Source organism: Mustela lutreola, chromosome 1, assembly GCF_030435805.1.
Source record: "Mustela lutreola isolate mMusLut2 chromosome 1, mMusLut2.pri, whole genome shotgun sequence".
NCBI classification, from domain to species: Eukaryota; Metazoa; Chordata; class Mammalia; order Carnivora; family Mustelidae; genus Mustela; species Mustela lutreola.
Window position 1 is genome coordinate 183880529 of NC_081290.1, and position 572966 is coordinate 184453494.

General features: G+C 42.6%; 15 protein-coding genes and 2 long non-coding RNA genes across 52 annotated transcripts; 9 read left to right on the plus strand and 8 right to left on the minus strand.

Moving 5' to 3' along the window:
- Positions 1-2612: 2612 nt before the first annotated feature.
- On the minus strand, positions 2613-6707 carry FDXACB1 (ferredoxin-fold anticodon binding domain containing 1). 2 transcript variants are annotated; one of them, XM_059180377.1, is made up of 5 exons: positions 6438-6707; positions 6069-6225; positions 4758-4961; positions 4412-4570; positions 2613-4048 (listed from the first exon to the last, which is right to left on the minus strand). In XM_059180377.1, the coding sequence occupies exons 1-5, from the start codon at positions 6607-6609 to the stop codon at positions 2866-2868; spliced, it is 1875 nt and encodes a 624-aa protein (XP_059036360.1). In that variant the 5' UTR covers positions 6610-6707; the 3' UTR covers positions 2613-2865. The 2 variants fall into 2 exon arrangements, with proteins under 2 accessions (XP_059036360.1, XP_059036369.1); XM_059180386.1 differs by lacking the exon at positions 4412-4570.
- Positions 6708-6719: 12 nt separating this feature from the next.
- Positions 6720-12600, plus strand: CFAP68 (cilia and flagella associated protein 68). Of its 3 annotated transcripts, none has more exons than XM_059180423.1 (4): positions 6730-7086; positions 9232-9462; positions 9905-9971; positions 10426-12600. In XM_059180423.1, the coding sequence occupies exons 1-4, from the start codon at positions 7045-7047 to the stop codon at positions 10599-10601; spliced, it is 516 nt and encodes a 171-aa protein (XP_059036406.1). In that variant the 5' UTR covers positions 6730-7044; the 3' UTR covers positions 10602-12600. The 3 variants fall into 3 exon arrangements, with proteins under 3 accessions (XP_059036415.1, XP_059036406.1, XP_059036396.1); XM_059180413.1 differs by lacking the exon at positions 6730-7086 and adding an exon at positions 7956-8471; XM_059180432.1 differs by lacking the exon at positions 9905-9971 and having other exon boundaries at positions 6720-7086; positions 10426-10515.
- A 10858-nt stretch (positions 12601-23458) lies between these two features.
- Positions 23459-27280, minus strand: CRYAB (crystallin alpha B). Its single transcript, XM_059180741.1, has 3 exons — positions 26797-27280; positions 25550-25672; positions 23459-23806 (listed from the first exon to the last, which is right to left on the minus strand). The coding sequence occupies exons 1-3, from the start codon at positions 26995-26997 to the stop codon at positions 23603-23605; spliced, it is 528 nt and encodes a 175-aa protein (XP_059036724.1). The 5' UTR covers positions 26998-27280; the 3' UTR covers positions 23459-23602.
- Positions 27281-27735: 455 nt separating this feature from the next.
- On the plus strand, positions 27736-29321 carry HSPB2 (heat shock protein family B (small) member 2). The gene is made up of 2 exons (XM_059180726.1): positions 27736-28176; positions 28669-29321. Exons 1-2 carry the CDS (start codon positions 28083-28085, stop codon positions 29121-29123), a joined length of 549 nt encoding a protein of 182 aa, XP_059036709.1. The 5' UTR covers positions 27736-28082; the 3' UTR covers positions 29124-29321.
- A 3394-nt stretch (positions 29322-32715) lies between these two features.
- On the plus strand, positions 32716-40180 carry C1H11orf52 (chromosome 1 C11orf52 homolog). Of its 6 annotated transcripts, none has more exons than XM_059180786.1 (5): positions 32716-33244; positions 37063-37163; positions 37947-37984; positions 39001-39074; positions 39298-40180. In XM_059180786.1, the coding sequence occupies exons 2-5, from the start codon at positions 37087-37089 to the stop codon at positions 39544-39546; spliced, it is 438 nt and encodes a 145-aa protein (XP_059036769.1). In that variant the 5' UTR covers positions 32716-33244; positions 37063-37086; the 3' UTR covers positions 39547-40180. The 6 variants fall into 6 exon arrangements, with proteins under 6 accessions (XP_059036769.1, XP_059036777.1, XP_059036786.1 ...); XM_059180794.1 differs by having other exon boundaries at positions 39001-39068; XM_059180803.1 differs by lacking the exon at positions 37063-37163 and having other exon boundaries at positions 32733-33244.
- Positions 40181-40581: 401 nt separating this feature from the next.
- On the plus strand, positions 40582-109771 carry DIXDC1 (DIX domain containing 1). 10 transcript variants are annotated; one of them, XM_059180468.1, is made up of 22 exons: positions 40592-40714; positions 41819-41910; positions 54802-54867; positions 74410-74539; positions 77914-78036; positions 80311-80569; positions 81182-81289; positions 86835-86947; positions 88388-88536; positions 91901-91990; positions 93114-93167; positions 94953-95003; positions 97067-97171; positions 97594-97647; positions 98115-98207; positions 98287-98358; positions 99139-99228; positions 99568-99729; positions 100204-100270; positions 107060-107165; positions 108115-108223; positions 109459-109771. In XM_059180468.1, exons 2-22 carry the CDS (start codon positions 41854-41856, stop codon positions 109537-109539), a joined length of 2139 nt encoding a protein of 712 aa, XP_059036451.1. In that variant the 5' UTR covers positions 40592-40714; positions 41819-41853; the 3' UTR covers positions 109540-109771. The 10 variants fall into 10 exon arrangements, with proteins under 10 accessions (XP_059036526.1, XP_059036451.1, XP_059036442.1 ...); XM_059180459.1 differs by having other exon boundaries at positions 40593-40714; positions 77911-78036; XM_059180477.1 differs by having other exon boundaries at positions 40593-40714; positions 77911-78036; positions 80338-80569.
- On the minus strand, positions 40863-51085 carry LOC131835954 (uncharacterized). 2 transcript variants are annotated; one of them, XR_009355427.1, is made up of 5 exons: positions 50974-51085; positions 48744-48820; positions 48021-48217; positions 43229-43354; positions 40863-41004 (listed from the first exon to the last, which is right to left on the minus strand). It is a non-coding gene; the product is annotated as an uncharacterized LOC131835954 (long non-coding RNA). The 2 variants fall into 2 exon arrangements; XR_009355426.1 differs by lacking the exon at positions 48021-48217.
- Positions 109169-115760, minus strand: LOC131835950 (uncharacterized). The gene is made up of 3 exons (XR_009355425.1): positions 115686-115760; positions 114153-114232; positions 109169-109508 (listed from the first exon to the last, which is right to left on the minus strand). It is a non-coding gene; the product is annotated as an uncharacterized LOC131835950 (long non-coding RNA).
- Positions 115761-115807: 47 nt separating this feature from the next.
- On the plus strand, positions 115808-148059 carry DLAT (dihydrolipoamide S-acetyltransferase). The gene is made up of 14 exons (XM_059180446.1): positions 115808-116169; positions 116657-116758; positions 117063-117187; positions 117347-117500; positions 120457-120583; positions 122308-122495; positions 124602-124755; positions 133963-134030; positions 135502-135594; positions 135967-136074; positions 139794-139909; positions 143972-144134; positions 145346-145482; positions 146062-148059. Exons 1-14 carry the CDS (start codon positions 115894-115896, stop codon positions 146189-146191), a joined length of 1941 nt encoding a protein of 646 aa, XP_059036429.1. The 5' UTR covers positions 115808-115893; the 3' UTR covers positions 146192-148059.
- Positions 148060-149542: 1483 nt separating this feature from the next.
- PIH1D2 (PIH1 domain containing 2) lies at positions 149543-155673 on the minus strand. 4 transcript variants are annotated; one of them, XM_059180666.1, is made up of 6 exons: positions 155430-155673; positions 154473-154691; positions 153759-153882; positions 153135-153380; positions 152307-152566; positions 149543-149888 (listed from the first exon to the last, which is right to left on the minus strand). In XM_059180666.1, exons 2-6 carry the CDS (start codon positions 154647-154649, stop codon positions 149883-149885), a joined length of 813 nt encoding a protein of 270 aa, XP_059036649.1. In that variant the 5' UTR covers positions 154650-154691; positions 155430-155673; the 3' UTR covers positions 149543-149882. The 4 variants fall into 4 exon arrangements, with proteins under 4 accessions (XP_059036649.1, XP_059036634.1, XP_059036627.1 ...); XM_059180651.1 differs by lacking the exon at positions 149543-149888 and adding an exon at positions 150008-150454 and having other exon boundaries at positions 154473-154675; XM_059180644.1 differs by lacking the exon at positions 149543-149888 and adding an exon at positions 150008-150454.
- NKAPD1 (NKAP domain containing 1) lies at positions 155674-164889 on the plus strand. Of its 5 annotated transcripts, none has more exons than XM_059180683.1 (7): positions 155679-155805; positions 156254-156382; positions 157005-157081; positions 158319-158419; positions 160355-160504; positions 161800-161853; positions 162494-164889. In XM_059180683.1, exons 3-7 carry the CDS (start codon positions 157013-157015, stop codon positions 162999-163001), a joined length of 882 nt encoding a protein of 293 aa, XP_059036666.1. In that variant the 5' UTR covers positions 155679-155805; positions 156254-156382; positions 157005-157012; the 3' UTR covers positions 163002-164889. The 5 variants fall into 5 exon arrangements, with proteins under 5 accessions (XP_059036675.1, XP_059036666.1, XP_059036685.1 ...); XM_059180702.1 differs by having other exon boundaries at positions 155716-155805; positions 156353-156382; XM_059180692.1 differs by lacking the exon at positions 156254-156382 and having other exon boundaries at positions 155674-155805.
- A 201-nt stretch (positions 164890-165090) lies between these two features.
- On the minus strand, positions 165091-167323 carry TIMM8B (translocase of inner mitochondrial membrane 8 homolog B). Its single transcript, XM_059180842.1, has 2 exons — positions 167167-167323; positions 165091-165483 (listed from the first exon to the last, which is right to left on the minus strand). The coding sequence occupies exons 1-2, from the start codon at positions 167311-167313 to the stop codon at positions 165316-165318; spliced, it is 315 nt and encodes a 104-aa protein (XP_059036825.1). The 5' UTR covers positions 167314-167323; the 3' UTR covers positions 165091-165315.
- Positions 167324-167350: 27 nt separating this feature from the next.
- SDHD (succinate dehydrogenase complex subunit D) lies at positions 167351-179024 on the plus strand. 2 transcript variants are annotated; one of them, XM_059180750.1, is made up of 4 exons: positions 167351-167507; positions 171122-171238; positions 172895-173039; positions 178033-179024. In XM_059180750.1, exons 1-4 carry the CDS (start codon positions 167456-167458, stop codon positions 178196-178198), a joined length of 480 nt encoding a protein of 159 aa, XP_059036733.1. In that variant the 5' UTR covers positions 167351-167455; the 3' UTR covers positions 178199-179024. The 2 variants fall into 2 exon arrangements, with proteins under 2 accessions (XP_059036733.1, XP_059036743.1); XM_059180760.1 differs by lacking the exon at positions 172895-173039.
- A 413-nt stretch (positions 179025-179437) lies between these two features.
- Positions 179438-288035, plus strand: LOC131835831 (carotenoid-cleaving dioxygenase, mitochondrial). 10 transcript variants are annotated; one of them, XM_059180573.1, is made up of 15 exons: positions 179438-179745; positions 241033-241231; positions 248589-248667; positions 249444-249555; positions 257583-257787; positions 269465-269676; positions 269878-269993; positions 271262-271364; positions 276480-276608; positions 277624-277784; positions 278749-278916; positions 283941-284078; positions 285582-285764; positions 286448-286558; positions 287606-288034. In XM_059180573.1, exons 3-15 carry the CDS (start codon positions 248605-248607, stop codon positions 287717-287719), a joined length of 1815 nt encoding a protein of 604 aa, XP_059036556.1. In that variant the 5' UTR covers positions 179438-179745; positions 241033-241231; positions 248589-248604; the 3' UTR covers positions 287720-288034. The 10 variants fall into 10 exon arrangements, with proteins under 10 accessions (XP_059036556.1, XP_059036592.1, XP_059036605.1 ...); XM_059180609.1 differs by lacking the exon at positions 241033-241231; XM_059180580.1 differs by lacking the exon at positions 179438-179745 and having other exon boundaries at positions 241022-241231.
- Positions 223074-243613, minus strand: IL18 (interleukin 18). The gene is made up of 6 exons (XM_059180857.1): positions 243407-243613; positions 233093-233179; positions 232266-232277; positions 227661-227795; positions 226753-226886; positions 223074-223404 (listed from the first exon to the last, which is right to left on the minus strand). The coding sequence occupies exons 1-6, from the start codon at positions 243582-243584 to the stop codon at positions 223162-223164; spliced, it is 789 nt and encodes a 262-aa protein (XP_059036840.1). The 5' UTR covers positions 243585-243613; the 3' UTR covers positions 223074-223161.
- Positions 288036-290822: 2787 nt separating the features above from the next.
- On the plus strand, positions 290823-298223 carry PTS (6-pyruvoyltetrahydropterin synthase). The gene is made up of 7 exons (XM_059180774.1): positions 290823-290982; positions 292715-292794; positions 294131-294153; positions 294534-294590; positions 297321-297391; positions 297574-297750; positions 297965-298223. Exons 1-6 carry the CDS (start codon positions 290894-290896, stop codon positions 297695-297697), a joined length of 444 nt encoding a protein of 147 aa, XP_059036757.1. The 5' UTR covers positions 290823-290893; the 3' UTR covers positions 297698-297750; positions 297965-298223.
- An 11006-nt stretch (positions 298224-309229) lies between these two features.
- Positions 309230-320336, minus strand: PLET1 (placenta expressed transcript 1). Its single transcript, XM_059169982.1, has 3 exons — positions 320135-320336; positions 314471-314672; positions 309230-309533 (listed from the first exon to the last, which is right to left on the minus strand). The coding sequence occupies exons 1-3, from the start codon at positions 320313-320315 to the stop codon at positions 309230-309232; spliced, it is 687 nt and encodes a 228-aa protein (XP_059025965.1). The 5' UTR covers positions 320316-320336.
- Positions 320337-572966: the final 252630 nt, after the last annotated feature.

Here is a 572966-nt window from a genome sequence, read left to right on the forward strand (position 1 = left end):
GAGTCCTGGAATCGAGCCCCGCATTGGGCTCTCTGCTCAGCAGGAGGCCTGCTTCTCCCTCTCCCACTCCCCCTGCTTGTGTTCCCTATATGGCTGTGTCTCTCTCTGTCAAATAATAAATAAAATCTTTTTTTAAAAATTCACAAATATTGAAAATTGCTCAGTTCCTATAGGCAATTATTAGGTACCAAGTTCAGACATCCCTACCTAGCCCTATCTCCTACAGACATCCCTTTTTCATTCCCCTTCTCATTTCACTCTCATGCAGGCCCCTCCCTGCCTCTACTTAGGAGTACTACAATAGCATCCTTACAGAGGTCCCTCATCTCAAATTCATCCTATGCAACACTGTTCAATTAATTTTCAAAAGCACTATTGTGGGGATGCCTGGGTGGCTCAGTTGGTTAAGCCTATGCCTTCGGCTCAGGTCATGATCCCAGTCTGGGCATCGAGTCCCACATCAGGCTCCTTGCTCAACAGGGAGCCTGCTTCTCTCTCCACCTCTGCCTGCCACTCTGCCTGCCTGTGCACTTGCACTCTCTCTCTCTCTCTCTCTCTCTGACAAATAAATAAATAAAATCTTTTAAGAAAAAATTTTAAAAAGCACTACTCTGTATTGCCTCCTTAATCAAAAATCACCAGTTCTCCCATTGCCTGCCAAATGAAGTACAAAACCTGTATTCTAGCACTGTCTTTCATCTGCTAAATCCAGGCCTAACCTACTTTTCTAATCTTCTCTCCACCACTTTCCTATACACATTTACATTCCAACCAAATAGCCTGAAAAGTGCCCCGGTGCTCCTTTATCTATACCTCTGCCTGGAATGGACGTCCTCCTCGCCTGACAATCCTCCCATCCTATCACTGTCCTTATTTTAAGTTCTAGCTCAAACACTACCTTGTCCATGTAGTAGGCAACACTAGGGATAGAAGAAAGCTATACATCAGGGATGCTTGGGTGGCTCTGCAGGTTAATGGCTGATAGGTGTTTTTGGCTCAGGTTCGTGAAATGGAGCTCCACACTGGGCTCAGACCTGGGCATGGAGCCTACCTAAGATTCTCTCTCTCCCTCTGCCTCTGCAACACCCCCAATGCCTGCCCAGTGTGTGTGTGTGTGTGTGTGTGTGTGTGCGCGTGCGTGCGCGCGTGCGTGCGCGCTCTAATAAAAATTAAAACAAGCCCCCATGTTGCATCACCACTTCTTCATATCAGGGGGCTTAAGTGGGTAGGAGAAGAATCAATGAAACAAGATGGGATTGGGAGCGAGACAAACCATAAGTGACTCTTAATCTCACAAAACAAACTGAGGGTTGCTGGGGGGAGGGGGTTTGGGGGAAGGGGATGGGATCATGGACATTGGGGAGGGTATGTGCTTTGGTGAGTGCTGTGAAGTGTGTAAACCTGATGATTCACAGACCTGTACCCCTGGGGATAAAAATATATGTTTATAAAAAATAAAAAATTAAAAAAAAAATTAAAACAAGATATAAATCACATTGCCTGCCCGCAATTAGCTTATAGTCTGGGTAGAAAGACAAGCAATAAATGTGTCCATAAGAGGTGCCTTGATTCTTCACCCCACTCCCCAAAATGTTATGCCAATTTTTCCATACTCATTAATGATACTTCTGTTCTTCCAGGTCAAAAAACACAAAGTCAGTCCTGCTTGATTCCGGTTTCACCCATACACATATATTTCATCAGCAAAACCTTTTAAGTATCACCCAGCCCAACAACATCTTACCATCCTGGTCCAGTCACCATTACCGCTCACTGGCATTACCTTAATTACCTCCGAGTTTGTATCTTCACTTCCATTCTTGCCTCTACATGCTCTTCTCCGAATACAAGAACAAATAAGACAGTTACTTCCTCCCAAGAGTTTACAATATAATTCCAATCTGCAGAGCCTAACCATTCATTAACAGAAACATACATTAATTAACATTAGAGGACTCCATTCTGTGGAGTCTTGGGCTGAGCCAATCTCCCAGTGTCTCTGAGAGATGCTTCCAACAGAAGGCTCCAGCATCTAGGAGACCAAAGTTTAATCACAGCAGAGAGGTTACTAGTGAAGACTGGAAGAAGTAACAATGGGAGAAGGAACATGGGCTTTAGAGTCAGACAAACCCAAGTGTGAACTCTAAATCTGATATTAATTAGTTCCATGACTTCAACAGTAGTCACCCATGGAATAAATGTTATCATGATGGTACCAATACCAATTATCGAGCACTTTCAACTTACCCAAGCTAATAAATATTGGTCTGACTCCAAAAACCACTCTCATAAGTTGACTTAGTGAGATAATACATATTGGGTTAAAGAAGAGGAATTGGCAGTAGGGAAAAAATATAAATATGACACTGAAGTTCTATTGCATCTTCATGAGTGAAGCATCTAAAGTACAAGATAATGTTTTGTTAGTGTTCCTAGTCATGACTCAGGAAAATTCGGTATAATATCAAAGGTTACCAATCACATTATAGTCTGTGAGTTTAAGTGATAGAGCCCCAAGTTCATTTAGCACCAACTAACATTGGCTAGAGTCACAAGGTAAAGATTTCACAAAAAAACACAGTCCAGAAAGGACTACAAGTTACAAATTGGTCTTTTCTTTTCTTTTTAAGATTTTATTTGAGAGAGAGAGAGAGAAAGTGCACACAAGCAGGGGGGAATGGGCAGAGGGAGAGAGAAGCAGACTCCCTGCTGAGCAGGGAGCCCGATGTGGGGCTCCATCCCAGGACCCTGAGACGATGACCTGAGCCGAAGGCAGAGGCTTAACCGACTGAGCCACCCAGGCGCCCCCAAATTGGTCTTTTTCATCTGCACCTGCACCCATACCCACAAGGTAAATTCACTAAACTACCGAGGTGTTACATGTAGTCTTTGCTGAATCTCCTTCCTAAACTGGGACTGCATTGATGCCACCTGCTGCTGAGTGAGGGCCTTGTCACATGTCTGGTAAGTCAATCTGTAGCAGAGACTGACCTGTTGAGTCTCTGGATGCTGAAAACTACTAAGGAATTGTATGGATATGACAGTGTCCTGGGACACTGCTCGGGCCACTGTGTGAAACTCTAGTTCATCAAATTCTTTCTTCTCATCTAACCAAAAACTAATATCATGCACATAGCATGGGGGATACAGGGAATAGCTTTTAAAGGATTCTATTTTCCCAGGAACAAAATGCTTCAGGAAACGGTGGTCAAAGGTCCACAACATCCTCCAGTCAGAGATACCCCAGACAAGCATGGCTAGTAGGTCCAAGTTCACAGACACAAACATAAAACACTGGTCCCTGTGCACAATGCTTGTAGCAGATGTAGTGACAGACCCAATAATGAGATCCTTGGCACAATCTGAGCCAAAATTATGAGACTTCACATTAATAATATAATCGTTTCCGTTTGGTTGAAAGACAAATTCCACTGAACTGCTCAGCTTAGAGTCCTCCAACCATGTCTGGTTCAGAAGGCTATCCAGAGTGTCCTTCAGGTGATCCAGTAGTGACTGAAGATAACTATCCTTCAGATTTTTATTAAACCCAAGGATAAATAAAGTCTCATGGAATGCTGGCATTGTGAAAGGCAAGATGCGGCACTTCCGAAAGACAGGTCCGCTGAGGACGTGCACAGAACCTGGGAGGAAGTCTGGTGCTTGGATGACAGCCTGAACATGAACTAGGAGAGAAGGTCTAAGGAAGAGCTTGGTTTGGCCACAGATTTCTTCATGAGTTTCTTGCTTGCTATCTCTTCCAGAATCCTTGAGAAGGCTAAATTCTGAAAATAACTCTAGGAAGTCTTCTATGTCTTGTGTTGTCCCACTAGTCAGGGACTCAGAATTTGAGTTATCTTCACAGAGACTAATCCAAAAGGCAGCTGACAAACAGTCACAGTTCCAGGAAGTGAGAACACTAGGGCTTCCCTCTGGCAGCAAAGGGAAGGAACACTTCAGCCTCTTCAAAGGGAAAGCTTTGCCCAATTCAGCAATGAGTTTCTCATTAATGGTTTTGACAGGATGACATGAAGGTGCTTCCAAGAAACCTCTGTTTAAACACACATAAAAATAACTTTTTAACTTCAAGTAATAAATGATTATAATGGATCTAGAATTAAAAGCACAAAGAATACAGAAAAGAATTATCCTTAAAGTGATCCTAAAAGCAAATTTAAAAAATTACCTACCAGAAACAGATATCATGTGTTTCAGAACTCTGACAGCCACCATTTGTATGATGTATCAGACAAATTTTAATTCTAAAAAGGCTTGTATAAGGCCAGACTGACAAGTATTCAGAGCACCAACATCGTTAACAATTTATATAGCATCCATTCAATACACGGTTGGCATCAAGCCAATCAGGATACAGCTAGAGACAGAAGTAATTTCTGGTAAAACAGCAGGTTACCTGTTCAACTTTCCTACAAGCGCTTCTGGTTCTGGAAAGGAAAACCACCGGTCACCCAGTTTGATCCTGAAGATTCTGGGTTGTGAACCTTCAAAGGGTAAGCTCCGAGTGAAGATATGGTTCAAAGCACCTTCTACATGAAAGGGCTTATCTTGACTCCTGGCAAAAGAGTCACCAAGTATGGAGTCTGTCATTTTCTTAATTAATTAATTTACTGTCATTATTTTTAAAAGCCAGTCTTTTTAGAGACTAAAGCAGGAAAGTGGTAGGGGAAAATTGGCCTCAGAGATTTTTTTCATTATTAGTGTAAGAGATGAAAAAGACTTAAATGTCTGTTATTACTCACCTATATCCAGTGCACTTGTACCCTGGCACAGCCTCACAGCCAAAGGGATGCACGTCACTTAAAATGAATCCCCCCAGAGCTGCCATGGCAACCACTTGCCAGCTGTTGTGCCATTCTCTCCTGGGCTTATCAGCAGGAGTCCCACCTTGTCCTCTGCACAACGCCACATGGACTTCTCCTTCATCTGCAAGAACATCCTTACAGCTGACATGGAGAGGAGCACATCAGCCATTTATCAGAAATAAGTTGAAGTTACCATAAGAAGAAATTTGTATATACCTACTTCGGGTGTGAAATAACTAAAATCCAATCGTATCTATTTATAAAGGTCTATAGATTTCAAACAGGCAGAGAAAGAAGTAAGAATGTAAATTCTGTGCTCAACTCATAACTGATACTACGGGCTGACCAGGGTATTATCTGGTTTTGTAACTGCATTGTTCATCTAATGTCATAGAAAGGTCAGTGCCTGCCAAGTTCCTATACATGATTCACTGACTGGGCTGTTCTTCCCAGTTTAGAAAGCTGTTCTTTTCACTCCCTTCCTATTAAAATTCTGTATTTCAAATACTAACTTAAAACCTTGGCTGTGTGAAAAGTTTCTTGACAACTATGGCCTCTAGAGACCTCCAAGAGTACCACGTGTTTTGGTATAATAGTGGAAAGCACTGGGTTTGTTTTTGTTTTTTTAAGATTTTATTTATTTATTTGACACAGAGAGACACAGCGAGAGAGGGAACACAAACAAGGGGAGTGGGAGAGGGAGAAGCAGGGTCTTCACTGAGCAGGGAGCCCCATGTGGGGCTGGATCCTGGCACCATAACCTGAGCAGAAGGCAGATGCCCAACAACTGGGCGACCCAGGTGCCCCTAAAGCACTCTTTTAAGTTCACATTAATTTGAGGTAGTTACTGTAAATATCCTCAGTTTATGGATAAAGAAGCAAAAGCAAGTAAGGACCAAATAAGCTTACCCCAAATCACACAACTATAAGTGGTAGGTAGGGATTTTGAATCCATGCTTTTAGCCATTAGATTATTCTGGCTACCATTATTCTGCATTATCCCAAATAGGTGAGTGAGCCTTCTTTGACACGCCCAAGAGCTTACACACTATTTGTACTTTATTTAACATTTAGGATTCTGCTTTCCCAACTAGACTGTGGGTTCCTCTGGAGCGTCATAGTCTCTCTCAACCTACCACAGTAACTTAAACACGTATGCCTTATTTCCCAAAACTAAAATGTGTGAGTGCAGAAACTATGTAATGTCGATCTTAAACATTTTACTTGTGAGTGGTCTCCTTTCCTCACCTCTGGAAAAACTTGGCAAGCAGTTCCCGGTTCTTAGCTACTCCAGCTTTTCGTCCACAGTGCGGAAAATTAAAATAAATTCGATCAAACTCTCTATGCTGCGGTTTGAAGGCGTCTGCCAGCTGGGTGCAGTCCACACCAAAACGCACCTCGGTACCTGGCACGAAATACAGACAGATGGGTGTCTCAAGACCTGAATCCCTCCCTGACTTGGACCGTGCAAGACAACCCCGGTCCAAGCCCACAGCCGGTTTTCGGGGAACCGGACGCTCCAAGGCAACCTACACTTCCCCTCCCTTTCCAGTTCGGGCCGCGCCAGTAGCGGGGCGGGGCGAGGGGGTTGCTGCGCGGAGGGGATGGCCTCGCTACCTCGCTCGAGCAGGCGCCGCAGATTCTCCCGGGCCACCGGATTCCCGGCCACGTCGGCCGAGCGCTGGAGGCAGGTGGCGGTTACACGGGTGCTCGCTTCCAGGGTCTCGCTCAGAGCGGCGGCGAAGGAGAAATTACCCTCCCCAACCAACAGGAGGCGCCGAGGGGCCATGGCCTCTACCAGCTCGTCTCTCGCGTCCTCGGAGGCGCCAGTTTCTTACGTCACTTCCTCCGTGGGGGACCCTGCGGACCTCTTCTTCCTGCGTCGCCGATTGATGATGCACCGACAGCGTCCAGTTGTCTTGAGCAACTGGTGCCGCGGCTTCAGAGGGGGAGATAGGCATGAGAGCGAACGCGAGACATCGATCACTCTTTCCCCTCACTCCTTCACACCTTCAGGAGTGTTAAAATAAACGCCTTTTTGCCCAACGGCGGCCGTGAGCGATTTCGTCACACCTGCATGAGGTCACAAGTAGTCACTACCGCACAGGGACAGACCCCGGGAGAGGCGAGTTCTGAGTGAAAGGAAAAGGGCGGGGCTGAAGTCGAGAGGTTGGGCTGTGTCCGGCTTGTTGCTGTCACAGAGGGTAGCCTCCTCTCGTCTGAAATGGCTACTGTCCATTGTCTCTGCTGCTCGGGATTTCTCCAGGTGCTTCTATCTCCTGCCCTTTATTCATTCAGGAAATACTGAGTGCCCGTTGTGTGGGAGGCCACTGTGAGGGAGGCCAAGTACATGGATGAATAAGATGTGGCCTGAACTTAAAGTGTGATGGAGACGGCACAGCAGAAGAGGCAATTCTGGTACAACGGGACGCGGTGCTATGAGGAGTCATTCAGGGTGCTGTAGGGCACAGAAGGATTTAGAACCTCACCAACTTCTGGGAGGAAGTGGAAAGATTCCCTAAATGAAGTGAACCTGAATTCTGGGGGACTCAGTCACTTACGAGTCTGCCTTCTGCTGAGGTCATGATCCCAGCTCTGCATCAGGCTCCTAGCTCAGCGAGGCGTCTGCTTCTCCCTTCCCTCTGCCTGCTGCTCCCCCTGCTTGTTCTCTCTCTCTCTCTCTCTCTCAAATAAATAAAATATTTTTAAAAAATAAGTCTAAGGGGGAAAGGGAGTGTACACCTGACCTGGGTAAAGATAAGTGAAGAGGCAGGAGGATCAGTATTTGCAAATACTTGGTGGAGAAACAGAAGAGTTGAGTTTGGCTGAAATGTAGTTGGAGGGAGAGTGGGTAACAGAGGAGAACAAAGACGTAAGCAGGAGCCAGGTCATATAGAACATCGTAAGCCATTTTAACAGCCTGAGTCTTATTGTAAAAGTGGCCAGCTTTTCAATAGGAAGATACCACAATTAGATTTTCATTTTCACATTATTCTTCTTTCCTATAGAAAAAGGATTGGAGAAGACCAAGGCTGATGGCACAGAGATCAGAGAGGCAACTGCACCAAGAATGTTGACAAAAGCTGGTAGTGATCTAAACGAAATTGGCAGTGGGGTTGGAGGGTAGTGGTCTAATTCAAAAATCAGTAAGACCTAGAGTTTGGATAGATATAAGGCACTGAAAGAGAATTCAGAGTTAAAGATAAGCTGCATGTTTTGGGCTTGGGCAACTTAGTGGATGGTGATGCCTGTCTTTACAGCCCCAAGGAAAGTGTCGCCTTGGTCTGCAGTGTGAGTACTAGGCTTGTCAGACTTTGCAGGAATTACTCTTTAGTCATCATGCTATTTGTTGACATCAGTGCACACATCTCTCTTCACAAAGGTACATGGTATGAGGGCTACAGTATTGACTTTAACCCTACCTGTGGAAAGGTGGCTAGGTGGGTGGTGACTTCCAAATCATGGCCTCCTGGCCATGGTGATCTGTGTGACCTACATTCCTCATTTGCTTGGAGAACGGGAAGGCCAAGATTGGTGATACCTCTTCCTTTAAAGAAAATGGAACAGCTGAATAATACTTTCTGTCACTTTCCCACAAATTCTTCAAACAACACAAGCCACTCAGCATCAAAATGCTCTTCTCCAGTGAAGGTATTGTCTTGCCCTCCAGCCAAGGGAGCACAGTCATTTTGGCCCAAAATAAAAATGGCTATGCATTTAATTCCTTACAAAAGATTGAAATTCAGACATTGGTCACCTGATATGTGCAAAGCACCATTTATTGGGAGAGCTGGCAGAAGGAGAAAGTATGGTAATAAGACACAGGGCCTGTCCTCAAGGGATGTCATACAGTTCAACATAGGAGATTCAACACGTACTTGAAGAATTCTAACATATGATAGAAAGCTAAAGGTATAAAGATTCCATGCTGTGTGAGACAAAGGAAAGAGAAGTTAACTTGGAAGATACCATGTAAGAAGTGGCATTTGAACTGAGTCCAGAAAGAAGGAAACTTATTTATTGACCCTTTGTTGTGTTATCTATTTATCCAACTTTCACTTTTCCCTATTCTCTTTGACTATAGCAATATCCTTAGTCCTTAAACTCCTACATCTCAAAATTTCCTGAACATATAACTAGCTTTCCATATAGTATTGGGGATATTAAAAGTTTTCCTGTCTTTTGGGGGGGGGCATTTACTGTACATAGCCATGTGCTACTTTTGATTGAGTAGATCAAAGGATTCATGGGCCAGGGGAGAAGAAACAGAACCACAGTTATATTGGGAAGAAAGCCTAGATCCTTAGTAAGATGGGCTAATGTGATACTTGGCCAAGGGTGAGAAAGGGACGAATGCCTTTTCTGTTCCCTAGTTTTTTCAACTAGATTTTCTGTTCTCACCTTTTGGCAGAGACAGCACCTTGCCTATTTCCTAGCAAACCCACACTATGGCAGCCTCATTAATGCAGATGGCCATGCCGAAGTATGGACAGATTGGAATGATACATCCAAGTTTTTCCAGTATGGATGGAGATGTACCACCAATGAGAATGCCTATTCAAACTGTACCCTGATGGGAAACTGGAACCAGGAAAGATATGACCTAAGGAATATTGTGAAGCCCAAACCCTTGCCTTCCCAGGTAATCTAACTTTCTCTTCTGGTTCCTTCCCTTAGCAAAAGAAATGCCACTGGCCATTTTAGAGGTAGGAATCTAATAACTTCCATGCTGAGACCTCTCGGGCTTCTCTGTTCAGTCTTTCACTGGACTGGCTGTCTTATTTTACTATCAAGTAGAATAGCAAAGTAGTAAAAGTATGAGCCGTACCCTTTTACATATATGTCTTCTGATTCAGGCTGCCTACCTAGACTTGTAATTTATCTGCATTTTTGCCCTTAAGTGTCTCCTAACAAACAAGTTAACAAAGGATATGAAAGTTAATAGAATGTAGACTAACAACATATAGACCTTTAGTTAATCCAAAATATGACAGAGTCTGTTAAAATTCATATCATTGTGTCCTTTATTTGCCAACATTAAGTGTAGACCCCTATATTTTTAACCGATTACTTTTTCTTTCCAGTTTGGACACTACTTTGAAACAACATATGATACGAGCTACAACAACAAAATGCCACTTTCAACTCATAGTAGGTGGACTGTTCTTTTCAATCTTTATATTCTCAGGTCGTAGCTCAGTGCCTGGAACATGGAAGGAGCTCAAATAGAAGAAAACTGAATGAGTGAATAAGTAAATGATTTTTCTCTATTTTTAAGATTTTATGTATTTATTTGACAGAGAGAGCATATGCACATGCAGGGGGTGCGGCAGGCAGGGGGAGAGGGAGAAGAAGCTTCCCCACAGAGCAGGGAGCCCAATGCAGGAGTTGATCCCAGGACCCAGGGATCATGACCTGAGCCAAAGGCAGACTCTTAACCAACTGAGCCATCCAGGTGCCCCTGATTTTTCTTTCTCAATTTTTACAGGACTCACTAGACTCGGAAATTTTACCTCAGAAGTAAGAGCAAGACCAGTCACTAAGGGTCCTTGTTCTTGACTGATTCCACTTGTCTTTCCTTCTCTTCTCTTCTCTCTTCCCTCAGGATTTAAGAGAGAGCCTCACTGGTTTCCAGGACATCAACCGGAACTGGATCCTCCTCGGTACAAATGCACAGAAAAGTCAACTTACATGACCAGCTACTCAGAGCCTCAAACTGGGCATCACTCCCCATATATGTGGAATCGTAGTAACTGCCAATTTCAGGGTCCACGGTTCTAAGAAAGAATAAGAACCTTCATTTTTCCAAAGTAAATTGTAGGACGGAGCATATTCTAAGCACAACTAAGAATCTAGCTGACTATAACAGTTTCACTCTCTGAATAAAGAAAGCACAGAAAAATATTCCCTACCCTCTTTTTTTGTTTTAATCAAAACTTAGATGTCAGATTTAAGTTAATATCTGCTCTTAGTTCTATATTACAAGGTTGTAGTAGGAGGAGATTAAAAGAATTAGTTCAAATCTGCTACTACTTTGCCCCTCCCTACCTTCCATCCAAGGTGGAACTCCAAAATCCAGCCTGAGTTCGGTTATCATTGGCTAGGTGCTTCCTGGATGTGAGCCTGGCAGTCACAGTCAGATATTGTAACTCTTTTGTGACCTTAATGAACATGCCCTCCTAGGACAAAAAAAAAGAGAAAAATAAGTTTTTATAATTATTATAGTGGATTTAAAACATAAAATTAGAGTAATATAATGAATTCCCATATACTACTACATACCTTCAACAATTTATGATTGATCTTAACTATCCCTACATAAGTTCTCTATTTCTTTAATTAATTTTGGAGCAGATCTCAGAAGTTAAACCCTTTCTTCTATAAAGATTTCAGTATATATCTTAAAAAGGGAAGGACTGTCAATTTTTTATTCACCCACAAAGACCATCAAGGAAACCTGTTTATCAAACAAAACTGAGTTATTAAACCTGTAGCAAGGAAGCACATCAACTTAATACAATCTTGGTGAGAATTCAGAAGGGGGATGTTGGGGCGCCTGGCTGACTCAGTTGGTTAAGCATCTGCCCTCAGCTCAGGTCATGATCCCAGGGTCCTGGGATGGAACCTCAGGTCATGATCTCAGGGGTCTGGGATTGAGCCCCCCCCCCCACCTCAGGCTCCCTGCTCCATGGGGAGTCTGCTTCTCCCTCTGCCCTTCCCCTGGCTTGTGCTTGCCCCCCCCCACCAATGAATAAATCTTTTGGGGGGAAAGGGGGAGATATGGGGCACCTGGGTCACTCAGTCAGTTGAGTGTCTGCCTTTCCTCTGCTCAGATCATCATCCCAGAGTTCTGGGATCAAGCCCCATATCGGACTCCCTGCTCATCAGGGAGCCTGCTGCTTCCTCTGCAGCTCCCCTGTGCTTGTGTTCCTTCTCTCACTCTCTCTCTGTCATAAATAAATACAATCTTTAAAAGGGGAGGGGGAACTAGGGTATTTTTAGAGATTTGGGGTAAGGGCTCTGTTGGTTTAAGTAGGGTCTTTCAAAGTGGGGAACTGGTAGGAATTGAGACAGGATTGGGAATAGTTGGGAATAGTTTGGGAGGAACAGTCTAAATTTTAACAGGTTTTTAAAATTTTTGTTTTAAGATTTTATTTATTTATTTGACAGAGAGAGTGAGAGAGGGAACACAAGCAGAGGGAGTGGAAGAAGGAGAAGCAGGCTTCCCACTGAGTAGAGAGCCCGATGCGGGGCTCCATCCCAGGACCCCCAGGATCATGACCTGAGCTAAAGGCAGATGCTTAACACCTGAGCCATCTAGGTGCCCCAACGGGTTTAAAGTTACCAATATTTTCCTTTTTTTATTTTCTCTCCTGTTTATTATGACAATATGATAGATGGGAGATGTTTCCCATGTATTTCCTCACAGACTTTCACTATTTTATGTTACAGACACAGATACGTGATTTATGTTGTGTATGATGTTAGGTAGTAACTGAGTTTCTTTTTTTTTTTTTTTTTTTCTGTATGACTATCCAGTTTTCCTAGCATTAATTATTGAAAACACTATTTTCTCCACTGCTCTTGAACACCATTTTTACTATAAATCAGCTGTCTGTGTACTTAGGCCTGTTTCCAGGCTCTCTAAAACATTCCATTGGTCTGTCATTACATATGTTATCTTAACACAATGCCTTAATTACCTCACTATTGTAATTATGATAATTTTGTAAATATTAATATCTAATAAATGAGATACTTTCACGTTGTTTTTCTTCAAGAGTGTCTTGAGCTATTTTTAACCAGTTGCCGTTTTATATAAATTTTGGGACCACCTTGTCCAGTTTCACAGAAAGATACCATTAGGGCATTGGTGGAAACAGCACTGCATTGTTAGATCAACTGCAGAGTTTGAGTGATTGGGACACCTGAATGACTCAGTCAGTTAAGCATCTAACTCTTGATTTCAGCTCAGGTCATGATCTCAGAGTCATGAGACTGAGCCCCACATCAGGCTCCGTGGTCAGCAGTGAGGCCCCCCTAGATGCTCTCTCCCTCTGCTCTGCCCACTCATGTGTACATGCGTGCTCTCTCTCAGGTAAATAAATAAATCTCTTTTAAAAAAGAATTTGAGTTAGGGGCGCCTGGGTGGCTCAGTGGGTTAAAGCCTCGCCTTCGGCTCAGGCCATGATCCCAGGGTTCTGGGATCAAGCCCCGCATCGGGCTCTCTGCTCTGCAGAGAGCCTGCTTCCTCCTCTCTCTCTCTCTGCCTGCCTCTCTGCCTACTTGTGATCTCTGTCTGTCAAATAAATAAATAAATAAAATCTTAAAAAAAAAAAAGAAATACAAACACTATTTTATTGGCACATATTTTAAGTTTACATGTTACATATCCTATTTTATTTCCTGTCTATCCAGGATATTTTTAAAATTGTAGTAAAACATATATAGCATAAACTTACCATTTTAATGATTTTTTTAAAAGATTTCTTTTTTAATTTTTAAGATTTTATTTGTTTATTTGGGAGGGGTTGAGGGAGAGGAGGGACAAGCAGATTCCACACTGAGCATAGAGCCCGAGGTGGGGCTCAATCCCACAACCCTGAAGTCACAACCTGAGCCAAAATCAAGAGTCAGTTGCCCAACTTGGGACTTGAGCTTACAACCCTGAGATCAAGAGTCACACGCTCTTACTCACCTGAGCCAGCCAGGCATCCCCCACCCCAGTTTAACTATTTTTAAGTGTACAATTCAGTGGGATTAAATATATTCACAGAGTTGTGCAACTATTAGCACTATTTCCAGAACTTTGTCATTATCCCAAACTGAAGCTCTGTACCATTTAAACAGACTTCTCATTCCCCCTTCTCCTAGTAACCATTATTCTACTAATAACCACTGTTCTACTTCCTGTTTCTACGAATTTGCCTATTCTAGGAAACACATAAAAGATGATTCATGTCATATTTGTCCTTTTGTGTCTGGTTTATTTTGTTAGCATGTTTTCAAGTTTCATCAATATTATAAGATATATTCCTTTTAAGACTGAATAATATTCCATTGTGTATTTACTGCATTTTGCTGCTCCATTCATCTGTTAATGGATCCTTGTGTTGTTTTCACCTTTTGTCTGTCGTGAGCAATGCTGTTATGAACATTGATGTACAAGTATCTGTTTGAGTCCCCACTTTCAGTTTTTTTGGGAATATACCCAGAAGTGGAACTGCCTGATCATGTGGTCATTTTGTGTTTAACAGTTTAGAGATGCTCATCTGTTTTCCACTTTTTTTTTTTTTTTTTTTTACATTGCCACCAGCAATGCACAAGGATTCTAAGTTTTCACATCCTTACTGACACTTACTTTGTTTTTTGTTTTTATAGTAACCATCCTAGCGGGTACAGAATGATACCATTGTGGTTTAGATTTACACCTCCCTACTGGCTAGTGATCTTGAGTATCTTCATGTGCTTTTTAGCTATTTGTATATCTTTGGAGAAACATTTATTCAAATACTTTGCCATTTTTGAATTGGTCATTTTCCCTTTTGTTGTAGGAGTACCTTATATATTCTGGATATTAATTCCTAGTCAGATACAGGATACAGGATTTGTAAATATTTTCTCCCATTCTGTGGATTCTACTTTCACTCTTTCAACAGTGCCCTTTGATGCTTGAAAGTTTTCAGTTTTGATGAAGGGTGGCTTATCTCTTTTAACTATTGTTGCCTAAACTTTTGGTGTCATATCCAAGCACTCCTTGCCAAAGTCAATATTATTAATTTTTCCCATGTGTTTTCTTCAAAGAGTCTACAATTATTGCCCTTGTAGTTAAGTCTTTGATCCTTTTGGAATTAACTTTTTATATGGTGTAAGGTAAGGGTCCAGCTTCATTTTTTGCATATTCAGCATCATTTGTTGAAAAGACTGCACATTCTCCCATTGAATGGACTTGGTATCTTTGCCAAACATCATTTAACCATTTACACAATGGTTTATTTCTGGCCTTTGTATTTTATTCCATTGGTCTATATATCTGTTTTTATACCAATACCCCACTGTTTTTTTTACTACTGTAGTTTGTAATAAGTTTTGAAATTAAGAAATATGAATCTCCCAACTTTGCTTTTCTTTTTAAAGATTATTTTGGCTATTCATGGGGTACCTGGGTGGCTCAGACTTTATTTATTTATTTGACAGATAGGGAGATAACAAGTAGGCAGAGAGGCAGGCAGAGAGAGGGGGAAGCAGGCTCCCCACGGAGCAGAGAGCCTGATGCAGGGCTCCATCCCAGGACCCTGGGATCATGACCTGAGCTGAAGGCAGAGACTTTACCCACTGAGCCACTCAGGTGCCCCTTGACTGCCAATTCTTGTCAGCCATTGAATGAGGCAGTTTTTAATGCATTATCTCCTCTAATTCTCCTACCCAATCATTAAATCTATATTATTAGCTGCATAAAGCAGAGGCTTAACCCACTGAGCCACCCAGGTGCCCCTGTAGATTGCTTTAGGTAGTACTGATATCATGACAATATTAAGTCTTCTAGTCCATGAACACGTAATGGATTTCCATTTATTTGTGTCTTTAAGTTCTTTCAGGCATGTTTTATTTTGCCTCTTTAGCTAAGTTTTTTCCACAGTATTTTTTGATGCTATTGTAGATTTGTTTTCTTAATTTCTTTTTGGGATTATTCCTTATTAGCATAGAGAAATGTAGCTGATTTTTGTGTGGTGGTCTTGAATCCTGCAACTTTGGTGTGTTTCTTTATTAGCCCTAGAGAGTTTTTTGTGTAATCTCTAGGGTTCTCCACATGTCATCTGTAAACAGAGATAATTTCATTACTTCCTTTCCAATTTGGACGCTTTTCTTTTTCTTGCCTAATTTCTCTGGCTAGAACTGCCAATAATATATTAAATAGAAGTGGTGAAAGTGAACATTCCTGTCTTGATCCTGATATTTAAGGAAAAGCTTTTTTATTTCCCGTTAAAAGACCCTATCTATTTATTTGTCAGAGAGAGACAGTGAAAGAGGGAACACAAGCAGTGGGAGTGGGAGAGGAGAGGCCAGCTTCCTACCCAACAGGGATCCCAGGACCCTGGGATCATGACTTGACCCTAAGGCAGACACTTGACCGACTGAGCCACCCATGCGCCCCTAAGGAGAAGCTTTCAATCTTCACCACCTACTATGATGTCATCTGTGAGTTTTTCATATATGGTCTTTATTTTGTTGAGGTAATTTACTTCTATTTCTAGTTCAGTGTTTTTGTCATGAGAAGTTGCTGAATTCTGTCAAATGTTTGTTCTGCATCATTTGAGATGATCATTTTCCCCCCTTTGTTCTGTTAATATGGTATGTTATATTGATTTTTTTATGTTGAATCAGCTTTGAATTCCAGCAATAAATATCATCTGGTTGTAATGTATCCTCTTAATATGCTGCTAAATTCAGTTTGCTAGCATGCTGTTGATTTTAGCATCAATATTCAGGAAGAGTATTAGTCTATATTTTTCCTTTCTTGTAATATCTTTCTTTGGCTTTGTATCAGAGCAGTACTAGCCTCATAGAATAGATGAAGAAATGTTTCTTCCTGGGACACCTGGCTGGCTCAGTCAGAAGAACATGTGACTTGATCTTGGGGCTATGAGTTTAAGCCCCACGTTAGGCAACTGACTCTTGATTTTGGCCTAGGTCATCGTCTCTGGGTTGTGAGATCAGGCCCCATGTGCTATGTGCTTATTGAGGAGTCTGCTTGAGAGTCTCCCTTTCCCTCTGCCCCTCCAGCTCATGCTCTCTCTCTCAAATAAACAAAACTTTAAAAAATAAAATAAAATGTATTAAGACTTGTTTGTGGTCTAATGTATGGTTTTCCTTGCAGAATGTATCATGTACACTGAGAAAAATGTCTATCCTTTCCTGGTAGGTGGAGTGTTCGGCATCACTTTGTAGTTCATCTCCCGACTCCCCACTGTCAAACAAAGCTGCAGAGAACATTCTCATATATGGCTTTTTGTAGAGACTGAATTGCTGGGTGATGAGGTAATGGTATATTTAAATTGGCTGTTCTAGAGAATGGCTGTGCTGCCCACACATCCACCAGCAATGCCTGAGGCTCCCATGTTGCCATATCTCTGCCAATACTTAGCATTAACCAACTTTCTATTTTTTGCCAAGCTGATAGGTATGCAAAGCAGTGAGCAATTTTGTCCTTCAGAAGATAATTGGCAATGTCTAGAGACATTTTTGATTGTTACAACTGGTATGTCTACTACTGGATAAAGGCCAGGGGTGCCGCTAAACATCCTGCAATGCACAGAAGAGCCCGCACAACGAAGAATTGTCTGGCCCAAACTCTCACTAATGTACCATCGAGAAAGCCTTTCATAAAATAATAGCATGTTGTTACTTTGATTTGCATTTCACTGACTAGCGATTATTTTCAGCATTTTTTTTTAAAGATTTTATTTATTTATTTGAGAGAGAGACAGTGAGAGAGAACATGAGCAATGAGAAGGTCAGAGGGAGAAGCAGACTCCCCGTGATGCTGGGAGCCCGACGCGGGACTCGATCCCAGGACTCCGGGATCATGACCTGAGCCGAAGGCAGTCGTCCAACCAACTGAGCCACCCAGGCGCCCCATATTTTCAGCATTTTTTTGTATGCATGTTGGCTCTCTAGTTTCCACTTCTATAAATTTCATACGCACAGTCATTGTCCACGTTTTTTTCTATTGGAGAAGCTGCCTTTTTTGTTGATTTGGAGGGGTTCTTTGTATAGTCCAGCTACTAAAGCTATTAATCCCTTATAAATTTTAGAGATTACCTGTATATTCTTCTCCCTTTCTGTCAATTTCTGTGGAGGATTAAAGAAGGCCACAAATTCGTTGAACCCCCTCTTACCAAAAGGTGGAAGTTTATGCCCCTTCCTTTTAAATGTAGACAGACTCTGCAATTTCTTTGATCCCCAAAATATGGCGAAAGTAACACTACTCAGGTTCCTAGGCCCAGGCTCTAAGAAACTGGCAGCTTTCACCTCCTGTGTTGTGGAATACTCCTTCCTGGAGTCTGTAAATCCAGCTGCCCAATGGAAACACCCTATAGAGAGGCCCTGGCACTACAGAGAGAGGGAGAGGGGCCCAGCTGGGCCCAGCCACCCAGATGCCCCTTCTTTGTTTCTTTTATGAGCTCATCTTTCTCTGCCAATCCCTTAAGTTTGCCTTCCTAATGATTCTGTTGTTAGCCATCCCCCAGTTTCTTTTGGCTAACCTGAAATGGTCTTATCACTCCCAGAACAGCAGCTCTCACTTAATGCACTTCCATATTCTAAATCTCTACTTGCATACTAGTTGTGTCTCCAGAGCTCTGAATGTATGTAACTAACTACGTATTGAGTATCTCCGTTTGAATTCCCAGAGGGCCACAAACTCAGTATACCTGTATTCATAATATACTTAATATACACAATATACAACTGTATTCATAATCTTCTGTCTCAAATTATTTTCTCTCCTAAGGTATTCCATATCTAGGTGAATTCCACAGATCTCTTTTATGTATATTAACCATTCTTTTTTATTTTTAATATTTATAAGTTTATACAGTTCTCGAGACCAGAAACCAGGGAATTATTTTGGCTCCCCCTCTCTCATTCCCCATTCAAGCATCCAGAGCCTTATAGATTCTACCTCCATGTTATGTCTTATGTCCCCCATTTTTACATCACTAGTGCCTTTTTTTTAAAAGATTTTATTTATTTATTTATTTATTTATTTGACAGACAGAGATCACAAGTAGGTAGAGAGGCAGGCAGAGAGAGAGAGAGAGAGAGAGAAGCAGGCCCCCTGCTGAGCAGAGAGCCCAATGCGGGGTTCAATCCCAGGACCCTGGGATCATGACCTGAGCCGAAGGCAGAGGCTTTAACACACCGAACCACCCAGGCGCCCCTCACTAGTGCCTTTTTAAAAAAGAGATTTTATTTATTTATTTGAGAGAAGAGAGGGAGAGAGAGAGAGCACGGGACTGTGGGGGAGGATCAGAGGAAGAGGGAGAAGCAGACTTCCTGCTGAGTAGGGAGCCTGACTCAAGGTTCAATCCCAGAACCCTGGGAGCATGACCTGGATCCAAGGCAGATGCTTAAGCAACTGAGCTACCCAGGCGCCCCATTGCCTTTTCCGTGTTACAGTTTTCCATTATTTCTCACCCAGTCTGCTGCAAGACCCTTATGTTTGATATCTCTATTTTCCATTGTAGTCCCCACATATCCATCACTATATTGCTCCCAGGGTAACCCTAAAAAGACAAGGTTGATCATGGCACTCACTTGGTTAAAATCCTTTATTGGCTTCTGTTCCCCTCAACATAAATTCCAAAGTCCTTACCAGAATCCCTTTCTAACTCCTTTGCCTTGTCTCTCAACACCCCCGCCCCGCCACCATACATCTAGGATCCCAACCAAACCCAAATAAGTCACCACTTTAATTTTCCCAACCCCATTTGTTGAAGAGACTTTTTTCCAGTGGACATTCTTTCCTGCTTTGTCGAAGATTAGTTGACCATAGAGTTGAAGATCCATTTCTGGGTTCTCTATTCTGTCCCACTGATCTGTGTGTCTTTTTTTGTGCCAGTACAATACTGTTTTGATGATTACAGCTTTGTAACATAGCTTGAAGTCTGGAATTGTGATGCCACCAGCTTTGGTTTTCTTTTTCAACTGTCTTTTGGCTATTCAGGGTCTTTTCTGATAACATACAGATTTTAGGATTGTTTGTTTCTGGTGCTTCATTTCTAGCATATAGAAACACAAGAGACTTTGGTGTGTTGATTTTATACCCTGCAACTTCACTCGATTCCTGTATCAGTTCTAGCAATATTTGATGGAGTCTTTGGGTCTTTTTTTTACCTAGACTATCATGTCATCTATGAGGAGTGAAAGTTTGACTTCTTTGTGAATTTGGATGACTTTTCTTTTTGTTGTCTGACTGCTGAGGCTGGGACTTTCAGTACTATGTTAAACAACAGTGGTGAGAGTGGACATCCCTGTGGTGTTCCTGACCCTAGGAAAAAAACTCAGTTTTTCCCTGTTGAAGATGATATTTCCTATGGGCCTTTCCTAGAATTATTCTATTTTAAAAATTGATAGTTACAAAAAACTTAAAGCACCTAGCACAGTGCCTACCACACAGTGCTCAATAAATGTTAGCTAATATTAAAAAATAATAATAATAAAAATAAATGATAGTTAGAATTGCCTGGCATAATTCAGATATAAGGGATGAAGTAGAATTATGGATGAGCTAGTTATAAAACAGAAAGAAAAATCTTTAAATATACTGTAGTAGAATAGAAAAGTCCTACGCTAATAACAGTGAGTAGCTATAGCAAAAGATGTGATCTGGGAATGACTCACAATAAAGAAGTAGTCTAACTTGAGTTCAGTAAAACTACACCAAAAAGTGACCCTGCACATTCTGAACAAAGTTGTCAAAAACATAAATATGAAGATCTAATAGTCAAAGTATTATTTATTTAAGATTTTATTTATTTATTTTACAGAGAGAGATCACAAGCAGGCAGAGAGGCAGGCAGAGAGAGAGGAGGAAGCAGGCTCCCTGCTGAGCAGAGAGCCCGATGCGGGGCTCCATCCCAGGACCCTGAGATCATGACCTGAACTGAAGGCAGCGGCTTAACCCACTGAGCCACCCAGGCGCCCCCAAAGTATTATTTATTTAAGACTAAGTCAATAAATGGTAATTCACTAAAATGAGCACACGCACTTTCTTTCTCAAATAAATAAACCCTAAAAAAATAAATAAAAATTAATAACTTTTTCTAGAAGCATCTTCAGCAAACTTCCCTCCTGTCTCAATAGCCACAATTGGGTCTTGGCCTTTTCAAAACTAATTATTACAGGGAAAAGAGAATTTCCAGGATTGGACTAATCAAGATAGATGGCCTGTGGCTGGAGCTTGGATTCACTTTCCTGAAGCACATGGTTGGGAAGAATATGGTGACACCTAAACCAGTCTGGGGAGCTGTTGGCAAGACTGAAGGTGGTAAATAGGTTGGTTAGGCTAAGACTATCTGCTACATAGCCACAAAAATTAGCCGTTAAGTTTAGAGAAATCTGGCTTCTGTCTAGTATACAGCATTTCTAGCTATTAAGAAGTTTTTTTTTTAATATTTTATTTATTTATTTGACAGAGATCACAAGTAGGCAGAAAGGCAGGCAGAGAGAGAAGTGGAAGCAGGCTCCCTGCTGAGCAGAGAGCCCAATGTGGGGCTCGATCCCAGGACCCTGGGATCATGACCTGAGCCGAAAGCAGAGGCTTTAACCCACTGAGCCACCCAGGTGCCCCTGGTTTTTTTTTTAAGGAGAAAACTTTTTGAACTTCTATAGATTTGCAATTCATATTGTCCTAGTTCCACACCCGTACATCATGAAAAAGTTTGGCAACTATTTAGTGTAGAATATTATAATTTTTTTTTAAGGAGGCTCCATGCCCAGTGTGGAACCCAACATGGGGCTCCAACTCACAAGATCCTGACCTGACCTAGAGTCACACACTTAACCGACTAAGCCACCAAGGTTCCCCTCATGTAGAATATTTTAAAAGTGTGGCCAATCCCCAATCTGTAGGCTTTGTGAAGGCAAGAATCTCACTTCAGCTCATGGTCCATCCTCATAAGAAATCAGAGATTAGGTGGAAACTTCTATAGAAAAATAGGAGTTATCTGTGAACGTTTATACTGGATAACCTACATCAGGGCTATTTTTCATTAATTGAGTCAGAAGTTTTGTCTGGCCCCACAAGGGGAATGTGGGTGTTTTTGTAGAATAATATGTCTTTGTGTTAGCTAAATAATAAAATCACTTATTGAGCAATTATTAATTATGATCTGAAACTTAATTTTTTAGGGGGAGGGTCATTAAATTGGATGTTTGTCATCTTAGTCCTTCTTTTCTTTCTCTTTTTTTTTTTTTTAAATCTTTTTTTTTTTTTTAAGATTTTATTTATTTATTTGACAGAGAGAAATCACAAGTAGATGGATAGGCAGGCAGAGAGAGAGAGAGAGAGAGGGAAGCAGGCTCCCTGCCCCGCTGAGCAGAGAGCCCGATGTGGGACTCGATCCCAGGACCCTGAGATCATGACCTGAGCCGAAGGCAGCGGCTTAACCCACTGAGCCACCCAGGCACCCCTTTTCTTTCTCTTTAATATTTTAGTTTACTTATTTTTTTTTTTTAAAGATTTTATTTATTTATCAGAGAGAGAGAGAGGGAGAGAGCGAGCACAGGCAGACAGAATGGCAGGCAGAGGCAGAGGGAGAAGCAGGCTCCCCGCTGAGCAAGGAGCCCGATGTGGGACTCGATCCCAGGACGCTGGGATCATGACCTGAGCCGAAGGCAGCTGCTTAACCAACTGAGCCACCCAGGCGTCCCAGTTTACTTATTTATTGAGCTCTACACCCTACATGGGCCTCAACCTTGGGACCCCAAGATCGAGAGTCCCATACTCCACCAAATAAGCCAGCCCAGGTGCCCCTTCCCAGTCTTAATTCTGAAAGGTATTTGCTAAGTAATTTAGATATTAGAATTAAAAGGTTTATTTGGAGATTATGCTGAGTGAAATAAGTCAAGCAGAGAGAGTCAATTATCATATGGTTTCACTTATTTGTGGAGCATAACAAATAGCATGGAGGACATGGGGAGTTAGAGAGGAGAAGGGAGTTGGGGGAAATTGGAAGAGGAGGTGAACCATGAGAGACTATGGACTCTGAAAAACAATCTAAGGGGTTTGAAGTGGCGGGGGGTGGTGGGAGGTTGGGGTACCAGGTGTTGGGTATTAGAGAGGGCACGGATTGCATGGAGCACTGGGTGTTGTGCAAAAATAATGAATACTATTATGCTGAAAATAAATTAAAAATAAATTTTAAAAAATTATTTGGTGATAATCACCCAAGTCCTGTTTTTTGCTCTTGTAAATCAGCTGAAGGCATTGCTTATCAGTAGGAAGACATCAACTCTGGGGGCACCACCTCCTAGCCTGGCAACGTAATTAATTACAGAAACACACTAAGGTCTTTTAGGCTTTGTTATCCAGAGTTCATTCAGATTTGTTGTTGGAACAAAGGCCAAAATCAAAGAAGGAGGAGAGGGAGGAACTGATATTCCTTGGGCTTTACCTATGTTTTCTCCTTAATTTATTCATCATAACAAGTGTACACATCAGTGCCACATGTTATAAATGTAATACCTAAGGACTGGAAAGGTTGAGTGACTTGTAAATTTATACTATTAGTAAGTAGTGGAGATAGCCATTCTGACTATAATATCCCCAAGGACCTCACAGTCATAATGCACTGATTTAATGGCTCTGCATTGTTTGGTACATTTATTTTAGAAAACACAGAACAGGGACGCCTGGGTGGCTCAGTGGGTTAAGCCTCTGCCTTCAGGTCATGATCTCGGGGTCCTGGGATCGAGCCCCGCATTGGGCTCTCTGCTCAGCAGGGAGCCTCCTTCTCCCTCTCTCTCTCTGCCTGCCTCTCTGTCTACATGTGCTCTCTCTCTGTGTCAGATAAATAAATAAAATCTATTAAAAAATTATTTTAAAAAACACAGAACATTCAAACACAAGACAGTTATCTGTTGCTGAATGGTATTTTATTAGCTTAATAATTTGGGCCTGCCCTTAGCATTAATAAGCTTCAGCACTAATCACAAGATTTTCATTCACCGGTGGGGAAATTTTTGTCTTTTAAAAAATGCAGTTGGAGAAAGGGCGTCTACTTCTTGGGGGCTGCAGTGACAGCAGGCTTCTCTTCACGGGTGATGGGAATGGTGCGCTCAGGGCCAGAGGCCTGCTTCCTTGGTCCATTCACAGTGAGGACCCCATCAGAGGACAGGGATGAAGTAATGGCAAGAGGGTCCACATCAGCTGGGATCCGGTATTTCCTGTGGAACTCCCGGGAGATGAAACCATGTTCATCCTAGTCCAAGAGAATGAGGAAAAAGAGAGATAAGAACAGGAAATAACACACCACTTCAGAACTCAGACATCCTCCTTCCCCTTAGGTGTGACCATACACCATTGCAACAAGAGAGAAAACCCAACAGCTGTTCTGTTTGGGGCTAAGATCAAATTGCCTAGGTGCGGGGCGCCTGGGTGGCTCAGTGGGTTAAGCCGCTGCCTTCGGCTTGGGTCGTGATCTCAGGGACCTGGGATTGAGTCCCGCATCGGGCTCTCTGCTCGGCAGGGAGCCTGCTTCCCTCTCTCTCTCTCTCTCTGCCTGCCTCTCCATCTACTTGTGATTTCTCTCTGTCAAATAAATAAATAAAATCTTAAAAAAAAAAAAAATTGCCTAGGTGGTCACTGACCAATGAGAGCCTGAGAAATCTGAAACAGTCAAAACTGCCAATCTCCCCAAACTGAGGCATGGCAATTTTTAGGGGTGTTTCCCAAAGGTTTAGATCAGTGTTGGGCCTACAGGATCTGGAATATTATTCAGCATTGAAGATCTGAGTCCCCAGGGAAGCCCAGAAACTGTCTTCACTCCTCAAGAATGTCCCAGAATGTCCCAGACCAAAAAGACTACTGCTAAAAACAACAACAACACTTCACCCAAGGGGACTATGACCCAAACTTAAATCACATAAGCAAAACTGAAACAGCCCTAGAACCTCAAATTATGCTGTTTGATACATGAGAATCTGAATTATCAATAATCAGTAAGCAGACTCATTTAAAAACGCACCCAGAAACTAAAGAAAAGCCATTCCTCGTTTTCTAGAATTCTGCTAAAAAACTACCTGCTTCTAGAATTCTCTAGAATTCATTGTGTAGAATTTTGTGAAAACTTTATACCCAACCTTTACACCAGCTGAATCTCAAGCATTTATGCAGATAGGCTCTCATTTAACTGATTTCCACATGGGCGCCAGGGTTTTAGCTCCTGAGTGCAGCTCTGAAACTTAGGCAAATCAAGTAGTTCAGCCTTTTAGATGAGCTAAAGATGAGAGGATTCTGGAACTTCTAAAAGCAAAGTCCTAAAGTCAAGAGCCTTCAGGGTATACGCAATTCATTTAATTAAGTAAAGTAACCGGGTGTTCAACAACCACGATTCCTGAATCCGCGGTCCTCAACTTTGAATAGACATTAGAATTACCCAGGGAGCTTTTGGAAATACTGATGCCTGAAGTCAACCCCTTAAAAAATTCTGATTTAGGGGCACCTGAGTGGCTCAGTGGGTTGAGCATCTACCTTCGGCTCAGGTCATGATCTCAGGGTCCTGGGATTGAGCCCCACATCGGGCTCTCTGCTCAGTGGGGAGCCTGCTTCCCTCTCTCTCTCTCTCTGCCTGCTTCTCTGCCTACTTGTGTCTGTCAAATAAATAAATAAATAAATCTTTTTTTTTTTAAAAAGTCTGATTTAATTGGTCTGGAATATGTCTAAGCACTGGAACTTTTTTTTTAATTCCCCTAGTGATTCTAAGGTAGCCAAAAACCACTGGATTAAATGGAAAATAAACCTCCCATGTATCCTATCTAAGGCAATCAAATCAAAACAAACAGCAAAACTCGACTTCTCTGGCCCAAACACAACAGCAGGTCGATCCCTGTCCCAGACCCTAATGGCTTACGACTAGAAAGTCACCAGGCTCAGGGGCTGATGGGAGTGTCCGCTGTATGATACGCACTGGATGAATGAGCAGAAGAGAAAACAAGCTACACACCTGACGCTCTTCATGTTTGCCGTGCACCTCAATCACGTCTCCCAACACCTTGACCTTGAGTTCCTCTGGGGAGAAGTGCTTCACATCCAGGTTGACAGAGAATCTGTCCTTCTCCAGGCGCATCTAGAAATAGCACGGTGGAGGGGGAAGGGGAAGGGGAAGGAGAAAAGATGGTATGAACGTGGATGACCTTAGTGCAGTCTCTTCATTCTGTAGATTTGCCTTCTGTCCAGGGGGTTTATCCTCCTGTTTTTGGCTAAAAGTCCCTTTATGAATAAACATGGCTCTCTGGTTCACGGGAGCCACCACAGTGGTACCCAAGCCATACTGCATGGTCATCAGACCCAAACTTTATTTACAGGGACAGGAGAGAAGACTGGCCACCCAGGGGAGCAATGACGAGGAGAGGTCATGGCTTCTGCTGCCTCTCTGACCCCAATGCCTGGCCTTGTCATTTGTCTGTGAGACAAAGGCCCCTTCTTCTTACTCAGGCCTCTGCCAAGTTTCCCACCCACCCAATCTGGAATGTTCTGCTGGCCCTGATTGTCCTTCCAAAGCCCTTGCTCACTCAGCTCCTGTTTACTCACACTTGAATATTTTTAAACCAGAGTGTGCTCTGTGACAGCTCGGTCAACCTTATCTGTTCATCCCACTCTCCCACCCTCTTAGGACAAGTGGGGGGTCCCAAGACTGGACCTACATTCTTTACTCATTAGGTCTGAACCCAGGTCAGTGCCCTATCACAGCTCTGAGAAACCTGCAAAATCATAGATGAAGGCATAGAAAGAAAGTAAATAGTGTTTGCTGTCTCCTGCTCCATGCAGTGGAGATAAAAAGCTCAGAACGAGGCAGGACCGTTTCCTGACTCTGAAACTTGAGATGCTAACATTTGTCAGGGGTATGAGATATTAGAAGAGGTGAGCAAAGGAGTCTGAAGGCAAGCAGCTCTTTCTTTGTAGATCTTTATGGATCGAACCAGAAAGGGGCACCCTACTTAGAAGCTAGGGGATAGAAGATGATCTTCACAGCATATGGGAAAAATGCAGTCAGTAGGATTCAGTGCAGCATCCAGTACCAACAGGTAACTGGGGGAAAGGACCAGTGGCCTAGTCTGTCTTCACTGGTGGACATGCAAGTGCCTAAGACCCTGAGACATAGCCAGATTTAAGCAGGGAGACAAAGGAGAGCAGATGGATATATTTCCAAGCGGTTCCAGGAAGAGCTCTTCTTTCCTGGCAGAGACTTACCTCTGAGAGCCCGGTGTCAATCCAGCTGGGTGCCCGCAGGAAGGAGGGCGGCCGAAGGTAGAAGGGGCTCAAGGAAGTAGAAGTTGGGAAGAGATCAGACTCCAACAGGTGCTCTCCGAAGAACTGGTCAAAGAGGCGGCTGGGTGAGTGGAAGGGAAAGAAGGGGCGGCGGATCCAGGGGTGGTGGATGGCGATGTCCATGGTGGCTAGGTGAGTGGAGGGGGTCAGCTGGCTGGTCAGCTCCTTCAGCTGCAGCTACAGCCAGCCCCTTATATACGCAGTCTTGTGAAGCTTCTGGAATGGTGATGTCAGGAGTTTTATTATCCCAGCTCACCGCCCGTTCATGGAGACTTGTGATCGGGGATTTGGCAGTGTGACACATACCCAGTACTCACTGAGCTAAGAAAAGAGAAATACAAACACGTCTGAGCTGGCTGGTGACTTGTCCTGGTCTTGTTTCACTAGCTTTCCATCCACACCCAGTGGCAGCCACCCCCCGCCCCCCAACCAGCCTCTGTTCTGGAGCTGGAACAGAGTCAGGAATCCCAAGCAGGCGGGTGGTGTGCCCCCCCTCCTCCTCTCCAGTCTACCATGCCAGGGGAATTGGGCCAGCAACTATCTTGGGCCTGGGCAGGAACTGGAATCTTCCTAGGCCAGGCCCCAGGGACATTAACCCTTTGTGGGTCCCTGAAGCAGAGCATTGAGCACCAACAAGTCAGCGCCACACATCTCTGTGATGCTCCAGGTTGGCCGGAGTCCAGGAGAGGACCCTAACATGAATCTGGGCAGAAGACTCTTCACCCCACCCCAAAGAGAGGGTGGGAAAGTTTCTTGCATCTTTTATCCTACACAGCGCACAGAACATTAAAACCAGGAACGCTTTATGAAGTAGGGTGCAGGGTGCCTGGGAGGAGAGAGGCTGGAGGAGGCGTAGAAAATGTGCAAACTGTAAAAGGCTCTCTTAGTCCTCTTCAGGGCCTCCGGCACCAGCCTCCCCTCCCCAGCTCGCTGCCCAGCCAGGACCCCCAGCTGTCCCCTTAGGCCGCCCACGACAGCTGAAGGGTGTGCAGGGGAGGGCACGGGGGTCCAGGCGGCGCTGGTCACACACTTGTCGCTGGCGCTCAGGGGCCCTGCTCTCCGCCCCTCCCCCGCAGGCTCCGCACTATTTTGGGTGGTGTAGACCCCGCCCCCACCTCCGACCGAGCCCTGGCTCTCCAGCCAGCTGGAGGGGTCGCTGCTCCGTTGGGGCTGCACCTCGGATCAGGGCCTCGGACGCCTCTGCAGCCATGTCGGGCCGCTCGGTGCCACATGCCCACCCGGCCACCACCGAGTACGAATTTGCCAACCCCAGCCGCCTGGGCGAGCAGCGCTTCGGAGAAGGTATGGCACAGACGCCACCCCCTTGCCTCCCACCCCCACCTCCTGACATTCCGGGCTGACCTCCCAACGGTACTGGCCTCCACCCCACTCTGGGCTTAACTGAACTCCTGGGGCGAGCCATCTCCCACCCCAGACTCCCCCTCCGCCCGCGCCAAGCAGGGCTCTGTCCCCTTCCTACCGACCTCGGTGCAGATGCCTTGCCCGCAAGGCTCAGATACCTGCCCCTGTCCCCCTTGGTGTGCCTTCTTGTTCCCCTTCTGCCCACCGGGTCCCTGTTTGGTTTGCCCTCCTCCACCCCCGTCTCATTCTCTAACTCGGTCCCCTCTTTCCAGCTGCCACCTTGTAGCCGCTGTGTGCCCCTGCCTCCTTTTCCTACTTCTCTGGCCTCCCTGGCTTCTCTCCCACACCCTTATCTCCTGATCTCCTCACTTCACCCTGTTCCCACCTCATCCTCCTGCAACCTGCCTCTTGTCTTCTCTCTCTGCCCCTCAGGCCTTCTGCCAGAAGAGATCCTGGCCCCCACCCTCTACCATGGCTACTATGTCCGGCCCCGAGCCACCGCAGCTGGGGAGGGCAGCAGGGCAGGGGCCTCTGAGCTTAGGCTCAGTGAGGGCAAGTTTCAGGCATTTCTGGATGTGAGCCACTTTACCCCAGATGAGGTGACCGTGAGGACTGTGGACAACCTGCTGGAAGTGTCTGCCCGGCACCCCCAGCGCCTGGACCGCCACGGCTTCGTGTCCCGAGAGTTCTGCCGCACCTATGTCTTGCCTGCTGATGTGGACCCTTGGCGGGTCCGCGCTGCCCTCTCCCATGATGGCATCCTTAATCTGGAGGCACCGCGGGGTGGCCGACACTTGGACACAGAGGTCAATGAGGTCTACATCTCCCTGCTCCCCGCACCTCCTGATCCTGAGGAAGAGGAGGAGGCAACTGGAGTTGAGCCCTGAGTGCCGTGGAGCTGGCTTGCGGCGAACCCTTTTCTACCTCCACCGTGATATGAACAGCTGCCCACCACCCCAGAGGTAGCAGTGTCCTTGGGGGAAGGGCAAAGTGCATGGCCCACAATGTATGGTTTGGTCCCTTGAGACGTGTCATAGCCTTTGGTTTAGTTCTGGGTGGAGGTGAATAAACCCAAATCTCAGGGCCGTGTTTGTGCTGCTCCCCATTCTGTGGCCTGGACGATGGGATGGGCAGGGAGGGAGGGGCTCATAGCCAGCTAGACAAAAAGCTCCTCAGTTAGATGTGCCCAACGTCACAGCACCCTGAGCTCACACTTGGATGCTGAGATCATACCCGGAAGCTGACACTGGCTCCAGATCAAATTCCTAGCCATAATTTTTTCACAATGCAACAAAAGAGAGAGTGATCCTGGGAGGGAAAAGGGATATGCCGTCCAAACAGCCCAGAGGGCACTGTCTGAGCTGGTGATTAGAGACACAAAAACAAGGGTCTCCAGCCTGTCTGGCCTGTTTTGGGTAGGGGTTGGGAAAACAGTTTTAGGCTGGAGAGAGTTGCCTAAAGCCCTGTTTTCCCAGAGTAAGGTCTGTCCACTGAAAATGGTCTCTAATTCTGAGCGATGGAGTATGCATACACAGGGCACAGACACGAAGCCTCTGCCATTGTCACCAAACCACACAGTGGCTCCAAACTGTGCATATGGGAGGCCTGTGACAGAAAGCATTTGTTTCTAATCTTGGAACATCCCAAAGAGAGGAATTCCTGAATCACCCACCCAATTAAAGACTAAATGCAGGGGGACCAGGGCTGTTTGTGTGGTGACGATGGCCAGGGAGCCCTCCTTTGGAAGCAGTCTTTTTTTTTTTTTTTTTTCTTTTAAATGTCAGAGAGAGATTGTGACTGACAAGCAAGGTGAGCAGCCCGCTGGAGGAAGAAGCAGGCTCCCCGCAGAGCAAGGAGCCCCATGCGGGACTTGGATCCAGGACCCTGAGATCATGACCTGAGCTGAAGGCAGATGCTTAACTGACAGAAACCCAGGCATCCCAACTGAAAGCAGAGTCTTAATACCAGGGACACGGTGTGTTCAGGAAAGCGTGGTTGTCTGACTCCTCGGTTACTGTGTCGTTCAGGCACGTGTCTGATTTGAGGAGTGTCAGAGGATCTCCTTGCCCCCAACTATGTGTTTTATAGTTGTGGTGGACATCTTCCATTAAAGTGGTTGATTCTGAACCTTAGGTTACAGACCCAGTTGAAAAACCTAGCAAAAGGAATAGGTCCTCTTATGGGACAAAATACACATGCTATCAAATTTGCCTTACCGTTTGAAGAGGTTCACACAGCTCTTGAGTTCCACTCATACACCCCTCCTTAGGGATTTGTGGATTCCCAAGATAAGAGCCCTCACTCAGTGAATTCACTTCTTGGTTAAAGCGTTACCATTTATTAAAAATGAAAGCATGCCTCAGAGAAATAACAATGGATATATTAATTTGTTCATCCATTCATTCAACAAATGTTTCTCAACCCCCAAGTAATACACTATGGTGGATATACATTATAAATATAGATTTTATTTATTTATTTATTTATTTTTAAAGATTTTATTTATTTTTTTGACAGACACAGATCACAAGTAGGCAGAGAGGCAGGCAGAGAGAGAGAGAGGAAGGGAAGCAGGCTCCCTGCTGAGCAGAGAGCCCGATTCAGGGCTCGATCCCAGGACCCTGGGATCATGACCTGAGCCAAAGGCAGAGGCTTTAACCCCCTGAGCCACCCAGGGACCCCTAAACACAGATTTTTTAAAAACATGATCTTTTATTGTCTACTCTCTAGAACCTTAATCTAACTGAGAAGAAAAAGAAACTAGAAAGGCTCCTCTTCGGACTTCAACCAGAACCACTTCCATTGATCTATTTTGGAATTGTTATTTTTATGCGAGCTTTATTTCAAAGAGAGGGCTCCTTAGCTAGGAAAAAAAAAATCTGAAACTTCTCATTTAGTCCATATCCCCATACCACTCAAATTCTTTTACAACTATTAGTCAACTTCCTCTTGGGACATTTTAAGTGACAGAGAACTTAGAACTTCCTAAGTTCTTGTTGGCAGTCCTTCATCGGAACTTTTTGGATGTATTTATTACAAATTCTTCCTTCTGTTAACTCCAAATCTTCACTTTAGTAACCTCTGCTCACTGGTCTAGTTATGTCCAAAAAAATCAATGCAATCCATCTTTCACTTGGGAGTCCCTTGAAGATTTTTTAAAATAACCATCCCATCCCCTTAAGGCTTCTCTTTCCCAAGTAAACATACCTAATTCTTTTAACCATATTCTATAGGACTTTTTTTTTTTTAGTTTGTTTATTTATTTATTTACGTAATCTCTACACCCAATGTGGGGCTCAAACTCATGACCCTGAGATCAAGAGTTGCATGCGCTATTCACTGAGCCAGCCAGGTGCCCCTAGGACTTTCCAAACCACTTATCGCTTAGACAACTTTCTCTTGAACACACTGCCTTTCGACAATGTAACTTGAAATTCAACATGTAGACGTAAAATTATTATTTCAATCACAGGCTGACTGGAACAGACTTTACTGGAATCATCAGTACCCTTGTTTATCACTCTAGAATTCCATTAATGCTGCTTAAGATGTATCAGGCTTTCTGGGTACCACAATACACTATTGATTGCTTTGGAGTTTCTTTCTTTCTTTCTTTTTTTTAAGATGTATTTATTTATTTATTTATTAGAGAGAGAGAGAGAAATCACAAGTAGGCAGAGAGGCAGGCAGAGAGAGAGGGGAAGCAGCCTCCCTGCTGAGCAGAGAGCCCGATGCGGGGCCCGATCCCAGGACCCTGAGATCATGACCTGAGCCAAAGGCAGAGGCTTCACCCCCTGAGACACCCAGGCACCCTGGAGTTTCTGTTCATAAAATCTCTTTGGTGTTTTCCTTTATATTAGAGGAATGTGGCTGAAAAGGAACCAGATTGTGGAGGGCTTTGAATGCCAGGCTAGGATGTTTGGGTTATCAGAATGAAAAGAATACAGTTAATGGTAGAATACAGAAGGAATTGCTGGGCAGAAGCATAACCAGGAAGCAAGAGGCTAGTGAGATGATCCAGCACAAAATAGTAAAGTAGATGCTTTGCCATCCAGCAAGTAGCTGAGAACAAGAAGCAGTAACAGTAGCTAGGACTTAGTGAAAGCTTCCCATGTGAGCCCGGCAGGTTTCACAGATTCTCCCAGAGCCCCTAGTTTCTACAGAGGGATTTTCTCATCTGCAGCTTACTCGTTGGAGAGAGTGGAATGAGTCTGACATTGGGTGGCTGGAAGGAGAAGCTGGATTGTGGGAGTGGAGCTTCCATAGTTCTGTACTGGGCATGAGGAAGTAAGTGGTCAGGAAGTGCTGAGGCCATTCCAATTGTAGAATCATATGATTTTTGACCAGAAAGGGGATTAGGCAATGAGTTGAGACCTCTCTTTCACCCTCGTAGATAAAAGTGATTTGCCCACATTAATTCCAAAAGCAAGGGAGAATATAAAAGGAATCCATGTCCCCAAATTTAAGTTTCCAAGAGACTCCAGTATTCAAACCCAGATTCTAGACAGGGATAATTAGAAACTGATACTGGTCATGTTGAAAGTGAAACTCCATTAAACCTGAGTAGTGCTGGGGAAACATAAGTAAGACTCTTCATTCCGTTATAGAAGATAATTTCAATGACTGTGAGGTAGTAGAAAAAACACTTCCTAAGGAAACCCAGAGCTCTTTTTTATCTCACGTTTCTTTTCACTGAAGCCTGAAGCTCAAAGTTCATGGCTTCATCAAAGCAGCTCCAAATCCCAAAGGTGAGATGGTTCTCACCTGGAGCCCATGTGTGTTCCTCTACCCTTTGGCTGGGAACAAGTCACCTGGGAATCACTCCAGCAGGTGGCTTCCAAAGTCCAACCTGCTAGGTTGAAATCTGACACTGACAGACTCTCTGGGAGCAGCTATTGAAAGCTGAACCAGGAACCAGGAAATACACCAGCCTCTACACATAGAAAACAGCTGGCCTCCCTCAGAGACAGAGCACCATGGGAAACCGGCTCTGCTGCGCGGGAAGCTGGTGAGTAGGGGCTGGGGGTGGAGGGGAAGGTCTCTGTCAGTGGAAGGTGGACGTGGAGGCCCAGGGATAAGAGAAAGCCTGCTGATAGTTCTCGACTGCCCTCCCACTGCCGCCTCCCTCTGTCTGGCACGTCTCCGGGTGCCCCACCGGAGCATTACCTCTTTCTGTCTTCCCTCCTTTCAGAAAGCTTCAGAAAACACAGCCAAGCCTGCTGACTGTGGAGGGGCCAGGGCAGGGCCGGAATGGTGAATTGGCTTGGGTTCTCTCGTCTTCCTCTCCTTTCCTTTCTTCCCCGGAGGATAATCATCTTTCTAGCAGAGCTTACTACCCTCCGGGCACTTTTCAAACAATCTCTTTCCAACGATGCTATGAGGGAGGTGGCCTTACGTGTCCTGTTTCAAACAGCTGAGAAGCTGAGGCTCAGGGAAGTTAACTTGTCCCAGGTCACATGGCCAGTGAGCAAACAAACGAACATTCCAACCCAGGCCCTTCGGACTTCAGAGCCTGTGCTTTCAACCACTACTTAATATTGCCTCCCAAATCAAGGAAATCGACTTTGGAGCAATGTCACTTAAAAGGGCAGAAATGGGGTGACAGAGAACGCCCAAGGACTATTTGAATACAGCTTCCACATTTACTACTGTGTGCCCTTAGGCAAGTCCTGTAACTTCTCTTTTTCTTCATGTATACAATATAGATAACATGACCTATGTTGTTCAGATCATAGAGTTGAAGAGCAGAGGATATGTGAAAGCCTCACAATAATTTATTTGTGGTGTTTTACCCGTTCTTTTCCAGAAGTGTAAATCACTCTAAACCCCCCACCTGGTTTTATCTTGTTTGCTGTTTTCTTATTTATACCTTTCATGCCTGGTTCAGTCTTGAGGATGTCTTGCTCATGAAAAAAAATCATCCTTATATTTAGAGAAATAGATAAGGTACATTGAAAAGCCCATGTGATTTGGAATCGGTACATTGGATTCCAGTCCTACTCATTCATTTATTAAACAAATATTTTATTTGTTTAATACTCATTCATTTATTAAACTACTCATTCATTCATTTATTAAACTCATTAATTTATTAAACTACTCATTCATTTATTAAACAAATATTTTATTGAATGCCTATATGTGCCAGGTATAATGACAGGTACAGAAGACATAGTGATAATGGGAAATTTGGCTCCTGCCTTCTTGAGTAAGAAACCAAAACTCTAGGTCCTCAGTTGGCCCATCTGTGAAATGGAAACAATAATGAGGTTCTCAGAATGTTATCAGGACAGGGTGAGAGGTACTTTTTTAAACTCTGAGATGTCCCATAGACATAGGACACTTAAGGATAGCTAAGAATTTTTTTTTTCAAAGATTTGAGAGAGAGAGAGAGAGGGAAAGTGTGATGAGGGGAAGGGTGGAGGGAAAGCAGACTGCACTGAATGAAGAGCCTGATGGAGGGCTTGACTCCATGACCCTGAGATCATCACCGGAGCCGAAATCAAGAGTTGGATACTCATCCAACTGAGCCAGCCAGGCACCTCGACATCCAAGAATTTCTGCAGAAAGGGTGTCACAGGTTCTTTCACTTCCTTTGTTCAAAGTTTTCATAGTCTTCATTTTTGGTAAGTTCTTCCTCTAGTGGTGTTGAATCATAGCAGTTAGCTTTTACTGATGCTCATCATATGTCAGGCACCTAAATGAGTATTTTACATTTTTTTAACATAATACCTCCAGTAGTTCATGGGGTTTAGGCTCTACTGTTATCCTCATTTTATTAATAAGAAAATGAAAGCCTGAGGAAGCTAAAAACTTGCTGGTCATACAGCTAGTCTATCTGACTCTAGAGCCTGGCTAGAAACACTACCCCCAATATTCCAACCAAAACAATTTTTTTCCTTCTTAAAATAAATAGTAGGACAAGGGGTGCCTGGGTGGCTCAGTTAGTTAAGTGTTCGACTCTTGGTTTCAGCTCAAGTCATGATCTCAGGGTCCTGGGATTGAGCCCCGCATTGGGCTCTCCACTCAGCAGGGAGCCTGCTTCCCCCTCTCTCTCTGCCTGCCTCTCTGCCTACTTGTGATCTGTGTCTGTCAAATAAATAAATAAAATCTTTTAAAAATATAAAAAAATATTCTAAATATATTTATAGCAACCATAAATGATGAAAACATTTTAGTCTATTTCCATGTAATCCCCCCTTTTTTTTTTTCTTTTGGTGTACCTCATAGTTACAGTTATCCATGCCACAAAGGAAACAACATGTCTACAAGTGTACAGAGTGTACAGCAATGCTCCGTGTTCCCCCCCTAACAGAGCTGGCTGAGAGTCACAGCCAGACTGACGTTCCACCTGATGCGGAGTCCCAGTAAAGCTGATCAGGGATGACCATGCACCGGTGCAGGACTCCAAGGTTTCAAAACTTTATCTTTTATTAGCAATCCTGATTTTATATACGGTGAAGCCCCTCACCCCCGTATAAACTGAGGCAGAGTGGGCCTTCATGGGAATCCAAACATTTTCAACAAAGCTTTGAGGCATCTCAGCATAGAACCCCCGGCTCAGGCCACCCTACCCCAAACAGCCAATGACTCGGAAAGGTCACCTCGTGTAATCCTTTTGAAATACCTAGGTGCATAGCTTTTATCCCAAAACTTGCCTTATTATCCTCTTATTAACTTAAAGAGTAAGATTTTCCATGCTATTAGATGTTCTTCCAACATGTTTCTTTTTTCTTTTTTTTTTTAAAGATTTATTTATATATTTGACAGAGAGAGATTACAAGTAGGCAGAGAGGTAGGCAGAGAGAGAGGAGGAAGCAGGCTCCCTGCTGAGCAGAGAGCCCGATGCGGGACTCGATCCCAGGACCCTGAGATCATGACCTGAGCCGAAGGCAGCGGCTTAACCCACTGAGCCACCCAGGCGCCCTCCAACATGTTTCTTAAATGGATGTACAATGGTCCCTTTAGTGGAGATGTCCTTTATTAGTCAGTTCCTGATACTGGATGTAAAGGATGTTTCCTGTTCTTTACAATTGTAAATAATCCTGCAACAAGCATCCATATTTGTGCCTGCTTACTTCTTAGGACATGGAATTGCTACATCAGAGGGTACACACTTTATGTTTAGGCTTCCTTATACTTCTTGTCAATTGTATTCCAGGAAAACTGAGCCAATTTTTATTCATACTACCAATATCGGAAAGTGCCCGTCTCGTTTTCTGAACTCTGAACTAAAAATCAAATCCTATCAGCTATGAGTCTACCAGAATACTCCATTTAGGTTGTGTCCAGGCATTGTATAGCATCTGACTTGGGAACAGGCTCCATTCACTAAAATAGGGCCGCCCTAATCTGTTGCGTTAGAATTTATGTTCTCTTCATCCATTTAAGTAGAAGTAAGTAGGAGAACAGTGGCGACAAGGGACAAGAAATTAGAGGCTAGGGTAAGGCTATGACTTGAGTGAGGTAAAGAAAAAAGAAAGCAAGGAAGGAAGAGAGAGAGAAAGAAAGAGAAAAGAAAAAAGGAAGGAAGGAAAGAAGAGAGAGGGAAGGAAGGAGGGAGAAAAAAAGATAGAAAAGGAAATGCGGAAGTAGAAGGAGTAGAAAGACCTAAAAGTGGTTTCACAGCTTTTCTTCTGAACCACCTGTAAACTTCAGATGGTAATTCTATCTGCTTTCAACTCAGCAAGCTGCATTAAAACCAAAAATCAAACCAAAACAGAAGCCTTTGTCAAATACAAAGTGGGAAAATCATGATTTTCCCACAGTAGTAAAATAGACATGATCTAGAAGTTTCCTTCCCTCTCTCTCTCTCTTTCTTTTCAGTTAGCAAAAGGAGGAAATTTCCTTATGGAGACAGAAGTCACGCAGACAGGGTTGGCTCCGGTGAGAGTTTGGAAATGTACTAGCAAGAAAAAGCATCTGGAGTAAGCCCCAAACTATTCAGCCTATTTCCTCAGACAAATGTTTTTCTCTGGTCATCACGCAGTTGACAATCACATAGACACACTGGCTCCACTGGGGACCCCAGAGGTTCCGAAATAAGTCTGTCCTACAGCTCAGAAATGAGGTCTGTCCTGCAGCGAGGACAAGGTAGCTGAGTCACTCACCAAATTCAGAGCTCCCTGTGCTGTGTGTGTTAAAGGTTAAATATCTCTCACTTTCTCTGTTAATTAAAAACAAGGACAGGGAAGCAGGGAGGGAGATCACCTGCTAGAAAAGGGCTTTGAGGGGTCCTAACTTGTTAGCCCTCATTGTGGCAGCTTCTGTGACTCCCAGAGTGAGAACCCCATTATGGCAGAGACCCTAAAAAAAAAAAAAAAAGCACAGAAGCGGCAGCAAGAGGGTCTCTGAATCCAGGAATATCCCATAATTTGGCAGGTTTCCCTCGCCCTCTGCTGGGATTAGCCTGTTAGACAATCCCAGAATAGCCCTCAACCCAGCTATATCCCTGGCATGTTGTGTCTGGTTGCCTGAGGCTGTATTTTGGGTTTGGTTATGTCAGTTGTACCACTCCACCTTCCAGAACCATCCTTTGTGGGAGAGATGTGGTACCCCTGATAAATGCTTTCAGGCTGACTTAGGGTGAATCTTTGAGGGAAGTGAGAGGGTCATCCTAGAATGTTAAGGAGACCACAGAACAAATGATGAAGGTGAGAAGATTGAGGCCAGGACTCTTACACGTGGATGATCTGTGTTTCTTTTTACAGGAGCTGCCCATCAACTTCCCAGAGGAAAAAGAAAACAGGTAACTGGGTGTTGGGGATGGGGGCTCGGAGTGGTTGAATTAGAGAAGAGAAGACGCAGAACCGGTGTCTTTGGAAAGGGCATAAGAATGAAAAAGAGAAGTAGCCTTGGAAGGGGTGAAGGGAGATAGTACACCAGAGAAAATCTTCAGGGTTTCCAGACCAGCTCTAAAACGCTGGGTCTCATCCTTTCCATTATCTTAGAGTGGCAAGGTTGGTTGTGCATCCTTTCATTCACCCAGCAAAAATTAACTGAGCACTTACAGTGTATGTGGGGCACTCTGCTGGGTCCCAAGGAGGCAAGAGAGGCACAAGGACACACAGTCTCAGTCCTCAAAGAGCTCAAAATCAAGTTTAAGAGACTTATTTACACATAAACAAATGCGATGCAATCTACCAGTGCTGTAAGATTCACACTCGTACGGTAGGAGAATGGGAAAAAACACCAATGTCGAGGGAACAGTAGCAAGTCCTCAAGCTGAAAGAGGAGCAGAGAAGAAAAAGGTGGGTAGTGCCATTACCTCATGTAGAAGAAAGAACAGAAAGAGAAAGAAAGAAAGAAAAAGGAAGGAAGGAAGGAAAGAAGGAGAGAAGAGAAAAGAGGGGGAAGAAAGGAAGAAAGAGAAAGAGGAAAGAAACAAGGGGCTGAGTTGACTGACTGTTTGGTGTGGCTGAGCACTGTAGGAATAGTCTGTATAGTAGACTGTAAGCTCCCTGAGGCAGAGGAAATCGCTTGCTCCTCCTTCTAGCCCCAGAACGTGCCACACCGCTTGGCATATAAAGGGCTCTCAACATGTACCTGCTGCACTGTGTTAGGCGCCGGTGAAAATGAGGATGGAAGATCTTATGCGCAGAGCATGACAGGAGTCTGGACGTGGGAAGGGCAGCAGTGAAAGAGGTGCGAGCCGGGGCAGGAGATTAGTTAGAAGCCCACCGTAATAGTTTGAGATTCGAAGAGGGCAATCTCAGTAGAGACAAGGAAGAGAGAATGAATTTAAGCTGGGTTTCTTCCTCTTAGGAAGCCAAGCAAGACGGGCCCCGAAGCAGCAGCAGCAGCAGCAGCAGCAGCAGCAGCAGCAGACTAGTGTAAAGGTAATGACCGGCCTCTGCCCCTTCCAGGGGGCTGCTCCCACCGGGGATCTGAGGACTCAGCTTTTACACCCTGCCACACATCTCAGTTATCTTCAACCAGAACTTGCTGGTTCTGCCCCTCCAAGGAGCCAAGTGAAGGGACATCAGAATCACTGGCTCTGCTTTGTGGGTGAGGGGCAAAAGCAAGCCAAGAATGTCCCTTAATGCTGTCTGTCTCTTGCAGGCCCATGACACAAGAGGACCTATTTATGAACAGGTGTTCGAGAAGCCGGCGACTCAGGAGCGGAGTCAAGGCCTCAGGTTGAAGGAGAGCAGCTTGCATTACGCAGACATTCAAGTGTGCAGCTCCACCCAGCCGCGCTCTGCTCGGGAGGTGAAACACCTGCAATCAGAAAATGCTACGCAGTATGCCACCCTCCGCTTCCCCCAGGCCACACCGCGCTATGACAGCAAGAACGGGACCCTAGTGTGAGCGCTGGGGAGGACGGACCTGTTTCCATCCCTTCACCCTTGGGGAGAATCTGCCCTGGGGAAGTGGCTGGCACCCCAGCAATGGCTGCCGCGTTTTCAAGAACTCCAGAGCCCTTTCGAGTGCTCCCAGTCTTGCCCCCTTCCCTAAGCCTATTGTCTTCTTTGCCACCATTAGCTTGGAGTTGTATTGGGGCTAGCCAGGGTGGACGGAGTTCCACAAAATGACGGGGGCTAGGAGGAGCTGCCGGAAGTCTGTTGGCCCCTACCTCGGCTCCTGCTTTCAAGAAAAGCACTGATTAGGACAGGTTGCCCCAGCACTTGACCTGGTTTTGTTGGGATTAATTTAAGGGCGTCTCTTCTACACACCTTAAACGCCCAAGCTGAAGAAGGAGAGGTGCTCTGGGAAAGCATCCCGACTCTTGCGCACAGCCCCCAGAGCTGGCTTGGGCAGTTCCCTCGGTGGCTGGGTCAAGGGTGCCAGAAGCCAGACAGACAAACGAGGCCAGGGGCTGAGGCTGACCGTGGGTTACCAGTACAAGTCCCTGACAGTACTGCACGGCCCGGAAACTCCCCTTCACTGGACTGTGGGCTCTCGCAGGTGCGGAGCCGCTGGGATCAATAAATCGCAGAAGGAACGTGGCTGGTGCGTTTTCCGGGGTGGGGGTCTGTCGGCTCTACGTCAGAGAAGCAGGTCTCGCTCAGCCTGAGGGCAACCAGTAGATCCCAACACTCCGCGGGGACCACACAGGCTTTGGCTGGGGCGGAGCCGGGTTGCAGTTTGGATGCCCAGGAGGCGGGTTCGTATCTGCAGGAGGCGGAGCTCCCTGGGCCAGTCCCGGCATTTGGGGGGCCGAGTTGGCCCGCAGGAAGCGGGTCAAGGAGGCAGGAGACGGGGTCAAGGCCTGCTGGGGAGGCGGTCTGGGCCTTTAGGAGGCGGAGCCAGCCTGGCAGGGGGCGGGGCCTAGGTTGTCCAGGGCTGGCTCGCGCCGGCAGGGAGGTGGGCGGAGCCGGGCGCGGAGGTGGGCGGGGCTGGGCGGGGCTGGGTGGGGGCCGGCCTCGCGTCACCATGGCATCGGGAACGCAGCGGCAACGCTGTATCAGGAGGAGGCCGAGCTCAGAAGGGCGAGGGGGGCAGAGATGCTGAACCAGAAGCACCGAGGATTTAAGAGGTAGGTGCTGAAATGTGTGTGTGTTGGGGGGGAGAGCAGAGGGGACGTGCCTGGAAAATATACTTACCACTGGCTGAGCGTCCAGATCAGAAAGGGGGACACACGGAGGGGTGGGGGTGGGGGCGTCGCTGGAAAGGAGGCGGCGGAAGTTTCAGGTTCTGAGCCTTACAGGTTCTTAGGGTGCAGTTCCTGATTCAGACTTTCAGAGCTTGGAGACGTGCCCTTTCAGTCTGTATGCCATCCTCCCCAAATACCGATGCTCCTTGATTTATCCCTTAGAGGGGCGATTCCTTAAGACAGACATAGTACTTCGTGAAAATGGAATCACAGCACAAAATAGTTGGTAATCATAGTATCGACTTCATAGAACGTTTGTGAGTATTTAAAACACTTGGAACTGTACATAGTGTGTAGTCAAATGTAAGCTGTCGTTATCATCATTATCATCATTTTCCCGGCCTGTTCTCTGGCACAGACCTAGTGCAAGTCGACTTGGAAGAAGTGGCTAGAAAACTTCTTCCAATACTAATTGGCGAAGTAACTCCCTAGCCTGTTTATTATTAGCTGGGACGGAATACCGTGAACTTTATTTCCAACGGTGGTTTACTATGATGGTCAAATTCAATGATGTAGGTGATAACACTTTGTAGACTTAAAGTGCTATGTAAAAATTTCTGCTTTAAAATATTAATACAGTCCTTCTAGGTTAAAAGGAATTCCTGAGGATGAATGGAAGTGCATGCTGTAAGAAGAACTCCCAGTATTTATCTGTCTTGTCTTCAGAATTCTTACTGTGGTCATTGACTGATTATCTTAGGGAGGAGGGAAAATGCATTCTTGCTTGACTGATAGGGAAGCATTGGTCTTTCCTTTATTACTGTTAAGTCTAAGTGGCTAGTTTTTAAAATACTCCTGGGATAGCCCTGTTGTGGTTATAATATCTTTGGCTGGATTTCCTTCTGACCAGGGTCCCATTTCTGAAACTTGTAGATGACATAAATTGATAGATTCGGGGCAGGGGCCTGACACTAGTAGATTGGTTTAGCTTTGGAATTTTTTTTCTTGTCCAGTATTTTTGTACATTGTCCCTCTTCCTATTTTAAGGTGGCCCTGATCCGGCTTTTCTAGGGACTCCGAAGATGGGGACTCAAGTGGTTAGGAGACTCTGTAACTCCCTGATGCCAGCAGAGCCCTCTGTAAGTTTCTGGTGTACTGTTGAAAGGAGTGTGATGACATTAATGGAATTTTGGTACAGTTCCACAACTAGGGGATTTCTCCATCAAGACTCAGATCCTGGAACAAAATTGTCATATATTTGCTTTCTTTTCTTGCTTCCCCTTCTTGTAGAAATTCTAGCTCCCTTGATTCGTTATAAATAAAATCAGGGAGAAGTTAAAAAATTATGGCAATTAATCAGAATGTATGCAGTTTGAAAGATTTAAATAATGTCTGTTATAGAAATAATGCATGCTAATTTTAGAGCATTTGGGAAATATTAAAAACCATGATTTTATTTATTTATTTATTTTTAAAGATTTTGTTGATTTGAGAGAGAGAGACAGAAAGAGGGAGACAGCTTGAGCAGCAGGGAGGGGCCAAGGGAGAGGGCGAAGCAGGGAGCCCCATGCTTAACCCGACTGAGCCACCCAGGCATCCCTAAAACAAATATTTTAACAATTTCATATTAACAAACTTAGTTTTAGGGACGCCTGGGTGGCTCAGTGGGTTAAAGCCTCTGCCTTCGGCTTGGGTCATGATCCCAGGGTCCTGGGATCAAGCCCTGAATCCGGCTCTCTGCTCAGCAGGGAGCCTGCTTCTTCTTCCTCTCTCTCTCTCTGCCTGCTTGTAATCTCTGCCTGTCAAATAAATAAATAAAATCTTTAAAAAAAAGGGACGCCTTGGTGGCTCAGTTGGTTAAGCAGCTGCCTTCGGCTCAGGTCATGATCCCAGCGTCCTGGGATCGAGTCCCACATCGGGCTCCTTGCTCCGCAGGGAGCCTGCTTCTCCCTCTGACTCTGCCTTCCACTCTGCCTGCCTGTGCTCGCTCTCTCTCTGACAAATAAATAAATAAAATCTTAAAAAAAAAAAAATCTTTAAAAAAAAAAACTTAGTTTTAAAAAAAGCAAGAGTCAAGGGGTGTCAGGGTAGCTCAGTCTGTTAAACATCCTACTCTTGATTTTGGTTCAGGTCATGGTCTCAGGGTCATGAGCTCTAGCCCTACGTTAGGCTCCACACTCAGTGGGGGGAGTCTGCTTCTATCCCTCTCCCTCCTTATGCTCACTCTCTCTCTCAAATAAATAATAAATAAATCTTTCAAAAATGTTTTATTATGGTTACTAATGTTTGGTAAGCACATTTTTCTTGACAATTTTTCTGTTTATTGGACTTTTAGTTTCCCCTCCCCCATTGTGAGTAACAAATTGATTTCCTCATTTAAGACTTTTTTCTTAGGGTTGGTTTCCAGAAGTGGAATCCATAGGTCAAAGGACGTGAGCATTTTAAGTAATAAGTTACCTTTTAAAAGAAGAATCCTGGTGTCAAATTACGTATACATCTTCCAGAAGGCAGAGGGTCATCAGCTGAGAGATAGAAGGGTTCTTGGTAGAAATCAGGCTGCCTCTTGCAATGAGACCTTAGGTCCTGCAGAAGGATTATTTCATGATAGTGTGGTTAGTAACCAGCTAGTTAGGAGCCGTAACATATGAATGGCAATCCAGAGGTGTGAGGACTTGTGTAGTGTTTACATAGTAAAGAAATTTAAGAGACACTTCCAAAATATCCACCAGATGTCGCTAGTCTTAATCTAATTTTTACCTTTAGGATAACCAGCAGATAACTTTTGTGATGTGATTTCAAGATGTGAATTTCAAAAATTCATGTAAAATGTATTTGCATATCTGCTTAAGTACAGTTTATATTAAGCACTAGCATCTGGTGATTACTTTGGCAACATCCCACTCTAGGCTCTTCCCATTCTGTCTCTTTTTCCCTTTTTCTTCCCACTCAGTCTGTCACACTCACCCTGTACACTCTGTCCCCACATACTAATATTGGATTCTCAGTTTTACTAGTCTTTCTTTTACTATTCTGTCTTTCAGTCTTGTTTCTTGCCTCTTTGTATATTTGTATATTTATGTATAACTGTGAGTTCCTTAAGTTTTTTTGCTAAAAGAATGGGAACTGGCATATAATGACATATAATAGGAACTCAAGATATTTAGCACACATTTAATGATAAAAGACATCGATGAATGGGATGAAAATATAGAAGGATACTAGAAATTATTTATATTTGTCTTGGAAATACACTGAAAGAGACTAAGATTTATACTTCTAAATTAACTATATTTATATGCTAAGTGATATACTATAGAACATGTTGTGACCTTTGAATTATAAAAAGAGGAATACTCATTCGTTCAGCCAGGATTTACTGAGCATCTACTATGTGCCAGGAAACTTTTTTTTTTTTTTCTGGAGATAAACCAGTAACAAAACATACAAATTCCCTGCTCTCATGGGCCTTACATTCTGGGCAGGGAGACACTGACTATAAGCAAACAAACAAGTAAATACAGACAATATAAGACAGTGATGAATGCTGGGAAGAAAAATAAAAATAAAGTAGGCAAAGAGGTTTGGGAGTCCCTAGGTGAAGGGGTGCTGTCATTTTATGTATTTACTTTTATTTATTTATTGATTTTTAAGTAGGCTCTACACCCAGTGTGAATCCCAGTGCAGGGCTTGAACTCAGGACCTGAAATCAAAAGCCAGATGCTTAACTGACTGAAACACCCAGGTTCCCTGGGTATTGTCATTTTAAATAGGGTGGTCAGGGAAGGCTGAACAGGTAAAAGTGATATTTGAGCAGAAACCTGAAAAAAGGACAGGAATGAACCATGGGTTATCTAGGATTTGAGTATTCGAAACAGATTAAGATCTGAGCTGCCTTGATTTTCAGAAAACCAAGAGTGGTCAGAGGAGTTTTGGGAGGAAGCAGAACTTGAACTAGATGTAGTAAAGATCTGAGTGGCAGAAGCGTGGGACCTTCTAGGCTGAAGGACAGTCGTGAAGGCATGGGGGTGAAAATGAGCCCTGGGAACATGTGAGACAGAGAGGGGCCTGCTAACCTGAGCATAGACAATTTGGGGGAGGGTCTTAAGAGTGGGGCACGAGGAATTTATATCTGACAGGAAAAAGGAGTGTTTGAAAACACTTGACCATTTGAGCAGGAAGATGAATGCATTGTCTAAGTAAGATTAAGGGGTGTAGGCTGGCAGAAAAGTCAAAAAACGAGCCAGGACAATGTGGCGGGGTGGGGTGGGGGGCTTTGCTGATAGATGCAAGCCTTTTGTGGGCATTTATGCTGATGTCTCTGAAGATAAATGCAGCAGAAATCGTAAACTTATGTTACTGCCAAGAAACTCGCCAGTGTGTGAAAACAGAAAAAGATTAAGAAATTATTTCAGTCATTTAAAATATTTCCATTGATAATTTTAATTATCTGTTTATTCAGACTGCCTTTCTGCTTCTTTGTAGTCATGAATGATTGCCCACAATAGATGTATTAAATTGACACAGGTGTGTATTTCACACATTTCGATACAGGGAGAAGTCACAGTCAATATTTTCACTGAACGACGGTTCTGTTTAAAGCTCGTAGTCTTACTTAGGCCATCATATTATTATCTGTATTAATAGGAGTGATGAATGAGTTTGCCAATTTCCTCCACTCGTTCATCATTCAAATGTTCAACAAAGAACATTTACTGAGTACCTTCTATGTCTCAAGCATTATATAAAAGTGTTGTGTAATGATTAAGAACTTGGACTTTAGGGCCCTGGGTGGCTTGTTTGTGGGATCAAGCCCTGCATGGGCTCCCTGCTCAGCAGGGAGCCTGCTTCTCTCTCTTCTACTCCCCCTACTTGTATTTCCTCTCTGTCAAATAAATAAAATCTTAAAAAACAAACAAAGCAAAACAAAAAACCCCTGGACTTCAGCTTCACCACTTAGCAGCGATAGGACCTGGAGCTAATTACTTATCTGCCAGATCTCTCTTTCTTCATCTGTAAAATGGGGATAATAAAAACCCCCGACATGTAAGGGCCTATTTAGCCAGAGCAGCTCCATCCTGACACTGCCCGCCCCCCCTCAGGGAACTTACTTAAAAACAAGTCCTGGAAACCAGTCCCAGGTAACAAAGCCCAAATACAAGGGTGGGTCAGGCCAGGTGGAGGTATTCAATCAGTGGGGGCGCATACTGTCTCCCTAGCTACTAAGGAATATGGGCCCTGCCCTTTGGGTGCCTTTTGGGCACCAATTCTGACCAAGGTGATAGGCTAGTTCAAGTATCTACTATAGGGTAAATTGTAATTCAATTGGTCACTTATGTGTGACCTAGCAGGACTGTGCAGCTTTCTCTGTGTTACAATCTCATTGGCCACCTGTGTGTGGCCAGGCCCAACCACATGGCCTTTGACCTTAAAAGTTAGTCTGTAAGGCAGAAAGAGGTCGCCTCTTTGCAAGAGATGGCCCTGGCCGGTCAGTTTGATTCTCGATGCTTGGCGCGAAATAAAGCTTTGCTTGACCTGCGCTTTGTATCCATTTCGCTCCTTTGACCATGGACCCAACACTTCTGTTTATGGTAATTGTGACTATCAAATGAGCTAATGTATGTAAGTGCTTAGTATAGGGCTTGGCACATAGTAGAAGTTCAATTTTCCTATTATTATGGTTCTCTATAGATATTTGGTAGCTTTTAGTTGGTGAGGGAAGTATCCATGCCATTATTGTTAAAATAATACAGGATGGAGGAGGTCTGGTCTGATTTCAGAAATCAGGTAGAGGGGCGCCTGGGTGGCTCAGTGGGTTAAGCTGCTGCCTTCGGCTCAGGTCATGATCTCAGGGTCCTGGGATCGAGTCCCGCATCGGGCTCTCTGCTCAGCGGGGAGCCCGCTTCCCTCTGTCTCTCTGCCTGCCTCTCCGTCTACTTGTGATTTCTGTCAAATAAATAAAATCTTTAAAAAAAAAAAAAAAGAAATCAGGTAGCATGGCAGAGATACACAGAGTGGCTAGTTTGGACCCTTTGCCTCTCCTCATAGGCTGAGTGAATGACAAGCCAGCAGTGTTGGGAGTGGTTCCAGCTACCTGGACTTGCTCGCAGTTTCCTCATGTCCTAGCCCTACAGGGTGCAGATCATTGTCCTAGTTATTCCTGATTCTTTTAAGCTAACCTACTTACCCTCCCAGCTCTTAGGCTGATATGACAGCAGAGCAAGATGGGGCAGATGGAGGGAACAGTAAATGTTAATGCTGCTTAGAACTAACACTTCGTTCTTCACCTGAGCTACTTGGTAAGGGAGGCCATGATAAATATGGTGAGTGCATCTTCTGAGCAAAAAAAAAAAAAAACCCTAGAGATTATATGCTCCAACAGGAATTTTGTTCCAAGTGGGAGAGGCAGACTATATGTGAAAATATTATAATTTTTGGAACATTTCAATAGTTGTGTGGGGAAAATGACACAGAATATTATAAAATGGTACTATCTCAATTTAAGTGAATTAAAATTAAATGCTATTTAAATTTTAGTCCTGCCTTTGCATCAGCCACATTATAAGTGCTTACTAATCACGTGTGGCTAGTGGCCAGTGGATTAGATGGCACAGATAGAATACTTTCTCCATCATAGAAAATCCTATGGCATAGCATTACTGTAGGATATGTGGTTGATATAATTAGACTTCTGGGGGATAGCGCAATTGTGGGCCATATGCCCTATAGCAAATTTTGTATCTGTTCGCCACCGTTCCCTCTAATTCCTCCAGCATGCTGTGAGATGCAGGGCAAACAGCATAGGGCTGAGCATCAGGGACTTGGTTCAGATCTTAGCTCTCATATTGATTTGCTGAGTGACTGTAAATAGTCTTCATTCCTCCATGTGTGTCAAATATCTTTTTTTTTTTTTTTTTTAGCTTTAAATCCAGTGATTTAATGACTCTTTTCCTAGGAATATTGAGCTCACAGGTCTTATGTTGATAAAGGATTTGTTCTTTGAGAAACAGTGACCTTTTGCCATGTAACTATCAGCAGGACCTCCCTCTGATGTTTCAGTATTTTCTGCTCTGTCCTAAGCACGTTGGGCCAGCAACCAACCAGAATCCTCTATCCAGGGACCCACCAACTGGGTGTTTTGGTTTTGCATCACTATGCGTGTAGATATGTTGCATGCAATTTTATTTTGTTAGACGTTTCATGCTTCTGTTTTAAAAGGGCCTTGTTGCATGAACATGGGTTGGTGACTCACCTGATCATATTACACCATGAGCTGCAGTCATGGCAAGGGGAATTCTTGGCAGCTAAATTCCCCAGTTAGTTATGAAGGACCGTGCTCTTCTTCTTCTTCTTCTTCTTTTTTTTTTTTTAATGGCAGAAGAGAAGCAGGCTTCTGGCTGCACAGGAAGCCCAATGCAGGGCTCAATTCCAGGACCCTGGGATCATGACCTGAGCCAAAGGTAGACAGCTCAATGACTGAGCCACCCAGGCACCCCAGGACTGTTCTCTTCTGACTCATGGGCTGATCAGGTTCAGTTTGATTTGGTGCCATGTCTTTTCCCCTGCCTTTGCCAGAATGGAATACACAGCATTCAATCAGCAGCAGCCACTTAACACCTCTGTGGGCCTTCTGCTTCCTGCTTGCTGTGGTAGGGGGTCGGGGGTAGGGTGGGAAGTGTGTCCTTCTCAGAAGTATCCTTGTGTTTAGCAGTTTTAGAACTTCAGGCAAGATGTTGCTAGTTCTGGATGCTCCCTAGGGATTTTCTTTTTGTCTAGTGAGCTGAGGAGCTGAGGAGGTCATGAGGTTGAAAAGAACCATTTCTGACTTTTCCTGCCAAGTTGCCAGGAAGTATATGTGGAAGGAATTTGGGCCTTCTGCAAAATCGTTACGTGTAGAGTCCTAGATCATCAAACTGCCTTTGTCACTGATCAGCTGTGTCCTTGGGCAAGGCCCTGACCTTCCCTTGAGCCTTACCATTCTGTCAAGCCTTCCCCTCCATCAGGAATCATGAGGTGTAATATAATACGGGTGTTCTTTCAGCTTCCAGTTTCCTATAGAAACAAGAATGTGCACCGAGAGTACAAATGACTAGTATTCCTAAAAATAAATAATCAAGGCTGTGACTTGAATAACTAGAAACAGAGGGGAATAGCTCTCTATTTCATCTGGGGAAGATTTTCCTAACTCTTTCAAAAGTTCCAGGATATTTTTACAGTATTTATTTTATTTTTCAAGTTTTTATTTAAATTTTAGTTAACATATAGTGTAATATTGGTTTCAGGAGAATTTAGTGATTCTTTACTTACATATAACACCCAGCATTCATCAAAACAAATGCCCTCCTTAATACCCACCACCCATTTAGCCCATCCCCTCCAACTGTAGTGTTTATTTGAATTAAAACCAATTTAATTCATTTAAAGCTGACTAAAAATATGGGCTTTACGTTGTAGCAGTTATTTTTTTGTTCATTCTATTATTTTAAAGATTTGTTTCTTTTATTTTTATATTTTTTAAAGGTTTTTTGGTTTTTGGACCAAGAGAAACACAGACAGAGAGAGAACAGAAGCTGGGGGAGTGGGAAGGGAGAAGCAGGCTTCCCGCTGAGCAGAGAGCCAGTTGTGGGGGCTCTATCCCAGGACCATGACCTAACCCTAACCCTAACCCTAACCTGAGCTTAAATCAAGAGTCAGTAGCTCAACCAACTAAGCCACCCAGGCACCCCTTCGCAGTTATATATATATATATTTTTAAAGATTTTATTTATTTATTTGTCAGAGAGAGAGCGAGCGAGAGCGAGCACAGGCAGACAGAGTGGAAGGCAGAGTCAGAGGGAGAAGTAGGCTCCCTGTGGAGGAAGGAGCCCGATGTGGGACTCGATCCCAGGACGCTGGGATCATGACCTGAGCCGAAAGGCAGCTGCTTAACCAACTGAACCACCCAGGCGTCCCCGCAGTTATATTTAAGAGAAATACATTTTTTTGTGTAAAGCCTTGGTGATCCTTGGTTTACCCTTGATGTTTATGTTGTGATCTCGTGGTATTTCCTTCCTATTATTTCTGTTAAATGTGTTCTAATACCATTAATAACTAAAGTTCCCTCTATCCTCCCTCCACCCCTCCCCACCCCCGCTTTAGTTCAATTTCACTGTCCAGACCTCTGTTTTCAGCTACTCTGGGGGAAAAAAAAAAATCCTGATTCAGTCCCATTCCCACCCATTTTGTGGTGGAGCGTTTGGCCTTAAATCCGCAGAACGTGTGTGTGTGTGTGTGTGTGTGTGTGTGTGTAGTGTGCGCTCACACCAGCACGCCTGCCTGCAGGCCTGGTTTGTGAACTCGTGTGTGATTGCAAGCGCAGGCACACGCCGGCACGCCCGCCGGTGTGTCAAGGAGTGTATGTGTGTGCGCTCACGTGTGTGGATGTTCGCAGCGCGCGCGCACAGACCCGCACGCCCGCCGGGGTCCAGGTGTGTATGTGTCTGCAGTGTAGGCACACACGCCCACCCCCCGCCTGGTGTATGTGTGTTGCACGGAGAGAGAGAGAGGGAAAGAGAGAGTGTGTGCGAGTGTGTGTGTGTGTGTGTGTGCTGCGCGCACACACCAGCCTGCCCGCGCACGCCCGCCGTGCTCCCCCTTACGCACGCCTGGCCGGGGGCTGCCAGCCAGCGCCCCTCCACCCTTTGCGCGCCCAGCTGTTTCTATAGGAACCGCAACAGCGCCGGGGCCCTCCGGCGGAGGCCGGGTGCGAGCATGCCCAGTGGAAGGCGCTAGTTTGGCTCGGGTCTAGGTTTCCAGTAAGTGGCCTCCGGGACTCCGGAGAGATCCCAATGAGCTGAGCGGAGAGTCTTTGTGTGCGGAGGGAGGAGGCGGTGGCCGCTGCCTGGCCTGGAGACCCCGCCCGGGGAGCCCCCCGCAGGAACAATGCTAGCCTGCCTGACCCGGGGGAACTTACTGGACGTCCTGCAGGAGGGCTTCAATGAGGTAACTGTCTGCTCCTCCCACTCCCAGCTCCCCTCCCCCAGCGCCTCCCGTCTAATCTCTGGAAGGGGTTCTCCGCCCCCATCCTCGGGGGACCCCAGATCACTTCGTCCACAGAGCCCTAAGGGGCCAGGGTGGTACCGTGCAGACGAGATGGCTAACCGGGAGAAAGCTGAAGGGCCGCCCGCCTGCGGCTAAGCTGAGCGATGCCCTTCCTGGGGGCTTACCTGAGCCCAGGAGATAGGACCACAGACTCAGAGGTCATCTCCTTCCAGAAGAGGTGGTCTCCACCCTTCCCCGGGATTGTCCCTGAGGAAATCCCCAGGGAAGCCCCTGCATGTTTGGCGGGAAGGCCCATTCTATTTCAGGAGCCAACTGGGTGGGCCAAGTTAGGGGTGGGGTGGAACTGCATTGGTGGAAAGTTTGAGACAGGGCAGGGTGAGTAGGTGGTCCACATGTAGTGCTCTCTTCTGCCATTTTCCGGGCAGTAGATTTCTTCACAACCAAGGGCATGGTTGGTAGACAAGACCTAAGAGGAGCGAGGTTGCTTGAGTTCCCCGGCCCTTCCTGGGAGTCAGCATTTGCTCCTTTCTGTGTGAGAGTGCGGAACTGGACCCTAAATCTGACAGGCGGTATGGGCTTGGACTCCCTGGGGGTCTTTTTTCTTTTCACTGTTTTCTCTCAGAATTCCGTTGTGTCTTCCATTCCCTTCTCCCTGTGATCCAGGAAATTCTGGTTTAGGACCCTACCCCCCAACCTTGTGATTTGCTCCATGTGCCTTCCATTGCTTCCAAGCCCCACCCCTCTGGGTGGCCTGATTCCAGCATCCAGGAAGACCTTTACAAGGAGACCTAGGCTATTGGTTGTGTCTTTCATCTTTTCTTCCTTTCTCTTTTTCTTTCCACCTCTCCCTCTGTTCCGTTGTTAAATATAAGACTTTTTGAAGATCAGTTTTTTGTTAAACAATGCAGAAATGCATTCTCTTAATATGACTATTACAAGCTAGACTGCGTGCCTTTGGCCACCCCTCCAGACCTGGCCTGTGTCCCAGAGGTAACCCTTCTCATGAATGTGTGTGTAAAATTTTCTTTCCCCCTGCATTGTATGCTTTTTCCTCAATTCCTGTTTCTAATTAAGAAGCTCAGCAGCCGACCTGTCTCAGGACCTTCCCAGCCCTGGCCCCTCTGCCCAGCCTGGTTCCTGACACAGGAAAACTGCAGAAATGCAGTTCCCACTTAATCGAGAGTCGGAATTTTCCTTTGGCTGAGGGGTGTCACAACCTTCACTGAAGGGCGGGGCTTGTATCCTGCCCGCACTGCAGGGCTAGTCATTTTGCGTCAGCCCTCCCTGAACACATGTAAGGGGATTGTTGCAGAAGAGCTGTAAATGAGAGATGAAACACCGTGGAGGCAAAGCCACCTCTTTGAGTGCTACCAGTATTCCTGCTTCCTCTTCTCTCAACTCGTGGCCTCCCCTGGTCTCAAGCTTCATACCGTCTGACTTATCCGCCAATTGTGGCAGAAGCTTCTTAGGTCCTTCTGTGGCCTCCCTGCTTTTTAACTCAGCTCCTGTGTGTCAGGTCCCACTGTCTTATTAAGCGGAGGAAATCAAGCCCAGCCAACCCTAGCCTTTGCCTTCTGCTCCTTTTGCACTTCCAGACCTTTCAACCAAAGAGCCAAAAGGCTTGGCTATCTTTTTCATGCTTTAGTGCTTCCATAAATATCCCCTGATCTCCCGTTCTAGGTAAGACATAAGGGGAAAAGATAGTGGGAGAATTTTCTGTTTGTAGCAGTAACAAAGTCTCTTCATCAAAACAACGCATACAACTTTATAATGAACTCATCTAGAATAATGCAGTAATGCCCCTTGTCCCTCTCTGATGTTTGATTTTCCTGCCCATCCTGTATGCTTCCCTCCACCCCCTTCTAGGCTTATGTACAATCCATCCCTTCTATGTGTAGATTGGAAATCTCATAACCAATAGGTTCTTCTGATTTCTCTGAGAAACCGACTTCATCTCATTACTACTAAAAGTAATATGTTAAATCCCAATGGCCCCTGGAGTTGAAATAATTCTTTCACATACAAAATAAATTATATTAAATAATTCTTTTCACTTAGAGTATCATATCTAGTGCTTATGAATACTGCTATGATTTGTTATTTCAGAGTTGATGGAGCCCTGATTGATTTATTCCAGCTTCTGGGGCTGCTTGATAGATCTAGTAATATCCTATCTCTTTGTTAGAGTCATGTGGTAAGGATGTAAATAGGGACTTAAAAGCTGGTGTCAGAATACACTTTGATTCCTCTGAGAAGCTCTGAGGCTAAGAATACCACACATGTGTCCAATCATCTCTGGGGAATGATCCAAGCATATCTGAAGCCATTCTTCATCTCCCAGATGCTTTATAGATCTGTGTGGTTAGGGCTGTGACCTCATTCTGTGTGGCAGAGAAAACTGCCTCAGGAAATGAAGCTATGGCTCTAATTGGTTAATTATAAGGGAACCCTGCAGCAGAGAAAAACCCTACCCTCTGAATCAAGGCTTCCCTCTACCCATTGTTGGCCCTGTTCTCAGGCCATTTGCCAGTATGCATGATGATTTTCTTCTACCGCATTCCCTGGCTAAAGCCTTGACTTGAGCACACCTGACAAATCACCCACAGAATCGATGTATACCAGTGTTGTCAATGCAGTTCCTTTCATTGACATGGTTGATCTGCATTGTGAGTTACCCACAAATGTTGGCTACCACCACATTCTGTAGCCTACCCTGGCTGCCATCCCCTGTCTCCTGTGCTCTGAGCCTGGCCAGGCTATTTACAGTTCACATTTTCCTCATTCTGCCTGCGCCTCAGAGCTATTTATTTGTTTTCTCTGCTACTTGATATTGATGTTGTCCTATGAACGTTGTCTTTGGTTGATGTGCCAACATAAATTTCTATAAGTGTTTTTCTGGGGCTGACATTCTTTAAAAAAGACTTTGGTGAATGTGTTGAAAGGTTTTGATAGCCACAAGACTCTAATATGGTTTGGCCAATAAACATTCATTCATTCAGTTATTTAGTTCATTTATTGAGTGAGGGGATGGATAAAATAATTGAAACACGCCTGGTTCCTGCTTCCAAGGAATTTATAGGGAGGGATTTGTAGGTATACTGAAAAAAAAAAAAAAAAAAAACTTGAAAACCATAAAGAGGTAGTGTTCATGGGAGATCACAGGACTATCTTCTGCTTAATGATATCCTGAAAAGTACCAAATATTTCCCAACCTGTCTGCTCACTGAGGCCAGACTTTTTCCTGCCAGTGTGGTAAACATGCATGGGAGCTCTCATTCTACAGGCATTTACTGAATTACTCTGTTTACCAGACACCAGGCCAGGCTCTGGAAATAGAAGTCAAATAACATAGAGTCTGTTCCCTAGTGAAGCTCACAGGTCAGTAAACTTAAAGTAAGTGTTCAGAGTATCGAACTTGGGGAAATTGTGACGATACAGAAATTTTGTTTGTCAGACAGAGTGAACCAGAGCTTGGCTGTGGTATAAATGACCCGAGGGACTGAAAGTTATGGGAATGATTTATTAAAAGGTTGGTCAACAGGAAGGGAGTTGTCTGAGCCTTAATTTTTTTGAAACATCTAACCTGGAGGCCTTTCCCTACCGTTTCCCTCCAAGGAGAACAGTAGAAAGTTAGACCCCACATGGAGATTCATCTGCCTGGCAGTCCCTGAGAAAGACAGGAAGAGCCTTTGTCTGGTGACATGAGTGGGACGTAGAATGAGTGACGAAGAGGATTGGCAGGTTGGAGCAGCTGCAGCAGACATCACTCCTCAGGGCCCCGTGCCTTCCGTGAAGTAGGATTTGCAACATGGGGCCAACCAGAGGCTTTCAGACGTTTCCACAATGAATTCCTCTGTGCTTTGCTGTAGAAATTAAAAGTCCTGTTAATTCTTTAATGTAACAAAGCACTATACTCCCTAACCTTTTTTTTTTTTTTTATCCTGACTGATTCCTCCTCTCCTCACCCAGGCCCATTGGCTTTGTTCCCACAGGAGTCAATGCCAGCTAAACAGATGCTCCCTGGCAGCAAGCTCTCAGGCAGCTTTATGTTCCTCATGGTGAGTGATGGGCTGGCCAGGCATGTGGAGCAGTGATGGGGCACTGTTGGCCAGGTGCCACACCCCCAGGCACTTCAGAGAAACTGGGAAGCACTGGAAATGCTTCATTGGCCATGACTGGCCTCGTGTAGGGTGCAGGAAGCAAAGTCTCCAAACGACACTTGACTAAATATATTTCCTTATGTCTTATCCCCAAACCAAATCCCACTGAAGTAGTCATGAACGTGACCTTCAATGCACAGGTATGGTAAAGGGATAGGGAACCAATCCCAAAGGCCTTAAAAGTGGGCTCCATGCTCTGTTCTAGCATAGGGGACACTCATCTGTAGTGAAGGCTCAGTTGTTCATTCTCATGCATTTATTGAGCACTTACCTAATAAGGTACTCCTGAAGGAACAGAGTGTTTGTGGAATGTGTAACTAGTAGGAATTTAATTAATTTATTTATTTTTAACGATTTTATTTATTTATTTGACAGAGAGAGATCACAAGTAGGCAGAGAGGCAGGCATAGAGGGGGGCAGGGAAACAGGCTCCCGGAGCCTGAGGCAGGACTCGATCCCAGGACCCTGAGATCATGACCTGAGCTGAAGGCAGATGCTTAACCCACTGAGCTATCCAGGCGCCCCTCTAGTGGTAATTTTAAAATAAGGCTAGAAGATGATATCTTTCAGAAAGTCTTCAGCTTTTCACTTTGTGGTATATCGTCCTTTGACCACTGGGCTCAACACTAGTTTGAAGAACACTGCTCCTACAGGAATAAGAAATGTAATGTTTTTACCTTTGTCATCCCCCCACGAGGGGATTTTTACCTAATTAGCCACCAGGTTCAATGAATAAGTCGCCTTTCCTGGCTCAGCAAAGGCCTGAAAGAGTTAATAGAAAGGCTAGACCATATTACATTCTCTTACTGGCAGAATTCAGGCCAGTAATAACAAGCTTTCCAAACCTCCTGCTTTCCCCTCAGGTTCTCAGCAGCGTCTCCCCACCCCCTCATCTTCTGCTGCTGGAGGGTCTCGGCCCGCACAGGAATTTGGTTTCACTGGGAAGCTGATTTCCTTCCAGAGCCAGTCAGGTCTCCTCCTGAACTCCAGCACACCCCCCAAGGCCCCACTGCTTTTCTTGTTTGTCTTTCCTGCCGGCCAGCAGGGAACCGCAGGGCTCAGTTTGGGATGCTTTCTGCCCTAGGAACAGGAGATCACAGACTTGCCTGATGAAGCCCAGTAAATGCCCTTTGTGACTCTGACTCTAAGGGAGCAAGTCCCTGGCAGGAAGTCTCTTTGACCTTGAGGCTTAGAGGAGATAGGGAGGAGAGGCCAGGTTTGCAAACTTGTTTGGAAGGAAGGGCAGGTTCCAAAGAGAAACAGAAAGAAAGTTACCTTTGGCGCAAGAGAGGTTTCAGGGTCAAGCTTCCTGCTGCAGTGAAGACAGTGGATGGAATTGTCAATGCTTGGAAGAGTTTTAACTTCTTTTGTGGGGTTATTGGGAGTGGCTTGGAAGAGGCTGATGGAGATTGCGGAGTTGATGAGGGCTCCCCACCCAGCTACTCCTTGGTGTTACCACCATTTGCACAGCTCTACAGCCATGCGCTCTCTTCAAGCCAAAACCCTGCTTAGCCAGCTTTCCCTGTGGCCGTATCCACTTTTCTTCCCTTCCCCCCCTCCCATGCCTGACTCAAAGGATGGTCACAAAAGCCCCGTCTCTCTAGACTGCTGGATGACACAGGGATCTCTCTAGCTTCCCCAGAACAAGTTAGAGATGTTAATTCTGGATCAAGATCAGTTCTGTGCTGTCACTGATGCTGTGTGTTTGATTGTCTTGCTAGTTCGGTGGCAAGTGCAGGGCCAGGAACCCAGCCTGAGCAAGCAGAAGTAGAAAGTGGAATGTACTGACTCGTGGAATCCAAGGAAAGGCTGAAAAATTAAACCATATGAAAGGCAAGAATGGAGCAGAGTCTCCGTGAGAATCAGGAGCTGCACGCTTGTAGCCTCCCTCCCTCTGCTCTTTGCCACTCATCACTGGTACTTTCTGGGGTGGCTATATTCCCTCTCACTCCGTGTGGCTCACAGGTGGGCAACATGGCCTATGGCATCATCTAGGTTTTATATCTTAAAACTTTGTCAAACAAAGATGGGTGGGAAGAAACAGATGGATTCTCTTCCTGAAGGCCAGATCCAAAATTCCAGAGCCTGGCTGGACTTGAACAATTAACTCCATCGGGCCAGTGATCTGGTTGATGCTATGATATCATAGCAGCCGAGTGCTAGGGCCCACACTGTGTGTGCAGACGCTACCCCAAGAACTCTCAGCTGTACCTAACCCCGTGGCCCTGACTTGAACCTGTTGTCCTGCTGTGATTCTCCAGCTGTTGTTGGAAACGGAACAAGAGCGCTAGGGGCGTATTCAAGAAGTATATCCTAATCCAGACATTTTCATTTTGCCAAACCTATTGCTTCTTGTCTTCACTGAATAATTGACTGCTAGAAGTAAACAGTTCGATGGGGTTTTTTCCCCACCTGCTGCAAGGAGCCCTTAAGAAGTTATTTCATGTCGCTGGGGTCAGGGTTTGGGGATAGGGAAAAAGAAGGTGGGTGAGCTAGGCTCTAAATCCCACGCTGGCCCTGACCAGGAAAGCTTGTCTCCAATTTATAGATCTGCCTTTCACAAGAGTTACAATTTGAGAAAGACACTGGGGCCAAAAAAAGAAGGAGGAGGAGGAGGAGAAGAAGAAGAAGAAGAAAACTACTACAGCCCCCAGAGAGTAAGGGAGGAGGAGGAGGAAGAGAGAGAAAAATAAAACTACTAGTCCAACCTCGAGAGAGTAACAGCCTCTTGCAAAAGCATATGGTCTTTCATCTGCTGCTGAAGTAGCTCTAGTAAATTTTAAAACCAAGCAGCAGAGCTACTGAGGGCCTCGGCTTGCACTACAGGCCTCTTTAAAGATAAACATCTTCGTGGGGGAAGTGGTGGTGTGGCTGGTCCCCGTGAATGTCTGCTTTGTACTTTAAATCCATTTCTTCTGAGCCAGTAGTAGACATTTACAGCAGCAACAGGGTCTGGCCATTCCCTTGGGTGTGAGGTACAGGTGCCTTCAGGTCAAAGAGGGGGTCTGGTTTAGTGCTGGGCTCCCAAGATCAGACTTCTTGGGTGGGTGGGGTCCTAAAGCCAGGGCACCCCAACCTGCAAATGAGAGTAGCCCCACTCTGTCCTGAGTCTCTGGTCCCTAGTGAGATGCCATTCAGGAGTCTCTGTCTCCTGCAGACAGAGCAGCAACATGACAAAGGCCCTTCTTCAATCAAAAATATTTTATCAGTGATTTCATCCATGATATCAACGATTGTGTGTTTATCGTTTTTGTTTTTTTTTTTTTAAGATTTTATTTATTTATTTGACAGACAGAGATCACAGGTAGGCAGAGAGGCAGGCAGAGAGATGCGGGGGGAAGCAGGCTCCCTGCTGAGCAGAGAGTTTGATCCCAGAACCCTGAGATCATGACCTGAGCCAAAGGCAGAGGCTTTAACCCACTGAGCCACCCAGGCACTCCTGTTTATCGGTTTTTTAAATGACATGAATCTGGGAAGAATAGGAACTGTCCTCAGCATTTTATTTTTTGTTTTGTTTTATTTTACTTTATTTTAAAGATTTTATTTATTTGACAGAGAGACATAATGAGAGTGGGAACACAAGCAGGGGGAGTGCAGGGCTCCTGCTGAGCAGGGAGCCTGATGCGTGGCTCAGTCCCAGGACCTTGAGATCATGACCTGAGCCAAAGGCAGACATTTAATGACTGAGCCATCCAGGCACCCCTGTCCTCACCATTTGAAAACTTACAGCTCTCCCAGACTGACTGCAGGATCCGTAAAGAAGGTGGTCTAGCCTCCCATCCTCTCTGTGGTGACTGTCCCCCCTGTGCCACTACAGCAAGGCCACATTCTGGAACTTATGCCACAGAGTCATCCAGCCCTTGACATCCTGAACTCAGACTCTGCTCTCTGCTCAAAACCCCCATGTCCTCACTCCTCCATTCCATCAAACTTACTTCCAGCCTCTTCAGGCTCTCCCCTCCTGTGTCTTCTCTGTGCTCTCAGTTTATCAGCGCTCCTTTGACTTCTTGTGCGGGTGCAGATTCCACCGTCAGTCACTTCAAATACACTCTCACCGCCTTCCCCGCCTCCTGCGCCCTGGGATCCCTGGCCCCCTCTGACCGCTGCCGGTCCTGCATGAGCCCTTCCCTGCTTCCCTGCCCCGCAGTTCCAGAGGAGACCTGCAACCTCGCTCGTGGATTCAGTGAAAAAATATGGTTTACAGCCCTGGCTGAGTCCTTGGTGTCGCCAGGGCCTATTTATTAGCATTACCTGTGCTTCCCGCTTCCCGCAGTGTCCTTTCCCAAAGCCCTCCATCATTCTGTCTGTCCCTCTCGTTGTCAACGGGCAAGCCGGACGACTTCAGTAGTGAAGAGGGGCGATTGGAGTGGGCTCCTTGCCACTGCCCTGGTTAGCAACTAGATCCCAGGACCTGACCTTTACTGTTTTGCTTATACTCACTGATCTTTGTGATCTGTGATCACAAAGCTTGTGATCAGCCCCCCCCCCCCCCCCCCCCCGAGCTCTTCTTTCCAGTGTATCTCTTAACTCAGACAAGACCCGGTGGGTATAAACCGAAACTCTACCCCTGGAGCAATAACTGCCCAGACTGCCCAGACCAGTTTGAGTTTAACCCCTGACTCCTGCCTGCACAGATGGACCATGGAGTGACCCATGGAACCACTGACAGTCACCTTCACCTCATTATAGCGCTAAAATCTCTGCCCAGGGAAGAGCACAACACACGTCTAGGCACATCACCTTAAGGTGCATGTGTGAACTTATGCCCCACCCCCCACACACGAACTTAAGCCCCACCCCCACATACCATAGCAGGGCTCCTCTTTCTTTCTTTTCTTTTCTTTTTTTTTTTTTTTTTTTAAGATTTTTATTTATTTGACAGGGAGAGAGGGAACACAAGCAGGGGGAGTGGGAGAGGGAGAAGTAGGTTTCCCATTGCGCAGGGAGCCTGATGCAGGGCTCCACCTGAGGACCCGGGATCATGACCTGAGTGCAAGGCAGACCCTTAACGACTGAGCCACCCAGGCGCCCCGGGCTCCTCTTTCTGAATACTCATCCTAACCCTAAGTAAAAAGAACACATCCTCCCTTGCTCACGGAGTTGCAGCTTTGGAAATTGCTCTCTGGGATCTCCTTGTCTGCTACAAATAAAGTTTTCTTTGTATGACAGTTCCACCTGGTGTAGTTTCTGTATGTGACTCACCGAGGAGCAGCTGACCTTAGTTCAACTTGCACCTTTTCCCCACCTCCAAACTTCTCCACAAAAGGACCTTCAGTGGCGCCTGGTTGGGCTCCCTGCTCAGCAGGAAGCCTGCTTTTCCCTCTCCCGCTTTGCCTGCTTGTGCTCCCTCTCTCGCCATCTCTCCGTCAAATAAATAAATCAAATCTTTAAAAAAAAAAAAAAAAAGTGCCTTCTGCCTCCTCATGAGCAGAGGAGGAAGTGGCCCTTGTTTTCTCCTCTGAAACTTGCCACATCATTCACACCCTCCCCTTGTGTCTGTTTCTCTCACCTACCCCTCATCTTGGCCTCCAGATGTCCTCTCTTCCTAGAAAACCCTGGCTCCCTGTTTCACCTCCCCTCCAGCTAATATCCATTCTCCTCTCACTGCCTCTGTTTACCTGCTTCCTGGTGTCTTCTGGGTTAGCTGCCCTCTGACTTTTAACCCATCACTCTACAGTATCTGTTCTCAAAAAGGTCATCAAAACATGTTAATTATTAAATGAAATGGGCTTCCTAGTGCTTAGCCTGACTTTTTGACAGTGTTTGACTTTACCGACCACTCGTCTTAAAATTCTGTCATCCTCGGATTCCCAAACTTTCTCCTTATTCTTTTTCTATCCATCCGATCGCCTATTCTAATTATTTTTAAATTATTTATTTATTTACTTTTTAAGGAATCTCTGTGCCCAATGTGGGGCTTAAGCTCACATCCCTAAGATCAAGAGCTGGCCAGGTGCCCCAATAATTTTAGTTTTTGCTGATCTCATTATATTTAGACTAAGATGGAGTGGTTTCAAATCCCCCCCCCCCTTTTTTTTTTTTACTATTTATCAATACTGTTGTCTTCAGCAAGTTTTTCCATAAGAAATGTGGCTAATAATACAGATTTAATGATTGGGTATGAGAATTAAAGGAGATAATGCATAAAAACCGCCTCATTCAATAGCTGACAAGAATTGGCAGTCAAGGGGCTCCTGGGTGGCTCAGTGGGTTAAAGCCTCTCCCTTCAGCTCAGGTCATGATCTCAGGGTCCTGGGATGGAGCCCGCATCTGGATCTCTGCTCAGTGGGGAGGCTGCTTCCCCCACTCTCTCTCTCTGCTTGCCTCTCTGCCTACTTGTGATTTCTCTTCAAATAAGTAAATACAATCTTTAAAAAAGAATTGGCAGGACATTTTCATTTTCTTCTTTTCCTTCAGTGACCTCTCTCCCAACTTCCTTTTCTGCCAAATTACTTTTTTAGTTCACCTTACTTTTTGGGGTGTTGTAAGATCCCAGGATTTGGGGCTCAACACTGAATTCAAATCCCTTTCCTACCTCTTACCAGCCCTGTAACCCTGGGCATATTTTTGCTCTTAAAACTTAGTTTTCACGTCTATAAAATGGGAATAGTAGATCCTCACAAGATCAGTGTGTGTGTGTGTGTGTGTGTGTGTGTGCGTGCGCGCACACACATTAGGGGGGTTTAAATAATATTAAAAATATATTGCATATATATAAATTAAAATATGCATTATATTTTTTTATATACCTATGAAAGGATATGGTGAAGTGCTTAGCACTGTCCTGGCAGGTAGTAAGCACTCAGTAGATGGTAGTTACTGTCTTTTTTGCACCCTGCCTACGCCTGTCACCCACAGATACCCTCAAACTGGCCTCTCCCACCCAGCCCCCATCTCTTGTGCTCTAGCCCCTGTATTTTGCCAAATGGCTGTAGAACATCTTCACTCTGGTGTAAAGAGTCTGGTAGCTCAGACTCTTGTTCAAAACTGAACTGTGTGCTCTTCACATATTCTCCATCTCAGTGAAAGCAAGTCTTTCCCTCAGATACAGCTTTTTGTTCCTTCTCTTTTTGTCACTGCTTTCATCCCATCAGCCACCTGCCTTGTTTCTGGAATTTGTCCTTCTCTAATTATACCGCTTCAGTTCAGGTCCTTATAATCTCTCACCTGAATTATTGCCTGGTCTCCTCATTGGTTCTCTGAATCTGAATGCTCCTCGTTCTATCCCGTGTTCTACTGTGTGTCCAGAGTGACCTTTCTAGGATGCAGGTCTCACTGTTGTACCCTCCTGTTTCAAAACGCCACACATTGCCATTGAAGGTCTTTGAGCTTTAAGTCTAAGTGCGGATAGGTCTTGTGCTGACCTATTTCTCCACCATCATCACCGGCCACTGAAGGCTCTGCCCACGCGCGAATTTGTCGCTGCTGTTCCTCCTGGATACCATACGCCTTTACTGCTCGCTCTTTCTTTCTTTCTTTCTTTCTTTCTTTCTTTCTTTCTTTCCTTTTCTTTTTTACCACCTTCCCCTAGGATGTCCTTCTCCCCTTCTCTAACTAGCAGACATCCTTAGGGAACCAGAGGAATGTCTCCTTTCCTCTAGACTCTTCCCTGACCCGCACATCCTTCCATCCTGTTGCTCCTTCTGTGCACGGATAGCATCATAATTACTTTGTATCATAGTTAATTATATACCTCCCAGCACAGGGATTGGCACAATTCCTAGCAATGTTGGTTGATCTGAATAAATGAGTGCATAAATGATACGATCTAGAAGGATCCTGTGAGATGGGATTTAACAAGAGAAATTTGTTATAGGTAAATATGGAACAAGAAGACCAGTTTTACAAGAATGAAGATGGAAGAGATTGGTTTAACCGCAGAATGTGTTAAAAATTATGTAGGCGTTTTGGTTGACAGTACTGTGTGAGTCAACAAGGTAAGGTGGTAAGAAAAAAAGAAAGAAAAAGAAAAGGTGAAGGAAAGAGAGAAAGAGGGAGAGGGAGGAGGAAAGAATGTGAACAATTTTTAATGAAGAAACTGAGAGTTTAATTTTATCCTCAGAGTATTGTGTTTCGTTCTAGGTAGCATGATTTTAGAGGAACTTTGGCTGGAAAGCAACAACTCTTGAAACTATTTTGTTTCTAAGACGTCTTGAAAAAATTATCAAAACAGACAAATTGCTGGCTAACACAATGCCGAGGAAAAAGGGAGAAAGCACAAATATACAAAATAAGAAGTGACAATGGAGAAGTAAACATTGAAACAAAAAATTGTAAGAGTCTTTATAGGTCTGTGCAAATACTTTTTAAAACTTGAAATGGATAATTTCCTAGGGAAATGCTGAAAGAGATGGAAAATTTAAACAGATCAATTTCTGTGGAAGAAAGAGAATCCTATTAAGAAGCTATCTCAAAAAATTCTAGTTCCCCAATATTTCACAGAGGATTTCTACCAAGCTGCTGCATATTACTAGATAGTTCCAGTGCTCTGTGTATTATTTCAGAGCATTGAAAAGGAAGAGAAACTTCCTACTTCTTTTTAAAAAGCAAATATAGGGTGGCTGGGTGGCTCAGTCACTAAGCATCTGCCTTCGACTCAGGTCATGATCCCAGCATCCTGCGATTGAGCCCCATTTCGGGCTCCTTGCTCAGGGGGGTGCCTGCTCCCCCTCTCCAGCTCATGCCCTCTCTCGCTCGCTCTCTCTATGATAAATAAAATCTTTTTTTTTAAAAAAGCAAATACAATATTGATGCCTAAACATGATAGAGTGCAAAAAGGGGAACCATAGACTAATATTTATGAGTACCCGTAAAGAGGTACCATACATAGAGTATTCACATAACATCAATAAATAGAATCCAACACCAATTTTTTTTTAACTTAAAGATTTTTTTTTTTATTTGACAGAGAGATCACAAGTAGGCAGAAAGGTAGGCAGAGAGAGAGGGGGAAGCAGGATCCCCACTGAACAGAGAGCCCACTGCGGGGCTCGATTCCCAGGAGCCTGGGATCTGACCTGACCTCTGACCTGAGCCAAAGGCAGAGGCTTAACCCACTGAGCCACCCAGGCGCCCCTACAACACCACTTTAAACATATAATTCACTACCATCAGGTGAGTTTCATTCCAAGAATGCAAGGTTGTTTCATTATTAAGAAATCCACTAGTATCATATGCCATATTAATAGGTATTAAGAAAAGTAATCATAGGATTATCTCAATAAAGGCTGACAGACATTTTATTGAAATTCAACATCCATTCCTCATAAAACATTCAAGAAAATAAGACGATGGATATACTTAACATGATAAAATATATATACCTTAGTCTTAAAACCAGTAACTTTCTAAATTGGGAAACACTGTCAGGGTTTCTCTAAGTCTAGAAACAAGGGCAGGATGCCCACTCTCTATCTACTTTGTGTCAGAGGTATTAGGCAGCATAATTAGACTAGAGAAGTCATTTAGAGGCACAAGGCTTAGTAATGAAATAAAACTATTTATTTTTGCAGATATAATAATAATCCTGGAAATTGAAGAGAATTAGTGATAAAACTCAAACAATAAAAGATAAGGTAACAGGATATAAAATTAACATGCTGAAATTAATAGCTTTATATACCCAAAAAGTAGCAAATTAGAGACCATAATGATACAGAGGAAAACTCATTTGCAATTGCAACAAGTAAGATTGAATACTTAGAAATGAACCTAAAGAGAAATGTATAAAACCTACAGGAGGAAAACTTTAAAACACTCCTGGAGGACACATTTGAACAAAGGGAACAACATCCCCTATTCTTGAGTTGGATGATTTAACACCGTAAAGGTGACAGGTTTCCTTAAATTAATTTATAAATGTAATATAATCCCAATAAAGATGCCAACAGACTTTTTTAGGAGGTCAGGTAAAAATAACAAAATACATTTGAAGAAATAAATATGCAAGAATAGTCCAGAGAACACTAAAAAAGGAAATTTTCATTGGCCAGGGACTAGCTTTCCTGGGCATTAAAATGCACTATAAAGCCTCTATAATTAAAATGTAATGCATGAATAAACAATATATGAGTGATGTAGGGGGCAAAGCCCATAAATAGACTCAAGGACTTATGGAAATTTAGTATATGATAAAGGTAACATCTCAGACCACCAGGGTAAAGAGGGAGGTTTTAAGAAATGGTGCTGGAACAACTAGGTAGCCCTTTGGAAAAAGAGGATTTGGATTTATTTCTTATATCATACACAAGAATAGACTCCAAATGGGTCAGGGATCTAAATGTAAAAAATGAAACCATCTGAGAAAAAAACCTGGTGATTCTTCTTTCATCTCAGTGAAGGGAAAGAGGCTTTCTAACCATGACTCAGAATTCAGAGGCAATATAGTAAACCATCAATAAATGTGATTATATAAACGTAGAAACTCTTCCATGGCCAAAAAGACAATGTAAAAGTCAAAGGCAACTAAGAAATATCTGCAACACATGTCAAAGACAAAAGGGTAACAGTCTTGGGATATAAAGAATTCTTAAAAAAGGAAGAAAAAGGGACCAAAAACTCTGATAGAAAAATGAGAAAAATGACAATTCATTTAAATATGAAAATAGTGATTAAAGGTAGATGATGTAAAATGGATTATTAAACCTACAAAAAAGAGTTTTGTTTTTTTTTTTAAAGATTTTATGTATTCCTTTGAAAGGGAGAGCATGGAGGGGTGCGGCAGAGGGAGAGGGAGAAGCAGGCTCCCCGCTGAGCAGGAAAGGGAGCCTAACTTGGGACTCGATCCAAGGACCTTCGATCATGACCTGAGCTGAAGGCAGGTGCTTAAACTGACTGAGCCACCCACGCACTCCTGCAAAAACAGGTTTAAACTCATAATGAAAGAACTGAAAATTAAAATAACACTAAGATACAATTTCTCATCACAGTGGCTGGAATTGAGAAGTACGACAACATTCTGTTTGGCGAGGCTGTGGAGAAGTGTGCTCTCATGTATTCCTTTGGTAATGTAAACAGATGCTACCCTTTTGGCAGGGCTTTTGGCAATATCTGATAAAATTATCCACCGACTTGCCTTTTGATCTGGCAGTCCTACTTGGAATCTACCCTGAAGGCAGACCTGTATCAACATGAAAATACACATGCGTAGGGTCACTCACTGCAGCATTGTTTGTAATTGCAAAGCATTGGAAAAACCCTAAATGTCCACATATAGAAAAGGGGTAAATGAATTATGGCACATCCACAGAATGGAGTACTACAGTAGCTGTAAAAATGAAGAAGGAAAAATCTCTAAACAAGTATGGAGTGATTTCCAAACTATGTTAAGTGAAACAAGGTGAAAAGCACAAGTGCAAAGCGAAGAGCAATGACCTGTTTTTCACAAAAGAGGGAAAGAAGGAAGGGGAACTCATGAGTTGGTCGAATTGGATGAGTTGGAGGAGGTTGAAAGAATGGAGAGGACGGGTAGAGTAGAGAGAATGGTGGGGGGCGGTGACACCTTCCTGACTAGATGTTTTTGTATAGCTCTGACTTAGGGAATCCTGTTAATCTTTCACCTGATCATCCTAAATGTGGGGAGAACCACAATGGACTACTGATACTAAGAAACAAACCAAACTGTACTACAAACAGAGAACAGAACCACACCAGTGGGGGTGGAGAAGAAGGAACCTAAATGACTTTCAAATCAGTATTTTCACTAATACTGTTAAGACTAAAGACAAAAAGAACTATGCATAAATACTGTATTATGGTTAGTAAAGTAGTCTTTCACAAGGTAAGAGTTGGCAAGTCTGACGCTATTTTATGTGTTCTCTAGAATTGAGCAAACATTAATTAGTAAATTTATAGTGGAGACTAAGAGTCCAGTTTCTCACTGGGAGAAAGAAGTTATAATAAAGAAAAGGGACAGGAAGGAGTGAATTCTGAGGGTTGGGTTAGAGGACGAATCAGTATAATTTATGCTATGATTCCTGGTATGTCTCTTTGTCAAGGTAAGTCGATATAGATGTGTGTGTGTGTGTGTGTGTGTGTGTACATACACCTGTTTCCTACTCTGCCACTATGAGAATCAAGAATGTGTGTGTGTGTGTACATACACCTGTTTCCTACTCTGCTACTATGAGGATCAAGAATGTTACCCCAGTAACAATGAGCACATCTCATGCCCAAAGTCTGGTTTCTAAAAGCTATTCTCCAGTAGAAAGAACTGGAGTTCTTTTGAGAAATAGCTGATTCCAGAGCTGGGCAGAGAAAGTACAAGATGAGGAGTGTAGAATATTTTCTGATGCCAGAAAGTAAGGAAGTGTTCAAGAAATATGATCAGGCTGTATGATCTAGCAGTCCTACTTCTGGGTTTGTGTCCAAAAGGATTGAAAATGGGGTCTTAACGATCAGTGTTGCACACTCATGTTCTTGGCAGCAGTATTCACCAGAGCCAAGAGGTGGAATCAATCCACGTGTTCACCAACAGATGAATGGATAATCAATATGTGGTGTAAACTTACTTTTGGATATTATTCAGTCTGAAAAAGGAAGGAAGTTTTTACACATGAAACAACATGGATGAACCTTGAGGACATTATGCTAAGTGAAATAAGCCAATCGCAAAACACAAGTACTGTATGTTTCCCTGTATTTGAGTTATCTAAACTATTCAAATTCATAGAAACAGAAAATAGAAAAGTGGTTGTCAGGGCCTGAGAGGAGGGAAAAATTGAATTTGTTGTTTAATGGGAACAGGGTTTCAGTTGTGCGACATGAGAAAAATCTGTGGATTCAGTGCACAACAGAGTGACTATACTAAACCTTACTCAACTGTACACTTAAAAAGAGTTCAGATGACGAATTTTATGTTATGTGTTTTTTTAACCACAGTTTATTTATTTATTTATTTTTACCCCAGTTTCTTAAAAAGTAAATGGAGCATATGAAAAGAATGCAGAAGACATTCATCCCAATTTGAGTAACAAAATAAGTAATGATAGTAATGGATTAACATAATAAGTAAATAAATATAAGTGAAATAAATGCCCATGAGCTCATACTGACATAAATAAGTTATTAGGAGGGGAAGGGAGAGCTCCTCATATTAGGAATTCCAATGACTAATTGTAGAAGGAATGGTGGAATTAGAAAATCATCTTTTGGGGAACGTCATAGTAATCAATCAGGAAAACTCAATGATTTTTCAGGAATGAAAAATCGATGTTCAATTTAAAATGGACAGATAAGGTGATGATGAGAAAAAAAAAATCCCATTTTCCCACAGGATACTTACCAATTACAAGGGGAATATGGCAACTTTAGAGTAGGGAAACCTGGCAGACCCTACCTTAACCATTTGATCACAGTTAATTTTGTATTGTGATGTACTGGCATCATGTGCCTGTTGGTATGGTGCAGTGGGAAGGGTACAGTATGACTTATGTGTTATTCTTGCCCCATAATTTTAATTTAATCAGTAAGAAACTGCAGAAAAACCCAAAATGAGGGACCCAGAACTGTCAAGATCATGAAAGACAGAGAAAGACTTAGCAACTGTCCCAGATTGGAGGAGACCAACAAGACAGGCAGGGTGGCTCAACGTAGTGTGAGATCTTGGACAGTAAAAGGACAGTGGGACAATTTGGTGAAATTTGAATAAGGTCTGGAGATTAGTTAATGGTATTATGTTAGTATGAATGACGTGTTCTGATCTTACACGCTCGTTCTGTAGGATGTAAACATTTGGGGAAGCTAGGAAATGATGGGTATTGGGAAACTCTATGTACCATTTTTGCTACTTTCATGTAAGTATGGAATTATTTCGAAAAGAACAGTTAATAAAATAAAAATGGGGACCTGGGTGGCTCAGTCGGTTAAGCAACTGCCTTTGACTCAGGTCATGATCCTGGAGTCCCAGGATCTAGTCCCACATTGGGCTCCCTGCTCACTGGGGAGTCTGCTTCTCTCTCTGACCTACTCCCTCTTGTACTCGCTCTCTCTCTCAAATAAAATCTTTGAATAAGCCCCTAGTGTGGGTCAACAGTGTTTTCTGGTGGTCAAGGAAGAAGAAAAAGAAGAGAGAAATGTCTAGAATGAGGAATCTTCATTTCTCCTGTTAGTTCCCAGAGTATTATGTTAGATTCTAGATGTCTTGGTGTCAGAGAGATTTAGGCAGGAGAGCAATAGTACTTGAAACTATTTTATGTAAGGGATGTTGACCTTGGCTCAAAACTTTGGATGTATGTAGGAGCACTTAAGGAATACTGATGTGCCTGGGTCCTACTCTCAGAAATTCTGACTGGTGTATAGTGGGCCCCAGACATTAGTATTTTTAAGAAGCTTTACTGGTGCTTCTGATGGGTAATCAGGGTGTAGGAAACCCCTTGGTCAAGGGAACTGGAGTGTTTTGCTAGAAGACTCATATGAGGGAACTTGGGGGGGTACTTTCTAAGTTAAACTCCCTGGAGAGAATTTGATGGGGTAATGTCTACATGTCTGTGTTTTTTAAGATCTTCCGTTGTGATCTTGATGCACATCCAGGGATGGGAACAGTGCTTCTCAATTTTCAATGTACCTATTGAATCACGAGGAGCTCTGTTTAAAGTATGGGTCCTTATTGAGTTTAGCCTGGGCTGGAGCCTGAGAGTCCCAGGTGATGCTGATGCTGCTGGTCTGGGGGACATGCTTGGAGTAGTAGATAACTGCTTCATGTAGATTATTACTCGAGAGACCCAAGCAGTGGATGCGGAGGAGAAACTGGTTTCGACTATGGTGACTTCCATTCTGAGAGTTTGAGGGAGAGTCACTGAAACCTCAGGGATGCATTTATTTAGGCAATAGTGTGGTCTGGTGAAAAGAACATTGGCTTGGGAGTTCGAATCATAGTCACGGTTTACTGTTTGCATGACCTGGAACAAGTTATTTCACCCTTTTGGAGTCTCAGTCTCCAATTAGCAAAAGTAATATCTCCCTGGCAGGTTAGCATAGGAAAAAATGTGTTCCCGGGACCTAGCAGAGGGGCACTTGGCTGGCCCAGTCAGTTGAGCATGTGGCTCTTGATCTTGGGGTTGTGGGTTCCAGCCCCAAATTGGGTATAGAATTTATTTATAAATAAATAAATGAATGCATGAATGAGGGACCTAGCATAATTATTGACATAGAGTGGGTGTTGAGAACAGTGGTGACTATTATTATTGTTCATGCTGTAGAATCCTCTTTTGTTGAAAGACCAGAGCTGAGATTAATGTGCTTGAAAAGTACTGTTAGAACCTCTGATCAGTTTTGCATCAGACAGGACTTCTATTCAATAGCCAACAGAAGCCTGTGGTTACTCAAGTAGAAATGATCATGGCCTAACGTGGACCATTTGTTCTCATCTGCCCCTGCATTATTAACTTTTGCAGTCGCTTTAAGTCTCGGTCTGATGAAATGTGACAAATGATTCACCAACTCAAATACTTGTCATGCCCCTGTCAATCTAGAGTCCAATAATTCTGCACAGAGCATGGTTCAGACCTGAGCTCCTTTGAGCTCACTGTCCCCCTTTGCCACCCCTCCCCAAGCCTCAAATTATGGGCCCAGGTTGGGCTGGTGCTCTCAGAGCCCTGTGTGACATAGGACATCCTCAACGAGACCAGAGATGAAGTGTGTGGGAGAGTCAGGGAAGGCTTCCTGGAGAAGGTGATGCCCGAGCTGAGCCTTAAGAGGAGGCACCAAGCTCAGGGAGGGAGAGTGGCTGGATGGCTCCGTTCATTTGGGGCAGTGTGTGTGGTTTGGATGAACTGAAATGGGGCAGGCAGGCGGGAGGATGGTGAGTAAAGCTGGGGAAGAGATAGCAGCCAGCACATGAAACTAAATGCAGCTAAGGAGGTTGGGTTTTATCTTCTTAATAGAGGCCAGTGAAGGGGCCCCTGAGTGGCTCAGTGGGTTAAGGCCTCTGCCTTCGGCTCAGGTCATGATCTCAGGGTCCTGGGATTAAGCCCCACATTGGGCTCTCTGCTCAGCAAGGAACCTGCTTTCCCACTCTCTCTGCCTGCCTCTCTGCCTACTTGCGATCTCTCTGTCAAATAAATAAATAAAGAGAGAGAGGCCAGTGAAGGATCTGAAGCAGGAATGTGTGGCGGGTGTGTTGAAGATGATATTAGGCACAGGGAGATTAGGTTAGGAGAGTGTTTTTAAATTTTTATTTAAATTCAGTTAGCCAACATATAGTACATCATTAGCTTCAAATGTCGAGTTCAGTAATTCATCAGTTGTGTGTAACACCCAGCGCTCATCCCATCACGTGCCCTCCTTCCTGCTCATCACCCAGTTACCCCATCCCCCCACCCAGCTCCCCTCCAGCAACCCTCAGTTTGTTTCTTACAGTTAAGTCTCTCATGATTTGTCTCTCTCTGATGATTTCCTGTTCAGTTTTCCCTCCCTTCCCCTATAATCCTGTGTGCTGCTTCTTGTATTCCACATATGAGTAAAACCACATGATAATTGTCTTTCTCTGATTGACTTACTTCACTCAGCATAATCCCCTCCAGTTCCATTCATGTTGATGTAAATGGTAAGTATTCATCCTTTCTGATGGCTGAGTAATACTCTATTGTATATACACACCACATCTTCTTTAGCCATTTGTTTGTCCATGGCCATCTCGGCTCTTAACATAGTTTGGCTACTGTGGACATTGCTGCTATGAACATTGAGGTGCACGTGCCCCTTCGGATCACTACATTTGTATCTTTGGGGTAAATACCTAGTAGTATAAATGCTGGGTCTTAGGGTAGCTCTATTTTTTATCTTTCTGAGGAACCTCCATACTGTTCTCTAGAGTGACTGATACCAGCTTGTGTTCCCACCAACAGTGTAAGAGGGTTTCCCTTTCTCCACATCCTTGCCAACATCTATTGTTTCCTGACTTGATCATTTTAGCCATTCTGACTGCTGTGGGGAAGTATCTCATTGTGGTTTTGATTTGTATTTCCTTGATGCGAAGTGATGTTTAGCATTTTTTTCATGTGTCTGTTGGCCATTTGTATGTCTTCTTTGGAGAAATGTCTGTTCATGTCTTCTGCTCATTTCTTGATTGGATTATTTGTTTTTTGTGTGTTAAGTTTGATAAGTTCTTTATAGATCTTGGATGCTAGCCCTTTATCTGATATGTCATTTGCAAATAAGTTCTCCCATTCTGTAGGTTACCTTTTAATTTTGTTGATGCCTTCCTTTGCTGTGCAGGAGCTTTTTAAAAATATTTTATTTATTTATTTGACAGAGAAAGACAGAGCGAGACAGGGAACACAAGCAGAAGGAGTGGAGAGGGAGAAGCAGGCTTCCTGTAGAGCAGGGAGCCCGGTGTGGGACTAGATCCCAGGACTCTGGGATCATGACCTGAGCCGAAGGCAGATGCTTAACGACTGAGCCACCCAGGCGCCCCAGTGCAGAAGCGTTTTATCTTGATGAAATCCCAGCATTTCACTTTTGCTTTTGTTTCCCTTGCTTTTGGAGATGTATCTAGCAAGAAGTTGATGCAGCCGAGGTTGAAAAGGTTGCTGCCTGTGTTCTCCTCTAGGATTTTGATGGATTCCTGTCTCACATTTAGGTCTTTCATCCACTTTGAATTTATCTTGTGTGTGGTGAAAGAGAATAGTCCAGTTTCGTTCTTCTACATGTGGCTGCCCAGTTTTCCCAGCACTGTTTGTGGTTGAAGAGACTGTCCTGATTCCTATTGGGTGTTGTTTTGGTTAGTTTTATATGTGACCCAGGTGGTGAGATCCCAACTGTCTTAACTCCTTTTTTCAGTCTTAACTCCTTTTCTCCCAGAGCAGAGGGGTTTACTGCAGAGGCGCCCTTTTGCCTGCCTGGTCTGCCTCCCACAGTCCCGTGGCAACAGAGTAGGAGAGCGGGAGCAGAGTCTGGGTGGGAGCCTGGCCCATATCAGGCAGAAGGTGTGGACTGAGCAGGGCAGTGCAAAGTCCTTGGTCAATGCTTGGACCGCACTTACTGTGTTTCAATGCCCTATCTGCTCCATCCTAGCTGGGGACCTTGGGGAAGTTACATAACTTCTCTGAACTTCATCCAGAGAACGGAGAGGACACTGACCCTTCAGTGCTTTTGTGAGAATTACTTAGATGGTAATAATGATGAGAATAATAATGACATCAGCTGTGTGTCAGGTCCTGTTGCAGGTCCATTCATTAATACAGTAAAACACACATCAAACACCAAAACTGGTGTATAGTTCAGGTAGGTATTGGATTCCTTCCCTCCGCTGTCCCCCGCTGAGAGGGCACTTCCTGCAGTTTGTTAACAGCTTAGTGCTGTCTTACAAAGACTGCATTTATTCCTACAAATCAACACAGAGAAAATACTGAAGATTTCATTTAAGCTCAGGAAGCAGGCAGTGAGTACTTTCCAACATCATTTCATTGATGAGGTACTTGCGGCTTAGAAATCAAGTGTTCTTTAACCAGACTGTAACTTAATACCCATTAGCCCTTGAACCTGATTTTTAGGTTCGGGGTCTTGGGTTTCTCCAGAAACCAGACAGAACTGATGCTGCTTCTGGGATGTTGTTATGTGCTATTTTGATACTTAGTGCCCATCTTCAGAACAAATGCAGAGTTGGAATAGACCCCTGACTGCGAGCATTGTGTAAGGGAGAAAATGGAATATGTCAGGTTATCCGAGGGCTGGGATGGGTTATAGGTCCCTGTCTGGGCCCATCAGGCTTCCGATGATACTGGCTGGCTTAGTCTCACAATAAATGAAAGTTCTCCATCTCCCCTACCCAAGTCTTCGGGCTACTGCTCACCAAAGCCTTTTCTTTTCCTTCTTTGTGCAGGTTTTAGGCAACTAGATCCTCTTTGACAGAATAAAGTATGGATTAACACTAACTGTAGCAATCCCAGGATTATGGGCTCAGGAGAATAAATCTTGGGTTGACCCTGAGATGATCTCAGTTAAGTCTCATTGTGAAGAGCGATGGGAGAGGCGGTTCTGAGCAGGTTTGCTGTTTATTCCTGGTTCCCCAAGACCAGTCTTCTGAGTATCACTGTCCATTGTACATTTGAAATACAAGTGATTATTCCTGTGAAGCGCTGTGTGCTTATGGCAGCAGTGATTACACCCAAAACTGGCTCTGCTTCTTGCCCGGCCTCATTCCTGGTCAACAGAGAATATACACAAGGAAACAGGAGTCATTGTCATTGAAACACTCATCTTCTTATCGGGGTCTACCCTGCTAGCAAGTCAGCGGTTAGCTTTCCCTGAAGATTAGCATAAAACCAGAAATTTTTAGAACATGTTCCCCGTCTGACCAGCCTCTTTTTTTCCTTGAAATTTCCTCTTCCCTCTGGATATAGATTTCCCCCCAGAGCCCATTCTCAAATGCTGCCTTAGAAGGCACGGGGCAAAGGAGAACAATAATGTGCAAACTTTCTCTTATTTCTTTGATTTTTCCAGCAACAGCTGCAGGCTTATGTGGCCTGGGTGAATGCACAGCTCAAGAAGAGGCCAGCAGTGAAGCCGGTGCAGGACCTGCGACAGGATCTTCGGGATGGGGTGATCCTGGCGTATCTCATCGAAATCGTTGGTCAGTTGGCCCTGGGCTCTGATGCCAGAACATGCCTTCATTATCCTCCACATGCCCTTCAGAGCAGTTTGCCGTTGCTTTGTAATATACGGAAATGGAAGTATAGAAGGTTTTAACATACTTGCCCGACGTTAATTCATTTATTTATGAGTCAGCAAACTCTGTGTGCTGGGCGCCCCGTATTATGCTCCGGCAGTGTGACTGTGAGCACAGTCTGTGCTCTCAGGAGTGTCCCAATCTAGTTGGGAACACTTAAAAGTGAATGCATTTCCATTCATGTACTTAGGAGTCCGATGGGGTAAGGACAGAGAGGAGCACATGGGTGGATGGAGGCACCCAATCCAGTCCTAGGGTTCAGGGATGGCTTGCCAGAAGAACTGATGTCCAAACCAAGGCTGGAAAAGAAAATAGTAGTCAGGCCAGCAAAAGGAGCCCTCCGTGACAATCCCATATCGTCCCACGAAAAGGCTTGTCCTCAGGGAGCCCTGGAGCTGTTGCAAGCTGCTCTTACTGGAGGACAGCGTACCCTGTGTCCACAGCATTTGTCCACAGCTGTTATCATGACAGTATTGCCATTCGCTGAGCAGTAACGTTTTCCTGTCTCTCCCCTGTAGACTGAGCTCTTTAAGAGCAGGTACAGTGTAATTTTGTTTGTTTGTTTGTTTCCACAACTCTTACCCAAGTGCCTGGCACATAATAGGCCCTCTGGCATTTATTGTTCTGTTAATCAGCTGACCTTGCTTAGTCCTTGAGAGATGCGGGCTTGCACGTGGCATGGAAAGAGCCCGGTTTGCTATCTCCGTGGGCCAGCTCATGGATTTATCAGGGCACTCCTTTATAATAATAATAATGATGGTAATAGTTAGAGCTGCCATTATTGAACACTTTTTTTTTTTTTTAAGATTTTTATTTATTTATTTGTCAGAGAGAGAGGAGCAAGAGTGAGCACAGGCAGACAGAGTGGCAGGTAGAGGAAGAGGGAGAAGCAGGCTCCCTGCCAAGCAAGGAGCCCGATGTGGGACTCGATCCCAGGACGCTGGAATCATGACCTGGGCTGAAGGCAGCTGCTTAATCAACTGAGCCACCCAGGCGTCCCATATTGAACACTTTTTATCTCATTTCATTATCAACCCTTGAGAAACAGATACTTTCATCCCCATTTTCAGGAAACTAAGCTTAGAAGATTTATAAAAATGAATAAATAAATTCATTGAGCACTTTGAATGTATTGAGGATTGTACTAAGCTACTTCAGATGATTTATGCTGTGGGGATGAGATGAGTACTACCGCCTTACTCATTTATGAGGTTCAGAAAGGCTAGGCGACTTTCCGAGGCCATGTAACTGTACTGTAGCAAAGGAGAGGTAAAAAACTAGATCTATTTTAATTCCAAAGTTCATTTCGAGCCCTCATTTTCACTGATTTGAATTGATTATACTTGAAAATATAATCAGATAGAAAATGCAGAAGCCACAAAAGGATGTAAAAGCCTATTTTCCAGCCGCACCAGTGATGTGTTCTTTCTGGAAGCAACCAGTGTTAGCAATTTCTTGCATTTCTTTCCAGAGATGTTCTATGCATATGGAAACAATATGAATATGTATTCTTGGTTTCCCAAAACCCCGATTCTTAAATGCTGCATTTTATTGTGACTTTGGGATATGGAAAGGCTCGCTGAATTCACTACCTTACTCCCCATTCTTTAACATGCTGTCTTCAAGCTTTTGACCCATTCCTCCCCTGAAACTGCTCTCGTCCAGGTTACAACCTTTGCCTTCTCAAATCCAGTGGCTTGGCCTCAGCCCCTATTTTATTCAGTTTAGCAGAACCTGGCACAGTTTGTCCCTCCTCCTCCAGTCGCGGTCTTTACTTGGCTTCTAGGACACTCCTTCCTCACTGGCTCCCCCGGTTCACCCTGTTGGCTTTTCTCCTTCATGATCTCTAAGTGTTGAAGTCCTCCGTGTTCAGTCCTTAGCCCTTGTGTTTTCTCTGTCCCCAAGTGATCTTCTCCCACATCCGTAACTTTAGCTCTAAACTTGTCTTTGAGTTCGAGACATGAATATCAACTTCATGTTCAACATGGTGCCCCCAGTGTATGAAATGCAGCTGTAACTGCACATGCCCTAATCAGAACTTGGGCTGTCCTTCTCCCTACCAGTTCCTCTCTTCTCCAGATTTCTTCTGAAGTAACACAGGATGGTACCATCCACCCAGCTGTGGAAGTTGTCCTTAATTATTCTCTTTTCTTCCTATATCGTACCCAGTCCTTCACATGTGCTATCTGCTTTACATTAAAATTTTACCCAATACCTGACTTCTCACCTGTCAGCCTTTTCCGGTCAAGCCCAAAACATCATTAACCCTTGCCTTGACTAGTTTCATTTTCTAACAAATCTCCCTGTTTCCTCTCTATGTAAGCTGAGTTCATATAGAGTCCTCTTTTAAAACACAGATTATTAATCTACAGACCCTAAATGACCTGGCTTTGCTTACCTGTCGACCTTCTCCTAGGATTTGACTCCCCTTTCTCTCTCCACTTCAGCCACTGCTGTTCCTCAGATAAGCTGAGCTCATTCCCACCCTGGTGTGAGGTTTGTTTTTCGTTTTTTGGTTTTTTTTAAGATTTTATTTATTTATTTATTTGACAGAGAGAGATCACAAGTAGGCAGAGAGGCAGGCAGAGAGAGAGGAGGAAGCAGGCTTCCTGCTGAGCAGAGAGCCCGATGTGGGGCTCAATCCCAGGGCCCTGAGATCATGACCTGAGCCAAAGGCAGCGGCCTAACCCACTGAGCCACCCAAGCGCCCCCCTCCGCACCCTGCTGTTTGTACCTGTGGTTCTTCAGTCTGAAATGCTTCCTCCTCAGATCCTAACATCTCTTACTTTATTCAGGTCTCTGCCCACTATCAGGGAGGCCATGATGCTGCTTTTCTTTGTTTTTCCTCACAGCACCTACCACTGCCTGAAATTATATTAAACATGTACTGGTTCACTTGGTCCTCTGTCATCCCTGCAGATAGAAGATCTGCAATGGAAGGGACTCTGTCCATGTCTTTCATGGCTGTTTCACTGGTGCCCACAACAATGCCAGGCGTGCGGTGGGTGCTCAGTGAGGATTTGTTGAATGAGGAAGCATACACACGGTCATTTCCCAGGCCCCTGCGTACAGCTTTGAAAATTTGAAGACCCTCCAAAAGGCTCTTCCTTTCTTATTCCGCATCCAGATGATCAACACCAAGGCTTAACGCACTTGCATATTTATATGTAATCTTAGCTTTTCCATCAAATATTCCCTTTCTCGGTATCTGGCTGTTAGGAAACTTTGATAATGTTCCTCCCTATAGCTTTTGTATGTTTTCTCTCTTCTAACAGCAGGAGAAAAACTGAAGGGGGTACAGCTGGCTCCCAGTAACCAACAGGAGATGAAGAATAATGTGGAGAAAGTGCTCCAGTTTGTGGCCTCCAAAAAGATTCGCATGCACCAGACTTCGGCTAAAGGTCAGCGGCCCATCACATCTTTGGGGGATGAGTACACTCAGCTTTACCCAGTGATTATGAGGTTCAGAAGAACCACCCATTGTATAGCCAAGGCTTCTGAGTAGACTGGAATAGCATTAGGCCCATGCCATCATATCATTTGTCCATAAAGAGTTACCCTCGTGGGACAGGGGAATCATCAAAATCTGAGTGCTTTGAAAACCTGGATGGAGATAGACATTCTCTATTCATTTTAATTGAATAAAGGTCTGCTTGAGTGTATGTGTGAAGAAAATACAGTAGAAATGACAAGATTGGGATATTAACTTTACAGTGTCTCATTTAAGTAAACAAAAATGAAGACAGATTATGTTTTTCAAGTTCCTTGGGTTTTATACTCAAGAATTATTTCAAATTATAATAGCTACAGATTTTTCCATCCAGTTTTCCGAAGAAAAACAGTTTATAGCTTTTAATTTTGGGGATATTGCAGAATATTTCAGGCAAGATGAAAAGGGGTTCTGGCACCTCTGTACATAGCCTCTCTTATAGCTGCAGAACCCAAAGAGGACACTTCTGAGTCCGTATTGAGCCCAGCTGCAAGGAAGCATTTAGGTGGTCAGAGACCCAGGTTCCCTGGCCCTCCCACTGTTTCTCTAGAATTGCTTGTAGGTTGGGTTCTGTTTCAGCTTCAGTTTCTGGGTCTGATTGCCAGACTGAGAATGGGAATGAGAGCCGGAGGGAGCCTTCCTTCCATGTTGGGTTATTGGTGTTTTCTGTGGTGGGATCATTTAGGTGGGGCAGACATTTGACCATTGGGAGCGCCCTGTAGGAGGTATCAATCAATCATTTTCCAAGCTTTGCATATTTGCAGTGCTATGAAACTAAAAAAATAGGAGTTTTACCCATTCCCTTATTTTAACTTTCACCAGATCTATCACATTGTTTTTTTTTCAAATATTTTAAAAAATATTTTATTTATTTATTTGACAGACAGAGATCACAAGTAGGCAGAAGGGCAGGCAGAGAGAGAGAGAGGAGGAAGCAGGCTCCCCACTGAGCAGAGAGCCCGATGTGGGGCTCGATCCCAAGACCCCGGGATCATGACCTGAGCCGAAGGCAGAGGCTTTAACCCACCTAGCCACCCAGGCGCTCCAATCACATTGTTTTTTTGCGTGCGTTTTTTTTTTTTTCTAGGGCAAAATTTAGAGTGCCGTAATATCTCTGTTCTGGTCCCCCTGAGGGGTGGGCTTGGGGATCTGGCCCATTAAAGTCAGCTATTTTGAGGGAATACTGCCACTGAGGACATAATTGTCGTTTACCTGGAGAAGTGCAGCAGCTTCCTAATTAGTCTCATTGCCTCAAGTTTTGTCTCCCTCCCCACAGCTCTGCAGCCAAAATGATGTTTCTGAGAATTCTGAGAATACATAAGCTCATGCTACTGCTCTGCACATGCGGGTCCTTAGGGGAAAATTCAAAGTCCATCCTGGGGCTTGCCATGCCCTTTCTGACCCGGCCTCTGATATCTCCCCCTGCGGCCTCACCCTTCACCTGCACCCCTGCACTCAGCCCCTCAACCCGCTGTGCTGTTTTCAGTTTCCTCTGCCACAGTGCTGTGCTGCAGAAATATAACACGAGTCTCCTACACGAAACTGAAAAGATCCCTTTTTAAAATAAAAAGGAAATGGGAGAAATGAATTTTAAGAAAACATTTTATTTAACCCAGTATATCCAAAATATTATCAGTGCAACATGTAATCAATATAACAGTTATGAAGGAAATAGTGTGCCTTCTATTTTTTGTGCTAAGTCTAATGAGATATGTTTCAGTCTGACTTTTGTTGTGTGAGGTACTACCCTTGGAGCACATTTCAATTCAGAATCTCCCCTCTAAGTGCTCGGTAGCCTCATGTGGCCAGTAGCCTCCATATTGGACAGCACAGCTCTTGTGGGTCGTGCTCTCTCTCACCTCTAGACCTTTACACTTGCTGTTCCCTCTTCTTGGAATACACTTTTCCTTCTCCTCCTTCACCTGACGAACCACTATTTGTCAATCAAGTCTCAATTTAAAATTCACTTCCCCTGGGAATCCTTCCCTGAGACCTCTAGGCTGGATAAGATGCCTTTACTTTGTGCTCCCGGAGTATTCTGTTCTACCATAGCACATGACCATACTTCACTATGATTGCTTTTAAACGTTCTGTCTTCCTGTTGAACATGGCTCTGTGAGGACAAAGAGACTGGTGTCACTAGCAAATACGTATTAAATGAATGAACCCTCTGCCTCCCTCTTAGGACCTCTGGGTCTGTTCTGTCCCTCAGATATTGTGGAAGGAAACCTGAAGTCTATCATGAGGCTGGTCCTTGCCTTGGCAGCTCATTTCAAACCTGGCTCCAACAGGACGGTGAGCCAAGGAAGGGACCCCAGAGCCTCTCTGCAGAGTCACCAGCCACACTGTGCCACTGCTGTGGCCCAGGGAGCAGCAGCCGCTCTGGCTGACGTATGTCATGACATGTCACGGTCAGGACGGGATGTCTTTCGATACAGACAGAGGTAAGGGTCAAAATCTGGGGATGGGACCTTGTTCCTGTCTCTGATATTTGTGGCAAATGATACCGTCCGATAGACAGACGTGTCACCTAAACAGCCCCACATTGCAGAAAAGAGCATGGAGTGTGGGGTCAGAGAGGACGCTCCAAGACAGAAAACCCTATCAAAAGAGATGTTTACTTTGCAGTTAGAAGAAAGTAAAAGAATCATATTTGTAATTTTTTTGTCCTGGTGCCCAGGATGTTAAATATATACCTTTGGCACAGTGTGTTTTCTTCATGGGGAGATATGTGGGAGCAGTGTTCCAAGTCATCTGGGGGAGTGTCTCTCTAGAATGTATACTCAAGCCAGCTTGTCCTGAAGAGTCATGGCAGGAAACATTTTGGAGGTGGTATGTCTGCTGGGAGAGGGCAGGACCCTGGATGTTGCAGAGCCTGGTGCAAATAGTTGTGTTTAGGTCTGTTTCCCTCCTGGGTGTCCGGTGTCTTTAAGGCAGGGACTTGGCCTTCCTCCTCTTTCTCCCCTTAGCACTCTGAGAGTGGCCATCTCTCAGTTCTTGCTGAGTTGACCTGAAGGACTGACACCCTTTTCTTTGCTGGTGCCCCCCGACTTTAGGAACAGCAGCGTGGACGAGGAGATCGAGAATCCGTATTGGAGCGTGCGGGCCCTAGTGCAGCAGTACGAAGGGCAGCAGAGGTCCCCGTCCGAGTCCAGCTGCTCCAGGTAACTGTCCTGGGGGTTGGGGGGGCACATCTCGGAGTTTTCAGCTTCAAGTAGCAATACGACAGGCAGTGAGGCTCCTCGCTCTTTTCTCTTTCCGTCAGTTTATGTTTGACTTTAAAGGGGTTGTCTTCACTGCTTTGCAGTTTTGTGCTGGCTGGAAGGTAGGGAGGGTGGTGAGTGGGAAGCATTGCGCGGAGCCGAGTGCCAGTGCTCAGCTCTGTCCACAGGGGGGCATGACTGGCAGCCGGGAGGGCCCAGCCCCTGGTTTGGTCTCCCTGGCCAGCCTGACAGCTGGTTCCATCGTACTGCCTCTATGCCTGAGCTGAACGCTAAGTGTGGCCAGAGAAGGTTCTAGCAAGTGTATAACAGTAGGAAAAACTGAGCAGAGTTGTCTGAGAACATTAGGATGTTTTCAGCTTTCATTTATAGGGCCAGGAATTGTGGCGGATTAGTATGCATTGGTGTGGGCTAAGATGTTTGTGACTCTAGCAGAACGGCCATCTGTAGCGCTTAGAGCCAAGTGCAAAAACCGAAACAGGACACACTGCTCTAATAAAGCCTGATCGATGCCAAGTCTAGTGGCAGAAAAAGACAACTTTCCTGGCTCATGTAAATCATGCTCCTAAAAATACATACCAGATCATGTCAACTTATTTACTAACTTCATTTCATTGCTGAATCATTTTTTAAATTTATGCTCTTATGACCTTTTCTCTCCTACCCCAGCCCAGTGTAGTCTGTTCTAGTTAAGTCTAATTGTTCTTTGTCTTATACGTATTTTAAGTCCATTTATTTTCTTTCTTACTGTTTCTTTTCCACATAAAATTTCATCTTAGATTGATAGACCATTTAATTTGTTGCAGTCACATGGAATTCTTCCCAGCATTTTAATATACTGATAATTGTATCAGTATATTAATACTTACTCAACTTTAATTTTTACATTTAGTAAATTGCTTTTTTATTTATAAAATTCACATAACGTAAAATTAGCCACTAAGCATTTTAAAGTATACCATTCAGTGGCATTTAGTATCTTCATAATGTTGTGTGATCATCACCTCTGTCCAGCTCAAAGACGTTTTCATCACCCCAGAAGGAAACCCTGTACCCATTGAGCAATAGGTGTGCTGGTAATGAGAATCTGAACCATTTCTTCCTTGCGTGCTGCTTAGGCTATCACTGGGTATAGAGAGTCAAAGGACATTTCATTTATAATGAGATCTGTTGCTTCCTGCATGGCTACAGGCCTTTCACTTTTTTGTGCCTGCCAGAGTTAAAATGAGAGAGAGCCAGACAGAGAGACAGAAAGAGAGAGAGAGAGCGCTAGAGAGAGCGAGTGCTAGAGGAGAGAAGTCTGGATGTCTTCTTGAGAACACCCGCTTCCTTCCTTTCTGGCAGTTGAACTCAGACTGGGGTAGGGGCTGTGACACAGTGCGAATTAGGGACCCCCTGGAAATCGGGCTGCAGTGGGCAGTGACCGTTTTTCTGGGAGAGGGGTCAGGTAATGAGTCTCATTTCCCGGTCTGTCGCTCCTTCCTGCTTTTTTTTGTCATTTTCTTCTAAGCTGATGTCTCACTTACATCTTTGGGATGCTGGGTCAGTTGGGTTTTGCTCAGTAAGCTCCCGGGACCCAGGAGGCTCTGGAACATTCTGCCCGACCACCCCCTTCCTCAGGGGAGGTCACCTCGTGGCTCAGTGACCCAGGAAGGCCTGGAGACTTCGCGATGTGACTGTGAACGGGGAGCGGCTCATAAGATGGGAAAGGTGCCCCCCCCCCCCCCCCCCCCCGGTTCAGGCCGCCTGTTGCTCCCTAGACCTCGGGCCGGCCTCCTACTGTGTCCACGCAGAACGATCCCTAGTTGGGAAGCGAGAACACGTGCAACGCCCGGGGGAAGGTGGGAGGAGAACGGCGTTCGGAGGGTTTCCGGGCGCGACCCTGAGTCTCCACCCGGCCAGGCCCCCCGCTCCGACGGGGAGCCGGGTGACACCGGCCCCGACCTCCGCCGTCGCGAAGGGAGGGGTCGGTGCGGAAAGGGCGTTTCCAGCCCCGGGGTGCCCACCCTTCCCCGGGGCTCGGCGTCCGCGGCCCCGCCCCCGCCCGAGCGCCGGGCTCCGGCTCGGCCTCCCAGCCCGCCCCGCCCGCCCCGCCCGCCCCGCCCGAGCCGGGTCCGAGCCCCGCGCTGCCCGCGGCGCTGTCAGCCTGGAAGCGGGGGCGGCGAGGGGAGGGGCGGGAGGCGCGGGAGGGGCGGGAGGCGGCTCGGAGCCGGGGGCGCCCGCACGCTCGCCGCGGGGACCCGACCGCGCAGCGGGAGCAGCGGGCAGCGCTGCTCCGCGCGGGCAATGGGGTGAGATGCCCGCGCCCGGGGGCACGCCCGCAGCCGCGCGGCCGCCGCGATGCCGCCGCCAGGGACCCGCAGCCTACGAGGGGAGGTGGCTTCCGCCCAGGCCGGGCTGCTGCAGCGTCTGAGCGGCCGGGACCGCGCGCCTCAGTCCCGGGAACATCCCCGACCCCGGGGCCGAGACGCCCGCCTCTCTGCCCTTCCGACTCTCTCCCGCGGTCGGGGCCAGCGGCTCTGGTAGCCGACCTGCCCATGGAGTGGTTCTGCGGGCCCCAGAGCGGGGAGACATGCCCGAATTCGGGAGCGCCGTGACTCCCAGCCTCCCGCTTCACCCAGGGAAACGGGCTCGCTGAAGCCGCAGCCAGGAGGGGGACCATGGGAGGGACGCAAGTGAAATGGTGAGCAGAAGCCACTTGGGCTTTGGAGGTGTGGGGGTCGGGGGGGCATGGGCGGGCGCAGGGCCAGGACTGGAGGATGCTCTTGGCCTGAGACGGACCGGTGTGGGTGGGGGCGCTGTGCTGCGAAGGACAGGCTGCCGGTCTGGGATTATCAGTACAAAATGCGCTGGGTTTAGGAAACTGGAACCAGCATGGGGGCGGGAGGAGCGGCCCTTCACCTTGTCCTGTCTCTGCTGTGGGAGGGCACTTCAGGAGTAAGCAGGACGCTTTCTTATCACCCATTACCCATTTTCTAAAAATTGATTTTACTCTGATCTGGACTTTGCTGCGGGATCGTTTGTCTGACCCTAAGCTGGAGAGACGTCAGACCTGTGGGAATTAAGAAATCAATCTGTCCAATCTTATTTGTAGTCAGTTCCCTGATTTGAGGGGATTATGATGGCAGGTGGGGCATTACTTGTTTACAAAATCGGGGTTCTGAGCTCCTCGGGAAGAGCCCAAGCCACTTAACTAATTAGCATTAAAATACTTTTCTGTGACCTGAAGCAGTTGACTAAATGCTCTGTCCTCCTACCGGAGGTTCTTGGGGATGTGGCAAGATTGCTGCTCTGACCGGAGCTTCAGAGTTTTTCTTCCACAGGTCCTTCTCTTTGGACGTGGCCACCTAGTTTCCTGGTCTTACCTCTCTGTGGCCTCACTCCCTGGCAGCCTCAAATTCAAGAAAGAAATGTTGTTTTCCTTTGGCTGCTCTGCCACTCCCCCAGTGGGGTTGGGTATGCAGACATCCGCCTCCTTCTGCCCTTATATGGGAGACAACTCACTTAAGAGGGGGGAGGTGGAGCTGAGCATGCGTCCCTGCTTTCGGGCAAACAGTTTTCCAGCATCCTGGGTTCACACTCCTCTTCCCACCCCCACCCCCCTGCGTCTCACACATACCCACTGTGGTCCAGCCAAATGCCGGCAGTGGAACGTGTCAACCATAGCACCTTGTCAGCTAAGGAAGTGTCATTTTATCATTTCTCAAAGAGGAGCAGCTAATACAGGCCTCTTTCTGCAAGTGGGTCCCCATTTCTGTAGGAAGGGAATGCAGAGGCCTGAATACTCATAAATCTATCCTTAGGAGGACAGAATGCCCTTACACTAATGCTCTTTCAGCAGTTCGTTCCTGTTGGCCTGGAAATCAGATGGCCTAAGTGGGGAAAGAGGGATCAGCAATTATCTTTCCTAAATACCGCTCCTCGCCACCTTTCTACCCCTTGTCTGCTCAGGTTATGGATCTATAGATAGGGTTAAATGACTTTCCTTAATTTGAAGCAAAAAACTGTAAATTGTTTTCTAAGGTTCTAATAAGGATGAGAATGTCGTAGTGGTTGAGGTCATTCCCACCAAAGCCCTTAAACTTGCAACAACGAAGAGGAAGAGACACTAGTCCTCAAACTGCTTTCGAGGTTTTAGAAATCTCCGAATACAACCCCTTGTGCTCAGCTCTTGTTTATCCTGGTTTCTAGGAAGACAAAACGTTAACTCCTGATCGAGGCCTGGGAGACTTCAGGGGCACATTAAGTGGGTCAGTGAGTCTTAGACACTTTCACTGTTGTCTGGGTGATGGATTTGGAAAGAATTCCGGAAAGGGGGCCGGGGCCTGGAGACCCCACAGCCCCTGAGATTGTTTTAGAGCTGATGTTCTCAAGGTGCGGTGCGAAGAAGAAAGGCCCTTCAGATTCCTTTTCCCTGTCAGATGGAAATGTCAGCCTCACATTCGCATCTTGTCTTGTGGAGTTGCTGTTGTTTTGCAGCTTTGAAATTCATCTTCCCTGAAAATCTCAGCAGTTCCCTCCAAGGCTAATAGTTGTAGCAGAACTTAAGAATTGTTGAGAGATTTCTGATGATAATTTGCAAAGAGTATAGCAGGGATCTGAATAACTCTTCGATGATCCAATCAAGTAAACCTTTCCCTTTCCCTATCAGGTCTTTTCCCCCTTTCCTTCTGATTCCCCCTTTTTTTGTCACTTCCTGTCCTTGTTGATGTGTCACTGCCTTTTTGCCCAGCCTGGCAACTGTCCACAGTCCCAGCAGTTTCTCACCATGAATCACCCTCAGCATTGTCCCCTCTTTTGAGATCAGCCTAGAGCTGATCTGCCATGTTGCTCTGCTGGTGATACTTGTTTCTGTGAGTAGATTTTCCTTCCAGCTCCCAAAGCTACTGAGACACACACTATATCAGTCTTTGAATCTCGGCCCAGGAATGGTGGTAGAGCAGGTGGTGGTGGTAAGTTTAAAAAAAAAAAAAAAAAGAGCAAACAAAATAAAACTCAACGTTCTTTTAAGATGCTAGATTACCCATCCTGGTAAATCTGTGCTTTGTGAATCAGGCTTCAAGGCAGCCTTGCTGTAGAAAAGACTTCCTAAGACTGGGTCATGCACTTAGCATTCATTTCATTCATTCAGAAAGTTCATCCTGCACTCATTCAACAAACGTTTGTTCATACTGTGGCCGGGGACTATGTAGGAGAGTAGGAGTAAGATAATCAGAACATGTCTCTGGGATAAATTATGACAGTTGGCTTCTAAACAACTCCTCAGGGGCGCCTGGATGGCCGTCGGTTAAGCATCCAACTCTGGGTTTTGGCTCAGATCGTGATCTCAGGGTCATGAGATCGAACCCTGCATCAAGGTCCACACCAAGCACAGAGTTTGCTTCAGACTTTCTCTCCCTCCCCACTGGGCTCTCTCTCCCAAATAAACAAATCTGTAAAAGAAAATTGTTCGTAATCATTGTTTCTCTTCCTTTTCCTTCCATCACAGCCTGACTTCACCCAGTCCTATCCACAGTGCAAAGAGCGAATCCATTATAACTCAGTCGGAGGAGAAGGCAGATTTTGTGATGATTCCTGCTGAAGGAATAGAGAACAGAACAGGTACTATCTGTCCGCGGGCCTGGGTTGGCTTAAGGACCAGCCCTCGTCTTGAAGTGTTTGGGGGTCCTGACTATCTGCCTGTAAACTCCCTGGCCTTCTCCCTCTCCGTAGTCTGTGCGTGCTGGGACAGCTCTAGGGACTCTGATGCCTTTGAGCCAATGAACATGGCTATCCTTTTGCAGAACATCACTTTGGATGTTGTAACCGTCAAAAATCTTACAACAATGTAGATGGGCCATTCCTCTGCCGGCTGCCTGTGAATTAGGATATGACTTTGGGGCAATCCAAAGCCTTATTCAAGTAAACAGTTTTTATTATCCCTCTGTTACAGAAATAATTTCAGCAAGTCCTTGACTTACATTTGAACCAAGAATATACAGTATGAGCTGAGGCATCTGTGAGAGTATAAAGACCGGGACTACATTAGGCACTGGTGTGACAGCCACAGAAGGGACCACAAAGGGTCCCCTTTGTTTAGACTTCCTCTGTTTCAGGCTCTCCTTTTCCTCACGTAAACATAGAGGGAAGCATACAAGAAGCAAAGCATGTGATTTCAATAGACTTTTATTCATCTGTAAGGGTTGTAATGAAACTGAAGCCCTCAGAAGAAAAACCGGACTTAAATTCTTGCCTCTAGCCCTGGAATTAGCACGGAGGAGTCAGTCCTGTGACTGATCCAGACACTCTTGGGGCCGGGGGGGGGGGGGGAGCATTTACTGAGCCCTGCGCATGGCTTAGCTCATTCAATCTTCACAGCACCCCAGAGGAATTGTCCTTACTACATTCACGCTTATGAATGAAGACACTTACTCCGAGAGTTGGTACCCTTCTGAATTCCGGAATGCATTTTTAATAGCCGAGCACACAATTAGATGGGATAAAATAGACAGACAAGGAAATAAGAGCAAAGAGACTGTAAAGGTAGGAAAATAAAATGAACCCAGGGAGCCAGATTGAATACTTTGTGCACGTGTGCTCTCATTAGTCTGCTTCCTGCGTGACTCACACAGCGTCCTAGGTGAAAGGGGCTTCGGGCAAAGGAATATGAATTTGGAGGCTCCCCTCTGAAGCTCCACAGCAATTTGGTTTTCACTGCGACTGGCAGCTCCTGTCTTTGTACCTGGCAGAATCCAGCTTCAGGGATGCCAGTTCCAGAGGATTAAGAGTAGGGGCTGTGTGTCCCATACCAAGACTCCCCAAGAGGGAATCTTATTACTTCTTAAAGGTTCTGCGGGCGATCTCTTTCCCCCCTGCTGCGGGAGCCCAAGTTCATAGCCAGTTCCTTATGTCTCGCAGCCCCACCTGGTGGAGAGTCCCGTTTGCGTCGTGCGGACAGGCACGGAAGGCAGGTGACCTGAACCCGTGAACGCGGGGGACTGTGAACGCTTTCTGCTGGAAACTTCTTCAGCATGAACTGTACTCCCTCCTTTCATTTTGCAGAGGAAACAGACTCTCCGCTTTCCCGAGACTGGCGCCCGGGCAGCCCCGGAACCTACCTGGAGACCTCATGGGAAGAACAGCTGTTGGAACAACAAGAACATTTGGAAAAAGAAATGGAGGAAGCAAAGAAAATGATATCAGGATTACAGGTAGCTCTTTGCCGTGTGGTTTGTCCTCAGTCACCGATTGATGCTTATTTTTAAGTCACGAGAATCAGTTGAAAATCACTTTTCAGTTTCATATGACATCAGAGTTGAATGGGGAGTTTAGACAGAGTAGTACTCGAAGAGCAGAAAATTCTTTCTTTGTGGGTGCTCGCTCCCAAATGGACCTTGCGGTCTCTCACTGGCTGCACAGCTGTTGGAATTTCTGCAAGCCTGGGAGCCATTACGGACCCCTACCCAACCCTTCTTCTGGCTCTTTGCTTATAGGCAAGTCTCACCTGTCCACAGCTATGTACCTGCAGTCGTGGGCCTTCGCCAGAGATTGGCAGTGGGAACAGTCTAGAATTTGTCCCCAGAAATTCTCTCGCAGGAAGAACACAAGGGCCAGTAATGCGGCAGGTCCCCATTTGAGTTTAGCTGAGGGATTTAGCTCCCTCCTAATGCGTTTGCAAGAGGTTGCCAAGCCATAATGATCAGGTAACAGGTTTTTCTCGAACAACAAAGCTCTTCAGTCTTTTCTATACCTTCGTGCCAGCTCGGCAATTCAACCCCTGAGGCCGACTGACCCAATTGACTTCGTTCCTACCCTGAGTGACACCCCCCCCCATCCTCTGTCTTTGTGCATCTGTCCCTGTTTGGCGGGGGGGGGGGGGGGGGGGGCTTGCCATGTGCTGATGACCCTGAAATTGTCTAGGAATATTCCTTTCTGTTCATGCTGGGAACGGCCCTGCTTCTGAATTGTCAGATATTTATGGATATGTAAACAAAGCCCACATTATGTGAGTGGCTCTGGCAGCCGGTAGGTGGTGGAGGGCGTGCTCCCAGCCAGCCAGCAGCAGGGTGGGGACACAAAGGGTGCCGAAAGAAAGAAGGAGATTGGTGCTGGGGAGACACAGTTTGCATAATGTATGCCACTGGAGCTGGGAAGGGTTGGAGGAATGTTTACTGCCTAAACATTCCCAAGGAGAGTTGTTGATTTTTCCCCATTGGCTTTGTTATTTTTTAAATGTCTGCCTTTGAGATCTCTTATCTGCCACTCCACCAAGGACTGGTTTAATTAATGAGTGTGAACTTTGGGATTACACCCAACCAGCTCTTTCCCAGGATGGTTTGCAGTATATGAACACAGATATCCATCAGTTTGGCTTTCGGTTTAGTTTGCATTTTTCAGTCTGGGAGAAATCCGACGGCAGATTAGACAGAAAGAGAAGAGATTTGACAGGCAGAAAGTCAGCACCCTAATATTCCCTGCAAACAGAGTTGCTTTAATTCACAGCCACATGATCACAATGAGAATTCAGTTCCATTATAGAATACAATGGAGCTCACAGCATCCACTGGGCTCCTTAACTCTTTCGGTGATGAGGGAGTTGCGTGCTAAGCCACGACCAGGATTTATGACTTCTTAGTGTACCTCAGTTAGAGCCCACTGAACACTTTGCCACTAACAGAGTTAATGTGTCTATGATGTTGCTCTCCCTTAGCTCCCTGTGGTGTCATACTTGTCTTACACCTCTTGCCACGCTCCAGGGGATAGCCAAATTCATTCGCTTTACTAATATTTTATAATTAGTTACTGCTTGATAGACCAACCAGTGGCTGATTTTAAACAGTTTTTGTATACCAGCATTTGTGATGTAATTAGTGTTACATTTACTGAGATGGGGTTTAACCTCTGTTACTTTATTTTTTTTTTTTTTAAGATTTTGTTTATTTATTTGACAGACAGAGATCACAAGTAGGCAGAGAGTCAGGCAGAGAGAGGAGGAAGCACAAAGAGGCCCAATGCGGGGCTCGATCCCAGGACCCTGAGATCATGACCTGAGCCGAAGGCAGAGGCTTTAACCCACTGAGCCACCCAGGCGCCCCATAACCTCTGTAACTCTTGACTGAACTGGGACAGAACTGAAATATAAAAAGGGGACACACTCTTAAATCTTCCACTGAGCTGATAGGTCTCATAATCCTACCTGCATGAGCAGTTCAGGTTTTGTGAGTGCTAAAGAATACAGTTTTGGGGGTCTTCTTGAGGAATAAGGTTACAGATTATGAGTACAGTTGATCTTTGGCCAACTTGTGGGGGAGGTGACTAGGGGCACCAACCCCCTGCACAGTTGAAAATCTGTGTATGACTTTTGACTCCCCCAGAACTTAACTACTAACAGCCTACTGTTGACCATAAGGTTTACTGAAAACATAAAGAGTTGATTTGGGGCGCCTGGGTGGCTCAGTGGGTTAAGCCGCTGCCTTCGGCTCAGGTCATGATCTCGGGGTCCCGGGATCGAGTCCCGCATCGGGCTCTCTGCTCAGCAGGGAGCCTGCTTCCTCCTCTCTCTCTGCCTGCCTCTCTGCCTACTTGTGATCTCTCTCTGTCAAATAAATAAATAAAATCTTTAAAAAAAAAAAAAAAAAAAAAAGAGTTGATTAACCCCTCTTTTGACTGTTACCGGTATTACATACTGTGCTCTTAAAGTAAACTAGAGAATAGCAAATGTTAAAATCATAAGGAGGAGAAAATATGCTTTCAGAACTGAAATGTATTTTGTAAAAAAAAAAAATTTATATCAGTGGGACCTGTGCAGTGCAAACCCGTGTTGTTGAGCTGTACAATATTAGAGCGGGGCTTTGGGATGGTCAGTGCCTGTGAAGGGCTCTAGGGTCTGTGCTTCCTCTCCTTCAGGGTAAGTGTGCCTCCCCCACCCCCCACCCCCCACACTCTGTGAAAGCAAAGCCTGGTGTGGGGAGCGGAAATGAGGACATCTCTCTGTCAATAGGTTTTCCTTCTTGTTCCATACAGGTTGCCCTAGGGAGTAAAAATTCAGAGTTATTAAAACAAACAGAAATCCAACAAACCCAAGTCAGTGCTCGAAATGTATTTTTTTTTTTTTTTTAAGATTTTTTCTTTCTCAGTAATCTCTACACCTATCCTGGGGCTCAAACACACAACCCTGAGATCCAGAGTCACACGCTCTACAGACTGAGCCCGCCAGGAGCCCCTAAATGTGTTTTAAATAATTCATTGTAGTTAACTTCTCTAAGGAAAGGTAATTCTTTTAGTTCACTTTCTAGGTAGTAAATTTAGTTTGAGCAGCTGGAGCCACAGAGCCTTGAAGGGAAGGATTCAGGCACATCCAGGAAGATGAAAGGGTCCTAAGTGTGGGCCCGATAAGAGGAACTTCTGAGAGACCCAAGATGAAAAATTGGAGGTATCAAAGGACCAAAAATTACCAAGGAGATTTACCTGGGAAGCTCAGTTGTGATTTCAGTTTAGGATAAGCTTAGCAAGCTCAACTCTGGACTCCGTCATCTGATGGGAGTCAGGTTTCTTTCTGCTTCTGTGCTTATTCAGGCCTTACTGCTCAATGGATCCTTACCCGAAGATGAACAGGAGAGGCCCCTGGCCCTCCTTCAACCAGGAGTCAATCCTGAGGAACAGCTGGTGAGTTCCTTCGTCTGTGACTGGACTCCAGATAAACCGGTTTATGTGTTTGATTTGCTTTTAGCTTTCGACTCTGTTGTCCTCACTTTCTTGAAATGTTCTCTTCCCTGACCCCACCTCTCCTGTTTTCCTCTGTATTTTTGACTGTTTCTTCCATTCTCCCTCCCTCTCCTCATCAACAAATTTACTGAGCGCCAACTATGCCTGGCACAACTTCCTGGTACTGGAGATGCCCTAAGGACAAAGCAGACCTACGACCCCACCCTCACAGAGCTCACCTTCAAGTTCCCTTTGAAGCTCCTCAGAGTTCCCCTGGGGGCCACTGCTATGGATCTGTTCACCTGGGCGGTGTTACCTGCCTCCTTGGCGTCATGCACTTCCCACCCTGCTTCTCAGATGCTGATTTCTAGCTCGGCTCTGGAGCTGTAGACTGACTGGCCTGTGTGGCATGTAACCACCGCCCATCATCTCCACTTCCGTGTCCCGTAAGCCTCTCACTACCTCGAGTCCTAAATTAAACGGCTTTTCTCTCTCCACCACCAAAACTACTTATCCCTTTGCACTCTGTTTCTGATCGCTACCCACGGCCCCAGATACCCAAGACTGAACATCATCCTTGCATCCTTCTGGCCCTTCCCTCTGTGTCTGATAGGTCACCCAGCTCTGTCCATTCCCCCTTTAAATTATATCCATCCACTTCTCTCCTTTCTCAAAGCCACGACCTTAATTCAGTCCTCCATCCAGTATGCTAGCAGCCTTCCAGCTGGTTTTCCTGATTCCTCTCCTGACCTCCTCTAATTCATTTTCTATAAAACAGCAACAATAAAATTTCCCTCCAAGGCAAGAGTCATTTTATCATTCCTTTGCTTTTCCTCGGACCCGCTGTACCTAGTACACAAGCACTTGTCTGAATTTCATCCACAGTCCTTTCCTTGCCCCTCCCCCACTTGTGCTTCCCCCAGAGAGGAGGGGCTGCTTCCTGTTCTCTGTATTCAGTTAGGAGGCTAACATTGGACAAGGTACCCAGTAAATACTTGCTGAACCCAGTAAATATTTGCTGAATGAATGACCTCTGAATTTCACGGCATAGCTGCATAGCCATCTCTTTGTGCCTTATATTTAGATTATAATCCAGAGTCGTCTGGATCAGAGTATGGAGGAGAATCAGGACCTAAAGGTATGTCAGAACATGTGCCTTTTTCCCTTTGAAAAAACTTATGGGAATATCATACACCAGCATCAGAACAGTGATGTGTATGAGTGACGGGATGCAGACTTAGGACTTTGGCTGTGTCTGTTTTATATCTTTGATTGAAAGAGAGAGACATGTCCTGAGTATGGCAAAAACGTAATGTCTTTTGAGTCTTGGTGGTAATAGGTATCTATGTCATTGGTTCCACCTTTCTTTGTGTTTTAAATGTTTCATAATTTTTCTTTTTTAATTAAAAATGGGTCTAATATCAATATGGTTCTTTTCTTTTTTTTTTAATTTTTAGTTCATTTCTTTGAGAGAGAGGGAATGTGAATGAGAGCACGAGGTGGGGGTGGGTCAGAGGGAGAGGGAAAAGCAGACTCTCCACTGAGCAGAGAGCCTGACTAAGGGCTGGAGCCCAGGACCCTGAAATCATGACCTGAGCCAAAGGCAGATGCTTAACTGACGAGCCACCCAGGTGCCCCCCAGTATGGTCTTTTTAAGATCATTTTAAAATAATTTATACTACATTAATTTCAGCTGTACAACATTGATTTGATATGTGTATATATTATGAAATGATCACCATTATAAATGTAGTTAACATCCACCACCACACAGTTACACATTTTTGTTCCTTTTTTCTTTCTTTTTTTTTTTTTTAAAGATTTATTTATTTATTTGACAGACAGATCACAAGTAGGCAGAGAGGCAGGCAGAGAGAAAGAAGAGGAAGCAGGCTCCCTGCTGAGCAGAGCGAGCCCGATGTGGGGCTCCATGAGGGGCTTGATCCCAGGACCCTGGGATCATGACCTGAGCCGAAGGCAGAGGCTTTAACCCACTGAGCCACCCAGGCGCCCCACATTTTTTTTCTTTTAATGAGAACTTTTAACATTTATTATCTTACCAACTTTCAAATACATGATACAGTAGTATTAATCATAGTCTAGTATGGTCCTTTATAAAGACTTCTTCCCAGAATGCTTCTAGTTCAATGGGTTTTAACTTTTTTGGAGTCCTAGGTATATGACTAAAGCCATTAGCACTCTCCAGAATATGCACAAGTATGTGCTCACACACTCACTGACTTGAATTTTTAATAGAATTACTTTTGAGTCCATCTGTGGAGCCCATGTTAGGAATTTCCTATTTTAGATATGTTAATTCCAAACTCTTAATGGGATGCAATAGGAAAGAAGACCAGGGTCTAGGGTCTGCGTGTTCCTCTCCTAAAATCTTCCCTAGTGACAGTTATATACGTGTCTTTAATCTATTGTAAGGGGTGGATAATTAGTATTTCATTGTTGGGCTAAATGTGTCTTTGGTTTATAAAGAACAATGCCCACTTGGAGAATCCGAAGGACTCTAGCCCTTTGTCGAACACATGACACTGGGGGTAGGCATGTGAAGATAGGATTGTGTGCTTCAGTAAGGGAGACCTAGATTATGATGATTAGGTTTTCCTGTCAGTGAAGAGGGCTAACTGTAGGAATGAGAGTCTGTGGGAATGTGGTATCTTCTTTCTTGACAAGACGCTTCTCTACCTGCATTTGGGCCTGGGTAGCACAGAGAAGGACAGGATGGGTCTCGTTCTTGTTTCTGTGAGGCCGCCTTTACTGTTTACTGGACCGGATCTGCTTTCCGCCTCAGGAGAGGGTTCGTTGTTCATGGAATGGCTATCTGAGTTTTGTGTTCCTCCTGACAGAATGAGGTAATGCTTCTGATGCAACCCAGATGCCACCATCTGATCTAACTATATTTGGTTTGCAGAAGGAGCTGCTGAAATGTAAACAAGAAGCCAGAAACTTACAGGGGATAAAGGTAAAAAGGAAGACATTTAACCCTTTCAATAAACTCTACCCGGTAAACCTGTCTACTGCTGAGCGTGGGCAGGAGGAGGATGGTTGCGGCTGGGGTCTTGTATACATTTGCAGGAGCCTTGGGCAGGTGGAGTGCTACTAGGAAGTATCACTTTGTGGATGAGAAGTGACACACGTTGGGGAAAACACCAGCGTTTTGCTGAGGCTAATTTCTGACGTTACGACTTGTTTCGCTGTCCCTTCCCCTCTACCACCCTCACAGTTTTTATATGTAAAAACAACCAGGTTTTAAAGTTTTCTTCAGTTCTAAAGACGAATGTCCTCTTAAACATTGTAATTTACTTAGTGTTTGAGTAGGTAATGGTATTTAATGGCTTGAAGTGAAGATGGTGTGAAAAGACCATGCCTGAAAAGTCTGTCTTCCAGCCCTGTCCCCTCCCCCCACTCAGTCACTTAGTTCTCTTTCCTGGCGGTTACTTACAGTTATCAATCAATATGTGTGTATATGATTTTTCCCTCAATAATAGTGTATTATACATACAGCTTGGCACTTTGCTCTTTTTCCACCTAGTAGCATATCTTGGAGATCATTCTATTTCAGTACATAAAAACCTTCCTAGATCTTTTTTATGGTTGCATAGTATGCCAGTATATATTTATCTGATCATGTAATCAGTTCCTGTTGATGGTCTTTTAGGTTACCTCCAGTCTTTTGCTAATACAGTGATCTAGCTAGCAGTTTTGAATATATGTTGCTTCTCCTCCATGGGAATGCTTCTGTTGAATAAACACTTAGAAACGTGAAAGGATGTTCTTAAGCTGCTGTCTTCCCCTCTTCCTTACACTCCTGTTCACAGCTCCGCAGGGTTTGTCAGAGTCCGTATATTTCATAGAGTATATTTCATATTTCCTTTGAGATATGTCAGTAAACAAAGCATTCCATGCTCAGATGAGTTTGAGAAAGGCCTTGTAGGCTGGAAGAGTCCCATACTAGAGGACCTGAGAAAGTCTGCCATAAAAAGTTTGGAATTATTAACCACAGAAGTGCTTTTTCTCCCATGCAACACTTACTAACACTTTGGGAAAAGTTCTCTGAACTGCCAATGCTAAGCGCATCTTGGATGACCTTTGGCGTGTACTGCCGTGGCTGACAGCGTACTTAAGGACAGACCCTCACCTTCTCCAGAGCCCACCCCATTTTTCTTTGCATTCTGTAAAGAGAGGAAAATCAAGGCAATCACACTGCAGTGCAGCTCCAGTCCCAAGTTCCATGTGAGGTCATCATGGTTGGAAAAGTTTGTTCTAGCCGATCTTTTTAAGTGTATACATCCCACAGTTTTTAGGCATGGTAGAAACCAAGAGAGTCCAAGCTGAGAGACAGCACCATGAAGCTGGTAAGATCATAGGATACTGGGAAGAGAAACCACAAGTCCAAGAGGAGTTCCGAGCATGGAAATACAATCCCAGTCCTGGTCTAGACTAGGCATTGGAAGGCAGTGGGAGTAGGCCGAGAGGGATTCCAGGGATTCTCTATGAATGGGGTGGCAGGCAGCAGTAGGGCGCAGCCCTCAAGAGATGGGTATTTGGCAGAGAAGGAGAAGGAAAAAGAGCTCATCTAGACTCAGTATTTATATGGCCTAGATACAGATGAGGAAGCCAGGGTGGGAGGAAAGAGAGAGCGTTGTCCATGGTCGCCGTCATGAAGGTAAGCAATAGACTGGTCATCTGAATCTCGGTCTGTTGGATCCCAAAGGCCACCAACTCTTTCTCTGGCATCATGCTGGCAGGAAGGCATTGGAGGGTAGGGGTGAGTAATAGGTGGAGGAGAAAGCGGGTTTCAGTCAGCTAGGTAGGACAGTGGATAGGACTTTTCTTCAGGTGCTAGCATCCAGGAGAGGGACAGAAGAATCCCTGCTCATCTCCTCACTGCAAGACCTCATACTCTTTCCGTCTCCTAGTTTGCCCGAACTAATGCTGGATACCAGTAAGGGGTTTAAAACTTGTAGTGATGACTGGTTGATTGATTGACTGGGACCACAGTAATGAGTGAGCTTTTGTTCCCAGGACGCCTTGCAGCAGAGGTTGACCCAACAGGACACCTCTGTTCTTCAGCTCAAACAAGAACTGCTGAGGGCGAATATGGACAGAGATGAGCTGCACAACCAGAATGTGAGCTGCATGAATGAACTTGGACCTCACGGAGCCCCAGGAGCAAAATAGGATGCATGAAGTCCAGTTCGATCTGCCATCCTGACCTCTTAGCTTATTTCTGAGCTGCCTGTCCTCCATGTCTGCAATTAGTCTTACTTCCTGTTAGAGTCATCTCTGCCCTTGCTGAAAGCCCATACCTCCCTGGCCTTGAGCCCTTGAATTTTGAGCACACTGAGACAGAGACAAAACCGTGGTGCTACCATTTGATTATCTTACTAAAGAAATGGAGAGCAGCTGTGTGTTTTCACCATAGTCGTGCGTACTCTGTGCTCTGTGCCCTCACAGCCAGCATCAGCTCTGGTTACTGTGTGGTTGGTTTCCTACTGGGCGTGGCAGACAATACCTCTGTGCCGGTTAATTCTTTCTTTACCTTCTTGCAGGTGGACCTGCAGAGGAAGCTAGAGGAGCGGAACAGGCTCTTGGGAGAGTATAAAGTAAGAATGTCTATCAGTTTGGAAATGATTCCCATTTGACCTTTTATGGATCGTCTGTTGTTGCTCTTGTTCAAAGAGCTCTGAATACTCTGTTCTCATTGCTGCTTTCTGCAAGGACATCTTCTGGGTGCCTTTGATTCCACAACCCTGAAGAACAGATAGCATGTCTACGAGAAGGAGTACAGAGCTGGTTGTCTGCAAACTTCCATCTCAACCTTTATGTCTAACCTGCGTGCGTGCCATGTGGCGGTCCTCCTGCAAATGCTAGTTCCCTTCTGCCTTACTGTTCCAAGAACCCTCTGTACTGTGTCAGATCACTATGGTGTGGAATGTCTTCCTGTGTGGCTTGAGGAAAGGACTCTTCCCCTTGAGCCTCTCCTTTGCTCAGGTGGAACTTGCCCAGCCAGCAGTGAGCTGTTCAGCGCACTTGGCTTTGCACCCACCTGAAAGCTCTGTCTCTGTTGCAGAAAGAGCTGGGGCAGAAGGAGCGCCTCCTGCAGCAGCACCAGGCCAAGCTGGAAGAAGCCCTCCGGAAGCTCTCCGAGGCCAGTTACCAGCAGGTGGGAGTTGAGGCCCCCACTGACTTCCTGCGCCTCCAGCCTGAAGACAGCTTTTTCTGATGTCGTCTCTTCCTTGTAGGTGGACCTAGAGCGGGAGCTGGAACAGAAAGACGTCCTTTTGGCTCACTGTATGAAAAGAGAGGCAGATGAGGTAACCTGCCCCTTCGGGCCCTCTTCCCACATCTCTAGGGTTAAAGAGGCTATTTGGTGAGGGGGTTTAGAGTGCAGGGTCCAGGGGCTCCTGGCTGGCTCAGTCGCAGCAATATGCAGGCAATATATCTTGATCTCAGGGTCTTGAGTTCGAGCCCCACATTGGGTATCAAGAATACTTAAATAAATAAAACTTGAAAAATTTAAAAATAAGAACGCAGCTTCCAAGCAAAGAAAATCTAGTTTCAAATTCCAGCTTTTCATACTTGTTGCCATTGTGTGACCTTAATTTGCTTCACTTTTGAGCTTTAGAAATAAGACCTATTGAAAAAAAAAAGAAAGAAAGAAGACTCATCAGGAAAAAAAAAAAGAAATGACTCATCTGGAAAATAGTCCACTTGGCACAAAGTCAGGCTCCAAAGTATTAGTCTTTGTTCTTATTCTTTTCCTCACTGAAGTGAAGTCAGGAGGCGCCGAAGCAGCCTTCTCAGCCCTGCCCATGGCCACGCTGAGGCAAGGGTGGGGGTCCCCCGGCTGAGGCTTCCATTTTGCTCATTCCTTATTCAGCAGTGCCAACCAGTTATCAAGTACCGGGGTTACAGCAGGGAACGAAAGGAGAAAAAGGTCTTTGCACTCATGAGGGTTAAATTCTAATTGAGAGCAACATGAACAGACAGACAATGGGAGACTGTGATAGGAAGTGGTAAGTGTGAGTAAGAAAGGTGAGGACATCTCGGTTTGGAATTTTCCCTTACACCAAGTGTCACTTCTTGCTGCGTAGGTGACCAGCTACAACAGTCACAACTCTCAGAGCAATGGTTTTCTCCTTCCAGTGGCAGGAAAAGGAGCTGCTTCCGTCACTCACAAAGGGGTAGGTTCTTGGGATTTGCATGCAGACCCCACTTCCAGCTAAAACCAGAACAGTGGCCTAACCATCACCAGCACCCCCAGGCCTTTTGTACCCCAGTTCCCTAATTCCTGCATCTGATGAGCGCAGAGGATGCAAGACTCTTGCTGTCCGCCGTGAATAATCAATGGGCAAACAATAGGCCCACTTCTGTGAAGGAAAATTTCTTAGCATTCATACCTCCTCCCTTGGAAATAAAAGATCCGGCCTGGGAGCCTCTGTGTAGGGTGTTGAGCCCAGCAGTGGGGATGTGGTTAGTCCTGTGGCCGCGCCAGCTCAGCGGCACCTCCCTTCTGCCCCCAGACCAGCGACCTGCAGCTCGTTCGCGACGCGCTCCGCAGCCTGCGCGGCAGCTTCAGCGGCCACGACCCTCAGCACCACACCATCGACAGCCTGGAGCAGGGCCTCTCCAGCCTGATGGAGCGCTTGCACGCCATGGAGACCCAGAAGAAGCCGGACAGAAGGGTAATCCTCTTTCTGGGCCGTTTCTCTTGGGCCAGCACCAAAGAACTTCGTTGTGTCAAGTTTAATTGAGATGACGGCTTTGCCAACAGACATGTCAAAGGTTTTCCTCTAAGTGGAGCCGACTCTGCATCAGGAAAGGCATTCGTGATAACTCTTGCTCCTAGAAATTGCATAAGGGTTTAAGGAAGTGTGGTTCTTGAGCCCACAGTAGTCTCCTCTACTGCTTCTTGCCCTTCCTTCTTCTCCCCTGAATGAGCTTGGCATTGGATGTGGAAATATATGGGAAACTACATTGGAGACTAGAGAGCCTTTTATAAATGTACATCGTTCTTATTAGAATATAATGTCCAATTTTATATACTGTGGAAGATGGGGTAGAAAAATATATATTTCAGGTACATTTTTATGATTTAAATTTCTTGGATAAATTCTCCTGCTGATGATAACTCTTGGTATTTTTGTGTGGCTTCTCAGGTTCGGGGCAAGTCACCCAGAACTCAAGCAGGTAGTGAATACCGGGAGTCCTGGCCCCCTAATTCAAGTAAGTACTCATTACTGCTCAGTAAGGGTTCCTAGCTTATTAGATCAGAAATTTAGTACTTTTCTTGCTACTGACATTTTGAGAGTAGAATTTTTCTTGTGGTACTTCACTCTTTTTTTTTTTTTTTTTTAAAGATTTTATTTATTTATTTGACAGAGATCACAAGTAGGCAGAGAGGCAGGCAGAGAGAGAGAGAGAGAGGAGGAAGCAGGCTCCCTGCAGAGCAAAGAGCCTGACATGGGGCTCGATCCCAGAACCCTGGGATCATGACCTGAGCCGAAAGCAGAGGCTTTAACCCACTGAGCCACCCAGGTGCCCCAGTGGTGGTACTTCACTCTTACATTGCTTCTGTAGGAATACTTGAATCGAGTTACTTCTAGGATGTGAAGACACATACCGGCCGTCATCAGCACCATTACCCCAAGTACCTTTAGCACGTGCAGGATGCTCCTAGCTCAGGATATTCCAAAGATATTTTGGAAAATATACAATATCAAAATATTTACACCGAACACAGCAGAATATAAAACAACAGAAACACACACAAATCCCCCTACAGTCCCAAATAGTACAGGAAATTTCCAGTTCTTCCTGAAGGCAAAAGTTTAATTTCTTTGGGGATTTTCCTTAAAACTGGGGGCTTGGGTCTTTCAAAAGACTTGCGCCACCTAGTGGCCACGCTGAAGAAGTAATTTAATCTGCTCTCTGCCCTCTCCTTAATTCCTTTCCTTGTTCCTTCAAACATGCGGGAAACCTACCCTGCCTGGTAATTTCTCTTTTACCACGTATGTTAACATTTTTCTTTAATAATATCCACATTTTGTCTTTTATGGTTTACCCAGGCCTAATCTAAAAGTACATAATAATCTACAAAAACCAAATAGTAAAAAGCTAACCGTTTGTTACAGTTTTTTTTTTTTAAAGATTTTATTTATTTATTTGACAGAGAGAGATCACAAGTAGGCAAAGAGGCAGACAGAGAGAGGAGGAAGCAGGCTCCCCACTGAGCAGAGAGCCCGATGTGGGACTTGATCCCAGGACCCTGAGATCATGACCTGAGCTGAAGGCAGCGGCTTAACACACTGAGCCACCCAGGCGCCCACATATACAGTTTTGAAAGCTACATTAATAAACAAAATCTAAAGTAAGACACTTAAGATATTGGCACAATAAGAAAGATAAAATGTTTTTTGTAGGGCAAATAAAATAATATGTAAGCCCCCAGATACCTTTTCTTCTTGAATGAGGGATTTACACTGGGAATAAAAAATTATATTAGTACCAGAATTAGTTTCAATTTCTTTCTTAGTATTGTTTTGAAACAGTCATTTTTTTTTAAGATTTATTTATTCATTTATTTATTTGTCAGAGAGAGAGAGTGAGAGAGTGTGTGTGTACAAGCAGGGGGAGCGGCCTGGAGAGGGAGAGGCAGGCTGAGCAAGGAGCCGGAAGCTAGACTCGATCCCGGGACCCTGGGATCATGGCCTGAGCCAAAGGCAGCTGTTCAACCAACTGAGCCACCCAGATGTCCCTCATTTCTATTTTCTTGAGAGACTTTTTATTTTCTCATCCCTTTCAGGACTTTCTTTAGGTTAATATAAATTGCCAATGCAGATAATTCTAAATATTTGGAAATTCTTCTTTAAAAATCTAAAAATTCCTTCCTTCCTGGAAAAATCCTTTTATGTATTTGCTGTACTTATCCTAAATACTGCAAATATTCATAGCTGCTTATATATACAGAGTTAATCTAATTTCTGTATTCACAGTTACAAGATCTCTCTCCTGAAAATACAAAAGCTTGTGTAACTCATTAGCCTCCTACCTACCGACTTTTTTTCTTATTCCCCCACATCAAACCTTAAAAAAATAGTCTACATGGGATCTTTTTCCATCCTTTCTTCCCATTCACTACTCAAGCCACCAGTTGGCTTTTACTCAGCAAATCCATACTTAGTGTTCTTTTTGTCAGATCACTGTTGACCTTCTTGGCCTTAATCAAAGTGGTTACTTTTCAAACCTTGTCTTCTATTGACTTCTAAAAATCACTGATTGTTCTTCTTTTTTTTTTTTTTAAAATATTTTATTTATTTATTTGACAGACAGATCACAGTCAGGCAGAGAAGCAGACAGAGAGAAAGGAAGGGAAGCAGGCTCCCCACTGAGCAGAGAGCCTGATGCGGGGCTCGATCCCAGGACCCTGGGATCATGATCTGAGCTGAAGGCAGAGGCTTTAACCCACTGAGCCATCCAAGCGCCCCAGGGCTGTATTTTTGAATGACAACTGGATATCTCCCTGTAGGCATAATGGTACTTCAAACTTTGTGTCCAAAACTGGATACAAAATAGAGTGGGAAAAATACAGAGTATGGAATCAAACAGATCTGGGGGTGTAGTTTTGGCTCTCAGTAGAGTGTGGATCATGGGCAAGGGAGTTAATTAATATCTATGAATTTTAGTTTCCTTGTTCATGAAATGGAGATAATTTTGAAGGATTATGAGCATTAAGTGAAATATTATGTGCAAATAACATGGCATAGTGGGTGGCAGATGAGAGGTGCAAGGCGAATGTTTATAGTCTCAAAATACCTTCCAATTATTCCCCTCTGGCTTATGCCCTGTCTTTCTCCATTTCATCACACCCAGATCTCCTGAAAGAGTAATCTTTTCTCTGAATCCACTTCTTTTCTTGCCTTTTACTCTTAAGGGGAAGCAATAATAATTATTTTGGATTTAAGAAGTAATACAGTAGAGTGGCCCCTGGGTGGCTCAGTCAGTTAAGCGTCTGCCTCTGGCTCAGGTCTTATCCCAGGGTCCTGGGATGGAGCCCTGCGTTGGGCTCCCTGCTCAGTGGAGATTCTGCTTTTCCCTCTCCCTCTGCCCTCCCACCCCACTGGTGCTCTCTCTGTCTCTCTCAAATAAATAAAAATAAAATCTTAAAAAAATAAAGTAATACAGTAGATGAGCGGAATAGAATTGAGAGTTAAGATAAAACCTATACATCTGTGGTCATTAGACCAGCAGATAGTCTCTTCCACAAATGGTGCTGGACAACAGTATATCCACATGTAGAGATGTAGAGCATAGAGATAGACCCCTACCTCACACCATGTATAAACATTAAAAATGGATCACTGAGGTAAATGTAAGAGCTAAGGCTGTAAAATTCTTGGAAGAAGACCTGGAAAATATTCATGACCTTGGATTCTCAGTCAGCAACAAAAAACAAAGCAAAGCATGAGCAATAGAAGAAAAAATAGGGAAATTGGGACTTCATCAAAATTAAACAATTTTGCATCAAAGGACACTATCAAGAAAGTGAAAAGACAAAGGCCATAGGACTAAATACTTGAAAAATCATTTATCTGATAAGGCTGTAGAATAGAGAATATACAAAGAACTCTTACAGACTGACAACAAAAGACAAAGAAATCCAGTAATAAACAGGCAAAGGGCTTGAATAAGCGTTTCTCCAAAGATAAACAAATAGCCAGTCCACACATGAAAAGATGTGTAAAACCAAGAGTCATTAGGAAATGCACATCAAAACCACAGTGAGCTACCCTAGTTCTAAAGGATTGGAAAATAAATGTTGTTGAGGGGGAGGTCCCAGATATTGCTGGTGGGGATGTCAAATGGTACAGCTGCTGTGGAAAACAATTTAGTGGTTCCTCAGAAACTTAAATACAGAATTATTCTATGATCCAGTAATTCCTTTCCTAGGAATATACTCAAAGAATTAAAAACAGGTATTTAAAAAAAAAAAACTACAAACTTGCACACACATGTACCTAGCATTATTCAGAATAGCCAGAAGGTAGAAACAACCCAAATGTTCATCCATCACCCAATGAATGTTTAAACAAATTCTGGCATGTGCATCTGATGGAATATTATCCAGCTGTAAAAAGAAACAATGCACTGATCCATGCTACAACATGGATGAACCTTGAAAACGCTAAGTGAATGATGCCAGACACAAAAGGGTATAAACTGCATGAATCCTTTTATATGAAATGCCCAGAATAGGCAGATCCCGAGAAACAACCAGTGAGTACATCAGACAGATGCCAAGATTAGGAAGGAGGGACTGCTTAATGAGTATGAAGTTCTATACCTTTTGGGATAATAAGATGTCCAAAAACTAGATAGTAGTTACAGTGACATAATACTGAATGTACTAAATGCCTCTGAATTGTACACTTTGAATGGTTAAAATGGTGAGTTTTGTGTTATGTGAATTTTACCTCTATTTTTAAAAAGTAAGTTAGGCAGCTCTTTCTGCCCACGGGTCCTGTCCCCATGCTTTAATAAAAATCACCTTTTTGCCCCCCCCCATAAGTAAAAATAAAAATAAATTTAAAAAGTAAGTTAAGAAAAATAATTTCCAACCTCTGCCTAGGATATAGAAGGCTCCTTCCCTAACGATAAGACAAAGTTGAGTCCTCTAAAAGAAATCATAACTTTCACTTTCTTGAATCCACGAGAGAGATGAGGTCATAAAGCAACCGAGTCCGAGTACAAAGTGATGCCTCCAAGGAGAGACTGGATGCAAGCACTGGTGCACTTGTGGGAGGAAGATGGCCCCACCATACGAATAGGAAAGAATTCGGCTAGGATTATAATTGCTCAAGGCTAAGCAGAGAGGATAGGAACCCTCGGGGCCACAGAAGCAAGGGGAGTTTGCACCCACTCGCAGACTCTTTATGGACCTCCATTGGGCGCTTATGAAAAATACTGGTTGTGGGGACAGAGTCTAAGGAAGACCTACCTTGGTGGTGGAGGCCCGGGCAGCTGCCACGAAAGGAAAAGCATGAAGCATTCTTCTTTAAGGAACAAAAGCCTTAAGCCAGTAGGGAAGGGCAGTAAATCAGTTTTCTCCTCCCTCCTTGGCCCAGGCAAAGGTGAAGACCTATTTTGACAAGGGAAAGAAAAAGGGAAAAAGAACTGTCTGTGCCTGGGAGACTGGTAGGACACTGTCTTGGGCTCATATCTTAGAGGTTGCCTACCCTTGGGGGAAGAAGAGTAGGACCATTGTGAATGCCCCACCCTCAAGACTGAGGTTGGGTCATGACCACAGAGAAGCTCCCCTCATTGCCAGCCACTGGATGTCCAAGCACTGAGTAAGAAGCAACACCAGCTTGCTGTGGGAAGGCACAAGTGTATAGAGATGGATTCGGGCACAGGCTCACAAGTAAAGTCTAAAGCTGAAGATGGAGGAACAGTGAAGAAAAACCCTCCAGCAATCCAGCTCCTAAACATAACTCTACAGGGATTTGAAGATGGTGGTGCCCCAAAGATAACCTGAACAAAAATCCCAATCCCAGCTCAATTGCAGTCCAGATTAACTGTGGCCTGGCAGAACGAGCAGTGGTCCTATTTCTAAGCATAAATATTTGGTAAGTCACTCTCTGCCGTCATATACATGATGTCTAATATTCAGTAAGAAATTATAAGACATTATAAGACATCCACAAAAGCAAGAAAAATACAGTTACGAGTCAATCAGTATCTACTTGAGAGTAAACTCGTATGATAAGGATGCTGAAATACCTAGAATAAGTTAAGAAAATATATGGAGATAGGATGGCAATGGAGATTTTAGTATTATAACAAATCAATTAGATTATAAGGTACAGTAATTACTGTTTTTGGTTCTTATGATAAAAATTTCTTAGTCTTTTCTCCTATTAAAGGCATAATCGTAAGTACTCCTTAATTAAAATTTTTAATAAGTACCTGTATAAAGAATAGAGAAGATGCTGACCAAGGAATCTGAGTTAAAAACCATGGGACCGGGGCACCTGGCCTGGGTGGCTCAGTCGGTTAAGCCGCAGACTCTTAATTTCAGCTCAGGTCTCGATCCCAGGGTCCCAGGTCCAGCCCTGCATCGGGCTCCCTGCTCTGTGGGAATCCTGCTTCTCCCTCTCCCTCTGCCTGCCTCTCCCTCTGCTTGTGCTTGTGTGCTTTCTTTCTCTCAGTCAGATGAATAAATAAAATCTTTTTTTTTTTTTTTAAGATTTTATTTATTTATTTGACAGAGAGAGATCACAAGTAGGCAGAGAGGCAGGTAGAGGGAGATTGGAGGAAGCAGGCTCCCTGCTGAGCAGAGAGCCCAATGCGGGACTCGATCCCAGGACCCTGAGAACATGACCTGAGCCAAAGGCAGCGGCTTAACCCACTGAGCCACCCAGGCGCCCGAATAAATAAAATCTTAAAAAAATAAAAACCAAACCAACCATGGGACCAACACGTACAGATCCTGTGTAGCTAAGGGATGAGATAGGTTTTGTACCTTTCACAACGAAGCATGAAGCCCCTTGGGATCCGAGTTTCTAAGGTCACTTTGCTCTGTGGTTCTTGCTCCTGCTCACGTTTCTCCATGAATTGCGTGGGCGTTCTCTACACCATCTACAAGTTGGCAATGTCTGCACCTCCTGCTCTGTGTCCCTTCTCCCTTGGTTGAGATCTTGCCTGGCTTCTTTGACCTTTTGACTCTGAGCAACACTGCCTGTCGGGACCCTCGTTGTTCCCTGGGAGAAGTACCTGGAATGGGTGAGAAGTGGCGACCTCATGATAGTGTCCGTGCCCAAAGCACCTCCTTCTGGCTTTGTGGCCCTAGGGGTAACTTCCCGTGGATCACACCCCACAGACGTGGCTGGTGTTTTGCAATGGTGTGGAGGCTGCGCTGTGACCCCAGGCACCTTCATGCTCCTGGAACACTTTGAATGACGGAATGAGGCGGGGTTGGGAGCAAGCTCTGACCTCAGCGTCTCTCTCCAACTGCAGGGTTGCCTCACTCACAGAGCTCCCCGGCTGTCAGCAGCACCTGCACGAAAGTGCTCTATTTCACTGACCGGTCACTCACACCCTTCATGGTCAACATACCAAAGAGGTGAGATTCCAGGATCGCGGTTTCTCTTTCACGTTTTGAAAGGACAAAGTAGTGACAGGAGGCGGACTCAGGGGTTACCTCCCACTGAACGAGCTGAGAGGCGTTTGAGGAACAGTATGGTGTAGCACGAATATAGATCGGGATCCTCGTTGCAGTGTCACCGCTAACCAGTGGTATTGTAAGGGACAGATCATGATCTGCTGCAAAGTACAGACGCCGTAATGGTGCTTCCAAACCTGATGCACAGTTATGTTCTGAGTTAGGAAAAATCATTTTTTAAGGGTTCAAAACAGCTCCCATTGGTAGGCATGGGTTGCAGCCTGGCCCTCCAGAGCTGTTACTCATCGATCTTGGTCCTGTTTGATGGTTGCATCTAAGCAATTGAGAATTCATGTTAAAAACCTTCAAACATTCCTTTATACTCCCTTGTAAGGTAAATAAAGACTTTTTAAACTCTGGAACCAGCAGCTGAGAGAGGTAATAGGTTGTCCCTCCCCTGGAGAGTATGCTTAGTTGGTCTGGGCTAACAGGGAGATGAAGATGGTGATGTCTGACTTAATTTTATCAGCCTAAAGAGATGGAATATTGTTGCAAAGAAGGAAATCAAGAGAACTTAGACGTATTGATAGTTCAGCCAATTAGATTTCAGAGATCTTATGGTGTCTGATTTCCAGAGTAAAACAGACAAAAGCGATCTGGCTGCTGCTGGAACACAAACATCTATTTTAAATTCTCAGAGCACCCTGTCCGTAATGCTATTCTTCTTCCCTCTTGGTGGCTCCCTAACCTCTGCTGTAGAATTGTCTGGGTTCCCAGGGGCGGGGACCTAACAAGGCCATGTCATTTCTGCCTGGAGAGTCTTTGGCAGGGGCCTGGCTTTAAGGTAACCTCTCATCTTCCCGGCCTAATGAGCAACAGTCTACGTCAGTGCTCTTGCCTTTTGTTGCAGGTTGGGGGAGGTGACACTGAAGGATTTTAAAGCAGCTATTGACCGGGAGGGAAATCACCGGTACCACTTCAAAGCGCTGGATCCTGAGTTTGGCACTGTCAAAGAGGAGGTACAGAATCCCTGGGGGGCCTGGGTGGCATCACTGCTGGGTCCTGAACCCCAGAGCCGCCTCCTCTGCGACCAGTACCCGAGTTCCCTCCCCAGGTCAGAGGAGTTTCCCAGAGCCTCAGGCCCATCTGATTACTCTAGACCGATGTGGTCAGGGAATGCACAAGGAACTGGCAGCTTCCTCAGTTCAAGGACTTCGATCACTTTGACAAACTGGGACAGAATGCTTTATTTTAAAAAGGAGAAAGTTTTGTTAGTGAAAATGAAAGGACCTAAGCTTGAATGGAAGCTTGGCTTGAGGGGGTCCCTTCTCTATCTGTAGCTAAATCTCTAAGAAACTTTTCTGCTTCCTGTGTTGAGCAGAATAAACAAACAGGCATGAGTATGTGGAACTGTATATCGGGATGGTAGTTTCTCAGATAATTAAAATGAGGAACTTCTGGAAAGTCATGTCTGCTTATTCTCAACTCCTTGAATGTTTTCTTAGCCTACGCTTTTCTTTATAATCCTTCTGCCAAATATAGGGAAGAGAGTTCTGGGTTCTTACATAATCACATTGTGATTAAAGCCAATGTTTTATTTCCTAAATATTTCCACACTGAAATGCTTTAATAGCCCTGTTCTATTAGTGGCTTAGAAAATTGAATGAATGAATAAAAAGAACTGCTTGTTCTTTTGGTCTTCTTTCTAACCCTTTCTTTATGATACCTGGGACCAAAATTTTACCCTTTCTCATTTTTGTAATATATATGCTACTGCTTTCTCCTAAGCACCCTAAAGTGCTATATGGTTAGTAATCTATTAATTCTAATCAAACTCTATAAGCAAAGGAAGGTTAGGGATGCTTTTACCATTTCATAGATTAAAAAAACTATATATATATATGTATCATATAAAAATGTTATGTAATTTTAATAATATATAATAATATAACAGGATATATTATAGTATATGTTGTATTATATATAATGCACATAATCTGTTATACAAAATACAATAACATATTACATATGTTAAAAATATTTTATATTTATATATATGTATGCATTTGTATACATTTTTATATTTAGGTATAACTTTAGGGACGAAACAAAAGGGACGTAGACTCTAACTTAAGGCTTTCCTCTGTATGTTCTTTATCTTCTGTGTTGAGGTCTTGCTTTTATCAGCAGCAGCCATCTAGACATCCCTGTCTTACTTATTTTTTCACTGTGGCTCTTTTTTTTTCTTCTCTAGGTTTTTCACGATGATGATGCCATCCCTGGGTGGGAAGGGAAAATTGTAGCCTGGGTGGAAGAAGACCATGGAGAGAATTAATGCTGAGTATTGAACTGGGGGCTCATGGAATTTGGCACCCCCTGGCTGTTTCACTCAGGAAAGAGGACTAAAACCAGAATACACAAAGAAGTTTCTAGTTTGTGCTGCCAAAAAAGAAGCTTCTCCAAGTGTGACAGCCCTGGGCCAGTACTGTTTCTGTGCCTGGCTTATGTGGTACTTAAAATCCCTGTCCACCTGTAGACCATGGGTTCATCTGGAGTTCCTTGTCCGTGGGAACACAGTGTTTTATTCTACTCTGAGGACAACAAACCGAAGGCCTTAACCAGTGGGAATGGATGATCCCGCTCCTGTAGGGGCATGGCTGCTATTATCTGGAAACTGGGAATTGGACGCATCACTCCTGTGTGTTACAGTATTATTTTAATTGGCCTCAATGGTTGCAGCAATCAGAGTCCCAGCATTTGTACTCACAGACAAGGCAAAGGTACCAGCTTTTTTGCTTCTTTGCAGCTATTGCAAACCAAGAGGAACTCCTGAGGTGGTACCAAAGATGAAAGCCCACTCTTCAGGAAGTTTTTGGACCGGACATGGATGGTGCTGAATCGCTGATTGGATGGAAAAAGGGCTGCCCATATTGTGCTATACTTTGCTAAAACCATGATGAAGTAAGACCTTGGGTTGCCTCTTGTGTCTTAACTGGTTCTGCAACTTGTCCTTCAGCCCACAGAGGGCACATTTCATGTACTGCTAGTTTTCTCTGGGGACTCTTCCACCGTAGAGCTATTTTTTCCCCTTCCAACTGACAAACTTTGTGTTTGAAAGGAATAAGGAGTTAAAGTCTCCTTAAAAATCTAGGCGGGTATGGAAAGGTGCTGCTACCCATATTTCCTTGACTTTCTTTCTCTCATGACTTCCTTTAACTCATGGTGTCTCTGTTGTAGTCAAAAGGAGACCGTTCATTTCAGTGTTTGTGATTTATGAGTACTGAACATGAGTTACTGGTCTGCCCCTCTTCATTTCAAGTTATTTTCGATTATGTATTTAGTCTAGGTTGATCCTTTAGGGCACAATAGGAACCATGGGGCATGGAGCATGAGTTGTGAATGGCAGGGTTGATTCTGGGTTAAAAAAACCCTAGAATCCTTTCTCATGTGCAACATTGTCAAGTGTAGAAGCTAAGAGAAAAGAGTTAAACTTCCAGAGATTACTTAATAACTTGGGTTTTCTCAGTCATTTACCAAGCACCATCAACTAATCAGCCATATATATATGTGTATGTATGTATATACATATATATGCACACACACACACACACACACACACACAAATACTCATTCCCAAAAGCAGTCGGCCTGTGACCAATGTACACTGCCAACCAGAAGAGTCAGACAAGTCAGTTCTGGGTTCTTGACCTGTCTGTCTCTAGTTCATCTCTGTTTTCCAGCTGTTTCAACATTGGAGCTCTGAAATGACATTTTGTTGTTTTATATAAAAGTGTCTTTTAAAATAGTTCATGTTTGGAGAATTCTTTTGTACTCATTTGTTTTTGTCTGAGAACCATGTCTATTTTTATAACTTGAGTGTGAGTTCTATATGTTCTTACATTCTATATACTGTATCCATTTTCTAGAGAACCCAGTAGCTTTTATAAGGCTCTTCTCTTCTTACCCTTGTGGTTTCAGAACAAGCTTTATTTTATTACAAGTATATTAATGACAACTGATTCCTGGTTCTAATTCTACCTGCCATTTTGGTAGTGGAGGTAGTTTTACGTAATCTCTTTGATTGCTCCTCTAGCAAACAGAAGGAGCTCAAAAGATTTCTGATATCTTTCAGTAAGTTTACTTGATCTCCTACTGAAGAATTTCTCATTGGAAGTGACTGGGAAAGTCAGTCAAAAGTAAGAATAATTCATTATGAAAGCAAACAGAAGAAAACAGGATATTCTGAATCTGCACCCCCACCCCACCCCGGAAGTCTGGAGAAAAGGTCCTCATGTCACCAATTTCTCTGTTGCATGAATTTTAGTGTTTTGCTAGACATGCTAGAAAGCATGAGGGTTACTAGGCCAAAATTTATTACTGTATTTCCAGTACAATTTATCTTAAATATCTGTCTCTTAAGTTAGATTTTACTTGTCTGGTTTCTTTGAGCAAACATTCTCACCATTATGTAGAATTTAGCTTTTCAGAGAAAATTAAGTGAGAGAAAAATTTCAAAGTCCTCTACCTTATTTGGCTTTTATATCTCTGTCCTTTGGAAGAGGAGCTGCATGGCCTCAGTGCCTCCACAGAAAGCTGAAGTTGAGTTCGGAGAGAAAATGAGATAGTTTTTTCCCCTTTAGCTCATTAATCTCATATGCCACGGGTAATAACTAAACACCCCCATTACAGGATGTCGCTCCAGTAATTTTTGTGTACAATGTGTTGGTAATCCCCATTCCAGTTTCTAAAGACAGGAACCGCCTGACAAGTGTGTGCATTGGTTCCTTCTGGTTTAAATCGATTCCTGTTTGTTACACTTTGGTTGTCCTCGAAGCCTCTTGATTTATTCCAAGGATTGTCCCCTGGTGACATTTGTGTGGGATAGTCCATCCAAACACTGAAATTCTCTTCCTTTGAAAAAACTAAGGAATTAGAATGTTTAGAGTTCATAAAATAACCTCTAAACCTATGAGATTTAAAAAAAAGGATCCTCTCACAAAAACTAGCTTAGAAGAAAGCTCAATTCCTTCAAAAGTCGTCATTTAAAAACTGATGACGATTCTCACTCAGTTCCCTAAATTAGCTGGAATTGGAACATTTTACAATTTGTACCTAAAGAATTTGGATTAAACTTAGTTAATGGCATTCCTACTTACTGATTAACATTTCAGCTCTTTTTGACCAGGATGGCTGTAAATTAGGGAAAATATCTTTTATGTTTACATCCAATCCAAGAGGACTCTAATTACTTAAGAGCATTTATGTCATAATAATTTTCATTTTTTCCATAAAATAAGCATTATGATTGCACACTCCTATTGTCTGAATTTATGTAAGAGGTATAGCTTGCTTAAAATATATATGTAAAGTTATATTTTCTTAGAAACATGGATGTTTGCAACCATTGCTTTCATAGAGATTACCACCATGCATTCTCCCCGTTTTGTTTTCATGAAGACTGTGTTATACCAGAGGCTTCTGATTATCAAAGTGATAACCAGTTTTAACTGCCTGTATGTACCAGATTTGTGAACTAATTTAAAAAAAGCAGAAACAAACCATGAATAAAATGGAGTTTGCAAACTAAATACCGTTAATCATTTTCACTTGTGTTTATCGACTGACATTAATCAGCAAAGCCATTTACATTTAGTGCAAGTCAATATCCTCAAGTGATCTCCCTGGTAGCGTATTTACTCATTACCTGGGGAGCAGAGATAAGGATTACTTTATGACCATAGATATTTTACCATTGGCATTTCAAAGGAAAGCACAAAACACATTATTATTGTCAAAGAAAATTCACTGATTTAGCACTTCTTTTGAAATTACATATAAATGTGCAAACAGATAAAAACCTGAGTACAAGCTGTACTCCGAACCAGAATTTCCAAATTAATTTGAAAGCTGCCTTCCTAAAACTTAGGTCAGCTTTATGTATCACTTCAATTTAAACGTTTTATATATTTCTATTTTTAGTCCTGAGCTTTTACTTGACTTGGAATGACATATTTTCAACTATTAATTACAAGCTATTTTAATTAGGTCATTATGTTAAAATTAAGCATGTAAAGAACTTTCATACCCAGTAATTCCTCTTTCCATCTACCCACTTCCTATTGGTTGTCACCATTATACACGTTTCTCTACTTCAAACCTTAGAGTCTTGAGCCTTCCTTTTCCTTGACTTCTGTTATCCAATCTGTTCAGGGGAGTTCAGACCTATTCTCTCAGGCCTGAAAACCTAAGAATTCCTACCACACCTCTGGGGTAGACTTACGCCCTAGACTGTTTGACCTGTGCCCTCCTGTGATTTAACTACACCTGTCAAAAGTATATTCAAATAAAAACCGGCTATGCACTGAAAAATAACAAACCCAGGTTTAAGCAATTCTACCTACGTAAGTGATCAGCAAACTGAAGACAGTATCATACAAAGGCTGATTTAGATCCAGTTATTAAATTCCAATACAGTGGAAGTAATAACATACCCTGGTCAATTCAAAAATCACCAAAACATTTTCATAATTTATAAAGTTACAGTATAAGCCCTTTCACTAATCACAATTATTCTTCCAATAGTTATTCCTAGTTTTACTTAATTTGTAATATAATTGTTCTACTCTTATAATTTCAAATGTGCCTTTCCATTTAACCTGTTAATTTATTATTTCTCACTTGTACTGCCTACATATTACTGTTAGGCAGCTGTGATTGCTTGCTTTCCTCATATTTGGAGAGTAACATTTATCAGTTCTTTTGGTTATAAAGACACTAAAGCTATAACACAAAGTGTTATAAAGACACTAAATAATTATAATAAAACTAATATAATTAAATTAAAATTATAATTAAATTAAAACTAAATAATTATAATAAAACTAGTATCATTATTCTGAATGCTTTAAGGGTACTAGAATAGAATTTTGGGGAAAGATGTAAACTTACTTCTTGTACTGCCACCTATAAAAACAACCGTTGTATTCAGTCCACTCAATGAGTACATCTTTTTCACTGCACTCTCAATACTGTTTTTTTTGGGACGCCTGGGTGGCTCAGTTGGTTGGACGACTGCCTTCGGCTCAGGTCATGATCCTGGAGTCCCGGGATCGAGTCCCGCATCGGGCTCCCAGCTCCATGGGGAGTCTGCTTCTCTCTCTGACCTTCTCCTCGTTCATGCTCTCTCTCACTGTCTCTCTCTCAGGTAAATAAATAAAATCTTAAAAAAAAAAAAAAAAATACTGTTTTTTTTTTTTTTTTTAAAGATTTTTATTTATTTGACAGACAGATCAGAAGTAGGCAGAGAGGCAGGCAGAGAGAGAGAGGAGGAGGGGACAGGCTCCCTGCTAAGCAGAGAGCCTGATGTGAGGCTTGATCCCAGGACCCTGGGATCATGACCTGAGCCGAAGGCAGAGGCTTTAACCACTGAGCCACCCAGGTGCCCCTCAATACTGGGTTTTAAAAAAGCGTACTACTTTAGTAGGTATAAAATAGTGCCTCCCGGCTGCTTCAGTTTTCCAAATGTTTAATTACTAGCAAGGTTGAACATATTTTCACACGTTTATTTTTCCTATTTCTTGTGTTCTTCGTGTTCTGACCATCTGTACAATGGGGACTTAAGAGATATAAATACAGCACGTGCTTCTTCCTAATCTAATGCCACCCTCCGCTCAGAAATGAGGTATTTTTCACTTGTAGCATGATAACCCTGCAAGAGAAGTATACCTAACAAATGTGGATAACTTCTCATTTATTAATCCAAATGACATGATGCTTAACTTCCAGTATTTACCGGACGGTATACCAAACTCTGTATGAAATATTTCAAGCATAACAAAGCTTTTTGCGATTTAAGGGGATTCTATAGTAAGTCAGAAACGTAAATCTGTTTCGAAAACTTGTATCTTCATACCCATCATAAATGCTTAGTCCTGCTACAGCACACCTTAATGGGGGAATGAATCTTCGGCTTGGCTGCCCCTCACACCACTTGGCTGGAAAACCTGTTCACTCTATTTCCGGTTATGCTACAAACCCGAAATTAAGCCTTTGTAACTTAATACGGGTTGCGCGGAGCGAGGCCCCAAACCTGGCCACGTCTGGGTCGGCAGAGGCGGCCTGCACATCACCGAAACGCCCAGATCCCCTCCGACAGCTCCGCGGAACAGTCTTCCGGAGCGCTCCGAGACCCTGCCCTTGGCCTCCGGCTCCCTTCCCGGTTTTTCTCAAAACTTGGCCACGCCCCCTCAGCCCACCTCTCAGGCCATTCTGCTTCCATCAGCCTGGCTCTCGAAGCCTCTTTAAGCCCCTCCCTGCGGGCTGCGCCCTTCCCATCGCTTAGGCCCTGTGGGACCCCGAGATGCCTCTCCTAGGACCCCTCTACCTTAAATCCTCTCCGCGTCTTATTTTTCCCAAACTTGCGCCTGCATTGGCTCCGCTGGAACGCCCCTGCCCCTGTGGCTGGAAAATAGTCTACCCTACCTGCCGCCGGCCACCCTTTCCCCTACTCCCTGGAGGAAGAGCGGACGTTCCACCCATTTCTGGGCTGGGGAGGGGTGCGGTGAATCCTCGGAGCCTATTTTACGACAATGTGCGGCCGTGCGGCGTGGCTGACGGCAACGCCACACTGCTCTTGGAGAGGTCACTCCGGAGACGGCGCTGGTTTTGGGGTGTGGGGGTTGCTGGCACTATGTGGCGCGTCTGTGCTCGACGGGCCCAGAATGCGGCCCCAAGGGCGGGGTTCGGGGCTCGGTGGGCGGCCTTGCGGGAGGACCCGGGAGCTCCATGCGTGACTCCGCGGGCTGGTGCGGGTCCGGCTCGTTGCAGTAGTGGGACCATGGGGTATGGCAGGGTCCGGGCACTCTGCGGCTGGAGCTCCAGCTCGAAGGACACACGGAACCGCCTCGTTCTGCAGCTTTTGGGATCGTCCAGCCGCCGCTGGTATAGCCTGCCCCCGCATCAGAAGGTGAGCCCCAGTCCTGCCCTTCGCGGGACCCCGTTTGTCCTTCAGGGCAGACTTCTTGGCCTCGGAATCCTCCCTCTGAGGCTTCAGTGATCTTCCAACCCCTTCCCAGTGTATGTCATTTGTCTCTTCTCCAAAACCCAGCCTTGCTGTGGCTCTTGAGCTTTTTTACCTCTCCTGATGTATTTATTCCATTGAAGGAAGAGTTCCAGGCTTCCGTCTCTTGATCTATTCATTGAAAGAAGAGCTCCAAACCTTAGGCTATTTGTGGAATGTCTGCTGAGTGATGTGCTCTGCCAGTCCCACGGGACTGTGGAGCAGGAACCCTGTCACTGCAGAGCTGGTGGCAGGAACTCCCTTTCTATCCCCAGTGCCCGGCGTGCGACGGGACTCAGTACACTCTCTGCATTAAATCCAATTGATTGAAGCATTAAGCCAGACTGAGAGATAGCGTTTTCTAAATATAGTGTTTCTCCTTTTTCTCCTCCAGGTCCCGTTGCCCTCTCTTTCCCCCACAATGCAGGCAGGCACCATAGCCCGTTGGGAAAAAAAGGAAGGGGAAAAAATCAATGAGGGTGAACTAATTGCAGAGGTAAGTTATTTAAAACATGGAAATGAGTTAGAAGGAACTGGCTTAGCTCAACTGACTGAGTGTTAGCTTTCCAGATAGGTAATTATCCCTTTTGCTTGAGAAACTTAGATGTTTTTTACAACTTGATATTAGAGAAGGTTGGTTAGGTAAGTTGTCAGCAGCTGGCCAGGCTGATTTTTAACTAATTCCTTTCAGGTCTATTAATAGAGGCTTTAGCTTCACATGGAACTGTGTGATTCCAGGCACAGTCTAATAAATTTCATCCTGGTAACATGAAGCCTAAACTGCTGCTTTTTGTTAAAAGGTTGAAACTGACAAAGCCACTGTTGGGTTTGAGAGCCTGGAGGAGTGTTACATGGCAAAGATATTGGTTGCTGAAGGTACCAGAGATGTTCCAGTTGGAGCGATCATCTGTATCACAGTTGAAAAGTGAGTAGTTCCTTGGTAATTTGTGGAATTTAGGTGCTTAGTGGAGTGTTTTGACCTAGGATTGAGAAAGGAGGAGTTAATAGGCTTCTGAGACTACTTTTTTGGTTGCTAAATCTGCTTTATAAGTTCTAGTACTTACACATTTTTTCTCTTCCATAGGCCTGAGGATATTGAGGCCTTTAAAAATTACACATTGGATTCCTCGGCAGCACCTACCCCGCAGGCAGCTACAGCACCAACACCTGCTGCCCCTGCTTCTCCACCTACACCTTCTGCTCAGGCTCCCGGTAGCTCATATCCCACTCACATGCAGGTGAGGCTCAGCCCCCAGGTGTTCGCTCTGGAAAGTTAATTATTCATTATTTTTCATATATGGCCATCACATCCTAGAAGCTGGCATTAACTATGGCCAGCTCTTGTCATTTGAAAGTAAATAGAGAGTAAAAAAAGAAGAAAGTAAATAGGGATTTAAACATTAAAATTGACAGTTTTATTCCTAGTCATTATTTCTAGGTGTGTGAACTTGGACATTCCTTTAAACTTTCTCAGCCTGAGTATAGTAGGTAGGATAATGCTTGGCATTTCTCATTCATTAACATTGTATTAGGTTTGGAGGATGATTTGTACTAATACCTACTCCTTGTAGTATAGAGTGTTCAGTAGGCCTGTAGTATTGTCCATTGAATAAAAGTCCCCAGTTGATGTTTTCCTTTGACATGTGATGTTTATTTTTTATGAGTGAGTGAACTAGGGGTGCCTGGTGGCTCAGTCGGTAAGCGTCTGACTTTGGCTCAGGTCATGATCGCAGTGTTCTGGGATGGAGCCCCACATCGGGCTCCTGCTTAGCGGGGAGTCTGCCTCTCCCTCCCCCTCTGCTGTTAACTTTGCTTGTGCTCTCTGGCTCTCTCTATCTTTCTGTCAAATAAATAAAATCTTAAAAAAAAAAGGCACGTGAACTAGTCCCATAATATTAATAAATGAGGAAACTGGCAACAAAGTGTGTAGAATGGACTAAAGAGTTGAAGGCAATAAATATAATCGCAGTTGGTTCTGTTAAATAAATCTTTCTAAGAAACTACAGTGGTTTTTTAGGTATTACGGTTATCCCATGTATATTCGTGTTTTGGATATTGGAAATTGGTAAAAAGCAACTGGCCTTTTTCTAAAGGATTAAGACTAAAACTTTTCTTTCACTTAGTTTATTCGTAGAAATTTCTGTATAGGAATCATTTTCCTTTTGGGGCATAATACTCTTCTCCCCGGTCTTTTAATAGCCACTTGTGAAGTCTTGTGTGGTGTTCAGGTCACACATTTGTTTCATCCTGTTCAGTAAACTCTTCTCTTACTATGTAAAACACACTTCCTTTCTCTCCATTTTATGTCTGTGGCTTTGTGTGCAAGCGTTATAGTTGTATTTTAATTATCTTTTAAGATCTGTATAGAGATTACTGGCTCCACTGGTTTTGAAGAAGTAGATGGAGATGACAAATTCTGAACAAGAAAAACGTTTAAAAAATATTTTCTAAGTAGAGTTATATTTTTCTTATTTTTTTTTTTTAAAGATTTTATTTATTTATTTGACAGAGATCACAAGTAGGCAGAGAGGCAGGCAGAGAGAGAGAGAGGAGGAAGCAGGCTCCCTGCTGAGCAGAGAGCCCGATGCTGGGGCTCCATCCCAGAACCCTGGGATCATGACCTGAGCTGAAGGCAGTGGCTTAACCCACTGAGCCACCCAGGGACCCCTGTTTTTCTTGTTTTTCTTCTCTTTCCCAAGACATTAATTGAAATGATTTTCTCTCAGAATAATCCTCTTGCTAACTGATAGAAAAAACTGAGAAGATAGCAAACAAAACCCATAATAACTGGGTAAGCATCTAAATTCAGGGGACACACAAGCCATATGAGTGGCAAAGCAATGTTTCATTGAAATCAGCCAGTCTGATGTTCAGATCTTATTGGGATGGAAGGGACTCTTTCCTTTATTTTTCTTGCAATTGTTAAAATTTTACTTTTTTCTTACCAATTTGGGTGCCTTTTTTTTTTTTCTTGTCTGATTGCTTGTGACCAGGACCTCCAATACTATATTGAATGAAAGTGGTGAGAATGGATATCCTTATTCCTGATCTTAGAGGGAAAGCTGTCAGTTTCTCACCACTGAGTGTGATATTAGCTGTAGATCGTATAAGGCCTTTATTTTGTTAAGTATGTTCACTCTATGCCCACTTCGTTGAGAGTTTTTATCGTTTATGGATGTTGTGCTTTGTCAGATGTTTTGCATCTATTGAGATGATAATGTGTTTTTTTATCTTTTCTCTTATTAATGTGGTATATCACATTGATTTGTGAATATTGAACCACTCTGGCATCCCTGGAATAAGTCCCTTGATTGGTGATGAATTTTTTAAATGTATTGTTAGATTCAGTTTGCTAATATTTTGTTAAGGATTTTTGCATCTATGTTTATCAGAGACATTGGCCTGTAGTTTGTTTAAATTTGTTATTGGTGGTTTAGGTATCAGGGTTGGTTTTGTAGAATGAATTTAGAACTTTTCTTTCTCTTACTGACTATTCAGATGTTCGGCAGAATTCACCTGGGAAGCCATCTGGTCCTGGACTTTTGTTTGTTGGGAGTTTTTTGATTACTGATTCAGTTTCATTAATCAGTCTGTTCAAATTTTCAGCTTCTTCCTGATTTAGTTCTGGAAGGTTATGTATTTTAGTAATTTATCCATTTCTTCTAGGTTGTCCAGTTTGTTGGTGTATAATTTTATATAATCTTTTTATCTTGGAAAGGTATCTGGGAAGTTTAGGAGAAATGCTGTTCCCTCTGAGTGAAAAGATAGATGCTAATACAGAGCACAGCAAAATTTTAATGGAATAGTCTAAACCAAGATCATTCTGTGAAAATGAAAAATTCTAGTTTAATCTAAGCAATAAAAAAGATGAAAAGATACTCTGTTTAGATATGTAATTGATGAATTAATTTTGACAATCTAGAAAGAAATATTTCCTAGTTAACCCCTTGCTTTTAACTTTGGTTGGGGGGGCTCAAAGTATCACTGATACTGTAAATCTTGGGATTTGGAGGTTGATTCAAATGGTAGGGCACTATTGAGGCACGGATCTTTTGCTCTTATGAGGGCATCAGACAGATGGGAATTTGGATCGCCAGAGTCACTATCATTCCATAAAACTAATGAAGCTTGCCTAAGTGCCACTGTGTCCAAGGCTTTGTAGTATTAGGCAATAATATGTGTTTGTTTCTACAGGTGGTTCTTCCTGCCCTCTCTCCCACCATGACCATGGGCACAGTTCAGAGATGGGAAAAAAAAGTGGGTGAGAAGCTAAGTGAAGGAGATTTATTGGCAGAGATAGAGACTGACAAGGCCACTATAGGTGAGATTTCTTCAGCTCTTAATGGTTGAGGCACTGAGTTTTCCAATGAGGGAAGAGGATTGCCGCTATCCTATAATGAGTGAGTGATAACATGAAAAATTTTAATTTTTGGGATTCATTTCCTGGAATAGACTCTGTCATGACAGAAGTGTATGTAGTGGAATTTGTTGATGCCACACTGCACTCCTAATGAATCAAAGATATGTCAACTTAGAGATGATTTTTATCCGGAGTTTGCTTCTTAGTCTTACTGTGTTACTGAGAAGCTATTTCAGCCCTGCTGTTCTTTGAATTGGGCAAGGGGGGAGAAAAGGAAACAGGAGAAAATTACTTTCTAGGCAGGAAAATAACAAAGAATTTAAGATGACTTTGAGGGAAAACTGAAGCCAGGGTTTGGATTGCTTTCATAGTTTTAGAGTGACTGATAAAATATGTATATACCTGTTCACACAGCATATTGCATTTCCATATATTCCCTTTCTGATTCATTTTTATGCTCAGAACAAAGCCCACCTATTATTTGTGATAATATTTATAGATATTAGATCTATTTGTTTCCTAGCTAGTCCCCAAGAGTGGGTGATTCTGAGCATCCTCCATAGTGGTGGTTTTTAGATTGTGTTCTTCAAACCCCATGATTCCTTGATGGCACCGTGAGGTAAAGGAGACTTAGTGAACAGGACTCTGCTTTCCCTGCCCCTCTCCCCAACTTCCAGGGCAACTGGAAGGGCAACTCCTTTTTATCTTTTCGCATATTGTGTTCCAACCAAAAGATTTTATTAGAAGAAAGGATTCTGTTTCTTAGAAACAAACAGAACCCCTTGGTAACAATAGATCTGCTTTGCCTTTTAACTTGGATACTGGAATTGCTATAGAGATGGTATTCTAGAGACTCTGATAGTCACTGGAGAAGCGTTGCCTTTGTCAAATTCTTTAAACTCTCTTGTGGCCTTGGAGTCTTTTTTTTTTTTTTTTTTAACTTCTTTTATTGGATATTAATTCTTAACTGGAAAACGGAAGTTTTTATCAAAGATATGTTTGTCAGGGAGGGGCACAACTCAAAAAGCCAAGAGGCCTGCAAGGCAAAAGTACTTCTCTGCATTGTATTTTTAGTTTTACTTTTGTAACACTTCATGTTTGAGTTCTCTTCTCTCTAACACTGTAGAAACCCTAGTAATGCCATATTTCTTCACACTGAAATATTTAGTTGACTACCAAATATAACCTCTTTCAAAAACTCCAGAGATACTTTTAAGGGCATAATCCCATACCACTGTCAATTCTAGTAGCTCCCTTAATTTAACATCCATGTGGTTCTGATTTTTAAAAGTACAGCTGATGCCATATTGGTCCAGTTAATGTCATCCTGGAGTCTTGTGGGTCTGCATAGCAGCTGCCCTTAAAGATGTTTTTAAGAAAATGTTTAGAACTAACAACTGTCTAAGTCTCTCATAGTCTTATTTAACAGTTGTTTATTTAGTATTTACTTTGTCCCAGGTACTGTTTCTAAGTACTTGAAAATTAATAATTTTTATAACATTCCTTTGAGGTAGGTACTATTGTAACCCCCACTTTTTAGCTAAAGAAGCTGAGACAACAGAGATGTTAACTCACAAAAGGTTATATAGCTAGTTAGAAAAACTTTTTACTTAAAACTGTGCTTTGAGTTTGGTGGGATAGTAGAGTCCTTTAAATTCCATAATGTTTTTTTCTTTCTATTTAAGGTTTTGAAGTACAGGAAGAGGGTTACCTGGCAAAAATCCTGATCCCTGAAGGCACAAGAGATGTCCCTTTAGGAACCCCACTTTGTATCATTGTAGAAAAAGAGGAAGATATACCAGCATTTGCTGACTATAGGCCAACTGAAGTAACTGATTTAAAACCGCAAGCACCACCATCTACCCCACCTCCGGTAGGTATGCTTCTAGAATTGAGGTAACACTTATCTTATTCATCTCTAAATTGAGGGATTAGATTGCATGATATTCTAAGTTCCTTCCAGCTCTCAAGATTCTGTAAATAAGGAGATGGTTAGGGGCTCAATTGGTAGAGGCTACAACTCTTGACCTTGGGATTATGAGTCTGAGCCCCAGGTTGGGTGTAGAGATTACTTAAAATATTTTTAAAAACCTTTTTTTTTTTTTTTTAAAGATTTTATTTATTTTATTTGACAGAGATTACAAGTAGGCAGAGAGACAGGCAGAGAGAGAGAGAGGAGGAAGCAGGCTCCCTGCCGAGCAGAGAGCCCAATGCTGGGCTCGATCCCAGGACCCTGGGATCATGACCTGAGCCGAAGGCAGAGGCTTTAACCCACTGAGCCACCCAGGCACCCCTTTTAAAAACCTTAAAAAAAAAAAAAAAAGGAGATAGCTTTTGTGGAGATCTGCAAGTATGTGGCAGTGCACCATTCCCCCGATAGTCAGTTGTTGGATCCTTGTAGCTTTTTTTTTCTCCCTGCTGTCTTAGTCTTGCTAAGCACAAAGCCAAGGTGACATGCTCTTTTTTTTGCTTTAGGTATAGATATGCATATGGACGTTACTGTATACAGTTGTTCATGAACAACATGGGGTCTGGGACACCAACTCTGCGCACTTGAAAATCTGTGTATAACTTTGGATTCTGCCCATATTTAACTAATAAGCCTACTGTTGACTGGAAGCCTTACTGACCATGTAGACAGTAGACAGTCAATTAACACATAATTTTGTATGTATATGTATATGATACATATTATATGCTGTATTCTTTTTTTTATTATTTTTAAAGATTTTATTTATTTATTTGACAGGCAGAGATTACAAGTAGGCTGAGAGGCAGGCAGAGAGAGAGAAGGAGGAAGCAGGCTCCCTGCCGAGCAGAGAGCCTGATGCGGGGCTCGATCCAGGACCCTGGGATCATGACCTGAGCCGAAGGCAGAGGCTTTAACCCACTGAGCCACCCAGGCGCCCCTATATGCTGTATTTTTAAACCACAATAGAGAAAGTGTTATTAAAATTGTAAGGGAGAGAAAATACATTTATAGTAATGTGCTGTAAAAAATCCATGTGTAAGTGGGCTTGTGTAGTTCAAACTCGTATTGTTGGAGAGTCAGTTAATCTTTGTTACTGTCAGTACTCTTGGTATTCACTTATGCTGGGTCAAGCTTATTTTTATAATATATTAGAACTTTGACATCACATGTCTTGTTTTGCATAGAAGCTAGTCTTGTCATAGTATGCTATACAGTATACACTATATACCTAAAATGTAGGGGCGCCTGGGTGGCTCAGTGGGTTAAGCCTCTGCCTTCTGCTCAGGTCATGATCCCAGGGGCCTGGGATCGAGTCCCGCATAGGGCTCTCTGCTCAGCAGGGAGCCTGCTTCTCCTCATCTCTCTCTCTGTCTGTCTCTCTGCCTATTTGTGATCTCTCTCTCTGTCAAATAAATAAATAAAATCTTTAAAAAAAAAAAAATATATATATATATATATATACCTAAAATGTACTGGTATGCACTCCAGGCTGAGATAACTCTGTGATGAGGCTTCTGTACATGTTAGAATCATGTGAGTTTAGATGAAGGTACACATTTCTGTCAGAGAAACTTGATTCCTGACTTGCCTACATTTGTGGGGAGGTGGCCAGTAGTAGTTACGTCTTAAGGTACTTTCAACATGGAAATTCCAGTGTAATTTATTATTTTGAAATGAGGTTAAGTAAAAACAAAACAATGTTCGTCATGAAAGAGAATGAGAATAAAGACACAGCAAGAGATGAAAGTAAAGAAAGTCTATCAGGATATTACATACTGATTAGCCATGTTAAATCCTATGTCTCCATGTTATCAGGGAGTAAGAACATGGTTCTGTCTTTGACATAAAGTTGTATTATTACTCTTCATATTGCTGTATTATGTTGGTTAAGTAGGAAAAATATGCATAAGATAGAAGTTATTTTGATTTCTTAATAAATGTAAGCTCTTCATCTCTCAGACCAGTCTTTACAGTGGTGAATTAACAGTTTGTAACTTTTCTCAAAAGGTGGCCCCTGTTCCTCCGACTCCCCAACCTGTAGCGCCTACACCTTCAGCCACCCGCCCAGCTACTCCTGCCGGACCCAAGGGAAGGTTGTTTGTTAGCCCACTTGCAAAGAAACTGGCAGCAGAGAAAGGGATTGATCTTACACAAGTAAAGGGTAAGTTTGTCTCTATACGAAGGGGCTGTAAAGATAAAATTTACTTGAGATTCATTCTTAAGTCCAGCAAGGACAACTCTGTACGGTTATCTTATTTGGAATGGTGCAGAAAAGGATGAAGGAGGGAAGTCATCTCCTTTGTTGCCACCACAGATAGGGAAACTTAATGTGCTGTGTTTAGCTCATCTAGGATCAACTTATATAATGTGGATAGCCTTTTTTCCCTCAGTTCATGGGAACTGCTTAATTTTTAGTGCAAGTGTAATGTGCTTGTTCAGCAGAGTTGAGTTTTCAGACTTGACGATGTAATAAGAAATCTCTATTGCTGCAAAGCTGACTGAATCTAGCAGTACACAGCATAAAATAGAAACCTGGGGTGATTGGAAATGACTTGAATGAGAAAATATAAAACTGAACTAAAGTTTTTGAGGGCAAAGGAAAATGTCTAATTCATATCTTTTTCTCCCCAAAGAGAAAGTATAGCGTACTGATAAGAGCATGAGGTCTTGAGTCAGAGCATCCGCGGTTTACTTTTGGCTTTATCATCTTCTGTGTGATATGACTTTAGGTGAATTACTTAACTTGTATATGTCTGTAGGTGCATTACTTAAACCATCTGCTTACCCATTTGTGAAGCTGAAATAATAGTGTATATTAAAACAAGCAAAGGGCTTAGGATAATATTTAGAATATAATAGATATTAAGTAAATGTATTCTGTTCATATTAATATTATCACCTGGCATTTAAATGAATGTTTTTGAGCTGAAATGTAAGGTGATTAGAACACTTATTTGGAGAAGGGCAAATGACTCATCCTGAAGCCTGGTTTGATGGCTACTACTATGTGCTAGTCACTGAATTGCCACATTTAGCATGACATTTCTTGAAGTAAGAATTATCATTCATCATTTTTTTGGATATGAAAATAGTCTTAAGAGTCTCCCTTTCTGTTAAGTAGTAAAGTTGCAATTTGAATCTGGTTGTTTCTCCAGCTGCCCAGCTATGGGCACTCAGTGCTGATTATCATCTGTCTGTTGTCTGTTGTGTGGTTAGAAGGCAAGATAGTCCCAAAGAGTAAGAATAGGATATTGTAAATTTTTTGGCCTTCAGAGGATTCTTATAATATTTGAAGATGCTTTTTTCCATCTTTATGTTATTTCATTGGTATGTTGCCATTTTTTATGTGTATGTGACTAGCATTAGGGATAGCAGTGTAAGTCAGAGTAAATTTTAAGGAGAGTGGAGGGACTGGGTTAATAATTATATCCAAAGACTTTAGACAGATGAAGAAGGATGTTTTATGAGATACTTAGCAACACTGGTGCTGTACCAAAGATTTAAGTGGGAAAGTCAGGCAGTTAGAGTTAGGCGATTTATTTACTGTTATTTAAACCAATATTCATGGAGTCTTGTCTGTGCATCACTTGTTCATAAGATAGACAAGATTTCAATTTTAGATGCTTATGTTAAGAAAAATAAAGAGTTAAACAGAGAGTACAGCATAGTAGCTAAGTGTATGGGCTCTGGAGCTAGAATGCTCAGATTTGAACCCCAGCTCTGCTGTACACTACCTGTGTGACCTTTTATGTCTCAGTTTCTTCATTTGTATATAAAAATAATGCCTTCTAGGTTGTGAGGGTGACCTGAGTTAAACAGTGCCTGCACATAGAAAGCATATACAGGTATTAGCCATAATAATGAAAATAACTTGTGATTACCTAGGATGATCCAAATGTTGAGAGAATAAACCAAGTGATACACTGTTGAGTGACAGTGTGACTATATGTGCAGCCTGACTGCTGTTAGATATGGTGGTTGGGGAAGATCTTTCTGATGAGGTGACACTTGATCCAACCTGAAAGATGAGAAGGAGTCAGCTGTGAACCAGCCGTGTGAAGAACTGGGGACAGAGAGACCAGTACTACATAAGCTGAAGTGGAGAGAGTTTGCCATGTTTGAGGAACATACAGGAGGCCGGTGTTAATAGAGGGTCTAGTGGCAGGAGGTGGTGAGGTTGGAAAGAAACATAGGGGTGAGAACAAGGACTTGGCAGGTCATGGTAGAATTTGAATTTTATTTAAAGCACAGCAGGAGGCCACTAAAGGATTAAAACAAGGAAGTGACATAAAATGATTTACATTTTTAAAAGATCACTTTGGCGGCTTTGTGCAAATGGGTTAAATGAAAGCAAAGATTAAGATGCTGTTAAGAGGGGCGCCTGGGTGGCTCAGTGGGTTAAGCCTCTGCCTTCAGCCCAGGTCATGATCCCAGGGTCCTGGGATTGAGCCCCACATCGGGCTCTCTCCTTGGCAGGGAGCTTGCTTCTCCCTCTCTCTCTGCCTGCCTCTCTGCCTACTTGTGATCTCTCTGTCTCTCTCTGTCAAATAAACAAATAAAATCTTAAAAAAAAAAAAAAAAAAGATGCTGTTAAGATGCTGTTGCTGGAACTGACAGTGGTGACTTAGACAAGCATGGTCAGAGGGGAATTGGAAAGAAATGGAGAGCTTCAAGATACATTTTTGACAGAATCAACAGAACTTAGTCAAGGATGATACCTGGGGACTTGACAGCAGTTATTTCAAAACAGAGGTCTGCTGGAAGCCTTCTGGGTAGACTGAAAAGGAGAAAATGGATGGAGAAATGGAAACAGCATCGTGGACGATTTGTTCAAAAAGTTTTGCTATGGAGGGTAGGAGCTAGGATAGTGGTAGGTGGACCCTAGGCTTGTCTTGTCCCTTGAATACAGCTAGTTAACTATCAGATCATTCTGAATATCCAAGAAATCAACGTGAGGACTGATAGAACAAACTGCGCAACCAGACGGGGAGAAGAGGCAGCATTAAGGATAGTAGGAAGTTAGGAGATGTAGTTTTGGGGATAAACATCATGGGTACTGCAGAGGGGAGCGTGGTTGTGAGGAGAGGCAAGAGAACGGAGTGCTGCGCAGGAATACATACAAGGGGAATACTTTCCCAAAGCCATTGGCTGGGAAAACGAGAGGGGCTGATTTTCATGAGTTTTTGCAGCCAGCGGGGCTCAAAGACTGAAGTTTTTTTTTTTTTTTTTTTTTTTTTTTTTTCAAAGACTGAAGTTTTGAGGTCTACAGTCTTGGCTAGGATAGACACCTGAGAACACTGCCCTGTTCTTGGACAGCAGGCAGGCAAGCAACCCCGGGGCCAGTGGTATGATCTGAGGATCTCCTAAGGCATATGGAGAATCACTTGTTAGCTCTTGGAGTGCATCTCTGAGACGTGGCGTTGCCTCTACGGGAAGAAAAACAGCTGGCCACTGCCGTTTCCCTCCCCTACTCCTCAGCATAAACCAACTTCGGTAAATAGCTCAGTGCCAGCACTTGCTGTGTAACCTGCTTACACCAGGTCCCATCCCCCCGTGCTCTGCTAGTACTGCATTTCTCAGGCAAGTGCATCTAAGAACCAGTGCAACAGGTCCCTTCCTCAGAAGATCAGCAGAGACACTCTCACGTACCATATCTCCTGACCATAGAGTTCTGCAAAGGTTCAGTTCTAGTAACATCAGGTAGCATCAGGTTTCATTTAACAAATGGATCAGAGCACACCTAGTTAAAACTCGCTATACCCTGACCAAGGTCCAAACACTGCCCTCTGCAGGCAAGGACTGATGGCTAGAGCAGCCAACACACACACAGCCGCAGAGTGTGTGCAGCTCACTAGAGACACTCCTTGAAGTGCCAGGCCCTGGGCACTGTATGACCTCTTCTTAAAGCCATTACTCTCTGGAGCAGGAAATATAACAGGCTTTTCTAACACACACAAGACAGAGACCTAGACAAAATGCAGAGATGGAGGGGCGCCTGGGTGGCTCAGTGGGTTAAGCCACTGCCTTCGGCTCAGGTCGTGATCTCAGGGTCCTGGGATCGAGTCCCGCATCGGGCTCTCTGCTCAGCAGGGAGCCTGCTTCCCTCTCTCTCTCTGCCTGCCTCTCTATCTACCTGGGATCTCTCTCTGTCGAATAAAAAAAAAAAAAAAAAAAAAAATCTTAAAAAAAAAAAAAATGCAGAGATGGAGGGATTCATCCCAAAAGAAAGAACGAGAAAAGGTCACAGCCAGAGATCTAATCAAAACAGATACAGGGGCGCCTGGGTGGCTCAGTGGGTTAAGTCTCTGCTGTTCAGCTCAGGTCATGATCTCAGGGTCCTGGGATTAAGTCCCATATTGGGCTGTCTGCTCAGCAGGGAGCCTGTTTCCCCCACCCCCTCTGCCTGCCTCTCTGCCTACTTGCGATCTCTCTCTGTTGTCAAATAAATAAAATCTTTAAAACAAACAAATAAAAACAGATATAAATAATATGCCTGATGGAGAATTTAAAATAACAATCATAAGAATACTTGCTGGGCTTGAGAAAAGCCAGGAAAACATCAGGGATGGGGCACGTGGGTGGGTCAGGTCATGATCTTAGGGTCCTGGGATCAAACCCCGCATCTGGCTCCCTGCTTGGTGGGAAGCCTGCTTTTCCCTCTCGCTCTCTCGCTGCCTTTCTCTCTCTCTCTCCCTCTCTCTCTCTGTGATAAATAAATAAATGATTTAAAAAAAAAAAATCAGGGAGACCCTGACTGTAGAAGTAAAAGTTAAAAAAGCAATCAGGCAGAAATGAAAAATGCAGTAACCGAGATTCAAAACGAGGTGGATGTAATGACCACTAGGATAGAAGAAGCGGAGAGATGAGTAAGTGATACAGAAGTTAGAATTATGGAAAATAATGAAGCTGAATAAAAGAATGATGGATCATAAGTGTGGACTTAGGGAACTCAGTGACTCAATCAAACATAGTAACATTCATATCATAGGAGTCCCTGAAGAAGAAGAAGAAGAGAAAAGGACAGAAGTTTGGAGGAAATAATAGCTGAAAACTTCTGTAGTCAGGGGAACAAAACAGACATCCATATCCAGAGACACAGAGAACTCCCATGAAAATCAACAAAAGCCAGCCAATGCCAAGACATACTGTAGTTAAATTTGCAAAATACAGTGATTTTAAAAAAAAAGTCCTAAAAGCAACAAGACAATAGAAGTCCCTAGCTTACAAGAAAACACCCCTAAGGTTAGCTGGAGATTTCTCCACAGAAATTTGACAGGCCAGAAGGCAGTGGCATGATATATTCAACATTCTGGGGGTTATATATTCAACATTCTGGCTCAGTGGGTTAAAGCCTCTGCCTTTGGCTCAGGTCATGATCCCAGAGTCCTGGGCTGGAGTCCTGCATCGGGCTTCTTGCTCAGTGGGGAGCCTGCTTCCTCCTTACTCTCTGCCTGCTGCTCTGCCCACTTGTGCTCTCTATCTCTCTGTCAAATAAATAAATAAAATTTTTTTAAAAAACCCTCAAAGAAGTAGGGGTAGAGGAAACATACCTCAACATCAAAAAGTCGATACATAGGGGTGCCTGGGTGTCTCAGTGGGTTAAGCCTCTGCCTTCGGCTCAGGTAATGATCTCAGGGTCCTGGGATCGAGTCCTGCATCGGGCTCTCTGCTTGGCAGGGAGCCTGCTTTCTCCTCTCTCTCTCTCACTGCCTGCCTCTCTGCCTGCTTGTGATCTCTGTCTGTCAAATAAATAAATAAATAAAATCTTAAAAAAAAAAAGTCCATACATGAAAAATCTATAGCTCATATCATCTCCGGTGGGGAACAACTGAGAGCTTTTCCTCTATAGTCAGGAGCAAGACACGATGTCCATTCTCACCATTGGAAGTCCTAGCCTCAGTGATCAGACAACAAAGAGAAAAAGAAATAAAAACAATTCCCACATTGGCAGGGAAGAAGTAAAACTTCCACTATTTACAGATGTTACGATTCTCTTAAAAAACCCAAAAAACTCCACCAGAATTCTAGAACTGATACATGATTTCAGTAACATCACAGCATACAATATCAACATACAGAAATCTGTTGCATTTCTATTCACCAATAATAATGCAGCAGAAAGAGAAATCAAGGAATCAGTTCCATTTACAGTTACACCAAAAACTGTAAGATATGTAGGAATAAACCTAACTATAGAAGTAAAAGATCTGTTCTTTGAAAACTGTAAAACACCGATGAATGAAATTGAAGATGACACAAAGAAATGGGAAAAGATTCCTATCTCAGGTTTGTGGCTCTGAATTTAGAGTACATTTAGTCATTTAAGTGTACTTTTTTTTTTCTTTAAGTAGGCTCCATGCAGGGCATGAGGCAAGGCTTGAACTCCCAACTCTGAGATAAACCCAGAGCTGATATCAAAAGTCAGATGCTTAATTGACTCAGCTATGGAGGCGCCCCTATGTGTGCACTTTTTTGTCCTCAGCGGCATTAAGCTATTCTGATGTTGGCATTGAGCAGACAGACACTTTAGAGGTTGACCAGGGAATAAGTTTAACCATGATCCACAATGTAAGCGGGGTAGGAAGAACAGAAGATGATAGGAAAATGAGGGAGGATGAGAGCAGTCGAGGCAGTGGAGTGGGGGTCTTGGCGAGGTTGAAGAAGTTTTGCAGTAGGAGGGAACGGTCTAGAATAAGTGAGTTGAGAGGATCAGTGATTGTGTGTTGTTTCCTGGCCGCCATCTCTGTCACCAGATGCGTCTTTTCCACACCAACACTCAGCTCTCTGCTACCACCTGGGTGTCGCACTTGAATTCTGTTCTGACACTAACACTCCAGCATTAACATCGGGCTCCACGGGATTAAGGACTCAGTCCCACAAGACTGCCCCTCTGTTTTGTTTTTTGTTTGTTTTAGATTTTATTTATTTGACAGAGAGAGACAGTGAGAGAGGGAACACAAAACACAAGCTGGGGGAGTGGGAGGAGGAGAAGCAGGCTTCCCACTAAGCAGGGAGCCTGATGCAGGGCTTGATCCCGGGACCCTGGGGTCATGACCTAAACCGAAGGCAGATGCTTAACGACCGAGCCACCCAGGTGCCCCAGACTGCCCTGGCTTCTGATGCCAGTTGCAAGTCCTGGGGACCACCCATACTTCTGACTCACTGACTATAAGTCAGGAGTTCCCAAGATCTCTGCTTCAAGTGTGCGAATTCACTAGAATGACAGAACTCAGGAAAGCACTGTATGTACCATTACCAGTTTTATTGTAAAGGATACCACACAGGAACGGTCAATAGAAGAGATGCACAGGGCAATGGTTGTAGGGGAGATGGGAGCAGAGCTTCCATGCCTTCTCGGGGAGTACCACCTTCCTAGCACACTGATGTGTTCACCAACCCAGAAGCTCCAAATCTTGTTTTTAAAAGAGTTTTTTTGGAGGTTTCTATAAGAAGAGTGGACATATATATGTATATATTTAAAGATTTTATTTATTTATTTGACAGAGAGAGATCACAAGTAGGCAGAGAGGCAGGCACAGAGCGAGAGGAGGAAGCATTCTCCCTGCTAAGCAGAGACCCAGATGCAGGGCTCGATCCCAGGACCCTGAGATATGACCTGAGCTGAAGTCAGAGGCCTAACCCACTGAGCCACCCAGGCGCCCCAAAGAGTGGTTATTTAAATCCTTGGCCATGAGTTGTTAAACTCAGTCTTCAGTTTCCCTGCCCTCCTTGCAGAGACAGATGACTTAGCAAATGTGACCAAAATGGAATCATTTGGGGAGAAACTGTTTTAAAGCCTACACCCTAATAATCAGTTTGATTTGTCTCATAGCTACTCCTAGATGTTTCGTATTTATTTGAAGCAAAGCACTTTCACATCACTATCCCGTTTTATCCCCACAACCTTCCTTTGAGCAGAGGCTGATACTGTATCTTTCAACTACAGGTGAGACTAAAGACCAGCAGAGATTAAGTGACTCCAGTCTTTTAATTCTTATTTGACGATCACCCTACATTTTTTACTCTTTGTCTGCTGTTCTTCCCTTTAAACCATATTACTTTATGATGGCCTTTTGTGCCTTCTTCATGAGATAGGCAAAAAGACTTAAAGGATTTCAGCTGACTCCTGGTAGGAAATTCCTGTGGGTGGCTAAAACCCAACCCAAGGCAGGTGATACTGCAGGTTTCCTTCTCTCAAGGGGCTGTGGCAGATCTGCCTTGCTGGTAAAGAGAGGTTACGGTTTCTGTTGTTTATAAAGGTGGGGTATCTAATAGGGGTACTGCTACCTCTGTTCTAGAGCTCCAGGCGAGGATAAACACAATCATAGCCAAATCGTTTTTCATAATGAAGGAAAGGAGTTGGGACGAACTGCATACAACGAGACTCCTTTTAAAAGTCTGCCTTGGGGGAAGATGAATCAATTTGACCAAATTTTTTCTAGAAGTGGGCCAGTGTAAAAGGTTATTATTAAAATAAATATAATTATAATTATAATTAAAATAATATTAAAATAATAACTAAATTCTGAATCTCCTTAGAATTAAGGTTCAGGATTATGTTTGGGTCTGAAGTTAAACCTGATTGGTTGTGGTTGGGAAGAGGAAGGAATTAAATGAAAATAAAAGCAACCCCTTCATGAGAGGATTTGAAGATCTTTCCTTGTGTGAAGGATTTGAAGATCTTTCCCTGCACGTACTTCATTCCCAGTGTCTGACACAGGTCAGTTAGAACCTTGGCCACTACAAGAAAGCTCTAAATGATGGAGACCATACAAGGAAGGAGTGATTCTGAAGATGAGATCATTGCAGTTGATTTACTCAAGCTATCTTGGGGTGAAAAAAATTAACTTGCCTAATTTGCCCGAAACAATTGTTTTTGTACCTGCTGACTTTGTACAAAAGGAAATCTTCTTGATCAAATGAAATCTAGAAACCAAATGAGATCCATTTCAAGGTTCAGAAAGGGTTTTTCAGAGGTGACTAAAAGAGGAGGCAGCCAGACTTGGGGAAGTATAAATTGTACTTAGCATTATCCATATGTCAGTATTTTCCAATTTAAAAGTAAAGAACATGAAAAGATGAAGTATGGCTTCGGTAAAACTCTAGAAGAGAAGTACTTAACAACGAATATTTGCTGTAGTTGAAAAGAACCAGTACAGATCAAATGGGAGCACTCTGTGTGAATTATAATTAAAAACTGACAAGAGCTGCTGTCTTAGGGAGATGTTCAGGTACAGGGTGAGGCAGTGACCCCCTTCAGAGGGCCTTTGGAGAACCCTTAGGAACTTGCACTTCAGGATCATAGTGTTGATCTCCTAGAGGAACCAGTGGTCTGCTCTCACATATGATATTTATGCATCTCTTCCAGGCACGGGACCAGAAGGCAGAATCATCAAGAAGGACATCGACTCTTTTGTGCCTACTAAAGCTGCTCCTGTGAGTTAGACTTGGCTTTTTTGTTTTGTTTTGCTTTTGGTAGTTTGTTCCTGCAAAATATGCTGTCTAACCTATTTGACCCTTTCGTACATTACTTAGGATTGAAATAGCTTAACCAGAATTGTGGTTTTTTTCGTCTAATTTCACTGGCTAGCAATTTTGAGATATGAATGTGTTGTCACACAACATACAAAAGGAAAGATGATATGTTACATTGACATACATTCCAGTTTTGTTTTTTTTTTTCAGTAGTGGTACTAAGTTTTTCCTAACAGATTCTCTCCTCCTCGTTCAGGTCCTACTAAGTGACTTCTTACAAGTTGGTTGACTAGAGTTTAAGTTTTATGTAGTTAATTATTCCACACAGGGAGTAAATGCATATAGCCAACTAACTTCTTTTTGGTTGGTTAAAGTGTTAAGATAATTAGTTGAAAGGAAAGAAAATGATTTACTTAGGTGTTTGCTTTATTTATCTATTTTTCAAAAGATTTTATTTATTTATTTATTTGAGAGAGAGAGAGAAAGCATGAGTGGGGAGGAGAGGGAGAAGCAGACTCCCTGCAGGCTCCCTGTGAGTAGGGAGCCCATTGCAGGGCTCGATCCCAGGACTCTGGGATCATGACCTAAGCCAAAGGCAGAGGCTAAACAGACTGGGCTACCCAGGCACCCCTAGATGTTTGTTTTAAAATGAAAGATTTGGGGTATCTGGGTGGCTCAATTGGTTGAGCATCTGCCTTTGGCTCAGATCATGATCCCAGAGTCCTGGGATCAAGCCCCGAGTCGGGCTTCTTGTTCAGCAGGGAGCCTACCTCTCCCTCTCCTTCTCCCTCTCCCCCTGCTTATGCTTACTTTCTCTCTTTCTCTCTCAAATAAATAAATTAAATCTTTAAAATAAATAAGTAAATGAAAGATTCTTCATTTTTTTCTTAATACTGTTCATAAATTATTATCTTGTTTTATGTTTATCTCTAATCCTTTCAATTTAAGAATGCTTTGATTGCTTTTCTTGAAGGTAATTTTGCAAATACAAAATTATTTTGACGAACTAATCATTGAACAAAGAAAAATGATACTTAAAACTTCATCACAATTCTAAGTATAAAAATTAAAAGCAGACTTCTTAAATAAGCACAGTACAAATCCGAGTCCCTTCTGTTCCCTTGGGATAGAAATAACTATTTTCTATAAGCCTTCTATTAAAAAAATTTTTTTAAAGATTTATTTACTTATTTGTCAGAGAGAGAGAGAGTGAGCGTGCACACAAGCGGGGGAGGGGCAGGCAGAGGGAGAAGCAGGCTCCCTTTGATCATGACCTGAGCAGATGCCCAGCTCACTGAGCACCCCCGGCATCCCTATTTTCTATACGCCTTTTAGCATTTACTTTGCCATCTGTAAGAGTCACTAGCTTGCATCGGTTGCATATGCCAGGATTGAGCCACAGGTACTAAGAGCTTTTGTACTTCCCCTATAGGCTCCAGCAGCTGCTGTACCTGCCGCGGCTCCAGGAGTGGCACCAGTTCCTACAGGTGTCTTCACAGACGTCCCAATCAGCAACATTCGTCGTGTAAGAGTGTTACCCTGAATCTGCAACCAGAGCTGTGGGGGGCATCTTTGGGGGCATCCTTACTCTGATTGTTCAATTGCATCGACAGTTTGAAGCACTAGCAGAGACTTGTTTTAGTTGGGAATCTTAGATGCCCAGTTTAAGATGTTTGGTTTGGCCGATTCCATAATTGGGATAAACAAACATTGCCCTGATTGGATACTCCTAGAAGGAGCCCAGGTTCTGGTACATGTGCCAGTTCCATATTCCAGTTCTTGTAATGCTTGAGGTGACCATTACCAGGGAGGAAGGTAAAGGGGCAGAGTGAGCCCTGCATTAGGTAAAGCTTCACCTGAGCTAAGTTAAATGATGTTTTGATCTCTTTGTTTTCAGGTTATTGCACAGCGGTTAATGCAGTCTAAGCAAACCATACCTCATTATTACCTTTCCATTGATGTAAATATGGGAGAAGTTTTGTTGGTACGGAAAGAACTTAATAAGGTAAAAGGTCTGGAAATTCCGACTCTATAAACTCTAAAGTTCTTGTTTTTAACCCCACTGAATATTTACATGTTTACCTATGGTTTTTTTTACAGTATGCCAATTGATGTTGGAAAATGGTGTCCACTTATTTTACTTTTTTTAAAGAGAGGGAGAGAGGGGTGGGCCAGTGGTACGCAGCATTATACAGGTTATCTGTGACCTCTTGGGTCGCTTAATGTTCACTTGCACACTCTTCCTCACAACAGTGGTTGTCGACATTTCACCTGTATAGCTACTTTAGTCCCTTTGCACTTGCTGTTCCTCTGCATGAGATACTTGTCACTGACATCCACCTGGCTTCTTCCTTCACTGCCTCAAGGATTTGACTTAATATCACCTTCTCTGGATTCCTTAGTTACCTTATTCTAAAATTAAGGGAAGAGGAGTGGGGTGAGTGGTCAGTTTTCCCTTTAGTTCTTTTCCTATTTTTCTATCATTTAACATTATCTTACATACCGTATGTTTTCTTTATTTATTATCCACTCCTTTACAGTATAAGGTCCCTAAGAGTGGAATTTTTACCCATTTTTTTCACTGCCCAATATCCAGGGCTTTTAGAATTCTATACCTAGAACAGAACACCCAAATATTAGCTGCATGAGTAAAGCAGTGAAGGATTAACAGAGTAACTGGCTACAAGGGTTAGAGATGATAGCATGCATTTATTGGCAAAATATTACAGATGTTTTATAATACATTTATTTGAAAATTAGACATGAAAAATATATGTCCCGTGTATTATTTTATTCATTTAAAGTTTTATCTAGATATATTTTACATATTGTACCATGTGCCCATTTAGTTTATGATTCAGTGGCTTTTAATATATTCAGAGTTTTGTGACCAAAACAGTAACAATAACTTTTGGAACATTTTCATCATCCCAAAATGAAAGTATTCTCCCATTAACCATATTCCCCACCCCAATCCTCCCATCCCCCCTAACCCTGGATAACACTTACCTACTTTCTGTCTTAGATTTGCCTATTTTGGCTATTTCCTATAGGGATAGGGATTTCATTGAATATGTAGATCAATTTGTGGCATATTCCTTCTTAACATTCCTCCTCCATGAATATGGTGTGTCTTTCCATTTATTTAGGTCTTTAATTTCTCTCAATAATTTGTGCAGTTTTTCAAGTATAAGTTTTTGCACTTCTTTTGTTAAATTTATTCATAGGTATTTTGTTCTTTGTTCAGAGTTTTCATTGTTACTGTCTAGAAATACCATTGATTTTTGTATATTGATCTTGTATCCTACAACCTTATATTTTCTTTAGTGTGTTCCTTAAGATTTTCTGTATGCAAAATCATGTCATCTCCAAATAGAGATAATTTTGCTTTTTCTTTTCCAATTTGGATGCCTTTTATTTCCTTTTCTTGCCCAACTTTTCTGGTTAGCACATCTAGCAAAATGTTGACTAGAAGTGGCAAAGTGGACATCCTTGTCTTTTTCTTGATCTTAAGAGGAAATGAGTCTGGGGCACCTGGGTGGCTCAGTGGGTTAAAGCCTCTGCCTTCAGCTCGGGTCATGATTCCAGGGTCCTGGGATCGAGCCCCACATCGAGCTCTCTGTTCAGCAGGGAGCCTGCTTCCTCCTCTCTCTCTCCCTGCCTTTCTGCCTACTTGTGATATCTATCTGTCAAATAAATAAATAAAATCTTTAAAAAAAATAAAAAAGGAAGTGAGTCTTTTACTACTGAAGTATGGTTTTGGAACTTTTTTTTTTTTATTTTTTTTTATTTTTTTAAGATTTTATTTATTTGTCAGAGAGAGAGAGAGAGAGAGAGCACAAGCACAGGCAGAGAGAGTGGCAGGCAGAGTCAGAGGAAGAAGCAGGCTCCCTGCAGAGCAAGGAGCCCGATGTGGGACTCGATCCCAGGATGCTGGGATCATGACCTGAGCCGAAGGCAGCTGCTTAACCAACTGAGCCACCCAGGCGTCCCTGGTTTTGGAACTTTTGTAGATCTGTTTTATCATCAGGTTCAGGAAGTTCCTTTTTTTTTTTTTTTTTTTTTTAGGAAGTTCCTTTCTATTCCTACTTTTTATGACATGGTGGTTGAGTTTTGTAAAATGCTTTTTCTTTTTTAAATTTCTTTCTTTCTTTTTTTTTTTTTTTAAAGATTTTACTTACTTATTTGACCGACATCATAAGTAGGCAGAGAGGCTGGGAAGTGGGCTCCCTGCTGAGCAGAAAGCCTGATGTGGGGCTCAATCCCAGGACCCTGGGATCATGACCTGAGCCGAAGGCAGAGGCCTCAACCCACTGAGCAACCCAGGCACCCCTGTAAAATGCGGTTTTTTTTGTCTGTTGAGATGGTCATGTGATTTTTTTTTTTTTTTTAAGATTTTATTTGTTTATTTAACAGACAGAGATCACAATTAGGTAGAGAGGCAGTCAGAGAGAGAGAGAGGAGGAAGCAGGCTCCCTGCTGAGTAGAGAGCCTGATGCAGGGCTCGATCCCAGGACCCTGGGACCATGACCTGAGCCGAAGGCAGAGGCTTCAACCCACTGAGCCACCCAGGTGCCCCGGTCATGTGATTTTTGTCCTTTTTCTATTAGAACATTATTACATGAATTGATTTTTAAATGTTAAACCAACCTTGCTTCCATTTGGTCATGGTGAATAATTATTTTCCTATATTGCTAGATGTGATTTGCTAGAATTTTTTTTTGAGCATTTTTGCATCTATATTCTTCAGAGGTATTTGTCTCTAGTTTGTTTTTTCTTGGTCTGGTTTTAAAATTGGGTTTATACTGACCTCATAGGGTGAGTTGGGAAGTGTTCCCTCTTCTATTTTTCAGAAGTTTTTTTTTTTTTTTTTTTTAAAGATTTCATTTATTTATTTGACAGAGAGAAATCACAAGTAGATGGAGAGGCAGGCAGAGAGAGAGAGGGAGGGAAGCAGGCTCCCTGCTGAGCAGAGAGCCCGACGCGGGACTCGATCCCAGGACCCTGAGATCATGACCTGAGCCGAAGGCAGCGGCTTAACCCACTGAGCCACCCAGGTGCCCCGATTTTTTTCAGAAGTTTTTTGAAGAATTGATATTCTTCAAATGTTTAGCAGAATTCACCATTTGGGGAAGCCATCTGGATCTAGGCTGTTCTGTGTGGTTAGTTTTAAAATTACCATTCCTTCTCTTTATTACTAGTTGTAGATCAGTTCAGGGGTTCTGTTCCTTTTTGATTCAGTTTTGGCAGTTTGTGTCTTCCTAGGAATCTTCCATTTCATCTAAATTATCTAATTTTGGTGGGATATAGTTTTTCATAGCATTACCTACAAACCTCTTTGTTTTGGTAGGGTACATGGTAATGTCCTACTTCATTTCTGATTTTAGAAATTTGAGTCTTCTTTTTCCTTTGTCAGTCTAGCTAAATGTTTATCATTTTGTTGATCGTTTCAAGAACCAACTTTTGGTTTTGTTGAAATAAGTGAAAATGACTTAACATATGACATACCATAACTTAAGGGATTCAGCTAAAGGAGGACTTGTAGGAAGCTTATAGCTAAAAAAGGCATACATTAAAAAAGATGAAAGAACCAACTTTTAGTTTCATTTCATCCTTTGCACCTCAGGACATTTGTTTTCTTCTCCCAGCATCCCCAGCCAGATGATAAGTTTCAGTCTTTGGGAAGAGAGTTTAAGAAAATACAATGGTTTCTTGTCTTTGCAGATGTTAGAGGGGAAAAGCAAAATTTCTGTCAATGACTTCATCATAAAAGCTTCAGCTTTGGCATGTTTAAAAGTTCCAGAAGCAAATTCTTCTTGGCTGGACACAATTATAAGACAGTAAGTAAGATACTGCTGGGGACAGTATATATCCATCAGCAGTTTTCTTGTGCTATCTCATGTCTAACTAGGAGTGTAGGGGATGAGGAGAAATGGAATACAGGGAGGAAAAGGACATCAGTAGTTTGAAAACAAGGTAAAACTATGAGATAATGCTGAATTTAGTTAGTGAAAACTACAAGTTCTTTGAGTTTAGAAGAGGAGGTGAGTTTACAGATGTGAATAATTAAGTTGATAACAACTGTTACAAAGCACGGTTGAAATGGTTTTTGTTCACCAGTTAGTGGAGGCAAATTGAAAACAAAACCAAGAAACATTTGTTAATATTATGGTGGCATGTGACTGGCATGGTGCTTAGTGTCTTTTCACATCTTGTCTCATTTTAATCCTTATGACGCCCCCTCATGAACTAGGGGCCTTCACTCCCATTTTACAAACGAAGAAACTGAGGAGTGAATGAGTTAAATAACTTTCCTGAATTAATATGTTAGTGAATAGCAAAACTGTGATTGGAACTGGGATTCTGGCTCCTGCACCTAGCTTGTTCTACTATGTAGATTTTTAAATATTATTATTATCAATTTAATTTCTATTAAAATAATAGTATATACATTAGAATATTGCTTTGTGGCTTACAGTGACCTATGCAGCTTTTATTTATTTATTTTTTTAAAGATCTTATTTATTTATTTGACAGAGAGAGAGATCACAAGTAGGCAGAGAGGCAGGCAGAGAGAGAGGGAGAAGCAGGCTCCCTGGTGAGCAGAGAGCCTGAAGTCCAACAGCAAGCTATTAGTAAGGCTACACAACCTCCATAGGCTCTAGGGGAGAAGCTTCCCTTGCTTTTTCCAGTTTTGCTGGCTCCAGGCATTTGCTCGCTTGTGGCTGCATGACTCCAAACTGATATGGCCCTTCTTCTCTTCTGTCTCTTACAAGGTCACTTGGCACTGGATTTAGGGCCCACTCAGGTAACCCAGGATGATTTTATCTCAAGATCCTAATTAACATGCAAAGATTGTTTTTTTTTAATTTGATAGAGCATACAGAAGAAGGGGGAGTGGGAGAGGGAGAAGCAGGCTCCCCACTGAGCAGAGAGCCCAAGCAGGGCTTAATCCCAGGACCCTGCAGAGAACTTTTAATTAAATAAGTTCACATAGATAGATCCTGAGATTAAGACAAAGACCTGTCTTTTAGAGAGCTGTTATAAACATCTGTGTACAATTCCCTGTGTTGACTTATGTTTTTATTTTTCTTGGGTTGAAGTAGAATTACTGGGTCAAAGGGTAAATTGATATTTAACCTTTTAAGAGTATCTGAAGAGGGCGCCTGGGTGGCTCAGTGGGTTAAGCCACTTCATGATCTCAGGGTCCTGGGATCGAGTCCCGCATCGGGCTCTCTGCTCAGCAGGGAGCCTGGTTCCCTCTCTCTGCCTGCCTCTCTGTCTACTTGTGATCTCTGTCTGTCAAATCAACAAATAAACTCTTTAAAAAAAAAAAAAAAGAGTATCTGAAGAAAACACTTCTTTGATGAGCAGATCAAGGTTATAGGGCAAGTTCTGGGAAATGCCCTTTATTCTTTTATTCATATAGCCATCAACAAATATTGACCATGTATTGTTTGCTATATTCAGTGGTGAGCAAAATAAGAAATACCATGCTTACTCTCCTATGAGAAAGATTTTGGAGTGACAGGCTCATTAAAGGAAAGTTGTATTTGGCGGATGCCTGAGTGGCTCAGTCATTAACCATCTGTCTTCCACTCAGATGGTCCTGGGATCAAGCCCCGTATTGGGCTCCGTGCTGGGCGGGAGGCCTGCTTTTCCCTCTCCCACTCCCCCTGCTTGTGTTCCCTCTCTTGCTCTCTCTCTCTCCGTGTCAAATAAATTAAAAAAAAAAAAAAGTAGAAGTATTTGGGATGCTGGGGTGGCTCAGTCAGTTAAGTGGCTGCTTTGGGCTGGGGTCATGATCCCAGGATCCTGGGATCGAGTTCTGCATCAGGGTCCTTGCTCAGTAGGGAGCCTACTTCTCCCTGTACCTGCTCTGCCTGCGGCTCCCCCTGCTTATGTGCTCCCTTGGACAAATAAATATTAAAAAAAGAAATAAAAGGAAAAAGGAAAGAAAAAGAAAGCAGTATTTGCTGTGATACCTTGGCCATAGCCCCGCTGTGGTAGCTGCTAAAGGGTCACACACAATTATTCAACAAGGTCCTTGTGTTCACAAATGACAGTCCCATGACTCCTGGTCAGCTTGGGCACACTGAGGGATTTGGTACCCGTAATATTCTAAGGCTTGTGTCTAGAAGTAGCTGGAGTTCTTCCTCCATGTGAAGTGTTAATTTCTTCTCAGTTGCAGAACACTTTGGCAGGGGTCCTAACACAAACCCCAAGGAGGCTGTGGATACAATGTAAGAGTTTGGGAATGTGGATGAGGGGAAAATAGTTATTCCTTTCCACTAACCTCTAACTGAAATTTGGCATTTCTTCCTATTATAAATGTAGAGAACAAATCAAAGAGTTACTATTAATAGTACTTGTACTGGTGACCAATAAAAATCACTTACTTTCATATCAGATTATAGTTATTACAGGTATCTTTTAAAAGTGTTTTTTTGCTTTTGGCAGATCTCGTTATTGAGCTGATACATGTATCATAATTTTGTTTTTTGAATAGTTTGGTAATTGAATTTCAATGTAGTTTTTGTTTTTTTTTTTAAGATTTCATTTATTTATTTGACAGAAAGAGAGGCATCACAAGTAGGCAGAGAGGGAGAGGGGGAAGCAGGGTCCCTGCTGAGCAGAGAGCCTGATGCGGGGCTTGATCCAAGGACCCTGAGATCATGACCTGAGCTGAAGGCAGAGGCTTAACCCACTGAGCCACCCAGGCACCCCTCAATGTAGTTGTTTTTTTATTTAGTTGTATTTGTTTTGTAATTAAGTATTTTAATTAAGTAATTAATTAATTTAATTAAGTAATTAACTTAATTAATTTTAATTAAATAGGTAAACTAAAGTAAGTAAAATAAAATTAAATACTTTAATTAAATAATACTTTAATTTTAATTAATTAAATAATTAATTGTTTTGGTCAATAAGTATTTTATTTTCTGTGTTAAAAATATGTATTCTGGGGGCGCCTGGGTGGCTCAGTGGGTTAGGCCGCTGCCTTCGGCTCGGGTCGTGATCTCAGGGTCCTGGGATCGAGTCCCGCATCGGGCTCTCTGCTCGGCAGGGAGCCTGCTTCCCTCTCTCTCTCTCTCTGCCTGCCTCTCCATCTACTTGTGATTTCTCTCTGTCAAATAAATAAAATCTTTAAAAAAAAAAAAAAAAAAATATGTATTCTGGGACGCCTGGGTGGCTCAGTTGGTTGGACGACTGCCTTCGGCTCAGGTCATGATCCCGGAGTCCCGGGATCGAGTCCCACATCGGTCTCCCAGCTCCACGGGGAGTCTGCTTCTCTCTCTGACCTTCTCCTCGCTCATGTTCTCTCTCACTGTCTCTCTCTCAAATAAATAAATAAAATCTTTAAAAAAAAAAAAATATGTATTCTGAGGTGGGACCAAGATGGAAAGGTACCCTTGGCATAATACAGATTAGGAATCCTACTATTATGTTGAGACACCACCACCCTACATCCTGAACTCTCCCGTTTCTCCCACAACACAGTCCTGTCCCTCCACTCTTCCTTCCGTCTGCGCAGACTCTGCCTGCAGACTCCGCTCCACCAAGTTCACTTCACCTCAGAATTCAAGAAGTTCTCTTTGTGTAATTCTCGCTGAATGCCGGGCGAATGCTGGGGCTTCTCCACCTGCACCCGTGTGTCAGTCAGGGCAGGTGCAAGGCAGTTAGAGCACATGTGAAACCAAACTACTGACACATTTCTTGTTCATTTTTAAAAAGTCCAAGTTAAGAGGGCATAGCAAAATGTAAAAACTGGGAAAGCTATCCCTCTGGCTGAAAAGTACCCTAGACTGAGGTAAATGTCAGTATTCTTATTTAATCTGACACGTAAGCTCTTAGTAAATATTGCGATGATTACTGAAATTTTCTTTTTTCTTTTGAAATAGAAACCATGTTGTGGATATCAGTGTAGCAGTCAGTACCCCTGCAGGACTCATTACACCGATCGTATTTAATGCTCATATAAAAGGACTGGAAACCATTGCTAATGATGTTGTTTCTTTAGCAACCAAAGCACGAGAGGGTAAACTACAGCCTCATGAGTTCCAGGTAGGTATTATTTATTTCCTTTCTGAATATGAAGAATTATGTTATATTTAAGGGTGGCATAATGCTGGGCACCTGGGTGGCTCAGTGTTAAGGGTGTGTCTTGGGCTCAGGTCATGATCCTGGGGTCCTGGGATAGATCCCTGCATCGGGCTCCCTGCTCAACAGGGAGTCTGCTTGTCCCTCTCCCTCTGCCCCTTCCCACTGCTCATGCTCTCTTTTACTCTCTCTCAAGTAAATAAAGTCTTTTTATAAAGGGTGGCGTAATGCTTTTATTGCATTTTCCACCTTTGATTCTGCCTTATATTCTTATTGATACATGCCCCTGAATAAAAAAAAGTGAATATTAAAAAAAAATTAAAAAGTGAATACCCGGGGCGCCTGGGTGGCTCAGTGGGTTAAGCCGCTGCCTTCGGCTCAGGTCATGATCTCAGGGTCCTGGGATCGAGTCCCGCATCAGGCTGTCTGCTGAGCATGGAGCCTGCTTCCCTTCCTCTTTCTCTGCCTGCCTCTCTGCCTACTTGTGATCTCTCTCTGTCAAATAAATAAATAAAATATTTAAAAAAAAAAAAAAAAAAAGTGAATACCCTATCAAAATCTGAAAAGACATTTTCTAGCAGTTTGCAACACTTATGACTTATGTTCATACTGTAATGGTTGTGTATTTTCATTAAAGTGTGTTCCATTAAGGCCTACCTTTTTTTCCCCCTTTTAGTTTTATTGGTGTATAAATAGCAAATAAGAATTGTATATATTCAGGGTATATAGTTTTGATGTTTTGCTGTATGTATACATTGTGAAATGATCATAATCAAGCTAAGTCACGTCTGTCACCTTGTGCTCAATGTTTTCCTTTCCTTTTTTTTTTTTTTTTTTTTTTTTAAAGATTTTATTTATTTATTTGACAGAGAGATCACAAGTAGGCAGCAGGCAGAGAGAGAGGGGGGAAACAGGCTCCCCGCTGAGCAGAGAGCCTGATGCGGGGCTCACTCCCAGGACCCCGAGATCATGACCTGAGCCGAAGGCAGGGGCTGTAACCCACTGAGCCACCCAGGTGCCCCTTTCTTTCCTTTTTTTTTTTTTTTTTTTTTTAATGGTAGTTCAGAGGCCTTTCTTAAAGATTATCTCAAGGTCTTTCCACAGAACATTTGTCTTTTTTTTCCTGGCTTATGTTGACAACCAATTAACGTGATTTTTAATCTCTTTTCCTCTAGGGTGGCACTTTTACAATCTCCAATTTAGGAATGTTTGGAATTAAGAACTTCTCTGCTATTATTAACCCACCTCAAGCATGTATTTTGGCAATTGGTGCTTCAGAAGATAGGCTGATTCCAGCAGATAATGAAAAAGGGTAAGTATCAAAATAAAGAGGAAGTTGTAAGTTCATTTTCATTATATTATACCTGTTTGGTTTTTGGTGGTTGTTGTGGTTTTTGTTTTTATATCATACCTGTGTTTGAGTCTCGGTTTTATAATTATTGGCACAGCCTGTTGGAGGTTCAGGTACAATGAGGTGTGAGTATAGAATGAAGTTTTTCAGGACATCAACCCTTCTTTTACTGTATGCAGTTAGTCCTATTTGAAATGAGAAGCCTTATGTACTATAGGTCAGGGGTAAGCATACTTTTTCTTGGAGCAGGTTGTAAATGTTTTAGGCTTTGTGAGTCATGGTGTCTCTGTTGCAAATATTGTAGTGAGAAAGCAGATGTAAGCAATACGTAAATGAATTCCAGAATACCTACATTTGGCGGGATTTGGCCTGTGGGCTGTAGTTTGTCAGCCTGTGTTCCAGATGGCTCTTTGGTGTATAGAACTTAAAGAGTAGGTAGAAAATAATATCACTCGGCTGGAGCTGGCGTTTGGGTTGGTTACTGGCTAAAAGCTAGTAATTGCTTTCAGCATACCTAATACTGTTTTTATCTTTTTCTAGATTTGATGTGGCTAGCATGATGTCTGTTACACTCAGTTGTGATCATCGGGTTGTGGATGGAGCAGTTGGAGCCCAGTGGCTTGCTGAGTTTAGAAAGTACCTTGAAAAACCCATCACCATGTTGTTATAATTAACTGAAGAATTTCTAGACTCTCCCAGGTCACAGTGGTTCATTCTTACCTGATATAAATATATTATTACACAGGTGGTTCTTTTTATTTTAAACTTAACCAGTTGTTTTTGAGTCTGTCCAGATAAGTTATTTGTAATGGGCATTACTGAATTTTTTAAATGCCAATTACACCCACATATTGTACACATTTAATGAACACCAGATTTTGAACTGTGTATTCCTAGTCAAGGGAACATGTGGCCTGGCCTTTTGGTGATAAGTACTTCCATCGGGAACTGTAGAGCTAGAATTGTGGTTCCCTGTTGAAACAGATACACAAAGGTAATCTGGAAGAAACCTTGAGGTTTTGAAATTTAATTGCCTCAAATGTTTTGCTCATTTGAGAGAAAGAGAAGTCAAGGAAAAAAGAGAAGTTCATTCTCTTTGGAGAAAGGCTCTGAATTGAACTTGATTTTGGAATTTAACCCCAATTTAAATTTTTCTGTTACATGATCATGGTTTTTTATGGATGGGAAGGGTAGAGAACGTCAAGAAAAATAAGTGAAATTTTAAAAGTTAACATTCTCTTAGACTTCTCCAACCAGCTGTCTGTCCTTTGTTTATTTTTCTATGAATCCCAAAATGGTTGTTTTGCCCCTTGAGATGAAGATATAAATATAAACCGGCACTTGTTATAAAAGAATTTGTGTGGGTATTTATTTAAACAACTTAACATGTGTAATTTTGAGAGCAGAATTTAAAATTACCTCCAAATAAAAGAATATGCTTATAGAATTTAACAGAAACTAGAAATTATTCCTCAATAATTAACTGTTGGTTACTTGCAAATGAACTTAATTATCAGAATCTGTTACTCAAATGACTTTGGAAATCTGTTATCAAGAAACTGTGGAGTAAGTGTACATATGTAAAATATGGTTTCTAGTGAGATATGTGCCAAAGTCCATTTACCACCAAGTCCTGTCTGAAGGGAAGAGGGGGAGAGAGACATTGCTAAGCAGTTGGGAGTGCTAAAAGATTAGAAGCAAAGTGGTCATTTTCTACTTGGATAAAGTAAAAAATGTTCAGTGTATACAGAGAAAGTGTTCTGTGTTTTTCCACTCGGTGTTGTCTCATGTACAATAAGAAAGTCCTAAAATCCTATTGGAAAGAAACAAAATAAGTTGCTTGCTGCCTTATCAGCCTAAATATTTTTTTCCATTTTGTTACAATTTGCCTTTCTTCTTAGGGGAGGGGAAGTGGAAGAGGTGATATTGTGATATTCAGGATAATAAAAATGAATTTGGCATATTATCCCAATTCCAGACTTTCCATTGATGAGTTTTTAATAAATTATTTGGAATTGTTTATGATTATTTAAAATAAATCTGACCAGTGTTTCCTTGTATATATGTGGAACGGTCCCCTGAAATTTACGTCTTTCAGTGTTGAATCTGTTTCTAAATGTTCTTTATTAAATGGTGCAGAAATGACACTGCATATATTCCAGAATATTTCCCTCACTGTATTATGAAAATAGTACATAAATTGATTTTTCAGTAATTAGTAATGTTAGCTCGAATTGAAGATTGTGAAGAAGGAACAAGCTAATCAAAAGGGACCATCGGTGTGAGCCACACCTGGTTCAAATACATGAAACTTCAAAGATAATTCATTTTTGGCAAATGCTTATGGCTCTGTTGTTCCCTTGAAAGAAAAATAAAAGGTTGTCTTCTAATAAAAATTATTTGGAGTTAAAAATTAATCTGGGGTATAATCCAAATCTGGATTCAGTCTATTTTTCTTACCAGAACTGAAAAAAGTTTAAAATTTTGGTTAAAATTATTTAATAATTAAACTGTATGTTTTCAGTGTGTCTTATCTAATTTTTATGTGTTGGTAATTATTTTTCACATTAAACTAAAGCCAGAGGTAGCTATATACGTGTACACTTTTAATAGAAATGCATTTTAAGCATGTAGAATTAGTGAAAAAGAAGACTGAGTTTAGGAGGATGTAATCTAATACCTGAAGCTTAGGGAGTTAACTGAAGCACCGCATGGTGGATGGTGCCACACAGCGAGATGAAAGCATAGTCTGGACGTGTTAGATACTTTATACCAAACCTGAGGTTTGTGAGTGAAGTTATGGTATCCCAAGGCATGGTCTGGAAAAGGAGTTAAAGGAGTTAACTGGCCTGAGAGATCTTATGAATATGTTGCAAGGAGTACTTCTCACCTAGTAAAACACAAAGCCTGGAAAACTCGAGAATACATATATTATCACTACTGATAATGATCTAAAACCAAGTTTGTAGGGGCACCTGGGTGGCTCAGTCAGTTGAGTGTCTGACTATTGGTTTTGGCTCAGGTCATGATCTCCAAGTGGTAAGACTGAACCCTGCATAGGGAGTGTTTGCTTCTCCTCTCTTGCCTCTCTTTCTGCTCCCTCTCTCTCTCTACACCGCACCCCCCGCCCCCGCCCACACACACACTCTCGAACCTTAAAGAAAAAAAAAGTTTCTAGAAAAATCTAGTCTCTAAATTAAGGATAGTTAATATTCACCTCAATTTCCAGTTTGAAGGAAAAAAAACTTGGTAAGATTCAGAAAAAACTACTTAACAGCTATTAATGTTCTTCCTAGGCAAAGTTTTACATTTCGGGGGAGAGGGAGGAGAGGTTTTTATGAATATAAAAATCCACTGAAATAAGTAAAATATTTTGGAAAATAAGTATGTAAATTTAAAATTAAGAATGCTAGATTTTGAAACACATTTTACTAATGAGTATACAAACACTAAGCTGCTGGCAAAAGTAACACCCAGATACCGAGAGTGCCAGAGCAGAGATTGAACCACTTCTATATGGTTAGGTATGGGAGTATGTAGGACAAGTATTGACAGTGATTTTGTAGAAGAGAAAGTAAGGTGAAAACATTCCAACTTTTTTTGATGGAAGAGAATATAATAGCTGTGTTAACTTTAGGACATCATATATTTCTAAATATTACATATCAATTCTTCCTATTCTAGATACCAGATTAGTTTCTAAGTTAAAAAGCTTTGAAAGTAATAAGGACTTTAAAGACCTTATGTTGAATTAGAAACAAGGAAGCTGTACTGTATCTAGGAAAAATGATTAAGGATGTTTAAAGTTTGATGTGGGGCGCCTGGGTGGCTCAGTGGTTAGGCCGCTGCCTTCGGCTCGGGTCATGATCTCAGAGTCCTGGGATCGAGTCCCGCATCGGGCTCTCTGCTCGGCAGGGAGCCTGCTTCCTCCTCCTCTCTCTCTGCCTGCCTCTCTGCCTATTGTGATTTCTCTCTGTCAAATAAATAAATAAATAAAATCTTTAAAAAAAAAAAAAAAGTTTGATGTGAACATCAAAGTTAATACCTTTGTATTGAACAACCATCTGACAGATGAATGGAAGTTGGTAAATACATTGCTTTTGTCTTTTAAAAATTATTTTCATAGGGGAATGGCACTTGTCCCAAAGTCACATCCTTTTTCTTAGGGTTAGATATATTTTGCATCTTCTGTAAAATAACATCCTGTTATTGTTAACTGCATCGTGGTATCCAGTCCACTCAAGTCTCTGTGATATTAGAAGATCTGGGTAACTTCAACTCCTCCCATCAGAACTGTTTTATAGTAGTACAGAGGTTCACAGAAGCATAGGTTTGCATACTACTTCATTGGCCCTGTAAATTCATAGCTGGAGGAAAATTTCACTGCTTCAGTTCTTCTTGGTAACAGAAAATTCACACAGTTTGAGACTTATTCCTGATGCAAAAATTTGCTAGACACAACCAAGTAAACCAGAATTTCAACCAGTAAGCCAAGAATTTTCACAATTTACTTGGAAACGGAATTTTCCCAAATGACAATTTGTTACTTTAAGACCATTAGAAATAGCTTCAAAACAAGTATATCATGGCAATACCATTATAAGAGTCTCTGTCTAGCCAAATTTGAGTTAAAACAAAAAAAAGATAAACAGAAGTTGAAGAGAGAATCTCACTCCATCAAAAAGAATTCTTAGAAAATACTAGTGTTTAAGGTAAACCACTACCTCTTCACCCATTATAAAGGTCCTCTCATTCACATGCCTTTAGCACTGAAAATCCAAAGCAGATGATGCTCTTCTTACGCCAATGGCATTGTGATGATTAATATAGCTTTCTCTTTGATAAATTTGGCTGTAGTCATTTCAGTATCCACAAATTCTGGAAGATTCAGATGTAATCTGTACTTCTCAGAGACCTCAATCAATAAATCATCCTAAGAATAACAAACCAAAGTATTTTAAAAGATGAAAGTAGAAAGTATTTCCTGGTTAAAATATGTGTTACTGGATTATTCCCAGTTATTCACTCCTTTCCCATAAGAAGAGGATCTCACTGCCATGGGACTTGCAATGAGCTTGTACAGCTGCTGTTGTAACTCCCTGAGGTTTTGAGAGTTTTTGTTACTGCTGCTCAATACATCAATAGTTAACTGATACAAAGCCATAAATTGGGTGTTGCCATCCTATATTATGTGGCACTGACTTTGTGGCTGACCAGCAAATAGCAAGGAAAATATATTGGCAATAGGAAAAATGGTGACCCATGTTTTATAGCGATAAAGCCCTTAGGAAAGCCAGCACAGTAATTTGAAAGACAAGTAACTGTATGCCATTAATGTGTGGCTTTAGCAAAAGTATGAAAATAGAATATTGGCAACATGCACTGTTTCTATTGGCTATATTTAATAAGCTACTACAAAAAGAGATCGGCTTAGAAAAGAATTTCCCAGTTTGCAAGTAGGATTAAAAGAATATACAGAACCCAGAAATTCTACGACTTCAAGGCTGAGAAATGGAACTAATTCTTATTTTAAACCAGTAAAAAATAAAATTGAGAATTTATTTCTTACCTCCAAAGACTGATTAAGACAGCCTAGAAGTAAAGACTGTATCACACATCATTATACTCTTTGTTAAAACCTCTAACTGGATTAAGGTGGAGCCCAGTTAATCCTATGTTTGGCACAAATGACAGCAATTAAGTAAAAAAAGACAGGCCATTGAAAAATGGACATGTCAAATAAAGAATTGTGGGGTATGGCACTGATTGGAATCAAAGAAATAAAATGGTACCAGCCTTGACTAAAACATTTAAAATGACCTTTGGACCCCCAACATTCCAAAAGTGTAAAAGGGTGAGTAAGCTGCTCAGCACATAAGGATGACATATTCTCCAATGTTCTTTTCTGATGTGACCAGTGTGGGTAAGATAAAGGGAACTACCCCCCAGAGAATGAAGCTGAAAGTCATAGAAAACAATGGAACTAGGGGGCTAGGTAATCAAGGAATCTTGGTTCTCTACCCAAGAACACCTCTACCCCCAGGAAAGGGACGCTGACAACATCTGCCTAATGGGATTTCAGAACTGCTCTGCACCAAGAGCTGCTGTGTCCCTCTTAGTTTCCTAATTTCCAAACTGAGACTGTTAATTATGTTTATCCTCTCTCCGTTCCACATTGTATGGTGCGTGTGGCTATGGCAGTAGATCACCTGTCTTTGTAGCTCATATGTCTGTGGTTCAAGAGGAGATGAAGATTATAATGGCAAAATCTTGTATTTCAGAGGCTGATAGTAGGATTGGAGATGCCTTTTTTGGGGAAAGAAGCAAATAATTATGACCTTGAGAGTGGACTGTAGTAGATTGTAGGACTTATGCCAATTTTTTGCTTTTCTTCTGTTAGAGGATTATACATTCTTGCCATTTGAATTCCTGTGACTACCTGTGAGTATATTCTTCCCGGCCCTGTTGATGTAGTATTTGAACTTGTGCCTTAAATTTGACCAATAGAATGTGAGTAAAAGTGATATATACTATGTCTGAGAGGAAGTTTTAAGATTCATTGCATGGCTTGGCCATTTCTGTTTTCTCTCTTCCGTGAGAATTGCGTATCTTACCTGTATCTTGAAATGTGCAAGACTCCTGGAACAGAGCAGGCCTACCTGACATACAGCCTGAGAAAACTGCTATAAACCACTGAGATTGTGCTGTTTTTTTTTTTTTTTTTTTTTTTTTTTTTACTACAACATAATATAGTGAAAGTTTACAGTATTACCTGTTTGACTTACCTCAGAAACACTAAGATCACAGAGAGATACGGAATTAATACCAGGTAATTCAACTTTTATTTCAATTTCCAGAGGTTTATCATTCTGGTCAGCCACAGTTTTTAATTCATAGGTTGGTTCCTTCAGCTCTACCTGGGTCTCTGTAGTGGAAATCTCCTCAATCAGACACCTTGCTTTGCTTGAAACTTCTCCTTTTGGCAATAAAAGCTGAAAGTGATCTGCATTGCTCACAGTACTACTTATCTGTTCAAGGGTTAGTTCTTATGGAAAAAAAAAAATGGGGGGAGATGAAATCACAAAATTAATCTACAACATAAAATACTATCAGGCTGTGAACTGTAATATATGTGGCATTAGCCAAAATGGCAGCTAAAGCTGAAGCTAATTTGGTCTGGGAATCTTAAAAGAATCTTAAACCTGGGGCATCTGACTATTGATTTCAGTTCAGGTCATGACCTCAGGATGGTGAAATGGAGCCCCTCATTGGGCTCCGTGCTCAGTGGGGAGTCTGCTTGAGATTGTCCCTCTCTGCTCCCGCCCCCCAATCCTACCCCCTGTGGTTTCTCTCTCTCAAATACATAAATAAAATCTTTTATAAAATAAGTAAAATCTTTAAAACAAGAATCTTAAGCCAAAGAACTTTGTTAAAAAGTTTGCAGGATTTAAAAATCTTTAAGGACATGTTAATATTTCTAATATCTAATCTTTATATTTTTCTATCTTAAGATTCTAATCTTTTTAAATCAAGATTTTTAGTTTGCAAAATGTACACAGGATGCAAAATAATTTTAAATCAGTTATAGTTTCCATTTACAGTCATTAACTTACCCTTTCTCATTTTCTCTCTTAAATCTGTGGGGTCAGCTTGTATTCCCATCAGATTTTGTTTCATCCTTTGAATGCTTCCTTTTATTCTAAATTTAGCGATACTGTAAGAATGTGAGAGAGTGAACTGGAATTGTTCCTCAATGCATTTCATGGCCATCCGTATTAACTGATCTTTTTTTACTTGGTCCTTTTCTGCTGCCTGGAGAACATCAGGATTGTAGGCAACATCGATGACTGTATAAACATCTGTGTGTGTAATTCAGAGGATGTGAAATGATGACAACTTGTTTCACTAATGATATTGTCAGGTAATATAGTAAGTCATAATCCTGGGTAAAACTAGAAAGCATAAATTCTATTCCTGTATTTTTCAGAGATAATCACAATGGTGCTAAATACATACATTTACAATTATGGCATTTCTTGGCATTTTATATGGGTTACTATTAGGAAAAACTGAATAGCATTCAATTCATATAAATAAAGGTATGCTTATTAATTATTAACTATATTACAACCAAATAAAATATTTTACTTGTAATGCCTTTTACCAAGTAAAATCTGATCATTATTTTTCCCAATAAAGTTTTTAAAATGTGCTTTCTCTCCCTTAATTCTGTGTACCTGATGTCTCAGAGATATCTTCTGGTGTGCCAACCTTTAGAGGTACTGGATGAGTGGTTGACTGGGGAGCTGGGATCCTTTTCCACTGACACAGGTTAATAAAAAGTACTTTTTCCTTGGGTTTCTAAAAAGCAAATAATTTTGCATATCTCAAAACCTAGTTTTTTTTTTTCATTTTATAATAATCCTAATGGTAACTCATCACAGAATTTGAAGAGTGAGAATTTTAGGCTCCAAGTAAGCCATTCCATGCATTAGAACCGTGTTTGAAAATGACACTGTTACCTGATTTCCCCCAAGTTACTGAATTTTCATGAAGATCCTGTTGCTGCTCCCAGAGGAACTGGGAGGAAGGAAGGGGCACTGATTTAAGCATATTCTGGGTGACTATGACCCAATTTCACTACTTCCTTACTCCCAGCCAAGCAAGTTCTCTTTATTTGAAACATCCTCCAATTCTATGAGTTTCTGTTAAATCATTACATTGCTTTTTTCTTGTTCTAGTAGAAAATGACTTTGAGATCTCCAAAATATATCAAATTTGAATTTCCCATTCTTACTCCTCCCTCATGCTCTATGTTTCACTCCCCCTCTAGAGTGGCAGTGCCCCTCAAGTTTTCTTAAAGTAGCAATAGCCAAACGTAAGTGATTCTCTGATTATTCCGGGATTCTTTCGCTCAAGGCCTCCCATCCCTGGGTACCAACACCACATACTAGGATCCTGGTTTGTAGACAGAGCTGTTCTTCTGGGGTGGCACAGAGCTGCTTCCCTTCTTTCAGCTGCTGTTCAATGAACTTCTTGTAGCTCTCAGGATTACTTTCAGCCAGATCGTCTAGGAGGTTCCAGAACTGAGTAACTTGGGTGAGCAGACCCTTTGAGGAAGACTCCATGATTAAGGTAAATAGGCCTCTTGAGTCTGTGGAAAGATAGGACTTAAGGGGGGGGGGGAGTCTGGGTAATTAACGATTCATCTCTTCTTTTCGAGCAGGAGGAACAAGCAGGTCAGGAGTTGTTTTGGTGAAGTTAGCACCTGTGTCTAAAACACTGTGGCTCAGCACCACTTTCCTTTACTTTATTCTCTAATCCACCTTCTTAAATTCTCAAGTTGTCCTCCCGGGCAAGTCCTCAGCTCTGCCTGGACTCTGACCAGCACCGAGGGGAGAGTAGTCAGTCAAAGTCGGGATTACCTGGTGACCCATTCTCTTGTTCGGATACCTGGGTATTGGCTGACTAGTGCCTGTCCGGTCCTGAAACTGCCAGAAGCCACAGGACACTTCTTGCTTCGGAGTTAAAAGCAAGGATTCTGGAGCCCGAATGCCCAGATCCCAGTCTCAGCTTTGTCATGTACTAGGTGTGGGACCTTGAGCAGTGAGTTATGGATCAGTCTATTCTCCTCAAAGTGAAGGCGCTAATACCTATCTCGTGGGGTTATTGGGAGAATCAAGTGTGCTCGTGCAGAGAGGCTGGGACCCTTGGGAAGCCCTAAGAGAATGATAATATCCGCGTCTACAGATAACCTCCCTCGCTCTCCTCTCCCACTGGAGACGTGTCCCCCAGCAGCCGCAGAATGAGGAAAAGAGGAGGTCTGGGTTCCCCGAATACGATATTAGGGTTAAACGAAACGGGAAGCTTAACTAAAGGACAATCATCCCAGAGGTCGGCGAACCCACCTCCTCTCTCGGTTCCTTGACAAACCGCGACGCCTGTTACCAGGGTAACCGGACCGGGTACAACGGCTAATTGGGTCCGGAAAGCTCCAGGAAGAAAGGCCTTTTACATCCAGTTCCGGAATCTCCCCCTCCTGGTGTTGGGCTTGCTTTTCAGCGGAGGCCGACCCACTTCCTTTCTAAGAAGGCGTCCGCCTCCCTTCCGCACCCTTTGATTTCTAGAGGATGCTGGAAACCTTCCCCGTGGGAGTCTCTGGGGCCTGTGGGTGGGAAGAGTTTCCCCGGAGCACAACTTCCGGCCTGAAAGGGAAGCCCGCTCCCTTGTCTCCCAGACCGATTCCTCCCCCCAAATCCCCGCCACGCGAAGCTGCGGCGCACGGTATGGGTGTGTTTGTGTGTGTTTGTATGGGGAGGGCGTTTGGAGGGAAGGTTACCGGGAGCTCTGTGGCCGCTGGGGGGCAGGGATCCCGGTGACAGAGACTGGGGTGTTTTCTCCGTCTTCCACTTGGAAGCCTCAACCCCACCCCCCCACCCCCACTCCCCTTTCGGGCACTCTGGGTGTCTCTTGGGCCCAGTCGAAGGTTGTACCCGTCCGGACCGTCCCCATCCTTTCGAGAGAGCGAAGCCCAACCCCGGGGTCCGTCCCAGAGGAGCGTGAACGGGGCATGCCCCCCTTAAGCCGGCCGTTCGGATTCCGCGCTGGCGCAGCCTCCGGCCTCGGTCCGAAAAGAGATCTTCCTGTCGGTGCGGGCTGGGGGAAAGGCAGCCGTGGCCTGGGCCACGGGTGAGGGCAGAATAACCGGTGGGAAGGCTGCATTTTCATGAAGGACTCGGGTGAAGCTGCAGAGCTGCCTTTGAGCCCTGACTCCTTGGCTTCCTGGGTCGGAGGAGATCTTGTAATGGAGTGGTTCTTCGTCTCACACTAGCAAGATGCCTGATTTCCTCAGGATCGAGGGGTGAGTGAGCGGTGGGGTGGTCGCACAAAACAGCTGCTAGCTACACACTGAATATCCTTGTCATCTGTTTTTTGGAGGCTTCTGTACAAAATAGAAAGAATTCCCCTGAATGGAGATATTGAGGGCGTCTCTGCATTTGATGTCAAATGTTGACATTTGTGGTCCTGACATTGTCAGATCTAGGTATTTGCTCCATCACAAACTAATTTTGAGGTTCGAAACTTGATCCCTAATGCGGATCTTGTTTGCCTTGGGCTGTCTGGTCTGGGGCAAGTTATGGCTTAAGGGAATTTCATCTACAAAACAGAAATGAAGATACTTGCCTCATATAAAACATGGGGGTTGTTTTGAGGATTAAATAAAAGGGTGCTCTTGAAGGCATTTAATTCTGTGCAGTTTGAAAGAATTTGGATGCCCACCATGTCACTGTGCATTCATCTGCACATTAGGGTAACCAGGCGTTTCCCTCTTTTAATGGTGAAGGGAAAACTACCCCTCAGGACCTCTGACTTCTTGTTCAGTGATCTTTCCTTTACCTCATGCTTCTTTGTAACACTGTAATAAAAGATAAGGTAAGAAAGGAAATTATTGTTATTAAATGTTATTTATTGATTCACTTCAGATTGAAGAATGTCCCGTGTTCCATTGGGAAAAGTCCTCCTGAGGAATGTCATCCGGCATACAGATGCTCACAATAAGGTGAGAGGAACAATCTCGTTATTCCTCAACATTCATTGGAGTCATACAGTGTGCCATGCATGATTTTGGTAGTTTGGAGATACAAAGCTGAACAAAACAGATAATTACAATCAATTTGGTAAGTCCTATCATAGAGACATATATAAGGTGCTTCCGTGCCCTGAGGAAGGAACAGTGAAATTGGCCTTGGGAAATTAGGAAAGGGTTCACAGAATGAGGGATGTTTGAGCTGCTTTATTTGAACTAGTTCTTGATGAACAGATTCATAACTTTTTTTTTTTTTTTAAAGATTTTATTTATTTATTTGAGAGAGACACAGTGAGAGAGAACATGAGAGAGGAGAAGGTCAGAGAGAGAAGCAGACTCCCCTTGGAGCTGGGAGCCGGATGCGGGACTCGATCCCGGGACTCTGGGATCATGACCTGAGCCGAAGGCAGTTGTCCCAACCAACTGAGCCACCCAGGCGTCCCTTGATGAACAGATTCAAATTTACCAGGTGTAAAAGATCATTCTAGACAGAACGTCATGTACTCATATGGCAACAAAGAAGAGCACGAAGCACTTGGGGTGTGGCAAGAAAGTGTGTGTGTCTGGAAAGGAAGGAATGTTGTGTGGGGGCGTGGGTAGTGAGAGAAGGTGAGGCTCAGGTGGTAAATTAGAATTGGATTGTGATGCTTAGAGATTAGACTTTTCCTCTAAATAGTAGAGAAGCTATCAAATGTTTTTGAGCAGGGTGTGACAAGATTATATTTGTATTGTAGAGAGATGATTTGTTAGCTGGGTAGGGTAGGAGAGAGCAGATGGAATGAAACAGTAGAGATACCGTTCAGGCAGTTGCAGTGCTCCAGGTGAGAGATGATGAGGAGTTCATGTGAGAACAGTGACAGTAGGGATGAAGATGAGGAATTTCGGAGATAAAATCCAAAGGATTTGGTGACTAAACATAAAGGGTTATCATTTGATAATTGCAGCATAGTTGCAAAGTTAATAAGGTGATAAGTGAGTCTCCCCAGGGTTAAAAAGTTCTCCTGTTGCTCCAGAATTCTACATACTTGAGATTCACTGGGTTGCATTGTTGAGCTACTCTAAAGAATCCTGAATTTGTTCCCCAGATTCCTGATTATAACCCATTCTGTAATACAATAATTAATGCAGAGTGTATTGTCAGTTTTTTTTTTTTTTTATATAAAATACTTTTTTTTTAGTAATTATATTTCTTTTCTTTTAAAAAATCTAGATTCAGGAGGAATCAGATATGTGGAAGATAAGAGAACTGGAGAAACAGATGGAAGATGCTTACCGGGGGACCAAAAGGAAAATGTTACCCAGTAGTTCAAGGTGAAGTTGGAGCTCTAAGAACCAAAATAATTCAGGGGCGCCTGGGTTGCTCAGTGGGTTAAGGCCTCTGCCTTCGGCTCTGGTCATGATCCCAGGATCCTGGGATCGAGTCCCGCTTCGGGCTCTCTGCAGCGGGGAGCCTGCTTCCTCCTTTCTCTCTGCCTGCCTCACTGCCTACTTGTGATCTCTGTCTGTCAAATAAATAAATAAAATCTTAAAAAAAAAAAAAAAAAAAACCAAAATAATTCAGATCCTGTTCAGAACCATCAAGTTTCATTCGAAAGCATTTTAGTATGCTAATGATAGATGAGTTCAGTTCTGTGAATCTTTAAATCTTCTTTCATAAATCTAGATCTCAGCATAAAGGTAATGGCTGTGATACATATGGTTTAACTCTTATCATTTATTTGCAATGGGGAATTTAAAAATTCTACCTTGAATAACTTTAAAAGTTAAGGATTCTGTGTATTCTGACCTTGTCTGGTGGCTTTTAAGATTCTCTTTTGCTGTCTTATGGTCACTTAGCTATCATTTACTCCTTTCCCCTATTAGTCTTTGATTCTCAGTCTTTTCTTTACCCCTTCTATTTCCTGTGTTCACCAAGTCACACTGCTTTTAGAGTACCTTTTTAATAATTCAGTGTGAATATGCAGGATAATGCAGGCTTAATTGTCTTGTTTGTGGAGGTATAGGAATATCTGAGTATTGAGAATATTTCTCGGGCTTCATATACCTGTTAGTGTAGAGCTGTGTGTATGAGAAATGACTGTAGTAATAATGCTGATTTCTAAAGTCACCCAGGGGAGCAGTTAATAGAGTGAATGAATGTGCCTGTGTAGTACTCGGGCTTTGGAGTGCGGTTGACTGTATATGTGAAGGGCTTTAGACAAGAAAGTATTCAGGGTATCCGAGGTAAAGAAGGCAGAGTCTATATAACAATAAATATCTTTGTAGTCGTTTTCTTGCTGAAGATGGTCCTTTGAGGATTTAGATGTAAAGTTAGTGCAGATGATAATTTGTCTTCTATTGGTTGTTCAATTCCAAGCCACATTTTCAGGGACAAAATATTGTTTTTATTTTATTTATTTTTAAAGATTTTATGTATTTATTTGATAGAGAGAGAGACAGCAAGGGAGGGAACACAAACTGGGGAGTGGGAAAGGGAGAAACAGGCTTCCTGCTGAGCAGGGAGCCCGATTTGGGGCTTGATCCCAGGACCCTGAGATCATGACTTGAGCCAAAGACAGACACTTAACAACTGAGCCGCCCAGGTATCCCCAAAATGTTGTTTTTAGAGTGAATTATTGATATCTGTCATGGTTTAATAAATCTTTAAAACATAATCTCTTAAGGGGCAAGGATTCTGATTGTCTCATCCCCTGCAGCTAGAATGGTGTCCAGCACGTAGGAGGCCCTTAAACATTTTTGATAACTGATTAGCGTGCTTAGTGACTTGTTAGCGGACCTTGTAAGCACAGGGTGGTTCTCAACTATTTTTCTACCCTAGCCTACTCATGGGTTAGGCCTTGCTCCTACTATTACTATGACCTCACTATAGCAAGTTGCTGGTTTTTAAGGAAGGGAGTAGATTTCTAGGGTAGTTTGAAATGTCCCCACCTGTGATTATGCTCTACTTCCCTCTTTCTGTGTCCTCCTACTTGAGAATTAGTAAGTGAGCTGTAGCATGCCACAGTCCATAAGTTATTTTGTCTTTATTCTGCAGTAGGATGGGTGGTGATGGTCAGATTTTCACTGGACAGCTATACAGACTTATAGCGAGGAACAGATCATGGTTTTTTACATTTTTTTTTTTTAACACTGAATCAGTGATTTTGTTTTCCTCTTAGCTTGTTCAGTGGGTTTTGTGCATGACATCCATAAAGGAACCTCACAGATTGCTTCTAAATATAAAAGTTCTTCTGTTTTTCCTTATAGCCGGATGCGTAGTGATGGTTTTGATGAAGAAAGTCAAAGAGACTATTGGAGGCCAAAGAATGAAATTTCTGGGGCACTGGAAGATGATTTTCTGAAGGCTAAATCCTGGAATAAGAAGTTGTATGATTATGAAGCTAATATGCCAGACAGGTTTGTGACAAAATTCATGTGACCATTAATACTATTTGGTCTGAGAATGTGTACTTTTAAAAATGAATTATCTATACAAAAACTTGCACATAAATGTTCATAACATAATTATCATAATGGCCAGAAAGTAGAAATCCAAGTGTCTATCAACTGCTGAATGGATAAACAAAATGTGGTAGTTCCCCCTTATCCATGGGGGATACATTCCAGGACCCCCAGTGGTTGCCTAAATCTGTGAATAGTAATGAATACTGTTTGTTTTTTCTGTCCCAACATAACCTATAATAAAATTTGATTTCTAAATTGGGAACACTAAGAGAGTAACATTAACTAAAAATAGATTTTTTATAAAATAAAATAAAATAAAATCTATGTGAATGTCCTACCTCAAATATTTTATTTCTACTGTACTCTTGTGAGGATGTGAGATGATAAAATGCCTACGTGATGAGATGAAGTGAGGTGAATGAGGTAGGCATTTTGATGTAGCATTAGGCTACTCCTGACCTCTGACAGTGTGGCTGGAGGAGTGTGATCTGCTTCCAGAAAGCAAAACTGCAGATAAGGGAGTGGGGGGGGGTACTAATGGAATGTTATTTGAGCAGAAAGGAATAAAATACTAATAAGTGCTGCCACATGGGTGAGCCTTGGAAATAGGTGAAAAAAGCCAGACACAAAGCACCACTTATTACGATTCTATTTATATGATATGTCCAGAATAAGCAAATCCATAGAGACAGAAATTAGATTCGTGGTTGCCATGGGCTACAGGAGAGGGAGGAATGGAGAGTGACTGCTAAGGGATGGAGTTCCTTTTTGGGTGATGAAAATGTTCTGAAATTAGATAGTGGTGATGGTTGCACAACTCTGTGTACTGAAAGCAACTTAATTGTACAGTTTAAAATGGTGAATTTCATGGTATCAGAATTTTACCTCAATAAAATTGCCATGTAAAACACATCCCATTGTAGACAGCATTGTTACAAGTTATTTTTGGAGAAGTACTTCACAGGTAAAGAGCAGAGTAGAAGAGTTCCTTAGTGTTTCTTAAAAATGGCAAGTTTCTTACAAGTGGACAAAAGAATGCTTTGTGTCTGAAATGATAACATGCAGTACAGAAAATGTAGCCAAGTAAGTTACTGAGCTTGAAGGTGGGGTTGGCTCTGCCTTATCTTTATTTTCTTTGCTCTGTGTGCATGTCTGTGTCTGCACACACTAAGTCTAATTTTCTTTAAATTTTCAAAAATATATGCATTGCTTTAGTAATACATGTAATGAAATATGTCATCTTACAGATGGGGTCACAGTGGTTATAAAGAGTTATACCCTGAAGAATTTGAAACAGACAGGTAAGACAAATAGGCTTACTGGAAAAAAAAAAGCTAGAAGCTATAAGATTAATTTCAAGTCTCAACTATAAATTGGGTTCCTAATTTTACAAAGGAGATAACATTTGCCATTACAATGTAACTAGAAACACAAGAGGCAATTTATTCGGGAGATAACTGGTATTTTGCCTTTTCCTAATTGACGTTCTGCATTTATATATAGCATTTAGGTTTTTAATAGTTTTCCGTGCAGTAACTCAGTTTGGCAGATTAGAATTCTTGTCTTCATTTTAAGAAAACAAGATGAGGAAACAAAACTCTTGAGAGTGATAAAAGTCTCATAGTAACCCTATGTCAGAACTTTTAGTTAAAATTCAGATGTTAACCCCAACTTTTTTTCTTAAGATTTGTTTATGTATTTGAGAGCAAGCATGAGCAGGGGGAGGGGCAGAGGTAGAAGCTGACTTCCTGCTGAGCGGGAGCCTGATGTGTGGCTCAGTCCCACTCAGGTCCCAGCTCATGACCTGAGCTGAAGGCAGATGCTTAACCGACCAAACGACTCAGGTGCCCCTAACCCCAACTTTCTGTCTAGAATACAGAATACTAAAATATAAATACACTTTTTATTTTCTATAGTAAAGCAGTTTCTCTTTTTTATTAGTAGTGATCAGCAGGATATCACCAATGGAAAAAAAACATCTCCCCAAGGAAAACCATCTACCCACGAGTCTCACAAACACAAGAAGTCAAAGAAATCTCACAAAAAAAAGCAGAAAAAAAAGTCACACAAAAAACAGAAGAAAAGCAAAAAAGAAGCCACAGATATAACAGGAGATTCCTCAAGCGAGTTCTCGGAAGAAACTGGGGCTTCTAGTACCAGGAAAAGGAAACAACCGCATAAGCGCAAGAAAAAATCCAGGAAAAAGTCCCTCAAAAAATCTGCTTTATTCTTGGATGCAGAAAGTGACACTTCCCAGTCGGATGATTCTGCATCCAGCAGTTCTGAGGAAGGTGAGGAAAGAGACACTAAGAAAACCAAAAGAAAAAGGAGAGAGAAAGAAGTCCATATCCCTATAGTTAACAACGAAATACAGGAGAGGACAAACAAACGCACAAATTGGAAAGTGGCTACAGATGAACGGTCTGCAGAGAGTTCAGAGGATGACTAAATGAGGAGGAGAGCTAACCCATTTCCCATCTGACTGGTTACTTACAGCTCTGCCACCTTGGGTTTTGCCAGTGACTCTCTTGCCCAGCACAAGGACCCTGATGTCAGAGCTATCCTGTGCCATCTATCTACGTTCTGACAGACTTCTTGTCTTCTGTTTTGGCCTGTTAAACTTGATCCTCTGATTGTTAATAGGGAATCTGGTATTTTATTATGAAGTTTTCTTGAAGAGATTATTTTTTGCAATTAATCACATTTAGGGTAGAGTGCATATACAGCAAATTAAAGGACCCAGAAAGCTGAATCCCAATAACGACCTGGGTACACCAGTTGGGATGCTGAATTTGGGGAAAGCAAGGGCTGGGATCAAGTGGATTGGAATTGGTGCTGTGTAGAATGTTGGAACATCGTGTTCTCTGTTTATATAGCAGGTGCCACAACTTTTATTGTCTTCAGCCTTGGTGCTTTGATCTTTCTGTATTTTGGCCTCATAGATGTGGTCTTTTATTTAATGAGAAAATGAGTATAAGAGCAAAACATTTTTCCTTTATGATTATATCCCTAGGCAGCTGTTATGAGACTAGGGTTTTCCATCAAATTTCCCTGCTGGACAGGGTCTGTGGCTACATTCAGTATACCCCTAAACATGGTTATTGGTTTAGTAAATGGTTTTCTATTTCCATTGTGGTATATTGCCTAAATGGACTTGTGTTCAAAATTAGTTCTTCAGTTGTTTTGGGTGAGTCCTCAACCAAATGGGATAAAATTAGGAATTAGTCATGCTGTCTAGTGGTGCTCTGAACAGGATTCAGGGTAGCAACTGCTATATTATCTTCCTTGTTAATTTCTAAATCTATTAATGAACTTTAGATTTTCCCTGAAACTAGGTTGAATCAGTTCCAAAATAAAACAGGCTTCTCAGGGATGTACCCACTTCTTCCCAGTCTGCCTTCCAATTAAAGCACCAAACAGAGACCGTATTATTTCCCTTTGCTATATACTGTGATCCCTACTGTTAATTCTTAAGAAACCAAAATAGCACTGAAAAAAGGCTGGCAGAACACAAGTGAATTCTTTCATTATGACAGAATATCAAGTGACATACTGCTTTTCCTGGTTGTCATTTCATGGGCTGAGTAGAAAGTTTGAAAACTCAGAATTTTGGTCTTGGTTCTGCCTCTAATTAGTTATGAGGTCTGGAAAAGGTAAGTTAACCTCCCTGGCCTTACTTTCCCCATGTATAATACAGAAATACTTCATGGTAGCATGACAGTGTAAGACACCAGCAATAGAATATAACTAACAACATTCCATGAGGTGGTAATATTTTACAGTTCTAACTACTAAATTTGTTCTCTTTACAGAACAGATGTCTAATAAAATGTTTGGTCATAAAATACATGGTTGGCTAGAGGTTCCCTATCCCTTGATTATATGCAGGTGCTACCTTTGGGGATATTTACTTGAAATATTAATACTTTGGTACTCAATTGTCAATGTTCCATGGTGTATATTTTTACCTTTGGGATTAGTAGGGGTCCCAGGAGGGAAAATAGTCTGTAATTACTACCTCTTAACCTAAAGACAAATTACTTTGTTCCTGGAATAGGTGAAATCTTTGTTGGAAGGAGTTTTCAGCACTTTTTTTTTTTTTTTAAGCATTGTTTCTGTGCTATAAAAGTACTGATTCTAGCACAGACTCAGGAAGATGGGCCAGTGGAACAAGGCATCTCCAGATTGTTGATTCTACTTCAGTCTTGACCTTCCCTTCTTCCCATACTAGCAGGCCTATTTCTTTCCCAAGAATACACATCTTGCCTGTTTTGTTTTTTGCTGTGTTTACTTTTTCTTGGTCATGTATAAGCAATAAACCTGTTTTCTGTTCTTCACCTTTCTCAACCCCAATTTCACTTCTATACCTTGGGCTGTCTTTGATGCTTCTTCTAGCCCCCTTAAATATGGCTTAGGATGGCCCTTCAAAACCCAAGATCTCTCATTTGCACTACTGGTCTTGGAACATATTTCTAGTGTTCCTGCCAATCAGAGATCTCTATATTAAATCCTAAAATGGGATTAAGAAAAAAAAAAAGTTGGAAAATTCACATTTATTGAGTAATTGTGATAAAACATGGAATTTCTGAATTCCAAATAAATAAATTTCACTTTTTGAACATTTGATCTGTTACTTTTTAGCACCAATAGGCTTGTTAACAGCCTCAAGTTCACTTGACAACAGACTGACAATCTTTCCCCACTGGCCCTTCAATCTGCTTAACAAGTCCTTTGCTTCTAAGGCCAGTCTTCCAGGGGACGGCCTACTGCCCTCCTTTCTGTACAATTTGGGCAAACCGACTGGTGATGGCAAGAGTAGTGTCAATGAAGCGGTCCACACAGCTAGAGAGACAATTTTCAGTGCGAGAGTCTAGGCGATTCCCTGGCTTCTCCACACATTTATCCCAGCATAGCTCCATGAAGTGATGTACCTAAGAGGAAAGAAAATTAGTAATCATTGCTGTCTGCATATAGGCCTAACTGCCAACTTTATTTCCTTCCTGTTTTTCTCATTTTCTTTCACCTCATTTTTTGTTTTTTTAAGGTTTTATTTATTTATTTGACAGAGATCACAAGTAGACAAGAGAGGCAGGCAGAGAGAGAGGAGGAAGCAGGCTCCCTGCGGAACAGAGAACCAATGTGGGACTCGGACCCAGGACCCCGAGATCATGACCTGAGCCGAAGGCAGAGGTTTAACCCACTGAGCCAACTAGGCGCCCCTCACCTCATTCTTTAAATCAACAAATCCTGGGCTCTCCTCTTCCTCACTTCCTAATTTGTCATCAGTATGGCCCAGACCCTTGTTCTTACACTGCAGTAATCTTTAATCCTCTCCGTTTCTGTTTTTCTCCTCGTTAGTAATTAAAAATAACTTTCCATCAAGTCCCCCCGTGCTTCATGCACAATTCCTCTTTTACCTACTCAGGGTAGCCCGTTATTTAACCACCAACCTGTTAAGCTTCCGTGAAGTACACGCACAGCATACTCAATGTGATTTAGTATTCCTGGAAGGCCCTACCTAAAGAATTTTCCCATTCTTCAAAATACTTCTAGTTTTTAACCTCCTTGGAGGCCATTGTCTATTTTTTCCGATTGTGTTAAGTCCTTAATCAGACTGCAGATTTTCAGGCAAGGTTAGTATCTTCTTTTATATTTCCAAGTTGCACCAGTGTAAGCGGGAAAGTATGGTACCAATTAATTTTCCCCAAACCACTGCTCTCCTGTGATTCCAAACCTATGCCTTACAAACTAGCTCTTAAGTTCTCAAGTTTTTTGGGGTCACGGACACATTCGTGAATCCACTGACGGTCATGGATCCACTCTCCATAAAAAGGCACACAGAGGTACAGAAACCGTTTTTGCTACTTAATGGTGCGCGAATACCGCCCCCGCCTCCTCACAAGGCGTGGGGGGGAGGGGTGGGGACCATTTACTGAGGGCTTCCTTTTGAGACCGAGTGCTAAGCAGTCAGCCAGTACTTTACAACTATCTCCATCTGAGGCGTGGTGAAGCAACTAGCCACGCTGCTAGTGGTGCTGCGTGCGGCTAGTCAGGGTCCACACCGGGTTTCGAACCATGCCGAAACGGCTCCCATACACTTGTTCTAACCCACAGCCCAAACTACTTCAGAGCCCACCCACCTCCATGAACGTTCCACTGCTTTGTCGTTTTCAAATACATGATCGCATGTGACCTCTACAGTCTAGCGAGGCAGCAGATGACTGCAGAACCAAAACCCACAGGCGGCCTGTAAAGGGCGAGGCAGGATCAGCACCCAGATCTTACGAAGGCCAAGCCCAGAGCGCTCGCCGCCCAACCGGGCTCCGGTGCCCTTGCCTCGCCCGAACCTTTCTTCTCTGCTTTACGTTTTCTCTTTCCCCACGCTGGGTGTGCCCAGCGGGCGCCCGAGCACGACTGGTCCCCAGAGGCTGGAGCCTGTTCGTGAAGAACCCGGCGCGGCAGGAGCGAGCGCAGGGCAGTCCACCCGTGGTGAGGTCGCAGAGCTCTGCTCGTCTTTTCCTAGCGGCTGTCACTTCACCCGCTGAGTAAAAAGTCTGAAAACTCAACTTGTACCTCACCCTCCTGTCTATTCCCCCTGGTCCTTGACCCCGCACCTGGGCAGTGAACTGCGCCTTCTGTTGTTCCGCCGCCACCAGGCGCTGCAACTCGGCTTCATCCGCCTCACCCAGCTCCGCCATCGTCCGCCTCCAGCCGCGGCCGTCTGATGAGCGTATGCGCGCATGTGCGGCGTGTGCGCGCATGTGCGGTGGGCGCGCGTCGGCGCCCGACTTCCGGTTCACCCAGCATTTTCCTTCTCCCTGTTTTCCGGTGTCGTAACCGGGTGGGAACTTGTCGAGGGACTGCTTCCGGGTTGCTGGGTGACCTTGAGGCTTCAGGATAGCGATGGCGAGTCTCTGGAGGCTGGGTGTCCTGTGCGGTGCCCAAGGAGGCCGAGGTGAGGCGTCCTGGCAGCGGGAGGTTCTTAGGGCAACCTTCAGCCGGGGAAGGGAGTGCGGCGAGGATTTGTTTGCGGGTGGTGAGGCCTTTTGAGCAGGGAATCCCTCCACCGTCCTGTTGGCGGATCTGGCCCCGGTCTACACCACAGCGATAACCGCAGTCTCTCCGCGCCCAGATGTCCTTCCGAGCACGTATCTGCCCCGCTCCGGGCCGACACGGGGATAGGGTAATCTGAAAAAGAGCTCCTGGAAGTTACAGTTCTACTGAGGCTGTTCTTAAGAATTCTTTTTTGTTCTGTTTTGATTTTTCCCCATTCACTGTCCTTAGAATGCGCCCACCCCGCATCGGGGTGGGGTTAGGCTCTGAACCTCAGTGTCTGGCCTTGCCCATTTACTCTGGAGTTGGTGGAGAGGGGGTTCTGGAAATCATTTCAGTAATCATTGAACTGGACATTTGTGTTAAACAAGGCACCGTGGTAGGAATGGGATACATGTTTGTATAACAGTTCTTGCCCTCGAAGAGTTTTCCTTTTTATAGGGAAACCCAGGTAATCATAATCGAACATAAAGCAAAAAGTCTTGCGCTGCACATGTATTGCTATGCCACTCCAGAGGAGGAACATACTTAGCTCTCTGTTTTTAAAGAATTGCCCTGTTTTGGTTCCTGAGGAGGTATGTGTGTCTTGGGGTTAAGGAAGGCCACAGGGGTTAGGGAACTACTGGGATGAGCAAAAGTGATGACGAAGGTGTAGGAACTGCCAGGTAGGAGAGAAACTAGATATGATTAGAGCATGAAGCTCAAGGTTAGGAATGAGAGCTGAATCTGGAAAGGTGAACTGGAATCAAATCAAGGAAGAACTTTCCTTGGTAAGGAGTATGGGTTTACTTGATGTAAAGGGCACCATTGAAAGATTTGACATAGTTTCTATTGGCCCCTTGGGTAACACTGGGGTACATGGCCATCATAGGAGATGGCAGTGGGCTAAGACACAAGTCAGGAAGATGAGATAGGACATTGTTGTAGTAGTGCAGGCAAGGACTGTGAGGTCCTGACCTTGGGAAATGGTACAAAAAAGAGCAGACTGTCTCAAGAAATGTTAGGGAGATATATCAGTATGAGCTGGTGATTGACAATTGGGGGATGTGGGGTGGTTTTATATGACTTACAGATTTTTAGGTAAAGAGTAGCTGGGATGTCATTAAATAAAGTGGGGAACATACAAATGGAAGACAGATTTGCTAGAAAGAGTGAGTTGAAGGATGGTTTTAGTTTTTGGCTTGGTCAGTGTGAGGACCATATAGAGTATCTCAGGAGAGAGGTCCAGCAGGCACTTAAACTTCTGAAACACTGGAGACAAAGAAGGGCTGCAGATACAGAATGAGGCGTCATCGGCTTACAGATAGTATAAGCTGGGTGGTCAGAATGGCCAAGGGTGGGCTTAGGACATGAGGAGAGCAGTGGGCAGATGATAGAACATTGGGGAAACATGTAAGAGTGGATGCAGGAGGAGACTCATATAGGATGTCAGCATCAAAAGGGGGACTAGAAGGGAGTTCATCAGAAAAGAAGAGAGGAAAGGCCCAATAACATGAAGACTGAACAGTAATTGTTGGATGTGACCACACGGAGACCATTGGCAACTTATCAAAGCAGTTGTAGTGCAGATAAAATGAGTTTCAGAGTTAATGAATGATAGGGAAGTGAGGAAGTAGAGGTAATTTAGACAACATTTTAAAGAAGCATAGTTGGAAAGAGAAGAAAGGGAGCAGGGGAAGAGGGCATGGCATTAGAGGACACAGGGTCAAGGGAAGGGTCACATAAATTACATCAGTGAGTGGGAAATGGCCGACAGGAAGGAAGGAGAGGTCAAAGACACAGGAGAGAAGTTACCCTCTATTGAGTATTTATGACATTTTGGGAATTATGGTGAGCACCTTGAGTATTTTAATTTTCTTTTTTTTTTTTTTAAAGATTTTATATATTTATTGGACAGAGAGAGAGATCACAAGTAGGCAGAGAGGCAGGCAGAGAGAGAGAGGAGGAAGCAGGCTCCGTACCGAGCAGAGAGCCCAATGTGGGGCTCAATCCCAGGACTCTGAGATCATGACCTGAGCTGAAGGCAGAGGCTTAACCCACTGAGCCACCCAGGCACCCCAAATATTTTAATTTTCAACAAAGTATTATGAAGTAAGTGCTACTATTTTCATCTTGCAGATAAGGACATTGAGGCTTAGAGAGCCTGTTTAACTTAATTGCTCATCACCTCACAGCTAGTAAGTGGTGAAGTTGTGTGAACTTAGGTCTATTTTTTAACCAAGAGATAGAATCTAAAGGGGGATGGAAAAGGATGAGTTCAAGAGGGGCGTCCGAGTGGCTCAGTCATCTAAGTGTCCAACTCTTGATTTTGGCTTGAGTCATGATCTCAGGGATATGAGATCCAGCCCCATGTTGGGCTTGTGCTGGGTGCGGAACCTGTTTAAGATTCTTTCTCTCCTCCCTCTGCTCTCCCCACTCCCCCAAAAAAGTACATGTCCAGAAACTGATCTTGAAAAGGAAGATGGTAATAGATGTTCTTCCCAACCTAGACTGAATTCCTTGAGGACAAAGTCTGTCTTTTTATCTCCTGCTCCAGTCTAGAGCATACTCTAATATGTAGTGAATGTTCGTTGGATGAATAGATGAACACATGAAAAGAGGAAGGAGCTATAGTATACTTTCTTTTTAAATAGATTTTTATTTATTTGACAGAGGTCACAAGTAGGCAGGGAGGCAGGCAGAGACAAAGGAAGGGAAGCAGAGCAAAGAGCAAAGAGCCTGATGTGGGCTCGATCCCAGGACCCTGGGATCATGACCTGAGCCAAAGGCAGGGGCTTTAACCCACTGAGCCACCCAGGCGCCCTTTAATATACTTTATAAAATTAGTAAAAGTGTAGTCCTTTTACTTAAGTGGTTCATTGATTTTTTTAATCTTTGGGGGGCAACTTAGTGTGACCTCATAGCACCCTAGGGAGATACTATTTTCATTTTGCAGATGAGATGTCATCCCCTGTTTGGGCCCTAGTAGTTTGCTTATGGTTATTAGAAAGGCCTGTTAAGATGAATGGATAAAGATGATGTGAGATATATATATATATATATATATGGCAATATATATAATGCAGCCATCAAAAGAAGTCTTGCCATTTGCAACAATGTGGATGGAACTAGAGGTTATTATGCTGAGCTAACTAAGTCAATCAGAGAAAGACAATTATCAATATGATCTCCCTGATAGGAGGAATTTGAGAGGCAAAGTCGGGGGTTTGGGGGGTAAGGAAGGAAAAAATGAAACAAGATGGGATCTGGAGGGAGATAAACCATAAGAGACTCTTGATCTCACAAAACAAAATGAGGGTTGCTTGGGGGAGGGGGTTTGGGAGAGGGTGGTTGGGTTATGGACATTGGGGAGGGTATGTGCTATGGTGAGTGCTGTGAATTGTGTAAGCCTGATGATTCACAGACCTGTACCCCTGGGGGTAATAATACATTATATGTTAATTAAAAAAAAAAAAAAAAAAGAAAGGCCTGTTAAAGGAGAAGTGTTTATGACCTCCCTAATGTCTCTTTCCTCAGCTCTGTTTGTCCGAATTCCCGTGGTCAGACCTGTTCAGGTCTCAGCATTTCTTCAGGACCAGCCTGCCCCAGGATGGTGTAGAACACAGCATATTCACCTGTCACCCAACCACTATTGTATGTTTTTTTTTTCATTGCTGTTGCTTTTTGGGCTCTCGCCCTCTTCATCTGGGCAAATTTTCATGCCTTTGGCAGGATTTCCTATGTGTGGAACAGAACTCTTATGTCCAGCTCTGTCAGATGAAGACCTCCCTAGCCTGCACCTTTATTAGACAATACCAGCCTGGTTGAATGATGCCATTTATACTCATAGAGAACCGTCTGATCTAAGCCTGTTAAAATTTCAATTTTTTTTTTTTTTTTTTAAAGAAAGTAGCTCTGTAGAAAGAGTCTGTACAATATAGGTAATCTTACTTTTTGAGCTGATGGAGAGGACCCAATATTCCAAATATTTTGGAATAGTAGATAATGTAAAAAGTCATACATATTTGTAGCTGTAATTGACTGGCTTATTTTTATTTAGGTCAATATTAAAATTACATAGCATTTTTGGGGAGTCAGAATTTTAGCAAATTTGTAGGTGAATAATGAGTTAACTCTTAATTTCCAGTTTTAAACTCTGGAAAGATCTGTATTTTGCAGAGATAAAGACTTCTCTTGATGCTTGAGTCAACAACTTATATTTAGTTGCATCTAAGTTATGAGAAATTAGGCAAGCATAATTTTTCTGCTTTTTAGAACTTTTTATCTTTGAAAAGATTTTGTTTCTTTCTCCATTCCTTTGCTAAGTTCAGTTAAATTTAGCAGAGTGGAGTAAATTACTTTGGGGTATGTGTACTGAAGGAAAGGCCCAGAAGTTGTAAACATAGTTTTTACTGTGTGTGTCCATGTGCATTTTTCTGGAGAATATCTCCATCCTTCCATTGGAGTCCCAAAGGGGTCTGTAACCAAAAAAGGATAGAGGCTCCCCAAGAAATGTGTAATGCCCATTTTATTTTTCACTTATTTAAAAGAAGTTCTCGTGTTCCATATTTGTTTTGGGCTCTTTATAAGTAATGGGACAGAAGGAGGATCATAATCCTAAAAGTTTGTATCAGAACTTTTCGAATTGGCTGGCTTAATTTTGCTTTCGAAGGATTTTTTTTTTTTTTTTTTATAGATTTTATTTATTTATTTGACAGATAGAGATCACAAGTAGGCAGAGAGGCAGGCAGAGAGAGGAGGAAGCAGGCTCCCTGCAGAGCAGAAAGCCTGATGCGGGGCTTGATCCCAGGACCCTAGGATCATGACCTGAGCTGAAGGCAGAGGCTTAACCCACTGAGCCACCCAGGCGCCCCTCGAAGGATTTTTTTTATTCCCTTCTAATTCTAAATATTAGAGGTATAAATACAAGTAATTTTGTAAGGAATTTCTCAGGTGGTATTAACATGTATTCATAAGGTATCTGTCCATTGTACTAAAGTTCGAGATTGGTGATTCTGCAAAGGTACTTTGCAGAAGTATCTTTTTGTCTGTAGACAAAGTGAGTCAGTGTTCTAATCAGTCTGTGTAGGCACCAAGGCACCCTGTGTTAAGGAATTTCAAAGAAGGGAGGTAGCATCTTTCTCAAATATCTTCTTTATCTTATTCTCTTTATGCTCAGAGCTAAGTCTTATATGCATGCTGTTTGCTGTCCTGTCAGCTGGGTTATTTTGTAGCAAATATTGAATATGACATGAGAGATGTGTGATTCTTTGGTTCAACTCTTACTAGTCTGGTTCCTCCTTTCCGCAGCTGGTTCTAAGGCTGCATCTCTCCACTGGACTGGTGAGAGGGTTGTCAGTGTTTTGCTCCTGGGCCTAATTCCAGCTGCTTATTTGAATCCTGGCTCTGCGATGGACTACTCCCTGGCTGCGGCCCTCACTCTCCACAGTCACTGGCAAGTACAGCAGTTCCTTCAGTGTCAATGTTGTCTGTCAGTTATTAGCTATGAGCTTGTCTCATTACTGCATATGAAGGAGAAGTTGAGATATTCAGACCTATAGATAACTTTAAAACACATGTAAGGTATTTATATGCCTGGTTTATGTGTCCACCTGCCTATTCAGTATCTTCACTTCCGTGGCTAATAGGCGTTTTGAATATAACGTTATAAAACTAAGTTCTTGCTCTCCCCCAAATCTCCTTCTCCAGCACTCGGGCTCATCTGTGTTAATGGCATTTCCATTCTTCTAACTGTTCATGCCCCAAACCTGGTCATCATCTTTGATTCCCATAGTAGTGCCCTAACTGGTCCTCCTGTCTTCCTGACGCAGCAGCCCCAGGGATCCTGTTAAAGTATTAAGTCAGGTCAAACATCCTCCTCAAAATATTTTGTAGTCTCTTAACCTCCCTCAAACTAAGAATTCTTAAAGTGGTCTACAGACCCAACATAATTTGGCCTGTTTCTTCCCTCATTCTCCAGCTACTCTCTTCTACATTTTCACAGGCTTTGATTATTCTTAGACATGCCAGGGACATGCCAGGCCTCAGAACTTTACTTTTACTCTTGCTTCTGGCCTCTTTTTCTAATTACACGTTTGGCTTATTCCTCATTTCCTTCACATCTGAAATGTCACCTTCTCAATGAAGCCTTCTGTAACCACTTCTTTCTTTTTTTTTTTTTTAAAGATTTTATTTATTTATTTGACAGAGAGAGATCACAAGTAGACAGAGAGGCAGGCAGAGAGAAAGAGGGAATCAAGCTCCCTGCTGAGCAGGGAGCCCGATGCGGAACTTGATCCCAGGACCCTGAGATCATGACCTGAGCCAAAGGCATCAGCTTAACCCATTGAGCCACCCAGGTGCCCCTGTAACCACTTATTTCAATTGCGGTGTCCTTCCCAGCATTCCTTATCTCTCTCCCCGATTTTATTTTTCTCAGTATTGCTTATTACCTTCTGATATACTATATAATGTATTTATTATTTTCTATACTCCTTGTCTCCCTTCGTTAGAATGAAAGCACAGATACAAAGAAGTCCGAGACTGAAATCCATGGCTTAATGAATTATTACAAGGATAACACTGCCCAGGTCAAGAACTAGAACTGCAGAAGCTTCTTCCTTGTGTTCTGCCTCAGTCATAACTGCTCAGCGTCCTCCTACCAGGAACCATTATCCTGATTTTTATACTAATCACTTCTTTGCATTTCATCGTAGTTTTATCACCCACTTGTCCTTAGACACTACAGTGCAGTCTTGCCCTTTCTCAAAGAAGAGATTTTTTTTTTTAAAGATTTTATTTATTTGTCAGAGAGGGAGAGAGAGGGAGCACAGGCAGACAGAATGGCAGGCAGAGGCAGAGGGAGAAGCAGGCTCCCTGCCGAGCAAGGAGCCCGATGTGGGACTCGATCCTAGGAAGCTGGGATCATGACCTGAGCCAAAGGCAGCTGCTCAACCAACTGAGCCACCCAGGCGTCCCTCAAAGAAGAGATTTTTGACTTTTTGTTTGCTCATGTGTCGTTAGTCCCTAGAACAATACCTGACACATAGCACTAAGTAAATATTTATTGAATGAATGAATTTCTAGTTTCTGTTTATTTTATTCACTGTAGTTTGTTAGATTTTTCTAAGTTAATGAACCTTCTGAAAAGTTTGCGAGTAACAGTTGTTCTTTCAGTGATTCATTTTATGTTGTTTTACAAGGATGTTATGATATTGTGGGTGAGGGAAGCATTTTTGTATTGCTAGAGCTGAAAGGACATGGGAATGTCTTAACCAACCCTGTACTTTACAGGTGTGGAAACTGAACCCCAGGGAGGTTAAGTGACTTTGTCAGAAGATTTTGTAGCTAGTGTTAAAGGGGCTTTTGCTTACCTACTTTTCTAGGGTGGCTTGGAGAATTACCCTTTAACCAGGTAGACCTTTCAAAGTAAAGGATTCCTGTTGCATGTGTAGATCACAAGTATAGTGAGATTTCTCTAATACGTAGTTCTTGGCAGGAGATCCATCTAAATCAATGAAAAGTCAGAATAAGAGGTCATTTTAAAGTAATGTATTGTTATTTTTCATTAATTTTATACTCCTCCACTTAACCTTACTAATTCTCCCTTTTTTCTCCTCCCTCCCTCCCTCCCTTTCTCTCTCTCTCTCTCTCTCCCTCTCTGTCACACACATACGCACACACACATCATGACTTGAAAAAGTTGCCTGTAATTTTCTATAATTCCTCAGCATCCAGTCTCTCTTAACCCACATTAATTGGACTTTCATCCCAACTACATAACTGAAGTCATTCTTACCAAAGTCCCCCCCAAAACCTTTATTTTTCCAAATCCAGCTGTCCTCCGTCCTCCTGTTAATTGAACTCTAAGCAGCATTCAACTTAATTGATCATTCCTTCCTTAAATAATTTCCATTTGACTTCCTTGATGCTACTTTCCTCTGCCCCACTAGCTGTACCTTCTCAGTCCTTCATGCCTGCTTCTCCTCTTGTCTGACCTCTGAATAATAAAGCTCTGCCTGGGCTCAGTCTCGCTTTCTTAATTTCCCTTAATTTCCTGAGGTGAGCTCATATCTGACCTCTTTCCCTGATCTACAGACCTGTATTTCCATTTGTGTAACTAACACAATCCACTTGGATGTCTGATCATCCTCCCAAATTTAACATGGCCCAGAATCAGTCTTTCTCCCATATCTCACTTGATTTTTCCTCAAAGCCACCTCCTTTCCTATTCTTCCCTAACTCCGTAAAATCTAGTTGCTCAAGCCAAAAAATCCTGAGTTATTCTAGATACTTCTTTTTGTCTTATCTCACATCTAGTCCATCAGCTCTGTTAGCTCTTTCCTAAAAACATAACTTGCCTCAGTTGTCACTTCACACCATCTCCCCTCTCACCAGCTAGGTTAAGCCAGTACTTGCCAAGGCACTTTATTTGCCTCCTGAGTGGTTTTCTGTTTGTTTTTGCACCCCCCTTCTTCCTGCACTGTCCATTTACCATACTATAGCCAGTGACTTTTTAAAGGTAAAATTACATTTATCTAAAGATTCACAAATGGCTCATAAGCACAAGAAAAAATGCACAACGTCATTTGTTATTATAGAAATGCAAATCAGTGGGTGCCTAGATGGCTCATATGGTTAAACATCCAACTCTTGATTTGGGCCCAGGTTATGATCTTGGGGTTGTGGTGTTCAGCCCTGAGTCTGGCTCTGCGCTGGGCATGGAACCTATTTGAGAGTCTCTCGCCCTCCCTCCCTAAAACAAACAAAAACTCCCAAACCCAAACCAAAATGAGATACTACTTCACACTCATTAGGATGTCTGTCATCAAAAATAGGGACAATAACACATTGTTTCAAGAATATTGAGAAGTTGGAGTCCTCATATGTCTCTTGTGGGAATGTAAGAAGTTATAGCCACTTTGGAAAAATTAGGCAGTTCTAACAAAAAGTTAGAGGTACGTATGACTCAGTGATTGCACTTTTAGGTGTATACCCCTCAGCATTGAACATATATGTCTTCACACGAGAATTTGCATAGTAATATTCATAGTGTTTATAATAGCCAGAAAGTGAAAACAATCCAGATGTCTATCTCCTGATGAATAGTTATAATAACCAAAAAGTAGAAACAATCCAAATGTCTGTCAGCTGATAAATAGCTTAAGAAAATACAGCATATTCTTACAAAGGAATATTATTTGGCCACACAAAAGGTTGAAGTACTGATACCTGCTACAACATGGGTGAACCTTGAAGATGTGAGCTGAAAGAAACTTGACACAAAAGGCCACATGTTGTATGATTTCTCTAAACTGTAGAGAAGGCAAGTCTGTAGAGACAGAAAACTAGTTGAGTAAGGGAATAATGGATAGGGGGTTTCTTTTTGGGAGTGATGAAATGTTCTGGAACTAAATAGTGATGATGTTGTGCAACTTCATGCTTATACTAAAAGCCACTTTGGGGCGCCTGGGTGGCTCAGTGGGTTAAGCTGCCGCCTTGGGCTCAGGTCATGATCTCAGGGACCTGGGACCGAGTCCCACGTCAGGCTCTCTGCTCAGCAGGGAGTCTGCTTCCTCCTCTCTCTCTCTCTCTCTGCCTGCCTCTTTGCCTACTTGTGATCTCTCTCTGTCAAATAAATAAATAAAATCTTTAAAAAATAAAAATAAAAATAAAAGCCACTTTGAAAGGGTTAATTGTGGGCAACCAGCCGGCTCAGTCAGAGGAGTGTGTGACTCCTGATCTCAGGGTTGTGATTTTGAGCCCCACACTGGCTTTAGAGATCGTTTAAAAGGGTTAATTCCATGGCATGTGAATTACATCTCATAAAGCTATTATTAATAATAAAATAAGGTCACTACTTACTTAGATTACTCCCTACTTAAAACATAACCCTTTTTCCCCCTCCTTCACTAGAATCTGTTCCATAAGGGCAGGGATGCTGTCTTTGCTGTTCTTTCAACTTCTATAACAGGTTTTCATACACAATATCTGCTTCACAGATTTTTTTTGAATTAATGAAAGACTCTATAGAGCATTTGTTTTAAAGTTTATTTATTTTTTTTAGTAATCTCTACACCCAATCTGGGGCTCAGACTCATGATCCTGAACTCGGGAGTCACATGCCGCACTGACTGAGCTACCCAGGTGCCGCTTGAGCGTTTGTTTTAGTTAAAAAAAAAAACAAACCCAAACCCCAAGATTTTGTAAATACAATGGTAATTAACTGCTATCTTTGATACAAATAACTGGAAAATTAAATCTAAAGAATAGAGAGGTCTTTATTGTATTATTAGGAGACTCTTGGTTCCTTCATTTTGGTTTATGATTCCTGTTACTATGAGTTGTATGTCGAACCTGACAGTTTTTTGCAGTCAGGTTAGCCATATAGTCTTCTGACTTGTGATTTTTCTTTTGCACTGTTTTTTTTTGTGTTTTTTTTTTTTTAGGGGCCTTGGACAAGTGGTTACTGACTACGTTCGAGGGGATGCTTTGCAGAAAGCTGTCAAAGCAGGCGTTTTGGCACTCTCGGCTCTAACCTTTGCTGGGCTTTGTTATTTCAACTATCATGACGTGGGCATCTGCAAAGCTGTTGCCATGCTGTGGAAGCTCTGACCTTTTTGACTTAATACCTTGAGAATTGATTGTACACCTCTTTGCCTCTGCTCTGTCATGCCATTCAGCTCACGATAAGGAGGAAATATCAGATAAGTCCATTGGTGAGACAAACCTCTTCTAATCACCTGGTTATTTTTAGAAATTAGTCTTTGATAAAAAGGTTCAAGAGGAATTGTATTCCAGAAATTTGGAGACTGGGTTTCTTGTTCTGAGTTTGTGGGGTTTTCTTCCAGCTTCTCACAAAACTCATAGCATAACTAACCATTATGTATGAGCTTTTGCCTGTTAGCATATCAAATTCTTAAAGGGAATTCAGCTTTATTACTATCAATACCTGACAATACTTGTCTTTTGTCCTGGAACGATGGAGAAAGGGAAAGCCTGTTAATTCGTAAGTAAAGACTTTGCAGAAAATTAGTGTTTAATTTTTGAAAATCTCCCTCTCTGTTCATTCAATACCAGTTATTGAGGGTTACATGTCCAAGGGAAACTTTAAAATTAGGAAATTCTGATATTTTATATTATTAATTTTTAAATCCTGGAAAGAAGCGCCTACAGAGCTTCTGTATAGAGAAGTTCCATGTAGGGAAGAGGTCCCCTCATAGATGTATTAAAGTAATGTAGATTCTAAACCAAGAATTAATCCTCAAATGTGTTTATTTTACTTGTCCTAAAATCTGTCTACAAAAATAAAACTGTAAGTAATAAATTGTTATTTTCCCATTGTAGGAATCTCTAATGTGAAAATGTATTCTATGAGAATAAAGTTTTTTTTTTTTTTAAATAAAATTCTATATAATAAAAATGTATTCTCTTTTCTGTATTAACTGTCCCTACTTTTAATTCAGGAGAACTTGGTGTCTGTTGCATATACACCAATAAAACAGGACTGTTTAAATTTCTTTCTAGGACTAAGCAGTTAGGTAAATTACAAAGTACTGTAATACAAAAAATACTTATGTGTAATAGGCAAAAATATACTGAGTATGAGTAGTTTGGTATGAGAAGAGTATAAAGATTAAATACATTTGACCCTTGAGCAACACAGTTGCTCTGGTCCACTTATAAATGTGGATTTTGTTTTTTTGTTGTTACTACAGTACTATAAATTTATTTTGTTCTTTGTGATTTTCTTAATATTTTTTCTCTAGTTTAAAGAATATAATATATAAATCATATAACATAAAAATATATGTTAATTATGTTATCAGTAGGGCTTTCCATCATTAGTAGGCTATTAGTAGTTCAGTTTTGGGGGCATCACATCGACTTTTGACTGTGTGAGGTGTCGGTTCCCCTAACCCCCACATTAAGGGTCAACTGTAGTAGGAATTAGGAGGTCCAGCTTTTGATGTTCTGTAAATGCCAGCCTTTGGAATTTAAATTACATTCTGGATGCAGTTAGTTTGATCTGAGGGTGAGTGTAAGGCATGATGGTTTGTTTCTCCTAGCAGCGTAGAGGAACTGGGACTTGGCGTGTTTCCCTCACAGAAGACCTTACTGGGCAGCTGAGGCAGACTATTGAAGGGGAGCTGGCTAGGAGGGTAAGTGTGTTCATGAATGTCTGTAGTAGGGGCTAAAGATAAGCTCCCCTTAATGTGCTTATGGCCTTGTCGGAGACTTAGGTGGATATTAAGTGTTCAGGAAAAGGTGATTATTTCTGTTTCGGGGTGGTTAGCGGCTCCCAAGGGGGTGATGCCGGAATAGCAGTGGCTCACCCAGGAGTGGTGGTGGTGGGCCAGTGTGCTTTGGCAGGGAGAAATACAGTAACATATGTAATTAAATTACTAATAAAATAGTAGTAAGACTGACATTGTTTTGGATTGTTGGCTTGTGACGAAGATAAAAAGCAGACTGACCTTTCGTCAGTTTTATTATTGGCTTAAAGTTCTCTATAGACAATGATCCCCCCTCGAATCGTTTCTCTCTCCCCCCACCCCCGCCCAGCCCCCAGGAGACCACTGCTGTAAAGTGGAGTTTTCCATGTAGTTGAAATGGGGAGGGCAGGGACTGGGTAATATGGGGATCCTATAGCTGTCGCCGGCACCATTGGACCACAGTTGGTTCTGGAAAGCTGTCTAATGCTAGTAAGCTTCATTAGATGGGGACTGAGGAGTTCGAGTGGAGGCTGATTGGGTACTGCCTGCTCCAGGTCCCAGTTGTTTTTGTAACAAGGGCAGTACGGAGCTGTCACTGTGGGAAATCACTGGGTTGCTGTGAGCTGCTGAGGCAGCAGGGGACATGAGGCGGGCGCTAACAGCAGTAGGTTTCTGAGGCTAAGTAATACATGATTAGAACTGTGCTTTAGAGAGGATTTAGGTGACATGAGGAAGGTTGGTAACCTAGAGCAGAAGGACATGGAGGAGGATAAAGGAAGAAGGGGCCTGAACTCTAATGGCAGCAGAAAGTAGGACTCAATTTTAAAGGTGCAGAAATGAAAAAATTCATTCTTTCATCTGACAGATAGTAAGTACTTCATGTAATTGGCACTGTGACAGGTACTGTGAGTAAAGAGAGAAGTCCTCTGCCCTTAAAAGGAATTCATGGTTCCATTGGGACAACAGCTAAGTTATATACTGTATCTGGCAGTACACTGGTAAGTGCAGTAATAGGTCAGCACAGCAGTGATCTAACGAGAGGTGCAGTTAGAATTTGCTTGCAAGTTTCCTGGAGGAGTCTTGACCTGGTATCTGAAAGGTAAAGGAGCTGACAGGTGGCCAAGGAAGCAGAAGAGGGCGCATCATTTGGTGTGACTACAGCACGGGGGAACTGATGATAAAGGACCTTCCAAGCCATGATAAGTAACTGAAATGGTCTTGATGGCAGTGGGGAGTTACTGAAGATGGTTAAGTGTGCAAATGACATGGTTATGTTTATTTTATTTCATTTACTTATTTATTAAAGATTTTATTTATTTATTTGACAGACAGGGATCACAAGTAGGCAGAGAGGCAGGCAGAGAGAGAGGAAGGGAAGCAGGTTTCCTGCCTAGCAGAGAGCCCGATGCGGGGCTCTATCCCAGGACCCTGAGATCATGATCTGAGCCAAAGGCAGATCCTTAACCCACTCAGCCACCCAGGTGCCCTGGGCATGTTTATTTTAAATAGGTTATGCTGGCAGCTGTGTCAGGTATACATTTGAGGGAGGTAAGCATGGAAATGTTAGATTATTTCAGCAACACAGAAAAGATGATGAAAGGCAGTAGTTGCCAGAATGAAAAAGAAAACAAATTTAAGAGATGTTTAGAACTTAGAATCAATAAGAGCTATACTGGGGTGTGAAGATCAAGAGAGGAAGGAGTATATGTTCAATTTCTTTGTTGTGAATAGATGGATGGGAAGTGGTCATTCCTTTTTGGAGGAAAATTAGATAATGACAGTGCAGGGATGGGTCACTACCAAAGCTTTGAATTTATAAGATATCCAGGAAGAGATAGAATTTTAAGATTTCTATTTTGGGGGGTACCTGGGTGGCTCAGTGGGTTAAAGCCTCTGCCTTCAGCTTGGGTCGTGCTTCCTCCTCTCTCTCTGCCTGCCTCTCTGCCTACTTGTGATCTCTATCTGTCAAATAAATAAAATTTTTTTTTTTAAAAGATTTTATTTATTTATTTGACAGAGAGAAATCACAAGCAGACGGAGAGGCAGGCAGAGAGAGAGGAAGGGAAGCAGGCTCCCTGCTGAGCAGAGAGCCCGATGCGGGACTCGATCCCAGGACGCTGAGATCATGACCTGAGCCAAAGGCAGCGGCTTAACCCACTGAGCCACCCAGGCGCCCCAAATAAATAAAATTTTTAAAAAATCTTGAAAAAAAAAAGATTTTTGGCAATATGACAGACTAAATTTTTAGAAATTATTTTGCTGCAATGCATCTAGGAATGTTAAATCCAAAGCACCTTTTAAAACATGAGTCATCTTGCTCCAGGAAATGCTCTCAAGCCAGAACAAAATATGCATGCATAAGGAGGTAAATCATTTGCCCTGAGATCATTTTCTCATCTCAGGTGGCCTAGAGCTCTAGATTTAAGAAGGTAACATAGAGGTCAGGAACAAAGCTCTAGGCTCAAATTGGAGTTTAATTTGGAAACTCCCTAAAACTAGGAACCCTGAAGAGTTTTACCCTCAGAGGGGGGTGAGTTAGAAAAATAGTTTTTACCTTCAAAAGCAGAGAGAGGAGAAACTTGTCTGACTTGCCGTGGTTCTGATTGGAGGAAAGAGCATCTCTGAGAGCATGTGGCTAAGGGGCCAAGTCCTTATGCCAGTTTGTGGCCTGAGTTCATACTATCCGCATGTTTATAAAAAGGATACATGCTGCTAATTTAACATTTACCTGGGTTGGTGGTGTCCCAGGTCACTGGTAGGAAGTAAACAAATTTTCTCTGGAGGAAGTTTTCTCCAAGCCTTGAAAATTCCCACAAAGTTCTAATGAATGTGACCTTCCAGCAAAAAATCATAATACCTACAGGAAACACCCCGAACAAGACTTGTCAGCACAGATCAAACGGAAACCAACCCACAGAGAATTCAGATCCTGGCAGAATTTTCAGACACAGACTATGAACAAAATGAGATGGAAGTTTAAGTACAAGTCAGTAGTCAGATCGGGGGTGAGAATCTTCGGAGAAGGTATCCCTGCACCCGGTGCTCTCAATCCAGAGAATCTTGGTCCGTAGACGTCTGTTTAGGAAAGTTGTCTGTTCTCCAGAGTCCTTATAGCTGGATGTCAGGGTCCATCTGCAGTGGGTCTGGATATCCCTACGTGACCCTGGGTAGAATGTATCCATGGCTGTGGCCTGCCTGCAGCTTGAGAACTCTGTGTGAGGTTAACAGTACTTCAGGTGGTCACTTACAGTGTGGTTCCAAGGCTGACTTTTACTGGTATCTCTTCTAATAAATCTAGTGTCCTAGTTGTATATCATGCGGGTGGCCGGGGTGAGGGAGGCACAAAAATGTCTGATGATAAGCCTTTCAGAAAAACAGCTTTTAGGTTGGGCATACAGACTATGTGTATGAGATTTTTTTTTTTTTTAACATAACAATTAGAACATACTATGGAATCTGTTAGAGGATGAGTCAAGCCCAGCCTCATGGGGTCTTTGTATAACAACTTCATATGAGAGTTTATGGAGATTTTTAAAAATGTAAATTGTGGGGGTAGGTTAGACCTGTGTTGGGTATTAAGGAGGGCACAGACTGCATGGAGCACTGGGTGTTATATGCAAACAATGAATCATGGGACACTACATCAAAAACTAGTGATGTACTGTATGGTGACTAATAGAACATTAAAAAAAAAAGTAAATTGAGTGTCATTAGGCCTTGGCATAAAACTTAGAACTAAGGAAAGTTTCAGTCTAAGCACGAAAGTTCAGAACTATTATTTAAAAGTACTGGGTACCTGGGTGGCTCAGTGGGTTAAGCCTCTGCCTTCGGCTCAGGTCCTGATCCCGGGGTGCTGGGATCCAGCACCACATCGGGCTCTCTGCTCAGCAGGGGGCCTACTTCCTTCTCTCTCTCTGCCTGTCTCTCTGCCTACTTGTGATCTCTCTCTGTCAAATAAATAAAATCCTTAAAAATAAATAAATAAAAGTACTTTTAAGGATTGCGGCACCTGAGTGGCTCAGTCACTTAAGCATCTGCCTTCGGCTCAGGTCATGATCTCAAGGTTCTGGGACAAGCCCCATGTCAGGCTCTCTGCTCAGTGGGGAGTCGCCTTCTCCCACTTCCTTGCTCCTCCCTCCCACTGGTGCACTCTCTCTCGCTTTTTTTGGTCTCTCTCTCTCTCTCTCAAATAAATAAAATCTTAAACAAAGATAAAAGTACTTAAAGGGTTATAATTTGGATAGCTAAATTAACGGGTGGTGGGTATTAAGGATGGCACTTGTGGTGAATCACTAAATTCTACTTCTGAGACCAATTTTACTGTATATGTTAATTAACTAGAATTTAAATTAAGACTTGATAAAAAAATCCATTTGTTAATGTTCAAATGATCTTGTTTTCTAGATTATAATTAAAATAAAATTTTACCACTTGTTGAGCCTCCTGGGTAAAAATTTCTTTGACTAATATTTTTGTACAGTTTAAACTAATTTTGTCTCTGTAATTTGGGTTATTATTATTATTTTTAATTAATTTATTTATTTGACAGAGATCACAAGTAGGCAGAAAGGCAGGCAGAGAGAGGAGGAAGCAGGCTCCCCACTGAGCAGAGCCCGATGCGGGACTCGATCCCAGGACCCTGAGATCATGATCTGAGCTGAAGGCAGGGGCCTTAACCCACTGAGCCACCCAGGTGCCCCAGTTTGGGTTATTATTATATTTTCTTCAGCTCAAATAATAGCAGCCTGGAGGTAGTTTTGGAATTACCAAGCGGTACAAAACAGCCTTGACAAAGCAAATGCCTTTCCCCTTACCCACCCTCTCACCTTCGTTGAAGGCAGTGTTACATTAGAGATAGTCCTTATATAGAAATCTGAACAATAGCCTTTAAAATACGCAGGAAATGCTGGAAAGGGCTCTTTGTATGATAGTAAGGTTTATGGTGTTAACTTTAGAGTGAACTTTAGTAATGGAAACTTTCTTTGGGTGTTGTCAACAGGAAAATAATTTCAGTTTTTGTTTGCATTGCCTAAGGTTAGAATTTTTTTTTTTTTTTTTAAGTAGGCTCCATGCCTAATTTGGGGCTTGATCAAAGTCACAACTCTTGAGTTCAAGAGCTGATATTCTACTAACTGAGCCAGGCAGCTGCCCCAGAACACTCCTGATTGCACAATCAATGCTGAAATCTCAAGCAGTACTAAATCCTTATCCATAGACAGTATGGACTTGAATCCTTAATTCTTTAGCAAGAATGGGATGGTGATTGCAAAAGATTCCAAAACAATATTTCAGAAGTTACAACATGTTTAGCACAAAGTATACCTTGATTTTTTTTAAGTTATGAGTCATCATCAAATGGTAATATATCAGGGTTGTGCAGGATAGTATCAGTTACACCAGGACTTGGTGGTAGTTAGAGATTAAGAGCTTTTGAACAATATCAAAATTATTCTTTATCAGGGAGGGGAAGTAAGGCAGCTAGATTTACATTGGAATAGCATTTAATAATTATAAAGGAAGCAGACAATGCAGTAATATTTTAGAAGATAACTTATCTGATTACTACTTTTAAAAGTAAGCATCACTAAAACACAATCCTGTCTTTGATTTACAATACAAACAGTTTAGCATAGTTAGGAAGGCCCAAAGTTAGAGATTATTGTAACAAAGTTTATTAAAAAAGGAAAGGCCTGTCAAACATGTATATCCCTTGGGAAGAGCTCTGGGACATTTTAAGTTCAGCTCATACAGAGTTTGAGCTAATCAGGATATGAGGAATACCAAACATGCCTAATTGGTTTTAGTATTTCTTCTTTCACAAAGTAGGAAAATTATAGCCACCTGGAATACTCCCCAAAACATTTGGGTATAAAAGGGCTCCCCCCGACTTTTTAAAGATTATTTACTTTAGAGAGAGTGAGAGCCACAGTACTCATGGGCACAAGCAGGGGAGGGGCAGAGGAAGAGCAAATGAGAGAGAGACAGAAAGAGAGACTACCTTAAGCAGGCTCCACACCTGGCACTGAGCCCAAAGCAGGGCTGGATCCCATGACCCTGAGATCATGACCTGAGTCGGATGCTTAACTAACTGAACCACCCAGGGTGTCCCTAAAAAGCATCTTAACAAGTTTGTTATTCTGAATGTAAACCTTGTGTTTAAGAAATGAAAATTGTCAGAGAAAATTGGCTATTATATGTAGGCATAATCAAGGATATTTAAATACAAGGAAACATCTTGCTTTAGAGTGATGACATAACGTTTATACAACAGAAAGCTTTTTTTGGAAGTGAGGTAAGGGGGTGCCTGGGTGGCTTAGTCAGTTAAGCGTCTGCCTTGGGGCGCCTGGGTGGCTCAGTGGGTTAAAGCCTCTGCCTTCAGCTCAGGTCATGATCTCAGGATCCTGGGATCAAGCCCCACATCGGGCTCTCTGCTCGACAGGGAGCCTGCTTCCTCCTCTCTCTCTGCCTGCCTCTCTGCCTACTTGTGATCTCTGTCTGTCAAATGAATAAATCTTAAAAAAAAAAAAAAAAAAGCATCTGCCTTTGGCTGAGGTCATGTTCCCGGAAGCCTGCTTCTTCCTCTCCTGCTACCCTGGCTTGTGTTCTCTCTCTGTCAAATAAATAAATACAATCTTTTTTTTTTTTTTTTTTTTAAAGATTTTATTTATTTATTTGTCAGAGAGAGAGTGAGCGAGAGCGAGCATAGGCAGACAGAATGGCAGGCAGAGTCAGAGGGAGAAGCAGGCTCCCTGCGGAGAGCAAGGAGCCCGATGTGGGACTCGATCCTAGGACCCTGGGATCATGACCTGAGCCGAAGGCAGCTGCTTAACCAACTGAGCCACCCAGGCGTCCCAATAAATACAATCTTTAAAAAAAAAAAAAAAATAGGGGTGCCTGGGTGACTCAGTCAGTTGGGCATCTGCCTTCCGCTTGGGTTGTGATCCCAGTGTCCTGGAATGGACCCCTGGGTCAGGCTCCCGGCTCAGTGGTGTGTCTGCTTCTCTACCCCTCCCTGCTTCTGCTCACTTTCTCTCTCTCTCTCTCAAATAAATAAAATCTTTTTAAAAAAGGTAGTGAGAGAAGACTGATTCAAGAGAGTGACAGAGGCACAAAAACCAGATTTAAAGATCCATCTTAATCTTTAGTACTAATATGTCTTCTTACGTATATGGTTATACATATGCAAATACACAAATGGGTAATAGATTTCAAACTTTTGCCTTTAGCTTTAAAATGTAATTAGTCCTAGCATGTTAGGCAAATACATGTATCTTACTGAATTTTCTACCTTAGTAAACTATAGAAATTCCTTTGATACATAGACAAATAATATCCATTTGTTTTCAAATTTATATATTCTTTTATTGCATCTCCTACATCTACTATAGTTTTGATCATCCATATTAATTACTTTAGTTAGATTAGTTAGTCTTTAACCACAGCAATAAGTTTCTATTTCCTTACAGACAGAAAACCAGAAGGCAGGTGACAGAGCTGATGTACAGAGTACCTTAGAAAACACATCACCCAAGAGCATAGGGACGTTCTATTAAACATGTTAATCAATAGTCTATAATGTATAAAGTTAAAGGTATATTAAAACTGTGATTGGTAACCAATGTTTTGTATTCTCTTAGGAATTATCCAGGTGCCCAAGGATAATTCACTAACTAAAGAATAGGAGGGAAAAGGAAGAAATGTATGGTAAATTGTCCCAAATGAGATGGTAAAAGTAAATCCAGGTAGAGCACTGATCACTCAGAGGATAACTGAGTTAAACTCATTGGTTAAAATAGAGAGATTCTTAGATGAACTAACACAAAATGTAGCTATATATTGCATAACAGATAATCCTAAAATATAAGAGTATAGAAAGGATGAAAGTAAAGGAACAGAAAAATATAATATAGTACCAAAAGAAAGCTGGTCCATCTACATTTATATCATTCAAAGTAGACTTTAAGGCAAAAAGCATTGTTAAAGAGAGTCATTATGTGATAAAATATAAAAAATTCACTAATAATTTAACAATCCTGAATGTGTATGTACCTGTTAATCACAGCCTCAAAATTTCTAAAACAAAAATTGACAGAATTCTACAAGAAAGTATGGAAAATTTCAGGTGTCTTTCAGAGATGGATAGTTCAATTAGACAAAAGTTAATAATGACATAGAAGATTTAAACAATATAATTAATAAGCTTGATTTAGTAGATATATGTAGAACTTTGAATCCAGCAATTGGGGAATACACATTCTTTTCAAGAAGACACCTGACCTGTATAGACTACAAAAAGCCTTAATAAATACGAAAGAATGAATATCATACAGATTACCTTTATCTTTTTCTTTTTTTAATTTTTAAAAAATTTTTTATTTTTTCATCACAAGTAGGCAGAGAGGCAGGCAGAGAGAGAGGAGGAAGCAGGCTCCCTTCACTGAGTGGAGAGCTTGATGCAAGGCTTGATCCCAGAACCCTGGGATCGAGACCCAAGCCGAAGGCAGAGGCCCTAACCCACTGAGCCACACAGGCGTCCCTCTTTTTCTTTCTTTCTTTCTTTTTTATACAGATCACTTTTTCTTTCTTTTTTATTTTAAGTAGGCTCCAACGTGGGGCTTGAACTCATGACTCAGATCCAGACCTGAGCTGGTATCAAGAGTTGGATGCCTAATTGAGCAACCCAGGCACCCCCAGATCACCTTTTCTGACCATGGCATTAAAATCAAAATTTCATAAGAATAAAGATAGCCAAAACAATTCCCTAGTGTGATACATTTATAAAGTAAGGGAGATACATTAAAATACTTCAAAGGTCAAAGAATGAGTTGTAGTGGAAATTAGATAATAATAGAAATTATACAGTTAAAAAATAATATATAGCAAAACTTGTTTCTTACAAAGACCTCTTTAGATGCTATTTATAGCCTTATAACAAGGGAAGAAAGATTGAAAATCAGTGAACTAGGTGTCTATCCAACTTAGACAACAGTACATATGAGGAAGGGGAGGATTTTTTTTAAAAAGATTTTATTTGAGAGAGAGAACACGCAAGTAGGGAAAGGAGCAGAGAGAGAGGGACAGCAGGCTCTGCGTGGAGCATAGAGCTCCACTCAGGGCTCCTGAGGTCATGACCTGAGCTGAAATCAAGAGTCGAGCCATCCAGGCACTGCAGAAGGGGAGGATTTGACAAAAGGCTTACATCTCAATTGTAGATCCTAGTTTCAGCTAGGTTGCAGCAAATGAGATCTATTTAAGAGATTCAAAGAAATGACAATGCATGTGGATCTTTTACCATGCCTTAATGGTCTGGATTGTTTTTCCGGGCTAATACAGCTCATTAAAGAAGTGTCCTTAGCTCAGTGATGATGATATAGTCGGCGTGTGTCTGGATATAATCTGGATATAACGCTTCAAGCTTAAAGGAGTAATTGTAGTAGAATGTTCTTTGTAGTTTAAGTCTTCCCCTCAAAGCACAAACATCATAAAAAACATTTAACCTTTAAGTTAAGATGTGTAAGTTAAGATGTATTTCTACATTTTAATTAAAAACAGTGCAGTGGTTATTACAGTTTCATTCCAATTTTGCTTGGAAAATTGTGTGTGTGTTTGCCATATTATTATCAGTGATGACATTATACATTTTTATGATGTGTGTTTTTTGGCAATGAATACCTATTCTGATCAGAAAAATAGATTAAAAAAGAAATAAAACAACATTGCATAGGTAGTGTGTGTTTTTTCATTCTGCTGGGGTTGTCTTCTTCCTGTTCTTCATTCTTTGATGAAATTAGCTGGGTAGGCTTCTTTAGTGAGTAGACATAGTCTGGGGATCTCAGATTTTGTTTTCAGCCTGGAGAGTGCTGTAATCTGGAGCTGTCATCCTTCTTCTCCAGAATATGTGTTCACTGACTCAGTTAGCATTTGAGCACTACAGATGGACTTGGAGACAAGTATGTTGATACTCTATGAAATTTTGAATGATGATGCAATGGAGGGGAAAAAAATGTGTTGTATAACCACAACTGAGAGAATGAGGCCAACACACAAAGAAATCTTCTGAGAACATTAGTTACATGAAAATGTTTTGCTCTGAGCATGCAGTAGATTGGTCAGTGTAGACGTAAGCCCAAGTTTTGGGGCAAGAGACGGAGGGGAGCTAAATTGTTCTGCAAAACAGAATAAGAATTTGAAGTTCGTAGAACTAATCCAGGAAGGGACTTGGAAAAAGGAGAGATCAGAGGGATAGATGAGAAAAGAGGTGGCAAAATGGAGTGCGGATGGCATCTGGGGGGCCATGAGTATAGTAGCCAGTGAAAAGAATTCCTAATTGTGGACTGACCCAAAAACGGACAAGGGTGTCCATGTACAATTTGAAGATTTTTTTTTTTTTTTTTGCATTTTTACAATGTAGTTCATTCTTTTGTCCAACACAGATTTTCAATAATGTCTACTATGTCTTGCAAGAGTATTGAGTGTTTTATTTTAGAAATTGTATCAGAAGTAAATTTCTATCAGGGTCAAAGCAATATCCTTATTGCAGAGCACATGTTCGATGCCTCGATGGTCCACAGACTGTGCTGTGTACCAATTCACTGGAGGAAGAAGTGACCATGAGAATGTATGTCTTCTAGGAATTTGCAGAAAACTTTGGGGTAGGGAGTAGGGACTTGGAGTTTCCATACTGCTTGTACTATTGCTCAAGAAAATCTGGGCTACACTACACAAACCCCTGTCCATTCAGGGTTAGCCTTGTGCATTGGGTTTTTTCATCACTTACAAGGTGTGATCTGAATTAGCTCCTAGACCTCATCTACCTGGGCTTTGACTTCTCTCCTGTCTGACCTAAAAACCTCACCTGCAACTTGATTTACTCTTTTAGTTTAGAAGGAATATGTGAGGCATTATTTCAGCAAGTCCTACCTACCTTACAGTATCGTTATGAAGATTATAAACGATGTTAAAATACTTAGAACATTTAAGAATGCTATAGCAATATAATCTTTCATTACTATGTTACTGTTGTCGTTTTTAAAGATTTTTTATTTATTTTGGTGTGGGGTAGAGGAAGCAGGAGAGAGAGATTCTGAAGCAGACTCCCCACCGAGCGCAGAGCCCTAGGCAGGGCTGGATCCCAGGACCCTGAGACAATGATCTGAGTTGAAACCAAGATTGGGCCTCTTAACTGACTGAGCCACCCAGGCGCCCCATTACTGTATTCATTTCTAATAATAATGATGACAGGAAACATCAAATGTCACCTATAATTAAAGACCAGGTACACTGCTACTTTTCTCATTCATACTCATAGCATCTCTGCGTGTATTGCTATGAGCGAGGAAGTGTTATTTTCTTCCCTGTTTTAGAGATGATTACCCAATACCCAGAGCTGGGAATTAAAATGCAGATCCACCTGACTCTGAAACTGTCCTTTTAATGGGTTAAACATCATTTTAATGAATGGGCTCACAGATTAACTAAGTGTTGTCTTAGAAAATGAATCAGTTGGGGTGCCTGGGTGGCTCAGTGGGTTAAAGCCTCTGCCTTCAGCCCAGGTCATGATCTCAGGGTCCTGGGATGGAGCCCCTCATCGGGCTCTCTGCTCAGCGGGGAGCCTGCTTCCTCCTCTCTCTCTGCTGTCTCTCTGCCTATTTGTGATCTCTGTCTGTCAAATAAATAAATAAAATCTTTAAAAAAAAAAGAATCAGTAAAAATTCAAACAACCCTATAGAAAAATGAACAGGAGTAACAGCCAGACCCATGGCTTTTAAGTCTACGAAAATAGCAACATCTTTACTTATTAAAACCTCGTTTAGATACTGTAGTACTTTCGTGATTACCAATAAGGAGAAAACTTAATGACGCCGGGTGAAGTGTCAGAAAAGCAGGCAGAAAAGCAGGCAACCTGAAAACATGAGTTTGCTGAGGACTCTGTGAGAAAGCGGGGTTGGAGTCCTTCGCGTCCTGTCCGCTTCTTCTCAACATCTGCATAAACAGTCACAGAAAGAGAAGAGTTCTGGCAGCCCAGGAGCTCACAGTCTGCTGGGGGAGACCAATAGGTAAGGGAAAGTTTGTGATACAAATCGTAAAGGGCTGTAACATGGATAAGTTCACAAGTAAATCGGAGGAGAAGGAAAGGAAGGAGACAGGGATTGACACGGTGGTTCATTTTCCCACCAGTTTTAGTGTAAGAATGGACGAACTAATAGCAAAACTCCTAGGCCAGCCCACTGAAAGATGCCCTCATGGTTGTAGTGAAAGCGAAGAGAAGCTTCTGGTGAGAGGTGTATGGTTGCGAGGTGTGTGAGCCATCAGAGGCCAAGGTAAAAACGTTACCGTATTTTGGCATTGCCTCTTCCCCTTGCTCCCTTGTCTCCGGACTGACACTGGGGCCTCCCCCTGCGGCCCTACGTGGCATGGCAGGCTTGTAACTTTTTTCTCTCTCCTTTTTTAATGCTCAGTTAGCCACTGTGAAGTCTGTCATTAGTCCCCTGCCGGGAACGGCCTTCCCCATCTCTGTCCGCTCTCCCTCATCCTCTTGTCTGGTCCACCGGCCTCCAGAACCGTGCGTACACTTGTGCGTAGCTGCCACCAGTGCCTTTCCATCTTTTTCTTTTTGCCTTTTCCTCACTTATTTAATTGCCTAGAGAGTCTTATAGTCCATTTTGATTTTATTCAGATACACGGTTTTCTTTTGCCCAGTATCAGAGTACACCTGCTTCTCATTTAAATAACTCTTTTTCCTTCTTCTGGAAAAAGAAATAGGCACTTTGACAGCTAGGGCTTCAGCATCAGCCTTAAGGCTGTGGAACCGCTCTCTGGGAGGCCCCTCAGACGGAAGTGAAAGCGAAAGAACCGACCCCACAACTTCAATTCACACTTAGTACAATTTAAAAATGCTTTCCTCACCCACCTGCATTGTGACACTTTTAAGGGCTGGTATCAGGTCTCAGATGCCTTTGTACCACACCCCTGAAGTGAACACACTGCCTCGCACATGCAGAGTGGTCAGGAAGACACTGTGGAGTGAACGAGGGACTGCGGGCTCCCGAAGCCTCTGTCCTTTGCGTCAGCAAATGAGCACACGCACCTGTGTGGAAGGAGGTGCTCGAACCCACACAGGTGCGGTGGGGAAAGGGTCATATGCTCACAAAGCTGTGACATTGGAAATCAACATTTTTGGCAGTACCAGCTGCTTCTGACACAAAAACTAGACATTAAAAGAAAACGAAGCAGCTAGACATCATGACCAAAGAATGCATAGAAATGAGATGGTGTGTGCCCAGCTCTTAATTTATATAAATGACTGAGCGAAAATACGGAGAGGCCAATGCCCTTGAAAGAACGATGACATTAGAAGTGAATCGTTGATCACTACATCAAACACTAATGATGTACTATACGTGGCTAACTGAACATTAAAAAAAAAAAAAGTTACAGACCTGCCATGCCATGTAGGGCCACAGGGGGAGGCCCCAGTGCTAGGAGACAGAAAGGAGCAAGGGAAGGCACAGGCTTTTATTCTGCTTTCTAAGGAAAGGCAAGGCCCAGAAAAGCCAGGAAGGGGACACAGTATGGGGAAATCGGGTGGGCTTTAGGGCATAGGGCCGCCCCTGCTTGTCTGGTATCTGGCCGTAGGTTGATTTAGGGCAGGGAAAATCCTGGCTTTGTGTGTGAGAGCTAGACACAGGACTTGGTCTGGGGGCATGGGCTTGGGATTGGTTGTTTTCTATAGGAGAGGGGGAACCCATCAGAAAGTTGTTCACTGACTTAGCAATTACTTAGTCCTGAAGGGCAGACTCTCCCCAGCCAGCAAGCCCCCCAAAAGATGCCAAAACATCATAAAACAAAAAATTTAAAAAATAAAGTTAGTACATAAGGCTCAAGAACTGAAAAGAAATGCTATGGCAAGGAAATATATGAATGAGAAATTTTAACCTATACCCATTCACATGGTACTACCTTAGGTATTGGATAAAATCCATATATGAACTTGGAAAGCATTGTCCTTGTCACTGCGTTTTAGTCTTTTTTTTTTTTTTTAAGACTTTATTTATTTATTTGTCAGAAGGAGAAAGAGAGAAAGGGAGACCACAAGCAGGCAGAGTGGCAGGCAGAGGCAGAGAAAGAAGCTGGCTCACACTGACCAAGGAGCCCGATGTGGGACTTGATCCCAGGACCCTGGGATCATGACCTGACCCGAAGGCAGCGGCTTAACCAAGTGAGCCACCCAGGCGTCCCGACTGCATTTTAGTCTTATTCATGGGTATGTCTCCATGTGTTTTAGGGTTCCGTTATTTCTCTTCATAAGTTTTATCATTTTTGTCTGAGTTGCTCTTAGTACCTAAATTAGATTATTCCACTATGCTCCTTCTTACTCTTATAAATGGGATTTTTCAAAACCATGTTTTCTTACTCATATAACTCATTTATTGAAGTGAAATTAGTATTTTTGCAGATATAGTATTGTTTGGTAGTTTTACAGAATTTATGATCTCTAATAAATTTAAAACAAAACAAAACAAAAAAGAAAATACAAAGGGGACGCTGGATGGCTCAATGGGTTAAGCGTCTGCCTTCTGTTCAGGTCATAATCGCGGGGTCCTGGGATAGGGTGCCGCATTGGGCTCCCTGCTCAGTGGAGAGCCTGCTTCTCCCTCTGCCTGCCGCTCCCCCTGCTTTTGCCTTCTCTCTGCCTCTCTTCCTCTGACAAATAAGTGGATAATGTTAGAAAAAATAATAAAACATGTGCAAATACCCATCACCCATCTTCCACAATTATCAAAAATTTGCTCATCTTTTTTCTTCTGTTTTTCTACTTCTATACATGCACATCTTCTTCAGTTCCACTTAAAATGCCTATCAGTTTCCTATAATTTTTTTCTAGCTCTAGAAAAAATTATTCAGATGGGTTTGAAGCTTTTGAGTCTCAGGAATACTTTTTTCCTTTCTCTTATTTTACTGTTTCCTTTGTTTTGTTTTACTAGTCTCCCTGCTGACTTTTCCCCCCTCTGGTCTTAACTTTGAACAGAGCGATATCTATTTAGGTGTAGATTTTTTAAAAACTTATTGCCCAGCAGAGTGAGTGAGGATTTCCTGTGGTTCTGATTTCTGTCCAGTGGTGCGGTGGTTGGACCCTCCCTTCAAATGTGTTATCTGGAGGGCAGACTGGTATTCCCAGTTCCTCGCAGTTGTGCCTTTGTATGCTTCTCTGCTGATGTTGCATCTTCCTCTTAGTGCTGTGGTGTGGCCTGGGAGTCTGTGAGTCTCAGCTAATCCAAGACATGAGGACTTGTGACTTTTTAAAATATGCTGTCCTAGTAAGATTTTCCCTGCTTCCTCCCCTAACTTTAAATCACACCAAGGCTATACTCAAGAACTAGTCTCCCCAAACTTTCTGCCCAGATAGTTTTGTTGGTTTGTATGTTTTTTGAGATTTGTGTGATTTAAAGGCAAGCAAAAAAAAACAAAAACGAAAATAGTTACAGGTATGATTTTTTTCCTTTTTGAGTTGGGGGAGGAGCAACTTTTGGGGGAGGGAAGCTGGGCCAGAAGCAAGAACACTGCTCCTTCTAGTGGGAAGAAAGGGGTTTTGTTGCTAAAGGATGTCAGGATTAGTTTATCCAAATCTTTCCTGGCCTATCTCAGTATTTCACCAAAACCAAGTTTTTTTTTCTTTTTTTTTTTAAGAGCGGGAGTGTGGGGCTGCCTGGGTGGCTCAGTGGGTTAAGCCTCTGCCTTCAGTTCAGGTCATGATCTCGGGGTCCTGGGATCGAGCCCCACATCGGGGTCTCTGCTCAGTGGGGATCCTGCTTCCCCCTGTCTCTCTGCCTACCTCTTTGCCTACTTGTGATCACTCTCTCTCTCTGTGTCAAATAAATAAATTAAAAAAAAAAAAAAAAAGAGAGAGAGGGAATGTGGTTGCTGTGGGCAGGGGTGGGTGGGAGAGAGGCAGAGAGAAGGAGAGAGAGAATCTCAAGCAGGCTCCATCTCCGGCTCAGAGCCTGATGGGGCTTGATCTCACAGCCCTGAGATCACGACCTAAGCCAAAATCAAGAGCTGGTGGCTTGTCTGACTGAGCCTCTCAGGTGCACCAATACCATATACTTAAAAGGAAGTCAGGATGCTGTGAATAAAGAAGTGGTACTTTTCTGTTACCCATCGGTTGTCCTGCTTCAGGTCTGGATGTTCTTCCCCTAAAGCAGATGGATATGACTAATAGCTGCCGCTGAAGTAATGGTGCCTTCTGAACCATGACTGAACGGTGTTTGTGGCCAGGGCACTTTCTCCCCATCCCCGAACTATGACTGTCACTGGCTCCTCTCCCTCAACGCTGTGATTACAGAATTAGGGGCTTATTTATCATGGTATATTTCTTCCTGTGACTTAGCGACCTGGGGAATTTGATAACTTTATATTTAGCTTCTTTTTTAAAAATTTATTTATTTGACAGACAGAGATCACAAGTAGGCAGAGAGGCAGGCAGAGACAGAGAGAGGAGGAAGCAGGCTCCCTGCTGAGCAGAGAGCCCGATGCGGGGCTCGATCCCAGGACCCTGAGATCATGACCTGAGCCAAAGGCAGAGGCTTTAACCCACTGAGCCACCCAGGCGCCCCGCTTCTTTGTTTTAAGTAATAAGTTAAGAAAATCAAAATATTCTTCTGGCCCTATCAGGGTCTAACCACTACAGATTATCTCCCACTCAGAGTACGTTTGAACCCAAATATACGAGCATCTCATCTAAACATGATCAATATGATCTCTATTTTTTCTAAGCTGAGATGATCCTGACAATATTCTCTGGAAAATTCTCAGTGACTGGCCCATATTTTTGTTTTTCTTCATCCCCACCCCCAAGATAAAAGAAATGCCAACAAAAATTTTCCAAACAATCTCCTGTGGAAACATTGCCCAGTTTGTATTAGGTATAGAACCTGAGTTTCTAGGTTGACGAATGCGCAGTACAGATATATTAAGCTTTAGTTTTGGGGTTCCCCTTCTCTCTCTTCACGATCAGTTCGTTTTTATATTTTGGTCACCTAAAATGCTTTAGAACCTCATTTTCTGTACTTTATATCCCTTAAGATGTTATCTAAAACATTAATTGACATGACATTAATCTAGCTTATTTTTATTTTTATTTTTTATTTTATTTTATTTTATTTTTCTCAAGATTTTATTCATTCATTTGACAGACAGAGATCACAAGTAGGCAGAGAGGCAGGCAGAGAGGAGGAAGCAGGCTCCCTGTGGAGCAGAAAACCTGATGCGGGGCTTGATCCCAGGACCCTGAGATCATGACCTGAGCTGAAGGCAGAGGCTTAACCCACCGAGCCACCCAGTTGCCCCAATCTAGCTTTTTTAAAAAAAGGTTTATTTATTTTTATTTGAGAGAGAAAGAGTGTGTGGGGGGGCAGAGGTAGAGGAAAGGAAGAGAGTCCCAAGATTCGATCTTACCACCCCAAGATCAATCCCCAAACCAGGAGTTGGATGCTCAAACCACTGAGCCACCCAAGCATCCCCAAATTAATCTTGCTTTTATACATGTGCATCTTCTCTTGCTTCCCAGTATCTGCCGTCCTGCTTCCAGAGCTCCTCTGTGAGGGTGAATACATTTGTCTATTGTAGTGTAATGACTCCAGTCCTTATTTATAATTGTAATTGTTTGTTCATGCAGTACCTTATACTTTGTAAAGAGATTTTACATACATCATTTCTGTTCATTTACTCATACATTTAAAAATATTTAAGTGTCTACCAAGTACCAGGCACTGTGCTAGTCCCTGGGAATACAAAGATGAAAGGGACACACATCCCGATCTCCAGGAGCTTACAAGCTCAGTGAGGAGGCACAGAAGACAATAGACGGGGTACGAAACTAGAAGGAAACTTCCTATAATGGCTTGATTTTGTTTATTTATTTATTATTTTATTTTTTAAAAGATGTTATTTATTTATTTGCTAGAGACTGCACACAAGAGAGCACAAGCGGGGGTGGGGAGAGGGCAGGGGCAGAGGGAGAGGGAGAAGCAGACTCCCCTCTGAGCAGGGAGCCTGATGCGGGGCTCCATCCAGGATCCCAGGATCATGACCTGAGCCAAAGGCAGACACTTAACCGACTGAGCCACCCAATTGCCCCTGGTTTGGTTTTTAAATAGATTTTTTAAAAAACTCGGAAGTGAATATATTGACTAGTGGACCCTGGAATTTTGACAGTTTTATTGTGTCTCTGTGTGTACCCATGACTAAATGGACATTTTGGTTTATAAAGTAGAGTCTGAAGAGCACAGCCAGAACTCAGTCTCTGCTGGTAACTGGACAAATGGAAGGATGTGATCCTTAAACTTGAAGCCCATCTCCACCACCCCTGATAATCCCACCACGGCTGTCAGCTGTCCCCTCTTCAGTTTGGAACTGTGGTTGGTAATGCCAGAGAAGGAAAGGATTCCTGTAAAAGGTGAAAGTGTCTCTGCTTTTGCTGGCATTTGTGTTGTAACTCACACATACGGAGTTAAGCTTTTCCCCTGTTGCCCTGTAACTTCGGCATCCTTCAAACTGGAAATGGATTCTGATGGCGTAAGTTGTTTCCTGGGTCATAAACATCTTAAATAGAGAAGTGAGTCAGCAGAGCCCATGAAACTTATGAACCAAGATGGGTCACGGGCACTGGAGCTGCTGAATCCAAATAGAACTTTCTCTTCAGGTCATTTCCTGTGAAACTGAGTGGAAATCCCCACACGCCTTGCTCAATTTAGCACCTCAAAGCGAAGGCAGTTGTCCTCTGGTGCACTCATATGGCTGCGGCCAGTTGAAGAATCTCAGTACTTACCATTTTAGTTTGAACTTTTCCTTTATCCTTTAAGAAAGTGGGAACTGTTAGGAATCTCATAATGTCCCACGACAAGGGAAGATGATTAAGAAAAGGACTCAGAACCCTACAACAACTAAATGCTATTTGAATTCTAATTTGGGGTATTTTGGGATGAAGCAGTCTTGAGTTCTTAAGAAAGGGAGGGTGAGAGGTGGAGACAGTGTGTCACTAGGACTAGTTACTCATCTGATTTCAGAGGCTTTCAGAGCCTTTTTCTAAAAATTACCCCATTTCTTTTCCTCCTTGCCAAGGAAAAGTAAACTTGAATTTCAAGCCTGCATTTGTGCTGAGAACACAGAAAACTTACTTCTCCAGCTCTAAGCCAATTAATTCCTTTTTTTTTTAAAGATTTTATTTATTTATTTGACAGAGAGAGATCACAAGTAGGCAGAGGGGCAGGCAGAGAGAGAGGGAGGAAGCAAGCTCCCTGCTGAGCAGAGAGCCCGATGTGGGGCTCGATCCCAGGACCCTGAGATCATGACCTGTAAGCCAGTTAATTCTGAGTGCAGCTGGACGCCTGGTGAGGCAACACTTTAAGATCACGCTGCTTCATGACGTGTAAGTGGAGGCTGTGAATCACCTGCAGCAGAAATTACTGGAAAAAAACACTGGCTTGGCCTTTCATGACTACAGGATTGTGACTCAGTTTCTCTGTTGTCCGAGGAAAACAGTGGAACCATATTCCCCACCTCCCCCACCTTTCCAGTTTCATAATGTGCATGGTTTTGAGGAGCAGGTAGAAAGTCTGAGGACCTCAGGAACCTCTTCCTTTAAAAGTCCAATCTCTCTCTCCCGAGATTCACAGGTAGGGAGTCTAGCAGGAGGGAAAGCGTATGGCCCAGCCTAAGACTTGGTGGCAGGGGAGACTGGGAGTTCCAGTTCTCTGCTGTAGAATAACCATGATGGCTGAAGAGGAAACCAGTGAGCTGGCCTCCGTGCTGGTAAAGTGAGCAGGAGAAGGGCAGATGTCTCAGTTTGTGAGGTGCCGAGTGCTGGAACCCAGCCTCGCTCAGTTCTTTCCCTTCCTTCCTCCCTTCCTTCCTCTCTCTTTCTTAAGTTTTTTTTTTAATAAAAAATTTTTTTAGAGATTTTATTTATTTGGGAGAGAGAGCATGAGCAGGAGAGCACAAGCAGGGGGAGCAGCAGAGAGAGAGGAGGAAGCAGAAATTACTGGAAAAAAACAGCCCCCGATGCGGGGCTCTATCCCACGACCTTGGGATCATGACCTGAGCCGAAGGCAGCTGCTTAACCAACTGTGCCACCCACGTGCTCCCTTTTTAAAGATTTTATTTACTTGAGAGAGAGAGAGAGAGAGGGAAAGAGGGAGCAGGGGTGGGGAAAGGGAGGGGAGAGGATCTCAAGCAGATTCTGTGCTCAGGACAAAGCCTGACGGGGGCGTTGGATCCCAGACTTTGAGATCATGACTCCAAGATCATGACCCCAGCCGAAACCGAGAGTCAGATGCTCAAATGACTGAGCCACCTGGGTGACCCCCCCACCATTCGGTCTTATTGGGACAGACGTGTATTCTGGGAAGGAGGGGCCTCAGAGGAGCTGTCATCTCAGAACTGCTGAGTGAACGTCACAGTGACGCACGAGCTTGTCCTTTTTCCAGGAATGCTCTCCTTTAGACTGTAGCAGCAAACCAAGGGTCCCTCAGACTTTCCTCAGGGCATCCATGACACGAGCTCCCATGCCCATGGTGACCCGTACAGGAACCACAAACGTGGTGGGGATGGAGGCATCCTTCAGCTACAAATGCCAAGGGGGCTGGATTCTCTCTCTCTCTCTGGACACCACACGCACACAGCGTTCCTGTACACTTAAGCGGAGCAGAGGGCCTCGAGGAGACTGAACTGGACTTGTCCTTTGGGGGCTGGGCATTGCATGTTTGGGGGAGTGCACTGTTCACACCTCCAACCGTGCAGTTGGATACTGCGGCTACCCTGAGTCATGATTTACACATGGAAGGGCAAAGACACATTTAGAATCAAAGGCTTATTTCTCCCTGTTAAAAATAGGGGAAGAGATATTCTCCATCCTCCCTTTTCTTAGAGCATCTACTTTAAAAAACTTGTAAATTCTTTCTTTGTCTCTTTGAAGCATATGCAAAGTGTCTTAAAACTAAGTTAACCTTTGGCCGGTTTTATGACCCCAATATGACTTTTTTTTTTTTTAAGATTTTATTTTTATTTTATTTATTTGTCAGAGAGAGAGCAAGTGAGAGCAAGCACAGGCAGACAGAGTGGCAGGCAGAGTCAGAGGGAGAAGCAGGCTCCCCGCGGAGCAACGAGCCCGATGTGGCACTCGATCCCATGACGCTGGGATGATGACCTGAGCTGAAGGCAGCTGCTTAACCAACTGAGCCACCCAGGCGTCCCCCAATATGACTTTCTGAAGGATCTGAGCCCTCTTTGGAATAGTGCCCCTATCTCCCAGTGTCTTTGGACCAGGAGGAGCCCGGGTTCAGCTACCTGTTGCAAAACTACTGCCTGTCATAAGAATGGAAGTTTATTTTTATCTTGTATAAAACTAGTTAACTGCCACAGATGGTGACCCCAATTACGGTGAATTTCAGATGAACTACGTATAATATAGGGTGCCGTCTCATCCTCGAACTTGAGGACTCCCTATTGTTTCTCTGGAGAACGTATATGTGATGCTTGGCTATAGAAGGGGTTGGAATTTCGTTCCATTCTTGCAATCTCTTAGCAGCTTGCTTGGGACATTTATCCCATTCTGGTTTAATGCTCATTCAGTATAAAATTGTTTTCTTTCTCTTCCTTTGTGCAGAGATTTTCTGGATTGGGGGATTTTGTTCTTAATTATATACTCCCAGCTCACAGTAATGCCCCCAACTCAAGAGAACAACAGATGTGAAAAAAGAAAGGTTTGGATTGGATTGACTCCTTCAGAAGACCTGACTTCTACTTTATTTCCTCAGACTTTACAAGAAAGCTGTCTTATTTTTTTTCTTTTATGTCTTCCACTTTTGCTGAGTTTCTTTCACCTTCTTCTGTTGCCTGTCTCCCTTTCATGGTCCTAAAAGATCACTTTCTTTCTTTTTAAATTTTATTTATTTATTTGACACAGAGATCACAAGTTGGCAGAGAGGCAGGCGGAGAGAGAGGGGGAAGCAGGCTCCCTTCTGAGCAGAGAGCCCGATGTGGGGCTCAATCCCAAGACCCTGAGACCATGATCTGAGCTGAAGGCAGAGGCTTAACCCTCTGAGCCATCCAGGCACCCCAAAAGATCACTTTCTAAATAAGGTAAAGTCAGGACTTTCATACAGATATCAAGGTAATCAGCCATTAAAGATTCTATTCTACTCATCAATGGGGGAACCAGGGAATCTCCAAAGCAGAGATTACAGCTGTTTCAAAAGAGAATCCAAATAACAGGCCATTTTTAGAACAAGAATATTGAAATAGGGACGCCTGGGTGGCTCAGTCGGTTAAGCGGCTGCCTTTGGCTGGGGTCATGATCTCGGGGTCCTGGGATCCAGCCCTGCATCTGGCTCTCTGCTCAGCGGGGAGCCTGCTTCTCCCTCTCCCTCTGCCTGCTGCTCTACTTGTTCTCTCTATCTCCATGTCAAATAAAAAGAAAACCTTTAAAAAAAATTGAAATAAATGTGCAACTGGTAGCAAAACTGGTTTTTCCAGAAGGGAGGAGGGAAATCCATTTCATTTCTACTGGACAGGATGGAACTGGTGCCAGATAAGAATTATTGTGTGTTGCTATCAGTTATGTACAAGTCACTGGAGTGGTAAAATAGCTCCCTTGGAACTGGAGTCAGACAACTGGAGGAATCTCTTTAAGACCGTGCAGTTTGAGCGGCGCCCAAGTGGCTCAGTAGGTTAAAGTATCTGTCTTCAGCTCAGGTCATGATCCAGGGTCCTCGGACTGAGTCCCACCTCGGGCTCCTTGCTCAGCGGGGAGCCTCCTTCTCCCTCTGTCTGCTGCTCCCCCAACTTGTGCTCTGTCTCCCTCTGTCAAATAAATAGATAAAATCTTTAAAAAAAGAAACAACCAAGACAGTGCAGTTTGATATGGAAGCAACCTAAGTGCCCATCAATGGATGAGTGGATAAAGAAAAACTGGTCTGTACAGACAGTTACTCAGCCATAAAAAAGAATAAAATCTTGGGGCGCCTGGATGGCTCAGTGGATTAAAGACTCTGCCTTTGGCTCGGGTCGTGATCCCAGGGTCCTGGGATTGAGCCCCACATCGGGCTCTCTGCTCGGCAGGGAGCCTGCTTCCACCTCTCTCTCTGCCTGCCTCTCTGCCTACTTGTGATCTCTGTCTGTCAAATAAATAAATAAAATCTTTAAAAAAAAAAAAGAATAAAATCTTGCATTTGCAACATGGATGGACCTTGTGGGCATTATGCTAAGGAAAATAAGTCAGACAGAGAAAGGCAGATATATGATCTCACTTATGTATAGTATCTAAAAAAACCCAAAACCAACCAAGCTGATAGGTATAGAGAATAGGCTAGGGATTGCCCGCAGGGGCAAGGGGTGTGTGTGGGACGGTGAAATGAGTGAAGAGAGTCAAAAGATACAAATTTCCAGTTATAAATAAGTCCTGGGGATGTAATGGACGTCATGACCACCCTCGTTATTAATTCTGTTTTGCATATTTGGAAGTTGCTCAGAGAGTAGATCTTAAAAGTTCGCATCCCAAGCAAAAAAATTCTGTAACTACGTATGGTGACAAATGTTAATTAGACATATTGTGGTGATTGTTTCACAGTATATTATTTATTATATATCAAATCATTGTGTTGTACACCGGGAAATAATAGAATATTATATATCAATAAAAAGACAATGCAGGGACGCTTGGGTGGCTCAGTCAGTTAAGCTGCTGCCTTTGGCTCAGATCACGATCCCAGAGTCCTGGGATTGAGCCCTGCATCTGGCTCCTTGCTCAGCAGAAAGTCTGCTTCTCTCTCTGCCTCTGCCTGCCACTCTGCCTGTTTGTGCTCTCTCTCTCTCTTTCTCTGGTAGATAGATAAATAAATAAATACATAAATAAATAAAAATAAAATCTTAAAAAAAAAAGACAATGCAGTTTTTCACTGAGCACAAATTTTCCCCTCCAGTCTTATTCTTTTTACTGTAAACAAAGCAAAGCACATGTGATGACACTTTTGAGAAGTGGACAGTATGTAGTAATTGTTTCCCCTTTTTCCTTACCAAAACAAGTCTCTTACCTTATGTCTGATTAAAAATCACCAATTCCAAGAAGAGTCCCTGTTTGGCCTTAGCTGGCTGGCTCTCCTGTTATTACCGTTATCATCAGGAAGCATTTTTTGTTTTTGCTGTTGTTATGTCTGACACTGATTGTGAGAACAAATAATTTTAACTCTGAAGGGAGTTAACTTCAGTAACTGCAAGTACAGTACAATATGATATGACATATAATAATATATAATATCACATTATAGGATCACTAGTAAATTAGGGTAACTTGTAAAAGTAAAGAATAATTAAGCAAATGCTTTTCATCAATTGCAAGATGCCAAATAACCTGCCTATTTAAAAAACTCAAATAAACTGATTTTAAAAGCTGAACTTACAAAATTGATGGATGATTTTGGATAGTATAGACCCAGTATACAGTGTCTCTTTTGTTTGCTTTTAACATTTTTCAAATATATGTATATATGTATGTATATATAATTTTTAAATTATTTTTCCCTTTTTATTTTATTTTTTTAAAGATTTTATTTATTTATTTGACAGAGAACACAAGTAGGCAGAGAGGCAGGCAGAGAAAGAGAGAGAGAGAGCAGGAAGCAGGCTCCCTGCTGAGCAGAGAGCCCGATGCGGCCCTCGATCCCAGGACCCTGGGATCATGACCTGAGCCGAAGGCAGAGGCTTTAACCCGCTGAGCCACCCAGGCGCCCCATAAAAACGATTTTATTTATTTATTTGAGAGAGCATGAGCGGGGGAATGGCAGAGGGAGAAGCAGGCTCCCCACAGAGCAGGGAGCCTGATGTGGGCTCCATCGCAGGACCCTGGGATCATGACCTAAGCTAAGGCAGATGCTAACTGACTGAGCCACCTGGAGCCCCTATTTTTTTTTTCTCTTATAAATAGTCAAGTTTGTCTGTCTGTCCGTCTGCCTTTCTTCCTTCCTTTCTTCCTCTCTCCTTCCCTTCCTTGCTTCCTTTATTTTATTTTATTGATTTATTTGACACAGAGAAAGCAAAAGCAGGGAAGCAGCCGACAGAGGCAGATTAGAAACAGGCTCCCCACTGAGCAAGGATCCCGATGCAGGACTTATTCCCCGGACCCTGGGATCATGACCTGAGCTGAAGGGGGCCTCTTAACCGACTGAGCCACCCAGGCTCCCCTATAGTCAAGTTTCTTAAAAGTGGTTATTGTGTCTGGTTCATCTTTGTATCTCAAGCACCTAGTACAATGCCTGCCACATTGTTGGTGCCTAATGACTAACCCTCCGCTTCTTAATTTCTTGAGGGCAGGGATGGTGCCTGCCATCTGTCTTTCTGGTGAGCACAGTGAATGTTGGCTTGTGTGCCTCTGCTAAGGGCTCAGTTAGTTTCTTTCTCTTGAACTTCATTTTTCTCTTTTCCTTGGAGCTCAGGGGTGTTTAGTAGGTAGTATATTGGTTTATGTGGAAACCTTATGGCATTGTGGAAAGAGCACTGGATTGAACAAGGGGCAGGGAGGTCTGGCCCTACCAGGGAATAGTGTGTGATCTTAAGCAAACTATTTCTCTTCCTGATCTTCCATTTTTTATTTCCTCTGCATCTCAGTTTACTCTTCTGTGCAATGGGGATAACAGCCTCTACCTTTTTTTTTTTTTTTTTTTAACTTGGGGCATTGTGATTATAAACAGGATTTATTCTGTATGTTGGATTCTATAGAAGCAATTAAAGGAGCTGGAAAAATACGGGCTTCCATTTAATTTTTGGTCTGATAAATTTTAAGCGACAAGTATGTATGTTGGTTGTATATGTTATTATGAATACATAGACAGTAGGCTTATCTTCCAGTCGCTTTAGGAGTTGCAGACACACTTCCTTTGTAGTCATTATTTCAAACAGAGCATGTCAATAATCGGCATTAGGCCTGTCTGGAGGCCTTTTTGAAGATGTCTGTCTGTATGTGATTATGCACATGGAAAACCCATTGTAAATGTAGTGGGCCAGGTCTTCGTAAAGAAAGCAGATAGTGAATGAGCTGTCCCCTGTAGGGACTCAGTTTCCTTGAGAGGTGAGGTTAGCCAAGCCAGATGTCTGCGAGCGCAGTGACATCAGACCAAAACCTGGGGGTCCTCCTGGATTCCTCCTTACTCTTGCCCTCACGTCCAGTCTACTGGCAATTCCCACCAACTCCTCCTCAAAACACATGAGAATCTGAGAGTTCTGTCCTCCTCCAGAGCCCTATCGTCAGCCACTGTCATTATCCCTCACCTGGGCCAGTGCATTGCCTCCCAGCTATCCACCTGCTTCATTCTTTTTACCCAGGAACTCCATTCTCCTTCCAGTGACCAGAATGATCTTTTAGAGTCATAAATCAGGTTGTATCATCTCTCTGCTGCAAGTCCTCCATTAGCATTTGGATAAAATTCACACTTCTTACCCTAGTCCACATAGCCTCTGACCAAGCCGCAGTCACCTCTCCCACCCCATCCATGGCCATTCTCCTTTCTGCCAACTCTCCTCCGGCCACAGGAGCCTCTTTCTCTGCCTCACACACTCCAAGCCCATTCCTTTCCTCCAAACCTTTGTGCCAGCTCCTTTGTTTGCCTGCATTGTACTTCCTCTTAATTTTGGCATGGGAACCTCTTTGTTGGTCTTCAGTTCTATTTTAACTGTTACCTCTTCATAGAGGTACTTAATTCTCCACATAGCATTTTCTGCTATCTGATATTTTGACCTTTAAAAAAAATGTGTCTGGGGGTGCCTGGGTGGCTCAATCATTAAGCGTCCGGCCTTTGGCTCAGGTCATGATCCCAGAGTGCTGAGATCAAGCCCCGCATCAGGCTCCCTGCTCAGTAGGAGGCCTGCTTCTCCCTCTCCTACTCCCCCTACTTGTGTTCTCTCTCTGTGTGTCTCTCTGTGTCAAATAAATAAATAAAACCTTTAAAAAAAAATGTGTCTAGTCTTATTTCCCCTCTGCTAGAATGTTAGCCCTGCCGAACAAGAATCTGTTTCTCTTATTTGCTGAATCGTAGTGCTTAAAAGAGCTTGGCTCAGTGAGCACTCAATAGTAAATATTTGTTGGATGCATGAAAGGGAATCAAATAATTCTTTAAAAAAATTTTTTTTTATTAACATAAAATGTATTATTAGCCCCAGGGGTACAGGTCTGTGAATTGCCAGGTTTACACACTTCACAGCACTCACCATAGCACATACCCTCTCCAGTGTCTATAACCCATTTCTTAAAACAAATGTTCCACTGCTGTTATGAACAGTATAATTTTGTATAGATTCTCCTTTGGAGTTTCTGATTTTCTTTTTTTTTTTTAATTTTTTAAATTAACATATAATGTATTATTAGCCCCAGGGGTACAGGTCTGTGAATCGCCAGGTTTACACACTTCACAGCACTCACCATATAGCACATACCCTCCCCAATGTCCATTACCCCACCACCCTCTCCTTACCCCCTTCCGCTGGCAGCCCTCAGTTTGTTTTGTGAGATTAAGTTTCTTATGGTTTGTCTTCCTCCTGATCCCATATTGTTTCATTTATTCTTTTCCTACCCCCCAAACCTCCCATGTTGCATCTCCACTTCCTCATATCAAGAAGATCATGATAGTTGTCTTTCTCTGATTGACTTATTTTGCTAAGCATAATACCCTCTAGTTCCATCCATGTTGTTGCAAATGGCAAGATTTCATTTCTTTTGATGGCTGCATAGTAGTCCATATATATACACCACATCTTCTTTATCCATTCGTCTGTTAATGGACATCTAGGTTCTTTCCATAGTTTGGCTATTATGGACATTGCTGCTATAAACATTCAGGTGCACGTGCCCCTTCGGATCAGTACATTTGTATCTTTAGGGTAAATACCCAGTAATAAAATTGCTGGGTCATAGGGTAGCTCTATTTTCAACTTTTTGAGGAACCTCCATGCTGTTTTCCAGAGTGGTTGCACCAGCTTGCATTCCCACCAATAGTGTAAGAGGGTTCCCCTTTCTCCACATCCTCTCCAGCATCTGTCATTTCCTGACTTCTTAATTTTAGCCATTCTGGCTGGTGTGAAGTGGTATCTCATTGTGGTTTTGATTTGTATTTCCCTGATACCGAGTGATGTAGAGCATTTTTTCATGTGTCTGTTGGCCATCTGGATGTCTTCTTTGCAGAAATGTCTGTTCATGTCCTCTGCCCATTTCTTGATTGGATTATTTGTTCTTTGGGTGTTGAGTTTGATAAGTTCTTTATAGATTTTGGATACTAGCTCTTTATCTGATATGTCGTTTGCAAATATCTTCTCCCATTCTGTCAGCTGTCTTTCACTCAAGTAATTCTCGTTAGGTTGGTTTGTCTTCCTCTATCAGCGGGCAAAACTCACGTATGAGCTGCAGGGATACAACACATGGCTTCCAACCTTGATGAGCTGGTTGGAACGTGGTGAGATGAAGAGGTGAGGTAGCCGACCAAAGACAGTCAGACTATGGAGATGCAAAGGGACCAGGAAACTAGGCTCTTACCTTCTTGAAAACACTGACTGACAAAGCCTGCTAGTCCAGACTTAATCACTACTTGGCAGAGTGGGGAGACTCTGCCTTACTGTGCAATAGTTCAGGTTGTTACTGCTTCCTCAAACATTGTTTGAACACCTGCTGTAAGACGATACTAGCTTTTGGAACCTCTGCATTGGGAACTCAGTTCGTGGGTATCTGTGCGGTCAAATAGATAATGTCTGGCACATAATAGCCCTTCAATAGGGAAGGATTCCATTATCGCTAGCCTGGGTATAGCTATTCCTATGAGGGTGCAGGAGAGAAAGGGGAAGCTTTTCTGGATCCTGGAAGGGGAGCATATGAGGCGTCAGCAGGTGGGAAAGGAATGCTGACCAGCCAAGGCCACTCTGTTAGGTTTCGACATCACGTACCACCTGCACAGCTCTCCTCAGTGGCCTAGGGTCTAGTAGGTATTGGTGGTCTCTCTTCTATAGTGAGTACTTAACTGTGCAGGATGCTGAGACTACCAGCCACTGCTACATGATGGGCAAAATAAAAAGTTTCAGGTGTTGTCCTCTGCTGCTTAGCTCAGAGCTAGGCTATTGCCTGGGGTCCTCAAGCCCTCAGAGGATTTGTTTATGTATTTTAATAACAGACTCGTTCTCTTTGTAAGAAAGTATTAAGTCCCAGAATCTATATTTTACCTTTTTCATTTACTCTTTTATAGTCATATAAAAGTGAGCGCTTGCTATGGTCTACGTTTTGCACGAGGTGCTTGGCATGTACAGGTGAATAATACAGACACAGGCCCCTGGCTTTGTGGAGCCGGCATTCTGTGGGGCGATCTCATAATCAACAATTGCATAGTGTGTAAGTTAATGATACAGTATATTAAAAGGTTACGGGCCTCTAGATGAAAAGTAATGCAGCATAAAGGGTATCAGTAGTGGCTGGAGGAGAGATAGGTAAGCCTCATTGAGAAAAAGAGATTTCACCAAAGCCTTAAAGGAGATGGGGCATTAGTCACTGGACGTTTGTGGGGAAAGAGTTCCAGGCAAATGAAAGAACTAGATCTTCGGGCAGAAGTCTGCTTGTTTGAGGAGCAGAATGGCCAATGTGGCTGGAGAAGTTAAATATGGAGGAGAGAGGGAGGAGATAAAATCAGAGAGATAAGGCAAGGGGCGGATGTCATGGACCTTATAAGTCATTACAAGGATGTTGACTTTCATTTTGATGGGATGGGAAGCCTGGGCAGAATTTTGAGCATAGATGTCTCATGATTTGACTTATGTTCTCAGAAGGACCACTGTAGCTGTTACACTGGGAGTAGATTACAAGGAATCCAAGGGCAAGGAGCCCAGTGGGTTGTTGCAGTGACTCAGCTGAGAGATGATGAGGGTCAGATCAGGGTGGTAACAGTGGATGTGCTGAGACGCGATTGGATTTGCAATATATTTGAAGAATTTAACCTGATTTTCTTGATGGGTGAGGTGTAGGGTTGAGAGAGAAAGAAGACTCAAGGGATACTTAGAGGTTTTTGGCTTGAACAACTAGAAAGACAGAGTTGCCATCAACTATAATGAGAATTAGAATTTTGGGGACAATTCAGTAAAAAGATCTGAACTATGGATACATGCAAAAACTTGGTTGAATCACAAAGGCATTTTGTTAAATGGAAAAACCCAGTTTAAAAAATTTATACGGTGTCTGATTCCATTCATATGATATTTTGGAGAAGATAAAACTATATGGAAGATGAACAAGTCAGTATTTTCCAGGAGGTGGAGGTTGAGGCGTAGATTTGACTACAGAGGGGCAGTATTTGGGAATGTCATTGTCATGAACTGTTTTACATTTTAATTTTGTTAGCAGTTTCATCAATCTGTATTTGTTAAAATTCATAAACGGCACACCAAAGCAAAGTTAATTTTACAGTATGTCAATTTAAAAACTAACAAATATGGGGTGCCTGTTAGTCATTAAGCGTCTGCTTTTGGCTCGGTTTATGGTCTCAACATTCTGAGATCGAGCCCCATGTCGGGCTCCAGCTTCTCCCTCTGCAGCTACCTCATGTTTGTGTTCCCTCTCTTGCCATCCCTCTTGTCATAAATAAATAAAATCTTAAAAAAAAAAAACCACCTAACTAATACTAAAATACTTAAAAATATTATGTAGGGCTTTCAGATAATTAATATTTATTTGTATATATTTGTGGACTTTTTTGGCTTTTAAAAATCTATTTGCTTTTGTCTCTTATTCTAAATAAACATTCACTTTGCACTTGATTTTTGTTCGTCATGTTGTATTTATTTTATTTTCTTTTAAAGATTTTATTTGTTTTTCAGTGAGAGGGAGATCACAAGCAGGGGGAGCAGCAGGCAGAGGGAGAAGCAGGCTACCTGCTAAGCAAGGAGCCCGATGTGAGGCTCGATCCCAGGACCCTGGGATCATGACCTGAGCTGAAGGCAGGCACTTAACTGACGGAGCCACTTAGGCATCCCTGTTGTACCGTTTTTAAAGAGGCTGTTCAATTGACTAGGCCTCAGGCCCCCACAAAATCAGAATCTACCCCTGTGGAGCTGAAACAGACATGAGACTGTACAACGCTGAACAGTAGGAGTTTCATTATTGGCCTGTATTTCTCTTTTGCTAGGGACTGCACCCTGATCAGTCAGTGATTGTATGCAAATTCACTTGCAGAAGGTGGATTTAGAGGCCACTCTTAGACACGAGGACTCTGTAGACACGAGGACCCTGTAGGCAGAGTTCCAAGGGGACAAGGACAATGAGAACGTTGGCAGGAAGGCAGGGCTTAGTGGGCAGAACAGCAGAGATGCCTGAGGGCGCCATTCAAGGTCTGTTTCTAGGAGGAGTCTTCCTTGGCCATGCCACAGAGGGTGCCTCTGAAGGTCTTCAACCATACATGGTGGTCTGGAGGACGTTCAGGGCTATGGGGCAAATATCAGTGGAGGAAGCTGATAGGGATGGTTTCCATTTTAGATAAGGGTGAGATGTCTGGTGGGCATCCGAGTAGAAATGGTGAGTAGAGAGCTGAATATATGAGTCTGTGGTTCAGGAGAGAGTTCTGGATTTGAAATGTAAATTTGGAAGTTAACATTTATATGATATTGATTTATGGCCCAGACCGTCCTCTGGCCAAAAAACACTGTATTGTGATGATTCCCCTTTTCCTTTCTGGTTTGTCCTATTATCCTTTGGCCTTCACTTTCCACCCCACCAACAGTTAAACTGAGAAAAGGAAGAGGATCCAGAAGAAGGACAGTTGGTTTAGAGGAACAGGATGAACCAGGCTCCCCTGCTACAGCCAGCCCGCCTTCTCCCTCCCCAACTTGGAAAGGAGCCCTGGGGCAGTGGAGGAGGTAAAGAAGGGAGGGGAATTAGTGAGAGCTTTCTTGTTGAGTAGATCATGGAAACTTGACTTCTCATCAGGCTGGGTTTTAGGGAAGGGTTCAAGTTGACACCCCCAACCCCATCTGCACACAGATGTCTTTAAGAGATATGGAATAGAGAGGATCTATGCCTCTTCCTCTTCTGGGTAGAGCCCTAGGAGTCAGAAAGACAGTAAAAAAGACATGGTTATATGGTATATCTAGTAGGTAAGACCTGAACAACCTCTCAAAGTTTTCTGAGCGCAGTGCGTCCAGGGAAACTGGAATGTTTTCAGTGCACCCAGGAGTGTCACCAACGTAGCCCGGATTCATTAGAATCCTTCTGTATGGAAGTAATAACAAATCCAGTTCAAACTGATTTAAATAATAAGTAGATTTTATTGGTTCAGTAATAAAGCTTAGAGGTAGGAGTGATTTGATTAGGCACTAGCTTCCTTGCTATTCTCTTATGGGTGCCGTGCCCTCAGGCTGGCTTCCCGCCTAAGAGCAAAATGTGTGTATCAGCTTCAGGCCTCACATCTGCCTGGGCAGAAGGGGAACTTGTCTTTTCCCAGTCATAAAGAAATAGAACTGGGGGGCGCCTGGGTGGCTCAGTGGGTTAAAGCCTCTGCTTTCGGCTCAGGTCATGATCCCAGGGTCCTGGGATCGAGCCCCGCATCGGGCTCTCTGCTCAGCAGGAAGCCTGTTTCCTCCTCTCTCTCTGCCTGCCTCTCTGCCTACTTGTGATCTCTGTCTGTCAAATAAATAAATAAAATATTAAAAAAAAAAAAGAAATAGAACTGGGTTTCCATCTGGACCAACCTCAGTCATGTGCTTACCCCTGAAAAGAGCCACTGTGACTACGGAATTGCCATCAAGACGAGAAGAATGAGATTATGCCAGAGGCAATCAGGATCCACCAGGGGAACTTGTCGGGAGAGGTGGCGGTTTATGTCAGTCTCACCACAGTCACCTGTCTGCTTCATAAGGGAAAGGGATTGTGTGGATCCTGGAGCGGCAACCAGTAAAGCCAACCACGTAGTTGGAGAAAGCATACTCCTAAAAGGGATTTGTGGACAGGAGTGAGGGCCTGCTAACTAGCAACTCGTGGACTGAGAGATTGACGGACATCTTGGCAGATGTCAGAATTTTTCGATGACGATCAAGGACTAGATTCCACACCTATCCCATCGCTGACACCTTGGTATTATTTACCCTCTGGAACTTAGATACAACTGTGGAGTAAAAGGGGCATCCACTAATTACTGAAAGTAAGTTCCTGCTGCTGCAGCACAGTGAGAACTTGGGAGAAGAACTAAAATAGAGAAAATGAGGCTGCATTTCTTACTCCGCACCGTTTACAGACCAAGACTCATACCTGCTACCTCTGTTAGCACTCTGACCTTCAGAGACAACTTCCAGCAAATCCAGGTTCACATGCTAGGAGGAAAGAGTTTCTCCTTACATTTATCTTTTAAAATTCTTGCCTTTCAAAGCTTAGTTTAAATTGCACTCTTTTCTATGAAGGCTTCCACCAACCAGCCAACCAGATGTCCTCCTCTCCTTTGTTTTCTTTCTAGCCTTCGTGTTTGCACGGCATCTTTGAAGGCCCAAGGCTCTGCCTGATGTGTGGCTCTGGTCTTAAAAGGTGCTGTATTCAGAATATGGTGTTTGAGAACTTTCTGGAAACGTCTCCACTTGTTGTTTTCGTTTTTGCCCAGGGGCTTAACAAAAAATGAGTTAATGATTCTAAAAAATATCTTGAAGACCGTCTTGGAGTCTAAGAGCCACAAAGAGAAAGTTCTTCCTTTATAGGTCAGTCGGGGAGCTCTTTTGGGGAGGGCGGAGTCTCATGGCATTCTGCCTCAAATTTGATCATTTCCTCTACCTTTGACTACTTTTATGTTCTAGTTTCCTGAACTGAGCTCTGTGAGATGTGCTTAAATTAGGTCCTAGATAAAAGACAGGGCACACTCATGGGAGGGCCCATTCATGAGCAAACATTATCAATTGGGGGGAAAAAATAATCAAAGACTGAATTTTGAGTATGCCTTCAGACATGAATAGAGATTTTGTTTTGCGATATGGGTGTTGTGGGTCCAGAAACAATCATAAGTAGATTTACCGAAATTGCAAACTGTGAGTTGTTATTTTCTGTTGACCAGGTTAAATTGGATTTCTTTCGTGCAACAAAATCAAGGGTTTAAAATTTGGAAAACAGGGACGCCTGGGTGGCTCAGTTGGTTGGACGACTGCCTTCGGCTCGGGTCATGATTCCGGAGTCCCCGGATCGAGTCCCGCATCCGGCTCCCAGCTCCATGGGGAGTCTGCTTCTTCCTCTGACCTTCTCCTCGCTCATGCTCTCTCTCTCACTGTCTCTCTCTCAAATGAATAAATAAAATCTTTAAAAAAAAAATTTGGAAAACGGACAAGCAAAATACAACAGGCTTTTATGACCTGATGTTTTCTCATTCAATTACGAAGCCCATGTGTTGAGAAAAGATAGGGAAAAAGCAACATGTGTCTAAGAGCCAGAAAGAGTGGTGGGAAAGCAGTGATGTTTTTATTCTTTTAGAGTGAACGATAAAGTTTATACACCACCGGGGGAAGAAAAATGACCTAAAGCAGGCTGGGTTTAGTGGGGAAAAAAGGCCCTGTTTCTCTCTGACAGATGTGTGTGTGCCCACGTGTGAGCTCAGGTGGAAGTGGGTGGAGGTACATGGAAAAGTCTGTGCCTGTATCACATTTCTTCATCCTGCTTCTGATTTCAGTGATAACTGAAGCAGGCAATTACGGGGTCAAATACCACTGAGAGCTGCTTATCTCATTTAATCCGTACAAATGCCCGATGAGGTGGGCATTTCTTTTCATTTCCAGTTTATATGGAAACTGAGCCTCAGAAAGATGTGTCCAAAGCATATATTTCTGATGTAGTTTGGTTCTGGAGAACGTCTTGGGTTATGGGACAAGACTCAAAATAAGGTTACGCATCTCCAAAACCCATTCTCATTTCATCCTTTCCTACTGCCTTTCTAAATATCCACAATATATTATCGTGGTCAAAAGATAAATAAGACCAAAGGAGTTTAAACAAAAGGGGACCATTTGGTCTTCAGTTCTTAAACCCGACAAGACCAGGAACAACTGGTCAGGGATTGTAAAACAAACTGTTCTCAGATTCTTTATCATATACTTTCTTAATCATTATTTTTAAATTTTATCATAACGAAGTTTAAGAATGTCAACTTTATTGAAAGAAGGTTTACACATAAGATAATGAATGCGTGATCAGATTTATTTTTCCAAGACTCAAGTCTGTAGCAAACTGACTTCAGATTGCAGCCAATTAAAAATGTGACCAAATAATGTAATTAAGGGGGCACTGGGTGGCTCAGTTGGTTGAGTGACCGACTCCTGATTTTGGTTCAGGTCATGATCTCAGGGTCATGCGATCGAGAGCTGGAGCTCCCCCTCCCCCATCAGGCTCTGTGCTAGACGTGGAGACTGCTTCGAATTCTCTCTCTCTCTCACCCTCTGCCAACGCCCCCCAAAAAAGAAAAAAGAAAAACAACACTATAATTAAGAGGAAAAAACCATAAAATATTTTTTTAATATTATCTCAGTTTTGTAATTTTTTTTTTTAAGATTTTATTTACTTATTTGACAGACAAGTAGGCAGAGAGGCAGGCAGAGACAGAGAGAGGAGGAAGCAGGCTCCCCGCTGAGCAGAGAGCCTGATGCGGGGCTCCATCTCAGGACCCTGGAACCACGACCTGAGCCAAAGGCCGAAGCTTTAACCCACTGAGCCACCCAGGCACCCCTGTAATTTGTTTTAAAATACAAAATGTCTATTAAGATCTGGTTAAAATTGGCTCAAACTCTCATTCAGTGAATTGAGGAAAATCCATTGCTGCTCTTGAACTGGTTTTGTATTTTTTTTTTAAATTTTTAATTTTTTATAAACATATATTTTTATCCCCCGGGGTACAGGTCTGTGAATCGCCAGGTTTACACACTTCACAGCACTCCCCAAAGCACACACCCTCCCCAATGTCCATAACCCCACCCCCTTTTCCTATCCCCCCTCCCCACAGTAACCCTCAGGTTGTTTTGGAATATATGTGAGATTTGCTGGGGTAAGGTCCAGAACCGACAACCAAGAAAGAAATCCTTGAAACATCTTTGGTGCCAAATGGTGGTTTTTCTTTTTAAAGCATGGAGACAGAAACCGTGGGCAGAAAGAGCTGCTGCCTAGGGCATGTGAGGGGTGGCTGATTAATAGAGTTGGGGGTTGGGGGAGGTAAGGAAAATGGAGGTTTTCAAAAGAACTTTCACATGCTAAAGGGGACCTACAAGATACTGGAGGCCTGGCCATTGTCAAGTTCAGGTTGTTTTTCCCTCTAGTAAACCATTAAGACTGTTGGGAGCTTCCAGGAAAAATGTTGTGTCCTGCTTATCCCACCCAGGAGAGTGTGTGTGTACACGCATGTGTGTGTGTGTGCGTGTGCGTGTGTTCGTGTGTGCGTGTGCAGAGGTCACAGGCTGTGAGCTTGTGCTTTGTCCTCAGCTAGCTTTCTGCTCCCTGTCACTCTCAAAGCTTCTTCAGATTCCTGAAATTCAGGGTCCCCCTCTCTTTCTAAGCTCTTGCTTCCTCCCATGGTGCTTATCTTGGTATCCAAAGCCTGTCACTCTTCTGTTCACACTGATTCAGATGTGAAATTCAGCAGTTCCCCCTAATTTCCACAAAAAAAGGGGCTGCACAAAGTGTTCTGTGTTTAGCAGACTCTATTAAAGGTATATGGAGCAGGAGGCATTTACATTAGAATAATGCAAATAGTATTAATTTGTGTCTGTAATTTGTCAATTCTAAAATGTGCAGCTTTTTACATTTTCATATCTCTGAAATAAGAATGCGCCTTACCACTGAAGGCATGTCATAACTTAATTGGCAGGGTCTTTTCTTTCACAATGGCACATAAAATAATGGTACATTTTACATTCCGTGGCATCTTAGATTTTTTAAAAAAGGGAGTTCTATTTCTCTGTTTTTAAAATAAGGCCTCTGGTGATTCCTACTATTTATATAAGGAGTTCTACCTCCTTCTATGGTGCTTGGATTCAGTCTGGTGCCCCAAATCACATTTCTTCATCCCACTTCTGATTTCCGCAATAATTGCAACAGACATTTCCACGGTAGCTCCTACGAACAGTTTTGCCTTGAGCGTACTGCGGGTCTTTCCACTTTCGGCTGCAGATAAATCTGACCGGCCTGAGCACAGCTCCAAAGTGTGGGCGTCAGCATCCCCAGGGGCAACCTTCAAATAGTGTACGTGCAGAGCTGGTGGGGAAACTCCCCTGTTTCCCTTTCTCCATGGGAATAATTAGGGAGGCATTCTGTAAGGTGCCCAGGAGGTTCTGGACAAATCAGGCCCACAGGGGACAATACACCTTACACTAGCATTTACACCTTCCTTTTCTCGGTCCTATTCCCTGGGACCCCCCTCTCAAATAAATTACCTGCACAGGAGTCCTTGTATGGGGCTCTTTCTCGTTTTGGTTGTTTTGGTGGGGGAGGTGGGACTCAAGCTAGGGGGTCTCTAGGTACTCTCCCTCCCAGGGCGCCCTCTTTCCTTATGCAGAGCCGTTCAGCTCTTTCCATTCCTGCCTCCAGACCCAGCATGTCTGACATTTCAACTGCATCTTTTTGAAAGGATTGTATAAAAGGTTACCAGATTCTGTCCAGAGCAAGGAGTAGGGGTTTTTTGTTTTCTGTTTTGGGGTTTATTTTTCAACTTCCAGTCCTATAAAAGAAAAAACTTAGGATCTCTGCTACAACAGCAGTGGTTTTCTGAAGGTGGAAGGATAGGTGCTTTAAGTTTTTTTTATTTTTGTTCCTTAATATTTTCTAAAATTTCTATACTGAATAAGTCTTGATTTTATAGTAAGGAAAACCAATATTAAGTTAATATGCAAATTTGATCAAACTGACTTTTTTCCCTAAAAAAAAAAAAAACAACTTTGTTGAGGTTTTAATTTGCATACCATAAGTTCACCCATTGTAATTATATGATTCAATGATTTTTATTTAGATTTAGATTTAGCAAGTTGGATAGGGACCAAAGGCAGGCCACCCCAAAATGTACCACTTTGGCTGCAGATTATTTTAAGTCAAAAATAGTCAAGACTCAAAACACTCAAGAAGAAACTTGGACTTTCCTCCAATTGTCTAAAAGGAGTTTAGATAGAGGACCTGCTCCAGCCAGGGACCTTTCACCATGATAACTACAATACAGTATGAACTACGGGTGGTACACAGGGAGGAATTCAGCAGCCTATTAAAATTCCTCCCTATGGGGCGCCTGGATGGCTCATTGGGTTGGGCCGCTGCCTTCGGCTCAGGTCATGATCTCACAGTCCTGTGATCGAGTCCCGCATCGGGCTCTCTGCTCAGCAGGGAGCCTGCTTCCTCCTCTCTCTCTCTGCCTGCCTCTCTGCCTACTTGTGATCTCTCTCTGTCAAATAAATAAATAAAATCTTTAAAAAATAAAATAAAATAAAATTCCTCCCTATGTCCTATTGTTTCTGAATGGCCCAGCAAATATTTACTTTTTTCATCTGCCTGTGAATTGCTTTCCTTCTCTTTGAAGTCCCATACCCCTACACCTTTCTCCTTAGTTCCAGATGACATATATACCCCATCTTTTCTGACTCTCTTTGGTATGTTATGTCTGTGTGGATTCCTCATACGGATGCAAGGAAATTTGGTTTTCTCCTCTTTATGTCTCATATCAGTTTATTTTTAAAGATTTAATTTATTTATTTGTCAGAGAGAGACAGAGAGAGCACAAGCAGGAGGAGTGGCAGGCAGAGGGAGAAGCAGGGCCCTCGCTGAACTGGGACCCTGGGATCACGACCTGAGCCAAGGCAGAGGCTTAACTGACTGAGCCCCCCAGGTGTCCCACTGTCTCAGATCAGTTTAATTCTTAGACTGGGTAGAAGAAAATTGAGGTTTTCTCCCCAGAATGTACACCCTATCACCATATCCAGTTTTAGGACATCTTCTTCTCTCTAATAAGATTCTTTGTATCTGTTGACTGCTAAACCCCATTTTCCCCCTTAACCCTAAGGCAAACATGAATTTACTTTTCTGTCATTATGGATTTGCCTTTTCTGGACATTCCATGTAAATATCACTTAGTCTTTTGTGTTTGGCTTCTTTTATTTAGCATAGTGTTTTTGAAGTTCATTCATGTGGTAGCATGTGTCTGTATTTTCCTTTTTTTATTAGTGTTGGTGTTCCATTGTGGATATACCACATTTTCTTTAGTCCTTCGCCAGTTGATAGACATCTGGGCTTTTCTAGTTTTGACTATTATGAATAATGGTGCTACGAACGTTAATGTACGTATCTTTCTGTGAACATGTTTTATTTCTCTAGAGTTCATGTGTAGGAATGGAATTTCTATGTGAAAAATCTATATTTAACTTCTAAAGAAACTACAAAACTGTTTTTCAAAGTGGCTGTTCCACTTCATATTCCCACCAGCAGTGTATGAAAATTTCTCTTTCTTCACATCTTTGCTGACACTTGACACTTTCTGACCGTAGCCATTCTAGTAGACGGGAAGTGGTTTCTCATTGTGGTTTTAATGTGCATTTCCCTAATGACTAATGATATTAAGCATCTTTTCATGTGCTTACGAGCCTTTGTACATCTTTGGAGAAATATCTATTCAAATATTTTGCCTATTTAAAAATTAGATGGTTTTCTCATTAAGTTGTAGAAGTTCTTTGCATATTCGGGATATAAGTTTTTGCCATATGTGTGATTTACAAACATTTTTTTCCCATTCTGTGGCTCATCTTTTCATTTCCTTTTTTTTTTTCTTTTTAAGATTTTATTTATTTATTTGAAGACAGAGATCACAAGTAGGCAGAGAGGCAGGCAGAAAGAGAGAGGAGGAAGCAGGCTCCCCGCCAAGCAGAGAGCCCGATGTGGGGCTCAATCCCAGGACCCTGAGGTCATACCCTGAGTCGAAGGCAGAGGCTTTAACCCACTGAGCCACCCAGGCGCCCTGATCTTTTCATTTTCTTAATGATGTGTTTTGAGTGAGAGTTTTTTATATTTATTTTAGATTTTGAAATAATTTAAAGTTCACAGCAAGTTGGAAAGGTAGTGCAGAGTAGTCCGTCCTTCCTTCCTTCCTTCCTTAGTAATCTCTGGGGGCACCTGGGTGGCTCAGTTGGTTAAGGGTCTGCCTTCGGCTTAGGTCACCATCCCAGGGTCCTGGGATAGAGTCCTGCCTCGGGCTCCCTGCTGCTTCTCTCTCTCCCTCTGCCCCTTCCCATGCTGTGCTTTTTCTCTCTCAAATAAATAAATAAAATCTTGAAAAAAAAAAAAGTAATCTCTGTGCCCAACATGGGGCTTGAACTTAGGACCCTGAGATCAAAAGTTGCATGTTCTATTGACTAAGGCAGCCAGGTGCCCCAGCATTAGCTCTTACACTGATGTCTCTGTATTAATTTTTGCATATAGTGTGAGGTAAGGGTCTACATTCATTGTTTTGCATGTTTATATCCAATTGTCCCAGTACTATTTGTTGAAGACTCTTTTTCTCTCAAACTGCCTTTGTTAAAAATCAATTGGTCATAAATATAAGGGTTTATTTCTGAATTCTCAAATCTCTTCTATTGATCTGCGTTTACCCTGATGTTAGTATCAAACTGTCTCTTACTGGAGCTTATATTAAATTTTACAACTAGGAAATGAAAACTCTCCAACTTTGTTCTTTTTCAAATTTGTTTGGCTGTTCTGTCTTTTGGATTTCCATATTCATTTTGGATATAGCTTGCCAATTTCTGCAAAAAAGCCTGGTGGAATTTTGATGGAAATTGGGTTGAATCTATAGACCAACATGAGGGGAGCTGCCATCTGAACAATACTGAGTGTTCCAATCATTGAACATGGAATGTTTCTCCATTTATTTAAATCATATTTAACTCCCCTCAGCATTGTTTTGAAATTTTCAGGGTACAAGTCTTGTACTTCTTTTGCTAAATTTATTCATAAGTATTTTATTCTTCTTAATAATCTGAGTGGAATTGTTTTCTTATTTTTATTTTAAGATTATTCATTCTTATATCTAGAAATACAATTTCCTTTTCATATATTAACCTTGGATTCTCCAACTTTGCTCAACGTGCTTATTAATTTTAATGGGGGTTTGTGTGCATTTGTTTCTATCCCTTTAGGATCTTCCACATACAGAATCATGTTATGTGCAAATAAGGATGGTTTTACTTCTTCCTTTTCTTTTTCTTGTAATTGTACAGGCTAGAACCTCCAGTAGAATGTTGAATAGAAGTTGCAAGAGCTGACATTCTTGTATTATTTTTCACCATTAAGGATGATGTTAACACTAATTAAAAAAGATATATGCCCCTCTATGTTTGTGGTAGTATTCTTTCCAACACCCCAAACATAGAAGCAACCTAAGTGTCTAGTGATACATGAGTGGATAAAGAAGATGTTGTATATATATACAATGGAATATTACTCAGCCATAAAAAGAATGAAATCTTGTCATTTGCAACATGGATGGATGGATCTAGAGGGTATAATGCTAAGTGAAATAAGTCAGTCAAAGAAAAATAGCACGTTATTTCACTCATATGTGGAATTTAAGACACAAAACAAATGAACACAGAAAAAAGAGACCAAAAAAGTTCAGACTCTAAAGTACAGAGAACAAAGTGGTGATGACCAGGGACAAGGGTAGGGGGATGGGTGGAATAGGTGATGGGGATAAAGAATACACTGACAGTGAAGAGCACTGAGTAGTATATGGAATTGTTGAATCACTATATTGTATACCTGAAACTAATACAACACTGTATGTTAATTATATAGAAATTTTTAAAAAGTATGATGTCAGCTGTAGATTTTTCATAGATGTGCTTTTTTTTTATTTTAAAGATTTTATTTATTTATTTGAGAGAGAGAGATAGCGAGAGAGAGCATAAACAAGGGGGAGAGAGAGAAGCAGCTTCTCTGCTGAGCAGGGAGCCCAACGTGGGCCTCAGTCCCAGGGTCCTGGGATCATGAGCTGAGCTGAAGGAGACACTTAACTGATTGAGCCACCCGGGCATCCCTCATAGATGTCTTTTTTCACATTGAAAAAGTTATCTTCTTTTTTAAGTTTCTTGAGAATGTTTATGAATTGGATTTCGTCAAATGCTTTTTCTCCATCTATTGAGATGACTGTGTGGCTTTATCCTTTATTCTGTTTTTTTAAAAATATTTTATTTATTTATCACAAGTAGGCAGAGAGGCAGACAGAGAGAGAGAGGGGGAAGCAGGCTCCCCACTGAGCAGAGAGCCCGATGCGGAACTCGATCCCAGGACCCTGGGATTGTGACCTGAGCCGAAGGGAGAGGCTTTAACCCACTGAGCCATCCAGGCACCCCACTGAGCCACCCAGGCACCCCCCTTTATTCTATTTTTAAAAAAGGTTTTATTTATATATTTGACAGAATGAGAGAGAGACCGAGAGAACACAAGCAGGGGGAGTGGCAAAGGGAGAGGGAGAAGCAGGCTCCTCACTGAGAAGGGAGCCTGATGTGGGACTCAATCCCTGGGCCCTGATCATGACCTGAGCTGAAGGCAGACACTTAACCAACTGAGCCACCCAGGTGCCCCTCCTTTATTTATTTTGATAGTAAATGATCTTTACGTTCTTGGGCTGAATGCCACTGGATCAGAGTTTATAATGCTTTGTTATATGTTGCTGGATTCAGGATCAATCTGACTTTGGAAGAAATGCAGAAATTAGTCAAGTGAAGTGGTCTCTACAAAGTCTTGTTGGTTTTAATGATATTCTTAATTAAAACATTAGAAAGTTCAACTATCAGCATCTATTTATCATTAGGTCAGTAACCCAAAAGATTGAAAGCTCTTCAATTGAGTGTCATCTGTGTTGCATCTAATGATGTAGAATGTGTTTTGAAACTATGCATTCTTTCAGTATTATGCAAGTATTTTATTAACCTGGATAAGGACGAGTTAATTCAATTTTGTGAAATCTTCTTACTAATTTTTTTAAGGATTTTATTTATTTGAGAGAGAGAGGGAGGGAGTGAGGGAGAAAGTGTGCGAGCAGTGGGAGGGGCAGAGGCAGAGGGAGAGAGAAAATTCTCAAACAGACCCCGTGCTGAGTATGCAGCCAGATGCAAGGAGGGCTGTATCCCACAACAGATCTTTCCCAGAGCCGAAATCAAGGGCCGGGCACTCACCCAACTGAGCTACCCAGGTGCCCCTTCTTAATTCATTTCTTAGTGGTATGTCTTGAGACCATTATTCACTTTATTTCATTACTACAAGTACAGGCTCAGAGTCTTACAACCTTTCTGAAAGACAAAAAGTCAAAAAATTCAAACTGCGATTTTAATATCTAGCTTGGGGTTTTGAACAGTGAACATAACGGATTTGTCCCCACTTCCATCCTTTTCTTTCAAAATAAGTTTGAAAAGCTCTTTCTCTCTTTTACAAGCTAGAAAGTGTCCTTGGTACAATGAAGACTCAAATTGTATCTTATCGTCATGTCCTGGAACACTTCTCTGAAAGAATATGATGTCATTCCCTTCGTCGCTGATACTGTCTGGGGGTCTCATTTCCTGTAGAGAAAAAAAAAAATATTTAATTTTTTTTTTTTTTTTTAAGATTTTATTTAACAGATAGAGATCACAAGTAAGCAGAGAGGCAGGCAGAGAGAGAGGAGGAAGCAGGCTCCCTGCCAAGCAGAGAGCCCAATGTGGGGCTCCATCCCAGGACCCTGGGACCATGACCCGAGCTGAAGGCAGAGGCTTTAACCCACTGAGCCACCCAGGCGCCCCAAAAATTTATTTAATTTTTTAAAAAGATTTTATTTATTTATTTGACAGAGAGAGATCACAAGTAGGCAGAAAAGCAGGCAGAGGAGGGGTGGGAAGCAGGCCCCCTGCCAAGCAGAAAGCCGGATGTGGGGCTCGATCCCAGGACCCTGAGATCACACCCTGGTAGAAGGCAGGGGCTTAACCCACTGAGCCACCCAGGCGCCCCAAAAATATTATTTAATTTTTTAAGGACCTGAACAATTTGAATATGTGTGGTTTATTTTGAAGTATATTACTGCACAGAGCTAAAGAAGTCTTTATTCTTGGGGCGCCTGGGTGGCTCAGTGGGTTAAAGCCTCTGCCTTCGGCTCAGGTCATGATCTCAGGGTCCTGGGATCCAGCCCCGCATCAGGCTCTCTGCTCAGCGGGGAGCCTGCTTCCTCCTTTCTCTCTGCCTGCCTCTCTGCCTACTTGTGATCTCTGTCTGTCAAATAAATAAATAAAATCTTTAAAAAAAAAAAAAAAGAAGTCTTTATTCTCAAAAGTTAAACAAACCTTTCAGTATAAGAATACTGATCTCGTTTCCTCTTAATTCCTAATCCATCTGTTCTCCCTGTTTACTCTGGCTTTTCCCACCATTAAATGCACATTCAGGTTTAGGCCTGAGGTTTCTCCCAATTTACCCATCGGAGAGCTTCTTTTTCTCCTCTCTCCCAGTGGAGTCCATATCTGGTCAAGAGGAAGTAGAATTCTAGCAGAGAGCAGCTGTTTGGGCTATGGTGAGTTCCTGTCTTCTTCCACCATTAACAGCTAAAGACATTGAAGACCTCCGCCCCCAGGCATAGGCTAGCTCTTGTTTCTGAGCCAAACATGAGAGAGGCAGAAAGTGGCAGGCATCTCAGCTTCCTTTCTTCTGTGGAGCCTGGTACTGAATTGTACTAGGGTAAGGTCCTTTGTTCCAGTCTAACCCTGCTTATTGGCTTAGACAGCACCTTTTCACTGCCAAGTACTCTAGTCCTGCAGTAGTCCTGAATTTCTATCCTGAAATGGGCTGGGCTTTTCCCTGAACCAAATGCTGATTCCTGTGTCCTTCAGTAACAATAGAGGGTTTTCTCAAGGATAGCTAGATTACTGGACACTATAATCCTGCTGGTCACTCAACTGACAGTATGGCCTGCACTTTTCCTATGAGTACATCATACCTGCTTTTCAGGATGGACTAGAAAACGTAAGGACCACCCAAGTTTCTTTCCATATTAATCCGGGAGCTAGCAGACATTTTGAGCTTAATTTTGACCCCCTGGTAGCAAAGGTTACCATTATCCTAAGGACTGATGGAGAGACCTCCAGACCCAAAATAGCATTCCAGCATCCTCCCAAGATGCCTGAAAGAATCTGGGCAGGGGTACCTCCAAACTTCTCAGTCAGTTGTGGAATTTATAGTTCTAACTCTTGACCTTTGTCCTTTGTCAACCAGTGAGAGTCCTTAACTGATGACAACACAAACTAGCTCACCCCAGCTCATCTGCAGCTGTCCATGATATACCAGAATTTAGGGAGACCCAACCTGGGGGAGCTAATATGGGACTAAATTAAAGTCTAACGTATAAGTGATAAATCATCCTTACCTAACACTTCAAAAGCTGTAGAAATACTAGAGAGAGATAAACCTTTTATTTCAAACCTAGTGTGGAAAGTTATAGTTGAAGGTTGGAGGGGTGGATAGGTAGACTAGGTGAACTCTAACTAGTTCAGTGCCCTATTCCAGAACAGAGGCAAGGAAATCTTGGGGCAGGAGCTCTCCTTGGCTTTAGTGTTGCTACTCACAGCTCTCATAGGGAAGGTGCCCAACAAATGGATGTGGAAACAATCCCAGTAACTTTGGGGAACTCTCAATTCGGAAAGCCCTACCTGGTGAAACTTGAGTACTCCAAGGGCCCAAGGTATTCTTTATATCAGGAGGAGTTGAATCTGAACCCAGGGGAAGGTAAGCTTGACGTAACATCTGTTAGTTTGATCCTCTCCCAAGTGCACTAGTAAGTCTGAGAGAACTTAAAAATAACATACATAAATGGGGCACCTGGGTGGCTCAGTCGTTTAAGCATCTGACTCTTGATCTCTGCTTGAGTCTTGATCTCAGAGTTGTGAGTTCAAGTCCCATGTTAAAATTTATTTATTTATTTAAAAATAAATAAGAAAATAACATATATTAATTGAAAGCTGAAGGATATAGCCAAGATTTAGGCTAAGAAGCAGGAATGAAATAATTAAGGATTAAAATATCATCATAATTTACAAAGGAGAAGGCTTATAGAAGGACAGTTGGCTTCATTCTGTGTGGCAGGACTCATTGTGGAAAGTCACAAGCCATTCTTTTTTTTTTTTTAAGTGAAATTCTTTCTTTCTTTCTTTTCTTTTCTTTCTTTCTTTTTTTTTTTTTTTAAGTTTTATTTATTTATTTGACAGAGAGGGAGAGAGACAGTGAAAGAAGGAACACAAGCAGGGGGGAGTAGAGAGGGAGAGGCAGGCTTCCCACTGAGCAGGGATCCTGATGCAGGCTCTATCCCAGGACCCTGGGATCATGACCTGAGCTGAAGGCAGACACTTAACAACGGAGTCACCCAGGCACCCCACAAGCCATTCTTTAATATATATTGATAATTCATGTCTGTACTGTATATTTTTACTTTATCTATAGGTTGATTATTCAGAAGACCCGGGTTCTGAAACAAGTCTTGTGCCTGTTCCTCCATACAGCAGGCTCAGAAAAACCATGATGTGATTGCAATAAGTTAGAGAGTCTGACAATTATTAGTAACAATCCATTTTAAGGCTTCTCTGCTTCTTACTATTCTTGTTCTAGATAAAAGTTTGGACTGAAGGTATTGGGTTGTTTTTTTTTTTAAGATTTTATTTTTATTTATTTGACAGAGAGAGATCACAAGTAGGCAGAGAGGCAGGCAGAGAGAGAGAGAGGAGGAAACAGGCTCCCTACTGAGCAGAGAGCCCGATGCGGGACTCGATCCCAGGACCCTGAGATCATGACCTGAGCCGAAGGCAGCGGCTTAACCCACTGAGCCACCCAGGCTCCCAAGGTATTGGGGTTTTTAAATTTTGCACACAAACATGACTCAAACAAGTCAGTCTTACCTTAAAGGAAATAGTTTTGTTCTTACAGGACAGAGTAGACATTCTATTACACATCACAGAGATGGTTACCGCCAGACCTCTGGTGAGGCTATCTTTATACATATTTATGATAAATACGGTATGGGATGCGTTTTCTGAAACAAACATTAATAAATGAGAAGTTAGAAGAAGTTTTGCAAATCAGTATTTATGGAAGTTAGCCTAAGGCTAAACCTTAACAGACCCATTATCATTATTCTGAGATTCAGCCAGTTAACTTTAAAACACATTCACATGCGTATTATAACACAAATGCAACTTTTTGAGGGTTGTACAGATACTTTGAGTTCATTAAAAGATTGTTTTTAACTTTCAAATGCTAAATAGAACATTAAAAAAATACGTTAAGGTAAAAATTTAGTTTTTTTTCAAAAGTACACCTCCACTGTTTCAACTCTGTCTCAACTCTGATATTTGGAATTCAGATTTTGGAAGGCCCAGTGAACTGATTCCCTTCGTAAGGCACTCTAAATTTCTGGTGTAAGACAGACTGAACTTGAAATGCTTGTGTATTTATTTTTAATTTTGAGTTTTGAAAATGCCATCAGCAATTTCAGCTATAAGCAGCAGGTACCAAGGGTCCATGTAGAGATCCTAGTTAATGCAATTACAGTGAAGGGATTGGTGATCCACATGTAGGCTCACAGCATGACCCTTAGCAATGTCTTTATTGCATCAATTTTTCACCCCAGCCAAAAAAAAAAAAAATGTGAATGAAATTAAGTTTCCTGTGAATGAAATTATTACTGCTCCTAGGACTTTTCATCTGAGGATTAGGACTATCATAGAGAAACAGAGGTAGTTAAATGGAATGGGAAGAAGTAGCTTATCACTTTTATATTACAAATATGTGTTAAAAAAAATAATACCTGTACAGTCAGAATCAGGCATATCTTCAAACACTGGTTGATTGCCCTCATTAACGAAGAGAACTTGGTCGTTCAAATTTCGTATGATAGAGAGTCTAGGTTCAAGCTTGCCAAAGTAATCCGACTCCAGGTTGTCTACAATGCACATTAAATTTCATTTAAAAATGTGTTTTTTCCCCTCTAAATTTACAAATAAGCATACTATATGTTTCAGTTTTCAATAGCTACTAATTGTAATCTTCTGGTACCGAAGCAGCTTGGGCAACGTTGCACGGTGTTTTCTAACCCACTTCCAAGAGCACACCCCACTTCTTGTTATCACCCAGAACTACTCTTTCTCTACAGTCTTATGGTCAAATATCCTATTTTCTAACCACAATCTCCCATCCTTTTAGCTTTCTTAAGCTTTTCCTCTACTTCAGAGTCCCCCTGCCTCTTACATTTTCTCTCTGTCTAACCTCTTCCTGTCTTCCCTTTCTTCTCTATGCAGCCTGGACCTCATGGCTCATCATTTTATCTACACTTTTGCCAGTACCTTAAATCCAGAATTTATTTGTCCTCCAACTACAAAACCCCAAACCTGGCTGCTGAGCTTTGCCAGTGAACAATTATACACATGTACAAATTGGTGTCACAAATTCACCGATTGTCAACACTTCCTTTCTGTTCCAGTTTAGTCCTCTTCTGTAGTCCAGACCTGCAGTCCCAAATCTTCTCCTGTCTCCTAAGGCTCTCTACACCGTCACCTCTGCTTTCACTTCAGCAGATGATTTCCTGCCACTCCACTTATAAGTGTAACTGTGACACCCCGAGTTATTTCCACTGCCCTTCTTGCCACCAAGGGAAAATATGGAAAAAGTGACCCTTCTGGTGTCCAGGGCTGACCCCTTCTGTGCTCCGTATGTGTCTTCTACTGAAACCTTGATTTACCAATCATCCTCTGTCTTCTACCAACCCGGCCATGTGACTTCCTGTATCTTATTCTAAAGAAACAATCAGGCAAATGCATAAATATTTCAGTACCCAATTGCTTGTAGGAGCATTGTTAACAATAGCAACAAACTGCAAACAATTTAAATGCCGCCAATTGGGGATTAATCAAAAACATCTTGAGAGGCCCTTACTATGGAAGATCACAAATTGAATATAATTGTAATTATTCATTGCTATGGAAAGATGCGCATGTGTGTTTAAAGTAGCTTAGGTATAGTATGACATGTACTGAAAGATGTGTGGGACTATTGGATCAAAATGGTAGCAATGATTATTCCTGGGTTACTTTCATGTTTTTATTTTTCTTATTCTTCACTTCATTGCCTAAAAATTATTTATAATAAGCATATTGTTTTTATAATAAGAAAAACATAAAGCTCTTTTCACTTTGAGATTTAAAATTTCTCTGTCAACAGTATTCCCTCTGTAGCTGGCCATGTATCTCTCTTCCTTTTAATAGTCATGCTTCTGGCAAGAGTTGTCTGTGTCACTTCCTTGCCATTTGCTCTTCCACTAATTGCCGTCTGCCTCCATTTCTTTTTCTTTTTTAAAAAAGCTTTCATTTATTTATTTGAGATAGAGCAAAAGAGAACATGAGCTGGGTGAGAGGCAGATGGACAGGGAGAGGTAGACTGAGCAGAGAGCCCCACACGGGGCTCCATCACACGACACTGGGATCATGACCTGAGCCGAAGTCCGACACTTAACCCACTGAACCACCCATTTCTCCCATCTGCCTCCATTTCTCCATCAAACTACATTTGAGGAGGTTGCCTAATTTCCTGTTGCTGAATGTAATAGAGACTTTCCAGCCATTGGTTTTCAAGGCTACAAAATCCAGCAGGGTGCCCATGACCTCTAGAGCTTGAAAGGCTCTCCTGGGATTCTGTGGCATTCTCTTGGTTTTTCTCCTTCCTCTTTGGTTACTCTGCTCTGTTCTTTACTTTACGTGGCATTCAGGTAGGGTCATACCCATGTCTGGTCTGTGATCCTCTAACATACTCCCAGATTATTGCTATTTTATTTTTCTACTGCATCCTTTAAATGTAGGTATTTCTCAGTGTAGTCCTTGGCTTTTACTTTTCCCCTCTACACATTTCCTCTGATTTGTCTTTTTATTCCTATAGCTTCAGATGCTAGTTCTATGCATAAGTCTCCTACATCTATATAACCAGCCCAGATTTTCATCCTGAGCTCTGAACCATATGTCCAAGGGTCCTGGACATTTCCACTAGGATGTCCCACAGATAAGATCCAAAACTAAATTTTTGTCTTCCTCTTTGCTCCACATACTTCTGTACCTTGCTCTTCCCTTTGTGTATCCTATTTAGTGGAATGGTACAAACTGCCTAAGTGAAAAAATGGAGCCATCATTTCCTCTGTCTTTTTCTCCATCTCCTAAATCTAGCCCTAATCACATCCTGTTGATTCTTCCAAGTATTTCTAAAATCTCTCCACAGCTCTTCACTGACCCATGATGCCTACCTTAATTCATGTTACCATCATTTCTTACAGAGACTACAGCAGTAGCCTCGTAATTGGTATCCCCCCGTTCGGTCCACACCTCAATTCCTTATACTGAAGCCAGAAGCAATTATAATTCACTTTTAATTAAAGTTAAAATTCAGAGAGATGATCCCGATATCTCTGAATTTTAATGAGGCACATAGCTGCCCAGAATAAAGATAATATTTTCAGATTTCCTCAAAGTTGGTGTGGCCACATGACTAGATTCTAATGGATGGAATGAGTACAATTGATGTGTATGACTTCCAAGTAGAGCCTTTCAAGGAAACGGCGCTGTCTTCCTCCTACTTTGAACCCTTTCTTGCCAGCTGGGATATGGACCCAGGAAGTACGATAAAGCCTTTCAAGTATGTGAGTGAGTTCAACAGCTTAGGGATGCCAGAATAACGAGAAAAGAAACTTGAGATCTCAACATCATCAGACGTTATCTAGCCATACTAATCCTGAACTACCTACTTGGACTTGTGTTTGACAGAAGCATTTTCTATCTTATTCAGTTACTGAATTTTTGGATCTCTTTTTTTTAATGGCAAACTACTCTGTATTCCAGATCATATAAATTGTGCTTAATGAGTCCCCATTATCCCAAAGATAAGATCCGAATTCCCTATCTTGGAATAAGAGAACCTTCTTTATCTGCACCCTATTTATTATTCTTCTCACTCCATTCCCCTACTCCCATTCTACGTTACTTTTATTCCCCATAGGTGCCATGCTTCCTTTCATATCTTGGCCTTTGCATGTGGTCTTCTTCCTGTCTCGAATACTTTCTCTGGCTAACTCTGATTCACTCTTCAAATCTGTCCCTCCTTCAAAATGTCCCTCCCAGAATCTAATGGACTGAATTAGGTGCCCCTTCTATGTGTTCCCGTAGCATCCTGTGCCTTTGTAAACTCAATATACCATATTCCAACTGCCTTTGTGATGTGCCTGCTTCTTCCCATAGGAACCATGTTTTGTTCACCATTGTAACCTACTGCTTAACCTAGTGCCTGGGCTACAGATGCCAATATGTATTGAATTAAATAAAAGGAGAGTAGGGGAGTCTTTAAGAAACACGACGAATTATGGGTCAATTATATCTCAATAAAGCTGAGGGAATAAAGGAAACATGAAAAAAATAGCTTTTTTTATCCCCCCAAAAAGAAGCTATCTTCTATTTCTTTTTTTTTTTTTTTATTTTTTTTATTTTTTTTAAAGATTTTATTTATTTATTTGTAAGAGAGAGAGAGAGTGAGAGCGAGCACAGGCAGACAGAGTGGAAGGCAGAGTCAGAGGGAGAAGCAGGCTCCCTGCGGAGCAAGTAGCCCGATGTGGGACTCGATCCCAGGACGCTGGGATCATGACCTGAGCCGAAGGCAGCTGCTTAACCAACTGAGCCACCCAGGCGTCCCCTATCTTCTATTTCTAGTCCAGTAAGGGTCACCTTAAGAATGGTAAAAGTGACATTTTTAAGGAAAAGCATGAGAAACGAAAGGGCTTTAATAATCTGGGAGTATGTTAGAGGATCACAGGCCAGACATGGGTACGATCTTACCTGAATGCCGGGACAAGGAGTGGGTGCATCCACATCTTAATAAGACACAAGGACTCAGCCTCACAGTTCTGCTTGCTCTACCCTTCCCCATCTCCTCTATTTCCAGAATTCTCTGCCCCTGGGAGCCTCCGAGGTTTCCTCCCAAAGCATTTCCGAGAAAGAGGGTTGAAGAAGGAGGATTCTCGTGATTTTGGACAATTCTCTTCTTCAATCCCTTTTTCCTCCAGAAAATTCATAACTTCCTGCGAATCTCAGGATCTGTGTAACAGGTGAAGTCTACTTTGTAGATTCTAAGAGCTAGAGAATTTCCTAAGATGTAGAAAGCAGCATATTTTGGGGGAAGTTCTTCTTTGTATCCCTTATGGTCATCTTTATTCCAAGGCAATGCTATGGAGCCCACATTCTTCTGTGGGAAGATTCGCCTCTCAAATATACTGAAACTGTACCAGTTTCTCTCAGCTGAGAGTGATGATATGGATGTGTCTGAGAGATGCTTTCTAAAGTAGTTACTTATTTTACAAAGATAGAGAAACAAATTTATACTTTACCATCATTTTCAGCTAAAGGGGAAAAAAGAGAAACAAAATATGTTAAATTCTATATTTCAATTCAGAATATCTTTTACCCTACCATTTCATTACTCTCCTGTCATTCCCCAATATTTAACCCCTATTTTACCAATGATGGCCTTTGTAGGCCTCCACAAGTAATATTATATAATCATCCCAAAGGTCCCGTAAAATGAAGCTCATTAGATTTAGTGTGTTCTCAGGTAATTAGATATAAGACCTATATCCAGGGTTTATAAATTCAAATTTTCAGTTAAAAGGAAGTTTTATAAAATGATAGATTTACTCTTACTTTGATTGTTTAAGTGGAAAGTCATGTAGGGACTTTCTATGAAGCTTTCAGATGAAGCCAGCCTTTCAAGTGAAGCCAAACTGCCCATCAAAGATTAATCATTAGAATCTGTTTTTATATTTCAAATATATTTACATAAAATGGTATAACTCACTCACAGAACTCTAGATGTAAGGTATTTCTTATATGATTTGCCAGTTTGTTTTGGGAAATTATATTCCCTGAATGTGCCCAGTTCTGTGGGATTTTCATGATGTGCACCTGAAGCCACCTTATGAGTTGGCTACTGTTAACTAAAGAGCCAAGACATGTGGTAGCATGAGGTGCTAAAATGTGGGACATATTGTGGCTAATTTCTAGAAGCCCATTTTTTTTCTTTCCAGAGAAGAGCATTATTAGTATTACAGTGGAATTTGGTGACAGAAAAAGAAGCACTTAAGAGTTCACCTCACACATCTTTTCTAGCTGCATATATTTATCTGAACCCTTATTTGGCCTATGGCTTTAGGCTTACCTACAAAGTAAAGTGTATTGTCAATAAATTTCATTCCCACAAAGTTGATGCAGTTGTCTTCTACTGGGTTAGTAGCCATCTTTATTCCTAAAGAAAGCAAAGCATCATCTGTGAAAAGGTAGTGGTTGTTCCATTTACACAAAAAGAGCCCTTTAATACTTACTGCCTCATACTACTCCCAATTCAAAAGTCAGTGTATCACCTAGTATGCCGATGAACACTTTGGACATTTAATAAATGCTCGGGTCTTTGGCTTATGAATACACATGTTCAGATGTTCTTTTTTTTTTTTAAATTAAAAAAAATTATTTATTTGACAGAGAGAGAGAGATGACAAGTAGGCAGAGAGGCAGGCAGAGAGAGAGGGCAGGGGAAACAGGCTCCCTGCTGAGCAGAGAGCTGGACACCGGGCTTGATCCCAGGACCCTGAGATCATGACCTGAGCTGAAGGCAGAGGCTCAACCAACTGAGCCACCCAGGCGCCCCCACATGTTCAGATGTTCTCCTGCAAACCATCAAGATATTTGGAATCTAGAAGCATCTTCTCATAAGACAGAATTATAAAGGGTAGATAAGTGGTCCACTACTGAACTGAAATATTGTCCTAGTATCTTGAGAGAATATATTATCAATATAAACACAGGATGCCTATCATTTAACTGTGGATTGGCTCTATCTCTGTCTTTCAACCAATGGGTTCATGTGCATGGGAGATTGAAGGTTTGTGACTTCACTGTCAAAGTGCTAAAGGTGAGACAATGACAAAAACGGTGTTTCCTGCCAGCAGTGAGGGTAGGGTGGTGGGGGTTGTGGTGGGAGGAGGCTGAAGGGCTTGGCATCTGGTGGCCCTCTTCCTCCCTATGCAGCAGTAGCTTTCGACCTAGAGTTTGGGTTATACTATGCTTTTTCCACAAGGAATACATAAATATATAGTATTTCTGTAAAAAAAAAACAAATAATTTAGAATTTGAAAATGTTAAAACTTCTTTTTGCTCTTCTCTGCACCCCCTACTCCACCCCACTCAGTCTAGTGTGTACCCTTCCAGACCTATGTCTGTGAAGCAAGGATTCTCTATCTGGGAAATTTCTGTACGTGGATGTGAAAAAAATTACATATTTATTTTCACCAACTTCTAACGGAAATTTAGCAGTTCCTTCCATTATGGTGTAGGGAACAAATGTATTAATAGCAATACCTGTAATGTCACTAATAGAAATACATATTTCCTATTGTATTATCTTGAGATCTTGAAATAGGGTTTAAACGCCTTTCTGTTTTGAAATATACAGAAGTTATTGGTCCTACCAGTAGACTTTGTGATTTATGTGTTAATAAGGAGGCACACATATACTATAACAAAATTTGCTAATTTTTTGATAACCCCATTTTGATATAATGGGTTTTCTTTATAATCTTAAGTATTTAATGTTATGCATGTAAAAACATTATTTTGAGAAGGGGTCCATAAACTTCGGATTGTCCATGAGGGTCCACGGCACAGAAATGATTAAGAGGCTCTACTCCAGAGTTCAGCAGTACTTTGCGTTCTTGAGGGTAGTTATGGTTGGGGCTCTAACTCTAAGGCATGTGCCTGGGTCACAGTTGTCATTGGTATTTATAGGTATTTAAGTCGAAGCTCCTAGATTGTATGCTGGGTCGAATATTTTTCTGGCATAGTCTACTGAGGCCAGATATATATGGTAGAGGAAGCAGGAAATTAAAACTCAGTTAAAAAACTTAATCCAGGGGCACCTGGGTGGCTCAGTGGTTAAAGCCTCTGCCTTCATGATCCCAGGGTCCTGGGATCGAGCCTCACATTGGGCTCTCTGCTCAGCAGGGAGCCTGCCTCCTCCTCCTCTCTCTCTCTGCCTGCCTCTCTGCCTACTTGTGATCTGTCCGTCAAATAAATTTAAAAAAAAATCTTAAAAAAAAAAAAACTTAATCCAAATTAAGTTAACCTAAGACACTTGTCGGTTGGTGGCTATTCATCAGTTTAATCTATATTATATTAATTATATTATATTAATCTATTATAAAATTATATTATATTAATCTATCCTTTATCCTACCCTATCCTATTGTAAAATTATATTAATCTATCCTTATACACATACAAATGTGGATAGTTATCAAATTTATACAGATATATAACATACAAGCATATGAAATAATGGCTAGGTGATCTTCTCTACAAACTTTAATATTATGTAATGCCCTCATATTTTTGGAAAATGATTTACCTGAGAATTACTAAGTAGTACATGCAGGAATTGGATGAAATTACTTATATTTACTACAGGCAGTATTCAGTCAATGAGTGAATAGATTTAGAGGACACTGTTACCTTTAAAAATAATATTACACAATACTGGGGTGCCTGGGTGGCTCAGTGGGTTAAGCCGCTGCCTTCAGCTCGGGTCATGATCTCAGGGTCCTGGGATCGAGTCCCACATCGGGCTCTCTGCTCAGCAGGGAGCCTGCTTCCTCCTCTCTCTCTGCCTGCCTCTCTGCCTACTTGTGATCTCTGTCTGTCAAATAAATAAATAAAATCTTTAAAAAAAATAATATTACACAATATTTGAAATCATCAGTTAATTATCAAGCATGCACTGTGTGGCAGTAATGGAGCTGGAAAGCTGACAAAACATAATACCTACCCTCCAATTACACAGAGTCTGGTGAAAGACAAATATATAAACAATTGCAGTGTTTTGATATAATGGGTTTTCTTTATAATCTTAAGTATTTAATGTTATGCATGTAAAAACATTATTTTGAGAAGGGGTCCATAAACTGCAGTGGCAGTGTTGAGGAAGACTTCTTAGGGGATGTGATAATTGTGTTGGCTTATAAGAGAGACAGGCATTTTCAAGGCCAGGGGAAGAGCTTTCACAAAGAGGGAACCATGTGAGCAAAAGCCAGCAAGCAGGGAATTCTGAGAGAACAAGGCTTATTTGGAGCCTTTTACTGTAGTTAATGCAAATGCAGCCCCATTTTACAAGAAGAAAAGCATTTTTGAAGATCTCACAAGTTCAAGATTAAATTTCCGGGGCACCTGGGTGGCTCAGTGGGTTAAAGCCTCTGCCTTCGGCTCAGGTCATGATCCCAGGGTCCTGGGATCGAGCCTCGAGTCGGGCTCTCTGCTCAGCAGGGAGCCTGCTTTCTCCTCTCTCTCTCTCTGCCTCTCTGCCTACTTGTGATCTCTGCCTGTCAAATAAATAAATTAAAAAAAATAAATTTTCCCTGAGAATAAATAGAAATATATATAAAGAGATATCCTTGGATATACAACCAAGTTGTATTCTTTCTTTCTTTGTTTCAACTTTCTCAGTTGAATTATGCTTTGCATAGTGCTCTCTCCACATATTCTATCATGATTGTACTTTGGTCCTTTTACCATTGTTTTCTTGCACCTGTTTTTCCAACTTATTTATCTGGAGGTGCTTCTCAGCACAAGCAGTAACAATACTCCTCAGCACTTTGATAGCATTACTATCAGATATAAAAGTATTTAAAATTGTGAGAGTAGTGAACATTTTTTTTGAAGATTTTATTTATTTACTTCAGACAGAGAGAGAGAGAGGGAAAGCACAAGTGGGGAAGAGGGGCAGAGAGAGCAGCAGGCCCCCCGCTGAGCAGGGAGTCTGACATGGGGATCCATCCCAGGACCATGGGACCATGACCCAAGTCACAGGCAGACGCTTAACTGACTGAGCCACCCAGGCGCCCCAGGAATAGCGAACATTTAAAAAAGTGTCACAGTAACCAGTACGTCTCAAGACCTTCTGGGATATTTAAAGAATAGCCTAGCTTACATAATATTGACATGGAAGTAGCTAATTCTGTCAGGTATAAGAGACACTTAGGTGTGCCAAGAGTGTTAAACAGTTCACAACTCACTTAACGTACCAGCTCCGAAATTATGTCATTCTAGATAAACTAATTTGGGGGACTTGACATATTTTCATTTTGCCTGTAAAGTAAGAGTATTATTTTTATATTGTATGAGTTGATTATGCCTAGTTCAATTCACATAAAATGCAACTTGCTGTGTAGTTCAGTTTGACAAAAGCTCCCAAAGAAGAGTCAGATTGTAAAGGCCTTGCTTGGGGTGCCTGAGTGGCTCAGTGTGTTAAGCCTTTGCCTTCGCCTCAAGTCACGATCTCAGGGTCCTGGGATCGAGCCCCACATCGGGCTCTCTGCTCAGTGGGGAGCCTGCTTACCTTCCTCTCTCTCTGCCTGCCTCTCTGCCCACTTGTAATCTCTGTCAAATAAATAAATAAATAATCTTAAAAAAAAAAAAAAAAGCCTTGCTTAAATAGGCTAAAGAATTTGAACTGCTCTTCTGAAAAAAAAAAAAAATAATACTGACTTCCTTTAAGTAGGAGAAAGACATGGTCAAATTTATGTTTTAAAAAGCTCTCCCTGGCAGTGGTGTGGAGGATGGATTCTATGGGCAAGACTGGACAGAAGCCAGAAAACCACCTCAGAAGTAATTTTGACAGTTAAAGTACCAGTTGATGAAGCTGTAAACTAAGGTAGTTTCTGTGGGGATGAAAGGATATTTACCTGCAGGATTTTTTAGCTGATTAGTTATAGGTCAAATGGAAGGAGGAACTGCAAGTTGCTGGCTTGGTTAGTTTGTTGAGTGGTTACCTTATTATAACTAAGAAAAAAGAGAGTGACAGGCTTAAGTAGAAAATGTGTTCAGTTTTGCAAATACCGGAGAGAAGTGTCATAGAAGGCAAGGGAGAAAGGAGCTTTAAAGAAGAACTGCTTGAGATCAGAAACTGATGGGCTCAAACTTGCTCACTGAATTTGGCTGTTAAGTTAAGGAGTCGAAGTGGGGAATGTGGAGGGAGCAGAGGCACGCTGACAAAGATCTAGGGCAGAAGGGGTGGGGCAGGATGGGATGTGAGGTAAGACAGCAAATTAGGGAGTCTGGCTCTGAAGCGTAGAGAGAGGGTAGTACCTAGTTGGGGCGGAGGTGTATATAACTTGCAAATTTCAGTTTCTGGCTCCAGACCCACAGTCCAAGTGAAGGATATATTAAGGAATTACTTTCCAAAACATGCCCAAGTACCTGTCCCAAATGGAAACCTGGGAGTCCTCCATTCCTTTGTCTAAACTACCTCTTAAATATTATAGATTATAACTCAGAAATATCTTTAGAATTTGATATCTTCTCTCCTCTACCAGCTGTTTTTTTAAGTAATTAATTAGTTTTAATGACTAATCAAGTTCTTTTTTAAAATTTAAATTCAATTAATTAACATATAGTATAAGTTTCAGAGGTAGAGTTTAGTGACTCATCAGTTGCATATAACATCCAGTGCTCCTTACATCATGTGCCATCCTTAAAGCCCATCACCCAGTTACCCATCCCGCCAACCACCTCCCCTCCAGCAGCCCTCAGTTGTTTCCTAGAGTTAAGTCTCTTGTGGTTTTTCTCTCTCTCTGATTTCGTCTTATTTTATTTTTCCTTCCTTCCCCTGTGATCCTGTTTTGTTTCTTAAATTTCGCATATGAATGAAATCATATGATAATTGTCTTTCTTTGGTCAATTTATTTCACTTAGTATAATACCCTCTAGTTCCATCTGTGTCATTACAAATGGTAAAATTTCTTCTTTTTTTTTTGGATGGCTGAGTAATATTCCATTATATATATGACCACATCTTCTTTATCCATTCATCCGTCAATGGACATCTCAGCCCTTTCCATAGTTTGGCTATTGCGGACATTGCTGCTATAAACATTGGGGTGCAGGTGCCCCTTTGGATCACTACATTTGTATCTTTGGGGTAAATACCCAGTACTACAATTGCTGGGTCCTATGATAGCTCTATTTTTTTTTTTTAAGATTTTATTTATTTGTCAGAGAGAGAGAGAGAGAGAGCGAGCACAGGCAGACAGAGTAGCAGGCAGAGGTAGAGGGAGAAGTAGACTCCCCACCGAGCAGGGAGCCCGATGTGGGACTCCATCCCAGGACTCTGGAATCATGACCTGAGCCGAAGGCAGCGGCCCAACCAACTGAGCTACCCAGGCGTCCCGGTAGCTCTATTTTTAACTTGAGGAACCTCCATACTGTTTCCTGAATGACTGTAGCAGCTTGCGTTCCCACCGGCTGTATGAAAGGGTTCCCCTTTTTCTGCGTCCTTGCGGAACATCTGTTGTTTCCTGACTTGTTAATTTTAGCCATTCTGACTGCCCACCAGCACTGTTTTAAATCCAGCCCTCATCGCTTCCAGTATCTTCTATTTTAGTACTCCTTGACTTGGTTTTCTTGCTTCGAGACTCTCCTGGACTACATACTGTTGTCAGTGTCATTTCTCCTGCCAGACCATAACTTTCCTGCTTTTGTTGCCTGCCAAACCCTTCATTCTTCATCTTTTAAGTCCCCACTCAACATTTTCTCTAGGGAAGCTTCCCTGACTCCTCTATTTCTACCTAATCATTCTCTCCTCAGTACCCCCCCTCTACCTACCTCTTCTCAAATAGCTCTTACTATGCCGAATAAGATTATTTTGATTACAAATAGGTCTGCCCAGCTTCCATCTGAGTTTCTTTATGATGAATTGTCCTTTTTTTCTTAAATCTTCAACACCCGGAAGAAGTTTATGCACACGAAGAACTCAATAAATGTTAAATGAATAAATGTTTGCTATGATAAACTGTGTTGCCATGACAACAGTGTGTAAAGGGACTGGTAGAATTTTTTCTGTCTTAAAACCTTTACTCCATCTGAAAGCCAATGAGAAGGAGAAGGAAAATCTGAAGCATACTTTATTTTTAAAAGATTTTATTTATTTATTTGAGAGAGCGAGAGAAAAAGAAAGGGACAGAGAGGGTGTGGGGAGAGGGGCAGAGGAGGAGGGAGAGAGAAAGGGAGAGAATCCCAAGCAAGACCTCAAGCTGAGGGAGGAATCATTTGCAGGGCTGGATCTCACAACCCTGAGATCATGACCTGAACCAAAAAGAAGAGTCAGATGCTTAACCCACTGAGCCACCCAGGCGCCCTTGAAACATATTTTAAAATTAGAGTAACTTCTCCAATATTTAAAAATAAATTTAAAAATAGAGTAACTTCTCCAATAAGCTCCCTCTTTCTTTTTTTTCCTCTAGTGCTTTCTTATTTCATGTGTTTATTTTCTTACCACTCTTTTTGTTAGATCTCAATACATCTATGATTACAAGCGTTGTGCCTCTTTTCACTCCTCCCCTCAATTTTCCTCTTGTTTCGTCATCCATGTTCCTTTGCTTTCTTACCTCTGGTCTATGAAAACTATAGTTCCCATAGATAAAGATGCTTTGAATATTTCATCTAAAATTCTCAGATTATTGAGTTTTTCTTCTTTTAAAGTTACAAACCACCTCAGAACCATCCTTCCAGGAAAATGCAGTGGCAATTGGTTCTTTGAAACAAAAACCATTTTAGTTATACAAGACCTGGAAAACTAGCTAAAGGCTAGTGAATGATAGAAAATCACGATGGAAATTAGGCCACAGGTTTGCAATCTTGCCTGGGACAAGTTACTTAATTTTGAGGGTCTCAGTTTCCTCATTTCAACAGAAGAAGTGAATGGTTAATTTTTCAGGTCTTAACCAGCTCCAGCATTCTGTAATTCTTGATTCTAGATAAGGCTGCAAGGATAGAACCATTTATATGTGGCAAATATCCTCATAACCACTTCCTCCTAGTTCTAACACAACATGTATTGATTGAATATTTATTATACAGCCCTAGTTGTTAAGTTGTAGGAGTTAAAAAACATACAATTAGATTGAAAGTAAAACTGTCTTAAATTTGAAAAGCAATCATGTTTCTCCTTGCTGTGGAATTACAATTTTGTGGCATAGGCATGGGATGTAATGAGAAAGCATATTACCCAATTCCCTAAAATCAGGTATGTAGTCATCTTTTTTTTTTTTTTTTAAGGTTTTATTTGTTTTGAGAGAGAGACGGAGCATGAGCGGGGTGAGAGGCAGAGGAGAAGCAGACTCCCTGCTGAGCAAGGAGCCCGCATGCAGCACTGGCTGGATGACAGAGTGCAGGACTCCTGCATCATGACCTGAGCTGAAGGCAGATGCTTCCCCAGCTGAACCACCCAGGCACTCCCATAGTCATCTTGATAGCAGTAAGATCAAAACCTAACTATTCAGTTCTAAAAATCATTTTATTCTTGAAAATGTTGTCATTTTTAAAAAAAGAGAGAGAGAAAATGTTGCCATTTTATGAATATACGCATGTGCGTGTGGCAGAGGGAGGATGGAAGAAGACCTAGGCAAAAATTTAGGCAGTTAATGATAAAAGGTGTATATGTAATCAGCGGCTAAATACAGACTCAGAGCCAACAGCCAAAAGGGAACGGATGTAGATGGAATGGCCTTGTGTGAAAATGAGAATTGAATTTAACCTTAAAGAATGTTTCAGATTTGAATGGTTGGAAAAGGAGATGGAAGAACATTTATGTGACCATTAAAACAATGTTGTGGTGAAGGATGGACTGAGCGGCCATTTTCTGGACTGCAATGAACTCAGTGTAGGGTGGGGTTAGAGAGGGCTTTGGAAGGCACTGGAAGAATGTGAATTTATTTATCTATCTATTTTTTTTTTTTTTAAGATTTTATTTATTTATTTGACAGAGGGAGATCACAAGTAGGCAGAGAGGCAGGCAGAGAGAAAGAGAGGGAAGCAGGCTCCCTGCTGAGCAGAGAGCCCGATGCGGGACTCGATCCCAGGACCCTGGGATCATGACCTGAGCCGAAGGCAGCGGCTTAACCCACTGAGCCACCCAGGCGCCCTATCTATCTATCTATTTAAAGCACATTTATTTTTCTTTGAAATCTCTACACCCAATATGGGGCTCAAACTCAGGACCCCCAGATCAAGAGTTGCATGTTTTTCTGACTGAGCCAGCCAGGCGTCCCCGAAGAATGTGAATTTAATCTCGCAGACAGTAGGAACGCAGATTACTGAGCGTTTATGAAAAAGATAGAGACAGGCTATGACACTACTATAAGAATTCATGTAGGAATTCACATAAGAATTCCTAATATTCAGGTAGGGATATTATGAACAAGCCAGGTTAAAAAAGATATTGTGGAGGAAGATTTAATAGAACTTGAAAAAGCTGGATGTAGGCAAAAAGAAAAGAGGAGTTTAAGGAAGTCCTAATTTTTGTTATTCGTACTTCAAAATAGAGATATTTATTCAACCCTTTCCTTCTTATGAAATAAAATTCTCCTGGGGAATGCTATAATTTTGTACAACTATAGCCCGGCTAAGGGTCTTGATGCAGATTCCATTAAGATTATCAATCTCTGGCAAAACTTTTTGTTTGCTTTTAGAATCATGGATTCAGAGTGGAGACTCCCTTTGAAGAGGAGCTTGCTAATTTTATTTTATTTTATTGTTTTGTTTTATTTTATTTTATTTTATTTTATGATTTTTATTTATTTATTTGAGAGAGAGTGAGCTAGAGCAAGGGGAAGGGGCAGAGGGAGATGGAAAAGCAGACTCCCAGTTGAGCAGGGAGCCCCCCTATACCGGGCAGGGAACCCGATGCAGGACTGGATCCTAGAACCCTGAAATCATGATCTGAGCTGAAGGTAGATGCTTAACTGAGCCACCCAGGCACCCCTACTTTTTTAAAGCTGTGATCCTTAAGGGGCTCATGAGGTCAAAGCTATTTTCATAATAATTCCAAGATATAACTTTTCTTTTTCACCTCATTCTCTCAGGAGTGTACAGGACAGTTTACCAGAGGCTACATTCTGTGTGATATCGCATAGATTGAATGCAAAAGCAGATAGAAATGCAGCTGTCTTCTATTAAGCTAGATAATAATAAAGAGATTCATGAAAATGAAAATGTCACTCTTCAGAGTAGATTTTTAAAAATATATAGTTAATCTATAATTTAAAATGCTATTTATGCTAACCCATGATGTGCTTACTGTTATTTTAAAATAAATGAAAAGGTCGCTATTTTAAAATTTTCTCAGTTTTAATTTCTAATACAGTAAATGACTGCAATGCAGTAAATAACCTAGAGAAACAAAACTTTTTCAGGGTCTTTGGTAATTTTTAGGAGTGGAAAGAGGTCACAAGACCAAACAGTTTGAGAACATTTGCTCAAAAGTGATACACTCCAATGTTGGTTAAAAGACAAAAAGTTTACACTCCGACTTGTTACTCCCTGCCCATCATAGTGGTGTCAGAAGACTGAAATTGCTCTCAAATGCTTTTCTAAGCTTACTTACTTCTAAACCATGCCTCATTTCCAAATCAAGAGGAATGATATTTCTTACCTGTGCTTGACAGTTTCCTACGAGAGGAAGGGATCTGGAAAGTTTGAGGTCTCTCTTTTCTTGAGGCTGTGGAGATGGGAAAAGGTGGCAGTCCTTTCAGCCGCTGAAGCCGGCAGCTGAGAATGCAGAAATCTGCTTTGGAAAGCAGAGCGAGCTGATTGTCAGTTCTAATTGCCATGTAGGAGGAGACCAAGTTTCTGGGGGAGGAGACCAAACGACTCAGAGAAAGGAGGAAGAAGGTGGAGGGAGGAGACTGTTCTGGCACGCCTTGAACCCGCCTTCAAATGTGGGCTCTTGCCTAGGGCAACAGAACTTGCAGTAATGTCAGAGAATATGGGTACTTCTTTTAATGTAAAAATCGCTATTTTAATGAAATAATTTTTTCTGTAAAAGTTGGAGTTCTGGCCCTCCCAAAGCTTGTGCCTTTTTCAGAAGTACTATACTTCCAAACTTCCCCCTTCTTTAAAGTTTTGTGTGTATTGCTGTTGTTGTTGTTTAGAATTACTTATTTTAGAAAGACAGAGCATGGGTGGCATAGAGGGAGAGAATCTCAAGCAAACCCCCCACTAAGCAGGGAGCCCAACAGCGGTGGAGGTGGGGGGCTCCGTCTCACGACCTGTGAGATCATGACCAGAGCTGAAACCAAGAATCAGATGCTTAACTGACTGAGCCACCCAGGTGCCCTCCAAGCCCTTTTTAAAAAGCACCTGTCTTGGTCAGTTAGAAGCATCTTTTCTCACATTAATCTCTCTCTGTTTTGAGACTTTCTTTCTTTCTTTTTTTTAAAGATTTTATTTATTTATCTGAGAGAGAGAGAGAATGAATGAGAATGAGAGGGGAGAGGTCAGAAGGAGAAGCAGACTCCCTGCCTAGGAGGGAGCCTAGTGTGGGACTTGATCCCAGGACTCCAGGATCATGACCCAAGCTGAAGGCAGTTGCTTAACCGACTGAGCCGTCCAGGCACCCTTTTTTGAGACTTTCTATTCAGACTAAAGCACAAAAGTTCTTCCTTATCTTGCAGTGCTGGATAATCAGCCCTATTAGAATAACCCTTATAATGTAATAATAGCACCTAAAATGTAACTTTAAAAAGGGAGAGGAAAATATTACAGTCTTGAAAATAATTAGCAGAAACAAAGTTCCTTGGACAATTTTTTTCTTGAACATGTGCTGAATTGTATGACCTTGCTAGCAAGGGAATTAGCAAAGTGACTTTCTGTTTTTGCCTTTTTTTTTTTTTTTTTTGCCAGTATAAAGCCTGTATAGAAACAGAGGGATTCTAGAATTAGGAAGCAAAATGCTTCCATAAGTAGCTAGTTGGGTGTTTTGTTTTTTAACAAAATAGGGTTTTCATTTTATAAGGTCATAAATACATCACATCCATAGCAGTGATTACAAAGGAAGCCTGTGGTGGGATGGTCACAGGTGCTTGGTGCAGAGACTACTGGAAGAAGAAAAATCACACATTTAAAAGAAATATATGATAAGAATACACACATGATTGAAATTGAACTAACAGATTTCTATCCTCCAACTATAGTGTATGAAAGCATGAAATGGAGTCTAGTAGTGATCAGAAGCAGAGCACCAGACAAAATAATTTTAAATGGCCCATTCCCGATGATTTCTCTCCAACTGTAAAGATGTAGAATGCCCAATTTACCCATTTCTTAGTTTGGGGATAAACATTTTTTTTTTTTTTTTGATACAGAGCAACTCAGATGTCTTCATGTCCTGCCTACTTCACAGGATTATTTGTGAAGATTAAATGAGATGAAGATAACCCTTTGAATGTTTTAAAGCACTAGACAACTATAACTCTCCACACACTCTCATTTGTTCTAACTCATTTAGCTTATGCAGTGGAGATAACATTTTAAAAATAAAATAAAATGTCTCTGGTGTTCTCTTAATCTGGTGTAAACATTTTATGTATTCGCTGGAATCACTTTTCCTTGAAATATTTTACGAACTAGATAACTATATAGTTAGATATCATACAATGTGAATAGAAGGGGAATAGATGAGTATTTCCCAGACTTTTGGGTTTAATGGACTATAAAGAGTAATGATAATGATAATAATGCAGAAGAGATAAACACTGAGTGGGTAACTTTATATTTTGCCAAGTAAAAGCATTAAATATCTTAAAAATCTTTATATTTTTATTTCATGAATGACCACTTAAACACCAAAGGGGGGGGGGAAATCAAGAAGTACATAATACCAGAGTAAAGGACAATTCTTTCAAGCAGATGGTATGGCTTTATGAAAAATTTGTTACTTTTCCCCCTCATTTTATACACATGGTAAAAATTTCAACACAGATTGTTAACAGTCCTTAAACAGTGACTGGGATCCTATAAAGACTGTCAATAATAATTCCCTAATTATTTAGTGTAGTCTTATTAAGTGATTTATATATCACAATATTAGCAAATCAAGTTAAACTGAGTACCTATTTTCTGGGAACTTACTTAAAACGAATGACTTTCTCACAAGGAACAAAAAAATAAACATACACACCGAAGTCTTTATGTCAACTAACATTGAGATAAACCAAAGGGAAAAAACCTTGTTGACTATAGTTTGCTAAGGTGCAAGAGTGTGCACCTGAAATTTATGGACGATGTTATTGACCTTTGTTTTATGAGGTGATATTTTTTTCCTTTCACATCAACTAACTGTGCATAACCTTAGAATGTCTGAAATTGCAGGTCAAAGTCGCCACATGAAAGCACTGCGAAGTATGTGAGCCACGTATGTTAGAAAGTACTTTTTAAAAGCTGCCAATTAAGGTGACTAAACCTATTGACATCAGGAAAGGAATCTTCCAGAAGGGTGTGATTCTTAAAGTGTGGTTGCATCAGAGAAGAAAGAGGTGAAGGAATGGATGACTGGGTCTAGAAGTTTCGAGCCAGGAGAACTCTGGCTTCCTTCAAACTTCCTTCAAACAAGCCATCTGGAATATTTATAGTTTTATTTGAGTAGTAGTGTCGGGTGTCGCATTTTGTGTTCCTTTACTGACATTGCCATTGGGTGGGACACACCCCACCCAGCCTTGTTTAGGCAATGCTTTTTTTTTTTTTTTTTTTTCCTGAGAGACTAGTCTCAGATTTTCCCTATGTTCTCCACATACTTGGAGGCAAGGAGAGATGTTTGTGTCAGAGGTAACAAGTCCAGGGGAACAGCGGGAGATGAAGGGAAGAAAGCCACCCCTCTGCGAAATGCCAGAGGGCTCTTGGCTGGGCGCCGAGAGCCTGCGCAGCACCTCACGTGATTCACGTGACTCACGCGCTGACTGCTGGGAGTCCGTGGAGACTGCGCACTCGAGTGCGGGAACCCGGTATCTTCATTCCCGCGCTTTCGCTGAGGAGGAAGGTCACGGCGCCATGTAGTAGACTGGGCTTGGGGTGGGGCTGGAGGGATGCGTGCACTTTGGAGTGAGAAACCGGGCAGTGAGAGGATAGACGCTTCCTCTCAGGGATGTTAGTGGGGGATTAAATAAAAGTAGGGAGGAAAAGACAGCGGGGAGGGAAGTGAGAAAAAAGGTAGGTGAAATGGCCCCGGGGGCCCACTAGGCGTTGAGAGGAAAGAGAAGACTAGGCGAAAGAAGTTGCGTAAGGTGCAGGGTCATTGCTTTGTAAAGTCTAGGTCACCAGGGCATTGGATTGCATGGCCGAGGTTGGCGTCTGCGAATGGGGTGTCCCAGGAGGAGCCGCAGCCTCTTGACGAAGCCTGGGTTCAGCGGGTGGGCCTGATTTTATGACAGAAAAAAATGAGTTTATTTTTGCAGAAACAGAGTTCCCTAACTATAGAAGTTTTCATTTGCTATACACGCACATTCTGTTACTCTGAGAGAGGAGAGAAGAGGTGTAGAGGGAAAACGGAAGAGAAAAAGGGGAAGGGAGAAGAGAACAGCTCTCAGCGTTGGCTTGCTTCTCTTTTGGAACTTCCCAAGGCAAAGCGAGCAGACGGTGTGCGTATAGCGTTTTTCTACATGCTGCTATTACAGCACTTACATGCTGGAAACGCACTGACAGCGATGTAGGAGCACTGCGGGGAATTTCTTTTTTTTTTCTTTTTAATATTTTATTTATTTATTTGACAGATAGAGATCACAAGCAGGCAGACAGGCAGGCAGAGAGAGGGAGAGAAGAAGCAGGCTCCCTGCAGAGCAGAGAGCCCGATGTGGGACTCGATCCCAGGACCCTGAGATCATGACCTGAGCCGAAGGCAGCGGCTTAACCCACTGAGCCACCCAGGCGCCCCTGTGGGGAATTTCTTATTTGCAATTTGTTGTTGCTATCATTCTGTCTTACTTATATGAACGTATGACTAATCAGTTTCACTACAGTTATCCAGGTCGTCATAGTTTCTGCAAAAAAAAAAAAAACAAAAAAAACACAAACAAACAAAACCAAACCAAAAAACAAAATAAATTAATAATTGAGTATAGATTGGGCTCCTCATCGTTTAAGACATGAGGGCTGTCCCCTTGTAGGTTTCTACTTTTTTTTTTCTTTGTTTAAACGTAATCTTTCAGATTCCTAGGGAAATGATTTTCAAAGTTGATGGGAGAGTAATTTAAGAGTAAAATTTGATGCTATATTAAGGTAGGATAGGGGAGTGGAAACTCAGACATGAAATCTTGGTTCTAGTCTGGCTCAGTTTTACTTGTTTGAACCTGATCAACGATCTCTGCCTCTGTTTTCACATCTGTGAAAAATGACATTGAATTAGATAAACTATACGATATATTTTAACATTAATATTTTTTGAAAGTAGAGGAATCTTAAATTCTGGAACAGGCACAAGTGCCCAAGAGACTAGTTTGGCTGAGGGAGTAGATGGAAATCAGGAACAGTAGGCCCCAGGTGATGTAGGACTTTGGGTGGCCATACCATGGAAATTGAACTCGTTCTGGAGCAGTGAATAGTGGGAAGGTTTTCGAGTTAAGGGAATAGGGTAATCAATTTTGAAAGATTGCCCAAACAGCAGTTGATAGGATGGAATAAGGCAGTGAGAAAGTGAGTAGTTCAGATACGTGAGAGATAATGAGAGCCTAAAAGAACAATGAGAGCCTGAAATAAATTGGTGGGACTGGAAAGAACGGGAAAGACTCAAAAAAGCTGTAGCATGGAGTTTGTACTTATATTTGGTATTCCTCTAAACCTTGCAGCTCTTGCCTCCAGAATATGATGACAAGTCACATTTTAAAACCTGATACTCGAAATTGCAAGAGACCGAGAGAACTGGAGGTAATCCATATGCTCCTGGAGCCTTAATCTTCGGTTTTATTTTTTATACTTAACAATTTTTTTCCTACTTAAGAAAATACTGTTGATGAATGAAATTTAATGTTTTCATATTCCTGAAGTGGGATTGTCCCAGCGGGAACTATGTTGACTCCATCTTTTTTTTCACTAAATAGTATAGGCCTTCAAGAAACTATTGGGAGATGGAATTTCTTTGTTGTAATTCATGAGGGAGAAACAGAAATGACTTCATGCTTATATGAAACATAGGATTTTAAGTAATTATTTTGCTCTAAAAAGTAGGATACCTAGGTACTATAGTTGCTGATATTTTAAAATTTAGAGTGCTGCATTCTGCCCTTCTTCACTACTCCATCTGTTTGCATTTGGGACATTATTTGCTTCCTTTTAAAGATTATGTTATCTTGCAAAGTTTTGCAAGCATTTGGCTATTGTCTAAATGAAAGTTTTACTGTGTTGCTATGGAAACTTCTGCTGGTTCAAGATACAGGAAACTTTTTCATCAAGGAATTAATATATTCAAAGTCTAATGTAAAACCGGAGCAAAATTTAGTATGTTCGACAAGGTGCTTGTTAGGCCTAAAAGTTTTCTTGATAATAAAATTTCAAATGACTCATTAGGACATGAATGCATATAATTTCTAGCATGTTTGCTTTTTTCCTGAAAGATGTTTTATTTGCCTTTTTGGGGGACAGAATACATATTTCCTAAGGATCTTCTTGACTATTTATCTGTTTTTTTTATTTTCTTCTATTAGCCTCAAATGCCAGATAGTCCGCAACTGTCCTCTCTCGGAAAGTCAGATTCCTCTCTCTTGGAAAGCTCTGGACTGTTTTATAAAGATGAATCCCTGGAGAAGGATTTGAATGGTGATATATAAAATGCATATATTTCTAAATACTGATTTTATAATACAGAAAGTTTATAGTTCATAACTTAGTAATTTTTTTTGAACAGATATGAGCAAGGAAATTAATCTAATGTTGTCTGCATATGCAAAGATCTTAAGGCAAGTACTTATAGCATATACTCTTGAGTCTTTCTCTTAGAAATGATGTTTTTCTGGAAACTCCATAATGAGAAGTTTAGTTCAGTGGCTGCAAACCAATCCAGTAATTGTAATTTCAGAGTTTTTTATTCCTCCTTAGTTTTTTATAATAAATTAGTTGGTTATTTTCAAAGAATAACCCCAACTTTTACACGAAACATCCTTTGTTTTGTTCTTACCAGAGCTAAAGACTAAGCTGGATGTATTTTGGTCTCTAATTAGATGATCTAACATTTAATATTTGATGAAAAAACTTATTTGAGAAAAATGCCATTTATTGAAGTTAATGCTAATAAGAGTGATATTAAAGATAAATATATTTATGAAATATTTAAATATTATGTCTATATTTGAAGACTGAGTTTAATATTTTATTGGCCTGAGATTATCATGTTTATAAGATGTTTTTTTGTTTTGTTTTTTAAAGTTTTTTTTTTTAAACTACTGGACAATCATTGTGTTTGGATGATGGCTTATGTGGTTGCTAAAATAATGTATATAGTTTAATATTAGAATTACAATGTATTATAAGATACATAGTCTGCAGTGTCAGGAGACTGAATAGTCAAAAATATTTACATGACTAATTTAACTTTTACTGAAGACTTTCTAAATTAATGAAGCTTTTTGATGTGCAAAGCTATTTAAATGAAGTAGCTGACAAGTATAACATAATAAAGAACATCACTGTGATAGTGTCACTAGACATTCTAACTATTTAGTTTAATGTAAAACTTTTTTTTCCTCATTAGTGAGAGAGCAGCAGTAGATGCATCTTATATTGACGAGCTAGATGGACTCTTCAAAGAAGCCAATACTATTGAAAACTTTCTAATACAAAAAAGAGAGCTCCTGAGACAGAGGTTTACAGTGATTGCAAACACACTGCACAGATAAAATTGTGTACTTAAAATAAGCCGAGAATTTAAGCCCATTGTTGTTGTATTAAAAGAATGACATTTATGCTCTGAAAGCTCTCTAGTTGTTAAAGAAAATGTGTGCCTTAAACATAGAAGGGGAGAGTCCTTGAATTTCTTTTCTAGATTTAAAAGGGGCTTTAGACTGGACATTAATATGAAGTATGTAGCTTTTTTTTGAGGGTTAAATATTGGCATATTTCATAAAAGTGTGAAGTATTTTAATTACATATGGATTCTTTTTTTTCCTTAAACTTACTGGCCTTTCTTAAAATCCCAAAAGAAGACTCAGTGAGTTAATTTGATAATATTTAACAATATTGCACTTTTTCTTTTAGAATACTCTAAATATCAGATACCTATGGAGATAGTTTTAAAATGTTTTTCATGTCGGTATTATAAAAAAACTAAAACCTTAAGGTAATTTGTCCAGTTTCACAATATGTAATAAAATATGACTAAGGTATTGCTATTTAATGTTACCATTTGATTATTTTCACTATTAGTTATTCTATATGACTAATAAAAATTCTTGGTTTAAAATTATTTTCTTGTGGTAAAAGTGATAAAATAAAAATGAGAAATTAAACTAACCAGAACCTTACATGAGTTGGCTTTTTTACATATCAACCATTATCAGTGATGAAGTTAATAAATTATATTTAGAGCCTTAGCATTTGTGTGGTATGGGACAAAAATTAGTGATCCAGAAGTAAAAAGATTGCCTTAACAGCAAGGTAACCTTGGTGAGTCATTTCAAACCCATTATAAATGGAATAAATTGAATTTCAATTAGAGGATCTCTAAAACTCATCTAGCTTAAAAAAAAAAATCCTCTAAAAAAAAGTTGGAAGGTACTGCTATGATTTTATTGAAGAATTTTAATATGTTGTATAATTCTATTAGATGTGATAGATAACTATATTAATCAGGTTTTTAAAAATCACAGCACACATTTTTCAATCATATAAATGATTCAATCTATTTTATGTATGTTTTACCAATATAAGCAATCACAGATTTGTACATATTTACAAATGGTACATCAGGGAATTTGGTATTTCTTTGGTGTATAGCATATTTGCCTTGCTACCTTCTAAATGTTAAAATCTCATTTGATAAATAAAACAGCAATCAGATTACTATTTTAAAGCATATATACCACATTATATAAATACTCAAGAAAAGATTGAAAACATTAAAATAAAATATTAACTAAAAATACTGGTTAAGTGGAAAAAAATAGGTTTGCAGAGGGATATGCTAATGGTGCAGGGTAGGTTGGAGGTCAATGAAGTAGCTATTAGTATTGGAGTTTTAAAATACTAAATGTAAACAGAAGACTATGTTTGAGTTTATATGACATGTCTCCTGGAGTTCGAGTTATTCTGTTAACTGACAGAATTTTTTAGTGTTCTAAATACAAAGATGTCTCTACTGACATATCATAATTCAATGTTCCTGAGTTTTTTTTTCTGAACACTTACTAACTAATGAGAAAGACAAGGCTAACATTATTTCAGAGTGCTTTTTATAATGTGCTTGTTATATCTTGATGGTGTCACCATTGTTCAATATGTTCTTTCCTATACTGGTTCAGAGAATTCGTTTGATCATTTCATTTGGTATGATTAAGACTAGGGAACTGATTTTTAGTCACAATGTGTTTACTGGTCAGAACAGCTACATCTTAGGATAAAAGTTCTTTAAAGCCGATAAGACTGATTTTTTATCAAATTTTGATGTCTTTGGCACCATCCACACAAACAATAATTATCTCTGAATAATTAACAACTGCAGATACGCTATCGCCCTTTAATTTACACTTCTAATACTCATTTCAATAAAATTTCACAAGTTTATAAATTGTTTCTCACTGTTAACCAATAAAAATAGATATTGAATGTCTTTGTACATCAATATCTGATAGGCACTATGGGGAATACAGAATAGTTTAAGGTACTCTTTGTTCTCCCTTCTGACAGTTGTCAACACTCCTTTCTCGAAATATACTTACATGTCTTTGCTAGGAAGACATGATAGATAAACGTTAAAAGTGTGTCTGTGCAGTGCTAGTTAACTCCTTTTGGTGGAAGTTACTAGAACAGTTTGCAAAGGGGTCAGAGAGGTAGTGAAATGGGTTTTTGATAAGGAAAGAGGGAGGATATTTCAGACAGGAGAAAGTTTGTTAAAATGACACTGAAGAACAAAAATACATGCTATGTTAGATAAGATATTTCCTGAGCTGAGAATTCACAAAGGGCAATAGTGTATCATCTAAACTGCTGGAGAGCAGGGACTGAATCTTGTTTCCTTCTATTCTTAATTTGTAGCACAGCATTTGATGTATTGGTGCTCAGAAGCATTTGTCAAATGAAAAAAATATACATGATTATATGTTTATTAAGGGCATACCTTCATAGAGCCTTATTCGTACTATGTTGTCAGAAACTGTTTTGTAAATTATATAAATGGAAAAGAAAAGGAGGGATGAAATGCTAGAAAGCAGAGGGGCAAAGATGGAAAGGTAGGTGTGACCACATCGTAGAGTCCTTTGTTGATAGACTACAATTGGACTTTATTCTGTAAGAAAAGAGATGTGACTCTTTCAGAGGCGAGAGGTGGCATAATGAAACTGAGCCATGGATCAAGGCACTTAATTGTACTGTGAGAAGAGGTTTGAAAGAAGAAAGTTTAGAAAGGGAGACCACTATTGGTGGTCCAGTTTCAGAATTTCAAACGGCTGCTTATCATAGGTAGGTAATTGGGATACTTCTGGAAATGCGGCCAACCGGGAGAGATTGCAGGTTCTGGAAGCCCTGTCCCTTGTCTGCCCTCCCTGGCTTCCTCCCCCATTCCCTCCTATTCTGTCAGTGAGCCAAGGACAGCCCAGGAAGTTAACTGGGAGGTTTTGGAAATCACAGGATCTGGTGCTGCTTAATTCAATACCAGAATGTTTATTCAGACCTTCCTCCGTTTTGTCAGCAATCTTTCTACCATTGTAGTGGACTTTCTTTCTGTGGTAGTACACTGGATCCCAGGTAGGGGATTTGCCTCCTCCTCCCCTTCTTCTTCTTAGCAGCTCAGGATTTTAATTCTGTGCCTCTTTCTGAAGAGTACTGGGGGCTTCTAAGCTTTTCACCGTAGCAGATACAGGCAGCAACACCACAGAGCTGAGAGTTAAGGAAGAAGGAGTCAAGATTTGTTCACCTGTCAGGGAAGCAGTCTTGTATTTATATATTTTGTATAACATATGGGGCAGGATTCAGGATGTAGGGATTCTCTTGGATCTGCAATAGGAAGAATAGTCACTATTTAGAATCTTCTCAATTGAAAATCACTGCTACATGTCCTAATGTAAATGTTTGGTTCCTCTGGTTGCATTCTGGGGGACTGCCTTAAATTCTTAAATTCTGGGGGGTTTTGGTTTTATAGCTTTCTATTATAGCTACTATTATTACATGGCTTTATTTCTTGAAATTGGCTGATGTTGAGCTATCAAAAATCCTACTAATATGCACTATAAACTTTAAAATTCTATAATTCAATAATTTAGTGCTTGCAGTATGCAAGGCGGTGTTTTAGGTACTGGAGTGGGAGTAGAAATAAGTGACCCTTTACTCAGTAGTAGAGGTTATAAATTGTATTCATCTTTATTGCACAAGAGAGAGTAAGAGGAGTGCCATAACAGAGCTGAAATAGGTGCTGTGTGAGTTCAGACTAAGGAGAATCAGGTCTTGCTATAGGAAATGGGAATGTTGTGTTTAAGAAGTGGGTGATGTGGACACTGGATCGTGAGTGATCTTGAAGGATGAGTAGGGTAAGTGAATTTCACCTGGAGAGATGGGAAATATCTTAGATGAAGAGAAGGATATAATTATGATGAAGAGGAGAGAATGGGGAGTAGTTTAGTTTGGCTGGAATGGAAGGCATTAGTGAGGGGGAACCTGGACAGGTAAGCTGGTGTGAGATTGTACAGTGTCTTCAGTGCCTGGCCAAGCAGTTTAGACTTTACCTGGTAGACAGTGAGGAGTCATTTGTGAAAGCTTTTGGAGGATTATTTGATAACAGTCAGATCTGTACTTAGGAAGATTAATTTAGTAGCAGTGCTTCCCAACTTTTTTCACATGATAGCACACATAGAAAATGATAATATTTTTACCTCGATGGGATCTGGAGCCCCTTGTGCTATTTAGGGCTAGAAGCAATTGGCTTGTGGCCTCTAGCCATCTCATGGGATAAAGGAATCAAGAGGCCTAACCATTTGGAGGCTCCCATAGTAGATGACTTCCCTGTTTTCTCCTTCCAATTAAGAGATTTTGATAATATCATCTAAGAGGTTGTGTGGGCCTTAATTAGGTCAGTAGAAAGGGCATGACTGATGGGTAGGAGAAGTTGAAGCACTGATGCTGAGGAGGACAGAAGGAAAATTGGGGGAGCTGCCCAGGTGGTGTGGACTAGTACAAATCTTTACAAAGGATTTGCCCAAGGCACCTTTGTAAACTTCGGAGCCTTAGTAATTTATACTGGCCCCCCTATATCATCCTTGTAGCATTCTGTTCCTGGCCCTGTCTAGATAGTCAGAATTTAACCACTTAGTGAATGTGAGGAGACAGTGAAGAAGAGGAACTCAAGGCCCACAGAGATTTTGAAGCTAGGTGATTTAGCAGGTGGGAAAAGTGGATTTGGAAAGGTGAAAATGAACAGTTATCATTTGACATGTTGAAGAAGTACTTGATGAAATTAAGGGACTAGATGAGACTACCAAGGAGGGTGTGCTGAGATTATAACGAGTCCGGGTTCAAGGTCAGGCTCAGGAGGTGATAAGGGGAAGAGGAGCCAATTAAGGGAGTTAACATTTAGAAATTATCTACTAACATATTTAGTTATGACAACAAACATAAATGGGAAGTATTATCCTTCTTTCATCACCATTACCACCATTATCATTGAAAAACTCGAGGATCAGAGTGATTAGTAACTTACCAAGGTTGTCAGCTAATAAGTGAAGCAAACAGAGGGAGCAAGGAAGTTAGACAAGTGCAGTGTTTTCAGGAACCAAGAATAGAAAGGGGTTTAAGGAGGTATAGATCACAATATCAAGTACCGTGGAAATTTTGAAGAGTATATAAAAAACTGCTAATAACATGCTATGAAGTACGGTACATATAGACATGTAAGTTTTTTCTAAAACGTGTTTTAAATTCATGAATCTCTATTCAGACAAATGTCCAATCAGGGTATTCAATTTAATTCTACTAAAGTGAGAAGACTAAAATAACTGACCTCAGGGTATTTATTTTAATGTAAAAGGAGAGTGAGATGAATATGCATAATATAAATAAAAGTAGTAAGATAAGGGTTTCGAAGCATCCTCTTTATACCCCTAATATTGTGGTTCTCAAATTTTCATATGCCTAAGAATGCTTGCTTGCTTTATCCCAAAAATTCTGATTAGGTCCAAGGTGGAGTCCATAAATCTGCATTTTAACATTAATACCACGTATTTTTGTTCTAAGTACTCAGACCGTACTTAGAGAAACAGTGCTTTCAAAACTAGACACTGATTACAGTATAACCGGTCTGTCTATATGGTCATTTACATCAGGTTTGAATACTTTTTATCCCTGAATAAATAATTTGAAGGAAGATGATACTACATCTTGTTGATCATTAACAGCTATGTAAATAATGATAGCTAACATTTTTGAGCATTTACTATGTTCTAAAAACCTTACATAACCTATTTGTTATTTATAACCTTAGAAATAATAAGAATTATTTTTATCCTCACCTCAGAAAGGAGGAAACAGAGCCCAGAGAGGTTGCCTTGCTCAAGGCTATTTATTTGAAAAATGGCAGATCAGGATTTGAAACCAAGCAGTTTGGCCCCCAGCAGAATCGGGGACAGTACTCTTATTAAATATTACACTACATTTCCTCATAAAGGAGGTAGCATTTAAGATAGAATTTGAACAATAGTAGCATTCCTTAGGGATAGATTAGTCAATTTTATTTGGGAAAGCAGGAAATATTTGGGTTTGACTGAATTGTTAGTAGAAGGAATCATGTACTCTAAACTGAATTTTATAAAGATTTGAAAGAAATGAGATAATAAATATAACATTGTAAAATATTTTGCTAAAGTAATGCAAATCTCACCTCTTCAGAGGAATACTGTCTCTCTGTGTGTTAGTTTTCTAGTTTAGACTCAATATTACCGTTAAGATTTTATGAAATAAAATAAAGCACTAATTAACTTCATATCTGACCACCTCTCTGTGTTAGGCAACACTGCCTTGTGAACACCAAATAAATATGAAATAAAAAGGATAATTTTCAGCTTCTTATATAATAATGATTTTTTTCTTCCTGTGGCTTTTTGAACTTAAGGTAATTTCAGACCAGGTATTACTGTATAATTCAGTTCATGACACCCTTCTGAAAATGCCATGCAAGTTCATGCATATGTCATTAAAATGGAAGAAATTGAATTACATCCTACTAAATTCTCATATAAGTTGCTGTGAAATCTTTGGCATCCCATTCTGGTTAACATAATTAGGATAGTGATGAACAGTGGTCATTTTTTATCATTACAATGAGGTTGCTTTTAGCACATCTAAGGTTAATACGGAGATTCAGTCTTTTGAAAAGAGGAGCATTGTTCAACCAGGAGAAATGATAATAATACATTCCTGAGTTAATTCTTAGGCAGATTTATACAGCAAGAATACAAAAAAAGGGGATTGTTGTAGTTCAAAAATGGAGAACCAGAGAGGTGACAGTTTGAGAATGAGGAAGGAGAGGAATTTGGAGGCTATATTTGGTGTTGGGTTTACTTTTCCCTTACCAGTAGGTAAGAGTATTGTTTATGGAGAAACAGATATCTTATACAATTTTTTCTGTGCTCTTGATTTCCTCTTCACAGTTTTGAAAAGATACATGGAGGGTACCGATCAGAAAAAGGCAGCGGTCGGTAAGCGAGAGGGGCTTCCGTGTATTGCACCGCTGCTAACCACGGTGGAGGAGACACCACAGGTGGTCTCTGCTCAAGTCCGAGGACATTTTCCCAAGTGGCTCAGTGGCAGTCTACTTCGAATTGGGCCTGGGAAATTCGAGTTTGGGAAGGACAAGTAAGTCTTGATTTTGGAGAACGATTTCGATTTTTTAGCATGGCTGGTTCTGTGGAATAGGCATTAAATCTGTTTTCTCTCTAAGGCTAACATTGTTACAGGTCCCTTTGATTACAAGTGAAAAAAAATGTAGTTTACAGGAAAAAAAAAATAGAGAGAGACTTAATTCTGGGAGAAAAAAAAGTCCTGACTTTTCTGCTTTGCAGAATATTATGGATTTGTCATCCTCTGTGGGCTTGTGCCGAAAGGGAAGGGTCAGGAACGGTCCGTATGGCTACTGAGCCCTGTTTCACCACAGGTTCCTGAAGGAAGAAGCAATGTCTTCACCTCACACACCTCCCCAACCCAGTGCTCCCCAGACACGATGGCTCTTGCGGTTCCTCAAACTGGACACATTTGTTTTCGCTCAGGGTCTTGGCTTCGGCTCTCGTCTATCTTCCCAAGTCTGATTCTTGTCATTCAGATATCAGCTCGAGTCTCACGTCCTTTGACCCTTGATCCCCAAATCTAAAAATGCTATTATTAATTATAGTACATGTTGGGGCACCTGCATGGCTCAGTCAGTTGAGCATCTTGAGTCCTGGTTTCTTGGTGTTGGGCTCAGGCCATGATTTCAGGATCCTGAGACCGAGCCCACTGATGGGCTTGGCACTCAGCTCAGAGTCTGTTTGTCCCCCTCCCTCTACTCCTCCCTTTGCTTGTGTGCTCTCTCTCTCAAATAAATAAATAAAATATTTTTAAAAAATGGTATTACCTCGGGAGCCTGGGTGGCTCAGTGGGTTAGGCCTCTGCCTTCAGATCGGGTCGTGATCCCAGGGTCCTGGGATGGAGCCGCGCATCAGGCTCTCTGCTCCTTGGGGAGCCTGTCTCCACCTCTCTCTCTGCCTGCCTCTCTGCCTACTTGTGATCTCTGTCTGTCAAATAAATAAAATCTTTAAAAATAAGTGGTATTACCTCTTTTAATTCTCTGCATAGCACTATCAAATGCCTAGTATTTGTTTGTTTGTTTATTGACCATGTTCCTCCAGTAGAATATAAGTTCCATGTAAGCAGAGAATTTTTCCTGTTCACCCTAAATCCCTAATATCCAGGGGGTGACCTGCTCTTAAATAGCTCTCAATAAATACATGTAAATAAATGAAAACACCAATAATTCTTAAGTATATTATTTCTCTGTACATTTAGTTAGGGACATGAAGTGATGTAAAGAAACCCCTATGGTAGGAAAGGAATCATCTTTGTTTTAAACACTTTTGAATATTAAAACTTTTTCCCATTTTAGAAGTTTTTTCTTGTATAAAACTTTCTGAAATACAGAACAGAGCGGAGGGAAATGTGGACCACATCCTCTTAGCACTTTGGTGTATTTCCTGCTAGTCTTTGCCCAATTTTATAGATTGGTTTTAAATAATTACAATCATATTGTATGTAGAGTTTTAAAATTTAAGTATAATTGACATAACATTATATTAGTTTCAGGTCTACAACATAATGATTTGATGTTTTTATGTGTTGTGAAATGGTTACCATAGTAAGTCTAGTTAACACCTTAACTAGGTGTTAAGTCTAGGTGTTAACTAGGTAGTTAAAAAATTTTTTTTCTTGTGATGAGGACTTTTAAGATTTATTCTCTTAATAACTTTCAAATATGCAATATAGTATTATTGACTATAGTCACCATGCTGTATATTACATTCCCATTACTTTTATTTATATTTGTACCTTTTGATGTCTTTCACACATTTCAGCTACCCTTACCTTCCCCTCCTCCCATATTTTGCAATGGGAGGAGTATCTGTGTATCTGTGAACTTGGGCTTTTTTGTTTTTTGTTTGGTTTTGTTTTGTTTTTTTGAAGATTCTGTATATAAATGAGATTAAATGCTTTTGGAGTTAGTGTTTCTCTTTTCTTCAGATAAATACCCAGAAGTAGAATTAATGGATCATGTGATAATTCTGTTTTTAATTTTTTGAGGAACCTCCAATACTGTTTTCCACGTGGCTGCACCAATTTGCATTCCCACTGACAGTGCACGAGAGTTCCCTTTTCTCAACATCCTCACCACCTTTTGCTATTTTTCATTTCTCTGATACCACCCATCCTATCTAACTGTGAGGTGCTATCTCATTATGGTTTTGATTTGCATTTCCATCATGATTAGTGATGTTGAACACCTTTTCATGTGCCTCTTAGACATCTGGAGGTCTTCTTTGGGAAAATGTCTATTCAGATCTTCTGCCCATTTTTCAATTAGAGTTTATTTTATTTTTTATTTTTAAAAGATTTTATTTATTTATTTGATAGGGAGATAGGGAATGAGAGCACAGAAGAGGGAATGGCATGCAGAGGGAGAGTAGGCTCCCCGCTGAGCAAGGAGCCAGGTGTGGGATTTGATCCCAGGACCCTGGGATCATGACCTGAGCCAAAGGCAGAAGCTTAACTGACTGAGCCACCCAGGTGCCCCAGACTGGTGTTTTTTTGTTTGTTTTTTTTTCTTCTGTTGAGTTGTACACTTTCTTTATGTTTTGGATATTAACTGATTTTCTTTTTGCTCTGATTTAAAAAACTTTCACACTATCATAAGCCTTTTAATCCATGTTGCTATGAAATCTGAATGACCATCATTTTTAATTTTTAATGGCTGAATGGGAAGGTGGTTTGGAGGCAGAGAAAAAGAAGGTGAATAAGCTGGCCTATAGATCCCCCTGGCCCTAATCAGCATAGTTGTGCTTTTTTCTACTTAGGTATCTGTATTCGATGCAAGTTATAATTTGAAAAAAGATTGTAAGGCAAAAAAGGGAGAGGAGCAAGAGAAAAATGAAACTACCCATCCAGCCCTGAGAGAGTAACAGCCTCTTGCAAAAGCATAAGGTCTTTCATCTGCTGCTGAAGTAGCTCTAGTAAATTTTAAAACCAAGCAGCAGAGCTACTGAGGGCCTCGGCTTGCACTACAGGCCTCTTTAAAGATAAACATCTTCGTGGGGGAAGTGGTGGTGTGGTTGGTCCCCGTGAATGTCTGCTTTGTACTTTAAATCCATTTCTTCTGAGCCAGCAGTAGGCATTTACAGCAGCAACAGGGTCTGGCCATTCCCTTGGGTGTGAGGTACAGGTGTCTTCAGGTCAAAGAGGGGGTCTGGTTTAGTGCTGGGCTCCCAAGATCAGACTTCTTGGGTGGGTGGGGTCCTAAAGCCAAGGCACCGCAACCTGCGAATGAGAGTAGCCCCACTCCGTCCTGAGTCTCTGGTCCCTACTGTGATGCCATTCAGGAGTCTCTGTCTCCTGCAGACAGAGCAGCAACATGACAAAGGCCCTTCTTCAATCAAAAATATTTTATCAGTGATTTCATCCATGATATCAATGATTGCGTGTTTATTGGTTTTTTAAATGACATAATCTGGGTAGAATAGGAACTGTCCTCAGCATTTTATTTTGTTTTGTTTTGTTTTATTTTATTTTAAAGATTTTATTTACTTGACAGAGAGACAACGAGAGAGGGAAGACAAACAGGGGGAGTGGGAGAGGAAGAAACAGGGCTCCTGCTGAGCAGGGAGCCTGCTGCGTAGCTCAGTCCCAGGACCCTGAGATCACCACCTGAGCCGAAGGCAGACATTTAATGACTGAGCCATCCAGGCACCCCTGTCCTCACCAATTGAAAACTTACAGCTCTCCCAGACTGACTGCAGGATCCGTAAAGAAGGTGGTCTAGCCTCCCATCCTCTCTGTGGTGACTGTCCCCTCTGTGCCACTACAGCAAGGCCACATTCTGGAACTTATGCCACAGAGTCATCCAGCCCTTGACATCCTGAACTCAGACTCTGCTCTCTGCTCAAAACCCCTATGTCCTCACTCCTCCATTCCATCAAACTTACTTCCAGCCTCTTCAGGCTCTCCCTTCCTGTGTCTTCTCTGTGCTTTCAGTTTATCAGCGCTCCCACCGCCTTCCCCGCCTCCTGCGCCCTGGGATCCCTGGCCCCCTCCCACCACTGCTGGTCCTGCATGAGCCCATCTCTGCTTCCCTGCCCCGCAGTTCCAGAGGAGACCTGCAACCTTGCTCGTGGATCAAGTGAAAAAATATGGTTTACAGCCCTGGCTGAGTCCTTGGTGTCGCCAGGGCCCATTTATTTATTTAGCTTTCCCTGTACTTCCAGCATCCCGCAGTGTCCCTAGAGTGTCCTTTCCCAAAGCCTACATCATCTGTTTATCCCTCTCATTGTCAACGGGCATGCCGGACGACTTCAGTAGTGAAGAAGGGCAGTTGGATGTGGCCTCCTTGCCACTGCCGTGGTTAGCAGTTAGATCCCAGGACTTGACCTTGACTGTTCTGCTTATACCTTCTGGTCTTTATCCCCCATTGTTCCTGGAGCCCTTCTTTCCAGTTTATCTCTTAACTCAGACAAGACCCCGTGGGTATAAACTGCAACTCTACCCCTGGAGCAATAACCGCCCAGACTGCCCAGACCAGTTTGAGTTTAACCCCTGACTCCTGCCTGCACAGATAGACCATGCATGGAGTGACCCAGGGAACGACTGAGAGTTACCGTCACCTCATTATAGCGCTAAAATCTCTGCCCAGGGAAGAGCACAACACATGTCTAGGCACATCACCTTAAGGTGCATGTGTGAACTTATGCCCCGCCCCCCCACCATGGCAGGGCTCCTCTTTTCTTTTTCTTTCTCTTTCTCTCTTTCTTTCTTTCTCTTTTTTTTTTTTAAGATTTTTATTTATTTGACAGAGAAGGAACACAAGCAGGGGGAGTGGGAGAGGGAGAAGTAGGTTTCCCATTGCGCAGGGAGCCTGATGCAGGGCTCCACCTGAGGACCCGGGATCATGACCTGAGTGCAAGGCAGACCCTTAACGACTGAGCCACCCAGGGGCCCCGGGCTCCTCTTTCTAACTACTCATCCTAACCCTAAGTAAAAAGAACACATCCTCCCTTGCTCAGGGAGTTGCAGCTTTGGAAATTGCTCTCTGGGATCTCCTTGTCTGCTACAAATAAAGTTTTCTTTGTATGACAGTTCCATCTGGTGTAATTTCTGTATGTGAAATTTGATCCTCACCGAGGATCAAATGACGTTAGTTCACTTGCACCTTTTCCCCACCTCCAAACTTCTCCACAAAAGGACCTTCAGTGGCACCTGGTTGGGCTCCCTGCTCAGCAGGAAGCCTGCTTTTCCCTCTCCCGCTCTGCCTGCTTGTGCTCCCTCTCTTGCCATCTCTCCGTCAAATAAATAAATCAAATCTTTAAAAAAAAAAAAAAAAAGTGCCTTCTCCTGCCTCCTCATGAGCAGAGGAGGAAGTGGCCCTCATCTTCTCCTCTGAAACTTGCCACATCATTCACACCCTCCCCTTGTGTCTGTTTCTCTCACCTACCCCTCATCTTGGCCTCCAGATGTCCTCTCTTCCTAGAAAACCCTGGCTCCCTGTTTCACCTCCCCTACAGCTAATATCCATTCTCCTCTCACTGCCTCTGTTTACCTGCTTCCTGGTGTCTTCTGGGTTAGCTGCCCTCTGACTTTTAATCCATCACTCTACAGTATCTGTTCTCAAAAAGGTCACCAAAACATGTTAATTATTAAATGAAATGGGTTTCCCAGTGCTTAGCCTGACTTTTTGACAGTGTTTGACTTTACCGACCACTCGTCTTAAAATTCTGTCATCCTCAGATTCCCAAACTTTCTCCTGATTCTTTTTCTATCCATCCGATCGCCTATTCTAATTATTTTTAAATTATTTATTTATTTACATCCCTAAGATCAAGAGTTGCATGCTCTCCTGACTGAGCTGGCCAGGTGCCCCAATAATTTTAGTTTTTGCTGATTTCATTATATTTAGACTAAGATGGAGTAGTTTCAAATCCCTTTTTTTTTTTTTTTTTTTTTTTTTTTTTGCCATTTATCAATGCTGTGGTCTTCAGCAAGTTTTTCCATAAGAAATGTGGCTAATAATACAGATTTAATGATTGGGTATGAGAATTAAAGGAGATAATGCATAAAAACTGCCTCATTCAATGGCTGACAAGAATTGGCAGTCAAGGGGCACCTGGGTGGCTCAGTGGGTTAGAGCCTCTGGCTTCAGCTCAGGTCACGATCCCAGGGTCCTGGGATTGAGCCCCGCATCGGGGGTCTCTGCTCAGCGCGGAGCCTGCTTCCCCCTTTCTCTCTGCTTGCCTCTCTGCCTGCTTGTGATCTCTGTCTGTCAAATAAATAAATAAAATCTTAAAAAAAAAAAAAAGAATTGGCAGTCAGGACATTTTTATTTTCTTCTTTTCCTTCAGTGACCTCTCTCCCAACTCCCTTTTCTGCCAAATTACTTTTTTAGTTCACCTTACTTTTTGGGGGTGTTGTAAGATCCCAGGATTTGGGGCTCAGCACTGAATTCAAATCCCTTTCCTACCTCTTAACCAGCCCTGTGACCCTGGGCATGTTTTTGCTCTCAAAACTTGGTTTCCACATCTATAAAATGGGAATAGTAGTTCCTTACAGGATCAGTGTGTATGTGTGTGCAATGGGTGCAGGTAGTAAGCACTCAGTAGATGGTAGTTACTGTCTTATTTGCACCTGGCCTATACCTGTTACCCACAGATACCCTCAAACACGCCTCTCCCACCCAGGCCCCATCTTTTGTGCTCTAGCCCCTGTATTTTGCCAAATGGCTGTAGAACATCTTCACTCTAGTGTAAAGAGTAAAGAGTCTGATAGCTCAGACTCTTCAAAACTGAACTATGTGGGGGGTGCCTGGGTAGCTCAGTTGGTTAAGCTACTGCCTTCGGCTCAGGTCATGATCCTGGAGTCCTGGGATTGAATCCACATCAGACTCCCTGCTCAGCAGGAAGTCTGCTTCTCCCGCTGACCTCTCTCCTCTCATGCTCTCTCTCTTTCATTGTCACTCTTTGCCTCTCAAATAAATAAAATATTAAAAAAAAAAACTGAACTATGTGCTCTTCACATATTCTCTATCTCAGTGAAAGCAAGTCTTTCCCTCAGATACAGCTTTTTGTTTCTTCTCTTTTTGTCACTGCTTTCATCCCATCAGCCACCTGCCTTGTTTCTGGAATTTGTCCTTCTCTAATTATACCGCTTCAGTTCAGGTCCTTATAATCTCTCACCTGAATTATTGCCTGGTCTCCTCATTGGTTCTCTGAATCTGAATGCTCCTCGTTCTATCCCGTGTTCTACTGTGTGTCCAGAGTGACCTTTCTAGGATGCAGGTCTCACTGTTGTACCCTCCTGTTTCAAAACGCCACACATTGCCATTGAAGGTCTTTGAGCTTTAAGTCTAAGTGCGGATAGGTCTTGTGCTGACCTATTTCTCCACCATCATCACCGGCCACTGAAGGCTCTGCCCACACGCGAATTTGTAGCTGCTGTTCCTCCTGGATACCATACGCCTTCACTGCTCGCTCTTCCCTCCCTCCCTTCCTCCCTCCTTGCCTTCCTCCCTTCCTCCTTCTTTGTTTTGTTTTGTTTTTTCTTTTCTTTCCCTCCCTCTCTTCCAGTTCCTTCATTCCCTTCCTTCTCTCCCTCCCTCGCTTCCTTTCTCTGTTTACTTCTTTCTCTGCCTTTCTCTCCTTTTCCCTCCTTCTTTCTTTTCTTTCTTTCTTTCTTCACTACCTCTCCCTAGGATGCCTTTTTCCCCTTCTCCAACTGGCAGACATCCTTAGGGAACCAGACAAATGTCTCCTTTCCTCTAGACCCTTCCCTGATCCCCACACCCTTCCATCCTGTTGCTCCTTCTGTGCACGGATAGTATTTTTTAATGTTTGTCTGTTGTCTCAGAGAACAACTTTATGACACAGTTATGTGCCTGTAAGCCCTGGTCTTGGCACAAGCCAGCAGAATGTAGGGGCTCAAGAAAAGTTGGTTGGTTTGAGTAAATGAATACCTGAAATTATAGGGTCTAGAAGGATCTTATGAATTGGAATCTAACAAGTTGAAGATCATTAAAGGTATATGTAGAGGAAGAGAAATTCTACACGCACAAGGATGAAAGTAATGTGGTTTAACAGCAAAATGTGTTAAAAATCACTTAGGGGTTTTGGTTGACAACTCTGTGAGCCAACAATATTAGGTGGTAACCAAAAAAAAAAAAAGAAAAGAACATGAAGTTTCTTAAATGAAGAAACTGAGTGTCTGCTATTACACCTGGAGTATCATGTTTGTGACTGTGTTTTGTGGTTTTAGAGGTATTTAGATTAGAACAGCAACTATTATTGAAATTACTTTCTTTTTAGTGTTTTTTGGAAAAAAAAAACAAACAAACAAACAAACCCAAATAGAGAAACCACTAGCTAACACAGTCAAGAAGAAAAAGGGAAGAAGCACAGAGGTACAAAATAAGAAATGGCAGGGGAAAGGAAATCATCGAAACAGACAAAAATGTACAGGACACTTTAGGCCTTCCAGCAAATACATTTGAGAGCTTTGTGAGATGCATGGTTTCCTGGGAAAACAAAGATAACCAATTGATAGAGATAGCAGGTGTGAACAGAGCAATTTCCATAGAGGAAAAAGAGATACTTAGTAAGTATCCATCTCTCAAAAAAAGCATCAGGCCCAGATTTCTTTACCAAGCCTTCCAATATCAAATAGTCCCTGTACTCTATACATTATTAAAGAGAGTTGAAAACGAAGGGAAACTTTTCACTTCTTTTTATGAAACAGGTATAATATTGACTATCTCCACATGATACAGTACAGAAAACTATTACTTATTCATAATGTTTATAAATATCCATGAAAAAATATATATAGTGCTGATATAAGACAAATAAATATTTTATTAACAAATAGAATCCAACCCTATGTAAAAATATAATTCACAATAAGTCAAAGTAAGTGCATTATTTGGAAATCCATTAATATCATATACCATATTAGTAGGGTTTAGAATAAATAATCATAGGATTATCTCCATAAATGGTGACAAAACTTTTGTCAGAATTCAACATCCATTCTTCGTGAAAATATTCAAGGAAATAGGACTTGATGGATACTTTCTTAACATGATTTTATATATATATACACATACACACACACTTATGCACATATAAGTATATATGTATGTGTATACACACATAAATGTATGTATATATAACATGTATATATGATGTATGTATATAAAATATGTGCGTACGTGTGTGTGTGTGTATATATATATGTAGGTGTATGTATATCTATACACATAATGTATTTTCATCTTAGTCTTAAAGCCAGGAATATTAGGAAAGACTATAAGTATTTTCTTTAATACAGGAACAAGCAGAAAATAACCACTGTTCCACTGCTTTTCAACCAGATGTAACCATACAGTTAGACTAAAGGGATTGATTAGAGGCACAAGGATTAGTAGAGTAAAACTATCTTGGTTTGCAGATGATATCTTAGTAAACCTGGAAAACCACACAGAATCAATGACATGACTAACTCAGACAATAAAAGGTAAGGTAATAGGGTGTAAAATTAACCTACCAAAATCAATAGCCTTCATATACACCAACAATAACCAGTTAGGGAACATAATGGTGGAAAAAACCCTTTACAGTAGCAACAAAGAAGATTAAATATTTAGGAACTGAACAAGAAGTGTGCAAACTTTAAAACACTCCTGAAAGACATGATTAAACAAATGAAAAGTCATCCTGTGTTCTTGAGTAGGATAATTCAACAACAGAAAGAACTCAGTACTTCCTAAGTAATTTTAAAATTTAATACAATCTTAATAAGAATTGTAACAAGTTTTTACAGGAAGTTAGACAAATCAATATAAAGTTTACATAGAAAAATAAATACGCAAGAATGGTCAAGAAAACACTAAAAAAGATTTTTCCTGAAGGAAATAGCCCTTCCAGACATTAAAATATACTATAAGGTGCCTGGGTGGCACAATCAGGTACGTACCTGACTCTTGATTTCAGCTTAGGTCATGATCTCAGGGTAATGAGATCAAGTCTTGCATTGGGCTCCATGCCCAGCACGGAGCCTGCTTGAGATCTCGCTCTCCCACTGCCCCTCCTGTTCACGCTCTCTCTCTTTCTCTCTCTCAAATAAATACATAAATCTTAAAAAGAATACTATAAAGCATCAATGATTAACACATTATTCAGTGCATGAGTAAATAAGTGAAATAGAATAGAAATCCATGGAAGAAACCCAAGAATGAATGGAAATTAGGTCAGTAATAAAGATGGCATCTCAAATCACTGGGTAATAAGTCTTTTATTTTTGAAATATACTTTATTTCCTGTACTTTTTTTATTGTGATAAAAACATAACAGTTTTTTTCAGTCAGTTAAGCATCTGGTTTTGGTTCAGGTCATGATCTCAGGGCCCTGGAACCGAGCCCTGCTTTGGGCTCTGTGTTCAGCGTAGCCTGCTTCTTTCTCTCCCTCTGCTCCTCACACCACTCATGCTGTGCCCCCCCCCCCATATATAAATAAAATCTTTTAAAAAAACCATATAACATCAAATTTTCCATCTTAGCCATTTTAGGGGTAAAGATTAGTGTTAAGTTTATTCACATAGTGAAAAAGATCTTTAGAACTTTTTCTTCCTGCAAAACCAAAACTATACCTTTGTGTGTGTGTGTGTGTGTGTGTGTGTGTGAGAGAGAGAGAGAGAGAGAGAGAGAGAGACTGGATTATTTCATTTATAAAAATGTCCTCAAAATTCTTCTCTTGTAACATGTGACAGAATTTCCTTCCTTTTTTATGGACACTGGATTGCTTATTTTTTGGTTATTGTAAATAATGGTGCTATAAACACGGGTGTATATGAATATCTCTGATTCCCGGCTTTCAGGACCATTGCCTTAATGCAGTGTTGTTAGCCTTGCTTATCTGTGCTGAAGTCTGTCAGGCACATGAGTGAAAAGACTGTATGATGTGTAACCCTTTAAAAAGCAAAGTCGCCAACTTTTCCCTGTAGTTTTTTGATATTCTGGCATTTCAGTAGATCATTTCTACTGTAACCATATGTACGAAAATGATTATCCCGTAAGGACAGTCATCTTGATTACTTTAGCATAATTCTGATAGATTGAAGAATTTTAAAGGGAAAATATAAGATATGAAGATAACTATTTCTAAAAGCTTAGGACCCATTTTGAGAAAATATCAAATATTCCATATCCTTGCACATTATTCTCTTGGCTATAGGGTAAAAATCAGAATTATCTTAGATATCACCAATTTGGAGGTTTTTTTTTAACCTTCTAAGTGTGAATTTTTTTTTTTAAGATTTTATTTATTTATTTGACAGAGAGAGAGATCACAAGTAGGAAGAGAGGCAGGCAGAGAGAGAGGGAGGCAGGCTCCCCGCTGAGTAGAAAGCCCGATGTGGGACTCCATCCCAGGATCCTGAGATCATGACCTGGGCCGAGGGCAGAGACTTAACCCACTGAGCCACCCAGGCACCCCTCCCTGTGTTTTTCTTTTTCTTTTTTTAAAAGATTTTATTTATTTGACAGAGAGAGATCACAAGTAGGCAGAGAGGCAGGCAGAGAGAGAGGAGGAAGCAGGCTCCCTGCTGAGCAGAGAGCCCAGTGTGGGGCTCGATCCCAGGACCCTGGGATCTTGACCTGAGCCAAAGGCAGAGGCTTTAACCCACTGAGCCACCCAGGCACCCCTCCCTGTGTTTTTCTTACTGATATTTGTTTTTCTCCTTTTGCTCCTGTTTGAAGGTACAATCACTGGTTTGATGGAATGGCTTTGCTTCACCAGTTCAAGATGGAGAAGGGCATGGTGACCTACAGAAGCAAGTTCCTGCAGAGTGATACATATAAGACCAATAGTGTTCATGACCGAATTGTGATCTCAGAATTTGGCACGCTGGCTCTCCCTGATCCGTGCAAGAATGTTTTTGAACGTTTCATGTCAAAGTTTGAGCTGCCTGGTAAGCAGCCTTTACCATACCCAGAATTTGTGGGTGATAATGATGATTATTTAGTTATGATTTGATTCAATCTATATAAATACATACATTGAAATAGATATATATATATATATATTTTTGGTATGAGAGCATATTTAAACTGTGCTTTTGCTCTGTGTGCTACAGTGCCTTGTGGTGTTTAACTCTGGGGTTTGGTTTCAGCAATAACTGACAATACCAGTGTCAACTATGTGCGGTACAAGGGTGACTACTATGTTAGCACTGAGACCAACTTTATGAATAAAGTGGACATTGAAACTCTGGAAAAAACAGAAAAGGTAAAATAAAGGCTAAAAAATGAATAAAATAGACCCTAAAATGTCTTTTCTTCAGAATGCTTTTTAGAGTAGTATATATCTGAAGAAGAAATTGAAGGGGTGCCTGGGTGGCTCAGGCAGTTAAGCAGCTGGCTCTTCCTGCCCCCTGTCTGTCTTCGTGCTCAGTAGGGAGTCTGCTTCAGGATTCTCTTTTTCTCTCTCTGCCTCCCCCTCAAAAATAAATAAACTCTTTAAAAAAGAGAGACAATTCTAGACTACTACTTCCTTAATCCTAATATCTGAAGACTATGGTAAAGGAGAGATAGAATAGTACATATTTACTCTGGCCATTTCATGTTCTTCCTAGCTATAGGTAGAGTTGGACTAGAGATTGTCTAGACCCATGCTGCATTCACTTAGCACTTTAATTAAAAGTAAATGAAATTTTGGGGACACCTGGGTGCCTCAGTTGATTAAGCCGTTGCTTTCGGCTCAGATCATGATCTCAGGGTCCTGGGATCAAGTCCCGAATCAAGTTCCTTGCTCAGTGGAAGCCTGCTTCTCTCTCTGCCTCTGCCTGCCACTCTGTCTGCTTGTGCTCTCTCTCTTGCTCTCTGACAAATAAATAAATAAAATCTTAAAAAAAAAAAAAAAGGTAAATAAAATTTGGACCAGAATTTTAATTTTAATTCTTTTTTTTTCCTGGTTTATAGAGATCTTCAATTTTTTTCATTATATATATATATTTTAGTTTTTTATAATCATATAATGTATTATTAGTCCCAGGGATACAGGTCTGTGTTAATTCTTATTTTTTAAAAAGATTTTATTTATTTATTTGACAGAGAAATCACAAGTAGGCAGAGAGGCAGACAAAGAAGGGGAGGCAGGCACCCTGCTGAGCAGAGAGCTCTATGCGGGGGTGGGGGGGCCCTCTATCCCAGGAGCCTGGGATCATGACCTGAGCCGAAAGCAGAGGCTTTAACCCACTGAACCACGCAGGCGCCCCTAATTCTTGTTTTTTGTACTTCCCTATGATCTTGATGAAAAAATTCATATTGGATAATCTTATTTGTCCATTTGTTGTTGTTGGTGGAGTTTTTTTGTTTATTACTTAGTTTCTTTAATAGGAAAAATAATTTTGATTTCTTAGAGGTGAGATATTAGGGATTAAATTATAGTTTTCCTATTCCATTTTTAAAATATTTGGCACATTCTTATTGCCTATGGGTCTAAGTAGAGATCTGCTTATGTAACATTTAAAAGTCCTGATGGTCTTAAATTTGCAGGTAGACTGGAGCAAATTTATTGCTGTGAATGGAGCAACTGCACATCCTCATTATGACCCAGATGGAACAGCATACAACATGGGGAATTCATATGGGCTGCATGGTAAAGTTGGAACAGAGGCCTTTTAAAAAATAATTAGAAGTCAACTATCTTCCCAGGGTTTCATTATGGTTAAATCTATGAGCCTATAGGAACTTAGTTTGAAAGGTTCAGAAAGAAATCTCCAAAATGGTATAACTGAGCTTAAAGTCTATGATTTACTGTGTTCTGTGGTCCTTGTGCACATAAGCTTAGCAACTGATTTGCTGTTTGACCTTTTCAGCACGACTTACATTTGTATGTTCTATTGTGCTTTTCATCTCACAGGCATTGTAGGGATTTCCAGTATGTATTTCTCAAACTTGAATTTCTTAAAAGAATTTTTTTGTAAGTACAAAAAAATACAGAATGCTGCAGCAAAGAGATATGGGGAAGGTACATTGTTTATTACATGGGAAGGAATTTATTTTTATCATGAGAGTAACACACTATGGAGTAGGTTAAGGTTATAGTGTGGTTGCATTTCCAACTGTTTATATCACATCACTTTACTCATCATCCACATATTTTCCAGTTGCCTACCAATCTGCCCCAGAAAGTTCTAATAGCTAATAACGATAGCTAACATTTATTGAGTGTGAATATCTAGTGTATGTTGGTGTTAAGCATTTTTCCATATATCTTTCTCTCCGAGAAAGGTACTATTATCACCCCCATTATATAGACAATGGCTGTAAACCATGAGAAGTTTTAGGATACTTGCTTAGGCAAGCTTCTAAGTGTGTAAGATGAGTCTTGGGCATGAATCGCACCCAAAGTCACTTTGATAGACCATATTAGGAATTATTCATTAATGAGTACGTTAGACTCTCAGAGCATGCAAATTCATGTTCCTGTAACCTGAGTACGTGTCTCTCTGTTTGAAAAGAAATGGGTCAGGTGCCTGGGTGCTCAGTTGGCTGAGCAACTGCCTTTGGCTCAGAGGTCATGATCCCAGAGTCTTAGGATCAAGTCCTGCATCAAGCTCCCTGCTCAGTGAGGAGTCTTCTTCTCCTCTGACCCTTTTCCCTCCCATGCTCTCTCTCTCTCTCAAATAAATAAATAAAATCTCGAAAAAACAGAAGAGAAATGGGTAGGTGTTAGATATTTTTATCTATCTTAGCTGTCAATCTATCATCTATAACCTGTGAAACCTCTGTAGAGTTTAACTTTGTGTAGGTTAATTTATAGTTTTGGTGAGTGAGTGTTGGCTTTCTGCAGGTTGTTGGTCTCTACCTCTCGTATTTACACATGTGATGAATGTTATAATGAATACTGCAGGTTTGTTTTTTACTGGCTCAAGGTACCCTGAAACTTCGTCACTCAGGTTTCTCTCTCATCTTTCTTACCTGATCTAGGATAGGGTTTTATCCTTTAAAGCTGTTATAGTACACAGCAAACACCCTTTTAGGTAAAATGTTTCAGCAAATGGGTAAACTGACTCAGCAGGTTTTTTTTGTCCATCCATCTATTTTGATCATTAAAAAAAGATTCCTATTTAAAATTGTGTCTGCTCTCTATACTTTTTTGGTCTGTTTTTTCTTCCCTTAGCAACGTATTAAGATACTATAGTTAATTATTTCTTGTGTCAAGAAACATTTTGCCGAGCCAGCTGCATAGAATTCTCCTAAATAGGTGTACCTATCTTTTTAAAAACTATTTACTTGTTAATATGGTTGACAAAAAATATATTTCATAATAAATTGACTCTATTAATCAAGTAGATAACTTTGTAACTAGTTCATAATATGATAAAAACTTACCATTCTGAATTACATATTCTAAAATAAGTAGTCATGAGACCAGTGGTTCTTAGCCTTTAGTGTGGCTAAGAATGTTCTGGAACACTTCTAGCAATATAGATTACTGGGCTTTATCTTCAGAGATTTTGGTTCAGTAGACCTGAACTGGGGCCAAGAATCTGCATTTTAACCACCCCCTTATGCCTAATCTTGGCGCCTGTGAGCAAGGTCTCAGGTGATTTTGGTGTAAGTGACTCCTGGATCTTTGAGAAAACTTGCCCCCAGTCATCAGAGGCTATCTTGTTACTTTGCCTCAATTTGCTATTACACAAAGTCCTGAAGAGTCTTCCAGAGTTAGATTCACGGTATTGGGGAGGTAATTTTTCTGGGCTTTCCTTTGCAGAGGAGGTTTCCTGGGTATCTGTCTGCCTTGCTTAGGGCTTCACAACTTGTAGTTAGAACAGTTCATTAACTAAGAGTGGTTAAATTTAGTGAATTGAGTCTTGTCACTTAATCCAGCTTCTGAGATGGGCAGCTCTTCTCTTTACCATCTCCTAACCTCAACTGAAACTGAATTTTCTTTCCTCTTCTCTCTCCTCCTCCTCCTTTTTACTTGATGATTTAGTCCATTGAGGAGTTTTTGAACTGGAACTCAAATGTACATGAACTGTTTTTGAACTGGAACTCAAATGTACATGAACTGGAACTCAAAAGTTGTATTTGGAGGAAATGTAGTTATTCTCATAGTAAAGTGCTTGCCAGTAATTTCTATGGTTAAGAAGTAAAAAGCTTTTAATTGTTTTAGCCTTTCCATATATTTTTAAAGGACTTTTAAAAATGAACAAGAATCCTTTAAACATTAATCAATCCAGCTAGTTTTTAGTACTAATTAAATATATGTAATCAGTTAGATGGTATTCTGATACTCTTGAACTGTAGAGCTTGTCTTTTATCACTTTTATAGCTCATCACTGTTTATATATCATGAGTGCTCAGAACATACCTATATCCCCGACTCACACCTCTCCAGTATTTTATATCCAGTTGCTTACTTGGTGTTTTAAACAAGATGTCTAATAGGCATTACAAAATTAATTTATCTAAAAACCAAACTTCTGAACTTCTTCCCTAGATTTTTTTCTGCTTAAAGTATTCCCAATCTCAGTTGATTCTTCATCCTTCCAGTTGCTCAGGATAATTTTGGAATCACCCTTCCCACCTGTCTCTCTCACATCCATATCTAGTTGGTCAAAAAGCAATTGCAGCAGTGCCTTCAAAATAAATAAAAAATCCAGCCACTTCATATGACCTCTGCTGTTGGCACTCTGGTGTGAGCCCACCATCCTCTCTCATGTGAATTGTTGTAACAGCTTTGTTGGGTCCGTTATCAAAGGAACGAGACTGAGACAAAGTTACGCAAAGCCTTATTGTATGTCAAGCATTAGAAGTTAGACTTCTAGGCAGCCAGGGCCACCTCCGAAGAGAGCGACGCCCCTTGGTGTTACAGGCTAGTTTTTATAGAGCACAATTGCAGACCTCTACGTATGTGGGTTTGGCTGATTGGATGTCTCCTACCTGTGTGTTTTGGTAACGGTTATCTGGAACTGACACTAGTAACTGTTGAGGCGTTTATTAAACAACAAAATGGCCTTGTTTTAGGTATGTGTTTTAGTAATAATTACCTGGAACCGATATAAACAAAATGGTTTTGTCTTAGGTGTGTGTTTTAGTAACAGTTACCTGGAACTAATATCAATAACTGTTGAGGCATTTATTAAACAACAAAATGTCTACCGACGTAAAATGGAGTCACTAGGGCTAAGTAGGCCCAGGCAGGCCCCAAGGGGTTAACATGTTTTAATGTGGAATCGACCCCAACAGTTTCTTAACTGGTCTCCGTGCTTCTGTCCTGCGTCAGCTCACGCTCAGCATATCAGCTAGTTATCCTTTTAACCCATCCACCTTGTCTCCTTAGATTCTTCTCCTTGTTTACTATAACAGGGCCACACTGGCCTCCCTACTGTTATTTGAACACTCCAGCCTTACTCTTGGCTGAGAATCTTTGCATTTACTCTTCTTTCTGCCTGGAATGTGATTCTCTAGGTGTCCTCAAGGCTCTCTTTCTCACCTCCTCCTGGTCTTCCTCAAATGCCACCTTCTTGGTGAAGCCTTCTCAGATCACCATATCGAAAATTGCAAAGAGTGGCCTCCATCTTACTCCTGATCCCAGTTCCTTGTTTTATTTTTCTTTGTAGTTCTTATCATCATCTCATACTTTATATTTTTACTTATGAATGCTTTATTTGGGCTTCATCAGAGAAGAGCCTTTTGTATATTTGCACACTGCTGTATAGAACTGTCTGGAAGATAAACTTAGGACACTCATAAGAGTGCCTGGAATGTAGCTGGCACTCAGGTTGTTGCTGAACAAATGAGTAGAGAACTGTATCGTTATTTTGTTTCAAAAGAAGCTCAGCGATTGCAAAATTCTGTAGGCTATCGATCCAGTTTTTCAGGACCAGCACTGGCAATTTTAATACCAGAAATATAATTTGAGGTGATCTCAGTATTTGTTTATTCATTGACTTTACTTTAAAAAATGTTGTTAATTAACCTGTCAATAGCTATTTGTACTGTGCCTATTGAATGCTAAGTCCTTGCTTAGTACTGAGGTTGCAAAGAGGAATCCATTTCTGCCCTTGAAAAACCAGTGTACTAGAAAGGAGATAAACAAGCACAAAACTATAGTTCAGTAAGATAAGTACTGTAACTGTATAGGATATAATCAGGGCATAGAGGAGGGGCACCAAATACCTTTGGGGTGGGGAAGACTTGGAGTGCTGCTTGAGGAGTGGTTGCCTGAGCTGATGAAGCAGTAAGATGAACGATTGCATGAATGCATTGATGAGAAAGCACGAGACAGGACTTGGAGAGACCCTAGGGATCCAGAGGACTGGAGAGAAGAAGGGGGTGTAAGGGCACATGGAGACTGTGATTGTAGCGATGGGGGAGTGGGGAGGGGACAAGTAAAATTTGAGGATTCCTGGCTGGTACCTAATCTTTTGCTGTAGAGAATGAGTTCATCTTCAGGGAGTGAGAGGGTAACCTTTTGAGAGCATTAAAATGCAATAAACATAGCTACTAATCATGAAAAAAAATGCAATAAACTGTTGGTTGATTACTTTGTGTGTATTGCTTTAAAACATTCCCTGATGTGACTTTCATAAAATTAGTATTTTTTTTAATCCAAGACTTTGTTTGAAATAACCTTTTATGAAGTATGGATATCAGGCATATGTTGTATAAATCTCTTAACTGCTTTTGTGTAGTCCATGAGCTCGAGGGTTGTCTTTTATTCTAGAATGTGTATAAAACAAGACAGGACTCTGTTTTCCAGGTTCTTGCTATAATGTTATTCGGGTTCCTCCAGAGAAGGTGGATCTTGGGGAGACACTCCACGGAGCCCAGGTGATATGCTCTATTGCCTCCACAGAGAGGATGAAACCTTCTTACTACCATAGCTTTGGTAAGGCCAGAGATAAGGTAAATTACAGTGGCATCTGCCTTAATGTTGGTGTAGCAGAAGAACTGTTTTGGGCAAATACTATGTCTATACGGCTTCTCAAAGTATGATGATAATGAGACCAAGGCTGCATTTTAATGCCAGTTAAGTTTATTCTGTTTAGTCGCATACTTCTTATCTTGGGCAAATGACTGCTTAAAAAGACATATTTATTTTAATACAGCAATTATTTAAAAATTGACAACGTCAAGAGTGAACCATAATGTAAACTATGGACTTTGAGTGTTTCTGATGTGTCCTTATGGGTTCATCAGGTGTAACAAATGTACCAACCATTCTGTTGGGGGTGTCGATAATAGGGAGGCTCTGCATGTCTGGGGACAGAGGGTATATGACAAGCCTCTGTACCTTCCCTTTAATTTTGTTACAAAACTAAAACTACTCTAAAAAAGGTAAAGTCTTAATTTAAAAAAAATCATTTGACCATAAAAAATTGACAGAATTCAAAATTTAGGTAACTTTAAGCCACAGGTAATAATCATCCATGAAAAAGTCTTGATTATATTTCTTGGGAGAAATTTTTATTCTGTTCCACTGCTTTAGCTCTTTCTTGGAATATTTATTTTCTACATTCTAAACTTTTATAGCCAGTCTCCTCCTGAATCCTTACCTTCAGTATAAATAGCAAATGGAATACAGAATAAACACTTCGATCGCAAATGACGCTTTAATATTATGCTTCTTTACTTTATTCCAAAATAATTTGAAAAGAAAAACAGGAAAGATAAAAAGCAAGCTGAGGGCATTCACCCCAAGCTGTTCTAAATAGTTCCCCTTTTTATGTAGGAACAGGAAATATGTAAAGCAAAGCTGGGAAATAGTGAAGGATTATTTCTGGCTGGCTTTTGTTTAGATCAGCAGTACTATGTCCAGACATCAGATAAGTCCCCGTAACTGTCACATTTCAGAGAACTCTTAATTGCCAGATAACATTTTATTATTTGCTGGAACCTTTTAGGAATGACAAGGAACTATATAATCTTCATTGAACAGCCTCTAAAGATGAATCTGTGGAAAATGATCACTTCTAGAATTCGGGGAATGGCCTTTTCAGATGGAATAAGCTGGGAACCCCAGTATAATACACGGTTTCATGTGGTGGATAAGAACACTGGACAGGTGGAGTATTTTGAGTATATTCATCATGAAAATGATTGGACATAAAGACACATTTTCCTGTGGTTGATTTTTACCTTCCCTGGACATTGCTTGTGCAAGACTCTCTTAATCAAGGATATTACCTTCTTCCGTAGAGTAGGTATGGCTAGCTCACTTATTAGTTAATACAGTGAGTTCTGCATATTAGCAAGTTGTAAGAAATGGTTTTACACTTTTAATTCTCTGCCTTAACTAAAGTGGCTTGTAGGAAACCTTTGCATTTTAGCATGGATTTTTCCATATCGTAGTATTTGCTAAGGAGAATGTTGTTCATGCAGAGGTCCTGTAACTTTTGCACTGTTACTTTAATTGCTTACTTCTGTGGCTTCTTGATATGTAAATGTGATAATCCTACCAAAGTCCAAGACGTGTTGGTTAAATGCCTTTCTATACTTCTGGTTAGTAGTTCTATTATATTTGTCTTCTTTTAGTCTTTTTAAAGAGATAATATCCTAAATTTATTGTACCCTAATTTCATTACAACAGTCTTATTTTTGGTAATGAGTGCATTTTTTCAAAGTGTTCATCATAAGCTAATTAGTAGCAGTATTTTCTATTTAATCATACAAGATAGGCTCTAGGATTTATTTATCCCTCAAAACATTGGGCCATACTTCATCAGGACTTTTAAGTTTGTTGTAACCGTTGATTGGTTTGTATCAGATAGCCCAGTTCATTGTTTAATATGCGACGTGACAGCTAAACAAGGATGCTTAAATCAAAATGTCTTTCTACATTCCAAATTCTACTTTTTACACTTACTAGGCCTGTCATTTAAAGGGGAGGGAATCTTTTTAATTTAAACTTTGTGGATCTGTCCCCTAAAATCAATCAATCAATCAATCTATCTATCTATCTAGATATCTATGGATCTATCTATCTATCTATCTATATATCTTTTTCACTGTTTGTATTTTCCCTGCAGCTGCTTCCAGGAATGTACTACAGTAAACCTTTTGTTACTTTTCATCAAATCAATGCCTTTGAGGACCAGGGCTGTGTTGTACTTGATTTGTGCTGTCAAGATGATGGAAGAAGTCTGGAAGCTTACCAACTACAGAATCTTAGGAAAGCTGGGGCAGGGCTTGATCAGGTAAACATCTCTGATTTGTCAGGTTCTGGTTGGCTTTGGAATTAGCTGTTTCTCTTGCTTCTTTGGCAGATAAGGAGAATGGTTTTTGAAGCATTGAAGACACAGCTTTATCGTTTACTTATTTAATACTTAAAAATAATTTGAAGTACTTACTTAATACGTAATAAATAAAAAGTATAGTAAAGAAAACCAAGAAATGGATTGCAGACAATCCAAGAACTCTGGACCCTGTACCTCAGCCATATTCCCAATTTATACACTACTGTTGTTGTATATTTTATTTTTCTCTCTATTAAACCCTGCAAGGCAGTATTGCTTTATGTGATCATGGTTCCCCATACTACCCATTTACCCACTTCTGTACCTTTCAATTGCTCTTAATTCTTCCCTGTCTTGTGAGCTTCCATGTGGAAGCATTTTCCTGACAGAATAATATTTTTTTAGTATTTCCTTTAGTTCAGATACACTGCTGATGAAATCTATATTTTTACCCGTAAAAAAAAGTCTTTATTTTACCTTCTTTCTTGAAGGATGTTTTCATTGGATAAAGAATTTTAAGTTGTTAGTTATTTTCTTTTGACACTTAAAGATATTTGATTATATTCTGATTTCTATTGAGAAATTAGTAGTCAGTCTAAGCCTTGCTCCTTTGAAGTTGATCATTTTTCCTCCTCTGATTTTAAAATCTTCTCTTTGATTTTCTGTAGTTAGTCCTATGGTATCTCTTAATATGGCTTTCTTTTTGTTTATTTTATGTGGGTGTTTTTAGGAATACTTGAATCTATGGTTTGATGTCTTTCATTCGTTTTTAAAAATGTCACCTATTATTTCTTCAAATATTACATTTGGGAAATCCTTTCTCTTCTGCCTGGGACTGCAGTATACATATGTCACTCCTTTTCACTCTGTCCATCTGTTGCTTATGTTCTGTTTAGTATTTACCATCCTTGTGTCTCTCTAGGCATCTCGTTTTGGATATTTTCTTATCTATCTTACAGTTCATTCTTTCTTCAGCTTTGTCTTTTCTGCTATTAAACCCTGCTATTAAGTTCTTAAACACTTTGCATTTTTCAGTTTTAGAATTTTAATTTAGTTCTCTGTTATAATTTCTAGTTCTCTGCTACATGCTCAGTTTAAGAGGATTTCCTCCAACATATTCAGAATACTTAAAGTCTGATAGCTTCTATTATCTGGATCCCTTGTGGCTTTGTTTCTGTTGTTTGTTATCTTGTTTTGTTTTGTTTTTTTATCATGCTCTCTCATCTTTTCATGTGCTCGCTTATTTTTATTGCATACAGAATATTGTGTTTGAAAAATTGTAGAGCTATTTTGAGATCCAGGATGGTATTATGTTCTTCCAGAGAAAATTTTACTTGCTTCTGGCAGATTGCTAGAGTTCATGATCAGTTCCAGATAGCCTTCAGTGTAGTTACAGGGATTGAAATATTGTGAAGCGGGGTATAGTCCCTGAAAGAGATGGACTATTCCTTGTTTATTCTTACTCTTAGGTGCTGACTTAAGGGGTCCTGACCCAAAGAACTAGGGGTTTATCAGGACTTCTCCTTTTTGGCAGTCATTGAACTCCTCCTTTTGTCCCTCTAGTTCGCCAAAAGTGTCAAAATCTCTACCCACTGGGGTCAAGTGGTGGGGGAGTTATCTTTAAAAATTATCTTTAAAAATAGGTAGCATGAAGGATCTTGGTGGTGATTTTGTATCTTGAGTATGGTGGCGATCACGTGCATTTACATGATAAAATTGCATGGAACTAAATACACACACACACACACACACGTGTGTGTTGAACTGGTGAAATCTGAATAAAATTGGTGGATTATATCAATGTAATTTTTCCAGTTGTGATATTGTACTGTAGTTATGCAAGATATTATCATTGGTGAATCTGGATGAAGGATACATGTGATCCGTCTGCATTATTTCTTCTTCTCCTTTTTTCTTTTTTAAGATTTTATTTATTTATTTATTTGACAGACAGAGATCACAAGTAGTCAGAGAGGCAGGCAGAGAGGGGGAAGCAGGCTCCCCGCTGAGCAGAGAGCCTGATGCGGGGCTTGATCCCAGGACCCTGAGATCATGACCTGAGCCGAAGGCAGAGGCTTTAACCCACTGAGCCACCTAGGCTCCTCATTATTTCTTTTTTATGTGACAAAATATACATAATATAAAAATTACCATTTCAACCATTTTTAGGTGTTCAGTGGCATTTGTACATGAACAGTATTGTGCAGCCGTACCCACTGTCTATTTCCAGACTTTTTCATAATCCCTAACAGAAACTCTATCCATTAAATAACAAGTCCCTATTCCCTCCTCTCTCCAGACTTTTGGGAACCTCTATTCTACTTTCTGTTTCTATGCATTTGCCTACTCTGGGTACCTAATATGAATGGAATCAGACAAGATTTATTTTTTGTGTGTTGGCTTATTTTATTTAGTGTAATCCTTTCGAGGGTCATCCATGTTGTAATATGTATCAGAATCTCATTCCTGTTAAAAGTTAAGTATTTCCTTGTATATCTGTATTACATTTTCTTTATCAATTCATCTGTTAGTCGATATTTGGGTTGTTTTTCACCTTTTGACTATTGTGAATAGTGTTGTTGTGAACGTTGGCATACAAATATCTATTCAATTCGAATTCTTTTTGTATACCTGAAGTGGAGTTGCTGGATCCTATGATAATTCTCTATCTAACTGTTTTGAGGAACTGCAGACTATTGTCCACAGCAGCTAAGCCTTGCACAGGGGTCCAGTTTCTTCACAGTTTTACCAGCACTTGTCATTTTTGTTTCTGTTTTTGTTTTGTTTTGTTTTTGACAATAGCCGCCATAGTGAGTGTGAAGTAGTATCTCATTGTTATCTATTTATTTAAGATTATTTATTTATTTATTTGAGAGAGAAAGAGAGCATGAGTGGAGAAAGGTCAGTGGGAGAAGCAGACTCCCTGCCAAGCAGGGAGCCTGATGCGGGACTCCATCCCAGGCCTCCAGGATCATGACCTGAGCCGAAGGCAGTTGCTTAACCAACTGAGCCACCCAGGTGCCCTCGTTGTAGTTTTGATTTGTATTTCTCTAAGGACTAATGATGTTTAGCATCTTTTCATGTACCTACTGGCCATTTGTATATTTTTGGCGAAATGTTTCTTCTAGTTTCTTGCCCATTTTTTTTTCTTGCCCATTTTTTAATCAGTTGTTTATTTTTCTGTATTATTTCATGCCAATCTGCAGTGATCTGAAGATTAAAAAGTTTAATTAAAAAAAATTCTTTCATTTTCTCAACCTTTCAGCTGCCTTTTTCCTGGAAGCAGCTGATATCCTGAGGGAACAAATTTCCCCCATATCTTGGTTACCTGTGGGTTTCCTTCTCCCTCCAAATCTCTGTCCTACTGATGATCTTCACTGGCTTTTTAGCTTACCAGTGCCTTTGCACAGCTGTTCTAAACATTTGTTCAGCTTCTTTAGCTATTCTCAGTGGGATAGTTGATCCACATTACCTAATTCACCATTACTGGCAGTCTCTTATTGTTCAGCTGTGGTTTTACAAAAGGGAAAAAAAATTTTTTTTAAAGATTTTATTTATTTATTTTCCAGAGAGGGAGAGAGAGAGAGAGAGAGAGAGAGTGAGCGAGCACAGGCAGGCGGAGTGGCAGCAGAGACAGAGGGAGAAGAAGGCTCCCCGCCGAGCAAGGAGCCAGATGTGGGACTCGATCCCAGGATGCTGGGATCATGACCTGAGCCGAAGGCAGCTGATTAACCAACTGAGCCACCCAGGCATCCCGACAAAAGGAAAAAATGTTTAAATAAATTTAAAATTAATTTTAAAAACTCTCTTTGTGAAGCTTAAAAATAGCACTAAATCTTTACTCCGTAGAAATACTCTTGTGTGAGATGGAGATGATATGGACCAGGTGTGTGAGGGGAAATGGCACCGTTTGCCCTCATCTTACAGTATTTCAAGAGAAGAAAACATGTGTAAAGCATTCTCATTGTCAGGAAAAAAACAAAAACAAAAACAAAACCACTTATTTTGTTAGAGTCTCCAGCTTAAACATGACCTCTGCAGGGAGGTTGTGTTGGGGGTCCTCAGAGCCACCTTTGGTTTGATGATTCACTAGGATGGTTCACAGGCTTAGAAAAATCAGCAAATGAAAAGGTGCATGGGATGAAGTCTAGAGAAAACCGCCCAGTACGCCCTTCCAAGTCCTTTCCAGTGGAGTCACACAGGACACGCCCGATTTCTCTACTACTTGTGATAACCTGTGTGAAATGTTGCGTGCCAGGGAAGCTGATTGTCCAGGGTTTTGCTGAGGATCAGCATATGGGCACAAAGCCCCTACACACCCTCAGTTAGCAAAGCTCCATACGCCCACAGGCCAGCAGTGTTCCTTATAAATCACACTATTATTATAAACTGTCTGCACAAACTAGTGCAGTGTAACTCAAGACCTCAGGCATGCAGAACCACTCTTGGGAGACAGAACATTCCAAGGGCTCAGTTCTCAGGTGTCAGCCAAGGACCAATCGTGAAAACAGACCTTTCTTGAGAATGTGCCACATTTTAGCAACTCAGTCCTACTAAGTTGATGCTTTTCCATGCAGAGATATATTATGACTAAACGTGAAGAGGGAAGCACTCTGTCACCCTGCAGTATGTTTCTTACCGGTACTTATTACTACCAGACCTTGGGCTATGTAATCATTTGTTTATTTGACACTAATTCAATAATATGTATTTTAATTTTTATTTATTATCATCCATTCTCCACTAGAATGTGAGTTCCATGAAGCCAAAGACTTTGTTCACTGTTGCATTCCCAGAGTCTAAAATGGTGCTTTGCCTATCGTAGGTACTCAACAGATATTTGTGGAAAAATGAATAAATGAAAGTTTATCACTTATGCGATTACTTAGGAATGCCAATAAAGTTGACTGGGTATAAATTATTGGGACATGCTGTTATCCCATGAATGACATTTTCTCATCTATTTCTTTGTCTCTCCTAAACAGGTCTATAATTCAGTAGGCAGATCTTTCCCTCGGCGGTTTGTTTTGCCCTTACATGTCAGTTTGAATGACCCTGAAGGAGAGAACCTCAGCCCATTGTCCTATTCTTCAGCTAGTGCTGTGAAACAAGCTGATGGAAAGGTATACTTTGAAAGACATTAGATGGACTTTGAATTGTTACTTTATTCCTTGGCTGTTCTCCACAATGTTTGGTGCCCAGTAAATCTGAAACCATTCAGCTGAGCAGGGTAAGGTCACAAGAACTGCAGGGTAAGAACGGGGTAAAGTCACAGTGGGAGGGAGCACTGTGTTTACCTTTCCTTTTATCTTTTCAAACAGATAGGTGCAGTTTTCTAATGTTGTGGCATGTCTAAGTATTTGAGATTGGTATTGATTATCTTCACCTTTTAGGTAATTTGCACTTACCCTACACATGTTACTGTGTAGCTCTCAGTGTTTCAGCTTTAGTAGAATAAAAAGTCCACTTCCCCCTTGTATGCCATCTGACAGCCTAGTCACAAAACCTGATGATCTTTTTTTTTTTTTTTTTTTTTGAGAAAGAGAGTGCATGTGGGCAAACGGGGGGTGCAGAGGGATAGAAATCTTTCTTTCTTTCTTTTTTTTTTTTAAGTTAACATATATTAGTTTCAGAGATAAGGGATTTATCAATTGCATATAACACCCAGTGCTCATTATATCATGTGCCCCCCTTCATGTCCATCACCCAGTTACTCCATCCCCCCAACTCACCTCCCCACCAGCAACCTTCAGTTTGTTCCCTATAATTAAGAGACTCATATGGCTGCTCTACCTCTCTGATTTCATCTTATTTTATTTTTCCTTCCCTTCCCCTATGACTCTCTGTTTAGTTTCTTAAATTCCACGTATGAGTGAAATCATATAGTATTTGTCTTTCCCTGACTGACTTATTTCATTTAGCCTAATACCCTCTAGTTTCATCCGCATCATTGTAATGGCAGGATTTCATTCTTTTGATGGCTAAGTAATATTCCATTGTATACACACACACACACACACACACACATACACACATTTACCACATTCTTCTTCACCCATTCACCTGTTGATGGACATCTTGGCTCTTTCCATAGTTTGGCTGTTGTGGATATTGTTGCTATAAATATTGCAGTGCATGTACCCCTTTGAAGGGGTACATACTATGTTTGTATCCTTTGGATAAATACCTAATAGTACAGTTGCTGGGTTATAGTGTAAGCTCTATTTTTAACTTTTTGAGGAACCGCCATACTGTTTCTTAGAGTGGTTGCACCAATTTGCATTCCACCAACAGTGTAAGAGGTTCCCCTTGGGGAGAATCTTAAGCAGGCTCCACACTCATTGCAGCGCCTGACGTAGTGCTCAATCTCACAACCCTGAGATCATGACCTGAGACAAAATCAAGAGTCAGATGCTTAACTGACTGAGCCACTCAGGTGCCCCAAAACCTGATAATCTTTCATGCATTCATACATATGACGGAAAAAGGAACAGTGGGAAAAAAATGACTTAGAGTCTGAGTTCCCAAGCCCTGTCACAAACTCTCAGCACCTTCACTGACCTACCTTGCATAAAATAAGTGAGAAAGTAAGCAATTACTTCAAATCTTTTTGGGACCCCTTTTAGATTTGGTGCTCTTATGAAAATCTACATCCTGAGGATCTGGAGGAGGAAGGAGGTGTTGAATTTCCCCAGATCAACTATGGCCAATTCAGTGGCAAAAAGTATCGTTTCTTCTATGGCTGCGGCTTTCGGCATTTAGTGGGGGATTCTCTGATCAAGCTTGATGTGGTGAATAAGACACTGATGGTAATGAAAATCTTTTTCCCTTTCTGAACTCTTTAAAAAAAAAAAATATTTATTTGAGAGAGACTGAGAGAGCCTGAGTGGGCTGGGGAGGGAGAGAGGGAGAGGGAGAAGCAGACTCTTGCTGAGCAGAGAGCCCTACCCAGGACCCCGAGATCATTACCTGAGCTAAAGGTAGATGCTTAACCGACTGAGACCCACAGGTGCCCCTTCCTCTCTGAATTTTTAAAAGACCTGTTCTGCACTTTGAATTAGTTTCTGTTTTGTTAAAGTAGCTCTTGGGATTCTTTAATATTTAGGCAGCTCAGCCATTTACTTTTATTAAGTTTGAGAACCATGGAATCACCTAGGCAAGGGGTATATGCGATCTTGGGAATCTTAAATGAATCACAAGCCCAGAAAAACAAGTCTCTGCTTGGTGTTATTTTTACAGAAATCATGGGGTTCAGGTTATTGGGACACTTATATTTCAGGCCTATGGGAAATTGTAATCGCACAAATTGTGTTTGGTGGTGATAGAGTCTGCAGCTGCAAAAACACCCCTCACCCCCCAGTTCAGTGAGCCTGATTCTCTAACTGTTAGAATGCTGTACTGACCCATATTCATGCTAGAAGTGACAAACGCCAAGGAACCTTCTTGCTCATAATTAACTTTCTATCAAATACTTTTTTGGGGGGACTTCTAGATTTGGAGAGAAGGTGGCTTTTACCCGTCGGAACCTGTGTTTGTTCCCGCACCAGGAGCCAGTGAAGAAGATGGTGGGGTTATTCTCTCTGTGGTGATCACCCCTGACCGGGTAGGTGTGTTTCCGCATCACTAGTCAAAGAGGTAGCAAGGAGACTTCTGAGGATTTTATTCAGTGATGCTGTCATTTTTTATTCCAATGCAGCACGTTTTCCCTTTTCTTCCTCTCCTCATATGTACATACTCTTTTATTATAATCTGTGCCATATTATTTAAGGTTCTATTTATAGAATCATCCTCATACTATACATTTGCACAGAAATTCATTTACAGACGACTTTCACACATGTCACCTTATTTACTCATCAGAACAGCTTTGTTAGATACCATTTTATGGATGTGGAATTTGTAACTTAGAGAAGTTGGGAGAGCTGGTGTCAGATCTCATAATGGTAAAGCCTGTGTTTAAATCTCAGTCTTCTGATGTCTAGTCTGATGTTCATGCCACCGTCTGTGCTGCCAGTTTCATCTGAGTGCACCAAAAGTCTTATATGGTGAGCCCTGGTGTCTCAGCCCATGATGTCTTAACTTCTTGTCGAAGGCAGTCTTGTGGCAAATAGGTTGAGTACCAGCTTTGTGGCTGGTTGAGTACCAGTTATTAGCGGCTGCCTGGGGTGTAGGATTCTGAGGCTTTTTAAGGGTTTGATGAGAAAAGTGCCACGATCGATTACTAATATCTCTCATGGGCTTAGGAGGACTTTGTCCCCATACCATGTACTTGCCACTCCTGTAATTACACCAGGGCATATATCGGTCTGCCTTGTAATGCTGCCCTTTGTACAGCTCCAAAGTAACACAAAATGGAAGCATTTCTAATTTGGAAGAAAAAATTTCTGTATCTCTTAGGAGATTGAAAAGGGGCAGAAAGGATCCTTAAACTCCAAGAGATTCTAGGAAGGTAACTAATATAAACAACTTAATTTCTTCACTCTAAGTATGAACTTCTTCGCCATAATGTCCTTCTGAGGCTTGTCTGGCCATTCAGCAAACATTTAGTGAATGAATGGATAGTCAAGTCACAGTGTTAGGTGCTGAGGATACAGAGGAAGAGGCATAAGACACGATCAAAAGAATTTTCAGTATTGTCTTTCTATTCTAGAATGAAAACAATTTTCTCCTAGTCTTGGATGCCAAGAACTTTGAAGAACTGGGCCGAGCAGAAGTGCCTGTGCGAATGCCTTACGGGTTCCACGGTACCTTTGTAACAGTCTGATGGAACAACTCGGAACACTGGAAACTAGCTTTAAACGGCACCTTCCCTTCCAAACCATAGACACCCGGTTTTAAAATTTCTATTAAAAACAGAATTCTTGTGGGACGCCTGGGTGGCTCAGTGGGTTAAGTCTCTGCCTTTGGCTCGGGTCATGATCTCAGGGTCCTGGGATTGAGCCCCGCATCAAGCTCTCTGCTCAGCCGGGAGCCTGCTCCCTCTCTCCCTCTGCCTGCTTCTCTGCCTACTTGTGATCTCTCTCTCTATGTCAAATAAATAAAAATCTTTAAAAGACAAAACAAAAACAAAAACAGAATTCTTGAGATAATAATGGTTTTATAGTTTCTTAGAGCTCTTTCTTAAAAACATTAAGCAAGTATTGATACAACCGTTTGAAGAGAGTTTTAAATTTATATTTACTAGATAGATCTTCCACTAGATAATAAGAATACATGAAAGGAAACGTAGAGCTTTGTCATTACTACCACCAGATAGCGTGGGTGACAGAGGTCCTCACACTTGAGAGGAAAAAATACACATAATTGTAGATAGTAAGATATGAGCTCTAAAAAGCACCTTGTTTTTTCTGTCACAGCCTGCCTATTAGCACAGGTTCTAGGGCTCACAGAGGAGGGGAAGCCAGCTGTGTCAGGCTTAGAGGCTTTCTTCCAAACTGGTTTTCCGCTGTCCACAGACACCACAGCAGTTCAACCACCAACTGCCACCTTTTGTCCTGCCCCTAGCTAAGCCTTAGGAAGGTGTTTTATTGAATGTCACTAAAATCAGGCATTTCTTCTAATCTCCATGTGTATAGTTCTCCAGAAACTGGTAAGTTCTTCATTCAGTTGGGCAACAGGTGGCACTAGAGGCCATATAATCTCCCATTTCTAACCACCCCACGCCCAGTTTTACCAGCCGCCCAAATCCCCCTAATTCTGTCCCTTAAACCACACTCTTGCCAACAACTTCAAGATCTCATGTTCCCTTTTCCTTCAGGTATACTTCCTCCCTCTGCTTAACTCCAGCCTCGGGCCAGTTAAGCCTCCTAGATGCCTAGTTCGGGGCATCTGTGAACTCAGGGTTAGGCTCATGCACAGCCCCAGACCAGCATAGCCAGTTTCTTCCCAGTATCTTCAGGAGTTATTACAGACATCATAAACCCTGTCCTTTTCAGTGAAGTGTTCCCGCAGGTACAAAAATGCCACAGGTAATGGCTTATATTGTGGCAATAAAGTGAAAGTTCTACGTTTTGTGTCTGGCTTGATGAAACAGAGAACAAAAGCAGCAGGTACCAGAATGACGGGAAGATGCCTAAATACAGCTAATACACCAGATGTGGGAGCTTCGAGACTGAAGTCATTGTAAGAGAATGTAAATATATCTCACAGAAATCCTAAAAAAGGCATTGTACTCCCCCAGACCAGACATGGAAGATTGATTTAGATCTTATCTGGATCTAAAGGGTGGAGGAGATTCTAGCTGACTTCTGTGAAGTATGTAGAGCTGATAACGTCTTTCCTCTATAAATTCCATCCTAATCACGGGGAGTGAAGTTCAAACATATAAAGGTAAGCGGTATAATTAAAAGATTTTGGCCCATGGATGACCAGATTCTGCTGAGGTTCTTGAAGGAGAAGACAAAAAAGAATCAATGGTATTTTGTAGTATGCCTATGCCTGGTAATCCAGTGCAGAGAGTTCTGGTAAAATTGAGTGAGCATATGACTAAGTTTCAAAGCCTGGGCAGGGCCTCTTCCTGTCCCTAAGCCCAGCTCATAACTCATCAGTGTCCAGAGACTTAAGGAAAGGGAGTATGTGGTGCATAAGGAAAGGAAAAAGGGACTAGGGCTTCTTGTGACTTTCTCTTAACTAATGACATCTGCAAAAACCCTATTCTAAATAGAGTCACGTTTTGAGGTACTGGGGGGCTCAACACATTAATTTGGGGGGACATGGCTGAATCCATAAAGGATCACTGAGGGTAAATGAGGTAAGTATCCTTAATAAAAACATTTAGAGAGCTCTGCAAATGTAATGCCATATTTTACTGAAGTAACTACAGTAATTTCTCAGAAATTCCTTTGGTTTATATTTTGATTCTTAAGACTTCATTTGGAATGAGTCAAGTATTTTATCCCTGATGTGGTCAGTGCCCCGGAAATACTGTTTTATTGTAAGTTATCTTGGATGAATAATTCACTTATCTAGGCCCATGTTTTCCTGTCTATGAGAGGACTGAACTAGATAGTGTCTATCTCAGGTATCTCCCAAGTTTATCTTCTTTGACGTTCTTCACAGCCCAACGGGGAAGAGAATAAAAATATTTGAAAATGTGTTAAGAACGTTTGCTCCATGACCATAATTTCATGCAGAACAGAGTATGTAGCTGGAGACAGGAGACATTTGAGAGAAATCACCATTTGGGGACTGTATGCCTGCCACTCTTATGATTTAATCTATCCTTCCCAGTATCTGGAACACTGCCAGCCTCATGGTTAGCTATTAATTATTTAGTGAGCTAATAAATGGAGAAAAGAGGTGCACAATACTGGAACTACAAGTAGTTTGGATATTCCTTTTAAGTAGGTGTAAAGAAACAGAATTGGTTCACTCCAGAGGTGACAACGTAGGACAGAGAATCACTAATGCGTGTGTGTTCACGACTGCATGTGTTCATAAATGGCTTCATGTACGCGGATGATAAAGTTTGATAATTTTCCTCAGTAGGAAGAATCTTTACAAGTCTGAAAGTAGTAGTGTTTCCGGAAGCCACCTGCTCCCACACGTGCTCTCAAATTCCCGCTCCCTTTAGGTTGGGCTCAGCCAGTGGAGGTTATTGTAACTAGGGCTTTCTGGGAGGGAGTGGCAGGAGCGACTCCAAGAGCTCCCTCCAGTACCCAAAGTGTGACCAGGCCTATGTGCCCAGCAGTCAGTATAATGAAAGACACTAAGGCTCCACCCACCTTTTCCGACGGGCCGCTGGGAGGTTTGCCTACTTACCCCAACTCCTCCTATCCAAGAGGTTCACAGTACGGGGCGCCTTACTGCCTCCAGACCAGCAGAGGGGGCCAGTCGCAGCGCGGAGCCGAGAGTGCGTCCCAGGACGCCGGCCGCACTGCGCAGCCGCGGGACGCGCTGCCGCCCAGCCCCGCCGCCCGCCGAAGAAGGAGGCGAGGCGATGAGCATGGCGGGCGCCGGCGAGGGCGGGCACCCACGGGCGCGAGTGTCTCGCCTCGTCTCCTTCAGCGCGACCCACCGACTCCACAGGTGGGGGTGCACCCACAATGCCCACGGTGGGGAGCGGGGCCCGGGTGCGGGAGCGCAGGTGTGAGAACCGACGCGCGCCCCCGGCCGCCCTGGCGCCACGGTGACGGTGACAGCTGGAGTCGACCAGAGGAGGCCGTGGAGGCGCGGTGGCAAACAGAGCCGACCGCCGAGGGCACGGCCCTGCGTGCGGAACCCGAAGGCTCCCCCGCTGGCTTGCTGCCCTGGAGCAGCTCCGGGGTCGCTCACGTTCCTTAGAGATCGCGAAGGGTTGCAGTAGCTCCCAGAGCAGTTCGCCTAGCCCGGGTGACACAGTGTCAGGGAACATTCGGCAAGTGTGAGCTGCCGCGAGGTGCCAGGAGTGCTAGTCATCGTCACCAGTACCACTGCAGCAACCCAGGTGTATACCCTTCTTACCACAGGGGTCATGAACCCAGGCGTTCGCTTTCCTAAGGCAGCCCTGAGAGCAAGGAGCACTGCCGGGGTTTGGATACGGAGCATGGACTGCTTGACGGCACTGCGGAGTCGATGTGGGGAGTTGTGCCTCTCAAGAGCAAGCTCCGCTCTCAGCATACGTCTCCCTGTCTGTAGAAACGAAGACAGTAATTTCTAACAAGGGCCATCCATTCATTCACTGGGCAGGTGTTTGTGGCGAGCGTGTCAGGTCTTGTGCTAGGTGGCAGGGATGCAGCAGCGATCAACGCGCACCTGACCCCGCCTTCTGTGCGGAGTGCACCATCTGGCGAGTTTTGTTGAGGGCACAGTGAGATAATTTTGTGCTATGGCTTTGTGAACCGTAGCATTCTAAGTGTAAGTGATGGGCAGGAGGAGGGGAGGGGGGAGAAGAGAGACTCAGAAAGGAAGGGGTGGGGTAATAGTACATTCACACATAGAAGGACTCATTGAAGATGCAGGGTTGGTTGGACAGTTATAGACATAAAAATTAAAAATTTTTTTCTGCCCAGAACTACAGTTGAGTATTGTAATTTTAAATTTTTACCTAATTTGGATACTGCTCTATGGATTGGTGAAGTCAGTGGGCAGTAGTTCAGGCATAATCATGCAAGATTGTTAAAGAGGAGATGTAGTAGATCATGTAATTATTTTTAAGAAGAAATGAGATTTTTAAAAAGTTATTTTATTTTTTCAGTGTCCCAAGATTCATTGTTTATGCAGTACCCCCAGTGCTCCATGCAATCCGTGACCTCCTTAGTACCCACCACCAGCTCACCCAATCCCCCACGCCCCTCCCCTCCAACACCCTCAGTTTGTTTCTCAGAGTCCACAGTCTCATGGTTCGTCTAGGTCTCTGATTTCCCCCAACTCACTTCTCTCCTTCACCCTAAGCCACTTGAAGACAAGCATCTTTTATCATTGTGTGTCCTTGCTTCGTTCAGTCCATGTCTACTACGTAATGGATACCCAGTAAATGTATGTTGAGTTGAAAAATCGAAGGCCTTGAGCAGATCAGTTGGAATCTTGCTGTGGAACAAGGGTGTGGACTTCGTTTACACTCATTTGTACATTATGGTAGCCTAATGAGGGGACATACACTGGTTCCTGACAGAAAGTGGAATAAGGAAATCAGGTTGATTTATGACTCTCCATTTGGTGAGCTAAAGTAATAAATTGTGAAGCTTTTCAAAGGCTAGAGCAAATAATAAATGTAGGGAACAGGGAAAGTGTCTGAACTTGTGTCATGTTAATTTTTTTTTTTTTTTTTCTTTTTGGTCAGCAAATCTCTGAGTAATGAAGAAAATTTGAAGCTGTTTGGGAAATGCAACAATCCAAATGGCCATGGGCACAATTATAAAGGTGAGAGAAACTGATGAAATTTTAGCCCTTTCAATAAGGATGAAAGTGTGATCAGCAAATAGAGTCTTAATGAGTAAGAAACTTTATGGACAAAGCATCTTTGAGCCTTAAATGAGAAGTTACATGGAAGCTCAATGAAAAAAATCTGTTGCCTTGGTTGGATGTGTCTTAAGTTTCACCTTGCAAGTATCTGCTCTGTTAGAGATAATAAATGGTTTAAACAATCCACCCCCCCACCCTTGGTGTTTGTGCGCATAATGAGATTCTTTTGGCACCTACTTCCTTCTCATTAGGTATTGCTCAGACTAATGTTAAAATTAGATTGTATTAAAAACATTAGATTGTATTCTTTGAGTAAATAATGATTGACAAAAGGGAGATGTTGGCTAGGAATACGCTGTATGGCAGAAAAATATGTTGAGTCTAAAACTGCCTGCAGTGTTCCAAGAAAATAATTTATGTGAGTATACAAGACTTAATTCTTTGAGATAAGGCTGGTATCTCAAAAAACAGTTCTGTAAGCAATAGAGTATCAACAGCATATAGTTTGGTAGAGTAAAAAGATTCAAAAGATGTCAGAAGATCAGAATTTCTAGTTTAGTTACCGCTATACAACTATAAGTATCATAATTGATCTATGATATTTATCATTTTTAGTTTGCTCACTTATCATGTAATACCTAATGGTGTTTATATGGAGCTGAAAAATAACACTAATTTGTAAAACTAGTTTGTAATCACTAATCACTTAGTGATTATCACTGATCACTGATAACTTAGTGATCACTACTAATCACTAGTTTGTAAAACACTCTGATCATCACTTTTCACATGGTTCATACAAGCACTTTGTTAACTTACAGAACATTACCATAAACTATATATGTTTGTGTGAGTGAAGGGATAAGAATTTTAGGCCCTGTAATGATTTTGCTTGCTGAGAAAGGTCCTGCCCAGTGTTGGTCCAGCTTGGTGTGTAGCTGGATGTCTTTCTGTACATTTTTTACTTTTGCAGACAGTGATCGAGCAGCATCTCAATTCTACCTAGTGGACATTCCTACCTAGTGCATTGACATCATAAGCTGAATGTACACCCTTTCTGGCCTTGGCTGGGCTGTTCTGCTTAGCCAAAGCTCTTGCTGAGCTTCTCTGTCTTAGCTGATCTTGCTTTGGTTGATAAAAAGATCTTAACTAACAAAACAGCAGTTTGAGGGAAAATATAAATAGGGCTTTGCAGGGCAGAGATCTAACACTTAAGTTATATTGTTAAGGTGCGCTTGGGTGTTAAGTGTTGAAAGTCATGTGGTTTTTTGGTGTTCTGTTTTCTTTCCCATAGTTGTGGTGACAGTGCATGGAGAGGTACGTGCTGAAAAGATCTGTGTGATTTGTGCAGATTGTGGGCCCTCTCAGCCAACGCGATGGATTCTGTGTTGAAAAATTCTGTTCAAATCAATATTGCTTCATTGTTGTCCTTTGTGTATGGTGAGCTGCTACTGTTCTAGGCCTTTCCTCTCCCAAAGGGTTATCTTTAATCTGCTCTATGTGGACAGGTAGAAGAGCAGGACCATGAAAGGGGTTCCTGGAGCACCTGGTGTTTCCTTACTGAGATCAATGAATGTCCTGGGGATGAAGGCAGATGTGGGCACAATTTTTGCACATTGTACAGCCTTTAATAATTTAACAGAGGTTTAAATATGAAGAGCATATGATGCTAACATTCACCTTTGTTTACTCTTTAGATTGATCCTGTTACAGGAATGGTTATGAATTTGACCGACCTCAAAGAGTATATGGAGGTAATGTCATATTGGTTGCTTATTAGGTACTGTCCTCTAGGTGTATTTGATACCCCTCCCATTACCTCCCCAACCAAGTATCTCCAGAGGTTCCATGACCTTGTGAATGGATTTGGGTGTGGGAGTAGGGAAGTCGTTGGAAGAATTACTCTCATGTTTTTCTAAAGTTGCTTGGGTGATTTAAAGGAAATAAGTCACAGTTATATTGCAGTGATGGGAATAGCAGTGACAGGCTCATCTTGTATGTCTTGCTGGAGTATCCTCATTCCCTCCGTTTAACAAATTCTGCCTTTCCTTCAAGATACAGCTTTTTCCTTGAAGCTTTTCTTTCCTTCTCTGGATTTTCCTTACGCCGTTGATCATAGATTTAACACTAACCTGTGTTACTCACTCTAGTTTTATCATAAACTCACTGAGGCAGTTTACCATAGGGATAACACAAAAGAAGGAGTTCAATTAGTGACTTGTTGACCATATCATTTTAGAAATCCTGCATTGTCAGAGACTTTAGAGATTATCCAGACCAACTTTTCATTCCATAGATTAAGATTGAGAGAGCCAAACAGTTCACTGATATGCCTTAGGTTGTGGGGTTAGTCTTTTACAAAGTTGGGAATGGACTTCCTCCTATCCAGCTTTATTCTTATTGTTCCATCATTTTACCTCTTTGTTTGGTTTTTCTCTTAAACTCTGCTCCTTACTCTTTTTTTTTTTTTTTTTTTTAAGATTTAACTTTATTTAACAGAGATAGAGAGCACAAGCAGGGGGTGAGGCAGGCAGAGAGAGAGGAAGAAGCAGGCTCCCTGCTGAGTAGGGAGTCTGGCATGGGGCTCGATCCCAGAACCCTAGGATCATGACCTTAGCCAAAGGCAGATGCTTAACTGACTGAGCCACCCAGGTGCCCACTTTGCTCCTTACTCTTGTTCTAAAATCTGACCTTTGTCTCATAAAAATGCTGTTAATGATCATTACTGCTTCTATGGTACTTATCATCCATATATTCAGCAACTTTGCCCGCTCTGCCTGTCTTTGAGCTAAGTACCAGTATAGAGGTGACTGTGACATAGCCCTTATCCACAGAGTGCTCATGTTACCTTTTTAGGAGGCAAACAATAGTAAGTGCTCAGTAAGTTTCAGTTGAATAAGTAAATCAGGGGTGCCTGGGTCACTCAGTCAGTTGGGCAACCAACTTTTGATTTCAGCTCCGTTCATGGTCTTGGGGTCCTAGGATCAGCCCCGAATCAGACTCTGCGCCTAGTACGGAGTCTGCTTCAGAAATCTCTTTCTCCCTCTGCCTCTCCTCCCACTCGTGTGCGTGCATGCTCTCTGTCTCTCATAAATAAATAAATCTTCAGAAAAAAAAAAAAAGAATAATCAGTGAATGAACAGATAGCAGTATGTTTCAGGTACTTTAGGAAAGCTATAAAGACAGAGTTTTTGCATTTACTGGGGACATAAAATATATATGCACAGAGTGTTGTACAATACAAGACAATAGTGTAGGAGATGTGAAGCATCCCATGCAGACATATGACCGTGTGCTGGAGGAGAGGTTCTTTGTAGAGAAGTCTTCCCCACTTTTTGTACCTGAGGGATACCGTGTAATCCCAACAGTAAGAGTGGCTCATAAAGTCAGAAGGGGCCTTTGGAAGAAGCTTCAAAAGAAAAGTTGGGACCTGAATTGGGATCAAAGAGAAAATAGGTATTTTCTTGATATCCATGTTGGAACTGCCTTTCATTTGATCTGTTTTAAAGGCTATTCGGTTTAAGGCTTAACTGTTTTTTTTTAGGGATGCCTGGGTGGCTCAGTGGGTTAAGCCTCTGCCTTCAGCTCAGGTCATGATCCCAGGGTCCTGGGATTTAGCCCCACATCGGGCTCTCTGCTCAGCAGGGAGCCTGCCTCCACCTCTCTCTCTGCCTGCCTCTCTGCCTACTTGTGATCTGTGTCTGTCAAATAAATAAATAAAATCTTTAAAAAAAAAAAAAAAGCTTAACTGTTTTCATATGGTTCTGGTTTTACTCAAAAAATGATTACTATTATTATTAATGTGCCCTTCTGAGAAACGTACCATTGGGAAATTAGAATGTTTCACAAATGCTTAGATTTTGTACAATAGCTGAAAGTAAAAAGTGAGAAAAATAAGGCAATTACTGTTCTTGCCACTGACAAAGGAAAACGTTATGTTAATATATACACATATTAGGAAGCAATGGTCTTCACATACTTTTATATTTTTTTCTCCTAAGAGTTCAAGATCTTTCTTAAATTACTCCTCATAGCAGAAATTTAGAACTACTTATGGAATTTAACTCTTAGACTGCTTTGTAAAATGGTACTCACAGGATCCTTGTCCTAATGACGTTGTAGCATTGGGCTGAAGAGAAGACTGTATGGAGAATTATTTTTAGTAATTAGTATTTTGGTAAGTTTTTGGACAGAATTCAAGAAGCGCTAAACTCAATTCTGAACCACAATGGCTGGTTACAAGAAAGCTCCAATGAATTCTCCTGATTTCTTACGTCTTTGCATTTAGTTATGAGGAGAACCAGTCATCATGGAGATCCGGGCCTTGCTTTACTTTTCAACTTTAAGTGTTGCTTAGTGAGAGTACTTAGAAGTACCGAGTTCGTGGCTCACTGATGAGGTAAGGTTTAGGGGCAAAGATAGAACACTACAGAATTTGAGCCCTAAATGGAACGAGTGGTGTTTTTTCTTCGTCTTATATGTAGGAGGCAATTATGAAGCCCCTCGATCATAAGAATCTGGATCTGGATGTGCCATACTTTGCAGATGTTGTAAGGTGAGTGTGACCAGCTTTCCTTAGTAGATAGTAAGAAAGTATAGTTGCTGTCAATTGCTGTGTGATTTCTGAAGTTTTGTTTAACATTATGTTTTAATTCTAGAATTTCTGTTCTCTATAAATATAAAAAATGAAATTTTATTTATTTGCCTTTGATCTTCTTTCCTTTTTTTTTTCTACAGCACGACAGAAAATGTGGCTAAATATATCTGGGAAAACCTCCAGAAATTTCTTCCTCTGGGAGTTCTTTATAAAGTAAAAGTGTATGAAACTGACAATAATATCGTTGTCTATAAAGGAGAATAGCTTTTAGGGGTTAATACTGTAGAAAGACTAATTTCTTCCCATATTTGAAAAAGGTCTTGGGGCGCCTGGGTGGCTCAGTGGGTTAAGCCGCTGCCTTCAGCTCAGGTCATGATCTCAGGGTCCTGGGATCGAGTCCCGCATCAGGCTCTCTGCTCAGCAGGAAGCCTGCTTCCCTCTCTCTCTCTCTGCTTGCCTGCCTCTCCATCTACTTGTGATTTCTCTCTGTCAAATAAATTAAAAAAAAAAAAAAAAAAAAAAAAGAAAAAGGTCTTTATATACCTTTGGACTATTACGAGCTCATCACATACTTGTTATACCTCCACATTGTGTTTGGAGTGCCTGACTGACTGAAATCATTGTGCGTAAGACCTGTTGTGAATTCAAATCTATCTTAAAACCAAACTTGTAAAACATCCTGAGTGTCATTTAGAGAGTCTTTTATTTATAGATTAAATATCACTTCATTTTCAGTAAATTGTTTTGCGAAGTTTAAAAGCAAAATAAATCAATTTTTGTTTTTCCATTATCTCATTTTTAGTATTCATTTTTTTCTTGGTATAATATGAATGGCAAAAATGTTTGCAAGACTTATAGGAGGTGAAACTTAAAAAAAAAAAAATACAGGTGACCACAGAGTCCAGAAAGCAAGAACATGTACTTCTTCCTTGATTGCTTCGCGGGTATGTAGGGACACAAATTTATTCAGTGAAAATCAGACAACAGATCACCTTGGTGATGCGTTGTTGGTGGATGTAGCAGGATTGGTGAAAATACTGCTTTAGTACACATTGTTCAGTGCATTTTGGCACGTCTTGTTGAACCAGGAATTGCTAGTGAGAAATAGCACGTTCTATGAGCATTCATTGGAGTATCATTGAACTATTTATTATATATATTTGTCCGTGTTTCCAGACCTTATGGCCACCTGAACAGTTTTAATTCAGAAAACTGAAGAATAATCACATATATGAAGTCCTATTAAATTAACCTAAAAAGGAATATATTATACTGTAATGTGTCTCTTATATACAGTTTTTTCCTAATTTATCCCATTTTGTTCTGATCATTAAACTTACACCTCCTTAAGTTGAACTATATTCTTGGCATCTGGTATCTTCATGACTAAATCTGCAAGAAGGTATTTGCTTGCTTTGAACAAAGAACTGTTCTCTCTTGTGTTCTCATTTGTATCCTAAACTGCTTAAATGTAGGGTTTTATTTTTCATTTTTCTCTCCATGTAGCAGCTAGTACACAATGGATTCTCAGAATGTTGATGCCGAAAATAGTAAAAAGATTGTGCAATGATTACAATACTAGAAAAATTTTTGAAGGAGTACACTTTTATTCTGGAGAGTTAGTAACTACAGGGATTTTATGATAAATTTCATTAATCAGTGCCCACTTATTAAATTTGAATGTGTTTTAGTTATCAGAAACAATTTTTGTTATGTATGCAGGTGTATTCTGTATTGATTACTTGAAAGACAGGATTTTTAAAAAAATTTCTTTTCAGTATAATTCATTGTTTATGCACCACACCCAGTGCTCCATGCAATATGTGCCATCCATAATACCCACCACCAGGCTCACTCAACCTCCCACACCCATCCCTTCAAAACCTTCAGATTATTTTTCAGAGTCCATAGTCTCTCATGGTTCATCTCCTTCTCCAACTTCCCTCAACTCCCTTCTCTCCCATCTCCCCATGTCCTCCATATTATTTCTTATGCTCCACAAATAAGTAAAACCATATGATAATTGACTCTCTCTGCTTGACTTACTTCACTCAGCATAATTATCTCTTCCAGTCCCATCCATGTTGATACAAAACTTGGGTATTCATCCTTTCTGATGGAGGCATAATACTCCATAGTGTATATGGACCACATCTTCCTTATCCATTCATCCGTTGAAGGGCATCTTGGTTCTTTCCACAGTTTGGTGACTGTGGTCATTGCTGCTATGAACATTGGGGTACAGATGGCCCTTCTTTTCACTACATCTGTATCTTTGGGGTAAAAGAAATACCCAGTAGTGCAATTGCAGGGTCATAGGGAAGCTTTATTTTTAATTTCTTAAGGAATCTCCACACTGTTCTCCAAATTGGCTGCACCAACTCGCATTCCCACCAACAGTGTAAGAGGGTTCCCCTTTCTCCACATCCTCTCCAACACACATTGTTTTCTGTCTTGCTAATTTTTGCCCTCCTAACTGGTGTCAATGTGGTTTTAATTTGAATCTTCCTGATGGCTAGTGATGATAAACATTTTTTCATGTGTCTGTTAGCCATTTGTATGTCTTCACTGGAGAAGTGAAAGACAGGATTTTTTAAAAAAAGATATTTATTTATTTATTTATTTGAGAGAGAGAGACAGTGAGAGAGAACATGAGCGAGGAGAAGGTCAGAGAGAGAAGCAGACTCCCCGTGGAATTGGGAGCCTGATGCGGGACTCGATCCCGGGACTCTGGGATCATGACCTGAGCTGAAGGCAGTTGTCCAACCAACTGAGCCACCCAAGCGTCCCAGACAGGATTTTTTAAAATAATTTCTTTTAAATTAAAAAAAAAACAACAACCATATAATGTATTATTAGCCCCCCATGTCTGATTTTAAGTACCAAAGTAGTACATATTAAATTAGGCAAGGGAGAAGATTATCATAGGGTGGTAGGGTTTGGAAAAGCTTAGTAGAGGAGGTTGGTCCTGAATGGTCCTTGAAGTGACCTGATAGGGTGGGTGGCATTTGGAATTCAGGAGAAAGGAGGGAGGATGTGCTGAGCAGGTACGCTTCCTTTAGTGAGGAAGCTGGTGGGAATGGACCAAGTGTATTTGGGATAGAGCGAAGAGATTAATCTTAATAGAAGGGTGCTGAGATGTGAGTGTGGAATGGGGAGCTAGCTTGGAAATAGGATGGGCACAGCCTGGGGGCCTGGAATATGATTTTGGTTTTCATCCTTTGAGAAATAGGGAGCTGTTGAAGTTTTTATGTTTGCTTCTTAAGGAGGATCACCAGCCGAACGCAGGGAAGGAGGGAGACCGGTTGCAAAGCCACTGTGGGGATCCAGACGTGAGGTGACAGTGGCCAGGAACTGGTGGAGCAGGGCGGTGGAGCAGCGGGGGAGGAGGGCAGAGCTGACATAGTGTGGCACCTTCTGTGGCCTCCGGCGTTTTGCTCAGGACTTTTTACGTTACCTCATGTAATCCCTGCAACCACCCTGGAAGGGGGGTGGTCTGGTTATCTACTGCTTCATAACAAATTACCCCAAAATAGTGGCTCAGAACTGCACGTTTATCATTATTGTCACAGCTTGAATGTGTGAGAAGTCTGGATGTATTTTTGCTGGGACCCTTGGTTCAGGGTCACTAATGGGTTGCAGTCCTCTCAAGGCTAGATTGGGAAGGGTCAGCTTCCCTCTCACTCATGGGGTTGTTGGTTGGAGTCCTCAGTTTGTCCCTCCCTTTCTTGCCATGGGGTCCCCTGCATAGAGCAGCTTCAGAGAGGGGAGCTTGCTTCCTCTGCATGGGCAGGTGAGAGGGGGGGGGGAGAGCGCCAGCAAGTGAGCACGCACGCACACGCCCCAGCACGGTGGAGGTGGAGGTCACACTCTTGTGACCTGATCACATTTCTAGATTGTGTTCCTTAGAAGCAAGTCACTAAAACCACCCACAATCGAGGGGGTGGATTGCACATATATTCTAGTGTGCAAAGTGTGACGAGGTGAACAGCAGGAAAGGAGGCTGGGGAGGTCAGTGGGGGAGGCCTGTCATCCCCTTTTTGATGCCTGGAATAAAACACGTTTCCTTTTGCAGGAGTGAAATATTTAAGCAGCAGTGGTGGTTTCCAGTGGGCATGGTGGGTTTTGTGGGTAGACGTACACAGATCTTTAAAGCATGATTCTTGAAATCCACACCAACTCTAAGGTAAGAAGTTGAGAACAATTATACTGACTGTATCACTATGAACAGAATGACCAGAACAAGTGGTCATTATATAGCCTGAATTGATGTAGTATTACCAGTGGGTTATAAAAATGGCCAGAATACGATCAGTTGAGTATATACCGCCACTCATAGCCTAGATCTATGGTAAGTGTCCCTTTTTTTTTTTTTTTTTAACTCTAAACTTTTACATTCCTCTTGGAAATAGAATTATTTTAAAGATGGGAAACAGATTGTGCTCATTTCACTTTTGTTTTGTCTGGGATATTTCTAGCCTCCCTCGCATATAGAAAAATCATTGTTAGTTTCACACGATTTAACTTTATAGCAAGATTCTGTTGCAAGACACGTTTGGAAACTGTCCCAGATAAACACCCTCTTCGCATAGCTGCAGAGAGAACTGCTATCAGCACCAAAGAAACGTCAGGGAGGGCGGTTTGTGCGCTGGAAGGATTTTCAAAGCTGCAGTTAGGCTTTCAAGTAGCTCATCAGTTGGTTTGCTTCCTTCAGAATCCAACCACCCAATCCCGTGGGATTTTGTCACCATGGAGACAAGAGTATTAATCATTAAAAAGAAGAATTAAAGCACTGGCCTTCCCTTCCTCCCTCCCTCCCACCCTCGTCCTTCCTTCCTTCCTTCTTTAGTCCCTCCTGCGCTCCCTCCCTCCTCTCCCCTCCCCTCCCCTCCCCTCCCCTTCCCTCCCCTTCCCTTCCCTCCCCTTCCCTTCCCTCTTCTCCCCTTCCCTTCCCTTTCCTCCCCTTCCCTCCTCTCCCCTCCCCTACCCTTCCCTCTTCTCCCCTTCCCTTCCCTCCTCTCCCCTTCCCTTCCCTTTCCTTCTTCTCTCTCTCTCCCTCCCTTCCTCTCTTTCTTCCTCCTCTCTTCTCCTCTCCCCGTCCCTCTCTCCCCCTATTCCTACCTTCCTCCCCGCCCTCTTTCTCCTCCCCTCTCCTCCCCTCCCTCCCTCCCTCCCTCCCTTCCTTCCTCCATACCTGCCTACCTACCTTCCTTCTTGGTTAAAGAAACAATATCCCAAGGTCATATTCTCCAAGATGCCCAAGAAACAAGTCCTCAGTACATCAGCCCAAGTTCACCTTTCAGGCAGCCAGTTTATCAGTGAAAATTCCCAATATTAGTAAAAGTATGAACTCAGTTTAAAGACCTTTTTCACTTTTCACAAATATCTTAATAAATACGAGCACTGTGGCTGATGACAACCTGAAGAAATAGAAGGGCTAGTGTTGTCTTTCACCTTTTAAAGGTTTAATTTGCAGAAAGGACCATAGATGGGTAGCGAGGTATCGCACGGGCATCAAAGTTAACATCCCCTAAAGTGAATTTCCAAGTCCTCCTTCAGACTTCATGCTTCCACCAGCTCCCCTCAAAATGCTGCTGCCATCCATTCATTTTTCCAAACCAGAAATCTGGGACTTGTCCTGGATTCCTACCACTGCTAATCTATCAGAAAGTTTTACCAGTTCTACCTCTAAACTATGCAGTGATTTTTCTCTCTCTCTCTCCCCATTTCCAAGGCCACTGCCTCAGGCCAAACTGCCACCATTTCTTGCCTGGATTATTGACACGGCCTTCTTGCTGGTCTTCTGCTTGCAGTTTGGTTCTCTTCCATACTTGTTTAGTTCTTTCTTCTCCACTGTTACTCCTTGAAAGCTTCCTCTTGATTTTAAAATAGAAACCAAACTTTATGACCCATATGACCCAGTCACTGCCTTTTCCTAGCGTCCAGCTAGGGAGCTGGTCACATTGGCCTTTCTCAGGTCCTAAAGCACACCACTTTCATTTCTGCCTCAAGATCTTTGTATTTTCTGTTTTTATGCCCTCTACCCCCCACCTCTCACCTCTTTGTAAAACTGATCATTAAGATCCCAGCCTAAAGGTCCCCCTCTGGCAGAAGCCCTCCTTGCTCACTCGAATAGGTAGAAATCCCATTATTTTCTATTATAATACCTATACACTCCGCTTTCCCTTTCTCGAAGTCTCAAAACTTTTATCTACATTTCCTTTTGTCTTATTTATTTGCTTACTAGTTGACTGTCTTTCCCAAGCATGTAAGGGCCAGAGCCCTGTTGTCTTTTTAGTTTTCTTTCACCAGGACCTGGCCTAGGGCCCACTGCCCAGCAGGTACTGAATAATTAGTTATTGATTGAATAAAAGTGCCTGCCATCTCTAAAGAACTGGTTGATCCTGGTTTGGTAAAAAATTTGAGATTTAATACCAAATTTTTCAAGTATGCTTCACGTAGATGTTATTCTTTATGAACAACGACCACAAAGTAAAATAAAATCCCCTAAGTACATCTCCAAACCTAGTTATAGGCTAATTTTATCTTCCCGGAAAATTTCCATTCCTGCTTGTGAACAAAATTTTTAAAAATTTTCAACTACTACTTTATCAAAAAATAAGTGAGAATCAAGGATCTTTTGGGAAATTGCTGTCCTCGTGGCCACACTGTCATTGGTAGCCACCCTTACACGTGTTCACTGACAAGGTACTCCCTTAATAACAGGATAAACAGTCAAGATTGATGGGTAGGTTTTTTTTGTTGTTGTTTTTGTGTATGCGTGGTTTTTTTTTTTTTTTCAGTGTTTCAAGATTCATTGTTTATGTACCACACCCAGTGCTCCATGCAATACGTAACCTCCTTGATACCCACCACCAGCTTGTGGAGAGGAGGTATGCCGAAGGCAGAGAGAGCCTCAGCTGGTATTGCAAAGAATGCCTTTTATCATTCCATCTGTTTGGCCCCTAAGAGCAGGATTTTTCATAGAGCATGAACTGAATAGATCTGTGGCAACACTGAGGCAATAACATGTTTTTCAGCAAAAATGCCTAGTTTTGTTGCCATAATAACTTTCAGTAACTCCCAAAATATTAGGGGGGAATGTTGAAGCTCCATTCTTGAAGGAGAAAACTATTTAGAAAAGGGAGGAAAAAGTGCAGCCTAACCAGACTGTGGGGTATGTTTTCCACTCTTATTTCAGATTGTGTAGTTAACTGAGCAACGTTTTTGGCATTGGTTGGCTTGTTGTGAATTAACAATATGCTATCCACTGTGTGTCCAGCATCTCGGTCACTGTGGCTCCTGGAGGTGGAGTCAGTCAGCTCTAGTTCACTGTAGGAAATCTGGGGTCGAAGGAGATGAAGGGTCTTATTCAAAGTCATTCATTATGTGGAAGAGCTGGGATTTGAACCTAAGTTTGTTTGGCTTTAAAAGAAAGGGAAGGAGAGTGGAAGGATGAAAGGAAGGAAAGAGAGGAAGGAAGGAAGGAAAACAGACTCAATTAAAATAACGATTCAACAATTTTCCCAAGCTCTTTGAATGTGCTGTCTACATATTTTGTTCGTTTACCCAAAGGCTTTTTGAGTTTGTTAGACTCAAGTGTCTGAGTCTAAAGTTATTTTTACATACAGGTTATATGCATATGCATAGATGAATGTGTAGTTTTTTGCGTCTGTTAAATTATTTCCCACTTCTATCAGGTATATATATTTAACTTCATTCTATCTATATGCATGGACATAACTTACATAAAGGCAGGGTAGGGGTGGTCCATATGACGCAGTTTCAGTGCTGAACCACAGTCAAAGGAATACAGTCCAGTGATCAGAAGGAAAATAATTCTTATTTTCACTTTTATGTCTTGAAGGACATTAAGAGACAGCCAATTAGTAACTGAGGGCTGCTCTTAGGAAATTTCTTTGCCTCTCCACGCACTCCACAGAGGCTCGTCTCTTCTCAGGCCCCACAGTACCAGTCCCAGACTTGGCTTGCTCTTTCTTCTCCACCTTCCCCAGTAACTCTTTATTATGTGGACTGTCAACCTCTCACCCACAGTTTAGCTTTAGCTTCTCTGTAAGAGGAGCTGACCCAGCATGCAAGGGGACGTTTTACTTAGAGGCTTGAAGGGTGGTGAAGGTGAGGCTGAGGGGGAGAAAGGCTGTGAAATGTCAGACACTGACCATTTCTCATAAGAGTTACAAGTTAGGGGGTGTCTGGGTGGCTCAGTGGGCTAAGCCTCTGCCTTCAGCTCAAATCATGAGCCCAGGGTCCTTTGATCAAGCTCTGCACCAGGGAGAGCCTGTTCCCCCAACCCCCGCCACTTGCCTCTCTGCCTACTTGTGATCTCAGTCTATCAAATAAATAAAATCTTAAAAAAAAAAGAGTTAACAATATGCTTACGTTAGTACTTTAAGTCCTTGTTATGGGTACCATTTTATCTGCACATATTTCTGTGGGTACAATACTTGGCTTTCTTGTACATCAGTATATCAGTTGTGATGCCTTTTTTAGCCATTAAATAATTATATAGTACTTACTTTGTGCCAGTTACTATTCCACGTGCTTTATATATTAACTGGTTTAATCTCCACAATGGCCTATGGGTAGCTACTGTATTTCTCCCTATTCTACAGATGAGGAAATCGAGTCACACAGATGCTAAATAACTCATACAGGGTCCCACAACTATCAAGGGGGTAAAATCAAACAAGATTGAACGCATGCAGTCTGACCTCAAAGTTTATGCCTTAAGACATTTGCTGAACTACCTCTTGGATGAAATAATAAAGTTTTTTTACTTAATTATTAGTATTTTTCAATGTTTATTTTCAAAAGTAATGTGGAGGTTGAGAGATCATAAGGTAATGTCTGCGTGTTCTGCTTGTCTTGAGTGTTTTGCTGCTCTGAACAGTCAGTGGGATAGTGACTACTGACCTGGCTCGGTAATCTTTCTGGTGCGAGGATCTTTGAGGTGATGGGATTTGGAAGCCTGCAGCTTTCTCTCCTACTCCCTCAGCACTCCCTTCCCGTAAAGGGGTGGGCAGTTGCTGTTTCTAACAGAAGGTAAGGATGCATTGAATTCACAAAACAGGAAGCCGCAAAGAAGAAAACCCAGAAGTGGAAGAATGAGGTTGGGCAAGGGAGCGTGGGAGTGGAGACAGTCCATCTTTTGTTCACCTCTTTTCTGTGCAGGAGGTGCAGCGTGGGGTTTCCCCGAAGTTCCTGAATGCCTTTGTTCTCCTCATGGTGGGTCACCCTCCCATCAGGATTAGTTTTTTCCTAGACTGAACAGGCATACTTGTTTATCTCTTTACTCTTGCTCTCCTGGGGGCTCATTGGACTCGCTGGAGACACCATGGATGGCAGATAACCCAGAAGCCTCCTGAGGAAGTGCGGCCTCTCCAGCCCAGGGAAGATAACCCTTGTCGAATACGACACTCTGTGTCTGAACCTGGCTTTTTCTTCTGAATCCTCTGCAGTGCTCCTGGCGGCCAATCAGACAGGGCACAGAGCAATGCTGACCTCCCACTTCTGACTAGACCCTGAGAACTAAGGTGTGGATGTGACAGGAAGTCCAAATGGAGGCCCACTGGCAAGAGCGCTCAGATGCCACCTGGGCCAACCCTGAATGGAACAGATGAGAAATCAAGGCAGAAGCTCACCTCCTTCCTTTGGAGCAGAACTGGAATTTAATAGGCTCCCTGCCTCCAAATTCAGTGCCCTTGCCGAGCTGCCTCTGGGCTGCGTGTCTGAATTCAGCCCTTCAGATTTCTCCAAGTCTAAAAGTTTTCCAGCTTGAGAGAGTGTTTTTGCTGAGGCTCCAACAGTTGTCCCACCTTCTACATGGAGCCTGAGATGCAGCCAGGCTGGGCCATGACGGATAAATATGAGCCTGTTCCTAGCTTTTGGGTCAGGGCTCAGTGCAGTTTTTCTCAGAGGTGGCAGCCGAGTGGGGCGTGGGGGAGCGCTGCTGGAGCACACCGCCTGCTTGTGCCCCTGAGAGAGCCCCATACCTTCTTGTCATAGGGCCCTGGGGAGCCCGCTGTCTTGGGGGATCCAGGGGGTGCAGGAGCCACACAGGGGGCTCTAAGGGTGTCCTGGTTAATGGTGCAGACTCTCTATCGAAACCCTGCCTCACGACTTACTCACTGAACGACTCTGGGCCAATGATTTCTCTCTCTCTGCCTTAGTGTCCGTGTCTATAAAATATCTGTATCTCTAGGGTTGTGACGATTAAATGGGAAGATGCACTTAAAGCACTTAGCACAGCACCTGGCAGTTACTAGTGGTGGCTACTGAGTCATGTCACAGAACATGGCAGGATGAGGAACTCCAGGAATCGGTCTGTTCACTGCAGCAACCATTAAGCTGGCAAAGACTGTCGGAGTGAACTTTCTCAATACTCTAGGATCTAAAAAAACCAAAAAACAAAACAAAAAACCCTTCCAGCTATTAGAGGAATGCTTAATGAGGAAAGAGGCTGCTAAATTTTGATATTTAAGAAAATCTCTCAGGTCGCTGGCTGAGCTCTGAGATAACAGGAGAGAGCGGTCAGTGACCACGCTCAGTAAGGAATGCGGTCTGCACACGATAGTTGGGAAAAGTCCCTAAGCAAATGGAGGGTGGCCCTCAGCAAGCAGCAGCCTGCCCTGGAGGGGAGGCAGAGCCTGATTTCCAGAGTCACCACGTTTTAGCCTTCAACATGTCCGGGGTTCAACAAAAATCAAAGACCTACAAGTAGGAAAAGTGTGTCCTATTCACAGGGAAGAAGAAATTGACAGAAACCGTCCCAGAGGAAGGCTAGTTTCTAGATATTGGCATCTTGGAATTTAGGTAATTATTAGAACTTTGCTGCTTATTACCAGGGTATTGTTGGAAATCCCATGCTTTCTTTTGGTTTTATATTGCATTATGAATATTATAAATATTTTTCCCATTTCTTAATGGAAATTACCATTAAGGAAAAAATGACCAGTTTGTACTTGAAGAGAAGTAAAATTGGGAAAAGTTTACCCTTAGATCTGGCTTTGAAAGCGTACACACTCTCAGCATTCTATTAATTTTTTAATGTTCATATACATGAATAAAATTAGACAGATGTACTTTAATCACTCTATTAAAGACTTATATTTGAATTTAACACATTTTTGTTTGAAGTGTAGCTTATTTGGTATGACATAGGAAATAGTATCTTTATACCATCATATTTACCTATGGTTGTTTGCTCAGACATGGTACATTCCTGTTTTCTAGCCCTTCACGTGCTACTGGTGTGGCCAATAATATCAGGACTATTACTTTTTCCTTTCCTTGTTGGGTGACATGAGGCACAGAAGCTCTGTGTAAGCTGAGTGGGTTTGGTCAGAACTCTGAGATCATCCTGAAAGTGAAGAAAGGTTGTTCCCACAGAGACTCAGGTATGGAGGAATCATTTGGCAGTGAACAGAAGTTTACATTGGCTGCGGAATTGGCTGTCAGCATGTGAAACTGAGAGCCAGAATTCCAGGTTACACCCGGACTAGGTCTAAGTAGTCAACAAAAAGCCTAATTTGTGTCTTGAGAGACACAAGTGAACATCCGTTGATGTTCACCAGTTGAACATGTGTGTGCCCCAAGTCCACCAGTAAATGGACTAGCTACCCTCCACCAAGTGACACCCAGGTCTCTGTTTTGGTCCAAAGCAATGGTAGTAGAGTTGCCCATTTGAGAATGTAAAGTCTTCATTCACATGCCTATAAGAGCACTGGCTTGGAACTGAACTTAGGAGGATATGGTAGAGGCAGGAGCAACTGTTTTTCAGCTTCCTTCTAGGAGAGGAGTTTGCTGGTGAGAAACACCAGCAGGATTTGAATGGCACTTGTGATTGGGCAGAGGAAGGTTCTGTTGGCCAAGCTGGTTGTCCTTGGGACTGGGTATGGGGTTGTCCTGGCTGTGAAGAAGTGTCTTGTCATTGAGGTTGGGTGTGGGGTTGTTGTGGTTGTGGAGAGGTATTTTCTTGTTGCAGTTGAGTGTGGAGTTATTCTTGTCGTGTAGTTGTGTCCTGTTGTTGAGGTAGGGTGTGGGTTTGTCCTGGTTGTAGAGATCTGGGAAGTGGTTGTGTCTGGAAAACAAAACAAAACAAAACAAAGGCATCAGAACCTGCTTTGGGGGGGCACTGGAGAAAGGAGGCCAATCTGATGGAACACTAGAGCCAGAGTTTATGAGCGAACTTCCGTCAACACTTTTTAGTGGCTAAGTGTATGTAGAGGAGTAGGAAAACCAGGGAGTATAGAATGTCAAGGAAGAAAAAATAAGTAAGAAATATTCTCCACCGTTAAGGTCTACACAATCCTACAGGGAAGGAGTTTAAACAACCACTGAATTTGTTGGGTGGGTACTCTGTCCTCAAATGTCTTCATGTGCTTAATGTTATATTAGGCAGTGCAAATATGATCCAGAATGGCAAAATTAAATATTTTTTCTTGCTAATTTCAAAGGTTGCATGTAACGCTTATGAGAATTAGATATCAGAGTGCCTGGCCTGGGTGGCTCAGTTAGTTAAGAGTCTGCCTTTGACTCAGGTCATGCTCCCAGGGTCCTGGGATCGAGCCCTGTGTGGGGCTCCCTACTCAGTGGGGTAGCTGCTTCTCCTTCTCCCTCTATGTGCTACTCCCCCTGCTTGTGCTCTCTCTCTGTCAAATGAATAAATAAAATCTTAAAAAAAAACCAAACAACTAGTATCATCGAGACCTGAGGATGGCTACCCCTGCTCTAAAGCAAGTACCCAGAAGCCCCATTCAAACCCTGGAATCTCTTTCTGTGATTTCAGAGGCACTTCTCATTCCTCTGTGCAGGGATCTGACCACCCTTGGGTTCTCTGAGGTTGCCTTCCAGAGAAGCAGAGATAACCAGGCCCTGTGGGTAGTCTGATCTTGGAAAAACTAGAGCCTTTTTAATGATGCCTCCAAGGGTCTGTGGATCAAAGAGGATTATATGGAAGAAGAAAAAAAAGGGAGAAGTCCAGTGATTTGCTCAGGCTCAGGCACTCTCCCCTGGTGGGAGGGTGCCTTCCAATTACAAGGCACTGTGTTTTATCTCTTAGTGTTTCCCAGGGTAGATGTTTCTCCAGTATCCCACTGACCCACTGAACCACAAGGTCTGAACACAACGGCTTGCTTGCTTGCTTCCTTCCTTCCTCTCTTCCTCCCTCCCTCCCCTCTTTTCTTTTTTTCTTTTCTTCTTTCCTTCTAAGCTGGATTTTATTAATGTGGAGCCAAGGAATCCTGATTAGAAGCAAACACTTTTTTCTTTCTTTCCTAGCATTTACATGAGTGTTCATCTTGAAAATGTCCTTCAGGAGGAAAATAACACCCCAGTCTTTTCATAGAGGGGAACAACCAAGGAAGCCATGAAGGCACTCATGTAATAGATTCCTTAGACAGAATCACTTTGAAATTTGTTGTTGTAGATAGATATCCCTTGTGTCCACATTTGCAATGTATGGCCAGCAGGAAGATGGGCTGCGTACTACTTGTATTTCAGTGTTGGGGGACCCCCAAGGAAGACCTGTTATCTCAACACTGAGAAGGACTAATGCTTCTTGTTCTTGGTTGAACTTTGTATTTAAAAATTTCATTAAGAATGAAAGATTGTCGGGGCGCCTGGGTGGCTCAGTGGGTTAAGCCGCTGCCTTCGGCTCAGGTCATGATCTCAGGGCCCTGGGATCGAGTCCCGCATCGGGCTCTCTGCTCAGCAGGGAGCCTGCTTCCCTCTCTCTCTCTCTCTGCCTGCCTCTCCATCTACTTGTGATTTCTCTCTGTCAAATAAATAAATAAATAAATCTTTAAAAAAAAAAAAAAAAAAAGAATGAAAGATTGTCTTTTTATAGTTTTGAGGTAAGTCTAAGATAAGTGGAAAAAAGTGTAAGATATGGACCGCGAGTCCTAATTTCTCCATTTACTTTCTGTGTGTCTTCAGGCAAGTTACCTATCTTTCCTGCACCTCAATTTCTTGAATTTGTTTTAGCTCCCTAGAAGAAGGTAAGAGAGAAGGAATAGGACAGAGAAGGCAAGAGAAGGACGAGGAGCTTCAGGATGGCCGTAAATTGGGGACAACAGCCTATTAAAGGTCAGTGGAAATCCTTGGTGGTGGCCAGAGGCCACTCTAAGAACTAAGGAAAGTATGAGCATTTCTATACTCTTCTTCAAGCCTTCTTTGTGCAAATCTTTACCCCTTTCCTTGAGTCCCTTGGTTAAAGTCTGCTATACCTAGGAAGGCATTGTGCAAGTGGGAATGCATTGTGGAAATTAAGCAAAGAGCTGATTTTCCTATCCATCGGTGTGGCATTGGACATAATGGCTTCCAAGGAAGCAGGAATCTGGAGCCACAGGTGGCTAATTAAAGGCCCCTGGGAGTTGGCAAAAATCTTGGGAATGGCTTTTGCTTCCCAGAGGCATAGGATAAGGGGTCACACTGTCTTCTGTAGGTCTCAGGTGTTCGGGAACTCAGCTGACATCTGGATACCACATGATTAGAAGACTCTTCTAAGGCACCCACCATCTAATTTTCCACGCTGACCGAGTCACTGCCAGATGTGTAAATAGGCCACAGAGGAACTTACCTTTTCTTCCTAGTTGCAGAGAAGAAAATGTAGCAGCATTGTAGAAATTAATACTGAAGGCTCTGTGGAGGGCAAATCAATAAGAGATAATGGTGAGGCCCTCCGCTGTGGAATTCACAAGTCTAGCTCCCTTTTCTGCCTTCCCGGGAGATCCTGACCTTGGTGTTCTCTACAGCACTGTCAGCCGATCATTACTGATCTGTTGTATGTTGTCTTGACTAAGATTCTCCACGGTCTTGCTCCAGTGAAGCTCTTGTCCATCCCCCACCCCACCAACTTCAGCACCCTGAACTCCCCACAAGCTGGAATGCACTTCTGGTCATTGTTCAAGCCAGTCCTGCCTGTGATCTCCATCCTGGTCCCATCTGCCCAGATACTGCACAGTAACTTCTGTGAAGTCATTTCTCCACGTTGTCATTCCCAGACAGAGCCCTGTTAGAGAGACGTGCCCCGTGACTGCATGGCCTTGCTGGGAACCAGCCCTGCCATGAGAGGGCTCCTTGAGGGCAGGTTCTGTCGTCAGCAATGCCTGACACGTAGTAGGTGCTTAATGCTTATTAAGTGGTCTGTACAGCTTGGTGTGTTGTTCTGTCAGTGGTCACGTTATTAACCCCGTCTCCCGTTCATACATTCAACAGTTAACTAATGAGTGTGCGCCACTTGCCAGTCCCCATGCTTGGTGCTGAGGGGACAGTGGTGAACGAGACAGGCATGGTTCTTACCCTTCTGGCACTTTACAGTTTCTTCAGAGAAACAGACTTGCAACAAAACAATTGTTAAATAATTGATCACAGTTGTGACGTGTTGTGACAAAGCAGTGGAAGTTATGAGAGTGCAAATAGGAAGCTGGAGCCTGACCCGGGGGTTTAGGGAATGCTTTCTTGAGGAACTGATACTCAACTTCTGCAGTTATTTCTGTAGGGGCCTTGCCTCCCCAAAACTCATTGTGGAGCCCCGTGGACAGGGGCCTCTTCACATCTCACTGTGCCCCGCCCGGCTGCTCTCCATACCCCCATCATATGTGCTGCTCCCCTCGCCGTGTCAGGAGTGGGTACCAAGGCTGAACAAGCAGAGAGGCCAGTGCAGGGTAGGAGGGGTCTGCAGACCACACTGTTGGTGGGAATGTGCTGTTTCTGTGGCAGGTTGCTACCGTTGGGCCTTTTATCTGTTGTTGCATGGAGTGTGGAGGCTTTAATGAGGTGAGAGGAAAGCAAAGTCGTTGCCCTGATTAGCTTTGGCTGATTTCTAAGAGACTGCTGTCCTCGGGAGGCTGGAATGCAGCAACTCCCTTGGATTTGGGGCCCAGTCACCTCTCCAGAACCAGCTGAGTCTGACCAGGCCCCAAGATGTTGGGAGAAGGCAGGATGGCTTGATGGCATCAGAACCACCAATGTCCACAGAGACTTGGTGGCTGTTCACTACCAAGGGGACACCACTAGGAGCCACGGCCCGATGGTCAGACCTGACCTTTCAATACAAGTGGCAGTCTGAAAGTGTGAGGGCCTCTCAACATGGGCTCCTGAGGTAACTTGGATAATGTCATTAGCTGAGAGGAAGGTCTTTCTGTTAAAGTGTAATGCAAGCCCCCATGTGGCCTCACCTCACAGTCTGAGGGTGTCCATTTTGTGTGACATTAGAAAGCCAGTTTTATGACACAGTCATCACATGTGGCATTTCCAAAATGAATGTGTGTTTTAAAAAATTATTCTCTGGAATTTGAAGCAAACAGCATGTCCAGTGACAATGATTCTTTGCTTCACCAACTTTAGTCAGGCTCCAGAACCTTCTTCTAGGCCTGTCTGTGCACTTCCTTGTAAAATCCGGTTTTAGTGAGAACCCTGCTAAATCAGTTCAGCAAGTACCTCCCACTGTGTACCCCTAACACCTAGTTCTTCGTCTTCTCCCACCCCAGGGGAATATCTGATGGCCCTGGCCTGCCTTCTGCAAGAATCCTGTTAGGTCAGTTTAGCCAGAAGCCCCCCTCACAGGCCCTGTTGTTTCCTCTCAGTGATCCCCACCCTGCTCCGTGGCTCTAAATTCCCACTTGCCTGTGATGTATTCAGAACTGAACTTGGTTCTATCCTGAGGTCTCTTCTCTCCTGTTGCAACAGTCCCAAATAAAGTGTTTTCATGTGTTTGCTTGTTTGGTTTTAACCACTCTACAGCTATGGTTTTCTTTAACACTAGAGCGATCTTTGTCTCTGTTGCACCTGCCTGGGAGTGGGGGAGGGGGAGGAGTGTGTGTCTGTGTCTGCGCACAAGTGGGAACTCCTGCAGGGAGAAGGACAGAGTAGTGAGGCAGAAAGGAGTGCAGCTACTAAATTTTCCACATCGTGTCTGGAGTGCGTTTTGAGTCATCCAAGGTCAGCGTGAAACTGTGTAAACCCCATCTGCGCTTGTACAAGCCCAAAGCAGATCACACAGGGGTAGTTTCTTACTGTAGCGCGACTGTGGTTATGTTCGTCGAGTTAGGAGATACCCAGTTTGCCATGAAGATCTGATCCCTCTGGTTATCCAGGCGATACAGGGCACTGTTGCGGCAAACCTTGTCTGCTTTCTCCCAGAGGCCCAGTGAGTTGTTGTTCGCGTCCACGGCTCGCAGGACCACAGAGCTAACGCTGGCATTCACGGGAACCCATACTAGGAGGGAAGGGTAGGGAACCAGTCAGCCATTTGTGCAGTCAGAAGGGGGATGAGGGTCATGAAATCAAACTTCAGCAGGAAAAAGGAAGTTACAACCAGTGTGGTACCTACGGTACGATCCCATCTTAAATGCGGTTGCAGACAAAGGTCTGGAAGGAAATAGAAGATATTAACTATGGTGATTTCTTGGTAGTGGGATTATCAATTATTTTTATTTTCTTCCTTGTGTGTTTTTGTTTTCCTCATTTTCTCCAGTAAATGGTAAACAAAAGAAGACCTGTGCTCTGGCCCTGGTTTTGCTGTAGAACAGAGGTAAGATCCTGGTTGGCTCTTAACCTCCAGAGCCAGGTTCCTGTGCACCAGATAAAGGAGATGGGTTGTTCTGCCCTTCTCACGGGGGGAGAGCAGGGTGGGGAGAGGCGGGGTTGTTGCCTGGGAAGGGGTCAAGTGGGCCCACTGGGCAGTGTGTCATGACATTAGGCACCCTTAGTGCCAAGTTAAAGCAGAGCCCATTCTTGGTCCCAGAATCACTGATTCCCTTGGTCTCTGTTGTTGAGTGTGAGGGAAGGGGTGTGGTCTCTGAGCCCCTGTCCAATAATGCTAGGGTTTCCTGGCCTTCCCCAGTCAGGTAATTCTTCCCTGTTGACCTAGCATAGGATATACTCACAGGGACAGCACTGACACTTGCCAATTCTAGCATTCTGATATGTAACAGGGAGCGTACTTCAAGAGGACATTTCAGCCTGTCCATTCCCTCCCTTAAAAGATCCCTTCTGGGAGAATTTCTCAGTGCTAAAGTGTTATTCTCCAGGGCCCTGTCAGCCACCCAAATCCTTTGAGAGGTTTTTCCGTACAAAGCAAAGAAAGTCAAGCATGTGGCACAATAGGATCAGACAGTACTACTGGATAAGAATTCTAGCTTTCACATTTAGGAGCGAGTCATTTCCTCTCTCAGCCTGTCCGTCACTCGCTCTGCAAATAATTATGGAATGCCCACTCTACACCAGGTCTGGTCCTGGGTCTGAGGATGAGGACATTAGCCCTCATGATACAGAGATCATAGTACCTTATCTACAAGGTTCCTGGGAAAAGCACAGAGAGTGTAAGGCTTTCAACACATGATGGGTGTTGAATGAATTGGGATTGTTATTTATTTATCTTTTTTAGGACAAAACATTTCTGTTCTGTTGTTTTGGCCAATCAGGGTAGGCTGAGCCAAACCCCACTGGCCTGACTTGCCCACTGAGAACCTGACCCTTGTAGACGTGTGCACGATAGTGAGGAGGGTGGTGCTCAGCGATGGTATCCTGAGATCGTACCAAGTCTGTCAGTTCTCCCACGGGCAAGCTCTTGTTTCTGCTGTTACTTCTGCTCTCCCTCTCTCACACTGGCTTCCTGCCTCCTTCCTTCCCTCCTACGCATCTGTAACCTGGGTTTCTGGCCTCCACCTTCCCTCTTCAGGCTGCAGCCAGATCACTTCCACATACAGCTTTTCTGTGAGGACAAAGTACTCTCCCAAACCTTTCAAGCGCCCATCTTTCTAGACGACCTAAAGATTTCTGCTTTTACATTTTTACTTCTGTTGATTACAGTACCCAACATATGGCTTTTATGACCCTCCTAACCTGGCTCGCTGTGCTTTTTGCACTCCTGCTCTAGGTGCAGCCAACCCTCCTCGGTTCTGCAGGTGCAACTGGCCCATACCTGCCCTTAACCTTTGTTCATGTCTGGAACCCTGCCTTCTCATCACACATCCCATCCCTGCTTACTCTCCAGGACCTTACCTATGTTCCACCTCTGGCCCAGTCCAGCCTTCTCTTCCTTTCATTCCTGAAACATTTACATTTGTTCCTATAGAGTTGAGTAGTTAATTACATTCTGGCTTGTTCTCTGTACTGTGGTTTCTTCCATGTCAGTATCTGGCCAGCCCAATGCTGGGAACTTGGAGGGCTCTAAATAACTACTGATTGATTTAAAAAGTTGTGCACTCAAAAATGAACTATTGGGACTTCATCAAGATCAAAAGCTTTTGCACAGCAAAGGAAACAGTCAACAAAACCAAAAGACAACGGACAGAATGGGAGAAGTTATTTGCAAATGACATATTGGATGAAGGGCTAGTATCCAAAATCTATAAATAACTTATCAAACTCAACATCCAAAGAAGAAATAATCCAGTCAAGAAATGGGCAGAGGACATGAACAGACATTTCTACAAAAAAAAAAAAAAAAAAAAAAAGACATCCAGATGGCCAACAGACACATGAAAAAGTGCTCCACATCACTTGGTATCAGGGAAATACAAATCAAAACCACAGTAAGATATCACCTTACACCAGTTAGAACAGCTAAAATTAACGTCAGGAAATGACAGATGTCGGTGAGGATGTGGAGAAAGGGGAACCCACCTACACTATTAGTGGGAATGCAAGCTGGTGTAGCCACTCTGGAAAACAGCATGGAGGTTCCTCAAAAAGTTGAAAATAGAGCTACCCTACGGCCCTTCAATCACACTACTGGGTATTTACCTTAAAGATACAAATGTAGTGATCTGAAGGGGCACATGTACCCCAATGTTTATAGCAGCAATGTCCACAATAGCCAAATTATGGGAAGAACCTAGATGTCCATCAACTGATGAATGAATAAAGAAGATGTGATATATATATATATATACACACACACACACACACACACACACACATACATACACACACACACACACAAAATGGAATATTATACAGCCATCAAACCCCCAAATCCTGCCATTTGTAACAAAGTGGATGGAACTAGAGGGTATTATGCTAAGTTAAATAAGTCAATCAGAGAAAGACAACTATCATATGATATCTCTGATATGAGGAATTTGAGAGGCAGGGCAGGGGGTCGTGGGGGGGGGGTAGGGAGGGAAAAAATAAAATAAGGTGGGACCAAGGAGGGATACAAAGCATAAGAGACTCTTAAACTTAGGAAACAAACTGAGGGTTGCTGGGACTTGGGGTGGGGGTAAGGATAGGGTGGCTGGGTTATGGACATTGGAGAGGGCATGTGCTATGGTGAGTGCTGTAAATTGTGTAAGCCTGAGGATTCACAGACCTGTACCCCTGAAGCAAATAATACATTATATGTTAATTAAAAAATAGTTGTACACCCAGTGCTGGACAGTGCCCTTAAATAAGATGAAGGTTCAGGCAAACAGGCAAGCCCCTTTTATCCCTCTTGCCCATGGAGGCAGATACATACCCAGCACAATCTTAATGTAAATGTCACTGCGTCATGGGTTTCTTTCATTGATACCAAGACAGACCCAGAGAACCTCTTCTAATGTTAACCTGCCTGAGCTGCATGTGTGCTATAGGACATTCCAACCCATTTATACATGACTTACCAATGTTGACACAAACCCTGAAATTTAAAAAACTTTAAAATCAAAATAAGGAGAAGTGGTTGGCCTTTGTTGGTCTTTACCAAGTCTCCTCAAAAGTCCTGAGTCCCAGTGCAATCCTGCAATGACACTCTCATGAGGAAAACATGGAGCCTGTTGTGTAATCCTGGGTGTGGAGTCTGGCACTTCACATCTCCCTGAGCGTAGGATTTTGACTCTCAGCTTAAATAATTCACATAGTGATTTGGTCTATCACGGAGTTTTAGCACATTTCTGCTCTGAAATGAAGTGGGGTAAAGTTTGGAGAAATGCCTGGCACGAAATAGGTGTTCAATGACCTGGAGTTCCTCTCCTCCTTCCCCTTTCTCTCTGTTCTACCCAACACCTCGGCAAATGTTCGATTTCCCCCTCACCCAGCATACTCCCTTTCAAGGGGTCTTACGGATCCTCTCTTGACTGTTCTCCTGCCTTGCTACTCTCAAAAGAACCCCAGTCGACATATCTCCACCCGGCATTTTCACGAGATAGTTTTCTTTTTCTTCCATGTCAACAGCAAAATCCCTCACCTTGTGATATGTTATCTTAAGTGTGGGGTCTTGATCTCTTTTGTAGCTGTCCCTCGGCCCCCCAGGTCCTTCCCCATGTGCAGGGTCACACATATGCCTTCCTGTCCTCATCTTGAATTATAAGATTATCCTCCCTGTTTTGGGAGGACAAGGACTGAGGGAGTGGGATACAATGATCTGAGTCACAGCTGAGGCCCTTAGTGACAGTCCCCAAGGAAAAAGAGAAAAGGACAAGCTGGGACAAGCGTGTGAAGGTAGACTATTGTCATTCTCCTGCTGAAGTCTGGAATCTGTGGTTCATGGCTATGGACATCACCTCGGTACTCTCTGCAGAATTTGGTTAGAGTTCTAGGAGAGCAGGACGACATAGTAATGAGACAGCAGGCTCTGAAGCTGGACATCCTGGCTGAACAGAGCTGGACAAATCTTGGCTGTTACTTAGGTTCAGATACTAGCAATGCTATCCACTATGGCCTTGGGTAAAACTTGAACTTCCCAATGCTGCGGTTCTCATCTGGGAAGATAATAGCATTTACCCTTAGGACAGCACCCAGCATGTAGTAAGAAGTCCTAGCTCTCCTCATTGTAAGTGAGGGTCGTAGAGTGCAGTGGTTAAAGACTGGGTGTCTGAAACTGGACTGCTCAGGTTCGTATTCCAGCTCCATCCTGTAAGTAGCTGTGACCTGAGGAAGTGACTAACACCTCTACCCCTGTTTTCTCATCTGTGAAACGGGAATGGTCATTGTATGTTATCTGCCTAACATATTTTTGTGAGATCTAAATGCATGAATACATGTAAACCACCATATTAAATGTTGTTTTTATGAAAGTAATAAGAAATTACCTTTCTCGACTTATAGGTTTGGCTGATCCAAAACAGAATATTTGTTAAATATTCTATGTACCTTGAAGAAAAGCATTGGACTGGGAAGGAAAGACCAAGATTCAGGAGCCGGCTCTGCCCCTTAATAGCAGGGGAGCCCTGACCTGTAACCTAACTTTTCTCAGCTGCAGGCTGCTTATCATAACCAAGGTGGAAGAGTAGCACTCTCCCTGCCTAGCTCACTAGGGTTTCCACCCACACACCAAAGGCAAACAGTGCCTCCCAGTGTTGTGCAATATACTATCATCCACGGTGGCATTGTTTTATCAAATGAATGTGAACAGACCACACATTGTGATGCACTTATTACCCGTGAAAACAATAAAAACACCCACTCTATTGCAGTCTGAGAACTTTCCACAGGTGTGCTCTTGCTAGGGCTGTTAACCTGGGTGTCAGGACTTCATGACTCCTGGCTCTGGTTTGCACAAAGGACAGGGAGGAAACAGTCCCACCCGACCAACTCTCTCACACACAGGCTCTTTCTGTTTCTGCCCCCACTTCCCATCTGGGTCAAAAACACATGTTTTGTGTGACTGAGAGCAGGAGTGGAGGGGTGTGCTCTGAAATTCAGTTAATTCCCCTCAGAAGACAAAGGACAACAAAAAGAATGGCTTCTCCTCACCTGTGTAGTTTGTGTTGCTTTCATAGACATCTGAATTGGCCATGATGCCTTGGCCAGTGGTGATGACCTCATTGAAGAGGACGCAGTTGTCAATGTCACCTGCAGAGCTGGCAGAAGAACACAGTAGTCCGAAGCATAGAAACAGCCAGAGTGGCAGCAACATGGAGCTGAGGACTGTCATGGTCTTGACTTGTTTGGAAACTGCTGGTCCTGGTGCTGGGTAATACCTACACCTCAACTGTTTTTATGCCAGGCTGGAGCTTCTGCGTGAGGTCACACATGCAAATCTCCTTCCCACTCCTCCCTAACATGAACGGGTGTTGGAAATTTGGCCCAGGATATCAGTAGAGGTGACTCACCCAGTACTCGTCAGCATGACCCTTTACCAAGTCCAGTTTTGCTCAAGAAGGGGAAGGTATTGATCATGGTTCTATTTTGCATCTCATTCATCTCAGCCTCTGCTATTTGAAGAAAGCTGTTGAGAAAAGTCTTAGCACTGGCAAAGGAAAATTCAGAGTTGAGTAATCATCACGTACCTGCCCCATTTAGAAGCTCCACACTTCTCTGTAGGGAATTCAGGCATAAAAGCTATGTTTTCTTGGAATAGTACATATCATTTTCTGGCTCCCCTTAATTGAACATGTTTCCAATCCCAGTTAATTTTGTGATTAGCATAAAACTAGGAAGACTGTGCTTTTGGATTTATATTTATTTTCTGGAAAGAAATAGCGTTGGTCCACCTATTCCTGACACATTCCTACATAGTGCTATAACACAAGGAAACTACTAAAAAATCAGAAAATATGTTTTCTTATATCTCTCTAATGATCTTTAGGATTTATTCACTGAAGGAGTACTGTGTAAGTAGAAAGGAACCAGAAAAAAGTAGGATAGAATCAAGATGATATTTATATATGTTTTTTCTTTTTTTAAAAAAATATTTAATTTATTTATTTGACAGACAGAGATCACAAGTAGGTAGAGAGGCAGGCAGAGAGAGACAAAGGGAAGCAGGCTCCCTGCTGAGCAGAGAGCCCGACGCGATTTCAGCTCAGGTCATGATCCCAGGACCCTGGGATCATGACCTGAGCTGAAAGCAGAGGCTTTAACCCACTGAGCCACCCAGGTGCCCCTATATATGTTTTTTCAAGAGAAGTACTCACAGACTGGTAGAGCTAGGACCTCTGAAAAATATCCTCCAGAAAAGCAGTGAGAACACTAGCAAAAAACAGTCAAAATCAACTTTTTCTTAACTCTTGAAATTAACCAAAGGCTTACAAAAATATGAGGGGCATTTGTTTAAGAAAAATGGCTGGATCTCCTTGAGCACAAAGAACAATGTGGCATTTTAACTTGGCTTATTTACACCCCTTTCAACACACCTCTGTACTAGCCTTAGAAACCAATAGCCTTGGGCAACCCCTTTGGGTCTCCTCCCTCTTTGGGAGCTTTGTACTATCAATTTACTATTGCTCAATAAACATTGAAGAAAAAAAAAGAAATCAACAGCCTTGCCACTATGGGAGCCATGTAGACTGGCAAATGAGTAGCCAATGCAAGGGGACAGAGTAGGCTTGGAGCTTTCCAAAAGCCTCATTTCCAGAGAACTGTCACTGTTTGACTTGTCTAGAAATTGCCTATGGATCTGAATTCTCAGATTTCATTAGTTGCCCACCAAGTGAACTGAGCAGGGACATCAGTGGCTGCATGATAAAGAAAATAGACTTCACAGAATTAATTTATAAAAGTCACTAAACAGACACCAGCCACAGCAACAACGAACAACAATAACCCATGGAAAATACAACAAACCCTAAGAGGGAGGGGTATCACATACCCAGAATGATCACATTGTATTTTTTAAAAGTCCAGTTTTCAACAAAAAATTACAAGACATGCAAAGGAACAAGAAAGTATGGTCAGTACACAGGAACACACCTCCCAGCCAATAGAAACTGTCCTTGAGGAGGCCTAGATATTAGACTTAGAGATGTTGTCTCAAGTATTATAAATATAGTCAAAGAAATAAAGTAAACCATGTCTAAAGAGTGAAATGAAAGTATGAGAATAATGTCTTACCCAATAAAGAATATTAATAAGGAGATAAAAATGATTGAAAAAAAATGTAATTTCGCTGTGGGAAAGTATGATAACTGAAATGAAAATTTTGGTAGAAGGGCTTACCAACAGATTTTAACTAGCAAGAGAAAGTATCAGTAAACTTGAAGATATTCAATAAAAATATCAAATAAATTTAACAAAAGAAATGTAAGACTTACATATTGAAAACTATAACACAAGACCCAGAATAGCCAAAATGGTCTTGAAAAAACAATAACAACAAAGTTAGAAGACTCTTGCTGACTACAATTTCAGAACTTGCTACTAAGCTATAGTAAGGCAGCACTGTACTGGCATAAGGATAGACATGTATAGATCGATGGAATAGAGTTGAAAGTCCAGAAATAAATCAGTTGATAATCAACTGATTTTTGACAGGGATGCCAAGACCGTTTGATGGGGAAAGAATAATTTTTTCAACAAATGATGCTGGAACACTGGATATTCTCATGCAGAAGAATGAAATTGAACCTCTAACTCATACTGTCTAGAAAATTAACTTCAAATTAGCATTCAAATCAAGAAAGTAAAAAGACTATCCCAATAATGGGAGAAAATATTTGCAAATTATCTAATAAGGGCCTAGTACCCAAAATATATAAAGAACACTTAAAACTCAACAATAAAAAGGCAAGTATCCTAATTTAAAAATGGGCAGTAAGTACTTTCTCCAAAGAAGATGTACAAAGGCCAAAGAGCACATGAAAAGATGTTCATCATTATTATTAGGAAAATGCAAATAAAACTACAAAGAGATACCACTTTATAGCCAGGAGGATGGCTAAATGACAGATAACAAGTGTTGGCAAGGATTTGGAAAAATTGTAACCCTCATGTATTGCTAGGGGAGAGGTAATCAATTTGGAAAATAGTTTGGCAATTCTTCAAAAAATTAAACACAAACTATTTTATGACCCAAAAACTCCATTCTTAGGTATATACTCAAGAGAATTGAAAACATTTGACCACACAAAATCTTGTACATGAATGTTTATAGGAGCATTATTCCTAAAGCCAAAGGATGGAGACAACTTAAGTGTCCATTAACTCTTGGATGGATACCCAAGTATGCTATATCCAACAATGGAATTCTGTTCAGCTATAAAAAGGACCGAGGTACTGACAGGTGCTACAACATGGATGAGTCTTGAAAAAGCTATGCTAAGTGAAAGATGCCAGACTCAAAAGACCACATAATGTGTGAAAGCCCTTCTATGAAATATCTAGAAGAGACAAACTAATAGAGACCCAAGTATTTTCTGAGGACAGGTGTTGGGGGGCAGCAGGAGGGTACGGGGATCGGGGGAGACAAGAAGAATGTGAAGTGACTGCTTATTGGTTTGGGGTTTCTTTTGGGGGTGATGGAAGCACCCTGGGAATTAGATGGTTGTGACAGTTTTGTAATTGTGTGAATATACTAAAACCCACCAAATTGAATTTTATGGTATGGGAATGTATCTCAGTAAAAATGTTTATTTACATACTATTATGTGTAAACAAATTGGGGGTAGTAGAAAGAATGCAGCAAAACCCTAATATTAGATCCTGTTTAGAAACCTAGCTTTGGGAGAATTTTAACTTATCTGAAGTTTAGTTTCCACTTCTGGAAGTTGGGACATTAATACCAATCTTACATATTTTTATGTAAGTTAAATGAGAAATATATGTTAACTGTTTTGGGGGATGAGATGGGTCTGGTATATAGTAGGTGTATAACACATGTTGATTTGTTCCCTCCCATCTTTCCCTCCTTTGTTTTTTCATACTAGGTTGAGGCAGTGGATCAGAAGAAAATAAAATATATAGGAGTTCTGCTGTTGGTATGGAGACAGTAGTCTAGACCTCCCCGTGAATTGGGGGCAGAAGATTGGGGCGGAGGGGAAAAATGATAAGCAGAATGATTCCATTCATTTACTGCATTGTGGAGCTCCACCCTAGAGAGGGCCAGTATGAATTCATCCACACTGCTTCTGGGAGGAGGGAGCGTCTGTTGGTTGCCGGTACAGCTATTGGCAAAACAAAGTTGATCTTTGATTTCTTCCAGAAAGGACTTGAGTTTTCTTGGGAATAAGAGACCACAAGAAAACTAGTTAGAGGGGTGCCTGGGTGGCTCAGTGGGTTAAGCCTCTGCCTTCAGCTCAGGTCGTGATCTCAGGGCCCTGGGATCGAGCCCCGCATTGGGCTCTCTGCTCAGCAGTGAGCCTGCTTCCTCCTCTCTCTGCCTGCCTCTCTGCCTACTTGTGATCTCTCTCTCTGTCAAATAAATAAATAAAATCTTAAAAAAAAAAAAAAAAGAAAGAAAAAAGAAAACTAGTTAGAAAAATAAATACATGTATTTGGGCTTCCCACTATTCTTCTACCCGTTTCTCTGTAATTTTGGACTCTAGTTCTAGAAATTCACACTTTTTAAAACTCCATAGGTATTCTTGAACAGTACTTTTAAATCTCGAATGTACATTCGAGTCACATGGAACATCTTGCTGACATGCAGTTTCTGATTCAGTAGGACTGGTGTGGGGCCTGAGACTCCTTGTTTATAGCAGGCTCCCAGAGGGTGCTAAGATGTTGCTGATCTCTGGAGCTCACCTTGCACAGCAAAGGTTTAGAAGCTGATCTGAGTAAACCAGGTTGGAACTGAATGTCAGACTAGTTGTTAAAGTCAGAAGAGCTGGGCTCCGTGACTGTACTGGGTACGCCAAAGTTTCCAGTTGGCCTAGAGCTTATATGCTGAGACTTCATGCTACAGGAAGTGGTGGGCAATTCCATAGCTCCTCGTCTCTCTAGGAAGGAGAGCTTCCAGACAGAAGAGAGCAGCTGATCTTCCTAAGGTCAGAGTCTAAAGAGAGGTTCCCTGATACTCCCAGGATCATGAACCTGAGGCACCTTGGCTGGTTTTTGATCTTGTCTCCTGGGTCTGTCAGAGATGTGGGGGTTGCAGCATCGCCACCAACGGGAACAGAGCACAAGCCTTAGGGTCATAGAGGCCCCAGTTTGAATCCTGAATTCTTTAAGTTATATTATGGAGTTACTAACACAATCCTTGCAGGACTGTGTCAAGTTTTAAGAGAGCATGCAGGGAACATCGCTTTCTTAGTCTTCCTTCAGTAAATGGGGGTTTTTAGCCACCCATGGCAAGGCAGGGTGCAAATCTAAGAGGAAGGGCCACCAGGGAGAGCGAGGGGCCTGGAGAATGTTTACAGCCCTCTCTCTCGTTTGCCCACAGGGTATGCTTACATCTACATGTTGACTTGGGGACTACTTGGGCTGTACCCTTTGGCTTTTTGGATCAGGAGAGTAGGTGTTGTGTTTTTGAAGATCCTGTAGCGTGGATCCTTAAGCGTTAGAGGATAATCTAGTGGTCAGCAGTTCAGAAGATAGAGCTCATCCTTCTCATTCTCTGAGGCTCACAAATTCTCAGAGAGAAAACACACTACCGTAGAGGACATTAAGAATTTTCAGGCTGAACTGGCTCTTAGAGATCATTTAATCAAACTTCCTCATTCACGTCTGAGAAAACTGAACACAGAAAGTCGAAACTTTCCTACGGCTATAGCCATACTTAGTGGTAATGTCAGGGCTCGGACCACACTGCCCACCTCCTTCCATCCAGCCAGATGTTTTCTCCACTGTACACTTCTACTACCCAGTAAATAAGTGTCTGCTCCTCCTCAGCATCTGAGATTCAGATGGGCCAAAGTCAAGATATAATACATTTTAATTTTAATATTCAATGCATTATAGTAATTCAATACACTACATAATTTTAATTTTAAAAATTCTAATTTGATATTAAATTAATTTTATTTTATATGGGTGTATACTTTGTGGTACACTTGGGACTCTTGCTAGTCGATTTGCGTTTTATAGAACTTGGAGAAAAATGTACTCTTGCAATAGTAGATTGTTATCTTTGCTTGAGACCTTTTGTCAGTCACATTCCTGGCTTCACTTAATCCTAAATTGTGCATCAGTGGCACATTTGGGTTGACACAGTGCTTTAGCCACGTTGCCTCATTTGCGTCTTTGGTCAGGTGCTAGGGTTGAGCTGTACAAGATGCTCGGGTCACACAGCTTTAGGGGAAATACCCCTGCCTTATAGGCCATTGTTGTGAGGCTCCTGGCTGTGACAGTTCATCTGGTTTTGTGGAATAAGAGGAATGAGAACAAAATGGTGATATTTTGAAGGAGCATGTAAAAATGTAGTCAATTTAAGGCTTGCTTTTTATTCAAACATTATAGCTTTTTGACATTTTATTAAAATGACCTTTCTGTTGTGAAATTATGGTCACTGTAGATTGTAGCTAGTAAATCCTCCCCTTTCATCTGTTTGTTTTTTAATGTCCTTATTTGGCAAAATGAAATATTAGTACCCTATCTAGGTCCCTGAAATCCAAAATCTGGAGCCCGGGGATCTACAAAGATTTACTTTGTGTGGTAACATCCAGAAATGCGGTGCGTTATTGTGGCAGGAAGCAGGAATTGCTGGTATTCAAATGAATATTTGAATATTCAAATATTCAAAGACCTCTTTCTCAATAAGTGTGAGATTGGATCTTTTTTTTTTCCTATTCTCTAATTAGGTTTCCAGAACTTACTTATACTTTAATGTTTGTACCCTTTGACCACCATCTTCTTTTTCACTCTATCTCTGAGACCCTGAGAAACACCATTCTAATACCTGCTACTGTTATTTCAACTTTTATTTTATACATATAAATGAGATCATGCAGTATTTGTTTTACTGTGGGAGACTTGTTTTTTTTTTTTTAGCATAATGTCCTCCAGTTTTATTCATGTCACAAATGGCAGGATTTCCTTCCTTTTTAAAGGTTGAATAATATCTCAGTGTTTGTGTACAGATATAATCCATATATTCATAAGTATGTACATATGTATATCACAATTTCTTTATCCATTTATATGTCAACAGACATTTTTGTTGTTTCCATGTCTTGGTGACTCTGACTAATGAACATGGGAGTGCAGATATCTCTGTGAGAAAGTGGTTTTATTTCCTTTGGATATATAGCCAGAAGTGGGTTTGCTGGATCATGTGAAAGCTATATATTTTTAATGTTATTGACAAATCTCCATATTGTTTCTCTTAATGGCTGTGTCAATTTGCCATTAACTTTTATTTATTTATTTTTTAAAGATTTTATTTATTTATTTGAGCAGGGGAAGGGAGGAGCGGAAGGAGAGGGACAAGCAGACTGTGCTGAGCACAGAGACTGAATGGGGCTTGGTCCAAGGAACCTGAGGTCATGACCTGAACTGAAATTAAGAGCCAGACAATTGGGGCGCCTGGGTGGCTCAGTGGGTTAAAGCCTTTGCCTTCAGCTCAGATCATGATCCCAGGGTCCTGGGATCGAGCCCCATATCAAGCCCCATATCAAGCCCCATATCGAGTCCTATATCGGGCTCTCTGCTCAGCAGGGACCCTGCTTTCCTCTCTCTCTGCCTGCCTCTCTGCCTACTTGTGATCTATGTCTGTCAAATAAATAAATAAAAATCTTAAAAAAAAAAAAAGAGTCGGATACTTAACTGGCTGAACCACCATGGTGTCCCACCATTCACTTTTATTTTTTTTTATTTTTTTTTTTTTTTAAAGATTTTATTTATTTATTTGACACAGAGAGAGAGATCACAAGCAGGCAGAAAGTCAGGCAGAGAGAGAGAGAGAGAGAAGCAGGGTCCCTGCCGAGCAGAGAGCCCGATGCGGGGCTCGATCCCAGGACCCCGAGATCATGACCTGAGCCGAAGGCAGCGGCTTAATCCACTGAGCCACCCAGGCGCCCCCCACCATTCACTTTTAAATGTTGCTGGGAGGTATATTCTTTTTTCTTTCTTTCTTGCATTGAAGTGTCATTAACATAGTGTTTTATTAATTCAGGTGTACAATATAACGATTCAGCAATTCTCTATATTACTGAGTGCTCATAGGGAAGTTGAATCTTTTAAGCTCCTCCTTCTCACATTTAATTTAATCAGAAATTAGTTTCATTCATTTTTAGGCAGAAAGACAAGGGTTGAGGGCACCCAGCATGTGGTCAGAGTAGGTTAGTGGGTGAGGAAGTGAAATGAGACAAGAGAAGTCAGGGCTCAGAGCTTTCCAGTCTCCACGCAGAAGAGGAAGTAGAAAAAGCATCCCCAGCAGAGGGAGGAGGCGGGTTTGGACACCCCCTTCACTGGCCAGCTGGTGGGAGTTCCTGCCTGGAAAGACAGGAGCTCAGTGCCTGAGAGGAAGTGCCCTGCAGGGTGCCCCCGTCAGTTACCTCTGGAGAAAAATGGTGCTCCTTAGTTCCTCTTAGCTACACTTTGGCACATCTTTGGAGGGTGTGACATTTCACCAAGAAATTCAAATGCATTTTCCCAATTGTTTAACTGGACAATTCAATAGTAAAAACATACAGGACAGTTTAATTGGTGGGACGTGAACTGAGCTCCCAGGATGGGCGGTGGGCCAGTGTGGTGGGTGAGCTGACAGAATGCAGCACAGGTAGCTCTCCAGGGGCAAAGTCAAGGAGACGTGGTACTTATGGGAATCCCCTTACATCCAATTCTTTTAAAGTGTATTGATTTTCTAATATCCTACCTTGTTCATGTAGGATTTAAGGTAACTTACAGAAATACAAGGTTTAAAAAGTAAGAAATGAAGGATAGAGGGAAAATAAGGGTAGAGAGAACAAGATAATAAGAGGGAAGCGGGGTTCATTATTTCAGAAATGTTTGCCGGTGTCTCTGTAGACTTGGTACTGTTGTAGGCAGAGGAGACTATAAGAAACTCCCGCTCCTGTGGAGTTGATGATGTCCTAATGTAGCATACGGCAAGGCTGCTGACCAGCCCTGAATCCAGCCCGCAACTTCCCCTTTTCAATACCATCCCATTAGTTGAGTCATAGAAACATCCTTAATTCATTTAATTCCCATCGATGCTACTGACTTCTACCATTAACCATGAACAGTGATTTTTTTTTGTATGTATTTGATACTCTGTACTAGCATTTAAATATCACTACTGTATACTGTGGCACCTTACCTTTTCTAAAAACCAAGCAGATGACTCTCCTAATAAAAAATAGGCTCTATTTCTAGGCTTGGGCACACACTCAATTTTGTCACTTGTATTAATTTCAGAGGTCTTTGTAGCTCTGTTCCTGAAACTTTGAGAAACACTAACTTAAGAAATTTAAGTCTTATTCAGTAAGCGTGTCTTTCAGTTGAGAATTAACACTTCAAAGATTTTCTAAACAACACGTAAAGAATATTTTTAAGTGATCGTTGAAATTGACACATAAAATCTAAAAATTCCAATGAACTTGTAGATCTTGAGAATACAATAGATGTGATTCAGAGATACACTTATTTATTTAAATTATTTATAATGTGTTGATTAATTAATGAGTAAGATCATATTTTAAGAACTGATACAAATATTATTACTGTCGTCAATAAAACTTTATAAAAGGTAATACATTACCTTTTTTAAGAATACATTTTTGGATACCCACAACATATACTCTCAAGCCAGAGATTTTGATCTACTTGGTGTACAGTAGGTTCCGACATCTGAATTTGAAAGCTCTGTAGGGTTGAAGAGTGCTCTGCTGGAGGGTGTGGAGAAAACAAATTAAATCAGACTTCAGGGTCTGGTGACAAGTGGGACAAGAAAAGAAGTGACTTTTTTTTAAAAGAAGATTTATTTATTAATTTTTAGAGAGTGAGCACACATGCAAGCCACACAAACACATATGAGTAGGGGGAGGGGCAAAGGGAGACACACTCAGACTCCTGCTGAGTGTGGAGCCCCACTGGGAGTTCGATTCCAAGACCCTGAGATCATGACCTGAGCGGAAATCAGGAGTTGGACACTTAATCAATGGAGCCAGCCGGGCACCCCAGAAGTGACTATTATTGAACCTTCTTGATCCAAACTTTGTGATATGGTTGCTTTCTAGCTGATGCATTGAATCCTTACAACAATCCTGAGTGAGGAAACTTCACCTCCATTTTATAGGAACCAAGATTTGGCAATATTAAGTGAATTGACCAGAAGCTAGTAATAAGTAAAGGAGCTGAGATATAAAAATATTTTTATCTACTCCACCTTGTTACAAAAAAATGATTTGGGGCTATGAGCCAGGATTTGAACCTCCAGGCCTTTTCTTGGCTACGGGTTCCCTCCAGGCTATGATGTCCCACTATGAAAGATTCTATAAGCAGAAAGTGATTTGGTTCAGGCATTATAGGAACATTACCTTGATCTGCTAAAATTGAGGCTCTGGTGCTTTTCTTTTATAAGTAATTCTCAGGAACTCTTATATTTATTATCTATGAGTAGTAAGGAAGCTGTTTTATTATAGGTAGAAATAAGTTTTTCTGCTGCTTTACTCCGAGAGACCAAGTACTATTATTTTTATTCGATTACTCCAGAACAGTAGTTCCCAACGGGGTGGGGGGCGATTTTGCTGCCCTGGGGCATTTGGTCATGTCTGGAGGCATTTTTGTTGTCAGGATTGGTGGTGGTGGGATTGCTACTAACTTCTAGTGAGTAGAAGCCAGGGGTGCTGTGATTCCCAAGACAGCCCCCACAACAAAGAATCATCCAGCCCCAGATATCCGTAGTGCTGAGGTCATGGAACTCTCCTCTAGAGGAAAGGAATTACCTGATGATGTGGAATATTAATAGTTTTAATTATAACAAATAAATGCTATTTATTAAAATATCCGTGGTGGGGGCGCCTGGGTGGCTCAGTGGGTTAAGCCACTGCCTTCGGCTCAGGTCATGATCTCAGGGTCCTGGGATGGAGCCCCGCCTTGGGCTCTCTGCTCAGCAGGGAGCCTGCTTCCCTTCCTCTCTCTCTGCCTGTCTCTCTGCCTACTTATGATCTCTGTCAAATAAATAAATAAAATCTTTAAAAATAAATAAATAAAATATCCATGGTGTTCTGAACCCTTCAATGTATGTTTTTGGTATCACTTCCAAAAGAACATTAAAAATGATTTCTAACCCCAGGAAACTTTCACACCAATGGGAAACCAAGAGAGTTCTGAGAATTTGAGCTTCTAACAAAAGGGAAAAATCAGGGGCACCCAGGGGGCTCAGTCAGTTGGGCATCCAACTCTTGATCTCAGCTTAGGTCTTGATCTCAAGGTTGTGGGTTTGAGCCCATGCTGGGCATGGAGGCTACTTTAAAAAAAATTTTTTTTTTAAAGGGAAAAATCATACAATGTGAAGGAGATGTGCACTGTGGCAGGGAAGATGGCCCCTTCTGTGTGGGTGGGTAAGAGCAGGATCTCTGAAGTCAGGAAGAAAGATCTGTGCTGCGTACCTGCTTCTCCATGGGCTATCCATGTGACGTCAAACTAATATGTTGAACTGCTCTATTATTTGGTTTCTAAAATAGGGATAATGGTAGTACTTATTCATAAGGTTGTTGGGAGCTTTTAATGAGATGGTACATGTAAAGCACAATGTCTGGCAGACAGGAAGTCCTCATGAAATTGCTATTGTCCTCGTTCTCTATTAGAGAAACCCCACTGAGGTGGTGCCTGAAGCAGCCCACACCTCCTCCAGAGGGGAATTCCAAGGCTCTGGACTTCACCTGCTCCTTGAGCAATGAAAGGTGAGTCAGGGCTGCAAGTGCTTCACTCCCGCTCCTGGACAAAGCCTGTGCAGCTGGTAGTGAGCTGTCCGTCACCTCTGAGCTGAGATGGAGCTGGACTTCGTTGGCTAAGGGGAAGCAAGAAAGGAGGACAACAGATCCTTGTTTTTTTTTTGAAACTTTGCAAACTGAAGACCTTTATCTCTCAGTCCGCAGAGGAGCAGCAGAGTAGGGAGCAGGTGTGTGAATGTCTCCATTTGTGAATGAAAACTATGATTTAGAGCTGAGGCCTTGGCTTGGCCCCCCAGAGATTAGGGTGAAGACGGAGAGTGGGAGAATTCTTGCCCCAGACACCTGTCAGATTCTCTACTAGTGAGGTCATCCTGGCTCTTCCCCTTGGTTTGACGTGGGATTTACCAGAGAAGGGCACCCTATCTTTATCCGTTGTTATCCACACCCTTGCTGCCTTTTCCTGTGTTTTGTCAACATAGGATGGTATTTTTAGTTTTCTTTTGTTGCTATCATTGCAACCCTGTGTCCTCGTGCCTTCCTGGTCCACAGCAATCATCTTCTAGATGAAGAGTTCCAGAGGGAGGTGTGCGGGGACGAACCTGTTTGATGTGTGCAGGTGAGGGGCCATTAGTTGCATCTAATGACCCCTCCTTTGCTGTTGAGTGATTCTGTGGGTGCCTGGGCCTGAGCTTTTCTTGGTTTGTCTCATGTCTCTCTTGACTCCTTTTGTTGGCTGCCTTCTATGTTTCAGGTTGAAGGAGAAGGCTGCTGGAAAGTAGGTGGGTGAGACTAGGGACCTCACAGTAGAGGCTGAGGGACATGGCAGCTCTTTGTTACACAGATCCATATTTATTGGTCTTGTAATATCCTTTGGCTATCCTATGTCTTAATCTATACTAGGAACTTCCTGGAGGCTGTTTCCAAGAATAGAGCTTATATCTGAGAGAGGACTGAGAAAATGGTCACAAAGCATCATTGGGAATATTTGTGGAGACATCAGCTGCCTCAGGCCCAGCATGTAGGTAGCCGGTGGGTTGCTCAGGCCTGGCCCTGCCTGCAGTTTATAGTATCAGGACTCTGCTTAGAACCAGCAATGCTAGGACTCTAAGTCCATACTCTTCAGGCCCCCCAAATCCTGCCTGCCTTCATTTCCTGAGGTTATTCGCATACTCCCTCACCCATGGGTGATGTGCTGACATGTTACTCTCATTTCTGTTTCTGTGCTTAGCTTCTGTTTTCCAGGTTGTGTTTCTTTTCTTTTTTTTCTTTTTTAAATATTTTATTTATTTATTTGACAGACAAGAGATCACAAGTAGGCAGAGAGAGAGGAAGAGAAGCAGGCTCCCCACTGAGCAGAGAGCCCAATGCGGGGCTTGATCCCAGGACCCTGGGATCATGACCTGAGCCAAAGGCAGAGGCTTAACCCACTGAGCCACCCAGGCGCCCCTCCAGGTTGTGTTTCAAAGAGCATAGTGCTTAGAATTGATTTGAAATTGATGCTCCCCCATCTCCTACTGTATAACTTATAACTTGTAATGCCTGCCTCATTGCCCTATGGTAGCAATCAATTCAGTGATTATTTTCTGAGAACTTACTAAGTATCAGGCCATGTGCTCAGTCCTGGGGGCTGGGGGTGCAAAGACCGCTACCCAGTGTGTGATCCCTGTTTTTGAATTTGGTTTCGTGTTGACAGGTAGGCCCATAAACAGATGACTTCAAAACAGTGCGCAAATGCTAAGACAGAGGTAAGCTCAGGTATGCCTTAGGAATACCAAAGAAAGGCAAGAGTGATATTTGGAGTAAATGGGGGATGAACTGTTTTAAGGATGAGGGTTGGTTGGGAGCGGCTGTTTCTGGATGAGAGGCGTGTGGAGGTAGGAAACAGCATGGCGGGAGCAGGGCATTACTAAAACATAGTGTTCAGGACCAGGGGTGATGCAGCTGCTGCTGGGGAGTGAACACGAGCTGAGTCACCACGGCCTTATAGGTGGTGTCAAGAATTTAAGACTCTGTCCTACAGGCAACAGGGTTTTAACGCAGGAGAGTGACAGGGCCAGATCGGAGTTTGGTTCCATCACTTCAGTGAATATGTGGGGAGTACATGTGAGGCAAACAATCTGGAATCAGTCCAGTTAGGAGGCTGTTGTAATCGTCCTGGTGAGTGGCGATGAGCTGTCACAAAAGAGTCATGGGGTGTAGGATGTAGAAGGGACAGAATTTAAATATTAAGGCAGTACAGAAGGCAGATTTAGAGATAGTTGCTGAGGAGAGAGTGGAGTTAGGATGACTCCAGGTGTCTGGCTTTATGGGATGACAGGATGATGGTCCCGTTGACTAAGATGGGGATCACGGGAGGAGCAGTTTTGGGGCAAGGGTGGAGATGGTGAGTTAGGTCTCATTTGAGATGCCTGCGGAGTATCTCAACGAAGATGTCTAGCATCTTTGTATTCCTGACGTTCAGGAAGAAAACCTACCTATGGTAGAGACTTGCGAGTTACCGGAATATTGATGATAGCAAAATGCCAGCAAGGGAAGCTTTTGTCCAGGAGCGCTGTGTGGAGTGCGAAAAGCAGTCGTTTAAGGACTGAGTGACAGGGAATCCCAGTGAGTAAGTGGTGGGTAGAAGAGGAAGCCAAGGTGGAGACCCACATGACGGAGAGCAGTGTTGCAGTCACAAGGGAGTAGACAGTTTGAAGAAAGAGTAAGCACTAGGGTCAAGTGCAACAGTGAGAAAATATAGAAATTATCCCCTGGATTTGGCAATGGGAAGGTATTGATTTTTTCCTGGAGGGTGGTAGATAGGAGATCAGAAGCAGCAAGGGAATGAGTTAGGGCGAGGAGGAGACGTGGTAGGGAGAGCAAGTATAGGTTTCGGTAGAGAAGACAGGAAGGAGATAGATGGGGCCAGGAGATCCAGGGGGAGGAAGGTTTCTGTTTGTTTTTCAATGTTGCAAAACTGGAACATATTTATAGGCTAAGGGGAAGGAAACACAAGAGAAGGAGGGTTTGGAAGCTAAGGGGTAAAAGCTGAGGGGGACAGGTGCCAAGGGTGGGGAACTCGGATGGAGGGCCTGGCCTGGGGCAGGAGGAAGATCTTTCATCCTGGGAGACTAGAGAGGAGGAAAAGAGGAGTGCAGAGGCTGTTAAGAATGTAGTGGGGACAGGAGAGTTAAGGCAGCTCTCGTTTTATGACCTCAAGTTTCTCATCAAGATAAGAAGAGATGGTGTCTTGGCAGACAGAGGGACTTTGGGGTTGGATGGGAGGGGCTTGAAGAGGGCTCTAGAGATCAGAATAATTCCCGAGGAGAGAGGGACGGATGGCCTACAAAGCACGAGTTAAAGTATCCTCAATCCGCAGCGCTCAGAACCCAGCTGAGTTTGGAGATCGTGGTGCTGTGGTAGAATTGTGTGCTTTTCCTCAGCAGCACTTGTCTTGGGCAGAGGAGGACAGAAAGTAGATTGTGGGATTCATTAGGGGTGGGTTTTTCTAGAAAAAGGAAATTGAAGGTCAATGTTTGTGAGAGTATGGTTCAAGTGTCAACTATGAGGTCTCAGCTGGGCAGGCAGCAAATGAAGGGCTCAGGGGACCAGGGTGTCCTGATGCTAAGGAACAGATGGAGTGGGAGTGAGAACAGGCAAGAGCCACAGAGGAAATGGATTGCTCTTTGGGGCTGGACTATTAGACTTTGAGATTTCTGATGAGGGTTAGTTCTGACAAGGTTACTGGATGTGGGGAATTCAAGGGGAATAAAATGAGGAGGTTTGTGAGCTGACTCTAGTGTGGGAAAAGTCATGGACCTCCAAGTTACATAGCAAGGTGGTATGTGTAAGGGGCAGAAGGAAGCTATCAGCCTTCGGTGGTGAGGTTGGAGGCTGATATAACCATGGGGCTGAGTCTCAAATGGCAGAGTTTCTACAGGAAGAGGAAGAGTAGAGGTTTGGAAATGGCACTGGGGAGTGAAGACAGCACTCCCTTCTTGATCTTGGTGCCAGTGGGGAGTGGGAGGTTGAGCCATCTCCATGGAAGGTTATAGGGAAGTGGTCAGGCTGGAGTTGGCATAATCTGTGCTGTCTAGGAGGGGTGGGGATGAAATCTGAGCTTTCACTACACTTTAGGTCCTGGAGAGAGAGGGAAGCACTTTTAACCAGTGGCCCTGCCACCCCCAGAAGGACTTCCTCTTTCTGATTATCCCAAGGCACCATAGAGGCTACTGGTGGCCCTGGGAGATGGTGTCCCCAGCAGAACTAGGTTTGTTCTGGGATCACAGGGTAAGAGCACAGCGAAAGTCTTTGGGGGCTTTGAGTGGCACAGAGGAGGTGTTGCTGAGAGAGGGAGGCAGCAGGGAGAGACGGTAGAGGAGTGCAGAGGGGTCCTGAGGAGAGGGGATGACTGGAAGGGCTTTCACTGCGGACAGTGACTGGGTGGCTGGCTCTGAGGCATTGATGGATGGTGATTCCAAGCGTTCAAAGGGAAGCCACTAGCCTCCCGGGGCCAGACTGGAGCTCCACAGTGATCCCATCTGGATATGCTCCTGTGGTCCTTGGACATCAGTGTAACTGTCACAGGATGCTTATAAAAATGCATGTTCCTGCCGTTGTCCTCAGCTCATGGTTTCTCTGCAGCTCCCTCCAGTTAGAAGACCCCTGGTGGGGAGTTTTGGTGGTCTTAGGTGCAGAATGCCTGGTGGCACTCAATGATGTCTTACAGATTCGGCATCAAACACAGGACCTGTCTGGTCAATGATCTTATATACACTGTGACCCCTTGATTCTCTTGGTGATCTCTGGCAGAGTGTGTGGGCACCGAGAGTTTTATTATCGGCTGATACACATGCCAGGAAGCATGGGGTGAGAGGTAAATGTGGCTTCACTTTTCCTTCTAGTAGCTCTCAGTCACACTTCAGGGAACTCACCCCTTCCTGTCCTGGTCTCCTCCTTTCCTCGTCCACGGCCGTCTTACTCTTTCCTGTCAGCCCCTCCCTCAGGGCCCTGTCCTGTGTCCGAGGGCCGGCACTGGCCTGGAGTCTGGTGTGTGGACGATGGACAGAAAGGCCATGCTGACGGCCTCCCCTCACTTTCTCCAAGTCTGTTTTGCCAACAGTCTACGTCTCCTGTCCGCACGGCCAAAGCCTCCTTACAAGCGGATGGAGGAGCGGTTCCTGGTGGCCCAGTCGGTTCAGCATCTGCCTTCAGCTCAGGTCATGATCCAGAGGTCCTGGGATCAAGTCCTGAATCCGGCTCATCGCTCAGCGGGGAGCCTGCTTCTCCCTCTGTCTGCCACTCCCCCAGGTTGTGCTCTCTCTTGCTCTCTCTCTGTGTCAAACAAATAAATAAAATCTTTAAAAAAAAAAAAAAAGAAAGAAAGAAAAAGAAAAAGTAAGTGGGTAGAAGGGAAGAGGAAAGAAAGGGGCAAGACCCCTGGCCACCTTGTCACCTGATTCTTACATTTAGGCCGGTCCCAGCCCCAGTACGGCAGCCACCCCTTTCCACCCCTCCAGCCCTCGTTAATCTGGAACACTCCTGAATTACAACTGGAGTTAATTCAGGGAAGCAAATGTTTATTTAGCTGAGCTGCGCTTAGATGATTTGGGCAACACAGATAAGAGTCACGCGTGCACAGTAAAGGGGAAACCTGGGCTATGGTCATGGTGTGGTGAGATGTGCCTTAGAGAGAGATGTCCCCTGCAGAGAGGGGAGCACTGGGGAGGAGAGCCCGGGGGGAGCCAGGAAAGGCTTAGCCAGTGGGAGGGGACCTGAGTCTCGTTCAGCTTCCGTGGGCTCGTGAGCCAGACCCTGCGCCATTGGTGGGGTGGCCGGAGAGGATCATGAGGTTTGTGGGGCCCTGGAAAGGCAGGAAGGGGATGTGAGCATCAGTAAGGTATGAGAAAGTAGAAAACAAACCCCCAACCCTTGAACCTCCCTCCGTGCTGGGCCATGTCGCTGAACTGGCAGGTGAACAGCCTAGGCTTCTGACAGTTGGAGATGGTCTGGTGGTTTATTTAATCCAACCAGTAAGTTAATACTATGAATGTTAATTTAACGTCTAGTGCTAGAGCCTGGTATATGAGGGCCTGCCTGTGTTTCTGATGCTCTCCGGTGTGCGGTGGACTAATGTCGGGGTAGGGGTGGGCAGTGGGTAGAGCGCTTGGCTGCCTGCTGCTTTTTTATAACACTGAGTAATTGTGAAGGAATTACGAAATCCCTTCACTGACGTGATGTGACAGGTGTATGAGTAAGACACCATCCCTGCCCTCCTGGGCTCTCATGTCATCAGGATAGAAGGCTTGTGGACAAGTAACAATCGTTTAAGACTGACCCCCAAAGCCATACTGGATGTGGGGAGGAAGCCCCTGGAGGAACAGGGCAGGGAGGCATTAAGCCCAAACAGCTTGTGTTGGTTTTCTCCCTTGCCAACTAGGTTGCAAATTTTGGGAGGATAAATACTGTATCATCTTTTGTGTTTGCCACCACACTCTGTATGCCTTGGTGCTCAATACCTGCTCACTCTTACTCATTTTAACACCTGCAGAGTTTACAACTTGCTCTGGATTGGTTGGGTACGTGGTTTTTGTTTAATGACTGAAATTAATTTTCCCATCTTTCCTCGTAGTCCTTCACTTCTCTCCCACCTCCCAAGAGTTTATGTAATAAATGCTTATTAAAATGAATCACGAAATCGTCAATGACATTAGAAGTTCACCTTCACTGGTAAGAAATTTCATTTATTGCACCAGTAGAGATTGATAAAAATAAGATAATTTTCCACATTAATGAGGTCACAGGCAGGCGGCACTTTTATAAATTGTTACAGGGAGAACAGTTGTTCGGTTTTGCAGGGAGACAGCCTGACACCACTTGTCGATAGCTTTAAGGCAGACATCCCTCGATGTAGATGTTCAGCCTCTACGGATTTACCCTAAGGAGATTAATTACCACCGAGTGGAAAGAAGATAATCATAGGCTTGTTCGTGAGGGTGAACACTGAAAACATCTGAGAGGCTAACCGGTGAGGGACTGTGCGATTTGTGCCTGGAAGCAACTTCTAACGATGTGGCACGGAAGTATTTGAAAAATGGGATGAGAGCATGTTAAAGCGGAATTAAGAAAAAAAAAAATCACACACACACACCCAAACAGCTCAGAAAGCTAGTATAGTAGGATTTCGGGAATACTGGGGTTTTTCTTTCTAGCTATATGGCTTTAGGCAGGTCACTTGACCTTTTTGTGCTCAGTCTTCTTTTCTGTAAAATGGGGACATTGCTATCTGCCCCATAAGGTTGCTGTAAGACTTGCTGGTGCGTGTGTTGTTTCTGAGCCCGTGTATCAGTCAGATGCTCAATTAGGAGTGGATCTTATTACCCAATTTTTGTAAAAAAGAAAAAAAAGAAAAGAAATTGTGTCTTTCCACAGAAGAAAGGCCAGCCAAAGTGACTTCCAGTGAAGTGGTAGCAGTGCTGTCTCCCACTGGCAACATTGTACCGATTTTTCCTTTTCTCTTTAGGCTTTGCCCCTTTGCCAAATTCTCTACAGTGAGCACTCGAGGAATTACATTAACATTGTAATTAGAAGCGAAGGATTCAGAAGGAAAGGGTCCTGGGCTTGTATTAGAAACAAATTAAAGAGTTAAAGAGATGCATTACTGATCCGTCTGTGTTAGGATTACAAGAGACCTGGGAACGTTTGTTCCGCTGCATCTGAGAGTAGAGGAAACACGGAGAAGGGAAGGGAGTCTCTGGAGCAAGTACATGGCTTCAGAGCGGGTTTTGCATTTCCTGAGCTAGACCTTTTTAAACTATACTAGTCTGTCTTTGAGGACATGGGGCTCAAGAGAGGCACTGGTTTAGGCCCAGTTATCTGCAAACCGTTGGTGTCCGCGATGGAATCCAGAGTCCTCTTACTGAATCTCCGGGGAAAGCCTTTTATGTCCTTGCCTCTTCCTGGGCAGCAGAGTGTCGGCCAACCTGCCCTACTGCAATCTGTTTTATTTCTCCCTGACAAGTTTGAACAAACCCCTTCTCCAAGTGTCATTCTTTTCTTCATTAAGTGGAGACCGTGATGCCTATGGGAACCTTGGCGTGGTTTCTAGCCTAGACCTCTCCCCTGGGTGCGACGCCCATCTAGTCATCCTCACGTGCCTGACCCGTGGGCATATCCAGCACCTCCTGCCTAAAATGGAATTACTGTCTTCCCTCCCAAACCCGTTTCTGCTCCTGTACTGTGCCTTAGAAAACAGCAGACCCCCAATCCAGGATGACTTTCTCCACACCTCCTCGTTCGAGACCCCTCATTGACTAGCTGTTAAGTCTCACAGAGGGCAGCCTACCTCACTGGGTCAGGACTGGCCCGAGTGCTCTCCATCCGGATAGCACGTGGGAGGGAGGAAACGTGGCCATGAATCAGGCCTGTCCTCAAGGAGCTAGCCCCTTACTTCACCATAAGCGAAGAAGAGATATTGGGCTTTGAGATAAAGGAGAAGGTATTTCTAGTGGGAGCTTGGTGGGAGAGAGCAGGAGGCATTTTATCTGGACCTTGGGGGCAGTGTTAAGATTTGGACACATGGAAAAGAGGAAGAGTATTTCCTCTTGGATATTCTGGGGGAAGTTTCTGGGTAAAGGTCCAGCAGATGTGCAGGGGGTGTTGAGCCCTCTTGGAAGAGGGAAGGATGGTGGTGGAGACAAGAGGAAGGGAGGCTGCTTGTGGGCCTGGAAGGACTTGACTTCCACATGTAGAGCCCAGAGGGATCAGAGGTCAGAGCAGCCAGCAGAGCAGCCTCCCGACATCCTTTTCACTCCCCAGGGCTGGTGGTGCCACACGGTGGACCCTTGAGGAACATGGGTTTCAGCTGTGTGGCTCAGCTTATGCATGCATTTTTCCTGATCAACACAGTTCTGTAAATTTCTTCCCCATGATTTTCTTAATAACACTTAATTTTCTCTTGTTTACTTTTTTGTGAGAATACAGTATGCGATATGTATAACCTACAAAATGGGTGTTAATCAACTTTGTATTATTGGTAAGACTTGTCAACAGTAGGCTATTAGTAGTTAAGTTTTTGGGGAGTCAAAATTATTTGGATTTTTGACTGCACAGGGGGTTGGCTCCCCTACCTGGCCCCCGCCACATTGTTCAAGGGTCAACTGTTCAAATTGTCAAGATTTGATTTTTGCAAATCTGGTGTGAATCAGTATCTCATTGCTTCAGGTGTATTTCCTTTATGTTGCTGAATATAAGCTTTTGATGTATTCTTTCTCATGTTTACAGTTCAGCCATTTTGGTTTTCCATTGCCTGAAGTGCCTCTTCATATTCTCTGCTCAGTTCTCTGTTTGGTTGTCACTTTCTTATTGATTTGTAGGACTTTTTTTTTTTTTTAAACAATAGTAGATACTAAACATTTTTTGGTTCTATGTGTTATATCTTCCTTCAAAATATGACCTGTCCTTTATCTTTCTTTGTGGTGTCTTTTGCTGAACACACGTTTTTAATTTGAAAATAGTCACATCTCAGTCTTTTATAGGCAGTGTTTTGTTTTAAAGATTTTATTCATTTATTTGACAGAGAGATAGAGAGAGCACAAGTAGCCAGAGCTGCAGGCAGAGAGAGACAGAGATGCAGACTCCCCTGCTGAGCAGAGAGCCTAGTGTGGTGCTTGATCCCAGGACCTTGGGATCATGACCTGAGCTGAAGGCAGATGCTTAACTCACTGAGCCACCCAGGCACCTGGGTTTTTGTTTTGTTTTTAAGCAGGCCCCAGACCCAGCATGGAGCGCAACACGGGGCTTGAGCTCACAACCCTGAGATCTAGACCTGAACTGAGATCAAGAGTTAGACACATAACTGACTGAGCAGTGGGCATCACGAAGGCAGTGTGGTTTTTTGTTTTTTAAAAAAATCCTTTCCTTTCATGAGAGTTTTAAAAAGATACCCTCCCCCCACCGTATTTTCTTGATATTTGGAAGTTTTGCATGTCAAATTTGGGGTTTGAATTTATTACTAATTAATTTTTGTGACTGTGGGAAATAAAAATCCTCTTTTTTTTGCATATGGGTAACTGAATACACCAACACCATGTACTGAAGAGGCCATTCTATCTCTATGAATCTGTAATGCCAACGATGGGGACAGAGTGGGCTATTTAGGGAGAAGGATAGGCAAGTTCACATAAGTAGATTTTGAGAGGTAAAGGTAGGTGTGTCTGGGTCTGCTCCCTGTAGGTTCTCTGTGGGGAGCCACAGGAACTGGCCCAGTGGATACATCAGCCAATTCTGACCACTGCAAGGACTGGGGACCAGCCCTGTACCCTCACTTCTCAGTGTGCCAGAAGAGGGGGGGCTGGCACTGCCCCAACTGTGAGTCCTGCCACAGGTGGCTAGGTCATAGAGCTACAAGCACTGGGCTTGGACCTCCATGTCAATCATCTGGGCGACTGCTGGTGTGAGTCCCCACTGAGAACACAGCCCAGGCTCTGATTGCTCCAAGAAGGGGCTGATGCTATCAACATCTTCAAAGTCCCTTGGTCTAAGAGTCGGGCTCCCTCTCCTAGAGTCTGGTGTCTGGCCAAGTTAGACCTCTGTGTGCTGCCAGAGGAGAAAAAGCCCACAGGACCTGCACATGCACTGCTGCTCCTCTCGGAGTCGCCCCCAGTGAGTGCGTCCCCAGAGGGCCCCCTGTATGTGCTGTTTGGCCATTTGCCCTTTTTGGTGGCTGACATGATGTCTTCATTTGTGTCCCAACCTCCCCCGCATACTGGTGTGTGCCTTTTATTCTGTTTCCTAAGACTGATTTCACGTGGACTGGTTTATGTTCGTATGGCTGTTAAGCTTAGCGTTTGATTCCTGTGTGTGTTTTGTAATTTTGGATTTGCATGCTCATTTGGAAGGGGAAGCTTTCGGATTTTTTCTCTTTCTATGTGTTCACCTCCAGGTCTAGAGGTATTATAGCTTCCTCTTGGCCTGAAATTCTGGTCCCAAAACAGTCCTCCTTCTGGTGGCAGGTGAATGGAAATAGTAGGGTTAGCACAGTGGGCAGCCCTGCCCGAGTCTTGGAAGGAATGTTGTGTCCTGTAGCTTCCCAGGCCCACTGCTCTGAGCACGCTGGCACCCCAGACTGCGCTTGGCAGTCTCCAAGTTGGTTTTCTCCAGCCTTCTTTCTTGACCGGGGGTAACCCTACCCAAAGTTGACTTGAAGCAGAGGAGCACCCTTAGTTCTTCTTTTGGTGTTGTTGACCAAGGCAGGAAAAGGACCCATTTGGCCCCTGAGAGGATGCTGCCTAAAAGAGGAAGAAGGGGACCTGGTTCTCTTTCATCTTCAAGGTTGTTAAGACTTCCCCCAACCCCCAATCTCCCGGAGGTGACTGGCTAGGACGGGTTTCATAAGGAAGCGTCTCCCTCTAGTGGCCGCACTCGTATATTACAAGACACTTTCCTCCGTAGTTCTTTGCTCTTGGTGGGGGGTGCGGAAGGGTGGAAGGGGGCGTGTTCCTTACAGCTCTAGAAGATCCATCAACTTGTGGGTGGGAGAGCATAGATTACAAAGCCCTCCATCTGCCTGGTGACTAAAACGAATGGATTCTGTAGTGACTGATGAGTGCGAGCTCCCCTTCAATTTCCAGTTTCTCAAAAATTTTCCCAGCCCAAATCTGCAAATGGTTCTCCGTGTTAATTAGTATTATTCCCAGAAACTCCAGAACAGTTGTTTTTCCTTATTCAGTGGCCCATTTCATGGTTTTCCCCATCCATCTCTACTTGCTAAGTGGTTTAGCTGAGTTCTTTCACTTACTGTAAGTTCCCACCATCTGATGGGAAGCTGGGGAGGAGGTTGATAGGACGGTGGAGCGAGGGAGGGAGTGGTTGTCCTCAGAGCCTGTGATCTGGATTGTAAGGTCACACTGGGGCAGGAGGCTGGGCCTCATCCTGGTTCTTCCTAGGCAGGTGGCCTGCGTTCTCCCACTTTCTCTTTGGTGCTGACCTGCCCTGAGGTCCTCCCTTGCTTTTCTCTGTATCCTGATTTCTGCTTATTCGGAGTTGTGGTTTATCCCGAGCTCATCGTGGTCCCCCTGGCACCTCTCCACTCTCTCTATCTCATGGCATTTCAGTCTTAGCATGTGCCACCAGCTGACTTACTTTCTGGGCATTTCCCAGTTCTGTTTCCTGAGACAGAAATCTAACTGATGTTACCACCCCACTTTTTGGTGCTTGGGCACATCAAAGGTCTCTGGCCAGCTCGCAAATTGGCCCTTGGGGGTCCGTTTCATTTGCAATTAGCTGGGCAAGGGAGCACAGGGTACAGAACAGAACTGGCTGGGGGACACCTTTGTAGCAGGGGCTGAGGACAGGCATCTCCTTTGGAAGGGGTTGGCTGTGCCACACCATAGGGCTGTCCCAGTTGCAAATTCCTCCATGGCTGCTGTGAGTGGAGCCCTGGTCTGGGCACTGAGTGATCTGGTCTGCTTTGCAGGGGGGTGAGAGCTCCCACAGGATGGAAGTTTCAGGATCTCTCTTGGGGGGATTCATCTCCCCATTTGTCTGGCTCCGTTTCCCATCCTCATTGTGTGGTCAGCGTCGCGGAGGAGCTCAGAGAATGGCTTGTGTGTCCCTGAGACAGTCATCATCACGACATACCTTGTGGGCAGGTGGTGGGGTTGGCCGCTGAGGGGCCATGTGCCGTGGGGGCAGAGGAGGCAGGGAATGGGGATGGCCCCCTGCTGATGGTTGATAGGGTAGAGTTGTTCAGATGGAGAAGAGGGTATGGCTTCCTCAGGACACTTCCCTGACACCTTCCAGAAACCTGTTGCAATAACCAGTCAATGCCATGAGGAGGAGCCCAGGGTGCAACGGGTCCTCTGGAGTTGTGCAGTGCAAAACTTGGCCCACTGTTCATGGCTGCCTTGCTGTGGCCACACGTAGCATCACCTGCGTCTCGGCCTGCCTTGTATCTACAGGTACCCTGGGGAGGATTTCACGTGGCTATGGGATAGGGGCCCCCAACATGCAGAGAACACAGATTCTCAGGTTTTGGGATATAGAAAACTTTTGGGGGGAAAGCAGGAGAAAATGAACATCGATTGAGCACTTCTCGTGTTAGGTGTGATGCTATGTTATATCATTGTTCATTTGTATCATACCCGTGTTGTGACCTTCATGGTTCCTGTCTCACAGCGAAGGAAGCTGGGGTCAGGCTCAGCCAGGGCTGCTGCGAGTTCTGTGTTTGTGCTTCCGGGGATGCTCTTCACTCTGCAGTTAGAGTCACCTCGTGGGGTAGAGGCAGGTCTCGTAAATCACTTGTCCAAGTCGCACAGCGAGGGAGGGGCAGAGCCAGATTCCAACCCAGGTCCGAATGACCACAAAACCTCTGGTCTTTCTGTTCAGAGATTCCATAGGAGTAAAAAGCAACTGAATTTAGTTTTCTCTCCCTCCTCGGGAAAAGTTCTACTCATATATTCTGAAATCAAATGCTGGAGATATGGAATTTTATCCAAAACGACAGCAACCTCAGAAAGAACAGTGAGCATCTATGGGGGACGCCAGCGACTGTCCTTGGTGCTGGGTCCTCAACAAGACACGGAACCCACTGGAGGCCGTGCTGGGCTGGATCCGGCCCAGAACGACATGGCTCTAGGGTGTGATGACGCCGATCTGAAAACTGGGTTGAGTTCTGAGTTAGAGTTTCTCTGTCCCACAGAACTGTGGTTTTAATTGGCCTGGCACGGAACTGAGCACCTCAGTCTTATAAGGCTCCCAGGTGGGTTCCAATGAGTGGCCAGGGTTGAGAAGCACCAGTCGAGTCCGGCCCTTCGTCACAGAGAAGGAGAGGACAGGTGCCCCGAGAAGCCGGGTACTTGCTTGCTCTGCTCAGGCGGTGAATGTGTGGCGGTTCCTGTGGGATCCTCTGCTGTGTGCCCCACAGAGGCAGGGAAGGGGGTGGGCATGAGGGAGCAGGAAAGTGGCAGCTGGCCTGTTGGAAGAAAGGAGAGGCTGTACTTGTCTCTTAGCGGGGGGTGGTGCTGGGAGGCACTCACTTGCTCACCAGGAACTTCAGTTCCCCCTCCTGACTGCCACCTTGAATGAAAAGGCTGAGCCCCTGGGGCTCTGTCACTGTTGTAAGCTGAAACCACATGAGACTCTTGCCAGGAAAGGGCCTGCTCTTGGTATTTGTGAGGCTGAAAGGCAAAGCCATTGTAAGAAAAATGCCCAGGGATATGGTGGCTGGAAGAATATCAAGATTTATTGCTCTTACATTCAGCGGTTGTGGTGAGTAGATGGGCTCACCAAATCCCACCAGGGCGCTGCGAACCACCCATCGCCCCGGGGCATTAGCTCTGGGACTGATGCTGGGTGCGGGCTCTTCTGGGTTCCAAAAAGAACACGGAGGAGCACCTTCAGGGACTTTTAAGGGACACGTGTCACTTTTGTTCATTTTCCAGGGCTAAGAACTTAGTCTCATAGAAGCAGGGGGCATGGGGAAATGTAGTTCCTTCTTGGTATCCAGTGCCCAGCTATAAATCTATTTCTATGAAAGGAGAAGGCAGATTTTGGTGACCAAGAAATGTCTCCATGGCAGCCCTCAAGGGAGTTTATTCCTGGAGCCCTTTGCAACAACTCTTCCAGTCAAGAAACGTTTTTGAATGAGTTTGGGGAGTCTAGGTTAGATGTTTTCCATCAGGAACACTCCCCATGGGCAGCAATGTCTGGACTGAGTTTTAAAGATGAGTGGGACACACCAGGCAGAAGACACAGCCATGCAAAGGCTTGATGGTGGGTGGGACAAGAAGAGGACTCAGGGTGACAAATGGTGGAGATGGGCTAGTGAGAAGAGAAAGCCAGACTGTGCGGACCCTCAGGGGGGCCTGAGGTCCTGTGCAAAAGAGGCATCTCCATGTGAACAGGAACTTTGGTGGGATTTGGCCCCCAGATTTTAACCTATATTGAAAGAGAGTAAGAAGAATCTGGGCTGGGCTTTTTAGCTCACTTGAGCTGAGCTTCTGACGGTTCCCCAGACTAACCTGGTCTGGGTTTAAGAACGGAATCAGCCAGGCCTTGGGAAACATGCCATTGTATGATATTACGAGGTGGTTTTGTTTGAGCCCATCTGGATGAGAGCACAGGGGAAGTAGTGTCCCCTGGAAGGGAAGGGGTGTGGGAGGGAGCAGTCCAGGGTGGATACTGGTTATGGGAGGTAGCCTTAGACCTATGGGAGGTACCATTGCTGACTCAGCTCAGGGCATGGAGGTGAATGGCGTATTCCTGGTGATGGGAGTTGAGAGGCATCTGGTCATGAAGGTGGGTAGGCATGATGTGGGAGGCAGGTGGGTAAGGAGCCTTTGGTTGTACTGGGGTCTGCATAGGTCCCTTCTGTTCCTCCAGTCCTCTGGGAAATTCATGGTAAATGTAGCTGGTCTCAGGTGTGCTGTGTGATATTGGAGATATTGGAGAAGGGTGGATCCCATAGTAAGGACAGAGGAGGACGTGTTTGAGCAGGCCCTTTCCCTGGCAGCTGGAGTGGTAGTTGTGGTGGTGGCCCTGGTTGGGGGGCCACTGTGCTTTGCAGAGCAGTGAGCTCAGGGGCCTGATGTGGAGGCCTGGTGTAGAGGCCAGAGTGGAAGGCCTTCCTCTTTAGCGACCCTTATTCCATAGCCACACGAAATCCATGCCAGGATACCTGTAGATGCAAGGCAGGCCGAGATGCAGGTGATGCTACATGTGGCCACAGCAAGGCAGCCATGAACAGTGGGCCAAGTTTTGCACTGCACAACTCCAGACGACCCGTTGCACCCTGGGCTCCTCCTCATGGCATTGACTGGTTACTGCAGCAGGTTTCTGGAAGGTGTCAGGAAGTGTCCTGAGGAAACCATACCCTCTTCTCCATCTGAACAACTCTACCCTATCAACCATCAGCAGGGGGCCATCCCCATTCCCTGCCTCCTCTGCCCCCACGGCACATGGCCCCTCAGCGGCCAACCCCACCACCTGCCCACAAGGTATGTCGTGATGATGACTGTCTCAGGGACACACAAGCCATTCTCTGAGCTCCTCCGCGACGCTGACCACACAATGAGGATGGGAAACGGAGCCAGACAAATGGGGAGATGAATCCCCCCCAAGAGAGATCCTGAAACTTCCATCCTGTGGGAGCTCTCACCACCCTGCAAAGCAGACCAGATCACTCAGTGCCCAGACCAGGGCTCCACTCACAGCAGCCATGGGGGAGTTTCCAACTAGGACAGCCCTATGTTGTGGCACAGCTGAACCGTTCTAAAGGAACTGCCCGTCCTCAGTCCCGCTCAGTGACCCCTGCAGGGCGTGCAGACGGGTTGATCGGTGGGGGCTTATTGGTGGGGGCTTAGAACCTAAGCCTCAGGTGGTCACAGTTTGGGAATTGAAAATAAATGCGATCTGGCTTTGCAGTTACTGGTGACGAGGTCTAGAACATGCTGGTTGTACTTTCACAGCCTGCTCCGCCTCACGCCCTCATGCCTCTCGTGGACTGTAAAAAATTCTCCACTTGCGTTTCTCAGTCTGTGTCTCTTTGTCTCTTCCTCCCTGCTTGTTCTCTCCGTGTCTCTGTTTCTATCTCATTTCTCCTCATCACCTTGCCCGTGGGCAGACGGTCAGCCGCCTCATGCTTCACCCTCTCGCTGGCCTCTCGGGGCTCTGCTGTGGACCAGCATTATTTCTCCTCAGGCAGCCAGGAGACTGTCTGCCTTTTCCTCTCGTCGCTGGCTTCAGGAGGTCTCTGCAGGCCCCCACGCCAGACAAGCTTCTGGCTCATGATGAAAAGGGGGGTGCTCTGCTCTTCTGAGCTAATGCATCAGGGGCAGAGCCTGATGACTAAGGCCGGAAGCCCAGGGTCTCCAGCGCTGGTGCCTCTGGGTCAGCAATTGGAAACTTTCATATTCAGAGCCATCTCCTTTGTTCTTACATGTTGCTGCTCTCTTGTTAGCCAGTCTGTGTTCATTGCTTTTCAGACAGTCTTTCTGGCAAGCTATTTTTGCTGTACGGGAGCCTGGGGTTGCTGCGGCCTGTGACGGTGGTCTCACAAGCCCCAGAGGGTGCAATCAGGGGGACCCGATGCAGAGCCTGTGAGGCTGTATGCAGGCTAGCAGATAATGACGTTGAGTCACAAGGGTCTGTTTTAAGCAGTCAGGCTTAAGAAATGACAGCAGCCTGTGGCCAAGCCTTTCCCGGGGGAATCCTCTTGGTGTGTGTGTTTTAAGCAAATCGTCTTTCCCAAGACCCTCTGGATACTGGCAGCCCAGAGACTAGCACAGACCTGTCACATCTTCCCAACCACATGTCAGAACACATGGGAGGGGGGTTCAGTAATTCAGTCATCACAAATACTCACTAACCTCCCGGAATGGTGCTAAGGGCTGGGGACCCAACCATGAGCCTGTCACAGCTCCCACCTCACAACACCTAACCCCCAGTGTGGCTGGGGCATCGGGCCCACATGCATGCAATTAGACCCACGCACATGTGGTGAGCCCTAGACACACAAGGGGCAATCTGAGCACAGAGGAGAGGTACTTAGCTCCATGAGAGCCAGGGCGGGCTTCCTGGAGGAGGAACCAAGAGAACCGAGTCCAAAAGAACAAGCAGGTGTTGGCTTGGCCAGGTACAGGGGGTTATAAAGGTGAGGAGAGGAAAGGTGAATTGTTTTCCTGCCTGCACCACTCCATTTAAAAATAATGCAGTAGAAGCAAGTCAGATGAAGAACAGAAAATGAAAAAGTTCAGGCCTTTCAACTTTACAGATCCAAGCTTAATCTCCCCTCCTTTGTACAAGGGTCTCATACTCAGTGTCCAGCTGCCCAGTGTGTGTCTGTCTACCTGTGTGTCTGCTTCATAGCTCCTCCCAGCAGTCATGGGAACCTGAAATTCCTGAGACTGTAGATGAATGTGTCCCACTAGTCCTCGCCTCACTCAGGGACTGTCTAAAATATGGGCCCCTTGGTACCCAGCGCAGCTCAGAGAGCACGGGGTATGCTCATCAAATCCTTTCCTACCGCCGGGTGTTAGCCCCTACCTGTCAGGGTGGTCGGGAACTCGGCAGTCAGAGGCAGCCACCAGTTACTCGTGTCATTACGTTTCCAGGAGAACATGGGCCAGGCCAAGAGACAAGGCTGCAAGAGGCCTCCCTGGGCCAGCCGCCCTCGGAGGAACCAGAGGCAAGCCCTTCCTGGGAAGGGACATCTCTGCTGGTCTCTACTGGGGATGGGGGAGCTGGAGCCTCTACAGGGAGAATTCCCACCTGGGCCAGCTTCTGTTTCCCAGGACTCTAGGGACTAGCCCTGAGGGTCCATTTCCTTCCTGTGCGGAGCTGGTCCCAGCTTTTGGGGTGAAAGACCCGTGGATCCCCTTACCCAAGAATCCAACACCGCCACTGGATGCAATCAGCAAGAGGTTCTTTATTGTTACGCAGGCGCCTGCGGGTGGTCAGCAGCTCCTGCTAGCTGAGCACACCCGGCTGGGGTGTTGCCGGGTTTTTATAGACAGGTACAAACAAGTTTTGGGTGGGGTGCAACTGATTGGTTGACAGTTAGAACTTTTGAAAAAGGCATACGTGGAGTTTGCTGATTGGCTTTGGGGACCCGTGCGCGCGAAAAGAGAGGCGGGAAGGGGGAACAAGCTGATTGGTTCTGAGGGCCCGCGCGCGGGAGGAGAGAGGCAGGGAGGGGGAACAAGAAGGGGGAAGGTAGGAATGCCATCATGGCGTCTTCTATTATTTCTATAAGCCAAGCAGTTACAGAAGGGCAAAAGAGCAATTAATAACCTAATTTACGCCTAAAAGCCAGCGGTTCACAGAAAAGCAAACAAGCAGTTAGTTATCCTATCTATCTTCTAGGGGAGGGGTCTTTCAGGGCAGACCATGGGAAGTCCATGGGAGGCAGTGTGACCTTACGAAAAGCAGCCCTGGAGACAGCTGGACCTGAATTTGCATCTTAACTCTGCCACTGAAGCTGTGCATCCTTGTACATGTCACTTCTCTGAATCTTGATTTCTACATCCATAAAGTGGAGTTAATCACATCGATTTTTTTTTAATGGTTGTTGTGAAGATCACAGGATAGCAAATTTAAAGCACATTCTTCAAACCTTTATCTCTCCGGGCTGGGTGTAGTGGCTGCATTCATTCATTAAATTCATTGATTGTCCGCATTCTGCTAAGCATTGTTCTGAGTTCTGGGGAAACAGTAAAGAGCATACCGTGCTTTCATAAAGTTCACTTTATTCTGATAAGGAAGCTAGGAAATAAGTAGGGAAACCAATAAATAAATAGGGTAATTTCAGTTAATGATAAGAGCTGCAAAGGCAAGGAAACAGGCTGGCATAGCAGAGAGGGATTTGGTGGGAGGCCTCAGCAGGCTTCAGGGAATGGGTGATATTTAAAGCAAGATATGAAGGCTGAGAAAGAGTCTGCCTTTTGCCAGGACCTGGGGAAGAGCATTCCAGGCAGAGAAACAGCAAGAAAGACATGTGTTGAGGAGGGAGGGTGCCTGGGACAGGCAGGGAAGAGAGAAGTTCTTGTTGCCAAACGTCGTGAACCCTGAGGAGTGTGGCATGAGATGAGCTGGTGAGCTGCAGTGAGGTCCGTGCACGCTCCTGCCCCCAGACACTGTGCCGGGGTGTCCCAGGGCCCTGCAGTCAGTTTGCAGGGGCTCCACAGGGTAGGCTGAATGGTTAAGTCGACACCTGACATCTGCTGGACTCCGTGTAACTTACCAACTAGTCAGGACGGTTCGTGGTTTCACCGTTAGATTGCTTTGCATGCTTTTTGTGAGAGCATTTCTTCATGAAGCTGGCTTTTTAGTGGTTGTTGCGATAAAAAGCAAGAACCATGGGAAAATCAGTATAGGACAGGAAATAAGGGTGGCTGTGTCTAATCTGATTCTGTTTGAGGTGCTGTGTAGTACCCAACTAGCACACACATTCCATTCGTAAGTAGTTGGTTATTTAAGAAGGCAATGAAAACATCATTTCCTTCTCCCCCAATTGTTATCTATTATTCTTTCTAATGGCTATTCAGTTATTAGAATATAAATACTTATTACATTGTTTGGGCCTAACTATTTAATGAACAGACCCTTATGTATTTCTTCTCGCCCAGGGGGACTGTAAAAATAATTACTGAGCCAAAAAGGACACTACGAACAGAGAAGGTTGGAAACTAGGCTAGGGAAGCACGCTCAGGGAAACCTTTCTCATTTTAAGCCCGGGGCCTGATATTAGGTGTTTGTCTTTGCAGAGTCAGGAGTGTGTGTTTGTGTGCGCGCAGGTAACTGGAAAAGGTTCTGTAGGTTTTCTCACTCAGTGCGTTGTGGGCCTATGGGACCATTAGGATCACCTGGGGAAATTTGCAAAATAAGCGTTCACTGTCCTCAGCTCTCCATATTATAATTTATTGTGTCTCACAGAGGAGTCTGAGTTTAAAAACCTGTGCTCTAATCGGCATTCCTTTAGGCAGCCAGGATAGCTCAGATTTAGGGGTCCTGGTTGTTATCCGGTGTACCTGGGGGCCAGGCTGTGGCCGGGGGCAACTGTGTGGCCTTTCCAGATCTCCTGGCTGGGAAGGGGTGCGTGCATGTGCCTCCCAGAACCCTAGGCGAGGTGGGGGCTGGCGGCACCCATCCCCACGTCCCTCCTGGGTGCACAGCGGCAGTGACCCGAAAGGAAGACACTTCATCCATAGGAAGTCCCTGTGGGGAACGTCTTCGACCTCTCAGGCCCACTTATCACACACCTCCCCTGGCCTAGCGCCCACTAGACCCGTGACGCCAGGGGAGGGTTTTGGGGCGGGGTAGGAGGGGAGGGTGGGAGACGGCTGGGCGCGGCTGGGAAAGCGGCGGCCAAGAGGTGGCAGCAGTTGTCCGCCCGCCGCTGCCGCCACGCGGAGCCTCCCACCCGGGCGCGGCCGCGCCGGTGGATCGGGGACGCGCGGGCGCCTCGGGGACGTGCGGGTGGTTTGGGGACGCGCGGGCGGCTCACGGGGTGAGGGGGTGGTTCGGGAACGCTCGGGTGGTTCGGGGACGTGCGGGCGGCTCGGGGGGGGGTGCAGGGGAGGTTCGGGAACGCGCGGCTGGCTCGGGAACGTGCGGGTGGTTCGGGGTTGCGCGGACGGCTCCGGGGAGACGGGGGTGGTTCGGGAACGCGCGGGCGGTTTTGGGACGTGCGGGAGGCTCGGGAGATGCGGGAGTGGCTCGGGGACGCGCGGGCGGTTCGGGAACGCGGTGGCTCGGGCGAGCGGGGGGCTCCGGGGGGGCCCGGGAGAGGAGGAGCCACGGAGAGCGGAGACGGACCCGGGGTGCCCCAGGCGGAGGCTTGGTGTTCTGTTGTTCCCTGGCTTGGTCTCTACGATTTGTGGGGGAGCAAGAGGTGGGGTTAGGTAACACCGAGATGAGCCAAGGCCCTCGGTACACAAATGAGGAGGAACCCCGGGCGCAATAAGGTGTGATGTGAAGATTTTTTTTTTTTTTTTTTTTTTTTTTTTTGTGGCAGCAGTGGTGGGGGAGGGTGTTTTAAAAATAACTCTTGCTGGTATCTAAGATTTCACTATTACAGGTGCATTCTCTTAAGTATTGTTCTCTTCAAAGCTCTGGGAAGGAGCAGTGCATTAGACCTTGAAGTCTTGAGGCTAATCAGTGACTTGATATCACATCTCCCCCGGCAAGAGAAGGGTTAGCTCAGAGCACTGTAGAAACAAAGAGGACGTAGGCCCCGTGGAAGGCCCCGTGGTACTTGCTAGTCAAGCCTCCGAGGCCAGGGCAGGCTCTGGGAATGTCTCAGAACCATTGATGTTGGAGAAAAAGCAGCCCTCCCCATATCCATTTTGTGGATGTTTTAGAGAGGATTAATGAGGGACTAACACAGTGTGATTGATCCAGTGCATTGCATTACTATCATTATTATTATTTTGTAAAAGGGAAAAGCATTTGTACTAATACTTTGATACATTAGGAACTCGATCTCTCCACTCCCTTTCCTTCTTCCTTTTCTCTTTGAATTGAAACGGTGTGGTAGGGCACGATGAACTTGAAGCTAGAAATTCCTGGCTTGGAGATCCCTCTCTACCACCCCCTTACTTGGGCTGTGTAATTTTGGGAAACAGTCTGAATTCTGGAAAAACAAGCCTCAGTGTTCTCATGTGTAACAATGGCAAAATGGTGCCTATGGATGGATATTGTAAGCCTCTATTTAGACAGTGGATGGGAAACATTTGGTGCAGTATTGACTCCAGGCCTGGGTTCTGTGTGTGTAACAGCTTCTTGGGGACTTTGGGAAGCTTCCCCCTGGTGGAATGTTTAGGTCTTTCTGGGTGCGAGCGTCTCTGTTGAACAAGGTGGTCCAGACTGAGGACCGTCTGGTCCTCTTGACACAAGACAGTGTGGGCCCACACTGACCTCGGGTAAAGAGGGTACCACCTTGATGCAGAATTCTGCATCATGCCAGACTTTAGGAATCTTTTACCAGAAGAAATAGAAAATATCGGTAGGCAGTAAGGTACAAACATCATTCGAAGACTGGTTCTCCACAGGCTTTTTCAAGGAATTTAATATTTGTTTATTTTTATAACAAATTAAAATGCGTCCTGCCTATGATCTAGAGGCCTTCAAATCAGATATCTTGAGGCGGGGGTGAAGTTTCGTCTTTTTAAGGAGAGTCTCCTGCTCTCCTATGTAATGTGTTTCTAAAAATGTATGTGAACACCAACCAAAATTTCTCTGATTGTTTAGTCAAGAATAAAATGGTATTTTTAGGCTCACAACTGTGAAGGATATAAACTTTTGCATATTTTTATTTCCCTCTGAAAATTTATTTCAGATAAATAAATTTTATCTGAAGATTTACCTTTCAGATACCTGAAAGTTTATTACATATGGGTTTGGAAAATCTGGGTTATTATTGAATATTTTTTGTTGCATGTCCCCTGGTTCCAGAGTATTTTTTTTTTAAAAGAATTTAAATATTTATTTGAGAGATTAAGAGAAGGATTTGGGGGAGGAATAGGAGAAGCTGATCTCTGCAGAGCAGGGAACCTGATGTGGGACTTGATCCTCGGACCCTAGGATCATGACCTGAGCCAAAGATAAATGCTTAACCAACTGAGCCACCCAGGTACCCTGGTTCCAGAGTATTTTTGACACATAGTCTTTCTTGTAACTGTATTTAAACAATTATTTTAGACCTATCTCTGTGTTTAGTTGGTTTCAGCGCTCACTGCTAGTCCTTTTATATTCTGATTTTCCCATTTTTGGATTTCTAATTTTAATTCATTGTTTGTGCAGGTAGAATATATTTTAAAGTGATTTAAAGAAGAATATGTGAGTGACAGCCATTTTGAGCTCTTATTAACATCTTTTTGTTGTCTCCTCTCAAAAACTGAAATTTACCTGTGAGTAAAACTCTTGAGTGTAAATATTCTTCTTGTCAGAACTGTAGACATTGCTCTGTCATTGTGGAAGAAAGAATGAAGACCTGCATGATTTTTATTCTTTTATAGATATCTCCTTTTTGGGGGGAGGGGAGTCTGGATGTATATGGAAAATCATTTTTTTTTTTTTGTAATTTAAAAGCTTGTCAGGATATTTCTGGGTATGAGTCTCTCTTGGTTACTTTTACCTGGAACCTCATGAACCCATTTCATTCTTCCCAGGTTCCCCTGTTCCCATCCTTGTTTGAAAAGTTTTCTTTAATTATATCTTCGATGATTGCTTCTTTTTTGACTGCTTTGGGTTTTTCTTTGGCAACGTAATTCTTAGGCTGAATCTCTATTCCTGGTCTTCCATAGCTATCACTTTCCTTTTAAATATCTGTATTTTTTTGAATCTAAGATAGTACTGATTGCAAGAAGCACTAATATTTTATGTGCAACTGAGGAAGAAAAAAATACTGCCAATTAAAAATATGACATAGTGCTGTAATTACCATCCTGTGAAATTGGTAAATTGATTGCACCAGGCCCTTTTCGGTTTTGAAATGTTCCATCTATTTCATCTATTTTGGGGAATTTGGCAGTTTCTCCTGCCTTCTACTGCATTGCTGGCATGTGGCAGGTCGTCCATTTTGTATGCATCTCTCTTACAAAACATCACAGAGTTCACATCACTTCAAGAGAACGTTTCTTTTCCTTAGGTCCTGCAAAGTATTTGGTTTTTCTTTAAAATAAGAAAGAAAAAAAAGAGCAATTGTAGTCATTGCTCCAGTATTTGCTTCAGTAATATCAAATTACCTCCTGCTGCTCTAATCCCATGCCTTTCTGCATACACAATAACTTCTTGTTTCAATGCCAAATCATAGTGTAATCTTTTAAAGACATTTCAAATAGCAATTAAACTCACATGTAATCACAAGGACGTACATAACTCAAAGTGCTTACACCATGAACAGCTGAGACCAAGTTTGCCCATGGCCAGGAGTTGCCAGCCTCACCATGGCAGCTCTCTAGTCCAAATGAATGTAAGACTCCACTGACTAAGACTTCACCTGATTTCCAAAGTGTGGAAAAATGGATGTTTTAGAATCAGTGAAACAGGGTAGTTCAATATTTTGTTCCCTTCTGTGCATTTTGAAAGTGTTTCTCGAGTTTGCCATCCATATTACTTATTTGACTTTCTGCCATGTGAATTTCGTTCATTTACTGCTTTATATATGGTATTTAATTGTTATTTAATCTTCTATTTTCTTGGAAGTTTTTAAAGTCAAAAGCAACTTCCTTTCTATCTGTTCTTGGGAGACCATTGGTCAAATTCTTCTTTATAGGCTTGAAGCTCCTTGATATTTACCATGCAACTGAGTTCTAGACAATAGAATGTGAACCCAAGGGATGTGTATGATTTATAGGACTTCCCCATAAGAATGTTCAGTGAGCTTTCTTCCATGCTTCCCCCCACTCCCCCCATTCCAGCTGAGTGCCAGGAAATTGGTAGGACAACCTTGGAGGCCACATGATGAAGACAGCAGAACTTTTGTTAGCCTGGGTGCCCAGGGGTGGAGAGCTGCTCTTGAAAACTGGAAACATTTGCCTTGGGCTGTTTTGTAAGTGACTGAACTACTTTTATTATATTTCATCCAGGATACAAATATTGAATGTGTTTATACAGCAGCTGAAGTTACTGTGATAAGACATATTCTGAAACCATCAGGTATCTTTTCTTAAAGGTTCCTATAAGAACTGCTCTGAATTGTGCTTTCTTAATTATTTACTGCTGCTGCGGGAAGGAGAGTAACTTAGACAATGAAACTATCTCAAACGAGGTAATGAAGTTATTATTGGATTTTAACACTCCCATCAATTCTGCCAAAAAGACGTTTCAGAGCACAGTCTTTCCCATGGGTGTATGGTGCTCTGATTTGACTTTTTGATAAAAGGGAAGAACTCTCACAAGCAAGGGCCTGAAACTTGGGTGGATAATAATGGAATGTTGCTTAATATTGTTTTGGATGAACTATTTAAAAAACTCCACTCTTAAAATTTTAACAGCAGTTGGCTGTTTCTTGTGTTCTAAAAGTTCTGTCTCATTGTTTATTTTGTTTTATTTTATTTTTTAAAAAGATTTTATTTATTTATTTGACAGAGAGAGATAGATCACAAGTAGGCAGAGAGACAGGCAGAGAGAGAGGGGAAGCAGGCTCCCCACTGAGCAGAGAGCCCGATGCAGGGCTCGATCCCAGGATCCCGGGATGATGACCTGAGCTGAAGGCAGAGGCTTAACCCACTGAGCCACCTAGGCACCCCCATTGTTTATTTTAAAAGAATCACTACTAGGCTTAGCACAACCAAAGGAGAATTCCCCTGCCACTACATTTTTGTAAGAACTAAAATATCATCTTTGGTGGCAGTCTTTGAAACTTACCTGTTTATTTCAGCTTGTTTTGCATATGATTCTTTGGTTTCAACTTCACAGGGCCATGTTATGTTTCTCATATTATAGATGCCAATTTCCTAAAATTTTTGTCTGGTTTCTATAGCAAATCATCTTCTGAGGTGTGTTCTTTTTCTTAGTCTTCTGGGTGATGCCCTCGTTCCCGAACGTGGCAATGTTTCTCTATAGGCCCCATGAGGGTCCCCCTTCTGCCCTTCCCCTCTTCACTTTACTTATCTTTAAGCAAGCAGAGCTCTATGAAGACTCGGTGCTTGCTAACAGAGAGAGATGTAGGTTGTTCTTAGCTTTGCTTACAACCCTAATTTTTAGGTCTGTAGCTGGAGGGCCAGTTGTGGTGCATGGCTCCTTTGTAGTTCCCAGAGATGATAGGATTCAACTTGAATAGCCCCGCTGACCTGATGTGGACTCTCCTCCAACTTCTGCCTATAACATTCAGAACTGGTGGAGTATGAAAAGTCTTGCCAGCACATACTGCCTTCATCCTGCCTACAAAGCATCATATGTGGAAAAAGTACCTTCCAAAATGTGATGTGCCTTTACCAGTCTTCTACTTCCTGCTCCATGCCTTCCAAGGAATTGTACTCTGTGAAAGGATGGGGTATCTTGGGGAAGAGGCAGTTGTTCTCTGGTCCATCCCCAAAGTAGCACCCACAGTAAAGAGCCAGATTTTTGTTTGCTCTGGTCCTGAGTCTCCAAGCTGGGGTGGAAAGTATGAGAAAGGTGAAATCTTCCATCATTTTTCAGATGGATGAGGCTACTCTGTTTACAAGGTGAAACATAGATTGTATGTCTCAGTGCAGCTCAGCTTCATTACCTTTATTTAGTTAATAGAATTTCCTTCTGGATGCTGGTAACAGATCGTTGATTAGTCTTTATTTTCAATGTTGTGAATTTTGTCTTTTTTCTGTGTCGTAAGTAATTACAGAGAAGTTTAGAGACACTTCAACAGGAGTGTCTAGCCAGATGCCATTTTAAAGTCTAAGTGGACCTGAGTTTATTTTATTTTTAAAAATTAGGTCTAGAGATTAGTCCAATTCACTTATTTATAATGTTCCGTTTGGGGGCTCCTGGGTGGCTCAGTGGGTTAAAGCCTCTGCCTTCGGCTTGGGCCATGATTCCAGGGTCCTGGGATAGAGACCCACACCAGGCTCTCTGCTCGGTGGGGAGCCTGCTTCCTCCTCTCTCTCTCTCTCTGCCTACTTGTGATCTGTATCTGTCAAATAAATAAAATCTTTAAAAAAATATATAATGTTCCAATTGCCTTAAAGCCCTTCATGGGTCCAAAGTTGTCTTCAGATATTTTTCTAAATTCTGTCCCATGGGCCTTTGGAGGAGGCAGGGGTGCACTTCTTTGGCAGCATGTAGCCATGTCCAGTGGTCATCAAAGGGCAGGTTATTTCTCTGACCTGGGGTCTTATTCAAAGTTCTTTTGGCTGTTAAGAACAAAAGCCAATTACAGCCAATTGTGAGATGATGGGGGAGAAGGCAGAAAGAAAAGAAATGAAAAATTGAGTATATTGGGTTGCAGCAGGATCTTACAGAATCTCAGCACAGTTGGGCCTTTTAAGATTTAGGATTAGGAGCGCTTGAAACTGTTAGGAACCTAGAGCCATCATGCACTCTTTTCCTCTGCTTCCCTCCAAAAGAAACATTAATTGTAAATAAAGTCCCGTTCAGGATGTACCTGTGTCTTTGCTTCTCCGCATGCTTGGAATGAAGTGGATGCCTTATAGCTCTTGAGTTTTCCTCTTCTCCATTCACATAACCCAGCTCAGATGTGTGGATGCCTCTCCCTAGAGCCTGCCCTAATTCCAGACTCCAGGGACAGAGAGAATTTCATGGGTGTGGCCTGGGTCAGGTGACCACATTGGTCCAATCAACAGTTGTCGGGTAAGTGAATGCAAGTGCGTATTTATGTGAAGTTACAGGTGCAAGTGCTGGCTCCACCCAAGGATGGGAGGCAGTTCCTAGAGAAAGAGGCTCTTTGATATCTGGGCAGATTCTCTGAAGGTGCTACCACTCTTGGTGTTGGGAGTAAAGCCTGTTAGATCCTGTCCTGAGGGGAGCTGGAGTGCCCAGCCATGAACCTCCTCTCAGGCCTCCTCTCAGTTACTTGGGTGGAATGGAGCACTAGTCTTCCCATTGAGTTGTGGGTCTTGGGGTTCCTGTGAAGGGTTGAGTCATTTATAAGGCTGCACACCTGCATCTCCAGCTGTCTCCCATTACATTTTCCCTGGCATTGTTTCCTCTCCCCACCAATCAGAAAGACTCTTTCCTATGAAATCCACATTTGGCAAACTTTCTTTCTAGCAGTGACTTTATTTGGAAACTAGATTCTCTCTTTAGTGAGAAGGCAGGACCAGTCACAACTGGACACGGCCACACCTGCCACCATTGCTTTTTCTGTGGAGGTAGAAGTGGAAATTGGTTTCTCAGAGATGCACTCAGTGGAATCCAGCCACAGTGAGCAGTGTAGGAGAGCACTGGGCTAAGTGAGAGTCAGAAGTCCTGGGTTTTATTTCTGAACACCGCCTTGTACATAAAACTAAAAGACTTTGTGGGCGCCTGGGTGGCTCAGTGGGTTAAGCCGCTGCCTTCGGCTCAGGTCATGATCTCAGGGTCCTGAGATCGAGTCCCGCATCGGGCTCTCTGCTCAGCAGGGAGCCTGCTTCCTTCTCTCTCTCTCTCTCTGCCTGCCTCTCAGTGTACTTGTAATTTCTCTCTGTCAAATAAATAAATAAAATCTTAAAAAAAAAAAAAACAACTAAAAGACTTTGGGCAATCTTATCAATGGACCCAAATCTCACTTTTTAATGTTTTTTAAATGGGGATAATAATACTTTGTTTACCATCTAGCAAGTGCTTTAAATATGATCAACTATCTCTAACCATAAGGCGTTCTTTATGAATTAACATTGTGTGGACTATTCATAACTTTCCAACAATATTCTGGTGGTTAATAGAGATTTGTAGCACAACCTCAGGAGGAGAGGTGGGCTGTTAGAAAGAGCAGTTGAACAATTCATCTGATGGCACAGGTAAGTTGGAGGTAGCCCTGGAGTTCAGCATAATGTTCTGGACCTGGCCCTCCCCCACCTGAAGGCCCACACGTGAATGCAGGTGTTCTCCATGTCCCTGTTCTTCCTAGCAGACCCTCCTGTCCTAGCTTGCAGTTGACCCACCCTGATGGGAGACTATATTAGCCCTCCGGGCCCCAGCCTACAGGACACATGTCTGTGCACATCCCGGACAAGACTTCGGAGCTAGAAGGAAGGGCTGGTGGGTTTGTCAGACGGCACAGAGGTCAGGCCCAGCTGCTCTTTCTCTTCCTTCAGGTGCATATACCATGGGGCATTGCAAAGAACATGGGGACCAGGGTAGGGGAGACTCAGTAAACGTTAAGCAAGGCAAATCCACTGGGTGATTTTCTCTCTCTGTGCCTTCCAGGGACTTTGTGAGGATGAATTATGGTTAAATTAAATGACAAAACCAAAGGAAACAAGCCTTACTTCCTTTCTTTGGTTTTGTGCTGCAGAGGGATTGTGACATGAAAAGCAAAAGTGTAGATACCAACATTATAGCACTTTACAGTTAGCAAGAGCATTCATGGGTCCTGGGTCACGGATCCTTACAAGCAACCCTGTAGCCTGGATGTTGTTATTGTCATCGCTATACGGTTGAAGGGTCCGGAGCTCAGCGACATGAGCCTGAGGTGACATGGTGACATGGTTAGTAAACAGAGTCAGAATTTGAAACTGACTCCAGATTTCTTCCTCTTAACAAGCATATTCTCAGGTTGCCCGGGTAGCTCAGTTGGTTAAGTGTCTGACTTTTGATTTTGGCTCAGGTCCTGATCTCAGGGTCATGAGATTAAGCCCTGAAGTGGGCTCCATGCTGAGTGTGGAGGCTGCTTGACATTCTCTCTCTCCTCCCTGCTTGTGTTCTCTCTTTCTCTAACAAAACAAAACAAAACAAAACACAAAAACAAACACACAACAACAACAACAAAACAAGCACATTCTCATGCCTTTCCCGGGGAGTTTTAGAACACTGATACCTGCATCCTGTCCTAACAGAATCTGATGTAAGGGAAGGGGAATTGACCCTGGCATTGGGGTTTTTAGAATCTATGTCCAGCCAAGGTTGAGAACCACTGCTGTATGTTTTTTTCCCCAGTTTAGTGGCTGAGGATCAGCCGTCTTCTGACCCCATGCTTCTCAGACTTTTAATGTGCATAAGAAACACTTGTGAATATTGTTCAACATCTGATTCGAGAGGTTTAGGAGAGCCTGAGGTTCTGCGTTTCTAACAAGCTCCCAATGGTCTGCTGGTCCCAGACCCCACTTTGAATAGCCAGGTAGCAGAGCAGCGTAACTCCCTCATCCCAATGACGCAGTGCTGCAAGCGCCTTTGAACCAGGTTCCCTAGCAGTGCTCAGTCAGCTGACGGACGTGCTGCCACTGTCGGCCCCCTCTGCCCCCCAACTAAGCTGGTATGAAACTCTGTCAGTCTGATTAACAATGATTATATTATTAAAGAGGCTGGAACTAAACATTTTTCTTTAAAGATTTTATTTATTTATTTGACAGAGATCACAAGTAGGCAGAGAGGCAGGCAGAGAGGGGGGAAGCAGGCTCCCTGCTGAGCAGAGAGCCTGATTCGGGGCTCGATCCCAGGACCCCGGGATCATGACCTGAGCCAAAGCTTTAACCCACTGAGCCACCCAGGTGCCCCGGAACTAAACATTTATTGTTTGGTGTGTGCCATACCTTGCACGAGGTGTTTTGTAGACATTCTCTTGTTTGAGCCTCAGAACAACCCCGTAAGGTACATACCATGTTCTCTATTGTACAGGTGAGGTAATTGAAATCAGAAAGGGTAGTGACTCAGCCAAGGATGCACAGCTGACAGTTCTGAGGTCAGAACTTGCATCCTGATTTGTCTCACATTGAAGTCTCATGTAGATGCTTCTGACAGTTGTGGCTTATTTGAGAGAGAGGAGGGGCTCCACAGACCCTTGTTGATGTATCTGTTTGGGGGAGAGGGAGAACAGCACCCAGAGTGCTCCAATTCTCCATTTGCCCTTGGAGAACAGGCAGGGGTCGGAGCAGGGGTTAAGAGATAGAATGGCCAAGTCACAAAGTTGACTTTGATAGGCAGACACTACCAAGTGCTGCTTGCCTATCCTCTGCCTTGAGAAGCAGGCAATGCAGGGTCTAGAGAAGTATAGGCTTCTATGCCCGCCTCAAGAGTGAAAAGCAATTTTTTTGTGTGTGCTCTAGGGGGTTGAGAATGAACTGGCAGAGGCAGGTGTGAATATAGGGGTTGGGGAATGAGTGAGATCTCTTCATGGGTGGCGGTGCAATGGGAGGTCCCTCCCCAGTCTCCATGAAAAAGAGCTTGGGGGGCGCCTGGGTGGCTCAGTGGGTTAAAGCCTCTGCCTTCGGCTCAGGTCGTGATCCCAGCGTCCTGGGATCGAGCCCCGCATCGGGCTCTCTGCTCTGTGGGGAGCCTGCTTCCTCCTCTCTTTCTGCCTGCCTCTCTGCCTACTTGTGATCTCTGTCTGTCAAATAAATAAAATCTTGAGAAAAAAAAAAGAAAAGAAAAGAAAAAGAGCTTGGTAAGACCCAAGCCCACCCGGCTCCTTGTCTCCTGCCAGACCCAGGCAGCCACCTGCCACAAATCTCTCTGCCTTTGTCCCATGTGGCTCCAGGTCATTAAGATAAAATGTAAATCTTGCCTTTAATACAGCAGCCTGGCAATGGGGAGCACACTGGTGAGAAAGTGGGGTTGGACTGGGTGCTGCAAGGAGCTAGCTTGAAGTGCCAAATGACACCGCTGTGGTGTTGACAGAGTGTGGGGCTTGTCCCCTCCCTTGCTGAGGACCTTCGCCATGCCAGGCCTTGCTTAGCAGGGTGAGGAAACCCTACAGGAGGTGTGTCGACTGAGGCCAGAGATTTTATTTAAAGACTGATTGATTGATTGATTTGCATGGGGGAGGGGGATGTGGGAGGGGCAGAGGGAGAGAGAACCTCCAGCGGACTCCCTGCTGAGCAAGGAGCCGGATGTGGGGCTCCAATCTATGACCCTGATCATGATCAGAGCTGAACTCAAGAGTCAGATGTTGAACCGACTGAGCCACCCAGGCCCCCCAAGGCTGGGGACTTTAAATGCAGCCTGGGACTAGCTGCTTAGGCAACAATCGCTTCCAGTCAGGATGTTCCCAGGGTAGTGGCACCACCATGCCCTGCTCTGCAGGAGACAGTGACGCTCAATTTGTACGCTTCCGTATCTCTCAGCACGGGCACTAAGATGGATCCTTTTTCTGGTGGAGGAGATGGAGCCAAGAGAAAGTCTGCTGAAGTCCCTGGTCTCCATGCGGCGGTGTTGGCCAGCTTTATTTTGTTCTGTGGGAACACGCAGAGCCAGCCCACCTCACTTCACACGGGCTATTCTAGCTTCAGCCTCACGTTGTCCATCCTGATGGGAAATTTGTAGATTTTACACAGTTACAGGAAAAAAGAAACCCATGACATGTGCGACATATGCTGCATTGTTTATACAGCTGGTTTTGTGGATTTTGTGTAGTACTATCAAGTTTTCAACAGGTACCAACATTCTTTTTGCTCTTTTTCTTTGAGGCTGGGGGAGGGGGCTTTGCAGAACAAGGTTCCCTTTGTCCATCTTTATCATTGCTTATAATTTCATTTTTAACTGATTTCAGACTTAAGAAAAACGTTGCAATAGCAGTACAAAACTCCATACACCCCCTCACCCAGATTTCCCCCAATATTAATATATATAACTTGGAGTACAATGATCAAAAGTAGGAAATTAACATTGATACAATACTGTAATCTACAACCTTAATTCAAATTTTGCCAGTTTTCCCACTCATGCCCTTCGTTGGGCCCAAGCTCTAATCCAGGGCCGCTCGTTGCATTTACTGTCCTGTCTCCTTAATCTCCTTTCATCTGGGACAGCTCTTCAGTTTTAATTTGTCTCTCATGACCTTTTCCCTATTGAAAAGTACTTGCTAGTTATCTTCTAGAATGTTCTTAATTTGGGCTTATATGATGTCTCCTTGTGATTTGAATCCAAGCTTTGAATTTTCTGGCAGAAATACCATGGGTGTGATGTTGCGTCCTTCTCAGCCCAGGAGAGGTGTGACCTCTCTGTGGTCGGGACACCTCCTGCTCCAACCCGTGGGGTGAATGGCGATCTCTCATGCTGGGTGGCGACGGCCAGTTTTCTCGGCTGTGAAGTTACCTCTGAATGAATTTTTACCTTTGTAATGAATAAGTACTTTGTGGGAGAGATTCTTTAAATCATCCTGTTTCTCATTGTGTCTTGGCCCACTGATTTTGGGATTCGGTCATGATCCCGCCTGAAACAATTATTGCTGGGGAGTTTAATTCACTTACAAATGTCAAGACAGTACAATTACAAAGCAAAAATAAAAGATCGTCCTAGGCACACGGGGAGGACTGGATCACTTCTTCCACGTCTCTGTTTGCTTGCTTGTCTCCATAGTTTTGTCTCATTTAGCATATGTTAGGTACATAAAATGTCGAATGTCACATCTGCACCACCCTGTTTGCTTTTAAGAGTCATGGTATTTCAGCAGAGGCTTCCTTCCTCCTATCTGATTCATTCTTGTGTTTCAGAGCAAACAGTCCTTTGGAGCTCAGCGCTGCCTTCTAAATTTGATCTGAACTTAAGCTCTGTCTCCCTCTATTTAGACTGAAGATATGTGGTATTATTCTGTGTGCCCCACTGATTCTAATTTCTACTCAGAACCAGCCTTTTCCTGGTGAATGACTCAGCATTTTACAATCTGACATTTTAAGAGAAGCTCTTTGCTATTAAACTGATGCCATATATTAAAGTTAAACCCCGAAGCCAGCATGGGTCCAACAAAGGTTAGACAAAGATAAGACCATTTGTCATACCTACCGGCCTACCAAGTGCACAGCAGAAATGAAATGAGATTCCAGAACCGGAATGGGCTGGGGCCTCGGACTACCAATTGTCATGCAGACAGGCAGACAGACTCCTCTCCGGTGGCTGTGGCTCTGGCTTCCGACGCAGCCTCTCTCCGTTGCACTGACAGACCATGTGGAAGGGTTCTGTGCTCCAGACCCGAGGCCCGAGTTAGGATGGCATATTTAAAGGAGGCTTAATAGTTGAACTTCTAAATTGGGAAAGTTGTAAATTTGAAGTGAGTTATTGATTTTTGTTTTGTACCAAAGAGGGATTGATGAAATAGAAAAGAAAGCCTTCCTGTATGCACACCTCGCAGGCAGGTTGTCAATCGGGTGATTGTACTTCCCTCATCATTTATTTCAGGCTGCACAGAAGTGCTGATGCCTTTTCTGCCCACGGAAATGCCGGCTGGTCGTCGGGAGGGGCGGCGGAACGCAGTCGCAGAAATGGCTTAGCGTGTGCCCTTTCTGTCTGTGATGGAGCCACGCAGTAGTGGGGACCCAGCCTGCTTTTCCCGTTAACCTCCCTCTGTCTTGCTCTTCCTGAGGAAGGGAGGGGAGGGGGAGGCAAGTCGCTGGAGAAAGGGGAAGGAGAGGAGAGGGACATGACTGCGGAGCAGGAGGGAAGGGGAAGGCAGCTCTTCCCACCTCTACCCCCTCCCAGAGGCCTACCGGCTTCATCCTGAGACCTTCTGGCCTATAATGCCTCCAGTGAGGCCTGGGCACCCCCCCCTCCCAGCCCACTGCTCACTCTGTTGCCCCTTACCAAGCAGTGTTAAAGCTGCCACCCTGCCCCCCCTCCCCCCGCCCCAAGCCCTCGGGGCCCTCACTTCCAAGCTTCCAGAACACACACTCCGACTTACAGTCTGTAGCACTCATGCATCCATCCCTCAGTCATTTATTGATGTCTCTGCTAAGCCAGGCCAGGAGTTGTGCTAAGTACTGGGTATAAAACAATAAATTAAACATAGTTCTTACCCTCAGGGAGCTCCTGGTTTGGTGGGGAGAGAAGTTTTTTAAGTAGGATAGAATTTACTACCTGCCATGTATCCTTCTCAATACTTGACACATTCCACTCATTGAACCCTTGTAACAACCCCGTAGAGTAAGTGCGGTTGATATCCCTTTTATGGTAGATGAAGCACAGAGAGGTTAAATAACTTACCTAAGGTCACACAGTTACTAAGTGGCAGAGCCAGGGTTTGAATTCAGAGGCACTGGCTTCAGAGGTAGGGTTGTGACCACTGTATTTCATTGCTTCTCTGTGAGTCAAGGTGGTAGTGGCACCTCTGAGTGTTGTAGGCACACGTGGCCGGGCCAGTGGAGGTGGCAGGAGAGGAGGGCTTGGTGTGGTGATGTGGAGGAGGGAGTCTAGTGATCTGGGCAGCCTTTGGTTCCTTCCCTGCCTCCTTTTTTTCTGCCTTCCACATTCAGTAAGCAAGTACTGTGTGCCAGGCACTGTGCTAGGTACTGGGGTTATGAAGATGGCCTCGTCTAGCCGGGGCTATGCTAGCACCCAGCTTGGCCGGTGCCCTTCCTGAAGAGAGACATGAGGCTTCGGCAGGAGCAATGGGAGAAGACTTTGCAGAGGGACGGGGAGCACGTTGTGTGGCTCAGGGGGACAGGCAGATCTGGTGTGAGCTGCTCAATGGCACCGAGTACAAGTGTCTAATCATGTCACTTCTACTTCTGAGTACCTTGCAGCCAGGGTTGACCAGATATCTAAAAGCCAGTCATCATTTGAGACAACACTCCCCAGCTGATGGCCTTTCAGGAGCCCGGAACTGATTTGGGTGTCAGTCTGTGGTTTCCGGTCTGCAGGGACCGGAGGCTGCTCTCACAGCCTGCCTTCCACCATCAGTGGGGCACTGGCCCAGTTTCCTGGGAAGGCCAGTCTGGTCCTTTGGAGGACAAGCAGTGTTGCAGGTGGCAACAGTCTTGTCACATCACACTGTGGCTCCCATGGCAGCAGCTTGGTGCCTGAATTTCCCCCTGGCACCACACGACCCCCAACCAGCGGCCAAATCTCAGTCCTCAGCAACAGACTGCCACTGAGCCAAACCCTCCTGTCGCCTTAAAACTGTTTTGACTGCCCCCTGGTGGTAGGGCAGCCCTAAAATTTAGGAATGGTGGCTTACCTGTCAGAGGGGGAGAAATTCTTCCTCTCCAGGGACTCGGGAGTAGCATGACCATCAAGTATCCTGATAACATTTACAGAGCACTCCAGGCAGAGCAGGCACCGTGAGCGAAGACACAGAGGGGTTGTTGTGTTGAGTCTACGGAAGGTGTGCACCATGGCTTGGGATGTCAGTAGGAGAGGGGGCTTGGGGGATAGAGGTAGGGCTAGGTGGTGAGGGGCCTTGAAGGCCCCGCAAGTAGGGAAAAAAACCAGCTTTCACCAGAAGCAGAGTAGTGATGTGACCAGCTCTGGAGTTTAGAAAGATCTGTGTATACGTACGTGTTGGGGGGGGGAGCACGGGGAGGGGGGTGTCTGTGTGGGGGGGGGAGGGCCTGTGGGGGGGGACATCTGTGTGGGTCTGTGTATGTGTGTGTGGGGGGGATCTGTGGGGTCTATGTGCAGTAAATGGCTACTAAGAATAACCTAACCTACTGCATAAGCCCCCCCAGGGTGGCCTGGGGCCCGTGCTGTCCTGTCCCCTCACTGATGGATGTGTCGTGTGGGGCCATATCCCTCACAGGCACACAGCCAGATGCTTTCCCACTTCACCTCAGCTCTTAATCCAGGCAAAGTAAGAGCAGGGTGGGGAGATTATAGCCCATGTCCCAAGGGATAGGTGGGAGCAAAAACCAGTCAAAGCAGTGACAGAATTAATTTTGTATCCTGTCCTTGGGAAATAAAAAAGAACAGGCCATAGAAGACTCTTCTGACCAGGCTCATTAGCAGAAGTGCGGGAGAGACTGGGTTTGACTAGGTTTCTCATTTCCCTGTGATCCCCACCAGATCCAGTTTCAAGGACTCAGAGCTTCCTCTCTGAGCCAAGAAGATACCCCAGTCCCCCCGGTCCTCAAATGACTCCCAAACTGGAGGCACGGTGAAGGACGCCAGCGTTAGACAAGCCAGAGCCCGGTAATGAGGTGCGAGGGAAAAGTGCCTAGCTGTGACATTAAGTGGGATTTATTTTCCTCATCTCGGGTTCCCTATTGTATGGCACGCTCCTTCCCCACCTGCAAACACAGCCATATTTTAGGATACAACTCTGAGGGTTTCAGGGCTGTCTGAGAAATAATGGCTCCGTGTGCTGTCATACCGCATAGATGTGCCCTTTCCAAATATTCAAAACAGGAAGGTGACCTGCCGATTCGGTGGAAGGCAATAAACCACACATTCAATTAGAATGACATAGATTTAATCACAATTGTCTAATGGTATTTGAGATTTCTTATTTAATCAGTAATGAGACTACCCAGCAATTAATGTTCCTCGAATCACGGCCGCCCTTACCAGTGCAGTGTTGATTTTAAACTAATCTTTCTATTTTATATCTTCTTTCTATTTCTGGAGCTAATAAAGGTGCTCTAATGAGTTGTATTAAAACATCAAATTCTTCTTTTGTTGCACTCACAAGTTTATCATGATTTTTAATCAAAATACTGAGTTAATTTGCAGGAGCGAGTTTTGGACATCACAGTTTGCCTGGATGGGGAAGCCAGCGTGGGCTTGGCTCATTTCTGTCCGACTCTCCCAGTTGTTTTTGGCCCCCTCTGGAGAGGTTGGAGAACTGGGACAGCGTCATGGGTATGTGATGTATGAGGTCACACCCCGCGCTCAGAAGATCCCTGTGCTTGGTTTAATGTAATGCCAGCACGGTCTTGAAAATCTTAATTTTTTGTAAAAGGGGCCCCACATTTTCATTTTGCACTGAGCCCTGCAAATTGTGTAGCCAGTCCTGTTTAAGGATCTCTCAAATTAGCCTCTTCTTGAGTTAGTGCTTCAGACTCTAGGATGAGAAGGGCACTGTGTGGAGTGGTCAAGAATGGAGTATGGGGGTACATGTGAGATGCCCTTGGGTTTTCTTTTTTTTTTCTTTCTTTCTTTTTTTTTTTTTTTTTTAAGATTTTATTTATTTATTTGACAGACAGAGATCACAAGTAGGCAGAGAGGCAGGCAGAGAGAGAGAGAGAGAGAGAGGGAAGCAGGCTCCCTGCGGAGCAGAGAGCCCGATGTGGGGCTCGATCCCAGGACCCTGAGATCATGACCCGAGCTGAAGGCAGCAGCCCAACCCACTGAGCCACCCAGGCGCCCCTACCCTTGGGTTTTCCACATGGCTTTTCATGTCACTGAAACTTCCTTTTTGCAGTCCTAAAGCTCAGGCTGTAGGAATACCAGATAAAAGTAGGTATCAGTGAAAGAAGTATTACTAGAATTTTTTTTGGAGGGGAAAAATATATTTTTTTCTCCTTAAATCCATTTAAAAAATTATAACAATGCCTATTGTGTACCTACCATGGCCCAGGAACTATTCTAAGCACTTTACATATGTTATCCTATTCGATACTACAACCCGGTGATGTAGGTGCTATGATTAATCTCAACTTGGAAACTGAGGCAAGAGAGGGTAAGCAAATTGTCTAAGCCATACAGTCAATAAATGGTGCAGCTGAGCTTAAATCCAAGTTTATGTTCTGGCATGGTGGAAAGAGGTGGGTTTTTGAGAGGGGCAGATCTGGGTTTGTTGTTGGTCCTATCATTTGTTATCTGTGTGAACTTGAGCAAGTCACTTAACCTCTCTGAGCCCGTTTACTCATGTGTAAAGTGGGGATAACAGCACCTGCCATGTAGGGCTGATTTGAATTAAACAAAATAACACATGCACAGCATTTAGCCTGGTGCCTGGCATAGTACCCTTAAATGCAAGGTCATTTCTCTGCTTCCTTGCCAATTCATGCCCAAGCTCTTCTGCAGAAAGCCTTTGTTTGTCTGCTCTAAACTTTTACTCCTCATTCATTTGCTCTATTATCTCCTTAAGAATTTTATTCATACCATTGTATGTATATCCAGTGTATACATACCATATGTATATACTTGTTTTATATTAGTTTATTCATCGATAATTTGTTAAGCACTTGTTATATTATTAATTTAGCAGCTGTGTTCCAACCATGAACAAGGCGTTGTACTAAGCATTGGAAGGTGTATCGTGTTATGGCTGCCAGGATGCTGTCCACGTGAAGGTTACAGTTCATGCTCAAGGGACTCATACTCTCCTTGGGAGACGCAATCCAGAAACGTGTCAGATAGGGAAGTAACTAAAAACATTCTATGACTGTGTCAAAATCAGTCTTCAGAGGAGGAGAAGAGTGTTTACCGTTCCTTCATTCCTTCATGCCTTCATTTGAATATTAAATGTTTGTTGTAGGTAGCATGCCAGGAGCTGGGAGCACAATGATGAATGAAACCCAAAGGACCCCTCTTCTCATGGAGTTTGTATTCTAATGAGGATGATAGACGATGAACAAATAGATACACACGTAATGAGTTAAAGTTGTAGTAAGTGATGTGAGAGAGAATATGGGGGCATCAGCGCTCAGGGAACGGGGACTGACTGCTATAGGGCTGGGGTTGTTAGTAGTGTGTGGCAGGGGTTGGAATGAAGAAGAGTTGATGTGAGTAGCTGGAGAAGAGAGGTGGGGGTCACAGGTCAGGATGTGGGAACTATGAACCTTCAGGTAGTAATGGTAATGCTTTACATTTGGATTATACTTTAAAATTCCACAGCGCCTTCACATATGTCATGCATTTGTCAGGATGGACTAAGTTTCGCTGCAGTAGCAAATAATCCAAATAGGCAATGTTTGTATCTTGTTCACCCTCCTTCTCCAGCGGGGGTTGGTTGGAGGCTCTGCTCATCATAGCCACTTAGGGATTAAGGTCCATCTCAACCTGTGCTTTCAGGATCCACCCTCACAGGGGAAAGGAATGGTCCATGGCTCTATATTGGTTATCCATTGCTGCATGACAAATTATCCTAAAACTTAGCAATGTAAAACAACATGCATTTTTTATGTCACTGTTTCTGCAGGTTTTAGCTGGTTCTTTGGCTCAATCTCTCCTAACACTGCAGCCAAGGTGTCAGCTGGGTCTGCGGTCATCTCAGGGTTTATCAGGGCCAGGGTCCACTTCCAGCCTCGCTCACATGGTTGTTTGCAGGATGTGGTTTCCTTGAGGACCATTGGACTGAGAGCCAGAGGCCATCTTTAGTTTCTTGCTAGATATCCTACTCTATCAGGGCAAGCACATGAAACGAGCCAGGGAGAGGGAGCCTGCCAGCAAGACAGAAGCCACAGTGCATTGTATTGTATTGCATTTATTTTATTAATTAACATATAGTATATTATTAGTTCCAGAGATAGAATTCAGTGATTCATCAGCTGCATGTAACACCCCGTGCTCATTCCATCACGTGCCCTCCTCAATGCTCATCACCCAAGCCACAACCTTTTATTACCTAATCTTGGAGGTGACATCCCATTATTTTAGCTATATTCTGTTTATCAGAAGCAAGTCTTTGGGTCCAGCCCACGCTCAAGGGGAGGGGACAATACAAGTGGGTAAATGCCAGGAAGCGAGGGTCATTGGGAGCCATTTTAGAACATGACTCCCATGAGTTCCTAACACTTCCATCTTCCCTCCCTGCCCATTAGGGGCATGACACATGACAACCCCTAATTTAGGGGAGGGCAGGGCAATACAGTCTTACCATGTGCCTGGAAGGAGAACTAGCATGTTTGTGAACAGCTCCGATGACTAACAGAAACGATCCCATCATGTAGAGACTAGGTCACTAGTGAGAGGTTCTGCAGAGGGCTTTGGTCAGGGACAGGTTAGAAAGTCAGGCTGGGGTATGAGATTACCTGACTTGTAGGAAACAGGTAGTCAGTGTTTTTGAGTAGGAGAGTAATTTAACCAGTGATGCTTAAAATGATTATTTGCTGACTTCTTAAACTGACAAAGTAGAAATACATGCAAAAGGGTAAAAATTCAGAGTCAGAATTCAGAGTCAGTAAAAATTCAGAGTCAGTAAAATTCGGAGTCAGTAAAAATTCAGAGGAATATGTAAGAAAAAAAGAAGTTTTTTTTTTTTAAACTAGATGTTTTTTATATTTATTTATTTATTTATTTATTTATATTATGTTAGTCATCATACTACATCATTAGTTTTTGATGTAGTATTCCATGAATCAGTGTTTGCGTATGAAACCCATTTTTTCCCCAGCTTCTAGCTGCTCCTCCCTAGAGTCATCTTGTTTTAATATTCTTGTCTCTGGTGGGAATATTTAGGAATGTATAAACCGTATATGTACATATTCCTCCTCTCCTTTTAAATCAGTTATGCATGTATTACACATGCATTGTTTCGAGTCTGTCTTTTTTCTCTTCACCGTGGAGATAATTTCATAGCACCTATAGGTCTGTCTCATTGAAAGTTTTAGAGGGATTGAAACTGGTGGCCATGTGGAAGGGAGAAAAGAGAAGGGAAGAAGCTAGATCAACTGAGAAGCTCTTCCAATAATTCCGATTATTTTTGTTCATTCATTCATCAAACGTTTATTTGAAGTCTTTGCTGGGCTCTGTGATATTAAGTCACATTATCCTTGAAATTAACCTTGCCTTCAAAGAGCCCAAGGGAATTGAGTAAACAAATAAATCATAACGCAATATGCTACAATGTTGTAACTGGAGTAAAGTGACAAATGTCTGGACTGGGATGTCTCCATGAGATAAAAAACACGAGGTGGCTGGAATGCTTTTTCTTTAGGAAAAAATATCAGCAGTTGCAGTCTGATAAAAGGTAGCTGTAGACACATTTTCCATTTATTTTATACCCTCTTATCCCCACCCCCCTGCCATGCGCGCTGTGACACGGTGTCTGATGGAGACCTGCGTTACCTGATGTGCGGAGAACAAGGCTCGGGAGCGGCTCATGATGGAATCGATGGTTTCTTTTTGTTTCTCCACCACTGTCGATGGCATCTCCAACTCCCGCCTGGCTGTAGTACAAACAGTGAGCAAATTCTTGATTATGCAGCAAGATGAGCCTCTGATTCATTTTTGATGTTCAGTGTTATGAGGCAAGCTCCCCGGCCATCTGTTCAAAAGAGGAATGTGTTATGTATTTTGATTATTGTATTTTTATCTTAATCAAGTGGCAACTTTCCATCTTGATGCGTCTTAACCTGAGCAGTTGTGTCTGGAAGACAGCGGCTTGAACAGACAGATGTGGGAGGGGGGAGAAGGATATGCCACCCGGGTGTGACTCTGGTGCGGGAGCAAAGTCTTCCCTGAATGGCCCTTTCACTTCCCTAATTAGTTGAAGGAATTGCAAGCCCTCTGGCGGGCACCTAAATGCCCAGAACACCAGCCTCCTGGGGCTCATTACACAAATGGAGGCAGAAGACCAAACTGACCAGGGTCTGTTGCTTACAGCCTGGGGGCCGCAGGGAACCTGGACTGGGGGCACGAGGCACAGGCAGCTTCCCGAAATGGTTAAAGGCAACAGGGGCGGGGGAGGTGGCTGCAGTGTCCTCCTTAGCAACAGCCAGACTTCATAGTCCATTTACTGACGTTAAAAGATTTGGGTTGTCCCAGCCATTGATACTTGATGGAAAAGTGCAGTTATGTTCTGGGAGCTGGCTTTAGGAGGACATCACAGAAAGAGTGAGATGGAGCAGAGAGAGATAATCTAGGCAATTTGGGCATTCCTAAAAGATGAGCCTGAAACAGAGATTGGGGAGGAGTTGGTTTATTTGTCAGTGATCCAAGGAAAAGGGGCGAGGAAGACACAGGAGGAGAGAAAGCCAGTAGTGAGCCAGTGGCCACAATCAGCAGCTGGGCTCAATCCTGACACGACCTGCTGGAATTGTCCCTGGGATGTATTTATTTAGACGTCCAAACCCACTGATTGAAGGATGCCCTTGGGGATGTTAATCCCTTAACCTTCAGGCTGCTCTTAAGGGGCTGGGATTTAGAGGGAAAAGGCCCTGAGGCAGACAAGTGGAGGGTCAAGGAACGTGCTTGAGTTTGTTCCCTGGACCACGCATGGGAACCCTCTGTCCCTGCTCTTCCAGGTGGGCTGAAGGAAGCCGTGCCAGGCACAGACAGCGTCCCCCTCACTTGTACAGAAAGGCAGTGAGGAAGGGAGGAAGGAATACTACTTAGTCATTGGCACTGACCAGTGTGTGAGTTTCATTTGCGTGGCAGGCACCGATCTTAGCTCCAAGCTCAGAGAGGTAAGAAATCTCAGATTCCGTACTTGTCCATAAATTAACCTACTCTTGACTCTGTGTTCTCATTATACTCTGCTGGGGGGAAACTCAGCCTCATTCCGGAACTCGCCTCCCCCATGTGCCAGCCTCCTTACCAGCTCCATGGTTGGTTCCAAGTTTCCCTGAGCCACTGGAAGCCTCCAGGCAGGAAGCTGTGTGCTTGTGCAGGCACCCACTGAGAATAGATTGTGACGATTACATCATGCATAGGGTTTTTATGATTGTTTTTTCTTTTTTTGTGGTTATAACTTTTCTGGTTAACTAGTTAGGTAGAGCTAGCTGAGTATTTTCTTTATCTCTTTTGCAAGCTGCTTTATTTTGCACACTTTGGAGGTTTCCTGTGAATCGCCGTGCCCTGAAAATGCCTCTCTGTGAGAAGATGTAATAGCTTTTGTGCATAGTTATTGTCCGACTGTCTTTCCACCAGTGGCTTGCTCCTTGTGGCCTCAGAGCTCATCCCTGCAGCCATTTCCAAGTGACACATGACCTCTGGGTGTGAAGTACAGCGCAAGACTGGGACCTGGATGCTGGCAGCCTAGACACATGCACTGTTAGTTTCTTAATGAACTAGCCTGTGGGTCTGTTTATTTTTTTTTAACTACTTAGAAAATACTTTTTAAATTTTAATTTAATTAAAAGGCTATCATTCAGTGAATTTGAATTTTTTTGATGTGTGTAGTTCTATGAGTTTTTTAAAAAAAATTTTATTTATTTAATTGACAGATAGAGATCACAAGTAGGCAGAGAGGCAGGCAGAGAGAGAGGGGGAAGCAGGCTCCCCGCTAAGCAGAGAGCCCAAAGTGGGGCTCGATCCCAGGATCCTGAGATCATGACCTGGGCTGAAGTCAGAGGCTTAACCAACTGAGCCACCCAGTTCTATGAGTTTTAATACACATATAAATTTGTAGACCCACCACCAACACAAACCAAGATACAAAACTGTCATCACCTTAGCCAGCTTCCTCCTGCTGCCCCTTAGCAATCACATGCTCTTTCCACTCGTAACCCCTGACGACCACTGATCTGTTCTCCATGGCTATAGTTTTGTCTTTTTGAAAATAAGATCTTTGTATTTAAAACATTGAAATTCAGTTCAATATTCAAGATCGTTCTGGTCTTGTATTTACACACACATGTTTGCTTGTCTTCTGGTTGGTCGAAGCAAGGTGTGGACAACCCTTGCTAGCCATGTGTGTCAAGGGGGCTCGCCACAAAGAAGCCACCAGAAATATGATTCTGGAGGGCGACCAACTTTGCCAATCTTATCAACCTCACAGTATTTCAGAGCAAACATTTTTTTCTGAATGCTTATCCTTCTTGGGAGTATGTGGAATGACTTATTTTCTTAATAGTACCAAGAAGTCTCAACAGCAGAAGTGGTCTCTTTTTGAATGTTGCAATCAGACATTGGTGTATCCATCTTCCCGTTGCTCTCTCAGCAAAATGAGTCCCTCCTGACTGGGAGGAATCTTGGCTTTCACATTTTTTATTGTACCCACGAGTTCAACCTTGAGAATGATGGTCTTTCCTGTTGGGGCTTTTCATGAAAATCTGTGTCCTGGCAGTGGTTCTATGTAAGATAGTTGAATTGAAAAGAAAGAATCAGTTCTAATTAAATTTTGCTTCAATTTGACTTAGCTGGGTTAAACTTGGGTTATGGGAGGAAAGAAGTATAAGGAGTCCAGTATCACAATTAGAGTTCCTATCTGAAGACTCAGAGGAGCCCTGATCACTGGTCACTGTAATTGGATATCCTGACCTAGCCACTTGCATTGTTGAAGGAATTGGTTGAAGTTGCTCTAAAATAAAGCAGAGACTCTGAGAAAGCCCTCTTCTTACCTACTGCCTGCAGATTCTGCAGCCTGGCCAGTGATCCCAGGGTGGGCTGGAGAAGAAAGGAATGGAGGGAATGGAGTCTCTAGGACAGCTGTCGGAATGAGGTTTTTCCAGGGAAATAGAGGAAGAGGCACATGACCAATTTCTGGAACCCTCTTTGGTAATCTTATTCTCAGTTCCATGCGGCATGAAATGACTGCAGAGCTACATTAGGACTCTGACAAGATTTATATCCTCCTATCTCTGATAAAGGTCTTGAATTCTTTTGAGGCAGTAGGTCTCAGAATATTTTCTATCTCTATTAACCACATTTAAGCTTGACTATGGGTGATAGAAAATCCAGTATAACAGTGGCTTAAACATAATTGAAGTTTATTCCTCCAATGCACGTAGACTGTCCTGAACTGGTGTAATAGATCTACAATCATTAGGAACCCAGGATCCTTGTCTGTTTTCCCATCTTCAACATGAAGTTTGCACCTAGTGGAAAGTCCAAAATTGTTGTTCTCCCTCCAGACATTATGTTCCATTCCAGGCAGCAGAAGAAAGGAAGGAGGAATCAGAATTTTTCTCTTTAAGAGCTCTGTCCAGAAATCCCACTTGCCATTGTACTGACCATATCCTCTTACTTTTTATTTGGCCAGGACTTAGGTGAGTGGCCACAGTTGGCAAGAGAGTTTGGGGAGTGTAGTCTTTATCCTACATGGTCATTTGCCCAGCAGAAGATCGGAGAGTATGTGTGGTATGAGGGGAGATGTGGTCATCTCTGCCACATCCTGCGAAGGCAACCTCAAACTTCTGGTAGAGAAAAGCTACAAAAAGGATATCTAGACGGGAGTGCAAAGGGAAGGAACTTGACCCTTGGAGGTTCGTCTCCCATTCCACGCTGTCATACTTAGTCATTTGCCCCACCCGAGAGCACAGATCTTCCTCTTTGGACTTTAGACCCGGGATACACCAGACCTCCTTTCCTTCTTATGTCCCTGGCGTGAAGGGGGTCTCTTAGCAATTTCAAAGATCTTTGAAGTGCTCAGGTGTGAAAGAAGAAAATAAACAATGTTGGATGCTTTGCTTAGAAACTTAGAAGTTTGGAACTTAAGTTAACTTCTTTCCATCCCCAAAAGGCAGACATAAATATGCCAAAATTGTGCCTGACTTTGTTCCTTTCAGTTGCTGTCAGGTCTCCACGCAGAGGAGAATAGCTTTACTTTTTCCTGGAACAAGGCACAAGACCATTTCCAAGCTCCACCATCCCCCATGCTCAACCATTTAGGTCTGGCTTTCTGCTGAGAGGCAGGCTTTGTCAGTGGTCACTTCTAGTGACTACTAGGTAAGATTCTTCCTGTCTCTGCAGGGAACGAATTTGTCCCTTCAGCACCATTGGACCAGACTTTCAGCACACCCGACCTCGCATATCTACTAGAGATCTTTCATATCAGCCCCTGTGGATCTAGTTCATCCTTTTCGAGAGTTGCCTAGATATTCTACTGTTGGGGTAATGCTAGTTAGTTAACCGTATTCTTATTGTTGAGTGCCTTAAGAATTGATACTTTCACACCAGAATTGCTTTTTTATTGATAGTTTTTGAGCCGGGGAACAGCCCAAGTTTAGAGGGGGACTTGATAGGAAAAGGAACTATTGGGCTAGGGGTTGAAAAGACCAACTTCTCCCTTTTTACAGTATTTTGAAGGATGGCCTCATTTGAGAAGCTTGATGGTTCAGTAAATTATGGACAAGAATTGAAGTCTCCTAAATCTATAGGAGGCTGAGAGCAGATCCTTGGGGTCAGAGAATAGAACAGAGTCATTGACTTAAAGACTGGGGCCACCGAAACAGCAAGTGGGCTGGCCCACAAACTTCTGAAGTTCATGTCTCAAAGCCAAACCTGGGCCTCTAACTCTCAAGTAGGTTTGTGGAAAAAGCAGAGGTGGGTGACAGCAAAGATGAAACCGCTTCAGAAGTCCCCAGTGCAGAGAGCAAGCGGCCGATCAGGACCTCCACCAAACCTCCATCCCCACGTGACTGTTGCTAGACAGGAGGAGCTCCTGCAGTCTGCAAAGTGGGCACCCTTCCCTGTGTTTGGGGAACCCAGCCTCCCGAGTATGTTTGCCCCCCTTCCCCATCTACCCCCACAGCTCTAAGCCTTCTGCCCACTGAGAATTCAGCTGCCTTCCTATTCTTTTACTATCAAAATCTGCCCTCAAAAAAAAAAAAATTTACAGGAACCAAAAATCATTCATATTATAATTTAAATTGTTGATAACTGAAGTGATACCATGTAGGGAGGGACAGTGAGAAGGAGTGTGTGTGTGTGTGTGTGTGTGTGTGTACACACATATTTTCATTAAAATTTTCTTTTCTTTTTAAAGATTATTTATTTATTTGACAGGCAGAGATCACAAGTAGGCAGAGAGGCAGGCAGAGAGAGAGAGAGAAGGAAGCAGGCTCCCTGCTGAGCAGAGCACCCAACACAGGGCTCGATCCCAGGACCTTGTGGTCATGACCTGAGCATGGGCAGGCAAGGCAGAGGCTTAACCCACTGAGCCATGAAGGCACCCAAAATTTTATTATATTTTTCAACCACACAAAAGTAGAGAGAGAAGTGTAAGGAACCCACACATACCCACCAGCTTCAGCATTTTTTGGCAATCGGTTACTTTTGTTTCCAACTACATTGTCTGTTTTCCCTTAGCATACTTTCTGTTCCACATGACTCTTAATTATTTCAAATCTTTTCATGAAACCCACAAGTATGGGAAAGGAAGGTATACTGAATGGGATGAAAACCCCACGGGAGATTCAGTGGGGCCGCGGCTGCCTTGGTTGTGAAGGAGCATTCGCACAGGCTGCAGAGGAGGCCTGCGGCAATGCAGAGGAGGGAGCAGGAGGACATGCCATGTACCTCCCCCTTGACGCCCCTGCCGTCAGCCAAAGGAGTGACACCCTAACTCTAATATTTTAGGCATTTACAGCTGGTGGGAGAGAATGTTCTGGAAGGAACAGAACTTCTCACACGCCAGTCACCCCCCCCGTGGGCAGTTAGCTCTAAGTCCCGCTTTGTATTGCTTTTCCAAATGCTGGATGTGGTTTGAACAGAGTGGGGTGTGAATGTCAGGCAGAACACCAGCCTGTCTGCTAGCGAGTGTCTGTCCTGGGGAACAAAGCCAGGCAGGGCTTCAGGTGACAGCCTGCATGCTGCCAGTGGGGAGGAGGGAGCAGCAGAACCTGCCATTTGGAGGGACTGTGGGCTTTGGGCCTCCTGCAGGAGGACCAACAGCTGTCAGTGTTATCCTGGTTCTACTTTCTGCTCAGAATGGAGATGGCATAGAGACAGGAGGAGATGCTAGTCGTGCCCTTTGATTTGCTAGTTTTCTCTAGCAGCAGCGGTTTTGTCTCCAAAAGTCTATTTTGGCAGTATGTCCCAAGGACAGCTTTCCTGGCATGTGTGAGGAGCCAACAGGTAGCTCAGTGTGTGCGTGGTGTGTGTGATGTGGGCGGATAGGGAGCGGGGTGGAGTGGCTGAAGGCACGTGGTGCTGAACGAATCCGCTGGCACCTTTAGAAGATGCTGCGTGCACCTCCCTATCGGGGGGTGGGTGGGGGCTTTAGGATGCTTGTAGCATTAGCTGGTCAGCTACGTGGGAGCACATGTTCTTGGGGTGAATTTTCTAGCTCTGGTTAGACCAGACACCTGGTGGTTCAGATTCATTGTTGAGCCCCACATGATAGCAGGGGCCAAGAGGGACCCTGCCTGTGCTGCTCCCTCGGTAGGGTTACAAAGGCTGCAGAAATGGGCTCAGATGCGGAGGCCACTTGTGTGCCACCAACCCAATGGGCAGGGCTCTTAGAAGAGAATCTGGTTGTTCACAGTGAGGTCTACAGTTGGCCACATGGCCTTGCTCATGTCGAAGCTATTTTTAGTGTGAGGGAGGTCATGAGGACTATTAACTTGAGCAACAGAATTAATAAGCCCTCTATGTCGTTTTTGTTTTTTGTTTTTTAAGATTTTGTTTGTTTATTTGACAGAGATCATAAGTAGGCAGAGAAGCAGGCAGAGAGAGAGAGGAAGGGAATCAGGCTCCCTGCTAGGCTCCATCCCAGGACCCCCCGGGATCATGACCTGAGCCAAAAGCAGAGGCTTTAACCCACTGAGCCACCAAGGCGCCCCTACTTCATCGTTTTCTAAAGTGTGTTCTGCTAAGCACTAGCTCAGTAGAATCATAGTGGATGGGGGATGCTCAGGCAGGCCAGGGCCAGGAATGGGTGGAAGATTTCCATGATGACGTAAGTTGGGAAATGGTGGGTTGACTAGGTCTGTTTGCTGCAGGACTTCTCAGGGCATCTGTTGCACTATCATGCCTTATGACTTCTCAAGAGAGGGCTGTAATGTGCTGTGGTTATTTCATTCTGGATTCCCCCCCCCCCCACACACACACTTATTTGGCTCATATTAAAGCAGAAGTAACATTTATATTGTTAGCAGGTCCTACCAAAGTGTTTTGGAGACTTTAATTGCTTTTGTATTCTATTTAGAAAAAAAAAAAAAGATAAAAAAAAATGCCACTTTGCATCTGTGTGGGAGTCTGGATACATTCTTACTCTTCCAACAACTGTGAAAGGTAACATCCCTATTTTATAGACCAGGTGGCTGAGGCTCATAGGTTTAGTCATTAGCTCAGGTCTCACAATTTTGAACAGAGATGCTGACAGGTTTCTCTAGCTCTGCAGGTGAAGGAGAGGCAGGTTTTCCTTGTTTGGTGTATGTCTTGCCCCTGAGAATTTAAATAATTTCCCTGAGGGTGGGGATTTCCTTTTGTTCACTCCTGAATCTTCTTATCTTATAAAGATAAGAAGACATTTAAACTTGGATTAAATGTCTCTTCTAGGCTTCCTGCAAGGTAAGTTTGACAAAGTGTAGCTGAAGTACAACCTTGGTAAGGCCAGGCCTAATAGAAAGACCAGGGTTGTTTTGGGGGACAGAGAAAAAGAAGTTAGCTCTGTGGGGGTGCTCCAATGTTGTCTCTGAATCCTGATTTCTTTTAAATTGAAAAGAAAGAAAGGAATATTAACCACACATGTTCAGGGAAATAACAAGTAAAATAGTGCAGAAGGCTATGACACGAAAAGTCAGTCTTCCCCTGCCCCTCCACTGCTGATCCCGTTCTTCACCTGACTTTTCGGGGTCTGGGTGGTGGTGGTGATGGTTTTGTCCGTAACTCAAATAATGTGCTTACATTTCTATTCCTGCAGGCATCAATATGATGACTATTGACTCCCCACTATGATAAATGAGGCACGCATCTTTCCCTAACGTCTTCCTGCCAATTTTTGTTTAATTTGATTCTTCTATTTATTTCCTCTATGATTTAAAATAAGGTACTTCAGCTTCATTCCTTGATTCATTAACTCTGTATCTCTTGTGTCTCTGCCATGTAGCAGGAGGAAATTAGTTCTCCATCTCCTTCCTCCTCCTCCTCCCAGTATCAGTCAGTACTAACTGTACTTTTACTTCGTCAAAGTTTGGAACATTTATATTTGACACAGTAACCATGGTTAGTCCTTTGACACTTTGTTTACATATCAGTTGATGTTGACCAATGAAAATCAACATACAACTTTAATAACGCTGATTTTGCAATTATTATTTACCATAGAATCCATGGAGTGCTTGGATCTAGAGAGGAGATTTAATCCTGTTTCACTCAAGTTTGGCTGCTCAGAGGAGGTTGTTGCAAGCCTCAAGGTCAAATGGATTCCTTCTGTACTCTATCAGTTCTCCAAAATAATAACCCATTTTTAAATTTATTTCGTATCCTGAACATGGCTCTCATCCTGGAATTTCTAATTGCATGTGTTTCTTGTTGGCTGAGGTAACACATACCATCTTCACCATACTATTAAGAATGTCCAAATTCTTAATCATTCTATTTGTAGAATGGCTAATTCTGGAACAGACTTTTTTCTGTGTCACCCTGAGCACTCCTGACTTCGTTTCACCATTTGTTGGATCTCATGCAGTCTTTTACGTTTGAGAGACTGCATATACAAATAGACAATGGCCAGATGATACCCAAAGAAGTAGAACTCTGACCCGTAATCTGCAACAATCAGTGTAAGACACCAACCCATTCTCTACAGCAACCAGCCCAGGGAGCCAGCCTGCTGTCTCTGAGTCAGACTTGTAGGAAGTCAAGCCACTATCTCTAGCAACCAGCCCAGGAAGCCAAATGGTAACCTCTGTAATAGCAGTTCCCAAATGGGCAGGACTTGATGGATAGCTGACAATTTCCCTAATGTTTGCCCGTCTTCTAATTTAAGATCTACCAGAAAAAGCCAAACATGCACCCCTAAGCAGTCACACGGGATGCCCCACTTCTAGTTAGCCTGCTCACGTCTTCCCCACACCGGCAGCCTCCAAGCAGGGCACCTGACGCCTTCCCTTTTTCCATAATAGAGCTTTCTCACTCCTCTACCTGCCTTTGAGTCTCCACCAGGACACAAGCGATGGTGGCTGACTCCCTTGTGAGCTCTGCATAAATAACCTTTGCCTGATCCCATTTGGCTGGTCTTTGTTTATTTCTACAGATTCCTTTTTTGTTTGTTTGCTTTTCTGGAGTATATCCCCAGGTAATTTTTTTCAAGTAAAATGTCTGGCTCTTTGCAGGTCTGAAAATATCTTTATTTTGTCCTTTTGCTTGGCTGGCTTCTGGGATCAAAATAACTCTACTCAAAATTTCAGAGGAGTTACCCCACTGTCTTCTATTATCCAGACACATTGTTGAGAGGATTATTAATCCTTTGTAGCTAAACTCTTTCCCAAGCGGTTTTAGAAATTTTACTTAATCCATGTTCTGAAAGCACATGGAGATAAACCTAGAAATTGGTCTTTTTTTTAACAATCACCTTTCTTAGTACTTGGTGGGCTTTTCAGCAGTAAAGACCTCAGAAAGATTTATTTGCTTCTTTCCTCCCTTCCTTTTTTCTTTTTACCGCTTTTTGTTCTCTCTCTGGATTTCCGTGAGATGGATATTGGCTGTTACTATTAATCTTCTACATCTTTCAATTTTTCTCTCATATTGCATCTGTCTCTTTGTCTTTTTGCTTTCCATGTTAGTGTATTTGCTTGTGTTTCCACTTCAACAATTTATTTTCACAGCACCCTGTTCTTTATGGATGCAGTTTCTTCTCAGAATCTCTTTGGAGTTACTGAATCGAGTTTTTTGAGTTCGTGGTATTTCCTCTATTTTGTTTATCCAGGGGCCTGTTTGCTCCTTCAAGCTGTTTGTTCCTTTGCGTTCTCCTGAAGGGTCTGCTGGTCCTTGACTGTCCCTGCATATTTATGAGGACAAAACCAGGTTGATTAAGATAGGTAGCTGTCTGTAGATTTCCTGGCCATTTCCCTTCTGCTGAAGGAGAGGGCTACAGATGGCGGGTGCGCCATCTGCACCAGCACGCTGCATGTTAGGGTGTCTGAGTGGGGAGCAGTGAGCAAAATTGGGATGGCCCTGTTTTGAAATGCCAGTTCCACGGTGATATCCTACCTATTTCCAGGAAGAATTCCCAATTTCTTCTGACTTTTCAGTTTCAGTCTGGGTGGGGGCAAAGTGCTGGGGAGACCGATCCCTGAGGCCCTCACTTTAGCGGGGGAATTCTCAGCATTCCCCCTCCCACTGCTGATTATTGGGTGGGGGATGGTGAGGAGGGTCCCCTGCCTTGAAGAGTGGTTCTTGTCTCGTGGTAGCCCTCTATCACTGTTGTTTGCAACCAGTGGGAATTATTTCACCTTGTGACTTCTTTGGTCTTTTCCTACCCTGTCTTCTGGTCTGAGTACTTTTATGAATTGATTGCCTTTTGTACTTTTATAAATTGTCATTTTGGTTGGATCTTGGAGTGATCTGCTTTTTCAACCACGTTTTAATGGACTCCAGTGCTTTTTTGTTAGGCTTAGGACTGAGGTAGTTAGAACAAAGGGTCTGTGACCAAAAGCAAATCAGCTCAATTTTACGCTTTACTGCCATCACCCCAAAGCACACTATAAGCCACAAAGAGACAGAGGACCCAAGATAAAGAGGCATTGCTCTTTACCGTTTAGCAGGGCTAAACAGCAGACCCCGTGAGAGCACACCTGTGGCCCCCCTGGGAGATTTGCTGGGCTCTGTCACATCCTCACTGCTGTAAGGATGGTCAAATAATATTGTGTATAACTGCCAGAATTCGTTTGAAAGGGCATCCGGAATCTATTTCACTCTCTCCTAGGTTCTTCCCAGAAGAATCAGAATTATGGTAGAAGTCAGAGTTATGGTAACCTAGCTCTAGAATAACAAGATATATATGTTTCCCAGGACAATTCAAAAATACACTCATAAACAACTTTACGGAGAATGAGAAGAAAGAACTGTAAAAAAGCTGGCTCTTGTGTTGTGCACAAATTTTGAGGAGACAGTAGAAGTCATTACCTGGCATCCAGAGAATGGCTACCTGACACTTGCCTAGACTGTCCCTCACACTCCATCCTGACAAGTTAGGGGACAGTGATCCTAAGACATCACATAGCATCAGTATCTTGTTCTAACAGAAGCCAGCAGTCCTCACACTGTGACAGAGCATTGGCTCTGCCTGGGGACCACATCTTGTCTTAGAGTGAGGTTAAATACATGCTCAGGATCCCAAAGCCAGCAAGAGGCAGGACTGGGATTTGAACCCGGGACTCTTTGACCTCACAACACAGTCTTTCTTCCACAACATAGTCTTGTATCATTTCCTTAAAAAGTTAGCGTCAAAGGGCAAGAATGACGCGCAGCTCAGCCGTGAACACTGGTGGTAATGCACACTTAAAGTGCAGTTGTGGTCCAGGGAAGGAGTGATGGGAGGGCAGGGCTGAGTCTGCCTTGTCCACACTCCACCCCAGCCTTAGGGAGGTCCAGGGCCCATCCTAGTGCTGATGCTGTTGGCGGTGTGAGCTAGAGCAGTTAGAGGAATTTCGTGGGGAAGGCAGGATTTGATCCAGGCATTGAAAAACAACAGATGTGGGAGGGGGAGGCAGAAAGTGCTGTCTGGGTCATGAGAGACAGAGACAGGATAGACCATATCATGCAGGTGGGGGTGAGGAATGAGTGTTGAAAATGGGAGCAGGTCAACTTGAGGAAGCAGCAAAGGCCATGTTGGGGCAAGCCCTCAACATCAGAGAGACCGGGGAGAAAAAGATGAAGGAATCAGTGGAAGCGGGAGTTGTTTTGTCTTTGAAATGAGCTGTGATGGAGATACTTTGATTTCTGATTCTCAGATATAAAATCATCTAATTTAATGAATTGATAATAATAGTTATTTTATAGAGTCCTCATCATGAGTCACAGATTTTGCCAAGACCTTTAGATACATCAACTGGGCTAATCTCCAAGTTTGTGAGGTAGACATCATTATCCCTTTTTCTAAAGAGGAGGCAATCGAGGCTCCAAGAAACTCAGAGAGGTCTAGAAACTTGGCCCAGATCACAAAGCAGGGCAGGGGATTGAAGCAAGGCATGTCTGCCCCTGAGGTTCTCTCAACGGCCAGGTTTTACTGCTTCCCGGAACAGGTGCATCTGGCTTGTGCTGTGAGAATGGGAGTCCCTGGCTGAGCTGGAGGCAGGCCTGGCTGCTGGATCTTCCAGAGGCAGGACTGGGGAGGCTTGTTGGAAGTGCACGCTTGTTTTGCTAAGGGCCAGGCTGGCACAGTTTGACGGCTCCTGTGCAATTGCAGGACACCGAGCCAGTGCCCTCAAGGTCGGTCTCCGCCGCATTCCTCTGTGCTTCTGTTGCTCCAAGACTTGAGAACAACCTTGCAGGAATAAATAAATGAGGGAACAAAGTATGTGCTCCCCCCCATTAAGCTTGGCTGGGAGTCTCTCTTCCCCACTCTTCACATACAGAATGTAGTTTGAGGGAGCAGATTAACATTTCAAACTGGTTTGTGCAATTAGACCGGAACACCTGGTTTTGCAATAACTCTCATTTTCTGTGTGTGCTGAAGGGGTTCTTGAAATTCCCATGCTTGGTGGATTACCCTAATGACTGGTCACCAGCTGTTACGTTGGCATGTTGTACGACAATTGATTGCAGCTCCCCACGGGCATTTGGCAGCGGCCCCGGCAGAAGCAGGTAGCAGGCGAGTGCGGACACCTTCTCTTCCTCATGTCACGTGGGGCATCGTCTCCTCTTCAGCGATAAGTGGCTCAGGCTGAAGAGAAGAGTGGCAGGCTGGCAAGCACCCTCCTTGTCTCAGCATCTGGGCTGATTAATCAAAGCCAAATGTGTGGGCAGGGGGCAGTGGGAGGGAAGGAGGCTAGGAGATACAGCAGCCTTGCATTCGTGAGCTGCTTTGTGCAGCCCCAAGGCACACGCTATCATTTTGAGCTTTTATACCAACTGTACTGGCTGATAGAGCAGGTTTTGGAATCTCGATTCGCAACAACAAACCCTGTGATATAATGTTGTATACGAAACAGGCATTTGGTCATTCAGATACGTTTCCTCTTCATCCTCAGTTCCTGGAGATGCTTCAGAGCCACAAAGTGCAAGAGGTGTCTTCTTACACATGGAGGTGACTTTTGGGACCCCACCCAAGGGCAAGGCCTGGTTGCCAGGAAGACCAACCATGTCAGAGTCTTGTCTCTGACCTCTTGGGAGGGGGGAGGGTGGTTAGAGTTGAGTCATCCAACGGCCAATGGCTTAGTCACACGTGACTATGTAATAAACCCTCTGTAAAAAGACCAAGAAGACAGCTTTTTGGTCCTTTTTGTTAAGCTTCTGTTCTTAGGGAACCAGAGTGCTCCCAGGTATCATGGAGACAGTCCCAAGCTCCATGAGGACAGAAGCTCCTTTGTTCAGGACCTTAAACTATGTATCTTTTCATCTGGCTGTTGATTTATATTCTTTATCATACCTTTTAATATACTGGTGAGCATAAGGAAGTGTTTCCCTGAGTTCCATGAGCTGCTTTAGCACTTAAAAACACTCAAGGAGAGGTCAGAGGGACCTCCAGTCTGTACTGGAGCATAGGTAACAACCTAGGACTTGAGACTGATGGCTGAAGTAGGGGTGGGGTTGGCAGAGTCTTGTTGGACGGAGCCCTTAGCCTTGGATTCTGATGCTGTCTCTGAGTAGGCAGTGTCAGATTTGGATTGAAACCTTGGATACTGGGGCACCTGGGTGCCTCAGTTTGTTGGGCCACTGCCTTTGGCTTGGGTCATGATCTCAGGGTCCTCAGATCGAGTCCCATGTCAGGCTTAGTGGGGAGCCTGTTTCTCTCTCTGCCTACCTCTCTGCCTGCTTATGTGCTGTCTCTTTCTCTGTTAAATAAATAAATAAAATCTTAAAAAAGAAAAAGAAGGGGCGCCTGGGTGGCTCAGTGGGTTAAGCCACTGCCTTCGGCTCGGGTCATGATCTCAGGGTCCTGGGATCGAGTCCCGCATCGGGCTCTCTGCTCAGCGGGGAGCCTGCTTCCTCCTCTCTCTCTGCCTACTTGTGATCTCTCTTTGTCAAATCAATAAATAAAATCTTTAAAAAAAAAAAAAGAAAAAGAAATCTTGGATACTTTGCTCTTGCCCAAGAATTGGTTGGTGGTGTGTGTGTAGGAACCACCCCTACCACATTGGAATTGGGTCCAGAAACTCAAAAAGAAGCCCAGCCCCCCCAAACAAGGACAAAAATCTGGAGTCTAGACAGAAAGATATAACAGACATTTATCATTTTTCCCGGCTGCCTAACATCAGGCTCTCTTCCCCACTGGGTGTAGTTTTGGTAGGATGCAGAACCCTGTTTCTCCTCAGAAAACAACACAGGCAGATTTTTCTTCTCTTCAGCCTTAACCCCTGTAGGGGAGGAAAAAAATGTTTTCTATGCTTCTAGGTTCTTTGGCTGCTCTAATAATTAAACTGACATAAGACAGATTAATATGAGAAAAACAAATTTAATTTTGTATGGACAGAAACCCCATAAAAATATGAGATCCAAGGGTGATAAAAGCTTATGTGCCATCCTGAGCTAAGGAATGGGATAAGGGGCCTGAAGCTTCACAGGGGAAGAGAGCAATTCACAGGACAATAGAATAGCAGATGCTTGGTAATTAGATGTTTGCTGGGCATACAGCGAGGCATTTCAGGTAAGTTATCTCTGGTTATCATGAGAGCTAGACCCCCATCTAAATTTTTTTTAGGTAATTAATGGAGAGGTAAAAAATTACTCTTGAGGGGCGCCTGGGTGGCTCAGTGGGTTAAGCCGCTGCCTTCGGCTCGGGTCATGATCTCAGGGTCCTGGGATCGAGTGCCGCATCGGGCTCTCTGCTCAGCGGGGAGCCTGCTTCCCTCTCTCTCTCTCTACCTGCCTCTCTGTGTACTGTGATCTCTCTCTGTCAAATAAATAAATAAAATCTTAAAAAAAATTACTCTTGAGTCTGCTGGGTCTTGATTGACTTCGGCTCAAAATAATCCACATGTCAAAGGGCTGTATTTTGAGGTCTAGTATTCTCCTTCACAGAACACAAGTGTGCAGCTTGAGTCAATCAAACACTCCCAAGCAAGACTCTGAATCTGGTGCTAAGGCCTCAAAGATGACAGTGAAAAGGGGCATGAAGGGACGATCGGAATCCATGCATCTATCCGCGGCCACAATAGTACTCGACATCAGTGGTGTCTTGGAACAACAGCGGGGTCCTGACAGAGGTGTTACTCATATATATATGTATCATCTGTTCTTAACTGCTTGGTTCTTGGACACTTGCTAAGACTGGAGATCAATTCTGGACGACCGTTGTCGAATCTGAGAGTTCCTTAGGGTCTTCCCAAGACCAGTGATAGACACTGTTGCTTGAAATTGTTAACTAAAAAACAAACCCAGACTTAGTAAGTTGAGGATTATTCCAAGGGTTGGGGTGGGAGAGGAGGGTCTATTGCCACAGAGAGAAGCTCTGACCGTAACATCTGCAGGTGTCTGAAGCGGTAGGGGAAGAGGTTTTTCTTTTATAGGGAGGACTGAACAGCGTAGAAAGAACCAGGAATAGGGAAGTGGAATGAAGTGATCAGGGCAGTAGATCAGACAGTGGTTTATCCTGAGGCAGCCTAGCTCCGGCCGAGTGTGGGCCAAAGCTCTGAAGGCACCTGGAGGAACAAGAGAAACTTAACCACCTGCTTAACAAGCATTTTATATCAGTTGTTTCCAGTGAACTACTGGGGACAGAACAGATCACCTAATCATTTATGAGGCAAAGACTGGGAACTTGGAAGGACTGTGCTTGGCTTTGTCCTAGATGAACCAGGCGGCTTCTCTGAGTCTTTCTGCAAGGGACAGGAAGAGAGGATCTTTGTAGTAAGGCATTTGCTGGAGCACAGAAGGTGGAGAGACTTTTTAACCACCGTTTCCAGGAGCACAGAGCTCAGGTACCAGTCAAGGCTGTCACCACAATCCTGGCGGTAAGAGGGGAACATGTTTTTAGGTCTCTGCTACTGCGAGGCATTCTTACTTCCATGATCTCAGGTAGGTTATTAGTATCATCACCATGTTACAGCAAGGTGCAGTGCAGAGCAGAGACAGATGTTTTCAAGGCATTTTACCAAGAAATGGAGCTGGAGCTGAGACTTGAACCCTGGTTTCTTAGGTTGCAGGTACATACCTGCTCCTTTGCATGACACGGCGTGTCCACGTGGGCTCAATGACTTCCCGAGGGCCACAGTCGTGGTTTGTGTTCAAGGCACAAGCACCACTATTTGACACATAAAATGATCTATATGTATTCGTGCAGTTTTTCATGATAATTATGTTACATAAATATCTAACAGAATATGAAAATGGGGATCAGTTACATCTCAATTTTCTAGTCTGAAATTTTCCTCTATAATTTCTAGGCAGTCGTCATTCCTCTTCCTCTGCACTCCTCTGGATCACGGGCTTGGCTTTCAATGCAGAAGGATTGCCTTAGCACAGCCATCAAACCCTGTCCGCCCCCAGCATTGTAATCAATGTGGCTGCAATCCTTCTTGACCAAATTAACAATTCTTTTTAAAGAGGAAAAGAGAGATGAAAATGTGACATCCTTTTCTTCGTGCGTCTTCACATTCCCTACCAGATAACCCCCCAAAACAGCAACAACAACAAATAGTGGAGACGAAGTATTTTATAGGACATCAGGATGGAATCCAGAACAGGCTTTGTTTTGGTCCTGAGGAAGTCACAGCCCCGAGAAGGCTCTGGTCACACAGGATAGCAATGTTGAAGGGGAGTCTTCCTGCTGGAAGGTGGGTCGGACAGCTTTTAAGCATACTGAAACTGGGGTACTACAGATATGTGTTGAAAGGGCCCCAGAGTTCCGTCCTGCAGGTGGTGCTGGTCCTTCAGATGCCCCAGAGCTAGGGGCTAGTGCCTGCTGCTGCTTTCCTCATCCTTCTTTGTGCCCCGTTAGTCGCCCAGGGCCTCTAGCCGACCACTCCTCCTGTTTGCACAGGCCTGCTCGTCTAGCCTCCTTAGGGGGCCCTCATCTCAACATCTTGGACCCGTGGAGCCCAAATCCAGAGCCTCTCAGGGTGACAATGGCCTGCTGTGGCCATAGCTCAAGCTCTAGAGGTGGACAGTCATGGATTTTGTTCTGGCTCCTCCCAGTGGAATCTTGCTGAGCAGCTTGGACGAAGTGTTACAGCCCTCTGTGCCTCAGTGTCCTCATCTGTTCAGAGGAGGTGAAAGCATCCATCTCACTGGGTTGTGAGGGTTAAAAGAGGTAATGTAACCGAGTAGTGGCCTAAAAGAAGTGCTTAGTGATTGTTGGTTCGTGGTGATCATGATAAGGGCCAGATACATTACTGTGTGGTCATGGGGAAGGAGAAGAGATGTGCCCACCCTTCTCCCTTTTCTTGCAGGAAGCAGATGGTCACTTTCAAAGCTCATTTCTGGAGCTTTGTTGTCTAACCCACTCCTCTCTGTTAATGCCTTGTCTCTGGGTGGGCACGGGATCTCATAATCGGTCGTTCAGGTCTTAGTCTCCCTCAGTGCTCAGTTTGGCCTCCAGTGTCTCTGCTGACCTCCTGGACCAGCTCTTGGCCACAAAGCACTTGGCTAAACTCTTCTTCCCGTGGGGTCTTGCTTCTTTAGGTTAGGGGACAATAAGGCATGGTGGAAAATACGCAACTTGTTCAGCCCTAAAACTAGGTGGATTCACATCCCAGCTCCGCTGCTTCCTGTCTGTGTGGCTCTACGCATAGAGGAGCAAGATGCTTAATCTCTCCAGGCTCTGTTTTCCATCTAGGAAAACAGGAGCAACAATTTACCCAGTAGAGTTATGGAGAGGATTAATTAAGCAAGATGAGAGGTATACAGGGCCTGGCATATAGTAAAAGCCCAGTCAACGAAGATGCTCTTTGAAAGGATTGTACTAAAAGGTCACTCGAGTTTTCTTGTTCCCCTGTGTGCATAGAGTAGTTGACAGTGGTGTCTAGGATATGAGGTAGGAGATGGGGGAAAGCCCCACCAAGCCAATACTAAGGCTCACGGTGGGCCATGGAAGAAGAGGGCTGTGGGGGTGGGTTTGGGGTTGGGCTGGGGAAATCCAGTCCCTCCGCGCGCTCCTGGGGCTGATCTTGAGGCAGCTGCCGCCTCGATGTGCAGATTCAACTGTGCGCGTTCACACCCCGAGAGGGCTCATTTCCAAGATCTTGCCCTTCAGCCTTCCGCTCCACCTTCCACCTGGTCCCCGCTCAGACCTTTCCGAAGGGCTTGGAGTCATTCATGTGGCAGCACATTTTCATTCGGACTTGGAAGTGAGCGGAGGGCTGTGGAGCTCCTGGCGCTCGCCACTTCCAGGGAGGCAGTCAGAGGCCTGCGGGGAGCAAGTCTGGACGCTGGCTTGTTACTTTTCCTGTTTGAGGCAGGCGGACCGTTATATTTATTAAGTGTCTGGAGTGTGGAAAGGAGTGCGCCAGATGCTGTGGGGGAGGGGCTGGGGAATTGAAAATGCACCCAGTCTCTGCAGAAGAGCTTACAGACCATCAGGAAGTTAGGACACACAGCCAGGAAAGCATAACTGAATTTACGTTCCTGGGTCTGTTTTTATGAACTACGTCTCCACGGGAGAGGGGAAGCTGAGCCAATGCTGGGGCAGGTGGTGCTGTTTGGAGTGGAATGAGTCTCATCAGGGAAGGGTTTTTGGGGAAAATTAGATGGAGCTGGGTTTGGAGCCACTCGGGGACACAGAATGCTGGAGAGGAGGAGCCCAGGGCACCATGGGAAGGACGGTGGCATTTGCAAAGGTGTGGGAGTAGAACCAGTAGGACAGATGCTAAGCCCTTTGATGTGGCAGGCAATACACGGGCTGTCTGTGAAATCTTAGGATGACTGCGGGCAGGGGTAGGCAGCCGTGAGAGGATGTTTAATGATAGGTGCACGGAACACTCATGTGTATCTGGGGGGAGGCAAAGCTTTCTGAGTATCCTCTGCTCACTATAGGTCTGTGATGATGTGTGTGTGTGTGTGTGTGTGTGTGTGTGTGTGTGTGTGTGTGTTTGGTTTGGTTGGTGAATTATTTAGGACTCTGATTGCAAGTGACAGAAACCAAAGTGAGGTACCTCAAAACAAAATCTTGTAGGGCTAAGAGACCATTGAAGCTGTCTGCATGGTCAGCTTGATCTTTACTCAGATTACATATTTCTTTTTTTTTCTAAAGATTTTATTTATTTATTTGACAGACAGAGATCACAAGTAGGCAGAGAGGTAGGCAGAGAGAGGGGGAAGCAGGCTCCCTGCCGAGCAGAGAGCCCGATGCGGGGCTCGATGCCAGGACCTCAGGATCATGACCTGAGCCGAAGGCAGAGGCTTTATCCCACTCAGCCACCCAGGCGCCCCCAGATTACATATTTCTTTGCAGGTGGATTAGCGACAGTGAAGGGAATAGTGGTAGAGATGAAGCTCCCTCCACCAGAAAGAGCCCCATCCTTCCACCTTGCGGGGGTGGAGCTTCAGGAAGGGCCTAGAACCAGTGACAAGGCAGCCAGTAGGCTTGTTCTCTCCCTCTGTCATCTCTGTTCCATTCATATGTCTGTGTCACTCAGCAGCCTACCTCCTTTTCACCTTAGACCACAGGGTGGATGGCCGGCCACCTAAAGAGACTAAAGCAGACTGAATTAGAATTTCCTTATCCCTAATTCCACATATTGGGAGGAAACAATGTGACTGGCCTGAGAAGTGAGGTGGCTGTCCCTAGTCCAGTGACTACTTCCTATGAGGAGAGTATGGCCACAGGGCTGACCTGCCTACATGGAGGGATGAGTGGGGAGAGGGACCCTGTGACCTGGAAAACACCGCAAAAAGTATTTCAGCAAGTGGTTATAAGGGAAGGTAAAGGGGTTTGGGCTGCTGTCCTGTCCTTTGGCTGGGGTGCCATGGGAGGTGAGGGGAGACTACTAGGAGACCTGGGTTCAAGTCCTAACAGCTATGGCCTTGGGCACATGTGCCTCCTGCCTGATCCTTTCTTTCCTTCTCTGACACATGAAGGCTTGGGTTGACTCATTCCTCCCAGCTCTGATGTGTGTCCCTCCTGACCATGTATGAGATGATGAAGGGCCTGGTGTGGGGTGAGGGCCGTGGGCATGAGTGGCTTGAGAAAAACACCAGAGGAACAGCTGACAGGAGTTTCTGCAGGACTGGCTGTGGAGCGTGAAATGACAGGAGGGTTTAGAAGGATCTAGAAGCTGGAGAACGATGGTGTTCCTCATGGTGTACAAATTCTAGGAAAGGAGGCCCATCTGCAGAGAGAAAGATGAAGAATCCAGCTTTAGGCGGTGGGGTGTCCAATCTGAGAGACCTGAAGATAACCAGGGAAGGGGCTCACCACACACCATGGGGTGAGAGTTAGAGATGTTAGAGATGTCAGAGAGCCATTTTCATAGGTGTGGTGTCTGTAGAGGAGGTCCTGGCGCTAGGGGGAGAAGGGAAGGAAGATGAGGGAAAAGAGCCTTAGGAGCCAGTGCGGTTGGGAGGAGGGGCTCTGGCTGGGCCTGGGCTGAGCTGTGCCAGACACAGAGCTGATGCCCCCCAGGTGAGAAACAGCAGTGGACAGGACAGGGTCCCTGGCCACATCGGAGAGTAGCGGGTGTAGGTGTCCAAGGTGAGGGGTTTAGAAGCGAGAAGCAGCTGAGGTGGAAAAGTAGCTCAGTTTTGAAAAAAATGAAATGGACAATGAGGGCAAGAGAAAAAACAGCGTCATAGTTGGAGGGACGGACGGATCAGTAGATTCAAGAGGACTCTATCACCGTCCGTCCTCCCCTCCCTTTCTCTCTCCCCCTCTGCTCTAGACTGAATATCTGTGTCCTTCGGACGTTCATGTGTTGAAATCCTAATCCCCAATGTGATGGTGTTAGGAGGTAGAGGTGGATGGTATTGGGGAGCTGGTTAGATTGTGAGTAGAGCTTCCCAATGGGCTCCATGCTCTTACAGAGGAGGCCCCAGAGAGCTGCTTGGCCCCTCTGCCATGTGAGGACTCAGAGAAAAGACAGCCATCTGTGACCCGGGAGAGAGCTCTCACCAGACTCTGAATCTGTTGGCGCCTTGACCTTGGACCTCCAGCCTCCAGAACTGTGAGAAATAAAGGGCACCCTCCTGCTGTTTCACCTTTAGAATGGGAGGATCCAGGGGCACCTGGGTGGCTCAGTGGGTTAAGCCTCTGTCTTCAGCTCAGGTCATGATCTCAGGGTCCTGGGGTCGAGCCCCACATCATGCTCTTTGCTCAGTGGGGAGCCTGCTTCCACCTCTCTCTCTCTCTCTGCCTGCCTCTCTGCCTACTTGTGATCTCTGTCTGTCAAATAAATAAATAAAATCTTAGAATGGGAGGATCCAGTGCTGACCCTGAGGAGATCTTGGAAGCGCAGAGCTAGTTGGTCCCCTCTGTGATACTCCCTTGGTGATCCTGACATTGCGGTGGGGAAGCTGCGTGCGCGGTGGGCCATTCCGGCGAAGGATGTCTTCCTACGGCTGTCGGCTTCAGATCACGAAGACCGGGAAGCTGAACGTGTCTGGGAGACTCAAGTGACATCCCTGCTCTCCGTGACGTGTTCTCTTGTTTCTTAGTCACTGACCGCCAAGTGTCTCAACAAAGGCTTGGCCGGTGTGTGTGAGTGTTTGGGGGAACAGCAGCTCATGGGAGCAGAGGGCGAGAAGGGCCTGCGTCATGTCCCCAAGCTCTGTGCCAGGCCGAAGATTTGGTTTCATGGGCCCTACTGGAGCCCTGTCCCTGGGTGCCGCCCCTACCAGGAGCAAAGAGCCCCTCTTGACTTCTCAACCTGCTGCGCTTCAGGGTGCACAAGCCGTGAAGCCAGTACCCTCAGGGGTTCAGGGATCAGAGTCTTTTAACTTTCAACCCTAGAATGGCTGAGCAGTGCTGTTTAACTCCTGTGGCCTGTTACCTTTTCACTCTTAGCTTTCCATGTGACCAAACTCCCTAAAGGGTTACAGGGAGCCTCCCAGAGCCTGTCCTGTCTCCCAGAGGATGTGTTGGAATGTTTTGCTCATCTTAGGTCTTACTGCATCCCATCTCCTTGGTCTTTTTCAAGTAGTGGTTTTAAAAATACAGGACTTCCTCCGGCTTGCAGTTCCCTTCTAGAACATCTCTGCCTTGAGCAGAGCCAGGCTCCAGGTCTTCCCACCCTTAACTGGCAGCACTGCCTAAGGCCACTGTTACTGACACCGCCTTCCCAGCACTGGGAAGGGGGTCTCAGGGTTCCGCCGCTGCCTTCACTCTCCTGTCCTAGAGGGAGTGAGGGGGCCGGGGGGAGGAACTCAAGGGGTTTAAGCTACCCAGATCAGACTTGCCCCTCGAATCCATATGCCCTTTAGGTCCCCTCCGAAATGGGCTTCTGTTGGAGGCTGGAGTGGCGTCTACACAGGAGCTCTGGGGAAGGTTGTGTGTAGGCAGCTGCATCAAGCAGACATCTGCCCACGGCAAGGTGACTCTCCTGCCAGCCAGACACCCGGGCTTGGCCTCCGTTCAAGACTGGGGTTGGCTTGTGGTTAGCAGGAGTGCTTCGCGGCTCCCTCTCTCTCAGCCTGGCTGTGCTCTGGAGCCGGCAAGAGGCCAGCTGGCTTTGAGGTGACCTGAGTCCCTGCGGGGTGCTGACTCCCTGCTAGAGGAACCAGGGCACTGCAGGAGGAGGCAGGTCCCAGGGGATGCAGGCCTGAGCCCGCACAGGAAGTGAGAGCCAAGTGCCCTCCAGCATGGAGCACGGAGCACCTTCACATTCCGTCAGAGACACCGGGACTATTCCGAACCGCCAGTCTTTCATGTTTATCCACTCACGGGATTGATTTTCTAATGAGATCCTCCTATTGCATGATTCAGGTTCATTTATATAAATTATACAGTGATTTATTTAATGACCTACTTGGAGCACTATAAATTCCACAGCATCCATGCGATTTATTATTTAACCCCATATAAATCATGTAAGATGAGGAGACGGGATTGTGCGTAAAGATCATGGGCTTGGTTCAGATTGCCTTATGGGAGCCCGAAGTGGGCTTTGTTTCAAGGGTGGAAGACAAACAAACACACTAACACATCAGCTGTTTTGTGGGGTGTGTGTGTGTACCAGCAGCCTTCATCTCTTTCTCACACAGGTGGCCCCCGGGGGAGTCCTTGCTGCTCCGCCCACAGACTGTGGGGTGCCCCGTTTGGAAGCTTGACATGCTGTCAGAAGGGGCCTGAGGGCTCTGTATGGCCAGGGACCGTGTGCCCAGTACTTTGACATTTCTGAGCATTGAGAATTGAGCCATTCTTCATGCACAAGTGACAGAATGGGCCCTCAGGCTCTAGTCCGAGCCCTAACACCTTTGCTTAAAAAATATCCTCTCTGGTGTGAAGCTACCCATGGCTTCGTCTCCCTCAGTTGGTCAGTTCCTTCTCTGCGTTTCCCTCCAGGCAGCCGTGGGCAAGGGGGGCAGGTTATAGCCATTTATGAGGAGAGCTGTCTTTCTCCTGCCCCCCGCAGATCTGGACACAGAACACACATGACCTATAAGCACAAGGTGCAGGATAACTGGGAACGTGGCAGGAGCGTTAAGCGTTCCCTCATTCACTCACTCATTCATCCCAATCTTCCTAAATTCCAGGGTGTGTGTATGAGGGAGAGAGAGAAACCATGCCTAGTGGGTCAAGGACCCATGAAGTCAGTCAGAGCTGGGCTGGAACAGTCTTAAAATCCACTTCCCTAGCACAGAGCGAGGCGGCCTTAGGAAAACCTTCGTTTTCCTGAGCTGCAAAATGAGAATGAAAGTACCTATTATCAGAGGTCGTTATAGAGAAATAAGTGAGAAAATGCATATAAATCGTGGAGAATGGGGCTTGGCAGATAATAAATGCTCAAAAATGTTAGTTATTATTTGGCACGAATTCTACCCTCTCAAATTAAAATATGGAAGATTTGCAAAACATATGTAAATAATGATGACATAAGATAGAAGACTATATGTACCATTGAGAAAGGTACAGATGGAGTGCTAAGCCAAGTTTTCTTTTTTATCATTTGAATATGTCATAATAAGTAAACCATATGCATGGTGTAAATTCAAAAGACACTAAAAGAAGTACAACAAAGGGTAATTCTCCCTCCCACAGCTGTCCACAGCCACACAGATTCCCTTCCTAGATACAGCTACTGTTAAGTCTTTATATACCCTTCCAGAAAGTCTTGACACATTGAACATATGTGCATACGGGTTCTTTCTCTTCACACAAATAGCAGCGCACCACCACTGCCCTGGAAGCTTTCTTTTTGTCATTTTTTAAAAAGCTTTTATTTATTTATTTATTTGGCAGACAGAGGTCACAAGTAGGCAGAGAGGGAGGGAGGGAGAGAGAGAGAGAGAGAGAGAGAGAGAAGCAGGCTTCCTGCGGAGCAGAGAGCCCGATACGGGGCTCAATCCCAGGACCCTGGGATTATGACCTGAGCCAAAGGCAGAGGCTTTAACCCACTGAGCCACCCAGGTGCCTCTCTTTTTGTCATTTAGCAAATGCATGCTGGAGACCAGTCCATGTACTGGTTCATGTGGACCTGTCCTGTACCATCATCTTCTGTGGGAGAACATCACTGAGCTAACCGGCTCTGCACCAGTTGACTTTTAGGTTGATTCCAATATTTTGCTATTACAAAAAAAAAAAAAAAAGGTGCAATAAATATCATTTCTTGGAAAATATTTCTCTAGGTTAAATAATTAGCTGTAGAATATTTGGGACAAAGAGCATGTGTATTTGTAGTGTTAGTAGCTGTTGCCAGATGGTGCTTCATAGAGCTTGCCCCACCTTCACCGCCACCAGCACTGGACGAACGTGCTGCTGTACACGCCCTGCCAACAACGTGCTACCAGACTTTCAGCCTTGGACACTGAAGATCTTTTTCGTCTTTAGGAGCTATTCATATTCTTTTAAATGAATTATCTACTAATTTTTTAAAAAATTGAGCAGCTGATTTTTTTCTTATTGGTTTGAGGAAGTTCTTTATATATTAAGGGAATTAGCCCACTGTCAATGGTAAGTCAACAAGAGGGGTCCTTGCCCTGGCTCCGCTGTGGCCTCTCATGGATGATACTTCCCCGCAGGGTGAGGAGTCTATAGCACTAAGGGAAGGGCTCCCTCTTTGAGAACATTCCACGGGTACCTGGAACTCTGGGATTTCCTGCTCAAACAACCCTAAGCTCATTACCAGTCCTCTTTCCCAGATCTGTCCTTTAGAGACTGGAGCTGTGCTGCTGGTGTATAGGTCCCTGGGCCCGCTGGTGTGTGTGTGGGTGTGTGTGCGTGTGTACACAGAGTGTGGATGTGCGGGCTGGGCTGTTCACAAGCATGACTGTGAGGCCCTTTGAGGTCTGAGGTGGAGCCAGGTGTGAGAAGGACTGGGGGAAGCTGGGGTTAGCTCTCCTTACTGCCATATTATGATGTGAAACTCTGAGGACTTCAAGAACTCTAAAGTTTGGCCTGGCCTTCCAGGTCATGTTGAAGCCATATTTGTCAAGGTAGGAGACTAAAACATATTCTATTTAGCAGTTTATTAGCTTGATTTGTAACTTTTAAATAGTATGACATATTCTATGTGGGTTTCCATTTGTAGTCTTTGTCTGGTACTGCAAATGCTAGGGCAGGGCCTGACCACATATCCTAGAGTCAGCAGGAGCCACGCTGGCATTTCCTTGCATACTCTTTTGTCGTGAAATGGTAGGCCTGTAATTTATTTTTTTATTTATTTATTTATTTATTTTTTTAAAAAGATTTTATTTATTTATTTGTCAGAGAGAAAGCGAGCAAGATCGAGCACAGGCAGACAGAGTGGAAGGCAGAGTCAGAGGGAGAAGCAGGCTCCCTGCGGAGCAAGGAGCCCGATGTGGGACTCGATCCCAGGAGGCTGGGATCATGACCTGAGCCGAAGGCAGCTGCTTAACCAACTGAGCCACCCAGGCGTCCCAGGCCTGTAATTTATTATGGGTTTCAGAGATTGAAGGAAATACAAGAAAGTCAACTTCACTTTGGGCTGATGTCTTACCTCCATCTTACAGATGGGGCAGCTGAGGCCCAGGGAGGCCCAGTGACTTGCCCTGTGTTGGTCTGCTTCTTTCCTTTCCCAGGCCTCATGAAACCTTTGCTAAGTGTTTCTGTGAAAACTGTGTAAACATCCAGGTTTTCATTTTGTAATCAAATCAGATAGTGGAAAATTCTAAAGCAAGAGAGAATAAATATAGCTTCAAATATAAGGATCAGACCAGATTTCACACCAGACTGGAACTGTCTGTCTTCAGATGCAGCCTCCTGACTGCATTTCATCACAGAGGATCCCTATCATTGATTTTCTCCTGTGTGATCCTCTGGAAACGCATGCCCCAGGGAGCTGGAATGACGCCATGGGAAATATTTACCCTGGTGTGGAGCTGTTTGCATCTTAGCCCGTTCACTACTCTAACAGCACCGTGGCAAACATGACATTTTTCCCCAAGTAATTACAGAAGCCAGCAGGCACTTAGAGGGGGCTGGCTGTTCCTTGACATGGGAAGCACAGCCTCACAGACCGGGGGCTCGGAAATCATGGCAGTGTGGCTTTTTACCCCAGTTTGTGTGCCTTCCTGGTGAGGAGCAGAGAGCTGGGCACTGACCTCAGGCCTGGGAAGTTCCTCAGGGAAGTTCATCTCACCAGATGAATCAGGCCCAGTGTGTTGCTCCTCCCCTGGGCTGAATGAAGTCTTGAGGGGCGTGTGTGTGTGTGTGTGTGTGTGTGTGTGTGTGTGTGTAGAGGAGAGCAGAGGGGTCTCAGCTGGTGTGGTCCCCTGCCCAAGGAAGTCAGTCACTGCTCATGGCCATAGATCGGGCCTTCTGCAACCTTTGAAGGTCCCTGCTGCCCAGAAAGGCCAAGGGCCAATGTCCAGGAGGACGCTAGGATGAGAGGAATGGAGGGGACAGGTTCAGGCCCAGGACTGACCAGGTGACTCGGCATCTTGGCCCCTCCCGGCCAGCTGCTGGCTTTCCACTTCCACTATCGTTTGGGGTGGGGATGGTCTCTGTGAAGGAACTCCCCAGAGGGATGCTAAGCTTAGGTTTCTCTCAATGCCCTCTTACTGTTGTCCTAAGAGGAGAAACTGCACCACACTGGAATCTGATTGGTTCTCAGTGTGCTGTGGTGGGAAGCATGCAGAGCCCAGGGTCATACACCTGGCTTGAGCCTGGCTCTCCTTCCATTAACCTTTTGGCCTCATCAGCCAATCACTTAACTTCTCTGAGCCTTGGGTCTCTTCTCTGTTAAAGGGAATAATAACGCCTATTTCCAAGTGTTAGAGATTTTAATAGGAGGTGATACCGGATATGCTGATCACGGTTTGCTTTGCTTAGTAGCTACCATAGCTATTTTTAGAATTCTATGTAGCTAAAACGTTTTTAATTTTTTTTTTTCATTTATTTGAGAGAGAGAGAAAGAGAGATCATGGGCAAGGGGGAGGGAGTAGAGGGAGAAGCAGACTCCCCTCTGAGCAGGGAGCCTGACACAGGACCCTGGGATCATGACCTGCGCCGAAGGAGACACTTAACCAACTGAACACCCTCCTGCCCTGGCTAAATGTTTTTAACTTAACAAATAGTATCACTTCACTCATTAAACCTCAGGGTGCTACTGTAAGAGAAGAGTATTACTCCCCTTTAGCACATGAGTAGAGTAAGGCACAGAGAGGTTTTTACAGCCTAATGTAGCAAACGTTCCTGACCAGGGCACTAAATCTTCCATTTGCAGTTCCCGCCCTTGAAAAAATTTATTAGTTCGTGAGCAGATTCCACGTATGCAGTAAAAGAAACTCTGGGAGGGACTTGTTGGCTGCTGTATCCTCAGGGCTCCCTAAACGTTTGTTGACTCCCTAAAAATGACATTAGAATGTGATTCTAATGTGGGACACATGGAAGGATCATAGCAGATTTACAAAGTCCTTTGGAAATTCCAAAGTGAGAGAGGAGGTCTGGGCAGGAAGCATGAGGAAAGCTTCAAGGAAGCAGTCACATTTGTCCTGGGCATTGAAGAGGCTGTCGGGCCCTGACAGGTTGAGATGAGTGGGGAGGGTATTCCCAGAAGCAGAGAGAGCAGGGAGCAAAAGCACCGACCCGCTAAGAGGCAGTCACGTTGAGGAAGCATGAGCGATGCTGGTTGGCTGGAGATGGGGCTGTGTGATGCCCAAGTTGGGGTTCATGGTTTGGGCAAGCATACACCCAGATTTGCCAGGAAAAGTCCCAGTTTATGCCTGTTGTGGATTAATGACAACTTGTTATTTTTGGTGCCCCTTTTCCCTGCCCAAAGCGGCCCAGTTTGGATCGTACATCATAGGCTTGCTCTGTCTACAGCGAGATGAGGCTTCAGGGAAAGCTTGGGGCAGGGTTAAGGAAAGCAGGCCAGAGAGTCTGGACTCGCATCTCGGCTCGGATTTCCTCCTCTAGCATCTACAGGGCCATGATATGAACAAGCAAGTGAAGCTGGCAGAGTGGCAGATGCTGTGACCCCCAGCTCTGGTCAGGAGCTGCTATGTAAACATGTGCACTGGGTTCTTAGTTTAGCTTCTCCAGAGGGAGAGAACCAGGGAGATGTATATAGACACAGACAAGAGGCGATTATAGGAATTGGCTCATGTGTTACGGAGAAGGAGAAGCCCGTTGAAAGCGGGTGGTGTAATTCAGTCTGAGTCTGAAGCCTAAGAATAGGAATGGGGTGGAGCATTGGTATATATCCCAGTTTAAGTCTGAAGCTCAGAGGACCAGGAGCGTTGATGTCTGAGCGTGGGAGAAGACGGATGTCTCTCAAGCAGGGGGAGCAATTTTGCCCATCCTCCACTGTCTTGTTCTGTCAGGCCCTCAACAGATTGGATGGTGCCCACCCAGACTGGTGAGGGAGATTGTCTTTACTCAGTCTACCAACTGGAAACACCCTTTTGGAAACACCCTCACAAACACATCCAGAAATAATGTCTAACCAGCTATCTGGGCGTCCCTTAGCCCAGTCAAGTTAACACATAAAATTAACCATCACACTTGGGCTTGCCAGATTTCCTGGTGTTTGAGACAAGCCAGAAATCTTAATTTTTATGTACAACTTCTGATTTTAAAATATTGGTTCAAAATTTTGAAAACACTGTCAGTTGTACAAAACCTGTCTGCACACTGTGACTGGCCTGAGGCCACCAGTCTGCCCCATCACTGGGAAGTGGGGGGCTGCGGCACATTTCCAAGGAAGGGGGCAGCTTGGTTAGAGCTGAAGATCACTAGACCTTGATGTCAAGGAGGCATCAGGTGAGATGAAGGTAAAAGTGGGACTTGTGGTTGGGAACGTCTTGCCATTGTCCAGGTGGGGCACAAGGCAGACCTGAATGAGACCAGGGCATTGAGGGTGCAGATGAAGATAAAATGCTAGACATGTTGCAGAGGTCTGGAAGTTCTGGGCCTTGAGGTTGGGTTGAGGAGGGTGCCATGAAGTGAGGCTGAGGCCCCCAGCAGGTCTGTGGGTTTCACACACAGATGTGGCAGTCTCCACAGTAGGCCAGAGGGTTCAGGAACACAAGCCCCATGAGGCTTTGCTTCTTCTTTGGTAGGTCCTGCTTGGAATTCAGCATCATTTTTGATGCAAGAGCAAAACCCAGGAGCTCTGGTGATATAAGTGCTGGTGGCCAGCTCCTCTGGATGGGGAAGCCCAGCCCCTTGGGGGCTGAGTCGGTGGCTGAGCCTTCTCAAAGGGCAAAACATGGTTAAGTCCTGGGGAGGTGCACTGACTTCTCAGCCAGCCTCTGGTGGTGGGCAAGAAACCCATCATAAGGTTGATTAAGTCATTTGGCGGGCCTATGCCAATTCTATGTCATCACCAGCAGCATTCACGGATCGTAAGAAACTCTTTTTTTAAGAGCGGGTATTTCAGATAGCCACAAACACAGCCATTTCCTCACTGATCTGCTTCCTGTTCCAGAAGCATGACTTGCTGATTCTGGAAGCCATGTGGGAATCCGAGCTGTTGTAATCAGAGATGGGCTTCCATGCTGGGGTGTTAACATGGTGTGGGTCAACAAAGCTAACGCTGTATGCAGCTCTACAGATGATAACTAATTCTCATGGGGGAGAATGTGGATGTGCTATGATGTGGGAGATGGGGAGAATGCGCTGTGGATGTGATATTACCCCCATATTTTATAAATGAGGAGACTGGGGAGAGAGGAGAGATAAGGGGGCAAAAACAGAGAAAAAGGCCAAGTCAAGTATCAATCAAATTGCGACTTACTATGGACAGGTGAGTTTAACCACAAGACAGTACTGTCTATGACTGCATGAAGGACACAATGAAGAATCGGGGGGATGGAGCAAGACTAAGCTGAGAGGCTTTGCATCCTGATGTAGAAGGAGAAAGGGAGAAGTGGGTAGGAAGAATCTCAGCCTGTAGCACGATGCTGAGTAAGTCTGGGTGAGGCTAGCTAGGCCCCTACTGGTCCCCAGCTAGTCTCCTAGAAAGGTTTCCCATTGGAAGAGTCCCCTGGCAGGAAGGGCCCAGTTCTAGAACCCTGCTGTACTTGGCTTTCAGTTGGGAGCCACCCTGGGAAGTGCCACATTGATGCAAATGTAGTGGGGGGGAGAGTCCCCAGGGTTGTAGCTGGGCTGCCAGTCACCTGCCCTTCACAGCAGGTTCTCCCGAAGGAGGTTTGGCCCATCCTCTCCACAGTCACCATAGGCCCCACCCATGCTCGCTCCCCAACTCACACACACACTGCAAAGAGCCCCATGTGGCAGAGCCCAGACAGACAGGGGAGAATGTTCTAACTTCAACTCAGGGTTCAAGTTTTGGTTATTGCATGGGATCTGACCATGTAAGTGCTGAATTGGGACTGTTTGCATTTTAAAGTGACTGTAGGATTTTTACTACCTTTGAGTGACCAGAAGGACCATGCAAACTATCCCAGTTTTCATGCACGAAGGGCCACCCCCACTGAGGAAGTAGAAGTGAACTATGGGGCTCAAAGTAAAAATACCTTTATGACACCATTTCCTGAGTCCTGCTGGTTCAATGTCGTGGTCACACTATAAAGTGCTTAGAGCAGTGGCCGGCTACTGTTAACCACTAAGTAACAGACCTTCAGGCAACCTTGAGGTCCTAGAAAGGAGAGAGGAGATTGGGGACAGGAAGGGAAGAGGAAAACAGAAAGGACAGTGGCAGATGTATCAGGGAGGACATCCAGCCCCATTGCTAGACGCTGAGCTCAGGGTGCCCTCCCCAAGCGCGAGGGCTGGGAGGGGCCCAGGGCTGGGAGGGCATCGCTGGACAAACATCTCTGCTCTTAGTTCATGAAGGCACTGTTTGGAGGAGGACGAAGAAGCCCTTCTGTTCTGCTGGCTGGAATCGATCTCTTCGGGGCACGTGTGTACCTCCCTGGAGGGGTGGCTATGTCTTCATGTTATTCAGAGAATAACACTCAACTTGGCCTTAAAGCATCAGCCATCTCTACTAAGCCTTACCTGTCACTAGGAAGGGATCGGTCCAAGTGACAAAACCTTATTCTTGTTCTTAAGATGCTGAAAATAGGGGCGCCTGGGTGGCTCAGTGGGTTAAAGCCTGTGCCTGCGGCTCGGGTCGTGATCTCAGATCCTGGGATTGAGCCCTGCATCGGGCTCCCTGCTCAGCGGGGAGTCTGCTTCCTCCTCTCTCTCTGCCTGCCTCTGTCTACTTCTGATCTCTCTCTCTGTGTCAAATAAATAAATAAAATATTTTTTAAAAAAAGATGCTGAAAATATATTTGGGGAGAAAAGACATGTGAATAGGACATCGATAGTGAAGTCTTAATAAAACCTCAAAGGGAAATCTCCAGGTGATTAGGAAGCGCATCAGGACATTGTAGGCTTACCTGCTGGATGACGGCTTCAGGCCTGAGCTGCTGTAGTTCAGGGTGAGGAGAAGAGTGGACTTGGAATCAGTCACACAGGTGGGGGTAGAGTCACATGCTGCCTTCACATACTGAGTGACCCTTGCTACAGTGCTTAACCACTCTGAGCTCCCATCTCCTAGCCTGTCAGCAGGGCATAGGAATACGGGAGAATAGAATGACACTGTGCTGGTGAAAACACGCCATAAGGGAAACTGTTAATTTTCTTTCTTCCTTTCAAATGACTGGGGTGGAAAAGTCAGAGCTAATGGGGCCTGAGCTGAGACTTGCACGAAGTAAGGATACGGTGTCTGTATCATCATGGGTAGATTATAGTACTGAAAAGCCTGGGGGAGGGGAAGTTCAAGCTGCTTTGGTTAGCAGTGACTTGAGAGAGTGATTGGTATGGGTGTAAGGGACGTAAAGATGGGTAGAAAGGCGAATTGAGATTGTGGGGTCCTTGAATTCCAGGATCACAGTACTAGCTATGATCATTTAACTGGTGTTATGGGCTGAATCGTGTCCCCTGAAATTCATATGTAGAAGTCCTCTCCTAGTACCTCTGAATGTGACTGTATTTGGAGAGTGGGTTGTCCTAGAGGTGATTAAGGTAAAATGAGGTTGTTGGGGTGGACTGTAATCCGGCATGACCTGTGTCCTTATAAGAAAAGGAGATTTGGACAGAGATACATGCAGAGGGAAGATGGCGTGAAGACACAGGGGAAGATGGCCATCTACAAGCCGACAAGAGAGGTCTGGAACAGATTCTCCCCCATGGCCCTCGGAAGGAACCAACCCTGCTGACATCTTGATTTCGGTCTTCTAGCCTCCAGAACTGTGAGAAAGTAAATTTCTGTTGTTTGAGCTGCCCCCACCACCCCTGCTGAGGTATCTTGTTAGAATAGCAATCCTAGGAAATGAATACAGCTAAGGTATGCACGTTACATGTGTTACCTCGTCCATGGGTGATGGGGGTATTTTCACTATGGAGCGGTTGCAACCTTGGGGTGGCTGCCTGGATTCAAATCCTGGCTCCACCATTCAAGTGTGGACGTCACATGCAGATGATAATGATAGTGGAGGTGGAGTCGAGAAGATGGGATATAAGTGGTATGGAGACTTAATTAGGACGTAAGCAGGATTAAGCCATATATAGTCTAAAGTGCCGTCCCCGGGACTTGTTCTCAGGAGGACATCTACAAGCCTACAATTACCGGCAGACACCTTGACCTGTTTTACCTGGATTTTGAGCCAGCGCTATCTTATAATTTGCTGTGGAAGTATTTTTGTTGCTGGCTAGGTCCTGCCTGTGATGGCTGCACCTTGACAGCCCTTGACTTAGCCTGCCCTCAGCTCCCTTCCCTGGCTGCCCTGATTAACTTCCTTATGCATAACAAGGTCCTGGGCATTGTTGTGGACTCAGTGTCTGTCCCCTCTCTCCAGTTCACATGCTGTAATCCTAACCCCCAGTGTGATGGTACACCCAGAGGTGAGGCCTTTGGGAGGTATTAGGCCACAAATGTGGAGCCCTCATGAGTGAGAGGAGTGCCCTTATAAAGGAACCCCCAGAACACTCCCTCACCCCCTTCCCTCCGCATGACAACACATGGAAGCCAGCAGTCTCAACCCAGAAGAGGGTCCTGCCCTGAACCTGGCCACGCTGGCTGGCACCCTGACCTTAGACTTCCGGCCTCCAGAACTGTGAGAAATAAAGCTTATTGTTTTCAGCCACCCCATCTATGGTACTTCGTTTTGGCAGCCTGAACCTGAACCAGGTTACCCACTGGGCACTGATGGCTGGTAAAGATTTGAATGTGAGCGGAGTACGAAGATTGGCTAACTTCACTGGCCTTTAGAAAAAAAGCTATATTTTATATTTTTCCCTACTTAAAGGTAGTATTTATTGGGGTGTGTGGTGACTCAGTCAGCTAAGTGTCTGACTCTTGGTTTTGGCTCAGGTCATGACCTCAGGGTTGTGGGATGGAGCCCTACATCGGGCTCCGCGCTGAGCATGGAGTCTGCTGTAGATTCCTTCCCTCTCCCTCCTCCTCCTCTACCCCTCCCCTGGCTCCTGCGCATTCTCTCTCTCTCTCTTTTTCTCAAAAAAAGAAAAAAAAATAGATAAATAGAATCTTAAAAAGGTAATATTTATTATAAGAAATTAAATTCTCATAGAAGTAAAAAAGAGAAAAAAGTATACTCGTTTTGATTACGCAAGAGTGACAGATTAACTGGTGCACCTGAGCAAATGGTATGCAGACAACTTCGAAATTCCTGTTTAGATCTGTTCAAGCCTGCTCTCTGGCTCAGACTTTTTGGTTCCTTTGATAAAATCTAGGGCAGACCTCATGATTCTTTCTACCACTGTCAAATAATAAGAATTCTCTTGTAACTTTTAATCAGAAAGCAGACCTTTTCAGAAATCTAAATGTCAATTCTGTATAATAGCCAAATTCAGGATTTAAATTTTCTGTGTAGCCACTCAATCCATTCCCCCCCCCCCCTTTTTTTTCCATTATAAGTGTTCTGCTCACTTGGGCATGTTCGGGGCAGCTGGACTACAGTTCCCAGTCTTCCTTGCAGTTGGGAGAGGGTCTAACCAGAGATATGTGAGCGAAAGGCATGTGTGTCATTTCCAGGCCTACCTCTTAAAGACTTCCCGTGTGTCCTGCTCTGTACTGTTTTCTTTCTAGTTACCTGTGATGGAATTGACCCCAGGGTGGTTGTTGGAAGCTATGGGTTAAGGATCATTCCCCAAATAAATATGGGAAACAAAGCCTCCTGTTATGTGAGCAACTAATAAACCTCTATTCGTTGAGTCCCTAAATGTTTGGGTCTGTTTGATACTGCAATCTAGCTGGCTCGAGCACATTCTCCAGCTCAGGTTCCCTCAGGCTAGAAGGCCGCAGTGGGAAAGGCGGCATAGCCAGCTTTCTCTTTTCCTGTTTTGTGCCTCCTTTCCAGGCCCTGCTGCGTTGACCACCTGTAGTTTCTGGCCCCTCTGGTTTCGTAGGAGCACAGAGGAGAGGTCAGAGGCAGCAAGATCCTGTTTGACTGGGACCATCATGAGCTTGCTGTTTTTGTGTCCAGGTTGCTTTGATATGAATTCAAAGTTGACTCTTTCTCTTGCGGATGGCTTCTATGGGGTGTGCCCAGCATCTTCTCTTTGTACCTCCAGACCTACTCTCTTACCCTTCTGCCTGCTTTAGCCCCAGTAGGGCGACCTGTGTAAACTTTCTCAAAGAGCTCTTCTGACTTTCAGCTTCTGCTTGAGTTCGGCCACTGGGGAGCATGAGTGGGGAGATTCAGGAGAGGATAGGAGAGCAGGTTGGGTATTGATTTCTCTGGTTCACCCCCTGTGGTGGTGTCACCGTCCAGCTGCCTGGCTCTTCTGAAGCTCCTGTCGGGAAATTCTCTCCACACAGTGCACTCCGTGTCTGGGCTCTGGTAACCGCTCGCACCCCTTGCCTTGTCAGGGTGGTTAGGGTGAGACAAGTCTTAGCTCTAGAGCACCGCACTGTTCCCCAAATGACCCTCCATGCTGCCCACACCTTCGTATGTCCTCTGTTTACTAAACTCTCCTCAAATTACCTAATTTGAGTACCACCTGTGCTCCTGCGAGGCCACAACTAATGCAGTGGGTTCCTTGAAGATGGCCCTGTCTGAAGCACTGGGAATGTTCCACCGAATTCAGAAGCAGACTCTCTTGTCCACCTCACGTGGTTGTGCTGGCCTCAGCAGGGTGAGGTGGCACAGGAGTGGCGAGGAGAGAGGTGCGGGCACTCCAGGACTCAGTTCCGATCTGGACTCTGCCCATGGCCTTGGAGGCATCACTGAACAGCTCTTCACCGGCTTGGTTTCCCCCCTTGGGGAAAAAAAATAAAAAGACTGTCAAGGAACGCCAAGCCCAGCTTCTCCAGTAGTCAATACCAAATACTGCATCTGGTCAGTGATTCAGCAAATGTGTAGTGAATACCTAATGTTTGCTGGCAGTGTGCAATGCGCTAGGATACAAAGGTTGCTTTAAATAATGCTATTTTAACATAGTAAGACATGCAGAATTCTAGCCAAGCTAAACATATGAATATTTCCTTTTAAAAGTCAGTGACGTACATGGTGTCTCTGGAGTAGACAGTTATAGAACAGATATAAATGTGAGAGAGTCTAGATTTCAGAACAATGTCCCAGAACAGGGCTACGCACATCCTTGTGCTGAATTGCACACCTGCTGAGCTAATTGAGGGGGTAAGAACCGGGCACTATGAAAACACCTAGGAAAGACGCCCAGCCCATGGGTGGGTTGAGGAAAGCACCTGAGCAGAGCAACTCCTCCCAGGCTGCGAGAGAACCGCCTCCGGGGAAGGTGAGGCAAGAGAGCAAGAGCCACATTCCCACCGCGCTTCCTGCGCTCAAAGGTAAACTGAGGTTCTGTGGGTCAGCACGACACGGACGGAAGCAGAGACAGCCTCCACTCAAACCAAAGCGTTCACAGGCATGGCCATTTGGCCTATACCTACCAGCCAAGGGGGCCCATTGCTGGCACCTTGTTTTCACTAAGTCACTAGGTGTCCTGTTCAGCAGAAGCACAGCAGCATCCAGGCCTAAATTACTTGCTGTATCGCCTCCCTGTAACTTCCTGATAGAATTATCTTGTCAGGCATTTTCCTCATGCCAGAAAAATGAGCTTGCCGAAGGCCAGCTCCATCAACTCCCTTTTTTTTCCATGCAAAATTCCAGTCAGGTCCAAATACGAGATGATTTCGTTTTTCTCTCTGGTAGGAGTACAAGCTTTCTTTGGAAAAGAACTTCTTTGGAAATGTAGTTGGTAATGCGTGTGGACACATGACAGAGGCAGAGTATTAACCTTGGTAGTAACTGGAGCTAGGCTTGACTGGGGGACTCCGGGGGCTGAGAAGACTGCGGAGCCATCACCATTGTTTCTGAATGTTCCAGAGGAGGACACTGAGGTCCTGGGAAGGACTGTGGCACCCCAGTGCCCCCCAGATGACAATAGGGGTGAAGAACTAAGTCTTTTGCCTTTCAGCCACACAACACTGTGTGGATTAATGGGGTCCTACCTTGGAAGGGTCTGTGGTCTAAGTACCTACAAAGTGCCGACATTCAGGTGATGACAGTTGCTGAGCAATCATGTCGCGTGGTTGGGTGTCTGGGGGAGCACGGCGTGTCCTTCCTCTCCTCAGCCCTCTCAGTCCCTGGCTTAGCCTGGGCACCTAACAGGGGGTCCGAGACTATGTACGGGAATGAACCAAGCTTTGCCTCAGGAATCTCAGAAGAAAGCCAACAGCGCTAACAGTACCTTGTACAACACTTCCCAGTTCTGTAAGTGCTTCTAACATACATTATCTCATTTCCTGTACCTGCTCTCGTTTGAAATTGTTGCAGGGTGTAAGCATATAATTAAAATATCAATTAAGCCAGGTTCTGAAATAAATCAGGCTGTGCTAGAGCATGAATTAAAAAAAAAATAAAAACAATGACAACTCATCAATCTAGAGCTCATTCCCCAGCTACGGCCCGCAGCTCACCTCCACCCTATCCCATCTTTGCTCTGATTTCATCCTCACACGCACAGGCCCCGCACGGGTGGGCCTCCCTGATTTTGCACTTACTGTGTCCCCTGTCAGAAATGCTCTTGCTTAATCTGTCTGTGAAAGAAGGTCTTCTTTAATCTTGAAAACTCCTGGTTGCATATCTCTAATTTTGTTATAGTTTTCTTAATACCTTCTTCTGCCCTGTCCACTCCCACTGAATTAGCAGCTTCTCCAGACTGTGTTATATCCCATCTTACGTAGTATCGTAATGATTCTCTTTTACTCACCCTCCTTCCTCAACTGTTTTATGATCTCGAATGCCTGACGCCCTGTAAGTGCTGGATAATGTCTGTTACCTCAAAGCAGACACATGCCCGGGTCACCAGGTGGAACCCCGGTGGATGGCTTCATGGAGCCTGCTGTTCTGCATGTGCCGCAGCCCGGCGCCACACAGAGAGGGTTCCTGGGGGCGAGGCCGTCACCGAGGACCAAAGTGTTCTTCCAAGGGTAGCCCTGTTTCTGCACGAAGCTGCTTGCCAGGTAAAGAATCAATCTCAAGTTTTACAACTGGTTTATTTTCTAACCAGACTTCTCATTACAACAGAACAAAAGAGAACACCCACAAAAATCCATTCTCTTTCACAAACGATAAAATACCCAGGAAGGATTTTGGAAGATTTGGCTTCTCTCAATGCATCTGGCAGTATGTTCTATGTTGCTTTTTCCAAAAGATAATTGCCTCTGTAGACAGTAGATAAGGGGTGTGTGTGTGTGTGTGTGTGTGTGTGTGTGAGAGAGAGAGAGAGAGCACACGTACATGTGCATGCACGTGCGAGTGTGTGCATGGGTGCGTGCGCGCGCACACACACACACACACTGATGACGTTGTGTGGCTGAAGGTTAAGCAGACTGAAGTTCAGATTCAGACGGACTGTTAACCAGTGTGTGATCTAGGGTTCCTGTATAATAGGGATGACAAGACCTACGTTGTGAGGTTGTGGAGAAGACAAAGGGAGCAGAAGAGCCAGTGCGGTTTCCAGCACTCAGAAACTCTCTCCCCAAAGGCAAATTGGAGTATGAAGGTGGCCTGCACTTCCCGGAGCCCTATGCACACACATTGTTCCATTTTTTTGGCATTCAACAGTACTACATATTGTCATTTATCTTTTCCTGTGCATCGGTCTATCTCCCTAATGGTGCTGGAACCACCTCAAGGGCAGGGCCAGCTCTAACACTTTTCCTGTCTTACAGAGGGGATGTTTACTAAGTGGATTGGCCAAATAGGCCATGATGGTCCCTTCTGGAAGGCCTTGGGGAGAGTCTGAATCTCTGCAGGAATCTTCTCTGCCCTGCTTCCAGGTCTCCCTTCGGACTTACTGCTGGCCTCCTAGAGGGTTCCTGACACCAGTGCATTATTTCAGAAGCTGCTCTCCAGCCTTTCTTTCTTCCTGGTCAAAAGCATGAGGTGGGTACCACCAGCTCCAACACTAGTGAGCTGCAGCCCTCTGACCTCTGTGTCCTGTTCATAGGTCTGCTTCTAGTATGAAATGATAGAGCCATGGAATCATCCAGAGTAGGGCCTGGCACCCATTAAGGTCCTCAGTTTTTCTTGTTAATACCACAATCCTTTACTTTTAAGATGCCATTGATTATGACATGCATTACAGATAACAGCTTTTCAGGAAAAACTTGAGTGCCAATTACCAATTAAACTCATACATCTCAACCTCAGATGCATTAAAAAGTGCACAAACGAGCCGTGAATTATCTCAACTCTAGTCACAGGGATGAATGGTGGAGGAAGAAGTATATGAGATAAGAAGCAAAAACCACCATTGCAGTTAGATGACAGCCTTGATCAGCGCATACAAACATGATGCTGATAGACTCTAAGCTTGCACCGCAGGCTCTCCCGGGTCTGGGATGAAGAGTATCAGGGACTCAGCCCTTGGCTTTCATTTCCCCAGCATCTCTGGGCTGGATCTACTTGGTTCTTTTTTTTTTTTTTTTTTTTTTTTTAAGGATGAACATATTCTAGGTCTTATTTCTTTTCTTTTCTTTTCTTTCTTTCTTGATTTATTTATTTGAGAGAGAGATCATGGGCAGTGGCGGAGAAGCAGAGGCAGAGGGAGAAGAAGACTCTCTGCTGAGCAGGGATCCTGATTGGGGGCTCAATCCCAGGACCCTGAGCTGAAGGCAGACACTTAACCAATTGTTTTTATTAAGGCCTGGTCCGCTCCTGGCTACAGCCCAGCGTTATTTGTACTGGCTTCCTTCCCACCTTTTGTAGAAGAGAGATGAAAGGGTGGGGGGGCTTAAGTACAGATGCTACAGGGCCTGAGGGCCATTGTAATGGCCTTTATGCTAACTTGGAAAGCCGTCATCACCTTCTGCCCTGCTCAGTACCCACTTTCTGCTCCCCATTCCAAATCAGGAGTGGAGGTCCACTCAAGCCCCAGCTCAGTAACTGGGATTCTCTGTCCTGATTCCAACGGACACACATTGTCTTCTAGACCGTGGGTTTCCTGTAAACCTACCTATTTTAAGTATCTTCTCTGTGTCTAACTAGTGATTGTCACCTAGTACGGGCTTAGTAAATACCTGTTGAGTGGGTGAATAGGTTAAGAAGAGCCTCCTGTGTCACTTCTGTCACCAGCATTGTGACAGGATGATTCCGCTGACTCAGTCAGAGCCAGTGTCATTTGTGGGCACAGAATCATCCAGCAGAGAGTTGGAGTTAGCTTGGAGTTGGAGTTGCTTGATTGAAGTTTTTTAAACTAGCTGCATGCATTGTGTGGGTTATAGTCTCAATTTCCACGAACACTTTGGGGCCAACTTTGGGACACAGAAGGTGTGTCCACCCCACTGCTTTCTGGTAACGGTAGAGGTTTTTTCCCCTTCCTTTTATTAGTGATAAAGGTTTTGTTGGAGATAATTGTATTTTTAGCAGCACAGTTAATGAACTAGCTAAGCATCAATAGATGGAATCATAAAACCATTAAACACCAAGAGCAGTAATGGGAAACTGTGTCTGGTGGTAATGAAATTAAGTGTCTTTATGAGGTCACTTTATTCCTTTTCTCCCCAGATCTCTTGCCCTCCTGAGTACATGGTGGCTGCCGCTTCTAATTGCTGTTTCACTAAAATGCACAATGCCATCCATTTTGTGTTTTAATTCAGTGTATTTCTAGGGCCTTCAGGATCATTAAACCCTCCACCAAGAGAGTGCAGTAGAAGTGGCAGTTATGAAAGCTTCTGGAAGTGGCCCAGGCGTGTAGCAGAATAAAGACAGCAGAAAAGATTGAAAAAGAATAAAAAAGCTCTGCTGGGCTTAGTACTGGACCCAAACTGATGAGTTGCTGTGCTCAAGGTTGACCTCATTCAGGTCCCTGGTACAACCTCTGCAGTCAGGACAGGGCTGCTCCAAGGGATTGGGATCGATGGTTATACCTGTCCAGGAACCATACTTTTTCAGTTTGGGAATACATTCATATGCATAATTTCCTTTGAGCATTGTGACAACCCTTTATGATAAAATTTTATTCCCACTTTTCAGATGAGGAAACTGAAGCTCATGGAGTTCACGTGGCAGGTCTCAGGAGAGACACTGCTAATTAGAGGCCAAAGTTGGCGTTCTTTCTCTTACACTAGGAAGCCTCACGGGTGTTGAGCCAAATCACTTGCCAGTGATTCAAAACTTGCCCGATCAAGAACACGGTGTCATTACTTCATTCGATAATTCAAGAAATATATTTTTTAAAGATCTATTTAAAAATGTGAGCAGGGGTGGGGGACGGAGGCAGAGAGTCTTCAAGCAGTCTCTCTGCTGAGCGTGGAGCATGACACGGGGCCAGTCCCACAATCCATGAGATCATGACGTGAGTCAAGAGTCAGATACTCAACTCACTGAGCCACCCAGGCACCCCTAATTCAAGAAATATTTATTGACATCTCCTGTAGGCTGGGAATATGAGAACGTGCAAATCAGACTCTTTCCCCATCCTGAGAGAACTTAGACGTGGCTGGGAAGTGTTATGCCATGCGATGGTTGGGTGATATGATAGAGAAAGGACCACACTGGGGAGGCTGGTGGCAGGATGAGAAATTGACAGGATGAGAAGCCTTCCTGGAGAAAGTGAGGTCTCAAACTGAGGCCTGAAACGTGGAAGTTGGAGAAAGACATGAAGGAAAGGAAGAGGGTACAGGGTGTGGTCGAAACATGGGAGGGAGTAGTGGCTGAATGGTGGTATTTATTGAGGTGATAGCATCAGCGGATAGGGTTAAGGAACTAATTCTACATGCAGGCTGAAGGGGAAGGAGGAATTAGGAATGCCATCCATTGAGTGGGACAGGGAGTACTGTGGGAAGATCCCAAGGGAGAAGGTAGGATAAGATGGTAATTACTGGGCATATGCCCCTCTTATGAACAAATGAGCCCTCAGACTCTTCAGTCGACCAAGCCTCATGGGATCTCAGGACTAAGAAGTGAATTAAAGCCCTGCTATAGACATGGTGTTGATTCTTTCATCGATGCCCCCCACCCCCACCGCCGCCGCAAAGCCCCAGTACACTGTTCCCACCCTGCTGAGGAACTGAAAGGAGGGAACAAAGCCCCAAGACAGTCACCACCAGCATGAATGATAAAGCTAAACAGGATGGAATTTAATAGACTCCTTAGGTTTAGAAAATCAGTTGTTCATGGGGCGCCTGGTGACGCCATTGGTTAAGTGTCCAACTCCTGGTTTCAGCTCAAGTCATGATCGCAGGCTCATGAGATTCAACACTGTATTGGGCTCTGCACTCAGCGAGTAGTCTCCTTCAGATTCTCTCTCCCACACTCTCTTCCTCCGCCCATGCCACTTCTGCACTTGCTCTAAAATAAATAAATAAATAAATCTTAAAAAAAACCCAACACACCCAACCACCCCCTACCCCCATTGGTTGTTCATGATAAACAAAGAAATAACAGGGCCAGAACAGAGTCAGTTGTGCTAAGTTCCACATCGGCAAACCAAGTCTTAGCACCGAACCTGAGCGTCATTTCAGCCTCTCCCAGGAACATGACCTTTGGCCGGAATCATCCAGTCAGTACCAGTGAGGTCATGTGCCTGAGAGACAAGGTGACCTTGCCTGAAACAGTCCACTCTTCATCTTACCCCCTTTCTGCCTATAGAAGCCTTTTATTTGGTATAGTTCTTTGGAGCTCCTTTCTGTGTGCTAGATGGGATGCTGCGGATTCATGAATCATTGAATAAAGCGAGTTAGGTCTTCAAATTTACTTAGTTGAATTTTTTTTTTTTTTTTAAACAATGTGAGGAATGAAAACCTAACTTGAAAGCAGCTCGTATTAACAGAGCCTAAGAGAGCCAGCTTGGAGTCTGGACAGGCCAACAGTGTGACATAGCAGCCCTTCTCCCACTTCTGACGCCACCTTGATATTCAAAGCATTGCAGAGGAACCCATGAAAAGTGGTTATCTGACTGAACAGAGAAGAACCTGTAAGGACAGAGCCTAGTTCAGAGAGGTGTCCAATAGGGCCTGAGCTCCAGGGGGCTGCGTGGAGCATGGTCCAAGCATACCTCCAACAAAATACCTGGAAAAACCAGAAGCAAGGGGCATAATTCTCACCCGAATGGGGAGCCTCCAAGAGAAGGATTTGTTTGGGCTAGAAGCAGAAGGAATGGTGGACCGAGGAAATGAAGAAGGGCAGAGGAGCCCAGAAAAGTTGATTGTCATATTAATTTGTTTCAGTTGTGTTTGAACTCTGATCAGATATGTGCTTAGCTCTCTGCTGTGGGAAACACTATAAAAGAATGGTATGAACCGTCCCAGTAAGTCTAGCTCGGGCAGCAGGTGCTCTTCAGAGGACGGTGAGGTCTGGGAGAGCTGAGGGCCAGGGAGCATGTCACTGGCAAGACACGGGTCGTGGGAAGTGAGAAAAGCCGCTGATTGGTCTCGGGAAACAGGTGGGGAGGTAAGGGTGAGTTTGGCCGCTCAGGGGGCCTGACAAAGAGCTGAAACGTGAGGGAGCTCAGGAGGCTGAGCTCTTGCCCGTGGGGTGCAGGGTTCACAGAAGACTCACCTGGCCAGTGACCCTGAATTACAGGATACCAGAATCTGTGACTTTCCTCCTGGTGGCTGCTCCCTTGGTAGCGCGTGCCCCAGCTGGCTGACTGCTCTGTGTTGTGCTGAGGACTTAGAGCAGACGTGAGTACCCAGACAGCAGTAACCAGGAAAACTCCAAGGAAAATCTCTGGGAGAGAAACCCCCATGCCCTCTGGTGGGAAATCAAGCTAAGGGAAAGCAGATGGGAAGGTGCTTTGTTGTAGGTTAGGCTGTAGAATGTAAGAGGCTCCCTCCCTTCCTTCCTCCTTTTCTTCCTCTTTTTTCTTTGTCCCTCCCTTCTCCATCTCTTGAGCAGTGGCCACTGAGTGCACATCCTGCAAAGGGACAGACACGCAAAGATGGTCAGAACACAGGTCCTACTCCCACAATTCATGGTGGAGAGGGGATGTCAGACACACAAAGAGGTGACGTTATTTCTTTGATTTTAAGGTGCATTCCTAATTAGAGTCTAATATGTTAGATCTAATATAATAAGAGTTTTTGAGAGGAAAAAAAATCAGAAACAGTACCGCACTAAATGTACAATTTTCAGATTGTTTGCAAAACATCCTTATTTTAGAAACGTACAGATGTGAAAAAAGGGTATGTTTTACAGTTGGGCACTGTGGGCAGAATATCAGCACCGTGTGTGAGTAGTGTCACAACAGGAGTAGGTACAGTGTCCCATCAGAGCATACAAAGGTGGGGGGAACCTCTGTCTCAGAAGCAGTAGTTACAGCAGAGTGACTGTTGTCATAAGAGTGGGGACACAAGGCGCCAGGGGAGCCCACTGGAAGGAGCTCTGAGCACATCTAGGGACCCCAGCTAAGGCTTCAGTGGGACATGGTGTTGGAGGGCCACTTCTAAGTGAATGAATAATGGTGGACAAATTTGGGTAAAGAGACCAGAGGAGGGGGTCCCAGGCAGGGGAGAAGCTCTGGCAGGGGCAGGAGACAAAGAGTGCGGTGCATTCTGGGAGCAGCTGCTTATCATCACGGAGATTGTTACTGTTATTAATAGTGAGGAACGGGGTGCGGGGTGGGGCTTCCGTCTGGACGCATCTCATCACAAAGACCACAGGGAGGGAGAGGTGGGTTTCGCAGTGTAACAGAGTGAGGCATCTCAGCTAAACTTGCCCATCTCTTGCAAAGTTCCTGTTTTTCTATTTATATAAGTCCTAAATCGATTGCCTAATACAAAAATGACGTGTTCTCAAATAGTTAGGAGATTCAACAGATTTCAATCAATAGATTCAAAATTCTTCATTAATGTGCTCGCTTCTTCCCTTAAACCTTTTCTCCAGAGGAAGTGTGCCCTTCAGAAGTGACTGATGGTGTTGCTCCTGTGGGCACAGCCCTTCTCAGAGGTTCTTCTCTCTCTCTGTCTCCTTCTCACTCTGTCTTTCTCTCTCTTCTTCCCCATGGTTGTCAAGCAGCTGCTCAGCTGCAACACCAGGCAGGCATCAAGGAATATATTTTCCGTTCAGATGTGCGTGTGCTCGTGGGGCTGTCTGTGAATCACATCCTCACGGAATAACCTCTGCGTGTTGGCGTCATGAGGATGCTATTAGCAGGAAATTCATTTATGTTGGTCCCAGGACTGGGGAACGCTACCACAGTGTTGAAAGAAACCCAAGTAAACAGTCAGAGCATCCTTCCTAGGGAGGCCGGGTAAAAGAGACGGACAGTACTGGATTAATTGGGACGTTCTCCTAGACTATGTCTCATTATGCTCCGAGGCGGATGGATACTCTCTGGGGGCAGAGGAGCACCCCTCTGGTCTTTTCTGTGTTCACTTATTAGTTCAACCCATCCTGGGCCTGCAGGAAAGAATCCCCCGGCTTCTTCCGCTTCATGCTCTTTCTGAGCCGCGGGAGGGCCGCGAGCTGTCAGAGCACCCACTGTGATGGAAAGACACCCACACCCTGGCTCCTCCTGCTGGGTCTGCCACTGGAGTGTCTTTGGATCCTGTTTCCTCATCTGTGAAATCAGCCTGTTTACTAGTTAATCTCTGAGGTCATGCCTGAGCTGAGCTGTATGACAGTAATTCAGACGAGCATTGACACTGGGGCTGAATGTTTATACCATGTGCCAGGCTTTCTGTGCAGAGCCTTCCTCATTTAATTCCCACGGCAACTCTGTGTGGTTTATGCTCTTATTATCCCATTTACAAATGAGGCACTGAGGCTCTGGGATGTTAGCTGTCTCATCCTAGGGAAGGTAAGTGTCAGAACTGGAATGAGCCCTTGTCTCTGGTTCTGTGGCCCACATGTTTGATTTGTTTTCTTAGTCAGGCTGCTGTAACAAAACCCATTCACTGACGGTTTAAATAACAAACATTTATTTCTCACCATTTGGAGGCTGGGAAGTCCAAGATCAAGATGCCCACAGGTCCCGTGTCTGCTGAGATCGATCTTCCCAGTTTGCAGATGGCTGCCTTCTTGCTATGTCCTCTCACAGCACGCATGCACACACACGCACGCACACACACACACAGAAAGACAGAGAGAGAGAGAGAGAGAGAGAGAGAAGTTTTTAGTCTCTTCCTCTTTTTTATAAGGACATTAATTCCATCATAAGGACCCTACCCTCATGAACTCCTTAAATCTAGTCCTGTCCCAAAGGTCCTACCTCCTAATACCACTGCATTATGATGTTAGAGCTTTAACATATGAATTTTGGAGGGATACAAACATTCAGTGCAGAACAGACATTATGCAATCTTGTCTCCTTCCATGATTTGGAGAGAGCGTGGGTGAGACTTGAGTCACCCTCAGAACCAGTAGGAGGGCATGCTACTCTCTGCCTCCAGCACTGCATGGAGACAGAGTAATCAGGGGCAAAGATGTTGTCCCTGTGAGCAGGACTCTGGGAGCTGGTGAACAGGGATCCTGTGTACTGTTTGTGAAGTCAGATACTTGTTGGAGACAAGCTTCTGCCTGGGAGTATCTGTGACCATTTGTGAACATCCAACCATTCATTTCACAAATATCTTTTGAACACCTACAGTCTTCTAGGGGCTGGTAATGCAGTGATGAGCAAGACAGGGAACTTACATTTTAGTAGGGAAAAAAGACATTGATGAATCCCACAAATAAATAGGTCATTGAAAGTTGTGTTAAATACAAGGAGAGACTACACAGAATGCTGTGGAGTGTATATACGGGGAGCCACATGTGGTCCTGGTGGAAGATGTGGGCATCGAAGGTCTCCCTGAGGAAGTCATTGCTGATCAGAGATCTCAAAAGTCTGAAGGCTCTAAGGAGGTGCGGCAGGGGTGGGAGTGGGGAGCTGTGTGACCGTAGCTGAGAGGGTAGGGGTGAGGGGTGTGGAGGGCCAAGCGCTGTAGAGCTTTGTGGTTAACTTAAGTAGTTTGCACTTTATTCCAAGTGCAATAGAAAACCACTGCAAGGTTTTAAAGGAAAGTGATGTGAGCTGGTCCACCCTGGTTGTGGTTTGGAAGAGGACCTTGTGCGAACCAGAAAGCTGGTTGGAGGGCCATATCCATCAGTTGTGTGGACTGACTGAACAGCTAACAGTAGCTGGCCTAGAGTTGGCAGTGGCAATGGAAAGAATAAGGAGGATTGGGGGATATTTAGGAGGTAAAATCAGCAACATGGCGGGGAGTGGCTTGAGTTAGGGTTGAAGGAGGGACAATCGACATAAACAGGGACCCGCAAGCTCATTTAATACCCTGATGCAATTTTTTTAAAGAGGTAATGCCCCTTCTGAAAGCTTCCCAAAGTTTCTAGCTGGGTCAGTTAGGATATCTTCACTTGCATGTTAGAGAAGTCCCACAACTCAGTGGTCATAAACAATTAGGAACCATGTAACCTAGTAAGGAATGCCTTCGTGGCAGGGCTTCTGGGTGGTAGGATCAGCATTTCCAGACATCAGACACCCAGTCACACTGCCATTATTTCCAGGTTTAACTGGCCGGAATGAGGCACATTTCCACCCTGTAAATCAATCTCTGCCCAGGCAATAGGTTTACCATGACAGCTCAGACGGCTCAGGATTTTGCTGTAGACTAGGAACAGGTCACCTTCCCTGAGGGGCGGATAAATGGACCTGGGGTTCTGAGACTAGATATTAGGTGAGACTAGATATTGGGGCTCATTGGATTTGTCATGCTGTCCTGGACCAAGCCCCAGATTTTGGATTTTGTAGACCAATAAACATGCCAAAAGGAGTGGGTGAAGCAACTGGTGATGGGATTGCCCACTTTTCATTTTACCTGGTATAGACTTAAAAAAAAATTACTATCTACTGTCTCTATCATTTCATCAAAAGAATATTTTAAAAGCAAAATAGAAAAAAAAACCTTTTAAGCTTAAAAAATTAGCATTATAAAAACTTGCTGTTTTTTTTCTCATTTCTCTTATCTGAAATTTGGAAATCATTCTCTTGGGCAACTATGACAATACAAAACAGAATTTATTCACTGGATCCATGGGCCCATGGGGTCTGTGGAATCGAAGTTGAGCAGCCATGAACGTAGGTAGGGAAAAATTACAGCTTCATTTTTACTTTCCTGTATCTGACATGTAGCATTTCCTGCAATTACGAGTGTGACAACCAGCTGCTAGTGTGAGCATGGCCTGTGATTTTTGTCATCAGTGGAAATCACAAATATTTTCATATCACATTACCCTTACTGGAGGTATCTGAAATGTCATTTACACCCACCAGAATTGTGAAATTATACAGAAGCTATTAGGTGGCCCCTGGAAATGTGGGATCAGTCTTCTGGAAGAAATCGCATCCACTCCAGCGGGTGGCCATGTGGCAATTCTGTGCACGGGTGGGGCGGCCAGTGGGCAGTGAGTAAGCGTGTTCTTATGGCAGCAACCACACATTCCGACATTCCTTAACTGTAAATGTTTGCGGATCAATATGCAGAATATGAATCATTTTCATAGTCTGCCCAAGTTTTGTCCATCTGAATTGCTCTCTACTAAGAGTTTTTCACTCTCTGTTGGCTTCGCAGCCTTTGGTGACACAGATGAGCTCAAACATGTCTGATGGTTGAGCTGACTGTCGAAGTGGGAGATTTAAAGTAACTCCATGTGATTGCTAACAGATTGCATGGTGACACGGGTTATGCACAGTGCGGTAAGCTCTGTGAGCAGTGGAAGTCCTTTCTCTGATTTATTTTTCTATTTTACTCTCTCTTTGCACAATGTTTGTGTTTTAAAGTAGAGTCTTGTATGCAGTGTATTATTCACATGTTCTTGTGTTATTGTTCTGTGAAAATGCCACACACTTAAAAGAATAACTTTGTGGGAAACAGTGACAATATGAGAACCATTATTTCTAGAATGTCTCGGAGAGTCACACGAAGCCATAGCTGGATTTCAAGAATAGGATTGTTGGGTACCTGGGTAGCTCAGTGGGTTAAAGCCTCTACATTCAGCTCAGGTCCTGGGATCAAGCCCCACATCGGGGCTTTCTGCTTGGCGGGGAGCCTGCTTTCTCCTCTCTCTCACTCTCTGCCTGCCTCTCTGCTTACTTGTGATCTCTGTCTGTCAAATAAATAAATAAATAAGTCTTAAAAAAAAAAAAAAAAGAATAGGACTGTTGTGCAGCTGTCTAATCCCCTGGTCTGCCAAAGGTGAGAAGAAGTACCTAGCGCAAGCACTCTGGTGAATCATAAAAACTACCTTATTTTACCTACCTTTCATAAAATATAATGAGTGTTTTATACTTTACTTAATTAACGTACAGATTATTTCCTTCTATATAGATTTTTCAAACAAATTACTTAGGAACCATAAACAAAATATTACATTTCAAAGAATGGCAAAGAGCAAAAGTATTTTATTTTAGCCTTATGTGTTATTTATTTTTTACAGACCCAATTTGTCTTGAGCTGGCAAAGAAAAGGAAGGTGTGATCGAACTGTGTACCTCGTTTCTTTACATTAATGAAGGGATGGGACATAAAAGCCTCCATGATTTCCTTACTATCGTGGAAAGATTCTTGAGAAGGGAATTTTGAAGTCAGGAAGACTGACAGAGCTCCTCACGTCTGTCAGTCTGGGCGGTGCATCCAAGAAAACCAAGAGCTTTGTGTGTAGGTGGACGAAAAAAGCTCAGTTTGAAAAAGCCAAGATACTTTAAAAACGTGGACTTGCTATTTCATGAAAGCTTCTTCGGAAGCACTCCTGAAGTTTCTTTGCAAGTGTCAAACAAAAGAAGGCTCGCTTTTCTGGAGGACGTTTACCTGAAGCCACACGCACCAGGCAGGCTGAGAGGCAGGGAAATGGCCCTCTCGTCAGGGGAGGTGCTGTCGTGAAGAATGGTTGGCATATTTTGAAGTGGATTATGGAGGGGTCGGCAGCCTTGCCACACCCCTCGGCAAGCCACTGAATGAAACGATAGACCTCTTTCCACGTAGCTACCTCCTTGTTTTGTTCATGATGACCCTGCTCATGTCAGCGAAGAAGAATTCTTGTGTTTTCACTGGCTGCATTTAACACAGACATATTCAGGCTTTTCCAAAAATCCTGGGAGAAGTTTTGTTGGCGGTCATAAAAGTCATCAACTTCATCAAAAGCGAGTCTCTGAGTCATAGTATTTTTACAGGGTGTGTCAAGAAACAATAGAAAATGAGGGGCTTCTCTACCTTAGAGATGCTCGCTTACTTTGAAGAGGCAAGTTATACTTTTTCTAATAGAAACCGAAAATCCATTCTTAGAGCACTTTGAAAGAAAGAATTTTGTCTGTGGGTTGGTTGACTTCCTTGGCAGGTATTTTTAGCCATAGGAATGAGATGACTCTTAATTCCCTGATATCACCTTTATGGATGCCTCTGAAAACATTCCGAGCTTTCTTGGCTTACCGCTGATACGAGGCTGACATCTTGGCAAACTTACACGTGCTTTACCTCGATGGAGCTGAGTTACAAAATTCTGTCAATTTACTTGAAAAGAGTTATCTACAAACACCTGGAAGCACTTTAGAACTCTTTCAAAAGTTATTTCTATCTTGATGGTAACAAAATTGAACACTAGAGTGGCATGCTTTCTCTTTCTGATATAAATTGCTTCAGTGTTGACCTAGCCAAAGATGAATTCATTGATCTGAGGACCACAAGCCCACTATAACTAGAGTTTCACTAAAAAGCCTCGGGGAGTTTTGGTGGTCTCCAGGAGACACTTATCTTTTTGAAAGTGCTATGGAGGCTTTAATCCCATTTTCAGCACTGTATCTTTGAGGATTGGATTTTTAACATTGTCACCATAAAAAACATATCAAAACCAACTGGATTTCTAACAGGACAGTTGTCTTATCTTGAGAAAAAACATTCCACCATTTTCTATTCTTATTTAAGGTAAGCCAGAGCAGTCTTTATATGGGGTTATCTTTAAAAATTAAAATTCTATTTTAACTCGACTGCACCTCAAATGTAATTTTTTAAAAAATGCAGCACAGAGAAGCAAACATATTACTCTAGTAAAGAGGATTTTAAAATACTTTGGTAATTATATTGCAGCATATTTCATCCCCCCCCCCCCGCCTCCTTTTTTTGGTAATCCTGGGTATTTACACATTGAAAAACATTATTCTAAGAAAGGTCCATAGGTTTCGCCAGACTGTTTATAAAAACAATAAAGAACCCCTGCTCTAAGATGATATAATCAGCAAACCTGCTATCAAGTTCCTCACATGTGGGAAAGGTAGCTCTGATAGGTGTCCTGGCACAGGTTGGAGAAAGTGAACCGCTTTATGTAGGGCTAGACCAGCCATGGGCCTTCTGTGCTTCCAGGAAAACCCACTGAAGGTGGCAGCTTTGGATGTTTGGACCTCTCATGCCCAGAACAAGGGAGGAAGGGAGAAGGTAGCCCCATATAAGAAGGCACCTCTTCTTTACTTCCTATAATAATCGATCGTAGGAAACTGGCTGCTTTTCAACCAACACTCAGGTCATGTGGAGCAATGCATTACTGAGTTCTCCTGAGTGCATGGGGGTATGATGTGGTAAAGCTACGGAGAAGAGGACCATGTGCTTCCTTCCCTCGAGGAGTTAGTTTATTTGTGGAGGCAAAACGAGTGCATAAAACAGTTAAGGAGAATTCAGTGCAAGGCTAGGTGGTATCTTGAGAAAAACCCGCCTGTTGGCTTTTTTATTGTAGTGTGCCCAGTCTCAGGTATCGCTTGACACATAATGCGTGCTAGAAAAAAAACCTGTTGAATGAAAAAAATTGGTGACTGAATTTCAAAAGTATCTATTGTTATGATCGTAACACATGTTCATTAGCAAAACCTTGAAAATTCAGAAATATATAAAGAAGTGAGGAAGTAAAGAAGAAAAACAGCCAACATTTTCTGGATTTCTTTTTTTCTAAATACATATGCACGACACACACATATACTCATACGTCTTTTAAAGAACAGAATAGGGACCTGAGTTTTATAGCCTGATTTTTTTCTCTTAAAATTATATTGTGAACATTTTTCTCTGTCATTAAATATTTCTTAGAACATTATTTTTAATGGCTTCATTATATAGTATTCTATAAGTAAATCATGGTATAGCCTAACTTACTAACCACTTCCCTGTTGTTGAATATTATTGTTGGAAAGATGTTATAACACCAAGAGCTGCATTTATGTGCTGCTCGTTCTGTTACAAGTTTGGGCTGAGCTTTTTTCACCTTTATGCATAATCTCATTTTATTTCATCCTGACGATAATCCAATGAGGTGGTATTCACTATAGCCATTCTACAGAGGGCAAATGCGAAGTGCAGAGGAGTAATGTGTCAAAAGTCATGCTGATAGAAATTGACAAAGCTGGGATTCGAACCCAGGTCCTGTTTAATGTCAAAGTCCTGATCCTCAAATATGACTCCAGACTGCTCCGCTGGCATGCTCTTCATTAGGCAACCAGGCAACCGAGACACCTATCAGAGTTCCAGGAGAGGGAGGCATGGTAGCAAGCAGAGAGAGGATAAGCAGGAGGGAGTGTTTGAGTGTTTTCTTTTTAAAAGATTTTATTTTCTTATTTATTTGAGAGCAAGTGCGGGCATGAGAGAGAGAGAGCACGAGAGGGAGAAGCAGACGCCCCATGGAGCAGGGAGCCCAATGTGGGGCTCGATTCCGGGACTCCAGGATATGACCTGAGCCGAAGGCAGACACTAAACCAACTGAGCCCCCCAGGCCCCCTGGAGCGAGTGTTTTCAACACGCACAACTGTGGAGACGTCAAGATGGGTAAGACCAAAGCACAGGTTGCGGAGTCTGTTTCAAGAGAGACATTGTAAAAGGGAGACGAGAGGGAAGGTTGCGTCCCCGGCTCAGTGCTCCCTGCTTCCTGGCAGGGGGTTGGTAACGAGAGTCGTCCAACAGACTTCCTACCAGTGGCCGAAGGGAAGGTGGTGTGGAAGGGCAGCAGGTTGCCGCTCCGCTACCAAGCATTCCTGCCGCCCCTCACATGCGAGCAGTACCAGAAGGGAGCTCGGAGGCTTGTCAGGGATGGAGGGTGGAGGGCAGTGACACCAGCCCACAGGGCAGGCAGAACTGCAGGGCGGCCAGAGCAGTGGTCTGGGCCTTGAAGGGAGCAGCCCCTTGGCCTGGGCAGGTCAGGGACCAGGGCTAGGGGATCACTGGTGTGCTCGGGACTTCAGGGTTTCCCTGGATGTAGGACTTGCAGTGTGGAAATTGGGAAAGTCCCAGGGTGGTCGCTGAGCTGAGGCTCATCTAGTGAGACAGGTCCATGCGGGTTTCTTGATCCTGGGTCAGTGGCCCAGGATCCAGTGCTGTCTGCACACGCTCACCTCACCCTTGCCTCGTCATAGCAGCTGTGTCTGCAAGTCACTGATGACTTACGTCCTGCCATATTCTAGAGCCACATTCAATCCAAGCCACTGTCTTGCTCACTTGGGCTCCCGGTGGCCTCCCTGCTTCCAGCCTTGCCCCGCAGTCTGCTCTGCTTGCAGCTCTACAGCCATGGTGATCCTTTTTTATTTTTCTTTTCACTAAGAAATAATGTATATACAGTCAAATTCATCTGCATTCGTATACAGTTCTGCATGTTTTGACAAACACATCCGGGGGTTTAACCGTCCGTGCAGTCAAGAGAGAGAACATCTCTTTCACTCCAAATAACTCCCCTGTAGCCACCTTTCCCTCCCCTCCAGCCCCTGGTAACCTATGGCTAGTTTTCTGTCTCTCTACTTTTGCCTTTCGGAATGTTACCTAAATAGAACCCTGTAGTACGTAGCCCCGGAGTCTGGCTTCTTTCACTCGGCACAATGCCCTTGAGATTCATCTGTGCTGTTGCGCGTTGGTAGTTCATTCCTTTTCATGACTGAGTAGGGTTCCCTTGTAGGGATACTCCATTGTTGTATATCTATTCTTCAGCTGAGAGATGTCAGGTACTTTCCTGTTTGGGGGAAGTATGAGTACCATTGCTCTAAAATGTTACATACAGTTTTAAAAATTTTGTGATTGTAAATTTCCACTTCACCTGGGTAAATACCTGGGTGTGGGACTGGTAGGTTGTGTGGTAGGACTTTGTTTTACTTTATAAGAAACGGCTGAGCTGCTTTCTGAAGTGGCTGTGCTATTTTCCTATTCCCATCAGCAATGAATGAGAGTTCTTGATGCCCTGCAATCTCATCAGTGCCTGGGGTTATCAATTTAAAAAAATGTATTTTGGGGCACCTGGGTGGCTCAGTGGGCTAAGCCTCTGCCTTCAACTCAGGTCATGATCTCAGGGTCCTGGGATTGAGCCCCGCATCAGGCTCTCTGCTCAGCGGGGGGCCTGCTTCCTCTCTCTCTCTGCCTCCTTGTGATCTCTCTTTCTCTCTGTCAAACAAATAAATAAAATCTTTTAAAAAATGTATTTCAACACATTTTACTAGATATGTTGTTGTATCTCATTGTAGTTTTTTCCCTAGTGGCTAATGATGTCAAACATCTTACCGTGTACTTACTGCTATGCAAAGTGTTAAATTCTTTCACCCCTTTAAAAACTTGGTTTGCTTTCTTATTACTGTGTTTTGGTTATTTTTTTTTAAAGATTTTATTTATTTATTTGACAGACAGAGATCGCAAGCAGGCAGAGAGGCAGGCAGAGAAAGAGAGGAAGCAGGCTCCCCACTGAGTGGAGAGCCTGATGCGGGGGCTTGATCCAGGTCCCTGAGATCATGACCTGAGCTGAAGGCAGAGGTTTAACCCACTGAGCCACTCAGGTGCCCATCTTATGACTGTGTTTTGAGGCTCCTTGACATATTCTGTATTGTCCTTTATCAGATATGCAATTTGTAATTATTTTCTCCTAGTCTGTGGCTTGTCTTTTCTTTCTCATATGAAGTCTTATGAAGAGCGGATACTCTTTATTGGGTGGTCTTATTTATCACTCTGGTATCCTATCTAAGAAATATTTGCCTAGCCCCAATTCACAAAGGTTTGCTTCTATGTTTTCACCTAATAGTTCATGGTTTTAAATTTTACATCTAGGTCTACCCATTTTGACTTAAGTTTAATATAAAATGCAAGAAATAGAGGTTTTATTTTATTTTAAAGATTTATTTATTTATTTGACGGACAGAGATCACAAGTAGGCAGAGAAGCAGGCAGAGAGAGAGGAGGAGGCTCCCTGCTGAGCAGAGAGCCCCATTTGGGGCTCGATCCCAGGTCTTGGGGATCATGACCTGGGCCAAAGACAGGCTTTAACTCACTTTTAACCCACTGAGCCACCCAGGCGCCCCTAGAGGTTTTATTTTTATTGGTTTTTAAAAATTGTTTGTTAAAGAGAGGGACACAGAGCACAAGTAGGGGGAGTGGCAGGCAGTGGGAGAAGCAGACTCCCTTGCTGAGTAAGGAGCCGGATGCGGGACTTGATCCTAGGACCTTGAGGTCATGACCTGAGCTGAAGGCAGCTGCTTAACTGACTGAGCCACCCAGACATCCCAAGATTTGTTTACTTTTGCATATGGAGGTTGCAACTGTTCCAGCACTGTTGGTGAGAAAAGACCTTTTCTCCATTACACTGCCCTTGTACCTTCATTGAAAATAAATTGCCCAACTATATGTGGCTCAGCATCTGAATTCTGCTCTGTTCCCTTGCGGTAGTCTAGAGGCAGGCTGGTAATGTTTGAGAACTGGCTCTCGCGGGGGAGGTGCAGGAGAAACCTCCCAATTTGTAGAGCTTGCTGGTTTCTTTTTTAAAAAAAATATAGTCACAGTAGACAATTTCAAGCAACCAATCTGACAGTCAACCTGTAAAACTCCTAAAAATTTAACATTTGGTTCTCCTGAGCGGGTACGAGCCAGCTCCAACACAGTGCTATGTCTACCCTGTTTTCCAACACCACAGCGTCTGAATCACTGAAACATTCTATTTACTCTTAAAATCAGGTAGTGTGATTCCTCAGACTTCATACGCCTCCAGAATTGTTTTGCCTATTTTAGTTCCTTTGTCTTTCCATAACAACATTTAGAATCAGTGTACTGATTTCCACAAAAATTCCTGCAGAAATGTTGGGTGAAACTGTGGCGAATCTATAGCTCACTCTGGGGAAAACCGGTATCCTAATGACACCAAGTCTTCAAGTCCATGAATATTATACCACTCCATTTATTTGCATCTTTAAAAATTTCTTTTCAAAATAATAAAATGAAATAAAATTTCTTTCATTCGTGTTTTCCAGTTTTCAGTATACCGACCCTGCATGTGTTGTTAATCTTATATCTAAGTGTTTCATGGTTTTGGGGTGTTATTATAAATGGTATTTTTGTACATTTCAATTTCTAATTATTCATTGATAGTAAATGCAAATGCAATTGCTTTTTTTTTTTTTTAAGTGGACTTTCTGTCCTGTGATGTTGCTAAACTCACTTGCATTGATTTTAGTAAGTTTTTGTAGATTCTTTGGGATTTTCTACATGCACAGTCATGTTGTCTACAAATAGAAACAATTTATTCTTCCTTTCCAGTCTTCGTTCACTCCTTCACTCATTCACGCATTTCACTGGTTAGGACTTCCAGTGTGATGATGGATAGAATAGCAAGAGTGGCCATCCTTGCTTTGTTCCCTATTTCAGGGAAAAGGTATTCAGTCTTTCCCCATTAAGGATGGTCTTAGCTAGAGGTTTTCTGCAGTTGTCCTTCATCAGGCTGAGAAAAGTTGCTTTCATTTCCAGTTGGCTGAGAGTTTTTATCCTGAGTGGGTGTTGAGTTTTTCAAATGATTTTTCTGCATTCATTAATTATATGGTATTTGTTGAGGGTTGAGTTATAACCCACCCCCCCCCCCCCCGTCCTCAATATACAAATATGTGTTGAAGTCCTAAACCTCAGTTCCTGAGAATGTGACCTTACTGGGAAATTGGGTCACTTCAGGTTAAGGTCATCCTGCATTAGGATGGACTCTAAATCCAGTGAGTGGTGTTCTTATAAGGAGAGACATAGTTGAAGATACAAGAGAATCTGTTCCAAGACTGTCTTCTAGTTTTCTGGTTTGTAAATGCACTGGGCCAGTCTCTGCCTCTGTCTTCATATGGTCTTCTGCCCTGTGTGTGTGTCTCCAGTATCCTCCTTCTTTTTTCTTATAAGGACATGAGTCATCAGATTCATGGCCCAGCTAAAATCCGGGATGGTTTTATCTTGAGATCCTTAACTTAATTACACCATGACTACCCTATTTCCAAATAAGATCACATTCATGGTACCAGGGAGTTAGAACTTGGACATATTTTTTTGGGACTACTGTTCAACCCACTACCTATACCAAATAAATTCACTTATTTCTTATTAAATTCTGTCTCTTTCCAAGTAACATGAAATTTCCACAAGGTTAGGGAGTTTTGTCTATTATATTCATGTCACTGCTCTATCTTCCGTACCTAGAATAGTGCGAGGCACATTGCAGGTGTTCAGTAAATCTTTATTGAATGAATAAGAGAATCTCATTTCTTATTGCTTCAGCATTGGACATGGCTGTGTACCTCTTTTATTCCAAGGCTCCTCTTCCTTGGTTTCTAAGAACGCTCCTTCTTTCTTTCTCCTTTGCCTTCTCTGATTGTTCCTCTATCTCCATTGTTGGAGGCTCTGCCTCTTACCTTGTGTGTCCCTGGTCTTTCCTACTGCACTATTTCTCCTCTGCAGGAGTTCATCCATCTCTGTAGTCGGCACTTTCTGGCTGCAGGTACCTTTCTGTACCTTCTCCCCAGCTTTCTTTTGAGCCACATTTCCACCTTTTATTAGAATTCTCCTTATGAATGATGCCCCCAGCACTCTGACATGTTGTCTTTCTCCTCCAAACCTGTCTTCCCACCTCCCAGGGTTCCCAACCTCCCAGACAGCAAAGCCAGAAGCCTGGGGTCATCCTTGACCCACTGACATCCTATCAGCATCAGATCCTCTCAGTTCCGCATCTTAAATACCTCTTGGACCTGTCCACTTCTCCCCATCCCACAGCCACAGTTGGGCCATTGTCTTACTCTCTCCATTTCTCTGCTTCTTGCCAAAAAGCAAAATGGCCCGGCTGCTCCTTCTCGTCATGAAGCCCTCTAGTGTCTCTGCATTGCCTCCAGGCTAGACCGATCCTTAACCTCCCTGGGCTGCTCCTGAGGCCTGCTCCTTGCCTTCTGGGATCCAGCCACACTGACCTTACTGTTCCCCCAATTCACCAATGTCGTGGGTAGACCTGAGGGGACTGGGAAGTAGACCGCCCCCTCCGAGGCCTTTCTGGTATCTCCATTTCCACCTGCTCATCTGCTCCCTGGTCCCCTGAGCTCTGGAAAAACTGTGTGGAAAATTGTGGGGACAGAAAACATTACCTTCTGCCTCCCTCCAAAATATTTTAACACGTGAAGGAGGGAGAGCTGTCTCTAAGAGAGGTTTAGGGTTCCATTTTTCTCTCAGGTTGTGGTAGCTTCTTGGAGAACTTCCATTCGTCTCTACTTTGTGGTGTTAACTGTTGGGATCGATGCCACAGCAATTAAATAATGTTTACTGCAGCCACCACATATCCGAGGCTTGTGTTGCTAAATGTCACTTTCACGCTCCCCAGTGCATGGTGTGTAATTATAACTGGTTCACTACCTTCTTTGTGAAGGAGGCAGATGCTTTTAGGCAAAAATGAGAATAAAAATGCATCTCCTCCAACCTTATAAGAGCTCTCATTTCCAGAGAGATCCTGGAACAGAGCCGGAGGAGCCTGACACCGGCTCTTCATCATGAATGGTCGGTGTTACCTGCCGGAGCTCCACCAACATCTCCTAAGATGTGCAGGACCCCTCAACTCCTCCTCTCTGCCAGGCCGCTGTGGGGCACACGGTCTGGGAGCCTGAGATCAAATTCAGAGGCAAAGAGATGGCAGAACTGGGCATCAGAGTGGCTGTCAATGCAGCTGTGAAACAGGTGTCATCACGAGTTAGGAGCGTGACTGGAGGCCAGAGCTGTGGGCTGGAAGTCACGCAGCTTTGGGTTTGGAGGTAACTATGTGACTTTGGATAAGTTGCTTTGACTCTCTGATTTGACTTTTTCCATCCATCAAGTGGTAATAATGACCGTGTCTGACTTGCCTCAGGTAAATTCCATTTCGAACTAATTTGTTGAGTGCCTGCTCCATTACAGGCACAGCTAGAGGCTACGGGAGTGCACACATTCCTGCCCTCCATGAGCTTATGGTCTAGAACAGAAGTAGGCAGACCCTGAGCCACAGGCCATATCTCATCTGGGACCCATTTTTCTACAGCCTATCAGGTAAGAATGGAGGTTTACATTTTTAAAGGGTTGTAAAAGGAAAACAAAAGAATATGCAGCGGAGTCCGAATGTGGCCTGTGAGACCCAAAACATTTACCTGATCCTTTGCAGGACTTTTGCTGATCCCTGGTCTGATCACTGGTGACAGCCGATCATGATTAGCCACATGTGGCCCTCAGACACTTGAAATGCAGCTAGTAAATTGAGTTGTGCTGTAAGTGTAAAATAGAGATTGGATTTCAAAGACCATATAAAAAATAAAGCAAAACATTCCATTTAAATGTTTTATATATATATATATATTTTTTTCTTTTTAAGATTTTATTTATTTATTTGACAGACAGAGATCACAAGTAGGCAGAGAGGCAGGCAGAGAGAGAGAGGGAAGTAGGCTCTCCACTCGGTGGGGAGTGGGCTTGATCCCAGGATCCTGGGATCATGACCGGAGCCGAAGGCTGAGGCTTTAACTCACTGAGTCACTCAGGAGCCCTAAATGTTTTATATTGATTATATGTTAAAATGACAGTGTTTTGGATGTATTGGGCTAATGAATGACGTGTTCCTTCTTAAAAATGTGGCTATTAGAAAGCTAAAAAACCATGTGAACAGCTCACATTCTTTTTCTGTTGGATAGCACTGATCTAGATGGGAGTGAGATCGTGACTCGAAATCAGATCTATTGCTTCTTAGTGTGTTATCTGGGCAAACGGTGTGACTAAGCCTCAATTTTTCCTTTCTCAAATTGGAGGTGCCGTAAGAACAGCTACTGGATAGAGTTGTTTTGAGGCTCAAGTGAAACAATCCATTGAAAACATTTGCCACGTGCAAGTTGTTATATAGATGTTACTGGTCATTGTGGTTCAGCCATCTGAGCACACAGGCTATGTAGGGCCCTCCGCCATTGTTACCTCTCCTCAGGGGACTGGCAGCAGGGCTGGAGTGTGTGCCCTTCCTCCCTCCCTCCCTGTTTCACCCCTGCTCCTGCTGATCCACTCCCAGGCCCTTAAGGCATTGTTTAGCAACATCTAGAGCAGCTCCTTCCTCCTGGAATACCCGCATTTGATCCTGGAGACACAAAGGCATCAAAATCCTAATGAACATGCTGTAGGAAAGACATTGTATCAGGAGCCAGGAAGTCTGGGTGAATTGTAATAAAACTGCAAAGAGAAACCAACATTAAAGTCTTACTAAGCATTTCACATGTATTTTTTCATTTACTCAAATGACAGTACTGTGAAGACCTGACGTTCTGATTCTACAGACCAGAAAATTGAAGTGCAGAGAGGTAAAGTGACTTTCCCTGAATCTCTCAGTTGGTGGGTTACAGAATCAGGGCCTGAACCCACATCTTCTGACCCCACAGAGGTCATTCAGGGTCCTTTGCCTGTCCTTGCAAGGAGTATGCGGGTAAGCAGTGCGGTGCTGCCTGAAGGAGTCATCCTGGGGTAGGGCACACAGCTCTGCCCAGGAGTCAGAAGATGGAGATTCTTTCCCCCATGCCACTCCTCATGGACTGGGTGTGACCACTCCTTCTCAGGCCTTCAAGTCCTCATCTGCAGCTGCAGTGGCACTGTCACTTCTCTGGTGTCCCCAGCACTCACAATGTAGGAGTCAGGACATAACCCCAAGAGCAGGGACTCTCCATGTTAGCCCAGTTGCCTCTACATCACCTGACAAGTAGCTTGAAGATGCAGGTTCCTGGGCTCATATTTGGAACGTCTCCTTCAAGGCCTGCAGAGTGAGGTCCTAGAATCTGTATTTGTGAAAACCTCTGCTGAGTCCCCAAGCTTAGGAACCACTGAGTGAGAGGTCGTGGTTGGCTCTTCCTAGAAATTTGAAATCAGTACTTTGGAAGCAATGGTCTCAAACTGTATTTTCTTCTCATCTCCCATCCAATTTCATTAAGATGCTAATCTTATCAGCACGAATTAAAAAATATAACTAGGATCCAACCAATGCTCACTACCTCTGTGGGCCCCCATCACTGTCCAAGCTGCCATGGTCTCTCACCTGGACTACTGCAGAGAGGCAACACAGCACAGTAGGTTGGAGGCAGGGGACCTGTGTTCAGAACCTGCCTCTGTCACCCGTCTGGCCTCAGAATCTTTCCACTCATTCTACTATTTATGGTATGACATTGTATTTCATATATATATATATATTTTAAATTTTATTTAATTATTTGACAGAGGGAGAGAGAGATCACAAGTAGGCAGAGAGGCAGACAGAGAGAGAGGGGGAAGCAGGCTCCCTGTTGAGCAGAGAGCCTGATGCAGGGCTCAATCCCAGGACCCTGAGATCATGACCTGAGCCGAAAGCAGAGGCTTAACCCACTGAGCCACCATATTGTATATTTTTAAAATTGTCTGCTTTCCACACTAGATTAGAAGCTTCATGAGGGCAGGGATTCTCTCTCTCTCTCTTATTTACTTCCATATCCCCAGTGCCTAGAACAATGTCTGGCACATAGTAGGTGCTCATTAAATATTTGCTGAAAGAATGAATGAATCAGTAAATGAACCCATATCTTGTTCTTCCTCTTTGACCTTGCTTTCCATGTTGTGAGCTCTAACTTGCTTCTTTTCTGCTTCAATTTCACCCAGTTCAGACTGTTCTTTGGTGGGTGGTCTAGATATTCCATTGTAGTTTATGAAGGCAAAGGAGATTATACTCCGGGAAATCATAACCTGAAATACACATTGCTTCTGTACCACACTGGTGTGCGCTAATGAATTACATGGAGGAATAAATATTTCTGGAGACCCAAGTTGCCCAGACAGGCCTTTTATCTTCCTCGTCAGGTAAGGTGGAGGCCATTTATTACCTCCTCACTTCTCTTCTGGAATCACAGGCAGGAGGTTGCCGTAGGTGCTCCGGCAACTTCTATCATTCATCTGATTTTTCATTTGATCAATAAATCTCTCTCTTACATGGCCATCTGTATTTAATGTATCCAGGGAGTGGGCTAATTAAACACCTAGTTAGATGGCCTTTTTGTAGGCAGCTTATGGCCTAGATTCTTCCTGTGACCCATGGAATTTCTTCCCATAGGAAATAATTCCAAGCTCAGTTCCTTGAGGTGTGAGAGAGCAGATGCCAGCCATTCATCTTCCTGGTTCTCCTCCTCCCAGCTCATGGCAGCTTCTTAGCCGGTCTCCCGTGGCCACTTCTCTTGGGCAATTGCTTAACCTCCCAAAGCCAGTGCCAGTACAATTGAGATCATACTATCCATCGCATGGTGTGGTCAGGATTCAGTGTGTCACTTTTCTAAGTCCTCATCATAGTGCAAGGGGTGATATGCACAAATATTGACTCACTACAGAGTCCCAGGCTGGTAAATCACAGCCATGCTGGGGAGTTGGAGCAGGTGTCCACTTTGTAGCTGCTGGTAGGTGGGGGAGCCCTGGAGAATCTTGGAGGAGGGTTGGGGTGGACAGAGTGATGGGAACCCTTGTGAGGTTCAGGGAACTGGCTGGGTATAGCCAGTATGACATCTTTCAATACTGTTAATAACACGTATGACTGTACTGTGGAGTCCTGGCTAATGTTCAGCTGGTACCTTCTGATGAGCTCCTTGGAGCCATGCACCTGTCCCTGGAACACACAAGTTAAACACCTAAGAAGAGAGAGGCCACAAAATACACTCTCTCATTGCATTAGCTCTCCACTTATCTTCCTTGTTCCCAGTTCTGTCCTATATTTGAGGTGCCTCCTGATGATCTCACTTCCTTTCCTACTTCTGTTCTCTGTTCATCAAAGGATTTGACACTCGGCACCACAGACCTGTCTTCCCTGGAGGTGTGGGTCTGCTGCTAGCCCTTGGGGCCTCAGGCTGCCTTGTGCAAATACCCCTTGTGTTTGTCCTTGTCTTGGGGTTCTCCCATCTCAGCTCTAAATTTCAGGCTCATCTGTTCTCAGGAACAAGAAGGAACTCTGGCTGTTCAAATCTCACTTACCTAAGTCAAGATCCTCTTTGAAATTTGCCTCTTGTGAAAGGTTTTCTCAGATATCCCCAGTTGTCTAAGTGGAAAAAATGAAATCCGCAGCCACCCGCAAATGCTACTCAGTCTGACGTGGGTTGGGACGCACGGCAGCAGTGAGGCGTGCTATAGGGGCTGAGAAGCATGGAGCAAAGCCAGAGAGCCAAGATGTTAAAGAGTTGAGCAAACCTGGGGGGAAATCCTGGTTTTGTTCTTCATTGATTATGCTGTCCTGGGCAAGTTGGACTTTGTGAGTGCTATGGTTTCCTTTCCTGAGAGGCAAAGGCTCCATGTGGGAATCAAATCAGATGACGTTAGCACAGGGCTTGGCATACAATAGGTGCTCAAAATGGTATTGGTTGCCCATTGTCCCATGTCCCATTTCTGTTTCTTCCATGAGAAGTGGTGGGATATGGGGGCAAGTGCAGGTACTTTGGAATCCAGACAGATCTGAGTTCAAGTGCTTGTTTGGCTGCCCAATTGTTGTGACACCTTGAATATGTCACCAACCTTTCTGAGTCCCCTGTTGGTAGGACAGGCCGCTTGGGTCTTCCTTGTGGTGTTTGAGGGAGTAGTAAAGGAGGCAGATGGTGTTAAGTGCCTGGAGAGTGGTTGGTGTCCACTAGGCATTCCACAATGCTGGTCCCCTGGCTCCTCTACTGGTGAGTGATCTGTGTCCACAGTGACTGACAAAGAGAGACGGATCCTTTTGCTCGGTAAGAGGTAGATTTCTGTCCTCGTTTTTGAACCTGGCATAAAGGTACTAGAGGAAATAGAATTATTGGAGAACCATCTTGTTTTCAGAAACATTGGATAAATTAGGTTACATATTTTATTGTTCCTGGATACTGTGCAGTAATTTATTTCCCTCCTTTGAAGGTGCCTGTTCCAACACCCCAAAGCAATGCTTTATTTTGTTCATGCTTGATGTGATCAGCTCACCCGATTTACGCCTTGTTCAAATGAACTTGCTTTAATACAATTTTAATTGTTTCTAATGCTTTAAATTAATTATAGCCATTTCAGTGGCTCCTCTGTGTCTTTGCTGCTTCTCTGTTTAATCCCCATGGCAACCTTTCCTATAAAGAGGGAGTGCATGTGTGCGTGTGTGTGCGTGTGCGTGTGTGTGTGTGTGTTTGTGTACAGGCATATTCTGTGCTGGATGTTCACTTCAGTTTGCTTCTAAACTCTGTCATATCTGCTCCTGGGGGAAAGATTCTGGGGGTAACATTCAGTGAAAGCTGTTAATCATTTTCTACTGGGGAACAATTCCTGGCCTAGAATATTAGATGTGAACTCTGCTCCCCGCTCCTTGCCCCATCTTCTCAGCTTGGAAGTAGCTCAGAAGGGAGATTGTGTGGGGTTAGTGCTGAGACTTTAATGCAATGCTCAGAATTAATAAATTAATATTCATGGAGTGCTTTTGTGTGCCAGACAGGGCTCTTTCAGATGTTTGCTGACTTGATTCTTGTAGCCCGTTTGTGAGGCTAGAGTTATTTTTCTCACTTTAGAGATGAAGAAAAGGCACAGAGGTTAAGTAACTTGGCCACGATTGCTCAGCTAGTGAGTGGTATGCACAGGGTTTGAGCTCAGGTTTTGCTGATGTCCAGTGGCAGGTTCTATTCCTTCCATCACAGAGTCTTGCTCCAAAGGGTGGGCACACTGTCTTTGCCTTTGGGGCATCTTCCTGAAGCTTTCCTGATAAACCAACCAGCCCGGGTGCCCCTCCTATAATCCCCATGGCTCTCTGTTTTCTGCACTTTGGCCCCTTCTCTATTTATCATTTGGATTCATCCCTGGCCAGCTCCTAGAAGCAACTCGAGGCCAAGCTAATGAGTCTTGTCCCTACTTTCTTTGTACCCAGCATGATGCTTGTCACACTAGTAATAGTATAGAGCCAAGCTGGAGAAAACCACAGATGGAAAGGCATAGATGTTTTGGGCAGTTATCCTATATTGTAAAAAGGACAGTGTTTATTTCTTCAATCACTGTGTTTTACTGACCTGTGTAGATGATGGGTTCCATGTTCAGGCATGCTTGGGAGAGCAGGGTGAAATTCAGTCAGGCACTGAAGATTGTGAGATGAACTCATTTCCTGCATGTGGGGGCTGTGGAGCTCTGCCTTTGAAGCACCTGAGAAGGTCACCAGCCATTTCGCGAGAGACAGAGCAAGCCACGGTGTCAGGATGTGGTCTGACTCGGGAAATGGCAGGAGATCCAGGTCTCTCAGGTTTGGCTGCCCAGACAGGAAGGGAATTGAGAGATTAATGGGAAGAGCTATGCAAGATGAGTGGGAGGCATGGATCTGGGGTCCCCTTCATTCCTCCCCTTGAACATCCATGGGCTCAGAGAGTAGGTACCACAGAGGTTCCCAAGGGGAAGTAGCAGAATTTTACAGGTGAGCAGAGCTGCATGAGGAGACAAGGAGGTAAAGCTGTATATTGAAAAATTATTTGAGCACATACATCCCAGTGGACACGTGCCCAATCCCTTCTCTCAGCCTGGGGCTGTGCAGTGATTCCAGAAGGGCAGCCTTGCTTGGAATGGTACTGAGAGCTTCTCCATGGGAACAGCCTTCAGGCCTGGCTGGTTTATGAAGTGTGGAAGCACGGGTGTCGCACCTCATAAAGCATCTCCACGCCCTGCAGCGTGCAGCTCATCAGCTACACTCCAGCCCTCTGGAAAGCCTCTCACTTGCCCACCCACGTTCCAGCTGAATGTGTGCACACCGCTTGGCCTCCCCCCAGCTTTTGCCACTGCTGTGGCTTGGTGGCAAGGATCCTTTGGGTCCTCAGCAACAAGGTGGGATTTGGCAGCAATTTTCTCAACTAGTGTCACCAGGGCACCTGTGCACTTGGATTCATGGCTTGGGGTGGCTTCTGCCCCTGGAGGGCTTCCTTTTGTTGTTCCTTGCCCTTCTGCTTGCAGTGTTCCACTTCCTGACACAGACAGGCCTCCTTTGGGGCTTGGTCTTGGGGGAAATGAGCCAGCGGGGGTTTTGGGGGCGGACATCTATGTGTAGGTTTCAGTTCCGGGACCACCCTGACCCAGCCAGCACATTGGTCTTTTGTGTCAACAGCACCTCAGTGAACTATCAGTTCAGGTTCCTTGAAGGGACAGTTGACGAGTCCCTCTGCTGGCATCACCTGAAACTTTCTCTGAGAATAGTGGCCAGTGGAGCTGCCAGTCCTGGATCTTGGGCATCTGGGTGGGTGAATAAGGTGGTCAACCTCAGCAGCTTTGCCTGGAAAGTATGGAAGATACCCCAACCCAGATAGATGTCTGCAGGAGGCAGAGCTATGGTGCTGACTTCCGGAGTTCTGTCCTCAATCAACCCTCCTTTCAAATGTCTACTCTGGCCCTGTCCAGCACCATTGGTACAATTTCCTGATCAGCCAGTTGTGCCCAGATGTTGCTTGTGGAGCTGTCTGGGCCATCTTCTCAGCCTCTGGGCCCTTTGCACAATGATTTGTTCAGGGTGTAGCAGAAGGGAGGGTTTCTGGAACATCTTCTCTGAGGCTATGCTGAAGAGAGAAGGGGGTTGTCCTCTTGGTGTTTTTGCTTCTCCCTGTCTCTGTAAACACTAAAAGAGAAAATTCTGCTCCAGCTAGGCTGTCTGAAAGCACTCTGTGTTATTTCAGCACAAATACAAGGAAGCACATATACACAAGCACACACACACACATACAAACACACACACACCTCAGCACACACATAAGCTCAGTGTTTCCATGTCCAGGGCTCAGCACACACTCTCCCCTAGGATTATGCTGAGCTTTTCAAGCTGCAGTGGGTGATGGACCAGTGGCCTCTGGTCTCTACTCCCATGAAGATCCAAATCTCTTGGCCCAGGGTGATCAGTGAGCAGAAGTTTGGAGGGAAGGGCTGCTGCCCCAAGCCCTGAATACAGAGCATGGAGCAAGATCAGGACAAGCTTGGGGTGGGAGGGGGCTTGATTTGGGTTCCCTCTCCCCTTTCAGAACCTTCTTCCACAAACAAAATTCTGTTTTGTGTGGGTCATGTGGGTGGGGCATGGAAATTCATGAAGGGGGAACATTCAGAATAGAAACTGATACCTTAATCATTTTGTCAAACCAGGTTTCAAATGCAAATACCCTTTCAAATTCCCAGCAAATATGTCCCACCTCTCTTTGACCCTCATCCTTTCCTTGGCCTGCACTTCGTCCCGATGCCTCCTCCATCCTGACTGCTTGCTTGCCTTTGGAGTGAGGCTCCAGGCACAGGGAGGCTGGAAGACAGAGTCAGGGGTGGGTTGAAAGCTCAGGAGTGGGATGGAAGGGTCTAAAACTAGTCACAATTTACTCATGTTGTCTAGGCTGAATGATTTTTTTTATTGAGGTGTAATTGACATATAACATTATATTAGTTTCAGGTGTACAACATAATGATCTGACATTTGTACATATTGTTGACTTAATGATTTACAATACCCTTGCTCTCCAAGGTATCCTAATTTAGACAAGTTACCTGAAAGCCCACTTTACTTGCCATTGATTTACATAACTTGTTTTCATATTATCCCAAGAGGTCCCTATATCTAAAAGGTTGCTTCAGAATGTCTCATGGCCATTGGCAGATCCCAGCTCAGGTAGGGAGGACAGAAGCAGGAGTGTAAATGACCTCAAGACAGCCCTGGAGACCACACCTGGAATTCTAGGAGCTTCCTGTCCATTGTTACAGGAAATTCCTAAAGAACGTCCGTCCGTTCCCCAACTATTAAGTCTTCAGGGTACTCAGATGGCGCCAGAGAATGTAGGTTGGCAGTGGGCTGGTTTGGGGGATCTCCTGAACCGCTCAGCTTTCCCAGGCAGCCAGAAACTATCTGAGGGCTCCTGGGCCTGTCCTGGCAGCCTGCAGGTGCAGGCAGCTGGGACTCTCAGGAGCCAGGGTGGTGATCTTTGTGGATTACCAGGCCCAGCTGGGGCAACCTTTGAGTAGAGCTCTGGGTCTCCTCAGAGAAGATGGTTGATTCTTTTCCAGTAACTCACAGCTTTGCTGCAGCAGGACTGACTGCTCTACCATATTAATGGGAAACAAACACATTGTTTTGTTGTCTTTGATTTCCATGTTAGGCTGGAGTGTTCGAGGGCTGTTTAAAATTTAATAAGACAGAATAAAATAAGGAAAAAAAAATCCTTTGGGGCATCTGGCTGCATCGGCTTTGTTCATTCTGGCTCTGCATTTCCAGCAGCAGATAGCTGACCCAGCAGGTACCGAGAGTAGCTGCCCTTGCCCCTCCAGGGCTCAGGGCTGGCTTCACCGTCCATACTGAGAACAGACCCACCCTTGGGAATACCACACAGCTGTGGCTCAGGAGATAATCGCTGCTCTTGCCAACCCCTCTACCCCCAAGAGTGAGCAGAAGCCCAGTTGGGGAATGACTTCACAGACATCCAGCTGATACCAGAGTTTTCCACAGACAAGATTCAGGAATGGGGCAGCCCTTCCATGGAAGGAAAGGGGTGGAATGTCCTCAGAGAGGAGGAGAGACACTGGATGGTGAGGGCTTCTAGAAGAGATGGCTGAGGAGTGAGGGTACAGTTAAGTAAACCTCCCCCTGATTTGTACCTTATACCAGGTGGTAGGGGCAAATTAGCCAGGTAAAGCCCCCTCACCTTTTCCTCTGACACTACCAGGCTATGTCCTGGAGCCCTTCATTAAAGGGGAGCTCGACTCTGTTGGAATAAAGGCTATGCTTTGATTCTGTGAAGATGGTCTTCCAGGTGAGAGGCAACACTCCTTTCTATCAGATGACAAGACAGGGCCCTTCCTGTGTGGATGAAGAGGAAGGTGGGTTCCATACAGGAGAGCCTGGGAGGCCGACTGCTTGGATACCCTCCCCATGTGGATCTCTTCAGAGGATGCAACAGGTGAAGAAAAGCACCTCTCCCATGCCACTGAAAGGACACTTAGGGAAGGGTCAGGTTCTTTGAGGAGGACGCAGCTACAGGGACTTGTACCTGTGCTGGAATGAGGCCATATTAGACATATGCAGATCTCAACCTAAAAAACAAAACATCCAGCTATTTTATTAGCAAAGTATGTTGAGGAATAGCAATGGAATTGCAATTTGGGACAAGCAAACTATGGAAGAACAATAGACAAGTCTGAAGAGAAAAAAGGAAGGCCAGCTTTTTTAGGCTTTAGGAGAAAATTGAGAGGCTTGAACAAAAGTGCTTTGAAGAAGGGAAGGAGTTTCAGGGCATGGTGGTTTGTGCATTGTTGCCGGGGTAGGGAGTGACCGTGCTTCTTCTGCTGGTTCTGTAGGCTACAATGAGTGGTGTGTGAGAGCGCTCCCCCTTCAGGGCTTTCTGGCTCCATTTTATTTATTTTTATTTTATTTTTTATATTTTTTTCTTTTTTCAAAATTTATTTAAAATTTTTTTATTATGTTATGTTAGTTACCATACGGTACATCATTAGTTTTTGATGTAATGTTCCATAATTAATTGTTTGCATATAAGACCCAGTGTTCCATTCAATAAGTGTCCTCCTTAATACCCATCACCCCCCTCCCCTCTAAAACCCTCAGTTTGTTTCCTGGAGTCCATAGTCTCTCATGGTTCATCTTCCTCTCTGATTTCATAAAAATCATCTATGAAAAGCCCACAGCAAATATCATTCCCAGTGGGGAAAGCTGAGAACATTTCCCTTAAGATCAGGAATACGACAAGGATGCACACTCTTGCCACTATTGTTCAACATAATACTAGAAGTCCTAGCAACAGCAATCAGACAACAAAAAGAAATAAAAGGTATTCAAACTGACAAAGAAGAAGTCAAGCTCTCTTCGCAGATGACGATATTTTATGTGGAAAACCCAAAAGATTCCATCTTCAAATTAGTAGAACTCATACAACAATTCAGTAACGTGACAGGATACAAAATCAATGCACAGAAAACAGTTGTTTTTCTATACACTAACAATGTAACTGTAGAAAGAGAAATTAGGGAGTTGATTCCATTTACAATAGCACCCCAAACCATAGGATATGTTGGAATAAACTTAACCAAAGACGCAAAGGATCTACAACCAAAGACGCAAAGGATCTACACTCTGGAAACTACAGAACACTTGAAGGAAATTGAAGACACAAAAAGATGGAAAGATATTCCATGCTCATGGATTGGAAGAATAAACATTGTTAAAATGTCTATGCTTTCAATGCCATCCTGATCAAAATACCAAAATGGCAGAGCTTCTGGGTCGCTCAGACATTAATCATCTGCCTTGGCTGAGGTCGTGATCCCAGGGTCCTGGGATTGAGCCCCAAATCAGGCTCCCTGCTCAGCGGGAAGCCTGCTTCTCCCTCTACCACTTCCCCTGCTTGTGTTCCCTCTCTCGACGTCTCTTTCTCTTTCAAATAAATAAGTAAAATATTTAAAACAAACAAAACCAAAACAAAATACCAGTGACATTTTTCAAAGTGCTGGAATAAACAAACAATCCTAAAATTTGTATGGAACCAGAAAAGACCCCAAATCACCAAGGAAATGTTGAAAAAGAAAAACAAAGCTGGGGGCATCATGTTGCCTGATTTCAAGCTACTTTACAAAGCTGTGATCACCAAGACAGGATGGGACTGGCACAAAATCAGACACATAGATCAGTGGAACAGAATAGAGAGCCCAGATATGGAGCCTCAATTCTATGGTCACTAATCTTCGACAAAGCAGGAAAGAATGTCCAATGGAATAAAGATAGTCTCTTCAATTAATGGTGCTGGGAAAATTGGACAGCTATATACAGAGGAATGAAACTCGACCATTCTCTTACACCATACACAAAGATAAACTCTAAATGGATGAAAGACCTCAATGTGAGGCAGGACTCCTTCAAAATCCTAGAGGAAAACACAGGCAGTAACCTCTCTGACATTGGCCACAGCAACTTTTTTCAAGACACGTCTCCAAAGACAAGTGAAACAAAAGTGAAAATGAACTTTTGGGACTTCATCAAGATAAAAAGTTTCTGCACAGCAGAGGAAATAGTCAACAAAACAAAGAGGCAACCCAAGGACAGAATGAGAGAAGATATTTCAAATGACACTACAGATAAAGGGCTGGTAACTCCTCAAACTTAACATCCAAAAACAAGTCAAAAAATGGGCAGAAGACATAAAGAGACACTTCTCCAAAGAAGACATACAAATGGCTAACAGACACATGAAAAAATATTCAGCATCATTAGCCATCAGGGAAATTCAAATCAAAACCATATTGAGATACCGCTTAGGCCAGTTAGAATGGCAAAAATTGACAAGAAACAACAGATGTTGGAGAGTTTGTGGAAAAAGGGGAACCCTGACTCCATTTTAAATGAGGTTTCTTTTACTCATTTTCACATGGACCCAACGCTACTGGAGTGAGAGAGGACAGCTCAGAGCTTGCCCAGCTCCACATGGGCTGCGCACACAGGTGCATAAATCCTCGGTGTCTGGACAGATTGGTGGTCTCACCACATAGCACAGCAGCTGCCCCAGAGAACCGTGCAGCATATTTCCGGCAAAGAGTCAACCTTTCCCGGCAGCCTTATAATTTAAAAACAAATTGATATGCTATAATTGCAAATGTCTGGATTGTTTGGCCCTGACAGGAATCATCTGAAAGGCAAACAGTGTGGTCCAGCTGGAGGAGGTTGTTTCCTGACAAATGCACTCTGCTACTAAGAGGATACTTTTGCATCCTCAGTCCTTCCCCATTTTACGGCAGGATGTTAATTCTGCATAGGGGATTTTATTTATTTATTTTTTTATTTTATGATTCCTTTTCTTGGCACTTGAATTCTGAATTTCATTTCTCCCTAGAGAGGCGCTGGAATCATCCAGCCATCCTCCTCGTCAAAGTTATGGGCAATTTGACCTGCCATTTAGCCGTTTCCGGGAGCCGGTTGAGTAGTTCTTTGGGCCATTTCTGCTTTGAAGACAACACCGGGCGTGTTTCGCCCATGCAGATGAGGACCCCAGACCGCTGGCTAGCTAAGAGTGGTTGCTCTTGCGAATGTTAATTCTGCCTCCACTGGTGGCTGAAGGTTTCACCAAGTTCACGGACCCTAAGCAGGGGCCTGGGCTCACTTCCCCTAAGTGATGGATTTAGTTTCAAACAGCAAGGGGGTTGAATAGGCAAAGGGAGAGAATCAAGCAGGAAAGGTATCATGTTGCAGAGAAATTTCCAGAAGCCCAAGAAGGTTCCTCGGGCCTATCCTGAATCTAAATTGATTCAGGGGAAATGTGAGCTGGCTCTATATGTAGTATGCTCTTGTTAAGATTGTAATTTATAATAAGAAATATATATTTGGTCTTTGTCCTGTTTCTGGCCCCGAGCTCCTAAACACTTCAGAATTTCCTAAATGATAAGAGGAATGGAGGCCAAAGCAATCTTATTATTCGTAACAAGCCTCTTTCAACGACACTGACTTTATGTTAAAGAGGTGATTTTTGGAAAGCGTCTAGGTAACCACTGGTGGAAATGGGTTACCAGGAGAACCAACCAGGTGATTAGTGGTTCGCCTACCTCGGGAGAGGGGGCGGAGAAATGGGTGGGGATAGAGGTGGGCTCAGTTGCCATTGGCCAGAGATGTAATCAATCTTGTCCGAAAATGGCGCCTTTATAAAAGCCAAGGAGCGCTTGGGGTTGGCAAACGTGGAGGCGCTAGGAGAACGTGAGGGTGCGGTATTTCACGTGTGGCCTGAAGTCTCTTCCATTTGGCTGTTCCTAAGTTTCGGGGTGACCCCGCCTGGCCACCCTTACAGGCAGTTAAGCTTTCCACAGCTTTAGTTACTTGGGGTTTACGGAGGTCCCCAAGCCCGTCATCGTCCTTCTGACGAATAATCAGAAGGTCAGTGGCGGCCTCGCTGTATCTCAGCGTGCCTGCGCCATTCACTTTGCATCATCCTGTCACGTAGGCGTTTTATCCTGTCACCTCAGGTGAGGAATGGTGAGTACCATCCTCGCACAAGGTATTCTGAGAGGGAGAGAGATGCACTAACCTTTATAATAGCCTATTGTTTAATTGTATTTTAATGCTAGTCACTGTTAATCTGTGCCTAATTTACAAGTTAAACTTTATTGCAGGTACAGCGGTGTGGGAAAAAACCAGTCTATATCGGTTCGGTTCTAGCTGCAGGCATCCCCAGGGGGTCGTGGAACCTGGCGGGGGTGGGGGCGGGGGACTTCTGTATGTTCTCTGGTAATGACAGTAAGCTGGCAATGCACCGGTCAGCTGGCGAGTCAGCTAGCCCGAGTTCCGTGAGCCGCTTCAGCAGATTAACCGAAGCTGGGTGCTGGGAGCCTCTGACCTGTAGCCCTACGGTCAGAAGCACAGCTGACAGCAGTTGGAGTCCCAAGTGGGATGGGGCCAGTCTCCTGGCACCGGCTCCTTAACCTGTGGAATCCCACGTGCCCTCCAGGTAGGTAGCCCCAAAACTGAGTTAAATTATAGGATAACCAGCTGGTGTCGCAGACTTTTCTGGGGGAACCGCAGCCATTTGGTGTCCAGAAGGATTGCGAGCATGTGAAAGTCAAGGAGAAAAACGTTTTTTTCCATGACAGTTTCTAACTTCGTTCATTTGCCAAGCATTTCTGAGCACCTTTAGTGTGACAGGCGCTGGAGATGGATTGTAGGCTCTCCCCTACACCCCCTCTCTTACCCTCAGGTGGTGTTGGAACAGCTCTGCTATTGATCATTTCAATCCAGTGTGGTTATGTGCTCAGACATAGGCATGGCTCAACATTTTGTGGGAGTGGGGGATTTAACCGTATCAGCCCACGTTTGCCGAATAGGTGTTATGCTCAGTGCATTCCTCCAACAGTCACCTGTGCTGCAGCAGCCCTATGTGGCAGACTTTGTCCTGCCGTTTTACAGATAATAAAGCTGGAACTTAGCCTAAATAACAGACTAAGCCACATAGGTAGTAAGAGGCAGAGCTGGGATTTAAAAGTCAGCCCTGTGCTCTTTTTCTTTTTTTTTAGCAAATAATTTATTATTATTTTTTTAAACAAATGCACTAAAGAATCAGGCACTGTGTCTGGTTACAATCTTGGGCTATAGGTCTGCACACTGCTTTGCAACTGGTCCTTTGGCAGCAGAGTTTTTAATTTCACCTTTATTGTTTAATAGAGAAACATGCCATCTTTTTCCAGTATGACTTCTGTTGTCAAATTACTACTGCTGGATATAACTTCTTTCTGAGCTCTAGTTTGCCTTTCTTTACTTTCTTTTTTTTTTTTTTTAATATTTTATTTATTTATTTGACAGAAATCACAAGTAGATGGAGAAGCAGGCAGAGAGAGAGAGAGGGAAGCAGGCTCCCCGCTGAGCAGAGAGCCTGACGCGTGACTCGATCCCAGGACCCCAAGATCATGACCCGAGCCGAAGGCAATGGCCTAACCCACTGAGCCACCCAGGCACCCCTACTTTCTTTACTGTAACCTGCACCATGTCACAGCACACCAATGGCAGGGAGTCTGTTTAGTTGTCGCTTGAACCCCTTCACGGAGATGATACACAGATATTTGGCTCCTGTATTGTCAGCACAGTGAATCATGGCTCCTACTAGAATGAAGACTCAGGGAAATCCAGAATTTCGCACTGGAGGACTGATCACATCTGTGCTTCAACATTTTGAGCACCAGAAAGGGACCCAAAGCCAACCTTTGGGTATGCATTTCCCATCATCATGGCCTGCAAAGATTTAGGGAAGGCTTTGGGACTCCCAAGCTGAGCCTTGAAGGCAGGGTAGAACACATCGGTGTTAGTGTGGGTTTGTCTGAGGGATGTTTGCTCTGGAAGGGTGGGGTTGGAGGAGACCTTTCCCCCCCAGAGCTGCTGTCCTGCTCTTTCCAGCTAGTCTTCCTGGCTCCCACAGGAAGATAAGCCAGAAGTCCCAACAGGGAGTTACAAATCGGTGGCAATTGAATTGAGGAGTTTTGCTGAGATAGAAACCAGCTGGAGATCAGGAGAAAGCAGAGTGTCTTTGAGCTGGATCTAAATATAGCCTTGCCGATGTGCTTAATTTTTTCCCCTCACCATTTCATTGTTGACTTTGAGGGATCTCAGCTCCCTGGAGGAAATGTTTAAAGCTGAAGAAATAGAGTTTTTCTTCAGTTTGTCTTTTGTGTAAATAAGAGGAACACGAAGCACAAATGTTACAGTGGCTCTTATTGATTTAAGTCCTAACAAATTAAACAGTTTTATAGTTGCCAGTTTAGCGTCTTCTCATGTCAGTTCTGCAGCTAATTGTGGGGAAGGCCATGCCTGAGGTGGTGAAACTTAATGTCCTGGGTCCCAGTTCCCTCTGACTTTCCTGTGTCTTTGTCTCTCTGCATATTGTTACCTTTTCCTGGTTCTCTTTGTAATACTGTCTCTTCTCTTCATCAATGCCTCTTCTTCATTCTCTTAAATTTCCACCAGTCTTTCCCTTTTGTATTGTTTTCTCTTGGTATGCTGCAATAAATAGAGCAGACACAGACCCGGACCTCAAGAAGTTTGCAATATGCTCTTTCCATATTGTTGAGTATCTGTTAGTGGCTCAGTGCAGCTGGTTGCTGTCACGTTTGCTTTTGTTGCTGTCACCCTAAGGATCTGAAGAAGGAAAAAGAAATCCTGCTTTTTGGGACCAAACTACTCAGGAACACATAACTCACATAGCTATGAATCTTGGTAACTTCTTCATGCTAGGCCAGGGCTTCTTAGCTTGAAGTTGGTGCATGAGCTCCAGGGGAATGAGGGAGACTCCGAAATAGAAAGCAGGTTTTAAAATACATGTGCATGTGCATCTTTGGGGGTCAGTTTCACAACTTTCATTGTATTCTCAAGGTTGATCATAAGCTATACACTATCAAGAATATCTCCCGCCCCACCCCCCCTGCCACACACACACCTCAACTAGTGAGGCCATAGGTGGGGAGCCCAGAGACTCAAGAGTCAGAATTTATTTAACTCTGAGCAAGGGTTCTTAGTGGTTCTCTTAATCAAGGACATCAGTGAGGAAATAAACCAAGAGCTACATTTGACCTTTTATTCTATCTTAAAAGAAAAAAAAGATTCCTTTGTATTTAGTCTTGTTTGTGGGTTGATTTAATACCAAAATACTAAATTATTGAACTTTGTTATGTAATTGAAAGAGCAGAATATTTTCCTTCTGTGAGAAGGATGGAGTTACTATTGCTTTACTTTTTGGTGTATTCTAAAACTATAGAGTTGGGACAAAGCTAAAACTTCATGTAGTCCACCTTGAAGCACCAACCTGTGTTGTCTCATCCACATTTTTCTCTAGAGCACTCCCATGAAATGGCCATGTAGCCATTTCCAGGGACAGAGAATGCTGTTTATTCATTCATCCATTCACCTGGTCCTCCCCATTATGCCGTGTACTCTGCTAAGTTCTGGGAATTTGATGAAGAAAACAAACAATACCCTTGTCATCAAGGAATTTAAAATGGCAGTTGGAAAGACAAACATGGAAAAAGTATGAAGAGTTTTAGAGCAGGGACTGCTCTGAGGCTAATGAGGACCACTCTGGTTTGTGGATGGGAGTGGTTCCCAGAGCAAGTAACCTACCTCCAAGCTGAGCTGAAGGAGTGGGAGCTGGCAAGGAAGGAAGGCGTGGTAGAGGGAGTGTCCTAGGTAAAGGGAATGGTATATTCAAGGGTCCAGTAATGAAAGTGGAGTGAAGCTCTGTGGGGAAAGTGAGAGATTAATATGGCTGAAACAGAGGAAAAGAATGAATGGAAGAATTGTTTCCATGGTAACCCACTTCAATTTTTGACAGCACTGAACCAGAAATTCCTCCCTGACTGTTAACCTTTCAATGTATGGCCTTCTGATGCTTTCAGGTAGACAGAAATCTTCATGCGATTAAGACAAACAGCCAGGGGTTTCCTCTTTCCATTGATTTAATCTGGGTGGAACTTTTCAACAGTTTTTGGCCCTGCTATATACCCTTGCCTTGCCCATCACCTGGAATGCTGTCTCTAAACCCATCCACTCCCCTTGAAGGTTTTTGTATGTGTTCACTTATTTACCATCCCCATCAGACTGTGCTGTGAAGGGCAGGGATTATGACTAATTCTCTGGGGTGTTTGGTGCAGGGCCTAGTACACAGCAGGTGCTCAGTGCTTTGTGGCTGACCAGTGAGTGGATGAATGGCTTAGATGCTAGTCAGTGATAAATCTTATGAACAGAAGTCAGGATGAAATAGAGACCAGCAGGAGCTGTCAGTGCCGCCTTAGGACATTGAAGTTCTTTCTATGCCATGGATTTCATGGATATTATGATTACATTTCTTGGCATATATTTTTCTCCTCCAAAGTACAATAGTTCCCCCAGTTATATAATACTCAAATTTAATATCCTGAAAAATGGTTGCACAACAGCCATAATTAGATTTTAGAGATCTTGGAAAACTTACATGACTAAGAAACAAATCAGCCCAATGTGTCATGTGAGACTGGCATTGCCTTGAAGAGCAGACCTTTATTCTCTTCTGTGTTGTTATTCTGTGACTTCTCACTGTTCTGGCTCACGTTGTATTTTATTTGTGATTATTCAACTATGGTATATTGTTGTGGTAGATAGCCTCCAAGATGACTCCCAGTGTTTCAGTCTCCATGCTGCTCTCATCTAATCCATCCTCCCCCCACCAGCCAAATGTGAACTGGACTTAGTGTCTCATTACTAGCCCCTGGAATATGGTATGTCCCTTCTTAGACTAGGTTATAAAAAAAGACTGTGCTTCTGCCTTGGGCTTCCTTCTCTCACTCTTATGCATTTGTTTTGGGGAAAGCCAACTGCTATGTTGTGAGCTACTCTATGGGGAGGCAGAGACATGGCAGAGAATCAAGAGAAGCCCCTAACCAACATGAAGAACTAGAGTCCATGAGGAGCTGAATCCTGCCAAGAGCACATGAGAGAGCTTGGAGGTGGGTCCTCCTCCAGTTTTGTTTTCAGTTGAGGCTGCAGCTTCACCTGGCTCCTTGATTGCAGCCTTTGAGAGTTCGGAGACAGAGGCACCCAACTAACCCATATCTGGATTCTAGACCCATAGGAAAGATGAGATAATAAAAGTTTCAAGCTTTAGAAGTTTGGGATATTTTGTTATTCAGCAGTAGATACCTAATATAGATTTTGGTACTATCATTGGGGTGATGCTGTAATAAATATCTAAAAAATATGGAGTGGCTACCTAACTGGTCAGAAGATGAACCCTGGAAAGATTTTTGATGTGTGTTTTAGCAAAAACCAAAGTTAAGTTGATCAGATGGTAGAAAACTGAACTTTGATGTTGCTGGTGAGGTCTCAAATGGAAGCGGAGGAATCCTATTAGGTGAATTAGAGGGAGACCTTTGATATTACAGCAGAAACTTAAACTTCTCACCTGCAGTGATAGGAAAGTGGAAGATGAGCCTAATGAACCGAGTGATCAAGCAAAGGGTTGAAGTTGCTGCCTCGTTTCTTTTTGTTGTTTATAGTAAAATGCAAGCAAGAGGACAGATAAATTGAGGGAAATACTGATAAATGGAAAAAAGCCAGGACTTGGATAAATTTGAAAATTCTGCCTCTGGATAGCAAACAGTTCTAAAATTAAGAAATGCCTTCTGATCAAAGATCAAAGCCAGGGCACCACCAGTATCTTTCTCCAGTTGAGCCTTCAGCTAAAGCCTCAGCCCCAACTGACATCTTGTTGTAGCCTTATAAAGGACCTTGAGGCGGAGGCATGAGCTGAGTTGGGTCCACTTTCCTGACTCAGAGACTGAGATAATGTTTAAGTTACTAAAGTTTGAGGTAACTTTTATGTAGCAATAGATAACATTATCTGTGCAGCTGAAAGAATGTCTATCTCTAATCATGCTAAAGTCATACAGTTTCTATACCAACAATACAGGGCAGTTGAAGGGAAGATTACTGTGCATAGGGAGATAAGGTAAAAGTGATATACTGAATGTTGTCACCTTGGGAAATCTGACCAGTCCAAAAGGAAAGACCTAAAGAGACTAACACCAGGGGTTCTGCAAGGATAGTATAGACCTCTTTTGTTTACCAGTTGTTTACCAGTTGTGAAAGAGGTTGATAGGCCCTAGCAATACACAGAACTCTTGATCTGTTAGCATGCCACTCTGAAATATGAGCAGATATGATTATTTGGGAAAAGTATGTAATATGAAAGACAAACCAAAACCAACAAAAGCAACTTTGAGGAAATGGGTACGGTGGAAGAAGGAAAAAATATCAAGTCTATCAAATGCTCAGAGGTAAGATAGGATGCTATGAAGAAGGAACGGTTAGATCATAGTCAGCTCTTGGAAATTGAAAATGTGGTAGCAGAAAAATGGTAGCAGAAATTGAAAAATGTGGTAGCAGTAACAAAGATCCAATAGTAGGGTCTAAAAATTGTATTATCAATGGTGATGGATTTTTTTTTCCTGTGGCAGCATTTCCAGTGCCTTGACCATTGCTTTGTACATAGTAGACACTCAGCAAAAATTTGAAAGAAGGAATGAGTGATGAAAAAGTTGGATAAATCTCTCTCTAGTAGAGCAGGAAGCTCAGAAAGCAAAGTATAAGACTTCTGGGAGTCTCACATATGAATAACAGGAACTCTAGAAGGAATAAATCAGATGGGGAAAAATAATCACCAAAAAAAATTATTCAGTAACAGTTCCTCAAAATGAATGATCTGTATTTCCAGAATCAGCACAGTGGGTGAAACTAGAGTTGTACCAAGATTCATTATTGTAAAATTTCAGAACATCAAGGACAACCACACTGAAAGCTAAAAGATAATGAGGCAATACTTTCAAAATTTGAGGGTAAAATAGTTTCCAACAAAGAATTCTATACTCAATTAAAATTAAAGATATTTTCAGATATTCAAGACCTCAAAGTTTGTCCCTGTGTACATCCTTTCTTTTCCTATGAAGCCAATAAATGGTGCCCTTACAAAGACAAAGAGGTAATAATCTAAGCAAAACAAAGACTTAACATCTAAGAAATGGATTGCAACCCAAGACTGAGGGGAAGGAAATACTGGTGAAAGGGGTGGGTGCCCAAGATGACAATTGTGCATCAGGCCAGAAGGCTCTAGAGAGATTTTGTCTTCAGAAAAAAGAAAATGAACACATAATGTGGCTGAATTTATCCAGGGGATTTACACAATTGGCGGAGACTTTGGGGGTGAACTAATGATAAGTACATTGAGAACCAACATGACCATCATTGAGTACAGGGCAAAACAGTGTTGTGCAGGAATGGAAGAGCAATAATGCCATACAGATGGCTTGGCTGTGAAGAGCATTTGTGTCCTAATAGGAATGTAGAAACTAAATGTCGACCCAACCAAATGTACTTCTGGCTGTAGGAGGAGATCGTGAGGGAGGTGAGGTTAGTGTGTAGCTATTCAGTGGAATCTGGAGGTGATTAAGGAGTTAAATATTCATCTTTCAAATGAGCCAGTAGAGTCTGCAAGTCAATAAGGTAGTGTTCCAAGCATGTTATTTAGTGACATAGCAATAAATTCAAAAGAAAGTCAGGTAAGATTTGAAAGTGATTGCCTCCAGGGAGTGGGAAATGAAATGGGGATTGTGGTGGAGGGACATGCTGTTTTTTAATAATAAGCCTTATAGAACTATTTCTTCCTTAAACTATGTGCATGTAATTCTTTGATGAAAAGATAAACTTAATTAAAAAAAAGTAGGTGGTAGCAAAAGCACGTGGCCAATTTATAAATATCAGATTTAGAACAGAAAATGAAAATACAAAAAAGCTATGAAGGTAATGAAATGTTTTTCTTCCATTCTCTATGAACTAGATTTTTACTGCCTCAACTGAGAAATTATTTTGGATGCTAGTGAGTTTATAAAAGAACTTAGGAAAGTGAAGTTTCTGTCATATTAAAGAAGTAGCACCTTTGACTCAGGCAAGAATGTGGAAGACTCTAGAACAAAAGGCTGCAAGGCCAAGGGTGTCTATTGGCAGAATGCTTTGAAGGAGGACTATAAACTTTTCAAAGAAACCATCTTTCAAAATGAATCTTAGGATGTAGAACCAATTTAAGATGTTTCTTTATTAAGCACCTAATGCATGTTAAGAGCATTGACAAGAGCTTTGGCATAGATCGTGTTACCTATTTTCACATCAACATTTGGAGAAGGATATCAGATCCTTGGTATTTGAGTGAAGAACCTGAGGCTCAGGGGGGTAACACACTTGTGCCACTTCACTAGACTAGTAGGTGGTACCAGATGGATTTAAGCCTGGGTTTATCTGAGTCCAAGGTTAGAGCTGAGGGAAAATAAGCTGAGGTTCCTTCCTGTGACATCTGGGTGTGTGCGCCTGATTCTAGTCCTGTGGATTTGATGAAATCAAGGGAATGATCCCCTGTCTCCAGTATCATGAGAGACATGGGTACAGGAAAAGGAATAATGGATCAGGAGGGAGGAGACGGAGGTCTAGAGTTAGCTCTACCCCTAAGTTTCTGGGTGTCTTAGGACAACTTCCTTCATTTCTCTGTGCATCTAGTCCTTCATGTTGAAAATGAAGAGGCGGAACCATATGATCTTAGTTTTCTTCCTTCATTTCTGATACATGAGAAATGTTACAGTGTGCTGAAGAGGTCTGGGGCAGTGGGCACTAGCTTCAGCACCTTCTTTTGTGCTGCCTGAGGCTTGATGCCTTTGGCACAGCTCCACAGAGGCAGATGAGAATAAGGGCAGAACAGCAACAGGTGGTTTTCTGCTTCCATCCTGATTCTCTGATATCCCATTTATTGGTTCATCTGTTGTCATTGGGTGTGTCTGTTTGTTGTGGCAGAAAGGCCATGGGTTTTTCCTTGGAATACTTAGGTTAGAGCCCTTGATTAGCCACTTTGATTCATTTTCTTTTATTAGGTGAATATTTGTTAGGCATGTACTGTGTGTCAGGCACTTCCAGAGGATGTGGGGATGAATAATATGGGATCTCTGCCCCCTGGAAACTCCTAGTGTACTAGGGGGAAGAAATATATAAACAAATGACTGTAAATGCTCAGTGTGTCTATGAAAGAAGCCTCTGCAGGGCTTATGACAGAAGGTGGTGGGCAGAAGACATGAACAGACACTTCTCCAAAGAAGATATACAAATGGCTAACAGAAACAGGAAAAAATGTTCAACATCATTTGCCGTTAGAGAAATTCAAATCAAAACCGCATTGAGATACCACCTTACACCAGTTAGAAGGGCAGAAATTGACAAGACAGAAACAACAAATGTTGGAGAGGTTGTGGAGAAAGGGGAACAGTCTTACACTGTTGTAATGCAAGTTGGTGCAACCACTTTGAAAAACAGTGTGGAAGTTCCTCAGAAAGTTAAAAATAGAGCTACCCTATGACTCTGCAATTGCACTATGGGGTATTTACCCCAAAGATACAGGTGTAGTGAAGAGAAGGGCCACATGTACTCCAGTGTTCATAGCAGCAGTGTCCACAATAGCTAAATTTGGAAGGAGCTGAGATGCCCTACAAAAGATGAATGGATAAAGATGTCCATATATACAATGGAATATTACTCAGCCAGCAGAAAGGCTGAATACCCACCATTTGCGTTCACATGGCTGGAACTGGAGGGGGTTATGCTAAGTGACATAAGTCAAGCAGACAAAGACAATTACCATAGGGTTTCACTTACATGTGGAAAATGAGGAATAGCATGAAGGACATTAGGAGAAGGAAGGGAAAAATGAAGTGGGGGAAATCAGAGGAGGAAATGAACCATGAACCATGAGAGACTGTGGACTCTGGGAATCAAACTGAGGGGGAGGGGGTGGGGGGATGGGTGAGCCCAATGATGGGCACATATTGTATGGAGCATTGGGTGTTACATGTAAACAACGAATCATGGAACATTGCATTAAAAGCCATTGATGTACTGTATGGTCACTAACATAACATAAAATTATTTTTAAAAAAAGGTTGTAAGAAAAGGCTCCAGAGAAAGAGACATAAATTACTTATGACAGGTGGGAGTGAGGGTGGCATGGAGTGGCAGAAGGCATTTCAGGCAGAGGGAACAACATGAACAAAGATAAGATGGTATAAAGCAACAGGTTCTGTTAAGAAAACTGCAGTGATAAAAGTGGGTCTCTGTGCTTAGCCGGATAATGGTAGAGGGGGCTGAGGGGGTGGGTATCATCATCCTGGGAGAGAGAAATTCTGATGCCATTAAGCCTAGGAGGTGTGTGTGGGGGCGCTTGAAGAAAGAGTGGAGAATATAGTGATATATATTTTTTATAGTGGGATGAGGGTTCCTTCTCTGTATAGGTACTGACCCTTTATTCCTAAGGAAGTTGAGAAAAAACCCAAGATTTGTTTAGTCCTAGAATATTATTTGGGACTAGACCTGGTCACAGTACCTTTGCTTCTCCACACCCATTATCGCTCCTCTCCTCTGGAATGTGGATCTCTGTCCTCAAAGGCAGTGTGGCCAGTCTCCTGAGGGTGGTATTCTGATGTCAGAGAAGGGAATGGTGTGCTCAATAACTTCAATGCTCCTGGGCGCCTGGGTGGCTCAGTGGGTTAAGCCGCTGCCTTCAGCTCAGGTCATGATCTCAGGGTCCTGGGATCGAGTCCCGCATCGGGCTCTCTGCTCAGCAGGGAGCCTGCTTCCTCCTCTCTCTCTCTGCCTGCCTCTCTGCCTACTTGTGATCTCTCTCTGTCAAATAAATAAATAAAATCTTAAAAAAAAAAAACTTCAATGCTCCTTCTAGACATTGGTTTTGCTGCATTAAGGATCTTCCTATTCCAAGTACAATGACTGGCTTCCAGGGGAAGCTTCTGGGGGTGGCCAAGAAGCAGCATTTTCCATTGTAGGTCTCTGTTCAATGTAAAGGTAATTTGTGAAGCCTAGCATTGCTGTGGGGGTTCCATAGACTGGCACCAGTTAACAAATGTTTATGCAGGTGATATACTCTGGTATGGCATTCTGGGTATTTATTCTTATGAATAGTTTGCATACCACTCACTCTCATATATCCCTTTCTCCCACCTTCTCTCTATTCCCCTCATAGTCCCCCCCACCCCCTGCTTCTTAGTGTGTGCCAGACAGTTTCCTAAATGAAGGGGATTTTATTCTAAGGCCATAAGTTAGAGTAAAACCTGATCCTTCTAGAATGAAGCCTGCTCCAGTGACTAGTGTTGATTCTCAACTACTTTCTCTTTTCTTGCTATCCACTGATTTCTGCCCCTACTCTATCATTTCTTTACCTAAAAGCTATTGTGTGCTGAGATTTTTAATGGCTCTGTGTTACCTTATGGTACTTTTCTACTTTGGGCTCCCACAGCTAGCTGGCCCAATCAATCAATAATTCATTGTTGAAATCTTTAGAGATGGAATGTGATTGGCCCAACACATCAGTTTATACCAGGATCATTGGTTATGCCAACTTCTATTTCATCACCTCTGATCCTGGGGGGCTGGGGCTCTGTATGACCAAACATCATCTATGTTATAGTACCTGTGGTGGACAGGTCCTGTGATTGACATCTCCAGTATGGGCAGTATTTCCTTGAGACGGGAGTGTACAAGAACTGCAGTGCCCTTCCAGCCAGAGGACTATGATTAAATATCTTGACAGGGATGTCTGGGTGACTCAGTCAGTTATGCCTCTGACTCTTGGTTTTACCTCAGGTCATGATCTCAGGGTCATGGGATTAAGCCCCATGTTGGGCTCTGCACTCAGCGGGAGTCTGCTGGAGATTCTTTCCTTCTGCCCCTTCTCTTTGTCTCTGAAATCTTAAAAAAAAATCTTAACAAATTAAGTCTAGACCCACTGGTAAGAGTGTAGGCAATGACTTTTGTATTTATCTTGTAAAACGTTTTAGCTCTAGATTATACTTCTGGTCCTAACAGTCTCCCAGGTAGTTAGGAATGAAGCATCTTGAAAATGAAGTCAATGACTGTCTTTTCCAAATATGTCCCTGGGTTCTTGGAGACCTACTCTTTTGCTACAGGGCAATTGGCCCAACTGGGATCCTAAGTGCAGAGTCAGAAGTGCTCATGACATAGAAGTTTCTGCTAATTGAGGGAATCCATCAGTTGACTACCCCAAGATACAGAGGTAATTTCTAGCAAAGGTTTTTGTGGCATTAATTTGTTTTACTCTGACAACTTGATTAATCAGTTTTATTGTGACAACTTGTTTTGCTGCAATGCTGCCTAATCAGGGAGCTGTCACCAAAATACTTTATGGCTTCCCTGTTTTCTATCACAAATCAAAAACTCCAGCGACAGCTCACCAACATAAGAAGCAGTGATAATTAAAATGCATTCTGACAGAATTAGGAGGCATTCAGTTGGGTGATGTTATTAGGAGAGATTGCACTTGGAGAGAATGGAACAATCAGACTGCATTCTTTCTAAGTAATTATGCAGCTTCCGTGGTGAATCCCAAATGCCACACCTGTGTAAAAGTTCAGGGTGGGCACTGAGAGTACTGTGCTCACCTCTGCTGGATGCCTTGGATTTTCCCTGTTGGACTGGGAAAAGCAGGGCTTCTGCTCTTCACTGATCACCAGTAGCCAGAACCATTAGGATTCAGCCAACAGTCAGCAGGAGGTAGAGAAAACTTGTCAGGAGAGTGTACTACAGGAAGTGCTTAGAAAACTCATTCCCACCTCTCTCTAGGAGCTTTGTGGGGAGCAGTGGGAGGATGATAGAGAAATGTCGGGAGAAGAATATGAGGCTATGCATCTTTCAGAGGGGCACAGCAAGTGATCATTTTTTATATTTTAATTTTTTAAAAAGATTTTATTTATTTCCCAGAGAAAGTGCTCACAGAAGCAAGGGGGAGGGGCAGCAGGGAGAGGGAGAAGCAGCCCTCCAGCTGAGCTAGGAGCCTGATGTGGAACTGGATCCCAGGACCCTGAGGTCATGACCTGAGCTGAAGGCAGCTTAACTGACTGAACCACCCAGGCGCCCCGCAAGTGATCATTAAAGAACTCAGGAAATTAAATTTTCTGTCTTTTGCTTAAACCTATAGCAGTGGTAGTGACATGATGCACTGAAAGCATGGTCCCTTAGCAATCTGAAATCCACTAGATAGTCAATATTTATAAAACCTAAAACTGCATAATGCTTATTGTTTCTCAAGCACTTACAGCCTGCTGGGTACTATATAAGCAGCTCTGTACGTATTATATTATTAATCATCACACTAAGTGTATAATAGGCATTATCAACTCCAATTTCCAGGGAAGAAAACTGAGGCTCAGGTTAAATAACTTGTCCAAAGCCTTGTAGGGAGAGCTGAGATTCAAATGCAGGTTGGTGCCTCCAAAGCTCGTTTTTGCTGGGCTTCATCAAGGCTCCCCTCACTGTCTCCCGACCTGGGTAATCCCCTTGGCAGCCTGATTGCCTTCTCATAGGGAATGGCACTGCCTGCATGGTATTGTTTGCCATCTGTTCAGACATAGGTGGGAGGCTCCCTGACTCACTCAAGGTCAGGTGGGTGGGTGCAGCAGGTCCATCAGAAGTGCAGAGGGTGGGGGAGACCAGCTCTGTTACATCAGGCAGCCTGTCTCCTTGCCTTCTAAGTTATGAATGGGTGATGTGTGCTCTCCTGGGGAGGGTCCTGATTTGTAAGAGCTATGGAGATGAGTGTTATGATAAGCAGGACATTTATGGTCCCAGATGCCACAGGGCACAAAAGTCAATATGTTACATGCTCATTTAGCATGTTTGACTCTAATGGAACAGGTTGGAAATAATTGGCTTTTTAAGAAATGCTTCATTTCATTTCCTTTTATTCAGAAGGCACATACCCGCTGGGTGGTTATAACCCAGCCTTTACAGATTTACCTTATTCTGAGATTGGCAAGTGGGGAGAATAGAAGTATGGGGGCAAAGAAGATGCCCCCATAAAACATGTACAAAGTTGGATATGTTTTTATGGCTGTGTAGGGCTCCTTAGTTCTTTGGTGGTTGGACATTTTCAACCTGGTAGTATTTCTTCAGCTATGCAATCAATTATTTCTCTGCTAGTTGGTTGAGGTCTAGCATCTCTAGTCTGGGATGGTTGGAAATAATTTGCCCCTTCTCTTTCACTGATTCCCAGATGAAGTTGGTCTGTGAAGTGGTGAATGGCACAATGTATGAAAGTGTTAAATTTTAGAATCAGCAAAAGGATGTACTTTTGTTGGTCAGTGTAGCTGGTAAAGTGGAAACTACACTTGTTATTTCTACAGGGAAAGTTGGATGTAGGGAATTGCTAAACAATGGAGGACTGAAAAGCAACAAGGTAACATGTAGGGAACACAGAGCTGTCACTGCATGAAGCCACTGGCACCCTAGGACTGGGGGAACTAAAGGCCTAGGTTGTTATCACAATCCAGAAGCTCCTGGAAGATCCCACATTGTTGAGACTCAGACTTTTGGAGGAGGGGCTCTGCCTGGCTGGTGGCTATACCCCTGAAAATTGGAGCAGAGACCTCAGTCCTCCTCTGGATCTGGGGATCAAATCTTTGAGGAGTGGCCTCTACCTGGATGGTGCTGGTACCTCTGAATGGTGCAAGGGGTCTGATTCTAGCAGTGTGGAAAGACGCTGGAAATGGAACCAAATCCTGTAACTGCTGCTGCCTGAGAGAGTTACTGCTGTGGGGTTGATACTGGTGGATATGGCAGTGAAAGGAAGGGAAGCGCTCCTCCCTCTAACCTAGTGTCCCTCCAGCTCCCCCTATTAGTAGAGCCTAACAGGGCACCCACTGGCAAAGGAGAGGTGGGGTCTGCAGGTTCCTAGCCCCAGCACACAGTGGAGCCCAAGAGTGGGTATGAAATTGAGACAGTTAGTGAGTAACAGGTTTGTCTGTATGAGACAGTAGGTAGTGGCTAAAAGCATGCAAGAAAGAAGCTTCTCAAATCTGGTAACACCCTAACTGCCCCAAAGGGCAGTAACTTAATGTCACTGCCCTTTGGGGGCAAAAGATCCTGCTCTGTGTTGCTGCTTTTGTTCAGATGGAGGCTCCATGTGGGTCTTCTTATAGGAGTCTGTATCCTTGGCTAAATACATTGATACTTTTACCTGTGTGTTCTCTTCTTGCTGATCTGGAGTCCTCAGAAATTGCAGTTGGTGCCAGAAGGAGGATTGACATCAAACCCCCCTCCCCTCATGTTTACATTTTGGAAGGGGTGTCAGGAAAGTGAAGGAGAAAATGTGATCCTAAGAATGTTTTCATCAAGAGTATTGCATGAGAGCCATAGGGTCTCCTTAAGATAGGGAGGCTGACTTCAAAGAGAAAGTTGAAGAGCTAGTGTTCTGTTATTACCTTAACATGTGTGAGTTAATCTTTGTTTTTATAGAAAAGTCTTTTGAGAGCCATGACCTTGGCTTTCGCTTTTTCTGTGTAAGCCCAATGAGCTTTTAAAAATGGCTTTTAGAGGATAGAGTCTCAGAAATAATTCTAAACTTCACAAAGGTGACTTTTAACTAGACTATTAAATATATCAAATTGAAATAGTCTCAAGATAGCTCAACTAAAGTGTTAGGTAACCAACTTTGGCCACAATCTGGTATAGAAAAAGATGTCTGTTTTTTGTTTTTTTTGTTTTTTGGTTTTTTTGGAATGGAACTAAGAAATAGGAAGAGGTGATCACAAGCCTGGATAATAATCATTAGTTGATCTCCAGGATCAGTGGTGTTGGGAAGGTCACATCCTCTCCCACTTTATTTGGGTTACTTTAGAATCTTGGCTTGAGGCTGTAGCTTCTGCAACTTTTGCACTTAGGAATGACAGTTTCTGTCCTGCCTATGACCAATTCATACCATGACCGACCTGGCTTAGCTGAAGAAGCGGCAAAGAGCTAGATGGTGGAGGAATCTGATGGAACATCATGCAGAAGCCATGTTCTCCAGCTTCAGACAAAGAACCGAGGAAATGGACAGTTGTTGGCTTAGATGAGGGTCTGCTCAGAAAGTTGTTCTTCATGATGGGATGCTGACTGAGTCAAAGGTAGGATGCAAGTCAGCTTAAGTCCTCAGACTTCTTTTCTTGTGAGAGGCTTGAGAGTTCCCAGTGGAAGTGAATAATAGTGTCCCTTAAGTGCATAAAACCAACAACCAAGGAAATTTCTTCATTTAGTACTACTTGGATGTGCAAAACAGGAAGCTCTACTATTAGCTTCCAAAGAGGAAGTTTATCCTAAATAAGTTTTTAGGGTCCAAATAAGTAGAGATTTTCTCAAAAAAAAAAAAAAGTCTCAGTCCTATCCTGTTCAAATGTAGTTTAATACCTGATTAACTGGCTTTGGATTTGGCAAAACAGTATCTTACACTGATACATTTAGTTGTGTCCTACCCTTGGAGTTACTTTGAAGAATATGACTACATTTCTTCTCTTTTGTAGTTGAGCAGTTAGCACAAAATGCAGACTAGGCATGGAAATTTTTATTCTGTGTAAGGATTCAGGTTTCTTGCTGTAAAAACAAAATGGCTAAAACCTATTTTGATTGTGAAGTCAACTTTGGGTGATATGAGAATGTGACTTGAATCTAATACTCAGATTGAAGTGTGTTCACCATAAATATCTTTGTTTAGTTTGTTCTGAAGGAGTCCAGTCAGTATTGCATAAATCTTAAGAATGCCTTACAGAAATTATTCCACTTGAACTTTGGGAGAAAGTATGAAAAGTCACTTATTTTTAATTTTTTGAGGGATTGCCGCACTGTTTTCCAAAGTGGCTGCACCACCTTGCATTCCCACCAACAGTTTAAGAGGGTTCCCATTTTTGCACATTCTCTCCAACACTTGTTTTCTGTCCTGTTAATTTTGGCCATTCTAACTTGTGTAGAGTGGTATCTCAATGTGGTTTTGATTTGAATTTCCCTGATGGTTAATGATGATGAACATTTTTCATGTGTCTGCTAGCCATTTGTATGTCTTCATGGGGAAGTGTCTGTTGATGTCTTCTGCCCATTTTTTTGATGTGATTATCTGTTTTTTGGGTGTTGAGTTTGAGTTCTTTATAGATTTGAATATCAGCCCTTTGAGTGTCATTTGCAAACATCTCCTCCCATTCCATGGGTTATCTCTTTGTTTTGTTGACTGTTTCCTTTGCTTTGTAGAAGCTTTTTAACTTGATGAAGTCCCAAAAGATCATTTTTGCTTCTGTTTCCTTTGCCTTTGGAGACATGTCTTGAAAGAAGTTGCTGTGGCTGATGTTGAAGACGTTACTGCCTATTTTTTCCTCTAGGATTTTGATGGATTCCTGTCTCACACCAAGGTCTTTCATCTATTTTGAGTTTATCTTTGTGTATGGTGTAAGAGAATGGTCGAGTTTCATTCTTCTATACATAGCAGTTCAATTTTCCCAGAACCATTTATTGAAGAGGCCGTCTTTTTTCCACTATATATTTTTTCCTGCTTTGTCAACTTTGACCATAAAGTTGATGGTTCATATCTGGACTCTCTACTCTATTTCATTGGTCTATGTGTCTGTTTTTGTGCCAGTACCATGCTGTCTTAGTGATCACAGCTTTGTAGTAAAGCTTGAAATCGGGTATTTACCCCAAAGATACAGATGTTTGAAAGAAGGGCCATATGTACCCAATGTTCATAGCAGCAAAGGCCACAATCACCAAACTGTGGAAGGAGCCAAGATGCTCTTCAATAGACGAATGAGTAAAGAAGATATGGCCCATACATACAGTGGAATATTACATAGCCACCAGGTGATTACAGAAAGCTACAGAAAGGATGAATACCCAACTTTTGTATCAACATGGATGGGACTGGAGGAGATTATGCTGAGTGAAATAAGTCAAGCAGAGAAAGTTAATTACACTTACTTGTAATTGTGGAGCATAAGGAATAACATGGAGGACATTAGGAGAAGAAAAGGAAAAGTGAATTGGGGGAAATTGGAGGGGGAGACGAAGCACTAGAAACTGTGGACTCTGAGAAACCAACTGAGGGTTTTGGGGGTTTGGAGGGATGGGTGAACCTGATGGTAGGTATTAAGGAGGGCACATATTGCATGGAGCACTGGGTGTGGTGCATAAACAATGAATCTTAGAACACTGAAAAAATCTTTAAAAAAGAACACTGAAAAAGTTAAATTAATAAAGAAAAGTCACTCACTTTTTTTTAAAATTTATTTTCAGCGTAACAGTATTCATTGTTTTTGCACCACACCCAGGGCTCTATGCAATCTGTGTCCTCTCCAATACCCACCACCTGGTTCCCCCAATCTCCCCGCTCCCTGCCCCTTCAAAACCCTCAGATTGTTTTTCAGAGTCCATAGTCTCTGATGGTTCACCTCCCCTTCCAATTTCCCTCAACTCCCTTCTCCTCTCCATCTCCCCTTGTCCTCCATGCTATTTGTTATGCTCCACAAATAAGTGAAACCATATGATAATTGACTCTCTCTGCTTGACTTATTTCACTCAGCATAATCTCTTCCAGTCCCGTCCATGTTGCTACAAAAGTTGGGTATTCATCCTTTCTGATGGAGGCATAATACTCCAGTGTATATGGACCACATCTTCCTTATCCATTCACCCATTGAAGGGCATTGAAGGGTATCTCGGTTCTTTCCACAGTTTGGCGACTGTGGCCATTGCTGCTATAAACATTGGGGTACAGATGGCCCTTCTTTTCACTACATCTGTAAGTTACTTACTTTTAAATTTTATTTTAGTTGTTTTCTCTGATACAAGTTGGATTTTGAAAAGCTGGGCTGGCACAGGACAAGGGCAATGAATATCAGTATATCCAGAGGAAATTGTAGTTCAAAACTAAAGCTACTTACAATAAAAATTAAATAGTAACTCTAATGATCCTGAAGATGAAGAATTAGAGAAGATTTTTTTTTTTTAAAATAAAATCCGTGGGGCGCCTGGGTGGCTCAGTGGGTTAAAGCCTCTGCCTTCTGCTCAGGTCATGATCCCAGGGTCCTGGGATCGAGCCCCGCATCGCGCTCTCTGCTCAGCAGGGAGCCTGCTTTCTCCTCTCTCTCTCTCTCTCTCTGCCTGCCTCTCTGCCTACTTGTGATCTCTATCTGTCAAATAAATAAATCTTTAAAAAAAACCCAAAAAACCTGTGAATCTGGTATTGGCTATATTCTACCTTTTCTTGCTATTGTTGCTTATTGCAGAGATACTGTTTAGTGACACTTCGGCACAACCTCAGCTTTGTCCCCTGGTGAAACTGTGTCCTCACTGACAATGAGTTTGATTCACTCTGAGATGCCAGGTATTTTAAGCCTCTCTCTCTCTATATATATATTTTTAAAAGATTTTATTTATTCATTTGTCAGAGACAGAGGGAGAGAGAGCAAGCGAGCACAGGCAGACAAAGAGGCAGGCAGAGGCAGAGGGAGAAGCAGGCTCCCTGCCGAGCAAGGAGCCCGATGTGGGACTCGATCCCAGGACCCTGGGATCATGACCTGAGCCGAAGGCAGCTGCTTAACCAACTGAGCCACCCAGGCGTCCCAGCCTCTATATATTTTTGGTGGTTCTTTGGAGGGAGGTTGGCAAGTTGAAAATGTAGTGGTCTTCCAGCACCACCTCCCATTTCATGGTTTTGATTTCTTTGGTTTCAGTTCCCTGAAGTCAAAGGTGGTCTGAAAACAGATAATCCTCCTGTTGACATACTGTCAGAAGGTTGATGGTAGGGGTGCCTTGGTGGCTCAGTGGGTTGGGGCCTCTGCTCTCAGCTCAGGTCATGATCCTGGGGTCCTGGGATCAGGCCCCGCGTTGGGTTCGCCACTCGGCAGGGAGCCTGCTTCCTCCTCCCTCTCTCTCTGCCTGGCTCTCTGTCTACTTGTGATCTCTGTCAAATAAATAAATTAAAAAAAATTATTAAAAAAAGAAGGTTGATGGTGGCTCAGTGCTATGTCATAGCGCCTTCGTCATTTTCCTACTTCAATTAATCATGCAGGCATTTTATCATCTTACATCATCATAAAAGGAGGAAGTGTAGGTATAGTACAATAAGATATTTATGAGAGGAAGACCGTGTTCACAAACTTTTACAATAGTATATTGTTATAATTGCCCTATTGGTAATTCCTTACCGTGCCTAAATTATAAATTGAGCTTTATCATAGGCATGCATGTGTGGAACATGTATGTATAGGGTTTGGTACTATCCATGATTTCAGACATCCACTGGGGGTCTTGGAAAGTATCCCTGTGGATAAGGGGGAGGAAATACTGTATCAACATGAACCCCCCCACATTTTTGGAAAGATAGCTTCTTCTCTGATGTCATCAAACCATCTCATGTTCTTCTTTGAAACAGTATACTTGTCTAGTAAGCTGCCTTTGGGTTTCTCCTATCATTTCCACAAAAAGGAGCCAAGTTTCCTTGGAGAAGAGCCGATTCTGTATTTGGGGCATGAAAACTTGAGCTGAGCTGAACTAATAATGTAAGCTTCAAAAAAGTAAATAATGACTATGATATGTTGTATGAGTTTAATGTGAGACCGCAAGTCCACAGTGATGCTCAAAGAGAGCAAATAATACGAATTGTGCTGACATGAGGCAATTGTTTGGTGCCAGATTACAGAAGTTCTAAATGTACCAACCCATGTGGTGGAAGCGTGATCACTTCCAATGGTCAGAGGGTGGACTGTGGAGATGTAAATTGGTCATTGTGGTTTTTAGCACATACTTAGGATCACAATTACCTAGATCAAGAGATATTAAATCACAGCTAGGAGTTCGTGGAGAGAAATGGACTTTTTGGATGCTGGAAAGCTGCATACAGAGCGGTTGTTCAGAGACACTTGAAATTGGCTTTAGCTTTCTCCCTTAGTAAAGTTGTCCTCATCGACAATGAGTTTGACTTGTGAGGGAGGAGAGTCCCCTACATCTTTAACATTTCTTAGTAAGAATCTGAACTACTTGTATAAGGTCTTCCTGAGTGGTAGTTTCAGAAGTTTTCTTTTGGCGTCCATCTCTTTCCTATATTTTCAATCTCTTCCTTTCCACTGATTACTTCTCTTTAGCCTGTAAACATGTTCAGACCTCTACTCTTTCAAAAACAACAACAAAAAGACCAAGCAAACAAAACAAAAAAGAAATGAAAAAAACCTCAATCAAAAGCAAGGTCCCAAACCAAAACCCACAAACCCTTTCTAGACTCCACATTTCCCTTTACTTCTTTTCCCTTGATCTTTTCATCTGAATATTTTTGTCTTAAAAAATGCTATCAGAATTTTAATTCTGACTTTAAGAAAAACTGCTAAACTCCATAAAGACTCCATAAACTTGGAGAGAGTGTTTATATTTAACACAGATGGTATATTTGATAATTGTTTGCTTCTACTTTTATATTCTCAGGTTATATTTTGGGGAGTCATTTTTCTTGTTTTTAATTTATGGTTTTAAAATTTTAGTGTAAAACACATAAAATTTGTTATCTTAACCATTTGGGTGTAGAGTTCAGTAGTGCTAAGTACACATTTTCAAGCAACCCAGCTCCAGAACTCTTCGCTTTCAGAACTGAAAGTCTGTTGCTGTTCAAACAGTTCTGTTTTCTTCTTCCTCCAGCCTCTAGCAACCTTTTTACTTTCTGTCTCTGAGTTTGACTACTTTAGATACTTCATATAAATGGAATCATACAATATTTGTCTTTTTGTGACTGGCTTATTTCACTTAGCACATTTTCCTCAAGGTCTACTCATCCGTGTTATAGTATGTGTCAGAAATTCCTTCTTTTCAAAGTATAAGTAATATTCCATTGCATGTCTATATCACTTTGTGCTTATCTATTCATCCATTGATGGGTTTCCACAGTTTGCTGCTGTGAATAATGCTGCATTGAATATGGGTGTACAAATATCTCTGAGATGACTACTTTGAATTCTTTTGGGTATATACCTAGAAGTGGAATTGCTGGATCATATGGTAGCTCTGTTTTTAGTTTCTGAGGAATTTCCATACTGTTTTTTTATAGTGGCTGCATCATTCTACATTCCCACCAACAATGCACAAGGGTTCTAATTTCTCTACATTGTTGCTAGCACTTTTCTTTCTTTCTTTCTTTCTTTCTTTCCTTGTTGTTGTAAAGTAACCATCTTAATAGATGTGAGGTGGTAGCTCATTATAGTTTTGATTTTCATTTCCCTAATTATTAGTACTACTAAGCATCTTTTTAAAAAAGATTTTATTTATTTATTTGACAGAGATCCAAGTCGGCAGAGAGGCAGGCAGAGAGAGTAGGGGAAGCGAGCTCCATGCTGAGCAGAGAGCCCTATGTGGGGCTCCATCCCAGGACCCTGAGATCATGACCTGAGCGGAAGGCAGAGACTTTAACCACTGAGCCACCCAGGCACCTCTACTAAGCATCTTTCATGTGCTTGTCTTCTATTTGTATATCCTCTTTGGAGAAATGTCTGTTCAAGTCTCTTTCCATTTTTTAAAAAAATTATTTTTTATTTATTTTCAGCACAACAGTATTCATTATTTTTGCACCACACCCAGTGCTCCATGCAATCCGTGCCCTCTATAATACCCACCACCTGGTACCCCAACCTCCCACCCCCTGCCCCTTCAAAACCCTCAGATTGTTTTTCAGAGTCCATAGTCTCTCATGGTTCACCTCCCCTTCCAATTTCCCCCAACTCCCTTCTCCTCTCTAACTCCCTATGTCCTCCATGCTATTTGTTATGCTCCACAAATAAGTGAAACCATATGATAATTGACTCTCTCTGCTTGACTTATTTCACTCAGCATAATCTCTTCCAGTCCCGTCCATTTTTTAACCAAGGTCTTGTCTGTGTGTTTGTGATTGAGTTGTAGGAGTTCTATACCTATTCTAGATGCTAACCCCTTGTTAGATATATGATTTGTAAATATTTTCTCCCAGTGTATAGTTCCCTTTCATTCTGTTGATTGTGTTCCTTGCACAGAAGTTTTATTTTTTTAAATATTTTATTTATTTGACATTGAGAAAGAGTACAAGCAGGGGAGCAGCCGAGGGAGAGGGAGAAGCAGGCACTGCACTGAGCAGAGACCCTGATGTGGGGCTTGATTACAGGACCCTGGGATCATGACCTGAGCTGAAGGCAGTCACTTAACCAAATGAGCCACCCAGGTGCCCTGTATAGCAGTTTTAAATTTTGATGTAGTCCAATTTATTTTCTTTCTTTTGTTGCCTATGCTTTTGGGGTCCTGTTTGAGAAATTATTGCTAAATTAAGTGCTATTAAACTTCCCCTCTGTTTTCTTTTAAGAGTTTTATATAAGTTTTAGCTCTTACATTTAGATCTTTGGTCAATTTTTAGTTAATTTTTACAAATAGTGTAAGGTAAGGATCCAGTTTCAGTCTTTTGCTCATGGACATTCAGTTCTGCAGCACTTTATGTTAAGAGGAAGCTCTTTCCCCCCTGAATGGACTTTGAACTCTTGCCGGAAATCATGTGTCCATGCATGTGCTGGTTTATTTCTAGGCTATTTTATTACATTTGTATATATATTTGTTTTTATGATAATACACAGTTTTGATCACTGTAGATTTGCAAGAAGTTTGAAATCAGAAACATGAAGCATCCAGCTGCATTCTTCTCCAGGATTGTTTTGGCTATACAGGGTCCCTTGAAAAGACATATTTATTTTAGGATGGATTTTTTTTTCATTTCTGTAAGATATGCCATAGAGAATTTGATAGGGAGGGCATAGAATGTGTAATGTATAGATCATTTTGGATAGTATTGAAATTTTAATTATATTAAGTATTTCATTTACATGGATTCTTTTCATTTATTGGTGTCATTAATTTCTTTTAAGAATATCTTGTAGTTTTCAATGTACAAGTGTTTTGCCTCCTTGGTTAAAATTACTCCTAAGCAGTTTATACTTTTTGATGATGTCGTAAGTGGAATTATTTCTTTTTCAGATTGTTCACTTGTTAGTGTATAAAAATGCAACTGATTTTTTTTAACCTGCAACTTTGCTAAATTTATTCTAACAGTGTATGTGTGGTATCTTTAGAATTTTTTATATATATCATCTGTGAACGGAGATATCTTACTTCCTTTCCAATTTGGAGGTCTTTTTCCTTTTTTTTTCTCTATTGTTCTGGATAAGACTTTTAGGACTCTGTTGAATAGAAGTGAAAACAGGCATCCTGAGGGCAGAGGTCAAGATGGCGGAGAAGTAGCAAGCTGAGACTGCTTCAGCTAGCCAGAGATCAGCTAGATAGCTTATCTAAAGATTGCAAACACCTGAAAATCCATCGGCAGATCGAAGAGAAGAAGAACAGCAATTCTGGAAACAGAAAAACAACCACTTTCTGAAAGGTAGGACCGGCGGAGAAGTGAATCCAAAGCGACGGGAAGATAGACCCCGGGGGGAGGGGCCGGCTCCCGGCAAGCGGCGGAGCAACCGCGCACAAAATCAGGACTTTTAAAAGTCTGCTCCGCGGAGGGACATCGCTCCAGAGGCTAAACCGGAGCGAAGCCCACGCGGGGTCAGCGTGGCCTCAGGTCCCGCAGGGTCACAGAAGGATCGGGGGTGTCTGAGTGTCGCAGAGCTTGCGGGTATTGGAACGGGAAAGCCGGCTACAGAGACAGAGCCGACAGTAAGCTCGCAGCTCCGTGTTACCTTGAACCGGTCGCAGGCTCGGTGAGCTCGGAGCGCGGCCGGAGGTCAGGCAGACGGGAGTAACTGGGCGCTGTTCTCTGAGGGCGCACTGAGGAGTGCGGCCCTGGGCTCTCGGCTCCTCCGGGCCGGAGACCAGGAGGCCGCCATTTGTATTCCCGTCCTCTGGAACTCTACGGAAAGCGCTCAGGGAACAAAAGCTCCTGAAAGCAAACCCGAGCGGATTACTCACCCCGGCCCCGGGTAAGGGCGGTGTAATTCCGCCTGGGGCAAAGACACTTGAAAATCACTACAACAGGCCCCTCCCCCAGAAGATCAACAAGAAATCCAGCCGAGACCAAGCTCACCTACCAAGGAGTGCGGTTTCAATACCAAGGAGAGCAGCAGAATTCCAGAGGAGGAGAAAGCCAAGCACGGAACTCATGGCTTTTTTCCTGTGATTTTTTTTAGTCTTGCAGTTAATTTAATTTTTTCTTTTTCATTTTTTTTTTTTTTTTTTTCTCGCCTTCGGGTAAAATTTTTTTTTTTTTTAACTGTTACCTTTTTCTTTTTTAACGATTTTTTACTAGTTTATCTAATATATATATATATTTTTTTACATTTTTCTTAGGTGTTTTCTTTTTTAAAAAAAAATTCTTTTCTTTTTTTTTTTTTTTTTTTTTTTTTTTCTTTTTTCTTTCTTCCTTTTTGAACCTCTTTTTATCCCCTTTCTCCCCACTCACGATTTTGGATCTCTTCTAATTTGGCTAAAGCATATTTTCCTGGGGTTGTTGCCACCCTTTTAGTATTTTACTTGCCCCTTCATTTACTCTTATCTGGACAAAATGACAAGACGTAAAAATTCACCACAAAAAAAAGAACAAGAGGCAGTACCGAAGGCTAGGGACCTAATCAATACAGACATCGGTAATATGTCAGATCTAGAGTTCAGAATGACAATTCTCAAGGTTCTAGCCGGGCTCGAAAAAGGCATGGAAGATATTAGAGAAACCCTCTCGAGAGATATAAAAGCCCTTTCTGGAGAAATAAAAGAACTAAAATCTAACCAAGTTGAAATCAAAAAAGCTATTAATGAGGTGCAATCAAAAATGGAGGCTCTCACTGCTAGGATAAATGAGGCAGAAGAAAGAATTAGTGATATAGAAGACCAAATGACAGAGAATAAAGAAGCTGATCAAAAGAGGGACAAACAGCTACTGGACCACGAGGGGAGAATTCGAGAAATAAGTGACACCATAAGACGAAACAACATTAGAATAATTGGGATTCCAGAAGAAGAAGAAAGTGAGAGGGGAGCAGAAGGTATACTGGAGAGAATTATTGGGGAGAATTTCCCCAATATGGCAAAGGGAACAAGCATCAAAATTCAGAAGGTTCAGAGAATGCCCCTCAAAATAAATAAGAATAGGCCCACACCCCGTCACCTAATAGTAAAATTTACAAGTCTCAATGACAAAGAGAAAATCCTGAAAGCAGCCCGGGAAAAGAAGTCTGTAACATACAATGGTAAAAATATTAGATTGGCAGCTGACTTATCCACAGAGACCTGGCAGGCCAGAAAGAGCTGGCATGATATTTTCAGAGCACTAAACGAGAAAAACATGCAGCCAAGAATACTATATCCAGCTAGGCTATCATTGAAAATAGAAGGAGAGATTAAAAGCTTCCAGGACAAACAACAACTGAAAGAATTTGCAAATACCAAACCAGCTCTACAGGAAATATTGAAAGGGGTCCTCTAAGCAAAGAGAGAGCCTACAAGTGGTAGATCAGAAAGGAACAGAGACCATATACAGTAACAGTCACCTTACAGGCAATACAATGGCACTAAATTCATATCTCTCAATAGTTACCCTGAATGTGAATGGGCTAAATGCCCCTGTCAAAAGACACAGGGTATCAGAATGGATAAAAAAACAAAACCCATCTATATGTTGCCTCCAAGAAACACATTTTAAGCCCGAAGACACCTCCAGATTTAAAGTGAGGGGGTGGAAAAGAATTTACCATGCTAATGGACATCAGAAGAAAGCAGGAGTGGCAATCCTTATATCAGATCAATTAGATTTTAAGCCAAAGACTGTAATAAGAGATGAGGAAGGACACTATATCATACTCAAAGGGTCTGTCCAACAAGAAGATTTAACAATTTTAAATATCTATGCCCCCAACGTGGGAGCAGCCAACTATATAAACCAATTAATAACAAAATCAAAGAAACACATAAACAACAATACAATAATAGTAGGGGACTTTAATATTCCCCTCACTGAAATGGACAGGTCATCCAAGCAAAAGATCAGCAAGGAAATAAAGGCCTTAAATGACACACTGGACCAGATGGACATCACAGATATATTCAGAATATTTCATCCCAAAGCAACAGAATACACATTCTTCTCTAGTGCACATGGTACATTCTCCAGAATAGATCACATCCTCGGTCCTAAATCAGGACTCAACCGGTATCAAAAGATTGGGATCATTCCCTGCATATTTTCAGACCACAATGCTCTAAAGCTAGAACTCAACCACAAAAGGAAGTTTGGAAAGAACCCAAATACATGGAGACTAAACAGTATCCTTCTAAAGAATGAATGGGTCAACCGGGAAATTAAAGAAGAATTGAAAAAAATCATGGAAACAAATGATAATGAAAATACAACGGTTCAAAATCTGTGGGACACAACAAAGGCAGTCCTGAGAGGAAAATATATAGCGGTACAAGCCTTTCTCAAGAAACAAGAAAGGTCTCAGGTACACAACCTAACCCTACACCTAAAGGAGCTGGAGAAGGAACAAGAAAGAAACCCTAAGCCCAGCAGGAGAAGAGAAATCATAAAGATCAGAGCAGAAATCAATGAAATAGAAACCAAAAAAACAATAGAACAAATCAACGAAACTAGGAGCTGGTTCTTTGAAAGAATTAATAAAATTGATAAACCCCTGGCCCGACTTATCAAAAAGAAAAGAGAAAGGACCCAAATAAATAAAATAATGAATGAAAGAGGAGAGATCACAACTAACACCAAGGAAATACAAACTATTATAAGAACATACTATGAGCAACTCTACGGCAATAAATTTGACAATCTGGAAGAAATGGATGCATTCCTAGAAACATATAAACTACCACAACTGAACCATGAAGAAATAGAAAGCCTGAACAGACCCATAACCAGTAAGGAGATTGAAACAGTCATTAAAAATCTCCAAACAAACAAAAGCCCAGGGCCAGACGGCTTCCCGGGGGAATTCTACCAAACATTTAAAGAAGAACTAATTCCTATTCTCCTGAAACTGTTCCAAAAAATAGAAATGGAAGGAAAACTTCCAAACTCATTTTATGAGGCCAGCATCACCTTGATCCCAAAACCAGACAAGGATCCCACCAAAAAAGAGAGCTATAGACCGATATCCTTGATGAACACAGATGCGAAAATACTCAACAAAATACTAGCCAATCGGATTCAACAGTACATTAAAAAGATTATTCACCACGACCAAGTGGGATTTATTCCAGGGCTGCAAGGTTGGTTCAACATCCGCAAATCAGTCAATGTGATACAACACATCAATAAAAGTAAGAACAAGAACCATATGATACTCTCAATAGATGCTGAAAAAGCATTTGACAAAGTACAACATCCCTTCCTGATCAAAACTCTTCAAAGTGTAGGGATAGAGGGCACATACCTCAATATCATCAAAGCCATCTATGAAAAACCCACCGCAAATATCATTCTCAATGGAGAAAAACTGAAAGCTTTTCCGCTAAGGTCAGGAACACGGCAGGGATGTCCATTATCACCACTGCTATTCAACATCGTACTAGAGGTCCTAGCCTCAGCAATCAGACAACAAAAGGAAATTAAAGGCATCCAAATCGGCAAAGAAGAAGTCAAATTATCACTCTTCGCAGATGATATGATACTATATGTGGAAAACCCAAAAGACTCCACTCCAAAACTGCTAGAACTTATACAGGAATTCAGTAAAGTGTCAGGATATAAAATCAATGCACAGAAATCAGTTGCATTTCTCTACACCAACAGCAAGACAGAAGAAAGAGATATTAAGGAGTCAATCCCATTTACAATTGCATCCAAAACCATAAGATACCTAGGAATAAACCTAACCAAAGAGACACAGAATCTATACTCAGAAAACTATAAAGTACTCATGAAAGAAATTGAGGAAGACACAAAGAAATGGAAAAATGTTCCATGCTCCTGGATTGGAAGAATAAATATTGTGAAAATGTCTATGCTACCTAAAGCAATCTACACATTTAATGCAATTCCTATCAAAGTACCATCCATCTTTTTCAAAGAAATGGAACAAATAATTCTAAAATTTATATGGAACCAGAAAAGACCTCGAATAGCCAAAGGGATATTGAAAAAGAAAGCCAACGTTGGTGGCATCACAATTCCGGACTTCAAGCTCTATTACAAAGCTGTCATAATCAAGACAGCATGGTACTGGCACAAAAACAGACACATAGATCAATGGAACAGAATAGAGAGCCCAGAAATAGACCCTCAACTCTATGGTCAACTAATCTTCGACAAAGCAGGAAAGAATGTCCAATGGAAAAAAGACAGCCTTTTCAATAAATGGTGCTGGGAAAATTGGACAGCCACATGCAGAAAAATGAAATTGGACCATTTCCTTACACCACACACAAAAATAGACTCAAAATGGATGAAGGACCTCAATGTACGAAAGGAATCCATCAAAATCCTTGAGGAGAACACGGGCAGCAACCTCTTCGACCTCTGCCGCAGCAACATCTTCCTAGGAACAACGCAAAAGGCAAGGGAAGCAAGGGAAAAAATGAACTACTGGGATTTCATCAAGATCAAAAGCTTTTGCACAGCAAAGGAAACAGTTAACAAAATCAAAAGACAACTGACAGAATGGGAGAAGATATTTGCAAACGACATATCAGATAAAGGACTAGTGTCCAGAATCTATAAAGAACTTAGCAAACTCAACACCCAAAGAACAAATAATCCAATCAAGAAATGGGCAGAAGACATGAACAGACATTTCTGCAAAGAAGACATCCAGATGGCCAACAGACACATGAAAAAGTGCTCCATATCACTTGGCATCAGGGAAATACAAATCAAAACCACAATGAGATATCACCTCACACCAGTCAGAATGGCTAAAATCAACAAGTCAGGAAATGACAGATGCTGGCGAGGATGCGGAGAAAGGGGAACCCTCCTACACTGTTGGTGGGAATGCAAGCTGGTGCAGCCACTCTGGAAAACAGCATGGAGGTTCCTCAAAATGTTGAAAATAGAACTGCCCTATGACCCAGCAATTGCACTATTGGGTATTTACCCTAAAGATACAAATGTAGTGATCCAAAGGGACACATGCACCCGAATGTTTATAGCAGCAATGTCCACAATAGCCAAACTATGGAAAGAACCTAGATGTCCATCAACAGATGAATGGATCAAGAAGATGTGGTATATATACACAATGGAATACTATGCAGCCATCAAAAGAAATGAAATCTTGCCATTTGCAACAACATGGATGGAACTAGAGCGTATCATGCTTAGCGAAATAAGTCAAGCAGAGAAAGACAACTATCATATGATCTCCCTGATATGAGGAAGTGGTGATGCAACATGGAGGCTTAAGTGGGTAGAAGAATAAATGAAACAAGATGGGATTGGGAGGGAGACAAACCATAAGTGACTCTTAATCTCACAAAACAAACTGAGGGTTGCCGGGGGGAGGGGGTTGGGGAGAAGGGGGTGGGATTATGGACATTGGGGAGGGTATGTGATTTGGTGAGTGCTGTGAAGTGTGTAAACCTGGTGATTCACAGACCTGGGGATAAAAATATATGTATATAAAAAATATATGTTTATAAAAAATAAAAAAAAAAAAAAAAAAAAAAAAAAAAAAAAAAAAAAAAAAAGAAAACAGGCATCCTTGTCTTCTGTTCTTAGAGGAAAAGCTTTTAGTTTTCTCTGCTGAGTATGTTAGCTATGAGCTTTCCGTATATGGCCTTCATTATGTTGAGGTGGTTTCCTTCTATTCCTAGTTTGAGTGTTTTTATCACGAAAGGGTGTTGAATTTTGTCAAAAGCTTTTTTCTGCATCAGTTGAGATAACCACGTAGGTTTTTCTTCTTCATTCTGTTAATGTAGTATGCTACACTGATTGCTTTTTGAATGTGAAATCACCATTGCATTTATTCCTAGAGGAATAAATCCTACTTGGTCATGATGATCCTTTAAATGTGCTGCTGAATTCTGTTTCCTAGTATTTTGTTCAGGATTTTTTTGCATCAATATTTATTAGGGATGTTGGTCTGTAGTTCCTTTTGTCAGACTTTGGTATCAGGGGAATGCTGTCCTCCTAGAATAGGTTTGGAAGTTTTTCTTCAATTTTTTGTAAGGATTTGACAAGAATTGGTATTCTTTTTTTCTTCTTACATTTTAAAAATTAATTACTTTTATTAACATATAATGTATTTGCCCCAGGGGTACAGGTCTGTGAATCATCAGGCTTATACATTTCCCACCACTCACCTTATCACATAACCTCCCCACTGTCCATAACCCAGCCACCCTATCCCTACCCCCCACCTCCTAGCAACCCTCAGTTTGTTTTGTGAGATTAAGAGTCATTTATGGGGGCGCCTGGGTGGCTCAGTGGGCTAAGCCGCTGCCTTCGGCTCAGGTCATGATCTCAGGGTCCTGGGATCGAGTCCTGCATCGGGCTCTCTGCTCAGCAGGGAGTCTGCTTCCTCCTCTCTCTCTCTGCCTGCCTCTCTGCCTACTTGTGATCTCTCTCTGTCAAATAAATAAATAAAATCTTTTTAAAAAAAAAAAGAGTCATTTATGGTTTGTCTCCTTCCTGATCCCATTTTGTTTCATTTTTTCCTTCTTACCCTCCAAGCCTCCCTCACATTCCTTATATCAGAGAGATCATTTGATAATTGTCTTTCTCTGATTGACTTATTTCACTCAGCATAATATCATCTAGTTCTAGCCTGTCTTTGCAAATGGCAAGATTTCATTTCTTTTGATGGCTGCATAGTATTTCAGTGTGTGTGTGTGTGTATACATACATACCACATCTTCTTTATCCATTCGTCTGTTGATGGACATCTAGGTTCTTTCCATAGTTTGGCTATTGTGGACATTGCTGCTATAAACATTCAGGTGCATGTGCCCCTTTGGATCACTACATTTGTGTCTTTAGGGTAAATACCCAGTAGTGTGATTTCTGGGTCATAGGATAGCTCTATTTTCAACTTTTTGAGGAACCTCCATGCTGTCTTCCAGAGTGGCTGCACCAGCTTGCATTCCCACCAACAGTGTAGGAGGGCTCCCTTTTCTCCGCATCCTCCCCGGCATCTGTCGTTTCCTGACTTGTTAATTATAGCCATTGTGACTGGTGTGAGGTGGTATCTCATTGTGGTTTTGATTTGTATTTCCCTGATGCCGAGTGATGTGGAGCACTTTTTCATGAGTCTTTTGGCCATCTGGATGTCGTCTTTGCAGAATTGTCTGTTCATGTCTTCTGTCCATTTCTTGATTGGATTATTTGTTCTTTGGGTGTTGAGTTTGCTAAGTTCTTTATAGATTTTGGATACTAACCCTTTAACTGATATGTCGTTTGCAAATATCTTCTCCTATTCTGTCCATTATCTTTTGGTTTTGTTGACTGTTTTCTTTGCTGTGCAAAAGCTTTTGATCTGGATAAATTTCCAGTAGTTCATTTTTGCCCTTGCTTCCCTTGCCTTTGGCAATGTTTCTAGGAAGAAGTTGCTGTGGTTGAGGTCGAAGAGATAGCTGCCTGTGTTCTCCTCAAGGATTTTGATGGATTCCTGTCACACATTGAGGTCTTTCATCCATTTGGAGTCTAATTTTTGTGTGTGTTGTAAGGAGATGGTCCAGTTTCATTCTTCTGCATGTGGCTGTCCAAAGATTGGTATTCTTAAGTGTTGAATAGAATTTACCATTGAAGCCATGTGTTCCTGTGCTTTTCTTTGGTAGGGGAGCGGGTAGGGAGGTGGATTCCTGATTCAGTCCCTTTACTAATAAAAGGTCTGTTCCTATTTGCTATTCACAATTCACTCTTGGAGGTTGTATGTTTCTAGAAACTTGTCCATTTGATCTCAGTTATGCCAGTTTGTCAGTATATAATTGGTTAGAGTGTTCTCTTAAAATTGTTTTTATTTAAAAATTGCTAGTAATATCTCTTTAGATTTTAGTTGAGTCTTCTTTTTTTTTTTTTTTAAAGATTTTATTTATTTATTTGACAGAGAGAGAGAGATCATGAGTAGGCAGAGAGGCAGGCAGAGAGAGAGAGAGGAGGAAGCAGGCTCCCCGCTGAGCAGAGAGCCCAATGCGGGGCTTGATCCCAGGACCCTGGGATCATGACCTGTGCCAAAGGCAGAGGCTTAACCCACTGAGCCACCTAGGTGACCCAGATTTTAGTTGAGTCTTGTCTTTTTTCCCTTAATCTAGCTAAAGTCTTGTCAATTTTACAATTTATTTTTTTTCCTACCAAAGAACCTTGGTTTCATTTTTTCCCCTCTATTTTTTAAAATTCTTTATTTTATTTTTTGTTTTTCCTTTCTTTTGTTTATTTTCTTCTAGCTTTGGGTTTATTTTTCTCTTTTTCTAGTTTCTGAAGGTATAAAGTTAGGTTGTTGATTTGAGGTCTTTACTCTTAATATGAGCTTTTATAACAAAATTATTTTCTTAGTACTGCCTTCATGAGGTTTGGTGTGTTGCATTTCCATCTTCATTTGTCGTAAGATATTTTCTAATTTCCCTTGAGTTTCTTTCACACTTTAGTTGTTTAAGACTATTATTTAATTTTTACATTTGTGGATTGCCCAGTTTTCCTTTTGCTACTGATTTCTAATTTCATTCCTTTGTGATCAGAGAAGACACCATTATGATTTCAGTATTTTAAAAGTTTAAGGCTTATTTTGTGGCCTAATACATGGTCTATCCAGGAGAATGTTCTATGTGTACTTGAGAAAAATGTGCTGTCTATATTTGGGTATTCTGTATATGTCTGTTTGGTCCAATGTTCAAGCTACTTTTTTCCTTATTGATCTTTTTCTGGTTCCCTTTCACTGCTTTTAAGTGTGCAATCTAGTAGCATTAAGTACAGTAGTACACCCCCTTATCCACAGTTTGCTTTTCTATGGTTTCAGTTACTTGCAGCTAACCATGTTTTAGAAGCAGATAATCCTTGTTCTGATGTATTGTTAGAAGGTCAATAGTGGCCTAACACTATGTTACAATGTCATTTACCTCACTTTATCTCATCATGTAAGCATTTTATCATAAATCATCACAAGAGGAATGAGTAAAGCAGAATAAGATATTTTGAGAGACCTCATTCATGTAATTTTGTGTATTTTATTTATTTTACTAGACCTAATTTATAAATTAAACTTTATTATGGGTATTTGTATATAGGAAAAAACATAGTGTGTGTGTATGTATGTATGTATATGTGTGTGTGTGTGTACACACACACATGTATATGTGTGTACACACATATACACACACATATACATATGTATATATGTGTATATATGTATATATATACATATGTGTGTGTACACACATACACACATATACATACATACACACTATGTTATATATATATATGCTATATATATGTGTGTGTGTGTGTGTGTGTGTGTGTGTGTTTGTGTGTGTGTGTGTGTTTTGGTATCACCTATGGTGTCAGACATCCACCAGGAATCTTGGAATGTATCCCCCATGGACAAGGGAGAACTGTGGTATTTGCAATGTTATACAGTCTTCACCACTATCCAGTTCCATAACTTTTTCATCATCCCAAAAAGAAACTCTGTATCCATTAGACAATAACTCTGTTTTTCTCTCCAGCATTTGGTAATTTGGTTCCCCTTTTTGCCGCTACAAATTTGTCATTCTAGGTACTTTAGATACAAGGAATCATAAAATGTTTGTCCTTTTTTTTATGGCTAATTTCTCTTCATTTTCAAGGTTTGTCTATTTGTAGTATGTTTCAGAATTTCATCGCTTTTAAAGGCTATAATATTCCATTGTATGTATATACCAAACTTTGTTTATCCACTCATCTCTTGAAAATCTGTTATTTTTCTTACCTTTTGGTGGGTGTAAATGCTCCTATGAACATTTATACAACTCCAAGTCCTTGCTTTTAGTTCTTCTGGGAATTAGAGTAGAGTGGACGTGGAATTGCTAGAGCATACAGTAATTCTATGTCTAACTTTCTGAGGAACTGCCAAACTGTTTTTCACAGTGACCAGACCATTAGCATTACCAGCAACAGTGCACAAGGAGTACCACTTTTCCATATCTTTGCCAACACTTGTTTTCTGTTTTAAAAGTAATGGTTTTCTTCCCCCCACATAGCTCTATTTTTAATTTCTTTTTTTAAATTTTTTATTTTTGTATTTTTTATTTCTTTTCAGCGTAACAGTATTCATTGTTTTTTGCACCACACCCAGTGCTCCATGCAATATGTGCCCTCCCCAATACCCACCACCTGGTTCCCCCAACCTCCCACCCACTGCCCCTTCAAATTCTTAATGTGTGTGAAGTAGTACCTTGTGTTTTTGATTTTCATTTTTCTGAAGGCTAGTGATGTTGAGCATCCTCATATTTATTCCTTTTTAAAATTGTTACTTATTTTACTTCATGTTTTATAAACATCATAATTCATGCTTATTGTTCTTCTTTAAACAATCATCCTTCAAACAAATTTGAAAATTAAAAACACTTTTTAGTCTTTCAAATTACATTTTCTGGTATCCTTTGTTCCTTTGTGTAGATCAAATTTGAATCTGGTATTGTTGTTCTCCTATCTGAACTACTTATAACATTTCTTGGGAAGGTCTCTCAGCTTTGCTCAGAAAAAGTCTAGTTTGCCTTTATTTTTTATATTTTTGTTGGGTGTAGAAATCTAGGTTGATAGTTTTCTCTTTTCTGCTTCTAAGATAACACTCCATTTTTTTCTGGGTCGCATAGCTTTTAATGAGAAGTTTATGAATTGCCTTATTTTCCTTTATGTAATTTTTTTCCTGTTTGCTTTTAAGATTTTCTCTTTATTCCTAGCTCTCAGAAGTTTGATTGTGCTGTGCTTTGTTGAGATTATTTGTATTTGTTCTTGGCTTTTTTGGGCTTCCTTGGATCTGTGGATTTATCATTTCTGTCAACTAGAAATTTTTGCTATTTTATCAAATAGTTTTGTCTTTCCTTCCCTTCTGTTCCTCAGACTTAAATTACACAAATTTTAGAATGCTTAGCATTTTTTTTCATTGGCTACCTGCTCTGTTCTTTTTCTCTTTTGCCTTTCATGCTTCATTTTGATTATTATTTCTGTAGTATCTAATCTGTTAATATGATCCAATGAATTTTTCATTTCAGGTATTTTGTTTCTAGAATTTTTATTTTGGTTTAGTGTGTGTGTGTGTGTGTGTGTGTGTGTGTGTGTTTTCCCTTTGTTACCTCACCATGTTCATGTTTTTCTCTACATTCTTGGACTTACTAATTATACTAGCTGTTTTGATATTCTTGTCTGCTAGTTCTATCAATTCTTTAATTTTTGGGTTTAACGACTGTTTTTCTTGGTTATGGGTTATATTTTCCTGCCTATCTATATACTTGATAGTTTTGGATTGGACACCAGGCATTATCAGTTTTATGCCATTGACTCCTGGATTTTGTAATCCTTTAGAAAGAGTTGGACTTTCTTCCATCACATGGTTAAATTACTTGGATTAGATCAGTTTTCTTAAGGCTTACTTTTATGTGTTATTAGGATGAGTTCAGGGAAGTCTTCAGGGTTAGTTGGTCTCACTACAAAGATGATAGCCTGCTGAGTACACTCTCTGATGCTCCATATATAATGAGATCTCCCTACTGTGGCTGGTGGTAATATGAACTATTCCTAAGCCAGTTTGAGCTTCAAAAGTTGTTTGACTTATTTCCTTGTAGAGTTACAGGTCATGCATATGTGGATAACTATATTCAGCCAAAAATTTGAGGATCTTCCTTCCCCTCAATCTATGGATTTCTGGTATTCTTTTTCTGGACAGTTATCCCCTCCAGTGTTCCTTCATATAAATTTTAGTGAATTTGACTTCTTTGACCTCCACTCTCCATCTGTTCAACTCAGAAGGTTGAGCTCCATTTGGATTTCCCCCGTTTTGTGGTTTGGGAACTGCTATGACCTGGAACAATCACAGGGCTCACTTCATTGGTTTCTCTTTCCTCCAGGACCACTGCCCTGTGCTCCTTATTGTTCAGTGTCTGAAATCCATTGCTATATATATTTGGTCCATTTTTCTAGTTGTTTTAGTAGAGGGTGAATCTAGACTCAATTATTACATCCTACTGAAAGTCGAAGTTTTAATCTAGACTTTTAGAACAATATTTTATTACTTTTCTTGGTGTAAAATATTTTACTTTCCTTTAGCTGAATTTTACACATCTTGCTAAAAAAACTGAGTAAATAAAAACCCAAAATAGAGAGCAGTATTACAAATCCCTGTATATAGAACACTAGAACTGAATGCTAATTTGTTTCAAATCTTTTCCCCTCATAATTATGTTACATATGTGTTTATTACAATTTTATACCTTGTAGCAGGCATTCTAAATGTTTATATACATATATGTGTATATAAATACATATAAATACATATGTATTTATATCTACCTATATATGTGTGTGTCTGTGTGTGTATATATATAATTTTTTTTTAAGCAGACTATGAAAACTTTATTCAAGGCTGTTGCAGTAGAGGGGAGGCACCAGAACTAAAATCTGAACTCAACTCTACTGAAACAAATGCTGGGAAGCTTTGAATCCCTGGGGTATGGCGGGTTCATAGGCCATTTACGTTTGCTAATTGGCCTTGCCCAAAGGACAAGTAAATTTTCTCTTATCTTCGTGACAGAAGGCCATTTTAACCCACTGAGCCACCCAGGCGCCCCCAGAAGGCCATTTTATTTGGAGCAAAGTGCCCATGGAAGTTGGGCTGCTACCTTCTTGTGGACACTGAGAGATACCCCTTAATGTTAATATTTCAAAAAAATGGCTCTTAACTCCTATATGTAGATACTCCTGGGTTGAGAAAAGGACAAGAAAGAGGTCTTTAAAAAGATTTGTATATCAAAGGGGCAGAGAAAGAAATTACAGGTTATCTTTTTGAAAAAATTTAAATTCAATTAGCCAACATGTTCTCCATCATTATTTTCAGGTGTAGTGTTCAGTACTTTATCAGTTGCACACCCAGAGCTCAGCACATCATGTGGCCTCCTTAATGCCCACCCTTCTCAGCTTGCAACCCTCAGTTTGTGTCCCAGACTTAAGGGTCTTTTATGGTTTGTATCCCTCTCTGATTTCTTCCCATCCAGTTTTCTCTCCCTTCCCTTATGACCCTTTGCACTGTTTCTCATATTCCACAAGTGAGTGAAACCATATGAAAATTGTCTTTCTCTGATTGACTTATTTCATTTAGCATAATACCCTTCAGTTCCATCCACATCAGTGCAAATGGTGGGTATTCATCCTTTCTGATGGCTGAGTAATACTCCATTGTATATATGAACCACATCATCTTTATCCATTCATCTGTCGAAGGACATCTTGGCTCCTTCCACAGTTTGGCTATTGTGGACACTGCTGCTTTGAACATTAGGGTTCATGTGTCCCTTCATTTAACTACATCTGTATCTTGGGGGTAAATATCAAGTAGTGCAATTGCTGGGTCGTAGGGTAGCTCTATTTTCAACTTTTTGAGGAACCTCCATACTCTTGTCCAGAGTGCCCATACCACCTTGTATTCCCACCAACAGTGTAAGAGGGTTCCCCTTTCTGGACATTCTTGCCAACATTGGTTGTTTCCCATCTGTTAATTTTAGCCATTCTAACTGTTGTAAGGTGTTATCTCATTGTGGTTTTATGACAATTGATGTTGAGCATTTTTTCATGTGTCTGTTTAACATTTATTGATTCATTTAATCCTTACAATATTTCTATGATTTCAGTATAATGAATGACACTATTGTATAAATGAAAATCATAAGTAATACAGTGGTTAAATAGTATGCTTAGGGTCAGAGAAGTAGTAAGTGAAGCAGAGATATGAATCCAGAGAATTGGGTTATAGAATTTGAACTCATAACCACTACCCTATATTACTGCTTATAATTATTGAAAACCTACAGATGAAGTAGAAATTCCCTATCCTTAAAAAAAAAAAAAATCCCCTATCCTTGATTCCTCATCCTATTGTCCTTATCCGTTATTCACAGGCAAGTCAAATGTGAAATTGTATATCCTCCCAGTTCATTTTTAATGCTTTTAACCTTCATTTGTATGTATTAATAAGTTTAACAGGTTATTTTTTGTTTTAAAAACTTAGGCATATGTTACCACATTCTACAGATAATTTTGTGATTTAAATATTCTTGAAAGTTCATGAATTCATGTTGAGAGATGAATAATATTTTAAAAATATAGTTGCATATGTTACATATCATTGATTTGATTTAAACACTCCAAAAATTAGTGAAATCCATTCCACGTAGTGAAACACATTAGGCACCTGTCCCTTCTTCCCCTTCCCTGGAGTCCTCCTTTTTTTCTTCCCCTCTGTATGAGTGGTTCTGTAGCTCTGCTGAGCAGTTGTCCTCCTGGTCTTTTGCCTCTGTCATGTGTAGGATCCTCCATTTCCTAGGTTTTGTGTATTCCTTTTCTGCTTTGCCTTTCTTTCTTTCTTTCTTTTTTTTTTTTATGAATACACTCTCTAGTTACATCCTACTAAAGGGAAATTTGCATAGAAAGCGAATTTATTGAAACCATACTTTCTGCAATTACCTAATTCTCTTTAACATGTGATTGATAACTTGTCTGAGTGCATGTTCTAGCTAAAATAATTTCCCTCTGACTTAGGAAGACCATATTCTGTTGCATTCTAGCTTCTAGTGGAGCTGATTCTAGATGGGTTTTATGTGACCTATTTCTTTCCCCTTCATGTAAGCTTTTGAGAACAAAATTTTAGCCCTGGTATTTTAAGATTTCAAAATTTATCTGCATTGATATAGTTTAGCTTTTTTTCTTATACTTCTGGACACAGGTTGTAACTTTTTAATCTGGAAACTTCTATATTTTGGGGAATGTAAAAATATATTTAAAAAAAACCCTCATCACCTCGGTTTTTCTTTCTTTCTGGATATTTTGATGTTGAACTTCCTAGATTGATTTTATCCTCCTGTTTTTTTTTTCTTTCTAAATTTCTTTGTCTTTTTGTTCTATTTTGGGGGACAAGTGCTCAACTTTATCTTTCAGATTTTCCATTTTATTTCAGTTACTTTATTTTTTTAAAATTTCAAGACTTTATTCTGACTGTTCCTTTTTATAGCAACCTATTTTTGTCTGTTGTCGTGAATATAATCTTATTTCTCTGAGAATATTACAGTTTAAAACATTTTCCTTTCTTCATTGTCTTCGTTTTCTTTTTCTGATTGATTTGGTTTCCTTTTTTATCCTGGAGAATTTCTCCAAAGTTCATGATCCTCTCGATCCATCCATTATGGGTGCTTCTTGCTAACTGTTCTGCATCACTGTGAGGTGGTCAAGTGAAGTTCCCGATACTTTATTTTGAAACTCAAAAATGTCAGTATCTGTAGGTTTGTTCTTCTGGGGTGTTCAATTTCCCCAGAGAAGAATCCACCAATTTCCTGTCTGGAATCTATTCACATAGAATTATTTCTTGGAGTAAATCAATGAAAGGAGGCTGGGAGTCTTACTTTCTGAATGTGGAGCCCATTTGGTTTAGTTTCATCCCCAAATGAATCATTTATCTCATTTTGGGTGGAGGAAGGGTTGTCACTTGCCTCTGCAAGAGGAGGGAAAGAGTACACAGAAATTTACTTTCTCACTGTTATTTAGTCCATCTTTTTCATCCCCAGATACCACACCTGCCTTCACAGCTCCTGATGTTAGAGACCATGGAGACTTTCCAGCATTCTGCATTTGACATTGGCATCCTCTGCATGTACACTTGGTATTCAGCTTTCTAGAGTCTGTTAATGTCTTCCTCTTCTCTGTCATCCATCATTTGATACTATCTCTCATTTTCCATTCTCTTTGTCCTTGTGGATTTATAGCATGTTAAATTCTATAATATCATTTTATTGGAATATTGGGAAGGAAAAGAGATAAATTTATGTGTTCAGTCAACCACATTTAACTGATAGTTGGCATATCTGTTTCTGTCCTTTTAATTTTCAAACTTTTGTTCTCATTACCTATGCTACATAAAAAAAGCTCATTTTGACCATAATCCAAGTCCATTTTTAGGTGGGAATACAGTCCCACTTCTTGGCTTCATGCAGGGAGACAAATTCTAATGCTCTGCCATCTCTTAGATACACTTGGTTCCTATTCTACAGCGTTAAAATTAGCCCCATTGCCTATTTCTGGTCCTGTTGCCTCAAGGACCTGTTGGCCCCATATCTTTAGCCCACTATAGTTTCTACTCCATTTTCATAGTGAATTTTAATCTTTAAAATTTTAATTTTTTTTTGAAATGGATATGGATACATTCCACCTCCAAGCCCCCAAAATGTAGTTTATGAAGGTGGTCTGAAGATACTGGCTTTACTTTCTTGATTACAAGCTTTCCCTGTGACCTTTTGACATGAAGTTCCATACTTGTTGCAATTAATAGTAATTTTCCTTCCATCTTTGTCTTGATTGAAAGTACTTTTGCTATAGTTTCCCAATATCCAAATCTAGTAGACCCTCTTTAATTCTTAGTAACTTGTATGTTGCATTTAACACTTCAGGTTGTGTCCTTGAAACTCTATCAGTTTGGCCTTTGTGGGCCATGTTTTTCCATTCCTTCCTTATGCATCTTTGACCAACGCCCCCTATGACTTATTTGCAGCTCCCCTTTCTCCATCTGCTGCTGGAATATTGGTGTTCTTTAGCGTATCAACCCCAGCCCTCTGCATCTGATTGTATACTATTGTGCTGGTTGATATCCTCCACACTTGCCATTTCAGATATTACCCATATGCTGATCAGGATGAAATATCTATCTATAGCTCAGACCTCATCTCCACGTTTCAAGTCTAAGACCAACTCTGCTGGCTGCCTTTACCTGAAAGAACCATAGTCTTCTCAAATTCAGGAGGTCTTGGGATAAACCTATCCTCCTTCTTCCTAATATTGTTCCTATTCTTGGATTCTTTATTTAAGTTGATGACACCAATGTTTACCTGTTTACCCAAGCTACAAACCAGGGAGACATCCCTGAAGCCTTTATCCTTTTTCTTCTTATTCTAGTCACATCTTTAGTTTGCCTAAGGAATGAGGATGTGTTCTAATGGCAACGAGACAGGCCTTATAGGAAGTGCAGCTGGACCCAAGGCAGCTCTAGAAACCATGTTTGGGGTGTTTGTTTATAGAACAGTTTGTAGAACTTCCTGGTCATTATTGTGACCCCAACACCTCTGACAGTTAAATTCCTTCTTCTTTTCTTCCATTCTGTCTTTTCATCATAGATTATCTTCAAAACTTTGGCTTGCTATGATCTCTTGTAATTTCAATCTGACTTTCTCCTTCATAAAGCCTCAACTTAATCTCATGTGGGCCTCTGGACCTATTTTCACAGCCTTCTTTTTTTTATGTTCAGTGTTTCTGATTCATGCGACCAGGAATCAGACTGGCTTGGCTCCTCACACTAGGTATCATTGTGGTGTACTTGTTAGCCTACTGTGAGCCTTCCCTTATGCAGGCATTCATCTTACTCTAAGTACCTGCCATAGGGGGAGCAAGTTAATGGGATATGAAGTAATGACCACTTTTCCCCAATTGATAGGAACTGGACAGTTAACCTTCAGAAGGGAAGCTGGCATAGAGACACTGTGGTTGATATGGTTACTGTATTCCTTATTTAATATATTGAGTCCTATCAAATTTATCTCACAGTTTTTAAACCGCTCTTCTCCTCTCCAGTCTTTATCTTAAGTGTCTTGGTTCAAGTCCTCATTTTCTTTCACACTGCCCTGTGGCAACAGCCAGTCTTTATCCTTCTCCCCACCCCTTTCCCTCATTGGTTATAATATTGGTTTTAAGTGATGAAACATGACATCGGTTACTTATCACTAGGAAGAAATATTGAGTACTTCTGCACAGTGAACCTTGGCTTTGGATTCACCAAGGAAAACCCAACACAGTTAGGCAGTGGAACTGGAAGGAACAATGCTCTCCTTACAAAGAGAAGAGCCAGGGAAAGATCAGCTTCAGTACTGGACTTCAGTCTGAACCCAATAGCCAAGAGATTCCTCTTAGCAGCCAGCACAGGGCAGGTGGCCTGTATGTACCCATATTGTGCTGTAGCAGGACCCTAACCCCTGTCTACAGGGGACAAATATGGCAGTGAGGTTGACAAAGTGCTATATAACACATATGCTTAAGAAAAAGGAGCATATATTGGGTCTGAAACAGGGAAAGATAATTCCACACAAGGCACTAAGTTCAGCATGAACTGTATTCCAGGTAAGGAAGTGTTCCAGGCCCAGGGCCCACTCTTACATGGCTGGTGTAAGGGTCAAAAGAGGAGGGCATGCATGAGGTTGCCTTTCTCAACTTTAACTATACTTAAAACCTTTCTGTATTGGGGAGCCTGGGTGGCTCAGTCAGTTAAGCATCTGCCTTTGACTCTGGTCATGATCTCAGTGTCCTAGGATCCAGCCCTGCATCAGGCTCTCTGCTCAGCAGGGAGCCTGCTTCTCTCTATCCCCCTGCCACTCCCTCTGCTTGTGTACACTCTTTCTGTCAAATAAATAAATCTTTTAAAAAAATCTGTTTATTGAATACAATTTGTTCCTCATTCTTAACTAAAATATTAGACGAATTTAACTTTTTATTTGTTCCTTAAAAGGAATTCAGAGAAGCTAACCAAATTAAGTTGTTTTTTACTTTCACATGATTTTTACTCCCTGAGGGTCAGTGCTTCATCAGCCATGTCTGAGATGATTGCAGAAGCCTCCTAATTGTCTGCTGGGCCTCAGTCTCCTCTCAACTCCAATCCATTTTCTAGATTTATTCTTCTAAAATGTTTATCTCATCATGCCCCTCTCCAGTTTAAAAACCCAAGGCCCATTTTCTGCCACTTCCTCCTTGCCTACATTCAACACTTCTCCCTATACTTTCCCTTAGAGTTTCCCTATTCATATTCCCCACACTGAACTCAAGCCTGCAGGATAATATTCCTGCTCTGCTCACAGAGGACACCACACTAATTAAGTTTTGGTGCCAACCTCTGCCTGTCCATTTGATGCAGCCTAATTATTCAAAAAGTGAAAAATTCAGTTATTTAAAGTAGTGGTTTTCTTGCTGCCAAGGTGGCTCTGGCTCACCTCCTAGTCATAGACTTGCAGCACCATCTTTATTCTTCATTGGGGTATTACTGATAGGTAGCATTGTGTTAGTGCTAAACATACAACATGAGGATTTAATACATGCATTTATTATGAATAGATGTTAACTAAACTTGTTATTATCACCATACATGGTTATAATTTTTTCTTGTGAAAAGAGCTTCTAAGATCTACTTTCTTAGCACTTTCAAATATTTAATACAGTATTAACTATAGTCACTATACTGTACATCTCCAGGACTTATTTCTCTTATAACTGAAAGTCTGTACCTTATGATCACCTTCACCCATTTCATCCTTTCAACCCACCTTTGGGGGTTTAGCTGTCAGAATGCTGAGCCCAAGCTCTGAGCCACTGTGACACATTACCTGTCGGGCAAGATTGTGTTCTATTCATTTTTACTGGTCCCCTCCATCGTGCCCCTCTAACCCATTAGGTACCTAGTCCTGTGCTGTGCCTGCTGGTGGTCTGTAAATACCTGTGGGCACAATGTCAATGTGTTCTTCAGAGTCTTTGGTTATGAGGTATCTGGGCAAAGGACTTAACAGAAGTAGCCAAATAAAAATACTTAGTGTAAATTTATTTAAGTCCACATTTATTTACAAATTGTATTTAAAGAATTAATCTGGGGGCGCCTGTGTGGCTCAGTGGGTTAAAGCCTCTGCCTTTGGCTCAGGTCATGATCCCAGGGTCCTGGAATCGAGCCCCACGTCAGGCTCTCTGCTCCTTGGAGAGCCTGCTTCCTCCTCTCTCTCTCTGCCTGCCTCTCTGCCTACTTGTGATCTCTGTCTGTCAAACAAATAAATAAAATCTTTAGGAAAAAAAAAAAAAAGAATTAATCTGGAGGTGACCAGAGGGTAGTCAGAGTAGAGCTTAAAGTATACAATTAGGATTGGCGCCACCTGGTGGGATTTAGGGGTGGTACATGAGGCGGTGGTCCTATGGAGTCAGTGACTTGAGTCCAATGACTTTTCAGGATGCTGCCATCTCTTTCCAGCAGGCCATTTAGATTTTTAAACTTGAGGTACAATAAAGTGTATACGTTTCAGATACACAATTTGGTAGGTTTGACATATGTATACCTTTGTGAAAACATCACCACAATCAAGATATGGAACCTATTCATCACCTCCTGAAGTTTCATTGAGCCTGTAATACCTCCCACTTACCCTCCTTTCCTCCTGGTTCTCTCTCTAGGCAACCAATAATCTGCTTTTTGTCACCACAGGCAGCCTTCATTTTCTAGAATTTTCTATAAGGAGAATAATGTAATATGTAGTCTTTTTGAGGGGGAGGGGTTTGGCTTATTTGACTCAAAATAATTGAGATTGATCCACATTGTTGCATGTGTCAGTAGTACATTTTGATGAGTCCATTGCATGGCTGTACCTTGATCATTGACTTGTTGATGGACATTTAGGTTGTTTGCAGTTTGAGGCTATTACAAGGAAAGCTGCTATGAATATATACTTGTAACTTTCTGTGCTTTCATTTTCATTTCTCTTGGGTAAAATCAAGGCATGACATGGCTGGTATATGAAATGGTTACAGATGATAGGTGTATGCTTACTTCTTACATTCCCATCATCACTGAGTGCAAGTTGCTCCATATCCCTCCAACAATTGATATAGTCTTTTTGATTAGAGTCATTCTAGTAGGTATGCAATAAGCTATTTATATCTTGAATTCTTAAAAAAAATCAGTTTTCTGGGTTCCATTCCAGGCCTACTAAATCCTGGGGAGGAGCCTTGAGGTGTTGTGTTTTTAGAAAGAGAACTGATAGCCATTTTTGGGAGCCACCATGTTATAGGATATTGACTACAGCTTTCAAAGGGGCTTAGGTAGGACTTTGACAGAAGTGGTTTAGAGGGCAGGGAATGGAGTCAGAAACAACATTTTCTTCAGGATGAAATATGTTTAATTAGTTAAGCTTATGTTGGATCAGTCCTCATCCGCCAAAGCCAAACTTGTCAGCTTAGAAGAGCCTCTAATTAGAAGAGAAAAATCTTGGTTTCCCTTCTCTGGATGATTCACATTGGAGAGAGTGATGGAGTGATTGGAGAGAGTGATGCCCTGCTGGGTGGTATAGAGTAGCTTAGTGGGACAGGCATCAAAGTCTGAAAAAGAGTCGAGATGCTGCTGCAACTGTTGGTGGGAATGTAAACTGGTGCAGCCACTATGGAAAATGGTGTGAAGATTCCTCAAAATAAAAAATAAAACTACCATGTAATCTAGCAATTCTGCTTCTGGATATTTATTTGAAGGAAACGAAATCATTGTTTTCAAGCTATATGCCCCCCCCATGTTAATTACAACATTATTTATAATACTTAAGACCTAGAAACACAAGTGTCCATTGTCAAAAGATTAAAGAGGCTATAGTGTATGCGTATACAATGGAATATTATTCAGCCACAAAAAGGAAATCCTTCTGTTGGCTGCAACTTGGATAGACCTTAACATTATGCTAAGTGAAATAAGTCAGAAAAAGACAAATACATCATGATCCATTAGTGGAATTAAAAAAGCCGAACAACCGCAACAGTGAACTCAAGTGGTACAGAGAACAGATTAGTGGTTTCCAGAGGTGGGTTGAAAGGATGAAATGGGTGAAGGTGATCATAAGGTACAGACTTTCAGTTATAAGAGAAATAAGTCCTGGAGATGTACAGTATAGTGACTATAGTTAATACTGTATTAAATATTTGAAAGTGCTAAGAAAGTAGATCTTAGAAGCTCTTTTCACAAGAAAAAATTATAACCATGTATGGTGATAATAACAAGTTTAGTTAACATCTATTCATAATAAATGCATGTATTAAATCCTCATGTTGTATGTTTAGCACTAACACAATGCTACCTATCAGTAATACCCCAATGAAGAATAAAGATGGTGCTGCAAGTCTATGACTAGGAGGTGAGCCAGAGCCAAATCCCTCCACCTTCCCTAGCCAGCAGTTGATAAAAATAGAAAAGAGAAAGTGTAAAAGACCTGCCAAATGCAAACACAAGATCCAACCTCTGGCTTCAAATGGTACAGAAACACACATAAAACACAAGGCCACTGCCGTAGGCCTGCTAAGCTCCAGAACCAGAAATAGGCTCAGGCAGCAAAAAGTTCATTATCTCAAGTAGAGAGATGAACAGTGCTCCCACACAGGAGAGGGAACTAGGGTTTTGACCTGAAATCAAGAGTTAGGGTAGGGTTTCCCTGTCTGGGAAAGGAGACAAAAGAGCTGTTCAAGCTGGCTCATAGGAATGAGAGCTAACGCTCATTGAGCACCTGCTATGTTTCATGCATTGATTGTTCTAAACTTCTCACTTGGATTAATGTATTCTCACAATCCAGTGAAGTAGACCCAGTTGTTATCCCCACTTTAGAGATAAGGTAAAGAAAGATGTTTCTTGCCTCAATCTATACAGCTAATACTTCAGAGGTAACACCTAGGGAGTATCGCTCTCTGGAATGTGCTCAGCCATAACCCCAGGTCTTCTCAGGGTGTTACAGACCAAGGGAAGTTGAAGGAGGCAGGTACAGTCTTGCAACCAGACTGGGCAGAGCCATGTACTATGACAGTGACGGGGCCTGTGACCCCAGTATCAATGTAGGGCAGACTGATTGATGGAAGATGATTTCTATTCTAGGGGTCTCAGTCTACCTAGAGGGCAATAGAAACCTTTCTGGAGTGGGAGGGAGGGTGAGAACAAGGATAAGAGTGAAAAAACAAGGGAGAAAAAAAGCTTTCATTGAAATTGAGCCTGCAAACAAAAATTATAAAACATGTGGAACACTAATATAGAGTCCTAACCAACAACAAAAGCATAGGGCATATGAGTTTACATGAGATGAAATGAGAGTAGTAGAGCAATGTGAAAATTATTTTAGAATATTTCTGGTCTTTAAAGAAAGGATAGAACCATTAAAAATATATCTTGAAACAAAAGGCAGAAGTTAAAGACAGCTTTGAACAAGGATGAATCAGGTAGAAGTCGTTTGAATCAAAAAGTTTTTCATTCAAGTAACATAGTGATAAACTGCTTAAATCCATTGAGGGAATTAGTGGTTTGGAGGATGATATTGAGGGATTCAACTAGAATATACATTTTAGGCAACACTGAGACCAGTGGCCCACTGGGAAGTTTAGTAGAGGATAGAAACTCTATCTAATCTAGCTTTGTCCAACATTGAGTAGAAGATTCCAAAGTTGCTTCTGAGCTAGAAACATCCATGCAACTTGATGTAGGAAGAATACTGAATGTGACCTCACAGGACCAGGGTTTGTGGACCAGCTTCATCATTGCCCTAACTTCTCTAAGCTTTAGTTTTCTAATCTGTAGAATGGCTGTAATGGTCTTTCTGGTAGCATAGAGCTTAAATGAGAAAATTTAATGGAAACACTTTGCAGTATATATATACATGTATATACACACATGTGTATGTGTACATACGTATATATATCTTTTTAAAACTATATTTAAAATATATTAAAATATACTTAAAGAACAAAAAAACTTTTCCAGCAGAGGAGAGTAGAAGATTCTTGATTCTCTATCTTTGTCACTTTTTATTCCAAGCTCTCCAGTCTTTACCTTCCGAATAATTTTTCATTGACCAGGTGTGCTATCAACTATTCAAGGGCAGTTTTACACTGGCAAAGGTAGTATGTGGGCCAATTAAGCCCTTTCTTGGTAGACAGTGGTCTTTTTTTCTTCTGTTTGTTATGTATTTACCTTCTACTCTAATTATAAAAGTTACACATATTCACAACAGAGAATAAAGAAATGTATTCAGAAATCCTCTGTAACTCTGTAATGCAGCAAAAATCATGTGCGCCAGGATTTTGCTGCATTTCCTCTAGACTCTGTTCTATGTTGTCTTAACTTGGAATGCTTTATAAAATCTCACCAGCTGGGTGGCTCAAGCAACACGAATTTTTTTTTTTTTTCACGGATCTGGTGACTGGGTAGTTCAACATCAAAGTACTAGTAGGATCGGGGTCTGAGGAGAGCTCTCACCTTGGGTTGCAGATAACCACCTTCTCTCTGTTGTCCTCAGATGATCTTTCCTTGGTGCCTATGTGCATGCTGGGATGGGGAAGACCTTGAACAAGAGTAAGCTTTCTGGTGTCTAATTGGACACTGACCCTATTGGATCAAGGTGCCCCTATAATGACCTCATATAATCTTAATTACTTCCTTTGAGACCCCATCTCCAAATACAGCCATACTGGGATTTATGGTTTGAGCATTATTTTGCAGGATACAGATATTCAGTCAGTATCCTATGTTATACACATATGTATATATACTTGACATTGTCTGAATTATTATAGTATGTAATATGTAAAATTCAATATCATTTTTAACCATTAATATTCTTTCACACCATTAAAATTTTAGGAAAACTTCCTATCAACTGCCTAATAGAAATACCATAATATTTTTAACCATACCTCTGTTGTTGAACTTTGATATAATTAAAATATTGATCTAATATAAATTACTTTATACATGTACCTTATTTTGATATCTCTTTGAGATATTTAATTTAGCCCAGTGTTTTTAAACTTTTTTTTTTCCCCTAAGCACTTTGTTCTTAATTCCTAGTCTTATGTTATTAGAGAATGTTGCTTACATGATATAGCCATTTAGGGACTTACTGACATTTTCTCTGTAGCTCACTATCAATTTTTAGAAATGTTTCATGGGAAGATGAAAAGAAGGTATATTTGGTGATTGTAGGGTATGTTGTTTGATGTATTTCTATTAATTCCATCCTATTAATTTTATTCAAATCCCATCTTCAGTTATTTGTCCTCTCAATTTATCAGAGTTGATGTGTAAGTTCTCCACAATTGTCTGTTTATCAATTTTCCTGTGTTTCCAATAAGATTTGCTTTTTATAGTTTGATGCCAAATTATTGGCTATAAAAATTTATGACTATTTTCACTGTGGACTGTAACTTTTATAGAAAGTGACATGGAGCACTGGGTGTGGTGAAAAAATAATGAATACTGTTTTTCTGAAAATAAATAAATTGAAAAAATTTTAAAAAAAAAAGTGACATTCAGGGGTGCCTGGGTGGCTCAGTGGGTTAAAGCCTCTGCCTTTGGCTCAGGTCATGATCCCAGGGTCCTGGGATTGAACCCCGTATTCAGGCTCTCTGCTCAGTGGGGAGCCTGCTTCCCCCTCTCTCTCTGCCTGCCTCTCTGCCTACTTGTGATCTCTGTCTGTCAAATAAATAAATAAAATCTTTTAAAAAGTGACATTTTATGTTTTGTTGAATGCTTTTTGCTTGGAATAAAACCTTTTCAGAATTTAACATGGTCATTTCTGTGCTGCATTGTTTTGCACTGCCCTGAAAAATCTTTATTCTTTATTTTACACCATTTTATAAAAACTATGTTGCTTTATGTCTATTTCTTATAGGAAGCACAAAGAAAGATTTGAATTTGTTGCACAATTGGAGAATATTTTTATTTTAATGGGGGTAGTTAAACTCATATTCCATGATTTATTTGTTTTTATATTTCACACCTATTTTGTGTTTCCTATTTTTATGCTTCTTGCTTTTTCTTTTCTACTCTAAGCTATATGGAATATGTTTTATATCCTTTTCTATTCTTCAGTGATTTGGAAAATAGGTCCTATTTTAAATTATGTTTCTGATTACCTTTGAGTATTAGGAACATTTAAATATGTACTTTAAAAAGTATGTGAAATTAAAGAAAATGCATTAAATATGTATGTTTAGTATTGAGAACAGATGGTCCCTGGCTTACAATGATTCGACTTAGAATGTGTTTGACTTTATGATGGTGTGAAAATGATACACATTCAGCAGAAACCTTACTTTGAATTTTGAATTTTGATTTTTACCTCGGCTAGCAGTATGTGGCATGGTCCTATCTCATGCTGGGCAGTGCAGTAAGCTGAAGCTCTTAGTCAGTGGGATCACAAGAGTAAATAACCAATACACTGACAACCATTCTGTACCGTTCTGTCACTTTCAGTATTAAGTAAGTTTTATGACCTACCCAACCAACACTTTGTTATAAAATAGGTTCTATGTTAGGTGACTTGGCTTAACTGTAGGGTAATGTAAGTGTTTTGAGCACATCTGAGGTAGGCTAGGCTAAGCTATGATGATCAGTAGGTTAGGTGTGTTAAATGCATTTTCAACTTATGATTTATTTATTTATTTATTTGACAGAGAGAGAGATCACAAGTAGGCAGAGAGGCAGGCAGAGAGAGAGAGAGAGGAGGAAGCAGACTCCCTGCTGAGCAGAGAGCCCGATGCGGGACTCGATCCCAGGACCCTGAGATCATGACCTGAGCCGAAGGCAGCGGCTTAACCCACTGAGCCACCCAGGCGCCCTTAACCCAGCATTTTTTAACCCTTTTTTTATTTGGAGGATTCAGTCCATTTAAATTTAATGTAATTACTTCTATGTTTTCATTTAAATCTACCACCTTATTTTGTAGTTTTCATTTATTCAGTCTGTTCTGTTTCTTATCCTCTCTTTTTACTTGAATTTATAGAATATTAAATTTTAACATGTTTTCTTTCACCCAGTTTGGAAGTACTTACTGGATTTTTGTTCCTTTGGTGGTTACTTGAGATACCATTATACATGTACTTAATTTATTAAAGTCTGACGGTAATTGGTATCCTTCACTTGCTTCTGATAGTGTAAGAACCTTGGGCTGTTTTAAGGGTTTTTCTCACTTGCTTCTGATAGTGTAAGAACCTTGGGCTGTTTTAAGGGTTTTTCTCACCTTCTTGGCTTATGCTATTGTTGGCATATATTTTAATTCTCTATTTTTTTATTTCTTGAGCATTTAAAATTACTGTTTTATGTAGTCAAGATTTAGATTTACCCACATATTCACTGTGTTCTGAGTTCTTCCATTTCATCTTAGTCCTTTTATCTGGGATTACTTTCTTTGTACCTGAAGTACATCCTTTAGAATTCTCTTTGGTTAAAATCCACTCATAGTGAATTCTCAGTTATTGTTGGTCTGAAACTCTCTTTATTTCACTCTCATTTTTGAAAGGTACTTTTATTTTGGCCAGGAATAGAATTCTAGATGGGCATTTGCTTCCTTTTATTACAATGAGATAACTTTGACTTTTGGATTCCATTGTTGCCATTGAGAAGTTGGTTATCAGGGTAACTGTTTCTCCTTAGAAAAGTAATCTGACTTATAGGAATAAAAATTTTTTTTCCTGTGATATTTTTCAATTTGTCTATGTTCTAATTGGGAATGGATTTCTTTTTATTCACACTTTTCAGGATTTGTTTGGCTTTGAAATCTGTGTATTAGCGTCTTTCATTAATTCTGGAAAATTCTTAGTCATTATCATTTAAAATATTACCATTCCCCTCTTTTCTGTCCCTTTTCCTGTTCAAACTTTGATTTATATTCTGAATCATTTCTTCTGCCCTGTCTTGTCTGTCAGGGGTTATAGCCATCCGTTGCTTTTATTCCAAGAAGTTTCTATACATTCTATTTATTTAAAAAACTTACTTTTTATACCTTTCTTGCAGAGATTTATTACAGATATTTTAAAACTGGCATTTTATTTCTTTAAAGACAGTAAGGGTAATTGTTTTATAATCTAGCCTGATAATAACTCCAGTATCTGAAGTCTTTGTGCATCTGTTTATATTCTTTATTTCTGCTGGTTCTTGTTCCTTTTACTTAGTCTGTTTCATTATTTTTGACTAGATGAATGTCATTGTTCTCATAAAAATTATTTTTAGAGATTTTTTGAGGCATACTATGAAGGTATATCATTTAGACCAGATTTATTTTTATTTCTGCTGCATGCATAGGGGAACCACCAGTCTAAAACCACATTAAATTCATGTGGTAAGGTTTTTTTCTCCCAACCAAGTTATGTGAATTTCATTTTCAAATATTTTCAAGATGTTTGTTTGCAACTTCTCAGATAAGTTTTTTTTAATGTAGTTGATACATAATGTTACATTGGTTTCAAATGTACAGCGTAGTGATTCCACAACTCTATACATTTTGCTGTGTTCATCACAAGTGTGATACCATCTATCACTGTACAATGCAATTATAATACCATTGACTATATTCCCTGTGGTGTATATTTCATCCCTGTGATTTACTCATTCCAAAGCTAGAAGCTGTATCTCCCACTCCCTTTCACCCACTCCCAACCATTAGTTTGTTCTTATATTTATGGATCTGTTTCTGCTTTTTGTTTTGTTTTTTTAGTGAAACCATGAGGTATTTGTCAGATTTATTTCACTTAACATAGTGCCCTGTAGGTCTCCTCATATTGTTACAAATGGTAAGATCTCACCTTTTTTATGTCTGAGTAATATTTCACTGGGTATGCATGCTGCATCATCTTTATCCATTTATGTGTTGATGGACACTTGGATTGTTTCCATATTTTGGGAATTGTAAATAATGTTGCAGTAAACAAGAGGGTGCATATATCTTTTTGAACTAGAGCTCCCCCCCCTTTTGGTAAATACTGAGTAGTGGAATTACTGGATCATACGGTATTTCTATTTTTAATTTTTTGAGGTATTTCTTTACTGTTCTTCACAGTGGATGCATCAGTTTACATTGCTAGCAATAGTGCATGAGGTTCTTTTTTCTCTACATTCTTGACAACAATTGTTGCTTCTAGCCATTCTGACAGGTGTGAGGTGATATATCACTATGGTTTTGACTGGCATTTCCCTGATGAGTGATGTTGATCATCTTTTCATGTGTCTTTTGGTTGTTTGTATGTATTTGGAAAAATGTCATACAGGTCCTCTTAATTTTTAAATTGGATTTTTTTTGGTGTTGAGTTGTATAAGGTCTTTATATATTTTGAATATTACTCCTTTATAGCCTATATCATTTGCAAATATCGTTTCCCATTCAGTAGGTTGCCTTTTTGTTTTTCTGGTGGTTTCCTTTACCGTGCAAAAACTTTTAGTAGTCCCAATAGTTCATTTCTGTTTCTTTTGCCTAAGAGGACTTGTCTAGAATAATGTTGCTAAGGTTGATGTCAAAGAGATTATGCCAGTGTTTTCTTTTAGCAGTTTTATGGGTTCAGGTTTCACATTTAGGTTTTTAGTCCATTTTGAGCTTAATTATTAATTTTTAATTTTTTAAAAAAAGATTAAAAAATTTTTTTTATTAATTTGACAGACAGAGATCACAAGTAGGCAGAGAGGTAGGCAGAGAGAGAGAGGAGGAAGCAGACTCCCTGCTGAGCAGAGATCCTGATGCGGGGCTCACTCCCAGGACCCTGGGATCATAACCTTAGCCAAAGGCAGAGGCTTTAACCCCCTCAGCCACCCAGGTGCCCCTTGAGTTTATTTTTTATATGATGTTAGAAAGTGGTCCAGTTTCATTCTATTGGATGTTGTTGTCCAGTTTGCCAGTACCATATATTGAAGAGATTGTTTTTCATTATTTTATATACTTTTCTCCTTTTGTTGTATGTTAATTGACCATATATAAGTGGGTTTATTTCTGGGCTCTCTATTCTGTTGATCTCTGTGCCTGTTTTTGTGCCACTATCATAGTATTTTGATTACTACATCTTTGTTGTATACCTTAAAATCTTGGGTTGTAATAACTTCTTCAGCTTTGTTCCTAGATTACTTTGACTATTTGGGGTCTTTTGTGGTTCCATATAAATTTTAATATTTGTTGTAGTTCTATGAAAAAAGCTGTTGGTATTTTGATTGGGATTGCATGAATCTTTAGATTGCTTTGGGTAAATTGGACATTTTAGCAGTATTCTATAAGCATGTAATATCTTTCCATGTTTTTGTGTCGGCTTCAGTTTCTTTCATTAATATTTTATCATTTTCAGAGTACAGATCTTTCACTTCCTTGGTTAAGTTTATTCCTAGCTATTTTATTCTTTGTGGTGCAGTTGTAAATGGAATTGTTTCCTTCATTTCTCTTTATCCTACTTTGTTGTTAGAGTTTAGAAACACAATGGATTTTTGAGTATTAATTTTGTATCCTGCAGTTTTCCTCAGGTTTTTTTTTTTTTTTTTTTTTTTTTTTTTTTTACCTCCCTCCTCCTTTAGATCAGTGACAAAATAACTTGCCTACTACTATCCTAGGATGGTGGTGAGAGGTGATTTACTTCTTGTTCACTCTTATCTTGAAGTTTGCTGTCTTTTGGGGTCCCAGCTTTATGTATGGACGGTTGACACATGAGTGTTGAAGGGACATCTACCCTTTTTGTCTAGTTCAGGCCCTGGAGTTTAATGTAAAACTCAAGTTAAAAGTAAAGCTCAAGTTTGAAGGGAAGGAGCTGGGGGGAAGGGAGAGACATCCTCAGGACAGACTGCTTTATTGCTCTGTTTCCCTGACTGGGTTTCCAATCCCACACTTCAGCCTGGTACTTCGCTGGTATGCCATCAGGTCTTTACTTTTAAAAAGATTTTAAGTAATATCTTTCTGGCGTTTCAGTTGTTTTCAGCAGGAGTATTGTTCCAAATTATTAGCCCATGATAATCTCACAAAGGATAAAAATAGCAAATAAAATATTTTTGACTATAGACACATAGGATAAGGAATTTGATATGCATTTTACTTTTTTCCACTATCACCATTTTATTCTGCTCTTAGATTTTTGCCAGTATCACACTGTCTGGATTACTGTCTTTGTAGTAAGTGTTGAAGTTGGGTAGTGTCCTTTCCAACTTTGTTCTTTTTCTTCAATATTGCATTAGCTATTCTAGGTCTTTCTCCTCTCTGTATAAACTTTAGAGTCAAAATACCTTGCTGGGATTTTGCTTAGTATTGCATTTAATCTATAGAGCAAGTTCTGAAGAACTGGCATTATGATGATGTTGAGTCTTTCTATCTGGAAACATCTCTGCATTTATTTGGTGGTTCTTTGATGTCTTTCATCAGAGCTTCATAGTTTTCCTTATATAGCTCCTGTACACATTTTGTTAGATTTATGCCCAAGTATTTCATCTTGGGAGAGCACTAATGTAAATGGTATTATTTTTAATTTCAAATTCTACTTGTTTATTGCTGGTTTATAGGAAAGCAGCTGACTTTTGTATATTAATCCTGTATTGTTCAACCTTGCACTAATCACTTATTAAGTCCAAAAATTTGAGTGTTTTTTTCTTTTGAATTTTCTGCATAGATGATCATGTCATCTGTGAACAAAGGCAGTTCTATTTCTTCCTTCTCAATTTGTACATATTTAATTTTTTATTGAATTAGGTAGGATGTTATATATGCTTATATATATTTATTTTTTACAAAAGGGAAATAATGGAGCATATTTAAAAATTCTTGCACATCTCATATTATCTTTCCTTTACACATTAAAGAACATTTGACTGGATATTGAATTATATAGATTTTTTAAAAAAAATCTCATTTAAAAAGTTTTTTGAGTATAGTTATCACACAGTGATACATTAGTTTCAGGTATGCATCTAAGTGATTCCACTACTCTATACCTTATGCTATGCTCACTGCAAGTATAGTCCCCATCTGTTACCCTACAGTGCTATTACAATATCTTTGACTATATTCCCTCTGCTATACATTTTATCCCAGGATTTACTCATTCCATGACTGAAAGGCTGTATCTCTCACTCTTCTTCACTCATTTTGATTACTTCCCCACCCCTCTTCCCTCTGGCAACCATCAGCCTATTCTGTGTATTTATAGATCTGATTCTGCTTTTTGCATTTTAGATTCTACATGAGTGAAGTCATGTGGTATTTGTCTTTGTCTGATTTATTTCAGTTAGCCTGATACCCTCCAAGTCCATCTGCATTGTTGCAAATGACCAAAACAAAACAAACACATAAACACACACACAGCCCAAACCTCTTCCTTTTTATGGCTATGTAATATTCCACTGTGTGTGTGTACCACATCTGCTTTATCCATTCATCTGTTGGTGGACAGTTAGGCTCCTATATATCTTGGCTATTGTAAATAATGCTGCAATAACTGTAGAGGTGTATATATCTTTTCAAATTAGTGTTTTCATTAAAACTGTTTAGTTTTGAGATTTAGATAGTTCTATATTGACAGTCCTCTGTAGGAGGATAAAAATTAACACATTAACATTTTAGCTCCTTCTCATCTCTACCCTGATTTGCAGTTTTATTTAATTTTTTTACTGGCAAGAATGTGTGTGTGTGTGTGTGTGTGTGTGTGTGTGTGTGTATTAAAGATTTTATTTATTTATTTGACAGAGAGCGAGAGAGGGAATACAAGCAGGGGGAGTGAGAGAAGGAGAAGCAGCTAAGTAGCTTCCCACTGAGCAGGGAGCCCAATGTAGGGTTCAATCCCAGGATCATCTGGGATCATGACCTGAGCTGAAGGCCGACACTTAACAACTGAGCCACCCCAGTGCTCCAAGGATATTTTCTTTTTAAAAGTCTTATTTCCTTCTGCCCCTCAGAGTTGGAATGAAGCCTGATGTAAGTTCAATTTCTCTTCCTTTGTATGCAACATTTTTTTATTAGATGATCATTTTAAGTTCAACCTTAATGTAATTAGTATGTCCTAGACTTTACTCATTGGTGAGTTTTGACATCTTACATTCATAAGAGCACTCTAAATTTTCAGTGAACCATGCTTTAGCATACTATTGGCAGGAAACTTTCTTCTGAGCTCCCCTGACGATCTCCAGGGACACTTGCATTTTAGTCCCACATGTCTCACCAATTTCTGAGTCCAAAGTCAGAAAGTCTAGGGCTCCCAGATGTTGGTTTTCCATTTAATCAGAACCAATTCCTGCAGCTCTAATTATCCCTATTCCATTAAGTGCTGACATTATTCTTCTCTATGCTGTCGACAGCCTCAAACTGTTTATACCAGTGCCGCTCAAGGGCACTGCCTGAGGTACTACTACTGACATCCTCTGGGCTTGTCTTGGGCATGTCTTCCATGGCCCTGTCTTACCAGTGTGGAGTCACATTCCTCTGGTTCTGTCCAGTTCTGTCAGCATGAGTTTCCAAAGCAGAAATAAGCATCAGTGCCCTTATCTCTCCCACTGCGCTCCAAAGTTCTACAAAATTCAGGAGATGTACTTGAGAACTTGTCTTAGGTGTTCTTGAGCATTCTGCAACAATTGAGAAGCTTTTCTGATGAATAGTGGGGTCCCGTCTCTCCAGGGGATGTGTACATGTTCTGGAGGGTCCAGAGGAAGGCTTGCCGTCCTCACTTCACATACCAGCATAGTAGTCTGTTCTGATCTAGCTAAAATACCCCATTATAGTTTGAATTAAAAAGAATTGGGGGCATGTGTATAGGTGAGAATCTTTTTTATTAATTGTGCTTATTATGCTTTTGTGTATTGTCTAGTAAACATTTAATTCGGGCTAGGGTGGGGACTGAGTAGGATTTCTTTTGTTTCAGTCCCATGTCTCAAATGTTTTGAGCAGATGCTTGATATAATCCAGAATGGATTGCTGTCTGTTACTACCTCCTGCCTACACATTGAAGGATACTATGCTCCCCTGCTAAGTCCATTTGATTAGGAATTCTAGCCCTTGGAATATAGGGAGGCGAGGAAGGACTGTACGCCTGCTGCCTCAACAGCGCTATTACTGTGGTTTTCTGGCTAATTCAGATGTTACATCTCTGATCCATGAGAAGAGGCAGAAAGTGCAGTGGACAGTGTGCTGTTCTGCCCAGGGGCTCTTTCAGGCTGAAAGATACATTCCCATAGCTGCTGGAAGTATAGCTTGCAGATAGCCATGAACTGTCAGCCCTCTTTGGAGTTGCTTCACCCATTGTCATGCTCCCTTTGGGGAAGAGTCTGCTGTCAATGACTGGTTGATGTGGGGAATAAAAAGGCTTGTTCCTCTTGCCCAACAGGCAGAATCTGAAGGGCCATTGCAGCTTTAGAGGTGCCTGGGCGGGGGAGGAACTTATATCATAGTTTCTCTCTTTGATCATCCTCTTCTCTCATTTTCTCTGAGGGAATGCTCCCCCAGGAGAATTTTCTTATAATAGTCCTGCTCCTTATTTTCCACCCTTGTGCCCGATTTCTGGAGAGCCCAATCTGCAGCACTAAAGGAGGAAGACTCCTTTTTTCCTGGGTGGGCACCTGGCCTCACCGCCTCTTTCACACTCCCATTTCCACTGATCTGATAGGTGGCAGAGACTCTTCCTGAATTCAAGCAACAGGTTAATAGTCATCATTTTTATGATTTTTTGGGTGTCTTTAATTTTTCCCTGTGATTTTTATATTTAGGGGCAGATGAGGGAAGGTCTGAGTTAGGACAACCAGCCATACAATATTTTAAATGAGAAAACCTCCTCCTTTCCTTACTTTCTCTTAGAGGGTAGAAAAACTTTTCTCCCTTTCTATGTTCTTTGGCTGGTCTAATAATTAAATTTACATAAGATCGAACCCTAAAGACATGGGCCTCTCCAATAGGCATTTGAAGCTTATATGCCACCCCCAGCTAAAGAGAAGGGGATAGGGGCCTGGGCTTCAAAGGCAGGGAGGCGATTGATTGATTGATTGAATGAATTTTATTTTATTTTTATTTTTAATTTATTTAATTTTAATTTAATTTAATTTAATTTATTAAATTTTACTTTTTCAGTGTTCCAAGATTCATTGTTTATGTACCACACCAAGTGCTCCATGCAATCCGTGCCCAGGAGGCAATTTAAAGGAAGATGGGAAGAGCAAATGTTAGTGACCAAATCTTTGCTATGATAGGTAGGTAAATCTATCTGATGTAAAAAGTTATCTCTGGTAATCAGTTTCTTTTTGGTATAGACCCGCCTATCTAAATTCTTTAGGCCGTTCAGGGGGAGGTATAAAGCTCTTTTGAGTCTTTTTGGCCTTGATTTTCTTCAGCTTAAAAATATCCAAATGCTTAAGTGGCCCATTCTGGGGCAGTCTGCCCTGAACCTTATCACTTCTTTAAATCTAACAGTAAGTGAGGATGATTTATCATAAAAAGTAGAATACATTATTCAGCTTTCTTTGCACTGAAAGTATAAAAAAATTAATCTATCCTATTAAGGCAATACAGTGCTGGCGAAGGAGACTTTAGCTGGGTGTTTGGAGCTTTATCTCCTGGTCTCGGCTCCCTTGCAGACTTTTAGGAGAAACCTGCATGGCAGTGCTGGGGCAACATTCAGCCTTGAGTTACCTCTTCTTTGTAAAGTTTGGTGATTGCCTGGCCTTAGAGGCAAAGATGAAATGCAAAGACAGTTGCTGGGAATATGATGGAGGGGCATAGGAGCCCTGGAACCTTGCCAGACAACCTGTGGAATTGCCTATCACGGACCTAGGATACTAACCTTCTAGGGTCTTCTATTCTCTGTATCCTAAAGAGGTAAAACAAACACTAGAAGTGCTCATGTTCTTCCATTTCCAGAAAAAAAAAGGAGGCATTGAGAGGTGTGCGTCTATGTGTGTGTCTTCCCCTCCCAGTATGAGATTGGGGCATGGGGCTGTGATCTGACGTGAAGCCCCTGGAAGTGAGAATCAAGACGGGCTGATGTCTGGATTTTGTATAAGGTGGGGAAGCTGAGGGGAATGGGTGCGTGTCCACTTCTCAGGGCGTGGGTGCTCGAGTATCAGGGGGAGGTTTGATGCATTAAACCCTGGGGAGCACCAGAAGCAAGATAGGGATTGAAAACAAGCATCAGAAGCTGAGAACTGGCAGGTGGAAACCACACTCAGGAATAAGAAACCAGAGAAAATCCTTGTGACAAGAGTGTGTGCAGAGAAGAGCCTTCAGAGGGGCTATGAGCTAAGCTGATCTGGAAAGGAAGGAAAGCCAGGAAAACTGAATGGGGCCTGTGACAAAAGCAGAAGTGGTAAGACAGTACCAGCATGAGGAAGCACAGGAAAAAAATGATGTGGTGTTTTAAACTGTGTTTGCAGGTGGCAGTGTCTGCCTGAGAGGGGAGGAGGCTGTAACTGAAGTTCCAGAAGCATGAAGACATTTAGTGGAAGATTAACTCCAGAGAGCATTGTATGTGTAGAAGGAAAAATGCAGCTCGACTAAGGATGGAGGCAGTGATGGGTACTTCTGGCTCCCCACCTCTGAGCTGGAACCAGGTGGCAGCTCTTTGCTTTGTCCTCATAGTGCTGGGCTCTGCCTTAACCCCCAAAGACAAACACATTCCTCACAGTAACACTGTTCCAGCTCACTGGTGAGTAAGAACTTCATCTAGCTGGAAGACCCATGTGTCCAACACCTTTGGGAAGTCATCAGTTGTGTCTTGGAATGCAGCTGCCTGCTGCTGGTCTCTCTAACTAAACAATAATGAATGAGTGCATGAATGGGTGGGTGAGTTACGAGTGCTTGTGGAGACCACGCAGGTCACTGTGAGCCTTGGTGGACACTGTCCTTGCATGAGCAGCCCGTTCCTTTCCCGCTGCTCATTCTGGGCCACCATGCCCTTCATGGGCCCACTGGGCAGTCACCCTGTCTTTATCCTTATGTCTTTTCTCTGGAGCCTCTCTCCTTTCTGTGGTGGGAGTGCAGGTGATGTGCAACTGGAAAAGCAGAAGGCTGAATTTTGTTTGATTTATAGACCAGGGAAAGCCGAGAGAAGCTGGGGAAGCTGTTGTTTGGGTCATACCAGGCTTGGAGCTTCTTGTAACAAACCTTGACATCAACAGGCTTGCTACCCTGATGCACAAACTCACACATCCCCACAGAGCTTTCTGATGAGGTGGGAGTTACATGGCACATACAGAACTTCCTTCTGTAGCTGGGTCTTCTGGGAGCTCCTCCCAAGAGTACAGAGGAGCAGGCCTTGCCTGTTAACTACCTGCCTGGCACCCAAACCTGCCCCATAGTGGCCTAAGCAAGGTTGCCAGTCATGGGCAGAGGTCTCCTATGCTGCTGATGGGCAGGTGCCTCCTTTTCTTACTCTTTCTGCCCTCAAGGAGCTCATTCTCTGGTGCAGAAGAAGAAATTAAGCAAACCACTATCATAGATTTGTTTTGATTGCATGGAAGAATCTCATCTGCATATATTAGAATAATAGAGGCATTAGCCTAGTGCATTATAAGCATATTAAGATAGAAATCACCAAGTTATAGAGAAAGAATTGACATCAGTGTCTCTTAGCTTGTAAGATACTTGGTGATCGGGAAAAGCAGATGGGACCTTCCATGTCTGACCTCAGAGAGGCCTGGAAATGTGTTACCATTTTTCCAAAGTCTCCTCTGTTGACCTGCTGCAATACTCCTTTGGATGTAAGCATCCAAAGCTACTTTTAAAAATGTAAATGTTGTCTGGAAAGGGTAACTTATTAAGCCATAATTTGCATTAGCTTGAATTAATTTATCAGGTTAGCTAGTTTCCACCAAGTGCTCAGAAGAAGTGGAAATTGGTTTTGATTGGTGCTGGGGAGGGGGTTGTAGGGTGATGACTGGGAAGGCAGGGCAAGTGTGGCCCCCCTGTCCAGAGTCCTAGCTGGCTGGGGGTGTGGAGGACAGAGTGAAGGGCAGGGGCTCTGGAGCCGTTCTCTGTAGTTGTTTTTTAGGGGCTAGCCTATCAGTCACACACACACACACACACACACACACACACACACAACCAGTGCTTTATGTGGTTGTTTGCTGATCTCCACATCTGTTTCTTCCTCTTCTCTCCCAAAGCCAAACCTTAGTAGTCTTTGCACCAGTTCTTCTCATTTTTTGCATGTGAATGACAATAGTTTTGAGCCAAGGTCAAAGTGCTTTTAATTAAAGCACAGTGGCTTGTTGGTTTTGTTGAGTCCTGTTGAAATGAAGAGGCAACCCAAGTTTTCTGTGAGCTCTACCAGGTGGAGGAAAAGTGGGTCATTTGTTTGTCACTAGCTCATGCCTCCACCTGCTAATTCAAGGCCTCTAGCCCACCTCAGTGTCTTACCAGTGTGATAAAGCAGACATGGAGCAGTTCTTGAATACCCACAGGGAAAGTCCCTCACCTTGCTTCTGTGTGTTTGTACCTCTGTTAATTTCTGTCATTGCTTTTTCTGTGAATGCACACTCCAAGTGTCCCACATGCCAAAAGGAGTGCCTAGCATAGGAGTAGATGCTAATTAAATATTTTTTGAATAAATGATGAATGAACACAAGAAACGTGGAAAACTCCAAAATTCTGAGTGTACCCTGAACCACCAAGGGAGAGTGCAAAGTGAGTCCATAAAGTGGATGGTGGAATGTTTGTCATTTCAAGATAGTAACCACAAGTTAAAAAATATAGATGATAGGAAGCCAATAGGTGAAAATACAGAAGGTACTCCCATGGGAATAGGAAGGCAAGACAATGGAAGTTGAACCAATGAGCAAGTGTAAGACACCTATGTAGGGGTCTCCTCTTAAGTTGGACTTCCAGAATAGCTTTTCCCAAATCCCCAGGTATTCTTTCCCAGGTGGATTCTAGGACCCTCACAGAGAAGGGCTTCTGTCAAGTTGCCTCTCTGAGTCACCAGACATTCCTAGAGCACTGACGGTCAGAAGTGTGCTTGGCTTTGCCTCATACTGGAAGCTTGCACCATGGAATGATCCAAGGAAACTCAGAGGAAAGTTGTTCTATTCTGGGATGGCAATAGAGGAATATTAGGTTAGGGAACTCTACAAGTTAAAGCAAGGATGTTCTGGCCTCCTGAAGGACATCGGTGTTCTTGTTTTCATTTTAACTGCATTTGGCCTTTTCCCAGTGCATCCTTTGAGTTCCAGGCTAAGTAGAGAATTGGAGGGCAACTCACAACCCAGGGATAGAATGGTAGAGGTAGAAAAAGCTTTTGGAGACCATGAGAAATAATGGGATGTTGCATGATGCTTTCCCCAGCCACTGGGTTCTAGGCAGCGTAGGCCCAGGGCAAGAGACAATCTGAGGGAACTACAGATTCTGAGGGAGAGAACTGGAGAAGGTGTGAGTTCTTCTGGTCTCCCATTTCAGTAAGCCTGCAATGAAAGTGATACTCAGAGAACCATAGTCCATGAACTCCATGAAGATAGGCAGATTTCACTTACCTGGAATTTAGGAAACAAAACAGACAAACATAGGGGAAGGGAAGGAAAAATAAGACAGAAACAGGGAGGCAAACCATAAGAGACTCTTAACTATGTGAAACAAACTGAGGGCTGCTGGAGGGGAGGTGGGTGGGGGCATGGGGTAACTGGGTGGTGAGCATTGAGGAGGGCACTTGATGGAATGAGCAGTGGGTGTTATATGCAGCTGATGAAGCACTGAATTCTTCCTCTGAAACTATAATATGTTATATGGTAGTTGAATTTAAATTAAAAAGAGATGCAGAAAGTTGGTCTCTTTACCTTGTAATGTTTGCTAGCATAGCATGTGGCACATAGTAAATGCTCAGTAAGTATTTTTTTTTAAAGATTCTATTTATTTACTCAGTAAGTATTTATGAGATGAAAGGAGTTACTCATTTAATACTGAATTAACAGATGTGGTGTCAGAATATAATGAAAATACAAAGTATTTTTATTGCACAGATGCAAGTGACCTTGAGCCAAAAAAAATACTCCCCTCTGGGATCTCTAGATCAGTTGATGGGTTGTGGAAAGAATATGAATGTCGTTGGTCTGCTGTCCTCTGGGATTAGGGTCTGGGGCAGAAGTGGGGAGATAAAAGTAAATATGTGAGCAGGGCTCAAACTCTTTTTAGCAATAAAACTTTGAGGAGATTAAAAAAAAAAACACATTTCCCTGTGTCCAGAAGTACTTACATGCACACAGAAGCAACAAGTGATGGGTAGAAAAAGAATATTGATGTTAATACTTTGTAAGTAGTTACAGGAATGAGGAAGTTGATATATGTGTGTGTTTTTTGTTGGGTGTATGTTAATCTCCGATTTCCTTTATTTTCTCTTCTTTCCTCTATAACCTTGCCATTCTTAGGTATTTTAGGTGGGCTGCAGAGGTGTTGGCCTGTGCATTGGAGGGTTTTTAACAGCATGACTGGCCTCTGCCCACCGGATCCTTACAGCATCCCCTACTTGTGAAACTCGAAATTATCTTCAGACACTGGGGGCAAAATTGTCCCCAGGTGAGAAACACCACCCTACTATTTTATATAAGGAATGCTGGTCCTCATATGACTTAGCAGGTACACAGGGGACTACATATTGACTGGAGACCTTGGACTTGAAGGCTTATGGTGATCTCCACTGGTATCTCCAGCAACAATCTGTCTGTGGTTCTAGCTCCTGCTGGGCAGGTCCATCAAGATTCCAGCTTCTCAAATATGCTTCTTCCTTTTGATGATGGGGTGCTGTAGTGCATGCTTAACTTCATTGATTTGGAGAAGCAGATAGGACCCAGTTCATGATGGGCAACTTGGGTCTCATGGTCACTTATTATCTCCTGGCTAGGTGTTTAGTCTCTGCCAAGGCCCCATAATGAGCCAGGGATGGCTTCTCAGAAGAAGAGATGTCAGTGAGGAGAGTATGTCTTTGCTTCCACACTCTGGGGGTCTGTGCTATGATTCTCCTGTTGGGACTTCTAGAGATCCCTATGGCCTCCTTATTTGCTTCAGATGCTTTGAGCAAGGTTGGGTCTCCTGGGGCAACCTATATCCTCATGTGCTTCACTCCCCGAAGGGCAGCACCTGCTTCTGTTTCTGTAGAAGTTTTTCCTGCAAACGCTGCTATGCTAATCATTGCCCCAAAGAGGAAACTGGCAGGCATATCTCTGCTGGGTATTTTTCCAATGCCTCATTCTCATGCGTCAGTCAATTATTAGCATTTGTTTTTGCCAGCTTGTTAATTAAGCGCAGATACTGTGTCTGTATGTTTCAGTGCCTGAGTTGTCATAGCACCTAATTTGCAAGAAAACATAGTTAGGCTGTGTTCCCTTATTCCAGCTCTGTCTGTGCAGTGAGCAACACCTTAGATACTCATTGGTGTGTGCCTCTCTAACTATTAACAGTGTGTAGATAAGGACCCTATAGTCAGCCTTCTTGTGATCCCCAAATCCACCTCTGTAGCATCCCAGGTCCCCAGAGGAGATGGGAAAATCACAGTAGTGATGAAAGAAGGCATTCCACTGTTGGGAAAACTTCTGTTGTTAAAAAGCTACTTCTCAATATTGAACTTGGTGTAATCAGGCTTGCAAGTCAGCACTCAAGTGCCAGCTTATTCCCTCTTAGGTATTTTAGTTTCAATTAGGAGACCTTGGTTATTGTCTTAAGATCCCAAGAGTTTATTTCCCAAAGATACATTGAACTGAAGCTGAAAGATTTTCCTTTAAAAAAGAGCTTTCTATTAAAAATCACAGAGCAAAAAAAGAAAAGCTCAAAATATCAAACAAAACCCAATCTTTGGAGTCTTGAGTAAGAAGTATCTTTCAATTAACCTTAAATTTTCCCATTACACATTAAATCTTTTTTATTGAATTATAATTGACATACAATATTATTAGTTTCGGGTATACAACATAGTGATTCAATATTTTTATACATTACAAAATGATCACCTCAATAAGTGTAGCTACCATCTGTCACCATACAAAACTATTATAATATTACTGTCTAAATTCCCTATGCTGAACATTATATCCCGTGACTTATTTATAACTGGAAAATTGTACCTCTTAATCTCTTTCACCTATTTTCCCCATTCCACTGCCCCCTCCCCTCTGGAAACAGCCAGTTATTTTTCCTGTGTATCTATAAGTCTGTTTTGTTCATTTTGTGTTTTATATTCCACATAAAAGTGAAACCACAGGGCATTTGTCTTTTTCTGACTTACTTCTTTAGTGCAAGACCTTTTAGATCCATCCATGTTGTTGCAAATGGCAAAATTTGACATTTTTTTATGGATGAGTAATGCTGTGTGTGTGTGTTTGTGTGTATTTATAAATAACATATCTTCTTCATTCAGGTATTGATGGAAACTTAGGTTGCTTCCATATCTTGGCTATTGTCAACAAAGCTGCAGTGTGTTTTCATCTTCTTTGGATAAAAGAAGATGGATCCTATGTTCGTTCTATTTTTAATTTTTGAGGACTCTCCATACTGTTTTTGATAGGGGCTGTACCAATTTATGTTGCTACCAACAGTGTACAAGTGTTCCCTTTTCCCCATGTTCCTGCCAACACTTGTGATTTCTTTTTCCTTCCTTCCTTTCTTTATTCCTTCCTTCCTTCCAATAGCCATTCTGACAGATGTGAAGAACTATCTCATTGTCGTTTTGATTCGAATTTCCCTGTTGATTAGTGATGTTTATCATTTTTTTCATGTGCCTGTTGGCCATCTATAGGTCTTCTTTGGAAAATTGTTCAGGTCCTCTGCCCACTTTTTTTCTTTCCTTTTTTTTTTTAAATTAATTTTTTATTTTTTATAAACATATATATTTATCCGCAGGGGTACAGGTGTGTGAATCACCAGGTTTACACACTTCACAGCACCCACCAAAGCACATACCCTCCCCAGTGTCCATAATCCCACCCCCTTCTCCCAAATCCCCTCCCCCCACCAACCCTCAGTTTGTTTTGTGAGATTAAGAGTCACTTATGATTTGTCTCTCTCTCAATCCCATCTTGTTTCATTGATTCTTCTCCACTTAAGCCTCCATGTTGCATCACCACTTCCTCATATCAGGGAGATCATATGATAGTTGTCTTTCTCTGCTTGACTTATTTTGCTAAGCATGATACGCTCTAGTTCCATCCATTTGGTCGCAAATGGCAAGATTTCATTTCTTTTGATGGCTACATAGTATTCCATTGTGTATATATACCACATCTTCTTGATCCATTCATCTGTTGATGGACATCTAGGTTCTTTCCATAGTTTGGCTATTGTGGACATTGCTGCTATAAACATTCGGGTGCACGTGCCCCTTTGGATCACTACGTTTGTATCTTTAGGGTAAATACCCAATAGTGCAATTGCTGGGTCATAGGGCAGTTCTATTTTCAACATTTTGAGGAACCTCCATGCTGTTTTCCAGAGTGGCTGCACCAGCTTGCATTCCCACCAACAGTGTAGGAGGGTTCCCCTTTCTCCGCATCCTCGCCAGCATCTGTCATTTCCTGACTTGTTGATTTTAGCCATTCTGACTGGTGTGAGGTGATATCTCATTGTGGTTTTGATTTGTATTTCCCTGATGCCGAGTGATATGGAGCACTTTTTCATGTATCTGTTGGCCATCTGGATGTCTTCTTTGCAGAAATGTCTGTTCATGTCCTCTGCCCATTTCTTGATTGGATTATTTGTTCTTTGGGTGTTGAGTTTGCTAAGTTCTTTATAGATTCTGGACACTAGTCCTTTATCTGATATGTCATTTGCAAATATCTTCTCCCATTCTGTCAGTTGTCTTTTGATTTTGTTAACTGTTTCCTTTGCTGTGCAAAAGCTTTTGATCTTGATGAAATCCTAATAGTTCATTTTTGCCCTTGCTTCCCTTGCCTTTGGAGTTGTTCCTAGGAAGATGTTGCTGCGGCTGAGGTCGAAGAGGTTGCTGCCTGTGTTCTCCTCAAGGATTTTGATGGATTCCTTTCGCACATTGAGGTCCTTCATCCATTTTGAGTCTATTTTTGTGTGTGGTGTAAGGAAATGGTCCAGTTTCATTTTTCTGCATGTGGCTGTCCAATTTTCCCAGCACCATTTATTGAAGAGGCTGTCTTTTTTCCATTGGACATTCTTTCCTGCTTTGTCGAAGATTAGTTGACCATAGAGTTGAGGGTCTATTTCTGGGCTCTCTATTCTGTTCCATTGATCTATGTGTCTGTTTTGTGCCAGTACCATGCTGTCTTGATGATGACAGCTTTGTAATAGAGCTTGAAGTCCGGAATTGTGATGCCACCAACGTTGGCTTTCTTTTTCAATATCCCTTTGGCTATTCGAGGTCTTTTCTGGTTCCATATAAATTTTAGCATTATTTGTTCCATTTCTTTGAAAAAGATGGATGGTACTTTGATAGGAATTGCATTAAATGTGTAGATTGCTTTAGGTAGCATAGACATTTTCACAATATTTATTCTTCCAATCCAGGAGCATGGAACATTTTTCCATTTCTTTGTGTCTTCCTCAATTTCTTTCATGAGTACTTTATAGTTTTCTGAGTATAGATTCTATGCCTCTTTGGTTAGGTATATTCCTAGGTATCTTATGGTTTTGGGTGCAATTGTAAATGGGACTGACTCCTTAATTTCTCTTTCTTCTGTCTTGCTGTTGGTGTAGAGAAATGCAACTGATTTCTGTGCATTGATTTTATATCCTGACACTTTACTGAATTCCTGTATAAGTTCTAGCAGTTTTGGAGTGGAGTCTTTTGGGTTTTCCACATATAGTATCATATCATCTGCGAAGAGTGATAATTTGACTTCTTCTTTGCCGATTTGGATGCCTTTAATTTCCTTTTGTTGTCTGATTGCTGAGGCTAGGACCTCTAGTACTATGTTGAATAGCAGTGGTGATAATGGACATCCCTGCCGTGTTCCTGACCTTAGCGGAAAAGCTTTCAGTTTTTCTCCATTGAGAATGATATTTGCGGTGGGTTTTTCATAGATGGCTTTGATGATATTGAGGTATGTGCCCTCTATCCCTACACTTTGAAGAGTTTTGATCAGGAAGGGATGCTGTACTTTGTCAAATGCTTTTTCAGCATCTATTGAGAGTATCATATGGTTCTTGTTCTTTCTTTTATTGATGTGTTGTATCACATTGACTGATTTGCGGATGTTGAACCAACCTTGCAGCCCTGGAATAAATCCCACTTGGTCGTGGTGAATAATCTTTTTAATGTACTGTTGAATCCTATTGGCTAGTATTTTGTTGAGTATTTCGCATCTGTGTTCATCAAGGATATTGGTCTATAGCCTCTTTTTTGATGGGATCCTTGTCTGGTTTTGGGATCAAGGTGATGCTAGCCTCATAAAATGAGTTTGGAAGTTTTCCTTCCATTTCTATTTTTTGGAACAGTTTCAGGAGAATAGGAATTAGTTCTTCTTTAAATGTTTGGTAGAATTCCCCCGGGAAGCTGTCTGGCCCTGGGCTTTTGTTTGTTTGGAGATTTTTAATGACTGTTTCAATCTCCTTACTGGTTATGGGTCTGTTCAGGCTTTCTATTTCTTCCTGGTTCAGTTGTGGTATTTTATATGTTTCTAGGAATGCATCCATTTCTTCCAGATTGTCAAATTTGTTGGCGTAGAGTTGCTCATAGTATGTTCTTATAATAGTTTGTATTTCTTTGGTGTTAGTTGTGATCTCTCCTCTTTCATTCATGATTTTATTTATTTGGGTCCTTTCTCTTTTCTTTTTGATAAGTCGGGCCAGGGGTTTATCAATTTTATTAATTCTTTCAAAGAACCAGCTCCTAGTTTCGTTGATTTGTTCTATTGTTTTTTTGGTTTCTATTTCATTGATTTCTGCTCTGATCTTTATGATTTCTCTTCTCCTGCTGGGTTTAGGGTTTCTTTCTTGTTCTTTCTCCATCTCCTTTAGGTGTAGGGTTAGGTTGTGTACCTGAGACCTTTCTTGTTTCTTGAGAAAGGCTTGTACTGCTATATATTTTCCTCTCAGGACTGCCTTTGTTGTGTCCCACAGATTTTGAACCGTTGTATTTTCATTATCATTTGTTTCCATGATTTTTTTCAATTCTTCTTTAATTTCCCGGTTGACCCATTCATTCTTTAGAAGGATGCTGTTTAGTCTCCATGTATTTGGGTTCTTTCCAAACTTCCTTTTGTGGTTGAGTTCTAGCTTTAGAGCATTGTGGTCTGAAAATATGCAGGGAATGATCCCAATCTTTTGATACCGGTTGAGTCCTGATTTAGGACCGAGGATGTGATCTATTCTGGAGAATGTTCCATGTGCACTAGAGAAGAATGTGTATTCTGTTGCTTTGGGATGAAATGTTCTGAATATATCTGTGATGTCCATCTGGTCCAGTGTGTCGTTTAAGGCCTTTATTTCCTTGCTGATCTTTTGCTTGGATGATCTGTCCATTTCAGTGAGGGGAGTGTTAAAGTCCCCTACTATTATTGTATTATTGTTGATGTGTTTCTTTGATTTTGTTATTAATTGGTTATATAGTTGGCTGCTCCCATGTTGGGGGCATAGATATTTAAAATTGTTAATCTTCTTGTTGGACAGACCCTTTGAGTATGATATAGTGTCCTTCCTCATCTCTTATTATAGTCTTTGGATTAAAATCTAATTGATCTGATATAAGGATTGCCACTCCTGCTTTCTTCTGATGTCCATTAGCATGGTAAATTCTTTTCCACCCCCTCACTTTAAATCTGGAGGTGTCTTCGGGCTTAAAATGAGTTTCTTGGAGGCAACATATAGATCAGTTTTGTTTTTTTATCCATTCTAATAGCCTGTGTCTTTTGACAGGGGCATTTAGCCCATTCACATTCAGGGTAACTATTGAGAGATATGAATTTAGTGCCATTGTATTGCCTGTAAGGTGACTGTTACTGTATATGGTCTCTGTTCCTTTCTGATCTACCACTTGTAGGCTCTCTCTTTGCTTAGAGGATCCCTTTCAAGATTTCCTGTAGAGCTGGTTTGGTATTTGCAAATTCTTTCAGTTTTTGTTTGTCCTGGAAGCTTTTAATCTCTCCTTCTATTTTCAATGATAGCCTAGCTGGATATAGTATTCTTGGCTGCATGTTTTTCTCCTTTAGTTCTCTGAAAATATCATGCCAGCTCTTTCTGGCCTGACAGGTCTCTGTGGATAAGTCAGCTGCCAATCTAATATTCTTACCATTGTATGTTACAGACTTCTTTTCCCGGGCTGCTTTCAGGATTTTCTCTTTGTCACTGAGACTTGTAAATTTTACTATTAGGTGACGGGGTGTGGGCCTATTCTTATTGATATTGAGGGTTGTTCTCTGAACCTCCTGAATTTTGATGCTCGTTCCCTTTGCCATATTGGGGAAATTCTCCCCAATAATTCTCTCCAGTATACCTTCTGCTCCCCTCTCTCTTTCTTCTTCTTCTGGAATCCCAATTATTCTAATGTTGTTTTGTCTTATGGTATCACTTATCTCTCGAATTCTCCCCTCGTGGTCCAGTAGCTGTTTGTCCCTCTTTTGCTCAGCTTCTTTATTCTCTGTCATTTGGTCTTCTATATCACTAATTCTTTCTTCTGCCTCATTTATCCTAGCAGTGAGAGCCTCCATTTTTGATTGCATCTCATTAATAGCTTTTTTGATTTCAACTTGGTTAGATTTTAGTTCTTTTATTTCTCCAGAAAGGGCTTTTATATCTCCCGAGAGGGTTTCTCTCATATCTTCCATGCCTTTTTCGAGCCCGGCTAGAACCTTGAGAATTGTCATTCTGAACTCTAGATCTGACATATTACCGATGTCTGTATTGATTAGGTCCCTAGCCTTCGGTACTGCCTCTTGTTCTTTTTTTTTGTGTTGAATTTTTCCGTCTTGTCATTTTGTCCAGATAAGAGTATATGAAGGGGCAAGTAAAATACTAAAAGGGTGGCAACAACCCCAGGAAAATATGCTTTAACCAAATTAGAAGAGATCCAAAATCGTGAGGGGGGAGAAAGGGGATAAAAAGAGGTTCAAAAAGGAAGAAAGAAAAAAAAAAAAAGAAAAGAAACGAATTAAAAAAAGAAAACACCTAAGAAAAATGTAAAAAAGAAAAAATATATATATTAGATAAACTAGTAAAAAATCGTTAAAAAAGAAAAAGGTAACAGTTAAAAAAAAATTTTTACCTGAAGGCGAGAAAAAAAAACAAAAAATGAAAAAGAAAAAAATTAAATTAACTGCAAGACTAAAAAAAATCACAGGGAAAAAGCCATGAGTTCCGTGCTTGGCTTTCTCCTCCTCTGGAATTCTGCTGCTCTCCTTGGTATTGAAACCGCACTCCTTGGTAGGTGAACTTGGTCTCAGCTGGATTTCTTGTTCATCTTCTGGGAGAGGGGCCTGTTGTAGTGATTCTCAAGTGTCTTTGCCCCAGGCAGAATTACACCGCCCTTATCCGGGTCAGGGGTGAGTAATCCGCTCGGGTTTGCTTTCAGTAGCTTTTGTTCCCTGAGCGCTTTCCGTAGAGTTCCAGAGGACGGGAATACAAATGGCGGCCTCCTGGTCTCCGGCCCGGAGGAGCCGAGAACCCAGGGCCGCACTCCTCAGTGCGCCCTCATAGAACAGCGCCAGTTACTCCTGTCTTCCTGACCTGCGGCCGCGCTCCGAGCTCACCGAGCCTGCGACCGGTTCAAGGTCACCCCGAGCTGCGAGCTTACTTTCGGCTCTGTCTCTGTAGCCGGCTTTCCCGTTCCAATACCCGCAAGCTCTGAGACACTCAGACACCCCCGATCCTTCTGTGACCCTGTGGGACCTGAGGCCACGCTGACCCTGCGTGGCTTCGTCCCGATTTAGCCTCTGGAGCGATGTCCCTCAGCGGAACAGACTTTTAAAAGTCCTGATTTTGTGCGTGGTTGCTCCGCCGCTTGCCGGGAGCCGGCCCTCCCCGCCGGGGTCTATCTTCCCATCGCTTTGGATTCACTTCTCCGCAGGTCCTACCTTTCAGAAAGTGGTTGTTTTTCTGTTTCCAGAATTGCTGTTCTTCTTCTCTTCGATCTGCCGATGGATTTTCAGGTGTTTGCAATCTTTAGATAAGCTATCTAGCTGATCTCCAGCTAGCTGAAGCAGTCTCAGCCTGCTACTTCTCCGCCATCTTGACTTCTCCCTCCTCTGCCCACTTTTTAATCAGGGTTTTATTGTTAGTGAGTTGTAGGAGTTCTTTATATATTTTGGGTATCAACTTTGTAAGTTTCTTGCTCCATTCAGTAGGTTGCTTTTTCATTCTGTTGATAGTTTCCTTTACTGTGAAAAATTTTTTAGTTTGAGGTAGTCCTATTTTATTTTTTCTATTGTTGCCCTTGCCTGAGAATAATGTATCCGAGAAAGTATTGCTAAGACTGATGCCATATTGCTCCCTGCCATCTTTTCTTTTAGGGTATTTATGGTTTCAAGTCTTACTTTTCAGAATTTAATCCATTTTGAGTTTATTTTTGCAGATGGTGTATTAGAATCTCATTCTTCTGCATGTATCTATCTGGTCTTCCCAACATCAATTACTGAAGAGACTGTCTTTTCTCCCAGTGTCATAGATTAATTGACCATATAAGTGTCAATTTATTTCTGGGATTTCTCTTCTGTTCTATGGATCTGTGTCTGTTTTTGTTCCAGTAACATAATGTTTTGATTACTATGGCTTTGTGTAGTATGGGTTGATGTCAAGGAGTGTGATGTCTCCAGCTTTGTTCGCAAGTTTGCTTTGGTTATTTGGGATTTTTTTTTTAAAGGTTTTATTTATTTATATGACAGACACAGATCACAAGTAGGCAGAGAGGCAGGCAGAGAGAGAGGAAGGGAAGCAGGCTTCCTGCTGAGCAGAGAGTCTGATGTGGGGCTTGATCCGAGGACCCTGAGATCATGACCTGAGCTAAAGGCAGGAGGCCTTAACCCACTGAGCCACCCAGGTGCCCCGGTTATTTGGGATCTTTTGTGGTTCATATACACAGGATTATTCTACTTATGTAGAAAAATGCCATTGGTATTTTGATGGGAATTACGTTAAATCTGTAGATAGCTTTGCAATGTAGGGGTGTTCTAACAGTATTCTTCCAATTCATGAGTATGGAATGTCTTTACATTTTTTTGTGTCATCCTGTTTCTTTCATCAGTGTCCAGTTTTTAGATTATAGGTCTTTGATCGTCTCGGTTAAATTGGTTATTACATATTGTTTTTGATGAAACTGTAAATGGGATTATTTTTTAAATTTCTTTTTCTGATGGTTTATTTACTAAGAGCAATAAGCAACAGATGTCTGTATATTTTGTATCCTGGAAGTTTACTGAACTCATTTCTTCTAATAGTTTTTTGCCATAGTCTTCAGGATTTTCTGTATATGGCATCATGTCATCATGATGACAGCTCCTCAAATAGTGACAAATAGTGACAATTTTACTTATTCCTAATTTGGATGTCTTTTATTTATTTTTTGACTGATTGCTGTGGCTAGGACTTCTAGTACTATGTTAAATAAAATGATGAGAATGGGCATTTTTGTCTTGTACCTGATCTTAGAGGCAAAGCTTTCAGCTTTTCTTTTTGAATATGATGTTAGCTCTGGGCTTGTCATATGTGGCCTTTCTTATGTTGAGGTGCATTTTCTCTGTGCCCATTTTGTTAAGAGTTTTTTTAAATATCATAAATAGATGTTGAGTTTTGTCAAATGCTTTTTCTGCATCTGTTGAGATGATATGGTTTTTGTGCTTTGTTTTATTAATGTGGTGTATTATGTTGATTGATTTGTGGATGTTACACTATCCTTGCATTCTGGAATAAATCTCACTTGGTCACAATGTATGCCCCTTTTAATGTATTGTTGAATTTGGCTTGCTATATTTTGAGGGTTTTTGCATTCATGCTCATCAGGGAAATTGGCATGTAATATTTAGGTATATATGTATGCGGTGCTGTGGTTTTGTTAATGGGGTAATGCTAGCGTCATAAAATGAGTTTGGGAGTATTCCATCCTTCTCAAAGTTTTGGAATAATTTGAGGAAGTTAGGTATTAACTCTTTTAAATGTTGGGTAGAATTCACCTGTGAAGCCATTGGGACCTGGACTTTTATTTGTCAGGAGTGATTTGATTGCTGATTTTTATTTCATTACTGGTAATTTATTCTGATTTTCTATTTCTTCAAGATTCAGTCTTGGAAGATAGTATGTTTGTAGGAATTTATCTATTTCTTCTAGGCTGTCTAATTTTTTGGCGTATCATTGTTTATAGTTTTCTCTTTTAATCTTTCTTATTTCTTTAGTGTCAGTTGTAATTTTTCCTCTTTCACTTCTGATTTTATTTATTTGGCTCTCTCTCAGTTGGTTAAAGGTTTGTCAATTCTGTTTATATTTTCAAAGAACCAGCTCTTAATTTCTTTTTCTTTCTATCTTTCTCTCTCTCTCTTTCTTTTTTTTTTTCTCTATATTTCATTTATTTCCATTATGCTCTTTATTCTTTCCTTCCTTCTAGCGACTGTGGGCCTTGTTTGCTCTTCTCTTTCTAGTTCCTTTAGGTGTAAGGTTAGATTGTTTGAAATTTTTGTTTCTTGAGGTAGTCTGTATGGCTATGAACTTGCCTCTTAGAACTACTTTTGCTGCATTCCAAGAATTTGGGAACATGTGTGTCCATTTTCATTTGTCTGAAGGTATATTTTGGTTTCCTCTTTGATTTCTTCATTGCCCTGTTGGTTGTTTAATAGCATGTTGGTTAGACTCCAGTTGTTTATGGTTTTTCCCAGTTCACTTCTTGTAAATGATTTCTGGTTTCATACTGTTACAGTTGGAAAATATGTTGGATATGATTTAAATCTTAAATTTATTGATATTGTTTTGTGGTCTAACATATGATTTATCCTGGAGAATGTTCCATGTGTACTTGGAAAGAATGTGTATTTTGCTTTTGGATGGGATGTTCTGTATATGTATCTATTAAGCCCATCTGGCCTAATGTGTTAAGGCTGATGTTTCCTTATTGATTTTTCTGCCTGGATGATCTATCTGTTAATGTAAGTGGAGTGTTAAAGTTCCCTACTATCCATGTGTTGCTGTCTATTTCTCCCTTTATCTCTGTTAATATTTATTTTATGTTTTTAGGTGCTCTTATATTGAGTACATAAACATTTTAAAATGTTATATCTTCTTGTCTGCTTGACCTCTTGATTATTGTGTAAAGCCCTTCTTTGTCTTTTGTTACAGTCTTTATTTTAAAGTCAGTTTTATTTAATAGAAGTATTGCTGCCCCAGCTTTTTATTTCCATTTGCATGGTTTATCATTTTCCAGTTCTTCACTTTTAGTCTGTGAGTGTCTGTAGGTTTGAAGTGAGTCTCTTATAGAGAACATATAGAAGTGTCTTGGTTTTTTTCAGTCCATTTAGCTACACTCTGTCTTTTTTATTTTTAATTTTTTATTTTTTATAAACTTATATTTTTATCCCCAGGGGTACAGGTCTGTGAATCACCAGGTTTACACACTTCACAGCACTCACCAAAGCACATACCCTCCCCAATGTCCATAATCCCACCCCCTTCTCCCAAACCCCCTCCCCCCAGCAACCCTCAGTTTGTTTTGTGAGATTAAGAGTCACTTATGGTTTGTCTCCCTCCCAATCCCATCTTGTTTCATTGATTCTTCTCCTACCCACTTAAGCCCCCATGTTGCATCACCATACACTCTGTCTTTTGATTGGAGAATTTAGTCCACTGAAAGTTAATTATTGATAAGTATGAATTACTACTATTTTGTTAGTTGTTTTATGATGGTTTTTGTAGTTCCTGTCTGTTCCTTCTTTTTCTGTTCCCTTGTGGTTTGTTTTCCTTAGTGTTATGTTTAGATTTCTTTCTCTTCCTTTGTGTATTTACTAGAAGTTTTTTCTTTGTCATTACTATAAGGTTCCCATATAACATCTTATGTATGTGACAATCTGTTAAAAGTTGATATTAAGTTATTGTGAATACTTTCCAAAGCTTATATCTTTATTCCCCTCACTGTCTATTTTTGGTGACATACTTTTCATCTTGTGCTATGTATACCTTAACTGATTATTGTATTTTTAATTTTTAGTACATTTATCTTTTAACCTTCATACTTGCTTTATAAGTAGCTCATCATTCTTTTTATTTACCTTTTCTAGTGAGATTACTTTCACGTGCTTTTTTATTAACTAATGCCTTTTATTTTTAGTTATTTATTTTTAGTTGGGAAAGTCCCTTAACATTTCCAGTAAGGCTGGTTTAGTGGTGATGAACTCCTTTAGCTTTGTTTATCTTGAAAACTCTTAATTTCTCCTTCAATTCTGAATGATAACCTTCTAGATACAGAATTAATTGGTGATTTTTCACTTTCAGCATTTAATTTAAATCTTTTTGGACTGTGAACATAGCTTTGTGCCTTCGGCCATTTTATTTCCATTTACAGATGGGAAACCCCTGGTCCAGGAGGTCTAAGCAGCTGATTTGAGTGTACATAGCAAGTGCTAGGATTCAAATCTTGCTCTACTGGGAGACAGAACACTAGTGCTTCCTGCCATTCCACCTAAATGGGAAGCCACTGACAGGTGAGATTCAGTATATGACCGCTTTCTGAAAATGAAAGAGAAAGCCTTAGTTTGTTGAGCAATTTTTCTTCTCCTAAAACAGAAGTATACAAATCACCTATATTTGCAGAAAAATAAAACCTTCATTTCCCACTTATTTAATAAGTTTTCCTGCCACCTGAGTTTTATGACTATTTTTGTTGATGTTTGATGAAAACAAACATGCTCTGGAGCTTAGTCTTTGCCAGAGCTGTTGCTTTGAATTTATCTGCTGCAGTCATCAGATGAACCAGTGTGTGGTACTTACAGGGCCTTGGCTTATATTGGATACCACCGATTTCTAGAGGGGCCGGGATCCTTCCAGATCAGCATTTGGACAGCACATTTAGATCCTAACAAGGCCCATCAAGTACCCACTCAAAACTAAGTGGTCACTAAGTATGTACCACACATGCTTCCAAGTAGATTGTGCCTTGTATCTACTTGCAGCAAATATTTTTGGAAGGCATGTGGAGGCATAAATCATAATCAAAATAATAAATCATAAATAAAAAAAACCCAGGAGATTTTTAAGATATAGTTTTGCCGGTTGGTCAAGTCTTTCAGGCCTCAGAAGGATCCATTAGTTCTGAAAGGCTCAGGCTCCTCAGTCTCTGGAGATGAGCAGCAATCGTCTGGGGGAACATCAGTAGCTTGAAAGAACAGTCTCGTCACTACTTCCTAAGTTTTATGAATGTCTCTGCATGACAACTTTGAGACCTTGGCCAGGGACGTGTGCTTTTTCATCAGTGTGCATGAATTGATGCTTTCTTAATAATTCATGTATATATGTAATACAATACTGTCTTTTAAACACCTGCTCACTGCTAGGCACTTGTAACACATGCCTCTCCTCTTTTGTAACCCCCTTATGAGCTATATTACCCTTCTTTTGCAGATGAGGGCACTGAGGTTAAGCAATTTGCCAAGGTCACATAGTAAATTGCAAGGCTGAATTAACCCCTGTTGAATTAACTCCCTTCCTTCTTCCCTTCCTTCTTTCCTGCAATCAAATTATCAACCAGAAGACCCCCAGGGTTGTCTGTTGTAGACACTGACGCCTACTCTGTAGTCTTTAGTGTCTGCATTTCTATTGGGATACTCTGGTGAAAGTGGCTGTGTGGTGGTGGTTCTCCTAGTTTGCTGGTCCACGTAGAAGACGTGGGGTTCAAAACTTCACTGTCTCTGGACAGGGACCCCCATGGCTCTGCTGTTGGAGAAGCTCTCCTGGGGTTGGATATGTGCTTCTTTGCTGCAGTAAAAGTTGCAAGGTGTTTGCAGCCACCACAAGGTGTGTGACCTCACCTAAGTGCCTGGTCCTGACTTCTTTCCCTGAGAATCAGGATTTGCTGGGAGAGGGTAGTTGGTGAGGAGGAGAGCATCATGCTCTTTGCCGTGGAGCCCACTACTCTCTCTTGCTTTCTCCTGTCTCAGCTGAATGACATTTATGCCATCTGTTCCCAAAGGGAGTCGCTTTGGTGAAATGTCACAGGCTTCAGCACGAACGATGGTTCTCCATCCTTCACTTCTTTCCCTGCTGCCTCCCTTCCACCTTCAAGTACCTTTTTTATATTGAAAGGACACCACCTTGAAATTCAAGTGTGGGGGGATAAAAGTAATTACATTTTCTCTTCAGGTTTCCCTCTCAGAAAGCCTCCAAATCATCTCTGGCTAAAACACAGGGATTATTCCAGAGGGAAAATGTTATTAGTTGCAGCTTTGCCTGCTTCCTTCTCCGGATTTCACCCACCACTTTTCTCCCACGCTAAGGGTGATGGTGACAGTGTGGCTGATTGCTGCAGCCTGGGAGGGCTGAGGCACTTCTCCCAGCAGAGGTTGAGTGTCTCACTCAGTGTCACACTGAGAGTAAGTGGTAGGCTTACCTGGATTAACAGCTGGGCTTCTCTGACTCCAGAGCCATGCTTGTAATAACGCTGCTGTGTAGCTACAGTGACTATATTTGCAGAACCAAAAATTGGGAGATATTTTCTGACAAATGATTTGCTTTCCCTGATATATTGTTTTTCAAAATTTTAATACAAAAAGCCATTTGGAGTTACCAAAATGAAATCCTATTTTGCTATATATTTAATAAAATCACCATTGGAAAAACTAATTATATATGCCTGGGATTATCCCAGGGAATCCAGCACACAGAGTTTCCATTTGATGGGAATTGTTCCTGACCAGGAGTTAAGGGTCTTAATTCTGGTTCAGGTTTAGCTTTAACTAGCTGTGTGATCTTGGTTAATTTACTGTACCACTCTGGGACTTATTTCCTTAATTGGTGAAGTGAGAGAGGTGGGTCAGATGATATCTGAGGATCTCTCAAGCACTGGTTTTCAGTGACCTTGAAATTCTAGGTGCAGACTTCATTATTTGGACTGCCACCAATATATAGATGAAATTCTAACTTTAGGTATGATTTTGCTGCTCCTGCTTTGGGTAAATCTTGGCAACGTCTCAGTCCAGTCTTTTGCCAGTCCTGTACCCTGGGAAGCCTGCTTTCTTTTTTGCCAGACGGAACCCTGAGAGCTTATTTTTCTGATTTTATTTTTCCATTAAAACAATTTCTTGGGCTTGACTCCATGCTTCCTCCTTTCTCTTAAAGCTTTTATGCGTAGTGTCCTTCTCCCACGCAGTCTTCTGCTGGACTCCCATGCAGCAGCCTCCACTCAGGTGCCCCCTGGCATTCCCAGCCCCTCCCTTCTTGCTGCTGTTCTAGCGTGCCTCTCCCGGTGTCTTCCCCTCTCTCTCAGTCGTATCTTAGTCTCTGTCTGTGCTGGCTCCTTCCTTTTCACATAAAACACAGGCTCAGCTCTCTCTGTACTGAAAGGGACAAATAAACAAGCCCTGGCTCTGCTGTCCCTGACACAGAGATACAATTCTTTTTCCCTTCCCATTGCTTCTTCTCCTGACTGCCCCTTCCCCATTTTTATTTCCATGCCCTTTTTCATACTTCACAATTGTCCTCTTAAAGATAACCAGAGGTAGCTTATTCTTGAAATCCAATAGCTGTTTCTCCTCATTTTCCTTGACCTTTCTGCAGTGCCTGGCACTGTCACTTCTATCTTTCTAAAACACTCTTATTTGGCTTCAGTTGTCACTATGCTGTCCAGTGCTGTCTCTTTCACCTTGGAAGATTCTGACTTTGACTCATTTTCTACTTTTTTTCAGAGATCACATCTAATCTCATGGCTTCCACTAAATCTCCTTGAGATTCTGACACCAAATTTCTAACCACCCTGGATATTCCATTGCTACCTCATTCAACATGTTTACAGTAGAATTTGCCATTCTTGGCCAAAAGCCTGCTTCCCACCCTGATTTCCCATTGCTGTCCATTTGCTGTCATTCACTTAAGTGGGTCTGAAACCTAGTCGGTGTCCCTCATTTCTCCTTGTCCCTTATCCACTCCTCATTCATCAGTCACTAAACTGCTCTATTTGTTCTTCATAAAGTCTCAAATGCATTGCCTCCCTCTGTTTCCACTGCTGTTATCTCGGCGGTGACACACAACTAGTTTTTAATTTCTTGATCCTCCAATCCATCCTATTTTCCTCTATGTCAATAATCTTTCTAAAGTATTACTTTGCATACTTCTCTGTATTCGTTTGTTTCCTGCATTCCCTATCACTAAACAAACTTGCAGAGCATCCCAGAAAAACACCCCAAACTCTCAGGTTGATGTTCAAAGGCACCCCAAATTTGGCCTTAATCTATTCCAATCTTACCTTCCATAGGGACTCTTTTCCTTAATCAAAAGGCACATGATTTGTTTGCCTTTTTGTGTATCCAGAGCTTGCACCTCCTCAGTCCCATGTTCTTGGGCAAATAAATGGGTTTCCATGAGACTCTGTTTTCCTCACCTATAAAATAGTTATACCTCCTCTGATTTCCTTAGGTGGTTGTGAGGTTAAAATTTACTTACTCAACAAACATTTGTTGGAGAGGGACTTGGGATTTTCTAAATATTTATGCTCCAGGTTCTGGGAATTTGCAAAGATAAGTAAATTACAGCTCCTCCCTTGAGTTGCTCTGGTCACTGGGGAAGCATATATTTAGGAAACCCACAGCATCAGTAGGGTGGGATGAGCATGTGTGTTAGGCTAGCAAGTGCACTGTGGGCCCAGCCTGGCCCTACCCCTCCAACCTGAGACCTGCTCTGGGCTCCTCTACGTCACCCTTCTGCAACCTCTACCCATCCTCCTCCCATTCCCTGAAGGCCCAGCTCTCCCTAATGTGAAAATGAGTGATAATGGCTGCTAATTCAATGTGTTACTTCTTCCAGGTGACTTATTTACATTTTAATAGAAGACAATTGGAGAGAGGATATTTTAAGCCCTGTGGCAGATGAATGGAAACACATTTTGATTTAGAGAGGGTTTGGGAGGTTTCTGGTCATACTGTGTAGGCACCCACTGACTCTAGTCATGGGATTGGCTCCATTCAGGAGTCTGCAGACAAGGATTCTTCCCCAGGCTGTGCTGCCTCCCATGTTATCCAAGTATTCTGGAGCGTGGGAGTCTCAGTACAGTGACGGATGAAACATCTGTTCCATGATGGGCTATTACCAACAATTCATTACTGCAAAATGGACTTACCCTCATTAGCCCAGGAGCTCTGAGTTTAATGTGGCATTCTGCAATCTCACAGATTCTGCTGCACACATTGAAGGCATGCACCACGTTTTATAGAGCCAGGAAACCTGAACTTTTCAGAAAACAATGGAGATTTAGCATGCCTTTTGAATTAGTTGACATATTTACTCATCATGAATAAGCCTGTTTTGTAGCAAATACTGTAGCTTACAGCTTCATTATTAGAAATTAGCTCGCCCCACTGCTCTGTTCAAGGACACAGTTCTCCTTGGGGAACAGTTTTGTCTTTATCATTTGGGTGCTTGCAGTTAGGTGAATGAGTTTTTGAAGTTCTGGCCTCAGAATGTTTCTTTAGGGGTGATTCTAGGGAAGAAGCTGGGTCTGTGTCTCCTGCTTTCCCTTCATCTTGACTCACCAGTGTGAAATCTTCAAATCTGGCCACTTAAGGAAGGTTTCTTTTTTTCTGTTGTAATGCCTTCCAGCAAAATCATAGTCATATAGTCACACTTTTTGGGGGGATGGCAATGAGTTATCCAGAACCAGTAATCAGTTCGAATAATGTACAGTAGACATGATGTCAATTTCCTAAATTTTTGATATTATAGACCCTGCCATTGATTCATTAACTTCTTGCCTAGGCTCAGCTTATCCTCGGGAAATTATACAGCCACTTGTCATACTCCCACAAAATGACAGTTCTCCCAGGCTTCTTTTTCTTCAGTAGCTCAGGGATCTATCTTTAAGGTATCTTCTAGCTAGGAATTTCTATGTTGCCATTTACCAAACTATCAATCAGATATTCGGGGGTTCTTTAATACCTGTGTCTCAAATTCCAGATGTCCTGTTCCATTGGTTCATAGTGATGGTGGATGAGGAGATCACTTTGGGGCCAAATCATGATCAGTTTACTTTTTTTTTTTCCCCATAGGAGTTTAACTTGGTACTTCATTTTCCTTGCTATGATATGTCTCGCAAATACCCAGTAGCTTGTCTTCAGGCTAAAAGGTACTTATTCACTCATCCATCTATCCCTTTCACAAATAGTTATTGTATGTTTATTATGTGCAAAGCGCTTTTAGGTAGTGGAGCTGTGCTGGGCATGGGGTTCCCAAGAGACTCTTCAGCTCCTGTACAGACAGTTCAGTTAGATGCACCAAGGGCTTATGGAATATTTTGCAGTGGTTCAGGCTTGGGGGTTGCAGGAAGCTCAGACACCCCCCAAAAGGTATAGCGTTTCTGAAGGTCAGACTGAGATACACGCTTTCATGTTTAGTGTCCTTCTTCCACACAACCTGTTGGTTTCCTGCTCAGCGAAGAGGACTTCCACCTGGAGAAACAGAACTATTAGCATTCTCATCTTCGATCCTTCAAGATTTCCCCTGTGACTTGTATAGAAATGTGAGGAGAATGCCCTTCTGTTTCAGCAGAACCATCTTACCCATTGCCTTACCAAATTGAGCATCTTTCTTCACCACCAATTCTGTTCATTTCTCCATTGTACTACTCTTGATTAGAAAATCAAGGGTCCTGCCTCATTTCCATTTACACAGAAGAAGAGCCTATGTGACGTGGGGCAAGTTTAGATCCATTCACCAGTTTGAGGACATTTGGATTGTTTTTGCTTTTTGACTCTTAAGAATAACGCTGCAATGAATATTTGTGTAGAAGCTTTTATGAGGACATAGGATTTTATTTCTCTTGGGTATATATCTAGGAGTGGAACTCCTGGGTCATATGGTAATTGCTTGTCTTGTTGTGGAACTGTCAGAATGCTTTCCAAAGCAGCTGCACCATTTCACGCATCCACAAACGATGTCTGAGCGCTTTACTTTTTCTACATCCTTGCTAACACTGTCTTTTTTGTTATACCTATCCTGGTGAGTATGGAGTGGTATCTCATTGGGGTTTTGCTTTGTGTTTCCTAGATGACTAATGACATAGAGCATCTTTTCATGTGCATATTGGCCATTTGTATATCTTTTCTGGAAAAATGTCTATTTGGACCTTTTGCCCATTTTAAAGTTAAATTCTCTTTTTGATCATTGAATTGTAATGAGTTGATATATTTTAGATACAAAGTTTCTTGCCAGGTCTGTGATTTGTATATATTTCCTCCCATTCTGTGGGTTGGATAAGGTTTCAAACTTATTGAATTTGAGATAATAATAGTGTCTACACCTTAGATTAGGATTAAGTGAGATCATAGATGGAAATCCCTTAACAAAGGGTCTGAAACACGTTAAATTCAATGCACATTAGTTGCTTTGCTGTATTGTTTTGTCATCCTGCGGACAAAAACCTTCATTACATAACCTTACTTTGTCCTGGAGGCCTGTCTCTGGTGTATGAAATGCCACCAACTTCTAGGGAATGCCTCTTTTCTTGAACCTTAGTTTCAGGCAAACGCTCTCTAGCAAAGGGCAGCATAATAACAAGAACCGGGGTCATAGTGGCTTGCCCTTTCTTGAGAATTTCTTGCTTGCCAGCTGTGCTTCTAGTGCGTAAGCTGGGATAGAGTGGGGACTTCAGGAATAGCAGCTGCCACCGAACCTGGCCTGTTTGCCCTGGCTGCTGCCTGGGATACAGCTAGGTCTGCCTGGGAGTCTGAGGTCAGCCTAGATGTCTAGGGCCACAAAGGCAGTGGACATTTTGTAGCCCCTTTGGAGTCAGGCCTTGATGTGAAAAAGTCAGGGACCTGTTGCCATCTGATGTGTTTTAAAATGGGAAGCAGTTTACTTAAGAGCTGTCCTCTTCAGTTAGTGCTGGCAACTTAAGCAAGGGAATATCATGTTCCCGATAAGAATTTTGCTGTTACCATTTACTGGTAAGCCATTGCTCAAACTGGGCAAGATACTTTCCAGGTGACTAGACCCAGTCTGAGAAAAAAAATTACCCCATTGCCATGAGTATGGTATTTGGGAAATAATTACCCATGGTTTCAAGGCTGGTACATGTTATTTATTTGTAAGATGGTGTTAAAGCCAGGGCAGCAGAGTGGCTTCCTAGCATCAGTTCCTCCCTGTGAATCCTTTAACTACTGATGTTGACATTCCTCACAAACCCTACAAGGTGAGACTGTTTCCACATTGTCAGTTGTTCCTTCTCTCCTCTCTAGGTAAGTTTCTCCCAGCATTAAATATTTAGTTCTCACCCATGTAAGCCACTGGGTAAGGTGCTATGTGAACAAGGATAAAACATGGTCTTTGCCCTTAAAGCTATCCTGGCTTAGGATCCCTAGAAACCAGAGCCTGAGGCAAAAGCCTGCTAATGTTTTTTTGGCCACAGAAAAACAAAGTGTGAGGAAGAAAGTCAGGAAGAAAGGGAGGGGGCAGGCAAGGAAGGAGAAAGATGAAACACAAGGATTCATTTCCAAGCTGGCCACTGCTTGATACGAAGCACCAATAATTTTTTTATTTTTTTTAATTTTTTTTTTAAAGATTTTATTTATTTATTTGACAGAGAGAGAGATCACAAATAGGCAGAGAGACAGACAGAGAGAGAGATGAGGAGAAGCAGGCTCCCTGCTGAGCAGAGAGCCCTATGCGGGACTCGATCCCAGGCCCCTGGGATCATGACCTGAGCTGAAGGCAGAGGCTTAACCCACTGAGCCACCCAGGCGCCCCACGAAGCACCAATAATTACTCAGTCTTGTGACCCCATTTTCAGGGATCATTTGAACTACTGAATCTCAGGACATTTTTTCAAAGGGACAGATGGGCACAGAGAAGGGGTGTTTTTCTCTTTCCTTCCTTTCACCCATCTTTGCCTTGAGAATTTACCTAGTTTGCATGACGTGGTCCTTCCAGGGCCAACATGGAAACCACATCATGCTGCACATTATCATTTGGTGCTTACTTGAGTCTGGAAGAGCTGACTGGGTGCTGGTTGGTGGCATCCACGCAGAGTTAACAGCTTATGTGGAACAAGTGATCAAGGGCCTTGAGACAGGTGGAGCCAGCAGGATCTGAGGATCATATGGGAGATGTCGATACAGTTCTGGAGGGCACCACTCTGTTCTGTTGTGTCTGGGTGTGTGTGTGTGTGTGTGTGTGTGTGTGTGTGTGTGTGTGTTCTGGAGGGCACCACTCTGTTCTGTTGTGTCTGGGGTGTGTGTGTGTCTGGGGGTGGGGTGGGGTGTGTGTGTGTGTGTGTGTGTGTGTGTGTGTGTGTGTGTATATAGATATGTTCACTCTTTCCCTGAGGGAGAAATAGAAATTCCCTTTCTCACAAATTCTCCATCAAGGCTATAACCTGCCACTCTCTCTGAAAAGAGGATAAGTGAAAGAATCCACAGTGCCCACCTCTGCCACTGGTTTGAGGACATAATTAATAGATTTCTCTCCTCTTCAGCTGTAAGTTCTGGGTTACTTGCCTAGTCCTTTGCCTAGTAAGCTTCTCCATGTTAACATGAATACAAATCACCCTCAGTTGTGTTAATATGCAGAATCTAATTCAGAGGCCTGGGGAGGACCCGAGAGTCTGTTTGTCTAATGAGTTCTCTGGTCATATTGATGCTGCTGGCCCATTGGCACACAGGGTAGCAAAGATTGAGACAGAAGATATCCCTTACTTGCCCAGCCTTTGTTACACTGTAATGCTGCATTGTCCCTTTATAGTTTTTACTGGGTTTTAAGCACAGAGAAAAGCCCAAGGATCCCCTGGGTTCCAGTAGTAATCCTCTCTGTGCCCATTGTCTGGCAACCACATAGCTCTTTCTGGGAATCCAGATTAGGAATCCCATCAGTATTGTAACACCTTTCGTGGCCTGTTTGTCCTCTTGCTTAGAGAGCACCAGGTGACTTAATTATGGTCTCAGCTTCAAGTTCAGTGGAACACTGATTGGCAGAACAGTTTGCTCTCTGACAACCAGACCTCTTACCTGGCAGGGCCTAGATTGTAGAGAGAGCATAAATTCTGCAAGTGTGGGAAAGAAGTAAGCGTTCTGTCCATTTTTGTGTTCCTAGACTCCATTGTGGTTGTTGGGGACATGGTGCTATGGTTGCATATATGATATTAGTTCAGGGCACATCCCACCTTCCAAATGACAGTCCCATAACTCTCTGATGTGTTGTCACTAAGCTGGTGTCTTTGTTCATTCTTCCAGGCTTACAGGCCACTGCTTCTTGGTGATGGGGAATGTTGTAAGACCAGTGAACAACATGGTCATGCACCCTTGTCTGTCTCCTTTTCTGGAGCCCCAAGAGCTAGCATGGCAACTAGGGTGGTGGCTAGGTGGGGTCCATACACGGGTGGTCACTTTAGTAACCATGGGGGTGGGGTGGATCAGTGGTAAAAGGCCTGAGACATGTAAGGCCAAGAGTCTCTTAGAAGATGCATAAGGAGTGTCTGATAGAGAAGGCTCATGCTCTGGTTTAGAAGGCAAGATACAAATACCTATAAACATACAGCAGAAGAGACAGTGAACACTGTGGGAGTTTGGATGTGGTCAAGGTGAAGGGAATGACCATGGCCTTAGGTAGTTGGGGGTTTTCAGGAACAGGTATGACTGGATCTTCTCTCAAAGGTTACACAGACATGATACTGGAGACAAGGAAGGGGAAAAGTATTCTCGGTGGTCAAGACCAATGTAAACAGGGGCTCAGATGTGAGAGTGCAGGAGGTTTATTCAGGGACCAGAACACAGACTGTTTTGAGCTGGTGAGAGAGGGAGATTGGGAGTAATAATTCCAATAGGTGACTTTTTTTTTTTTTTTAAAGCATTTAGTGTATGCTAGGCCCCATTCTTAACTCTCAGATATATTACCTTATTTAATGCTCACAACTAAGTAGGCAAGGCCACACTGAAACTAGAGTTAGATTTTGAGGTAGGTTGAATGACCAACCAAGTTGTTGGGTCTTTACCCTTGCCACAATGGCATTGGAATAGATGTGGGCCCCATGGGTATAGGGCCAACTTCCTGCTAACCTTTATATTCTTAATTCCTTCTATAGGCCCTGGCACATGGGAAAGTTTACATGATTTCACTGGGTATTAAAAACAGCTATCCTAAATAAAGCACTCATAATATTCCAGACACTGTTTTAAGTGCTTAACATGGAATAAATTATTGGCATTCTGTCCTATGAGATAGGCACTTTCCCACTTTACAGAGGAGGAAATTGAGGACAGAGGTGTTATTTGTCCAATGTATTAGAACAAGAAAGGGCCCAAGCTAGGTTTTAGATCCAGGCAGTCTGACTTGATAATCCACACATGTAATTCTAACACTGCATGGTCTCTCAAAAATCATTAAGGAAAAAGATTTGGAATAAATAAAATCTTAAAAAAAAAAAGTTTGGAAACCAAGTGGTGGTGAAGGTTTTAAGAGGAGGTGAGTCATGTGGAGAAGTGTTTTGGGGGGGTGGGGGAGAGGATGTGCTTCATTGGGTCAGAGAGAGTCTGTCTGCCTCCTCCAGAGAGCAGGCATGTTTTCCAGGCTTCAAATGTTAGCAGCCATGCAACTCTACGCATTAGCAGGTGGTTTGTGTGTATGTTTTCTTTCCCCCCCACCGTGTATTTACACTCAAGATTGAGATAAACATCCATTTGCTTTAACACACGTGAAAATACCTTAGCAACTTCCTGCAGCTCTGGCCTGTTGCTAAGCAGTGACCCTAGTGTTACCATGGCAACATCATCCGACACTCCAGAGCGTGGCTGATACAGTCTGTTGTTCTGACATGGCTTTGGGAAACCGGGTCAGCAGAGCCTCAGGAGCACAATTGCTCTCAGGGTGCAGCCTTGCTCTGTTTGGCTGTATCAGAAATCCCTGATCCTGCCTGAGGGAAGCTGCCTGGGGAAGGGTACTTGCTGATGCCCAGCTGACAAGGTCTCTGGTCATAACTGCAGTGTTTTACCTTGCTGCTGTCTCTACATTACTTGTGGAGCCACGTGGAGTTGTCTGGAGTTCAGGATGGATGCCTGAGAAGGTGTAGGGAGCAATTTCTCTGTTTCTGAGAAAGGCCCATTTCAGTATGTCTATCCAGCAGAGCGAAGGTCCAGAACATCTTGAGTTGTGGTCAGGCAAGCAGGGGTATCAGCAGGAAACAGAATCCAACTCAGAGGCTCAAGAGACTTCAGTGAAGGGATGTCTCACAGAGGTATGGGCAGGGCTAAGAGAACCGGTAGGGGGTCATGATGTTCTGGAAATAACAGCTGAAAGCCATTTCCACCCTGAGTGCTGAAGGGACAAGAGGAGGAAATAGTTTTGTAGAAAGAATTTCCCAGTTTTAGATATGGAACCATTGTGGAGGAGCCACCAGGAGTAAGTAGTAGTAGACAGGATGGTAGGGTGCAAATGTTGTGAGAGATATATCCTTAGGAGGAAGGAAGAGTGAAAGAAATGCCAGGACCTCTTCTCCCCTTGATCTCCTGCCAGAGCCTACCATTAGGCAGACTTAATTAGAAATTAAGTAGCCCAGGTGTTGCATTAGAGAGGGCATTAGCCTCAGGGACACAGAGCTGGGAACTGGGGAAGAATGGATTTTGTGTGTTGGATAAATGGAGGGAACTGGGCCAGGGAGGTGTGGGAAACAGACTAGTGTGACCCATGGGCTAGGCAGCAGCCCACAGAGCACAGCCTCCTGCAGATATTGGCAGGAAGCACGATTAACAAGTGGGTGTGGCATCTGGGATAAAAGCCACCAACTTCAGGGAAGCTCAGCACACTGTCCTAAATGATTCCAACAGCACCTTCTCTGTCCTATGGGCAAGGCAGGGCGAGTTTTGTCAGATTTTCCTGCCCCTGGGTTGTAGGCCTGTAGAATATTCTTTTGGGTTACCTTAAAACTTCTTTTCTATTGCTGCCTCCACCTGGCATTCCCTTGCTTTCAATCTGGTTATCCTTTCAGCTCAGTGCTTTGGATTGACAAAGTGTACGAATAGAGCAGCATGAGCACCACTTGGGGACCTGTTAGAAATGTGTATTTGAAGGCCCCACCTCAGACCTCATCAATCAGACATTTGGTGTGGGCCTGGAAATCTGGTTTTCACAAGCCCTCCACATAATTGATACACACTGAAATTTGAGAACACTGATATAGACTGTATGATTAGTTTGCAGCTCTCCCTGGGAGCTCCCCTGGCTCCTTGCTCTGCAGCTATCGGCCAGTTCTGCCTATTCTAATAATGTTCTGTCCCAGCCCAGAGAACTACCATGAGTTGGAGTCTTGGGGATGATTTGCCTGGAAAGAAACTTTGGAGAGAAGACATCTGGAGAATTGTGGTGACTTGACAGTTCAGGTGGGTGGCTGTAGGCGGTTGGAAGGCATTGGGAAAGCAGATCCACCTGTAGAACTGGCGTTCAGAGGTAGGGCACTAGCTCTGAGACAATCAACAAGGGCAAGGGCAGCCCCAGTGGCCATGATCTTAAGGAGATGGAGCGAGTCAGGGGCTCCAGCACAGTGTTAGAGCTGGGGTGTTGATGGGAGGCAGTTCTCTGTGGGTATCTTGCATTTCTGCATATCTTGCAAGCAGGGCAGTCCAGTGACTTTTCAAAGATATTTGAATAGTGAACAGCTTGGAAGATAGAGATTGTGTCTCTTTCTGGAGCAAAGAACAAATTGCCCATTATAAAAGATTTGGGTTTCGTGAACTCGGGCTTCCTTATCCTGTAACACTACCTACTTTGTGTGAAGGTGCTCTCTGTTGCTCTTCATGTTGCCCTGTGGATGTTGGGACTTGGGGAAGTGGTGTAAAAATGATATACTGCTATTGATATTAGTGATAAACTGTCTCTGACCAATGAATATCATGCCTTCTGTCAGCATACATGAAAATTCAGCCAGCTAACTTCTTCCCTCCTAAGTATTGCAAAACCTGAAACTCATCATGGTTCTTGGCAGGTACATGAGAAGTAAGGGGCTAGGCAGTGGCTGGACCTGCTGCAAGCTTGGATTTCAGGGCCATTGGTCAAGGATGGTTGTTAGGGTGAGCATGAAATGTGGGGGTCAAAGGCTCCATTTGGAATGAAAGGAAGGAAGAAGAGACTAGGATTCACGACATCCCTATAGGCATCAGATAATTATCTTTAAAAGAGATACTTGGGATCTAACAGGTCCTTTCTCCTTGATTCTTAACACTGCCTGCATATTTGAATCATCTGAAGAACTTTCAAGAAATACCAGTGTCTGGTATTTCATCCCTAGTGATTCTGATCTCACTGGTAAAGGAATGGGGTTGGTTATGGGCTCATTAGGTTATCTTTTAAAAAAATATTTATTTATTTACTTACTTATTTCTTCAGTATATGAGAATAGGATACATCATAGCTCTTTAGCCACCTCCCCCACCAAATTTCAGTGTATATTTCCCCAGAATAGGGACTTTTTGGTTTCTTTTTGTTTCTCTTATAGAACCACAGGATACTTATCAACCTCAGTAAGTTTAATATTAATTCAAAAGCTTTATCTAATTCATTGCCTGTATTCCAATTTTGTCACTTAATCCAATGATGACCTTTAGGACATTTTTCTTTTCCCTCCAGTGCAGGATCTAATCCAGGATAATGTATTACATTTTATTGTCTTGTCTGTTGAGTTTTCTTTAGTCTGAAATATTTCCATAGACTTTCTTTTATAACAGTGACAGTTTTGAATGTAGAACCTCCTCCTCTCCCTTTCTTTAAAGAATGTTTCTCATGTTGGTTTATCTTCCTCATGATTAGATTTGGGCTGTGCATTCCAGGCCAGTACACTCCTCCAGTGATGCTGCATCCTTCTGAGGGTATCACATCTGGAGTCCTACAATATCAGTCTGTGCCTTCCTAATTTTCATCAATTGATCAAAATGTTGTTCACCTTCTCTGTTATGAAGTTACTGTTGTATGCTTTGCAACTAAGCAATCTATGGGGAAATATTTTTTGAATATAACTGACATGTAACACATATTAACTTCAGGTATTAATGATTTGATACTTGCATATATAGTCCTGAAGTGGTAAGTCTAACTACCATTCATCCTCATACAAAGTTACAAAAAATTTTTTTCTCATGGGAACTTTCAAGATCACTCTCCTGGAAACTTGCAAATATGCATATTGCAGTACAGTATTATTGATCATGGTTATCATGCTGTACATCAAATCCCCATGACTTATTATTTTGTAACTTATTACTTTATAACTCAAAGTTTGTACCTCAGCCCCTCACCACTGCCCAACCACCAGTCTGTTTTCTGTATCTGAGTTTGTTTTTGCTTCTTAGATTCCATGTGTAAGTGAAATCATGTTATTTATTTTTCTCTGGCTTATTTCACTTAGCATTATACCCTCAAGGTCTATCCATATTATTGTATGTGGCAAGATTTCATTAAAAAAAATTTTGGGGGGGTAGGCATAGAGGGAGAGGGAAAGAGAGAATCTTCGTCAGGCTACACGCCCAGCGTGAGCCCGATGTGAGACTTGACCTCACAATCCTGAGATCATGACCTGAGCTGAAATCAAGAGTTGGTCACTTAACTGACTGAACCACCCAGGTGCCCCACAATTTCATTTTTTTTAAATGGCTGAGTAGTATTCCTGTGTGTGCATGTGTAAATACACACATACATACCACATCTTCTTTATCTGTTCTTTCATTGATGGACATTTAGATTGTTTCCACATCTTGGCTGTTATAAATAATGGTGCAGGAAACACAGGGGTGAATATGTCTTTTAGAATTAGTGTTTTTGTTTTCTTTAGATAAATATTCAGAAGTGGAATTGATGGATCATGTGGTATTTGTATTTCAAAATTTTTTCAGGAACCTCCATACTATTTTCCAATGTGGCTCCACCAATTCAAATTCCTAGCAACAGTGCATGAGGGTTCCTTTTCCACCACATCCTGACCAACACTTGTTACTTTTTGTCTTTTTATTAATAACTATTCTGATAGGTGTCAGAGGATATCTCACTGTGGTTTCAATTTGCATTTCTCTGATGATTAGTGATGTTGAACATCTTTTCTTGTGCTTGTTTGCCATCTGTATGTCTTCAGAAAGATGTCTATTCAGATCTTCTGCCCATTTAAAAATCATATTATTTTCTTATTGGGATGTATAAGTTCTCTGTGTATCTTGGATATTAACCCTCTACCAGATAAATGATTTGCAAATATCTTTCCATTCAGTAGGTTGTTTTTTTATTATGTTGATGGTTTCCTTCATTGCACAGAAGCTTTTTAGTTTAACGTAGTTTCTTTTGTTTATTTTATTTTTATTGCCTTTGTGTTTAGAGTCAGCTCAAAAACATATTGCTGAGAGCCATGTCAAGGAGATTACCACCTATGTTTCCTCCTAGGAATTTTATGGTTTCTGGTATTATATTCAGGTCTTTAATCCATTCTGAATTAATTTGTATGGATGGTGTAAGATACAGTGGTCCAGTTTCATTCTTTTGCATGTTGTGGGGAAGAATTTTAAGTCCATGCAAGTATCAGGATTTCCCCAGAGATTTAGCATTTTATTGATAATTCTTAAGTGAACTAATCTTTATTCTGATGGTTTCAAAATGATGATTTTTCCAGCTAATGGCACTCCTGAGGACTCTTTTTAGAAGATTTGAAAGGGGCTTCCTGGCAAGATTCACTTCTCACCTTTGGAGGCATCTCAGGGTTACTGAAAAGGCTCCCCTATTTTTGTTTCTAAGAGGAATTGTACACATTGCCTGTCTCTGTAGTTTTCTTCCTTCCAAGTGTGTGGCACTTTGCCAGTTTGGATTTTAAACATCTTGTGTAGGACCTGTGTTTTAATCTCCATTTTATAAAGGGTTAAAAGAGTCATTGCATGTTGTAATCAGTGGCATTAGCAGTGGCATTAGAAACAGAAATGTTTCTGGTTTTGTATATAGTCATTCATGTATTCATTTAGGCATCTAACAAGGATTTGAGTGTTTGAGATTATCACTCACTATACTAGGTGCTGGGGGAAGATGGGAAACAAGACAGGCACAGAACCTACCATTAAGAGGCTTAAAATCTACTGGGGAAGACTGGCATTGTGTAGATAATTAAAAGTATACTAAATTTTACAAAAGAGAAAAGTATAGAGTGCCTTATGAACATGGATCAACAGAAGCTAACCTAATCTTGGGGGCAGGAGAACTACTTTCTGAGGAAATGGAATTAAAGATGAGTCCAGATGATTTCAGCAGAGAGTGGATGAAGTGGGAGCAGTAGCTACAAACTCTGAGAAGTGAGAGCGCAGGAGTGGGTGCACTCCCATCTAGATGGCTGGCTTTGGGGGCAAGTGACTCATGAGATTGAGAAATGGATTGGATCCAAATTGTGAAAAGCCTTTTGAACCTTGAAAGGATTTTGTTTTTTATCCTAAGAGCCAAGGGAAGTCTTGGAAAGATTTTTAGATAGAAGAGTAATAAAATCTTATTTGTAAAATGAAAAGATCACTCTCACTGCCATGTGGGAAAGGGATCTGAATAGGTGGAGAAAGAAGAAAGCCCAAATGGAAGCAGGGACGTAAGTTAGGAGGCTAGAGTAGAAAATGATGGTGGCCTGGCTAGGGTGGCAGCAGAAGGAGTGGAGAGAGGTTTTTTATTCCTTTGATTTCATGTATCTCAGTAGGAATCATGGGTGCTGTAGGAAGCTTAAATTCCAAAGAACCACAACCACTCTGCTTAGACACAAGAAAAAAGGTGCCCTTTGAAGGAACCAAGCTCTCTACCTAGATGGGAAACCATATAAAGTTTCTGAGAAAGAAGTTTACTGATACTTAGAAAAGTAGCCAGTTATGAGCCAGGATCTTGCTTACAGTTAATGAATTAGGTTTGCTGGGTTATTTCTCATTTGCTCCTTTCTATTTTTACAAAAGGAGATGATCCTATTACTAAGCAATCCACAGTTTAATTTGATTTGTGTAACCATTTGCACTTTAGAAGTATTATAGACATGGTCAATTCTGGCTCTCAGACAGTACAAGAATTATAGTGGAATCTTCACCCCCAACCCAGCATTCTTTGCTTTGACTGCAGTTTTTATGGCACATGATACTTCCCCATTAACTTTTATTAGATCCATAATTTTTTTTATTAACATTGAGTAATAACTGTTTTCAGTGGCATCACTCTTCCGAAGAGTCCTCGATTTGTAGTCCATGATAACTGTTGCTAAATTGAAGTTTCTTCTGCCAGCATTTCACCCACAGTAAATCCAGCCATTCAACCTCATCTTGCTTAAAAAGCCATGAAATTCCCGGACATTACCAGAAAAATGACCACAGTCAGAGTATTCTAAATGGAGATGGAAATTGAGCTCTGGCCTATTTGAATCAAGATGTGTCATAGTTATTGGCTGGGACTGGGGACTTTCAACCCCAAGTTAGACCTCTCTTCTTGGTGGAGTTCCTGGTTAGGGAGGTTGTTGGCTGACCCACAGTTCCAGACTGGGACTATGTCTGACGGATGCTAAGGGAATCTTTTAACAGCAATTTTTCTTCTTTCACATGAAGAATAAAATGAGCTTCAGTGGGAAACATGCCCAGAGCAGAGCAGAAAGGGGTATGAGATCAGCTGCTTTCAGGGATGTGCTGTCAAGTACAAATATCTCTTACCTTGAGTTTCCTGCAAAGTTTCTCTTACTTAGAAGGACATGGTATAGTGTACCTACTGTCAGTTCAGTTCATTTCAATCTAATCCAGTTCAATTTGGAAGAAGATTCTTGGTATTTCTCACGTTGTGTCTGGTTGGGTATCTATATTCATTATGACTAGTTAAGCTACAATGACAGAAAACCCAAAATTTCTTTCGTGTTAAAGAGAGAGTTCAGGGCTCACTGGGCAGCCCACAAAATTGTCAGGTACTTAGGCTAACAGCTTGCTGCTTCCATATCCTCAGGATGTGACTTTCAACTCTTGGTTCACTATGTCTCCCTGAGACTTAGCCATCTTATCTGTATTCTAGTAGAAGGGAAGGAGGTCCTGTCCCTTTCCTTGAACAATATTTTCCATAAGTTCCATATGACCTTTACACTTAAATCCCATTCACATAATTTAGTCATATGATCACTCCTGAGGCTGGAAAATGTTACTCTAGGCATCTTGTAAAAGCTAAAATTTGAAGGTTTTTACTAATATGGAAGAATGGGACATCTAATAGGATTTAATTAAAGACATGCAAGCTATCTTCTCTAGATTTTTTTTTCTTAAAGTAGGACCCACACCCAGTGTGGAGCCCAATGTGCAGCTTGAATTCACAACCCTGAGTTGAAGACCTGAGCTGAGATTAAGAGTCAGGCAGTCAGCCAACTGAGCCATCCAGGCTCCCCTCCCTAGATTTCTTTTAAGGGCTCCCCAGTTCTTGAAGTAGTCAGGAAACACTATCTATCTATTTATTTATATTCTGTTACCCATCATACAGTACATCATTAGTTTTTGATGATGTAGTGTTCTATGATTCACTGTTACATATAATACCCAGTGCTCCATGCAGTATGTGCCCTCCTTAATACCCATCACCAGGCTCACCCATCCCCTACCGACCTACCCCCTGAAACCCTCAGTTTGTTTCCCAGAGTCCATAGTCTCTCATGGTTCATCTTTCCCTCTGATTCTCCCCCTTCATTTTTCCCTTCCTTCTTCTAATATCCTCTATGCTATTATGTTTCACATATAAGTGAAACACTATGAGAATTGTCTCTGCTTGACTTATTTCACTTAACATAATCTCTTCCAGTTCCATCCATGTTGATGCAAAAGTTGGGTATTCATTCATCCTTTCTGCAAAAGTTGGGCCGAGTAAATACTCCATTGTATATATGGACCACATCTTCTTTATCCATTTGTCTGTTGAAGGGCATCTCGGCCCCTTCCACAGTTTGGTGATTGTGGACATTGCTGCTATGAACATTGAGGTGCACGTGGCCCTTCTTTTCACTACATCTGTATCTTTGTGGCAAATACACTGTAGTGCAATTGCTGGGTCACAAGGTAGCTCTGTTTTTAATTTTTTGAGCAACCTCCACACTTTTCCAAACTAGCTGTACCAACTGGCATTCCCACCAATAGTGTAAGAAGGTTCCTATTTCTCTACAACCCCTCCAACATTTGTTGTTTCTTGCTTTGTCAAATTTTTCCATTCTAACTTGTGTAAGGTGGTATCTCAATGTGGTTTTGATTTGAATTTCCCTGATGGCTAATGATGAAGAACATTTTTTCATGGGCCTGCTAGCCATTTTTATGTCTTCTTTGGAGAAGTGTCTGTTCATGTCTTCTGCCCATTTTTTGACTTGATTCTTTGGGTTTTTTTGGGGGGTGTTGAGTTTGAGAAGTTCTTTATAGATCTTGGATACCAGCCCTTTATCTGTAGTGTCATTTGCAAGTATCTTCTCCCATTCCATGGGTTGCCTGTTTGTCTTGTTGATTGTTTCCTTTGCTGTACAGAAGACTTTTTATCTTGATTAAGTCCTAAAAGTTCATTTTTGTTTTTGTTTCCCTTGCCTTCTGAGATGTGTCTTGAAAGAAGTTGCTGTGGAAACACATTTTAAAAATGGATGTTACCTATCCTTGGAAAAATGAATTTCAAAGTTTGAAATACAATGACTAGGGGCTGAGGGGAGGGAATGCTCTTGATGTTTATGTAGCTGATGACTTTTTAGAAATACCCAGAAGCTTCAGATAGTTATCTGTCCATCCTTTCATCCATTTGTCCATCTGTCTGTCGGTCCATCCATCCTGTCAAGATATTTATTATTTGCTGTATGCTGCTGTGTTCATACAGGAAATGGCTATGAATGAAATAGTCCTTAACTCATGATCTTTTGGAAGAAAATGGCAGGTTAATTAGTGATAATTTCAAGTGATAAATGTTGTAATAGAGATAATAATTTGTTTTTCATTCAACAAATACTTACTGAATTTCTACTATTTACTAGGTTTTCTTCTAGACACTAAGGATACAAAAATGAAAAGTCAAGTTCTCTACTAGAAAAATTAAAATGTAGAGTGATAAGAGTCTAATGGATAGATAGAATGAGAGCATATAGAGGAAAGCTTAAGTCTGTCTGGATGAGTCAGAAAGTGCTTCCTAGAGGATGTAACTCTTGAGCTGAAATGTGAAGAATATATATCTTTTCCAGTACAGTCTTGAGCCTCCTTCTTCTGCCTGTTAGTTAAGCCTTGAGGGAATTAACCTCCTTTCCTTTTATGCTTATAAGTAATTCAAGAATTCAATATATCATGGGTGGCTGGAAATTCCCAACAGTCTATACTGAAGACTTGAATAATTCTCACTGCTACCCAATTTTGTATATAAAAGTATTTACTTGGTAATATTTCTTGTATGAGTGGGTAATAGGAGATGCTTATAGTTTTCCTTGGTTTTAAACAGAGCTGTGATGGCAGTATTTTAAACCCATCTTGGGTTTGGAGGGCCTGACAAATGCATTTCTACCATGGCAAAGAACTGGAAACCAAAAGCGATTGTGTCTCAAATGAAATAAAGAGTCTGACAAAATACATCCTATCAGTGGAATGAAATTAGATATCTGTCAAAAGCATTTGTCCTCTAAATAACCATCCATATGTTTTATGTTTTGGTACAAATAGACATTCATCAGTTTATCACAATTGCACTGTCAGAAACCCAGCAATTCGAAACTGAATTTTAAAGATCCTTTTAGAGCAATAACTGGGAAGACTTTTGGGGTTGGGTCTTTTCTTTTCTTTCTTTCTTTCTTTTTTTTTTTTTTTTTTTTGTTATTGCTTCTTTTGATTTCTTTTGGCTCCCTTCAGAGCCCACAGTTCATTACTAAAGAGAAGTGAAACATCTATTTAAGATCAATCCAATAATACTATGTTCCAAAGCATTAATTCCTGCCTGCAATCAGCTCCTTGCAGAGTGTTGTTCACCTCCTCAGCCTGCCTTCTTCAGGTGTGGCCTGTTGCAGTTGGGGGGGATTGCCAGGTCTGTGACCACCGAGGACTGAGCTGTGGTTTCCCTCTGTCCCTGTAGCCTCTTCACTGCTAAGGAGTGAGGCCTTCAAGCAGGCCCAAGAGGATGAATGGGTGGAGAGGCTCACTGTTAGTTCTCCTCATCTAGGCCACTGTGCTTCCTAATTTGTATGGATAATTAGCCACAAGCAGCAAAGGAAGTTCTGAGGAGGAAAACCAGAGGACTGACTGGCAAATCTGTGAGCCTCAACCGTAGGCATTTCAGTCTGTTTCTGAGTGGGCTGCTAAAATAATTACACTGTCTTGTCAAACATTCTGTCCAATGAAGAAAATTAACACGGTAACTTTGCAGACAAAAGTACATTTTGGCCAAGTCCCCAAACTATACATTTAAATAAACCCTGGAATTAATGCTGTGATTAGCATTAATATTTGCCAAGGCCATAAATTCATGATAAAAGATTGTTTTAAAAGTCAAGCCAATCCAAGCTGCCCTGAAGGAAGAACAACATGGAATTTAAGTTAGATGTTCATGTACATTGCAGCCCTGATGCAGGGCAGATCACCAGTCTCCTCTGAGGAGGTCCCTGAGCCTCTGTTACTTGGTGTTCTAGAGTTCTGCTCTAAGGCCTTGATGGGGCATAGGTCATAGAAGGAGACAGTAAGGAAAATCAGGTGTACAATCTCTTAAGAGCTCTGGTTCTCAGATCTGGTTTCTCAGGGGAGAAAGGGGGAGAGAGAGAGAGAGAGAAGGAGGGAGGGAGGGAGAGGTGGGCCAGAGAGGAAATAGAGGGAAACATAACTTTAATTGTCAACATAAGACTCCTTCCATCCTGGATTTACATTCTTCATTCCACTTTCACTTGCCCCCAGCCCCCACACCTGGTGATATTAGAGCAAAGTTCCTGGAGGGATGGATCTCTGCTACAAGCTCTAACAACTCACTGTTCTTTCCTGTTCTTTAGACCTATTTATTCCTGTTCTTCAGACAAATCACACAGAATTCCTTTATGTTGTTTGCATTAGTGTTTACCTATTATATTTTGGAGTATCTGGGTTTCCCATAGGACTTTTTTTTTTTTTCAGGGAAGGAGTTGGTCTTCTGATATTTACAACCCAAGCCACGAACATAGTGCTTACTTAGGATATTATGACTCTACTACTTTAAACCCATAGTAATGGTACATTATCAGGTGTCACATAATGTGTTTTGACACCAGAAATCAAACTGAGGGCTTTCAATACCACTGTGTGATGAGCAGTTTGTTCTTGGCTTTTTCGGTGGATTGGAGAAATGGTATACATCTTTCGAAGTGCTCAGAAGGACACCAAAGAATTGGCTTAAAAATCTAACAGACTGCTCTTGGACCACAGAGTGAGCAGGGATGGTTTAGGAAGAACTTTTTTAATTTTCTCATGGATTAGCCATAAAACATTCAAGCCAGATCATAATGAATATCTGCAGCTGAAATGATCGATACCAAATAAAGCTGACAGCAACTAAAACTACCCCTGGTTTATTGGTAGAGATCCACATGGTAAAATTTCGATATACAAAATTGGATTTTAAAAAACTAGCTTGCTCAAAATGGTGGCAAAGGAAACTTCCGCATGGCAGAAATAATAAATAATCCTTATTTGCTACAGACAAAACTTGATCAGTGAATACGATATTTGTTTAAAAAGTTATATGGAGGGAAGCCTGGGTGGCTCTGTTGGTTAAGTGTCTGCCTTCAGCTCAGGTCATGATGGCAGGGTCCTGGGATCAAGTCCCATATTGGGCTCCCTGCTCAGCAGGAAGTCTGCTTCTCCCTCTCCTTCTGCCCAACCTAGCTCCCCTGCTCCCCTACACAGGCTCTCTCTCTCTCTCTCAAACAAACAAAATTATATGGAAAATAATTCTGATAAAAATTAATTTTGTTAAAAGGGAAATAGATATGGGAAAATGGTATTGGTTTAATAATGACTGAGAACTTAAACTAAGTAGAGTTCAAAACTGAAAATATTTCCCTCCCCTGCCCCCAGAAAGAAGTACATCAATGTTGGTGTAATTCTGAAAGAAATATACATATTGATAACATGAAGACATCCCTACAATCAGGGGAAAAACTGTAGGTCAGAAGGTAGGGTAAAATCAGTCCAGAAATTCTGCATTTTTCCTGGCATGCACTCAGTAGAAGTATTCCTAAGCACTCTCTATACTACAAAAAAAGGTAATTTACAAACTTTTTTTTTGCTTTTTGCTTTTCTCTCATCTTTCCTTTTTTAAAAAATTGGATAGATAAAATAAAGAGTACAGAGATATGTGGGCAACATCATTCTCCTTTGGACTTCTGACCCCACCATCTGCAGTGTCAATCTCCAAAGGTCATTTATCAATTTGCTGTGTTTCCAGAGGTAGTTGGTGCTGGTGTTTTTCAAACATTTTTATATCTCTATCCCAAAGTAGGAAATACACTCCCTATTACAACCCATTAAGCAATTATATAACTAACAAACACTATTTACCTTTACCATATATAAGGAAAAACATAAAGGTGTTACCAAGTGACTTCATCAATATTTAAATAAAACCTGGAAGAATCCCAAAATAAAAATGCAAACATTAGAGAATATTGGTTGCAATCCACTAAGATGATTTTTGCAACCTACCAATGGTTGCCACCGAATTTGGAAAACACTGATCTCTAATGTATAGATTTATATACTCCAATTTTTAAAAAACACAAACTATAGAATATTATACAAACTTCTGCATTCTTCCTTTTGCACTTAACTTTTTGGGAGATTTTACTATACTACTTTTAGGTTTGCCTATTCTTCTTAATGACTACATTATATTCCACTGTATGGACATACTAGAATTTACAGTTTCCCATTTATGTGCATTTAGATTCTTTTTTGTTGTTGTTGTTAAAATAAATAGTACTGCAGTGAACATCCTTAGGTATGCTATCTAGCAGATGTATTTTTAGAAGTGGAATTTAAATTTTGATAGATACTGCCAAATTTCACTCCAAAGATGTTGTACTGTTTGGAATGCCCAAAAACAATGCAGTAGAGTGCCTATTTATCCAATCAGTGGATTATCAAACTTAATGCTTTTATGCCAATCTAATAGGTGAAATATTAGATCTTATGATCTAAATTTGCTTTTTAAAATAGGAATAAAATTGAGTATCTCTTTTAAATTAACATATAATGAATTCTTTGCCACAGGGGTACAGGTCTGTGAATCATCAGGCTTACAAATTTCACAACACTCACCATAGCACATACCCTCCCCAGTGTCCATAACTCAGTCTACCCCTCCACCCTCCAGCAACCCTCAGGTTGTTTCATGAGATTAGGAGTCTCTTATGGTCTGTCTCCCTCCCAATCCCATCTTGTTTGATTTTTTCCCCTCTCTACCCGTCATGACCTCCCACCCTGCCTCTCAAATTCCTCATATCAGAGAGATCACAATTGTCTTTCTCTGATTGACTTATTTCACTTAGCATGATATCCTCTAGTTCCATCCACATCACTGCAAATGGCAAGATTTCATTTCTTTTGATGGCTCCGTAGTATTCCATTATATATATATATATATAATATATATAAATATATAATATGTATGCATATGTATATATAATATATTATATACCACATCTTTTTTTTTTTTACTTTTAATTTTTTATTTTTTATAAACATATATTTTTATCCCCAGGGGTACAGGTCTGTGAATCACCAGGTTTACACACTTCACAGCACTCACCAAAGCACATACCCTCCCCAATGTCCATAATCCCACCCCCTTCTCCCAAACCCCCTCCCCCCAGCAACCCTCAGTTTGTTTTGTGAGATTAAGAGTCACTTATGGTTTGTCTCCCTCCCAATCCCATCTTGTTTCATTGATTCTTCTCCTAACCACTTAAGCCCCCATGTTGCATCACCACTTCCTCATATCAGGGAGATCATATGATAGTTGTCTTTCGCTGCTTGACTTATTTCGCTAAGCATGATACGCTCTAGTTCCATCCATGTTGTCGCGAATGGCAAGATTTCATTTCTTTTGATGGCTGCATAGTATTCCATTGTGTATATGTACCACATCTTCTTGATCCATTCATCTGTTGATGGACATCTAGGTTCTTTCCATAGTTTGGCTATTGTGGACATTGCTGCTATAAACATTCGGGTGCACGTGCCCCTTTGGATCACTAGGTTGTATCTTTAGGGTAAATACCCAATAGTGCAATTGCTGGGTCATAGGGCAGTTCTATTTTCAACATTTTGAGGAACCTCCATGCTGTTTTCCAGAGAGGTTGCACCAGCTTGCAAAAGGTTCCCCTTTCTCCGCATCCTCGCCAGCATCTGTCATTTCCTGACTTGTTGATTTTAGCCATTCTGACTGGTGTGAGGTGATATCTCATTGTGGTTTTGATTTGTATTTCCCTGATGCCGAGTGATATGGAGCACTTTTTCATGTGTCTATTGGCCATCTGGATGTCTTCTTTGCAGAAATGTCTGTTCATGTCCTCTGCCCATTTCTTGATTGGATTATTTGTTCTTTGGGTGTTGAGTTTGCTAAGTTCTTTATAGATTCTGGACACTAGTCCTTTATCTGATATGTCGTTTGCAAATATCTTCTCCCATTCTGTCAGTTGTCTTTTGATTTTGTTAACTGTTTCCTTTGCTGTGCAAAAGCTTTTGATCTTGATGAAATCCCAATAGTTCATTTTTGCCCTTGCTTCCCTTGCCTTTGGCGTTGTTCCTAGGAAGATGTTGCTGCAGCTGAGGTTGAAGAGGTTTCTGCCTGTGTTCTCCTCAAGGATTTTGATGGATTCCTTTCGCACATTGAGGTCCTTCATCCATTTTGAGTCTATTTTTGTGTGTGGTATAAGGAAATGGTCCAATTTCATTTTTCTGCATGTGGCTGTCCAATTTTCCCAGCACCATTTATTGAAGAGGCTGTCTTTTTTCCATTGGACATTCTTTCCTGCTTTGTCGAAGATGAGTTGACCATAGAGTTGAGGGTCTATTTCTGGGCTCTCTATTCTGTTCCATTGATCTATGTGTCTGTTTTTGTGCCAGTACCATGCTGTCTTGATGATGACAGCTTTGTAATAGAGCTTGAAGTCTGGAATTGTGATGCCACCAACGTTGGCTTTCTTTTTCAATATCCCTTTGGCTATTCGAGGTCTTTTCTGGTTCCATATAAATTTTAGCATTATTTGTTCCATTTCTTTGAAAAAGATGGATGGTACTTTGATAGGAATTGCATTAAATGTGTAGATTGCTTTAGGTAGCATAGACATTTTCACAATATTTATTCTTCCAATCCAGGAGCATGGAACATTTTTCCATTTCTTTGTGTCTTCCTCAATTTCTTTCATGAGTACTTTATAGTTATCTGAGTATAGATTCTATGCCTCTTTGGTTAGGTTTATTCCTAGGTATCTTATGGTTTTGGGTGCAATTGTAAATGGGACTGACTCCTTAATTTCTCTTTCTTCTGTCTTGCTGTTGGTGTAGAGAAATGCAACTGATTTCTGTGCATTGATTTTATATCCTGACACTTTACTGAATTCCTGTATAAGTTCTAGCAGTTTTGGAGTGGAGTCTTTTGGGTTTTCCACATATAGTATCATATCATCTGCGAAGAGTGATAATTTGACTTCTTCTTTGCCGATTTGGATGCCTTTAATTTCCTTTTGTTGTCTGATTGCTGAGGCTAGGACCTCTAGTACTATGTTGAATAGCAGTGGTGATAATGGACATCCCTGCCGTGTTCCTGACCTTAGCGGAAAAGCTTTCAGTTTTTCTCCATTGAGAATGATATTTGCGGTGGGTTTTTCATAGATGGCTTTGATGATATTGAGGTATGTGCCCTCTATCCCTACACTTTGAAGAGTTTTGATCAGGAAGGGATGCTGTACTTTGTCAAATGCTTTTTCAGCATCTATTGAGAGTATCAAATGGTTCTGGGTCTTTCTTTTATTGATATGTTGTATCACCCTGACTGATTTGCGGATGTTGAACCAACCTTGCAGCCCTGGAATAAATCCCACTTGGTCATGGTGAATGATCTTTTTAATGTACTGTTGAATCCTATTGGCTAGTATTTTGTTGAGTATTTTCGCATCTGTGTTCATCAAGGATATTGGTCTATAGCTCTCTTTTTTGGTGGGATCCTTGTTTGGTTTTGGGATCAAGGTGATGCTAGCCTCATAAAAGGAGTTTGGAAGTTTTCCTTCCATTTCTATTTTTTGGAACAGTTTCAGGAGAATAGGAATTAGTTCTTCTTTAAATGTTTGGTAGAATTCCCCCGGGAAGCCATCTGGCCCTGGGCTTTTGTTTGTTTTGAGATTTTTAATGACTGTTTCAATCTCCTTACTGGTTATGGGTCTGTTCAGGCTTTCTATTTCTTCCTGGTTCAGTTGTGGTATTTTATATGTTTCTAGGAATGCATCCATTTCTTCCAGATTGTCAAATTTGTTGGCGTAGAGTTGCTCATAGTATGTTTTTATAATAGTTTGTATTTCTTTGGTGTTAGTTGTGATCACTCCTCTTTCATTCATGATTTTATTTATTTGGGTCCTTTCTCTTTTCTTTTTGATAAGTCGGGCCAGGGGTTTATCAATTTTATTAGTTCTTTCAAAGAACCAGCTCCTAGTTTCGTTGATTTGTTCTATTGTTTTTTTGGTTTCTATTTCATTGATTTCTGCTCTGATCTTTATGATTTCTCTTCTCCTGCTGGGTTTAGGGTTTCTTTCTTGTTCTTTCTCCAACTCCTTTAGGTGTAGGGTTTGGTTGTGTACCTGAGACCTTTCTTGTTTCTTGAGAAAGGCTTGTACCGCTATATATTTTCTTCTCAGGACTGCCTTTGTTGTGTCCCACAGATTTTGAACCGTTGTATTTTCATTATCATTTGTTTCCATGATTTTTTTCAATTCTTCTTTAATTTCCCGGTTGACCCATTCATTCTTTAGAAGGATGCTGTTTAGTCTCCATGTATTTGGGTTCTTTCCAAACTTCCTTTTGTGGTTGAGTTCTAGCTTTAGAGCATTGTGGTCTGAAAATATGCAGGGAATGATCCCAATCTTTTGATACCAGTTGAGTCCTGATTTAGGACCGAGGATGTGATCTATTCTGGAGAATGTTCCATGTGCACTAGAGAAGAATGTGTATTCTGTTGCTTTGGGATGAAATGTTCTGAATATATCTGTGATGTCCATCTGGTCCAGTGTGTCGTTTAAGGCCTTTATTTCCTTGCTGATCTTTTGCTTGGATGATCTGTCCATTTCAGTGAGGGGAGTGTTAAAGTCCCCTACTATTATTGTATTATTGTTGATGTGTTTCTTTGATTTTGTTATTAATTGGTTTATATAGTTGGCTGCTCCCACGTTGGGGGCATAGATATTTAAAATTGTTAAATCTTCTTGTTGGACACACCCTTTGAGTATGATATAGTGTCCTTCCTCATCTCTTATTATAGTTTTTGGCTTAAAATCTAATTGATCTGATATAAGGATTGCCACTCCTGCTTTCTTCTGATGTCCATTAGCATGGTAAATTCTTTTCCACCCCCTCACTTTAAATCTGGAGGTGTCTTCGGGCTTAAAATGAGTTTCTTGGAGGCAACATATAGATGGGTTTTGTTTTTTTATCCATTCTGATAGCCTGTGTCTTTTGACAGGGGCATTTAGCCCATTAACATTCAGGGTAACTATTGAGAGATATGAATTTAGTGCCATTGTATTGCCTGTAAGGTGACTGTTACTGTATATGGTCTCTGTTCCTTTCTAATCTACCACTTGTAGGCTCTCTCTTTGTTTAGAGGACCCCTTTCAAGATTTCCTGTAGAGCTGGTTTGGTGTTTGCAAATTCTTTCAGTTTTTGTTTGTCCTGGAAGCTTTTAATCTCTCCTTCTATTTTCAATGATAGCCTAGCTGGATATAGTATTCTTGGCTGCATGTTTTTCTCCTTTAGTGCTCTGAAAATATCATGCCAGCTCTTTCTGGCCTGCCAGGTCTCTGTGGATAAGTCAGCTGCCAATCTAATATTTTTACCATTGTATGTTATAGACTTCTTTTCCCGGGCTGCTTTCAGGATTTTCTCTTTGTCACTGAGACTTGTAAATGTTACTATTAGGTGACGGGGTGTGGGCCTATTCTTATTGATTTTGAGGGGCATTCTCTGAACCTCCTGAATTTTGATGCTCGTTCCCTTTGCCATTTTGGGGAAATTCTCCCCAATAATTCTCTCCAGTATACCTTCTGCTCCCCTCTCTCTTTCTTCTTCTTCTGGAATCCCAATTATTCTAATGTTGTTTTGTCTTATGGTGTCACTTATCTTTCGAATTCTCCCCTCGTGGTCCAGTAGCTGTTTGTCCCTCTTTTGCTCAGCTTCTTTATTCTCTGTCATTTGGTCTTCTATATCACTAATTCTTTCTTCTGCCTCATTTATCCTAGCAGTGAGAGCCTCCATTTTTGATTGCACCTCATTAATAGCTTTTTTGATTTCAACTTGGTTAGATTTTAGTTCTTTTATTTCTCCAGAAAGGGCTTTTATATCTCTCGAGAGGGTTTCTCTCATATCTTCCATGCCTTTTTTGAGCCCGGCTAGAACCTTGAGAATTGTCATTCTGAACTCTAGATCTGACATATTACCAATGTCTGTATTGATTAGGTCCCTAGCCTTCGGTACTGCCTCTTGTTCTTTTATTTGTGTTGAATTTTTCCGTCTTGTCATTTTGTCCAGATAAGAGTATATGAAGGGGCAAGTAAAATACTAAAAGGGTGGCAACAACCCCTGGAAAATATGCTTTAACCAAATTAGAAGAGATCCAAAATCGTGAGGGGGGAGAAAGGGGACAAAAAGAAGTTCAAAAAGGAAGAAAGAAAGAATAAGAAAAAAAAAAAGAAAAAAGAAAAAAAAGAATTTTAAAAAAAGAAAACACCTAAGAAAAATATAAAAAAGAAAAAATGATATATTAGATAAACTAGTAAAAAATCGTTAAAAAAGAAAAAGGTAACAGTTAAAAAAAAAAAATTTTACCCGAAGGCGAGAAAAAAAAACAAAAAATGAAAAAGAAAAAAATTAAATTAACTGCAAGACTAAAAAAAATCACAGGGAAAAAGCCATGAGTTCCGTGCTTGGCTTTCTCCTTCTGGAATTCTGCTGCTCTCCTTGGTATTGAAACCGCACTCCTTGGTAGGTGAACTTGGTCTCAGCTGGATTTCTTGTTGATCTTCTGGGGGAGGGGCCTGTTGTAGTGATTCTCAAGTGTCTTTGCCCCAGGCGGAATTACACCGCCCGTACCCAGGGCCAGGGTGAGTAATCCGCTCGGGTTTGCTTTCAGGAGCCTTTGTTCCCTGAGCGCTTTCTGTAGAGTTCCGGAGGGCGGGAATACAAATGGCGGCCTCCTGGTCTCCGGCCTGGAGGAGCCGAGAGCCCAGGGCCGCACTCCTCAGTGCGCCCTCAGAGAACAGCACCCAGTTACTCCCATCTGCCTGACCTCCGGCCGTGCTCTGAGCTCACCGAGCCTGCGGCCGGTTCAAGGTCACCCCGAGCTGCGAGCTTACTGTCGACTCTGTCTCTGTAGCCGGCTTTCCTGTTCCAATACCCGCAAGCTCTGCAACACTCAGACACCCCCGATCCTTCTGTGACCCTGCGGGACCTGAGGCCACACTGACCCTGTGTGGGCTTTGCCCCGGGTAGCCTCTGGAACGATGTCCCTCAGCGGAACAGACCTTTAAAAGTCCTGATTTTGTGCACGGTTGCTCCGCCGCTTGCCGGGAACCGGCCCCTCCCCCCGGGGTCTATCTTCCCATCGCTTTGGATTCACTTCTCCGCTGGTCCTACCTTTCAGAAAGTAGTTGTTTTTCTGTTTCCAGAATTGCTGTTCTTCTTCTCTTCGATCTGCCGATGTATTTTCAGGTGTTTGCAATCTTTAGATAAGCTATCTAGCTGATCTCCGGCTAGCTGAAGTAGTCTCAGCTTGCTACTTCTCCGCCATCTTGATTCCTCCCCCCTATACCACATCTTCTTTATCCATTCTTTATCCATTCATCTGTTGATGGGCATCTAAGTTCTTTCCTAGATTATATAACTAACAAAGCTACATAAACCTCTATTTACCTTTACCATATATGATAAGGAAGTTTGGCTATTGTGGACATCGCTGCTGTAAACATTCGGGTGCATGTGCCCTTTTGGATCACTACATTTGTTTCTTAGGGTAAATACCCAGTAGTGCGATTGCTGGGTCATAGGATAGCTCTATTTTCAACTTTTTGAGGAACCCCCGTGCTGTTTTGAGAGTGGCTGCACCAGCTTGCATTCCTTTTTCTCCACATCCTTGCCAGCATCTGTCCTTTCCTGACTTGTTTATTTTAGCCATTCTGACTGGTATGAGGTTGTATCTCACTGTGGTTTTGATTTGTATTTTCCTGATGCCAAGTGATGTGGAACACTTTTTCATGTGTCTGTTGGCCATCTGGTTGTATTCTTTGCAGAAATATCTGTTCATGTCTTCTGCTCATTTCTTGATTGGATTATCTGTTCTTTTGATGTTGAGTTTGATAAGCTCTTTATAGATTTTTGGGAACTGTCTTGATGACAGCTTTGTAATAGAGTTTGAAGTCTGGAATTGTGATGCCATCAACTTTGGTTTTCCTTTTCAGCATTCCTATGGCTATTTGGGGTCTTTTCTGGTTTCATTATACATTTTAGAATCATCTGTTCCATTTCTTTGAAAAAAAATGATGGTATTTTGATAGGGATTGCATTAAATATGTAGATTGATTTAGGTAGCATAGATATTTTCATAATACTTGTTCTTCCTATCCATGATCATGGAACATTTTTCCATTTCTTTGTGTCTTCCTCAGTTTCTTTCATGAGTACTTTATAATTTTCTGAGTAAGATTCTTTGCCTCTTTGGTACGTTTATTCCTGGATATCTTACGGGTTCGGGTGCAATTGCAAATGAGATCGACTCCTTAATTTTTCTTTCTTCTTTCGTATGTTGGTGTATAGAAATGCAACTGATTTCTGTACATTGATTTTATATCCTGACACTTTACTGAATTCCTGTATGAGTTCTAGCAGATTTGGAATGGGTTTTCCACATAAAGTATCATATCATCTGCAAAGAGTGGGAGTTTGACCTCTTCTTTGCCGGTTTGGATGCATTTAATTTCTTTTTGTTGTCTGATTGCTGAGGCTAGGACTTCTAGTACTATGTTGAATAACAGTGGTGATAGTGGACATGCCTTCTGTGTTCCTGACTTAAGGGGAAAAACTCTTAGTTTTTCCCCACTGAGAATGATGTTCGCTGTGGGTTTTTCATAGATGGCTTTGATGATATTGAGGTATGTACCCTCTATCCCTATACCTTGAAGAGTTTTGATCAAGAAAGGATGCTGTACTTTGTCACATGTTTTTTCAGCATCTTTTGAGAGTATCATATGGTTCTTCTTTCTTTTATTAATGTATTGTGTTCTCCTTAATACCCACCACCAGGCTCATCAATCCCCCCAACCCCCTCCCTTCGAAACCCCTGTTTGTTTCTCAGAGTCCACAGTCTCTCATGGTTCATCTCCCCCTCTGATTTACCCTAATTCACTTTTCCTTTCCTTCTTCTAATGTCCTCCATGTTATTCCTTATGCTCCATAAGTAAGTGAAACCGTATGATAATTGACTTTCTCTGCTTGTCTTATTTCACTCAGCATAATCTCCTCCAGTCCCATCCATGTTGATAGAAAAGTTGGGTATTCCTCTTTTCTGATGGAGGCATAATATTCCATTGCATATATGAACCATATCTTCTTTATCCATTTGTCTGTTGAGGGGCATCTTGGCTCTTTCCACAGTTTGGTGACTGTGGCCATTCCTGCTATGAACATTGGGGTACAGATGACCCTTCTTTTCACTACATCTGTATTTTTTGGGTAAAGTAGCACAATTGCAGGATCATAGGGAAGCTCTATTTTTAATTTCTTAAGGAATCTCCATACTATTTTCCAAAGTGGCTGCACCAACTTGTATTCCCACCAACAGGGTAAGAGGGTTCCCCTTTCTCCAATCCTCTCCAATACTTGTTATTTCCTGTCCTGTTAATTTGGCCATTCTAACTGTATAAAGTGGTATCTCAATGTGACTTTGATTTGAATTTCCCGGATTGCTAATGATGATGAACACTTTTTGTTTTGTTTAAAATTTTATTTTTTCAGTGTTCCAAGATTCATTGTTTATGCACCACACCCAGTGCTCCATGCAATATATACCCTCCTTAGTATCCTTAACCAGGCTCACCTAATCCCCCAGCCCTCTCCCCTCCAAAACCCTGAGTTTGTTTCTCAGAGTCCACAGTCTCTCATGGTTCATCTCCCTTCTAATTTCCCCCAATTCACTTTTCCTAATGCTTCACAAGTAAGTGAAACTATTTGATAATTGGCTCTTTCTGCTTGACTTATTTTGCTCAATCTCCTCTGGTTCTCTCCAGAGGATAGCATTCCTTGAATGCTTTTCATACTGTTCTAGAGGACGGGAATGAAGATGGCAGCCTCCATCTCCTCTGGCCAGGAGGAGCCAAGAGCTCAGGACCTCAATCCTCAGTGCACCCTCAGAGAAAAGCAGTCAATCCCTCTCATCCCCCTGGTCTCCAGCCGCACTCGTGCTCACCCGGCCTATGACTAAGTGTTTCTAACTCTGGCACATGGCCCTGTTTAAAGTCCCCAAATCCAGCAGATTCCTGCACTGCTGCTCCACCTGGAGGAAGAAGGTGGGTCTCCCAGATCTGCCACTTGTAGGGTCCCTGCTCGAAGAGCAGTGGTCTGAGTGTGCCTCATATCACTGTTTAAGGTAACCCGGAGCTGAGAGCCCCCTCCTCAGCTATGTCTCTGCAGCCAGCTTCCCTGCTCTGATACCTGGGAGCTCTGCCACACTCATATACCCCTGGTCTTTTTGTGACCCCATGGGTCCTGAGACCACACTGTTCCCTCAAGGGCTCCATCCCCCTGCTTAGCCTCTGGAGTGATGTCCTTCAGTGGAGCAGACTTCTAAAAGTTCTGATTTTGTGCTCTGCTGCTCTACAACTTGCCAAGAGCGGCCCTTCACCCAGTGGTCTCTCTTCCTGTATGTCACCCCAGATTCACTTCTCTACACATTTTACCTTCTGGAAAGTGGTTGATTTTCTGTTCCTAGAATTGCTGGTCTTCTCCTCTTCGATCTCCTGTTGAGTTTGTAGGTGTTCAGAATGGTTTGATAACTACCTAGCTGAACTCCTGGGATCTATGATATCTGCCATCTTGCTTTTCCTCTAAATTGAGTATTTTTCACATGATAAAAAGCCAGTTGCATTTTTTTCTGTAATGTCATTTTTCACTAATTTTTTTCTATTGCTTTTAAGAAATGTCTCCAACTGGGGCACCTGGGTGGCTCAGTGGCTTAAGCCTCTGCTTCCGGCTCAGGTCATGATCCCAGGGTTCTGGGATCGAGCCCGCATCGGGCTCTCTGCTCAGCAGGGAGCCTGCTTCCCCCTCGCTCTGCCTGCTACTCTGCCTACTTATGATCTCTCTCTCTCTGTCAAATAAATAAATAAAATCTTAAAAAAAATGTCTCCAATCGATTTATTTAGAACTCTTTCTGTATATGGTGGAATATACATTTTTATTGATTGCTTTTCTATTTAGTTTATGGTATTTTTGTCATGAGACATGCAAAAATATTTTTTAGAGTAGTCTTTTTTTTTGGACTTTATTTTTATTTTTATTTTTTCATTGTAACTGTAGTCTTTAATTCCTATCCCCTATTTCTTCCATTCCCCACCCACCTCTTCTATAGTAACCATCAGTTTATTCAAAGTAGTTAAGAATCTCTTTTTAAAAATCTTTCCTTGTTTTGTTTCTTAAATTCCACGTATAAGTAAGATCATATGGTAATTTGTCTTTCTCTGACTGATTTTACTCAGGATTATACCCTCTTTATCCATGTTGCACATGGCAAGATTTCATTCTTTTTATGGCTGAATAATATTCTGGGGTGTGTGTGTGTGTGTGTATAGATATAGATATATAATCACATCTTTTTCCCTCCATTGATGGATACTTGGGCTTCTTCCATCATTTGACTACTGTAAAAAGTGCTGCACTAAACATAGGGGTTCATGTAACCCTTTGATTTAGTGTTTTTGTATTTTGGGGGGTAAATATCCAGTAGTTTGATTCTTGGATCATAGGGTAGTTCTATTTTTAATTCTTTGAGGAAGCTTCGTACTGTTTTCCACAGTGGCTACACCAATTTGCATTTTTACCAGCAGTGCAAGAAGGTTCCTTATCACCACATCCTTGCCAGCATTTGTTTTCTGTGTATTTTGATTTTACCCATTTTGACAGATGTGATATCTCATTGTAGTTTTGATTTGCATTTCCCTAATGATGAGTGAGGTTGAACATCTTTTCATGGATCTGTTTGCCATCTGTTTGTTGTTTATGTCTGTGTCTATAGCTATTCATGTCTTCTGCCCATTTTTTACTGGATTATTGGTTTTTTGGGTATCTAATTGTACCTGTTATGTATAGACTTTTTAAAAAAAGATTTTATTTATTTATTTGACAGAGAGATCACAAGTAGGCAGAGGGGCAGGCAGAGAGAGAGGGGGAAGCAGGCTGAGCATAGAGCCTGATGCGGGGCTTGATCCCAGTAACCTGAGACCATGACCCGAGCCAAAGGCAGCGGCTTAACCCACTGAGCCACCCGGGTGCCCCTCTGTATAGATTTTTAATACTGACCCATTATTGGATATGTCATTTACAAATATCTCCTTTCATTCAGTAGGTTGCCTTTTAGTTTTGTTAATTATTTCCTTTGATGTGCAGAAGCTTTTTATTTTGGTGTAATCCCAAAATTTTATTTTTGCTTTTGTTTCCTTTGCTTCAGGAGACATATCAAGAAAAATGTTGCTACAGCTGATGTCAGAGAGGTTAATGCCTATGCTCTCTTTAAGGATTTTTATGGTTTCCAATCTCACATTTAGGTCTTTAATCCATTTTGAGTATATTTTTGTGTGTGATATAAGAAAGTAGTTCAGTTTCATTCTTCTCTATGTGGCTATCCAGTTTTCCCAAAAGCATTTGTTGAGGAGACTTTTTCCTATTGTATATTCATTTCTCTTTTGTCAAAGATTAATTGACTTTATGATTGTGGGTTTATTTCTGGATTTTCTATTCCATTGATCTATGTGTCTGTTTTTATGCCAGTACCATACGTTTTTTTTAAAGGTTTTATTTATTTGAGAAAGAATGAGAGAGTGAGTTTGTGAGCATGAACAGGGGCAGGGGCAGAGGGAAAAGCAGGCTCCATGCTGAGCAGGGAGTCTGATGTGGGAATTGATCTTGGGCTCTGAGATCATGATTTGAATCCCCAAGTGCCCCTACACCATACTGTTTCAATTACTACCACTTTGTAATATAACTTAAAATCTGGAATTGCATACCCTGCATTTTGTTTTTCTTTTTTTAAGATTGCTTTGGCTATTTGGGATCTTTTGTGGTTCCATACAAATTTTAAGATTGTTCTAGTTCTGTGAAAAATGCTATTAATGTTTTGACAGGGATTCCATTAAATGTGTAGATTACTTAGGTAATATAGATATTTTATCGATATTGTTCCAGTCCACGAGCATGTAATGTCTTTCCATTTCTCTGTGTTATCTTGAATTTCTTTCTTCAGTATTTTATAGTTTTCAGAGTACAGGTCTTTCATCTCTTTGGTTAAGTTTACTCCTAGATATTTTATTGTTTTTGGTGCAATTGTAAATCAGATTGTTTTCTTAATTTTATTTTTTGCTGCTTCATTGTTAGTGTATAGGAATGCAACAGATTTCTGCTCATTGATTTTGTACCTCATAACTTTACTGAATTCATTTATTAGTTTTAATAGTTTTTTTGGTGTCTTTAGGGTTTGTCTATGTTTGTTTGTTTCTTTCTTTCTTTTTCTTTCTTTCCCTTCCCTTTCTTTCTTTCTTCCCTTCCCTTCCCTTCCCTTCCTTTCCCTTCCCTTCTTCTTTCTTTTTCTGATTTTACATAAACTCCATGGCATCCATGGAACTCAAGTTCACAATCCCAAGATCAAGAGTTGCATGCTATACTGACTCTGCCAGCCTGGTACCCCTAGGGTTTTCTATATATAGTGTCATGTCATCTGCAAATAGTGAGAATTTTACTTCTTACTGACCAGTTTGGTTGGATTTTATTTCTTTTTCTTGTTTGATTGCTATGGCTAGAACTTCCAGTACTCTGTTGGATAAAAGTGGTAGGAGTGGACATCCTTGTCTTATTCCTGATCTTGGGGGAAACGCTTTCAGTTTTTCCCCATTGAGTATTATGTTTTCTCAGGTTTTTTTCAAATGGCCTTTATTATGTTGAGGTATGTTCCCTCTAGACCTACTTTGCAGAGGTTGGTTTTGTGTGTGTGTGTGTTTGTTTTTTTTTTTTAAGATTTTATTTTTTTTATTTGACAGAGATCACAAGTAGGCAGAGAGGCAGGAGGAAGCAGACTTCCCGCTGAGCAGAGAGCCTGATGTGGGGCTCGATCCCAGGACCTGAGATCATGACCTGAGCCGAAGGCAGAGGCTTTAACCCACTGAGCCACCCAGGCACCCCTGTGTGTGTGTGTGTGTGTGTGTGTGTGTGTGTGTGTTTTAAACATGAATGGGTGTTGTACTTTGCCAAATGCTTTTTCTGCATGTATTAAAATGATCACATGTTTTTAATCTTTTCCCTTATTCATAGCATGTTGATTATTTGCAAATATTGAACCATCCTTGAATCCCAGGCATAGATCCCACTTGATTGTGGTGTATGATTTTTTAAAAATGTATTGTGGGATTCAGTTTGCTAAAAACTTGTTGAGGATTTTTTTTTTCTATTGTACTTGTGTTCTTTTCAGATATTTTCCTGTGGTTGATTTCTAGTTTCATAGCATTGTAGTCAGAAAGGATGTATGGTATGAATTGGAATTTGTTGAATTTGTTGATACTTGTTTTGTGGCCTAAATAGGTGACCTATTCTGAGGAATGTTCCATGTACACTTGAAAAGAGCATGTATTCTGCTACTTTAGAATGGAATCTTCTGAATATGTCTGTGAAATCCATCTGATCCAGTGTGTCATTCAAAACCATTGTTTCCTTGTTGATTTTTTTGTTTGGATAATTTGTCTATTGATGTAAGTGGAGCATTGAAATCCCCTACTGTTACTGTGTTACTATTGATTATTTTCTTTGTGTTTGTTATTAACTGTTTTATTATATATTTGGATACTCCCATGGTGGGTGTGTATTTACAATTGTTATATCCTCATGTTGGATTGTCCCTTTTATTGTTATGTATAACAATGTTATGTATAAGACTTTTTTAGTCTCTTGTTATAGTCTTTGTTTTAAAGTCTATTTTGTCCGATACTAGAATTGCTATCCTGGCTTTCTTTTGACATCCATTTCCATGATAAATGTTTCTTTATCCCCTTACTTTCAATCTGCAGGTGTCTTTTGGTCTGAAATGAGTCTCTTGTAGGCAGTATATAGATGAGTCTTGTTTTTTTAATCCACTGTCCCCCTTTGTCTTCCAGTTGGTGAATTTGGCCCATTTACATTCAAAGTAATTATTGACAGATATGTATTTATTGCCATTTTGTTACTTGTTTTGTGGTTGTTTCTATAGAATTTTCTCTGGTCCTTTCTTGTTCTTTCATGGTTGTTGGGTTTTTTTTTTTTAGTCATATACTTGGATTCCTTTCTCTTTATTCTTTGCATCTCTGTTACTGGTTTTTTTTTTTTTTTTAAGATTTTATTTATTTATTTATTTTACAGACAGAGATCACAAGTAGGCAGAGAGGCAGCAGAGAGAGAGGAGGAAGAGAGAGCTGAGCAGAGAGCCTGATGTGGGGCTCGATCCCAGGACCCTGAGATCATGACCGGAGCCGAAGGCAGAGGCTTTAACCCACTGAGCCACCCAGGCACCCCTGTGTGTGTGTGTGTGTGTGTGTGTGTGTGTGTGTGTTTTAAACATGAATGGGTGTTGTACTTTGCCAAATGCTTTTTCTGCATGTATTAAAATGATCACATGTTTTTAATCTTTTCCCTTATTCATAGCATGTTGATTATTTGCAAATATTGAACCATCCTTGAATCCCAGGCATAGATCCCACTTGATTGTGGTGTATGATTTTTTAAAAATGTATTGTGGGATTCAGTTTGCTAAAAACTTGTTGAGGATTTTTTTTTTCTATTGTACTTGTGTTCTTTTCAGATATTTTCCTGTGGTTGATTTCTAGTTTCATAGCATTGTAGTCAGAAAGGATGTATGGTATGAATTGGAATTTGTTGAATTTGTTGATACTTGTTTTGTGGCCTAAATAGGTGACCTATTCTGAGGAATGTTCCATGTACACTTGAAAAGAGCATGTATTCTGCTACTTTAGAATGGAATCTTCTGAATATGTCTGTGAAATCCATCTGATCCAGTGTGTCATTCAAAACCATTGTTTCCTTGTTGATTTTTTTGTTTGGATAATTTGTCTATTGATGTAAGTGGAGCATTGAAATCCCCTACTGTTACTGTGTTACTATTGATTATTTTCTTTGTGTTTGTTATTAACTGTTTTATTATATATTTGGATACTCCCATGGTGGGTGTGTATTTACAATTGTTATATCCTCATGTTGGATTGTCCCTTTTATTGTTATGTATAACAATGTTATGTATAAGACTTTTTTAGTCTCTTGTTATAGTCTTTGTTTTAAAGTCTATTTTGTCCGATACTAGAATTGCTATCCTGGCTTTCTTTTGACATCCATTTCCATGATAAATGTTTCTTTATCCCCTTACTTTCAATCTGCAGGTGTCTTTTGGTCTGAAATGAGTCTCTTGTAGGCAGTATATAGATGAGTCTTGTTTTTTTAATCCACTGTCCCCCTTTGTCTTCCAGTTGGTGAATTTGGCCCATTTACATTCAAAGTAATTATTGACAGATATGTATTTATTGCCATTTTGTTACTTGTTTTGTGGTTGTTTCTATAGAATTTTCTCTGGTCCTTTCTTGTTCTTTCATGGTTGTTGGGTTTTTTTTTTTTAGTCATATACTTGGATTCCTTTCTCTTTATTCTTTGCATCTCTGTTACTGGTTTTTTTTTTTTTTTTAAGATTTTATTTATTTATTTATTTTACAGACAGAGATCACAAGTAGGCAGAGAGGCAGCAGAGAGAGAGGAGGAAGAGAGAGCTGAGCAGAGAGCCTGATGTGGGGCTCGATCCCAGGACCCTGAGATCATGACCGGAGCCGAAGGCAGAGGCTTTAATCCACTGAGCCACCCAGACGCCCCCATCTGTTACTGGTTTTTGATTTGTGGTTACCATTCTGCTTGTATATAACATTTTCATATAGCAGTCTATATTAAGTTGATGTTCACTTAAGTTCAAACCCATTCTTTACTCTGCTGCACATGTTTTAGGCATATGGTATCCTATTTACCATCCTTTTATGTTTTGAATCCCTTGACTGATTTTCATGGAAATATTTATTTTTACTGCTTTTGTGTTTTTTACTTTTCATACTGTCACTTTCCTTGCCACTGAGTCCCCTTTAGTATTTCTTGTAGAGCTGGTTTAGTTGTCATGAACTCCGTTAGTTTTTGTCTGAGAAACTTACTACCTACCTCCTTCTATTCTATTTGAAGACATTTTAAATTTTATGTAGTCAGCTTTATTCACTTTTTAATGTGTTCTGGGTTTGATGTTATGCTTAAGGAAGTCCTTCCCATCAAATTATATAAAAAACAATAGCAACAAGAACAAAAAACTGTCCTATGTCTAGTACATTTATTGTTTAGGTTTTTACATTTAAATATTTTATTTATCTGGAATTTCTTTTGGTATAAAGAAATGAGGAAGTGTTTCATTCTTTTTTGGATGGCCTAGCCAGTCATTCTAAGCCACTTACTAATAATACATATTTTCTCCATCAAATTAAAAATCTTTCTCTATAAAAACCAAATTTTGGGGTCTATTTCAGGTTTTTCTATTTATTTCCATTCATTTGGCTATCAGTTAATGAGCCAGGGCAAGAATATTTTAATTACTATAACTTTATAATATAGTCCAATCTCTGCTAGGACTAGTATTTCCCCTATACTCTTCTTTATCATACAGATTGTGGCTTTTCTTATATTTCTTTTTTGATAAGAATTTTAGAGTCCATCTGAGGATCCTACTCTCCCTCTACTCCTCCCCCCAATTATTTCCTTTTAAATATTATTCATTTGAGAGAGAGAGAGAGAGCAAGCAGGGGGAGGAGCAAAAGGAGAGGGACAAGCAGACTCTGTGCTGAGCACAGAGCCTGAGATGGTGAGGCTTCATCTCACAACCCTGAGATCATGACCCTCTGAGCCAAAACCAAGAGTTGGACACTTAACTGACTGAGCCACCCAGGGGCCCCTCCTTTTGGTATTGACCATGTAAAATTTATAGATTTAATGCAGGGAAGATAGACATCTTTGTAAGGAATCCTCCTAGTGAAGAAAAGGGAATATCTTTCTATTTAAATCTTTTATTTTCCATTATATGGTTATATGTAATTACTTCATCTGTTACATATTGCTTAAGTTTTACCTAGTTATTTTTTCTTTTGGATTACAATTCTAAGAGATATATTTTCTTCTTTCTATTTTCTGTTTGGTGGTTGTTTTTAGAAAACCAGTTGATTTTTTTTACATTAATTTTGTAAACACTTATCTCAATCTTATTGTTTGGGTTCCTTTGTCAGTTGATTCTCTTTGGCTGTATAGATAATATGATTGTATATCTGGAAAAACAGTTATTTCCCTCTTGCTAATTTTCATTTTATTTCTTGTGGTTTCCAAGGGACATGAAAATTATGGGGTATTAGTATAACATGTTTTTCCACCCTGATTTGTAGGATGGTCAGTCCTCTGTGCCAGGAGCTTTGAGCTCTGAACCTGTGATAAGAGATGGTAGAATGAAGGAGTCATCAAGGACTCTGGCTTTAGATTGCGGGATTCACATCTCATCTCCGCCCTTTATCAACTGTGTGACCTTGGACAAGTACTTATTTTCTCTGTGGGTCAGTTTCTCATCTCTAAAATCATAGGATCTATCTCACAGGGTGGGTATAGGGCTAAAAGTGTCTGTGTGCATAAAAGTGCTTAGTCCTGTCATTGGCATATGGAAAGCATTAAAAAATGTTGTCACAGGGCTAATAGTCATGGACAATTTTAGTAGGGTGAAACTACAGAAATTTATAATGCCGACATTTTTAGATGTTTAAGAACCAATCTCCAAGCTCTTCAGCTTTTTTCCTGTATTAAAACTAGTACTGTGTAAAGAATCTAGGTCTTTAATAAACTGATACATTTATTGACATTAAAATATACCTGACTGCTAGTTCTTAGAGCAGTATCCTCTTTTCCATGGGGACTTGTCTTTTGACTGGAGACAGAGCCTGATGGAATGAAGCAGTGCATGAAGACCACCTCTCAGGTGAAGGCAGTTGAGATTAGAGAGTTTGTTGGGTGATCTTTAATTCAACATTGCACAAAGATAAAACTATTTCTTGCCATTGAGGAATAAATGGTCTATGTAAGATAAATGCTCATACATCTAGCCAGAATTTGTTTTGCAGGTGTCTCAGTTCATTTATGCTGTTTTGGATCACCTGCTGAACAAACCACCAGGGATCTGGGTGAGGCTCTAATGAGGCTGGGGGACTCACCCCGGGGCAAGAGTTTAGGTATGATGACCTAATCGCAGGCAGGAGGTGCGGGGTAATTTTAGTTGTCCATCATCTGGCAATTGCAGCTACCATTTGCTGAACTCTTGTAATGGACCAGATACTTGAGGTATGTCAGTATTATCATCTGTAATCCTCTTCACACCTCCCAGAGGAATGCATTGTGGACTTTATTTCACAGATAAGGAAACAAATGCTCAATGAGGAAGAGAATTCACCAAGGCTAACCAAGTAGTAAATGGCAGAATTGGGATTTGAACAGGTGTCTGTCTGTCTGCTGTCACCACCACCATGCTTTATTCTGATTATTTTGTGACTTAGCTCATATCAACTTTTGCCAGAGTTCTAGAGGAGGGAGCTCTGCTAGTGAGGGGTAAGAACTGTAAGAGTTTATTGGCTGAAATCCCTGGGACATTCCTGCTTGACTCAGCCTGCTTTGTAACCATGTTGACTTTGCCTAGTACAGTTCTGCAGGTTGTCTCCTGCACAAGAGAACTCAGCAGAGGGAGCAAGAGAGGGCGAAAATCAGATTGAGCTCTACTTGCTGAGGGGCATATTGGTGAGAGGCTGCATGTGTCAGAGGAAGGGGGTGCCTTTTTCCAGTTCCTGCAGTGGTGACATGTGGGTTCATTGCCTCCCTGACTCAGAGGCCAGCACCAAAAGCAGTTATGCATGTTTTCCTTACTTGGGGGTAGCTGCTGGAGCACAGAAATAACAGTGCCCCAGGCAGCTGATCCAGCAGCTTTCAGTTATGTCTGGGTATATCTCTTCTGCTCCAGGTTTTTTACCTGACTTTACTGGTTCGTGATACCCTGCTGTGGGCATCCTCACTCCAGATCTGTCATTGCTTTGGTTTGCAGTCCATCTGCCCCTCTACTATTCTGCATCTGCAGTTTTCTTAATTTCTCTACCTGGAACAGATTCAGGTTTTGTGGGACCTGCAGTTTATGAAATTTTAGATCTCTCTTCAAAAAAATATAAAACTCTGAATACAAAATTAGGTGCAGAGTGTGGGATGAGGCCTGTGCAAGTGAGGAGAACCTAAAGTTCTCCTTTATACACTTTATAGTCTCCTGGTAAATCTGCCTGCCTCTGCCACACCCTTGCTTACCCTTTCTCCTGGGCCTTATCACCTGTCTCTATCCAGTCCTCTTGGATGGACATGGCCCTAGCTTTAGCCTTCAACATTCTGCCAGCACATGACTTCCTGTCTCTGGGCCCCAGCTCCATGCTTTGCTGCAGGGAAGAGCAGGCCTTCCTTGTGCTGGTCTGCAGCTCTGACCTGCCTCCATGTGGCCCCTGCCTGATGGGGAAGGCAACAGCCTGGACCAGAGAAGGAGTGTGGTTCTTCTGTGGTTTCACAGAGCATGGGTGGCCTTGGGGGATATTGGCATCAATAAGAGACATCACAATGAGGCAGAGCAGGCTGGAGGAAAATGGAAAACACTAGAAGTCAGTCCTGGGAGCCTCCAATGCCTCCCTTTCAACTACCAGTAGTGTTATGTCCTCTACCCCTCCCCATTCTAAACACACACACACACAACTAATTGGGAATAAACTCAAGGTTTTGATCTTAGGCACATGGAAAATGACCCACAGAAGGCTGCTATGTGATCATCTTGGGTGGTTGTGGGAGATGCAAGAGTTATGCACACATTCCTACAATAAACCCTATGATGTGGGAAGCTTTAAGGTGCCAGGGTAGTGAAGGCTGCTCAGAGAAGGGGACACGAGAGTTGGGACTTGAAGAATAGAAGGGTGTCTTTTAGGCTGAAAGTGGGGAAAGGTCAGCATTCCAGACAGCAGCAAGAAAAGGAAGGCAGTATGAACTCAGGGCCAACTCAGGAGGTGGTGAAAGGGGCCAGCAAACCCACTTCAGCTTTTTGAAGGAAGTCCAGTGGCATCCTGGTCTCAAGCAAACCTGTTGTGTCCCCCTGCCCTGAAGACGAGTCTGCGTGGTCCTGGGGACAGCTGGCTCTACAAATGGTTTAGGAGACCAGCTTTCAGGCCCACTGTTAACCCTTGGGAGGTACATGGGGAGTATGGTACATCAGCATGAGATCTTGAAATGTCTTCATTCAGACACCTTGCATAAACCTCAAAAAGGGAGCCAGCAAGGGAGGGAACATTTTTTAAAGTTTATAGAAAAAAAAAAAAAAAGTCTGCTAATTAGAAGAGCTCTGACAGGCTATCCAAGGAAGATGCAATTACAGAGCAATCAGCCCGGGCAGAGATTTAAACACAGCCTATTGTGTGCATCCTGCTGCTAGAGGAGGACAGAAGGGAGCCGGCACAGCTGGGGATAAAGGCAGGCACCCCCGTACCTCATGGAGGCGGAGGCGGCAGACAGCATGTGTATATGTGGCCAGTCTCTGAGGGGGCCACCAGGCAAAGATGCCCTGGACCCAACCAAGTCTGGAGAGGCGACTTGCAGCCCCAGTACAGCACAAGGTGGAGGCCATGCAGATGGTTTCTGGCAGGGGTGTGTGTGTGTGTGTGTGTGTGTGTGTGTGTGTGTGTGTGTGTTTTCTCAGGGCTCTCTAGCACGGCTGGGTCACAGATGCAGGACTGGTCACCTGTTGTAGAAGAGGCAGGACAGTGTCATGTTATCCACAAGGGACTGAGGGTTTTTTGGTAACCTTCAAAGCCCTTGTGCACTATCCAGCACCCTTTTATTTTTGTTATGGTTACATAAGAAACTTTTGGTAACCTAAGGGAAAAGAAAACCTTAGAATCTGGAGCCCAATGAACCTGGTTTCTAAAGACCGGCTTGCTAGCCCTGTGGCATTGAGTGGGTCACTCAACTTTTCAGAGCCTCAGTTTCCTGATCTTAGAATGAGGAAAATAATAAAAACCACAGCCCAGGTTTTTGAATAATAAACTTTTTATATTGGGATATATTTAGATTTGCAGAGAAGTTGCTCAGGTAACAAAGAGTTCTTTATATCTAAACACCCAATTTTTCCTCTTAACGTGTTATACTATGATACATTTTTCACCATTGAACTAGTAGTGATAGATTATTAACCATAATTCTACTTTACTTAGATTTCTTTAGTTTTTATGCAAAGTAATTTTTCTGTTCATATTTCTGACCCCATATTTTATTTAGTTGTGTCTCTTCTTATCTGTAATAGTTATTTAGGCTTTTTTAATTGTTGTTTTTGATGACAGGACAGGTATTTTGTAGAATGTTCCTCAGTTGGGATTTGTCTGGTGTTTTACTCATGATTAGATTGGGCTTGTTTTTGAGAGGAAGACCACAGAGATGAAGTACCATTTTCATCATGTCATAGCAAGGGTACATACTATTACCTTGACTGATCACGGCTGATGTTGACTTTGATTACCTTACTGAGGTAATGCTAGGTTGCTTCTGAGGAAAGAAGTTGCATCACACTCTTTGCTTCCTTTCCACACTAAACTCTTGGGAAAGAAGGTCACTGTGCAGCCTTACAGATTGGGGAGTTATGCTTTACCTCCTCCAGGGCAGAGAGTTCCCATGTATTTGTATAATTATTTGGGATTCTTCTGCACTAGGGATTTCTCTTCTCCCCCATTTATTTTTATCAGTGTGGACTCATGGATATTTTATACTTTAGGGTATAACTCAATGCTACATTATTCGTTTTCCTGATCATATTATTCCAGCTTTGGTTATTGGGCTTTCCCTTTAGTTTTTTTTTTTAATTTATTTTTTATTTATTTTCAGCATAACAGTATTCATTATTTTTGCACCACACCCAGTGCTCCATTCAATCTGTGCCCTCTATAATACCAACCACCTGGTACCCCAACCTCCCACCACCCTGCCACTTCAAACCCCTCAGGTGGTTTTTCAGAGTCCATAGTCTCTCATGGTTCACCTCCCCTTCCAATTTTCCCCAACTCCCTTCTCCTCT

What these genes read in the sequence shown, in the direction of transcription:
- FDXACB1 (XM_059180377.1), bottom strand. Translation starts at nt 6,609, where the DNA reads ATGGCCCCTCGGCGCCTCCTGTTGGTTGGGGAGGGTAATTTCTCCTTC. An exon ending in GCGGCGCCTGCTCGAGCGAG is followed by an intron (nt 6,226 to 6,437) that starts GTAGCGAGGCCA and finishes ATTTCGTGCCAG; the next exon opens with GTACCGAGGTGCGTTTTGGT. An exon ending in CTTGCCAAGTTTTTCCAGAG is followed by an intron (nt 4,962 to 6,068) that starts GTGAGGAAAGGA and finishes TCTCCATGTCAG; the next exon opens with CTGTAAGGATGTTCTTGCAG.
- CFAP68 (XM_059180413.1), top strand. Translation starts at nt 8,160, where the DNA reads ATGCTATTTGTTGACATCAGTGCACACATCTCTCTTCACAAAGGTACA. An exon ending in AATGCTCTTCTCCAGTGAAG is followed by an intron (nt 8,472 to 9,231) that starts GTATTGTCTTGC and finishes ACCTTTTGGCAG; the next exon opens with AGACAGCACCTTGCCTATTT. An exon ending in AATGCCACTTTCAACTCATA is followed by an intron (nt 9,972 to 10,425) that starts GTAGGTGGACTG and finishes CTCTTCCCTCAG; the next exon opens with GATTTAAGAGAGAGCCTCAC.
- CRYAB (XM_059180741.1), bottom strand. Translation starts at nt 26,997, where the DNA reads ATGGACATCGCCATCCACCACCCCTGGATCCGCCGCCCCTTCTTTCCC. An exon ending in TTGACACCGGGCTCTCAGAG is followed by an intron (nt 25,673 to 26,796) that starts GTAAGTCTCTGC and finishes TGCTATTTCTAG; the next exon opens with ATGCGCCTGGAGAAGGACAG. An exon ending in GCAAACATGAAGAGCGTCAG is followed by an intron (nt 23,807 to 25,549) that starts GTGTGTAGCTTG and finishes CTCTTGGACTAG; the next exon opens with GATGAACATGGTTTCATCTC.
- HSPB2 (XM_059180726.1), top strand. Translation starts at nt 28,083, where the DNA reads ATGTCGGGCCGCTCGGTGCCACATGCCCACCCGGCCACCACCGAGTAC. An exon ending in CGAGCAGCGCTTCGGAGAAG is followed by an intron (nt 28,177 to 28,668) that starts GTATGGCACAGA and finishes TCTGCCCCTCAG; the next exon opens with GCCTTCTGCCAGAAGAGATC.
- C1H11orf52 (XM_059180786.1), top strand. Translation starts at nt 37,087, where the DNA reads ATGGAGACAGAAGTCACGCAGACAGGGTTGGCTCCGGTGAGAGTTTGG. An exon ending in AGCAAGAAAAAGCATCTGGA is followed by an intron (nt 37,164 to 37,946) that starts GTAAGCCCCAAA and finishes TTCTTTTTACAG; the next exon opens with GAGCTGCCCATCAACTTCCC. An exon ending in AGCAGCAGACTAGTGTAAAG is followed by an intron (nt 39,075 to 39,297) that starts GTAATGACCGGC and finishes TGTCTCTTGCAG; the next exon opens with GCCCATGACACAAGAGGACC.
- DIXDC1 (XM_059180459.1), top strand. Translation starts at nt 41,854, where the DNA reads ATGGGGACTCAAGTGGTTAGGAGACTCTGTAACTCCCTGATGCCAGCA. An exon ending in GAAACTTACAGGGGATAAAG is followed by an intron (nt 95,004 to 97,066) that starts GTAAAAAGGAAG and finishes TTTTGTTCCCAG; the next exon opens with GACGCCTTGCAGCAGAGGTT. An exon ending in TGAAAAGAGAGGCAGATGAG is followed by an intron (nt 98,359 to 99,138) that starts GTAACCTGCCCC and finishes CTTGCTGCGTAG; the next exon opens with GTGACCAGCTACAACAGTCA.
- DLAT (XM_059180446.1), top strand. Translation starts at nt 115,894, where the DNA reads ATGTGGCGCGTCTGTGCTCGACGGGCCCAGAATGCGGCCCCAAGGGCG. An exon ending in CAATCAGCAACATTCGTCGT is followed by an intron (nt 135,595 to 135,966) that starts GTAAGAGTGTTA and finishes CTTTGTTTTCAG; the next exon opens with GTTATTGCACAGCGGTTAAT. An exon ending in CTGGACACAATTATAAGACA is followed by an intron (nt 139,910 to 143,971) that starts GTAAGTAAGATA and finishes CTTTTGAAATAG; the next exon opens with AAACCATGTTGTGGATATCA.
- PIH1D2 (XM_059180651.1), bottom strand. Translation starts at nt 154,649, where the DNA reads ATGGAGTCTTCCTCAAAGGGTCTGCTCACCCAAGTTACTCAGTTCTGG. An exon ending in GTCTACAAACCAGGATCCTA is followed by an intron (nt 153,883 to 154,472) that starts GTATGTGGTGTT and finishes TTTGCTTTTTAG; the next exon opens with AAACCCAAGGAAAAAGTACT. An exon ending in GTGATCTTAGTGTTTCTGAG is followed by an intron (nt 150,455 to 152,306) that starts GTAAGTCAAACA and finishes TGTTATTCTTAG; the next exon opens with GATGATTTATTGATTGAGGT.
- NKAPD1 (XM_059180692.1), top strand. Translation starts at nt 157,013, where the DNA reads ATGTCCCGTGTTCCATTGGGAAAAGTCCTCCTGAGGAATGTCATCCGG. An exon ending in ATACAGATGCTCACAATAAG is followed by an intron (nt 157,082 to 158,318) that starts GTGAGAGGAACA and finishes TAAAAAATCTAG; the next exon opens with ATTCAGGAGGAATCAGATAT. An exon ending in GAAGCTAATATGCCAGACAG is followed by an intron (nt 160,505 to 161,799) that starts GTTTGTGACAAA and finishes GTCATCTTACAG; the next exon opens with ATGGGGTCACAGTGGTTATA.
- TIMM8B (XM_059180842.1), bottom strand. Translation starts at nt 167,313, where the DNA reads ATGCGCGCACACGCCGCACATGCGCGCATACGCTCATCAGACGGCCGC. An exon ending in AGGCGCAGTTCACTGCCCAG is followed by an intron (nt 165,484 to 167,166) that starts GTGCGGGGTCAA and finishes CTTTCCTCTTAG; the next exon opens with GTACATCACTTCATGGAGCT.
- SDHD (XM_059180750.1), top strand. Translation starts at nt 167,456, where the DNA reads ATGGCGAGTCTCTGGAGGCTGGGTGTCCTGTGCGGTGCCCAAGGAGGC. An exon ending in CGGTGCCCAAGGAGGCCGAG is followed by an intron (nt 167,508 to 171,121) that starts GTGAGGCGTCCT and finishes CTCTTTCCTCAG; the next exon opens with CTCTGTTTGTCCGAATTCCC. An exon ending in CCTGTCACCCAACCACTATT is followed by an intron (nt 171,239 to 172,894) that starts GTATGTTTTTTT and finishes TCCTTTCCGCAG; the next exon opens with CTGGTTCTAAGGCTGCATCT.
- IL18 (XM_059180857.1), bottom strand. Translation starts at nt 243,584, where the DNA reads ATGGCAATTAGAACTGACAATCAGCTCGCTCTGCTTTCCAAAGCAGAT. An exon ending in GCCTGATTCTGACTGTACAG is followed by an intron (nt 226,887 to 227,660) that starts GTATTATTTTTT and finishes TGTTTGTTTCAG; the next exon opens with AAAACGCATCCCATACCGTA. An exon ending in ACAAAACTATTTCCTTTAAG is followed by an intron (nt 223,405 to 226,752) that starts GTAAGACTGACT and finishes TTTTCTCTACAG; the next exon opens with GAAATGAGACCCCCAGACAG.
- LOC131835831 (XM_059180573.1), top strand. Translation starts at nt 248,605, where the DNA reads ATGATGACAAGTCACATTTTAAAACCTGATACTCGAAATTGCAAGAGA. An exon ending in TTCGAGTTTGGGAAGGACAA is followed by an intron (nt 257,788 to 269,464) that starts GTAAGTCTTGAT and finishes TCCTGTTTGAAG; the next exon opens with GTACAATCACTGGTTTGATG. An exon ending in TGGTGAATAAGACACTGATG is followed by an intron (nt 285,765 to 286,447) that starts GTAATGAAAATC and finishes GGGGACTTCTAG; the next exon opens with ATTTGGAGAGAAGGTGGCTT.
- PTS (XM_059180774.1), top strand. Translation starts at nt 290,894, where the DNA reads ATGAGCATGGCGGGCGCCGGCGAGGGCGGGCACCCACGGGCGCGAGTG. An exon ending in GCGACCCACCGACTCCACAG is followed by an intron (nt 290,983 to 292,714) that starts GTGGGGGTGCAC and finishes CTTTTTGGTCAG; the next exon opens with CAAATCTCTGAGTAATGAAG. An exon ending in TGGTGACAGTGCATGGAGAG is followed by an intron (nt 294,154 to 294,533) that starts GTACGTGCTGAA and finishes TTTACTCTTTAG; the next exon opens with ATTGATCCTGTTACAGGAAT.
- PLET1 (XM_059169982.1), bottom strand. Translation starts at nt 320,315, where the DNA reads ATGACAGTCCTCAGCTCCATGTTGCTGCCACTCTGGCTGTTTCTATGC. An exon ending in AAGCAACACAAACTACACAG is followed by an intron (nt 314,673 to 320,134) that starts GTGAGGAGAAGC and finishes CTTCCCTCCTAG; the next exon opens with TATGGGTTCCCGTGAATGCC. An exon ending in ATAACCACAGTCGCGCTACA is followed by an intron (nt 309,534 to 314,470) that starts GTAAGAAACTAC and finishes TTTGTTTTCCAG; the next exon opens with ACACAACCACTTCCCAGATC.